We start from the raw sequence: 437,835 nt of genomic DNA, 5'->3' as shown, positions 1-437,835 counted from the left end.
GTACTTACTACCTCATGTCTGGTAACAATACAAGTAACTAAAACATGGAAAATTAGATATTAGGATTATTTTTCTTTTTTTCTGGGTGAGATCAAGATATATTTTTATACAGTGATGTCATCAATACCAGGGAAATGTTTACACTGACCGATTTGAATAAGAATCGTAACATTTTTTGGTGCTTCCTCCGTTGGGCCCTGTCCTAAGGAGCTTTACATGAATTAACTCATTTAGTCCTCCCAACAACCCTATGAGGTAACAGTTATTATTATCCAGATTTTACAGATAAGGACCGTGAGGTGGAGAAGTTAAGTAACTTGCCAAAGGTTACACAGCCAAGAAGCAGAGCCAGAGTTCTAACCTGGCATCTGATGCCTTTATTCCTAATCACTGAGCTGTGACAACTGTTTCAGCACTGGGTACTGTCTGCCTAACCATGCTAAAGATTGGAAAAGAACTGAGAAAGGTTTTTCTCAATTTGTGTGAGCTACTGAAAATCTAAAAGTTTTCAAGCAACCTCAACCTTTACCTTATATCAGGTTTGACCAGAATGGAAGGCTGAGCATTCCATAGCAAGCTTTTACTTGAAAGATAAAGCAGGTACTCTTGTAACTCAAAAGCAGTACCATCAGATTCTTCTCTTCTTCTCCAATTAATCTCATTTCTCTCCTTTACTACTTCCAAAGGTCTAGTTACTGAAATGATGTATTTTTTGCTACAATACATTGAATCTTCAAATTAAGCAGCAGTTTGAAATATATGTTTCTGCAAGGGTCAGATAACCAAATCACTTGTATCTCTTGAAGACTTACTAAAAGCATGCATGCTGCAGGCAGCTTCCTGAGTGATACACATTCATGCTGCACAAGAGTCCTATGAGGCAGGTATGTATTGGTACTAGTACCATTTTACAGAAGAGGAAAATGAGGAAACCTGAAGCACATACCGATTAATAACTTGCTCATGGTCACACAGCAAGTGCAAGAGCTAGGATTTGAACCCAGGATATCTGGTTTCAGATCTCCAGCTCTATCATTCCACTATACTGCTTATCAAAAAAAAGATTAAGGAAAGTCATTGAGCAGTTTCTTGTTTTGTCTTGAGGCAATGATAGTTTGGAAATGATTTAAGGAAATTATTTCCATTATTTTTTGTTTTATAAATGCTTGATGTAATGCAAGGTTTGTGAGTTTGCTATTTGTCTTGTAAGGTAGTAGTTCCTTTTTATTGAAGTAGACTTTCTTACACTTAAGATTCTAGTATTTTGGGATTTGGTGAGTAAATGCTCAGTCCATCTCTTTCTTTCAAGATATTGCCTTGATAGTAGAAATATTAAAATAATTAGAGTAGGAGTAATGTAGTATTTCCAATGCAATCACAAAGGTTTAGACTGCAGGGTTAATTTGATTATTTGATTATTTAGGAATGAATTATCCAAGTTTTAGATTATTCCTATTTTCTCAATGGCTATTTAATAGTTCAAATCACTCTTTTGGTAAAGAGAGAAAGGTGAAATTAGTCTCTTAGCTCTATTAGATTGAGGTGGAGGTTGAAACCAATGGATAGGAGACCTGTGTATTATAACAGATCATCACTTATTTCATAGTCACATCACAATACAAAAAGCTGTGAATACAGGATTAGATAATGAGATAAATGGCAAATATAGACAGTGCTTCAGGGATTTTAGGGAAGGGACACATCCTAGGATCTAGAGCTAGTCAGTGATATTTGCTTCCAGATTGAGAAAAACAGTTACAGCTCCTAGTGGGTTTTTTTGTTTTTTAATATTTATTTATTTATTTATTTTATTTGGCTGCGTCGGGTCTTAGTTGCGGCATGCGGGCTCTTTGTTGTGGCACTGGGCTTCTCTCTAATTCTGGTGTGTGGGCCCTAGAGCGAGCGGGCTTCGTTGCCCTGCGGCATATGGGATCTTAGTTCCCCAACCAGGGATCGAACATGTGCCCCCTGCAGTGGCGGGGCGCGGAGTCCTAACCACTGGACGGCCAGGGAATTCTCAAATTTTCTGGTTTTAAAGAGGCTACCAGTTTCAAAGTAAAAAATGTGATTCCCCGAGTTTAGAATTTGATTCTACTTCAAACAAAGCTTTTATAATTAACAAGCTTTTCTTTGCAGAAGTGGAATCATCAGATAAAGTGCTACGAGAGTAACAGCACCCATAAAGTAATCAAACCTGTTTGATTACAAACCATGTTTGTTCACCATGGGTAGTGTTAAAGTCTGTGTTAAGATTATCTGGTGTTGATTTCCTTCTTGATGGATTTAACGTTCTCAATCTCCAAATCACTGGCAGAAAAGCTTACCGCAGTACCACATGACTCATTTTTGCATCAAATATGTGCCATCACTTTATAAATTCTCCAATATATTGATAAAGTTCCATATAGCTCTGGACCGTGGCTGGGAATCATTATGCATTGGTATTTTTGTTTTGGTCTAAGGCAGTGAGTGGGTCTTGAACTGTGGCTGAATGTTAGAATCACTCAAGGTAATACAAAAACAAAGCAAAACAATGCCAGGGTCCCTCCCAACTATCAATCCCTGGGGGGAGGGGCCAAGGCAATCCTGTTTTAGGAGGTCTTCAAGCAAGTCTATTAGGGTTGAGAGTTACTGGGCCAGGGGTTTTTACGTACCATAAAGCTTCAACTGTTACTCGTGAGAACTGTGTTTGTCTTTGGAACAGTGTCGACAATTATTTCATGGTAGGCTTACCCCAGCTGTCTGAATTGTGGAAATCTTTAAAAAGGTGTCTATATATTCTTTCTTTTCTTTTTTTCCAAGGTTTAAATAGACTTTATTGTTAAATAGACTTATAGGGCTTCCCTGGTGGCGCAGTGGTTGGGAGTCTGCCTGCCAGTGCAGGGGACACGGGTTCGAGCCCTGGTCTGGGAGGATCCCACATGCCGCGGAGCGACTTGGCCCGTGAGCCACAACTACTGAGCCTGCGCGTCTGGAGCGTGTGCTCCGCAACGAGAGAGGCCGCGATAGTGAGAGGCCCGCGCACCGCGATGAAGAGTGGCCCCCGCTTGCCACAACTGGAGAAAGCCCTCGCACAGAAACAAAGACCCAACACAGCTAAAAATAAATAAATTTATAAAAAAAAAAAAAAAAAAAAATAGACTTATAAACTAATGTATGTGGTCCCAGGAGGTGAAGCATGGAGAAAGAGAGGTCACGAAGGTCAGCTGCAGAAGGTCACTAACTGAAGGCCATGATCTAGGGGAGGCCAGCCAGGAATGCAGTAGACATGATCAGGACAGGCTGGGGGTGGTCATGTCACAGATAAGGGAGAAGACAGCCCTCTTTACTCCTGCTTCTTGTAGCTCTCCAGGTGTGACGAGACCCAGCCCCAGGCAGGAGGAAACAGGAAGCAGGAGGTGAGCCCAATGGCAACATCCATGGTCCTGAGCTGCTCCTGCGGTGGCTTGGAATGCATCTGGGCATGCAGCAACGGGAGCTGCAGGCCGGGCCTGTCAGGCCCCTCAGCAGCAGTGGCGGCGGAGTAGACATGACCATACCAGGTAGACTGCAGACAGCTGCCAGCCAGAGCCCAAGGTCGGGAATGAGATGTCTATATTTTGTGATTCTGATTCCTATCGTCCAATTTATCCTGAATACACTTCTGTCAGGCTTTTGCCTCCCACTCTACCAAAGCTGCTCTCTTGTCAAGAGGTTGCCAGTCATTTACATGTAACTAAACCCAATGGTCAAGTCTCAGTCCTCAAATTACTTTTTTCTTTTTTTTTTTGGCTGTGCCGTGCCTTGTGGGATCTTGGTTCCCTGACCAGTGATTGAACCTGGGCTCTTGGCAGTGAAAGCGTGGAGTCCTAAATACTGGACTGCCAGGGAATTCCCCCTCAAATTATTATTTTTTTTAATGGATTTTTTTTTAAACATTTATTTATTTATTTTGGTTGTGCCGGGTCTTAGTTGCGGCAGGCGGACTCTTAGTTGCAGCATGCATGTGAGATCTAGTTCCCCCACCAGGGATCGAACCCGGGCCCCCTTCATTGGGAGCACGGAGTCTTACCCACTGGACCAGAGAAGTCCCTCAAATTACTTTTTGACACACTCCCTTGTCCTTGAGCTATTTTCTTTGGTTGGCTTCTGGATCAGTACTGCCCAATAGAATTTTAGTGATGTTGGAAATGTTCTGTATCTGTGCTGTCCCTATGAATAGCCAGGAGCCACATGAAATGAACCCTTGAGATGTGGCCAGTGCGGCTGAGGAACTGAATTTTAAATTTTAATTAAACAGTCACATGTGGCTAGTAGCTACCATGTATTAGTCCAATTCCAGATACTTTTCTGATTTGCTTCCTTCCTCATCAGCTTCTCTTATCCCCTTTGCTGTTTCCTCTTTGAGGATCTGCCCAATTTCCAAGTGTTAGCATGCCCCACTTCTCTTTTCTACACTTAATCCCTTGTCATCGCATCCAGGTTCATGGCTTTAAAACCCAAATTTCTATCACTTCCTTGATCTCTCTCCTGAGCTCCAGACTTGAATATCTAACTGCCTACTTGATATTTACTAAGATATCTCACCAGGCACCTGAAACTTAACCTGTCTATAAAGATAAGCTGCTGATCTCTCCACCCACCAAAATCTGCTCCTCAAGTCCCCTACAAGTCTACTATCAAACAATAGGCGAGGGATCATTTTAAAATGTTATTCCTCTCAAAAATCCTTCTATAGCTCCCCTTCTCAGAATAAAAGCCGAAGTCTTTAACATGGCACACAAAGTTCTAAGTAAGTGGCCCTCGATTTCGACTTCATTTTCTACGACCCCCTCCACCCCTTGCTCCACTCCAGCCACACTAGTCTTCTTGCTGATTCTAGAACATGCCGGAAAAACATGTTTCAGGGCCTCTGCGCTCAGTGTACCTTCTGCCTGGATGCTCAGCCCTGACCGGCTCCATCATCTTCTTCAGACCTTTGCTCAACTGTCAGCTTAGTGAGGCTGCCTCTGACCACCCTGTTTAAAATTAAGCATACGCCTCCCCCGTTTTTCTCCAGAGCACTTACTGTCATATGACATGTTATACATTTTGTCAGAATCTAAACCTCATGAGGGCAGGGATTTTGTCTCTTCATGCCATGTGCCCCATGCCCAGAACAGTGCCTGCCACATAGTAGGTGCTCAGTAATTATTTACGACATGAGTGATTTTTATTGCCACTCAACAACTCTCTCACGAGGCTGCAAAACAATCTAGAGAGAATAAAGTTACTAAGTGTATAGCATAATTTGTCATGTGTTCTAGGTAAGTTTGGTTACTAAGCTCTTTCCAGTTTCAGCATGTAGGGATATATTCTTTCCAAGGCCAAGATTTAAAATGAGTCTCTCAACTTATTTTTTCCAACAGTTCTTGTGATGTTGGCTGTCTTGGGATTTTCCTTATTCATGAGAGAACAACACAGACCACAGTCACAAACAAGGTTTTAAGTGGTGGTTAGTCTTGAGAAATTCTTAAGTTACAATCATGAAAACAATGGTTTCCTAAACCACCAAACATATGCAGCAAGTATCATGAGGACATCTTAGAGCTACAGCACACACTTTCAGTACTCTGGTATCAAGGGGCAATACCTTGGCCCTATAAGGCACTCATTTAAACTAGTAATGTGCTTCCAGAAGTTACTTCTATCCCCAGGAGAATTTTTGGCATAAGAGTAAATTTCTATTTAAAACTGTACCCCAATTGCCTTGTTGCTGCCCCAGCGTGAGCTGCTACTTTTTAAAAGATTTAAATAGAGGCTTACTGTCTAGCATTCACTGTTTCCTGGACCATGTCTTTATATTATTTTATTTTATTTTTTTAATTATTTTTTTGGCTGCGTTTTGGCCTTTGCTGCTGCGCGCGGGCTTTCTCTAGTTGTGGCGAGCGGGGGCCACTCTTCGCTGCGGTGCGCGGGCTTCTCATCGCAGTGGCTTCTCCTGTTGCAGGCAAGGGCTCTAGGCAGATGGGCTTCAGTAGTTGTGGCTCGCGGGCCCTAGAGCGCAGGCTCAGTAGCTGTGGCGCATGGGCTTACTTGCTCCGCGGCATGTGGGATCTTCCCGGACCAGGGCTCAAACCCACGTCCCCTGCATTGGCAGGTGGATTCTTAACCACTGTGCCACCTGGGAAGTCTGGACCATGTCTTTAAATAGAGCAACTCTGATCCCAAAGGTCACCTGAGAACTGGAATAGTTACAGTAACATTGGGAAATTCTTTTTATACTTTGAGAATACTGCACTGGCTAGAGGGTTAAGGCTGGGCCCATCAGTTTTAGAAATACCTCCTCCCTTTCATTGATGGTACCCTATTCTCATATTTAGCCCAGCTCTCGTAAACCTCTTTAGAAGTTGCATACTCCCTCTTCTGACAAAGTAGTAGTCAGATGGGAAATGTGGACATTTTGTTTTGTTTAAGTCTGGGTTCGTTAATTTTTGCCCTGAATTACGTACATGACAATGTTTTAAACTGTTAATATGGCTGATGTGCCCTTATTAAAAAAGCATGACTTTTTTGTTTTTCTGTTTGTGTAGAAAAATATGTAACATATGCTTTTTTAAAAAAGCAAAGAGAGGGCTTCCCTGGTGGCGCAGTGGTTGAGAGTCTGCCTGCCAATGCAGGGGACACGGTTTCGAGCCCTGGTCCGGGAAGATCCCACATGCCGCCAAGCAACTAAGCCCGTGCGCCACAACTACTGAGGCTGTGCTCCAGAGCCCGCGAGCCACAACTACTGAGCCCATGTGCCACAACTACTTAAGCCCGCGTGCCTAGAGCCCGTGCTCTGCAACAAGAGGAGCCACCACAGTGAGAACCCCATGCACCGCAACCAAGAGTAGTTGCTCACAGCAACTAGAGAAAGCCCACGCAAAGCAATGAAGACCCAATGCAGCCAAAAATAAAATAAATTAAAAAAAAAAAAAAAAAGCAAAGAGAACAAGAGCATACAATGAAAATTCTCGCTCTCACTCCCAACCCCAATTCCTTCTTCCAGGTGCAGTTTGACTGTCCTTTCAGAGATACTATATGCATATCTAGCCAATATTCTCCACTAGAAGCATTCTGCACTCTGTCCTACATCTTGCTAGTTTTCATTTAACATCATATACTGCATATTGATCTTAACAACACATAGAGCTATACCTTGGTCTTTTTTTAATGGCTGCACAGAATTATTGTACTAATGTGCTTCTTTTTTAATTTAATTAACTAGGGTCTTCTGCTGATGAACATTTAGGTTGTTTACGATCATTTGTTACCAAGAATAATGCTACAATGAATAGTTTTATATATTTATCTCTGCATATGTGTGCTATTAACCATAGGATAAATTTCTATTAGTGAAATTGCTGGGTCAAAGAGCACGCACATTTAACATTTTGACAGAATCGTCAACTTGACTTTTGAAGAGCTTATACCAATTTACACTCTTACCACCAATATATTATGGACTTCACACCCTTTCCAGCTCAATATTGCATCAAAACTTTTGCCCTTTCAGTCTGAGAAGTACGAAAACTACTGCATTGTGGTTTTACTTTTCACTTCTTTGAAGTGAAATTTTCTATTGTCTTTCTGACTGGTACACGTGAGAGCTATAAAAGGAATTTTAGTTCTTAGTCATTTCTGTTGAAAATACTAAATACTTTTTCCCACTTTGTCTTTTAACCTCATTTACAAAATGTTCAGAAATTTTCATTATTATGTAATTGCATTTACTGATCTTTTCTATCACGGTGTCTGGATTTCTAAAAATCTTCCTTAGTTAACCTTCCTCACTCTGAGACTATAAAAACTCTTAGTCCATTTTCTTTTAGTACTTTTACAGGTTTTTTTTTTTTTTTTAATACTAAACATCTTGAATCTACCTGAAATTTATCATGCCCTAGGGAGTGAGAAAAGAACCCAACTTCATCACAAAAACTAACCAACTTGTTTCTCATTTGTTAAAACCTAAAGTGTTATTTTACAAATATTCTCCAATTTCTATAATAATTTTACACTCTAATCTTACTATATACTTAAATGTGAAAAATGACATCACAAGATGATTGTAGTATGATTAATTTCCCCAAACATGTTAATTTTATTTGGAACTATCACAGTTACAAAATTACATAACCCTAATACAGTTTTAACTCGGGGGTGCTCAGCTGCCCACCAGGGTAAGTTCAAACAGGAATTTCTTGTTAATCATTTTACCACAACATGAGTTAAAAAGCCTAGGTTTTTAAGATGTCTCATGTATGCATCTTACTGCAGTATGTTAGATAAGAAATGATATTCTATGTTTGTAGATTGAACAGTTCTACTGAGAAATAGGTGTATCTTTAATAGGCTAAATAGGATCTAGGGAAAAGTACTACATAATAAATTGAGGGCCACAGATGTCTCTGATTTTCCCATTTGGAAGAAAACAAACTTTATTTCCTTAAAAATACAAGCCTTCTCAATAAAAGTTTAAAAAAATTTTTGAGGGACTTCCCTGGTGGCGCAGTGGTTAAGAATCCGCCTGCCAATGCAGGGGACACGGATTTGAGCCCTGGTCGGGGAAGATCCCACATGCTGCGGAGCAACTAAGCCCGTGCGCCACAACTACTGAGCCTGCGTTCTAGAGCCCTTGAGCCACAACTACTGAAGCCCGCGCGCCTAGAGCCCGTGTTCCACAACAAAGAGAAGCCACCGCAATGAGAAGCCCGCGCACTGCAACGAAGAGTAGCCCCCGCTCACCACAACTAGAGAAAGCCCGTGCACAGCAACGAAGACCCAACGCTGCCAAAAAATAAATTTATTAAAAAAAAAAAATTTGAGCAGCTTGAAGAAATAATTCTAATAAAGTACATTTTATGAGGGGGTAAGTACAGGGGGCCAGATTCCACAGAAACATATAGTATGGGGACCTAACATTGTCTCAGAAGCTGAGAAAGTTCTGCTGAAGGAAATGTTTAAATGTTCAAACTTCCTAACTAATATTACAGCCAAGCAACAGCAACCTATTATAAAAGAGTAAAAGTTCTTGTCCTTGGCCACAGAACTCTATTAAAATAAGTATTTAATGCGACACAAAAGCACTTACATACATACATATTTGCATATGTCCATATATTTCATATTTAGAACTCCATATGTTTCATATTTTAAAAGATTATCTAAGTCTAGCATCAAGCTTATTTTTAGGTAGGATTGTGGGGTTGACTTTCTTGTATAACAGTAAAGTTGGAGCTGTTTCAGAGAATAACTGTATCCTGTATGCCTGTGGCCAACGTTTTTACCTTTAGAAGGCAGCAGATTAGAAAACCAGTCAAGGCATTTCTTTTCTACTGGTCCTTCAAGCTGGTCCCTCAAACCTTCAAAATCTTTTTTGTCATGCATGTGGCTCACTTAGGAAGACAGTATTAGAATCAGAAAAAGATCGATCAGACCTATAACCCAGACCTCCAAACACTAGACCACAAGCAAAAATATGTTGACATTTCTTCTTCATAAACATACTTACTAAACACAGAAGGAGACAAAATGTTCAGGAGCAAAGTTCAGCTACTACTTTAAAAATATGAACTATTTTAATTATACAGGTTAAGTTTTTTTAAGGATTGTATAAAGATGAAAGATTATTATAAATCAGTAACTGAGCTAAAGTCCCAATATTAGAGACATTATCACAAACTAAACAAGGTAATTTCTGACCATTTATAAAACTTTTTCTAGTTGGTATTGTTTTAATTACATAAGAGTACTTAGTGGAAGGCTGATGTTCCAAGTAAAACAATACTTTAAAGATATAAAAAGGTGTGTAAATTCAGTTTCCTTAATAGCATGTACTTTGTAAGCTATAGGTTTCAGAATGTGTAACTGGGAAAGTGCTATGGGAATCTTTCAAAGGCTAAGTGTATAACCCAAGCTCTGCCAATAAGCTCTGTAACTCAGGGCAAATACCTAACATTTGATTCACCTCTGAAATAAATCATATAATCTGTAAGGTTACTTCCAACTCTAAAATTCTATGACAATTTGTGTTTCAGTAGGTACATGCTACTTGATTTCTCTGCAGTTTAGCTATCTAAATGAATCAGGAAACACGCAGAGTAAATGAAAAATGCCTTAGTCCCTCGACAAGCAGAAAAGGAATACATACACACACACATAAATTTTAGGAATATATACATATATATATTTAAAGGATTTGATAGTCCTTTGCTAAGCAAAATCAAAGTTTGACTACAGGATGACACGAAATATCTTTTTATATTCAACACAGGTTGCTTACCTAAAGACTTATATTTGTGTTAACATAAATAGCAAATCACAGCATAAAAACACACCCCATTTAACTCTCTTAAGGTACAGGTTAAACATACATCCATTGAGTGGTACTGTCTCCAGAAGCCTGTGTACTGTGTTTGAGTGTGGATTCAAGGTTTCCTTGGGTCTCTCTCAAGGGCTCTCCTTTCTCTTCAGTATTTCTCTCCGTTCCCATTTTCCTTCTACTTATACAGAACTGTGGTGGCCCCCAAGCTGTAAGCTTATTCAGCTTTCTGCTTTCCGGAGAACTGCTTGTCTCTTTCTTGATATGCACTCCTGACGCTGCGGTATTGAGCGTAAAAAAGGAAAATGGCTTGCGGGCAGTTTCGTTCCAGGTGCCTGCTCTGGATCTAAGAGCCCCTGGTTGTTCCCCAGAAGAAGGATGTGCTGCCCTGAGGGGGAAGTCTGTATCTCCAAAGAATGGCCCATAAGGCATGCTGACGCAGAGATAGTGGCGCATAGATAGTGGCGACAGAATTATGTGGAAATACAAGGTTTACTGATTTATTGTCTAATATTCGTTCCGTACTAAACCTATATATACATTCATGCTCTTTGAATAAACTTGCCTTGCAACCATCAGTTGTCTTGGCCCTTCTGACCCCATACTGGTGCTTTTCAGTTCCTTACCCCTCACCACCAGGAACTTCTAGCTTTCTGCAGCCGGTCTGCGGCACAGAACTGCCATTCTTAAATTTAATACCCAATTTTCACCACTTGTTCATGTCAGTTCCTTGAAATGTAATTGTCCATGAGCCTTGACATGTACTTTTTATAACAGACGCAGAAGCTAAAAGATGTAGACATCACACAATTTAATCCAGAGGCTATTTAAAAAGTATAAAGAAAGAATTCAGTTGCCAACATAGCAGATTTTATACATTATTAAATGTCTATTTTATCTCCATGGTCTGAAACTTACTTCTCACTCAAGAAAAAAGATTCCTTTCTAAACATTTATTCTATCTTTCTTTGATGGAAACAGCAGAAAAGTTTCTTCTTTGAAAAAACTGTCCCAGGGGAACAAAACAAATGCTTTCCAAATTAGAGCACAAGTCTTCCTTAAATGTCAGTGTGTGATAAATAAGATATCGTAGCAGTCTTTTAAATTTCATAAAAGCTACAGTTAAGTTGGTGTTTTTGGCCGTTTTGCAGATGGTCCATCTGAGTTAGTTCTGTTATCAACGTTATTTTCATCTTCTGCATCATCTTCATCATCACCTTTTAAAATAAATATTTGTTGTATGACAATATGTTCATTGGTTGAAAGAAATATACATAGCTAAAGCAGTTGATAATGAGACCATTTCACTTTAGGGATTAATAAAACAATGGATATATCAAATTAGAAATATGTACAGTTAAAAAGACTTTGGGAATTTTGCTGTTTAAAACCTTTCTTTTCTATCAGTTTTTTTGGAGATATGATTCATATACATATTCATATTCATATAAAATTCACTTTCAAAGTGAACAGTATATTGATTTAGATATTCACTAGGTTGTGCAACCATCACCACTAATTCCAGTGTTCCAGAACACTCTTCATCTTCCCAGAAAGAAATCTCATACAAATTAGCAGTCACTTCCCATTCCCCTCAGCCCTTGGCAGCCACTAATCTACTTTCCTATCTCTTAGATTTGTCTATTCTGGACATTTCATAAAAATGAATCATAAAACATGTGGCCTTTTGTGTCTGCCTTCTTTCACTTATCATGTTTTCAGAGTTCATTCATGTTGTATAGCATTTATCAGTACTTCATTCCTTTTTGTTGCTGAATAATATTCCATCGTATGGATATATATTTTGTTTATCTACTCATGAGCTGATGAACATCTGTGTTGTTTCCACTTTTTAGCTATTACAAATAATGCAGCTATGAACATTTGTGCGTTTGTTTTTAATGGGAATACGTTTCCAGTTCTCTTGGGAGAACTAGGAGTGGAACTAGGAAACCCCAGGAGTAGAATTGCTGGGTCGTACGACACCTTTATGTTTAACTTTTTGAGGAACTGCCAAAGTGTTTTCCAAAGAAGGTACACCATTTTGCATTTCCACCAGCAATGTATGAGGGCTCCAATTTCTCCACATCCTAGCCAAGACTTGTTATGGTTCTTTCTGATTACAGCCTTCCTAGTGGGCATGACATGGTATGTCACTGTGGCTTTGATTTGCCTTTCCCTGAAAGTCAATGATGCTGAGCATCTTTTCATGTGCTTTCTGGCCATTTGTATATCTTATCTGGAGCACTGTCTATTCAAGTCTTCTGCACATTTGGTAACTGGATTCTTTTTTTTTTGGTCATTATGATGATTTTTTTTCAATTGAAGTATAACTGACCCACAACACTGTTAGCTCCAGGTGCACAACACAGTGACTCAATATTTCTGTACATCACAAAATGATCACCACTATTTGTCTTTCTAGTGTTGCGTTCTATCACTTTTCTTTCATAATTGTTACATTTTTGAAATTTTGTATATGTTGAGATATGATTCATATAAGATAAAATTTGTCATTTTAACCTCTACAGCTTTTAACAAAGGAAATTCAAACCGAAGCTTTATGGGGACCTCATTAAACATACAAAAGCATGTCTTCCTGTATGAAGATATTCCTGACCCACTATTAGTAGAACAGGCAGCAGTTACTTTTTCAGTAAGTAATGACATATATATATATATATATATATATATATATATATATATATATATATATATATATTAAATGGCTCTACCTATACCTGTCCTTATTCCAATGATAATATTTTCAACGGATTACAGAGGAACTTTTGGAGCCAAGAACCAGGACTTCTCTCTCATGGAAACAATCTATTATCTGAAGTTCGTGTAATATTCTGAATTGGTTCCTTCACATTATCTGGCAATCAAGATGGAAACAAGATGGAAAAGAAAGGAAAGTACAGTACAGTTTAAGCTCCTCTACAGAGGAATTAAGTCCTGATTCTAATATTTAGTTCTAGGTTCTTCAGCTCAGGGTAGTCAAGACTTAAAAAAAAACGAATACACTTAAATTTCCCGTTTCTACTTTCAAACTGCACCTACAAAACTGGGAAAGGAAAGGAGTCCCTGAGAGTTAAGACTTGTTCATCTTAAATCTGTTGCAATCTTCGGAACCTGCTCCTATTCTGTGACAGATGGCAGTCTTCCAAACTTGTTTGTAATTTCACACGGGGAAAATTCCTTTCCATCCTTCAACACCCAGCTTAGAAGTCACGCCCTCTCTGAAGTCTTCTTGGGTTCTCTAGGTTTGCAATAGCTACAGAGGAGCCTAGGGTCATCCTTCTACTCTTTAATAAGAGTGTTTATCTGTCTAACCCCTCAGCAGTCAGAGTTCCACAAGGACAGGAACTGAGTTTCATTCTTTCTCCAGAGCTCAGCCCAATGACTGGCATAGAGCAGTAGACGTTCAGCACGTTTTTGTGTGTGTGTGATATAAATGCAAAGAGAATCGTGAAAAGCAGCCCTGGTAAATGAGCCCAAGTACAGCCCAGATCTGGCGGAAGGTGCTAACAATTTTTAGTTGGAGTTCTTCCCCCCAGGCTCACTTTCTCCAAGTTTGCCACTCCACGCGGGCTCCCTGAGCCGACTTTCCCCGGGCGCCCCTGCCCGCCCATCTGTCGCTCCAGCACCGTCTCAGAGCTCACCGTCCAACGCCTCGTCTGGAGCCGCCGCCACCCGGTCCTGTGCTTCCCGCTGTACCGGGGAGCCGAGGAGGTCGGTCACCAGCTCCCTCATCTTAGCCACGCCCGACAACAAGCCCTGGAAAGGGTCGGCGACGTCCGGCGCCTCACAGGGCACCCGCAGCTGCTGTCGCTGACCTTCCTGCCCCACGTACTCGGCCAACAACTCCATGAACACCGCCGAGTTTCCAGAACGCGCCACGGTGACGCGCCACCCGGAAGCGGAAGCCAGCTCGCCGCCGGCGCAGGCGGGAGAAGGGAGAGGAGTAACTTCCGTTTGTCGGAAGTCGCTCCTCCCCCTTCCTTCGCTCCCCGTCTCTGGGATTGGTGCCTGGCACTGCGGCCCCGCTTCCTCCGGCCCCGCCCCTCGCGGCCGCTTTTCCCGCCTCCGCCGCGGCCGAGAGGCGGTTCGGGTGACAGTTGAGCATGGCCGGAGCCGAGGAGCCAGCGGGGCGGCAGGCGGAGCTGGAGCCCGTGGTATCGTTGGTCGACGTACTTGAGGAGGACGAGGAGCTGGAGAATGAGGCGTGCGCCGTCTTGGGCGGCAGCGACTCGGAGAAGTGCTCCTACTCGCAGGTGGGCGCGCGGCCCGGGCCTCGCCTTCCCCAGGCTCCCCTGCACCTTCTCTCTCCCGCTGGACTTACCCTCTTCCCGCCTACCGCGGCCGGCACCCCCGTGGTGGTCCGGGGCCGCTGTTCGTCGTACGTTTCCCCATCGCAGGCCCAGTTGTCCTATTACCCTTAGTCTCCTGAGCCCCCTTTCTCAGCCTGTGTCCAGCAGGGCTCTCCTTCTTTCTCGGTCTTCCTCCGTCCGGCCCCCCACGATTCTCCAGGCTTTGGCCCTGGAGCGGTTGCTCTTTCCTTCCTTTCCCGTCTCTTCTCGGTGCCTCAGCTGCTTTTCACGAAACCGTCCCCGTGACCTCTCATATCCAGACATCTTTGTCCCTACTTTTCCCATCCTCAGAGCATTTATTAGGAATCGAATGGGAGAGTCAAAACAGAGTTAAAGGAGAGAGCTCGGGATTTGAAAATCTCCCCGTGTGGGCTGGGCTCCTGGACAGCTGGTTCCTCTGCAATTTAGTTTGACAAGTGCTAGCTGGTTTTTTGGAGAGAAGAAGCAAGTACCGCATCTGTCTGCAGTCTGCCCCCCAGGGGGATAGACCGGGACCCGAACAGCTGGTGGCACTGGCAGAGGAGGGGAGGGGAGGAGAGAAAGCATTTGGAAGATGTTGTGAAAAAGGGTTTGAGGGGGTGTGATGTCGTGTTTGGTGACTCATCCTATATTTCTAGGTACAAAAATGGAGAAAGGTGGGTAGAAGAAAACTAATAAGAGGTGAGAATTGGTAGGAGGAAGAAGGTTACCTTCCAAGGGGGTGGAGTGGAACGCTGAAGGATGGGGAGGGAGACTTGGGGTCATTCTGTGGTGTGGACTGAGATCATAATACCAGTTGTCATCGTTGTCCGGTTGAGTTTACACTGCAAAGTGGTTACATTTTTTTAATACACCTTGTGTCAGATGTGTTTAATGTTGGCTGGTATTTAAAAACCTTTGGTCACCACTGAAACAACTTTTTCTCTGCTTTCCTTTTTTTAAAAAGTCTGTATGTAAGTTACCTTTGAAATGTAGTTAGGTTTTTGAAACAGACTTCCTTAACATTTTTTTTATTGTAGTGAAATATGTGGAAAAGTGCACAAACCATGTATAAGTGTTGGGAAAGCATAAACAAAAACACATGCAGGTACCTACTGCCCAGATCAAGAAATAGAACATTACCAGCATACCAGAAGCTTCCTTGTGTCTCCCCCCTTCCCAGAAGAGGGTACTATCCATTATCAGGATTTGCTTGTTTTTCTTTTAGCTTTTTACTTTGAAACATTTTAAGTCTACAGATAAGTTGAAAAAATAATAGTATGAACACCTGTGTACTTTCACATATATTCACTTTTTAACATTTTACAACATTTGTTTTTTCTTTTACCCCTTCATTGTAATAGACTTTCTTTTTTCTTTTTTCCTCAACCACTTGAAAATAAGTTGCAGACCATGACACCACACCTCTAAATACTTCAGCATACATCTAAAAATCAAAGGGATTCATTTAATGCATTGGTTTTCTCTTTGGTGGAACCACAAGCATTTTCCAAAATTAAGTATGATTATTACTTACATAAACTTACACACATTCTCCTACATTTTTATGTGTTGAAATGATTAAGCAGACCAGCTTATTCACAGCTGACTGAAAATATTAAACTTCTTTCTATCACTTTAAGAAAAAATTATATGAAAACAAGCACAAGTGTATGAAACATGCAACAGTGTTTTGGTATTCTGTTGAATAAGCTTTTTTATTAGCCTCAGTGTTTTTTATAGGAAAATCTTGACCACAGGTAATCTGATTTCAGTTATTTCTTAGATCATAGTATGGGCATTAGGTGACTCTGCCATGTTTTTTCCATTTTTTCTCTCTCCTTTTCCATTTTGGGGCTGTCTTTTAGGGCTCAGTAAAGAGACAAGCACTATATGCCTGTAGTACCTGCACCCCAGAGGGAGAAGAACCAGCAGGAATTTGCCTAGCTTGCAGTTATGAATGTCATGGAAGTCATAAACTTTTTGAGCTATACACAAAAAGGTAAAACGGTCAGAAATTGATGCTGAATGCTTTTCAAATATTTAGATTCTTTTCCAGCTGCACTTTTTTTTCTTAATCTTTTTTTTTTTGGCATTCAAAGTAGTTGTGCACTGGTAAAATGTGATGTGTTTTTATATAATATAATTGGAGAGAGCAGTTTTTCCAGAGGGCCTTTTTTTTTTTTTTAATAAATTTATTTATTTAATTTATTTATTTTTGGCTGTGTTGGGTCTTTGTTGCTGCATGCAGGCTTTCTCTAGTTGTGGAGAGCAGGGGCTACTCTTTGTTGTGGTGCATGGGCTTCTTATTGCAGTGGCTTTTGCTGCAGAGCACAGGCTCTAGGAGCGTAGGCTTCAGTAGTTGTGGCACGTGGGCTCAGTAGTTGTGGCGCACGGACTTAGTTGCTCCGCGGCATGTGGGATCTTCCCAGACCAGGGCTTGAACCCGTGTCCCCTGCATTGGCAGGCAGATTCTCAACCACTGCGCCACCTGGGAAGCCCGGCAGGCGGATTCTTAACCACTGCACCACCAGGGAAGTCCCCAGAGGGCCTTTTAAAATAAAATTATGGTGCAAACTCAAACTACTCCTGCTGCTCTGTCATTATTTTATTAGTGTTTGTGTAATATAGATATTTGTCTTTATGCATGTTAATCTCTAGAATTATTAAATCTTTTATTGTTATGTGCTTGGAGAAATTCTGGATGGCTACATGAACAACAACCAAGGTCATTTTTTAGATCCTAGAAGCCAGTTGAAAGAGGCTATGACATGAATTTAAAGAGTAAGTCATTAGATTTAAAAGAAAAATTAAAATCGGCTCTTCCTCCTTTGTTTCAGAAATTTTCGTTGTGATTGTGGAAACAACAAGTTTAAAAATTTGGAATGTAAATTATTTCCTGTAAGTAAGCACGGTAACTATAAATGCATGAAAAGTAGCTGTGATCGATATTTGTCCGAGTGGATAAAAACCAAGTATTTTCCAAAAAGGCAGTTCTTATGCTTATTCTTTGTAAATGGACAAATCAATATTAGACTGTATCCCATTTATTACTTTTTGGAAAACTAAGTAACCTTTTCAGAGCCTACAGTATAGATTGTAATTAATATGAAGGGTTTGGGGGGGAATGTTCTAAAGTGATTCAGGTTTAATTATGTTGATTGTGCTTATGCTTTAAGGTTTTTAAAGCAAAAGGGTTGACTTTAAAAACTGAATAAATAAAACTTGGTAATAATGAGTGGGTATGTGCACTCAGAAGTTTTTCAGTGCTTTTTGGATAATAAAAACTATGCTTATACGCTTTCAATGAAATAACAGAAATGAAAGAGAAAATAAGGGACTTTACATTGTTCAGTCATTGCTAAAACTGTCATGCTTTTTCCCTCCTCAAAGATTATTTTTAGACAATTTCCTTGCCTGCTTTTTACCTCCTAGTAACCTGGGGGCTTTGGCTATCACAGCTGGGCATTAAGAAGTCTTTTGAAATTCTAGGCCAATGTCAGCTTACATAGGTTGATAATTAATATTTATGATTCATTTTGCCCCAATTGCTACAAAGAAGGCATAGAAAATAAATTTTATTTTTTCCCTGTATCCTGGAAAAAGTATCCCTTTAGTAGGAATGAATTTTTTTCCTTTGTACTTTGAAAGTTAAAGACCAGCTTCTGTGGCGGGGGGGAGATATTTAATGCACAAATTTATTGAACGCATAAATTTCATGATGCATGAAATTATAGTTAAAGTTAGACCATATTATATATTGAAATTAATATCTTTCAGGACAAAGCAAAGATAAATTGTGGCAATAAGTACAATGACAACTTTTTTGGATTGTACTGCATTTGCAAGAGACCTTATCCTGATCCTGAAGATGAGGTAAGAGATTTAGAGGTTAGCACCGGGACTGTGTCATCTCTAGCCTTCACTCTTCAGCCTTTTGTCATATTTGACCCTTTAGCTGTTCAGCAGGGATTTGGGGATTGTGAAAGGATTCTAGATTTATCCCTTCTTATGAATCTGGGCTGGAGCTACAACCAGAACAGATCCCAACTATTCTTCTCATTCTTGTATCATGAGAATGAAATATTGGACAGGACTTTCTCAAGGCCAGAACTTTTTTCCTTCCTCCCTCTCTTTGCCTGCCTGTTTGCTCCATTCCCCTGAATACTTTCCAGAAAATGACCTTCAATTTCTTGCATCCCTGCAAGGAAAGAAATAGGGTGTACAAACTGGATCCTCTTAAAAATTTCAATTAGAAGTACACACAAAATTTAAAAAGAATTTTTCTTCTTCCTCACTCGTGTACCTTCTTACCTCCCAGAAACAACCACTGTTAACACTTTTTGGTATATGTATTTTTAAACCTTTTTCTGTGCGCATATAAGTGAGTGAATGTGAGTTTTAATTTCTAGTTTCCCTTTATTTTGACAAAAGTGAAAATTCTGTGCATTCACTTCTGCAACTTGCTACAATTCACATTACCTCCCTGGGCCTGGGTTTATGTCTGAAGTGAGAATACATTACTTATTTATAAAGTTTTATGGGAGTCAGAAGTAACTGATATGAAAGCTTTGATAATTGCTCACAAAGTGCTTAACTTAATGTATTCCTTCTGTAACACCAGTTCGTGGAGAATGAACTTCTTTGGCCCCTTAAATTGCTGTTTCTCCCTGTCCCCTTGACTTCTGGCATGTGGATAGCAGTTTTACAGAATTGGTAGAGAATTATTTAATGTCTAATTCTAACATGTGCCAGATTTACTTTGGTATCCCAGAATTCGCTGTAATCATTAACAAACAAATGGCTTTCCTGTGTTAGATTCCAGATGAGATGATCCAATGTGTAGTCTGTGAAGACTGGTTCCATGGAAGGGTAAGGAGAGCTTTTACCTTTTAAAGACATTGTCTTTACAAAAAGAGAAAAGATCTTGTCTTTTGGAATTTACTATATTTTATGTTATAATTACTCTTCTAAAAATATAGTAAAGATATGATCAGCATACTAGTGCAATATATTTTTCCCCCTGGCTGCGTTGGGTCTTCGTTGCTGCACGCGGGCTTTCTCTAGTTGCGGCGAGTGGGGGCTACTCTTTGTTGTGGTGCGTGGGCTTCTCATTGCGGTGGCTTCTCTTGTTGCGGAGCACGGGCTTTAGGCACTTGGGCTTCAGCAGTTGCGACGCGTGGGCTTAGTAGTTGTGGCACGTGGGCTCTAGGGTGCAGGCTCAGTGGTTATGGTGCACTGGCTTAGTTGCTCCATGGCATGTGGGATCTTCCCGGATCAGGGACCGAACCCGTGCCCCTGCATTGGCAGGCGGATTCTTAACCACTGCACCACCAGGGAAGTCCTGCAATATTTTATAAAATAATGGGCTTTTTGGACAACTTAGTGATCACAAGGAAAATGTTCGGTTTTCTGTGTTCACAGCATCTTGGTGCCATTCCCCCTGAGAGTGGAGATTTCCAAGAGATGGTGTGCCAGGCTTGCATGAAACGCTGTTCTTTCTTGTGGGCTTATGCTGCACATTTGGCAGGTAAATGTCTCTGTGGAGTTGGTATTCCACCAACTTGTGCTGTACGTTCAGAACAATTTGTATGTTCAGTACATAATTTTTATCAACTAGTTTTAACTGGACTCTGCGGAAAAAAGTATAAGATCTGTTCCTTCTCCACAAGGTGCTTATAGATAGATTGAGAGACTACCAAGAACAAATTTGTACTTAAATGGCATGATGCAGAGTATGGGTGAGACCAGAATTAGAGAAAATGGAGGAAGCAGTTTTGAATGGGATTTTGAAAGATAAAGAGATAAACATTGTTCTTAAATGTAAGACATGCTATTGGTTGGGGAGAGGGTGGTGGTATAGTTTGTCATATAGTGCTTTTATTATACTCTAAGAAATTGACCCCAAACCACTAATCAGCAGTGAATGTTCTTGAGGCATTAAATATTTTATTTTATTTGTAATGCTATATGTGTTTATTTTTAAAGTGGCAGTTACCTGCTGCTCTGGCCTCATAATTTCTTGCCCTTCTCACCTTTAGGGAACACTTCACCATACAAACCACAAGCAGCATCAGACATTTTTGATTTGTCTCAAAGTTCTTAAACTTGGTGTGCTTTCTTCTGTTCATACCCTTTCCAATTAAATCTCACTTTCTGCTGGACCTGAATTTATTTCGCATTCATCAGGTTTTCTTAACCGTTCCCCTCTGCCCCTCCTTCATTTCCTTCCCTGTCAGCAGATGGCCTCATTTCCTACTAAACTGAGATGCCATCATGCAAACTGAGTTCCCTTATCATTTCTCTTCTCTCCTTCACAGTATTTCTGTCTCTACATGCACCCTTTCTGATTTCCTTCTCTCATAAAGAAAAGCTGTTGTTTTTTCTAAAACTGCCCTTCTACCTGTATTTGCAGTTAAATCTCTTCCTATTGCCTCTTGCTTCTTGAGGTGTCCCTCTCTGTCTTTAACATGTATAGTATTTTTTTTCTCTTTTACATAGAAAGTGCTTAAGTAGTGATTGGTATTTTTAAATGATCTTTTCAGTTGTTTGACTCTTTGGATTAGGCAGGCATAACCTAAAAAAGTGTTATTTCCTTTTGTATTATTCCAGAGATTAAGGTTGACTTTCTCCTTTTCCAGATTCTGAAGTATGTTTTAATCAGACTAAGTGATTTCATTGGCTAACTGGTCTGTGGATATGTGTGTGTGTTTTTTCAATGAACCCACAGTAACCAAAGTAACTGCTGAAGATGATGGGTTGGTGCTGAATGTTGATGCGGTAGGTGACCAGGAAGTTATCCAACCTGAAAATGGAGCTTATCATGATGGTGCCCTCAAAGAGGATGTTCCAGAACGTGGAAGGGCTGCTGAGAAGGAATTTAAAGCAGAGCAGATGAACGAACCATGTACCAGCTCTAGTTCTGAAGCTGATCTCCAGGTAACATGAAATCTGAGGTATAAAAGAAATAAAACTTAAGCAAAATTAATTCTGTAAGCTATATAGCTTTGGGTTTCAATTGTACCCTTTGACTAAATAAATTCTTTGACAAAATCTAAAGTATGAAAACTATGATAGTTTAAAAAACACACTTCAAAACTTAATTTAATTTCAGACAGCATTTAAGAATCAGCATCTCAACACAGAATCACAGTCCGGCTGCAGACTTCAGGAGCTTAAAGCTAAGCAGTTTATAAAGAAAGACACCGCCACCTATTGGCCCCTGAACTGGCGTAGCAAGTTATGTACCTGCAAAGACTGTATGGTAAGTACCTGATCAAGTTCAATATTAGTATGTTTTGTGGACTGATGCCTAAAATAAGAGCACCTGAAAAGTATATTTATAAAACTGATATTAGAGTATAGAGAACTGAAAATTTTTTTATATTAAGCAAATTTATGAAATAGTATTTGCAGTCCTAATGCTTATGGAAGAAATTAAGAATTATGCAATACTTTTTATTTACTTAGCTTCATTTCAGTGGAAAATAGCTTATCTTTTTTATATCATAAAATTGCTTGGAAACACATATTACTTGAAAGTTACAGTAAGTCAGTGGTTTTTAAATAAAGATCTCTTAGATCGTACAATATCTACTGGGAAGTTGGGAGGTTTCTAAAAGAGATTTGGGCAAAAAGAATAAAACCTTCAAGCAACTCTGCTAAAAGGCTCAGGTTTTTCTGGGTATTAATTAAATAAATTTTTAGTGATTCTCATGAGGTTGACTTTCTGAGAATGACATACAGTTCTAATGGGGAAACTGGTTTTATTTTTTAAAGAAAATGTATGGCGATCTAGATATCCTGTTCCTGACAGATGAATGTGACACAGTTCTGGCTTATGAAAACAAAGGCAAGGTTGACCAGGCGGCTGACAGGAGAGACCCTCTAATGGACACCCTTAACAGCATGAACAGAGTCCAGCAAGTGGAACTTATTTGTGGTAAATATTGTTTGTGAAAGTTCATGAAGTTCATGAAGTTTCCTTCACTATTAAAAACAGTTACGTATAAGGAGGACAACTAATACCTATTTTAATTTAACACAAAGATGGTTTAAGTTTGGAATTTTATAGTAGGCCTCACCTACACTTGCTTGATTGTAATGTTGCTGGGTATTTAGCTGCTATTTTCATTGAATTAGGGTTACATGCTAGAATAATTACATGCTTGAGAAACCGTAACATGCTCTTTTGCTTAAGGGTAGATGTATGAGTAAACAATAAAAGGAAATCAATTTCTTTTTCCATCCACTGAAATAATTTTCATTGAACATTACGTGTCATCTTTTTGAGCAAACCATGCCATCTTTTTGACAGTTCTTGAGGATGCTTCAGTGGTTCACAGGAAACCACTAGAAGGGAAACATTCCCAAACCCTTAATTACAGGCTTTTACATTTTTTCCCCCAGTATGCCCAACTTATTTTAGTGATTTCTATCCTAGCCATTTCTACTCGGATGCAACCACTTTTGTGCCTCTTTTTTGACATTGATTATTCCTGTCTTATATTTGTAACTGTTTGATTAATTTCCTTTTGCCTTTATTGGACTGAAAGCTTTCCGAGGATAGAGGCTGCATCTAAAACATTTTTGTAGCCCTCAAGGTGCCTTGTACGTAATATAAATTGTTGAGTGAGTGCCCGAGTTTTAAAACTTAATGTTTGGGGCTTCCGTGGTGGCGCAGTGGTTAAGAATCTGCCTGCCAATGCAGGGGACACAGGTTCGAGCCCTGGGCCGGGAAGATCCCACATGCTGCGGAGCAACTAAGCCTGTGTGTCACAACTACTGAGCCTGCGCTCTAGAGCCCGCGAGCCACAACTACTGAGCCCACGTGCCACAACTACTGAAGCCCGTGGTGCCTAGAGCCCATGCTCCGCAACAAGAGAAGCCACCGCAATGAGAAGCCCGCGCACCGCAACAAAAGAGTAGCCCCCGCTCACCACAACTAGAGAAAGCCCGCGCACAGCAACGAAGACCCAACGCAGCCAAAAATAAATAAATAAAATAAATTAATTAAAAAAAAAAAAAAACTTAATGTTTGACAAGTACAAGATATTTCAAGCACTAGAAATCCAGAGAAATGGAAAACTTTAAAAAAAATTCTTAGCTAATCTTTTTGGGAATGACGATATCTCTGTTTTTTGAGGGTTTTTAAATGAAAAAGGGTCCCAGATGTCAAAATGGAGGAATTTGAGAGAAATTGAGAACACGTTTCTATGCAGATTTCACTTAAAGAAAAATGTGGTTTAGACTAACATACTCAAATGTCAATGGTAAGAAATATTTTGTTTCTAAATGCAAATGGCTTATCTAAAGTTTATGTCCTTTTTTGTTGTTTTGATTTAGAATACAATGACTTGAAGACTGAACTTAAAGACTATTTCAAGAGATTTGCTGATGAAGGCACAGTAAGTTGAGTTAGAGTTTTAATCATAGCCTTGTATGTTTTGAATAAAGTATCTTTTTTTTTTAGTGAAGTATAGTTGATACACAGTACTATTTTAGTTTCAGGTGTATAACATAGTGATTCAACATGTTTATAGATTATACTCCATTTAAAGTTATTACAAAATATTGGCTACATTCCTTGTGCTGTACAATATATCCCTGTAGCTTATTTATTTTATACATAGTAGTTTATGCCACTTAATCCCCTACCCTTCACTTGCCCCTCCCCCTCCCTCTCTCCACTGGTAACCACTAGTTTGAGCTTTATATCTGAGTCTGTTTCTGTTTTGTTATATTCATTTGTTTGTTTTATTTTTTAGACTCCACATATAAATGATAACATGTAATATTTGTCTTTCTCTATCTGACTTATTTCACTAAACATAATAATACCCTCTAGGTCCATCCATGTTGTTGCAAATGGCAGAATTTCATTCTTTTTTATGGCTAATATTCCATTGTGTCTGTGTGTGTGTGTGTGTGTGTGCGCGCGCGTGCGTGCCACATCTTCTTTAACCATTCTTCTGTTGATGGACACTTAGGTTGCTTCCATATCTTGGCTACTGTACATGATGCTGCTGGGAACATTAGGGTGCATGTATCTTTTCGAATTAGTGTTTTCAGTTTCTTGTATACATACCCAGAAGTGGGATTGCTGGATCATATGGTAGTTCTATTTTTAGGTTTTTGAGGAACCTCCGTACTGTTTTCCATAGTTCATTTTCTTTGATGAAAAAGATGACTGAGAGCTTAATGCAGGCAGAGGAAAGGGAAATCAATAGTAGTGAAACAGCAATGGACTAGCCACAGCAGGAGTCCTTCCCAACCCTCCGGATGAGGGACGGAGCAGTCATCCGTGATCTGGAGAGAACAGTTGTAACTTAGGAGAGGGCCGTTGGATCAGCCATACTGATTCTCCCAGTCCCGACCTTCAAGCAGGGATTTTTGGAGAAGGAAGGAAAAATGACCAGGCAGAAAAAAATGAAAGCCAGACCCCTTTTCTGTGATTTTTGAGTTCTAGTTTAAAATAAAAGAAGTTTATATTGGGGGGCTAAAACATTTCTCTTGCTGGTTAGGACGGTCTATATGCTTTTAAGGGTGACACTAATTCTATAATGTGTAAATTTTTTTTTTTTTTTTTTTTTTTTTTTTGGCCACGTGGCACGTGGGATCTTAGTTCCCCGACCAGGTATGAGCCCATGCCCCCTGCAGTGGAAGCAAGGAGTCCTAACCACTGGACCGCCAGGGAATTCCCATGTAATCTTTTAAAATAGTTTTCCAGGGACTTCCCTGCTGGTCCAGTGGTTAAGACAACGCACTTCCACTGCAGGGGGCGTGGGTTTGATCCCTGATCAGGGAACTAAGATCCCACATGTCACGGGGTGAGGCCAAAAAATAAATAAATTAATTAATTAATTTATAAAATAGTTTTCCAGTTGAATTTACAAATACTTCCTAGCCCTTTACTACTCATACATTTATGATGGACTTTTTCTTCTAAAATACTTTTCTATCTTCCAAAGGCAGATATAAAGCAAAACTTTTCTTTTCATGGCCTACAGTTGTCCTTCTGGACAAAAAATGTTTTGCTCTGCTATAGCCAGACAGACAAATGAAGTCAGACATGGGTCTGACGGACACTCGGGACATGCCCGGAAACTTGCCTTCTTGGAAGAAGTCTCTGCCAACCGAGTGCTTTCTCATAAATGTGGGAAGAACTTGTAGCTGCCTGGATATCTGGCAATGCTGCCTTTCTGCAAAATGAATTGTGGAGTCCAAAGTTAAAGAGACTTCCTAAATGGTTTTCTCATTTTTTAGAGAATGTTCCTCACTGTCACTAGGGACGGACGTCTTCCTGCTTCCCAGCAGCTCTTAACAGACAGTTATTCTCATTTCTGTTGCAAAGGCTGTCCTCTGCTTAATGCAGCCTCAGGCTTCTCTCTCACTGGAACTAAGAGGGTCCATGGGTGTAACTGTTTTGGGTTTTTTTTTTAATAAATTTATTTATTTATTTTTGGCTGCATTGGGTTCTCGTTGCTGCATGCGGGCCTCTCATTGTGGTGGCTTATCCTGTTGCAGAGCATGGGTTCTAGGCACGTGGGCTTCAGTAGCTGTGGCACATGGGCTCAGTAGTTGTGGCTCACGGGCTCCAGAGCGCAGGCTCAGTAGTTGTGGCTCACGGGTCTAGTTGCTCCACGGCATGTGGGATCCTCCTGGACCAGGGATCGAACCCGTGTCCCCTGCATTGGCAGGCGGACTCTCAACCACTGCGCCACCAGGGAAGCCCCGGGTGTAACTGTTTTAACCTCAGCACTGTTAGTGGACGTTCAGGGTCTTTCAGTTGTGTCAAAGCACATGCTCTTGCCTCTGCTTTTGTGTAGTTTGTGGTTGCTGTGCTCTTTATTGATTTTATTAGACACACACTTAAATTCACATAAAAGAAAAAAAGTAGGTATATTGTCTTTTTCCATTCACATTTGAAACAATTTTATCCGGAGTCTTCACATGTGTCTTCAGTGTGTGGATCTTTGTGACAGCTAGAGCCATTCTTCATGAGTCTGAGATAATCTGATGTGATGATTTAAAAGGACAGAAAAATATTTTTTATTGTTTGTTTTTGACATTACTAACTAGATCTTTACAAACACCTTAAGTTGTCATAAAGCTCGTCTGCTTTGGTTGTATTTGGCTATAGAAGAGAATGCTAATAAGGTCTGGGTGTTGTCAAATGATGGACTGCCCTTTATTTAATGTTTGTGTCTGACTGAAAAATAATAATAACACTTAGACACTACACATTTTCTAGGACAAACCAATAAAATGATTCATTATTGGACCCAGGTATTTATTCTTTAACATTTTTACTCTGCATGTTGGCTGTGACCATTTGAGGATGCCTAGAAACTAAAGATTACACGCTCTAATTTGTGTAATTTGTGGGCTTTTAGGTCTCCTCCTACTATATCCTTGCCAGAGAAATGTCCTTGTATTGCCTTTCAGCATTTAATGTTTGTGATCCGAGCTAGGGACAGATCCTTCACATTGGAACTCCCCAGTATCCTATTTATTAGCATTTGTAAGTGTGCGTTCCCAAGCCCAGCGCCTTAGAGCTCTGAGCTGTGGTTGCCTCCGAGTGCGTGAGCAACTCGATCTTGAGTCTGTGAGGGGTTCTCATTCCTCACAGGTTGACCCCCAGCTGACTCTTGGTGCCTGTGAGACTGGTGTGTCAGCTGCCAGTCTGGTGTGGAGTTCTTTCATTTCGAGGAGTTGTCAGATCATGTCTCACCCCAGTGGGTTATTCAGGTTGCCTGTGCCATTTGGGGATGTCGCGCTCTTACCCCTGGGGAGTGGAGAGGGAGGTTTTCGCTTTACACACAAGTATTTGTCCTCTTTCTTACTTCTCTTTCTCTCTCTCTCCCTCTTGCTCACTGTATTCCAGTGCTTTCTTTTTCTTTTTCTCTTTCCCTCCCTCTCCCTGCCCCACCTTTATTCCATTATAATAATAAGAATGTGTTACCTTTGTAATTAAAAACCATGTTAACAAACCTGTCAATTGCGGCACAGACTCACTCTTGGGGTGAGCAGGGACTCCTTCCGGGTAGGCCTGGTTTACTTTTTTATCCATATTTCCCCTTATTTTCTTATTTTTGATATTTTATTTTGCTAATAGAAACACTTTTATGTGATGTTCTAGTCCTTTTTCTGATAAAATACAAGATAAATTTCTCATTTTTATTGCATAACATGGATATTCCATTTACTGGGAGTACTGCTTCCATAGTTTTTGCCAATTATTTTTCTATTTATATAGCAAACACCTGTAATTTTGGACTCTTGAAGAGGGAAGAGTTTGGGGGTTCCTTTTTTTCAGTAAAGGAGAGAGCACACACCTCAAAAAAAGCAGATTTTCTTTGCTGTGGGTGCTTCTGCGGAACTGAAGGACATTCCCAAGACAGCTGTGTCCTGAGCGGGGCAGTGGCCTCAGGCGACCATTAGTCCCCTCAGTTTTCGTCCTGGCTCCGCCACTTTTCTCTTCGGCTGATATTCATTGAGAACTTACTCTGTGCTGGGCAGTGTTTTACAGGCCTTACATCTCATCTGCTCTTCAAACGGCCCTGTTAGATGGGTGCTGCTTTCATCTCATTCTAATGAGGAAACCGAGGGCGGTGGTGGAACCCACGCTCCGTACCAGTGTGCTGTCTGCCTGCCGCGTGACTCTGGCCGGTCTCTGAGCCAGGACGAGCTTGTCTATGCAATGGAGATAGGATAATTATTACACGTTAAAACAGTCCTTATCAGCAGTATTGTTGGACTTGACTGTGAATGTTACAGCCAGTTAGTGCTGTTCTGTGATGTTCCCTGTCCTAATCTTTGCTCTCCCTCAACAGGTGGTTAAGAGAGAGGACATCCAGCAGTTCTTTGAAGAATTTCAGTCAAAAAAGAGAAGAAGAGTGGATGGGATGCAGTATTACTGCAGCTAGACTGGAGTATGGCGCCTTCTCATCCAGCCAGTGAAGGTGCCACTTACTGTTCCAGGAATAAAAGAGGCATATTTCACCTTTGGTCCCCTTTCTGTCCTCTCCTTGGAGAGGCCTCCTCCTGCTGATTTCACAACCAGCATTCTTCTTTCTGACTCAGCTAAATGCAGCTCATTCCACAGACTTGAGCCCCACCACGCCAGTCCAGCCAGGGTTATTTGCTCATGAGTTTCAAGAAGTTTGATTTGGTTTTGAGAAAGTAAACTAGTTTGGTTTTTTTTTCCCTTATGATTTGCTCTTTAACTCCCAAGTGTGTCTGCCCTGTCACAGAGCCGCCGTCTTCCAGGACCGGCTCTGTGAAGTTCTCTTCCTGTCAGCTCCAACCTCCATAGATCCCCCCACCCCTACGATCGTGGTGCCTTGGGTCAAAGCTTCCTCAAGCCTGTTCTGCCCCTTCTCCCACATCCCTGTTTTCTGAGGTTTGGTCACAGCTTAGAAGGGATCTCAGAGCTTGCTTCCTCCAGGCCAAACCTCCGGAGTAGCCAGGGCTGATGGTTTCCTGTCCTAGATGTTTATCACAGGCAAGGAGATTGGCTGATGGCAGGATTGAGGAAGCCTACCTTTGTTACAAATTTTACTAATAAATTTAAAGTGAAAATTTCATTCACAAGTCTACTGGCACTAGAATATTAGAATTTCAGTACTGTAGTGCTCACAGGGCTTCCTGGAGAAAATCTGCCATTATACTGGTCCCTCTCTGCTGCCTAGAAAATAGACCGGGTACTACCCTGTGAAATCTTGGTGGTTTACAAAGTCCTCTGGGTTTCTTTATATTATCAGGGATATTCATAAGCCTAGATTATAAACAGACCTATTTTGATATTGTTACGTTAAGAAAATGGTATTAGAACCCCCAATAAATTATTATTTTTCCCCTTAAATCTGTGCTGAAGAAAAAAGATACTGGCTTAGCTTACTTGTAGCGAGCAGGGCAGTGAGTGCTCTGTGTTGGGGGACTATGTGGAAGAGATCCCAAGCAAGGCCCTAGGCTGTGCACATGATGAGCTTTATGTATATAAACGTTACTGTCCACAGCTGAGTCCCTAATGACTGTGAGATCTTTTGAAGAACCTCATGGGATGTTGTATAAAACCCCATATTTGAGGGGATGTCCTTTCAGTTGGTTTGAAATCTCTTTAAAGCCCCTCAGTCTATGTGGAAAACACCTTTTGATAAACAAAGAGCCCTCAGTTGCTCTCTCCCTCTGGAGGAGCGTGGTCTTTCCTGACAGTAGACGACATACTTTGAGGTGTGAGACTATACGCATTTGAGGCTTTGGGGCCACAAGTGTATGTTAATATTTTTTGTGTGTCCAGCAGTCACAAGTGCCCACCAATCCCTGGATAAGTTGAACTAGGCCTACAGAAAGTCAAGGACTTAAAGAAATAGTACAACTCGTTTTTCTGCATCAAACCTCCTAATTACAGATCCTCATGAAGAGTGACGTGTGAAGCTGGACGGTCTTGTGGCCACAGGAGATGCCTGCGTGCTCTGAGCTGGCCTTGTAGAAAGGATGGAAAGGCTAGGGTGAGAGCTCGCGGCATCTTCAAGATGGTTTACATCCCCAGCTTGGGAACTCTGTCCCAAATCTGAGGATTTTTGAACCCCCTCTGCAAGGTGGTACTAGTTGTGTACCGTGTGGCCTGAAAGTTTATATCTTCTCAGACGTTTGATTTAACTATCAGAAAGTTCCTTCCTTCCTTATGACAGGCCAGGACCCAGTCTTGGAGGTGATGCATTACTGTGCAGCACAACACAGATCACCCAGTGGTGAAGGGCTTGTTTTAGGAAAGGTACTGTTCCTTTTACAGTAACCAGAAAACCTCTTTTTTTTACCTATTGTTAACAACTAGTTTTCTTATTGACTATTGGACCGTCTCTTCTTGTAGAGACTGATTTTGGCCAACATGTGGCAGTTGATATTAATGCATGTTTTATGCAAAACAAGAATATGATATTAGTTACTTCTAAGGAATTCTGGCATTGTATGTGCATTTTTGTAGAATTGTTACTGGACTTATAATTACATACTTAACTCTAATCAGGTTTCTGTAAAGTTTAAATAAACCAATTCAGAATAGTGGTTTTTCAGATTGTTTTTAGTCACTTTTAAATGTACACAGCCTCCCTTGGCAGGCTGTAAGAAAATGGGCCCACTCGGCGGCTCTGCCTGCCCTGGGGCCCTGCTCCAGCAGCGGGGATGGTTGCTGTCTCTCCTGCTGTTCTATCCGATTAGGCCTGATCCCAGGTCCCGCTGGCAGAGCTGCTTCACTCCCCTCCCAACCCCCACTTTACGACACCCCTGAGGAGGGAGGGGCCCATGATTCCCTCTGGGGCCTAGATGAACAGAGAACAAAGAAATGGGCGTGGGTCATGACCTATCGCAATGGGTTCAGGTCCTCCTGTGTGCAGGGGAGAGGGCTGGGAGCCCACAGGCCAAGGAAGAGATGAGGTCCACCTCATCCATAGCCATTCCATAGCCATTATTTCAAAAGTAAATGTGAGAACAAACCAAGAAGCCAGTGTAGAGGCCCATCTTTGGCCTCCCCGCAGCTCTTGCTTGGAAATGATTCACGCTTGAGGTCATCACCTGTGGTGAGTTAAGCTCAAGTGAACGAAGTGCTCTGTGTAGGCCCGGAGCTGCCCTCATCTCTGAACACGCAGGATTATATAACCATCGATGCTGGGAAGACAGCAGTTCTCCCACCTCCCCCAGAGGACCCCCGTGGACTGGAAGGAAATCGAAAGAGCAATCCCAGTGATAACCGGACCTCGGCAGCGACCTAGTTAAGCTCCCACGGAGGGTGAGCGTGCTCTGGGGAAGGCGGGGAGCGCAGGAAGCCAACCCAGCAGCGCTCCCAGCACCAGCGAGGCTGCCCCCAGTCAGCTCGCCTGGAAGCGGCCGCCAGACACAAGCTGTGGCCTGAGGGGCATCCGGCATTCGGCACCGGGCCAAAGCCACACTCTACCTCACTTGTGCCCCGAACCACTGGGCATTAGACAGCTTGCGTTCCATACTTAGTCACAGGATCCCTAGGTTGGAAGGGATGTGAGAAGTCACCCAGCCTCACCTCTCGGGATGGGGTCCCTCCCTGGCAGGTGATCCCCACGGGGGACCAGTGCTGGTCTCGGCCACCGGCCTTCCATGCCTCCATGCTCTTGGTGGCAACGCCTCCCCTTCCCTGCCGGGCGACTTGAGGCGCCTTGGCCTTTCTTCTCTCTCAGCTGCGGGCGTAAATCCTGTGAGCCCTGTGGAGCCCGGCTTAGGAGAAGCCAGCGCCCTGGAAGGTGGAGAGGAGAGAAAACCAGGCCCTCGGTGATTCGCGCACCGAGCCACTGGGTAAGTCTCGTCTGAAGCTCATACGACTTGTAGACGTTTCTGTAGCCGGGAGCACTTCTGCGGTTCTCTAGCTGCTGCTTCTGAGCGCTTCTAGTGACGGGGCGCTCCCTACCGCACACGGCGCTCGTCCCCTGCTCTCCCAGTCTTGGTGCCTTTTCCTGTGGAAAAAGTCTGGACACTTCTGGACTTTTCCACTGGCCTCCCATCCAAATCTTTGTTCTGGTCTTCTCCCAGGGCTTCCTTGGCTGTTGCTGGTGTTCTCCAGCCTCTGCTTAACTTTGCCTCAACTGCCGCATCTGGAGACTCCCATCCCCCTGAAGATGGCTGCGTTTCTCCTCAGCCATCTATCCTCCTGTGTGGAGCCTGGGGCTTGTGCTGCTCTGTTTCTCCCACTCACGTCCCCGACTCCTGGCTTCCCTCTCTTGCGTCTGCCTCAGGCCTTAAGGCTCCTGGATGCAGCTGACCTGTAGTTAAATGAGCCAAACTGAAAAGTTCTACAGCTGTATTGGGTTATCCAGAGAAACAGAACCAATAGCGGATATATACACCCATCTCTCTCTCTCTCTCTCTGTGTCTCTATATATAAATCTATAAAACAAGGAATTGATTCACATGACTGTGGAGGCTGAGAAGTCCCATGATCTAAGGTCTGCAAGCTGGAGACCCAGGAAAGACAGTGGAGTAGTTCCAGTCTCAGCCCGAAGGTCCAAGAACCAGGGGAGCTGATGATGTAAGTCAGGGTCAGTCCTAGTGCCAGAGGAGACCGGTGTCTGAGCTCAGACGGGCAGAGAGTAAATTCTCCCTCCGCTTTTTTGTTCTATTCAGGCCCTCAGTGGACTGAATGATGCCCACCACACTGGGAGGCTCACCTGCTTTACTCGGACTGCAGGTACAAACGCTAATCTAACTCAGAAACGCTCTCCTAGACACACCAGGATAACGTTTAGCCAAATGTCTGGGCACCCCACGCCCCAGTCAAGTTGACACAGAAAATCAGCCACCACAACAAGCGACCCGTTTGTCTCGTTCCACCCTGAGCAGCACCTGTAGAGTGAGAGAGGCCGCCTGTGGTCTGGAGCCGTGGCCTGTGCCCCGGCTGTTACGTTCTCTGGGCCCCAGGTGCCGCTCAGGCCGTTCCCGTTGTAAGAGGCCCCCTGAGACCACGCTGGGGTCACAGCACCCCAGCCGCGAGGGAAGGGGCTCTCCGCTCCCTCAGGCCTGGAGCTGTGAATAAAATGGGGCAGCAGCTGAGCAGAGAGAAGCTGCTGAGAATGACAGACGCACCTTCCCCACCAGTTTCTTCACAAAGCTGTGGAGCCAGCCACTGATTCCATCCTCAGGTTCTGTTCTCGGTGCATCGGCAGGTCAGCTGCTGTGACGGAGGCCTCCGGCTCTCTCCTGCCCAGCCTCCCCTCCCCCCCCCTCCCCTCCACGAACTCTTCACTATGGATGGAGAGACACCGCCGTGTGGCTAATATTCAAATCATTACTTCACTTCGTAACACTTAGCCCTGTTAGTGATGACATATTCGTGAGTTTATTTGCTTAGTATCTGTCCTCCCCACTAAACGGTAAATTCCGCGAGGTCAGGGACTGTCCTTCCAGCTCATGGTTAAAGGGCTGGAACCTGGGGGCCGCCTGCCCCGCTGTCAGGTGACTGCACAGCTGCGGGCTGCACGCGTTTGTGCGCCTGATCTCATTCACCCACCCACAGCAGCCTGAAGAGTATGATTGTCCGTCCCCGTTTTACAGATGTGAAAACTGAGGCTCTGAGAAACCGGGGGTCCACAGCTTGCCAGGGGTGACTCCCAGCTCATTTCATTCCACAGTCCGGCCTCATTCAAGTGGGGCACCAGGAACAGTTAAGAGTCTTGGAGCAGGGACTATCCTGGCAGTCCAGTGGTTAAGACTTCGTACTTTCACTGCAGGGCGCTCAGGTTCGACCCCTGGTCGGGGAACAAAGATCCTGCATGCTGTGTGGTGCGGCCAAAAAAATTCTTGGAGCAGAAATGATGGAAGATGCCAATAGCTTTTGCATAAATCACAGGATGTCATATTTTGCCCTGGGATAGGAGGGACATTGACTCTTTTCTGGGTTTTGTTTTGGTAAATTCACTTATACTTACATGACAGAACTGGACTGTCTTCCAGCATCTAAACCACTACAGGGAGGGTTTCCTAAGCCTTCCAAGAAACACGACCCCAGCGCAGCGTCCCCAGGCGAGAGGCTGGGAACGGATGGCGACCCCAGAGGAGAGTGTGGTGCCTTCGCCCACAAGGAGTATCCAGAAGAGAGGACGAGGGAAACGGTGGCAGCCTGTTTTGCCCATGAGGTCCAGGAGTGAGGAGCGAGCTGGAGGGTGGCCCCCATGAGAGGAGGCGAGGGTGGAAAGTGGCCGGGAGCTGGGTGAGGGCCGACTCAGCTGGCCTGGGCACTGAGGCCGGGAGCCCGGGCACCGTGGGGACCATGGGGACCGTGGCTGTACAGCTGTCTTCAGTTGTCCCCCAAAGCTGGGTCCAGACCTAGGAGATGGACGTGTCCATTGTTTATGGGTTGAGTTTGGCCAGAAAATTGGTGGGAAGGTGAGCAAATTGAGGAGGCTGACACCTAGGGATGTTGGGCTGTCCTTGAGAGGGGAGCAAGGAGGCCAGAGGTCAGAGGTTCCAGAGGAAGACAGGAGGGGCATCTGGGACATGGTGGCCTGAGAGCAGGAAGTGAGCTAAGGTTTCAAAGGTGGAGCCCTTCTGGGGACAAGGGGAAGGGTCACAGAGTAGGGGGGAGGGGAATAGAAGAGCAGGTAGCTGGAGATGGTCCCTGGTGCTACCCAGGTTGATGGCCGGGCCTGGAACAAGAGGACAACAGCGAGGCTGCGACAAGGCCTCGGGGTATGAAACGAGTGACAGGGTGACGGTCACGAGCTGAGAGTGGGACAGCCAGATGGCAGGGGCTGCAGAGGTGCTAGGGGTGTTACAGGGGGGCCGCCACACACTGCCCACCCTGACCCTCAAGCGTGGAAAGTGCGAGATGCCAGTTCTCGGGAGAGGCCTGCAGGGCAGGAGGAGGGCTGGACCTCAGCTAAGGCAAGAGGCAGGAGAGGAGAGAGTGGGAAGGTGGGGGAAGCATGCAGGAAAGGTGGGCAACACAGATGGGGTTGGGGGACGGCCTGGGAATCCAGGGGGCTGTGCAAGCGACCTGGGAGAGCGGGGACAGCAGGTCCAGGGGGACAACAGACCCCGTCGCTGCAAAGGGCACAGTCCTGGAAGCCCCGGTGGGATGCTGGGAAGTCGGGGCACTCGGGCCTCTCAGGGCCACCCACACCTGGACTAACCAGAGTTTGGGTGGATCTGTCAGAATGTGGGGAAATGGGAAGAACAAATGTTTTTAGTTTGGTCACAGAGGGTGGTGAGGTATTTGGTTCATCTGATGGAAGGTTCCAGAAATGGAGGATGTTTACGTGGGTTTAAGGTGAGGGATTTCAGGAGGAGAGTGCGAAAGGCAACAGCTGCCCACAGACCCTCACAGCAGGCCTGCCAGGGGTGTTGAGGAGCTTCTTCACCTGAGAATGGGGAGAAGACTCAGGGTGACTCGAGGCTTATGAGGCAAAATACTTAAAGTCCACAGTCAAAGCTCACTCCGTGAACTCTGTGAACTCCTGTCACCCCATTTAAGGATGAGGACCCGTAGGCTCCTCGTGGCGCCCCGGTGACGGTCCCCACTAGGCAAGTCTCCCTCCGGAACACGAGCCCTTCCTCCCTCGGGGTTTCTGGTCTCGGCTTCCTCACTCTCTCCCAAGCTCGGCCACCATCCAGCAGTGGTCACAAGCATGCTTGGACACCAGACTTTGTGGATGCAGATGCCTCGAAGCTTACAGACAAGTGACGCTGGCCCCAAATCCAAGGCTCTGCAAGATGTGAGGCTCACCCACCGGGAAGACCTCAGAGGAGGACATCTTAACCCTGACGCTGACGGAAAGGCTCAGGGCCGGCATCTGAGGCTATTCGGAATGGTGAGCTCTGGGGGTTTAGAGACCAAATAAAAAGGAGCCCAAGGGCAAAAGGTGTGCAGACAAGGGACGTGTCGGTGGGTCCTTGAGGTGAAGTCAAGACCGAGGTGAGGCCCATGGTCCCAGTGTCGTTATCACTGTCAAGTGTAAAGCTGCGTTTGGAGCTGGGACATTTAATGTAGGCTTAGCGGATGATGGAGAGCAGACCCACGATTCACTTCCATACTTTCTGTGAAGGGAGCATCCCTCAAACTCGGACAAATAAGCAAACGTGGAGGCAAAGGTCTGGGAGGGTCTGGGGAGCGTGAGGTTCCCTTCCGGGGAGCTGTCACGTTACTGTCAATCGGACAGATGACCAATACTAGAAATGACCAAATGTCTCAGTTCATCTGCTTTGGTCCTGTTACAAGGGGGATGGCAGGTTCTGGCAACTAAGGACAGGGACCTTCACTGGGGTTCTCTAGAGGTTTTTTTTAAAACACTTATTTATTTATTTATTTTGGCTGCACCAGGTATTAGCTGCAGTGTGTGGGATCTTCATTGCCGCATGTGAGATCTTTACTTGCCGCATGCAGGATCTAGTTCCCTGACCAGGGATCGAACCCGGGCCCCCTGCATTGGGAGCTCGGAGTCTTAGCCACTGGACTGCCAGGGAAGCCCCTCCCTAGAGAATTCTAAAATGAACTCCTGCTACTGCTGAATGATTTCTTTTTTTTTTAAAGACATAGATAATGATTTTTTAAAATTAATTAATTTATTTATCTTTTGCTGCATTGGCTCTTTGTTGCTGCACGCGGGCTTTCTCTAGTTGCGGTGAGCGGGGGCTACTCTTCGTTGCGATGCACGGGCTTCTCATTGTGGTGGCTTCTCTTGTTTCGGAGCACAAGCTCTAGGCACGCGGGCTCAGTAGTTGTGGTGCACGGGCTTAGCTGCTCCGCGGCATGTGGGATCTTCCCGGACCAGGGCTCGAACCCGTGTCCCCTGCATTGGCAGGCGGATTCTTAACCACTGGGCCACCAGGGAAGTCCCTGAATGATTTCTGATACTTGGAGAAAGTAGCTGTGATTAGGAACTAACAGTATTTTTTTTTTTTTTTTTTTTTTTTTTTTGGCCGTGCTGCAAATCTTGTGGGATCTTAGTTCCCCAACCAGGGATTGAACCTGGGCCCTCAGCAGCGAGAGCACGGAGTCCTAACCACTGGACCGCCAGGGAATTCCCGGAACTAAGAGTCTTTTAAGAACAAATTATGCTGAGCTGGCCTCCTCCTCTTCCATGGGGGATAGACCCCAGCTGGGCTGCACATGGGCGTGTGACAGTCTCTCATGAGGGACGCGTGGAGGTGAAGAAGGGGGGTTGGCCATGACTCCCCACGCCTCACCACTGCCCCAGCCTCCGTGCTCTCCACACGCCTCTCCACCCTGAGCTCCTCACCCAGGCCATCGCCTCATCTCCCACGCACACTCCCGCACCAACCCGACCCCACCTGGCTTCTCTCCCTATCCCGCCACCAAACCGCTCTTGCCAACCTCACTCACCTTCTCCATGGTGCCGACCCAAAGCATCTTTTGAGCCTGATTTTCCAAAGTCTCCGAGCAGCAGCCGCTGAGTTAACTTTTGGGGTGGGGTGGAATGGATCCTTCATCTCTTAACCTTTAACTTGAAAAAGTAATAACATGCAGGTAATTTAAAAATTCAACCAGTACAAAAAGTATACAGCTAAGTTCCCCCCACCCGATTACAATGCCCTTCTCTCTCCAGAGGCAGTCCTGCAAATGTTCTCATAGGTCTTTGCAGACGTATTTATGAATATACAAGTTTATTATGTAGCTCCTTTTTCTTGTCTTCTCCACAAGTGGGAGCGTCCATATGCCCTATTTTGTATTTTACTTCTTTCACTTTATAAATTCTGAAGATCATATTCCGTCCTTTTTGAACAGCCCCTGCCTGGCCTTCTGAGTACCACACTAGTTCTCTTTCTACCTGGTAGGCTGCCCTTGGTCAGCAGCTCCCTCAAGCTGACCTATAAAGGTCGGAGTTCCTCAAAGTTCATTCCTAGGCTCTCTTTTCATCTTTAAACCTTCCCCACTAAGTCACCTTATCTACTCCCGAGGATTTCAGTGCCACCCATGTATGTGGACAGTTCCCACCTGGCACCTCCAGCTTGGCCCCTTGCTTCTGAGTTCCCAGCTTACCTGGAATCACCACCAAGTGAACACAAGCAATGTTAAACTCATGGTCTTTCCCCTAGATCTGGTCTAAACTCATGGTCTTTCCCCTAGATCTGATGCCTCCTGCTCTCTCCCCACGTCCAAGCAATGCCCAAGTCCTGTAGATATTACGCCCTAGCCATATTTCTCTCTGCTCTCTGTTGGCTACTCAAGCTGTCCCCTGGATGGCTGTGCCAGCCTCCTGCCTGGTTTCCTGACCCACTCCTGCTCCTCCTCAATCCAGTGATGTGGGGCATGCAAATCTGATTACATTTATGCCCCTGCTTAAAACCCTATAGCAGTTTCCCATTGATCCTGTTAGGATCAACTTCAAAATCCTTGGCCTGCCCTGGAAGGGCTGGCAAGATGGGCTCAACCCTCCTCCCAGCCCACACTGGTTTCCCCAGGGCTCAGCCCCTCCTGCCTCAGGCTCTGCCTCGTCCTGGAAACCTCCCAGGAAACCCGCTCCTCCTAGCCCCATGACTCTGCCTTCCCCTGCACTTTGAAGATCACTTCCACAGGGAAGCCTTCCCAATCCCAGGACCAGTAAGACCCCCAGCCTTACCTCTGTAATGGTACGATGTCTTTTCTTCCTTGAGACCCTAACGTTCTTATGGGTGGGGCTGTGACTGTCTTGTTCATTCCTGTCACCTCAGGGCCTAGCAGGGTCTGGCGGGTAGAAGTTGCTTACTTATTGGATAAATGTTTGAACAAGTAAATGCCATGCTTGTACCTACCTCCACTCTCTGCACACTACGGTCCCCCTGCCTGGGCCACCATGCTTTCTGGTGTGCAGTACAACACCGTGGTTGAGAACTTGGGCTCTGTAGCCACAATGCCTGGGTTTGAACTCAGGCTCTGTCAACTTACTAGCTGTGTGACCTTGGACAAGTCACTCGATATCTCTGTGCTTTGGTTTTCTCATTTGTAAAATGCACTAATAATAATACGTGATTCACAGAGGATTAAAGAAAACAATACTTAACTCATTGATTACAGGAAAAAAAATAAAGTGCTTTGCACTGAATCCAGCGTGTTTCTCCTCCCATTCATTCCTGGGCCATGTCAAGCCAGCCTTCCCCTCAGCCACAGTAACCTCCTATTGCTATGTACTGTTCCAACTGTCTCTCTAGCTAGTTTTTTTTTTTTTTTTTTTGTCTGCGTCGGGTCTTAGTTGCCCTGGGAGGGCTTAGTTGCCCCGCGGCACGTGGTATCTTAGTTCCCCGACCGGGGATCGAACCCGCGTCCCCTGCATTGGAAGGCGGATTCTTAACCATGGGACCACCAGGGAAGTCTCTCCCTAGTTTAAAGCTTCTGAGAATAGGTATCCTGTCTGCTTTATCTGCTGCTCCACATTCCCAAACTCTGGGAAGAGTGGACTCAAGAAATATTCCTTAATGCACTGAGGAGAGGTAAGGCCTCAAGTAGCTAAGGAAGCTGGCCTGAACTCACTCTTCCAGGGGAATCCACAAGAACAGAAGTGAAAGTTGACTTACTCAATTTCCTGTTTTAGATTTTGAGGAAGCTCACCTCCAGAAACCTTAGGTTTTATTTTATCTTGATATTCCACAGTTAAACCTAAGATGGTTACGAAATATAAAAAGAGAACTGCCACAGTGAGGCACAAAGGGTGAAATGCTAGGATGGAACTTATTAGTGAAATGATTAAAGTAAAAATTTTAAATAGTGATTTTAAAAAACGGAAATTGGAAAACTTTCTATTTTGCATGTTTTTTTGGTAAAACTAGACTCTAGATCATGACTCCATTTCCCTTTCAAATTGAAAAATATTAATGCTCCTGAGTTTGAATCTAAGCCAGGTGTCTGACACTTGGAGGCCTGTGAATCTTGGGGTGCATTTGGGTCTCTCACCGACTGACCACAGCCCTTCCAGTGACTGATTCATTCCAGTTGCTGGGTCCCTGTGTTTGGAATGCTGAACTTCCTCTGGAGACCCCTGTGCAAGTTACTTTTTTGCTCAAATTGTAAAATGAAATCTCTCAGAAATGCCCCAATGAACTCACAGAAAATTTTGAACTTGAATCAAATGAAACATGGTATTTCCAAGAAATCCATAATACTTTTAAAAAGCCTCTGAATAACTGAAAGCATAGAGACAGAGAAGTCCACCTAGAAAACCTCCCACTTCTACCCTAGTGGTGGGGACAACATCGCTTCTATAGCTGAGGGCTGTGTGCTACCTGCTAAAACAGACTGTATCCAACTCAGTGGGTTCTATCCAAGCCATTTATTTGAAACGCCAACTATATGTAGGATAAAGTCAGTGTTACATGCTTGTCAGTAACAGTAGAAAAATAGAACCAGTGAAAACCTTTGTACAACTGTAATGATACTCAAAAGAGAAATGTATCATTTTACAATGCTTCACACAGACGAATTCAAGTTTGGAGGTACCTAAATAAAAATACTATATATTTCTTTAAAAAACACTATGTACATTTGAAGCGTAAACAAGTTTTACAAAGTACTGGTTATGCAGGTTGTAGAAAACACTTGCATAGGACATGAAATCAGTTTAAGAAAAATTTCTGAGCCTTTAGCATTGAAGGCACTTGACTTTATACCAGTAACAGCACAACCACAAGAAATGCAGTGTTGTAGAAGATACCACCTCTCTGATGCACAGACGTGGTACATAAACAGCAAGTGGAGTTCAGGAATCTTTATCGTTCAGCCACCCCACCTAAGAGCAGGATTCCGTCCCACGTGCCCACGGAACCCAGATACACAGTCACGTGCAGGTACACGATGAAGCTTCCAGAGCTCATTTCAGCTCTTAGACAGAACCCACGTAAACACACAGACACAAGAAGTTATTTTCGAGACACACACTTGCAAGTAATCTTTCTATAGAAACGGCCACAGCATTATAATATTCAGAATATGGAAGATTGACTCATGGTCTGAGGCTTTTCTAGAGGAAAAGAAAAATCAAAAAACTTGCCAATACAACAATTACATAACACCTATTGCAATCGACAGGACAAAAAGACAACTTAACATTTCATAAAACACTGTTCGTACAACAGTGTGAAAGGAAAATAATACAATACCCTTTAGTGTGTGACGGTAATTCTTTTAGTAAGGTTATCTGTAATGAGGTTTTAAAGTAAACTCCTTAGTAGACAAAGTAAACCATTGCAGAACGGGGAATAGCACCCATCACTGCTGCTTTAATAGTAACTTTCAACAGTAAGTTGAAGGTCAACCAAATAATTAAAAAAAAAAAAAAAAAAGTCAAACATTTCCCTTTGAGTTCAGTCCTAAGATAAAAACATAAACGCCTTAGAATTGCAAAACCAGCATCTTACAAGTGTTTCACAAAACACATTTTCCCCTAAAAGGCGGATTTAAACATGAAAATACATATTTTGATGAGTAGTTACTGAGAAGTGTTCACCTTTCACCTCTAGAGACCAACACGCGGGGATCATCTTTGTGTCCCGCTGCTGCCAACACGTGGGGGTCATCTTTGCACCCTGCTGCTGATTCCGTCTATGCTGTTTCCCCTCCATCATCACCTAAATCCTAAGGGACAAGTATGGTCCACTGCTACTAGAGCTTGAACAACAAATCCAAAGAAGACCCAATAAAGAACAGTTTTTTAAGGAAGCATAAACAAGAATTAAGTTTCATAGAGAGTTCAACCAAAAAAAAAAAAAACAAAACAAAACTCAAATAAAAAGAACTCATTTAAAATCCTTAAAATCTACCTGGCTACCAAAATGTCAGGAGAGATTAGGTCTAGGGACACGCCTAGAAAAAGCTACAGGGGCGTGTGAGAAAGAGTGTGTATAGTACGTGGTAAATTCAAACAACGATTTTTTCAGGAATCATTTTTGCCTTTCATGCTATCTTTTTCCCTTAGGAGTCACAGGTGACTCTGAACTGAAATTACTAATCAAAATCACAAAACTAAAACAGAAATATAAGAAACAGACCAACAGCATCTTGAAGAAACGTAGATCTTCTCCTTCCACTCCAGGATCTAACTGGTATTCGCTAACCTCAACACGGCGGACACCAAAGGTGGCGATTGTCTAATGGCCTGATTGTCCGCGGCCTTGAGAGGAGATCTGGTGTGTTGAGATTTGGTTCTCATGAAATTTCTACACCGAGTAAAATGCTAGGTCCCGTGGCCTAAATTTTATATTATACATGTTTATTTCTGAGAGCAATCTTACTCAGACTTCACATTTATCTTCGTACAGCACTGAAAGATTTTAATGCTTAGTAAGCATTAAAGAAAACTGAAGAGATGGGTTCAGAAGCCAGAGGCACATAGCTATTCAACCTACCCTACTGACCATACTTCACAAGATACATTAAAAGTCCACTAACACCTGCCCTAACACAAAACCCACATCTGTTTACCTTCTGCAACAGTCCACGATCCACAGCACGTTTCTCTCTACACATAGAGTTTAGCCAGGTATGCTACTAAATTATTAAAAGCAAACTTCATAAATTAAATAAAACTATGAACAGTGGCCACTTCTTTTATAATTATATTTTAGGGACGTGAAAGAATATTTAATAAATTTTCAGAAAAATGCATGTGTGGCACCAATAGCTCTTGTCTAACATTTTTAAAAAAAACAGGTTGGAGATGAGAAAGCTTTCCCCCACCAACTATGTCTACTCACTCTTATTTGCAGTACCAGCACAGCACAGTCTGAATTCAGAATAGAAATTTAAAACTGTATCAAAATAATTCATGTCAACACATGTATATAAATACACATTAAGGAATATGATGGAATTAACACTTTGTGTTTCTGAGGAGAGACAGACTGAGATTGGCTTCAAAAGACACCGTCATCTATTACAAAGTCAAAAACCTCCTAAAAACGAGAACAGAGTCCTAAACGTTTTTCATCTTTAAAAAAAGGAGCCTCAAAGGCGACGATGTGTAGCCGACCTCACAGTAGCCTGGTGTTGACTCTGGGAGATCTGGGGCTCGGTGTGCAGCTTGGCCGACATCGAGGGACGCACGGGCAGCAGCTAACTAGCCAGGCAGCAGAGCGAGTGGCAGCGGTTTGCCGGTGTAGACAGACAAACTGATGTGTTCCCATCTTTAAGACTATCTACTGTTAGGATTTTTTTAAATGTCAGATTATTCCTGAGTGTATATCCACAGGGTAAAAGTAGGAAAAGATTGTAAGAGAAACTACAGTTTCGGGAGAAATCAGAGTTCTTGACACCCAATAGAAACCTATTTACTTAAAAGTGCATGTCATTCATTTATATGGTAGCTTGTAAAGGCTCCCTAGCCCTGCATAGTTTTAGAGTGAGTGTGAGTGATTCAGAGTTTTATATATATATACATACACAGAGAAGAGGCTCCCAAACATCCTTCACGGGAGGGAGTGTTCAGAAAGTCTCTTTTCTTCTAAGTGCTACGGCTGTGTGTGTATGTGTAAAAATAGAAAGTGAACGCTCAAATAATGTTGAAGTGATTTAAAAACTCAAATACTAATGTATTTACATTGGAGAGTAAGAAAAAAACAGTCCTTAGCTCACACATTGCCCTTCTAAGGGAGAGGATCTTAAAAGATCCCATGTGCTCAGTGGTTCAGTAAAATCCCAAACCAGCGTCCCCAGTGGAGTTCAAGTAGGACATGTAGTGTTTCACTGAAGAAAAAAAAAAAAAGGTTTCTTTTTCTTTTTTGGTGACAAAGCATTATGCATTATACAACAACTTTTTTAAAGGACACCAAAATTCAGACACGCTTTGAAAAACACTTAAAAGAAAATATATGCTTACAAACACCAAATGACATCCGTAAGGCTGAAGCCCTTTTGTTTTTTGTTTTTTTTCCCACAGAGAGCAAGACAACTGAAGGCAGCAAGCAGTCACTCCCCCGACTCATCTGGAGAGTCGCAGCTCAGAACCAGCAATCCCGTAGGGCAAGCTTAAGTTACTTCGCTAATTCCACTTCTTTAGGATTCCAGGAAAGCCGATCGCTTTAGAACCTCATCTAGTGAAACTCTAATCCACACTACCAGAATCTGCAGTGATTCTAACAGCATCTGCACTGTGAATAAAGCAATAGCTTTAGTCTGGACACAAAAGGCTTTTCTCCTTCTTGTTCTTTACTGAACCAGGAAACTTCAGGATCCTGATTGGACTCCTGCTGGAGGAATGAAGACCAGCTCCCAAGACTTATTTAAAAAGTACAACATTAGATTTATGAAGATTGAGCAGGAAGATTTCTGAACTAAAGCAATTACTGAAAAGAGAGGAGCATTTTGATGTGCTGTTCTTTGGAATTTCTATAATTAAAAAATAAACACAGAACTATTTCATAAGAAAATACATCTTAGTGTGCAATCCAATGCACGTGGAAATTGCTAGATGAAAGGTAAAATGCAAAAAAGTATGAAAATACAGTCCTTTAAATGTGGCAATAAAGTTTAACATACTGATATAAAAACAATACAGATAAAAGTACAAGTGCAAAAAAATTCCATCATTTGTAAAGAGAAAAAAAAAAAAAGGGCCAGCTTGCTTGCTCTGAAAAATGCTTCCCCACACAATTGTTTAAACACAAAATAGACAGATGCAGCATTCAAAATAACCCTCTTAGCATGCCATGTCTAATAAACATGTATATACAAAAACTAGAATAAAATAATGTGAAACTGAGTTATCAGCTGGCATCAATACTCTAAGTTGTTGGGTTACATCATAAAATGGGATGTTTCACATCTCAGGCACAGACGACTTGGAGGTTGCTCTCAAAGGGCAGACTTTTTGTAGAGGAAGTCTGGCTTGCTTGGTGACCTCCTTCCTCTGCTGATTGAATCTTCCCTTTCCAAATCTGTATTTCGCTGAGCTCCATGGCCCAAGGACTCGCTGTCTGCCAGTCTTCTACCAGATCTCTCTTCTGGAGCTTCAGAGCTACATGCAGAATGTGAAGGTCTGTTAGGAGTCAGCCCAAAAGTCAAGTCAGTTTCCACTGCTGTTCGCCCCCTGACATGGGCTGGACCGTGGCCGGCATTTTCTGGGGCTGCCAAAGGAAAGTCCGACCGCTGGGGAGGCTGCTCAACGACATCGAGGTGCACCGGCTCATTCTTTTGTCTGTGCGGATGCCCATCGGGGGAAAGTGGATATTCTCTCCTAGCTTCTTCCTGCTTTTTAGGAGAGGTCTGGCCGGGTAGGTAGGCTGACTTTAAGCCACTTGGTGATGCCTTATTGTGGCTATACAAATCAGGACCAAAATATCCACCTTGCGAAGGGGAAGGGGTGCGTCTGCCAGGAGCCGGAGTGGACGGTCTGCAAGCAGCATTCGAGAAGTCATAGAAATCTGGATATTCCTGCTGATTTTCTCGAGTGTCTGTTTTTTGCTCTAGTGTGTGTTTCTTTCGAGATGTGTGTGTATGCCTCTGTGGAATACACGATAGATGCTGGGGAGGCCCTGGTCCTACTTCAGAAACTGACTGGCTTAATTCTGTGTCTACAGCAAGTTCGGGAAGCCTCCTGTCCTTCAGTGACAGTGTGGACACTCCCATGGCGATATCTGGCATTAGATCATTTAGCACAGGTTGTGTACACTGCAAACAGAAACAAAACAGGGGGAGGGTTAAAAGAAAAAGGCCCGAGACTCCCTCTTTTTCAAATGATGTTCACTGATTTTTGTTTCCTCGTTAGAAAAGTGACACATGCTTTTTTTGGGGGGGATTTTTTTTTTTTTTTTGGCTGTGCCATGCAGCTTGTGGGATCTTAGTTCCCCGACCAGGGATCGAACCCAGGCCCCCGGCAGTGGAAGCATGGAGTCCTAACCTGGACTCCATGGACCATCAGGAAATTCCCCTGCTTATTTTTAAAATGATAAAAATATAGAAAACTATAAGGCAAAAACCCCACAAAAACCCTAACCTTCCCTACTTGAGATAACCATTGTTACTAGCATTTTGAAGCAGTTATCTCACCTTTTATATTTTGCACACATATTTTCATAAAATTTAGTACATATATAACACTGCCACTAATACTATTTAAATTACTGCATACTATTCTCCACTGTATTGATGAGGCATGACTTCTTAACCATTCTTCCACTGTTGGACGTTAAGGTTGTTTCCAATTTTTCATTATTATAATCAAGACTGTAATGAACATACAGATAAAACACCTTTGGAGGGAGTTTTATTTAAAATATAAAGTAGGACTTCCCTGGTGGTGCAGCGGTTAAGAATCTGCCTGCCAATACAGGGGACATGAGTTCGATCCCTGTTCCGGGAAGATCCCACATGCCGCGGAGCAACTAAGCCCGCACATCACAACTACTGAGCCTGTGCTCTAGAACCCGCGAGCCACAACTACTGAAGCCCATGCACCTAGAGCCCGTGCTCCGCAACAAGAGAAGCCACTGCAATGAGAAGCCTGTGCGCCGCAATGAAAAGTAGCCCCTGCTCGCCGCCACTAGAGAAAGCCCACGTGGAGCAACAAAGACCCAACGCAGCCAAGAGTAAATAAATTTATAAAAAATAAATAAATAAATAAAATATACAGTAGTAGAACTTTTGTAACTGTAGAACTGAGGGCCAGGCGAATAAGATGGGAATTTGGTTTATTTAACACTATCAACCTTTGCTGTTTCTTCTTTTTGGAGGGGTTGGGGGGGACAGCAGGGAAAGCGGATAGAAGGGTATAAGGTGAGGAAGGACCATAATTTGACCCAAGGCGTACACTAGTCCACAGCTTCCAAAAGGCCATCTTTTAATGAAGATTCCCTTAACTAATATATGTATCTTTTGTTCTTCTCTATATTGAACGCTATTGACAGTATGTGACTAAGCAGGCAGACTTAAAAATCACCACTTTTTTTGCCAAATGTATTATATAAAACAGAAATTTAACCTCTAATGCAGTGCAAGATCAAGCAAAGAATTCTTGCTTAATTTACTACCTACTAGCGCTAGCGACTGTCAAATGAGTGTTCTGATGGAATAGCTTGCTAGAGGCAGAGACATGCATGCGGGTTAATTTTCTGCCCATTTTATGAATGAGGAGTCTTCTGCCACACTGTTCCCGATGGTATACTCAGCTACAAGTATCTTCCCCTTCCTGCCCCATCAAAGCCTTTGGTAGAACAGCAGACTCTACAGAATAGAGGTCAGGGCCAGACTCCAGACACGTGCTTGAACAGCACACTATGAAACCGGTAACGTCATCTGCATTGTCCAGTAACCCCACCCTTCTGGACACCTGCACGCGAACATAAGGGAAGGCCCTGGCCTACTCTCGCCACAAACACCTCGCCTCTCTTCTCCATCCTTTCTCATCCCCCTACACTCACTTTTTCTCTCCCTTTTCCATACCCCCTTAAGTCTATGCTTTCAGCTTGTCAGTAACACTTCTGGACACCGCTGAGTCCCAGTAGGGCTCCTGGGGCCAAGGAAACTGCTTCTAACATTCCAGAAGCTTGTAATTTTAGGCAAGCTACTGAGGTGCAAACTTACCACTTGTCTCTCAGATGTTACTGCTGCTGAGGCGGCGGCGGCTACCGTCTGTCTCCCCAGCCCTGTGGTGCCGGCACAGTCAGGTCCTGCTGCTTGAACACCTGGCAAACAGACTGGAGGGGGCACTGCTTTAGGAGCTGCTCTGGAGTGAAACAGTGAATGATTACAGGGATAAGAGAACGAACGTGAAGGGTGTTGGCTGGGAGGTCTTTGTCTCCAGCCCGCTTTGAGGTGGTGATGGACTGGGGTAGCTGGGGGGTGGTACGGCGGTGGTGGAGGTGGCAAGGGTGGATGGAAGGCCACAAAAGAGTCCGGATCTGTAAACACGGTTTCTGCAGCGGGGGTACTGCTAACTCGACATCTCCCAGACTGCCTCATTGTCAAGAGTGGACTTTCATCTCCAAAACGTTCATCAGGAAAGAACTTGTGAGGATTCTAAGAAAGAATGGGGGGGAAAAAAAGGTAGGATATTTGTTAGCAGATTTCCTGGACAGAAATTTACAGGCTGAGAGAGTTAAGTGAGTACCTAGGAAAACCACATTCAGCAACAGTAAAAGGCACAACAGACTTTTCTAGGCCAGAAGCCCAAGGAAAAATTACCTTAAAAACAGTATAAAAGGGTAGAGTGCAGCAGCTATCAAGGAGAGCAGCTTAACTGAATACTCCAGAAAGCAGGTCAGTAATCTCTTGCAAGATTATGTGATAATCAAAAACAGGACATAAAACCTAATGCAAATATGTCTTTGCTAAGAAAATAAAATTACCATTAAAAACAAAAGGAGGAACTAACACACTACTGTAAAGCAATTATATTCCAATAAAGATGTTAAAAAAATAAAAAAGATAAAAAAGTTTTAAAAAAAGGAGGAAAAGGCATATAAGTGAGGATTCTAGAACTTTCTGACAAAACATCTGTACACTTTCAGTCTGAAATAAAAACTACAAAATACTATTCCTTACCTATTATATAGAAATAAGTTTGATTAATATTTTGATAAACACTATATGGAAATTCTTAAATTGTAAAACTTACACAATTTAAGAGATCAAATTAAGATACAATTTAGAATGGCAAAGAGAATAGAAATGAACAGAAAACAAGCCTGTTTTAGAGATGGAAACCACAGTAAAAATTGAAAATCAAGAACCTAAAAATGGCCTGCTCCTTGCCTAAGGCCACCATACCATGTTCCCCTTTGAAAACTCAGGCTAAAGTGGTTTGCAGTCAGTGGCAAGAAAACAATTCAATCACTTGACCAGATGAAATTAAATTTTATTTTAGGCTCTACTTTAGTTGCTGTGAAGACTACTTTACACATTTTATACAAAAATGCTACTGTTTTTTGTACCAAATAATTACTAGAAATGGGTTTCTTTGTGCTAGTTTAAAAAAAAAAAAAAGCACTCATTCCTTGATTCTCATGCTTATAGGGTTTGAACCATCATGCAAAAAAAATTCTTATAATAAAGGGGAGGAGAGAGGGAAAAAGAGGGGCATATGGAAGGTCTGTTTAGTATGTAGTAGGCTAAAACCTGAAATCTAGTGACCAAACCAGGGACAGAAAGCAGCGGAAGGCCAGAATTTTCTACTTTCTCTTCCACTTCTGTTGGGCGTACACACCATGAACTTTTAGCAGTTAGCATTTATGTGCTTACTATATACAAGAGGCATAGTTGCTTTACATACAGCAGCTCTTATCTTCACAACAATTCATTTTACAGGTAAGGAAACTGATGCGCAGAGTGGTTAAGTAACTTGCTCCAAGTTAACTAATTGGTAAAAGCAGCAGAGCCAGGATATAAACCCAGTTCTCACGTGAGCCTGTGCCCTGTCCACTCTACCACACTGCCTCCCACTGGGGGCTTTCAGCTCATCCAAGGCACCAGGGACAGTCAGAGAGCACGTACAAAGCAGAAGACATGCTACGAGGGCTCCTTGGGATACCTAAGACACTGCCTGAGTGACAGTCAAGGCTCCCTATATTTTAATTATTTTTCAAGTATAAAAAATTGAATATTTATTTAGAATTAGAAATCACAAATTGCAAATTTTAAAATATGACATATAACACAACATCACAAAATCCAAAAGAATACCATAATATTTTCATTGTTAATAATAACTGACAATCTAACACATGGCTCCCTATTTTAAATGGTTTAGTGCCGTTTCCCACCTGCAAGAGCTCTGCAGCGGCATCTGCGAGCCCGAACTCTCTCAGTACTCGAATCTGAATTTCATAGCTGACTGTGGCGCCTTCCCCACAGTTAAGCGCGTAGGCCCTCTGCACCTGCTCTGTGTGTCGTAGCTCCTGCAGACGTCTGACCATGTCTTTCATAATGAGGAGACGAGGAACTGGAAGAAGAGAAATAGTTTGTAGGCACAATACCTGAGCTATACAAAAGACCATCTGTTGAATTGCAAGAAAAAAAGCATGTGTTTTGCATCAGAATCTTCTCATAAATTTTTGATAGTATTTTAATTTCCTGGAAAGATAGTAATTTATATACTTCTAATTATTTCTTAAGGTTTTAAAATTTCACTGTGTCCAAAAGGCTCTTGGTAATACCAAACAGCTCCTGAACTGCATTATTAGTTCACAGTCCAAATAAAATTTTACTAGCATATATTCTCTTCTGAATCTCAGGATATTTCAGAAGTCTTTTAAATATATTCACTCTTTTATTCAAATAATTTTTTGAGTCCTGACTATGCAAAATATGATCAGATTATTCATTTAAATACAATGCCTGAAACAAGGTTACTGCCTTACCTGGGATTTCATTTGCTACAACCGAAGGAGGGCTTGACTGGTTACTGCTGATCTGCTGGTGGCTGATCATGTGACAGCACTGTGGCACGGCGTTATTGACCATGTAAAGTGTGTCTGGCACATTGGACATTCTAACCATTCTCAAACGCACAAGATCTGTTTGTTCCACCATCATCTCGTCTAGCACTGACTGAAAACAATTCAGTATTAACAGAATTAGTCAACCTTACACCTCTGCTAAATCACATTTAGAGAAAGATTACCGCCATCATCATATAAAAAGGGAATTAATTTATTGTTTCCAGTGTATGACGCTTAAAATTAGTGGTGAAAGGAAAAAGTACCCTAATCTCTTTAATTTTTTCCTACCTCTTTAATTTTTAAAGGATCTTTTTGGAGCATCTTTGAAAAGAAAGAATCATTTTCTGAAAAATCTGTTTTTTTTTTTTTTAATTTACTTGTATTTATTTTTTGCTACATTGGGTCTTCGTTGCTATGCACGGGCTTTCTCTAGTTGCGGCGAGCGGGCGCTACTCTTTGTTGTGGTGCGTGGGCTTCTCATTGCAGTGTCTTCTCTTGTTGTGGAGCACGGGCTCTAGGCACATGGGCTCAGTAGTTGTGGCTCATGGGCTCTAGAGCACAGGCTCAGTAGTTGTGGTGCACGGGCTTAGTTGCTCTGAGGCATGTGGGATCTTCCCGGACCAGGGCTCGAACTTGTGTCCCCTGCATTGGCAGGCAGATTCTTAACCACTCCGCCACCAGGGAAGCCTGAGAAATCTGCTTTTAATTGAAGTATTTGAAATTTGAAGAAGGGATATAAAATTAATCAGAAGTAACTTATACATAAAGTTACTATAAAGAAAACAATGTATATATGTATATAAATGTACATATATATTTATATATATATTACTATGTACATATTTATATGTATGTACATATTTATTATGTACATATTTATATGTATGTATATACAACAATGTATATAAATATCAGAGCCAACAAGAAATGCTCAAAATATAAAATATTAAAGACTGATATTAAATTCAACAGACCTAACTGTTAAGTAAGTTTCAGATGAATCTATCTCAACAAACTGCAGAACGGTCAAAATGGCATCATGTAAAAACATTTTCCGCATTTACTGGGGGCATTTTTCTGCTTATGCATGGGTACAGGAGGACTGTCTGATCCGCTTACTGCTGCTCCGTTTTGAGACAGAGCAGAAGGGAGGGTAGATCTAGTTTATTATGGACCTTTCATCACCAGACTCAACCTTCCAAGAGGCCTCAGCTGCTTGAGTGACTTTAATCATCGAACTTACTTCAGAAAGACCAGACCCAACCATTCTGCTTTTTTCCTCTGTTTTACAACTATTTAAAGTGTCAACTACTCGGGGCGGGGAGGGATAAATTGGGAGATTGGGATTGGCATATACACACTACTATATATAAAACAGACAACTAATAAGAACCTACTGTATAGTACAGGGAACTCTATTCAATACTCTGCAGTGACATATGGGAAAAGAACCTAAACAAGAGTGGATAGGGACTTCTCTGGCAGTCCACTGGTTAAGACTTTGTGCTTCCAATGCAGGGGGCACGGGTTCGATTCCTGGTCGGGGAACTAAGATCCTGTGTGCTGTGTGGTGTGGCCAAAAAATAAAAATAAAAAATGAATAAATAAATAAAAAGAGTGGACATACGTGTAACTGATTCACTTTGCTGTACAGCAGGAACTACCACAGCATTGTAAATCAACTATACTCCAATACAAATTAGTTAAAAATAAAATAAAATCGGTAAACTGGAAAAAAAAAAAAAAGTGTCAACTACTCAATAAGGGATAGATTATCATCCTATTCAATAAAATAAACCTCTCACAAATCCTTTCATAGACATATCTTAAACTAGGGACTCCAACAATAAAAATGAGAAAATTTTAAGATAACTATGTTTCTATACCCAAACACATTGTTTTGCCTGTTAATTCATTTCATTAAGCTTACTGGTGATTTCTGACTTTCAAAGATTGTCAGTTCCTCAAAAGGTCACCCCAAAGATCTTACGGCTGAACATTTCTAATAAAAATTACAGTATTTCATTTTCCATTACCATATTTACGTGGCGAGTTCTTTATGTTATAATATACATAACGCCAACTTTTTACTTAATAGGCCTAAAATTTTGTCTTAAGTTTGTATACTTATTCCAAAACTAAACACAATTTCCAGCAGCCACTACAAAAATATGTTACAAGAAGTCATGGCATTTCTTTAGTTTACAAAAGGAAGAAAATATGTGTGCAATCTTCTTTCAAACATTTTTCCCACCCTGAAGATCACAAAATACTGATGACCATTTCAGTAAAATGAAAAATTTTTTCCACGCTAACAGTTTGCAAGAAAAACTGAGATGAGAAAAATATAAAATGCAATTTAATATGACCTAAGTTATAAAGATAAAAACATGCTTGATAACTCAACATTTGGAAAACTACTCTGGTGAGTAGTCAAACTAGAATTTACTTTCACTTTCCCTATTATTGGACATTTAGACTATTTCCAAATATTTAAGTAATATCACAATAAATGTCTTTGTGTTTATAGTTTGTAACAAAGTAGTCTAACATCTTAAAATGGTTTTTATTACCTTTGCTTCTTCTACATAGGGAGAGAACAGTCGAGGACGAACATATATTCCAGCATTCTTTTGCCGTAACCAGGCATTTGACTTTCCACCTTCTGTTGTAGGAAGCATATCTGACGGAGGAGTACTAATCAAGCCTCTTTTCATCTTGAAAAAAAAATTTTTTTTTTACAGAAACAGAGATTTGTGTAGCACCACAATATTACAAAGATAAAAATAATTATACCTATAAATCAAAATGTTAGAACTTTAGCATTTAAATACAAATTTAGGAATATATGTGAAATTTAAAAATACTTCAAATGTTCAATAATATTTAAAGGATTCAGCAAGCCATAAAAAGGTACTACAATTTTCCATTTTTCTCTACATGGAGGAATGATGTTTTAAAAACAAGAGCTATACTAATTAAAAATATAATGAGTCAGACTAACTTTCAGAACTCTTAATGAGAACCAATTTGTTTTTTTCCTTACTCATCTGGGAACTGATTCCTTCCCACCCTACCCTCCTCAAGACAAAACAAGCACATTCCTGGGCCTGTATCTACAGTACAAAGAGGGACAGTCTGCATGGTGATTAGGGGCAGGGGCTCTAAGGGAAGGCGAACTTGGCTCGAACCCTAACTCTCCATTTAACAGCCACGTGACCATGGACATCTCCTTTTACCTGGGCCTCACCTTAAGGGCCCCTAGATAGCCCTGGAGATGGGACACTGCACAACTAACTAAATGTGGTGGCCCTGTTGTTCCCACACCTACGCTAGGAGACTATAAATCAAGTCCTTAGAGCCCATGAGGTGACTGTGAGGAGTGAATGAAGGTAAGGAAGGTAAGCAGCGCCTGGCACAGCGCTCAGCATACACTAGAAGAGCATTATGGTTCACAGCCATTATTAGCAACCTTTTACTGGGCACTGGCCATGTGTTAGGCAGGCGATTAGGAGCAGAGGTATATATTTTCTAAGTCTATTAAACAAAAGTTCTAAAATTTTTTTCTAAACCAAATTCAGGGATCAATTTGGTTTGAGTCCCAGGTTTTAAACAAAACCAAACATTGTTTCTTTAATATTATTCTTGTTAAATATAATAAACGTCTAATTGCTGCATTAAAATCATGTTGAACAAATAAAATATAGCAATAGACATATTTTGAAAATAGGAAAGAAAACCCACAACTCTAATCTGTTACAACTGTAATAATGTTGATATATATCCTTCCAGTCTTTTTCAAATAAGTTTTTACCTAACTAAATTTTAGAATACATAAAAATACACATTTTTCGTATGCTAACCCATATATATATGGCATCCAAAAAAAAAAAAAAATGGTCATGAAGAACCTAGGGGCAGGACGGGAATAAAGACGCAGACCTACTAGAGAATGGACTTGAGGATATGGGGAGGGGGAAGGGTAAGCTGGGACAAAGTGAGAGAGTGGCATGGACATATATACACTACCAAACGTAAAATAGATAGCTAGTGGGAAGCAGCCGCATAGCACAGGGAGATCAGCTCGGTGCTTTGTGACCACCTAGATGGGTGGGATAGGGAGAGTGGGAGGGAGATGCAAGAGGGAGGAGATACGGGGATATATGTATACGTATAGCTGATTCACTTTGTTATAAAGCAGAAACTAACACACCATTGTAAAGCAATTATACTCCAATAAAGATGTTAAAAAAAAAAGAAGTAAAAAAGAAACACATTTTTTATTCTTCTTTCTAAAATTATATTCTATTATTATGTTGCTATATTAGTCTTTACAACCATTGGTCAGGGCAGGCAGCAAAATATTCTGTCAAGTAGTCGTGCTATAATTTATTTTCCCTGTTATTAGATATTTAGGCTATTTCCCAAAATTTAATGATGGTGCTACCAATGTACCAGCTATACTTCCCCTATGGGACAGTAATATTATTTCAAAAATCAGTGACCTAATAGGTAAAAAAATGATAACTTACTGTTTTATTTTGCTTTCTTTGGTGTGTGTGTGATGACTAGTGAGACTGAACATTTTTCTAATCAGAGAGTCCATAAATATTTAATTATTTTCTTCTAGTTTTTCCATATTTCAACTTAATATTTAATTCTTCAATCTAACAGGGATTAATTTTGTGTGCAAGTGAAATGAGGGTTTAACTTTAAGCACATTTCTTCCCTCTCCCACTGATGGTTAGTATAGTACTGCAGTGATTTGTGATAGCTCGCTTATTATATGTTTAATTCTTATATTAATTAGGATCTTTTTCTGGGCTATTTTGTCTTCTCTATTATGCTAGCACCACAGATTAACAGTTAGAGTTTTAAAATATACTTTATATTATGGAAGAGTTATCCCTCCTTAATTATGTTCTTTTTAGAGAACCTAAAAAAATTCTTATCAGTTTTTTTCCAGATGACTTTTATAATGTTTCTGTGCAGTTGAATAATAAACTATTATGATGTTTACAACATCATATTAAAGTTATAAACCAATATGTGAAGAATATTTATTTTCCCCATCCATCAATTACAGCAATTCTTACAGTCTAAAAAATTCACTTAAAAAATTATGAAAGTAACATAATCAGTCAGCTCCATTAATTTTTACCTGAAATACAATTATAAGATTCATTCATCCCTTTTACACTGAACTAATCTCCTTCTCTCTTGCTCTCTGATTTACTGCTATTCTTAGAGTCTCCAAAGGTAATTTCTACCCTTTCCTTTTTTAATAAGGACTACTTGATCTACACTGATAAATGGCTGGATCAACTCCACTAGAAACAATCCTCTTGCAAAAGTAAGACTGATATATCCACTCAACTCTCATCCACCAAACATTTATTTGTGCCACGTGCCAGACACTGGGGACACGATACAGTACAAAAGAGACATCTGTCTCTGTCCTCATGGAATTTAGTTTAATGATACTCCATTAGTAGAAATTATTTACAATGATTTAAAAAAAAAAAGACACTTTCTTTTCATGAAAGGGATAAATGAAAAAAGACACTTACTGCATCACTTAGGACTTCACTGTTTATAGGTAAAATATGTTCAATTCGCACAAAAGGTAAGAGAGAAGAAAGGATCTCTCTAAGCTCTTCGATGTCCAGGTCTCGTCTTTTTACACCTCTCTTGTTCACACTGTGAGCAGTGCCACTCAGTAAGTTTGGCTCTATGATAGAGACAGAAAATGAGAAGTCTCCAACCAAATCCAAATTTTCAGAGAAAGGCTTTCTTTCTTCTCCAGTACACTTTCAGTAACACTCTTTATATTAAGTATATCTGCTTCAAAAAGCATTATAAATAATTTTTATGTCTTAAGAAGTTTTCATAATAGAGATACTCTCAGACAAAGAAAAAAGCATGGTGTCAACAGTACAATAACATTCTTTATGATTGTTCTGCATTAAAGAATACAGAATTCTTTTCCATATACTAACTCAAAGGAGAAAAAACGACAATCTATTAAAATCTAGTTTGACCAAGGGCTTTTTCTTAAGGTTTCTCACTTTTGCGACCAGTTTTTTAAAAAGTACAATAAGGGCAATGCAGGCCAAATGTTATTTCTGATCACTGTAGGTTACCAGTATGCTCATTAGGCTACTATGTATATTTAACAGCAATTTAATGAGATTCTAAAATTATATCACCTGGTATCTTAAAGCAGCAAAACCTAATGTACACTCTATCTGACTTTAAGAATTTTATGAGCCTCCTAAATTTCCGTAATATGGGAATGTTAATGCATAAAAGTGAACCTTTTGACATCTGATGTGTAATACCACTGTCCAGAGCAGAGAATAAAATGTTTTCTTCATTGAGTATTAGTGAAAGGGGAAAATCTGAAGTGTATATATATGCTTTTGATATTGAGGTGGGAAGGAAAATTTCATATTTGGGGAATTTTTTATCATATCTTTAAACCAGGGGGCTGTATCTTTTTCTTCCTTAAAAAAAAAAGATCTTTATCATTCACAAGTATAATTGCTGGATTTTTTGCAAACACTACAGGCAAACTGGTATTCCCCTTAAATCACGTGATAGATAGATAAAGAGATATTGTTTTTTGAGAGGGTAAGATATTTTTGGAGTCATTCAAAATAAAATTATTGCACGTGTGTGGAACAAGGGTTTTTTTTTTTTTCTCTTGTCTTGCTATGCTTTGGCTTCAGTACTTATAAAAGGCACTGCTTTTCGAAAGAAATTTTTTCTCAAAGTAGTGGTGTCCTGGTTTCAAACGAAATATTACAAGAAATTCCCAAATATGTAACAGGTAAGGGCAGAAACCTTACGTATGAAGGGGACTGAGACAAAGGGCACCCTGGTTCATGCAGCGTCCTCCTTCCTCATCCCTGTGAAAGAGCCTTCCATTCTAACCCAGCCTGAAAACCACTGTTTTGTAAGGGAAATTTTATCAAGGATGTTCATTATTTGCTCAAAATAAATATGACATTTCATCATTACCAGCCTTACATCAACGAACAAGCCTGTGATGATTATGTAGCATTATATACAATCAACTCTTGTTATCTGGGGTGGTTTTGTTCTCTAAAGCCGCCACAGTTAGTGAACACTGAACCACTGCTTCTTAGGGAAACACAGGGTTCGGTCCCTGAGAGCCTCTGGTCGCATCAGTTTTGTTAACCAATCAAGACATAACCTTGTTTTATGTGTGTTTCTGTTTAAAGACACCTTATTGGTACGTATTGTTGATTCATTAACAATGAACTCACAGCCAACAGCACTGTAACTCGTGCCTGAACTATGCTTATCAACACATACATTTTCTCCGTAAGGCACATCACAGCACTCGTGGACTTAGGAACACTAGACAGTATTAAGCATTACACTAGGAGGCCATTTTAGACCGTGGGATCACCAGAAAAACCCATAAAGATGTGAAAAACACGGCACTAAAAAGATTATGAAAAGGACAGTGGTTTGAGAGCTGAAATAAGAAGGGAGAGTGTCACTCTGTTCTACCTTAAGCTGGAAACGTATGACTCAAATTTTGTGTCACTCTGCACATCTCTGCAAATGAACATGCAAGTGTCATGAGTACTGATTTGGGGATCACAAATAAATTTTAGCAAGTAGGTGAATTTGAAAATATAGAATCTGCAAATAAGGATAGACTGTATAATGGCATTTCAAAAATGTCCCAAATTAATAGTAGTAGTTTTTGTATTTAAAAAATTTCAAATCTGAAATTGCTAAAGGCTTTTAGCAAAAGATAAATTAGGAGAAATAAGATAGGAGAACTGCTTTTGTTCCCTAGCGCGCTTGGGTTGTAGTATATTAAAGGGACACTATAAAAAGATTTGAAGGCAGGTTTAGCTTGATTTTTTAAAATATATTTTAAAATGTGGGCAGAACAACTCTGTAAGTGTACTAAAAAACACTGACTTGAACACTTTAAAAAGGTGAACTTTATGGTATGTAAATTATATTTATATAAAGCTGTTGAAAATGACAGGAAAGGGAAACCTGCATTTAATTTTTCTAATATTTTGATTTGGGTTCACTACATAGAGGAACACAATATTCTATGAAAGAAGGAGCACAGGTGGGTGGGCTAACCCTAGATATAAATATAAGACTGCTATAGAATCATAAGCTTCCAAAGTTCAGTTAAAATCATAAGCTACATATGATGCTTCTATCTCTTCTGCAGTATCCCCAGCTGGAGGCCATTCAAAAGGATCATTTCTCCTTTACCTTCTACAAAAATTTAAAATAAACAACAAATATACTCTCTTTGGGTAGTCATATTTTTTTTTTCCCTTGAGGTAAAATTCACATAACATAAAACTCACCATTTTAACCATCTTAAAGTGTACAACTTAGTGGGACTTTTAGTACATTTAGAATGTTGTGCACCTATCACCACTATCTAATTCTAGAACATTTTCATCAACGACATGCTTTTGTAACACTTTAATTAAATGAAAAATTTCAGTCTAATACTTTCATAAATCAGTCAACATATATTATTAAACACATAGAAAGATAGCATTAAGAGTATCGCTTTAAAGTTGCAAAATTAAATTTTCTGGTATATTTATTTCTAACAAAGTATACCCTTGTCACTAAAGGATTCTACTGATTGTAAAAATTTCTGTTTTCACCAGGCAACAGTGGCAACCGTCAAAAGACTGATGTGCAGCCGCACTTCAGTAACTTTCAGGAAAAGCTTACAGTTGCAAGCTAGTTTTCTGAGCTTACCTCTGTCTGCTATTCTCTTCATTAACTGATGCTCACCCCATTTAATCAGATATTTAAGGATATCTTGTTCACTTGCCTATAATAAAAAATGGTTTACATTTATTTCAGTGCAATCAGATAGACGGTTAATCTCATTAATGACTCCTCCTAGGTCATAAAGTAAATACAATGTGCAACTTGCCACGCTTCACTCTTTACACTGGCTGTTTCCAATGTGTCTGAGCTAAACCTGTGGTGTATCAGCAGCAAATACACAAGACCGAATGACATGTGTTTTGTCCAGTAACCTCACTCTTGGCTCTAATTACATTTTTATTCTTATTTCCATCTTTATTTTTTCTTTATCCTGTTTTCTTCCCCTGTTTTAAATTTATCTTACTATACGGTTTCGATAGAGCTGGCTTAAATTCTTTTTGGGACAATATGGAGATAAACAGATGAAAGTAAAAGTGTAAGGATACAGTGTGACCACTATCTCCTGCAGGAGCAGAAAAAAACAAGTATGGCAACTTGTTTTGGCAGAAAACACTACAATCTCCACAAAGTATGCTACTGACTGGTGAAGGACCCTTCAAGCACTGTCTGTGAAATGGCAATGTGCCCCTCATTCTTTTGTACTTTTTTTTTGGCTGTGTTGGGCCTTCGTTGCTGTGTGCAGGCTTTCTCTAGTTGCGGCGAGTGGGGGTTACTCTTCATTTCAATGCGCGGGCTTCTCATTGCAGTGGCTTCTCTTGTTGCGGAGCACGGGCTCTAGGCGTGCAGGCTTCAGTAGTTGTGGCGCGCGGGCTCAGTAGTTGTGGCTCGCGGGCTCTAGAGCGCGGGCTCAGTAGTTGTGGCTCGCAGGCTCTAGAGCGCGGGCTCAGTAGTTGTGGCTCGCAGGCTCTAGAGCGCGGGCTCAGTAGTTGTGGCTTGCAGGCTCTAGAGCGCAGGCTCAGTAGTTGTGGCTCGCGGGCTCTAGAGCGCAGGCTCAGTAGCTGTGGCGCACGGGCTCAGCTGTTCCGCGGCAGGTGGGATCTTCCTGGACCAGGGCTTGAACCCGTGTCCCCTGAATTGGCAGGTGGATTCTCAACCACTGTGCCACCAGGGAAGCCCCTCTTTTGTACTTTATTTAAAATCTTAGGGCAAAAGCTAGGCTGCTGTCCAAGGTTTTTACTTTCTAAGAAGAAATGCAAAGCTTCTAAAAACAATTAATTGAGAGAACTGACAAATCCTAACTCCCATAATGTCTGCATCAGGACAGTGAAATAAGGTTAATGAACACAGATCCAAAATAAACCAAAACCAATTATGACAACATTTGTACTGCAATCAAAGCAATATATGAAGGAAAAACACAGATGCTAAGTGGATTTTTAAAATCTTCATTTCTGACTGAGATGGAAGCATTTCATAATTTTTCTGGTACAAATACAAAGAAACAGGAAATGGCTCAATGAGTTTATGACTTCATAACATTAAAACTGTTGTACAGTTTCTAGCATAAAATTCATACAGCCAATGCAAAAAGAAAAAAAAAAGAAAAAAAAAAAGCTTGAACATATTCTACCTGAAAGTATTTTTTTACAATATTTTAAATCTATTGTTAGTTTAAATTACCTAATTATAAAGGACATATAAGTCAAGGGCACAAGAATTTGCTTAAAAGTACTTCTGACTAAAAATAAGTAGTTGAAAGCATTATTATACTTCAGCAGGACACACACATTGAGTTTTTATAAGCATTTGAGTAGGTCAGAAATTGAATATTATTCTTACTTTGTGCTGCTTAAACTAACTAAGTATCTTCTGATACTTCACCAAATAAATGAAACCGTTACAGTGAATATATTATTAACAGAAGCCAAGAGAGTCACCATTGGGATATGCTTCTGACCCTGCCTTTTGCCTACTGGCACAACCCCTTTGGCGTGGTTGGTTAGGACCTGGGCCGGTTCACAATGCTGAATCATGGCGGCAGAGCGCACAAAGGGCCAGAGAGCTAGAAGGCTGTGGCTGTACAAAAATGAAGAGGGCATCCCTGGGTGGGCTGATCTCCCTAGATGGGAGAGTAACAGAGCACAGATGGGTTGCTTGGTGCACCTATGAATGACACTGAATTTGAGAGGCGTATAAATGATTACCTGTAGGTAGTCAGACTGGATAGCAGTAAGCAGATGGTCTTTGCTGAGTTCATAAAAAACATCCGAAGTCATGACCTGGGAAAATTCCTCACAGAGGAAATGCAAAGCTTGTCGGTGTACCCATTTAGAGCCATATGGATGAGAGCTCCACTTGAGGATGGCAATTAAGGTATCTAATGAGATGCTTTCAGCAATGATATCCTCACAGCCTAAAAGAGAAGGCAAATACTTCTTGAGATTAATCATAAATATTACTTATTGAACATCAGTGTGTTAGACACCAACCTGAAAAGCAGCAATGGTAAAAAAGAACAAGGAGATAAATAAAATCTCATGGTAATCACCAAGACTTGGTGGGATGGGGTAACAATTGGTAACTATAATAGATTATGACATCTATAGGAAATCTGCTGTTCCATAAAGACAGATCCATAGAAAAAGGCAAGGAACCCTCATAATTGTTTAAGAAAATAAACATCTATGTGCAACTCAACAATTTGTATAAGACATTATAGTGGAGGGCACTGGACCAAACGGGAAAGAAAGAAGAATAGGTAGAAATGGTACAGTTGTGGGAACTGGCAAGAGGAAGGTTTGGATGACACCTGACTGATAAGAGAATCCACCCTTGGGGGTAAGACAGGTGAGCTATCTTCTAGGAACTATGAGGACATCTGTTTTTTGTATTACTCTAATAAAAAAACAACACTTTGCATCGTCGATAGTTTAATCCCTCAGAATACAGATAAAATACTGCAGTTTTTTGTTCATCTGGTGAACTAAAAAGAAATATGTGGTTTAAGTGAAAAGGACCAGGATCCTGGAAAAGTGACTATGGCACCTTAAGAGCTCAAAGAAGAGAAGAAGAAAATCTGAGGATAGTCATCTATTTTCCTTAGGAAAGATAATTTCAAAATACAAAGATAAAATATAAGTAAAATTAGAGTGACAAAGACTGTGTAAAGGAAAATGGCTAAAGTTGGACAGAAATTCTTCACAACTAAGTTTACTATAAAATAAAAAAAGAACCCCAATAATGGGGGGGTTGTTTAAACACCACCACCACCACCAACAACAAAAATATGGCTAAACAAGCTGCTCTCTAATGAGCTCAGAGGTTTAAAAGATAGAGTAGTAAAAGACAGAAAGGGCAGCAGTGAACCCTGGAGACTTCCAAAGTTCAAAGTTCTTGTGAACCTATGAAAAGTGAAAAGAGAAAGATAACAATTCCCATTTTCAGGTGATATAAGATCATTAGGAGCCAATATAGAGTTTGTAAAAAGTAATGCTTCCTCCCCTTTTCTGATATGGTACCAGATAAGCAGAATATCATAGAGAATTGTGTAACCTGATTTCTGCAAAGCATTTAACGAAACACTTCATGATGTCTCTAGACTGTTAGCTACAGAAGACGGGGACCGCTGTCTTCACTGTATCTCTAGCACCTTCTACCACCTGGTTGGCATTAAATAAAAATTTGCTGAATGTACAAATGAGATCTTTGAAGATAAGACAAAAAGATGTGGAGGGATGACAGAACAGTGGCTAACAGAACCATTTGCAAGTAGCACTGATTAACTCCCAGGATGGAGTGGAGAGTCTCTGTCTTTCCGATGTTAATCAAGAATTTGAATTAAGTTGTGGAAAGAATGCTTCAAAGTCTTGAGATGACCTAAAGCTGGGAAACGCAGTTAAAAATACACTGGATAAAATGATCATAATTAGATAAAAAGATGGATCGAAATGAAGATGAAATCTAACCAAAAAAATCAGAAAGTTCTATATTTAGATTAAAGAAAAGCAACGGCACAGTAGAAGATAGGGGCAAGCTAGCTTAACTATAACCGCTTATTTAAAGATAATATCTGGGTATGTTAACTGAACAAATGCAAAATGTGACATGGCTGCTATAAAACTAAAGCAATCTCAGGCTTTTAAGATACAAGCATAGAGTCATAATCAAAGGAATAATGTTGCACTGCTCTCCTGTGGGGTGCTGTGTTCTGTTCTGAGCCCTGTGTTTGGACAGGCAATGACAAAACTCCAGAATTCTCAGAGGAGGGTGTAAGTACAGTGGAGAGTTTGAGACCTGTTACTGAAGAAAAGCTCTGAACAAACAAGATTATTATTGATTTATGTAAGAGAAACCCGAGGAGAGACATAAGAGCTATCTTTCAATGTTTGATGGAACCTCATGAGGCAGAAAAGAAATGACCCATTCTCTGTGGTTGCAAGGGCAAGTCCTGGGAAACACATGATGGCAAAAGAAGAGAGATTTTGACTCATTATTAAGAAATTTCTAACAATTAGAACTGCTCTCCTTACCTCCCCTCAAGGATCCCTCTAGAAAAAGGCAGGAGGCTAGCTCATCGCATTACGGGTAGAGTACCAAGAACCCTTACACTGGGTATGGAACTAAGGTAGGATGACATCCAAGCTTTTTCTGCCACAAAGATAAAATCGTTTTTAGAAATAACAGAGTAAGCATAAGAGTAATTAAATCTAAAGATTAAAGATTAATTTATTTAATCTAAACATTAAAATGAGATCCTTATAAATGAAATCTGCATGTAAACAACATCAAAGGCATGAATGTGTGCTGATGAGAAGTGGGAAATATGGAAAAGTTCTGAACAGTTCTCAAGATTTTACTGTAAGCCTTGAATGCCAAGCTGAGGGGGACAAGCCTCGCCCAGTAGCCAGTGGAGGACTTCTGTCAGTCTGCTGTTTCAAAGCAGGCACTGAAGTGGAGTCAAGTAGTATGAGTCAACATGACAGGAAAGGCAATCTGGTAGACATGTTTGGGGACAAACCCAGGCAAATTAGAGAAAATGTGGTTTTTAAAAAAATGTGTCACAATCCTACTAAAACCAGGATATTGGCAGAGGGAAGAAAGGGAATTAAAGATAACATCATATGTTTAAACTTCTGAGGTTTACAAAGAAGCTAGACATGATAGGAAAAATGGACTTTGAAATCAAATTGACTTGAAATCCCAGCTTGACCATTTAGCAGAAAAGTCACTTTGGGCAGATCACTTACCCTCCCTGAGCCTGAAATGTTTTCATCTGTAAAACTTGGATTATATTCCTAACTCAGGGTTATTATATGAGATTTAAATGAGACCGTATCCTTGATGATATTCTTCCTTCATTTGAACATTCTGGAGTACCTACTTGCCAAGTGCTGTAATTACAAAGCTCTTTCTACTGCACAATTTCCTGGGTAATGTCACCTGTCCCCATGGCCTTAACTCCCATTGTATCCTTATGTCTTTCAAGGTCCAACCTAGAGCTCTCTCCTGACATCCAGACTCATTTCTTAAACTTCCCAGACTCATTCCTTAACTTCCCAGAGTTCACATGGATATTCTGCAGACATCTTTAATCCAAAAGTCACTTCGTTTCCTCTGGGAAATCTAGCCCTTCCTCCTCCCTCCTCTAGCACTTCCCTCCTCATATATATATACACACACATATATATATACACACACATATACACACACACACACACACAACTTTGTTACGTATGTAACAAATTATTCAGTAGCTTGACTTCAAGATAAAATCCAAACTGCAGTTTTTTGGATGATCTGGCCTCTGCCAACTTCTCCAGCCCCTACTCGGTTCATATTCTGTACTCTAGTCATACTGCATTACTTACAATTTCCTAGAATTCCACCGAACTCTCTCACCTCTAGGCCTTTACATATGTTGTTCCATTTTTCTGAAATGCTCTTAATTTTCCTTCGTAACTCCTCCACATCTTTTAGACTCAGCTTAGATATTGCCTCTTTCAAAAACCTATCTTGAACCCGCTCCCCAAAGCCTAAGTCAAAAGTCAGGTGTTCCTCTTACCTAAAAGTTTCCATGGTGTCCTGTGTTTCTCTCTGTAATAGCATTAAACTCCCATCCTAGTTTATCTTTCTGATATATTTGTCTGAATCCTCTATCAGACTGAGCGCTCCTTTAGGGTAGTGGCCCCATCTTTATTTTTTTTTAATAAATTTATTTATTTATTTATTTTTGGCTGCGTTGGGTCTTCATTGCTGCGTGCGGGCTTTCTCTAGTTGCGGCGAGAGGGGGCTACTCTTCGTTGAGGTGCGTGGGCTTCTCATTGTGGTGGCTTCTCTTGCTGAGGAGCACGGGCTCTAGGTGTGCGGCCTTCAGTAACTGTGGCACGCAGGCTCAGTAGTTGTGGCTCACGGGCTCTAGAGCATAGGATCAGTAGTTGTGGCGCACGGGCTTAGTTGCTCCGTGACATGTGGGATCTTCCTGGACCAGGGCTCAAACCCGTGTCACCTGCATTGGCAGGCGGATTGTTAATCACTGCGTCACCAGGGAAGTCCTGGTAGTGGCCCCATCTTATATCTGATTCTATCTATCTACCTGACACCTGGTAAATAATTAATTAAAAACAAACATAATAGCTAACATTTTTGAAATTTATTATGTACCAAGCTCTGTGCTTAATTTAGATAATATTTAATCCTAGCACTTCTTCTTGAAGAAGGTATATTATGATTCCCATTTTACAGATGAGAAAACTAAGACTCACAAAGATTAATTCATCTGCCAAGGTCATACAGCTAGGAAGAGGACAAGTCATACTTAATGAAACACATCCTTTCCTTCCCTTCTATCCTATAAATCTCTTTCCATCTCCTTCTTATGCCTCTAACTTTAGGTCTTCTACTAATCAATGCTCATCAGAACTTCTTCACTTAGAACTGCCTCTCTCATGAATAGAAAATATACCAAACATGGTAATATTAACTCACAAATGTAAAAGAAAGACAATTAGGTTCCCCCCAAAAAAGTTGGAACGTATATTTTAAAGAGATTTATCTAATTTTGTCAAAATTAGCATTTTCATATTATAGCAAAGAATATCAATTAGTGGTAATTTGCCTTTTGTCAAGCTTGTCAATAATGGAATGAAAATGTAAATACTGTAGCAGCAAGGCCAAAGGGATGCTGGCAGGGAAAGGCTAGCAAGTAAGATGCAAAGAGGCTTCACACAATGCCGTTTCCTTGGTAAAATCTGGACCAGTCTCGTAAGTCCAAAAACATTATTAGCACACTGAAAGATGGTCAGATCCTTGGTGACAAAGTGATAATAACCCAAATCCCAAAAGACCAATGTATAAATCACAAGGTCCATTTATGCGCAGTGCAGGTATTCATTTCTAGTGAGCTGAAAGTCATAATCTATCTTAGCTCTTCTCAAACTATCTTGGGTCAAGGAACAGTTTTTTGTTTTTGCCTCTTTTTCAGTTTCTGATCTGCCATGGACCAATACTTCAGTAAAATTCAGTAAAAACACTGCTTAAATACTATGGCAATGTCAAATTGCTACAAAAGATTTAAAATTCATACTCTCAATTTCTGTACTTATCTCATTGTAGACACACTTTCAGTAGCACTGTGCTAAAATTCCTTCCCCTTTGCCAGTTTCAGGATATATGGAAGTCAGGTTTGTTTCCTCCCATTCAGTACTAATTAACTTACAGAGGGTACGCTCTCTCTTTTTTCCCTGTAGAGCTTACTGACTCCATTTCCTAACTACAGATTAAACAGTACATATATTTCTTTAAAGACAACTAAACGACACAGTCAGAATGGCTACTTTATCTTTTTAAACTAGAACTTTGGAGCTTATTAGACTATTACCCACACGTGCTCGATTACTGTTTAGACATATTCACTACTACCAGCCTTCTGATCCCTGTGCCCCGCCACCTCCACGGGCAGAGTGTACTTCCCTGCCCCAAGACTTTGGAATTGGCCATGGGATCTGCTTTGGCCAATTAAATGTTAGTGAATGTGATGTGACAAAAGGCTTCAAAAGTACTTTTGGGAACTAGACTTGCCCTCTCACCTTCTGCCACTGCCATGGGAAGAACACACTGTGGCTAGTTTGTTGGTCCCAGGAGGAAAATGAGCAGCAGTGGGAACAGAGCCACCGACCCTACTCAACCACGGTGGCAATCAGAGTGAGTCCAGGGTTGCAAATTTAAATCTGTGATTTCAACTGACCTGGAAATTTGTGAGAAATACATGCCATGCAACATAAAACAATATAATAAGGTTAGAGGAAGGCTGGCCTTAGAGCAGGCATAGTGACTCTTCAGTGGCACCAGAGTTAGAATTACAACTTCAAGTGCAAATAGGCTCGAGAGAAAAGTTGTTTCAGTTCTTTCCTACTAACCCGTACATGACTGATTCCAAATCCTAAGGAAAGGAATTATGAAACAAGAGGGAAATGAGGGCAGCATGAAGTAGCAGGAGGAGCATATAAGGCTTTGAATTCAGGTAATTATATCACTAACTCTTGGCTCTCACCTACCAGCCTGTACTGGATCAAAGCACACCACCCTCTGCTAGTGTCATTTCCTCACATCCAGGATGAAATAATCCCATCAGAGTTCTGAGGATTATGTTAAATAATATTGGGGAGCCAATGTGTCCATGAACACTATCCTTTTTCTAGGCAAGACATCTTAAATCAGCTGTGCCAACTCTCTTCCTCTCTCTCTCTCACATACACACACACAAAACTAGTTAATGTTTCTTACTGATTCTTCCTTCAAAACGCTCTTTGATTAGCTTTGTTTTCCATTCCTATTAACACCACCTTGGTTCAAATCCTCAGTACCTCACACACTAATTATAGAAAAGCTTCCCACTATCTCTGTCCCTTCAGTATTCTAATCCATAATGATCACGAAGCCGAAAGGTTTGCTTTCTAAAACACCACCATCAACATATCATCCCTGCACATCTATTTTAAAAAGGCAACCAGAATTCCAGATCCAAGGCAGAGAATAAGCATCAGACATGGGGGTTAGAAGACAAGTCAATCTATGCCTTAGTGTTTTTCATTGCTAGTCCTTGGACTCTGCAACATCTGAGAGCTGGCTGGATAAAGGCTCCTCTCTGTTATCCTTCAGGAGGACCATTCTGAAGAAGATTCTACAAAACTCCTCAAGGATCCTGGTAGGCTTGAAGCCCAGTAGCCTCCAGTGGTAACCAACACAATGGCCCACTCTTATGCTGCTTTCCTTCCTCCCCTTTTTCAATCCCCCCAATTCTCACTCTTGTTCATGGGATTCCTTACCAATTAAACTACCTGCAAGCAAGCCTTTGTTTTAGGCTGTTTCAGCACAGGTTATGGGGGAATGAGAGGAGACACCCACACTATGATAGTAAGATAAGTGGCCCTAGGAAATAAGATTCTTTTTTTTTTTTTAATAAGTGAAAATAGGATAGCTTTTTTTTTTTTTTTTTTAAATGGGGCAGAAGGAAAGAAGCTTTTTTATTTATTTATTTATTTTTGGCTGTGCTGGGTCTTTGTTTCTGTGTGAAGGCTTTCTCCAGCTGTGGCAAGCAGGGGCCACTCTTCATCGCGGTGCGCGGGCCTCTCACCATCGCGGCCTCCCTTGTCCCGGAGCACAGGCTCCAGACGCGCAGGCTCAGCAATTGTGGCTCACGGGCCCAGCTGCTCCGCGGCATGTGGGATCTTCCCAGACCAGGGCTCGAACCCGTGTCCCCTGCATTAGCAGGCAGATTCCCAACCACTGCGCCACCAGGGAAGCCCAGAAATAAGATTCTTGAGTGAGATTCTGGAACTAAATCACTCACTGGTACAATGGCAAAGAGGACCCCATTCCTAATGACAAGTGGGGTGGTGATAACCCCTGCCTGTAGCAGCATGACAATACTAAGATTTTTCACTAAGTGAAGTATTAGTTCAGTAGTAGTGGCTGAACTTGAACAGAAACATTAGTAATTCAAAGGACCTGATGTGGCTGGATGAAAAGTCATGAAAAAAAGAAAATGACAGTCACCCCTCAAGTCTAAGAATTCTGTCAAAATCAGGGAACTTCTAGATCAGTGTTCAAAGAGACCCTTATTTCCTGCAGCTGCAGAAAAGACTGCCAAAACTCAGGCTCAAGATTTAATTTTAAGGATATCAGAACTACAAAGAAGACTTGAGCAAAGTCTTGGCAAATCTCTGACAAAATCTGGGTCTTGATAGGAACAGGTGGACACAGAAACCTGGAAGGGGGATATTTGGGTGGATGAGCTAGGAATGCTAAACCCCAACATTCACTTGAACTTTCTGGGCTGGGAGGAGCAGCACCTCCCAACTCCTTGCTAGAGGACAGTAGTGTTCTCTTGCCAGAAGACCCTGGAGGTGCCTGAAAAGACAGGGTTTGTCTTCTTCAACATCTGCCCCTGCCTCCTCTCACTAGCTCCAAACCAATAATCAGGATCTGTTCAAGCATAATCACATTCTGAGAGAGAAAGTATAGTCCCTGTTCTGGGAAGAAAGCACACACACCCAAGGAATTACAAGACCTGGATATAAATACGGTGAGAGTGGATATTGAGAGTGCTGTGCCAGGGCGCTAGGTTTGGGGCAGTACAAAAGGAGCAGGAAGGTGTTCGTCCAGAATCTGAGGGACTCAACTGCAGTACCTTCTGGTGCTTCCTTGGTCAGTGATAACGGAGGCTGGGCAACTGCAGATACTTCTGGGATGAAGGTCTGGGTCATCTCACCTGGAAGGCTATCTAGACCTGCTGAAATGTTGGTAAAGCATGAAGAAAATCTAGGTTGGGTGATGGAAGAGGGAGACTGTGCTGACCTGTACTGTTTAAAGTTGCTTAAGCTAAAACTCTTTTCCACGATCTCCATCCCTGTCTGTTTCTAAGCTAAAGTTGGCCAAAACAGAAATGTGTGATTTGAAAGGAAGCCGCAGCAGCAGCCATTACTCTCTAAAAGTCACTGTAGGGGCTTCCCTGGTGGCGCAGTGGTTAAGAATCCGCCTGCCAATGCAGGGGACGTGGGTTCAATCCCTGGTCTGGGAAGATCCCACATGCCGTGGAGCAACTAAGCCCGTGCGTGACAACTACTGAGCCCACGCACCGCAACTACTGAAGCCCGTGTGCCTAGAGTCCGTGCTCCGCAACAAGAGAAGCCACCGCAATGAGAAGCCCGTGCACTGCAACAAAGAGTAGCCCCTGCTTGCTGCAACTAGAGAAGGCCCACGCGCAGCAACGAAGACCCAACGCAGCCAAAAAAAAAAAAACCAGAAAAAAAACAACAAAAAAACTCAAAAACAAACAACAAAAAAAGTCACTGTAGCTAGATGTGGTGACAGGCAGACACAGAGGTGCCCGTAGATTCTAGCTTGTCCTTGCTCTCCTCAGCTCTGCATCCAGCTCTCCCTCCCAACTGCAGCCCTGGTGATAATACTGGCCCCAGGCAACCACCAGATGATTGGCTGCAGATCCACGGATACAACTGCCACTGTCCTCATGCTTCCCCCTTTGCAGCTCCACCTTAGTGGCTCAATGTCCTTGGCTTTCCAGGTTGACTGATTATTAACTCCTTTGGGTCTAACTCCTCTCCCTTTCAGACCTTCACTTCCCCAGCTTCTTCCACAATTGCGTAAGGCCCAATTCCTATAATAATTCCCCTACCCCGTAAGTCAGAGTTGCTCAGCTTCCCTGACTGAACTCTGAGTGATATAGTTACAATGAGAATATCAATTATAGCCTCCAGCCAGTTGTAGCAGCTGGGACTGTGGCTGATAGCACCATCTTTCCTGAACTGAGTCTTTTATTAGAGGTGTGGCTGGTTATCACCTTGAAGGCTCTGTGATAAATTAGATTTAAATTACTGATTTCCCCTAATTAAGTTAAATCACATGGAATTGTTGATATTAAACCATTCTAACCTATGAAAATCAGAAGATTAAATAATGTATTTGTTTTCCGTTGCTATGTAACAAATTATCACAAGCTTAGTGGGTTAAAACAACAAACATATCATCCCATATTTTCTGTGGGTCAGGAGTCTGGGCACAGGTCACCTGGGTCCTTAGTCAGGGTTTCTTAAGGCTGCAATCAAGGTGCCAACTGGGTTTACATTCTCATGTGAAGGCTGGGGAAGAATTTGCTTCCAAGCTCATTTGGGTTGCTGGCAGAAATCATTTCCCTGCAGCCGTAATAACTAAAGGCCCAGCTTCTTGCTGGCTATTAGCTGCGGGGTTCACACTCAGCTCCAAGAGGCTGCCTGCAGTTCTTGCCACGCGGTCCACTCAACAGGCCATCTGACCACATAGTAGCTTACTTCTTCACAGCTGGCAAGGTAAAAAGTCTCTAGTGTAAGTCTACTATGAAGATGGAGTCTTATATAATCTAATACAACCATGGGAGTGATATCCCATCATCTTTGCCATATTGTATTAGTTAGAAACAAGTCTTATGTCGCACTCACACTTAAGGGGAGGGGGTTGCATAATGGTATGAATACCTGAAGGTGAGGATCATTAGGGGTCACAGTAAGTTTATAAGCGTCTTAGCAATATCCTTTCTGACATACTGGACAATCCTAATCATTTTAGTCTGCCATAGTACTCATTTCTTTGATCTGCTTTAGCTGCGTTTTCTCAGAACATGTCTAACGTTACTACATTTCTGAAGAGCAGTAAGAACTGCAATCAGTATTTTAGGTAAAGGTGTATCATAGTTTGGCCAGAAAAAAAAGGACTGATAAGAAAGCCAAGAATACTCAGTGAGGGAAAGGATAGTCTCTTCAATAAATGGTACAGGGAAAACTAGATATACCTACATGCAAAAGGATGAAACTGGACCCCTATCTAATACCACTCAAAAAATTAACTCAAAATGGATTAAGGACTTAAAGACTTTAAACTGTAAAACTCCTAGAAGAAAACACTGGGAAAAAGCTACTTGACATCAGTCTCGGCAAGTATTTTTGGATATGACACCAAAAGCACAAGCAACAAAAACAAAATCAACAAGTGGGACTACAACAAACTAAAAAGTGTCTGCATAGCAAAAGAAACAATTGACAAAATAAAAAGGTAACTTACGGAATGGCAGAAAATATTTACAAGCCATAAATAACAAGGGGTTAATATCCAAAATATATAAGGAACTCATACAACTCAATAGCAAGCAATCTGAGTAAAAACTGGGCAAAGGACTTAATAGGCACTTTTCCAAAGACATACAAATGGCCAACAAGTACATGAAAAGGTGCTGAACATCATTAATCATCAGGGAAATGCAAATCAAAACCACAATAAGACATCATTTCACACCTGTTAGAATGACTATCAAAAAGACAAGAGACAACAAATGCTGGCAAGGTTGGAGAGAAAGGGAACCCTTGTGCACTGTTGGTGGGAATGTGCATTGGTATAGCCACAGAGAACGGTAGAGAGGTTCCTCACAAAATTATAAATAAAACTACCATATGATCCAGCAATCCCACTTCTGGGTATATATATCTGAAGATATGAAATCACTATCTTGAAGAGATATCTGCACTCCCATGTTCATCACATCAATATTCACAATAGCCAATCCAAGACACAGAAACAACCTAAGTGTCTATCAACAGATGAATGGATAGAGGAAATATGAGATATCTACATCTATAATCTATATCTATATCCAGTATTCAGCCATAAAAAGAAAGAAATCCTGCCATTTGCAACAACATGGATGGACCCTGAGAGGATTATGCTAAGTGAAATAAGTCAGAGAAAGAAAAATATGATATCACTTATACATGGAATCAAAAAACATCAAACTCATAAAACAGAGAATAGAACGGTGGTTTCTAGAGGCTGAGAGGCAGGGAAAATAAGATGTTGGTCAAAGGGTACAAACTTTCAGTTATAAGATGAATAAGGTCCAGAGATCTAATGTAAAGCATGGAGACTAGTTAACAATATTGTACTGTATACTTGAAAGTTGCTGTGAGAGCACAGCTTTAATGTTCTCACTATAGCAACAACAAAATGTTAATTATGTGAGATAAAGAATATGCTAACTAATCTTATTGTGGTAAACATTGTGCAATGTACACATGTATCAAATCATTGCATTGTATACCTTAAATTTACACAATGCTATATGTCAATTATAGCTCAATAAAGCTGGGGGAAAAATAACTCTGGATTAAAAACTATTTTCATTATAAAAAAAAAAGTAGGCTGAGTTTTTCTGGGTTTTATTTCTTATACTCTTTTGGCTAATGTTCAGAACCTGGATGTCTCTGTTGGGTAGAAGGGCATTAACACACAGGCAGAGACTTAAGTGCAACATATTTATCTATGTGGAAGTATATCTTTCAAACTTCTGCCCCTTTTAATAGCCTTGTAAGATTTTCTTGTAATAGCTAAATGCCAGAAAGCATTACTAGTATTATAGATCCATTCCAAATATCTTTTAAAATTCCCTTTCAGTATATTTTAAAAGTTATGTTCTAATACAATCTCTGGATTGTCTATCTGGATGGATATACAAGAAACCGATAACACTGGTTGCCTCTGTGAAGGGGAACTGAGGGGCTGGGGGACAAAAAGTTGAGAGGGCAGGAGACCTTTCGCTGAGGACCCTTTTGTACCTTTTGAATTCTATTCCATTTGAATGATTACCTATTCAAAAAATCAAATAATAAAAAAAAAACAAAAAACACCAGGCTATGGAAGGTGCCAGGAGTTCCTTCCCTCAGTGCTCAATATAAAATCAATCAATGACCACAAAATCCAAGCAAATATTGGGAAGGAAATGAGAAGGTTCGCTGCTTTGAGAACATTACTCCCTTCTGATGGGAAAGACACAATCACTGAGATTCATGTAACTTGTGTGTGAAAATGTACAAAGAGTGCTTGTACTCTTTACTCTTACAGCTCTGCCAAGCTGTGTGAAAGGGAAAAACAAAGACGGGAAAGAAGCTGAAAATGTCTAAAGAACAACTTTAGTAACTAAAGGAGGAGGTTAAAGCACACAGACAACAACTGACAAAAGACTGAGGATTTCTCTTTACACCATGAAAGGAAAAAAAAAAAAAAAGACTAAGAATTCCTAAGATATTTAGTTGAATATAGATTTATATTTCTTTAATGTCTGTTATAAATTAACATTTCTAATATGACATTTTTAATATTTGTGCTTAAGTGTTTTTTGGGGTGAGAATAGCATAATGAACGGGAGAAGCATTCAAGGGGATGTCCGTTCTCTGGACACAGACACTATATATAAGCCTCTGCTAAACTAAAATGCGAGGGGATCTAATTCTGGGACCTACAGGATGCCTGAACTCCTTGAAATTGAACACACGTTCTCACGTGCAGGCATCTTACTGGAAGAGAGATGCCAAGATACACCACTAGAGTCGGACTGATCCGAGACCCAATCCCAACTCCCTTTAGCTGTGTGATGTATGAAATTTTGCCTGTTTCCTCAACTGAAAAATGTTTCCTAATCCTAAAAATCTCCCTCATCGGGTTATTTTGAAGATTAAATAAGAAAATATACACACAGCATCTAGCACATTAACTTACGATAAACATTAAATAAATGGCAGCTATTACTATAATTAAGTTCCCTTGAAGAGGGCACCCACTGTACTGGTGTATTCTAATTCAAAAGCAAGTATGGGGATTTGCGGGGGTAGGAGAGGGTAGGAAGGGAGCATAATCTCAAGACAGGAGAGCAAGTCAAAGGTCATAAAGGGAACAGAAAGGGTCAGTGACAACCTAAATGTTTGTGCACTTTTCTCTCACAGATCATTTATTAAAATGCTACATAAACCCAGTCCTAGTACTTATTACGTGAGAAACTCAGAAGTTTATGCCTCTTTATCGAAAAACACAAAATACCCATTTATACCTATACTATGTTTATTATTCTTAAACCATTTTCCCACTAGTAACAAAACAGTAAGCTAGTATCCTTAATTCCATTATCATAATAAAGGAAAAGTCCAAAGCTCTTGGGGTAGAGCCAAGTAATTATGACTTTCAGAAAACTTTTTGATATCTACTGGTTTTTATCTCTTCAATATAATCGTGTACTCCCTTTGAAACAGTGTACCTCATATATGATTTCTTCTTACAGAGATCATATTCCCTCTCCCCCTCAAATGGGAAAGAGTAGCTCTAGAGTTGGAAAAACCAGGATTCAAATTTAGGCCTTAACACTTTCTAGTTGTAACCCTAGGTGACAATATTTTCAAGCCTCAGTTTATCTGTAAGATGGAGGTAATACCTACCACAGAGGATAATGTGAGCTAAGAGCTTACACAGTGCCTGGCAAAAAATAGGTGCTCAAAAAATTCTACTAAAGAAATGAATAAATAAAGTAAGGAACTTTTAAAAAAGAATTAGTAATTTCTGATGCATAATTAATAGATTTTATCTGCTTAAAGAATGTATGCATTTAAAATAAAAACACTATTTCTGGAACATTTCTTATGGTCTCTGCATGCTGCAACCAAAGACAGCGTTCAGAAATGTAAATTTAATCAGGCCACAGGCTCAGGATAAAGCCAAATGTCTCAGCATGGTACACCAAGTTCTTCATTACACAGCACTGCCGGCTGCTATAGCCTCATTTCTCCATACCATACCTCTCTTATCTCTGCAACCCCTCCCCTCGGCACCAGGCAAAAGTGCCTCGCTCTCATTTATCTCTAGGCCTTGCTACCTGCAGTTCCTTCTGCCTGATATGTGCCTCTTTATCTCCAACCTTTATTTACTTAACTCCTTTCATTCTCCAGGTCACTTCTCTGTAAAGTTCTTGTATAGTTCTTGATACTGTCCCTCCTTCCCTAACTGTCTCTCCTTCCCTAACTCCCTATATTGAGGTTTGAGGCTCCTCTTTTTCCTATGTGCTCCCTACCATTCAGTGCTTTACTCTATTAGGGCACTTACACTGGAATTGCCTATTGGCACTCACCACTGACACTGGAATTGCCTATTGGCACTCACCACTGGACTATCCTATTCATTTCTCTACTCTCAGGGTCTGGCATATAGTAAGAGGTCAATAAGTGTTTGCTAAATGAATAAAGTATAGGAGTCATACTGCTAATTCTATAACAAGGATCCATTTGAATCAACAGGTTATATTCCTCCCTCCCCCCATAATGTCCCATTGTTACCTTTATTTGCTTGAAAACTCAGGCAGCTGCTGTTCTCTCAGGTTTACAGACCTATCATGATGACCAGATTTACGACACTGTATCTATCTACTTCTATTTAACTTAGTACTTACTACCTTCTATTTAACTAGGTTAGGAGGGGGAGTTCACACCACTGAAGACTTTAGATACTTAATATTTTTCTTTACACTTATAAACAAAAAACTATCAATCTAGAATTTACGATGAGGCATAAAAATAACAAAGAAATTATTTAATCATACATTTCTGAACCTCTCATAATTAGATACAAGCTCAGACAGATATCAAGGTTTAGAAAACCAAGGTGATGCCCACGTATTTTCTAGAAATAGTTTAGTGAATCAGGTTCCAAAATTCAGCATTGTTTTTTTTTTTCTTTTTTTGGCCGTGTCACACGGCATGTGGGATCTTAGTTCCCCGACCAGGGATTGAGCCCTCACCCCCTGCAGTGGAAGTGCGGAGTCTTAACCACTGGACCACCAGGGAAGTTCCAGCGTTGTTCTTCAATGTAAACTTCATTAGGAAGGAACACTGACAGCAAAAACTTAGTATTAAAACAAACCCACTTCAGGGGTCTATTATGGTTGAAGAGGAACATGGTTAAAAACAAAGCCATGTAAGTGTGCAAATAGTGTTTTCAGTTTTCTGGCATGACTTTCAGATGTGTGGATATTTCACCTTCAAGTACTTTGACATGTAAAAACATTTACTCGAAGTCTTATGGACACATCACTGCTAAGTATGAGGCATGTTTCAGTGGAGAGAACAAAACCAGAGCTCAAAGCCTTTTAATATATCAAAGCTACCCCCTTCGTGGAGACATATTTAGTGAGGCTAGCCCATGTTAATTTATAACAGGAATTGATACTCCTTTTCATCTACATATATGAAAAAATAGCTGGATGGAAGAACTTTCTAGTCAGTTTATATTCACTGCATGTTTTAGCAGGCTCATAAATTAACACTTCAAACTCTGATTCAGTCTTCAGGAGATATTTATAAAAAGGTACTATTTGTTAAGTGTTTTTCACTGAGTAGTGATTCTGAAGGGTTCTTCAACACCTTTTGTATTATTTTTATTATCTGAATATCCAACCAGGGCATCCTTACATTTTTAGAAACAAACAAAAATACAGTTATTAAAATAAAGTAACTATTATGTAACGACATAATTTTCCCAAAGTTTATTAAGTATGTAAAAAGCGAGACACAGGATAACATGTATAGTGTGGTACTATTATATTACAACAGAACAAGATATGCATGTGAAATACACACACACACTCATACACATGCAAAGGTTTGCAAGGAAACTCAAACTGTTCAAAGCATGTCATCAATAAGGATTTGGGGAAAGGAGTGGTAATAGGTGAAAATACACTTTAGGCTACGTTTCTGTACTATTCTCTTTTTTTTTCCAACAATGAGCATACACTGCTTTTGAAATAAATTCATTCAAATTTAAAGTTGTTACAAGGAATGGTTTACTTATGAATGTTCCCAAACACACTGCCTATAAACTTTTTTAAAGTACAAAGTATAGGGAATTCCCTGGAGGTCCAGTGGTTAGGATTCTGCCCTTCTACTGCAGGGGGTATGGATTTGATCCCTTGTTGGGGAACTAAGATCTGGCATGCCGCTCGGGGCGGCCAAAAAAACCCCCAAAAAACCAAAGTATATAGGAAGCTTAGCTACCGTCTATAGAGTTGGTGGTCGGTAAATTCTTGTTTTGAAGTCCATCTTTTGATCAGCAGAAGTGGCCTTGGGGAAGTAACAACTTAAGTTACTCATCTCATCTCTAAAACAGGCAGGATGATAGCAGCTACCATACGAGCTATTGTAAAGATTAAGGGAGGTCTTACACAAAAAGAGCTTAGCTCAATGTTTTGCACACTGTAATAGCTAAAACATCTAATCTACCTTAATTCCTGGAATAGTTTCCTCCAGCCACTTTTAAAACCAGAAGTAGACAGAATACTTGTATCTGGGCAGAGTCCTTCTACTCTGGATATTTTAGGAGTTAAGTGCAATATTTGGTTTTAAGGCAGAAACGTCAACTATGTATCTCAACACTGAGTTTGAAAAGCCAGGATACTTGTACAATACAGAGGCTCTTCCTCCTGTCATTTCCCCTCCTAACTCACTAATAATGCCCTCTCCCAATCCTATTTTCCTTCTACTGGTATAACCTGCATCTTAGACTGCATTAGTTTCTGCACTCCTTGGCAATAGAAGGTATAAGAGGAAGGTCAAAATCTGACGATGGCAGAGTCAGAAAAATAAAAATAAGTTGGGGCTTTAGGGAAAGGCCACAATTTAGGCCGTTTTTCTTAGTGTTTCTAAGAGAAAAGGGAACTATAACTGAATCAAAGCAAAATGGGAGTATACACCAAATAGCCCACCACCATAGAGAAAGTTCTATGGACCATTTTTTGTAATGGCTCTGTTTTGCCATCTAACATTGGACGTTTCTTGCAATTGCATCATTGTGTTTAAAAAAGTCTGAATCTGGTAATTTTTTTAGACTTCGGAAACTTGGAACTGTGCTGTCAAATGATGTGTAAGGAAAATAACTCAATTCTTATCTTTAGAAATTGTCTACTTCAGAGTTAATGTAATCCAGTTTTAAAACCATTTGTTAAAGCCCAACTGTGAGCCAGGCACAGTGCTTGGTGCCTGCACTTCTATGAAGAGGAATAAACGAGCTCAAGTTGAGGAATCCGGACAGAATTTATATGGTTAGTATGTGGCAGAGGCAGGATTAGAACACAGATCTAACCCCATCTAATGGTGTTTATAAAATACCATTAAATTTGGGCACTGTTATTTATCTCCGAACCTCTCTGAGCAAATGGGAGATGACATGAATCAGCATATTTGAAGTGCCTGCTAGGTACACAGTGGCATTTGAAAACTGTAATTCTCTTCTCCCTGGCACTGCATCTTGTATAGCAACAGTGTTCAAAAAAATGTTAACCTGAAATCAAGTATCTCTGTTTCAGAATACACTGCAGGTGCTATCTGCTATCCTCCAAGTGGCCAGAATTCAACATACTCTTTAAATAATATAAATGCTCAGCTCTTTCTTATCCCAGAGAAGTAATACTGTTGTTCAAAGTTTTGTGTTCATATCCATACTGACCTGAGTATAGCATTTCATCTTTTATCTGATTAATATCTATAAAGTTCAAATTAAATCCAATTGCTTAGACACTGACTGAAATAAACACACAACTTGGGTTGGGGAAAAAACCCAAACCAAACCAATCTTCCTCTATTTCATTTCCCTTCACTGTGGCATCCTTGGAATTTCAGTATTACAGAAAAAAGGTTGTGCTTAGTGTTGAGAAAAGGCTTCTAATTAAACTCCGCATAATTTTAAACAAAAAGGAACAGACATTTGATAGACTTTACTTCAAATAAACTGTATGTATTTTAAAATAACACTTGCTATGACTGCAAAGTGCCTGGTGTACATTTACATTCAAAAAGTCATATAACAAGCCATAATATTTACACTCACTGTCTTCTAAGTATATAAAATAAGGGTGAATAAACACTCTACTTTCAATAGACAAGAAAATGGCAACTCCTTTACAATTTTATTTTCCTTTAATAAAACAGGATAAATAAGAAGTAAAAAGGTATCTAATTTAGAATAAGAATTCCCAAGTTACTTTAACATTTTGAATTATATTTGCATTATTACTGTAAATATGTTATTAGTGAGATTTTAGATACATAATTAGTTCTTTGATCTAAATTATAATTAGCACAAAAGGTAAGATTATACTTGGATTAAACTTTTTTGGCTTCAAAAGATTAATAGCCTTGACTGGCTTCCAAGAATATTCTAAATTCAATTGATATTCTATTTCATATCAATGGACCAACAAAGTAAAGAGCTGATGAGACAATTTTACTTGAAATTTAACTTAAAACTGCATTTAACAGTACAGAGTTATACATCATTTGGACCACATCTAAATTTACTTTTATAAATAATACTTCATATTTATCTCCTCGATTGAGGCTCACTGCTTTCATTTTATTTGCAACTTCTAGGGTTAAACATTTATTATACCCCTCCCCCCCTTTTAAAAGAAAAAGTTACTCAGTTTTCATAGGTACTAAACATAATTCAAAATATATAACTGAGAGTCTACCAGGAGCAAAGCCCTGTGCTAGGTTTTTTGGGTGATTCAAAGATGACCCAGATTTTGATCTTGTCTTTAGAGAATATAGTTGATACTAGTTGGTAGAGGAAATGAAACAGTTACATAGGTTAATTTCAAAATAAGTCAGAAGATGTAAAAGCCTAAAAGAATAATCAAAGTGTTTTAGAAGTTTGCAAGAAGCAGAAAATACTTTTAATTTGTAATGCCTAAGACCAAACAAGGGAAGTATAATGTGAGTTTGGTCTTAAAGACAAGGGTAGAATTTGAACATTTAGTGAACAAAGTCAAAGATATTACAAAACCAAAGAAAAGTGTGAGTAGAGGGTCAGAGGTGAAGGGTTTATAGTTTATATGAAAAACGGTTTAAGTTCTAAAATAAAATGTGCAATTAAATATTTTAAATATTACATGTTACAATTTTGAGTAAGTTTTGTAAGTTAAATTTTATTGTGATTAGAGATGTATAACTTGAGTCTTTTGAACTGCCATTCCTGAAACTGAGATTAATTCTTCACCTATGTCACATATTTAACTGAAACCTATATTTACTACTCTGATCTGTTGATAATGGTCTTTAACTTAGCTCCATTGTTCTCTAGGAAGTATATCCAGACTAATCTGCTGAAGAGGAAACAACTACAGACAGAAGCAAAATGAACTGTCAGCTCAACCAAACCGAGACAGAAGGAAGAGTGTCAACATGGGGACAATGGAGAGGATGGGAGGAGGGAGGAATGGATTAGAGTGGGGACAGTTAGTCTTTGCTATTTTGCATTCGTTTCAAGTCACACACTCTTGGAATCTGACCAAGTTGCTAAGGGAAAAAATTAGGTCATTGCTTTCAGTTGTTTCTCTGTTAGATTTTTAATTCAATAAAATATAATCACATGCATTATGACTAAAAATATGGACAATGCATTTCAGAAGCTATTTTGGAACTAAAGTCATAAATTTCATATTCCGAAGATTGAAAAATACAGTTTTGATCAATATGAAAAAATAAATCTGCAGTTTAAAGCATATTACTGTAAAATGTCCTGGACTGGAATATGCATGTAGATGTTGGTGCTAACTCTGGGCTATTTTGTTCTGAGGTCAATGGTTATTTACGACACGGAAACAGAAGTTCTCACTGTAGGCCTGTGGGTTGTTAAAGTTCATGAGAAAACCTACAGTTCTCCTAAAGAGTGGATTTTTACTAAAAAAAATTATGAATCAATAGTATATTCTCACTGTTCTCACATTTTCAGAGCTGTTTACACAGTGTATGCTAAGGTCATTGTGCAAAGTCAGTGATCAAACACCTGGTCCTTCTTTTGAGGCTCTTCCAATCTAGTCATCTATTTTGGAATTTTATACACTAGTCTTTTTAATATAGGTACTGTTATGAACTAGGCTTCTAAGCTGCAACCACAGAAAACAACTCTAGTCGGCTTAAGCAGAAACGGAATTTATTTGAAAGGATACTGTTAGTACAGAGCTGCTGGGAAAGTTGGAGAGCAGGCTCAGAAAACAAACAACAAAGGAAGGCTGCGAGTGAGTACTACATCACAGAAACAGTCCAGTGAGCACCTTGTGCAGCCTTGGGACCCTGGCCAAAACCACTCCTGGACAGCGAATGCCATCATTGGTACCACTGTCGCTGACCGGTCTCCTTTTCCACTAGGTGTTGCTGCTCCTACCCTGCTTCCAGAAAGAATTCTCTACAGTCCCCGATTCTCTGTGCCATCAGCTCTAGATTCAAAAAGCCTAGGTCATGTGCTGAAGCCCTGAACACAGAGAAGGCTGAGAAAGCAAGTATCCGACCTTTTAGGTTTTTACACTGGGAGGTGGGCTCTGCCTTCTATGAAGACCTACACAGTGAGGAATTTCCCAACATTAGGAAGGAGTTCCTTACTCTGGGCAGCTGAAAAAGTCAAATAACTGATATGGGAATACTTGCCTATTCAGGAAAGAATGGCCCACTCAGTACAAAGCCCTCTGTTCTCTGGCAAAGTGCTCTGAAGCAGTCTGAGTGGTGACCTACCCAGGTATTTAAATCTCCAGCTGGCCCACAATTCCCCCACATATGTGTTTAGCCCCATCCGCAAGCGGTTCAGTCCCACCAGGCTTACAGCTGAGGCTCCTCTGAGTTGATGCTTCAATCACTAGTCTGCTGATTTGTTCCTGCAACTAGGCCACAGTGGCCTCCCACCATCATCCTTGAAAATTGGTTCTCATACTGCTCCCGTGCCTCACCATGCCCAAATTCCTGGGCTTGGGGTTGGAAGAGCTGGTATGAGTCACAACTTCATCACTTACAAGCTTAGGAAAAGGTTAGTTATTAATCTCTGAGCCCTACTATACTCATAGGTTGTCAAGATAACCAAATGAGAAGGAAAGTAAAAGCCCTGTGTAGACCAAAAGTATAAGCATGATCTCATTAGTTAACAGTCCTGATAGATATGATAAATTCCCCAGTTCTTCAGGATTGTGGCCAATCTAGATCTTTCTGGTTCTTCTGGGTACTGACGTCATATCTTTATTATAAAAAATCAATTTTGTAGTCAAAGCAGTGTATGCTCATAATTTAGAAAGTCTTCTACTTAGCAATAAAAAGCTTACTCTAAAAATAAAACCTCCTGCCCTATCTCTCTTCCACACCAGTCCTGCTTCCCAGAGGCAACTACTCTCAGTTTTTTAGTATTTTAGTATCTTCTGGTATTTATCTCTTTCTATTATAATTTTTATAAAATTTTATGAAAATAAAATTTTAGAAATTTTATTAAACTAACATTCAATGTTCAAATTATGATGACTATTTTTTTTTCTTGATGTGGACCATTTTTAAAGTCTTTATTGAATTTGTTACAATATTGCTTCTGTTTTATGTTTTGATTTTTTGGCCACAAGGCGTGTGGGATCTTAGCTCCCCCACCAGGGAATGAACCCACACCCCCTGCAGTGGAAGCATGTAACCTTAACTACTGGACCACCAGGGAAGTCCCTATGATGACTATTTAAATACTACTAACTGCTGAGCCAGGCTGTGTATTAGAATTACATTTTCTTCCATATGTAACTTTAAATTTTTCTGACAAATATTAATTTCCTCTTTTCTCACTTGCTTCATTTTTTATAAATTAACAATAGCTAATTCTTCATAAATGTACCAAAAGATCTGTAACACCTTTTTCAATGTCACTTGTCACTTAATGTTCAAACATTCAGGTAATTGATTTCTTCCTAGATATTTACTTCTTGGAGCCTTTCCTCCTCCTCTGAGTCCAGTCTAGACTAGATGCCCACTACACCGAATATACAGCTCGTACCTAGGATTTTCTTTTCTTCTTTCTGGTGTTAGACCCCATTTACTGGATCCCACACTTCCTTGTTCTTGGTTTACTTCATCATTTAGTGGAACACATCCTTGGTAATTTCCTGAGTAGGGGTACAGGGGAGGTAAGTTTTTCGAGGCAGGACTGAAAAATGCATTTATTTAGCCTGACACTTGATTGACAGTGTGGCTAAGCATAGAATTTTGTGTTTAAAACAATTTTCCATCAGCTCTTTAAAGGCAATATGTAATTCAGTTGTTGCTACTGAAGAGTTCAATACCATTCTGATTCCTATTTCTTGTATGGAAACTGATTCTTTCCTCTCTAAATCATTTCAGAATCTTCTCTTTTTCCCTGGTGTTTTCTAGTGAAAGGGATGAAACTTTTAATATAGAAATCCCTTTCGCTTTGGCAATATTGACTGTATTATTCCTTAGATACTGTCTTCTCTTCCATTTTCTCTAGTATATATTTCTAAAGCCATTATTTAAGACGTTACACTTTCTGGATGAATACTCTAGTTTTCTTATTTGTCTCCACTGTTGTCCATCTCTTTGTTATTTTACTTTCTAGATTTCTTAACTTTCCCTTTCAATCCTTCTATTACAGTTTTCATTTCCAAAAGCTCCTGTTTTTACTTTTATAGCATTCTATTTATGTCTCATTGTTCAATAAAATGCTCTTTTATGTAAGGATATCTTGATTCTACTGACGTTTTCTTCTGCTCCCTTCATTGTCTGTTTCTTCTAGCATTTGTTCTTATTTCTGTCTCAGTTTGGAAGCTTTCCTCAAATGTCCAGGGTTTTTATATTTAAGAATGAGGCAGTAAATACCTACTTGGAAGCTCTTACAGAAGGAGGCTTGCTGACTGTAGTCTTCTCTGTAGAACCACTGGAAGGTATACTGGCTTTTTCACTGTATAATTTCATCACGAAACCCTAAAACAGGTCTATATGCTCTTGGGCTGTTCACCACTTCTGGAGCCCGATTTATTGTCTTGTATCTGTCCGGGCTTGGACCAGAGCAGGTGAAGGTCAGGGAATGACTTCACCATTTAGTTTGTAGGCTTTCACATAATCCTAGATTTCAACCTTGTACCTTACCCCCACCCTTCTTTATCATTATTTCCAGATGTGGAATCTCTCTAGTTCACTTCGTTTGAAAATAAACCTCAGGTCTCTTGTGTTTAGAAGGGAATTGAGGGGGCAGAGGTCAGGATTTGCCACCTGGCTGCAAGTGATATTAATGCAAGAACAGACAGATGGACCACTGAAACAAAATGAGAAAGTACTAACCCATGTATACATGGGAGCTTAATAAAGGGTGGCACACAGTAAGTTGAGGCCTCATTACCTGTTAATTCACCTCCTTAACAGTGATTGCCTACTTGTCTGAATAAAACACATTCTCAATGTAGGCCAGGAATACTCCCTTTTATCTACTTGCCAAACCACTCCGGCTGTCTGCCTATATTGCCTCTTTTTATGATGTTATTTTATTTTTTTTTAATTTTTAAAATAAATTTATTTATTTATTTAATTTTTGGCTGCGTTGGGTCTTCGTTGCTGTGCGTGGGTTTTCTCTAGTTGTGGTGCGCGGGCTTCTCATTGCGGTGGCACCTCTTGTTGCGGAGCATGGGCTCTCGGCGCGTGGGCTTCAGTAGTTGTGGCACATGGGCTTCAGTAGTTGTGGCACGTGGGCTCAGTAGTTGTGGCTCGCGGACTCTAGAGCATAGGCTCAGTAGTTGTGGTGCACGAGCTTGGCTGCTCCGCGGCACGTGGGATCTTCCCGGACCAGGGCTCGAACCCGTGACCCCTGCACTGGCAGGCGGATTCTTAACCACTGCGCCACCAGGGAAGCCCTATGATGTTCTTAAAACTATTAAATCACCTCTGCACCTTTAAGGGCATATGTTGTCTCAAGGTCCTAGCCTCCCTTGATAGAATTTGTCTCCTTTTGAAACTGGGCTTTAACTTTTAAAGTTAAATCTAATTTGGAATAAAAGGTAACAGTCATTAATTCATAAACATTTACTGAGTGCCTAGTATGCCCCAGGCACTGGGGGCACAAAGATGAAAACAATATGGTCCTATCCTCAAGTTGCCAGTCTAGTCTCACAGCCTTTCTTAACTGGGAGTCCTCGTCTGAATCATAGAACACAGAAAATTATTTCGGTGACTGTTTTCTTAATTCTCTCCAAAATGGTATGTAACTAGTATCATGCTGGATGCATGGGAGAGATGCTAATTCATTACACATAATAGATGCCTCAGAGGATTAGAGGTTTAATCTGCTTGCAGAACTCTGGCTGAGAACTGAGTGACAAACAGCCAGATACGACAGTTTGATAAGTGGTATGCATTAACTCACTAGTGATAAAATTATAAGAAAATCTTAACAACAGTAATTACTTAAAAAAAAAATCTGTAAACTATTCTCAATATGCGGTTTAGTCAATATAATTATAAAATTATTTTTTAAAACTTAAAAAGTTAGTTTTAGAAAAGACTGTGGTAGTGAACAATGTATGTTGTGATGATTATCATTTAGCAGCTAACATTTATTGAATGCTTACTATGTACTGGGCACTATTCAGATCACTTAACATATATTATTTCCTTTAATCCTCATAAACCTACCTTACAGCATTACTATTCTTATTTTACAAATGAGAAAACAGGGGCTTAGAGAGATGACTTATAAGGTCAAACGAGTTAAAACACAATAGTAAAGGATTCAAATCCAGCCTGTCTGGTACCAGAGCCTGAGGTCTTAGGCTTTATGATATAAAATCCCTCTCCAAGTGACTAAATATTCTCCTTCCCATGGGAATAGGTAAAAATTACCTTGAAGTTATGGTCTGCTATAAACCCTAGTATGAACAGTATAATGGGTATGGGAGAAAGATAAGGCCTACATGGTGTGCGAAAAACAAAACACCAAATAACCCAAACTCTATATTTTGAATAATGAAAGGAAACAGAGAGTCATGTACACCCAAATTTAAGGGAATATTTGTTTGCTTGTTTTAAGTAACCAAAATTAAGGGTCTGAAAGGAGTGTTGTTTTATAGCTTTAAATGTGCTCCAAAAAATACAATTTCTAGCTAAATTATATATATATAAAAAATTTAACTCACTTAACATAAAAGAACTCTAGATCAAGTATTAGCCAAGATCCGAGAACTGGCTCACCATTTTACTTTCCATTAAAAACTTAACAGCAACAAAACAAAAAAACATTAAGGGATGCTTTCCCATTTTTAAAAACAGTAAAGTATACACAGTACATTTTGGTTTCTTATTATTTAAACTTGTCAAAAAAGTAAAGCCATTTTGAGAAAATAGAGATTATTATATCTTTTTGGTAATGTTGCAACCTTTAAATTTTTCTGTAGAGGCATTTTCTGACAAATTTGGATTTACAGAATGAAAGAATGGTAGGTCAAGCTGCTAGGTTATTTTTGTGACATATTTTCCTATATTCTGATGTCTAATAGTCTACTATTACTAATAATTTTTGTTTTAAACCAGTAAGAAAATATTTTAATGACATTTTGATTATGGTAATAAAATTAGTACTGTTACTACACAGGTAATGGTAAAATAAGATTTTAAAAGATTCTTTATGTAACAGAAATCTAAACTTTTTCACTCATGTTTATAACGTCTTCTGATAATCTCTCTCATTTTGTCACTGACGTTGTTATTTAACTGGGGCTTTTATTTTTATTTCTCAAAGTCTTATTAATTTGTTGATTTAGCCATACATTTTTTTCAAGTTAGAAAAATGTGCTTAGCTTTCCTTATTTAAATTAATGTCTTTTACCCAAACCATTAACATTCTCTTCTAATTGGCAACTTGTAGTGTTCTTTTAGCAAACACTCATCAGCTAAATTTCACAAGTAGTTTCATGTCATATAGCTTGTTTTCTTTTAATATACAGCCATAGAAAGCTAAGAGTGCATTCTGTCAAGCCAGCAAATTCCCTTTGCTCTCCCATGGAAGATCTCTTTCCAGCTCTGAAATGTTAAGATTCTAACGTTTACCAACAGATATACAATTATTTTAATGTAACTTTCATGTATTTATTTGCCTGTAACACAAAAAATGTGCCATTCTAACTTAGTTTTAGTTTAAATTAAATGAAGGCACGAGTCTAAGCACTAACTCTGCCTTATGCCCTGTAAACTGTTGCTTGAGGTACAAGTTGAACTTGAAAATATATAGAATATTTTAAAATTTAAGTCAGAAACCTTGCCCAATTCTTTGATTCAATTAATTTGTATCCAAATGGGACTATCTTCATTTCTGTAATTAACTTTCATTCTTATTCTAAATATTTAAGAATCAATAAGGCACTGGTGTAAATATGAGAATCTAAGTCACCTAAGGAGTCTTAGATCAAGAATAACCTTGAAATCTGGGAAACAGGGCTAGCTCAAAGCTCAAGAGCAGACAGGGTGTAGGTGGGTGGTAGCTGGGTAATTATATATCCCCACACCTATCATCTTACATTAGGGAAGAAAGAGCCTCAAGTCTCATCTGTTGCTTAGTCATTAGTTTTGAATGCTTGGTTTTAATACCAAATGAAGAGCCACATTAACACTAACCCTCATTCTGTCTCAGATGTCATAACTACAGATTTGAAAAACTGACCCTGTTACATCCCAGACACTGAAATCATGGAACATATTGGTTGTGTTTTCAATTTGGAAGACAAATATGTCATTCTAGAAATCAAGATTAAAAATCAGAATTTCATACCTTGTGCAAGCATGTTAAATTCCAAGAACAGTGCTATGTGGTAAAGTTCCATGGCTTCTTCTGCCCTAGTCATGTTTGGCTTCCCTGCGACGAGAGCCTGAACTTCACTGAGACTCCCCACAGAGGGGCTACAGTGCAAAACGGAGAGGTCCACCACGTCAGTATACATACAGTGTAATATAACTTTCGCATATTTTTTTGGTATAATGGACTCATCTAATATAATTCTTGTGGGAGTCCTTAAAGTTCGGTCTGTGATTTCTTCACCCGTCCGTATCCTCCTTTGTAATAAATTTCGAAAAAATGGGGACCGTGCTGAAATAATAGCCTTATGAGCTTTGAGCTCTTCATCTAAACAGTTCTGATTTCCACCAAAAGCTTCAACCAGTTCAGAGTCTGAAGAAAAACTAAGGACGACATCATAATAACACATGTAATCAAAGAGTCCACGCATATCTACATCAAGGGAATTTGGTGTTCCAAATTCTTCACTAAGCTGAACGAGGATATCAACATTTTGAAACCTTGAGTCCTCCATTCCAAACTCTCCCGTATAAAGGTAGTGTAACAACGCAGAAAACATGGGCATATCTATACCAGCTGTACTGATGTCCATTATGATCTCTGCCCCATACTCGGGTGAGGAAGAAAGTAGTGTTTTAAAAAATGGACATCTTGCCGCCAAAATGGCACGATGAACAGGAAAACAAGTTTCTTGAAATATTAAGTCTACATCAGTACAATACTTGTACTCATAAAGATCGGCCATATCTTTCTGCAATGTCCGGGCTTCTGGTCTAGCCAAACTGGCTTGTAGAGAAAGCTCCTTTAAGGCTGAAGTTCCCTCATATTCCTCCACTAATGCATTGACATCTCGAACATCCCACCCAGAGAGGAGTTCTCGCATCTGCTTGGCGTGATCAGCAGACCTATTAGATTTTCGACGCTTGATAAACTTCTTCTTGAGAGTGGCAAGGCCAGAGGTTCTCTTTTTTTTGTCTTGTGGTTTCTCATGGCCATGGTCAAGGCTATATAATTTTGATTCACAACCATAGCCTTGCTGAGAATAGGATGATGTCCCTAAGAAGGAAATTAAACAAATGAAAACTTGTCTCTTTTTTCGTGACAGTCATTTTCAGCATTCAATTTAATACGCATTTTGTGCTAAAAATATTTACAGACAGACATTTCTGAACCATTCAAATAAAACTGATTTCTGTTTTCATAAAGGAAGACTGAAGAGTTCAAATAACTCATTTTTATATTAAATAAAGAATAGGGACTAACAAAGCAGATTATTAATTGTAAAAAAATGCTGCATTTGTATGGGCAAAATAAATGGACCAAGACACAAGAAACATTTTGCTATTTCCACACCAATGGAGATTCCCAGTTTTCCTAGGGTAATTGGCAATTATGGTTAAGACAACCAAAGAAAAGCTCAACCGTGCTGTAGCAGCTTGCTTAGGATAAAAACCATATAAGCCAGATTTACATTTGATGGGAAAAAATCTGGATGCTACAGAATTATTATCTGTAATAACTTTTTCCATAGCTTAATCCTTTTTTAATCCAAAAAGACCACCGAAAACCCGATTCTATTTATATTCACAAAAGAAAATGAAATTAGAAAAACTGAAACAGTTACCTATAAAAGTCTGTTGGGCTTGAGAATTTCCCCCTACCCTCGGGGAACATGAATGAGGATAGTTAGATGCATTAGCACCCATTTTCTTCAGTCACTCAGGCATTCCATCTGCTGGTTCTTCAGAGTATAATCCCAGAGGCCTTTACGAACTTTCAACCCTGGATCCAGTAGCCTCTTTTCATCCATTTCTTGATATGAAACAAAAATAATTTTATTCATTTTTTCAAATGTATCTCAAATTGTACAGTTAAAAAAAAAAGCAAGCTACTGAAAACTGCTTTTATTTGCAAATAATGACATGCTGTCAAATTCACATGTAAAAATTTCAGAAAATGTAAACAAATAGTTGAACTATGAATCAGTGCTATCTGCAATCTTGAGCCATAAAAGGTACCAATTATATACTTTCTAAGAAAGTAAAAAGTAACATATCAGACTTATTTAAATATAGTTACAGAAAGAATATTTCAAATCACAGGGAAAAGTATTTAGACTAAAAAGAAACTTCTCAAAAAATTTTTTTACTCCTTAGAAGCAACCACCAGTCAATATAATCTAACATTCTAAGCAATTTACAAACACTTAAGAGGTGTTTGATACCAGTAGTGCAAATGCATGTATGTTGATGCAGACATACAGAGAACAGATAATTGAATGGTTTGTTGTTTTTCTACCTTAGATAAAATTGTTTAAATTGATCCTTAATCTGTGTAATTAGGCATTTTACTGAAAGAGGGGGAAGGAAAGTTGGACAGTTCAAACTAAATTATCTTTAGGCTACTTGTTCTATAGCAATTTTGAGAGAAGTTATAATAAGTACAGTGAGGAGACACAAGGAAAAACAAAAACTTTTATCTCTCCTCTCCATAAAGCCCTGAAATAAAAACACTACTTTCTTTTACCTGATATTATGAGTTAACAGGGACAGGGTAGTACCAGTTTAAGAGATAATTTTAACAATTATAGAATAAATTCTACATCACGGAACCTTAACTCTCAGAGCTGCAAGCAGAAGATATAAGCGCAAAGAGAAGAAATTCTCTGAGTGTTAATAGGAACGCTTCAAAATATTTATACCATCCAGATATATAAAATTTATTTGACCAAAAGCAATAATGGCTTAAGAGAAAACACAATTTAAAATCTATTATTGGAACTGTTAGGAAACCAACCAGTAGGCAGTCAATCTGGCCTCATAATGAAGGATGAAACGTTTTAACAAATAAGAGTTAAACACACACACATACACATCACAAAAAACCTGCTGGAAAACAGAACTATGTCAAGATTCATGGAATCTATTTTCATCTCTGTTACACAGTGTAACCTTAGGAATTCAAGTTTAAGAAAATCACTCAACATTTGTGCTTTCCTTCAATCTTTTCCTGCTATAAATATGTGGAAATTTGTTTATCTAGGCATAGAATTATCTGCCTATAGTGTTCAAGAGAAAACTGGGAAACTTTCTACTAATTAGATATTATGCAAAGTAGCAGTAACTTCAATCAAATCGTATGCTCACATGAGCAAATTTAATTTCCTATTTGAAATTTACCTACCTACCCTAGGAGAACACAGCACATTACAGACTTTTTACTTCAGTGCACGTTACTGATGCACGGCAGCAAGAGATGTGACAGTACGTTCTGGTTTTTTTTTTAGATTTTTAAGAAATATTTATTTTATTTATTATTATTTTTTTTGGCTGCGTTGGGTCTTCGTTGCTGCACACGGGCCTTCTCTAGTTGCAGCACACGGGCCTTCTCTAGTTGCAGCGAGCAGGGGCTACTCTTCGTTGTGCTGCGCTGGCTTCTCATTGCGGTGGCTTCTCTTGTTGCAGAGCACGGGCTCTAGGTGCACGGGCTTCAGTAGTTGTGGCACGAGGGCTCAGTAGTTGTAGCTTGTGGGCTCTAGAGAGCAGGCTCAGTAGTTGTAGCGCACAGGTTTAGTTGCTCCGCGGCATGTGGGATCTTCCCCGACCAGGGCTTGAACCCGTGTCCCCTGCATTGGCAGGCGGATTTTTAACCACTGTGCCACCAGGGAAGCCCGACAGTACATTCTGTTAAGAACTACCCAGCAAGGAATCCAGAGGGTTTAATCAAGAAAATTACTTCTTCCAGAAAAGTCAGTTTTCTTAAAGGCTGATGCTCAGTGTACGTAAATTCACAGTTTTCTATTCTTAAATATTAAAAATGTAGAAAAAGCAATTTTTTGGTAATTCACTTTGAATGTTGTCAACTTTTATAAAACGGAAACTAAATGTGCCTGTGTTAATTTCAGTTCAAACTTTAAAAAACAGTAAGTCTAAGTAATAAATCTTAGGTTTCAAATAGAGCTCCTTAAAAAGTTTCAAGGTTCTAGCAGGCATTTTTACTGGTTCTTTAAAAGAAAATAGGGTCTCTAAAAAACAATACAAATCAACTTATTTACAAACCAGAAACAGACGCACAGACACAGAAAACAAACTTATGGTTACCAAAGGGGAAAAGGGAAGGGGAGGGATACGGGATTAACAGATACACACCACTATATATAAAATAGATAAACAACAAGGATTTACTGTATATCACAGGAAACTATATTCAGTATCTTGTAATAACCTATAATGGAAAAGAAACTGAAGATGTACACCTGAAACTAACACAATATTGTAAATCAACCATAGTTAAATATTTAAAAAAAAAAAAAGGAAAAGAAAATAGGATCCTGGAAAGCCAAGTCTGTGGCCTCATTTACAGGTCAAATCCTATTCTCAGTCACTAAAGATTTGTATTTAAAACATAAAAACAGCATAGGCAATCCTTTCTCAAAAAAAATTTGAAATATATTAAGAAAAATCCAGAATAAAAACATGCAAAATAAAAGCCTTTACCAAAATGAGAAAAAAAAAGATTAAAAAGATGAGCTTTAAATCTGGAAGTAATGGTGGATGGTGGAAAGTGCTGATAAAGTGTTTCTAAAATGTCACTCTACGAAGTGAGAGAGTGTCATGGACATACATACACTACCAAATGTAAAATAGATAGCTGTGGGAAGCAGCTGCATAGCACAGGGAGATCAGCTCGGTGCTCTGTGACCACCTAGAGGGGTGGGATGGGGAGGGTGGGAGGGAGACGCAAGAGGGAGGAGATATGGGGATGTATGTTTATGTATAGCTGATTCACTTTGTTATACAGCAGAAACTAACACACCATTGTAAAGCAATTATACTCCAATAAAGATGTTAAAAAAATAAATAATAAAGTGTCACTCTAATGGTAGTCCTCGTCTCACTTCCTTCTTTAAGGAAGTCCCATTCTTCCAACTTCAATTCTTGAAGTTCCATGTTGCTTCATTTTTTGTTGTTGTTCTGTTTTGCTTTTTGATTTCTAATGACTGCAGAGTAAACCCACTAACATAGCACAAAGTATGCTGTCGAAACAAACCAAGGAAGAATGGAGGCTTGCTTCCAGATGAAGAAAAGTCAGAGCATCTATAGAAGTGGACAGAGTTAACTGTTCTCACTTTGTCACATAAATGCATGCACACACATATACGAGAACTATCTTCATCTGAGAATTTTGTACAGTTTGCAGGGACACCAAACATTATTACATTGGTCTGTTTGAGATTTAAACCATGCCAAAAATGCCTTAAAAAAATCTCAATTTTATGATGAGCACAATTAGATATTCTAAAGCAACCATAAAAGGGTTAGAAGACATCACCAGACCCACTGAAGACACAAGAACACCTAGCAAGCACTAGAGAAGCCACAGCTGAGATACAGATGCTTGGCCATTTGCCACTATAATTAGCACCACCGGGACAGCTGGGGTCTCACTCTGGTGAAGTGGCTTCAAATAAAAATGTCTTTGGGACTTAGGGACAGAGTCTCTTCCTGGTAGCTGCTAGTCAATGGAAATCCCCTTCAAGATGAACTGATTTGGGTGACATTAGTATCTTCTACTAGAGCTCTAATACTAAAATAAACATAGGCCTTGGAAAGACTTGGTGGGAGAATCTTTTCTGGATCAGATATAACCCTTAAGTCCACCCTGTGTCCCCAATTCCAAATCCTGGGGGTAACCCTGACTAAGTTACTAAAGCTGTATCTCTCAAAATTCTCAGAGAACAATTTATTTCTTAGGTAACCAAAACCTCATGCCAAATGGAACACAGTATGATGTTATTTATTTCTTAATCAAATCCACTGCCTTTAAATGCTGGAAGTGAGAGTCAGTCACAGTCTTACCTCTCCAGGGATGTTTTCATTCCAGGCAAGCTTTGTCTGTCTCCTACACGGAACAAGATGAAATCTAATCTTTGGATGATATGACAGGAAAGGAAAGGGAAAGAGAGGGCCTATGGGACTGGGAGAGGCCCAGAGGATGCAAATAGCCCTAGAGAGCTCATAAACCCTTTTCCTAGAATCACCTTTCTGGGGGAGCTCCTTCTGTTAATAGTTGACATGACCAATCTCAATCAGAGGATCCAACTGGCTTAAAATAAGCTTCAGTGATTGTAGTAGACCCAACTAAGGGAGAAAAATCATGCTGAATGCAACAGAGAGAATTAACAACCCTATAAAAAAATTTCAAAACCAAAAATCAACCTCTCTCTCCTCCCAAAATCCCTAGGCTAGCATTTCCAAACAGTTTTCGCAATGTTTGGAAAATGCAGTATTAAACAAAGCTTTACTTTTCTTTACTTCAGAACTTTTTAGCATCTTTAAAGTGGTAAGGCATTGTGAACCTCCAAGAGGAAGTATTCAGCATAATCTAAAGGAGGCCCTTTGCCCCACAGAGCATTAAAAGAATGGACTTGCAGAACACACTTTAGAAAACTCTGACCTTTGCATAAAAATACTTGTTACACTTTAGGCAGTAGAGAGAACAATGAGTGTCAGGTATCTGGGATAGAGTTCTCCCTCTTGTCACTAATTTACCACTTACACAGGATAAGCTACATTTAACTTCTATGAGTCTCAGTTTTTATAAACCTAAACTGAAATGTATGGATTGCAACATCTATAAATTACGTCAAAATAGGGTTCCTAAAATTCGTTGAAGCTGTAATACTTATTGATTTGGAAAATGAGGATGGGGAGGGGGGTTACTTCTATATTAAACGTTAGTGTACAGAGAAAAAAAAGGCAATTGGACTTTGGAATTTAAACATGCTTTCCACTTAGTCCGATTTTTATGGATAATTATAGAAGAACAGGAATGTGGGGCGTATGTGAATATGAAAAACAATTATAATTAAAAAGAAATGCAAAACTATAGTAATATTTCACTTCTGTCAAATCTAAGGTGACCACATCATTCAAATCATATCATTCAAATCAGGATACTTGAGATTGAAAAGGGGTACAGCCCAGGCCTAATGAGGCAAAGTGGGATGAATGATCACTTCTATAGCCAAATCTCACATTTCCAGAGCAGCTAGAAATAAAGCTTAAAAAGAAAAAAAAAAGAAAAAAACTAAGTTAAAAGAATATAACTTCGTATGCCCATTCTCATTACCCAAACATGTTTTACTTAACATAACAACTAACATTTATTGAGGGTTTACTATATGCCAGACTCTGTTCTTAGAGCCTTTATACGTATTAAACCCATTTAATTCTCCAAATACTCCTCCCCGCTTTTTTAAACTGATGAGTCTGAGAGGTTAGTAACTTGGCTAAAGTCACAGATATTGTAACCTTCAGTTCTATCCTTGGACACCTAATAAGAACAACAAAACAAAAAGAGACTGTGAACAGTAAATCAGAAGCAGTCAGCAAGAGACCTTTGCCTTTTGAAGGCATCTTCAAATAGATGAGATCAGAGTGAGAGTTTAGAAAGCCACCAACTAGGCTCATATGTCTCTCTAGGGCCATCTAACACAGAGGCAGATGACCTCCACCCAGTACCACAAACCCTATTCATTCCAGTGACACAGAACAAGAATGTTTATGATAGCAGCAACTCACTGAGGTGAAATTATGTTCCATTAAACATACTTATTAAGGCAGAGAAGTCAGACACATGGAGCTGAAAGGGACTTCAATTTTATTTTGGTCAACCTCGTTTTTGAAAGTGAATTAATTATAAACCCACAGAATGGGGGAAAATATTTGCAAATCATATATCTGATAAGGGATTAATATCCAGAATATACAGAGATTTCCTACAACTCAACAACAAAAAAACCTGATTAGAAAATGGGAAAAGGACTTGAATAGACATTTTTCCAAAGAAGATATATGACTAGCCAAATAAGCACACAAAAAGACAACATCACTAATCATTAGGGAAATGTAAATCAAAACTGCAATGAGATACCACCTCAAACCTATTAGGATGGCTATTGTCAATGAAACAGAAAGTAGCAAATGTTGGGCAAGGATGTGGAGAGCTGGAAACTTCATGCACTGCTGTGCACTGTGGAAATGGCTACTGTGGCAAACAGCACAGAAGTTCCTCAAAATATTAAAAATAGATTTACCATATGATCCAGCAATTTAACTTCTGGCTATATACCCAAAAGAACTAAAAGCAGGGTCTCAAAGACATATTTGTACACCCATGTCCATAGTAGCATTATTCACAGTAGCTAAAACGTGGCAGCAACCCAAGTGTCCATCAACTGATGAAAAGCAAAATGTGGTATGTATATACAATGGAATATTATTCAGGCTTAAAAAGGAAGGAAATTCTGATACATGCTACACACATGGATGAACTTTAAAGACATTATGCTGTGAAATGTCAGTTACAAAAAGACAAATACTGTATGAGTCCACTTACATGAGGCAATTAAAGTAGTAAAAATCATAGAGACAGAAAACAGAATGGTAGTGTCCATGGGCTGGAGGCGGGAGGAAGGGAATGCGGAGTTAGTGTTTAATGGGTAGAGAGTTTCAGTTTTGAAAGATGAAGAGAGATGGGTGGTGGTGACAGATGAACAACAGTATGTACGCACAACAATATGTAATACCATTGAATTGTACACTTACAAATGGTTAAGATGGTAAATTTTATGTTCTATTTTTACCACAATTTAAAGTCTGAAAAAATTTACAAACATTGCCATCAAAAAACTATTGTCATCACAAAATATACATTTGTGAAGCTTTATGGCTAAGGTTAAAAATTCACTTATCTAAGGAAATCTCTTCCAGGTAAAGTAAAATAGATTAGTTATTACTATATTTCTCTTCAAGTATCACAGAGCTCATTTGAAAAAATATTTAGACAGGCAAAATCCTTCCATTTCAGGAATGTTTCATTTTATCACCCATTAATAATATATATATAAATATTTCAACATCAAATGAAATAAACAGTATTTTATAAAATTATAACGTTTGCCAGAAATAATGTAGTACATTTTAATTTTTATATTTAGAAAAAATGTTATTTGCTCTTTCATATTTATATATTTCTGATTTTAAACTGTAGCATGAAAAATTTCAAAAATATACATAAGGGAATAGTATACAAGCCCGTAAGCCTCCATCACCCACCGTGATTCCAGAATTATCAAAGTCGTATGTATGTATGTACTCATCTGTCTATCTCTCTATTTATTTATTTATTTATTTATTTTGGCTGTGCCGGATCTTCGTTGCGGCACGTGGGATCTTCGTTGCGGCATGCATGTGGGATCTATCTCCCCGACCAGGGATGGAACCCGGGGAGTGTGGAGTCTTACCCACTGGACCACCAGGGAAGTCCCCAAAGTCGTTTTAGTTTATATTAAATGCTTAAATTTGACGTGTAAAGCTTCTAGCTAGAATTTAAATGTTTGTTATCAGCTTCACAGAAATAAAAATCTGAAGAGATACATGTAAATTGTGACTTAATTACCATAACACCCATCAGTTATTGAGTACTGAGCAGTTTACATGAATTAACTCCTTTAATAGTCTCAATAATGTGAGGTACAGGTCTATTATTATCCCCACTTTACATAAGCAGAGACTTGGGAGGTCAGGTAAAGCAAGCATGGAAGGCTTAGTTACCTACCCAAGGTCACAGAGCTAGTAAGTTGCAGAATCAGGCTTTGCATTCAGGCTCTTATGTATCAATATCTATGAACAATGTTACCTTTCAGTTTTTTTTCTCCTAAATGTTTGAAGGGAAATTTCCAGAGCAAATATAGTTCCAATCCAGAAACGGGAAGTGAGTACACACCTGACAGTGTTACTTTTGGCACTTAAAAGGATCTCTCATATAAAGCAAAAAATGACTTAACTGAAAGTACACCTTATGAAATCATAGCAAGAGTGCCTTTCTGGATATTTACAGCTACACTACATGTTCCTTGATGGCAAGATGAGGAACATTTTTTATGCTTGATCATCCATCCATCCACCCACCCATCCAACCATCCAATTCTGAGCACCTGCCATGTGCTAATAAGCACTTTTGATAGGCCTAGGAATACAGGCCTATCAGTGACTGCATCCTAAGTAGCATTTCCTATGAAATTAAAAAGACTACTGATCTGGCTTCCTAGTTTAGAGCCAGACCTTCAAGAATTAATAGCAATGCATCAAGTAAAAAAGGAAAGGTCATTTAAGGTAGAAGAAATAGAATGAATAAATAGGAATACTTCCCATCCCAGTCTGCATCCAACTCTCAGTTCTCATAACCCCAATCCTCGATTATCTACCAATCCTGCAGCATAATTACTTACATTTCCTCTGAACTGTAAGTTTCCCAGGGTAGGTCTTCAGCTTATTTATCTTATTAGAATCCTTACCATCCACCACAGAACACAAAGTATACACACATTTGAGTGAATAAATGTTAGCTATTATCATGAATGTGGATCAATAATGTGTTTAAGGCCTAGGGAGTACATATGTTTGAGTGTATGAGTAGCAGTTGGATCAAAAAGCCTCAAATCCCATACTAAGGTATGGCCCTTTATTCAGAACAATGGGGGAACTACTGGAGCAAAGCACAGAATAGTAGGAGAGAAGCACCATGACATTTGTGTCTTAGGAAGACTACGAGATGGCCTGAATGCAGAAGACACTTGATGCAGACTTTTTAGCGGATTCTTGCTGCAGTCCAGGCAAGTGTTAATAAGGATCTGGCTTTTCATATCTCTAAAATGAGGATAATACCAAAAGGTTGGTTTAAGAATTAAATAAGATAATATGGACTGACATTGGAAAACAGAAGTAGCCCACCACAAGATAAGGGCTCTCATGTGAGGGGCCGGGCCTTGTGCCAGGACTGATCTGGCCTGGACTGCAATACATCTTACAGAGACAGAGGTTAAGGTATTCTGAAAGACTCAGTTTCTAGACATTTAAAGCTGAGGATCAATTCCTGGAAATTGATGGGTAAAGGACCTATGTGGCTACCCTGTGAAGACTCTTACTCCACCACCTTTACCTCAGAGCTCATACTCAAAATGCTTCACCTGGACCTAATACCTCAGAATAAGATCCTTCTGAAGTAATGGGTGGAAAATGAGAACAGAGGGCTGAAATGGTTGCTCCCAGAGGAAAGCCTGATCCTCAGCCCCTGAGCCTTGCTTGCCCCCTTGCCTGGGTCTCTGGCAGAGGTTAAGTGAGACCCAATGGGGCAGCGTGGGCCACAGCAGCGACACCCACAGCAGCTGGTGCAGGAGCTGCTTGGCCCAGCATCCCCAACACCAAAGCCTATGTTGTCTTCTCCTAGCAACTATATTCCCCCAAACTGAGGCAGCTCTAGAAGCAGCAGGATAAATTTTCTCTAACAGGTAGGAAAAAGGGCCTATAAACAGAGGGTGGAAAATTATTATGAGGCCCTCCAAGATAGACTGTAGAACTTGCTCAATCAACTGTTATGGTAAATGGTGCCATTTGGAACTTCTGTGTTCATGATAGGAAGACTAGTTTTGAGCCAGGCACACAATATTTTAGTGAATAAATGAAATCACTGTTCTAATTGGGGACAATTAGACAAAGGAGCTCTGGAAGATATGGAGAAGGCAATGACAAATCTGAGTCTAGATTTGAATCTACAGAGGATTTGCAGAGAGAACTATAGCTGAAATCAGAGAACATATTCAAAGCAACTGAATTTAAAAGAAAAACATGGAATTTCTCATAAACTTCACTCAAAAAAAGACAAAAGACAAAAAGACAAAAAATTCAGATTTTCTGACCCAACTTAGCAAATGTTAAAAAAAAAAAAAAAAAAAATACAAGAGCGCATTTCTTGTTAATGAGTTTCTGTGGGCTCCACTGGAAGAGCTGGAGAAGAAAACATGCTGGTGAACCTGACAGTAAGCCTGAGACTATGGCTGCACGTGGAGAAGAGAAGAATAAAGAACAAAACAGAAACATGAATACAAACACTCAAAGCTATCTTCATCCAGGGCAGTCTTCATAAGGACATCAAATGCCAAACGAAAACTACTAGATCACCATGGGAATAGTAATGTGAATGGTCCCTGAATTATTCAAGTTCTTATAAATGGGAAGATAATAACGGTTTAGGAGCTGGAGGTAATTCTGTACTAAAATTCTATTTTTCCTCACATCACTCAGAGTAAGAGAGTCCAAATAAATACGGGGGGAAAACCCACTAGTTTAAATTTTCAGCAAAGAGCAAGCTATATATAATGTGGCATTAGCCTTAACAATAGCCACTCACTCCATTCTAGTAGGCTTCTGCCCATCAGAATACCTCTAATACTTACAGAATCTTTGTTGGGATGTCAAATGAAGATGTGTTTCTCCTTCTAAAATTCTCCTGAAGTCCTCAGTTAGAAAGAATGTTGTAGACAGAAGTCCTAGTGAAAGAAGTATCTGTGGGCTTGATTATGAGTATGCTTTAAGAAACTTCCGTTATGAAGGACCTTCTTACAGAGACAACAATGCCTCTTAGGTAAAACAAGAAGTAGAAAATCAGACAAAACTCTTCCCCTCGTAAGGATTTTATGAGGCCTTTCTTGGAACTATGATAAAATATTTTTCTCTTTCTTTCCTCAACCCCACTGCTTATCCTGTGCACCTACTTGTTGTAGCAGAAACACTGGACAAGGATATTATAGTCCAAATATATCAGACTGGAACAGATATTCTAGGTCCTATTTATGCAATACAAGGCTACATCTTAAAACACTTTTAAGATGTTTTGCATTTGTTTAGGACATCTATAACAAAAATTAAGATAACCCAGATGAAGTCCTTATTACAGAACACTTAGTAAATGCTCACCTAATTGGTGAGGGTGGTGGTGGAGAGGAAGAAGGGAATGATGATGAGGTCTACTCTGCATGACCGGGTGGTTAGCCATGCTGTGAACCAAGAAGAAACATAGGACCAGCAATTTGTGGGTGAATTGGGAGTAATAAGGATAATGGGCTAGAGGTCCCAGAAAGACATACCAAGGAAGAAATAATGCAAACAGAGAATACATAAAAAAAGAAATCTAAAAACAAGAGTTTCCTAATATAGTTGGTCTTCTGTATCTGCATGTTCTGCATCCGCAAGTTCTACATCCGCAGATTCAACCAACTACAGATGGAAAATATTCAGAAAAAAAAAATTCCAGAAAGTTCCAAAAAGCAAAACTTGAATTTGACACATGCTCTCAACTATTTACATAGCATTTATATTATATTAGGTATTATAAGTAATCCAGAGATGATTTGAAGGATATGGGAGGATATGTGTATGTTATACGCAAGTACTATGCCGTTTTACGTAAGGGACTTGAGCCTCCACAGATTTTGGTATCTGTGGTGATACTGGAACCAATCCCGCTTGGATATCGAGGGATGACTATAATATTTTCATAGTTCTAGAGGTAACACTCAGATATACATTATAATACGGCATTATCTCAATATGATAATTCATCTACTTCTGATTGAGGATATTATTTATAAATGTCCTATCAATGTTTGCAAAAGATAAATGGAGAGTCTCAAAAGTAACAATGCTTATTGCTTGACGTCCAAAGTCGTTTCTGGAATAACTTGGCATTACTGCACAGCACATGGGGAAACAAAGGTGATATCCAAGCTTTCTTCCAATCCTTAACGTGCCTGAGCCTATGATTTCTCCCAGTAGTATTTGTATTATTGTCATATATACTATCAGTAAGATACCTTGGATATTAAAGTATTTTATTAGCTAAGAGTTTTTTTTTTGGCCACAACTCGCAGCACGCAGGATCTCAGTTCCCCAACCAGGGATCGAACCTGCGCCCCCTGCAGTGGAAGCTCAGAGCCTTAACCACTGGACCACCAGGGAAGTCCCTATTAGCTAAGATTTTTAGAGATCAATTCCTGAAACTGAGACTCTCTTTATCAGTTGTTTCATTTCTTTCTTCTCTGAACAGAAGATAAGAGCCTTTGGGTTCACTGTGCCAAGGAAACTACACCTCAGAGGAAGACGGTACATCCTCTATGTGGTAATCATCAGTGAAACGTCTTGTCAGCCACAATATCTTCCCAGCATCTCCCACCCCACAAATAGATATATAATATTTTTGAAAATTATTAACAGAATATACAAATCAATTTCCCTAACATTTTTTCCATCTTTATTTTTCTCTTACTTTTCTTTCCAATGAGATACCTTAAACCAATCCATTTCCTCATATGGGTACTGGGTACTGGTTGAGATAGATCTTCATTTAACTTCTGAGTTGTCTCCTTTAAAAGCTCCCACCTTGGGACCTGCTATTCCCTTCATCTGGAACACTTTTCCACAAAGTCTTCGCATGATTCACTCTCTCACTTTATTCAGGCCTTTGCTCAAATGCCATCTCCTCAAAGACGCCTTCCCTAATCATCGTCTAAAAACAACATCCTGTCCCATCCCATCATTCTCTATCCCCTTTCTTCACTTTATTTTTCTTTGTAGCACTTTTCAGCACTTGAAATTACTGAATATATACTTGTTTGCTTAACTGTCTCATGCTACAATGTAAGCTCCACTTACACTGAGCCAGAACTTCATTTATTTGACACGAAATCCTCAGCACATAGAACAGTGCCTAGCATATAGGAAGTATTGAGCTGAAAACAGCTGAATGAAATCAGTTTTTAAAAAAATAACCATTTAATAAGGAAAGACTTGTTTGTAATCATTCTTTGAGCTCTTCAGTCCGAAAATTGTTTCTCAGGATCCATATTCCACATATACAGCCTAAGCCTCTTACAAGAGTGTGATTTTAAAACTGCACTACTTCTTGGGAGTAAAAAAACATTTCTCAGGGAAAAAAAAAAGTATAGATCACAGTGTGCATACAGTCTCAAATATGACTCTGTTGAGATGTTTCAAAATATATAAACAGTATTGTTTTAAAAAAAAAGCACCATGATCCATCAAAAAATTAAATGTAAAAACAAAAAAAATTAAATGTAGAATTACCATGTGATCCAGCAATTCCACCTCTGGCTATATAACCCCCCCAAAGAAAACAGGGACTCAAACAGGGTGGTACACCCAAAAGGTGGAATCAAACTAAATGTCCATCGACAGACAAACGGATGAACAAAGTATGGTATATATGTACAGTGGGATATTCAGCCTTAAAAATGAAGGAAATTCTGGGGCTTCCCTGGTGGCGCAGTGGTTGAGAGTCTGCCTGCTAATGCAGGGGACACGGGTTCGAGCCCTGGTCTGGGAAGATCCCACATGCCATGGAGCAACTAGGCCCATGAGCCACAACTACTGAGCCTGCGCGTCTGGAGCCTGTGCTCCGCAACAAGAGAGGCCGAGATAGTGAAGAGGCCCGCGCACCGCGATGAAGAGTGGCCCCCGCTTGCCGCAACTAGAGGAAGCCCTCGCGCAGAAACGAAGACCCAACACAGCCAAAAATAAATATAATAAATAAATAAATAAAAGATTACTATTAAAAAAAAAATGAAGGAAATTCTAATACATGCTACAACATGGATAAACCTTGAGGATATTATGTTAAGTGAAATGAGCCAGGCACAGAAGGACTAATGTTATATGATGCTACTTATATGAGGCATCTACAGTAGCTAAAATCACAGGGACAGAAAGAATAATGGAGGTTGCCAGGGACTGGGGAGTTAGTGTTTGATGGGTACAGAGTTTCCACTGGAGAAAATGAAAAGTTCTGGAGATGGATGGTGGTGATGGTTGCACAACAATGTGAATGTACACTTAAAACTGGTTAAAATGGTACATTTAACGTTATATGTATCTTTAATCATAATTTTTAAAAAGTAAATGGAAAAAAAGCCCCACTAAAAAAGCAATGACATGTGCTCCCCTTCTTTACATTCTTTTAATGACTGTAGCAGGAGTATCTTCTAACAGGGATATATAGTTTACAAAATGCTTTTCTACACATTGTCATTTTATTCTCACATTAAGTCTTCAATGTAGATAGGACAGGCTTCATTCTCTAATCTCTGAATTAGGTAGTTAAGGTAAAAGGATGAAGTGACTTATCCAAAGTAAAATATTAATATACAGTAAAATGGCAAAGCCAAAACCAGACACCAGTCATTCTGATCCCTAATTCAGTGTTTTTCCCCCTAAACAAGGAAGTACTTTAAAAGTCCTCAGTCCTATACCAACCTTTCTGATGGGAACAGCCATGTCTTCCTTATGCGTCTACATGTCTAACTACACTGTTGTTTTTGTCACAAGTCTTTTTTTTTAATAAATAAGTTTATTTTATCTATTTACTTTTGGCTGCGTTGGGTCCTCACTGTTGGTGAACAATAAAAAGTTTCTGGGGGCTTCCCTGGTTGCGCAGTGGTTGAGAATCTGCCTGCCAATGCAGGGGACACGGGTTCGAGCCCTGGTCTGGGAGGATCCCACATGCCGCGGAGCAACTAAGCCCGTGTGCCACAATTACTGAGCCTGCGCGTCTGGAGCCTATGCTCTGCAACAAGAGAGGCCACGATGAGAGGCCCGCACATCGCGATGAAGAGTGGCCCCCACTTGCCGCAACCAGAGAAAGCCCTTGCACAGAAATGAAGACCCAACACAGCCATAAATAAATAAATATATAAATAAACCCAAAGTTTAAAAAAAAAAAAAAACTGAAAATACAGTATGAATTCAACTTAAAAAAAAAAAAAGTTTCTGGATTGTGGATTATACTCCATAAATATCAAACCCCTTAGCATTCAAACACCAAAGACAAATATGACTATGCTTCTGTATTTTCACTCCTTCCAATCTATCACTTATTTTTTCCTCCTGTGCAGGAGATACTTTTGCAGCTTCTGTAATAAAGGACAGAAAAATATAACAAAAGTAGAGAGAATAGTAAGACAAAGCTCAACAGTTACCAAGTTTCAGTAATTACCAATTTGTGGCAGTCCTGTATCACTACATCCCAATCCACTCTCTACCCAATCTCTCTGGATTATTTTGAAGCAAACTCCAGATAGCATATTATTTCATCTGTAAATACTTCCTTATGAATTTCTAAAAGAAAGGATACAAAAGAGCAACTACAGTACCATTATCACATCTAAAATTATGAACAACAATCCCTTAATATGAACTTCCCAGGCAGTGCTGACATTTCCACCACTGGTTTATTTTTTCTTAGTTTGTTTGAATCAGGCCCATGCACTGTGACTGGACGACTATGTCTCTTAAATCTCCTTTAAAAGGTCCCTCCCAAAAAAAAAAAAAAAAAAAAAAAGGTCCCTCCCCAACCCTTTCCCCCTTGCAATTTTTTTTCCTTGTTGTTGTTGAAGAAATCAGGTTATATGGTAGTTTCCCATAGTCTGAATTTTGGCAAATGCATCACCATGATGCAGCCCTGTATTTACAGAAATTTATAGATCTAACAACTTAATCAGATTTAGTGTCATTTTTGTACTTTTAAAGTTTATTTTGTCAAGACTGCTTCACATGTGGTGATGTGTACTTCCAACAGTAGGTACCAAACGTCTACTTCTCATTCTCTAATATTAACAATTATCAGTAATCACCAACTAGAATCATTAATTCATTAGGGGCTGCAACATGGTGATATTCTATCACTCCTTCTTTATTCATTAGCTGGAATACTTCTGTAAGAGGAACTCATCAACTATTCAGTTGTTTGCACAGAAAGGTAAGAATAAATGATTCTTTACCTTTATTTACTAATTTTCAAAACAATTAACATCCTAGCATTCTCTAAAGATGATCAGCAAGTTAAAAAAATTATGTGTTCATGGATTTAAATATATTTGATGGGTTTCAATTATTTGTATTTATCCCAATTGAGGCTCAAATTGTCCCATATTTGGACAGTGGAAGCTTATTCAAATTGGTCCCTGAGATCACATATGACACAACACTACTTGTCTCTGAGAGCTTCTTTGCTTTCTAGGGTTATACCTTATTCTAGGCATATCTTGTATTTTTCTTACCTTAGACCTGTAATCAACCATCTCTTTAAAGGAGCCCTAATTCCTTTCAGTGAGAAATGGTATTTAGAAACCACAGTCTGGGTGCTAGGGGGTGCTGACTGCCTTTTTAGTACACAGAGTTAGGGAGTTTTCTACACATGTGTATTTAGATACATACACATATATCATGAGTGTATACTGATGCTTCCAATTCAAATTCAGGTTTAGAGAGTTTTTACTTAATCTCATTAACTTTACACGTGTTTCTCCTTTCTCACATGTCAAAACCCCATTCTCAACACTGCCTACATAATTGTTCATTTATTTTATCCCACAATACACACAAAATAGCCAAGAATTAAAATGTCAACACTATCATCAACATTACGATAAATGAAAATCTTTTTTTTTTGGCAATTCTTTTTTACCCTTAGGATATACCCAACTCAGGATATCCTATAAATTACTGTGTACGTAAGTCACTTGGAATAGTTTGCTCTGGGTGATTACATCACTAACTGGAAGCACACTTTTATTTCACTTTTGATTTTTAGGCACAGCATTTTTAATTAACTTTTGCTACATAATTCTGTAAAATGTTTAGATGAGTCTAAAGTCAAAACCACAAAATAAGATATATTCAAAGACTAGTTGCTCCCCCTGTCTACTTCAACCTAGTCTCTCCCTACCCCACAAGTAACTTTACTAATATTTTTTTTATATAATACTCCAAATTCCCTGTTTTCTGGCTACTATCCACTGGCTCCCTACTATGAGCAATACTGAAATTAGCTAGTATCTTCTTCCTCCTATCTCTCTCCTCCAGTATCTAATTTTAAGTAATATGTTTTAATTTACAGTTGATATCTATAATCTGTTAGCTTATTCTACTTTTCATATATTCTTCCTGCATATTTGGTAATTAAACTCTATCTACAGAATTAAACGATAAAGTGTTACATACTACACTGTTTCTCAATCTTAGTTCTACCAATAAAAATTTTATTTAATGTTCATCACCAATTTAAAACACCAGTTTAAGAGTGTTATTCAGAATACAAGTCCACAATTCCTTACCAGGGAGAAACTTTTGGAGCTAGATACATTCTAAAATTCAGACTCTTTTCCTTCTCTCTCTCTTTCTCTCATGCTCTCTCTCTTTTAAAAGAAAGTAATATGGTATATGAAACATTTACTGTATACTATGTAAACACACCCAGTGAGATTAGTCATATTACCCCATATTTTGCAATAAAATATATTAAACATTTAAACTAAGCTGTGTTAGTTCAGGTTAGGTTTTGTTGCCAAATGAATTCAGGTCACATCATTGTTTGCCATCAAGTGAGTCTCCCTAAAGAAATGGTTATCAGAACTCTTAGAATTTCAAATTATAAATAAGACATTGTGCACCTGTAATTAGTAGCTCAAGATCATGTATAAGAATAGTATTTTCCTTACCCATCCACCACCAATAAAAGGCAAGTCAGAAAACATTTTTGTTCATATTAAGCAAAGATATATTTTAAGTTGCATTATAAAATTAAGTTGTGTTACTGCAAATAGAGATTACTTGTTAGAGTTCTGCTTAGGAGAATCTTATTAAGCCCATGTGGGCTTCTTCTAACAGAACCTATTATAATTCAAAACAGCTGTCAGTCTCCTGCTGCTACTTTTTTTTTCCGATTAAAAATGTATTCTTAAAAGAATATTTTTAAAAGTACATCCCATTTCACCAGTTTATGCAACGTTCTTTTAAGGGTAACCATTAAAATTTTTTAAGCTAGAAAATGAGGGGAAAAATGTAGATAAATGAGGTGAGCCTGGTTCTTAGAACTCTGGCTACAGTGCAGATTCATATTGATACTATATATTCTTGGTATTCTTAATATTTCTAGTTATAAAATACTTCCTAAATAAAATACCTGCTTCATACATGCACATTCAGCATGGTCAGAAATATGTTATCTCTTAGTTTTTTAAACGATTTTTAAACGATAATCTTCAAGGAGTCATGAACAGCCTAGGAATAATCACTAGGGAAAACTAGCGATGATCATTCTAAATAGGATAAGAAAACCAAAACCAGTGAAAGAATCATTAAAAGAGATACTAAATTCTTCGAAATAATTTTAAACGTACATTTAATGTTAAACTTGAAAACTATTATGCATTCGGATGTCTGTTAAATGTAAACTTAATACCAATATTTAAGTAGGTTATCCAAGAATAGAAATGGCTAACATTTAGTGTAAATAGTCATTAAAAACAAAAAGTTAAAGTGAACCACGTTACAGATGTTTCACTGCTAGACATCAAACCACGTTACAGATGTTTCACTGCTAGACATTTGAATTAGTTTAAATTTAAGAACAATATTTTAGGGGGTTGTTTCCAAATTTCATGATTAGCTACAGGACTCCGTATTATTAACCTAATTATTTTTCTCCATACCCACACATTTCCTCTGCATAAAGAAGAGACCATTAGTTTTGTTGAATTTTAAACCCCTAAATAATTATTCAACGTTTATGTTTAATTATTAAATTTCTGATGAAAAGTCATTGTGCTCCTAAGAACATTTTCAGATGGGGTATCTAATTTGAATAGAAAACTAATCATACTATTTGGTGACAGTACACAAGCACCACCATCAAGCACTGTACATCCCCTTCCCTCTCTTAGTTTTACTGTTTTACAAGATTAAAATATGAGTTTATTTTCTTTATTGAAAATAGGAAAAAAATAATTTTTAGCATCTCTGTAATTTTTAGCTGTATTTCTTTCTCTCCCCAGAAGTGTTTTTGCCTTCTATTACTAGAGTTTGAAAAGTTGAGAGTTACACTGTTGACTCAAAAGCATTTTAAAGACTGTAGAACAGATCATAATATACAAAGAACAAGATACATGTTAAATTTTCTCTATCCTACCCACCCCATAACCTTAATGTTTCCCCATTCATTTATGAGAATTATACATTTGTTGTTTAAATTAAAAACAAAAAAACCAAAAAACCTACACAGGAGAGTATGACAAAAGGCAATTCCCTAATATCTGCCTCCCTTCCCACACAGACAACTAGTAACAATTTGATTTCTGCTTTTCTAGCATTTTTGACATAAATTAACTTTAAATAGTTTTAAGTAGGGATATTTAACAAAGAGTTCTGTAAAAAACTATTTTCATTTCATAATATACCAGGGATATAGAAACATGTGTACATACAAATTTTACTTTATCTTTTAAAGACTCCTAAATAGAACTGTACTGTATAAATATGCCATAGTTTATTTCACCAAAACGTACTGAGAATCATTTCCAATTTTTCAATATTATAAACAGTCCTGCAATCCTTTTACCTCTATCTTTAACCACTGTAAACTATGCCATTAGAATAAATATCAAGAAATAGTATTACTGGGACTTCCCTGGCGGTCCAGTGGTTAAGACTCTGTGCTTCCAACGCAGGGGGCACGGGTTTGATCCCTGTTCGGGGAACTAAGATCCCACATGCCGCTAGGTGCGGCCAAAAAAAAAAAAGAAATAGTATTACTGGATAAATGGGTATATATATTTCTAATTTGGAGATGTATTGGTCAGAAAAGTTGCAATTTACATTCCTATCAACTTTGCATGAGAACATCAAAACTCTGGTCATTATTAATCTTTGCCAATCTGATGGAGGAAAAAATGATCTCATGATTTTAATCTTCATTTAAAAAAAAAATTATAAGTGAAACTGAATCTCAATATATTTATTAGCCTCTGTGTTTCTTTATAATCTTTGCCCATTCTTCTATGTGGCTGCTCTTTTTATTAATTTGCGACACTTTTTATATTAATGTTAAAATATCAAGGGAGAATATTCATATTAGCCTTTTAAAACTATGATGGCTTTTGTCATAAATGTTTAAATTTTTTAAATAGTCACTTGTTTCCGTCTTTTCCTTTAGTAACGTCTGAGTTTCATGCTCCTTCCTGTAAACATTTTTACATCAGAAAACAGATTTCTATATACATATGTAAGTAGTTAGAACAATATACAAAAAAGTTCTCAATTTTTGTTGTCATCTCCAAATTAGATTATGTAGGTAAACACACTCTTCAACCACAGCAGAAAGCTGTCATTAGATAGTTAAAGAGTTTACAGCACAGTTATTATTAAGTAATTCAGTATGCTAATTTTAAAAAATTTATTAATTCCTAAATATGAAGATAATTTAATCATCTGGTGTTGCCTGGAAACAAGATGGATGTATTTTCCAGATTAACAGGAGGATGCTTTCCGGAAGAAGAAACTCAATTACTCCAATCTATTCAAATGTCGTTTGCTGAAGATATCCTGGGCATCCAGTGTCAGAACTGCAGGCGTCTTTCCCTCATCCTTCTCCTCTATATCAAACTGGTGCACCAATCCCACTGCTAATCACTTAGACTAAGTCACTATTTATTATCTCTCTTGAATTGTCACAAAAATCAATCTTGGTCTCTGCTTCCAGTCTAATTCATCTAGCACACCAACACTGAACTAATCTTCCTAACAGAGGTTCAATCAAGAATATACAATAAATACAAACTCCTAGCTACAAATCCTACCTATGTAAAGTATTTTACACTTTAAAGTATATCAGTATTTCCCAAAGTGTATTCTACACAACATCAGTCCTGCAAAATACAATGAAATGAGCCTTAAAAAAAAATCCTGGTTCGTTTGGGAAACACTGTTTACTATAGCCTAGTTTTGTAGAATTATTTATATTATTCATCAAGAATCTGAGTACCAATTATGTGTTCTATGCTAAGTGTTGAAGGTTATAGTTGTGAACAAAATAGTCTTGGTTTTCATGTTGCTTACAATCAAGTGAGAGAAATGGACATTTAAACAAATAATTACAAAAATAAAATCATACACTGAGATAAATGCCATGAAAGGCGTGGGCTGCTATGAGAAAGAATAAGTTGATTTATTGACATTAATAAGCCCACAAGACATAAAGAACACATACAGCATACAGAAGAAAGATCTTAAACATATACATAAATATAAATAGTACATAAACATAAATAATGCTTGAGGGACTTCCCTGGTGGTGCAGTGGATAAGACTCTGCGCTCCCAGTGCAGCAGACCCGGGTTCGATCCCTGGTCAGGGAACTAGATCCTACATGCATGCTGCAACTAAGAGTTCACATGCCACAACTAAGGAGCCCATGAGCCGCAACTAGGGAGCCTGCCTGCCGCAACCAACACCCAGTGCAACCAAATAATAAATAAATAAATAAATAAAGCTTGATATTATTTATTGACAGAGGTAGTAGTGATGTGATACTGGAGAGTTACAGCAGAATCAATAGTTTAGCAAATTCTAGGAAGAGCAAGAAGGCCAAGGTGGCTGACGCAGGGGAAGTAGGGAAGGGAGATAATGTAAGATGAGGCAAGACAGGTAGAGAGAGGTCAGGTCACACACATCACTGCAAAAGGCTGAGAGTCCTGCAGCTAAGTAACCTGTATAACTTTGCTTAATTCAGTATTGCTGAACTTTAATCTAAGAAAAACCAATAATAGGCCATGTCCAATGTTCCACAGAACATACTTTCAATCATATGATAGTAGTGGAGGTATAAAGTGAAGGTTTGCACTGGGTTAGTGTTGATACATTTTAAGAGAAAATGACACAATATGAAAGCTGAGTTTTTATTTATTTAAATTTTGAATTGAAAAATATCAAGCAGAAAAAAGTTAGCCACAGGAGGCCTGAAACTGCTATCCTTAGAAAGGCCTGCTTGAAAGGCTGGCCCTGGTTGGTCTTTGGGAACTTGGACTTTCCGTGTTTTTACCATTCCTTAACTGATAAGGACAGCTCACTGTACCTAAACTGTTTGTGCAAACAGTATGGTTTATGCTGCATATTTGCTTTCCTTCTGGGAGCCTGGAATTTTGATACATGTTAGGTAGTAGATGCCTGTGTGACCAGCCATCAGTAAAAACCCTAGGTGCCGAGTCTCTAATGAGCTTCCCTAGTAGACAATATTTCACTTGTGCTGTCACAAGTCAATGCTGGAGGAACTAAGTGTGACCCGTGTGACTCCACCTGAAGAGACCTCTTGGAAACTTGCACCTGTTTTTCTTTGGACTTAGCCTCATGTGTCTTTTTTCTTTGCTGATTTTGTTTTGTATCCTGTGCTGTAATAAATGATCTCCATGAGTATGACTATATGCTCTGTCAGGTGAGTCCTCCTAGTGAACCTGGGGATGTTCTTCGGGGTTTCAGTGCAAGAACAAGACAGAATACTGTGAAATGTCTCCCTCCACCTCTGTCTCCCAGTCTCCCAAAATGAAACTATATTGTTTTGGAATAAATATCTAGTTGGTATTCAGGTACAGGGCTCCTTCTTCTTCTTCTTTTTTTTTTAAATCTTAGAAGCAATTACCATAAAAAGCAGAATAGGGGTGACCTTTACGGTGGTTGTGATTGAGAAGAGGCATGAGTGGGGCTTTGAGCATGCTTCCACTGTTCTATTTCGTGACCATGGTGGTGTCAGCTTTAAAATAATTTGTTAAAAAAATAAGTTAAACTTAAATTTGTTTACTATGCTTCTTTGCATGTGTATTATTTCACAACAAAAAAAATGTTTTGTTGTAGCTGGTATGGCTTTGAAACTTGTCAGCTGAAGCCTCAAAACTAAATCCATTTCCTAAAGAAAAGGATATAAAAGAATGACCGGAAGGCTAAGTACTGAGGCACAGGAAATGCTTATAATTTGGTAGCTGAAAGAGAACAGAGTAAAGGAAAGCATGGAAAACACTAATCAGGCTGGGTAGTGACCAGAATAGGTTGCATGTAAGAAGTGGCATCTGAATGAGGTTTATTTCAAATTGAGAAGTCACCCCTTTCCTCTGTGCTACCGGAAAGTTTTGGATACACTTCAATTTCAGTACTTTCCACTCTGTAGGGGCAATTAATTGTTAAGATTTCTACATCCTCAAAGAGACTAAGTTCCTACATTACTGGGACTGTTTCCTTTTCCAGTAACTGTATTCCAAGTATCTTGAAGAGTGCCTGGCTCATAATGGGTCCTTAACAAATAAGGTGCTTAGAAATGCAGAATGAAACCAGAAAAGGCCCATATCAAAGAAACCATGAAAGGAGAGAATGTAAAGAATTCCATGAGCAGTTTTAAATTTTCTTCAGTTTTCTTCTCTTTCTCCTACTTTTAACAACCTTTCAGGTCATTACTGTTTTTACTAAATCCTTTCCACTCTACTGCTACCTCCTCATCATTGTTGCAACAACTATCTAAACACCAACTATGTGCAGGGCACTTAGCCAGGTAATGTCAGGGATACAAAGATGAGCTTACTGTCTAGTGCAGGACATATTCCAATACATAAATAACACAAAGCTGCAAGTGGAAGACAGAGAGAAAGAATAGGAACATGGCATGGAAGTTAGAGGACTAGAAAAGGCTTTAGTGATTAGAAAAGGCTTTCATGGAAAGATGACATCTGCTTTGGTTCTTGAAGGATGTTAGAATTTAAATAGGGAGAAACATAGGTAAGGGCATTTCAACAGAGAGAACAGCTTAAGAATTAATAGGTATATGAGGGACAACATACAAAGAAATGAGGCAAGAAAGGCAGGAGTTGACGAGATAAGAAAAAGTAAGAAAGAAGCAAAAATTATGCCATTGTCCAGTGAGTAGAGCTGATAAAGGAGACCAAAATGGAGCAGCCACAGATGTAAAGGAAAACCAGAAAAATGTGGTTTCATAGAACTGAAGAGAGGAAACTGAACTGGAAGTAAAATTGGAGTGAGCAAATGTTTTATAACTCTTTTCAAAAAAGACTGCAAAAGGTGCCAAGAAATGAGGCAGTAATAGAGAGGATGTGAAAGTCTGGAAAGGTGTGTGTATGAAAGAGAGGGAGATATTGTAACAAATGAGTAGGGATGATGCAGTAAAGCATCAGTTTTCAACTGGGTGACTCTGCTCCCCTGGAGACATTTGGCAATGCCTGGAGACATTTTTGGTTGCCATAACTAGGAGTGAAGAAGGGTACTACTGGAACCTAGTGAGTAGAGGCTGGGGATGCTGCTAAACATTTTGCAAGTACAGGACAGCGCCCCACAACAAAGAATTATCTGGTCCAACATGTCAGTAGTGTCAAAGTTGAGAAACCCTGTACCAGAGCATAGGGGATACGGAAGAGAGAATGATTAACCAAAGAAGCAAAGTCTTTGGTAAAGTGAGAACATTCATGGAGGAGGAAGACTTTTCTGGTTCTTTAACCTACTGACCCTGATGAGAGCATGAACCTGGAAGTAGCTTCAGGCATTACTTATTTGAAAAGTGTACTGAAATACAACATTCCAATTTCTCCCATCAACATGAACGACAAAGTGCATGCCTTAAATCATTATTTACCCTGTGACTATTCTATATAGATAAACCATTTATCTTTCGGGATACGATCAAGGTTTAAAATGTGGGTACTTTTACTTTTTTCTAAGTTCCATATATGTTCGGCAATCACATCCATTAAAAGGTTAATAGATATAAATGATCAGAGTGCATATACTAGTGTAATTTTATTTTTTAAAATCTCCCATGTACCATTTAGAAATGAGTTACAAATAATCTGTATTTTAACAGTTCATAGGGATACCATGTGAAAAGGAAGCCTAGAAAAGCACCAGTTTAAGATGCCAAGTAACATTGCTATAAAAGGATAAAATGAGTTAACAGTGATTATAAAAATGAGGCTGTAACTATCTTTGGTTATAAAGTGCAATATATTTCAAAGCCACAATGAACTTGATCATATAAATTTCACTTTGTATCATAAGCATGAAAAGACTATTTACTGACATGTATTATGTGAAAGGTACAAAGAGGAGTTTAATCACAAATTCTGCTCTCAAATAAGAGACAGTCACTCATTTAAACATTTTCTGAGCACCTATTATGTGCTGATAATAGGCACATGAGGATATAACAATGAACTAGATAGACATAATTTTTGCTTTTAAATTACTTAGGGACAAGCTGATAAATAGGCAGTTACAATGTAGAGGAAGCACAGATTAGTGAAGATGAACTCTGGAGCCAAACTGTCTAGGTTTGGATCCAGATCTGCCATTTATAAGCTTTGTGATCTTGGTCAAATTGTTTATCTTTTCTGTATCTGATAATATTTAAAAGTATTTACCTTATGGGGCTGTTGAGAAAGTGACATCTGAGATAAGATCTAAGACTGACAATAAGTGTGAACTTTTTTCTTGGTGAAGGTAATGGTGGGGAGGGGTTGGGATGCCAAAATAATACTCTAAAAGGCAGAGGAAACTGACTATGTGAAGGCCCAAGGAAAGAACAAAACCTGGCTCACTAAGGAAATTAAAGCAATTCTACATGCAGAGTTTAACAGGAAGGTATTTGGCAGTAATAAGGTATGAGCCCAGAGAAGCAACAGAGCCTAGATAACAAAAAGCCATATGATCCATGAAAGGGAGTTTGAACTTTATTCTAGAGAGTTTTTGTTACTTAAACCCACATACATACACATACACACACACACAAACCGACAGACTTTTTCTCATTCAAGAATTAATAAGCCTGTGCTGGGAAAACTGGACAGCTACATGTAAAAGAATGAAATTAGAACACTTCTTAACACCATACACAAAAATAAACTCAAAATGTATTAAAGACTTAATGTAAGGCCAGACACTATAAAACTCTTAGAGGAAAACATAGGCAGAACACTCTATGACATAAATCACAGCAAAATCCTTTTTGAATCACCTCCTACAGAAATGGAAATAAAAACAAAAATAAACAAATGGCACCTAATGAAACTTAAAAGCTTTTGCACAGCAAAGAAAACCATAAACAAGACAAAAAGACAACCCTCAGAATGGGAGAAAAGATTTGCAAAGGAAGCAACTGACAAAGAATTAATCTCCAAAATATACAAGCGGCTCATGCAGCTCAATATTAAAAGGAATGCCTGAGGGACTTCCCAAGGTGGTCCAGCAGTTAAGACTCCGCGCTCCCAATGCAGGGGGCCCAGGTTTGATCCCTGGTCAGGGAACTAGATCCCGCATGCCACAACTAAAGATTCTGTGTGCCATAACTAAAGATCCCATGTGCCACAAGGAAGACCCGGTGCAGCCAAATAAATATTTTTTAAAAAATAAAAAATAAAATAATCTCTGCTTAAAAAAAAAAAAAAAAAAGGAATGCCTGAGCATCTATGCTCAGAACACTATATTGTGTTTTCACATAGATTACCTTAATTAATCAAAGAACCCTAAAGAGGGTGACACTGTTCATTTTACAGATGTGGAAACTAAGGTACCAAGGGAACTAACAACTAGACATCAAAAGAAGGCTGTTCTTCATAGACAAATTTGTCTTTTCATACTCATCCCAACAGATGATTTTACAATTTCTAATGTGTACTGTATTCCTCCTTACCTTGTTTTAAAAATAACTACAAATTACTATGTCAAAGTTTTATTTGACTGAAGCCAACAAATGGTGAGGTACACCAAGTTAGGAATTTTAACTCTCCTTCCCTATCCTTCCTCCCTTGTCAGACTTTATCGTTGAAGCATGTGACAGAACTATGACTTCATAATTAAGGCTATAATGAGATTTCTCTGTCATAAGCTATTACTAACATTCACTACAAACTCATCTAGTTCTGCCACAAAGCTTTTTTCCTAACCAGAAAATTCTCATGTCTAGTCTCAAGCAAGCAAGAAATATTTTGGGAAAGTCTGAAGACAAGCATAATTAAGTCTTATGAAGCATGTTATGGAATTTTTCTCTAAAGAACAACTCACAAGTAAATTCCAGATAAAACAAATTAAATAAGTATAATTTCAGAATATAGGGAAAAAAAGACACTATACTTGAAATTCTTCTGGCATTCAGTCTCCCCCTAAAGAAGGAAGGAAACTGCACACTAACAACACAATTCATTATTGCTCCTTCCATGATTCCTGCTTTAAGTAGGTAAGAGTGTTCATAAAATTTAAGGAACTGTAGCCAGAAGAGACTGTCAAACTTTTTATCTAAGTGCATATTTTTAGAAAACAATTAAGGGCAAGCAAAGAACACTTTGCATGACTGGCCTAATTGATTTTTCCATCTCACTTTAGTTTTAAACTCAATAACGTACCTCATATTTATTAAAAAATTGTTTATAAAGCACTTATTCATGTTATTATTTCATCCTAACAACTCACTGAGTATCTATAATTTACCAGACACTGTGCTACATCCTACAGGCTTTGGCTCAAAGTACAAAGAGTTACATGGAGGAGTTAGACACACAAGCAACTGATGATAATATAGTAAATAAGGACTGGAAGAAAGGTCCAAAGTACTAAGGGAGTGAGTGTATGATTACTGGTAAAACTAACTTTTGAACTGGGTCTTGAAGAATAAAGACGACTGTAAGAATCAGGAGATTTCTGATGGCAAATAACCCCAAAGAATTGGCTTAAACAATAGGAATTTATTCACAAGGAGAAATTCCACGGTAGGGAAAGCCCCAGGCCCAGCACAATACGTGTCTAAAATAATGTTGTCATGCACCTACATTCATTCTACCTCTCTGTTCTGCCATCCTCAGGGCATGTTTCATCATCCCCTGTGGTCACAAGACAGCTGCCAGTGGCGACTGGGGCCACATGTTCTCTTGCTCACAAACAATAGGGGAAAAAATCCTCTCCCCCAGAAATAGAATGTCTCTTTCCTTTCTATCTAACTGGGACAAATAATAATTTACAGGGAAATGCCTTGAGCTGATTGGCTTGGAGTAATCAAAATCCACCGCTGAAATGGGTGATGAGTCATCTTCTCAGAGTCTCCTGGATGGCAAAGAACAGGAGAACTCCAAGCACTGGGATAAACACATGAAAAACAGAAGGAGAAGGAACAAGAAACAGCTTAGTATGACTAGAGTAATGGGAAATCTAACGTTAGACACAGTCTACAAACTGTTTTGAATTTGGACTTTATCCAATAGACAATGGGAAGTCAACACAAGTTTTTTGGGTAGGGAAGTAACATCCTCCAACTGCATTTTTTAAAAAGTGTGGTAGCAATACAGAGAACAGCCAGAGAAGGAGAGGAAAAGTGGGAGAACAAATGGCAGAGACTCCACTGGTAGGCTGTTCAATAAATAGTCCAGACTAGCAAGTAAGTGGTAACAGAGAGGGAAAGAATGGAATGAAAAATACAAGGTGGCAAAGCTGCTATGTAAAACACTGTGTGTGTGTGTGTTTTCCCTCTTACAGATGAGGAAAAATTAAGCCTCAGACAGGTAAAATGGATTGCTTAAGATTGCAAAACTATAAATAGTAATCAGAATCTGAATTGAGGTTTGATTCCCAGTCCAGTGTTCTGACACATCACAACTATGTCTAAAAACTCCAACAATGCTCAAAAAAGCAGATTTTTTTGAATCTTGTGATTTAAAGGATGTTGTGTATTGAATTAAAGTGATTTCTGTTTATTCCAACTTTAACGTAATGTTCATTATATGGATTTAATGTCAATTTATAAAACTTAGTACATTATATGTTTTTGAAGTTTCTACATTATTTGAGTTGGTAAGGATGCTGTGAAAGACTCAACTTGTAATGTCAAATTTAGACTGCCAAAATTTTAAAAATTAAAAGAACTGAAGCTTGCATTAAAAAATTTGAACTTGTTTTGTAAATAAACTAGGTACTGAATGTTTGAATTTCATTATAAATCTGAAGTTAGTAGGTACATGAAAAGTTTCCTTTAAATTATGCTTCCCTTTGAAATTTTGGATTCTGATAACCAACTTCCATTAGCATCAACTTAAAAAGAAAAATGTTGTCTCATCTTTAAAAAGATAATTGTTTTAGAAAAAGTCACTTGCCTGTTTCTTTTTAGAGTGGAGAAGTCTGATTTTGTTTTATTACCACTGTACCAAGACTGGGTTAAGAGGGAAGGTGGTTTAGAATAAACACTTTCTATAAAAGTTATAAACAATATATTTTTTAGCTTATTGGGTTAAATCTTAGTCTTCTGCTTTTAAACTCAATTAATAACTTTAATGAGCACCTATGTGCCTGGCACTATGCTAGATGCTGGGAATAGAGCTGGAAGCAAAATAGTACTACAGTTACTCAGGCATATATTTGTATGATTATTTGATTAGTGTCAGTCTTCCCCACTGAATAACTATAGCACTATTTTTTTCAGCCAGAACATAACTGCAAATGTACAAAGATGATGCTTAAAAAAAACAACTTGACAATAACATTCCACCAATGACACAAGAATTTTCTTTCACCAGGTAGAAACACAGCACCCATAACTGAATTTTTTTCTTAAAACATACCTGCTAAAACACTCAACAAACCAGGAATATAAGGAAACTAGCTCAACATAATAAAGGTTATGTATGGAAAATCCACAGCTAACATCATACTCAATGGTCAAAGACTGAAAGCTTTCCCTCTAAGATGAGGAACAAGACAAGGATGTGCATTTTCACCATTTCTATTCAATACAGTACTGGAAGTCCTAGCCAGAGCAATTAGGCAAGAAAAAGAAAGAAAAGTCATTCAAACTGGAAAAGAAGACATAAAATTATCTTTGTTAGAAAACAACCTTACCTTTATGTAGAAAATTCTAAAGATTACACACACACACACACACACCCCGTTAGAATAAATGAATTCAGTAAAGTTGCAGGATACAAAATCAACACACAAAAATGAGTTGTGTTTATACACTAACAATGAACAATCCGCAAAGGAAATTAAGAAATCAATCACGTTTACAATAGTACCAAAAACAATAAAATACTTGGGAGTAAACTTAACCAAGGAGATGAAAGAATTTTACACTGAAAACTACAAAATGTTGTGGGAAGAAATTAAACACAAATAAATGGAAAGACATCTGGTGTTTACGGACTGGAAGACTGGAAGAGATGTCAACACTACTCCAAACAATCTACAGATTCAGTGCAATCCCTATCAAAAAAATCCCAATGACATTTTTTGCAGAAATAGAAAAATCTATCCTAAAATTCATATGGAATCTCAAGGGACCCCAAATAGCCAAAACAATTTTGAAAAAGAACAATGTTGGAGGCCTCACACTTCTGATTTCAAAACCACTATAAAGCTAGAGTAATCAAAACAGTACGGTGACAGCACAAAGACAGACTTACAGACCAATGGAACAGAACAGATTTCAGAAATAAACCCTCGAATGTATGATCAAGTGATTTTCAACAAAGATGGCCAGACCATTCAATGGAAAAAAGACAGTCTTTTCAACAAATGGCATTGGAAAAACTGGATATCCACATGCAAAGACCTAAACATAAGACCTAAACATAAAACATGATTTTTTTGAGGGGAAAACTCTTAGAAGATTTTTAAAGGGGGAAAGCTTCATGACACTGGATTTGGCAATAATTTCTCAGATGTAACACCAAAAGTATAAGCAACAAAAGAAAAACTAGTTCAGTTAGACTTCATTAACATTAAAAACTTACCAAAAAAAACCTTTTGTGCATCAAAGTACACTCGACAGAGTGAAAAGGCAATGCATGGAATGGCAAAAATATTTGCAAATCATCTATCTGATAAGGGATTGGTATCCATAATACATAAAGAGCTCCTACAAGTAAACAACAACAACAAAAAACAACTAAATTAAAAAAATAGGCAAAGGACTTAAATAGATTATTTCTCCAAATTAGATATACAAAAAGGCTGATAAGCTTTAGAGATGCTAACATCACTAATCATTAGAGAAACGCAAGTGAAAACCACAATGAGATATCACTTCACGCCCATTAGGATGGCTGTTATCAAAATAATAAAAACAACAAGTGTTGGTGAGGATGTGGAGAAACTGGAACCCTGACGCATGCTGGTGGAAATGTAAAATTTTCTGGATATATACCCAAATGAAATGAAAGCAGGGACTCAAACAGATATGAGCACACCTATGTTCATGGCAACATTATTCCAAAAGCCAAAAAGTGGAAGCATATGAAGTACCAACCGACAGATAAATGGATGAACAAAATGCAGTATATACATACAATGGAATATTATTCAGCCTTAAAAATGAAGGAAATTCTGACAAATGCTGCAACATGGATGAACATTATGCTAAGTGAAATAAGCCAGTCACAAGAGGACAAACATTGTATGATTCTACTTACATGAAATACCTAGAGTAATCAAATTCGTAGAGACAGAAAGTAGAATAGTGGTTGTCAGGGGCTAAGAGTAAAGGGAAGTGGGGAGTTAGTGTTTACAGGGTATAGAGTTTCAGCTGCAGAAGATGAATGGAGTTCTAGAGATGGATGGTGATAATGGTTGCACAACAATGTGAATACACTTAATGCCACAGAACTGTACACTTAAAACTGGTTAAAATGGCAAATTTTATGTTATGTATATTTTACCACGATAAAAACAGCAACAAAAAAAATGATACCCGCTATGCATCTTTCCTAGTGACTCTATCTTAGTGTAGGATCTCATCTCTTCATACCCAGGTAACTGCAATAGCTACTATTGTCCCTGGTTCATTCCACTCTCTTCTCATTCTAACTCAACCAACAGATCACTGACAGGTGCGTCTTGGCAGTTTTATCATATTAATGTGTGGCCTCCAAACTTCCAAAGGCTCCCCATATCCTGCACAAGAGGATAAAAATCCAAATCTCCTCAATCCGGTACTCAAACCCTTCTACAAACATATCTTTTCAACTGTCTAATGTCTTCCCAAGGAAATTCAGTTGTCAGCTCATCCTAGTTTCCCTCTCTATTCCCCTCCCCCAAAGCTAATCTCCACATTACACTCTTGCTTTTCCCTCACAAAGTAGCTGCTCCAATCTCTCTGTAAATCTAAACCCTCACAGAAGCTAGCTCAAGTCCCAAGTGTTCCAGGAAGTTATTTAGACTCCTGGGGCCTCACTCATCTCCCTCTAACCAGAACACGAACAGCATTCTTTGTATTGATAGATTGTTTTCTAGACTCAGAGGGGTACATCTTATCTTTTCTGAGGGCAAAGTCTACATATTTCACTTGTTTCTTTCTCCTGTAGCACCTAGTATTGCAAAATACAAAGCAGATCTTCAATAATCACCTAACTGAACACAAGGTACAACTCTGGTGTGTGAGTCTCAATGACTAGAATATGAAATCAGAAGCATTTGACATGACTGTATTTCTGAAGGTTAACCTGTGACACACAACACAGAAAACTGCTGTGACTCAAGTGGCTATGTGGAAACCAGGTGGTACAACCTGGCAAATACAACACAGGTGTTTTAAATCCTAAAATTAGAGCCTGATACAAAGAACCTGTTTAAATGCTGGTAATGAGGGACAAACCAATATAGTAGTTAGGTTTTGTGGGACAGAATACTGGTTTTACTGAATGCATGCATAAATAAGCAATGCTATAACTGGACATAAATACAGTCAGTCGCAGACCTATGAAAACTCTAAATGAAATGTCAGTTGGTTTTTACTAAATTCAGGTCAGGGAAAAAAATATTCATCAGTTACTTGTGGTAACTGACAGTAACTGTCAAGAATCAGAGTGAGGCGCTCTCTCTGATTTCTCCTTTCAACTACATCGTACAAAGACCCAGGGATGAGGATGGTGGTGAAGAATGCAATCAATGAAGAATACGAGGCTCAGGAGTGTAGTGAAAAGAGCTCTCTAAATAGGGCGGAGAGAGGCCTAGATCCTAGTTTTGGTCCAATCCCTGGCCAGCTGCAGAACCCACAGCGAGTCACTCATCTCCCTGGGCCTAGTTTCCCAGTTCTAAAACAAGTCACATCAGATCGCTAAAGGTTTTTCTGACTTCAAAATTCCAGGACAAGTTTAATCACAGCTGCCATTAACATGTATGATTCTTGCAATTTCAAATCTTTCTTCCACATTTCCGGGAGAAAGTAATTGATTTCAGCAATCTAAAAGAAATGGATGCTATTCAGAGACAAAAGATTCTGCTACTTGAAAAAACGAAGTAATTCTGTAAAATTGCCTATTTCCTCATTACAGTAAGATGTTTTAGCAGAGGAAACAGTTCTCTGGTAAAACCAGGACTGCTTCTGCAAATTAGGCCTAATCCAGAGTACTTATTATCTGTGCTGGTATGTGAAGAGATGCTATTGTAGTTCAAAGCAGAAGCAACACTCAGGGCTTCTCCCCCCAAACGGTGAGAAAGTTCTCATCTTCGGGGTAAGGCTAATAAACAGCTGTGCAAATGATGAGACGCTGAAAAATGCACGCTTTTAGCCTTTCAAGTACTCCAAGCACAGGATCCTTTACCAAAGACTCCGTATTGTCTCTCTCCCAACCTGTCAAAGCGCAATTCCAGTTTGATCCCGAAACAGTAACTTACCCGGACAATTTAACTTCTCCCCGGGGGAGCAGCCGTCCACAGGCCTGCACTCCTCGACCCCTGATACCGGCCGGCAGCTCTCACGCCCACCCCGGGGCGGTCGCAGCCCCGCAGCCGGGTAAACACGCGCCCGAGTCTCGGGAGCGGTTTCCCGGCGTCCTGGGAGCGGCGATTCCCGCCCCTCGTAGCCCCGAGACGGGAGCCGGCCGGGCCGCCGCCGCGGCCACCTCGGGCCGCTCTCCCTGCCCCAAGCGCCACACCTCGCGCCTCTGCCCCCGGGACGGCGGCGCACTGCCCAGCCCGCCCCGCGCAGCACACCGGGACCGGTCAGTCTGCCACCGCCGCCTCAGCCCCAGACGGACCAGTAACCCTTCCCCGGCCCCAGCCCCGCGCCCCCCGCGGCGGCCGGGCCCCAGCCCTGCGACCCCACGGCCCCCGCACAGCCCCTTCCTCGTCGGGACGCCCAGCACCGCGCCGGTAACAGCCTCGGCTCACAGCCTCAGAGACATCGAGGGACACTCACCCCGGAGGCTCCTCCCGCCGCTGCTGCTGCTGCCACCGCTGGGACCGCGGCCGTCGCCCCCGCCGCCGCCACCGCCTGCACCGCCGTCCGCACCGGCGCCAGCGCCCCCGGCCATCCTCCTCCTGCCGTCGCCGCCGCCACCTCCCGTCTCCGCTCCTGTCAGTGGCTCAGGCTCCGGGGCTTCTCCAGGTTTCCCTCGCCGCCATTTTGACGCCTGGAGCGAGCAGGAGGGGCTCGGCTCGGCGCGGGCCTGGGGCGCCTGCGCGGCGCTGCGGAGCCGGCCCGAGCCCCCGCCCATCCCCGCCGTCGCCGCGCCCGGGGTCACGTGGGCCGGGGGAGGCGCGGTCACGGGACCCGGGATCGGTTGGAGCCGAGTGCGCGCGCATTATTCCCGCTCTCCGCTCGGAGTCTGAAGCTCGTTGCAGCATTTTGCTTATTCCGGGGAATTGTGGCAAATCGTTAAATCTGTCAGAGTGGAATTATAATAACTACGTTACCGCACGACCGGTTCTACCAATTCATGTTTCCATTCGGCGGCCGGCATCATGATCTATCGCTCACGATGCATCTTTCGTAAAGCGAAGACTGCGCTTCCATGGAGAAGTCCTTTTTGACAGTCTTGGCGTTTTCTTGGCAGTTTATCTTAAGCCCTGTCTGTATGGTACTTTTACAGACACCACCTTGCTAGTTGTATAGTGGATTTGTTTTTTTTTCATCAGGCACCGAAAAGTTTTCCTCAGCAAGATACCCCCATAAACGTGGGATGAGGATTGATGAAAACACAGTCGCCGCGTGGGAGAGCCAAATCGCTCTCCCTAGATGCCCCTTGTCTGGGAGTTCGCAGTAAGTTTAGCGATGCACTAACAAAAAAACACTTATGTTTATGGAGCACCTTACAGTTCGCAAAATACTGGTAAATGCATGGCTTCCTTTGAACACCAAAACCGCCCTTTGAGGTAGTCCGGACAGGTATTATTATCGCCCTTTTACAGCTAAGGAAATAGGCTCAAAAATACTAAGTCGTTTGCCCCGGGGCGCACATGCAGCATTAGTAAGTAGGCAAGACAAGACTAGAACCCAGACATTCTGACCCTGGTCATCAGACACATTATCTCTCACAGTTCTATGACAGGCCCTAGCAATACATCCTATATTGGTCCTCTGGGAATTTATTTAAAACCCCCTTTAAAGTATTTGCATTTTCAATCTGTCCCCACCCTTTGAGAAACAAGTTTTCCAAGTCATGCCACCAGGTCTTTTTGTTGCTCTCAAACCATCTCTAAGCTTAAAAGAATAAGAGCAATTTCCAATTTTGTGATGTGTTTTTAACCAATTCTTGGTCCTTTATTATTTTATACGTTTTGCATTTGGTTGGAAGATTTAAGTTTTTTTTTTTTAACATCCTTCAATGGAAGTATTTTATCTCTTTGAATATGATCGTTACTTTTCTCTGGACTTTCTTCAGATTTGATGTATCTTTCTTGTGCTCATTCATCACCTCCTTACTTCCTTGGAAAGATTATTTCTTTCCAATTTGTGTTATTTCATTTTTCCCCCTTTCACCCCATGCATCTCTCCCCAACCCCAATCCTCGAAGGTTTGGAGATTGTAGCAGCGATTGTAGTATTCCCTTGTCCAAAAAAAAGGTCCCTTCTAGCTGGTAAGGGGCTCTTCAACTGAGCACACGTGTGGACAGGAGACAAGAAGTGCATGGAAAAGTGAAAAAATGCAAGGGAAATAGGCCCATTTGGTTGGAGCAACGGTTTGGCTCTGTGTGCCCACCTCCAATTCCCCTGTACTGTTATACTTCCCCCTAAATGCACAATTGAATTTTATTTAAATTCAAGGCACCTACCATTATTTTCTATTATTTTGCCTTTGTCTTCAGCTAAATACTGCATTAACTGAAAGAGCTGTTATATGCAAACTAAAAATTACGTTGTCCAAACCACCTCTTGATAATTTATTAAACATGAAATAAGATCGGTCCCCACTATTTACGCTTTCTCATTTATTCCTAACCTTCATTGCTTGATTTTGATTCTGTTTCCTAGACACAATATAACAAACAAAATTAAAACAATACCAACAATATCATTCTAAAATCCGAGGGTTAACACCATTTTTCTAAAAGCTTTTGATGTGTAAATCTATCAAAGACTTTTTGAAAAGCCAAATAAGGTCTGCTGGTTTCACCTTGTCCTTTTGTCTATCTGCACACTAGGAGAACTCTAGTATGCTAGTTCGGTATGATTTACCTTTACAGAAATCATGCGTAAGTGTTCCATGATTTTTTTCCACCCTTTAAGTCATCTACCTTGTGTTTTCTTACCATGCCACTTAGGTGTACTTACTAGATACTGAATTAACTTGGTTTACACATCATATGTCAGAGTTTAGATTTGTCTATTTCAGTTCAGTCCTACACACATTTTTTTAAAGCCTCCAATACCATGTGCCAAGCACAATGCTAGATGCTCAGGGTAAAAAATAAATGATTCTTTGCCCTCGAGGAGCTTAGACTCTAATAGGAAGACAGACTAAAAAATAATTTTTTTAAAAAAGTGCTAAGACAGTATTCAGGAGCAGTGAAGAGTATGGGTTCTAGAGTCAGACAGATCTGGGTGGGCATGTGACACAAGCCAGCCAATGAGAATCTATTCTGGAAATTTCTGGCAGGCTCTCCTAGGAGATGTTTGTTCTTAATCTATTTCTCTGGAATTATGACCTTAAAGGACAATGTAAATTGTCCTCCTTAGCTATAAGGAGAAAGACAGGAGCAATAGGAGAGAATGGGGACCACAAGCAGAAAGAAACAGAAGTTGAGAAAAATGGAAGCCCTGACATCATTTGAATTCCTGGGCATAGCTGTGCCCTAAACCAATCCATCCTTGGTCTTTTAGTTTTTATGAGCCATTAAGTTGCCTAACTCCCCTTTTTTCATCTTAAACTAGTTGGAGGTGGATAAAAGCAGTGCATTTCTGTCACTTGCAATCAAGTGTTCTGTTCTTCCACTCCCTGCTCCCTCCATCAGTGAATGTCACCGCATTTTCTGTTACTCCAATCTGATCCTTCATTTTTCTACCATACGTAACGATCCACCAAAGCCTCTCCCTAGGCTCATCTTTCTGGAAATACAATATAGAAGCTGAGTTTTTGAAATCATGAAGAAAAGGAAAATTCTATTTCCTCCATATCAGCATTCTAAGAGAAGTATTATCATACTTACTTTATTTGTCTAAAGCTCTGCAGCTAGTAAAGGATAGTGCTGAGGTCTGTCCTTTGATCCGTTGGCTCCAACCGACAATCTCTCTTCACTCCAGCATAACAGAAGTCCATTGAAGAATATCTGGGTGTGCCTCAGGAGAGGAAGAGGAATGTCGGATTTAAAAATGAAAAAGAGATGTAAGAAAACTAAAACTTTTCATCGCTTATAATTTTTTTTTGAAGAAAGACTCTATTAAAAAAATAATGTTGTACAAATTTAAAAGAGTGAACTTGGAACACCAAGATTATCTTTTGAACTGCAGAAGGGCAGTTCTTTCTCAGGATTCTTTGTAATAATGGATGGCAGCTTTTGTTGGATCTTATATTAGCATTGTGCTTTCAATTCAAAAGTGTGTTACTGATGTTACCAGTTGCATAACTCTCAGTGTTTTTCCCACCTTTGCAGCTCTCTGCTCTTGCCACTTTCTTGAGTTTCTCTTTGAGGTCATGCAATTGTAAAGATAGACACAAACAGACCCAGAGAGAGGCACTGCATTCCTCAAAGACCTTCGGTCCTGGAACAGCAATTAAAAGTTTTTTCTAGAGAGGAGAGAATTGAAGATGTTTGAGCCTGAGGTACTGCAGTCTTAGTACATTATATAATTTTCTAGAACCCTAACACCAGTTCATTTAGAGCATGAACATTTATAAAAATCGCATTAAAAAGAAGTGGGCGAGTGTGCCTTTCTTTTTCATTGTATACAGAGAGCTCAAAAACCTGATCTCTAGGCTATAGCTCTAATCAAGCCCTTTTATATAACTGTAGCAGGAAGGTTCCACATTGTAGGTCACTGAGAATATATTGAATCGGGGGCTCACTAAGCCCTTTATTGAAAATTGGAGAGGTTTAAGTCAACAGTGCTAGTCTCTTGTGACTTGGAGATATCAAAGGAGGAAGTTTGTTTGTACCTGTAATTTGAGAAGCTAAAAGTGCCACCTCCTGGGGTAGGGGTGGGCCGGCAGGGAGCTTAATTGCATTGTGGCTGAATTTGGAGTCAGATTTACTGACACTGTCATAAGTAATTTAAGGTTTTTGTCACAGAGAAAGACCTAAGAGGCTTGATTCTCACATCAGCTGCACCCCAGTCTAAACTTTTCATGATTCCGATTAGTTCAGCCAGGCTTGTCTCTTACAGAGCTCTTTCTTAGCTTACTTCAGCATTTTTGTTAACTTTTTTATTAAAAAGTGGGGGAAAACCTGAGGAAAAAAAAGACTTGACTAACAGCCTTTGTTAAGACTCTTTGGGTTGCAAGTGATAGAAATCCAGCTCCTATTAGTTAAGCCCAAAGCAGGATTTATCATAGAGAAAATAAAGAGTGGCCCAGAACTCAAGGACAGGAAAGTATCAGAGCTTCAGGAACAGTGAGAACCAGGGATTTGAACTTGGTCAGGATGTTCCTTCTGTTGCTTACCTCTGCTGCTTTCAACAGCTTGGCTTCATTATTAACTCACCATGGAAGGGCTTTCTCTCTGGGTTGAAAAACAACATGGCTCCCAAGTTAGACCATTCATTGCATAAAAGAGTCTGAGTTTCAGTCTGCTGATCCCAAGCATAACATCCCTGGAGAGGGGCGCTTTGGCCCAATATTTGAGGCAGGAGCCAAACTTCAAACCAATCAACAGTGGCCAGGAAGTGGGGACAGGCTGTATTAAATCAGATCTTACACGACTCATGTAACACACTGGTGCTCAAACTATGGGGATTTAGGAGTCCCCTAGACCCTTTTAGGGGGCCCACAATGTCACCGTTATTTTCATTAAAAACACACAATTAAATAAAAATTCTTTTCATAATAACACTAAGATATTTGACTTTTTCACTCATTCTCTGGAGAGCGTATGGTGGAATTTTCCAGAGGTTACATGACATGGGACATCACAACAGATTGAACACAAAAACATATGTGGAATCCAGGTAGTTTATTTTTATTTTTTATTTTTTTCAGGTAGTTTAGTCTTCTATTAAGCCTGACAGTAAAGAGATTTAAAAATGTAAAACAATGCCACTCATCTCACTATTTAAAAAACATATATTTATATTTCATAAAAATGTTGTTTATGTTAGTATGTGATAGGCTTGTTATTGCTATTTTTAAGTGAATTAATAAATATTTTAAATATTTAAGTATTTCTAATATAGTAAATATTAATAGTTATAACCTACATAAACAAAAGCTCTTTAGAGGCATCAATAACCTCTAAGGAGTTCCTGAGATTAAAAAAGCTCCCGATGAGGGTGGGAGGGAGGGAGACGCAAGAGGGAAGAGATATGGGGACATATTCACTTTGTTATAAAGCAGAAAGTAACACACCATTGTAAAGCAATTATACTCCAAGAAAGATGTTAAAAAAAAAAAGAAAAAGCTCCTGAACCACTGATATAACTATGGGCAACTTGCTTGATTTTTCTGTGCCTCAGTTTCTTCATCTGTAAATGGGGATAATAATAGGGCCTACCTTATAGGGGTATGGGAGGATTAAGAGAGTTAATACTTTGTGAAGTGCTTAGAGCAGTTCCAGGCACATAATAGGTGCTTTAGAAGGGTTAAATACTACTACTACTACTACTACTGCTACTAAAAGAGGTTCACAGACTATGCCAGAGGTCAACAACATTGGAATCAAAAAATAACCAATCAGAGAAAACTGTATGAAAATGTCTAGGGTTTTATGGTAAGGCAGGTACTACAGAAAAAAGAAGTACAAGGGTAGAAATTATCTCATTACTTGGGCTTTATATATCTTGATTTAGGTCATTCCGTAGTTTGAGTTTCTCTAACAATATGATAGCTGATTCTGTGTCTCAGGGTTAGCAACTTTCCTACATGGTTCTCCTTTTTGTTTTTGTTTTCAAAAAATTTTTATTTTTTATTGATGTATAGTTGATGTACAATATTATATAAGTTACAGGTGTACAATACAGTGATTCACAATTTTTAAAGGTTATACTCCATTTATAGTTATTAAAAATATTAGCTATATTCCCCATGTTGTACATATATCCTTGTAGCTTACTTTATACCTACTAGTTTGTACCTCTTACTTCCCTACCCCTGTATTGTACATGGCACTTTAGATCTACTTGGACTATTTGTTGTTCCCTAACCCACAGTTTGCCCTCCCCTGTTGGCAATACATGGGAAAGCATGATATCATTGTGTGACCCTCTATGTACCAAAGGCACATTTAATCCTTGAAGTATTCCTGAACTATAGGTGTTATTAATTCAGTTTCACAAGTGAGGAAACTAAGGCTGAGAGAAGATGTAAGTGGCCCAATGTGACACAGTTAAAAAATAACAAAGCCAGGAATTGAACCTAGATTTGTAGGATGTTGAAGTCCAACATCTTTCCAGTATTCCCTCCAGTCTCCTATCTAGAGAGAAAGAAAGAAAGTCTTTAATAATAAACAAAGTCTCGCATTTCACAATTAGAAATGAAAGACTTAACTACACCTCTCCTCTTTTCTAATACATGCGTTTAATGCCAAAAATTTCCCTCTGAGTACTGCTTGAGCTACATCCCACAAAATTTGATGTATTTTAATTTTCATTCAGTTGAAAATATTTTCTATTTTCCCTTGTGATTTCTTCTTTGACCCATGGGTTACTTAGAAGTGTGTTGTTCAATTTCCAAATATTCGAGGATTTTTTTTCAGATACTTTTCTGGTTTTGATTTCTAATTTAATCTCATTGTCGTCAAATGATGTACTGTGTATGAGTTCAATCCTTTCAAATTATTGTGACTTGTTTTATAGCGCAGAATATATTCTATCTTGGTAAATATTGCATGTATACTTGGAAAGAATGTGTGTTTGGGTACTGATAAATAGAGTGTTCTATAAACATCAGTTACTTCAATATGATGGTGGTGTTCAAGTCTTCCATATCCTTACTGATGTTCTGTGTACTTGTTTTGTTGAAAACAAACATTATTGAAAGAGGAGTTTTAAATTCTCCAACTATAATTTTAGATTTGTCTATTTTTTTCTTTTGCGTCTATCAGTTTCTTCTTCAACTATTTTGAAGCTTTGTTATTAAGTGCATAAACATTTAGGAATTTAATGTCCTCTAATTGATCCCTTACTCATTAGGAAATCTCTCTTCATCTGTGCAAAAATTCTTTGCGAGGACATTTACTTTGAGAGTATAGCAAATCCAGCTTTCTGTAGTTAATATTTGCATGTATATCTTTTTCCATCTTTTTACTTTTAGTCTATCTATATCTTCATCTTTAAGGGGGTTTTCTTTAGGCAGTATATAGTTGGATCTTTAAAAAAATTTAATATGATAAACTTTGCCTCTTATTACTCACATTTATTTACATTTAATGTAAATGGTCTAAACATACAATCATCAACCATGTGGTCCAGGCTCAGATATGTCAATTGAGATATATAGTTTGTCACCCCAAAACAGTTTCAAAATTTCAAGTTTTTTATTTCAATTTTTCAGATGTCCTAAATGGGATATATCGACTACAGCACTCTGTCTAAAAATTCCCTTTCATTTTTCCTTCTACTTTACTCACACAGTGCAATTCTTTGCAACACTTTTTTTTCAACTCTTCAGAAAATTGCACCCAATGGTGTGTTGAGCTTCCTGTCCTTTGCCCCTTCTGTTTCCTCCTGATTCTGCATTACAGGAGTTCAAAGGGATAGTTCTGACGTCTCATCTTGAAGGATGAGGGAGAGAAAGAAACTGACTAGGCAAAACTCGAGTTTTCTTTGGCCCATAGCGGGAGAGAAACGTCTGGGAACAATTATACATTAATATCTCTCGTCCAGCTGTGCTCTCCCATATCACAGCTACAAACAGGTGACCAATATTGAAATGTGCCATTGTGCATTCATTCCCTCTCTTCACAATCTAGTGCCTCCCTTGCCTATGTTGTCAATTTCTACTGTGTTGGAGAGGCTACTCTCTCCAGACAGTGTCTTCAGTAGGGAAGGAAAAGAGAGCAAAGAGATGTGAGCATTCATTATTCATTCATTCAACATATATTTATTGAGTACCTACCATGTGTGAGGTGCCTCCTGGGGTGCTTCAGGGTGAGCAAGTCAGACAAGACTCCTGCTCTTGCAGTGCTCACCTCCTAGTGAAGGAGACACACAGTTACCATGTGCAGATGGTCCTGATGGGCCATGAAGAAAATAGTTCAGAGAAGGCGAAAGAGAGCCATGGGGAATAGGGTGAGGGCTGTATTTTTGCAGGGTAGTACAAGAATGGAATGATGTAAGTGAGTAAGCTGTGGGAATGTCCAGGGGAGATTTCTCAGGCAGGGACCCGTAAGTGAGACAGAATGAAGCCATGTAGATTCAAGAGACTGGTGTGACTCAGCATGATGTACAAAGAGGAGAGTGAAGATAAGGAAATGAGGTTAGGGAGGTAGCTAGGCACATTCGTGCAGGATCTGATTGCTCAGGGTAAGATTCTAGAGCAGAGCTGTCCAAGAAAACATTGGGTTGATATGAAACCTATGTGTAATTTCAAACTTTCTGTCACTATGTTAAAAGAACTAAAAACAAATGGGTACAATTAATTTTTATACTGTATTGTTTTTAACCAGATATACCAAAATTGTATCATTTCAGTATGCAATCAATATAAAAACTTTGCGTGTGACTTTCAAAAAACTTTGCTTAGAAAAACAGGTTGTGGGCCATAGATTGCTGTACCCTAAACTAAGGAAGTAGATAGTCCTTTTATTTTTTTTAATTAGCCAAAACAATCTTGAGAAAGAAGAATAGAGCTGGAGGTATCATGCTCCCTGACTTCAGACTATACTACAAAGCTACAGTGATCAAAACAGTATGGTACTGGTGCAAAAACAGACACATTTATTAATGGAACAGAATAGAGAGTCCAGAAATAAACCCACATAGTTATGGTCAATTAATCTACGACAAAGGAGGCAAAAATATATAATGGGGAAAAGACAGTCTGTTGAATAAGTTGTGCTGGGAGAACTGGACAGTAACACGTTAAAGAATGAAATTAAAACATTTTCTCACAACATACACAAAAATAAACTCAAAATGGATTGAAGACCTAAATGTAAGACTGGAAACCATGAAACTCCTAGAAGAAAACATAGGCAGAACACTCTTTGACATAAATCATAGCAACATTTTTTGGATCTGTCTCCTAAAGCAAAGGAAACAAAAGAAAAACTAAACAAATGGGACCTAATCAAACTTAAAAGCTTTTGCACAGCAAAGGAAATCATAAACAAAACAAAAAGACAACCTACTGTATGGGAGAAAACATTTGCAAATGATATGACTGATAAGGGATTAATATCCGAAATATATAAACAGCTTATACAACTCAACATCAAAAAAACAAACAAGCTAATTAAAAAATGGACAGAGGATCTGGAGAGACATTTTTCCAAAGAAGACATATGGATGGCCAACAGGCATATGAAAAGATGCTCTTCATCACTAATCATCAGAGAAATGCAAATCAAAACCACAATGAGATATTACCTCACCCCTGTCAGAAAGGCTATCATCAAAAACACCACAAATAACAAATGTTGGCAAGGATGTGGAGAAAAGGGAACCCTCATACACTGTTGGTGGGAACGTACATTGGTGCAGCTACTGTGGAAAACTGTCTAGAGGTTTCTCAAAAAGCTAAAAATAGAACTACCATATGACCCAGCAATTCCACGGTTGGGTATACGTCCAACAAAAATGAAAATACTGAATTCAAAAAAATACATGCACCCCAATGTTCATAGCAGCATTATTTACAATTGCCAAGATATGGAAGCAAGTGTCTATGAACAGATGAATGGATAAAGAAGATGTGAGGTGTATATGTGTATATATGTGTATATATATATATATAATGGAATACTACTCAGCCATAAAAAAGAATGAAATTTTGCCATTTGCAACAACATGGATGGACTTGGAGGGTATTATGCTAAGTGAAATAGGTCAGATAAAGACAAATTCTGTATGATGTTACTTACATGTGGAATCTAAAAAATAAAGTAGTGAGTATAAAAAAAAGAAACAGACTTACAGATATAGAGAACAAACTAGTGGTTACCACTGGGGAGAGGGAAAGAGCAATGGGCAAAAGAAGGGTAGGGGATTAAGAGATACAAACTACTATGTATAAAATAAATAAGTTACAAGGATATATAGTGCAGCACAGGGAATATGGCCAATATTTTATAATAACTTTATTTTATTTATTTATTTTTAATTAAATGGAGTATAATCTATAAAATTTTGAATCACTGTGTTGTATACCTGAAACTAATATAATATTATAAATCAAGTATACTCAGTAAAAAGATAAGTAAAAATTTAAAAATTAAATTAGATATAATTGACATATAACATTATTTTAGTTTCAGGTGTATAATATAATGATTTGCTATTTGTATATAAATGAGACAAGAGGGAAGGGGGCAGGGCACAACCATTAAAAGAATGACACAGCCATTGAGGACACAACAATAACTGGTTAGAAGCTACTAGGTCCAAGATGGCAGAAGATTCAGTTTCCAGTAGACCTTGAGCCTCATTATATGCTCATTGTAATACATTAGCATGCTAAATGACACACCCACAAGTGCCATGACAGTGCTGAGGCAGACCATAAAAGACCAAAAAGTGGGCAGTGGCCCAACTCCTGGAAATCCCTGCCCCTTCCCCAAAATAGTTGGAATAATCCTCCCACTCATTAGCCTATGAAATTACCCAGCCCATAAAAACTAACCACCCCATATTTCAGGGCTGCTCTCACCTTCTGAGACAGCCCACACTCTGTCTATGGAGGGTGTATCTCCCAGGGCTGCCCTTACCTTCTGGAATAGATCATATTCTGTCTATGGAATGTGTATCTCTGCTTTCCCTTTACTGTAGTTTGCTCTTGAATGCTTTCCTGCGAGAAGCCAAGGACCCTCACTTGGTGGCCCACCCCAATAACTCACCTGAGACCTGGGACATGACCATCCTCTCGTGCCCCATGTTCCTGCAACCTCTTTACAAAGGATATTAATAATCTACTTCTTACCTATCACTTTGCCTCTCGCTGAATTCCTTCTGCACTGAAACATAAAGAACCTGAGCTTCATTAAGTCCTGAGACGAGTTGTGTGGTTTCAGGTGGAAGATTGTGGGTTCAAGTCCCAACTGAGGTGTGCGGTTTCATATTGAGAAATGATCTCTACAATAAGTCTAGTTAACATCTGTTACCACACACAGTTACAAAATCTTTTTTCTTGTGATGATAATTTTTAAGAACTAAAACGGTTTTTTTTTTTAATATCTCAAAATCTACTGATGTGTTACTGGTTGCACTTTGTTTTTATTTATTTATTTATTTTTATTTTTGTCTGTGTTGGGTCTTCGTTTCTGTGCGAGGGCTTTCTCTAGTTGCGGTGAGCGGGCGCCACTCTTCATCGCGGTGTGCGGGCGCCACTCTTCATCGCGGTGCGCGGGCCTTTCACTGTCGCGGCCTCTCTTGCTGCGGGGCACAGGCTCCAGACGCGCAGGCTCAGTAACTGTGGCTCACGGGCCTAGTTGCTCCGTGGCATGTGGGATCTTCCCAGACCAGGGCTCGAACCCGTGTCCCCTGCATTGGCAGGCAGATTCTCAACCACTGCGCCACCAGGGAAGTCCTAAAACTTTTTAATGAGATGTTGTGCATTCTTTTTTTTACTAAATGCAATGGACTGCATATTTATGTTCCTTCCAGATTCATATGTTGAAATCCTAATTCCCAATGTGATGGTATTAGGAGGTATAGCCTCTGAGAGATGATTAGGTCAAGAGTAGAGCCCTGGTGAATGGTATTCTGTCTCATAAAAGAGACCACAGAGAGCTCCCTTGCTCTTGCCACCCCATGTAAAGACACAAGGAGAAGACAGACAAAGAAAATAGAGGGAAAGACATAAATAATACATAGAAGTAGATCTCCCAGAGCTAAAGAAAGATCCAAGTCTTCAAATTAAAAAGTCTCATGAATGAATGAAAGAAAGAACCATATCTAGCCCTAACTTGGAGAAACTTCACAAGTCCAAAGATAAAAAGATTCCAAGAAGAAACAAGAGGCTACATCAAAGGAATGAGAATTATATTGGCTCACATCAGTTACACTAGCTGCTAGAAAACAAGGGAATAATGGCTTTAAAATTCCTGAAGAAAAATGATTTTGAGCCCAGAGTTCTATACTCAGCCAAATTAGCATTTAAGTATGGAGCAAAATATTTTTTTGACTTCCAAGGACTGAGGAAATTTATCAACCACAGACCCTTCCTGAAAGAAGTGCTTAAGGATGTACTACAGCAAAATGAAATAGGAATCCAAAAACAGAGAAAGAATTCAGGAAGTAGAAACAAGGCAATTAAAAGAAACCCTAGAATGCTGGTTGTGCAATAAGCCTAAAAGTGAAATAGTGTGAAGAAACTAGATCATCTTAGAGAGTAGATATAGGATTATTATAGTATTAAATTTGAAAATCACAATATATTCCATTTCTCCTTCAAGAGCTACAAGTCTAGTGACATATAATTATATCACCTTCTTTACTGGATCCAAACACTCTATTTGATCCTGCCATGAATATTTTTATATCATCAGCACACAGCAGATACTTATTCTTGGTTTTCAATGTTGGGAATTAAGTTATAGACAATGTATGGAAAATGTAATTAACATTAGAGAACAGAGTATAAATGTTATAAATTACAGGAACAGAAGTAATGGCATGTTGAGAGGTATAGGTAGGGAGGAATGAAAGATAAGGGTAAGTAAGTATAGAGGTGTTCAGCACCTCACCAGCAGAAAATCGAGATACTGTGTGCTGTAGCGCTGGGGGGCTGGGCAAGGTAGGTAAGGGAGAGGGCACTGTGGGAGGGGCAGGAAGCAGGGCCTAGGGGCACCGGGACGGGGGTATTGCACGTGTGGCGCGAGAAGAGGTGCACAAGGACTGGGAGTGGGGAGGACGTGTGAGTGGGCGGGGCACAGCATGGTGCGGAGCGGAAGGGGCGTGGCAGGGGCGTGGCTTAGCGGGCAGAAGGGGAGCAGGCCCCCCCACCCTGTGGCCCGGGCGCCTGCGCAGACCAGTTGCCCGCCCAGTTCTGGAGCTCGCGCGCCGAAACCTTGCCTCGCGTCATTTCGCTTCACCTCACCTCACTTCACCTCGCGTCTTCGCCTCGCCGAGCGTCGCGTCTTCGCCTCAGCCGAGAGTCATGCCGCGCCTGCCGGTTGTCTGCCTACTTCCCCGCCGTCGTGTGACCCTGCTGGTCCTACAGCCGGTCCTGCAGCCTGGCCAGCGCCTGGTGCACTCGGCACCTCCGCGCCAGCGCCCCGCGTCGACCATCGTGAGTTGGGGCCCACCCGCTGGGGCGGCGCAGGCGGGACGCGACGGACGGGAGCGCGTGGCTGAGGCGGGGAGGACGCGGCCGCCGCTCGGGTGGGAGGCTTCGGTGGCCGGGCCGCAGTTGGAGGGCTCAGAGGCCCGGTGGGGGGCCGGGGCGGCGTCGCGGTGAGGGCGCCGGGGTTGGGCCTGAGGCGGCGGGAAGCGGGGACCTGGAAGAGCGCGCGGGCCTCAGAGGACCGAGCCTTCGTCGTCGGTACCTTTTATGGGCGCGAAGTCCGAGGGGCAGAGCTGTCGTTGCCCATCTCAGAATATGCCACCTTCGACCGCCCTCTAAATTGCCAAGACGTAGTATTTTCCCTAAAACGTTGGAAATCGTGGGCAGCGTCTAGCTTCCAGAGTTCAAAGGTCAGAACTGGGGCGCCATGAGAAGGAAAATGAGTTTTCCTCAAAAATTTCTATTGGGTCGCCTAGGAAGGGAGCTCCCGCTTTTTAGGTTTCACCAGGCCCCCGTTTCGATGACAACAGCCAAACTCCTCAAAACGTTTAGGGCGGTTTTCGTTCTTTCTTTCGTTCGGCAGCGAGTGACTGTTCCCGGAAGCCGCCGTCGCTAACAGCGTTTTTCATCTTCTCTTCCAGGCGGTGGCTATTGCCCTCGCGGTGTTTTTCACCGCCTTCTTAACCCGCAGTGGGTATATGCGGAGCAATATGAACCAGTCCCGAAGACACTAGTGGGAGAAGATGTAGAGCAGCTGTTTACGTCCAGCAAACTTTCAGAAAACGCTGTGGCTTCTTTAAATGCGCAAAAGTTCTTAGTTGAGTTGATGATGCACCCATTGTGGGTATTCACTTTCATAACCGCATGCTTATGGTGAATATTTTGCACTTTTTTGGTATTGTGAATCAGAGAAAGAGTTATACAGTTGCTTAAAAATGTTAAATAAAATTGAGACACTTGTTCATGCTTGGTATTAATGTGTGGTCACAGGTTATTTTCTAAACGTCGTGAAAGCCGACGAAATCTGAAGGAAAATAGAGTTGACCCTTGAAAGGTGGGGAGGTGCGGGCCTCCGGAGGGGAGGGGGCAGTGCGAGCGGAATTCGGAGTGCTGGCCCTCCCTGCGGTCGAAATTCCCTCCGTAGCTTTACAGTCGCTCTCCAGTATCTGAGGTTCTGCCTCCGAGGGTTCAGCCAACCTCGGATCTTGTAGTATATATTTGTTGAAAAAAATCCCTGTGTAAGTGGACCTGTGTTGTTCAGGGGTCAGTTGTACACTAATGAGAACTGCAACGTAAGACCAGACTTGCTGAACGTTTTTCTTCTCTGACTCCGGTGATTGGGCGCTTAAGCTTCTAATGGCTGCCTCCATGTGCTCCAGCTAATGACAAAGGAATGGGCTGCCTTTGTGCTGGCTGGGGAAGAATATTGCACTGGAGGGGTCTTTGCCATAAAACTGGAGCGCTTAATTTTCTGAACCATTTACTTGACACACGTATTTATTGAGTATTCTCATGGAATAATGCTATATGTTGGGAAATGGTAGTTCATTTTGGTGAACAAACTCTGTTGCCCTGTCTTGTTAGTTTTACATGCATAAAGGTGTCACTTTCAAAGTAGAGTGGATTCTTGTTATTTGGGGTAGTTTTATTATGTAGTCACTGTGAATGCTGAATTAGTATACACTGAACCACTGCTCCTAGGGGAAATACAGGCTTAGGTTCCTGTGAGCCTCTGGTCCCAATATATTTCTCAACCTATCAATATATAACCTGGTTTTATGTGTGTTTTATTTAAGGACACCGTATTTATTATATATTATTGATTCGTAAGTATTGTACTCATGGCCGACTGCACTATAACTCATGTCGGATTGAAGCTTATCTAATACGTATATTTTTCCTCTAAGGCACATCACGGTCTCGTGCTTAGACACTCTAGACAGCACTTCAGCACTATGCTTGGGGACCATTTTATTTTTTAATTTTAATTTTATTTTTAAAAATTTATTTTATTCAAGTACAGTTGATTTACAGTGTTGTGTTAATTTCTGCTGTACAGCAAAGTGATTCATTTACACATATATACATTCTTTTTCATATTCCTTTCCATTGTGGTTTATCACAGGATATGGAATATAGTTCCCTGTGCTATACAGTAGGACCTTGTTTGTCCATGCTGTATATATTGGTTTGCTTGGGGGCCATTTTAAACAGTGAAATCTCCAACAAAAATACAAAAATGTAAAAAATGTGACACTAAGTAGACCATGGAAAGGACACTTGTTTACAGTATGAGAACTGAAATAAGTTAGAACATAGCCTTGTTTGACCTTAGCGTTGGGCAATTCAAATTTTCCCCGCCGCTGCATGTCTGTGAATGATGTGAAAGTGTTGTGAGTATTGATTTGGGGATTGCTAATCAATTTTAGCAAGTAGGAGAATTTGCAAATATGGACTCTACAAATAATGAGGATCAAGTGGAATTTCTTGGAGGAGGTCTTGCTCCTATTTGTGAGGTGTTTTGGAAGTTTTTATTTTGAAACCTTAAGAATTTACAGGATGTTCTTTGGGGAAGAATTAGTGTGTAGAAACTTCCATGTCTTCAGGTTAAATTTTTGTGGAATAGTTTTTAAATGTGAGTTTGGGGAATAAATGAAGTAGTTCAACTCTTGGTTTAAAAGTGAGATCTGACAATAAACTAATGATTTTCTTGGTAAAACAGCTGATTATAAAATATTTTGACAGTGATATCATTGGTAGAACTTTCACTGTCTATTTCCCAGATGAGTACTTTATTGGCTAACATTCAGTAGGTATAAAGTTCCGGTATCTGATCATCACCATATACAGATACTGCCTATCTATCTAATCTCCATAGCCAGATTTAAAATTCCTTGAGGAAGTGTGAGGTGTGATAATTTTTTAATCCTTAGGTGTAGGGTGGTAGATAAATCAAAATATTTACTCTTTGATCAGAAGACTGAAATTGCTCCTTCATGTGAACAGTGAGCATCTATTATGTGGTCTGTAGATGGGAAAACAGATAGTTCCTATCTTATTGTTTTTCTGACATTTAGCTCAAAGGCTGGCAAATATTCTGAGCTCTTTTTTTTTTTTTTTTTTTTTAAATATAACGTGTTGAGTGGTTAAACTGCTGATGAGACAAAAAGGGTTCATCTCTTGCCAATTTCAGTCCTTTCTAGTAGTGGCTGTGTGTAATGCTGTGTTGAGGAAGATTATAGAAGAAATGGAATAATTTAAATTAACAGTATAAGTAAAATGTAGCATTTATATCGACTAAGCTTGTCCTTTTTCCTTGATAATTTTTGGCAAAGAAATTTATAGAAATTATAAATTCAGGTCTTTAGACAAGGACTTATAAATCATTTATAACATTTAATTTATAAGCATGATGAACACAGTATTTAATTTGTAAGCATGATAAATATAATATTTGTGGCAAATATTTCTGTCAAAGATTTTAAGAAAGATTGATGATTATGAAATACTTTTATTCAGAAAGATCGGGGTAAGCCATTTTTCAATACAGAAAAAACATTTTCTGCGAAGTTCTATTTATTTTTAAAGTTCTGTTGCTATGGCAAGTTGCTGAATTTGGATAATTCACTTTACTTCTGGAAGGCTGTTTCCTTTTCTGTAAAATCAGCAGGTTGACCTAGACCAGTGATTTTTAACTTTTTTGCTTTATTCAAAGCAGTATGTCGTCATTGAAAGATTTTGTGGCCTACCGTGTAAGCAGGGCATTAAAAAAAATTTTTTTTTAAATAGTAACCTGAGGTTAGTCAGAATTAAACTTTGTAAATCAAGTACTGATTAAAATAGATCCTATAATTTATGCACATATGTGTACATATATACATTCAGTATGATACTTGGGGTAGGCCTATCATGGGGAAAATCACTTCTCTAATGTCATATTCATTTTGTCAGCCTACACTTCTCTCAGCTTTATTACTCCGTTGTTCCCACCACACCTTTACTTGGCATCATTTGGACTTCTCCATTCTCTTCTGTGAGGAACCTGTTGTTTTTCCTTTTTCCTTATCCACCCTTCCCACCTTACCCACTCTCATTTAAGTGTTCTATTGGCAATACCTCTAACTTCTTTGCCCTTTTATCTTTTTGTTCATGTGCCCTCCAAAATACAAATCCTATATCAGTCTTAGTCCCCCGATTTTGGCTCAGGCAAGAGCTGCAAAGGAAATGAAAGAATCACACTGTTACTGCTATTAGAAATTCATTGTCTCCAAACTCATAAGCCTGTAGTGCTTCTTGAAATTCCTTTCTCTTTTCCTTTACTTTTCATGATAGTGGCCATTTTAAATCTCATGTTCTATTGATTTATTATATTAGCCCTCTACTTAATCTTAGCAGCGTACCTCATCTCCTTCACAGAGGAAATTGAAACTATTCCTTAATTATTGCCCCCTTATCTGCAAATGTAACTGAATCCAACCCATCTTTCCTCTAATTGCAGTGGAATGGAGAATTACCATTCTAGGGCTGACCCCCTTTCCTGTGCTCTGGGTCCTACATCTTTCCTACCCTATGGGATACAAAGCTCTAGCAATTGTCTAACTTAGATTTCTCTTTACTGACTCCATCTCGTGATAATTTAAATATGCTCAGCTTTCATTCTTTAAAAAAGGGGAAGAAGCCCTTCCATCTCCTTTAACATAAGCATCCAAGTTTTTGGTAGCTTTCTCAACTTCTGCTCCACTGATTGAGTTTTCAATTAACTGAATGCTTATTTCTACTCATCATTCCATTGATATGCTATCCAAGGTCATCAGTAGCTTTGTCACTAAATCTAGTAGATAGCTCTTAGTCCTTACCTTTTTGCAGTATTTCGCATTATTTACTCTGGTTTTGAAATAATCTCCTCAGTGGTATCACACTTAACGGTATCACAAACTTCTCATTTATCTCCCATCAATTTGATTGTTCTTAGTCTTAGCCTCCTTCCCCTTCTGCTTAAAATTTCTTCTCTCTGTATATTCTCAGCCTTTGGATGGCTTCATTTACTTATTGGTTACTCCCAAATCAGTCTTTCTGTCCTAGATCTTTCTCCTGAAATCCAGGTAGTTATTTCTGTGTGCCTAGCATTTCCTCTTTGATAATGCATAGACACTTCAGATTAAAAATACCCAAACCTGAAATCTTTCTCCCCTCAAATCTGCTATTCATCCTGTGTGCATTCATTCATTGAATGTTTGAGCACCTCCTGTATACCACTGTACACTGTGCTAGGAACTGGATATATACAGGAGAATCAAATAGATAAAGTCGCTGCCCTAACTTAGTCTAGAGGGGGAGGTAGACAAACATGTCAAATACATAATCACAAATAGGATATGAAGAATAACTAGGGGACCTAACTTAAGTTGGGGGAAGGGCAGTCATTGAAGGTGTGTTTGCTGGAATGATATTTAAGCTGAGACCTAAAGAGGTGAACAGTGGGGAAGGAAATTAAAATTTTAGAAGGAAGTCATGTCTGAGACCCTGAGGAGACCAAGATCTTGATATTTTATAGAACTGAGGAAAGCTACATAGCTTTAAGTGTTGTGGGTGAGAAGGAAAGTGTTGTGAGAAGATGATGAGGGAGTAGGTGGGAGCCAAATTATAGATGGCATTATTGACCATGTTTGAATTAAAAAAAATTTTTTTTATATGTACAGGAAAGCTACTAAAGGGTTTTTGAACAGGAAAGTGATAGGATCTGGTTTTAGGAAGGTAGCACAAGTAATTTAGGCTTATGAAAGTAAATGTAATGAGAAGTGAATCGTGTTTGCGTTGAATCTGAAAAGTAAGATACTATGGTCTCTTTCAGCTGCCTATACCGGAAATAAGTGTAGGAACCCTCCTTGGCAGTCTTTTTCTTAACTATAGTTCTGATCTTACAAAGTCTTACTAATTGTACATTTTTAACTTTTCTTACATTTGACCTTCTTTTCATCCAGCTCCAGCTTCACCTCTTAACAGTTAACTCCTGTCTTTTTTAAAAAATAAATTTATTTATTTTTTACTTATTTATTTTTGGCTGCATTGGGTCTTCGTTGCTGTGTGTGGGCTTTCTCTAGTTGTGGCTAGCGGGGGCTACTCTTCGTTGCGGTGCACGGGCTTCTCATTGTGGCTTCTCTTGTTGCGGAGCACGGACTCTAGGCACGCGGGCTTCAGTAGTTGTGGCTCGCGGGCTCAGTAGTTGTGGCTCGAGGGCTCTAGAGCGCAGGCTCAGTAGTTGTGGCGCACGGGCTTAGTAGCTCCGTGGCACGTGGAATCTTCCCGGACCAGGGCTCGAACCCGTGACCCCTGCATTGGCAGGCAGATTCTTAATCACTGCGCCACCAGGGAAGTCCCTAATCTGTTTTTTAAATTATGGTTAAAGTAAGTGAAAAGTTATCTCTATATAAAAAGAATGGAGAATTCAAAATAAATCCAGTTTAAAAAAAAAAACTTTTAATTGAAGTACAACATACATAAAAGTGTGTAAGTTGTAAGTATATGGCTCAATTAATTGCACAGAGTTAATACAGCTATGTAATCAGTACCCAGACCAAGAAACAGAATATTACCAAGATCCAAGTAGTTCCCTAAAGATAACCCCCATCCTGACTTCTAACAGCATAGATTAGTTTTGCCTGTTTGAACTTTATATAAATGGAATAGTAGAGAATGTATCGTTACCTTTGGCTCAATGATGTTATGTATGTGAGATTTATCCATATTGTATCTTAGGTATTTATCTTACTAGATTTATTGTATGTGGGGTAAGATTAGATAAAGAAGGTGGACGCAGCACGTATCACACATGTTCCACCTACAAATATATCTGGAGAAAAACTCAAATAAATAAAGCCTAAATAAATAAATAACAGAATAAATTATAAGAGGCCTACACCTAGATACATTATGGTGAAATCTGAGATGACAAAGGATAAAGAGAAATTTCTAAAAAGCTTTCAGACAGAAAAAAAAAAGTCTACAAAGAAATAATCATATCTCTTGTTGTAATGCAATCTTTGAAGGCAATGAAACAGCACTTTGAAAGATAGGGGGGAAAAAGATTTTCTTTAACTGATCAGAATACTGTACCTAGCCAAAGAAGCAGTTCAATGGAAGAGAAAAATAAAGATAATTTTTAGATGTGCAAGGCCTCAAATTTACCATTTGGGGTATTTCAGGTGGGTTGTGGAAAATGATCCTTGTCCTCCTTGCCCATGCAAATATATGTTTTTTTAAGTTTATGATTTAATTAACTAAGGATATAACATGTTATTACAAATGAGGTGACGGCACAGAGCAGATCAGATACAGCATATCTTAGTGCATCTTTTCATGGCCCTCAGAATCTTAATGGGATTTGTAGCTGCTGGAGATGATGTCCAGGCAGAAAAAGGTGCTTTTGGAGCTGGGAAAACCAAAGTCTACCTATGCTTTTGCCCATTTATATTTGGGGCTGAAGTCACCATTCAGATATAACTTAATGTACGTGCTTCCATTAGTGGGAACAAATACTCATCTCTCTTGATTCTTAACCAAAAGACAGCATTACCAAGGGTGCATTTTCCTCTGGGAAGAGAAAGCATTTTTTGTTTTTGTTTGTGAGTGATCAGTGGTTTATTCAGGAGGGGAAAGCCCCAGCCTAATGTTTTCCTCCCTTCCTCCACACCTGCTAGCTGCCCCCCCCCACCATAGCCCCCATAGACCCTTGGCGGGGTGGGGGGCCGGTGAGAGGAGGTATGACTTGCATCTTACTGCTCCTGGTTTGGGCTTCTCTCCAGCTGGAGTCCAGTGTTCCCAAGCCTCTTGTTTCATAGAAATCTATTTATTTTTTCCATAGCCCTCACCACTGACTCTTATCTGGGTGACTTTTATACTGATTTTGACTTGAAGACTATCTTAAATCCATTTGTCTACCTTTCTCCTATTAAATAGTTATTAGAAGCTTTATTCCTGCAAAATGAATCCAGGGAAGAGGAAGAGATGGGTTGATAAAATAGTACTGAAAAAGACCAGTCAAACAAAATAATTAAGTCTGAGTCATTTTTTATCTGTAAAGTAAAACAGCTTAATAATCTGCAACTGGACCCTCAAATGATTGCCTCAGATGCTAAGGTATGTGTTGGGGTAAGGGTGGATGGTGACCAGCAGGGAAGGCTCTAGATACTGAAACTGATGGAGAATTGTATATTGGCCATGGTGGTAATATTTAAATGAAAGTTATATTCTTTCAAAATTTAAGGGTAATTATAAGAAGAATAGAAATAGGCTATATATTTTCCAAATTTCTGGAGGATAAAATGGAAAAGAAAATGAATCTGAATAAAGGTAGGAAAGAAAAAACAATAACAAGAATGACAAATTGGAAAAATGGCATAAGAGGGCAGGAATAAGTTTAAAAATATTAGTAATTACAGTAAATGTGTTGACTCCCTGTGTTAGTCCCTTGTCTGGGCAAGCTCAGCCGTCCTGGACAGTGGGAAGGGTAGGCAGACCAATCTAAGTAACAGGCTGCACAATTTGCCCAATCAGCTCTTACTCAGGGCAGCAGAAGAGTGACCGTTTGTCTTTTTCTAGTCCATGATTTCTTCTAGGGATGGGAATAATTAAAGAAATTAATTTGAACACAGTAGCTACATGATTTATTACAATGCCCCGATTGGAGTCAATATGAAAAGCAATAGGGACACAGCACTCCTGTGACACAGGTTTAGATTTATGTATTTATGCAAAATCCAGACTCCTTCCTTTGTTTCTATTTAATACTTTCTCAGAGTGATTCTACTGTACCACCCACCCTGGAACCACTTTAGGCCCATTCTTCTAATTTTGTTCATTTTGCAGTCATAAAATTAGTTAAGTATTACCTTTTCATTATATCTGCATTTTTCTTTGCTTATTTTCAATTTATATCTGCATTCTGCTCAAGGATATCAGTGTTTCTTATACACTGAGACATTTATAATTTATTTTACTCACCAAGTCAAAATTTTAATTAATCAAATTCCTCTATTGGAGTATTCATTTAAAAAAAAAATCCACCTATATTACTAGAGACATACACCCCCAAAACTGAAAATAAGTGAGGGGTCTTTTGCAAAAGATGATGGAAAAAAATCTCTTCTCCTTTGAAACTCGTTGAAAATGACAAACATGAGAATGTAGAGAAAAAGTGCCATTTTTAATGAATTATAAAATCCATAACCGTAAGACACAAACTATAAAATAGCATACCTTACCAAATACTGTAAACAAGGGATCCTGAAACAAAGACTGAAGCAAGGGAGCTGTCTCTTTATTCTCTAAGCAGAATTGAGAGCTCATTGAAAGTTTTCACAGGTATATACATTGATTCTTTGTTTAGAGGGGTTGGAATGAGTCACAGGAGAAGTGACAAGTATCTCTTTAGAAAACTGCCGATTACAGGGGTGTTAGTTTACTTGGTATTTCTATGATTTTGCGTCCTAGTAAAGAGGAGATTGCTAGAAGGGAAGTGAAGTGGAGGAAGGAGAAGTGATTAGTAAATCACAACACAAAATACCTTAACCCAAAGGATGTTGCTGTGATCCTCTGCAAAAAACTGGTGGCAGCAAAGAAAATAGATTACATGGAAGGGTGTTACAGACATCAAATCTGTGTGAAATTCTCCAGCTTGATTCCCATTACTCCTGCTTATACTTTTCTTCAACATGTACCTAGCCCACTTCAAAAGCTAGACTCTGCATGAAAACTTTTTTAAAAATTAAAATATATTGGAGAATGTATAGTAAAGAATTTAACCTTACCCCCAAAGAGGTCTGACCTTGTCCTCAGCTTGGAAAGGTCTCTAAGCCTTTGGAAAATCGTGCCTAATAGGAATGTCTTATTTGCATGGGGCCCTTGGATCACACTAGGTAGTTAATGTGATTAGGGTGGGGGCTGGCCACAGCAGATAATAATGTGATTTATGGTGAGGGCTTTGGATCATGCAGTATCAGCTCACCTCTGGAAGAGGCCGGGGACCGGAGACTGCTATGAACATGGAGATTTGCATGAACTTTCCTGGTTGGCAGTATTCTGTGTGCATTGTTACACGTCAGTGCCAGGAGAGTAACGCTGTCCTGACTCCATGGAGGAAAGGTCAACTGGAAGATCTGTATTTGGAGCCCTCCTGGCCTCTGTCTTTTGCACTTCTTCCCTTGGCTGATTTTAATCTGTAGCCTTTAGCTGTAATAAACCATAACTGGGAGTATAATAGCTTTTGCTGAGTTCTGTGAGTCTTCCTCATGAATCATTGGAACTAAGGGTGGTTTTGGGAACCTCCGAACTTGCAAAGATGTCAGAAGTGAGGACATTCTTATGTGGGCTGTGCTCGTTGACTTCAAAGTTGACTAAACTCTTTGCAGGAGGTGTTCAGAAAAGAACCCCAACAAAAGACAGGTTAAGAAAATGCCTCAGGGACTTCCCTGGTGGTCCAGTGGTAAAGAATCCGCCTTAACAATGCAAGGGACTAAGATCCCACATGCCGTGGGGCAACTAAGCCCGTGTGCCCCAACTACTGAGCTCGTGCACCTCAACTAGAGAGACTGCGTTCCGCAAACTACAGAGCCCACGCACTCCGGAACCCTCGCGGCACAACTACAGAGCCCACGTGCCTTGGAGCCTGTGCGCCACAACTAGAGAAGAGAAAGCCCACATGCCACAACTAGAGAGAAGCCTGCGCACTGCAAAAAAGAGCCCACATGCAGCAACGAAAGATCCCGCATGCTGCAACTAAGACCTGATGCAGCCAAAAATAAATAAATAAAAATAAATAAGAAATAAATCTTTAAAAAAAAGAAAATACCTCAAAGGAGGCATGGGAAAACAGGAAGTGTTTGGATAATTGTTCTACATACTCTCAAAAAAATTATAGAAAACCTGTTCCCTGTTTCTTCGTGGGGGAAAGAGATTTAGCAAAAGGCTCAAAGAAAGTCAACAGAAGGAGGCGAAAAATGGGCTGGAAGAGTACAATGAAGAAATGAAAGAAGAATGTAAAATAATGAAATGATGAAAACCATGTGAGAAGCAACAAAAAGAACAGACACTGCTGAAAATACATTCAGGCATATAGTAGCTGGGATAGTTGAGAAGTTTCTGAACTTGAAGGATAAAGGTGAAAAAAAGCAAGGCAAGTATAAATAAATTATATATAGTATTATATAATGATATTTATTATGTTATTATAAATTATTCAAAATTTTGAGTGGGAATTTAAATATTGTTCTAGTCATAATCTCTCTACTCCAGTTCTCTGTTTACAGAAATAGTCTTTTTGTTTGATGAATTTATAGTGGAGAAAATACTTTTCTTCATATTATTTATTTTTAAAATAACATGTTAACATTGACTTTTTTGGGAGGTGTGTACAGTTCTTAGTTTTAACACATGTATAAATTTGTGTAACCCCCTCCACAATCAGAATACAGAAGTGTTCTTTCACCTCAAAAAACTCCCTGTGCTGACCCTTTGTAGGTACATTCTCCCCCCACTCCTAACCCTTGTCAACCACTAATCTATTCTCTGTCCCTATAGTTTTGTCTTTTTTAGAATTTCATATAAATAGACTCATACCAGTAAGCAACTGTTTGAGACTGGCTTCTTTCACTTAGCATAATGCCTTTGAGATTCATCCATTTTGTTGTATGTATTGAATAGCAATACTTCACTTTAATTGCTGAGTAGAATTCCATTTTATGGATGTGCCACAGTTTGTTTATGCATTAATCTACTGAAGGACAGTTTTTGTCAGTTATGAAAAGAGTTGCTGTAAACATTTGTGTGCAGGTTTTTGTGTGAACATATTTTAATTTTTCTAGGTCCAAGGGCTAAATCCAGCCCACTGCCTGTTTTTGTAAATAGAGTTTTATTGAAACACAGCCATGCTCATTCATTTACAAATTGTCTGTGGTGACTTTCATGCTATAATGACAAAATTGAGTAGTTGCAATAGAGACTGTTTGTCTCACAAAGCCTATATAATATTTTCTACCTGACCTTTACAGAAATAGTTTGCCAACCTCTGCTCTAGGAGTGAGAGTTTGCTGGTGTTGTTTAACTTTATGAGAAACTTCTCAACAGTTTTTCCAGAGTGGCTGTACCATTTGTATCCCCACCAGTAATGTGTGAATGTTCCAGTTGCTCTGTATCCTTGTCATTACTTGTTATTTAAAAAATTTTTTTTGCCATTTTATTAGATGTTCATATATTCTTTGAAAGAAAATTTGGCACACTCAGTACCTTTTAACCTATCATCTTAACTCTTGAATTTGGGATTAAAGAAAAAAACTACCTTATTTTAATGTACTAGTGCTAATATAGAAAATGTTTTCATAGTGAAACCATATTCCAACTTGAATGAAAGAATGAGATAAACTCCTATGAGTCAATGATAATTCTATTTTTAATCAATTCCCAGGAAATGAAAGCAAAACAATCACTTTTACACAATAAAATATATCTCTATAGCTTAATAACTATCTATGCATCTGCCACTTGGCCTACATACTGAGCTAGCTTTTTGAAGGTAGAAACTTTTAATTTTCTCATTCATTAGAAAAATAAGTCTGAAATGTGTATTAAATGCTTAGTGTGGCAGATTAAGGACAGCCACAAATTCTTTGACACTCCTCCCATTGAGAGGTGCAGTCTAAGCCTCTTCCTTTCGAATCAGTGACTGGCAGATTCTGTGACTATGCTGATGACTAGAATATGGCACAAGTGATGGTATGCTAGTTTCTTGGGATGGTCCTTAATGTACTGACAGTTTCCACTTCTTATTTTTGGAACATTCTAGGATGCCTCAGTTGCCATGTAAAAAGTCCAACTACTTGGAGGCTACCTTGGTGGAGAGGCTCTATGTAGGCACATGGTTCAAAACCAAAGCTGTGCCCAACCTTCTAGTCATTCCTGCCAAGGTGCCAGGCATGTTTGGGACGCCATCTTGGACCCTCCAGACCATTCCATCTGCTAGCTGAGCGACCCAGTGACCTCAATTAATGACATGTGGAACAGAAAAATCACCCTGCTGATATTCTGCCCATATTCCTGACGAACAAAATTGTGAGTTATAATAATTGACTGTTTAAGTCATTAAGTTTTTGGTAGTTTGTTTGGCAGTAATGATAACCAGAACACTTAATAGTATTGGGAGAAGAGAGTACTGAGGCAGCTAGAGAGATTTTGGGGGAAGAACAATAATCTTATAGAGATTTAAGTTTTTTCATGTGCTGTGTAATGATGTAAAATCTTTTCCTCATCTTTCCCTCATCTTTCCTAACAATCTTCTGGGAAATTGTCATCATTCACTAACACATTCTGGAGTAAACTAGAGTTGGTGGTTTCCTGAAGGAAAAAAAAATTCTCACAATTCCAATCTATCTGTCTATCTATCTAATCTTATATGTACATATATAGCTATATGTGTGTGTTATATATACATATATATGCGTAGATATCTTTAAGTAAACTTTTAGAGTTATTTTAGATTTACAGAAAAATTGCAAAGATGATGCCGAGAGTTTCCGTATACTCTTATCCGGTTTTCCCTCATGTTAACACATTATATAACCGTGGGACACTTGTCAAAACTAACAGATGAAAATTGGTACATTACTATTAACTGAACTCTAAACGTTTTTGGATTTCAGCAGTTTTTTTTTTCTTTTAAATAAAGGCCTTTTTCTGGTTTAGGATCCAATCCAGGGTACCACATTGCATTTAGATATATTTGTGTTTGTTTAGAATAAACCCCTGGCCCAGCAGCCTTGGGTGGTGGAGACAGTTTGAACTCAAGATCTCTCTCTCTCTCTCTCTCCCCCTCTCCTACTTTTGTTCCCTCTCATTTTCTCTACCTTTCTCTCATGCACTCACTTACACACACAGGTGAGCATACAAATGATGAGAGCTTTCCATTTCTGTTTGTGGGATCCGTAGAGGACTGAGCGGAGACTCCATTGACATTCGCTGCAGCTGAGGCAGTGGAGTTTGCAAGATGCAAGAAAGGAGTGGGGTGAGCATAGTTGTTTCACAAAGGAGATGGTAGGTATACTGAAGGATGAGGACTTAAAAAGCACAGATGCAAGGGGAAGAGGGAAAGTGTTGGAGAGAAGACAGGAGTTGGAGAATAGGTGTGATTACCTGGGACACATTCTGAAGGCTCAACCAACGAGGTCTTGCTTATATTGTGTGATATAAATAGGAAAATTAACTATAATAATTTCCTTCTATGCTTAGCATTCACCATTATCTACTTTGCTTCTGAAATGTAGTTTCAGTTTCCTTCTGTGAGAGGATGGGGAGAGGTGGGAGTTGGGGTTGTTGAGGGAAATAGTTGTGAGTGGGTAGGGTAGAAAATGTCTAACATAATTGATTTTTAATTCATTGTAGAAAGAGCAGAAATCAGCGTTCTGATCTCTGAGTCCCAAATTGTCTTTTTTTCTTTTAAGTAAGTTCTGACCAGTTTCATGCATTTACTTTGTTATGGATTCTCTTTCTGACTTCCCCAATTCTGAGTTCTTCTGCCACACATGAGAAGAATCTGAATTTTAGAAAGTTTATGAGGAGTTTTAGAATGTTGAGGAGGAGAAAGCAGGAAGATCTTTGGGGCTATGTATGTGTGATGATTGGGGACGGTTGGTGGGGAGGAAGCTCTGCCTTTAGACAGAGTCTATTTTTTGGTATTTGTTTTAAAACCAAAAAGCCAATTTCTTAATTTACAGTGAGAAATATGGCTGTCAAAGGGACTGAATAATAGCATCCTTTGGTCACAACACTTACAGGCAAGTTATAAAAAGAAGTGTTTTTTTGGGGGGGGGGAGTAACCATGAAAATAAAAACAACGGACATAATTATGTCATTGGACTGCTTGCTGCCGTCAAGCTGAGATAATCTGATACAGCAGCTTCCGTAAAAGGATTCACTAAGACCAAGCAGTTTGAGTCCCTGTGCTAGGGTACTGCTAGTGATGTGGTACTCCTTTTTCTATGCTTCCATGTCAACTAACCGTTTCTCTAGATCATTATGTGTGGATATGACTCTTTTTTTTTTTTCCTTTTTTTTTTGTTAAAAACCACATAATACAAAATTTACCATCTTAGCCATTTTAAGTGTACAGTTCAGTAGTGTTGACTTATTCTTTTTAAAAACTACTATTGCATAGCATGAATATACCACAATATATTCATTCTCCTTTTGATAGACACGCACATCCTCCCTCCCTCCCTCCATTTAAAAAAATATATATTTATTTATTTATGGCGGCATTGGGTCTTCGCTGCTGCGCGCAGGCTTTCTCTAGTTGCCGTGAGCGTGGGCTACTCTTAGTTGCGGTGCGTGGGCTTCTCATTGCGGTGGCTTCTCGTTGCGGAGCACAGGCTCTAAGCGTGCAGGCTTCAGTAGTTGTGGCTCGTGGGCTCTAGAGCGCAGGCTCAGTAGTTGTGGCACACGGGCTTAGTTGCTCCGTGGCATGTGGGATCTTCCCAGACCAGGGCTTGAACCCGTGTCCCCTGCATTGGCAGGCGGATTTTTAAACACTGTGCCACCAGGGAAGCCCTCTTCCTCTGTTTTGTTACTTCAGACAAAGTTGAAAGAAACATCTTTGTATATGCGTTTTAGATACTGTTGCTGTTATTTCTAAAGGATACATTTCTCCAACACAGGATTTCTGGTGGAGAGAATATGTATTTTGAATCTTAGTAGATATTACCTGATTAGTTTCCAAAAGAGGTTGCAGCAATTCATATTCCAATCAGCAATGCATGAGAGTGCACATTACTCTGTACCGTCATCAATAATGGATAGCACTGCTTAAAAAAAAATTTTTTTCCCAGTTTGATGGATGAACACTTTTAGATTGAGACTACCTCCTAAGTAAAGCAGTCTTTTTTCCTTTTCCAGTGTTTTATCCTTAGTACCTGGATGGTGGCACTTCTTTTGAAAAATATTGAACTCTTAATCTTCTTTCTTATAAGAAATCTGATCTTCGTTTTTCATCCATAGCTTTGTAGTGGACTGTTGGAGGTAATATATCTTTACATCTTCGATTCAGAGAAGACTTGATCAATTGTTTTGTGTTTCAATGTGTCCAGATTGGCTTTTTCTAATAAAATTAACTGGCTAATATTCGTGGTGTATAAGGACTAATGGATAATCTCTTTAGGAATGGATTGGAACGGATCAGCTCAAACTTTTTATCCTTGTATCACTGAGTTTATGATTCAGTTTCTTAGTAGAGAGAGAGTCTGAAAAACATTTTGAGTTATATTACTATTTCTTGGTCAGGGAAGGGTGGGCACCTCAATTAACAGTTCCAGTAAGACTACATGAAAAGGGGGATAGGATGGTTCCCCACATTAAAATCAGGGTGCTGTAACCAAAAAAAAAAAAAAAAATTGAGAAAAGATACTGAGGGAGCTAAAACAAGTTGCTTAAATCTGAGATAATGGAAATAAAATTAAAGATAAACTTCCACCTCTAACCACGAGACAGTAACTATTATCTGCGCAAGAAGAGACAATAAATTGACAGCACAAAATAGAGTCTAGAAATACAGCTGTCAATACATGGAAACTTGATTAGACAATGGTGCTACTGCATAGCAGTGGATTAAGGATAGTTTTTTCCAATAAATTGTATGAACAAGTGGATATCCTAACACAATGTAAATGCTATGTAAATAGTTAACCAGTGCACGGCAAATTCAAATTTTGCTTTCTGGAATTAAAAAAAAACCATTATGATCAGTGGTTTGTTGAATCCTCAGATGCGGAACCTGTAGATACAGAGGGCTGACCATAATGAATCTTCAGTCCATTCTTTTTTATGGAGACCGTAATGACAGTGATCCCATATTCAAAAAGCTAAGGAAGTGAGCTTTTCCCCTGTAGCCACAGGAAGTCTCTAATAACTTCATTTTCTACTTCATTTCCATCACACGTTCCAGCAGTTCCTTAATAAGCATTTTCCTTGGATCAAGGTTGAGTGTTTTGTTTGAAACATTGACTGTCTGGATGAATGACCACCCAAATCTCTTGGGATATACTGAGAACTTTGTGTTTGTACCACATATTACTCACATTCTTAAAGAAATGAAGCACTGCATTATGGCTACCATTTAATCATTGGTGATAGGCTACCAAGGGTTTGGGATAAATTAGACCTTAGGACTTATATATGTTGTGGGGATAATTTTGAAGATTAGTAAAATCAGAAAAAATATTGTGATAATTCCTTTAAAAATTGGTTTTGACTATATGTTCCTATATATATAGTAAACATATATTCTAAGTATATATATACTAAATATACTATATACTGAATATATATACGAAATAAAATTTTGATAGTTTTATGTTCTTTTAAAATCATCCTGTATAAGAAGTGCAAAGGTAATTACTCCAAAAGGCAGGTAATTAATGTAACCTTTGGGGGTAGGGGAGAGAGTTCTAAGTGAGAAGGGCAAGTTAGAGGCTTTGTAATGTTGACAATGTCCTGTTTCTTGACCTAGGTGGTGATTATACCAGTGTTTGCTTATAGAACAATTCATTAAGCTGCACATTTATGTTTTACATACTTTCCTGTATGTCATTTTTTCACACTATAAATGGCCTTAAAGAACCTGGGAGAAAATAATTGTAGTTTATGTGTTTTATATGTTATCTTCTTAGATAGACGTTAGAATGGTCCTCTAGACCTTTGGCAAATTTGATTTATTAGAATCAGTTTCATCAAGGATAAAGAGGTAGAATGGTTGGTATTCTTGAAATATGAGCATTCTTTGAAGAAAGATAGATAATAAATAGCATAGCAGCTTGTGGTTAGATATCCACATATGGGATAGCAGAGAAAGTCTTTGATCTTCCAGAGAATGAGGAGCAGAATCTATTGCATATAGTAGGATTCAGTAAATGTTTCTTGAATTAACCCGGGACTCAGTCATTAAATGGGGCTCTTTTCAGAAACTGTTCCTCCATTAATATTTTATTGAGAATAAAGGTTTCAGTTCTTCATAATTCACATAGGAAATAGGATTCTCTTCTTTATTAAAGTGAGCCAAATGACATAGACTTATTTCCAAAATTTTTAGCTGACAAGAGTAATTTAGAGATAAAGACATTAAAGCATTACTTAAGGATGCTTGCTATTTTTCTAGGTGAAATTACATTTCAGGAGCAGTCACATGAAGTATGTTTGTATAAACTCTTCTAGGTAGACTGGATAGAATCTTTTATTTTTGCATTTTCCTTAGAAATTTCTTTTTATAGAAACAATTAAATTGAACCAATTTTTAAAAGTCACATTATTATTAGAAATTCAAGAATTCTTTTTCTCTGGTTGTGTGATTGGCTGTTTTTCACCTAGAAAATATTTATATTTTGGCTGGCCTTCCCTTCATTCTTCTGCTTTCTTTAAAGTCTCAGTCCTATATGTATAGCTGATTCACTTTGTTATAAAGCAGAAACTAAGACACCATTATAAAGCAATTATACTCCAATAAAGATGTTAAAAAAAAAAAAGGCTCAGTCCTTGGTACTCTGCTATTCTCTATGCATGTTATTTCATTTAGGGAGCTACTGTTGTCCCTTTACTTCAACTATCACTTTTATGATGATAATTTCCAGGCTTTATCTCCTATTCAAACTCCAGTCCAATTTTGGTAGATTCCTTTAAGATGTTTGAATGATCCACCATTACTTCAAGCTAAACGTCTTCTAAAAGAATTCTTAGAACCAGTGACTGACTTCTCTTAAACTCACAGTTTCTACCAGTAGTTAGTTCTACTATACTTTAAAGGGGAAATTAAGGCTCTTTGGCTGTGAAGTCTATTATCCCATTGATTGGCTGTGAAGTCTATATCCATTTATCGTCAGGTTTGTTTTACCTTATCTTGCTAAGTGGTTATCTCCACTGAAGTTTCACACACATTGGAATAATAAATAATAATAATGATACTTCACATTATTAAGTACTTACTAGGTGCCAGGTACTCTTCTAAGAGCTTTATTTGTATTAACTCATTTTATCTTCATAGCATTTACAGTTGTGGCTTTATGCAGCTGTATTTTTAAATCATAGAGGGGAAAAAAGAGTTAAAACCAAAAAAATACATTTTCACTGTCTTTTAGATTCATCTATGTAATTACCTTTTCAATGCTCTTTACTTCTTGTGGATGTGAGTACTTTCATTTCATTCTCAAGGCCTCTCTTTAATACTTCTTTTAGGGATGATCTACTAGTAATAAATTCCCTAGGTTTTTGTTTCTCTATGAATGTCTTAATTTTGCCTTCATTTTTGAAGATAGCTCTTCTGGGTGTAGAATTCTTGGTTGATTTTTTTTCTTTCAGCACTTTGACTATATCATCCCACTGTTTTTGGTATCCATGGCTTCTGATAGGAAATCAGCCGTTAATCTTGCTGAGTTTCACGTATAAGTGATGAGTTGCTTCTCTCTTACTACTTTCAAGATTCTCTTTATCTTTGGCTTTTGACAGTTTGACTGTGATGTGTCTAGGTGTGGATCTTTTTGAATTTATTCCACTAGGAGTTTGTTGAGCTTCTTGGATATGTAGATTAATATTTTACACCCTATTTGGGAAGTTTTCAGCCATTATTTCTTTAGATATTTCTGTACCTTTCTCTCCTCTCCTTTTGGGACTTCCATTATGCATATGTTGATATGCTTGATGATATCGCACATGACTCTGAGGCTCTGTTCACTTAAAAAAATTTTTTTTTGTTACCTCAGACTGGACGCTCTCAGTTAACCTGTATTCAAGCTCACCGATGTTTTTCTTCTGTCTGCTTGAATCTTCTGTTTAAGATTGTCTACTGAATTTTTTATTTCAGTTATTATCATTTTCAACTCCAGAATTTCTCTGTGGTACTTTAAAACTTTTTCAATCTTTTTATTGCTATTTTCTAATTAGTGAGACATTGCTCTCATACTTTCCTTTATCCTTTAAGTATGGTTTCCTTTAGTTCTTTGAACATATTTAAAATAGCTGATTTGTCTTTCTCCAGTAAGAAAGGCTTTCTTACTTTCTTTTTTCTGGCTTTCTCATGGCCAGTTTCTATTGGTTGCTTTTTTCCCTGTGTGTGTTGTACTTTCTTGTATCATAGTTTTTTTTGTTGAAAACTGGACACAATATAATATAATGTGGTAACTCTGGAAATCAGATTTTTCTCCCTCCCTAGGGTTAATTGTTGTTTTTTATAGTTTGTTTGTTTAGTGAGTTTTCTGAATTAATTTTGTAAAGTCTATATTCTTTGTTGTGTGTGGCCACTGAAGTCTGTTCTTGGTTAGCTTAGTGGTCAGCTAATTATTGGATGGAGATTTTCCTAACTGCCTAGAACCAATAAGTCTCCCAGTCTTTGCTGAGGGTGTGTGTGTGTGTGTGTGTGTGTGTGTGTTGTGGGTATGCCTTCAACTCTCAGCTGAGCAGTAGACAACTCTGTCTTAGTCTTCACTTCCTGTACAATGTCTTAAGGTTAGCCAGAGGTGAGAGCTTAGGGCCTTCTTGGGTTTTTCCTGAGAATCTGCACACCTCAGGCATGTGCATAGTCCTATACGTGTGGATGGTCTTCTAGATTCCTAGGAATATGTTGGAGCTTTTCAAAGCCTCTCATTCTCCATCTTTTCCTTTTAAACTTTTTGGTTAGAAAAGCTGAATTAGTAGTCCTCAGGAAGAATGGGAACCATGACAGGCTGAGAAAGAGCCTGGAGTGAGAAGGTCATTCATAGTCCTTGGGAGTTTTAGGGACCTTAGAAGCAGTCTGTGAGTCTTTGTGCAGTTGTTTATCATTGACCTAACTCAGGCAACCCTACTTGCCTATTTATGTATCTTTGCTCTTCTCTTCTTATGACTAACTGGCTGATTCTTTTGCTTTCTTATTTACATTTCTGTGAGGGGAGATCTTTTGGGGAGGAACTTTTAAAAAAAAATTTATTTATTTTAATTTATTTATTTTTGGCTGCATTGGGTCTTTGTCGCTGAGCGCGGGCTTTCTCTAGTTGTGGTGAGTGGGGGCTACTCTTTGTTGTGGTGTGCGGGTTTCTCATTGCGGTGGCTTCTCTTGTTGAGGAGCATGGGTTCTAGGCACGCAGGCTTCAGTAGTTGTGGCATGTGGTCTCAGTAGTTGTGGCTCACGGGCTCTAGAGCGCAGGCTCACTAGTTGTGGCACACGGGCTTAGTTGCTCCGTGGCATGTGGGATCTTCCCAGACCAGGGCTCGAACCCGTGTCCCCTGCATCAGCAGGCGGATTCTTAACCATTGTGCCATCAGGGAAGTCCCGGGGGAGGAACTTCTTATACTCTTTCAGCAGGTGCTGTTTTGGGTCAGTTTACCTGAGAAGAAACTGTGGGGGTATCAGGCACAGTATTTAACAGGTTTAATACTTAGAGAAATTTAGTATGCCCAAGGTCAAGCAGTGGCAGAGCCAGGATTTGAATGACAATTTATCTCAAAGATTATATTCTTTTTACTGTTCTTTTGGGCAAGACTTTGTTTTAGGCTTGATGAGGCTATGTAAGTAACCCCTGTTCACAAGGAGCTGACAGTAAGTAGATAAATGTGGTATAAGTTAGCAGTCATAAGTCATAAGTGCCATATGAATGGTACAGGTAGGGTGTTCCCCTGCATTGGCAGGCGGATTCTTAACCACTGTGCCACCATGGAAGCCCCCGAGATTTTTAAAGATGGGAATGTAAGGAAATGAATTCCAGGCAAAGGGAATGACATAAGTAAAGGCTTAATGATGAGGAAGTTGCAAGGATAAATTTGACTATAGGATAGGGTACTGGAATTTATGGTACAGCCTACTTTAGGATGATTAATCTGGGAACAGCATGAAGGATAGATTAGAGTGGAGTGAGATTAGCACTAGGGGAACTACTAAGGAAGGAGTTTCAATAATTCAGATGTGAGATCAAGAAGAAATATATTAGTGTTATGGCAAAAAGTGTGGAAAGAAAGAATCGAATTCAAGGACAACTCTGAAAGAAATGGCGAGAGTTGAAGCCTATATTAGTCTGCTAATACTATAGAATACCATAGACTGGGTGGCTTAAACAATAGGAATTTATTTCTTACAGTTCTGGAGGCTGGGAAGTCCAAGATCAATGTGCTGGAAGATTCATTTCCCTGGTGAGGGCTCTCTTCCTGGGCCACCTTCTCACTGTTTCCTTACATGGGGGAGAGAGTGAGTGTGAGAGCAAGAGCAAGAGTGAGAGAGAGCATGAGCTCTGATCTCTCTTCCTGTTCTTATAAGGGCATTAATAATGCCATTATGAGAGCCTCCACCTCATGGCCTCATCTAATCCCGATTACCTCTCAAAGGCCCCACTTCCCAATACCATCCTATTGGGAGTTAGGGTTTCAACATATGCATTGGAGAGGGAGGAAGACAAAACCCAGCCTGTAGCAAAGCCTGTGATTAGATTATATGGATGAGATATAGTGGAGAGTAAGACAACATTGAGATTTCAAGTCTGGGTAACAGTGAGAATAATGGCTTCAGGAAGAGGTGTTGGTGGAGATAGGAAAATAATGCATGGTTTATGTATACTGAGTTTAAGGTACTAATGGGACATCCAGAAATAAACATGTATCAGTTAAAATTATGAGCTTGAATCTTGGTAGACTGGTTGGGACAAAAAAATTAAAGATTTGAGAATCTTCAACATGTAAGTTATAGTTGAAGCATGGGAATAGATAGTATACCCAAAGAAGAGAGATTTAGAGAAAACATAAGAATTCTGAGGCCGAAGCTTTGAGAAACAACGCATATTTTGGGGGAGTAGAATCAGAAGATGAAGGAAGGGTCAAATGGAGTAGACAGATACTACTCATCCAAGATGGTTGTATGTACATGCGTTGGGCCTAAACTCATAGTAATGATAGATAGGACATGGCTGAGTTCAAAACAAGATAAATATCAATTTGTATTGGAAACTGAGCAGAAATGCAAATTTGTGAGTAGGGTTGATGTCACAAGTCTGCTGGACTCCAGGCTGAAAGAAAGCAATGGTATTTTGGATTTAGCTCCTGCAGGATACTGGGGGTTAAAGTGTTCCATGTAAGACAGGAACTAGAACCACACTTACTGCTTGAAGTCTTATACTTTCCTTAGCCTCACTCCATCTCGAGAAAAGAGTCTGAAAAAAACTGTTGGCTCTTACTTGGGATACGTACAGTTTAGAGCACACTGTAAGCCTAGAGATTCAGAAAGATACTGATATAGCCTTGAGACTTGGGACTGAATCAAACTGCCCAAAGACTTCTGACCAGATTTGTGATACCTCTATTTAACAATCTTATCTGCTAGTATAATAGGATCTGGTTCAGGACTTGCTCTCCAGGGCGTTAGGTAGAAACAAACAAACAAATCACAAATTGCTAGATGGAGAGGGTTGAATACAGGGGAAAAGAAGACAGAGAAAAATAAAGATAAGAACAAAAGCCTCTTATACAAGATGCATCCAAATAAAGATTCCACAAATAAATCCACAAGAAACATGGCCAAGACAATAAATTATGATAATATGAATTCAATATAAATAAAATTATTTTTTATGGAAAGAGCTGTCAAAAACCTTAAAACAGGATGTTTGGGATTGAATGAAGGAATAAAATCCATAAAGAGGAAAAAATTATGAAAAAAAATCAAGCATACACTAAACGAGAACAGTAGAAAATTAATAATACAACTAGATATATGAAAATGAAATATTTACATCTTTGAAATAAAAAATTCAATTGTTGGGACACAAACAAGATTGAACACAAAGAGAATCAGTGAATTAAAAGACAATTCTGGGGCTTCCCTGGTGGCGCAGTGGTTGAGAGTCTGCCTGCCAATGCAGGGGACATGGGTTCGAGCCCTGGTCTGGGAAGATCCCACATGCCGTGGAGCAACTGGACCCGTGAGCCACAATTACTGAGCCTGCGCGTCTGGAGCCTGTGCTCCACAACAAGAGAGGCCGCGATAGTGAGAGGCCCGCGCACCGTGATGAAGACTGGCCTCCACTTGCCACAACTAGAGAAAGCCCGTGCACAGAAATGAAGACCCAAACACAGTCATAAATTAAAAAAATATATATATACAAAAGACAATTCTGAGGAATTAACTCAGAGGTAAAAAGATAAGGAATAAGAATAAGCAGTTAAGAGATATGAATTGAATGAGAGGTTATGAAATAGAAATAGAAGTTCCACAACAAGAAAAGGGAAGAGATGGTAGAGAAGAAATATTTAAGAGAAAATGCAGACAGTTTTCCAGAATTAAAAAATGTTATGACTTCTCAGATAGAAAGTGCACTCTCAATACCAAACAGAATAAAATAAATCTACATGTAGATACATCATAGTGGATCTGCAGAGCATTGATGATCAAAATAATGTCTGAAATGAGAGGAAAAAATGTATTATTTAATAAAGGCAATTAGAGTGACAACAGACTTCTTCTCATCAATAAAGGATTCCAGAAAACAATGAAATGATACCTTCAAAATGCTGAGTAGAAAATGATTTTGGACTAGAATCTTATACCCAGCTAACTACCACACGATAGTGTGGGGCAAAAGAGAAACATTTCAGCATATGAGAGTTCTCTAGCTACATAGCTTTTCTAAAAGAAAGAATAAAGGATGTACTTCAGTAAGAAAGAAAAGTGGACCAAGAAGGAAGGTATGGTATACAGGAAATAATTGTGAACACAGAAATGGACAAAATATGTTGTTAAATTTACTTAGCTATTGATCAAATGAATGATGTTTTATTTTTAAAGGCAAACTGAAACTCTAGACAACAATAACAAAACAGGGAATTGTGTCCAATTGCAAGGAGGATAGAAATACTGAATAGCTTGGATTTGTTAGAAAAATTCATAATTAAACATTTTATTTTAAAATCTGCAAAAGTAATCAGTAAAAGACTGGAAACACAATCTATATCTTTCAAATGAGCAGAGGGAAAAAGAGGATTACAGAAATTTTTTTATTAAAGCAATATGGGAAGCTCAAGATGGCAGAGTAGAAGGACATGAGCTTACCCCCTAATTGCAAGAACACCAAAATTACAACTAGCTGCTGAACAGCCTTCACCAAAAACTGCTGGAACCTACAAAAAGGGATACCCTACATCCAAAGACAAAGAGGAAGCCACAGTGAGATGGTAGGGGTGCAATTGCGATAGAATCAAATCCCATACCTGCCAGGTGGGCAACCCACACACTAGAGAACAACTGTACCACAGAGGTTATCCCACAGGAGTGAAAGTTCTGAGCCCCACGTCAGGCTTCCCAACCTGGGGGTCTGGCAATGGGAGGAGGATTCCCTAGAGAATCTGGCTTTGAAAGCTAGTGGGGTTTGATCACAGGACTCCACTCTTACAGGGCGCACACAGACTCATGAGCACCAGGACCCAGGGGAAAAAAGCATGATCCCATAAAAGACTGGGCCAGACCTACCTGCCAGTACTGGAGGGTCTCCTGCAGAGGCGAGGAGTGGCTGTGGCTAACTGCGGGCACGAGGACACTGGCAGCAGCAGTTCTGGGTAGTACACATTGGCGTGAGCCCTCTGGGAGGCCACCATTAGCTCCACCAAACAGCCTGTAGGGTTTTGTTTTTGTTTTTGTTTTTTCACATCTATGGATTTGGCTTTTTAAGAATTCACGTGTGAGACAATATTATATCTTTCAGTGTTTTTCAATTTCTTGAGATGTTTAACTTGTGAGAGGATGTTCCATGAGAAAAATGCCCAAGGGCTGCATGATGTATGAGGAGGAAGTCAACCAACAGCAGCTTCACATTATGAGAATCAGGTTGCTGTTCTGTGAGGAGACAGCAGGATGGATGCTCTGTCTCAGGAGGACGCCCAGGCTGAGCCATGCAGGATGAGATGGTGCGTGGGGGCTCTGCTGTGTGTGAGCAAAAGCCGAGGTGCTGCTCTCGGTTAGCATGTCAAGTGGCTGTGCTGGCCTTTTTCCTGAGGTCCTTCTCTCTTGTGACCTTAGCCACAGTTCTGCGTGTAGCTTTCCTTCCGCAGGAACCTGCTCCATGTTGTTCATTTGTGCTCTTTCCAGCCATTAAAAGCCAAACCTTGGTGTCACCAAGGGCAGCACATTCCCATGAGGTAGCTGAAGCTCTGCTGATAGTTGTGTTTTCACCCTGGGTTGCCTCAGGCCAAATGAACAACAGGGTGGGAACACAGACCCACCCATCAGCAGACAAGTGGATTAAAGTTTTACTGAGCATGGCTCTGCCCATCAGAGGGACAAGTCCCAGCTCCACCCACCACCAGTCCCTCCAATCAGGAAGCTTGCACAAGCCTCTTAGATAGCCTCATCCACCAGAGGGTAGACCACAGAAGCAAGAACTACAATCCTGCAGCCTACAGAACAGAAACCACAATCACAGAACGTTAGACAAAATGAAAAGGCAGAGGAATATGTCCCAGATGAAAGAACAAGATAAAACCCCAGAAAAACAACTAAGTGGAGTGGAGATAGGCAACCTTCTGGAAAAAGAATTCAGAATAATGATAGTGAAGATGATCCAGGATCTCAGAAAAAGAATGGAGGCAAGGATCAAGAAGATGCAAGAAATGTTTAACAAAGACCTAGAAGAACTAAAGAACAAACAAACAGAGATGAAGAGTACAATAACTGAAATGAAAAATACACTAGAAGGAATCAATAGCAGAATAACTGAGGCAGAAGAACGGATAAGTGACATGGAAGACAGAATGGTGGAAACCACTGCTGCAGCACATAATAAAGAAAAAAGAATGAAAAGAAGTGAAGACAGTCTAAGAGACCTCTGGGACAACATTAAATGCACCAACATTCGCATTATAGGGGTCCCAGAAGGAGAAGAGAGAGAGAAAGGACTTGAGAAAATATTTGAAGAGATAATTGCTGTAAAATTCCCTAACATGGGAAAGGAAACAGTCACCCAAGTCCAGGAAGTGCAGAGAGTCCCAGGCAGGATAAACCCAAGGAGGAACACATCAAGACACATAGTAATCAAATTGGCAAAAATTAAAGGCAAAGAAAAAATATTAAAAGCAACAAGGGAAAAATGACAACACACAAGGGAACTGCCATAAGGTTATCAGCTGATTTCTCAGCAGAAATTCTTCAGGTCAGAAGGGAGTGGCACTATATATTTAAAGTGATGAAAGGGAAGAACCTACAACCAAGAATACTCTACCAGCAAGACTCTCATTCAGATGTGATGGAGAAATCAAAAGCTTTACAGACAAGCAAAAGCTAAGAGAATTCAGCACAACCAGACCAGCTTTGCAACAGATGCTAAAGGAACCAGTGACTCAGAACGACCTTGTACATATATAGACTGCTGTATCAAAACCTCATGGGAATAGCAGACCCCAAAACTACAATAGATAAACACACAAAAAAGAAAAAGCAACACAACCCTAAAGATGATCATCAAACCACAAGAGAAGGGACTTCCCTGGTGGTCCAGTGGTAAAGAATCTGCCTTACAGTGCAGGGGATGTGGGTTCGACCCCTGATCAGGAAACTAAGATCCCACATGCTGTGGGGTAACTAAAGCCTGCATGTCACAACCACTGAGCTCACGCACCTCAACTACAGCCCGTGTGCTGCAAACTACAGAGCCCACACGCTCTGGAGCCCACACACTCTGGAGCCTGCACACCACAGCTAGAGAGAGAAAATAAAAACCCACACACCACAACTGGAGAGAAGTCCATGGGCTGCAACAAAGAGCCCATGTGCTGCAACTAAGACCTGATGCAGCCTAAAATAAATAAATAACAAATAAATCTTAAAAAGAAAAAAACCCCACAAGAGAAGAGAACAAGAGAGGAAGGGAAGAAAAAAGACCTACAAAAACAAACCCAAAACAATTAAGAAAATGGCAATAGGAACTTACATATTGATCATTACCTGAAATGTAAATGGATTAAATGCTCCAACCAAAAGACATAGACCGGCTAAATGGATACAAAAACAAGACCCATATATATGCTGTCTACAAGACACCCACTTCAGACCTAGGGACACATACAGACTGAAAGTGAGGAGATGGAAAAAGGTATTCCATGCCAACGGAAATCAAAAGAAAGATGGAGTAGCAATACTCATATCAGACAGAATACATTTTAAAGACTGTTATAAGAGACAAGGACACTACATAATGATCAAGGGATCAATCCAGAAAGAAGATATAACAATTGTAAATATATATGCCCCAACATAGGAGCAACTCAATATATAAGGCAAATACTAACAGCCATAAAAGGAGAAATCTACAGTAATACAATAATAATGGGGGATTTTAACACCCCACTGTCATCAATGGACAGATCATCTAGACAGAAAATCAATAAGGAAACACAGGTCTTAAATGACACATTAGACCAGATGAATTTAACTGATATTTATAGAGCATTCCATCCAAAAGTAGCAGAATACACACTCTTCTTATGTGCACATGGAACATTCTCCAGTACTTACCACATGCTGGGCCACAAAGTGAGCCTCGGTAAATTTAAAAAAATTGAAACCATATCAAGCATCTTTTCCAACCACAACGCTATGAGATTAGAAATCAACTACAAGAAAAAAAACTGTAAAAAACACAAACACGTGGAGGCTAAACAATATGCTACCAATGGATCACTGAAGAAGTCAAAGAGGAAATCAAAATATACCTAGAGACAAATGAAAATGAAAGCACAATGATCTAAAACCTATGGGATGCAGCAAAAGCAGTTCTAAGAGGGAAGTTTATAGTGATACAATCTTACCTCAGGAAAGAAGAAAAATCTCAAATAAACAACCTAACCTTATACCTAAAGCAGCTAGAGAAAGAAGAACAAACAAAACCTAAAGTTAGTAGAAGGAAAGAAATGATAAAATCAGAGCAGAAATAATTAGAGATGAAGAAAACAATAGCAAAGATTAATGAAACTAAAAGCTGGTTCTTTGAAAAGATAAACAAAATTGATAAACCTTTAGCCAGACTCATCAAGAAATAAAGGGAGAGGACTCAAATCAATAAAATTAGAATTGAAAAAGGAGAAGTTACAACAGACAACACAGAAATACAAAGGATCATAAGATACTACTACAAGCAACTGTATGCCAATAAAATGGACAACCTGGAAGAAATGGACAAATTCTTAGAAAGGTACAATCTCCCAAGACTGAACCAGGAAGAAATAGAAAATATAAACAAACCAATCACAAGTGCTGAAATTGAAACTGTGATTTAAAAACTCCCAACAGGGACTTCCCTGGTGGTCCAGTGGTTAAGACTCTGTGCTCCCAATGCAAGGGGCCTGGGTTCGATCCCTGGTCAGGGAACTAGATCCTGCATGCCACAACTAAGAGCCCACATGCTGCAACCAAAAGATCCCACATGCTGCAACTAAAAAGATCCCACATGTTGCAACGAGTGTCCCACATGCAGGAACAAAGATCCTGTGTGCCACAACTAAGACCCAGAACAGCCAAATAAATAGATAAATAAATAAATATAAAAAAAAAAGAAAAAAAAAACTCCCAAGAAACAGAAGTCCAGAACCAGATGGGTTCACAGGAGAATTCTATCAAACATTTAAAGAAGAGGTAACACTATCCTTCTGAAACTGTTCCAAAAGTTGCAGAGGAGGGAAAACTCCCAAACTCATTCTATGAGGTCGCCATCACCCTGATACCACAACGAGACAAGAAAAGAAAATTACAGGCTAATATCACTGATGACCACAGATGCAAAAATCCTCGACAAAATACTAGCAATCCGAATCCAACAATACGTTAAAAGGATCATACGCCATGATCAAGTGGGATTTATTCCAGGGATGCAAGGATTTTTCAGTATCTGCAAACCAATCAGTGTGATATACCACATCAACAAACTGAAGAATAAAAACCATATGATCATCCCAATAGATGCAGAAAAAGCTTTTGACAAAATTCAACACCCATTTATGATAAAAACTCTCCAGAAGGTGGGCATAGAGGGAACCTACCTCAACATAGTAAAGGCAATATATGACAAACCTACAGCTAACATCATACTCAATGGTGAAAAGCTGGAAGCATTTCATCTAAGATCAGGAACAAGACAAGGATGTCTACTCTTGCCACTTTTATTCAACATAGTTTTGGAAGTCCTAGCTATGGCAGTCAGAGAGGAAAAACATAAAAGGAATCCAAATTGGAAAAAAAGAAGTTAAACTGTCACTGTTTGCAGATGACATGATACTATATATAGAAAACCCTAAAGACACTACCAGAAAACTACTAGAGCTCATCAATTAATTTGGTATAGTTGCAGGTTACAAAATTAATACACAGAAATCTGTTGCCTTTCTATACACCAACAATGAAAGATCAGAAAGAGAAACTCCAGAAACAATCCGATTTACCATCACATCAAAAAGAATAAAACATCTAGGAATAAACCTACCTAAGGAGACAAAGGACCTGAACCCTGGAAACTATAAGACACTGATGAAAGAAATCAAAGACAACACAAATACACGGAAAGATATATCATGTTCTTGGACTGGAAGAATCAATATTGTCAAAATGACTATACTGCCCGAGGCAACCTACAGAGTCAATGCAATCCCTATCAAATTACCAATGGCATTTTTCACAGAACTAGAACAAAAAATCTTAAAATTTGTATGGAGACACAAAAGACCCCGAATAGCCAAAGCAATCTTGAGAAAGAAAAATGGATCTGGGGGAATAAGGCTCCCTGACTTCAGACTATACTACAAAGCTACAGTCACCAAAACAGTATGGCACAAAAATAGAACTATAGATCAATAGGACAGGATAGAAAACCCAGAAAAATACCCATGCACCTGTGGTCAATTAATCTATGACAAGGGAGGTGAGACTATACAATGGAGGAAAGACAGTCTCTTCAATAAATGGTGCTGGGAAAACTGGACAGCTACATGTAAAAAATGAAATTAGAACATTCTTTAGCACCATACGCAAAAATAAGCTCAAAATGGAGTAAAGACCTACATGTGAGACTGGACACTATAAAACTCTTAGAGGAAAACATAGGGAGAACACTCTCTGACCTAAACTGTGGCAATGTCTTTTTCGATCCATCTCCCAGAGTAATGGAAATAAAAACAAAAATAAACAAATGGGACCTAATTAAACTCAAAAGCTTTTGTACAGGGAAGGAAACCATAAACAAAATGGGAAGACAACCCAGAGAATGGGAGAAAATATTTTCAAATGATGTATTTGAAAATGATGGACAAGGGATTAGTCTCCAAAATTTACGGCTCATGCAGCTTAATCTCATCAAAACAAACCCAATCAAAAAATGGGCAGAAGACCTAAATAGACATTTCTCCAAAGAAGACATACAGATGGCCAAGAGACACATGAAAAGATGTTTAACATCGCTAATTATTAGAGAAATGCAAATCAAAACTACAATGAGATATCACCTCACACCAGTCAGAATGGCTCTCATCAAAAAATCTACAAACTGGGCTTCCCTGGTGGCACAGTGGTTGAGAATTTGCCTGCCAACGCAGGGGACACGGGTTCAAGCCCCGGTCTGGGAATATCCCACATGCCGTGGAGCAACTAGGCTCATGAGCCATAACTACTGAGCCTGCGCGTCTGGAGCCTGTGCTCCGCAACAAGAGAGGCCGCAATAATGAGAGGCCCGCGCACCGCGATGAAGAGTGGCCCCCACTTGCCACAACTAGAGAAAGCCCTCGCACAGAAACGAAGACCCAACACAGCCAAAATAAATAAGTAAATAAATAAATAAATAAATAAATAAATAAATAAATAAAGGAGTTCCTTTAAAAAAAAAAAGTTAATTGTATAACATCATATGAAAAACAAGTCACGTACGTAATAAAATTTGTTCTTGTACTATACCAACTAATTTAAATCATGCTAATAATAATAATAAAAAATATATCAAATTACTACTAAGTATTTTTTTAAAAAAATCTACAAACAATAAATGCTGGAGAGGATGTGGAGGAAAGGGAACCTTCCTGACACTGTTGGTGGGAAAATAAATTGGTACAGCCACTATGGAGGTTCCTTAAAAAACTAAAAATTGAGCTACCACATGATCTTGCAATCCCACTCCTGGGCATATATCCAGAGAAAAACATGGTCCAAAAGGATACATGTACCCCAATGTTCATTGCAGCACTGTCTACAATAGCCAAGACATGGAAGCAACCTAAATATGTCCATCAACAGAGGAACGGATAGAGAAGATGTGGTACCTATACACAATGGAATATTACTCAGCCATTAACAAGAATAAAATAATGCCGTTTGCAGCAACATAGATGGACCTAGAGATTTTCATACTGAATGAAGTAAGTCAGACAGAGAAAGAGAAATATCATATAATATTGCTTATATGCAGAACCTAAAAAAAATGATACAGATAAACTTATTTACTAGGAAGAAACAGACTCACAGACTTAGAGAACAAACTTACAGTTGCCAGGGGTAGGGGTGGGGGGCAGGGATAGTTAGGGAGTTTGGGGTTGACATGTACACACTGCTATATTTAAAATTGATAACAAACAAGGACCTACTGTATAGCACAGGGAACTCTGCTCAATATTATGTAACAACCTAAATGGGAAAAGAATGTGAAAACGAATAGATGCATGTATATATATAACTGAATCACTTTGCTGTACACCTGAAACTAACACAATATTGTTAATCAACTGTACTCCAATATAAAATGAAAAGTTAAAAAAATAGATGCATTACCTCAGAGAATGTTTTAAATTTTAAAGTAAAAAAAAAAGAACCCTTAAAGTGAAAAAAAAAAAAAGTAATATGGGAGTAAAGGAGAAAACTGTTAGCAAACAGCCTCAGGCATATATAAAAAGTTGTTTTATAACAAGGTTGACATGGTATTAGAAATTGTTGGAGGAGAATTTAATAAGTGGTTTAGGATGATACTTATCCATACAGGAAAAAGTAAACCCTACCTCACACTATACACAAAAATTAATTTTATTTACACTTAAATGTAAAAAGTAAAACCTTGAAACTTTTAGAATGAAATATAAGATAATCTTTACAATGTTGGGGATAGGAAAGAATTTCTTAAAATGTAAAAAGCACAAATTATGAAGAAAAGCATTGATAAATTTGGCTACGTTTACGTTTTAAAACTTCTGTTCAATAAAACTCTGTAAAGAAAGAATAAGGGCTTCCCTGGTGGTGCAGTGGTTGGGAGTCTGCCTGCCGGAGCAGGGGACACGGGTTCGGGCCCTGGTCTGGGAGGATCCCACATGCCGCGGAGCGGCTGGGCCCGTGAGCCACAACTACTGAGGCTGTGCGTCTGGAGCCTGTGCTCCGCAACAGGAGAGGCCGCGATGGTGAGAGGCCTGCGCACCGCAATGAAGAGTGGCCCCCAGAGTTGCTGCAACTAGAGAAAGCCCTTGCACAGAAACTAAGATCCAACACAGCCATAAATAAATAAATAAAAAATAAAAATAAAGGAATTCCTTTAAAAAAAAAAAAGTAAAATAAATATCCTTCTTTAAAAAAAAAAAAAAAAAGAAAGAATAAAAAGCAAACTAGAGCTTGGGTGAACATATGAGTTTTCATTTGGTGTCATTTTCCTTCAGCCTGAAGATTTTGTTTAGCATTTCTTATAGTGAAAGTCTGCTGGTGACAAATTCTCTTCATTTTTTGAAAAACAATTTTTTTTAATTAATTTATTTTATTTATTTATTTTGGCTGCGTTGGGTCTTCGTTGCTGTGCGTGGGCTTTCTCTAGTTGTGGTGAGTGGGGGCTACTCTACATTGCAGTGCACAGGCTTCTCATTGCAGTGGCTTCTCTTGCTGTGGAGCATGGGCTCTAGGCTCGCGGGCTCAGTAGTTGTGGCTTGCAGGCTCAGTAGTTGTGGTGCATGGGCTTAGTTGCTCTGCGGCATGTGGGATCTTCCCGGACCAGGACTCGAACCCATGACCCCTGCATTGGCAGGCGGATTCTTAACCACTGCATCACCAGGGAAGCCCTGAGCATTTTTTATTTTGTTTTCATTCTGATGGATATTTTTGCTGGCTATAAATATCCTGACAGTGTTCATTTATTCATTATCTTCTGATCTCCATTATTAGTCAGTGGCTAAGAATTGATATTCCCTTGTATGTAATTTGTCATTTTTCTCTAGTTTCTTCTAAGATTTCTTTTTTATCTTTGTTTTTTGGCAGTTGGAATTTGATGTATCTGGACATGATTTTCTTTGTATTTCTCCTGTTTAGAGGTTTGCATGGCTTCTTAAATCTGTAAATTTTATTGTAGCAAATTTGGAAAATTTTCAGCCATTATTTCTTAAAATATTTTTTCTGCCTGTTCTTTCTATCCTTTCCTTCTGTGACTAACATCACATATATGTTAAACCTTTTGCTATTTGACCCTCAGGCCTAAGGCTTTGTTTATTTTGTTCCAATTCCCCCCTGCCCCCATCATTCTTCATATTGGATAATTTCCTTGGATTTATATTCACTTTACTATTTCATCTATTAAGTCCATCTAGTGAGTGTTTAATTTAAAATGCTGTATTTTTATGTTCTAAAATTTCCAGTTGGCTTTTAAAAAAAAATACTTTCTATTTCTCTGCTGACATGCCTATCTTTTCACTCATTATGAGCATATTTTCTTTTACCTCAGTGAGCAGAATTAAGCTTTAAATTCCTTGTTTGCTAATTCCAACATCTGGGTCATCTTGAGTTTTTTTCTGTTGATTGTCTTTTTTCTTAAGAATAGGTCACATTTCTTTATGTGTCAGGGAAGTTTGAATTGTATTTTGGACATTGTGAATGTTATGTTGTAAAGATTGAACTTTGTAATTTTCCACTGAAAGGTGTTGATTTTTTTGTTTTAGCAGATAACTAATTTAATTCAATGTAAACCACAAACTAACTCTTAGGTGGTAGCTTAAATCTGAATTTATTTCTTTTATCCCTAGCTAGATTGTTGTTTGCACATCCCCTGCATGTGTATTGTTCAGGGATCAGCTGGAGATTTGGGCAGAAACACATAATTTACATTTCTTCCTTTCAGGCTCTCTTTTTCTAGGAGTTACCCTTTCCCTTTCCAGTAGATATGGTTGTTCTAAACTGTGTGCTTTGGTAATTCAGACTAAAAAGGCTGTGAGTATGCTATTGGAGTTTTAGCCACCCTGTACAGCACCAACTAAAGCCATCCCTCAGGCTAAAAGCCATAAAGAGTGGAAACTCATATTCCTGTGCCATTCCCTTCTTCCAAGTGTTGAGTTTGTAATTATTATTTTTGGGAGAGTAGGACCAGCAGTAGTTTATTTGGGCACATTGGAAGTGGAAACTGGAGAGAATATATACATTGATAACAATCATTTTGTTAAGGAATTTGGCAGTATCTAGTAAAAGCTGAAGTTGAGAATATCTTAGAGAGTTTTTTGCAGAAGTACATATGTATAAGAATGATCATTGCATTTTTTTTTGTAATAGGTAAAAATTTCAAATAACCTAAATGTTCATCAACAAGACAGTAGGTGAATAGACAGTGAGATATTTATAAAATGAAATACTATACAGTAGTAAAGATGAATAAACTAGTGATATATATATATATATCAATATAATTAAGTTAAAAGATGTAACTTTCAGAAATATATGTATAGTATTAATTATATAAAGTTAAAAATATGTGAAACAATACATATTGTTTTGGATATAGATATATATAGTGTATGTAGCTACCTTATCTGAAATGTACCCTATCCAAAATTACAACCTCTTTCAACATTTCCTGTCTCTTTTCCCTGGCTTAGTATTTTTTCTTTTATGTAATTACCAGTACTTAATGCACTATATGTTTTACTTATTTAAATTTTTTCGGATTGTCTTCCCCACTAGAAGACATGAAAGCAGAGATTTGTGTCTTCTTTGTTCATGACAGTATCCCCAGTGCCTAGAACACTATTTGGCATATAATAGGTACTCAATAAGTATTTGCTGAATGAATAAATAGATAGTATAAAAATATGAAGGTTTGATTAACCACAAATTAGGTAAGTTTTCTGGGGGCTTCTAATGAATCTAAAATGTTTTATTTCTTAAAAGTAAAGTATCTAGTGTAAATATGGCAAAGTATTAAGATCTGATGGCACTGGGTAGAGGCAAAATTAGTGTTTATGACATCATTATTTTTTATATTTCTATGTTGGAAGTACTTCCTTAAACAATACAAACACCAAAAAGTTTGGAGAAGATTTTTCAGAACATTATAGCATTGAACTTAAGGGAAGAGGGAGTTTCAAAAATGGATAGGGAGATATTTAAAATGTGGAATTAGTCACCAAGAGATAATTGTAATTGACTATTAGGAAATTATTAGTGACTATTGCAAGAAACTGTTTCAGCAAGGAGATGATAATAGGTGAGATGCTGAAGAAATGGAGACAGTGGGTGGAGAAATGGAGATCACTTATTCAGTGTGATGCCAAGTAGAGCTTTTCCAGAGTGGAAAATTTATTCATGTTTGTGAGCAGAATGGAACAATCCATTGAAAAGACAGAGACTTAAAATGCTGGAAAGAAAGGGCAATTAATGGATGCATTTATAATTAGAGGCAAGAAAAAGGCCCTTCACTTGGCAATGTAGAGAGGCAGTACTTCTGAAATAGAAGAAAAGAAAGAAAGGTTGATGAAGATCGATGGAGACAAAGAGAAGGAACGGTGAGGGAGTTCCTATTTGTTTCTTTGAAATAGTAAGTCAGTCCATCTGTTGGAATGGAGAAACTGGATAATGGACATGGTTCAGGTTAGTGAATTAGCCCAGTGGACATGTTAGGAGGTTGAAGTTGTAAGAGCCTAGGTTGATAATTAGGGTATCAATAATATGGATGATTTCAGGCTTTGAATGGTTTGAAATAGTCAGCATAAACCTTAATGGAATGAGTGCATTTGAGTGGCTTGGACAGTAATGCTAACAAAAGCAAACACTCATATGTTCCAGGGATTATTCTAGATTCTCGTATGTCATTTAACACGTGCCAGGGATTGTTCTAGATTCTTTTTAAAAAACATTTATTGAAGTATAGTTGATTTACAATGTTGTGTTTAATTTCTGCTGTATAGTACAGTGACTCAGTTATACATATATATATTCTTTTTCATATTCTTTTCCATTATAGTTTATCACAGGATGCTGAATATAGTTCCCTATGTTGTACAGTAGGACCTTGTTGTTTATCCATCCTATACATAATAATCTGCATCTGCTAATCCCAAACCCCCAATCCTTCCCTCTCCCCCCCACCTGCCCCGCCCCCACTTAGCAACCACAAGTCTGCTCTCTATATCTGAGTCTGTTTTTGTTTTGCAGATATGTTCATTTGTGTCGTATTTTAGGTTCCACATATAAGTGATAGCATATGGTATTTGTCTTTCTCTTTCTGACTTACTTCACTTAGTATGATAATCTCTAGGTCCATCCATGTTGCCGCAAATGGCATTATTTCGTTCTTTTTAATGGCTGAGTAATAGTCCATTGCACATATATATACCATATCTTCTTTATCCATTCCTCTGTCGATGGACATTTAGGTTGTTTCCATGTCTTGACTATTGTAAATAGTGCTGCTATGAACATAGGGGTGCATGTATCTTTTTGAATTATAGTTTTGTCTGTTCTAGATTCTTTATGTGCATCCATTTAATCCTGACAGCAACCTTTGACATAGCTATGTTATGTGCATTTTGCAGGTGAGGAAATTGAGACATAGGGAAGTAACGTGTTCAAGGTCACACCCAGGCAGAGCTGGAATTCAAACCCAGGCTGTCTAACTCCTGAGTCCATTCCTTAATAATATTATACGCTCTCAATGAGGCAGTAGAAGGTTTAATTGATGACAAACAGCAGGGTTAGTAAAACAGGCCAAGAGGGAGTAATGTACTTTGTTACTTTGTTTCTGGGTTATCCAAGATACCACTTGAAAAAAATTCAATTATTATTTTCTTTATCAAAGCCTCAAGCCTCCCGGAAATTTCTGAATAAATCATTGAGCTTTCTTTTATTCACACAGAACGTTTGTCATCTTCTCAGAAATTTATATTATATTCACATTTTCTTTCAGAATGATTCCAATTTTTTACTTGAAATTAACTCTTCAGCATCATTCTTTACATCATCATTTATCTTGGAAGCTTGGAACTTCTCTTTGGGATGTGTTTTTAGGAATGAACAATAGTATAGGATGATCGGCTTGATTAGCCAGACCAACCCGGCAATCACTGAGGTGACACAGTCCAGTTGTGTATACATCCTAAAGAGCCAAGTCACTAACATTTTATGAACATTTTCACCAGTATCATGAAACTTGGCCACTGTGTGTATCATAATGGGCAGCTTCTTTGTTGTCCATAGACTATTTTACGTTACTCAGTAACAACTCTCCTTGACATTTGTTCATTTTTTTTTTACAGGCATCCAAAAGTTTTCACCTTTATTTAGATAACTAAATATAACAGCTGTCTCAATGCCTTGTATTTTGAAGTACTTGCATTCACAGTTCAAAATTTCCCTTTTTCTTAAGTTGCTATTAAAAATGTCCGACTTGATTGGAAATTTAATTTTATTCAAGGCTAAATAAAACAGTTTTAGAATCATCATTTTAATTGCTCCCCAAAACCCAATGATCTTAGCTTCAAATTAAAATTCCCCCAAGGGATGATCGCTGGGCACAGTTTTTACATGAGGCCAGCTTACAGGGGGAGTAGCATTTAGGCAGAGGCAATAGCGAGGACCAACATCTTGAGATGAGAGTGATCCTGCAGTTTCCAAGGAGCAGGCTCAGGGTCACTGGGGCCAAGGGAGTGGGATAAGATGGGGTCAGAGAGGATGACGGGAGTTGGGAAGGAAAGACCATTTAGGGTTTGTTCTCCATTATAAGGACTTTGGCTTTTACTCTGAATGGGATGGAAAGCACCTGCAGGGTTCTGTGCCGAGAAGAAGGATGTTCTGTCTTAGATTTTAATAGGACTACTCAGGAAACTGTATTGAAAATCATGGAGGGGGGACTAGTGAGGATTCTATACAATGAGCCATGTGAGACATTAAGTTGGCTTGGGTCAGACAAGGAGTTAGTTCGGGCCACACGTGGTTTGAAGTGCCCACTAGACACACAATAGCAGATGTTGAGTAGACAGTAGGGGACCAAGTCTGGAATAGAGGGAAAAGTCTAGGCTGGAGGTAAATTTAGGGAGCTGTCCCCATGAAGATTGTATTCAAAGCCCAAAAAGTGTTTACTGAATGACTAAAGGTTGTCGAGGGAAGAGCTTTTTGTTGAAAAGGAAATTTGAATGCTACAAAGTTAGAGGTTTTCAAGAAATAGAGGGAGTGTTCTCAGCCCAGGCAGAGAAAGTAGAACCCATGGAATATTACCCAACCAGGACCCTAGCCTGAGGGTCTAGAGATTGCAGACAGACATGGCCATGGACTGAATGTTTCTGTCCCCCCCAAAATCATATGTTGAAATCCTAGTCCCCGAGGTGATGGTATTAGGACGTGGGCCTTCAGGAGGTGGATTGGGTCTAGTGCCTTTATAAAAGAGGCCCCACAGAGCTCACTTGCCCCTTCTGCCATGTGAGGTCATGTCAAAAAGACACCAGTTATGAACCAGGAAGCAGGTCCTCACCAGACACCGCAACTGCTGATGCCATGATCTTTATTTTTTTTCATAATTGTCAAAGATTTCTTTTGAATATTTTGCCCATATCATATATAATTTAACATTCTTTTACCTAAACTAAGGATTTTTGTTGTTGTTGTTGAGGTGGAAAAACATTGATTTAGTCACCACAGTTATCAGTATTAAAAATAATTGGTCACCTCTTTCAGTTCTGTTCCCAAAGCTTTTTGCTATATTAACCTGCTTTGATCATTGCTCCTCAGCTTTCACCTGCTATTTAAATTATTTGAATTAAGAATGGTCATAATGGTTGACACTTGCATAGTACTTGAATTTTTAAAGGACTTTCACATCCATTATATCATTTGATCCACCCACTAACTCTTTAGGTGACAGGGCAGGTTTTATTGTTCCCATTTTACAGAAACTGAGGCTTAGGGAGATTAGGATTGTCCTAGAATGAATAAGTGGTAGAACTGAGTCTTGAATCTGATTCTTCCTGACTCCAAGTCCAGGCTCAGAATGTCTTTCCACTACTTGATTCTTTAAGTATTTTCCTGTTAATATGCCTGAGGTGTGTTTCCATTGCCTTCTTTTTCTCCTGGCTTCATTTGGTTTCCCGGCAGAGGGGCTTCCTAACGTGCCTGTCTCCCTCCTGGGTGACTGCATGGGAGCCCACCGAGGTTCCTCCTGTTTCCAATCTTGCATTTTCCTTTTCTGTGGCTCTTCCAGCTTCACCATCCGTGGAAATCTCCTCCTTCCCTAGACTCGACTTCCAAAGTCTTCTCACAGCCCCCTGGCATTGGGACCTCCCATCCTGATCATCAGCAGGAGGGAGAGCCCATCAGAGAGGGGAGACAGAGGGCACGGACCGCAGCACGCCGGGAAGCCATGCTGAGGGTTACTTCTGCATTTCCTTCCTCGCGGTCCTCAGGAGCGTCCTCGCCGCCCTCCGGCCCCGGCTCTCTCCAGCCCGCCCCTGATCCGCCTCCCTCTCCTTCCGCACGGAGGCTGAGACCAGGCGTGGGACGCACCTGTGTCCCTCTCCGGTCACCCCGTTGAGACACCGGGGCTGCTCCCGGAACAGGATTTACAGGCCCGGAGAACGCCAATGGGAGATCCAAATGGTCGGGGACTCCGGCACTTTAAGAGGCTTTTCTCTGGGAAACACCCGTCCCCTCCGTGCGCCTTATGAATGGAAATCCTCCTCCCCCGGTCGAGCCCATTCTCCCATTTCACCAGGAGCCGCAGCTTGCTCCCTCCTTTCGGTCTCCCCGCCCACATCAACGCGGGCAGCTCCAGGAGGGGACGGACAGGAAGCCTTTGGCCGCCTATTAAATCCCACCCATTTCTCCGGGGGCGATTTCCTAACCTTCCGGGACCGAATTCTGCAATTTGATGTGCGTTTTGTCCGAATGGTAGCGACACGGGCCTAAGGGAGGGGGAAAGCGAGGGGGTGGGGGTGGGGGGTATGCGCTCTTTTCCTCGCAACATCGCTGGCGGAGCGAGGGAGCTCACACGACACAGATTTTGGGGCAAAGCCTTTGCATCTGGACAGCACCATGTCCACCAAAGCGGAGCAGTGTAAGTAGCAGCCGGCCCGCCGTTCCGGCCCGGCCTCCGGCTGGGAGCTATTGCAGCTGCAGCGTTTGCGGCTGCTGGGAGACCTTGGCCTCGTGCTGGTGCGGGGGTGGGGGCTGAAGTTGGTGGGGGGGTGGGGCGTGGGGGGGGGGGAAGAGAAGGTGGGGGGAGGGCGGACGCTAATGGGAACGCGGCGCTGTCCCCGGTGCTGAAAAATTATGCGGGCTTCCTCGGCTGGTGGCGGGGTTTGGCAAGACCGAAAGACCCTACGAAACGAAATTAAAATGGGGTCGTTTTCGGGAAGAAGGGGCCTCGTATCTTTCAGATAAATATTTCGGTATGTCTTGTTGGAGTGGGGGAAGGGGCAGCAGCACATGAGGGGCGGGGAGCTGTCGGTGCCACCCGAGTCCGCCGGGCCTTCTGAGCATGCCCAGTTCTCGGTGCTGGAGCCATAGGGGAGTTCGAGTCTGCAGTTTCCACTTTGGGTTGGAGAGGCTAGAAGGCAGAGAAGGGGGAGGGAGGATTCTGGAGTCTGAATCCTGGATTCAGTGTGAGGAAAATCAGCTCAATAACACCAGCACTAATGCTAAAACTAACCACAACCAGAGGTTAAAGCCAGAGTCAGTGCTTGCAAGAAAGTGAAAGGGGCTCTGGAAAAATGATCTAATTATTCTTCCAGAGAGGTTTCCTTTGTAGGGCAGCTCACACAAACTATAAAAAATAGCAGGAGGATTGTAGTTGTCCCAGGAATGATTGGCTGTGTGTTTGGTTGGAAACAAGCTGCTAACTCCTTGTGGACAGAGGAAGTTTCTAATAGGCTCCCTATAGCCGTTCGTATTGCAGTGCGCATTAGTAGGCCTTTGGTATGTACTTGGTAGGTTGATTAACATGAAAGCTTTTCCTGAGTGCACTTGAAGGATTCAGGAACTTAAACTTCTGTAAATAAAAGGTGTTTTTATTAAGCAATGAGTTTGAATTTTTGACAAGTATACCAAAACCTATTCATCGAATTGACTCTAGTTTCTTTCAGAACAGCACAAGGTTATGTTGTCACTGCTTGAAAGTCTTTTTAATTCTTCTTTGGAATGGCTATTAAAGCCATTTTGTGAGACACCAAAAAACAGTAGTCTCATTATTTTGGGGCAGTAGCTTGAATTTGTTAAAATGCAGTATGTCACTTATTCACCAGGTAGATTAAATGAACTGAAGACTCAGAATTCCCAGATTGATGCTTCATTAGAGATCCTTTATGAGCACCTACCATCCAGTGCTTGTACCTCTACATAAATTTTTTCTTTTTTTTGGAATCTGGAACACCTGAGTTTGAATCCTAGTTCTGCCGTTTACTGTTTGACCTTGGGCAAAATAATTGACTTCTATGAACTTTATTTCCTCATCTGTAGACCTGGGGTAATAATGCCAGTGGGGTGGTTGTGATTATAGGTGAGAGAATACACATCAAATGTTGAGTAGTGAGTCCAGCATATAGCAAGTACTCAATAAATGACAGTTATGATATTGACAGTCATTTCCCACTTATTAGTCCATCTCTTCTAAATCATTAGGAAGTTCTTTTGTGATTTTTTGGCCTGTTTTAGTTAAATCTAAACCTCAAAGATAAATTTGGCTTCTACAGAGGCTTTTGAAAAAATTATGCATTACGTTTTGAGTAATGGTAACATAGTTGGAATCGGTGCAGAACTTGAGGATATCACACCCTTAAAGATTTTATTTTAGTACAGTTGTTAAAAAGACCACTACCTGTCATTTGCTTTTACAGTTACGTATTATGTAAGAAATATCAGGTTAAAGCTAGTGAGTATTACTGTCCTCTTCCTTGTTATATTTTGAGATGCACTGGATGCTTTGTCTTGTCTCTTTCCTGGGCAGTTAGTGCCAAGATGGATAAAAATCTATCTGTGGACTTGGTTGTGTAGTGCACATAGTGTGTAGTTTAGGAGGTAGTTTAGAATTTTTTGTAAAACAGGTTTTGTTTTGTTTTTTTATCTGTGGATGGAAAGATACCATATTTGAAGCTAGGACATATGGATTTGAGTTTTTCATGTCCTTCTGATTAACTGTGAGACACAAATAACTGGGCAATTAACTTAATAGTTTTGTGCCTCAGAGTTTCCATCTGTAAAGTAAGGAGTAGGAGGAGCAGCTCTCTTTGTTTAGCCATTAGCATTTTGGAGGGCAAAGGAGGTAACACGGGAGTAGGCTGTGAAAATGATAAGGGTGCTTTGGGTGTTTTTCGGTATCTTTATCTAGGGTGGAGGGAAGTTAAGACTCTCTTTTCTCTCTCTCTCTGACGTGCACTAACATGGATGAGCTGACACTCCAGTGCACATTATATACCCGAAAATAGAGCACATACATGAAAGGCTGCATGGTTACTGATTACGAAGGGTGAATACTTTTTAATAAAGTGAAGTTGCAGATCTGTGATCCTTGGACTCTGTAGGAGTACGGCTAGGAGGAAGGAGAAAGAGAAGGGAGGGCCGTGAGATTTTTCTCTTCTACTGGATGTGAAGGCCACCAGAACATGAGAGAACGAGAGAGACTTCATTTCGTTTCTGCATTCAGGAGTGTGCATAGTACCGTTTGCCTAAGGACCAAGGGGGAGATGGAGGCTTAATGCAGTGTCAAAATGATATTTCTGTTACTCTTCTTCCTGAGACCTCTTGATGTAGGTACAGGCTTCTTTGGTACAGGAAGTGGACATAGTTTGGTTGAGCCAGCAAGAGGAAGTATTGCATTTCAACCAAACAAATTACGTGACTTAACCTTTGAAATGTAACATATCCCAGTTATGTGAAAGATGATCTTATTTTTATGTAGTAGCATTTTCTTTAATAAAATAAGTGATAATGATGAAAGAGAGTCTAGGTATAGTTAAGATATACTTTGGAGCTTGTTTTATACGTTCAGTCAGTTTCCTGTGCTTTGTGCAGAACATCATAACAGGAGGTGAAAGCTTCCTAGCAGTTTCTCAGGCGATTGCACAAGAGTTACAGGCTTTTTCCTTGAAATGCTTCTTTTTCTTAAAGTCAAAGTTCACTGTCATGAAAATGTTTATGTAGCTGATATAGAATGATAAAAATAAGAATTTATAGTTCTTTCATTTGGGATTCTAAAGAGGAGAAAGAGGAATCTACCCCCCGCCCCCCAGTTTTCCCTGTCTTTTAAGAGTTAAAATTGACCAATCTGGGGTACTTTGGGTGTGCTCTTTCAAAAGAAGCTTGCTTTTGATAACAGCAGAAGTTAAGAGTCAGGGTTCTAGAATCAGACTGCTGCTTGGGTTTAAATCCTGGCTCTGCTTCTTGCATTCTCTGTGCCCTTGGACAAGTTAACTCTACCTCTCTAAACCTCAACTGCATTGTTTGTAAAATGGGGATAGTCATAGTTGTGAAGATTAAATGAGGTGATCCATGAAAAGTGCATAGCACAGAATCCTGGCATATAATGAGGAGTTAATAAATAAGTTAGCTCATTATTATCATCATTATCATCAAGTATAAAACCTTGTACTTACTGCTAAAATAAGGATAATTATAAAGTTTGGATCTAGTCCCCCCCACCCCCCACCAGCCCAGAGTGGAGCAGAAAAAAAAGTAGCCATTGTTTAAATGGGACATGGGCTCTTGGGCTATTTTTTTTCTCCTTTGCTTGTCTCCAAGTCTCTTCTACAACAATCAACCTAACCCATTTGGGTGGGAGTGGATCCCTGCATGGCAATTCCTTGACTTGATATATCTAGCAGGGAACTGGCTGATCACTTAAACAGAACATTTCTAGGGCATGAACTACCTATCCATCACCTTTTGTATTATGATGACAGTGTAGCATCTGGTTAACATAAATCACTCATATAAATATCCATCAAAATGTTTGTCAAATTTGGAAATTAACCTGCTGATATTTGGGGTATAAACTCAGTATAGCTAATTATACAAATGTGAATGTGTGCCATTTTTAATGTATTTACCCTACTCAACGTCTTTATCTCAATAACTAAAAATCTTTTGATTACGTCAAAACAAACAGTTTTAAGAGTATAGCTAATTAGCAGTATGATTTGAAGTTGAACTTTCCCCTATCCCCTACATATTTAAGGGTCATACTTAGAGAAATCAATAGGGAGTTTTATTTATTTTTATGTACATTATTTGGTAATGTGACTAAAATATAAAAGCACTTCTCCTTTGAATAACATTGCAACCTGTAGCCATTTAGAAATCTTTGCACAACAACATTGCTGACTTCTTATAGACGGAACTCTAGTTTTATTCACATGTGTAAAAATTAGAGTGTACCTATTAACCATATTTGTGGTAGCAAAAAGAACACCAGGTTTTTAGCTCTGATTTCTCTGCATGATTTGACACTAGCTTTTCTATTCCTTATTTAAACTCTCCTTTTCTTCTTTCTTTGCTGGCCGTTCCTACTCAGATTTTTTCTCAGGGCTACCTTTCTTCTCCCTATCTTTAAAAACAGGATTCTGTCATTAGTTCTCTCTTTTTTAAAAAAAAAATCCCACAGACTCTTTCTCTCATTCACTCTTGTGGTATTAACTATCACCTCTATGTGGATGACACCCAAATTCAATTTTCTAGTCTAAACGTGTTTCTTGAACTATGGCCTCTATACCTATCGAAGTGTCCTATAGGCAACTCAAACCCAAACTCATTGTCTTCTGTCCCAAACTTGTACTTCTTTTTTATAATACTCATTTTGGTGAATGGCTCCATGATCTATCCACCCATTCACCTAAGTCAAAAAATTGGGAGTGTTCCTAAACTTCTCCTACTCTCTACCATTACTATTTAAGCCCTAATGGTTCTTGCCCATCCAACTAAATCCCTGCACTAGCTCCTTGATCTAGTTACATTGGACTGTTTTTTTCCAGTTCTTCCAGTGCACGATGTTCTTTTTGCCTGATATGCTTTCTTTCTCTTTTGGCCCTTTTCTTTGCCTTCCTAATGCTTACTTATTGTTCATTATTTAGCTTGGAAGCCCTGCGTGATTGTCACTCTTCCCCTGTATGCCCTACTCGTGTGCTCACACTGTATTGCAATCATTAGTCTTCTTGTTAGTTGCCCTAATTTGTGTGTAGACGGTATTATGTTCACCTCTGTGTCTTCAGCACGCAAATCATTGTCTAGGGCAGTGTTTGCACAAAAACTGTTTCTTGAATAAGTGAAAATGAATGAAGGTGAAGTAAATGTCTTTCATAAAGAAGGATTACATAATTATGTTTTGGATATCATTCACCTGAAGATTTCATATTTTCATTAATGTGAAGTTCTGTACTATATACAATGTTCACATGCTTTTCAAATGGATTTACAGGTAAATAAAAATATAGCTGTCCAAAGTACTTAAAACATATTTGCTAAATCAAATCTTATAGTATTTATATAACAACTTACACTTTTCCTGAATGTTCATTATATTTTTGGTTCTTTCTCTTAGTTAAAATTTTCTCTTAGTATGTTCAGCATAATAATCACGATTCCTAATTGGTAGACAATCTTAGCACGCAGCCAGCTTCTTCTTTTTTCTTTTGAGATAAAGTGACAATACATCTGAAGTCAGGGACTCTTCATGCTGTAACTTGACTTGGATCCTTTGGTAGTATACCTGTGCAAATTTTCTGTATTGATTACTCAACCAATAAATAGGCTTTAAATTGGGATTTTCATTTTGCAGTATTATTATGTTGGAAATTCACATGCATTTGTTTCTCATATTCTGAAAAGATATGGGTAGCTCTGCATAAACGAACACATACATTGGCTTAGAAATGAAATGTTTATTGCATAAAAAAACTACATTAAGCAAAAATGTACCCTTATCAACAAGCTCGCTTCCTGTAGTGTGGAAAGCTCAATCATTTCATTTAGAATTTTTAGCTTTTTTCAACCCATACGTTCTATTTCTGTCTTGTTTTTCTCTCCTTCTGGACATTTCTTGAAAGGACAATGCTTCTAAACAGTATATAGTTTATTGTGTGAGTCTTATTTACTATTTGATGTGGGATTAAAATTGGAGGGATATTCAGCATTTCAGAGTGTATTTCAAATTCATTGGTCTTAGAAGCTTGGTCTGACACTAGAACAAAACTTAAAGGATATGTGTGTGTGTACGTAGGTACTTATGTATATATATATGCACATGTGTGTTTATATACCTATACATTTATATATATATATATATATATATAAAATGCTATTTTAAGAAGAAATGAGCTTGCCTCAGAAGTGAAAATAGATAACTCCTAATCATATAACCAATTAAACATGTCAGAATTATATGTATTTGAATCTTAAGAGCTCTAGAAAGGAGGGTTTAGATATCTATTGTTTGTGCCTATTATGTATTAAGCACTTTGACATATATTAGCTTAATTCATTCTCATAATACTTTTGAGAGTCAAGTGTTATTGTATTATGTAAAACTCTGGTTTTATGTCTTAAATATTCCTTAGGTACCTCACGTCCTCTTTATTCTTACCATCACCATCCTAATTATGGAATTTATCATATCTTTATTATAACAGCCTTTTAATTTATCTCTCTGTGTCTGCTTTTGTCCCCATCAAATCTATCCTCACGTAGTCCCCTTAGTGATCCATCTGAAATACAGAGGCTATCGTGTCATTTTCATCATTCTCTTCTTTAAAACACTTCCTATGTTTAAATACCTTACTATCACCTTTGACCCACGTTAGAGCTCCACCTCTTTGCGAGTTGGGTGAGCTCTTCCTAGATGTTAGACTATATACCATATACGTAGAGTAACTGCTCACTAATGTTGGATGATAGCATGACTTAATTTCGAGGCACTTTACTTTTACATTACATTTAAAATTTTAAAAAAAATTTTATTTATTTTATTTTTGGCTGCATTGGGTCTTCGTTGCTGCACGCGGGCTTTTCTCTGGTTGCGGCAAGCGGGGGCCACTCCTCGTTGCAGTGCGCAGGCTTCTCATTGCAGTGGCCTCTCTCATTGTGGAGCACAGGCTCTAGGTGCACGGGCTTCAGTAGTTGTGGCACATGGGCTCAGTAGTTGTGGCCCACGGGCTCTAGAGCGCAGGCTTAGTAGTTGTGGCGCACGGGCTTAGTTGTTCCGCGGCATGGGGGAATCTTCCTGAACCAGGGCTTGAACCTGTGTCCCCTGCATTGGCAGGCGGATTCCTAACCGCTGTGCCACCAGGGAAGCCCTACATTACATTTTAATATGCGTTCCAGGTCCTTCTTATGTCATCCTTTAAATGTGGCACTTGAAAAGGACTCAATACCTTATATATACCTTCACTAGTGCAGAGTACAGGAATCTATATTTCAAAATGTAAAGATTCCTTTAGCTCTTCGTATTATAATGTCAAGCCTCTGGTCTGCTGAAACTGCCAGATCTTTTCCATAGGAATACCTGTTAAGCCTGTTTTCCTTCATTCTCCAGCTGTGCAGTGGGACGATAATAGAGCTTTGTTTAACCCTGTGTTAGTTTCCTAGGGCTGCTGTAACAAATTACCACAAACTGGGTGGATTAAAACAAGAGAAATTTATTCTCTCACAATTCTGGAGGCTAAAAGTCCAAAATAAAGGTGTTGGCAAGGCCTTGCTTCCTCTGCAGGCCTTCTTTGCCTCTCTCTTACCTTCTGGCGGTTGCTGGTATCCCTTGGTGTTCCTTGGCTTGTGCTGTATCACTCCAATCTCTGCCTCCGTCTTCACGTGGCCTGTGTCTCCTCTGTGTCTCTGTATCCAATCTCCCTCTCTTTTCTCTTATAAATACCCCAGTCATTGGATTTAAGGCCTCGCCTAATCCAGTATGACCTCATTTTAATCCGATTACATCTACAAAGGCCCTATTTCCAAATAAGGTTACATTTATGGGTATCAGGGTTTAGGACTTGAACATAACTTTTTGGGGAACATGATTCAACCCACTACAAACTACTAATTTCATCTTTTTAGTGTCATCTCATTGTTATGCCTGATTTTATCATTCAACATAATAGACATTTCTCCATTAGTTTTGCATCAACTACCAAAATGATATGCATCCCTATATAAAATATTCAAAATAAAAATGTTGATCAGGAGAAAAGAAGTAAAAAAAGAATGTGGTGTGCCATTAAATAGCTTGTTTCAAGTTGCTTTTGAGCCATTGATCAATGCATTTTAGATAAGACAGTTTCACCAACTGCAAATGCATCCTCTTGTGGTACTACCCAATCCATATTTTATCAACTTGTCTGTTCTCTTATTCAACAAATATCTATTGGGTGTCTGCAGTGTGTCAGGCTCTGTACCAGGCTCTAGAGGAGCTTACAGTTGAGTCTACTCTGCTGAGATGTATATACTCTATCTTTAGCTTTCCTTTGTTACTCTGTCCAGATTCCCCCAAAGAAATAAGAAATTGAAGTGAACTTGGCATGACTTATTCACAGACAGCCAATACTTGCTCCTTAGGATCATTATTGCACTCTCTCCTTTTTTTTTAAACTGTAGGCTAAATTTTTTTTTTTTTTGGTAGAGAGTTGTATTGGAATCCCCTCTCCCCCATTCAACATTTTTCTTATTTTCCAGGTTTTTCTGGCTATTCTTTTTCATTCTTCCAAACTAATCTCACAATCAAGTTGCATAGGTCCAGAGAAAAGCTTGATGGTATTTTTGAGTATCACATTAAATTTATAAAATAACTTAGGGAGAACTGACATCTTCAGGATGTTGAATCTCACTATCTAAGAACATTGTATGTCTTTCCAATTATTTTCAAGTCTTTCTGTGCCTTTCCGAAAAGGTGCTTTTAGAGGGGGTGCTTTTAGAATTTCTTGTTAAGCTTATGCTTAGTGTTTCTTTTGTTTTAAACATTTTTATTATTAGTTATTTTATTTATTTATTTTTGGCTGCGTTGGGTCTTTGTTGCTGTGCGCGGGCTTTCCCTAGTTGGCGGTGAGCGGGGACTACCCTTCGTTGTGATGCACGGGCTTCTCATTGCGGTGGCTTCTCTTGTTGCAGAGCACGGGCTCTAGGTGCCGGGCTTCAGGAGTTGTGGCTTGTGGGCTCTGGAGCACAGGCTCAGTAGATGTGGCACACGGGCTTAGTTGCTCCGCGGCATGTGGGATCTTCTGAGACCAGGGCTCGAACCCGTGTCCCTGCATTGGAAGGTGGATTCTTAACCACTGTGCCACCAGGGAAGCCCCTGCTTAGTGTTTTTTGAAATTCTTTTTTTTCTATCATAATTGAGGTTTGTCTTTTCTTCTATATTTTTATTTTTATACACGAAGGCTATTGATTTTTGTATGCCTATTTTGTAACCTTACTTTACCAAATTATTTTCTTTTTGTAATTGCTTTTCCATCTATTCTTTGGGTTTTCAAGATATATAGTTATATAATCTGCAAATAGAAAATAATTTTATTCTTTTCCATCCAATTCTTATATCTCTAATTACCTTCTCTTTTCTAATTGCATTGGCAAATATTTCCACACAATGTTAAATATAGCATAGAGCGTATTCTTGTGTGGTTTTGAATTTTAGTAGCAAAGCGTCTAGTATTTCTCTATTAAGTAAGATTTAGGGGGGGCTGAGGTAATATTCTAAGGAAGTGTCCATCAATTCTTTTTTATTGAGTTAAAAAAAACTTGAATGGTGTTGAATTTTGTCAAGTTTATTTTCTGTATCTATGGAGACCATATGACTTCTCTTAACTTTATTAATATGCTGGATTGGATTTTATGTTTTATTTAATAATATTTGCAGTGATATTCACAAGTTAGATTGGTTCATTTTTTGGGGGGGGTGGGGAGTAATTCTAGTCAGGTTCTGGGAACAATGTTATACTGACTACATAAAATGAGTTTGGAAGATTTCCTTCTTTTTCTATGCTCTGGAATAATTAAAGTAATATCGAGGTTTTCTGATCTTTAAAAGTTTGTTAGGGTTCCCCTGTGAAATCATCTGGCCTGCTGCTTTTTTGTAGTGGAAATTTTTAACTTCTTCCTTTATTTCCTCTATGACCCTTGTTCTATTTAGACTTTCTGTTTCTACTGGGGTCAATTTTGGTAAGTTTTATTTCTCTAAATTTTTTTTCATTTTATCTAAGTTTTCAAATTTGTTTGCATAGAATTATGCAGAAGAGTCTTTTAGAAAATTTAAAATTTCCGCTATTTTGATGTTTATTTTCTCCTTGTCATTTCTAATGTTATATATTTAATGTTGTATACTTGTGTTTTCTCTCCCCATCCCTATCCCCTTTTTTCCTGATCTAGTTAGTGGTTTGTCTGTTTTATTAATTTCTTTTCTAAGGAACCAGTTTTAGATTTATTTATTAATTCCACTGTTTTTTTTTTTTTTTTTTGGTTTGTAAATTAATTTCTACTTTTATTATTAATTCCCTTTTCCCCAGACGTCTTTTCTTTTTTTTTTTGGCTGCACTGCACAGCATGAAGAACTTCCCCGACCAGGGACCGAACCCCTGCTCCCTGCAGTGGAAGCCTGGAGTCTTAAACCACTGGACCACCAGGAAGTCCCAGACATCGTTTTTTGAAACTTTGGTGTTTTATTTTCTAGCTTCTTGAGTTGGGTGTTTATTTATTTTAATATTTTTGATCAGGCATTTCATGCAATATATTTTATTTGACACTTCCTTTAGCTGTAGGCTACAGATTCTGATAATGTCAGGTTTTTATTATTATTTTCACAAAGTTCTGCAATTTAATTTTGTATTTTGCCTTTGACTCAAGTGTTGTTTAAACGTGTGCTTGTAAATTTCCACTTGGAAGGGCATTTTTGTTTATTTTGTTATTTTGTGTGTGCGTTTTCATTTCTTTTTAAGTTGAGGTATAATTAAAATATAACATTAGTTTAAGGTGTGCACATAATTCAATATTTGTGTATATTGCAAAAGATCACCACAAGTCTAGTTAACATCTTTTTATTTTGTTATTGATTTTGAGTTTTACTGCATTATAGTCTGAGGATGATATTTGCATTATTTCTATTCTTTGGAAATTATTGAGCTTTTCTCTGTGGCGTCAGATTAGGTCAGTTTTTATGAATGTTCCACGTGTACTTGAAAAGAAATTGTAATCTCTATTATTGGTATTCAAAGTTTGATATAGATCTAAAAGATCCACCTGATTTATGTTGTTTTGGTCTTCTATACCCTTATTAATTTTTAGTCTGCTTGATCTTGGATTTTGAGAGGTATGTTAAATCTCCTATTGTTAGTGTGTTTTTGTCTATTTCTAGTTGCATCTCCTGTAGGTTTCAGCTTAATTAAAGTTATTGCTTTGTTATTGGGTTCATAAATATTAATAACTGTAATATCCTCATTGTGAATTGTAGCCTTAAGCATTATGAAGTGGCCTTTTTAATATATGGCAATGCTTTTTGGTCTCAATTCCACCTTGTCAGTATCAAGATTAAGACTCCTATTTTCTTTTTGTGTTTGCCTGATATGTCTTTCTCCATCCTTTTATTTTTAACTCTTTTGAATCTCTTTGTTTTAGGTGTGTCTCTTGTATTCTGCATAGTGTTGAATTTTGATTTATTAGCCAATCTGAAAATCCTTTTCTTTCAGTTGGTGAGTTAAGCCCATTTACATCTATTGATATGATTAATATGTTTGCCCTCAGTTCTATCATACTTTTTTTTTTTTGTCTTTTGTATCTACGTTTTTTCATTATGCAGTTGCTTTTACCTGCTTTTTCGTTCTGTTGGTTAACTTTATACTAATACCTTTATATAATACCATTAGTCCACTTTATTTTTTTTGGACTTACTAGTTCCCTACGTTGAAAAATATTGAAATTAGCTTGTAACCTCTTCTCCCTTGCTCCTTCTAGCCCAGTATCTGATCTAAAGTAATATGCTATTATTTCCAGTTAATGTTTAATGGACAGTCATATCCATATGCACTCCTTATTCTCCCGACCCCAATTTTTGATAATTATACTTGTCTGCTATATTCTCTCTTTTATGACCATGGGTTATCTTTGTTCTATAGGAATATTTATATTTAGTGCTCACCAATGATTCTTATATCACTGTCTCTCTCAGTCTTTTTGGTTGTCTGAGTGTTCTTTTCTGAGAGATTCTTTTGGAAGGGCTCACAGGATCAATGTACCTTGAGTTTTGGCAAGGTTATAATAGTTTGTTTGCAGCTTTTTACTTGGAGGCCAGTTTGGGTACATGTAAAATCCTTGTTTCATATTTCCCTTCCTTGAGTGTCTTAAATTTGTTACACCATGTTCTTTGGGTATTAGGAATTGGTTGAAAAGTCAGGGGGCAATCTTGTTTTCTTTCCCTTATTAGTGTCTTAGCCTTTTTGCCTAGTTGCCCAAATGATGTTTTATTTTCTTTTTGAAGTAATTTTCACTGTAATAGGATTCAGTGTTGGTCATGCTGAAGTGATTGTGGTGTATCCTTTCAATGTATAAATTCAAGATTTTTTTTTAATTTTAGGAAAATGTTCTGAAATTATAGAATATAATTTAATATTTATTTTGGTCTATTGTTTGACATTCTTCTTTGAGATCCCTATCATATGTATGTTGGGTCTTTTTTGCTTATCTTCTGTATGGATCACTTTCTATTGAATGTTTTTAAAATCTCTTTCTGTATTTCTTTTGAGTTTTTTTTAAAAAATTAATTAATTAATTAATTAATTAATTTTTGGCTGAGTTGGGTCTTTGTTGTTGTGTGCGGGCTTTCTCTAGTTGTGGTGAGCAGGGGCTACTCTTCGTTGCAGTGTGCGGGCTTCTCATTGAGGGGGCTTCTCTTGTTGCAGAGCACGGGCTCTAGGCGTGTGGGCTTCAGTAGTTGTGGCTTGCAGGCTCTAGAGCGCAGGCTCAGTAGTTGTGACACACGGGCTTAGTTGCTCCGCGGCATGTGGGATCTTCCCGGACCAGGGCTCAAACCTGTGTCCCCTGAATTGGCAGGCAGATTCTTAACCACTGCACCACCAGGGAAGCCCCCTCTTTTGTGTTTTTAAAAGAGTTACCTGTGCAGTATATCTTTATTAGTCTTTATATGAGCTAGCCTATTCATGGTGATTCCACATGTATATACATTTATTTAGCTCTTAACTTGAAATGTCAAATATAAATAAAATTGACACTATTCAGTTGAATATTACCTTATTTCTCATAAATCCAAACTTATTCATTGTAAGTAAGTACAAGCATCTGACTACATCATTCTGTCTTCTAGTGTAGACATGCACAAATACCTACATATTGGAATGCATGTAGCTTTGTCCTCTTTTTGTTTATTGTGGAAATAGTTACATATAATAAAATTCACCCATTTTCAAAGCACAGTTTAATGACTTTTGCAAAGCAGATAGAATCGTGTAACCACCACCTTAACCAGTATATGAAACAGTTCTCTTACCTTAAGAAGATTCCTTGTGCCCCTTTGCTCTTGATGTCCTTCCTGTACCCCCAGCCCCAGGCAGACATTGATCTGCTTTCCATCACTATAGTTTGCCTTTTCTAGAATTTCATATAAATGGAATCATTCAGTACATAGTCTTTCTAATTGACTACTTTTATTTAGCATAATGTTTTTGAGATTCGTTCATGTTGTTGCATATATTAATATTTTGTTTCTTTTTATTGCTCTGTAGTGTTCCATGGTTTGTATATATTATTTGGGTTGTTTCTAGTTTTTGGCCATTATGAATAATGCTGCTAAAATATCTGCATACATATTTTCATGGGGACATATGTTTTTATTTCTCTAGGGTGAATGCCAAGGAATGGAATTGCTTGACAATATGGTATTTAGTGTTATAAGGTATTGCCATATTGTTTTACAAAGTGGCTGTAACGTTTTGCATTTCCACCAGCAATATAGCTGCTCCATCTCCCATCCTCACCAACACGTGGTATTGACAGTCTTTTTAACCTTAGTCATTCTAGTGTGTGTGTAGCTGTATTGCATTGTGGTTTTAATTAGCATTTCTCTGAGGACTAGCAGTGTTGAACATATTTTCATGTGCTTATTGGCCATATGTATATCTTTTGGGAAATGTTTGTTCCAATGTTTTGTCCATTTTTATTAGCTTTTTTTTGGTTGTCTTCTTATCGAGTTGTAAGAGTTCTTTACATATTCTGAATAGAAGGCCTTTGTTCTGAAAAATTTCGCTTTTGCTCTGTGGCTTACCTTTGTGTTTTCTTAACTATGACTTTTGAGAAGTGAAACTTTTAAACCATGAAATCCATTTTATTAATTTTTTCTTTTATCATTTGTGTTTTGGTCTCCTGTTTAAGAAATCTTTGCCTAACTCAAGGACATAAAGATTTTTACCAGTGTTTACTTCTAGAAATATAATAGTTTTATCTCTAATATTTAGGTCAATGAACATTTTTGGGTCACTTTTTATGTATGGTATGAGGTGAGGCTTGACGTTCATTATTTCCATGTATAATGTCCAGTTGTCCCAACACCATTTCTTATAAAAGCTGTCTTGTCTCCATTGAATTACTTTGGTACCTTTGTTGAAAATCGATTGACCGTGTATGTGTGGGTCTATCTCTGGACTCAATTCTGTTTATCCATCTATATGTCTATCCTTATGCCAGTGACATACTGTCTTTATTTTGTAAATTTATAGTAAGCCTTGAAATCGAGTAGTGTAAGTCCTCTAACTTTGCTCTTATTTTTCAAAATTATTTTAGCTGTTTTAGGTTCTCTGTTTTCTTATATAAATTTTGAAATCAACCTGTCATTTTTTTCAAAAGAAGCTTATTTGAATTTTGGTCTATGGATCAATTTGGGCAGGATTAGTATCTTAACAACACAGAGTCTTCCAATCCTTGGAATGATATATATGTATACTTATTTAGGTCTTGTTTAATTCCCCTTCGTAATGTCTTATAGTTGTCACGTCATTCATTAAATTTATTCCTAAGTATTTTTGTGAATGTAGTTGTTTTTCAAATTTCATTTTCTAATTATTTGGTGTTAGTTTAGAGAAATACGATTGATTTTTGTATGTTGATCTTATATTCTGCACCCCTGCAATGTTCACTTATTAGTTTAGTAGCCTTTTTGGGGATTATTTAAGGTTTTCAACACACCCCATCATCATGTCATCTGTGAATAAAGATTGTTTTACATCTACCTTTCAAATCTTTATGCCTTTTATTTCTTTTCATTGTCTTATAGCACTGGTTAGGACCTCCAGGGCAGTGTTAATTAAAAGTGGTATGAGTGGATATCCTGGCCTTGTTCTTGGTCTTAGGTAGAAAGCTTTGAGCCTTTCACAATATCGAACAACCTTGCATTCCTGAAATAAACCACATTTGGTCATAATGTATATCCTTTTAAAATTTTGTTGGGTTCTATTTGCTAATTTTTTTTCTATTTGGCTGCGCAGCATGGCTTGTGGTATCTCAGTTCCCCGGTCAGGGATTGAACCTGGGCCACGGCAGTGAAAGCACCAAATTCTAACCACTAGACCACCAAGAAACTCCATATTTGCTAATATTTTGTTAAGGATTTTTGTGTCTATGCTCTTGAGAGATGTTGGTCTGCAGTTTTATTTTCTTGTAATATTTTTGTCTGGTTTTTGGATCAGGGTAAAATTGACCTCATGAGTTAGGAAATGTTCCTTTTTTCTACATTTTCTGAAAGAGTTTGTATAGAGCTGATATTCATTTTCCCTTAAATTTTTGATAAAATTGACCTTTGAAGCCATCAGGGCCTGAAGGTTTTTTCTTTCCTTTTTAACAAAGGTTTTAAATTTTAAATTGAATTTATCTAATTGATATAGAACTCTTCAAGTTTTTTTTTGTTGTTGTTGCTTTAATTTATTCTTAGTCAGTTTTGTTATTTGTGTCTTTCAAGGAATTTGTCTATTTTGACCATTTGACAAATTTGTCCAGTTGTCAATATACTGTCTTAAAGTTGTTTGTAATAATCCTTTATTACCCTTTTTTATATCTGTAGAATCTGTTGCTATGTCGGTTTTTTATTTCTTTTTTTAAAAAAATATTTATTTATCTTATTTTATTTTTGGCTGGGTCAGGTCTTAGTTGCAGCACTCAGGATCTTTATTGCAGCCCGTGGGCTTCTCTGTAGCTGTGGTGCACGGGCTTCTCAGTAGTTGTGGCGTGTGGGCTCCAGAGCACGTGGGCTCTGTAGTTTGTGGTACACGGGCTCTCTAGTTGAGGCCCGTGGGCTTAGTTGCCCCGCGGCATGTGGGATCTTAGTTCCCTGACCAGTGATGGAACCCGCATCCCCTGCATTGGAAGGCAGATTCTTAACCACTGGACCGCCAGGGAAGTCCCCTATCTTTTATTTCTGATATTACATTTTATGTTCCTCTCTTTTTTTCTTGATCTGTCTAGTTAGAGGCTTATCAGTTTTATTGATCTTCTCAATGAACCAGCATTTGATTTTGATTGTTTTCTGTTTTCTATTTTATTGATTTCTGTTACTATCTATACTATTTCCTTCCTTTGGTTTGCTTTGGGTTTAATTTGCTCTTCTTTTTCCATCTTCTTAGAGTGAAAGTTTATTGATTTGAGACCTTTCTTGTTTTTGAATATAGGCACTTAAATCCCTAAATTTCCATGTAAGCCTTACTTTAACTGCACTCCACAAATTTTGATAGGTTCTATTGTTGTTATAGTTCAGTTCAAAATATTCTCTAATTTATCTTGTAATATTTTTCATTGACCCAAAGTTTCTTTAGAAGGGTGTTGTTTAATTTCTAAATATTTGGGATTTTGCCCGATTATCTTATTTATTGTTTTCAATTTCTAACTTAATTCCACTTTTGTCAGAGAACATATTCTATATGCTTCAGTATTTTGACATTAATTGAGACTTGTTTTATGGCCCAAAACGTGGTCTACACTGACCGGTAAACATTCCATAAGCACTTGAAAAGAATGTATGTTCTGCAGTTGTTTGTTGATGTGTTCAAGTCGTCTATGTCCTTGCTGTTTTTTGTCTAGTTTTTCTGTCAGTTGCTGATGAAAGCATATTGTAGTTTCTAACTATGATTATAGAACTCTCTGTTTTTCCCTTTAAAACTGTCATTTTTTGCTTCTTGTGTTTTGAAGCTCTGATACTGGGTTCATACTCATTTATGATTGTTATGTTTCCCTGTTGAATCATCCATTTTAACATTATGAAGTGTCTTTTTTATCCTTGTTAATGTAGTTTGTTTTGGAATCTGTTTTATCTAATATTAATAATGCTACTCCAGCCTACTTTTGTTTACTGTTTGTGTGGCGTATGTTTTCCATCCATTTTCTTTTAATGTTTTATAGTTTCCTATTGGCTTCCTAGCAATTATAACGTACACCTTTAATTTTCACAGTTGATTTGCAGTTAATAATGTACTACTTTATTTAAAATATAGAAACCTTGCAACCTTATAGTCTCATATCCCTCTTTAATTTGTAGTTATATGTAATACATTTACATATGTTATATACAACACAGGACAATGTTATAACTTTAATTTTAAAGTTGTATAGTTAATAAGGAAATTAAGAGGAAAAAGAAAACATAGTCTTTTGTATTTACCAAGAGAGTTGCCATTCCTGATGCTCTTCTTTCTTTTCTGAGGATCCAAGTTTCTATCTGGTATCTTTTCTCTTCAGCCCAAAAACTGTAATTGCAGCTCTGCTTATGACCAAATTTCTTAGATTTCTTTTGCCTGAAAATGTCTTCATTTTGCTTCTTTTTTTTTTTACAGCAGGTTCTTATTAGTTGTCTATTTTATACATATTAGTGTATATATGTCAATCCCAATCTCCCAATTCATCCCCTCCATTTTGCTTTTATTTTTGAATAATAATTGTGCTGAATATAGAGTTCTGCTTTGAAAGCTTTTCTTGGTTTTTTCAGTACTATAAAGGTATTATTCCATCTGGCCTTCATGGTTTCAGAGGGGAATTCAGCCATCAGTTGTATTATTCCCATAATATGTATAAAATATATTGTTTTTCTCGCTGCTTTCAAGATATACTGTTTATCTTTGTCTTTAATAGTTTGAATATCATATGGGCTTCTGTTAGCATAGGTTGCTAGATTTTATTCTGCTTGATGTTTGCTTATCATTCTGTGTCTGAAAATTTCTGTCTTTTATCAAATTTGGGAAATCTTTGGCCATTATTTCTTTAAACATTTTTTTCTGCTCTATTCTTTCCATTCTCCTTTTCTGATATTCCAATTACATATCCTTAATTTTACTGTTTGATGTTATCTAACAGGTTTCTGGGCCCTGTTCACTTTGGTTTTTTCAATCTTTTTTTTCCTCTGTTCTTCACCTTGGATGCTTTCTATTGCTCTATTTTCAAGTTCATGTACTCTTCCTTCTGTCATGTCCATTTGGCTGTTAAGTCTATTGAGTCAAGTTTTTATTTCAGAAATTATGTTGTTCAGTTCTAGAATTTCCATCTCGTTCTTCTTTTATTATTTTTATTTTTCTGCTGGGACTTCTCATTTCTCTGATGAGAGTTTCATGCATTGAAAGCATGTTTTGTTTTACTTCATTGAGGATATTATAGTAGTTACATAAACCTTGTCTGTTATTCCAACCTCTGTTTCATTTAGTGATCAAACTAGTTTGATTTTCTTTTCTTCTGAGAATGTGTTTTATTTTCTTGCCTCTTCATATGTTGGGTAATTTTCGATTGTGTCCTGGACATTATGAATGTTAAGTTGTGAAGACTTTGGATTCTGTTATTTCCCACTGGCAAATAGTGTTTCCTTTGTTTTAATGGGTCATTTTCTTGGCTGGACTTGAACCGTAAAACTCTGTTGCTTATGCAGTAAATCCTTACTCTGCTCAAATCTTTTGCCTTTTGCTGGGCTGCTTAGAGTCTGTTTTGTACTTGTGTGGTTCAGGGGTCAGTCAGGGAGGTAGATTCCCCTACTCTCTTCAACATTCACAGTTTGCCAGTTTTCCTTTTCTGTTTCCCCAGGCCAGAAAGCTTGTGGGTTTTTCTATGTCTGCTCTCACCACTGTGCACACTGCACGGGCTGCACTTAGCTCCAGGCCCATGGAGACAGGAGCCTGCTGGTATAGTTGCCTGTCTTCCCTCCTCCTTGGTAGCTGGAATTCCCCTATCAGAGTCTATCTGCTTCTGTTCATTCTCCTGTACCTTCAGTGGGTTGCTTTTTCATTATGTACAAGCTTCTTAGTTGTTTTCTGTGAGAGGAAGAGGGATTGTAGGTAGAGGTTTATTTTATCATAACCTAGAGCCTCTTCATTTCTTTTCTTTTCTTTTTTTTAATAAATTTATTTATTTGGCTGTGTTGGGTCTTCATTGCTGCGTGCGGGCTGTCTCTAGTTGCGGTGAGCAGGGGCTACTGTTCGTTGCGGTGCACGGGCTTCTCATTGCGGTGGCTTCTCTTGTTGCGGAGCACCGGCTCTAGGTGCGTGGGCTTCAGTAGTTGTGGCACGTGGGCCCAGTAGTTGTGGCTCCTGGGCTCTAGAGCGTAGGCTCAGTAGTTGTGGCGCATGGGCTTAGTTGCTCCGTGGCATGTGGGGGTCTTCCTGGACCAGGGCTCAAACCTGTGACCCCTACATTGGCAGGCAGATTCTTTTATTTATTTATTTATTTATTGGCTGCGTTGGGTCTTTGTTGCTGCGCACAGGCTTTCTCTAGTTGCGGCAAGTGGGGGCTTCTCTTGTTGCGGAGCACGGGCTCTAGGCGTGCAGGCTTCAGCAGTTGTGGCTCACGGACTCTAGAACGCAGGCTCAGTAGTTGTGGCACACTGGCTTAGTTACTCCGCGGCATGTGGAAACTTCCCAGACCATGTGTCCCCTGCATTGGCAGGCAGATTCTTAACCACTGCGCCACCAGGGAAGCCCTTCTTTTTAATTTTAAAGAGTTCCTCCTTTCCATGCTTTATCTTTCTTAAGCATTATCCATTGCGTTTATTTACTCCTGTGTTTCTACTGGTTTAGTCTTCATTTAAAAAATATTTTTTCTTTTATTTCTAATTCTCTCCAGAGTTCTTTCACCTTGATTGTCACAATCTCTCTCTTCTTTAGTCACCTAATTTCAGTGTGTTAACAACACAGTTTCATTTTCTTAATTTCTTTTAGCTTGCTCTGAAGTATTGGGTTACAGTTTTCATCTGCTTAGTGCACGTGCCTCTGCTTCTTATTCTCTTTCTCTTATGATAAATTCACATGGGATTTTCCATTGCTCATTTTTAAAGTGAAATAGGTTTTTCTACAACTTTAAAGACAGAGGGGGTGGTTCAGGATAACTTTAGGGCTCTTCTTTTATTTTTTATTTTTTGGGCAGAGTGATAAAACAATATACTTGTGTACTTTCTGAGACCTGCTTTCTTTGGTTTTCTTTCCCATTTTAATTTGGACTTTCTTTGCGTCTAATATCCTTACACTGTTCTGCCTTGGGATTGGGATTCTCTTCCCAGCAGTTTCTTCTGAACACAGAGCTTTATCTCGAGGTTAGGCTTGGCTTGTTAGTTGTTAGAGCTGAGAGTCTGTTCCATCATTATCAGATCTTATCATCTGAAGAACTCCCTCCTTGCTTTGACTTCTATTTTCAGATTGGGACACCACAGTTTCCAGTGAGTACCTATGGATGATTTGGGAGTTCTCTTGACCGGAGGACCAACAGAGGCCCTTATGTGTCTTCCCTATGTGTCTTCCAACATGGATACTGATATTGCATGGAAGTGTAGCTAACAGAAGTTTGTCCCTATCCACTTGTAATTGGTTCATGGGACTACCTTGTCACCTAGTTTTGTTGTAGATAGTTTTGTCAGCCAGTCTTTGGGTTTGTCGCCCTCATTGACCTTTCCGTTTTTATTGGAGGGGCTTGGGTTTATTTGTAACCTATGCTGCTGCCATTGCCCTCTTCCTGGAATCCTCCTTTTTTAGGGTATTTAAAGTGACTCTTTTAAAAACCCTATTCTCTGGTATTTAAGATCCATTTCTTGGATAAATGGCTGTTGCCTTTAGAATCAGGCTTGTGACTACTCACCCACTCTCTACGTCTGTATCAAGACGAAGTCACAGCAGTCCCTTTAGTCCTTTCTTTTTTCCTGTTGCCATTAAGAGGAGATGACCAAAACTTGTAAATATGGGAGCCTCCTAATCAATGGCAATATTGAGCTTTCCTTATACCACTAGGCTTAGGCTTGCTCTTCAGTTTTCTGAAATGAAATAATATAATGTTTATATACACTATATACATGCTCAGGGGATGAAACTATAAAGAAAAGCAAAGAAATGATTCAGAAAATTTAGAAAAGTATTTACTTTTATGGTGAGTGAGAGGGATGAAATTAGAGATAGATACACATAAGATACAGGAAATGTTCCATATTTTAATCTGGGTGGTGGGTACATGAGTATGCATTTAATATTATTTTGAATCTGTATATATAATTTTATGTCCTCTTTCATAACATCAAGAGAAACTAAATAGAGTCTCTGGAAAACAGTCCAAATTCAGTATTCATGAGAGTCCCTTCCAGGGATATCACTGAGCAAGGTCAGGAGTGAGTCCAGAAAAACAAGGGTTCATGACAGCTGGGGCTTTTGCCGGATGCAGAAGTGTGAGCCAGGTACTGGACCTCTGGCAAAAATATGGTTGAGCAGTGGGTTACTCTGTATTTTCTGCTTAAGCTCAACATGACCTACCCCTAGCCCTTAGAAGTAGGTCAAGGGACACTTCTTTGGGAGTAAAATGAGGGTTCTTAGCTGTTCCAGGAGACTGTGGAAGAGAGTAGGCGCTTTGCTGGCTCAAGAACAAATAAGAGTCTGGGGCACACTCACCCAGGCCTTCGGCCTTGTGTTAAAAACCCTGTATATAGGTATGGGGCTCTTTGTGATGACAGCTTTCAACACTCTGTCTTGGACCACAGTGCTCTGATCTTGTCCGGTTGCTGTCTATGCCTGATGCGCAGTTGGGTCTTTCCCAGGAGAAAGGATGCATGGGAAATAAATTTTTTGAAACCAGGAATGTATAAACATGTCTTTGTTCTTGATTTATAGTTTGCCTGAATATAGAATTCTACTTTGAGGACCATTTTCTCCCAGGGTTTTAAAGGCATTGCTTCATTATTGTCTTGCTTCCAGTGTTGCTTTTGAGAAGTCCAAAATTCCTGATCTTTCCTAAGTGATGTTGCTTTAAAAAAAACCTCTAGAAGCACGTGGAATTTTTTGTCACCAGTTTCTGACATTTCATAAAGATGCGCTTTGTTATATGTCTATTTTTATTCATTTTGGTGGACCTTTTTAATCTGCCATTTTCTAAATTTTTAAAAAATAATTTTGTTAATTTTTTTTTTCTGCTGTGCCGCGTGGCTTGTGGGATCCTAGTTCCCCAAAAAGGGATTGAACTCGGGCCTCCTGCAGTGGAAGCACGGAGTCCTAACCACTGGACCTCCAGGGAATTCCCATGTTAATTTTTTAACCCTTTTGGTTTTGCTGTTGCTTTTTCTCCTGAAACTCCTTTTATTCTCATGTTAGATTTCTAGGATTGATCATTTCCCTCTTATTTTGTCTCTCTTTTTGCTGTACTTTGGGAAATTTCCTCAACTGCATCTTCTAACCCTTCTATTGAGTATTGATTGTTTATTTCTGGGATCATGTTTTTAATTTTAAGAACTGTTTTCTGTTTTGTTTTGTTCTCTGTATATTGCTTTTTTTATCATTTGTGGGTAGAGTCTCATATTTCTGATATTAATGACAGTTTTTTTAAAAAGGTTTCCTTCTCTTACATAGATTCTTTTTCTCCAAGTTGATATTTTGTTCCTTTGGTTTGTCTTCCATGCTAGAGGCTTTTTTTTAGAGGGCTGGACATCCTTTGGTATCCACTCATGATTACGAGTTGGGACTAAGGAGCTGACCTGAGCATGTCGGTGGGCCACTTATTGGGGGAACCCCTGATGTCACTGTCTGTCTTTAGGTCTTTCCTCTTTGACTGGTCAGATTCACAGAAGGAAGGAGAAAAAAAGAGGCTTCTAATCTCCAGCTTGAAGAGTAAGGGTCTGGCTGCTAGGTGTGTGTGTGGGGAGGGGGCAGAGTTTGACTTACTCTCTGTTCAGTATTCACACTTCATATAACCACCAGTTCCTTGTGTTTAAGTAGGTTACCCTGGTCTTCAATTGTGTTTAGTTTCTTCCATTCCAGAGACCCTCTGGTGTACACTCTCTTTAGACAATAAACTTCAGCTCTGCTGAGTTGGGGAGAGGTGCTCCCTCAGGGATGTGAGGTAGGGAGAGAATTTAGGGATCCAATTGCTTCTTTTAAAAAATATTTATTTATTTATTTTTGGCTGCGCTGGGTCTTCGTTGTTGCATGTGGGCTTCCTCTGGTTGTGGTGAACGGGGGCTACTCTTCATTTCAGTGGCTTCTCTTGTTGCGGAGCACGGGCTCTAGGCGCGTGGGCTTCAGTAGTTGTGGCTCGCGGGCTCTAGGGCGCAGGCTCAGTAGTTGTGGCACACGGGCTTAGTTGCTCCGCGGCATGTGGGATCTTCCCGGACGAGGGCTCTAACCTGTGTCCCTTGCATTGGCAGGTGGATTCTTAACTACTGCGCCACCAGGGAAGTCCCCCAATTGCTTCTTAAACAGCTTTCAACCAATCCCCCTTTTTAAAAGTTCCTATTCATACCCCCCAGCCTCCCCCACCACCCCAGTTCCAGAGCTAACCAGTGCTGCCAATTCCATGCCTTTTGAGAATTCTGAGATGCACATCATTGTTTCTCAGCTTTCCTCACTGCTGGCCTGGGATTTGACTTTGTTTGATCTGCCAAGTCAATGGCTACTTGTCTATTGGTTTTCAAGCTTCCAGAATTATGTTGCTGTGTGTCTTCTTGCTTATTGCCCCTTTCTTCTTGTCTTAAAAAAAATCTTTTACTGTCGTTTGGTAGCATTTCAAGTGTGCGTGATTTAGATGCTTGTGTTCACTTTTGTGGTCTTAACCTGGAAACTTTCTCCCACCTTTTCATGGCTATTGTCTTCTCATTTTTTATGTCTTAACTTAAATATAATCTCTTCTGAGAGGCTTTCCCAAACCACCCTATGTAAAGGAGGCATTCCTTATCCTTTGCTTTATTCTCTATTTTAGTTCCCATATATTTATAGACCTTTAAAGCAATTTTTTTGTCCTTTCCGTTCATCTTTCACACTTTATCATAAGCAACATGAGATCAAGGGCTGCAGCTGTCTCATGCATTGTTATATCCCTAGTGTTTGGCACATAGTTGACCTTCAGTAAATATTTGCTGAATGAGTGAAAGTACAAATTACATGTAGGCCTGAATTTTTAAACTTGATAGCAATGCCTTCAGTTTTTTCATATGTAGAAAAAGAAGGACAGGGGAATAAAATAGCTCCTACCTCATTGGATTGTTGTGAGGCTTACAAGGATTAAAAGGGTAAAGTGCTTAGAGCATTGCCTTGCACATGGTAAACACTAAGGAGACATTATATTTTTAAGAGTCTTAAAAAAAGAGTCTCTAAAGAGTTATCATTTTATATTTAACTGGTGTTCAGTTTTGATCAGGTTAGAGAAAATGTTGTTGTGTGATGGACTGAATTGTTCTTGAGTATTGTGTAGTATGTTCTGAGTCACAGCACATCTGAATTTTAACTCCAGGTTGATCATGAATCTCAATTTGGACTGTAGCACTGTCATGGAAGAGAGTGTACTTTATCAGGAAAACAGGATCCCAAATATTCTCGAGTTTGTCCATGTAACCAGACACTTACTTAAGTTTCAGGACAGTGCTGTCTGTAAGTCAGGTTCTTATTTAGGCAGTTGCGCGATATCTGCATATTCTTAAGGAGTATAATTTATTTTCGGTACAATCATTTTCTTTTGAGATGGAACCACACTGACTGGATAGATGGTTGATAATTCAGATATGTCTTGCGTATTGCACTTAGATGTAGAAACTTAGAGAATGATTCATAGTCATCAACCTTGGCATATCTCTGAAATTTCTACCAAATATCTCCTCAGTTCCTCAAAAATCTATGCTTATAGACAGCTCAGTACAGTTTAGCAATGAGAGTTAAAATATTCTCTAGTTTTCTTCTGCTAAAGTCGTATGTCCAGATTTATACTTCCTTGAACAAATCGGTAATACTCTTGTTCCCCCCATCCTTGCAGTTTCAAGTACAGTATTCAGAGGTCTCATCACATCAGAAAGAAAGTACAAGCTTGTGAGTAACTCTTCAGATGGAATGTGAGGTACTTAAATTTTGACCTCTTAGATTCTTCGATTTCAAAATCTTGATCTGAGGAAGCTATCCAGTAAACTTCTAAAAACAAACTTCCATAACCTAACCTGATTGTATTAAAATAAAATAGAGATTCATATTCCATTTCAAATATTACTAATATCCAACAAACACTCAACTTGAAGAAGATTCACTGCCTTTATCACTTTCTCCATCACAATATGAAATGAATCTGACTTTCATAGTTCCTAGCACAAGCTCTCAGGACCAACAGTGCAATAGGAACGAAACAGGAATCTTCAGTTTTCACTTGAATAAATTGTTTTTCCCCCTTTCTTTATTTCCAGTGCCCCATTTCTGACAAATGAGGTTTTTCCATGTTAAGACCTTTTCTAGTTGGCAAGTGGTCAGGTCTCACTAATTCATGTGTGAAAGCATTGGATGATTTTATGTATCTATGTGTTTTTAAAAATATGCTAAAAAATGTATGGTGGGCCACAATTTGTTCAATTATTTCTCTTTATAGGTGACATGTAAGTGCTCTATCATTTACCTCCCGTGTGACCTTTGTCAAGTTACTTAACCTCTCTAAGCCTTGGTTTTCTCATTGGTAATATGGCAATAATAATAACAAAAGAACTGTTATTTTTATGTTCACTGGCACAAAGTAAACACTCAATTTAGAATTATTATTGTGATTGTGACTCAGAGGATGAGGATTATGTCTTTTTTTTATTGTTGATTTACCCATGCCTCAAGGTGCCTAGCACACAGTGAGTGTTCAATCAACAATATCTGATGAATGAATAAGAACACTAGTATCTTTCCCTTCACCTTTGCTGCTTAACTTTTGCTTAATGTCAGAAATTCCTTAGAACTCCTGATGTATTGTTTTTCACAAGTTAACTGTTCAAAAAATGTAAAAAATAATGTATGTGGAAATGCTTGGAAAAATGTAAATGGCTATACAAGTGTGATTGATGATGATGATGATAATGACGATGATGATGGTGGTGTTGGAATCACTTGCCCAAGAATGGGAGTATTCGCTGACCTCTCCTGTCTGCTGAAAGTGCCAGATAAAGTTTGCCTCCTGGAACTAAAACTCACTGAAGATTATATATGTAAGTATAAGAATATTTGGAAGAATTAACAATGAGATTTGTGACAAGTGACATCCTTTTGCTTTTGAGGGGAGATTTCACTGTTTGGCTCTTTAAATATGTGTATCCTTTCCCATATCCCTTCATTTGTTACTTTTAGGAGATTTCAGTTCAAGAGGGTGACCTTCCTCAAAGAAGGAGGATCATTCTTTGATCAAGGATTTGCAAAGAACTCTGGTTCTTCATTAGAACTCCCAAGCCATGCGTTGTTGCATTGTTCTCCCCACATCTCCATTTCTGAACATCTTTATTATTAGCTGTATTTATTCTTTAAAAAAGATGAGTTTCTGAATATAGAACTGGGTTTTAGTACCAAACGCAGTATTTATATTGTGTGTGTGTGTGTAGGGGGTTATGCTTGATTTTGTTGATGAAAGATCACTGCTGTGTTTTCCTTACTCTACAGTCATTCCATTTCGAGGGACAGAGTATTGGACTGGGAAGGGGGAAGCAGAAGGATCTCACACGTAACTGCTAATTTTAGTAGCAATTTATTATCCACTATGTGCCAGTCATTGTGCTAAACAGTTTATATATGTAATATTTTAAATCCTTTAGCAACCCTGCGAGAGAGATATCATTATCCCTGTTTTATAGGTTAAGAAATTGAGGCTCAGAGCAGTGGAGGAGGCAGTTAGTTAGTAATTATATCGATAGCATATGGCGATAAGGGCTATGATAGAGGGAAGCCCTGTGTGCTGTGAGAGTGCCAATGAGACCATTTAATGCAGCTTGTGGTAGGGAGGGTTAGTTGTCTACAGCGGAAGTGGTTATAGCTGAGGTATGAAGAATTCTTAGGAGGTGGCCAGACAGAGAAGTATGGGTTGCATTCCTGTAGAGAGAATAGTGTGTGCAAAACCATGGAAGGGTGAGAGCGTCATGTCGGGGTTTTTGCGTCATTATGGCTGAAGTGTGGTACGTAGTGAAAAGACAGAAGATGAAGCTTGACAGATGAGCAGGGATCCATTCATGCTGGACTGAATATGCTAAGTTAATTATCTGGATTTCAACCAGCAGGAAAGGAGGAAGACTTGCATATTGGAAAGATTTCTCTGGATGTCATGTAAAAAAAGGATCAGAAGGGAATCAGTCTGGATGTGACAGCAATAATCTAGGAAAGAGATGTGCAGGCTTGAATTAAGGTGATGTAAATGTAGATGGAGAAGAGAATAGATTTTAGAGACTATTTCTAGGTAGAGCCAATTGGGCCAAGGAGTAGAATCTACTGGACATGACAAACACTTTGAGAGACACAAAAATAGTAAGTTAGGACAGATATGTAGGGTGATTAAGGCGTCTGATGTTCTAATCAAGAGAAGAAGTGAGGGACTTCCCTGGCGGCGCAGTGGTTAAGAATCTGCCTGCCAATGCAGGGGTTACGGGTTTGAGCCCTTGTCCGGGAAGATCCCACTTGCCATGGAGCAACTAAGCCCATGCGCCACAACTACTGAGCCTGCACTCTAGAACCCGTGAGCCACAACTACTGAAGCCCGCACGCCTAGATCCCGTGCTCCGCAACAAGAGAAGCCACTGCAATGAGAAGCCCGTGCAGCGCAACGAAGAGTAGCCCCCGCTTGCCTCAACTAGAGAAAGCCTGCGCACAGCAATGAAGACCCAAAGCAGCCAAAAATATATTAAAAAAAAAAGAAGTGGAAAAGGAACCAGGCATAATTCTTACTTTAACCCCTGAAGTGAATATTTATAGCAATCCAAATTTGTGAAGTATGTCCAAATACTCTGTGTTTATGTCTGTCATTTCTCAATGAAAGGTTAAACTGAAAAGAAGATGAATAGTTTAAAAGGAGGCAATGACAGCAAATCCATAAAGTCTTAGACTTTATGGAGTGGAAGAGGAAACCAATAAAAAAATAAGATGGATTTAAGATATATGCTTTCAAATCTACAACATTAATAATCAACTTTCGCAAAGAATGTGGAGGAAGTATTATTTTAATTTCTCACTTGGCAAAAAAGGAACAGAACAAAACAAGCCAACAAACAAACAAACAAGCAAACAAGAACCCCTGAGGCTCACACACAGCTGTAGGTTGGAACTCACTGCATCCCAGAGCTCTCTGCAAGACATTGTGATGGCTCCACCACAGTTACCCAGCATGTTTTGGGTCCAAGTCAGGAAAAGTACAATAAGTGGCCTATTCGAAAAAAAGAAAAATGAGTAAATACTGCAAAAAATAATGAAGAACCTATAAAAATCTTTGGAATATATAAAGTGAAATGATTATTTGGAGTTCTATTGAATGAGAGATGAGGGGAAAATAAATCAGGAAAAGAGTTCTGGGTTAATTACATGTTGTACAAACAAATTTTATCTGGAAATTACTTATTTGTGTAAATGATACTAGAATGTTAAAGAATTTATCTGGAGGACGTTAATAAGATGTAAGATAGCTGACGTTTAAACTTTTAATTCCTTTCAACCCCTGTGTTAACGTGACCATCTGTTTTATGCCCAGCATTGTGACAAGATCTAAGGGCATTACAAATGATATATAAGAGAGTTCTGTCCTCAAAGATCTTAAAGTGTTGTTAGGGAGACTAGATCTGCAAACATGAAACTCATTTAGAACCATCCAGAACAGTTTATTATCAGTGAAAAATTTATATAATTAAGTGGCAAAATTTTTGAGGCAGATAACGAGTGCTTTAAGTCTTCTGAAAGGGAGGCAGTGATAAGCGTCAGTTAGAAGGTTTCTTGAATGGTGTGACTCTTAAGGTGGGTCTTCAAGGACTAAAGGGATTTGGTTTTTCAAGCAGAAAAGTGTGGGACTGGTGAAGTAAGCAAGTTTCATTTTGTATTTCCTAAAAAAGTAAACAGATTTAGTCTAATATTTCGTCTGTTCACTCTAGTGTTACTTACTGAAATATTGGAAACAACCTAAATGTCAAACAATAGAATAGGGGAAATGTCAATATTTCATGCTATATCATATTTAATAATTAAATATTATTAAACTAGTAAGAATCATTAAGAAACAATGTGACCTGGTGGAGAAGCCTGGCTTGTAACCAGTTAAACTGTCAGTTCTACTGTTTCCTAGCTTTGTGCCTTTGGGCAAGTCATTTACTCTTTCTGAGCTTTGGTTTATTCAGCTTAAGTGGAGATGATAATAACCACTTTGAAAAGTTATTGTGAGGATTAAAAATAATGTATATTAAGAAATAATGTATATAGACTGCCTGATAAATAGTGGACATTCAATAAACATTATTATTCATTATTAGTTATACATATACTATTGGTATGTAAAGAGATACTGTCTTTCTGAAGGGTAATGTCTCAGTTCTTACCGAAAGCTTTAAAATGAGTATTTCCTGTTTGACTCAGCAATTACACAATTAAAAATTTATTCTAAGGAATAAAGATGTGTGCACATATTTAAAAGGGTATTCTTTGCAGCATTGAATAGAATAGTAAAAATAACCCAAAAGTTCACAAATAGATGATTGGTAAATAAATTATGATTCACTTACAAAAAAGACAATTATAAAGCTATTGAAATGATGTAGAAATATATTTCGGATATAGAAAGTGAGGAAAGCAGATTCTAAATCTGTATACAGTATAACTCCATTTTTGTAGATGTATATTTATGAAGAGAAAATTTTCAGGAAGGATAATATACCAAAAATGTTGTCTGTGGTTGTCTCTGAATAGTGGGCCTTCAGGTAATTTTATCTTCTTACCCGAATTTTTTACTTTTATGGTAATAAGCATAGATAATTAAAATTTTAAAAATAGGAATGGATTGCTAATTAAAATATTTAGAGACATAGGAAAATGCTTAAGATTTAAAGAAAAGCAAGTTATTAGTTTATTTTTTTTAAAGTATTTTTGTAGTTTTATATCTATGCCTAAAATGAATGACTGAAGTTTGTTTCTGTGGCTCTTTCTCTCAAAATGTAGCAGTTTCCAAAATGGTAGGGATAGGATGAACAATGAAGAAGCAGAGAGCAGAGATTAGACTTGTGTTTGCCTGGATAAAAATCATCACTTTCTTAGACCCCCTTTCATGTTTTCTTCATTTTCATCACAGCTTTAACCTTTGGCTTCCTTGGCTATTTTCATAAAGAAACAAAGTGTAACCCATTTAACCACTGCAAAAAGCCACTTTCTACCTCCTTCCTGCTCTTCCTTTCATTCTTACTAGGATCCAGTAAATTCAGCACCCACTATTCACTAGTCACTGGGCATATACAGTGGTGAACAGGGGACATAGTTCTTGGAGCCTACTGTCCGCTTGGGAGAGATAGTCAACAATCACCCAGATAAGTATATAACTAAGAATTGTGCTAACTACTGTGAAAAAAAGAATAGGGTGTTGTGAGAGAGGAAAATGAGGGTGGAGGAGAGGGAATCAATTTAGACATAAGACTTCCATGGGGAAGTGACATTTAAAGTCAGCCTTGATGCATGAGAAGGGGTTAGACAGACAAAATATGGAAGGAAAAGCATAGTAGGAAGAGGGACAAGCACATATAAAGATTTTCAGGCAAAAAATAGCTTTGTGTGTTCAGAAAAACTGGGGCAAGAGCCAATGTGTCTGGCCTTTGTGGTATGACGGGTTGGAAGATAGGCAGGGACCTGGTTAAGGATTTTGGATTTTATTCTGAGGGCAATGGATAGCCACTGAGGGATTTGCGTGAAACAGTTTATATTTTAAAAATATCTCTTTGTTTGCTCTGAGGAGAAAGAACTGGAGAGAGGCGAGAAATAAGCAGAAAGGTGAGTAAGGAGGCTTTTAGAATTGATCGGGAGATGATGGTGCCCAGTGATTACAGTGAAGATAAAGAACAGAAGACAGTTGGAGGTGTATTTTGGTGGTAGCATTGACAGGACTTAGTGATAGATTGGATTAAGGAGTGGGGGAGAGGGAATAGGAGCTGTCGAGGACACTTTGCTGGGGTGACTTGGTGGATTACATGGATGGTGGTGAGGGAAGAGATAAGAGTTTAGTGTTGGACATGTTTGCTGTGTAATATCTGTAAGAGAAATTGAATAGATAAGGTCTGTTACTCAGAAGAGCGATCCATCCCCATCTGGGATGGAGATATACAATTTTCTTTTCAGTGTAGTTTTCTTTTTAATTAATTAATTAATTTGGCTGCGTCAGGTCTTAGTTGTGGCACGCGGGATCTTCGTTGCGGCATGCGGGGTCCTTCGTTGCTGCGAGTGAGCTCTTCATTGCGGCGTGCGGGCTCCAGAGCGCGTGGGCTCAGTAGTTGTGGCACGCGGACTTAGTTGCCCCGCGGCATGTGGGATCTTATTTCCCCGACCAGGGATCGAACTCGCGTCCCCTGCATTGGAAGGAGGATTCTTAACTGCTGGATGACCAGGGAAGTCCCGAGATATACATTCAAGAGTAGTTGGTACAGATGGTGCTTCAAGCCCTTTGGATGGATGGAACTGTGGAGAGAATATTGAGAGAGGAGCAGAGAATCTGAGTGCTGAGGAATTCCAACATTTAAACTTTAAGTAATAAGGGAGGTGGCAAAGTGTGTTGAGAGGGATACACTAGGGAGGTAGGAGGAAGACTAAAAGAATGTGGTTGTCAGGGAAACCAACGAGAGAGTTTCAAGGAAGGAGGGATTGGCCGGATGGAATGTGCTGAAAGATCTAGTAAAATGATGGCTGGGAAGTGCCCATTGGATTTGGCAACATGGAGACTCTAGACGATGGTGGAAAAAACACATTCTGAGCAGTGGTGCAGGTAGAAGCCAGACTGGAGAGTGCGTAGAAGTAAGAATAGAAATGATGGAGAGATGAGAGAGTGTACACAACTCTTTATTATCTTGGCTCTGAAGAGAGGCCAATAGCTGGAAAGGATTGTCAAGTTGAGGGAAAGTTTTTTGTTTCCCTTTGACAAGGGAGATTCTAGAGTTTATTTGAATGGTTATGGAAATAATTTCGTAGGGAGAGAGAAATTAATGATGTAGGAGAGACAACTGATGGATGGAGGGCACTCGTGGTGGGACTGATGTTTGATATTTACTGTATGTTGAATATGTACTAGGTATATGCTAAGTAATTAGCACAGTAAGTGATTTATTATTCACAATAGCCCCATGAAGTTGGTATGATTATCCCCGTTTTACAGATGAGGAAACTGAGGTTGAGTAGAGAGAGAACCAAATTCTTAGTCCAGAGCTGTTTAATTTCAGAGCTCAGACTCTTAGCTTTTACTTATACTTTTAGAGGACTTCCTCTAATGTGGTATTTTAGTCAGTTTGCCAGGGCTGCCATAACAAAGTATCACAGACAGGATGGCATATACAACAGAAATTAATTTTCTTGCTGTCCTGGAGGCCAGAAGTCCAAGACCAAGGTGTCGGCAGATTTGGTTTCTCCTGAGGACTGTCTCCTTGGCTTGCAGATGGCTGACTTTTTACTGTGTCCTCATATGGCCCTTTCTCTGTGCACATACATCTCTGGTGTCTCTCCTGGGCTCTAATCTCCTCTTGTTATAAAGACACCAGTCAGCCTGGATGAGGGCCCATTCTAAGGGCCTCATTTTAACTTAATCGCCTCTTTAAAGGCCTGATCTTCAAATACAGTCACATTTTGAGATTAGGACTTCAACATATGAATTTTTGGGGACAAAATTCAGTCCATAGCAGATGGCTTCTGTTTTCTTAAAGTATAACGAAAAAACTGGCTGTAGGGGTAGTCTTGAAAAGCATGGAGAAAGATGAAACAGTGATTGAAGAGGGTAGAAGAAGGAGATTACTAGAGAAATGTAACCTCAGGGTCAGGTGAGATTGGAGATGATTTGTTTACTCCAGTCAACCCAATTATCTGAGTTTCTGCAGCAATATTTAGGCGTATGGGTGGAGTAAAGTATTACATATGACCTCTCTGCTGCCATGAGGCTGCTGTGTGCTCAGCCAAACAACCATCTCTTGTGTGCAAAGTTGAAATGTAAATGAATTTCATTCACATCCTCAGCGCAATTACAAATTACTGTATGTCAGGGACCTTTCTGGCTGTTCTTAAATAGTTGAAAAGAGGAAAGTTAAATAAATCAGTGACTGCTAGGATTTTGTTGCATTCACCAATGAACAAATTAACTTGAACATTTTTCCAACCGGTTCTATAAAAAAAAATTGTTTTTAATGATTACTCACCACTATTTTTGTTCTTCTTTCTCTCCCCCTTTCTTTCTTCCTTTTTTCCCCATCTTCACTCATCAATTATTTATTGAACACCTACTAGGTGTCTGGCACTAGGGATAAAAAGAGTCCACAATCTAGTGTGGGAGACAGGTATATATGCAAAAAACTCCGAAGTGATAGTGCTGTTATTAAATTAATAATTCATGTGTTCATTTATCCTGCAAATGTATTGAGTGCCTGCTATTAAGTGCCAGGCAGTGTGTTAGGCTTGGGATAGAGACATGAATAAGGTATAGTTTTTGCCTTCAAGAAATTTACAACCTGGTAAAGAAAAATAAACAGGTAAGTAAACAAAGGCAATACATTGTAACATTTGTAAAATGTTAAAAGATCTCAAAGAAGGGAGTGACTCTGTGCTTTCCCTTGCATATTTGGATACCCATTGAAAGGAGTCTTTGCTGCATTTTAATGAAAGGAACTGTAAAAAGCACATTCGTTCATTTCACATTTTCGAATGCTCACTGTCTTTGTGTAGTGACAGTTTTGTAGTTCTTGAATCACGAGCAAGCATTGAGTTGGGGGAATCTATGACTTTTCTCCTCATTTGAGCTTATTGTCCAAAACCTGCACTATCAACACCTTTTTAAGGTGGTAGAATGATTAATGGTATTCCTGAAATACTCGACAGAAACCTGCTGAATGTTAAAACTTGAGAAAAGTCATAGTAACAAAGCATTATTGTGATGGTGGGTATGCAGAAAGCGTATGCTGGCCTAGCACGTATCTCAAATTCTTGGATCTCAGAACTATGTATTAATGTAGGGGTTCCCTGTAAAGTAATTTTTAAAAAGATGATGAATAGCAGATCAAAAACATGGAGAAGAAAATGGATTTTTGTAGATTATGTAACTGAAACATTTTCAACTATCATCTACTTTTACCTTATCTCAGGAAAAAAATTATTTACAACCAAACACTTATTGGGATTAATTGAGACAATGGATTTAAACTTGTTGCTTTCTTCAGAGGTGATGTGCTATATAAACTCAAGGTGTTATTATCTGCAATGTAGACTTATTTGTGTGGGAAAATGCTAACCATATTATGGAAACAGTGCAGATAGTAGGAGGGGAAAAAAGGCAAATCTGATAAATGGTATACGTGAGATTTAGAATCTATAATTAACCTAATAACAGCTGAAAACTGCTTTGATGTCATGCAGTGAACACCCACTATCTGCATACTGACTTCATTTCAGATGGTGTTCTAGAGTGTATCATAGTGGAAAGAGCACTGGATGGGAGTCAGGGTTCATAAGTTCTAGTATAGCTCGGCCGTTGACTCCCTATGTGCCTCATTTTCCCCACCTTTAAAATGAAATGGTTATGGGCAAAGGTCTCTAAGGTCCTTCTAGTTCTGCTATCTCATCATTCTGTGATTCTACGTCCCATGCCTATCAAAAGCATTTTGACTCTCTTCAAGTTGCTTAAGCCAGCATTTCAGTTAGAATGCATCCAGGAGCTTGTTTCCATGGGCTGTTGGGGACAGCAAGGCCGTGCTTCTCCAGGACTTGATATGTCTTCTGTTAACTGCTGACAGTGAGCCATACCACCTAAAAGGCTCCTTTGGTAGCCTTAAAGATTGAAAGGACAAATGGACAGTGTTGAGAGCTCTGTGGAAGAGGAGACCTGAGAGACGTTGATCATCATGGCCCCTTGGGATTTGCAAAGAGGAATGACTAGAACTGGGCCATTCACTGCTGCCAGGTCAAAGGTCAGGTCAGGAATGTGGACAATGCTGGTGACTCCAGGTAGGTCTAGGAGGGTAAATAAGCCTATTTAGTCCCTCCTGAATCTTGAGAAGATCTGGGCAGCCAAGCTCAGAAAGCTATTAGGAAGTCTCCTAATTTATGAAGTTACTTGGACGAAAAATGTGACATTCACTTTTTGTAATTTGTTACCACACAGTCATTGCATTCTTACTTAATACTCACCAAATTAATCTACGTTAACAATTCTCACAGTTCAAACATTCACTAAACACACTTTATGATCACTTATTGTGTTAAAAATCTGGTTTTGATTGTTGCTATTATGCAACGGATTCCCTATATTTTAGGAGTCTTAGTGTTGTTGAAAGACCTTTTGAGTTTTCTCCAGTTTTAGTTAAGCACTATTAAATATAATTCTCTGGTGGCAGAGATATATATCTATTATTATTTTGCTAATAATAAGCTGACTTGGGGGTGATTATAGGATGATTTGGAGTACTGCCTTTCTTAGTGATAAAAAGTAACGGCTAATTTGTGACTAGGATATTAAGCCAGATAACTAAAAGTAATTTTGTGTGTGGAATACAATTATAAGTAAATTAAAGGTCTTTTATAATTGTTTCCATCATGGAATTCCAGTAAAAATTTACATATTTTCCTTAAAATACTGATTAACTTCCTGTATCTGATCATTAAAAAAAATAACTGTATGCCTAATACATATTACAAGATGATTCTTCTTTTTTTCTTTTTTTTTTTTTTTTTTGCTTTTATCTAGTTGCTTCCAAGATCCGGTACTTACAGGAATATCATAACCGGGTTCTCCACAACATTTATCCTGTACCTTCAGGAACAGATATTGCAAACACCCTGAAATACTTTTCTCAGACCTTGTTAAGGTAAGCTTTAAAATATCCTGTCCTTTGAAAGAATTATTAGGTAGTTCTACTAAATTGACTGGGACCTAAATTTTTATCGAACTGAAAGTCTTGAAGGGCCTTATGTTTTCTAGCGCTCTGCCAGAAGAGTCTGGACTCAAGCTTTCTGGGTGTATATAGCAGATGAGATCAGAGGCCTAACTGATAAAAATGGCTACTGCCTGCTTTCCTCAGTTGAACGCCTTTTCAAGAGATTTATATAGTGATAAAAGTTATATGTTTGGCACTAATATAGAGTGGAATTAAAAGGAGAACCTACATTTGCTTAAAATTAAGAACAGGAAACACATATGGTCTTAAAGAAAATCAGAATTACGAAGCATTTTTAAGTTCATCAGTAGTATTTCCTATTTCTCGAAGCATAATTTATGATAATAACAATTATTTTTAATCCATGTAACACTTCAAGTGTTCAATATGCTTTACAGTCGATATGGAGGACAACAAACAAAACCACGGCAGCCCTTTTTATACTGTCTGCTTTGACTATAAGGTAGAGACAGGGGGGACCCATCTGCTTCACAGTTCTCATTAGGAAAAGCAGGCAGACAAAGGTGAGCCTTTCAGGTAAAGACTCAATTGTAGGGGAAATAACATCGAAGAAGTGAGAGCACACTTCACTTTCCATTAAATTCTAAGGCTTGGTCTCTTCCATTATCATGATCTCCTCACTCCAGATCTGATTTTAGAAACACATTTCTTTCAGCTATATAACAGCAAAAGTTTTGTAAGATAGGCATTAGGGAAAGAACACCAGCTCAGAACGACTATAGTGGCACTGGAGTTCCCAGCAGTCTAAGGCTTTGCCCTGGGCGGACTGAATGCCTTGTAGAAAGAAGCCTCACTAGAGCAAGTCAGCTCCTAGTCTTCAGTGCCACTATCTCTGTGTTCTTATTCTTTGGAATGTCTCTTCTTCTTTAGAACCCCTAGTGTCCTTGTTCTATGTTAAAAGGATTCTGTTTATCAGATTCGTAGATTTCATACTTACATAGTAAGTTTAGGAGCTTGCTATAGGACATTTCTCTTTTCCAATGGCAGTGGAATAATTAGCTCAGTTTTCACAGTAATAATCAGATAAGGCACCAAGGCATCCGATTCTGTCCTCTTGAATTCTCCTTTTGTCTTTGAGGTCAGGCTTCTCAACGGGAAACACTTTCCTTTATCACAAATTCTGAAAGCTCTCTAAGTGAGAGACACTTTTCAGTAGGAAGCAAATTCCGAATTCCATTTGCAAAGAAACTGTGACATTCTAGTTGGCACTTCGAAACTTGCTGCTTAGGTCTTAGTCATGGTGCCAAAAAATTAAGAAATTTGGGATATTGAAGTCATGTTTGCAAGACATGAGGATTCCATTTTCTTGAGCAATGAATCATTAGAATATGATCATGAGTGACAGCATTTTAATGGTAAAACTAGTGTTAAAATAGTTTATTCAAGTGCTGTTGGGAAAGACTCTATGCAATTGAGTCCATTTTCAAAGGCAGACAATATCAACAGCCACAACGAATGGTAGTACTAACCAATAGCTATTATTATCATAGCAATATTATATTATAATATGTAATAGTAATGATATGTCAAGCACTTTTCTGAGCACTTTACATGTGTCATCTCATTTAACCCCTCATATTAATTCTATTAAATAAATATACTATTATACCCATTTTATATATAATGAAATTAAAGCACAGAGTGGTTAAATTGCTCGAAGTTACATATCTGGTGAGCGCTGGAACCAGAATTCGACCCTGGGAGTCCTAATCCACGGCACACGCTCTGAACAGTTAGGCTATGCTGCTTCTCCTTACTATTGCTGGTTATCATATTCTAGGGACACTTCTTTTAGTAAAAACTTGGTTTGGCCTTTGGGAATGCTGGCATCCATTATGAGTCCATAGAGTATAATTTTGGCTGTCTTTGAGATCTAGGGAGGAAAGGAAGTGCTTGGCACAAAGATTTACCATCTTTTTTTTTTTGGCCGCGCTGCCTGGCTTGTGGGATCTTAGTTCCCTGACTAGGGATTGAACCCATGCCCCCTGCAGTGGGAGCGTGGAGTCTTAACCACTGGACTGCCAGGGAAGTCCCCATCCTTTTGAAAGTTAAATTGAGCTATACCTGAGGTGATATGGACAGTGTTTCAATTCCCAGATGTTTTAGTGCTATCTCCCACTCAGCAATTCGTTGTGGCTAGTAGGTCAGAGCAGAGTTGACAGCCTATAGGACACACACAAATCAAGTGGGAGGAAGAAAGAAGACACTGAGTAACAAGTCCCTGGCTGGACTTTAATACTCACAGGTTCAACTCTTGGGCTGAACCCAATGCATTTTCTTTCTTCTCTTTGCCTACCTCAGTTTCAAAAAATTTTTCATCTCTTTTGTTTACTTTCCAATAATTCCAATAATACAGAACTTACAGCTATTGTCCTATGTATTAGACCAAGTTATGGTCATTTTCGTCATTCTCATTGTTGGTTTATACATCCGTAATAATCATATTTATAATTCTTCATTTTACTTATGCTGTTAGAAAGTTCAAGACAAATAAGATGGTCTAAGTATTTGGTGTCCAAGATTCTTTGACAGTAATGCTTTCTACTTACAAACAAGATGGTTTCCTTTGCATTTTATGTAATTTATTATATACATTCAGAAGCACTTCTTGCTTTCAGAATTCAGGTTCTTGGAAAGAAACAAGAAAGCATTAAAGATATATTCTCACAGAGTAACCCTCTGCTTTCTCTTTGGGTATTCTCAATGAAGTTAAAATTATTTTGGTTAAAATATGTGACTTGAAGTTCCAGCAGCATCATTTAAGTCACAATTGCATTTTTAGAGTAATAGTCCTTTGGTATTCATGCATGCACGCAACTCTCTCTGATTTCAGTAGAGGTTTGTACACATTTTCAAAGGCAGAGATTAGGCTAGGTGTTTAACTTCAATTAATTTAATCCATAGGAGAGGAGAGATTACTTGTGGAGAAATATAGAGACCATAATTGACTATCTCAGCAGTTGAACAGTCCACATAGGTCCACTTAGTTTATTATTGGACTCAGATTCATGGAGGTTCCCCAAACTCTAGGTGAGCAGCAGGCAAGTCCTCTGTGTTACTCAGCTTGCTGGCCCTTGAGTCTAGAGCAATGTTCTGTCCTTAGAAGGGGATCAGTAAGTATTTGTTGAATTGAATTGACTTGAGTCCAAATTTCATCCATCACAGGAACTCTTCTAGAGCATTTACTTAATCTAGCAGTGACCGAGGGTCCTGGGTAAGATTTTATGTGAGTGCTGAGGTGTCCTCATTTTAACTTAGTAGGGGGTCTAAGTGAGGCAATGGGCACACAGTTTATACACAACTTCAGAGTTTAGTTTTTTGCTTGCTTTTAGCATTAGAAGTGACTATGAAGATCAACTAGTTTAATCTCCCCTCATGGCTGCAGAGGAATCTGTCCATTTTATATTAGAAGCATTCTGGGACCATATTTTAAACATCTAAGGTCTTCTGTAGGGATCTTGCCTTTTATCTGGGAGAACATTTAAAGGCTTTCTTCTAGTCTTCCTATTTCAAACATTCTTTTGGAATTCCTTCCCCCAGATCACTCTTCTGGTGCCATTCGAACTGCTAGCACATACTATCTTTTTAAGAAAATCATTGAGTTTGGGGAAAGCTACTTGCTGCTAACTGTTTAGAAAATGTTTAATATGTTTTTAAAAGAGATTCTAGTTTCAGTTCGATAATCTTAATTGAATTCTAATTTCTAATGGCTTAGGAACAAAATACAGACCTTCAAATGACTGATTTATTGTCCACAGAGTAGCTTTAGAGCATAGCATAATCAAGTAAATTTTATGAAGTGCATAAATCTAATTCAAATGTCAAAGTTCATAATCTTATAGAAAGTTTATTTGACATATTAATTTTCTGTGCTATAGATACCTCAGGGCGACTCCTCATCTTTCCCCACACCCACAGTGTTCCTCTTCTCTTGGTTTCTCTTGATGTTGGAAGTAAATGCTTGGTAAAGAGGATCTCAGGAGTGAAGAGGAAAGGTGAAGAGTTGTCTGCTGGGTCAAACTCTTCTGAGCAGGGCATTCTTAATATTCTTTTTGGTTGGGTGTACAGACCTCTGGGAAAGAATCTCAGATGGGGAAGATGGTTTTATCATTCCCAAGTTAGACAGTTTGGTTGGGGAAATAAGTTTCTTTTTTTTAATGAATAAACTTCACAAAACATCATGAAATCACAATGCATTGTACATTTATTCATGAGCCCTTCTTAAGTTTTTCCACAAATGAAAACATTTCCTTACATTGAAACATGAATGATAATTTAAAACTGGTTTCATGGATTATTCATCTTCAGCCATTTTTTCTCAACCTCACCTACTTATTAAATCTAAAGGCAGTGAGAGAGAAGTTTACTGTTTCAGTGCTGACGTTTTTTCTTCCCTACGTATATGAAGTTGGTGCTGCTATCATTTGGAAACCCTCCATATACAGGAAGGGAAAAATATCAATGTAGAGCCTCCAAAGTTGATTTAACTAGTGTTTGTTAAATTATATCAAACTTTGGAAAAATACTACTGTGTATTTGAAAAGAATAATGTGCTATATTTCCCCCACCAAGGAAAAGTTTGATGAGAGCAATGTACTTAATTTAGAGAAAAGCATTAATGTATGCTCTACAGCTAATTTTATTCTCTAAGGCAAAGTATTGTTTTTCCGTGCCACTTCTATAAGAGCCACATGTTGCAATTTTGGAAGGATGCTGGTAGTAGGCTAATTTAGGGCTGAAGTTTGGGAAATAATATTTCTGACTTACATCCATTGTGATTTTAAGGGAATTTTCAGTGGGATAAAATCCTACAGGGTTAAAACAGATTTTTGGTGAGTGGGTTTATCAAGAATATAGCATTTAAAGGGGGTACTTTTAGGAGTAATTGAGTTATATGAGGAAAGTATAAAGTCTGATGGAAAATCTGATGGTATTTATAATAGATGTAGGCAGGCAGGGGTAACTGGAATGTTGATATTATCCCATTGTAAAGTATAAGCTTACAAAGTTAAATACATCACACACAAAAAAGGTAAATTAAATCCCTTTAAAAATTAAAAAATTACACTAAATCTTAAGTTATTTATTGCTAAGAAGTATTACATAACTATTCTGAAGTTATTTTTATTATTATTAATTGTTTTTCCCTGGACATTGGGTAACAGAAGACAAAGGAAATCGAGGTAAATTAGGCACATGGAAAATAAAAAGCATGTAGTCATTTTTCTTACATTGTAACATATTTCGCACTAAGAGTAAATAAAAATAAATGTAAATTTGAAATAGCGAGCATGCTTGACACTAACCAATTCTTCACACCACTGTAAAATTGTAAATGTAATATCATTAACTAAGAACTTAGTAATGTTTGATGCACATAGAATAAATGTAAGATAAGATTATTTCTATGTAATGAAACATTTATAAATTGTTATCTATTTTGATTAACATCGAAGTGTACTATATCAAAGCACTTTGTAAGTGCAGCAGATATTACCAGTATAATGTATAGATATTACCATTATAATGTCTTTAATGATTAAATAGTATAACCTAATTTAAAAAAACTAAACATTTGGCTAAGCAGTCATTTCTTCTATTTTTAAATTAGCAATTTTTCTGCTTTATTGCTTTTACTAAAAGGTTTTTATTTAAAAATTAGTGCTAAAAGAAAGCCAATTTATTTTTAAGAATTTCTTTTTATTTCCATTAAAATTTTTTTAACTTTGTAAATTATCTTTCCTTTAGTTTTTAGTGAGTTTTGTTGAATAATAACGTAAGTAGCAGCAGTAATATATATATGAGATCTTATTGTATGACGTGCAGCTATATGACAGATACTGCTTGCTTAGTCTTTAGAATTTTGAAGGTAACTATTTAATAAACCTCTGTTTGTATTCATAAAATAAAATGTTTCCTCCCTAACATGCAAAATTTAAAAAACACACATAAATAACCATTATCATTAGTTCACAAACATATGCTATGGACCATCTACTCTATATTATTTTATAGCTTTTCCAATGTAGTTTAGCTAACATTTTAGAAATATGTATTATTTCTAAATTCATATGCCTGTTTAAACTTCATTATCTCAAATGATACTGACAGAATGTCATGAAACAGTATCATAATATACATATAGACATTATTTTGATGCAATAAACATGTGATTTTTAAGACTCTCTTAATAAACACACATGTTTATTCTTTGCTAAAACATGTTTCTGCAAGTGCCATACCTATATTTTGCAAGTTTTTCTTTACCTGATTAAGACAGTCTTGCTGAAAACTTCCTTTGCTTTGAAAGCTCCTTTTAATTAGCAATGAAAGCTCTAACTCATTAGACAAAGCCATCATTCTTCCTTTCCGGAAACCTCGCCTTCATCAAATCAATAAACTGTAAAACATGGGTTTGGCACTGAAACATGCATTTTTATATTTTTGCTCCTTACTAGCCAGATAACACATGAGATGCAATGCAACTTCCGCAAAATAAACCTTACGTTATTGGTATCTCTGTGCATGAAGCTCTGCGACCCGTACTAGATTTGTAGATGCTGCTGGTGTGGCAATTGCATCTTATGTGGGATGTATCTGGTGTTTTATTATTTGTTTTAGAGTGTCATTTCAATGTAATGTGCTGTTCTTTGTGTCTTTGTTGTCTCTTTTTTTTCTTTGTCCCCCCAACAGCATTTTGTCCCGCACAGGGAAGAAGGAAAACCAAGATGCCTCCAATTTGACAGTGCCCATGACCATGTGTCTTTTTCCTGTGCCATTCCCACTCACCCCATCTCTAAGACCGCAGGTCAGTTCCATCAACCCTACTGTTACTCGCTCCCTCCTTTACAGCGTCCTGCGAGATGCTCCCTCTGAACGTGGCCTGCAAAGTCGTGATGCTCACTTGTCAGACTACCCTTCTTTGGACTATCAAGGCCTCTACGTGACTTTGGTGACTCTCCTGGATCTAGTTCCTTTACTACAGCATGGCCAACATGGTGAGCATTTAATTGAAACTTTTGAAAATGTACATGTATGTTTATAGATGCTAGAGACTGTTGTTGTTATTATAATAAATTGCTTGAAAGGTCTTTGTGTGGCTAAAACCTTTCTTACACTGAAGCTTAATTATGGTGTTTGCCTTATTATCATTTTTTTCTGTTTTATGGCCAGAGAGGTGTTATCCAAGTGGGTCTGCATGGGTGGGAGGAATGGGCTTGAGAAAGGAGGAAGACTATAAAAGGAACTTAACTATTCTCCCCTGATCTGCTTATCAAGGAGACTCTGGTTGAAATTACGATTTGGATGTTAAGTTTTAAAAACTTGCCCCCCAGGAAATGTAAGAGGTGGACCTTAAAGGGCACATCATATCCACTGACTAATTCTGTGATTTTGGGGAGCAAATCATAGAATCTCTCTGGGACTCATTTTTCCTGTCTTTAAACCCAGGAGATTAGATAATAAGAAATCTCTAGAATGCTTCCAAATTTAACAAACAATCCATAGTTATTAGAAAATGTTGACCAAGTGGTACAGTGTATAGTGGTGCTTTATGCCATATATAGTATATGCATGCCGTGTATGGTATACACTACACAGTCTTAGTGGTGCTTTAGGACAGAAGCCTAAGAGCATGCTTCTTTTCTTAACTCTTCCTCTTTCTACTGTGTGTCTTTAGTAAATTTCATTATCTTGCATGCTTACCAAATTCTTCTAACTCATAAAAAGGAGCACAATAATATCTACTGCTTAAGTATTCAATATTATATTTGGGAGAATCAAATGAAAAATCATACAGTAAGAAAAATGACTTTTGCAGCAAATGAGCTTTTAATACACCAGTTGTCTTAACTTTAAAGCACTGATAATTTGGTCCATGGAGGTATGATAACTAAAGTTTCACTGTCCAAAAAATTGGAATTTCAGAAATGGGTGGGTGGTGGAGGTTATTTTGTCTTTTAGTTATGGCTAACTTTCCTAAGAGAATGCTTAATGGTTTATTTAGTAAGATGTGTTCTGAACTTAAAAAAAAAAATCTTCTTTTATAAAAATGATGAAATGATTATTAATTTGTTTTTTATATTTACAATTCTGTATAACAGTGAATATAAAAAATGTAGAAACTTGTGAGTTTGCTTATTGTACAATTTTGTAGCTGTTTGAGTCTAGTCACTTTTATTGTGATCCTATCTCAGCTCAGAACTTAAAGGAGATGACTCTTTGAATGTAATATTCCCGGAGCTTACCATGGTGGTGAACTTGTCAGTGCTTTTCCTTTGTGACCACCTGCCTGGTCTTGGGATGGGCCACTGAGTTAGAGCCCCTTGATTAAGATAAAAGCATTCAGCTTGGTATCTCACAGCCCATTTAACTGCAGTTAATGTGTAAATTGTGACAATTTCAGGGGGGATTATTTGTATTTTTGCTCTTTTACCCACAGCTATTTTGTGACCTTCCTCTTTACTGTTATCTATAGGCTGTGTTCTTGTTCTGCATAACAGATCTCAGAAGATAGGAAAAACTCACTAGACCATCCCTTAGAGGTTAAAAACCAATACAACCCTGTTTTGATCTGAATGACATCAGACTTTCTGAGGGAGGGAGTTTGGAACGTGGAATTCTGGTTCCCAAGCTGGAACTTCTAAACGAGAATGACTGAGGTGTGGGTCCTGAGGATCTGAATTTTTAACTAGCTCTCTGGGTGATTCTTCTGTACACCAAGTTTGAGAACCACTGCACTGTACCCAGCAGAGCTGCATTTTTGTTGCAGTTCAGCTACTAACTCTCAGGTGTTCTTGGGCAATCACTTCCCTTCTCTGGGCCTCAGCCTCCTCATTTGAAAAATATTCCAGGGGGACTTCAGGTTCCTTTCAGTGCCAATGTTCTGTAACTAGGCTAAAAGGCAGCTGAGGTGTCTTATGTGCACAGGCTCAGTCAGTTCTCAGGAATACACTTGTGAATTTTCGGTTTCATCAATTTGAGCCCAAGGTTGACTGACCCTCACTCCCCAGTGGGCAGTGTGGCCACATCCTCTCTGCTGTCAGTTGATGTGCTTGTTGAGGTGGCATATTAATTCTAATGATAATCAGAATTAACATTAGGCATGAAAATAGCACAAAGAAGGTGCATCTGCTACAAGACAAACAAGTCTAATAGTTTTCTTTTATAATGGATATGAAAATGAGAAAAAGCCTTCATTGTCAAGTCTTGGCTGATGAACTGTATATCAGGAGATCCAGAAACATCAAAATATGTATTCAGTGTGATGGGATTTGGTTTACATGCATTCTAAAGCTAAATCGTTATGATTTTTTGAATGTCCTCTATTTTTACTCCTTGTGCAGGTAATAATAATAATAACAATATTAATATTCATAATAATATCTAATATTTGTGGAGCACACATTAGGTGCTATGTTAAGCACTTTACGTTTTTCTCATTTAAACCTCCTAACAATCCTTCTAATGAAGTGAGGTAGGTACTGTTCCTATCACTTAAAAGCGTTGATAGAAAGATTATTATGAGGTGGCACGTCCTTCTGTGATAATTGATAACTAAGTGTGCAGGGTCATGCAGTATCAGTTTACGGCTTCCCTTCTTTGGTGCGTGCTGAATCTGCCGCTGTGCTGGAAGACGCAAATTACTTCATTGCCCAGGACTCCAGATGTAGGAAGATTGTTCGGTCGATGGAGCAGAAATAGCATGGTTTTATTTCCAGTCTTGCCCTTGATTTTTCTAAAAATTCCCGTGAGAAAATAATTTAACATCGCTGTGCCACAGTGATCTTGTGTAAAATGTAACAGAGGTAAGAATGCTGGAAAGATTTCAAGATTCGTTATCACTTGGAAAGTGCTTTTAATTTATGAAATCAGGGAGTAATATGAATACCAAGTACTACTGAAGATGGATAAGGTGTTGAGGAAAAGCTCACATCATAGATACGGTTGACCCTTGAACAACTTGTGGGGTTAGGGGCACTGAGCCCCCATACAGTTGAAAATCTGCAATCTCTGCTGCTCTCTCTGCCTCAAAAACAAAGGAATTGATAAATGACTCACCTAAGGGCAGGGAGCTGAAACAGTTTGGATAGAATCAGGACTCAAACCCTAGTTCTTTGGGTTCCACTTATTGTGATCTCTAATTGAACACAAACTTTTCCCTGCACTTAGTTGATTTAAAGATCTGTAAAATGAAGATACAGGTACTATATTTATTGAAAAAATCCATGTATATAAGTAGACCCACACAGTTCAAACCTTGTTGAAACCCAACAGTTCAAAATTTGTGTTGTTCACGAATCAACTGTATATTTCTTAATGCAATCATTCATCAAAGACTGTGTACGTACTCTACAGAACTCTTGATAGGAAGGGAGTGATGGTTGCTTATAATTTAAACCAGTTCATAAAAACTTAAAATGTAAAATTAGCATTTTTTGTTAAATGGCAAAATATTCAGTGACTGATTACTTCATTTTGTTTTGTAGATCTTGGACAGTCAATATTTTATACAACTACGTGTTTGCTCCCCTTTCTCAATGATGATATTCTGAGTACTTTGCCCTACACGATGATATCAACTTTAGCTACCTTTCCTCCGTTTCTGCACAAGGATATTATTGAATATCTCAGCACATCTTTTCTACCAATGGCTATATGTAAGTTCGGTCTTACCTAATACTAGATGATTTTTATGTGTTGTATGAATGGAAATTGCTTTTGCTGTTTAGGCTACAGATTTTCAAGATTATAATGGAATCACTTGCTGTATACATGTGCTTTGATTTAAATTCAGTTATTTCATCATGAATAGTATGGTGAACATCAAAGAAAGAAAAAGACAATTATACCTTAGAACTGTTGTATTCACATAGTTTGATCTTATTGGATAGGAAGAAAGAACATGTCAAGGCACAGTCTGTATTTCCTCCATATAAATCATGGTATTTTTTGGCTACTTTAGAAAAAAGCGTGGAGTGAAGTGCTGCCTTAGATGTAGAAATTCTTATCTTTTGCATCTGAAAGCAGTAGGGTGTGCAGGGAAGAGCAATGGATAGAATCAGGATATGTAGATCTCCTGTGGTCTCAGTTCTGTCTGTAATCTGCTGTATGATGTGAGGTTGGGCAACTGACATAGTTGAAACTTCATCTCCAGAATGATGATATCATCAGCTTTCCCTCACAGGGGTGTTGTGATGACAAAATGAGTCAAAATTTATGAAAACACTTTGAAAAAAGCTGACGTTTACAACTCATGTGCAAGGTACTCTTATAAACGTGGAATCGATTTGAATTCTGTTTCACTTTTATAAACTTAATTCTGCAGGCTTTCCAGATGTGATAACAGAGAGAAAAAAATAAGTTGGGTTGTGTTTTTTTATGATCAAAATCCTGTTAAAGTATTTTTTAAAAGAAATGGGTGATTAATTAATCTACATTTCAGTGGATAATCTGAAAAGATTATGGGTTTAGGAGTCAAACAGATCTAGATTCAAATCACAGCTCTGCTACCAACTAGCTGTGTGAGCTTAGGCAAGTTACCTAACCTTTCTGTTTCTTACCTGTAAAATGAGAATAATGATAATACTGCCTCATAAGGTCGCTGTGACAATTGAGATGATTAACTGGAACATTGATAGAGTGCTAGCACAATGCCTAGTGTTCAATAAGTGTTAGTTCACTTCTCTCCTTCCCTTAAGTCTTGTTCTATAATAATGCCTGTGTTGGTCACATTCAATTCCTAGAGATCATTTTTCACTGTTTTAATGTTATGTACTTATGATCTTATTAAAGTTGTTGCTTTGTAATAACAATTGGTAAACATATGTACCTTTGAGCCACATTTACTTATTTTACAATGAGTTTAATTTTAGCTATGGAATTGTAATTTTCATGTCTTTTAAACAAAGAGTCTGACTTCTGCCTAAATTATATAGCTATTTAAAAAATTAGCAGACTGATTATACTGTTCAAGTAATAGAATATTTGATCATTCTCTTTTTCGGTTCTGTGTAACCTTATTGGCAAGTACTTGCTTATGGATACAGCCTTAGGATTGCATAGTTGTATTTTTTTTTAATAAGTATGTTAACTGTTAAACTTAGGCATAGAAATTTTTTTCTTTTAAGAATAGCAGGTGAGGCTGCATCTTTCTAATAACGAGTGTAAATTCACTGTATCCTTCCTTCTTAGAAATAAGTTAATAATTTTGGGAGATGTAGTGCATATTTCAGGCCCTTGAAGTTATAAAGAGCAACCGAGCATGTGACAGCTGGCAACTTGTTTCTTCACCCTTGATTATTAATTTCTGCTTAATTAGAAACAGACCCCAAAACATGCCTTGTAGTCACATTGGAATCCTTACTTATTTAAATGTGTGAACTTGGCAACTAAGGAGAACAAAATAGTAAGTTGGGTTTACAAAACTTGTGTGAATATTTTAGTGCTCATTAGTGGAGTAGCTTGGTGTTCGTTTAAAGGGTAGGGACAAGTCATTTCTGTCTCCATTTTTTTTTTACTGTAAAGGAGAGGTTTAGAAAATAATGTTCCATCTCTAAGGTTATTTCTGGCTTAATAATTCTAGGTTAAATAACATCAATCTTATTTTACGTAAGAGGCACATATCTTCCTCCAATGCAATCGCTGATCTGGTTCATTTATTTTGTTGCTCTGGTTTTAGTCTCCTAGTTCTGACTTTCTCGTTTCTCGTCACCATTCCTGTAGTTCAACAGTAGCCAATCTTTATCATCTTTAAATCTTTGAAAATAAATTGTGGTACTAACCTTTAAAGCCAAATTCTATTAAACGATTCAGGCATTTCTTTTGTACTTACTCCTTCATAGAGTAGATACAAAGGACATAGATCCAAAGATGGAGGGGATTGAGTTCCAGATTAATCAAGTCAAACTGAATTGATGTGAGAATGTGTGTCTCTTGTTTGTGTCCATGTTGGTTTTATTTTTGGAAGTTGTTTCAGTGTGTAGAAATTCTGACCAGAACAAGAGGGGAGCATTTAACTTCTTCCAGAATATTTTTATTTCAGACCTGAGATGAAGGATGTTGCATTTTCTGAGGACTTGATAAAATCTTTAAGACAAAAAGGCTTTTATCTCTTTGGTATGGTATTCACAAGGTCAAATGTAATACATGGACAGTTTTTCAGGTGTTAAATGATTGTATCATTAAAGACTTAGAAGATGAAAGTCTGAGCTCTCAAGTGGACCTAATGCGGTATTGCAGCTCCTTCAGTTTAAGAGCCCTGCATGTATATCAGTTATGTCTTTTATGTCATTTTTGTCAATAAACCAAGTACTGTGCTTTTATTTTAAATAACTCCTTTGAGGTGCTGCAGAGCAAACTGCAATTTATTATAAAAATTTCCTTTGACATAACCTTTTCTTGTTAACTCTTTCCTTGTGTATATATTAAGATACACTTGTTTTTATTCCACATGTGTGCAATAGGCTTTGTTTATATATGTATATTAAAGGAGTTACTAAGAATTGAAAAAGTCATTTGCATTTCACCATGGAAACCTCTCTTTTTCCACAAAGGTTCTGTGATTTGTGGACCAAATTGAAATATGGATGTTGGGAAGATGATATTTTGGCAGAGAAAAGAAAAAGCGGGTCCCAAATGAACATTATGTGATGTAGGATACATTATTTTAAAGTGAATAGTAAAGCTGAACAATTAAATCAGTGAAAGAGCCTTCTAGTGGTATCTTGGTATCCTGAACTGTGCAGTCTCATCTAGTTTCTTTTCCAACTTAAATTTCCTCAAAAATCACTCATCCTCAGGTAAAAAAAGAGGTTCATTTAGATCTTTACATTGAATTAAAAGCAATTGTATGATTTAATTGAAGGTCTGCTTCCAAACCATTGGCCCTGTATCATTTTTTTGTTCTATTGCTACTACAGAGGATGCGTGTTATGTTCTATGATCTTCCAAACAGTAATAAGTAAAGATAATAGAAAAAAGACAGTAAAATACCAACACAAGATATTGATGGTATTTAAATAATCTTTTATATATAAAATCTGTTTTATTAGCTAATGATTGTTTTTATAAAGTAGATCTTACTATACTTTAAGAGCTTTATTATTGAATTGTGGGAAATGTTTTGGAATAGGAATCCAGAAGGGCTGAATTGTAGGCTGAATCTCTCAACCTTATCAAACTTTAGTTTCTTTAGCTGTAAATTTGTGAATAACTGTAACCTCACTTGTCTACATCACAATGTTTGTTGTGAAGACCATGACATAACATATGGGAATGACCTTTGAATATTGTCTGATGTTATACCAGTGTATAACACTCAGTCAAATAACAGACATGTCAAATCCCATTGCAACTAATTCCAATATTCTGCTCAAAATCACGTTGTCCTGAAATTTTATCATCTTAAATATTGCTTGAAATAATAACGGGCCATCTACTGAGGTTTGGGATTTTTTTACCCTAGAGTGTGTTGTATAATAACAGTAATTGTTATGTCAGGTTTTGATCTCATAGAACCTGCAGTGTTGATGGGCAATCCTGTCTCTATGACTTTTTATTAATCTACCAATCTGCACATATTTTAATGCTACATAGACTTCAGGTTCATGGTGTCTTAGTCCTCCCTTTATGTTGAACTGATATGACCTTCTGACAGCACAGGTATCTTATGCTCAAACCCTATCTCATGGAACACAGTTACCTCTGCTTACATAAACAGAGGCCACTTGCTAATCCAGGCAGCACAGGAAATGGTTCTGTCATATGGTAGAACTGGCATCAGAATGTTTTTCTTCTTCCCAGGTGATTCCCTTACCTTTAACCCTTAAAAAGGTATAAGGCTAGAGGGGTTTATTTAAATATATTTCAATTCAGACCACTTCTTACCACTGTCTCTCATCTGGACCAGACCAATAGCTTCTGAGCTGGTCTCCATGCTTCTACTCTTAGCCCTCCTACAGCCTGCTCTCCACCAAAAAGCCAGAGCTATCCTCCAAACATGTGAGTCAGATCATGTCACTTCCCTCTTCAAAAACGTGTAATAGCCTCCCATCACTCCTACAAATCAAATTCAACACCCTTCTGTGGCCCACAAGGCCCTCTGCCTTGTGATGTGGGCCCTGCTTATCTTACTACTTCATCACTTGCGTCTGCTAATGTTCACTCTGCTCTGTCCATATTGGCCTTTCTGCAGTTTCATAAAGGCACCAAGCTTTTGCTTTTGCTCCAGGCTTTTTTCCTCTGTGTCCAAAGCCCTTCTTGCAAATGGTCACATGATTTGCTTCCTCACTCCCTTCAGGTCTCAGCTCAAGTATCACAGTCTTCCCAGAGGCCCTTCCTTACTCTCAAGCTAAAATAGGACCTTCCGTTGCTTTCTACATATTCCCTTGCCCTGCTTTATGTTTCTTCACAGGTATTTGTTTGCCTGTTCCTCTGGAATAGTGCTGTCCACAGAACTTTCTGCAATGATGGAAATGTTATATAAAATTCTGTGCTGTCCAATAGAATAGCCGCTAGCCACATGTGGCAACTGAGCACTTGAAAATGTATCTAGTGAGAGATACTGAATTTTTAATTTAGTTTACTTTTAATTAGTTTAAATTTAACCACGTGTGGCTACTATATTGGATAGCACAGCTCTAGCATTTAAGCTTCATAAAGACAAAGACTTGCCTATCTTATTTATGGCGGTGTCTCAAGGGCCTAGAACAATGTCTGGATACTGAAAAAAAGATACTCTGTGAATAAGTAAGTGACTAGCACATTAGCTGTGAAGTCAAGTGACTTAGGCTGTAGTCCTAATAATTAGGTTGGTGTTCGCATGCAAAATTTGGTTTCTCTTTTATAAAATGGCTTTTCCCATATACTTTTTTTTAAAAATGAGAATCATATAAGAGCTGTACATGATAACACGTTAGGAATTATAAAATGCAGAAACAGATTAAGAAATTGTTATTGTTCATAGAAGGAGGGGATGGTGGTAATGATTGTTTTGGTGGTGCTAGGAGGATCAGGGAATAGGCCTTAAAACTTAATAGTATTTTCTGAGCACAACGTTAAATGTAAAATTTTCTTATTTTGATTACTTCTCTGCTTCCTTCCATCGTATGTAGCTTTGACCTTAGACAGCCTCACTGGGACAAGCTGCACATCTGTTTGCCTCGTGCCTTTTTAACAAGATTCAATAAATGATGTGTGCCTCTGCATGTTTATTAAATTAGAATTGTGGTGATTTTGTTCAGTCTGTTAGGAAGCTATGAAATTGCAAGGCACTGTCTGTTTATAGAAATATTGGAGCTAGTTTCTGAGGGCTGGAGCCACGGGAGCACTCTTGGCTTTGTGGCTGACCATTCTTGAGGGAGAGCGTAGATTTGTAGGGGTAGGGGGGACATTCAGAGGTCACCGAGCCATTTGTCCTGTTCTCCAAATAAACTTCATCTAAATCATCTGAGACATTTGGGCACCTCTCCCATTTTTTTTTTTTAAATGTTTATTTATTTATTTATTTTGGCTGTACCGGGTCTTAGCTGCAGCACACGGGATCTTTTAGTTGCAGCATACGAACTCCTAGCTGTGGCATGCATGCGGGATCCAGTTCCCCAACCAGGGATCAAACTCGGGCCCCCTGCACTGGGTGCGTGGAGTCCCACCCACTGGACCACCAGGGAAGTCCCATCTCTCCCATTTTTAAAGGCCTCCAGGCACAGTGCTTCTCAGCCTACCTTAATAAGTAGTTTTCATTTTTTAGAAACACTTATAGTTTAAAAGTTTGAAATGAGTTTAAACAAAGGTGAAAACACTTGTCCCAAAAGGAATGGATATAGTATACATATAATTATTTTTCCTTGCGTATGTCAAAGACTACACTTTCTTTTGCTTTTTTTCCCCCTTAAAGAAAGAACACAAGGGCATGCAATTATTCCTCCCACACTTGGACACCTTACTGAGTATTTCCTTTCTTGTTCTCATTCCTGTAGTAGTACTTCTCAAATGCAGCTCCAAGGCCCACTTGGTCAGAATCACTTGACGTCCTTATTAAACATGTAGCTTTCCTGCTTCCAAACTGATTGAGTTAGACTCTCTAGGTATGGGGCCCCGGAAGCTGAATTTGAACCATCTCCCTGTCTAAACTCTGAGAGAAACTGAATCTTGTTCTTTAGGATTTGGCACAAAGATTTTTTTCTTTGATTAATCGTATTTGACTAATCAGCTTTAACGTCTAAGAGCAGCGAGCTGATCCTCACATCTTTGTATAATAACTAATTCTTATTTATATTGTATAACCAAACTAATTTATGTACCTGAATATCACCTGCTTAGTGGGTTAGCAGCAGCCCAGCAGTAAGTTATTAATAGAAGCAAACTCAGGTAAATGGAACTTAATTATGGATCTGTTTTATTTGTTTATTTCTGTAAAGCTATTATAAAGGCCACTGTCCATTGTGGTGCTCAGTTTTTTACATTAAAAAGAAGAATCATGTTAAATTTTTGTTTGTCTTCTCTACTTTACTATACAACAAACCTTTTATTTGTGCTTTAATGATTCTTTTATACCTGTGTTTTATTATAAGCTGCCTTATTCTTGTTGGTTGTAGGTGAGATACTATTCCCACACATTGCACTTTAATACTTTAAAATAAAGCAGATTTTAGGGTTATCTGCTTTTTTCTTCTTGTCTGTGTTGATGGTCTTCTGCAGTATGTGTTGGAAATTGAGAGTTGACTTTTTGAGGGTGTTATAGTCACTGTTTACTGTTCTGTTCATGCTTTCTTGACAATTTGCTACAGGAGCCCAGCTATAAGGAGAGGTTTCTGCTATTCCTGCAATTATCCTGAGAAAAAGAATTCATTTTATATTTGAGTCCTTGTAAAGTATTGTGGGCCCTTTCTCAGTTACTGTGTTTAGAATAATAAAGTACTCTGGAGACAACATATTACCCCAAATGACCTCCATCAGTGATAGTTCTGGATGCTTATAGAGGTTACCTGATACCCTCTATTCAAAAAGAAAGAGAAAGAAAGTTAATACAGTATTGGATGTCTTCCTAAACAAGCCACTTAAAGATGTCTCTTAAAAGCAGTATGTAAGTGGTTATCTCATGGAGATCACAATTATATGGCTAAAAGATGAATTTTGAAGAAACCAACTGGCTTTGTGATTGAATACTGCGGGATAGGATAAAATGTCCAGCAACCGCATTATTCACAGATTCAAAAAGTGCTGTGTTTCAAACAGCTCAGGTGGATGTGAAGATGGTAAGCTCTGGAAAACTAAAAAAGTGATTGTCATGATGATTAAGATGCTGATGATGAAGTTACATGTGAAGGTTTGAATAAAATTGTTTAATGATAGGTGAGAGTTGAAAATAATTTTAAAATTGATATAACTAAATGCATATGGTACCCATTAAAAGTAGACTCTTTCATCTGCATCTCTTAAAGTTAATACATTCAAGTCGTGTTCAAAAACGTTTTATTTTTACCTTCTTATTTGGATAACCTTCAACATGCCTTATATTTGGGTACATGGAGGATTCTGTTTTTTCTTTCTTTTCTACCTAGATATAAACATCTTGGAAACAGAGATCACATTTAAGTACAGTTCTGATAAAACGATTACATTACATTCTGGCATTACTCCTGCGCCTTGAAGATTCTCCCTAAATGTGCCTATGATAATGACTACTGTAGCGTTTGTATGCTAGGACAAATTTTGTGGTTTTATTTATGCAAAACTTCTACTGATTTTTTTTTTCAAGTTTCTTCTCAGCTCTCATGCTCTATGCAAAGTAGCAACTAAATATAAATGTACAAATATATAAATATATATATAACTAAATTGTGTCTAATCAAAAAAATTTTCATTTCAGTGGGCTCCTCAAGGAGAGAAGGTGTTCCTGCCCATGTTAATCTCTCCGCATCATCCATGCTAATGATTGCAATGCAGTACACATCCAATCCAGGTAAGTGGAAATTTGGATGGCTTCACTAATTCCAAACCAATAATTAAATAAGACATCAAATAAGCAAGCTAGAAATTCTCATGTGAGAAGAACTTCTCTTGGTAAATAGAAACTGGAGATGTGTTAGAAAACAGACTTTCAAATTGAAATAAATTTCCTTTGCCTCTTGCTATTAGCAGTAATCTTGCTGACTAGTGATATTTTTAGAATGTCTGAGAACACAATTTTAGAACAGACTGGAAATTGCTTGAATATAAATATATAGAAATAATTAAATTAGAAATATAAAAATCACCTGAAGTTCTAACAACTAAAGGTAACCACTGGGAATATTTTGTGAATTCGCTACTCTAATACCTCATGAATATCCTTGCACACAAATCTTTTGTTACATCCCCACTAATTATACGTGAAAGTACATTGTAACCTGTCATTGAGTGTTATTATAACATTTGTATAGAGATGGACAGATAAAAAGTAATATGTCATTTTGATCTGTGTTTCTTCGATTTCTAGTAATGTGGGACAGATTTAATCTGATATATTCTGTTGGATTTCCATTCATCAGTGTAATTGCAGATGAACTTTGGGAAACTGACCTAAAAGGGGGCTGACTGTTGGAGTCACATGCTAAGATATGAACTCAGTTTTTGTTTTCATTTGGAAAGTAAACAAATTTGGTGGCCCTGTTTTCAGCCTTCTACTTCATTACGTAATGAATAATAATTGAGTTTTTGACTCAGCATGAGGAAAACAATTTTTTTCATTTCAAAATCTTAATGCTTCTTAGCCTGGAGTATCATCCTTTAAATATGAAATTCCTTATGATTATTATGTGCATTTAATTAAAATGTATATTTTTGGGGAAGTTATACCTCGTGTCTCACTCTGGCTTAAAGGATCCTCATAATGTCATTTATATTTATTAGATTTTATGTCCTGAAAAAAACCCCTTCACATAGAATCTAGTTAGTTAACTAAAGTCTCATCATCAGGGTTTGGTCCTAATTTCTAAGTTGGAGGCAGTAGAGCAGGTTGGGTAGAATCGTGTGCTTTGAGGTTAAGGGTATGTGGGTTCATAGCTGAGCTCAGCGCAGATTGCCAGGTAGCTTAACCTTGAGCAAGTTCTTTAACTCCCCTAAGACCAAGTTCCCTCATCTATAAAATGGGGATTCTTCCTGTAGTACCTTAAAATGTTGTTGTGAGGATTTAATGACTTAAGTGTGTGTGAAGTGCTTCCTTAGCATAGTGATTTGACATATCATAAGCACTGCTCAGTAAACGGCAACACGGATCTCTACAATCTGCCATTGTCTTCTTGGAGTTGAACGTTTCATTGGGAAACCACTGTGATCAAATACTTCTGTTACTTCTTAATCTGTATCTTCATCTGTTCATGGGGGAACGTGTATAGCCAGCTATTCTATACTAAGAATGACATTTGGGACCCCAAATTAATCTTGTGATGGGGGAAACATAAGAAGTGAGGTGCTATCCACCAGGGGACTCTCTGAGATCAAGCAGGTAGGGCATCATTATCATTTGAACTTTTACTGGGGGAGACAGCAAGTGGCAGCCTGGTCCTTGTAGCTGATTGTGTATCAAGGATAGAGCAGGGTTCTTGCTCAGGTACCAGGAATTCATTGTGTAAAACTCCTGTGTACATGGCTCCATGCTAGGCATTGCGAAAACCACCCTGAAATGTAAGATATGATGCTTGCTGTGGAGCTTATGTCTAATTGGGAAGATTAGGCATGTTTACATAAGTCATTAATTTACAATGTAAAGTAGTATGTAAAAAGTACCAAATAAATACTATAGACTGTATTAATTCATCAGAGAACTCTATGGGTTAAAATAATCAGGAAAGGCTTCGTGCCACTTGAGCAAAGAATGGGTCTTAAATTACAGATAGAATTTTGATTGATAAGGTAAGTGGGGCGTTCTGGGAGGGGAAGCAATTTATTTATTTATTTATTTATTTGTTAATTTTCATTGGAGTATAGTTGCTTTGCAGTGTTGTGTTAGCTTCTACTACTGCACAGCAAAATGAGTCAGCCATACATATACATATATCCCCTCCATTTAGGACACTACAGTGCATTAAGTAGAGTTCCCTGTTCTATACAGTATGTTCCCATCAGTTGTCTATTTTATACATAGTATCAACAGTGTATAGGAGTCAATCCCAATCTCCCAGTTCTTCCCACCCCCATCCCTTTCCCCCTTGGTATCCATTTGTTCTCCACGTCTGTGTCTCTATTTCTGCTTGGCAATTAAGGTCATCTGTACCATTTTTCTAGATTCCACATATATGTGTTAATATACGATACTTGTTTTTCTCTTTCTGACTTACTTCACTCTGTATGACACTCTCTAGGTCCATCCACATCTCTGTAAGTGACCCAGTTTTGTTCCTTTTTACGACTGAGTGATAGTCCATTGTATATATGTTCCACATCTTCTTTATCCATTCCTCTGTTGATGGACATTTAGGTTGCTTCCATGTCCTGGCTATTGTAAATAGTGCTGCTATGAACGTTGGGGTGCATGTGTCTTTTTGAATTATGGTTTTCTCAGGGTATATGCCCAGTAGTGGGATTGCTGGGTCATAGGGTAGTTCTATTTTTAGTTTTTTAAGGAACCTCCATACTGTTCTCCATAGTGGCTGTATCAATTTACATTCCCACCAACAGTGCAAGAGAGTTCTCTTTTCTCCACACCCTCTCCAGCATTTGTTGTTTGTAGATTTTCTGATGATGCACATTCTGACCGGTGTAAGGTGATACCTTACTGTAGTTTTGATTGCATGTCTCTAATAATCAGTGATGTTGAGCAGCTTTTCATGTGCTTCTTGGCCATCTGTATGTCTTCTTTGGAGAAATGTCTATTTAGGTCTTCTGCCCATTTTTTGATTGGGTTGTTTGTTTTTTTGATGTTGAGCTGCATGAGCTGCTTGTATATTTTGGAGATTAAGCCTTTGTCAGTTGCTTTGTTTGCAAATATTTTCTCCCATTCTGAGGGTTGTCTCTTCGTCTTGTTTGTGGTTTCCTTTGCTGTGCAAAAGCTTTTAAGTGTCATTAGGTCCCATTAGTTTATTTTTGTTTTTATTTTCATTACTCTAGGAGGTGGGTCAAAAAAGATCTTGCTGCGATTTATGTCAAAGAGTGTTCTGCCTATGTTTTCCTCTAAGAGTTTTATAGTGTCTGGCCTTACATTTAGGTCTTTAACCCATTTGGAGTTTATTTTTGTGTATGGTGTTAGGGAGTGTTCTAATTTCATTCTTCTACATGTAGCTGTCCAGTTTTCCCAGCATCACTTATTGAAGAGGCTGTCTTTTCTCCATTGTATATTTTTGAGGAAGGGAAGCAGTTTAAATAAAGGGACTCTCTAGGTCTGTTCATGGGCAGTCAGTGGACTCCTCTGAGCAAGGTTCGTGTAGCAAACATATGGAGAATAGCAGACACCGTGTAAGAGAAAGTACCCCGGAGCATCTGCACTTGAGAACTCAGTCATGGCTTCACAAAATTCCAAGTCTAGAGGACCATTTATATACTCAACAAACAGTTACTGAGTATCTGCTATGTGCCAGGCACTGGGAACACCATAATTAGCAAAATAGAACCGACCCTTTCCTCTCTTCATAAAGCTTATCGTGTGGTGGAAGGAGAAGACATTAATCAAATAATTGTAACAGCAAATGCCCAGTTTCAATTGTGACAAGTTCTCCGAAAGAGGTACATTGTGCTATGATGAGACCCTATAAAAGGGGATTTTTCTTTTATTGAAGAGGTCAGGGAGGGCTTTTCTGGGAATATAACCTTTGGTCTGAGGACTGATGGATGAGTAGCATTAACAAGGCCTATCAGGGAATGGAGGTTTCCAGGCAGAGGAATCTCATATGTCAGAAGGGAGCCTGGCAAGCAGGGGGGACTGAAAGGTCGTTGTAGCTGGAGCTCAGAGTGAGGGCTGCCTGGTGTGAGATGAGACTGTAGACTTCTGCGGGCCAGAACATGCAGGATGTCGTAGGCTCTGGGAGTCCTGCGTTCATCCCAAGTCTAATGGAAAAGCGCTGAAGGACTTTGAGTGGTGGTGTGTGTGTCACCCGAGCTGCAGTTGAGAATGGATTAAGAAGGAGCCGGAGTGGGTACAGATTGACCCATGAGGAGGCCATTGCATTTGTCTAGGCATGTAAAAGTCAGGGTTGGTTGAGGCCGAGAAAAGTGGATACATCTGAGAGCTATTTAGGAAGTAAAACTGATAGGGTGTGGTGATGTATTGGATATGGTTGCATTCTGGCTTCTGAACTGGGTGCATGGTGGTTCCATTCACTGCAAAAAGAGCCACTGGAAGAGAAAGAGCAGGTTTCTAAGGGAAGATCATGAGGTCTACTTTGGACATGTTATGTTAGAAGTGTCTTTGAGACTTTTGAGAGGAGATGATATACCTTAGACTAATACAATGTCATATGTCAATTATATCTTAATAAAACTGTGGAAAAAAATCACACATAACCTCAGTAATAGTTCTACATATCCAAAACACAAAAATGCAAATAAATCAGGTTTCTTCAGAAAAAAGAGGTAATAGTAATTAGGAAGTTGTATTATGAACTCAGAACTGACTTCTGGGCTAGAAGTAATGAACTTTGAGCCCTCATGTAAGTGTCCAGTGCTATTCACTGAATTGCATATAGATGGTACCTGAAGTTGTACAGGCATACCTCCTGTTAGTGCACTTTGCTCTACTGTGCTTCACAGATATTGTGTTTTTTACAAATGGAAGTTTTGTGGCAACCCTGCATTGTCAGACAATGTTTAGCATTTTTTAGCAATGAAATATTTTAAAACTGAGGTGTGTACATTGGTTTTTAAGATATATTGCTATTGCACACTTAATAGACTACTTAATATATACTTTATGTTTATATAAAGTATACATTAATATACTTAATGTTTGTATAGTGCAAACATAACTGTTATATGCATGGAGAAACCAAAAAATTTGTATGATTCACGTTATTGCAGTATTTGCTTTCTTGCTGTGATTTGGAATGGAACCTGCAATATCTCTGAGATATTGCTGTATATGAGTGTGACGTTGCTTACAAGAGAGCATAGAATGAAAAGTGGATTTGACTTATGACCAGGCCTTCAGGAACTCCAACAGATACTGGCCAGTGGAAGAAGAAGTCTTAGAGATAGCTCCGCAGTATCAGGGGCCTGAGATGCCATCTTTGCGTTTCTCTTGAACTTCTCCTCATGTTTGCAAGATATGCCACAGTGGAGGTTATTATATTCTTACATAACTACTTCTAAAAACAGGTTTCAAAAATATATCCTATCAAATCCTATCAAAAATAGGATCAGTCACGGTAATCAGAGAAAGGTCTCCTGGTGTGCCTTTTTCCTTCTGTCAAAGAAGAAAAATGAGTTTCAGAAGCTCCTCAGCAGATTCTTTCTTAGGTCTTGCTGGCCAGCACTGAGTCACATGGCCATCCCTAGCTGCAACAGAATCTGGGAAATTGTCTTGCTTGGCAGTGTGTGTACTGGGAGCTGAACAAGGAAGAAAGGGTTGTTGATAGCAGTTGAGTAGCAACAACAGTGTCTGCCACAGGTAATAGGAGAGGGTCAGTCATGAAGTCAAGGAAAGAGGGTGGTCAGCAGTACTAAATGTTGCTGGAAGTCAAGTGGGAGGCAGACTGATAAATGTCCATAGAATTGAACGACATGGAGGTCATCGGTGACAAAAGGGAGACCTACTTCAGTGCCATGATAGGGTTGGCAGATAGATTAGGGAAGGTATAAAACGGGTATCTAACTAGGGTGAAAGTATCTTTATTCCTCAAGTAAACATAGGCAAATCAAAGAAGATTGCTGTTGTATAGCTTTTAAGGACTCCTCAACAAGATGGAGGTGGTGATAAAAGACTCCCATTCTAATCCATCAGTCTGTCACTTGCTATCTGTCCAACCTTGGGCAAGATAGGAAACTAAACCTCACTTTTTTTTTTTTTTTTTTAAAACCTCACTTTTTTAACTGCAACATGGTGGTTATGAGATACATAATACATAAAGCTCTTAGCTCAGTACGTGGCACATAATGAACGCTCAATAAATGTAAGCTTTTATTATGATCCTATTAGGCTATTTTTTTCCCCGTGTAGTACTTGATTACATTGATATAAGTTTATGTTATAAAAGTATGATTACTAGGGAGTTTTCTTAATATTTCCTTTGTTAAGATGAATAAAATACTTCTCAAGGATCTTGGAATAAAGCTTGATAAAGTCAAGGGCTTATATGATTTTTGAAAGGCATGAATATATGAAAATAAGTAATTTCTAATTTAATGATTAGGGTGAAAAGTCTAATATAATTTAGACTAATATAGTTTATTTTAAAGGATCTTTTGTCTGGTATTTACATTTCATGTTCAAATTATATTTTCTTCCTTACAGTATATCATTGTCAATTATTGGAATGCCTCATGAAATATAAACAAGAAGTCTGGAAAGTAAGTTTGGGGCCACATTAAACTCATAGTCACAAGTTCAATTTGTATAATACAGTAAAAATTGTTTGCATATTAAAACTATTGTTTAGATCAAATTTATTGATGTCTTATTATTTTGGTATGGTAGAACTTATAATCCTTTCCTTACAGGTTAATTATTTACCATTTAGAGCAGAAATGATACTTGAGGAACGCAGTGGCTTGACAGAAAATGTAATTGGATATATCTTATTCTTGAAATTTAGCAAATACTATATTATGTGACAGTTTTACTTGATTTGAAAGGTTGCTTGGGAAACTTTCTTCTTTCAAATAGGAGATGTGAATTATTAAGAAATATGTTTTAGGGAAATGTTTTTAAAAATGCAGTATTTGGCAAACCGGCTTTATGCTATTCTAAAATCTTTCACGTTATTCTGAGGAGAGAAGAATTTGTTAAAAGATAGTGTACATCTGAACACTACTGGGGGGCTTATTTACAGGATCCATAAAAATAATTAAAAAATATTATAATATGATTTAATCTGCAAAGCCCATCTGGATGATGAGATTCCAGGGAAATTAACCACCTCAATCTGTCCATTAGAATTTTCACTGCTTTGGTAATATTGAATGAGCTACCTTTATTTTTATTTGATGATGCTAGTGAAAATATGCTTCTTGTCTCCTTTAGGATCTTTTGTATGTGATAGCCTATGGGCCTTCACAGGTGAAACCTCCAGCTGTGCAAATGCTGTTCCATTACTGGCCCAATTTAAAACCTCCTGGGGCAATAAGCGAGTACAGGGGCTTACAGTACACAGGTAAGAGGAGAATAGCTCTGTGATGCCCCATCTTTATTTCTTCTGTGCCACATTTGCCTCACTTACTTGTATTTTTTAATCCTGCTAGATTAAATTTACTGTGCCTTTAGACATTGTCATAAATCGTTTCTGAAACTAGGTGGTATAAAAATAAGTTAATTAAAATTAATTTCAAAAGCTTTTATGACATCATAGCAAATCATGTTAAGTTCCAGTCCCATTTGCTGTACACCTGGCCTCTGGTCTTAACATTGCTAACGCTGATCACTGCAAAGGTATGAGCAGTTAGTAATGCTGCAGATTGGCTCAGATTTAGCAAAATCCCAAGTGGCTAATTCTGCTCTGTTGAGAAGGCTTGGAGTGCTTTCAACATTACCAGTTCAGGCATTAAATAAAAATTAAATGACCCTGAAAGCCTAGGTAGACATGAAGAGTCAACCATTGGTGAATACTGGTATAATTAATCACCAACAAGTAAACATTGAGTTTATTTATAAAGATATATATTTACCCAAAACCAAACAAACTAACCCTTAGGTAGTTTATGTTTATATGTTATAAAATCAAAGAAGCAATCTATGGCTAATGGAGTTTCTGATGCCCCTGACTACCCTTTCCCCCCACTTAATTGTATACATATTTTTCTGAAAATGGAAGAGATGGATATTTTGGCATAGCTTTTATTCAAGTTATTTTGGAGTTGTATACTGATATTCTGAGAAAGTACTTTTTTCTTGGCATCACTCATCTTTCCAAAGGTGATTTGAGGTAGTTCAGAGGGAATTTAACATAATTCAAGTGTCTGTTTTATGTTCCTGATTAAAGCCAAGTGTTAGAGGTATTGATGGTCCTTGGTGGGCTTATTCTAAACTCAGAACAAATAATATTGGCCTTAGTGGTAACAATAGTATTAATTGAAATGATGAAAGTAGAGAGTAGGTAAATTTAAAAAAGTGGAAATTGGTATCATTGATGTTTTATATCATTGCTAGTGGAGAATGTTTAAGCATTGCTGAGTGGATAATTTGAGTGTAAAAGCAAGAAGTTGGAAGCACTAATAAAATAAAAGGTGAAATGACGGAAATATTTGACACCAATCCCTTCCCAATAGATCCCTGAAATAAATGTTTATGTGATGTATGAATGGGTAACTAGTATCAAATGAAATTTATTCATTCGATAAATATTTGAAGAGTACTACAGGAAAGAGAAAGTATACTGCTAGGCACTATACTTTGTGTTGATGATAGAAGAACCGACACAACACTAGACCTCATGGAGCTTAATGCAGTCTAGATATGGAAATTCATTCATTTCCTCAACACATATTTATGGGGCATCCACTATTAGCCAGACATTATCCTAAGCACTGGCGATACAGTGGTAAAAAAAACAGGCTAAAACATTGATACGAACATTCCAGCTGTGGGGGAAAGACCAGGAAACTACCTGACAGTGTAATAAGCACTAAGGTAGAGCAAAATACAGAGAGCTGTGGGAACACAGAGGAAGGGCCTTTGAACTCACCCTGATGATGGGCAAATTTGGGGAGGGTTAAGTTGTCAAGGAAAGTTCTCAAGTGTGTGACATGTAAGCTGATGCCTGAAAGATATGCGCACGATAGATAGAGTCATAAGGGGAGTGAATCATGAACGGCTAAAATGTGAGTTTGAGGCAGAAGGAACTGCATGGGTTCAGACTTGGAGGCCGAAGATAGCATGATTGTATTTAGGAACTGGAAAAAGTCATATGCAGCCAGATAGTGGAGGGACAAGAGGAGAAAAGCCAGAGAGAAGCAGGAAGTCTGACAGGGCCTGTGAAATAGTGTGGATTTTATCCTAGCAGCAAAGTGAAAACCATGCACAGGTTTTAAATGGAGAAACCACATGATGAGATTTGCCTGTTCAGAGCATCCGAGAAGCCTGGCAAACTGACAGCCACTTCCATTTACCCCCGTGACCATATCCTCTTGGAAGGCCCAGCCAAACCTCTCTCCCCAGAATAGCTCAGCCTATGCTTACTGAGATCAGAAGAGACGCTCTCATCTTCTCTTGGCTTATCTGAACAAGATGTCTCTGTCTAAAGGCATTCATTCTCCAGTCCATTCTTTTACTCATACCTCCACACACTTCCATCCTTTCAGTGTGTCATTATGTGTCTGCTACCTGCCAGCCTCTGTCCAAGGCCCTGGGAAACAGCTCTCTTGGAACTCCCATGCTAGTCGACCATGGTGTTTTGTGCAGGAAACAAGAGATCATGGAAAAAAATTAATCATTCTGATCTATGTATTATTATTTATCCAGCACTGGCTGTCTGTCTGACGTCATTGTAGCTGCTTATTATCTCATTTAATACGTTAGCCTTCTAGTTGAACAAAATTTATGGACCAAGCGCCATATTGGGTTTTATAGACCTTTTTCTCAGTTAATTCTCACAAAAATCTTGAGAGGTAGTTTTCTTATTGCAATGTTATAGATGAAGTGTAGGACAGAGAGTTTAAGTAACAGCACTAAGTTCACACAGATAATAAAGGAGCACAGTTTGAATTTGATCCTAGATCATCTTAATTGAAAACCCACATTGTTCTGTTCAATTCAGTTCTGTAATTATACTTCAGCTGGAGCACTAGAAATTTTCTGCAATGCTTTCGACAATGAAATATGCACTAAAGGGTATCTTCGGTATTTAGATGGCATTAAAACCCTAAATATTCTCAATAAAAAAATTATGTGGAGATAGAATTTTATGGACTTGGAAGCTCAAAGATGAAATGCTTTCTTAGGGACCAACAACACTGTATGTCTTCCCAGTGATTTATTTCCTTTTTAAAAAGTAAATTTTATTTTTTATAAAAGGAAAATTTGCTTCTAGAAAAATTATAGAAATATGAAAGAAAGAAAAAATACTAACTAGAAATGACCATTATTAACATTTTGATATATTTCCCTCCAGTTTTTTTGATGAGCATTTTAAAATACAATAGAGGTCATATTGTATATAATTATACAAAGTTACCCCCCCTTACTATGACATTTTTCAAATACAGAAAAGTTTAAAGAGTAACACTATGAACACACATATAGCCACCTAAATTTAATAATTGTTAGTAATTCACCATAATTTTAACTATACATATATGTATTTAATTTATTTATTGCTCTTAAAGCATAATAACATGGGAATATTTACAGCTCATATGACGATGATGATCAAATAGTGAGGATTTGGTAATCTACAATGTTTGCTTCTTTTGAGTTTATTAGTATTTATCAACAACAAAAACTACCCCAATTGTTTTGGTCATTAAATACAAATTTTTTTTTTTTTAATATATTTGTAAGACTTTTTCTTTTTTAAAAAAATTTTTATTTATTTATTTATTTATGGCTGTGTTGGGTCTTCGTTTCTGTGCGTGGGCTTTCTCCAGTTGTGGCAAGCGGGGGCCACTCTTCATCACGGTGCGCGGGCCTCTCACTATTGTGGCCTCTCTTGTTGCAGAGCACAGGCTCCAGACGCACAGGCTCAGTAATTGTGGCTCACGGGCCCAGTTGCTCCGTGGCATGTGGGATTTTCCCAGACCAGGGCTCGAACCCGTGTCCCCTGCATTGGCAGGCAGATTCTCAACCACTGCGCCACCAGGGAAGCCCTACAAATCTTAAAGATACAAAAGTTACAAGTTTCTTGGGAATGAAATAGCCATTATATTGTTCTATAAAGCTCTGCTGTGGGGGAGAAAGAAATTATTTAGCAATTTTCTTGCTACAGTGTGGCAATAGTACATAATTTAGCCTTTGCTAGCAAAGATGAACACGAGTTATTGTGTAGTTTCCATCTGAATTAGAGGACAAAAATGTGGCACAAGATATACTTTTCGAAGACCAAGATTGTGGCAAAAGTAGATTGAGAATGACTTAAGATAGCACTACAAGGTTAAACTTTGGTCTAGTCTACCAGATATCTAACCCTACAGTAGTAGAGTTGGATTCTTGAGTTGTATACAAGTTAAAAATACAAGAAGGCCTACTAGTCCTTTTATGTCCTAACTTCCTCCTCATTGACTTCTTATTTATCTTTTTATTATATTGATTTTATGTCCACATAATTTAAAATGTTTTAAACCATTTTATTGGTGCATTATAGACATGTAAAAAAATACAAATTTTAAGTATATGTGGAACACCTCCCACCGTGTTTACTACCATGATTACCTTCTCCTTCTGTCCCACAGGTGACCACTAGCCTGACTTCTTTTTTTTTTGGAAAGGAAAGTTTGCTTTATTTTGGATGCCGGCACACAAGGGGGTTGGCGGGGGGACTCCTGTCCAAAGGCTGACTCCCTCCCTCCCCACCACCCCACCCTGCCAACAGTCAGCGGGCAAGAGCTTTTATAGACGGAGGGAGGGGGCTACATGCAGAAACAGCAGAGTCAGCTGTTGACAGTCATCTTGAAATTGGTCATTGGTGGTCTGACCAGCATCATCTTGATTGTCTTAAGTACAGTTAATCTTCAGTTCCGGGGTTGGTTTGTTCCCATTTCTCTGATAGCCTGACTTCTAACATCAGAGATTATTCTTGCTTAGTTTTTAATTTTATGTAAATGGAATCACACATTATTTGTGTGTGTGTGCCAGTGTGTCTGTGTGTGTGTGATTTATCTGTGGGTTGAGCATAACTGTGCTTTGTTCATTTTTATTGCTATATAGATATATATATATCTCTCAATATTTTACCAAATGTATGTACCACAGTTTATGTATCCATTTTACTATTAATGGATATTTGGGTTGTTCACACTTTTTGGCTCTTACAAATAATGCTGCCATGAACATCCTTCCACATATCTTTTGATACACACATGAACACATGTCTGCTAGATATATGCCTAGGGTAGAATTATTGGATCAGAGGGTATGAATCTATCCAGTTTTAATGGATAATGGCAAACAGTTTTCCAAAGGCTGTAATGGTTGTACTAGTTTGTACTACCATTAGTAGTGTATGAGAGTTCTTTTTGTCTATATTTCACATTTTGAGCAATACTTAATTTTATTTGTTTTCAAAATTGTAGTCATTTTCGAGGATTTGTAGAAGTATCTTATTGTGCTTATAGTTTGTGTTTCCCTGATTACTAATGAAGTTGAACACTTTTTCATATATTTATTGGCCATTTGGATATCCTCTTTATATAATCTTTGTCAGTTATATATGTTACAAATATCTTTTCTTATTTTTTCTCTCTCTTAATGATGACTTTTGATTAACTGAGCTCCTTATTTTTAATGTAATCAATTAGCAATCTTTTTCATTATATAAAGTGCTTTTTATATCCTAGGAAAATCTTTCCCTACTCCAAAATTATGACAATATTCTTCATTATCTTACAGAATATTTGTTTTTTACGTTTTACATTTAGATGTATCTGGGACTAATTTTCCTGTATGGTGTGAGGTAAGGGACAATTTTTTTTGTCCTCTTATGGATAGCCAGTCGACTCAACATCATTTATTGAAACTATTGTCCTTTTATTACTGCTCTGTTGTACCATTTTTGTCATAAATCAGGTGTCTATTTGAGGATGGCTCTGTCTGTGGATTCTTTATTTAGTTCTATTTGTGTATTTTTCCTTTTCACAATGCTACACTGTCTGAATTAACGTACATTAATAATAAAATTTTATATCCTTCAGTGCAAGTCTTTCTACCTTGTTGTAATTGTTGATCTCTTGCTTGTCTCCCCTGCTTTCTCTTCTTCCTGTTCTTTCTTCTTCTCTTCCTCCTTCAAGGGTATTCCTAGCTATTTGCTAAGTTGAAGAGTTTGTCAAGTTAAACACACACAAACATATACCTAAACAACTAGGATTTGATTGATAATTGCCTTGAATCTATAGATCACTTTGGGGAACTGACATCTTTGTAATATTGAATCTTCTAGTCCATGTACATAGTATCTCTCTTCATTTATTTAGGCTTTCTTTAGTTTCCCTCAATGCTGTTTTGTAGTTTTCTGTGTAGATGTCTTGCCTATGTCTCATGTAGTGTGTTGTTAGGTATTTATTTATTTATTTTGATGTTATTGTCAATGATATATCTTTTAGAAATTACATTTTCTAACTCTTTTTGCTAGTATATAGACATGCAATTAATTCTAGTATATTGATCTTATATCCAGCAACCTTGATAAATCACTTTTTAATTCTAATAATGAACCTGTAGTTTTGTTTTTTAAAAATTTTTCATGTGTGCAATTATATTATTGTTGAATGATAACAGTTTAATGTCTCCTTTTCAGTCCTTAAGGCTTTTATGTCTCTTGCCTTGTTGTATGGGCTAAAACCTCCTGTGCTATGCTGAGTTCTAAGTTCCTTCATGGTTTCCTCTTTGACCCATGGGTCATTTAGAAGGATGATGATTAATTTCTAATCATATGGGGATTTTCATAGTGAAGTTTTATATTGATTTATAGCTTGATTCCTCTATAGTCAGACAACGTACTTTGTATTATTTCATTCCTCTGAGAATTTTAACACTTTCTTTAGGGCTGAGCTTATGGTCATTTTTGTAAACATGCCTGTGTACTTAAAAAGAACTTGTATTTGGCAGTTGTTTGATACTGTGTTCTATATAAATATATCAATTAAATAAAATTTGTTAATTCTGTAGTTCAAATATTCTATATTCTTATTGCATTTTTGTATATTTCTTCCATCAGTTACTAAGAGTAGAATGTTAAACTCTCCCACTGATGATTGTGGATTTGTGTATTTCTCCTTGTAGTTCTGTCAGTATTTGCTGTATAAATTTGGAGACTGTTTTGTTAGGTGTGGACAAATTTAGAATACACTATCTTCCTGGTGAATTGAAACTTTTACCATTATGAAATACATGACTTTATTTCTAATAATGCTTTTTTAAATATTAAAATCTACTTTGTTTTATTCTAATATAGCTACATCAGCTTTCATGAGTGTGTGTGTAGTATAAATTTTCCCACCCTTTTGTTTTCAGCTTTTTAAGATTTGTATATTTATTTCATGTGTGTCTTGTAAGTTCTGTTTTTTAAACTCAGTTTTCACGATCTTTGTCTTTTAATTGAAACAGTCCATACATATGCAATGTAATTACTAGGATATTTGATTTTAAATCCACCATTTTCTATTTCTCCTGCCTTTTGTGTTCTCTTTTTTCTCTTTTTGCCTATTTTGCACTAATTGAGTATATTTAAATATCTCATCTTTGTCCTGGTGAGTTATTCATTTTAAACATTAATTTTAAACATTACCCTAGAGATTACAGTAGTCCCCCCTTATCCATGGTTTTGCTTTCCATGGTTTTGGCTACCCACGGTCAACTGCAGTCCGAAAATATTAAATGGAAAATTTCAGAAATAATTCATAAGTTTAAAATCGTGTGCTGTGTTGAATGGTATGGTGAAATCTCACACCCTCCTGCAGTGTCCCACCTGGGGCTCCCAACCATAGACATCATATTCTCCTGACATCCAGTCATCAGCATCATCATGGCTTGATGATCCAGGATCACCCCAAGCGGAAGATCCATCTTCTGATGTATTGTCAGAAGGTCAACAGTAGTCTAACACTACAACACAATTCCTACGTCATTCATCTCAATTCATCTCATCATGTAGGCATTTTAATCTCACATTATCTTAAGAAGGGTGAGTACAGTGCAATAAGATATTTTGAGAGGGAGAGACCACATTCACATAACTTTTATTACAGTATATTGTTATAATTGTTCTACTTCATTATTAGTTATTATTGTTAATCTTTTATTGTGCCTAATTTTTTTTTAACAAATTTATTTTATTTATTTATTTATTTTTGGCTGCTTTGGGTCTTCGTTGCTGCATGCGGCCTTTCCTAGTTGCAGCGAGCAGGGGCTACTCTTCATTGCGGTGTGCAGGCTTCTCATTGCAGTGGCTTCTCTTGTGGTGCACGGGCTCTAGGCGTGCAGCACACGGGCTCAGTAGTTGTGGCTCACGGGTTCTAGAGCAGAGCCTCAGTAGTTGTGGCGCATGGGCTTAGTTGCTCCGTGGCATGTGGGATCTTCCCGGACCAGGGATCGAACCTGTGTCCCCTGCATCGGCAAGCGGATTCTCAATCACTGTGCCACGAGGGAAACCCTGTGCCTAATTTATAAATTAAACTTGATCACAGATATATATGTATAGGAAAATCATATTATACACAGGGTTCAGTAGTATCCATGGCTTCAGGCATCTGCTGGGGGTCTTGGAACGTATCCCTCATAGATAAGGGCGGGGGAGTGGATTACCATACACCATGCATTTTTGACTTGTCAGTGTCCAGTATAAAATAGTACTTTTACCTTTTTCTGTAAAATGGCAGAAGTTTTTAACTTCTTTTATGCACTCTTGACCTTCATGCTATGCTGTTATGCTCTTTCTATTTTTAATAATTACACAAAACATAATTATTATTGTTCTTTGCAGTCAGTATTCGTTAGATTTTTTCTTGCTCTTTTCACTTTTTATATTTGTAAGCTCCCATCTAGGATTTAATTTTTTTCCTTAATAATATCCTTCTATGTTTCCTTTAGTGCCTTTCTACTGGGGATGCATTTTCTCAGTTAGTGTTTGTCTGAAAATGTCTTTGTTTTGGCTTGATTTCTTAAAGATATTTTCTCAGTGTATAGAATTCTAGATTGGCATTTTCTTTCAGTACTTTGGAGGTATTTAATGATCTTTTTGTTTTCATTATTTCTGTTGAGCTGTCAGTTTTTGCTCTTTTTTAAATTGAAGTATAGTTGATTTACAATACTGTGTTAGTTTCAGGTGTACAGCAAAATGATTCCGTTTCATATATATATATGTATATGCATACATATATATATATTCTTTTTCAGATTCTTTTCCATTATAGGTTATTACAAGATAATTAATATAGTCCCCTGTGCTATACAGTAAATCCTTGTTGTTTATCTATTTTGTATATAGTAATGTGTATCTGTTCATCCCATCCTCCTAATTTATCCCTCCCCCACCTTTCCCCTTTGGTAACCATAAGTTTGTTTTCTATGTCTGTGAGTCTGTTTCTGTTTTGTAAATATGTTCATTTATGCTGTTTTTTAGATTCCATGTGTAAGTGATAGCATATAATATTTGTCTTTCTCTGTCTGACTTACTTCACTTAGTATGATAATCTCTAGGTCCATCCATGTTGCTGCAAATGGTAATATTTCATTCTTTTTTATGACTAATATTCCATTGTATATATATACCACATCTTTATCCATTCATCTGTTGATGGACACTTAGATTGCTTCCATGTCTTGGCTATTATAAATAGTGCTTCTATGAACATTTTGGTGCATGTATCTTTCCAAATTAGGGTTTTTGTTTTTTCTGGATATATGCCCAGGAGTAGGATTGCTGGATCATACGGTAACTCTATTTTTAGTTCTTTAAGGAACCTCCATACTGTTTTCCATAGTGGCTGTACTAATTTACATTCCCACCAACAGTGTAGGAGGGTTCCCTTTTCGCCACACCCTCTCCAGCATTTTTTATCTGTAGACTTTTCAATGATGGCCATTGTGACTGGTGTGAGGTGATACCTCATTGTAGTTTTGATTTGCATTTCTCTAATTTTAGCGATGTTGAGCACCTTTTCATGTGCCTGTTGGCCATCTGTATGTCTTCTTTGGAGAAATGTCTATTTAGGTCTTCTGCCCATTTTTTGATTGGGTTGTTTTTTTTTTTATTGAGCTGTATGAGCTGTTTGTGTATTTTGGAAATTAAGCCCTTGTCAGTCGCTTCATTTGCAAATAATTTCTCCCATTCTGTAGATTCTCTTTTCATTCTATTTATGGTTTCTTTCGTTGTGCAAAAGCTTATAAGTTTGATTAGGTCCCATTTGCTTTTGTTTTCTTTTCTTTCTTTTGCCTTGGAAGATTGATTTAAGAAAATATTGCTACAATTTATGTCAGAGAATGTTTTGCCTATCTTCTCTTCCAGGAGTTTTATGGTGTCATGTCTTATATTTAAGTCTTTAAGCCATTTTGAGTTTATTTTTTTGTATGGTATGAGGGAGTGTTCTAACTTCACTGATTTACATGTGGCTGTTCAGCCTTCCCAACACCACTTGCTGAAGAGACTGTCTTTTCTCCATTGCCTCCTTTGTGGAAGATTAATTGACCGTAGGTGTTTGGGTTTATTTCTGGCCTCTCTATTCTGTTCCAGTGACCTATATGTCTGTTTTTGTGCCAACATTTGTGCCAACACAATGCTGTTTTGATCACTGTAGCTTTGTAGTATTGTCTGAAGTCTGGAAGGGTTATGCCTCCAGCTTTTTTATTTTTCCTCAGGATTGCTTTGGCAATTCTGGGTCTTTTGTGGTTCCATATAAATTTTAGGATTATTTCTTCTAGTTCTGTGAAAAATGTCATGGGTAATTTGATAGGGTTCACATTAAATCTGTAAATTGCTTTGGGTAGTATGGCCATTTTAACTATATTCATTCTTCCAATCCAGGAGCATGGGATATCTTTCCATTTCCTTGAATCATCTTCAATTTTCTTTATCAATGTTTTACAGTTCTCAGTGTATAAGTCTTACACTTGCTTGGTTAGATTTACTCCTAGGTGGGTTTTTTTTGGATGAGATTTAAATGGGTTTTTAAAAAAGCTTTCTCTTTCTGATATTTCATTGCTAATGTAAAGAAATGCAACAGATTTCTGTATGTTAATCTTGTATCCTGCTACCTTGCTGAATTCATTTATCAGTTCTAATAGTTTTTGTGTTGACTCTTTAGGGTTTTCTGTTTAGAGTATCATGTTGTCTGCATATAATGACAATTTTACCTCTTCCCTTCTGATTTGGATACCTTTTATTTCTTTTTCTTGTTTGATTGCTATGGCTAGGACTTCTAATACTATGTTGAATAGAGTGGTGAGAGTGGACATCCTTGTCTCGTTCCAGAATTTGGTAAGAAGTCTTATAGCTTTTCACCACTGAGTATTATGTTGGCTGTGGATTTGTCATAAATGGTTTTTATTATGTTGAGATATGTTCCCTCTATACTCACTTTGGGGAGAGTTTTTATCATGAATGGAAGTTGAGTTTTATCCAATGCATTTTCTGCATCTATTGAGATGATCATGTGGTTTTTGTCTTTTGTTGATGTGGTGTATCACACTGATTGATTTGCATATATTGAATCATCCTTGAGACCCTGGGATGAATCCAACTTGATCATGTTGTATGATCCTTTTTATATGTTCTCGGATTCAGTTTGCAAATACTTTGTTGAGGATTTTTGTATCTTTATTCGTCAAAGATATTGACCTGTAATTTTCTTTTTTGGTAGTGTCTTTGTCTTGTTTTGGTATCAGAGTGATGGTGGATTCATAGAGTGACTTTGGGAGTGTTCCCTCATCTTCATTCTTTTGGGAGAGTTTGAGAAGGATAGGTGTAAGTTCTCCTTTGTATGTTTGATAGAATTCCCCAATGAAACCATCTGGTCCTGGACTTTTGTTAGCAGGGATTTTTAAAAAAAATTACAGATTCTATTTCACTTCTTGTGATTGGTCTTTTCAAATTATCTGTTTCTTCTTGATTCAGTTTTAGCAGGCTGTATGTTTCTACAAACTTGTCCGTTTCTTCTAGGTTTTCTATTTTATTGGCATATAACTGTTCATAGTATTTTCTTATGATTTCTTATTTTGTATTTCTGTGGTATTGGTTGTTATTTCTCCTCTTTCTTTTCTTATTTTGTTTATTTGGGTCATCTCTCTTTTCTTCTTGGTAAGCTTGGCCAGAGGTTTGTTGATTTTATTTATACTTTCAAAAAACTACCTCTTGGTTTTATTGATTTTTTTCTATTTTTTTTTAAATCTCTATTTTATTTATTTCCTCTCTGATCTTTATTATTTTCTCTCTGATCTTTATTATTTCCTTCCTTCTGCTGACGTTAGGTTTTGTTTTTTCTTCTTTTTCTAATTCTTTTAGGTGGTGGGTTAGGTTGTTTATTTGGGATTTTTCTTGTTTTTGGGGAAGGCCTGTAATGCTATAAACTTCCTTCTTAGGACTGCTTTTGCTGCATCCCATAGATTTTTTCTTTTAATTTTAAAAATTTTATTGAAGTATAGTTGATTTACAATGTTGTGTTAATTTCTGCTGTACAGTAAAATGATTCAGTTATACATATAAATATATATATATATATATATATATATATATATAGATCTTTTTTTTCTTTTGTTGCATCCCATAGATTTTGTATGGTTGTGTTTTCATTGTTGTTTTTCTCAAGGTATTTTTAAAATTTCCTCTTTGATTCCATTGTTGACCCATCGGTTTTTTAGTAGCAGGTTGTTTAGTCTCCATGTGATCATTTTTTCTCATTTCCCTTTCTGTGGTTGATTTCTATTTTCATGCCAAGTTGTTGCCCTTTTGAAGGTTAAACTGCCTTCTTTTTTTCTTTTGAAAATTGATCTCTTTTTTTTTCTGTTTGATTGAAATTTTCTTTTTTTCCAGTTTTATTGAGAAATAATTAACATGTCACTGTATAAGTTTAAGGTGTACAGCATGATTGTTTGAGTTGTATATATTGTGAAACTATTATTGCAGTAAGTTTAACTAGTATCCATCATCTCATATATCAACACAAAGAAAAGAAAGACAGGAAAAAAATTTTTTCTCCTTGTGATGAGAAATCAGGATTTACTCTCTTAACAACTTTCTTATATATCATACAACAGTGTTAACTATAATCATCATGTTGTACCTTACACCCATAGTACTTATTTTATAACTGGAAATTTGTACTCACAACTTCTTTATCTATTTATCCATTGATGGACACTTAGGTTGCTTCCATGTCGTGGCTATTGTCATAATGCTGCTGTGAACATGGGGGTTCAGATATCTTTTCAAGTTAGTATTTTTGTCTCCTTTGGATATATTTCCAGAAGTGGAAATGGTAGTTCTATTTTTAATTTTTTGAGTGTTCCTTTTACTGTTTTCCATAGTGGCTGCACTAATTTACAATAGTGCACGAGGGTTCCCTTTTCATTACATCCATGTCAGCATTTGTTATCTCTTGTCTTTTTGATGCTGGTCATTCTAACAGGTGTGAGGTAGTATCTCATTGTGTGTTTTTTTTTTTAATAGATCTTTATTGGAGTATAATTGCTTCACAATACTGTGTTAGTTTCTGTTGTACAACAAAGTGAATCAGCCATATGCATACATATAGTGAATCAGCCATATGCATACATATATCCCCATGTCCCCTCCCTCTTGAACCTCCCTCCCACCCTCCCTCTCCCACCTAAGTCATCACAAAGCACAGAGCTGATCTCCCTGTGCTATGCTGCTGCTTCCCACTAGCTAACCATTTTATATTCGGTAGTGTATATATGTTGATGCTACTCTCACTTCGCCCCAGCTTCCCCCTCCCCCACCATGTCCTCAAGTCCCCTTGTGGTTTTAATTTGCATTTCCCTAATGACTAGTGATGTTGGGCACCTTTTCATGTACCTGTTGGCCTTTTGTATATCTTCTTTGGAAAAATATCTATTTAGGTCTTTTGCCCATTTTTAAATTGTTTTCCTCTTCTTTTTTGCTATTGAGCTGTATGAGTTCTTTATATATTTTGGATATTAACCCCTTATTGGATATATGGTTTACAAATGTTTATTCTCATTCCATAGGTTGTTTTTCACTTTGTTGAAGGTTTCTTTTGCTGTGCAGAAGCTTTTTAGTTTGGTGTAGTCCCACTTGTTTATTTTTGATTTTGTTGCTTATGCTTTAGGTGTCATATCCAAAAAATGATTACCAAACCCATGTCAACGAGCTTTATTCCTATGTTTTCTTCTAGGATTTTCATGGTTTCAGGTCTTACAGTTAAGTCTTTAATCCATTTCAAGTTAATTTTTGTGAGTAGTGTAAGATAGGGAACCAGTTTCATTCTTTTACATGTGAATATCCACTTATCCTAGCACTACTTATTGAAGAAACTGTCTTTTCTCCATTTGAGTACTCTTGGCTCCCTTTGTCAAATATTAATTGACCATATATGCTTGGGTTTATTTCTGGGCTCTCAGTTCTATTCCATTGGTTGTATGTCTGTTTCTATGCTGGTACCATACTGTTTTGATTACTATAGCTTTATAGTATAACCTGAAATCAGGGAATGTGATGCCTCCTGCTTTGTTCTTTTACAGAATTTCTTTGGCTGTTTGAGGTCTTTTGTGGCTCCATATAAATTTTAGGAGTGTTTTTTACATCCATAAAATATGCCATTGTAATATTGATAGAATTGCATTGAATCTATAGATGACTTTTGGGAGTATTGAAATTTTAACAATATTAATTCTTCCAGTTCATTAACATGGGACGCCTTTCCATTTATTTGTGTCTTTGATTTCTTTCATCAATGTCTTGTAGTTTTCACACTAGAGATCTTTCACCTTCTTGGTTAAGTTTATTCTAAGTATTTTATAGTTTTTGATGCTATTGTAAATGAAATTGATTTATCTCTTTTTCATAAAATGCATTGTTAGTATATAGAAATGCTACTGATTTTTGTATCTTAATTTTGTATCCTGCACCTTTACTGAATTCATTGATCTAACAGTTTTCTTGTTGGGTCTTTAGGATTTTATATATATAAAATAATGTCATCTGCAAATAGAGACAGGTTTATGTCTTCCTTTACAATTCTCATACCTTTTATTTCTTTTTCTTGCCTGATTGCTCTAGCTGGGACTTTCAGTACTATGTTGAATAAGAGTGTTGAGAGTGGGTAATTTGTCTTGTTCCTGATCTTGGAGGAAAAGCTTTCAACCTTCCACCATTGAGTATGATGTTAGCCATGGGCTTGTTATATATGGCCTTTATTATGTTGAGATATTTTCCTTCTATGCTTAATTTGTTAAGAGTTTTTATCATGAATTTTGAGTTTTATCATATGCTTTTCCTGCATTTGTTGAAGTAATCATATGATTCTTTTCTTTCATTCTAATAATGTAATGTATCATATTTATTGATTTGTGTATGTTGAACTATTTTTGCATTCCACAGATAAATCTCGCTTGACCATTGTGAATGGTCCTTTTCATGTGCTGCTGAATTCATTTGCTAGTATTTTATTGAGAATTTTTGTATCTATATTCATCAGGGATATTGACCTTTAGTTTTTTAGTAGTGACCTATCTGTGGTCTCCTGAATATCTGGTGTGTTCACCAAAGTTCCTCACTTTGGCTACCTTGGAAATACAGTGCATGTCTAGCACAATGTGACCTATAAAATCTCTGTTCAGCTTTCAACCATTAAGTATGTGTTCTCTGCTAGTGCTTGTAAAGTTTTGCTGTGAGACCATGCAGTTTAGGATTAGGCCAAGGACCTGAGGAGCATCCTTACACAGATTTATGGGACCTCTTCTCTGGCACTCCCTGCTGTTCTCACTTTACTCACAAATTCCAGTTGCATTAGCACTTCTTCACTCTGATGTTTCCTCTACCCAGTGAAAATGCTAATTACTAATTGGGCTTCACTTCTCTTTGCTGCAGTTTGCAAGTGTTCCCAGGCAGAAAACCAAGGTGAATGTAGAACTTAATTTGTGTGCTCCTCTCTTTTCAGAGGATTGCAACCTTGTGTTAAAATCTGTGCCCAGTGTTGGAAACGAGTTGCTTCATACATTTTGTCCAGTTGAAGGATAAGTCCAATACATTCTTAAAACATCATGGCTGTAACTGGAAGTTCTCTTATTTCTTCAACAATGGCATATACCGTATTCTCATCCTTCTTTCTGGAATTCCAATGACACATATGTTACATCTTTTCTCCCATGTCTTCTATGAATATTTTTTCGTATTCTCCTCTCTCATTTCATCTTTCTATGCTTCATTCTGAATCTTTTTGTCTGACTTTTCTTCCTCATCATTAACTGTTAACTTCCCAAATGTATTCTTAATTTTGTTAATTGTATTTTTAAGTTCTAGATTTCCATTTGGTTCTTTAAAAATTCCAATATCTGATTATATTCTCTAACTGTCTCTTACTTTATAGAATATATTAAGCATAGTTATTTTAAAGTCTTTTCCTGATAACTCTATATTCCGGATCTCTGGAGATTCTGATTCTATTGTCATTTCTTTTTTTTTTCTTGTCTTCTTATTTGTATTTTTTAAAATAATTGTGTGCAAGATATTAGATAGAAAAACTATAGAGTTAATTTGAGGTTTAGGATTAAGTTATGTTTCTTCAGAGAGTATTTGTGTGTTTGCTTCTGGCAGGAGGCTGTAGACATTGGTAACCCAGGTCACTTTAATGCAGCTCAGAAAAAAAATCTGTGGTCAATTCTTGAGATGATTTGAAGCTGGTTTTCAGTCCCTGTGAGGGTTGGTCTATTTCTGGTTCCTCTTTACTCCTAGGGTGTGGCCTTTTGGGACCTCTACCCACAGCACAGGGAGATTTTTAGGTTTCCCATTCCTTGGTAGTCACCCAATTCCAAATTTAGTTCCCCTATTTCAGAGAGTCTGTTGAAATCTGCTCATCTTGTGGAATTGGCAGAAAGAGAAATAGGCAAAGGAGAAAGAGTGGCCTCAAATGCCAGGCCTAGCTTTTGGCAATCCCATTTTCTTTTGGATCATGGCCCCATAATTCTCCCATACAATTCTCTGGGTTTTTGTTTGTTTATTTGCTTTTGCATTTAATCTTGTCTGGTTTTCTAATTGTTCTCATTAGGAGAACTGACTTGAATTTATTTGTCTATTGTTTCTGGAGAAATGGAACCCAGACTTTTTTTTTATGTAATATTTTCAATGGTGGAATGTAGGTCATATATATTTTTTGAGGTCAGGCATATTTAAGAATGTCTTTCTATTTCTTCACACATGAAAGAAGCCTCTGCCTCACTGTGAAAAATATGTAAAAATTGCTTCATAGTTTTCTGGCATTTCAGAATTATAGAAGACAAATCTTAGACCAGTGATTTTTATCTGTTACAGGAGTTAACCTTTGTTGTTCTTAATTCTTGGAGCCTTATCTATTTATTTAAAAAAAACTTTTCTTAAATATTTCTATATAAGTATCTTTTCATTAATTTCTATAATGTGAAGAACACTTTCAATCTGCAAATTCAGGTCCTTTTTTCAGGAAGTTTCCCATTAATGAAATTTTAAATTATTGCTTTCTTCAAATTGTCTTGGTTTATTCCTCAGGAACACCTGTAATTCATAGGTCATGTTTTCATTTTCTGTGCTGTGTAGCTGTTAATAGCCACTATTTTCCATACATTTATCTTTTCCTCTATATTCTTAGCTTTTCAGGTTGGTTTACTCTATAACTTACTTGATTTTTCCCCCAAATCAGCTCTATTTATTGCACTGAATGAGGGTCTCTAATTTTGCTATCTCATTTTTAGTTTAATTACATTTATCATGTCTTTTATCTAACTCTATTTTTATCTCATTCTGTTAGTGTCCTATGTCACCCTGAATTTCTGTGACTGTCTACTCCTGTTTTTATAGAGGTCTTATGTTCTTGCTTCATGTTGCAGATGCCACACACTTTCCTAAAATCTTTTGATTCATTGACTAGATAATTTTCAGACAAATGTTTTCTCTCAGGTTTCAGTATACTATTTCATTTCCTTTGAAGTATACATTTGGTTGGTCCTTCATTTTTTAAAAAAATCAATTTTTTTGAGATATAATTTTCGTGCAATAAAATAACTCATTTTAAGCACAGTTTGATAACTTTTGACAAATGTATACACTAATGGAACCAAAGCTGTAATCAACATACAGGACATTTCCATCACCCCATAAATATCTCCTAGTTTTATTTTCAGTCCATTCACCATAGGCAACCACTGATCTGCTTTTTGTCATTATAGACTAGTTTTGTCTGTCCTAGGATTTCATATGAATGGCATCGTATAGAATGTACTATTTTTGTGTCTGCTTATTTCACTCAGCATAATGTTTTTAAAATTTATCCATGTTGGTATACAAGTAGTTCATTTTTTAAAATGTTGAGTAGTAATGCATTGTATGGCTGTATCACAGTTTATCCATTCACTTCTTGATGAACATTTTACCTATTATGAGTAAAGCTATAAACATTCATATAAAAGTGTTTTTATGAAGATATACATTTATTTATTTTGATAAATACCTGGCAATGAAAATGCTGGATTATATGGTGTGTGTTTAATTTTATAAGAAATGTCCAAACACTTCTTCAAAAGTGGTTGTACCATTTTATACTCCCTCCAGAAGTATATGAGAGTTCTAGTTCTATATTATTATCAACACTTGGGATTGTTGGTCTTTTTAATGTTAGACATTCTGATGGCCAAGTAGTAATATCACATTGTTTAGTTTGCATTTCTCTGATGACTAATGATAATGAACATCTTTACAGGTGCTTATTGGCCATTTGTATACATATATTTTTGAAGTTCTCAATTAAATCTTTTGTTCATTTTTAAATTGGGTTGCTTGTCTATTATATGTTCAAAATAGAAGACTTTTTTCAGATATATGTATTGTGAATATGTTCTTTTAGTCAGGGGATTTCCTTTTCAGGTATTTCAAAGAGCAAAATTTTCAAATATTGGTAAATTTCAATGTATCAATTTTTTTCTTTTATGGTTCTTTCCTCTCCCCTAAGGTTATAAGGAAATTCTCCTAAGGTTATAAAGAAATTCTCCTGTGTATTATTCTAGAAGTTTATACTTTAAGCTTTTACATTTAAGTATATGATCCATTTGGAACTAATTTTTGTATATGGTGGGACGTAAGGGTTGACTTTTTCCTGTAAGGATATCCGATTGTTCCAGTTCAATTTGTTGAAAAAATTACTCTTTCCACGTTGAATTACCTGGACTGTTTTGTTGAAAACCAATTGACCACATATGTGTGGATCAATTTGTAGACCCCATATTTTATTTCATTGTCTGTCCTCTCACTAATATCACACTATCTTGATTACTATAGTTTTATAATAAATCTCGAAATTATGTAGTGTAAATCCTCCAGATTTGTTCCTTTTCAAAATTGTTTGACTATTTTAGGACCTTTGCATTTTCATAGAAATGTTACTATCAGCTTGTCAGTTTCTACAAAACAGTCTGCTTGCATTTTGACTGGGATTACATTGAATATGTGGTTTAATCTGGGGGAGAATTGACCTCCTGAGAAAAGACTCAATATTGAGTCTTCTGATCCATAAACGTGGCATTTCTAGCCATTTATTTAGGTCGTATTTAATTTCTGTTAGCAATATTTGCTAGTTTTCAGTGTACAGGTCCTGTAGATATTTTGTTAAAGGTATTCCTAAATATTTTATGGGTTTGGGTGCTATTGTAAATAGTGTTTTAAAATGTAATATTCTACTTGTTTATTGACATTATTTATATAGAGATATAATCGATTTTTGTATATTGACTTTTATATCCTTCAACCTTCCTAAATTCACTTATTAATTTTTGTAGCTTATTTGTAAGTTTATTACGATTTTCTGTATACATGATTATGCTTTCTTGCAAATAAAGATAATTAAAACTTTTTTTCTTCTAATTTGTATGTCTGTCTGCCTGCCTACCTGCCTGCCTGCCTCCCTCTCTCTCTCTCTCCCTCCCTCCATTTCTTTCTTCCCTTCTTCCGTTCTCCTTTTCTTTCTCTCATTGCGCTGGCTCATATCTCCAGTTCAGTATTGAATAGAAGTGCTGAGAGTGGATATCATTGTTTTTTCCCTTCATCTGTAGGGGGAAAGTGTTCAGACATTCACCATTAGACATGATGTTAGCTGTAGGATTTTCATAGATGCTTTTTATCATATTGAGGAAGTCCTCATCTATTCATAGTTTGCTGAGAGTTTTTATCATGAGTGAATGTCAATTTTGGTCAAATGTGTTTTCTCCTATTAGATGATCATATGACTTCTCCCCTTAATTCTGTTAATAAGGTGAATTACATTGATTTACTTTGCAATGTTAAACCAACCTTGCATTCCTGGGATAAATTCCACGTTGTTGGCTATATTATATTGCCAGATTCAATTTGCTAATTTTTTGTTAAGTGATTCTGGCCCTGCATTTATGAGAGATGTTGATCTAGTTTTCTTTTATTGTAATGTTTTCATCTGGTTTTGTTTATAGAGTAATGCTGGCTTCATAAAATGAGTTGGAAAGTGTTTCCTCCTCTTCTATTTTCTGAAAGAGTTTATGTAATATTTGTTTTATTTATTCCTTTAATAATTAATAGTAAATCCATCTGGCCTTGGGGCTTTCTTTGTGGGAAGGTTTTACATTTTGAATTCAAATTAATAGTTATGGGGCATTTAACTGTCTACTTTTTATTGAGTTGAATTTTGTAATTGTGTAACCAAGTTTTTTGATGAATGTGGGCATTTTATCCAACTTATCCAATTTATTGGCATGTCTGCAGTATCTGCAGTGATGTCCTACCTTTCCTTCCTGATATTGATAATTTGCTTCTTCTCTATTTTTTTATTCATCAGGCTACATAGGGGCTTATCAATTTTATTGAACTTTCCAAAAAAACCCACAGCATTTGGTTTTATGATTTTCTCTGTTGGTTTTCCATTTTCAATTTTATTGATTTCTGCTTCTATCTTTATTATTTTCTTCCTTCTACTAATATTTAATTTAATTTGCTCTTTTTCTATCTTATTAAGTAGAAGCATGAATCATTTATTTTGGACCTTTAAAATTTTCCAAAATAAGAATTTAAAGCTATAAATTTCCCTTTAAGCATTCCTTTAGTTGCATCCTACAAATTTGATATGCTGTGGTTTCATTGTATTTCAGAACAGAATATTTTCTAATATTCCTTGTGATTTCTTCTTTGATTTATGGATTGATTAGAAGTATATTTTTTTAAATGTACAAATACTTGGTGATTTTCCAGGTATATTTTTGTTATTTATTTCTAGTTTAATCCTATTGTGGTCAGAGAACATACTTTATTCTATCACTCCATCTGAATCTTTGGAGCTTACTTTATGAATGAGAATATTGTCTTAGTAAATGTTGCCTAGACACTATGTCTGTTCCACAGTGATTGAGTGGAGAATTCTATAGTTATCAATTAAGTCAAGTTGTTGAGAATGTTGTTCAAGTCTTCTATTTTTATTGACTTTTTTTGTCTGCTTGTTTTATCAATTACTGAGAGAGGATTGTTCAAATTTACAACACTAATTATGGACTTATTCCTCCTTTTAGTTCTGTTAGTTTTGCTTCATGTAAATTGAAACTCTATCTTTAGATACACACATATTTATGACTGTTTTGTTATCTTGATGAACTGACATTTTCATCAGTGTGAAACATCCTCCTTTGTTCCTGGTAATATTCTTTGTCCTGGAGTCTACTTGTCTGAATTTATATAGACACTCCAGCTTTCCTATGACTAGCATTTAAATGGTATAAGTTTTTCTATCGTTTACTTTTAACTTCTTTACCTTTATATTTCAACTGTGTTTCTCACAGGCGGCATATATTTGGTCATGCTTTTTGAAAACTTAAATCCTATTTGACAATCTCTGTGTTTTAGACTATTTACATGTAATGTATTTATTGTTTAGGCTATTTATACTTAGTGTAATTACAGATATGGTTGGGCTTGAGTCTATCATCTTGTGCTTGTTTTCTATTTGTCCCATCTATTCTTTGTTCCTTTTCATTTCAATATCTTGCCTTCTTTTGGTTAATTTTTACTATTCCATGTTTCTCTTTTTAAATTGTTAGTTATACCTCTTTTTAAAAAGAATACTCTACAGTTCTACAATTACAATATGCACCTTTAACTTCATAGTCTACCTTCAAGTAATATTATACTAGTTTACACGTAATGCAAGAATCCTGTGCACTTTCATTTTCCCCTTCCCATCCTTTTAGTTTTTTATCAAATATTTTACTTCTATATATATAGAACGTTGTTTGTAGTTATTCACTATATTTATCATGCCCAGAACTCTTTATGCCTTTGTGTAGGCCCTAGCATCCATCTGGTATCATCTTCCATCAGCCTGAAGACCTTCCTTTAGCTTTTCTTTTAGTGGAACTCAGGCAGCAATGAATTCTCTTATCTTGTGTTTGTCTTCAAAGAGTCTTTATTTCATATTCATTTTTGAAGGATATTTTCACTGGGTCTAGAATTATAGGTTGACAGTTTTTTTCTTTCAGCCTATTAAAGATGTCATTCCATTGTCTTCTGGCTTGCATTGTTTCTGACGAGAAACCAGTGATCATTCTTATCTTTGTCCCCCTGTAAGTAATGTGTATTTTTTTCCCTGGTTGTTTTTAAGATTTTTCTCTTTATCATTGGTTTTCATCAATTTGATTATAATGAGTTTTGGTGTTATTTTCTTTGCTTTTATTTCGCCTAAGATTCATTGAGCTTCTTGGATCTGTGGGTTTATAGTTTTCATCAAACTTGAAAAAATTTGGCCATTGCTTGTTCAAATTTTTGCCTCCACCCCCACCCCCACAACCTTGCTTCTTCTGGGCTTTTAACCACATGTGCTGTATATTGCCTGATATTTTCCCACAGCTTACTGAAGCTCTATTTATTTTTCTTCCAGTACTTCAGTTTGGATAGGATCTGTTGTTACATCTCTGAAATCACTGATCTTTTCTTCTGCATTGTCTAATCTTCCTTTAAGCCCATTCTGAGAATTTTTAATTTTTGATACTGTATTTTTAATTTTTAGAAATTCCATTTGGTTGTTTTATTATGTCCTTCATCTCTGTCCTCATTGTGTTCATGTTTTACTTTGAATATGTCTATAATAGCTGTTTTAAAGTCTTTGTTTGCTAATTACCTCATCTCTGTAGTTTCTGGGTTTGTTTATATTGGCCAATTTTTTTTTCTAATTGTGGGTAATATTTTCTTGGGTAATATTTTCTTCCCCTTTCAAATATCAAGTTATTTTTGACTGGATGCTAGACTTCATGAACATTACATTATTGAGTGTCTGGATTTTGCTGCCTTCCATTACAGTGCATTGAAGTTTGTTTTGGCAGCCAACTTACTGGTGGATCAGCTTGACCCTTTCAAGACTTGTTCTTATATTTTCTTAGGGTGAACCTGGGCTAGCCATTTCCCTAATGTTAGTTTAGCCCAACTACTAAGGTGTGACCTCCTAGAGTCTCAATTGAATATCCCAGGTTTTCACTGAGTTCCCTCCACTCTGGCTGGTTGAAGCTCAAATATCTCTCAGCCCTGTATGAGATGTAGGAATTATTAAGCTTACAGATCCCCCATAGTTGTTCTCTAAGCAGCTTAATGGAGTTTTGCCTTACACATGCTCAGCTTAGTGTAAAGCCAAAGACCCAAAAGGATTCCTACTCAGATATCTGGAGCTCTTTCTTTGCATAGATCCCTCTTCTTTGATACTCTACCCAGCAAATTTAAGCCACTTTGCCTTTCTAAACTCTGTTTTTTTGTCCCCTCAACTCAATGAAACCACCCTACTGTGCATATCTTTCTACCTCTAGGACCAAGACCTGGAACTTGCTTCCAGGAAGAAACCAAGAGTAATTGTAGGACTCACTTCATTGTTCTTCTCTCAAAGGTCATTATCCTGTACTACCTGTAGTCAAGTTTCTTAAAACAGTTGTTTCATGTATTTTTCTAGTTTTCTAGTTATTTATGGTGAGAGGGCAAGTCTAATACCAGTTACTCTGTCATTGTTGGAAGCAGAATTCTTGTCTGCCTTGTTTATGCTATATTTTTGTTTTTATTTTCAAATAAAAGGAGGTCTGTCCTGAAAATATTTGCCATATGGTAAGGTATGTAGATTGTCCTTGCATCAGAATCAACTGTGTTGCTTTTCCCAATTACAGATACCTGGGTTTTGAGGTTCCAGGCATCATATTTTAAAAACCTTTACAGGTGATTTTTGATACACAACAAAAACCAATAATCACTGGTCTAGTAAGCTTAAATCTAGTGTGACTTCAGTGAACTTAAAGGAGGTATTCTACAACCTGTGCTTAAGTTAGTGACACCCTGTAAAAATAGAATCAAAAGTTAGAGGAGTAGGACCTCCTAGATATCCCCACCATCCACATATAAAGCATTAATTTCTGGCAGAGCAGGAGTTTTTGGAGCTCTGATCAAGTGCTATGGCTGTTTCACGTTCTAATTTGTTTGTACCTGTGCCATAACAGTTGTTATGTAGTTTAAATATTACTTTTATCTAAAAATGTCATGAACTTTTTCTTAATATTTATAAAGTGATCTGCAAATATTCTCATAATACATGGATTCAGAGATGGTTAGCAGATTTCATCTTGTATGCCAACTCTGTTTTGATTAGTGGTGACTTCCTGGAGCTCAGTGTTGAGAAAGATTTTAAGGCCAGTTCTGGACTCAGCAGGAAAGAATGCTCTTATGGATTAGTGATACCTGTCATGAGTTTGGGATTGGAGGAATGGGGTACACGTTCCATGTATTTGCAACTTCTGTACTGGTTGAAGGCACTCTTTCTTCTCTAGATTTCTCTAATTACACAAGAAAACTTGTTGCTACTCTATCTTGACTTTTCCACATGTAGGAAACAAATATGGAATGTCTTTATTAAAATTATTTCTTCATTCATCCATTCCTTACTCATTCATTTCCTCTTTCTCTCTCTCAAAAGATATAATCAATATGATATTATGTTATTATAGTAGTAGTTCTAGTCTGTACTTCTTTTTAAATGAATAGACCCATTGTGGATTTTTTTTAAGGTCACGGTTCTGTTGACCATATTTTCCTGAATTCCAAATCAGACACATAATCTTATTCCTGGCCTAACAATAGGATAGAAGAATTGAAGTTGGGACACTCTTAGAAAATTTTATAAAATGTTCAGAGCACAAATTAGGCTCAGATCATTAATAACAAATATTTTTGAATTATAATTAGACATGTAACTAAGAATATCTTCTCATCTGCAGATTTTTATATATTAGGCCAACCATGGTCCTATAGGATTAGAATATGGTGACTTAGAAAAATGTCCTACTTTCAAACATAAAATCCTATTACATTTTTTTTTATATGGTAGAATATTGTTAGCTAAGTGCCTTGGGCTACAGAATCATCTGGATGATGATAAGTAATTGTAATTCTCTTTCTGATCTGTCTCAGATCACTTGGTTCTTGTCCTCATTCTGTGTGTATACTGTGTTGAGGAGTTGGGTATTAGCAAACTAGCAGAGGTTTAGACTGTGGGTAATGTGTGAGAGAGATGCATTTCATTTGGGCAAGAAACTCATCTTTTCAGTCTCCACATTTAATGGGGATGGGTGGGAAATGGAATGGTAGAGGTTGCCTTACACTCATTTCAGTTATTATTAATCTGAAACACTTCCTGGTGCCAAAAATCTAGATGTTTAGCATAGTATACTATAGTGAAAAGAGCACAGTTTTGAGAACCAAGAGATATATGTTCTAGTCGCAGCTTGTCATTTACTAACTCTGTGACCATAGCAAACTACTTAACCTTTTAAATTTTAACTTACACATAAAATGAGGTTAATAATCTGCTGTATCTATCCCACAGGGTTGTTGGGAGGATCAAGTGAAAACATAGATGTAAAAACTTCTAAGAATTTACTAATGGTATATCATTGTGAAATAATATTATGGTATTGGGTATGCCACCTTATATTAGCTTGTCTCTCCCCATGGGAAAATGGATGGGGTTGTTATATCTTTGCTTAATTTAAAAATACTTCATAGATTGAAAAAAAAATAATTATTTTAGGAAACCTTCTGATGATGGTTCTATTTAAGGAAAACTAGTGAAGTATCTGCTGTGTTTTTCCCAGGGCACGAATAATGTCAGTGAGAAATACTCATCAGCTATGCTTTGCTTTACAGCTTGGAACCCCATCCACTGCCAGCACACTGAATGCCACAACGCAATTAACAAACCAGCTGTGAAGGTACTGTTTTATTAGACATGGTGCTATATTATATTGTCAGTGGTCAACTTATCAGGAGCAAATTGCTGAATGAAATGGAGATTGCATCCTTCTCTGTAAAGCAGAAGGCTGTACTCTGTGGTCATCTCAAATTACTGTACTCTACTTTGATCTGACTGTACTCTGGTGGATTGGTTCAAGACAGAGCATTGAATAGTGATATCTGCAGATTTGGCTCTGAGTTCATAACCAAGTGCTGTGGAGAACTGGGCTAATTATCAGAATAATCCTGGTGAAACACTTACATAGTCCTTGACTGATTTCTGTCTGGGCTAATAAACTCAGGGAGATGTACTTTGGCCCTGTTTTCATGTGTTTGCTACAAGTTATGAGTGGTCTAGTGTGTGACTATGTGAATTCAAGAGTCGTAGGACAAAAACAGAAAATTGTTAAGTCTTAGCTCAGATCACAGATGTGAGTTAGTTAAAATGACTGAGAGGTAGTTGGACAGCAAACACATGGAAAATTACAATGGAGGTAAGGGAACAGTGGTTTAGAGAGATCAAGTCACTCTCCTAAGGTCACTCAGACAGAACTAGGTACCTTGACTCTCAGCTTTATTCCTTTGCTACCACATCTAATTGGTTCTGTCCTGTTATAATCCCGAATCTTTGAAGTTGAAAATTGAGAAAAATAATCACACCACTTAACAAAATTACTTATGGTATATTTGTCGGATACAACACTTGGCTGGAGAGACCTGTGTCTGGATTTACAAGGGTTAATTTTTATATTCTGAGGAGTGGGATTTAGGTCAAGTGATTAGAGTTCAAGTTGCTTTTTAGAACCTATTGTCAAGGAAGTTTGCCTCTCTTGTTCTATAGAGAGGTAGATTGTAAAGATTATCAAATAATAGAAACATAACACTCTCATTTTATAGAAACAGAGTAGAAGAGGTAAAATGAGATAAAAAATATAAATATAAATGGAAACAAAAAGAAATCTAAATGGAATAAAGCATGTATTTCATATACCAAAAGTGGCACAGGAGTGCCAATTATCACATTGTCATCTAGATATATCTTACCAACAAAGGACATCCTTATATTATTATACTTGATCTCTGCTTTTGATGAAAGTAAATTGAATGAATTTATGATGAGAAAGAGCAGGTGAGGGTAACCCACCAATGGAAGCTTAATCCTCTCCCATTCTACGATGTGTACTCTTCCTCTGAACTTCCATAAACATTTGGGGTTCAAAGGTACTTTTCTTTGGTGTGAGGACATTTTGAGCTAAACACAGGTGAGTTCCTATATTATTCAGCTTAATTCTTCACAGTGGTGAGACTTTCACAATTCCCGTAGTTTCTATATCTGTCCTTTCTTCTTTCTGCCTAAGTTACAATGCCCTCTTTTCGTTCACCCAGACATCAACAGAAAGGAGGTACTGAAAATCTGTTTAATTTTTCCAGTTATTTTTTCCTTGATTTTATGTCAGACTGCATTCTCGGGAGTCCTCTGACTTCCTGATTAGTAATGGTTTTTGGCTTCCTTCCCACAGAAGTCATCATGAATTAGAAATTCTCCCTCTCTTTAGGCAAACAGCCCAGTCTACTCCTCTGGCCTGGCCTCACTTTTCTCACAGGCTGTTCCCTATAGCCAGTCCTCCAGGATAAGCCAAACCATCCCACTTTCTGTCATTTTTTAATTGAGGTAAAATTCACATAACATAAAACTAACCATTTTAGAGTGGACATTTCAATGACATTTATCACATTTACAATGTTGTACAACCACTACCTCTATCTAGTTCGTAAACGTTTTTCTCACCCGCCCCAAATTTTACTTTCTCAACCCCAGTTTTCTTAAAGGGCTTCCTTTTACATTTTCACTCTATGCTTCCCAGAAAGGGAATATTCTTGTTGACATTTCCTGTGCAGGGGCTGTTTTTGCACTACCACAGGTCCGGCTCAGGGTTGTTCTTTCTTTACAATCTGAGCACTCCACAAACCCACCGAAGTATGAGCATATGACATGTAGATCAAGGGTACCCAACATCCAGATGCTTACAGAATAATGTTAAATGAAAAGGAAATTATGAAGTGTACAGTATGATGCAAATGTAGTTTAAAAATTACATGTATGAATTTTATATTCATCTTCATAGTGAACACCAACCAGTAATTCTCATCAAAATGTTACCAGTGATTGCATTGAGATGGAGGGTTAATGAGTTATTTAAATTTTCTTCTTTCCTTTTCTTCATTTTCTGAAGCCTCTACCTTGGGCATGTATTATATTTGTAGACAGAAAATAACTATTTTTAAATGTAACAGTCAGATATGAACATATTAATGTGGATGTAAACTGACCTGTTCAGTGTGGAACAGGATTGACACTACTAGCCACAAATCTGAAGGGTCATGTTAATTCATTTAACATGTCAGAGGTCAACTAGCTAAGCTTTAATGACTCTTTATAGTTCTAACATCCTAGGAGTTTTTCCTTTGGGATGGAATGAAAAAATATCTTTACGTGACGGAGGTATCAATGACTCATTAGAAATGAGAGTAAAGTAACTATACTGAAGAAGAGGTCTACATGCAGTGCATGGGAAAAACTCAGGGAAAATAGATTTATTTTCACAAAAAGCCTAATATCTCCATAATAGTGAGTTATACCTCTTGGCAGTAATGAACCAAACTTGGGTCTGCTCGCCTGTGTGCAGTAAAGCCAATCTACTGATACTGGCTTGTGGTGAAGGAAAGCACAGCATTTATTGTAAGGCGCCATACAAGTAGTCTGGGACAGCTAGTGCTGAAAACACCCAAACTCTCTGGCGGGCAAACCATTTATAAAGGCCAGGTGGGGGCGGGGGGGAGGGGTCGCAGGGTCTGTGAGCAGCTTGTGCACAATTCTCCAATTGGTTGATGGTGAGGTAACACGACGATGTCAGAGGGGTTAACATTATCAATCCTTAGGTGCCAGTAGGTCTGGGGGCTACAAAGTGCTCGTGATCATCAAGTAGTTAATTTCTTCCATTTAGTGGTGGTTTTAGTATCCGTAAAACAACTCGGGAAATGTTTATCAGATACTGTTATATAACTAGGTATTTCGGAGAGGAGCTACAGCAGAGGATATGGGGGAAGGGTCTGTCTCGGGAAGGCCCCATAAGGTCCTGCTCAGTTACATAATGATTTGCCAAATAGAAAAGCATTATATATATATATATATATATATATATATATATATTTTTTTTTTTTTTTTTTTTTTTTTTTTTTTTTTTGCAGTAGGTTACAAAAAAGTACTTTTAAGGCAAGAGCCAAAAGTTATGATAGGATCCTAAAATGAAAATATGTTGGAAATTATAGTTCATTATATCCCACTCTGCTTTTTGGTTTTACTTGGTCCTATTTGAAAATCACTTTATGAAATACTTGAATCCCAGATAATTAGCTAACACAGGAGTCAGCAAACTATGGCCGCAGTTAAATTTGGCCTGCTGCCTGTTTTTGCAAGTAAAGTTTTATTGGAACACAACTGTGCTCTTTTGCTTACATATTGTCTCTGGCTGCTTTTATGCTACAACAGCAGAGTTGAGTAGTTGTGACAGAGAACTTACGCCCCATGAAGCCTGAAATATTTACTTCCTGGCCATTTACAGAAAGTTTGCCAATCCCTGATTTAACACACCAGAAAGTAGTTATTCACTGTACCAAAGGAAGCATGAAACTTACCTAAGGAAAATTTTCACACTGGGCCTTTAGCACCAGGGAATATATAATTTACAGATTTTGATGGTATAATTATTTAAATTTAGGAATTCTAACTCTTATTTCCCCAACCATTGAAACTCCTAAGGGTTTTAACTTTAAACGACAGGCTGCTTGGGTCATAAGTTTGGTTCATTTATCCCCTTCAAATCAATTAAAAAAAAAAAAAGCCAAAAGAAAAGGCAGAGTGAAGTTCTAGAAGAATTTGTGTACTAGGCATGTTAACTGCATACTCAGCTGTAGCATAGATTGATTATTTCTTGAAGGGCAGGAACAGAATTCAAAACGACTTTGGGACTTCCCTGGTGGCGCAGTGGTTAAGAATCCGCCTGCCAATGCAGGGGACACAGGTTTGAGCCCTGGTCCAGGAATATCCCACATGCCGTGGAGCAACTAAGCCCGTGTGCCACAACTACTGCCTGAGCTTTAGAGCCTGTGAGCCACAACTGCTGAGCCCGTGCTCCACAACTATTGAAGCCCGTGCACCTAGAGCCCGTGCTCTGCAACAAGAGAAGCCACCACAATGAGAAGCCCGTGCACCGCATGAAAAGTAGCCCCTGCTCACCGCAACTAGAGAAAGCCCACGTGCAGCAACAAAGACCCAACGCAGCCAAAAATAAAATAAATAAAAAATTTATTAAAAAAAAAAAAAACCACTGTGGTGGGACTTCCCTGGTGGCGCAGTGATTAAGAATCCACCTGCCAATGCAGGGAACACAGGTTCGAGCCCTGGTCCGGGAAGATCCCACATGCTGCAGAGCAACTAAGCCCTTGCACCACAACTACTGAGCCTGTGCTCTAGAGCCCGCGAGCCACAACTACTGAGCCCACGTGCCACAACTACTGGAGCCTGCGCACCTAGAGCCCGTGCTCCGCAACAAGAGAAGCCACTGCTATGAGAAGCCCGAGTACCACAACGAAAAGTAGCCCCCACTCGCCACAACTAGAGAAAGCCCAACCACAGTAACGAAGACCAGCGCAGCCAAAAAAAAAAAAAAAAAAAAAGGACTTTGGTAAGTCATAGACATTTAAACCAATGCAAAGTACAAAATTCATTTTTTACTAGTCATTGAATGTTTTGTCCATTTGATTTAAAACATCCAGATATTTGAAATATCCTAATGATCAACTTAAGATTAATACTTTAATCTCTGTACTTACACTAATGAAAAAGGCGTAAATAACTCAAAACTGAACAGAGCACTACAGGGTTAAAAGAAACTACAGTTCATATGTGGAAGAAAAAAAATTACCTGAAGTTGAAAGTTGGATATATAGAACTTATTCCAGAGTAAGAAAAGTGAATCGCTCAACGTTAGATTTAATGCTAAGTTTTCTGAATGAGGTCTGTCTTGAGAAGCAAAATTCTCTACTGCCAGCATTTTGGTAACAGTTATGATTTTTAAATCTTAATAATACATTTTCCTTTTCCCGAAGAGAGATTACTGTGTTTACTGCATTAAAGAAGGAGTTACTATATGAGTAATACAGAAGCAATTTGAGCAGCCACTCAACAAGATGATTTTTTTTTTTTTTAGTTTATTTTTGGCTGTGTTGGGTCTTTGTTGCTGCGCGCGGGCTTTCTCTAGTTGCGGTGAGCCGGGGCTTCTCTTTGTTGCGGTGCGCGGGCTTCTCATTGTCGTGGCTTCTCTTGTTGCAGAGCATGGGCTCTAGGCACGCAGGCTTCAGTAGTTGTGGCACGTGGGCTCAGTAGTTGTGGCTCGCAGGCTCTAGAGTGCAGGCTCAGTAGTTGTGGCGCACGGGCTTAGTTGCTCCGCAGCATGTGGGATCTTCCCGGGCCAGGGCACGAACCTGTGTCCCCTGCATTGGCAGGTGGATTCTTAACCACTGCGCCACCAGGGAAATCCACAAGATGATTTTTTATCTTTATAGAATGAGGGTGGATTTCTTTTTCTAAAATAATTAATTAATTAATTAATTAATTTTTGGCTGCATTGCGTCTTCATTGCTGTGCGCGGGCTTTCTCTAGTTGTGGCAAGTGGGAGCTACTCTTCGTTGCAGTGCGTGGGCTTCTCATTGCGGTGGCTTCTCTTGTTGTGGAGCAAGGGCTCTAGGTGCACGGGCTTCAGTAGTTGTGGCTCAGTAGCTGCGGCTCACGGGCTCTAGAGCACAGGCTCAGTAGTTGTGGTGCACGGGCTTAGTTGCTCCGCGGCATGTGGGATCCTCCCGGACCAGGGCTTGAACTCGTGTCCCCTGCATTGGCAGGCAGATTCTTAACCACTGCGCCACCAGAGAAGTCCAGAGGGTGGATTTCTTGACACTATTTGTGACTTGAATTGCAAATAACAGGAGAAATGAAAAATCACAGCAGCCACATTTAAACCTCCAATGTGGGAAAACAGTTATAGGTTGAATGGGTTTTACTGAAAATATTTATTCTACTTTGCTTTTGAAAATCTATTATCGAAACATTTGTACGCTTGATATAGGGAACGTGATAAAACAGGACAGGAGAGTTCATTCTGTCTTTTCATGTGTTTCAGATGTGTATAGACCCCTCCCTGTCTGTAGCTTTGGGTGATAAACCACCCCCATTGTATCTCTGTGAAGAATGCAGCCAGAGGATTGCAGGGTAGGTATAAGAAAAGAAAATAGGGCTACAATGAGAAGAGAAGAATAATCACTTCGACTTAAATTGGTTATGTTACCTTCATTTTACACTAGCCTCTCTGTTTTTTTAAAGGTTAGTTTGTCAGATATTTAATATATATCAAGCTTTCCTTTGAAAAGATTTCAGCTTTGAAAAATTGCAGTATTTCTCTCCATGTGACAAGAGAAAGCAATTCCACTTAATAAAGCAGCTCCACTTTTCAAGTGACCCTGTGAAAAAGGCCACAGAGAAAAATAAAAGAAAGCTGTGGTTTTCAAACATGACATAAAATTCATATGGGTTTTCTATGCTTGTTCGTTTCACAGAATCACACTCAGCTTTGTACAAATCATGCTGTATTTTGGTTGACTTAATTAGCATCTGGAAAGTATCATTTAAAGATAACTGAATATGATGAAATGCCTATAATTTATAATTTAGATGGAATGCATTAGACATTTAAAAAGTTTATTATGATAGTGCTCTTAATTACACATCCTTTATATTAAAAGCCTTTTAGCAATAGTGTGCAGCTTATAAGCATTCATGTGGAAGGATAACATTGCAACAAAGTTCAAAAATGAATTCTGTTTTTCTTTATAGGGACCACAGTGAATGGTTGATTGATGTTCTTCTGCCGCAAGGTATGGCTTACTTCAGAAGGGATGAATAATGAGTAATCATGACTAATGGCACCGTTGATTTTTCTCCTTTTGTACTGTTTTATTTTACAAAGACAGCAACCAAAGTATTACTTTCTGTGCATATTCACTGATATGAAGCATGATATCAGTCTTGCTTGTAATATACCCACACATTTAATAATGAGGGAAGAGGTATCATCTCCACCACAATTAGAGGTAGGTGTTGGAATTAGGATTCTGTATGACCAAAGCTGGATTCTGCCTTAAGGGGTTTTCTGTGTATATAACAGGTGTTGCCAATGATACGTTTGCTGTGCAAGTCAGAAAGGAAATAAGGAACATCAATGTGGAGAGCATCAAATAACGGGTCTTTCTCCTGCCACGGTTACCAGCTCTGTGTTTTTAGGGAAAATTATTTAATCGCTCTGAGAGTCAGTTTCCCCTTCAGTAAAATGGGGATAAATATATCTGACCCATCTCAATGAAAAGACGAGATTGTAATGCTTGCAGTTTGTTATAGTTCTGAAAGCTGTGCCTGATAAGTTGGCAGGTTGCAGACAGAGTGTTTCCCTACACATGGGGAAGCAGGTATTCCAGCCACCTAATTGCAGGATGAAATGACCAGGAAAAATACTTAGCAGAGGAAAGATGAAAAGTGGAAAAAGCTGGGGGCATACTGAGCACAGATCAGGCACCCAGGAAGAACTTGATGTATAACTTCAGAAGTAGATAATAAAAGAATTTTTATGAAAGGCCTTATTTAAAAAGAAATGTAAAAACCTCATGTTAACTAAATTCGGTAAACACTTTTTTCAAAACTTAAGGTCTTTGCCTGATGATAATTATACTCCTTCTTTGTAGTCTAACTCTTAATATTAGGTTATCTTAACCTGAAGAAATAAATTGTTTAGTGAGTGCTCTGCATCTGTAAAATGGGTCAATAACGTCAGCCTCTATATCCTTTAAAGAGACATTTAAAAATTTTATATAAGAATATCTGTAAAAAGATTTGGGTTTATATGGGTAAAGGTAACCTTTTTTTCCCCTTAAATTAGTGAACTTCCAGTGCTCCGAGGTAAAACCCATAGTCAAGTTCTAAACTACGTTTTAAATCTCAGATATGGTGCTGAATTCTGGCCATCATCTGCAGATGATATTCATCTGTGGAAGAAAACTGATAATAACTTTTCATTATTTATCCAGAGATGTGACCCATTAACCTCAGGTTAAGATAAACTCCAAGATATCAAACTGTTAAATAACCATTAATTATACAGAATCAGTTTTAACAACTGAGTTGTTAATTTCATTGATTTGACATCCGCTAATTCATAATTTCCAGACAGAGTTTGGCAGACATTTATCTTTGATCTTTTTAATAAATTGTGACATAGGCGTTTAGTCTATTTTTTGAGCACTTCCTATTTCAGGGGAAATGATAACAGATTCTTGGAAAAATTATTTTCAATTACTCTCAAGCATCAGTTTTCATGGAAATAATTGGTATGCCCACTGAAAAGAGTTTTTATCCATTTATTAAAGTCAATCCTGAAGTACTAAAGTAATTTGACAGCCTTACTCCAGCTGGCCAATCCATGGGTTTGAAATTGCTTTCTCTTAAATAAGCCTGCAGCTGGTTTTGTACTAGTTAAGGACTGATGTAAGTTGATAGTTTGAGTCTAATTCATCCAAGTTATTAAGTTTTTTTCTATAGTTCTAATATAGAAAATCATCTCCATGGTGAAACTCTAAGTATATCACATCAACTCAGTGTCATAGCATAATGGAAGAACAGTAGACAGGGAATCCAGGGACATTTGCTCCAGATTGGCCTGTACCATTGATGGCCTGTGTGACTCTGAAGAAACCATGTAACCCTCAATTTTGTTCTCTGTCAAATGAGGGGGTGAGGTTAAAGTTATTTGATCTGAATTCTAAGTCATGTCTGAGAAGATTGAATTATTTCTAAGAATAGGTGAAAATATTTGCAGCCTCATTAAACATACCACAGGTATTTTTAACCTCATTAAACATATGTAGATGACAGTTTATGAGAGAAGGGAGAAGCTCTTTTGGCCAAGTCTGGAGGTTGTGTTACTAAGCTTGTTTTTGCTCACCTTGGTGGCTGCCCTTATATAAAATGGGCTCTCTTTCTTTGTTGATATTTTGTGTACCTTCCCCTTACAGCTGAAATATCTGCTATATGTCAGAAGAAGGTAAGAGCAAACCATCTGTGTGGTGGGGCATGATTTGCTGTGTTTGTATGTAAATTCATTCATTGACATCTGCCTCATTTCTGCACCATGGTTTCCCAGTATGTACATGTCACTGTATTTGTGAAGGGGGAAAGGAAATAATTCAGCATGCAAGATTGCTGTGTCTGGATGGTCTCTATTTACATTTCTGCTTTTGCTTACCCATCTATGCACAGTGTTTTTGAAAAGTAATCTTAAATAAAAGCATATGTGTAACTCTGGGATAGAAGCCTAAATACAAAAAGGTTTGAGTGACAATGCAATACATGCAACTTAACTTTGGTAAAGGATGATCGTGTTTGCTAAAAGTCTTTACTGTTTGGAAGTGGAATGCAAATAGTCTAATATATGTGTGTCAGAAACATACCCAGAACAAGTATATATGGAAAATATTAATTTATATGTAAGTTGAATGATATCTCTAGTTAACGATTCCACTTTCGAATAGCCACTGTTCATGACAGTTTCCCTAAGCCATTTCCATCTTCTTTTCTTGCTCCAGTTGTTGAAAAGTACAAGAGAAGGTAGTATGGTGTCATCCAAAGAACTCTGGACTAGTTGGTTTTGATACTTGGGTTCTGGTCAGCTCTATTCCCACCTAGCTATGACACTATGTACAAGTCATTTAAGCTTTCTGGGAGTTGGTTATGAGTGGATAACTTTGGAGGGCTGTTTCAGTTATCTATTGCAACCTAATAAACCATCCTGAAATGTACTGGCTTATAACAACAAACATTTATTTGATCACAATGCTGTGGATCGGCAGTTTTGCCTATGCTTGCCTGGGTAGTTCTCTTGATAAACTCCTCTAGGCTCACTCATGTATTGACATTTGCAGTCATTTAGTGGGTTTGCTGGCAACTGGTTGGTCCCAGATGACTTTACTCCCATGTCTGGGGCTTCAGCTGGGATGGCTGGAATGGTTGGGATGACAGGGGTGTCTGGCCCTCCCTCTTTCCATTAGGTGTCTCATCTTCCAGGAGGCTAGGCTGGATTTGTTCACAAGGTATCAGTGTTCTGAGAAAGTGAGAGGGGAGGTTGCAAGGCCTTGTGAGCCTGAAGCTCTGTAGTCACACAGCATCACTTCTTTTTTTTTTTTACAATGTTAAATGTTATGTTTTATCACATTTACGATGCTGCGTTTCCAAGCATTATACTATAGAAAGGAGAACACTCATTACTAATTTCTAAATCATAGTTTGTATCATATACCTTTTATTCTAACACAGCATCTCTTCTGCTGCATTCCATTGGCCAAAACAAGTCCAAAGGACAGCTCGGTTTCAAGGAGTGGGGAAATAGACTCCTCCTCTTTATAGAAGGAGCAGCAAGAATTTTGTGGTCATATTTAATGTACCACAGTCTACCCCCTGGGCATCATTACTTACATTCTTTCCATGTGCCAAATACTCTCAGCACCTTATAAGACCTCCGAAAGTCTTACCCATTTATGGCTTCAGGCTTAAAGTCCATTGTCTTATGATCTGCATCTGGTCTGGTCACTGATGAAACCCCTCGGGTACGAATTTTCTTGAACCAGAGACCTGTGAACTAAAAAGGCAAGTTACATACCCAACACAAAATGTGAGACAGGGATTGGATAACAGCAGTAGACCTCTGTTCAGAAAGAGGAAGGGGAAGCAGATAGCTGTTACTAGTCAATAGCAGTTCTGAACATGTCAACAGTTCCTCTGTCTTTAAGGAATAGCAAATGTGCCTTGATTAGGATCTGATTTTGCTTCCTGGGAATAGTTTCCTAATTCATTTCTTTCCTGGGATCTTTGCTCCACTTTCTAAGACATCTTTCCTTTATAATAAGAAATGGCCCATGTTGCAGCTGAGTAACCCTCTCAGTCTGCTTCCTGCATGTAGAAGTTGGGGTTCCATAGACCTCTTTTCTTGTTGAACTGTGTCTGTCCCGTTTGGTCTGCTGGTGGTGCTTTTGCTAGTATGCCTCTCTTTAAAACTTTGTGGATTTTCAATGAATCTAATTGGGGTTCAGTGCCCTCAAAGCCACATCTATAATTCTTTTTGAGTATAGAAATGCCTTCTATACTTTGGGCATTTCAGCCCTTAACATTATTGGAAGCCCTGTTCTAGCTGAGAGGCTCAACTGGGCATTGCCTTACCTAGCTTTCTGAAGTTTTAACAAGGGATCATATAGTCATTCAGCATACGTTTGATTTCATTTTTATTCCAAGGCTATTTCCTACTTTGAGAATCTTTTACAAGCTGGAGAGACTAGGATGAGAAACAGTTTTCTTTCTAAATTGGCATTTCCTGGCTCTGGTGTTATACGTAACATGCTTGACACCCAGGGTGGATCATTTTTTAACATTCCCCGCCTTTATATGACAAAATTATTTTCAGTAATAAGGTTAAAATTAGCACATTTTTATTACTTATCCTTTAATAAATGTTGTGTTTTATATGAAAGTTAATTTGGAGAACTTTCCTTAAGTTCCTAATAGATCAGAATTGTTTGAGCTTGCTTTGGGCAAAGTTTGTGTCTTTCAGTACTACATATTCCTACATTTGAATAGTAGGTTTGAGATAAACATCAAGATTGTATCAAATACAGCATTGTAAATCAGCTATACTTCAATAAAAAAATAAATTAGAAAAAGTTTGTATCAAATAAGCATCAAGAGACAGATGCTTTATTTCAATTCTGCTGTTCTATGAGACCACTTGGAATTATTTATTTATGTTTAAAATTCAAAGCAGTGAAACAGAGTGGCTAGAGCGAACCTTTGAATACATGCCCAGCTGAATCTGAACCTAAGGGAAATCTCTCTAATTTACTTTTGAAATGAATGCATGTAGCTGAGTCCACAGGGTTTAGGACTGATTGTGGCTTGGAAATATATTATTAAAACTTAGTAGGAACCACAGCAATTGTTTAGAACTTTGACCAACCAGAGGTTATTTAGGGGCAAAGTATTTTATTGCTGATATTATTTAGAATTGATGGCACATGGGGATAAGGCAGGTTGACTTTTAGTTGATAGTCCAGATACTAACATACGCAGTATGTCCAGATACTACCTAAGAAATCACTCAAAATGTAGCAGCATGAAACAACAACTATTTAATTATGTTTACAGATTCTGAGGGTCAGGGATTTGGACAGGGCACAGGCCACAGCCTATCTCTGCTTGATGATGTTTGGGGCCTCATCTGGGAAGACTTGAATAGTTAGGGGCTGGAATTATCTAGAGGCATCTAGATCGTATGTTTGGGCTCTGGGATGGGGTGACTTGAAGGCTGGGCTTAGAGTAGAGACTTACACATTGCCTCTCCATGTGCCTTGGCCATGGCACAGTTCTGAGAAGAGTATCCTGATGAGGAAGCTTCTGAAGAGAGAATATTCTAAGACAGCAAGTTGGAAGCTGCATGTCCTTTTAGAATTTGCCTTGGGAGTCATGTGAGTATCACTTCTGCCATGCTCTCTTGGTTGAAGCAGCCACAGCCCATCCAGATTCAAGGCTCATGAAAGCATATCTGAGGAACTAAACCAAAAGAGCCTCACCCACAGCTGGACTTAATTTAGATGAGACGACCTTGGACCTCCAGCCAGGAATTTGCATGTGGGAAGAATGTAAATAATTTGTGACCAGAAAATAGGATTGGAAATTGTAAGCCTTAAACGTTGGGACTTTATTATAGCTAATAACTACCCACTAAACCCATATCCACATCCTATTGTTTATGTAACAGTGGGAATCCCAGAGGAACAAAGACTAACTACAACTGAAAGGAAGAAATAAACACTAACAATATACTCCGATATAATCCACCCTGCTAGTGATGTGGTTTGGTTTGGTTTGGAGAAACCCCAAACCAGTAAGGATTCATGTGCTTCCAGAATGAAATTTAGTATGTGAAAGAGAAAGAAAAGGCACAAAGCAGGAAAGATACCTCACTTGGAGAAGTCAGGGCTGACTTGGATGCTGAAGAAGACTTGGGCTTCAGATGCAGAGGAAGCACACTGTATTTTAACAAATAATTTTCTAAAACTTGTTAATAAAAGGGAAAAAAGATCATAAAAAATTTAAACTTGCTTTTATGATTTATTGACCCGAGTCCTGTTCAGAAAATGAGATTTCCCAGCACTCGTATCCAAAGCCTTGTGCTAAAATCGAAGTGGAACAAGCCTTACTTTGAAATGGTTGTTCCGATAGGCAATTCAATACACTATCAATGTTTGGATATAGGTTTTGTGCTTGCCTTCTTCCTTCTTCTGTCTCCACACTTCCCAAGATATCTGTCATGGAAGGTTCTCAGTCTTCCCCAAGCCCTGAGTTCATAATGGCTTAGGATATTATTTCCCCTATTATATTCCATCTTTTAAAAAAATTTTATTGGATTATAGTTGATTTACAATGTTGTGTTAGTTTCAGATGTACAACAAAGTGATTCAGTTATACATATAGATATATTCATTCTTTTTCAGTATGTTCCATCTTAATAAGCTCTATTGAAAGACTGAAATGCTCTCTTGACACAAGACATTGATTATGTGGTGGTGACATCTCTAAAAGGCTTGGGCACAGTTTTGTGCAGAGGTCAGGGATATTTCCTGATTGCTCCTCAAATTGCATTATGTGGGCGCTGCCTTTCTCCCCTGCTTCTTGTCAGGGCAGCTCTGATAATAAACCCCCCTGAGCTTCAGAATCTCTCTTATACTCCACCACTTTTCTCACTTCATCTGTTGACTCCTTTCCTCTAGTTGATGTCAGCCACTGAGTCTGTGAATGGTTCTTGCTGTGTTTTGAGGTTCCCGTGGTGTCCACTGACATATTCTCTAGGTCTTGATAGAAACAGTGCCGGTGGGGATGGACAGGCCAGCTTTGGGGTCATCAGCTCGGTGCAGCACAGCTCCCTGCCTGTCCTTGAATGCACCAAGGACAGATGAGCTGCAGTGGAAATCGGCCCTTTAGGTGGTGGATAAAATAATTTTGAAAGTTTATTTTAGGGGTTAAAATTGTTTGTTTCTGACTCTGATGTGCCGTGATGCATTCTCTCTGGACCACAGTTTTAATTTTTTTCATATTTCTGCTGAAAACTCTTGAAATGCTAACTTGAAATAATCCAGGAAGCCCCCCATGCCCCATGGCTGAGGTCACTTTACAGAGGACTTTTCAACACAGTTTCACTCATATTTAGAACGTTTCTACCACTCACACTAATAGAAACCACTTCTCACCTTTATTTTTAACTATAGCTGAAATCTCACTGGTTAGAGATGACCTGCATTTTGGAAACTAGTGGCACTTCAGAAATGTGCTGCCACTTCCAGTGGCCCTTTAAGTTTCCATTTGTTCCAATTAGTAGCCAAATTTACCTCAGTGGTGACTTTTAATTGATTTCACTCTTTTTCTTCTAGAACTGCAGTTCCCACGTTAGGAGAGCTGTTGTCACCTGCTTTTCAGCAGGGTGTTGTGGCCGTCATGGAAACAGGCCTGTTCGGTACTGCAAAAGATGCCACTCAAATCATCACAGTAACGAACTGGGGGCTGCCTCGGAGACCCACCTCTATCAGACCTCCCCTCCACCCATCAACACTCGGGAATGTGGTGCCGAGGAACTTGTCTGCGCCGTGGAGGCCGTGATTAGGTAACAGCTTCATTAGAAACTTACCCTGAAAACACTGCCTTTGCTTTGAGCCACCCTGTTCACATTGAGATGTGCAAATTTATTTATTTATTTTCATTTAAAAAATTATTTATTTATTTATTATTTATTTTTGGCTGCCTTGGTCTTTGCTGCTGCACGCGGGCTTTCTCTAGTTGCAGCGAGCAGGGGCTACTCTTCATTGCGGTGCGCGGGCTTCTCATTGCGGTGGCTTCTCTTGTTGCGGAGCATGGGCTCTAGGCGCGTGGGCTTCAGTAGTTGTGGCGCACGGGCTTAGTGGCTCTGTGGCATGTGGGATTTTCCCGGACCAGGGCTGGAACCCATGTCCCCTGCATTGGCAGGCGGATTCTTAACCACTGCGCCACCAGGGAAGTCCGAGATGTGCAAATTTAATTCAACTTCAAGTGCCCTCAGCCGGGCAGCTCACCTTCCACAATGTTGCAATGACGATGTTTTAATTCATTCATTCAACAAATATTTTTATGTAATGCCAGTTATGTGCCAGGCATGTATCAGACACTTGGAAGACAGAAGAGAGTAAAATGTAACCTCTGCTTTCAAGTTACCCATGTAGGGACTATAAAAACAGAAGAACGAAATTGCAGTCCAGTATGGTGAGCACAATGCCAACACAGAGTCGGGGGTATTAGGGGAATGAAGTGGAGGCGCCAGTCAGAGTGAGGGGTGGGAATAAGGCTGTCCCAGACATGACTGATAGCAGTGAGGGATGGGAGAGCTCTAGATAATTCGGTACTGGAGTAAGCCAGAAGGCTATGGAGTAAGACAGGGGCCTGATCCTGCAGGCTTCTGGCTTTTTCTCCTTCTGTCACACACAAAAAAGGAAGCTTTAGAAGTGATAACCTCTAGATTTGTTCTCTTTTTGTATAATATGCACTGAGGCAAGATTTTTAAAAATTAAGAAACAATATTAGAATGCAAGTTTTAAAGCTAGGGACTAAGTCTTCTGTTTCTCTTATCCCAGTGGCTGACACATGTAGAAGTGCAATAAATGTTTGCTAAATAAAACGTTACAGAAAGTTTGGAAGTAGAAAAAAAATCAGCCATACTGCTGTCATCATCATCACTTTTGCACATGTTCTTCTAGGTTTATTCAAATGCATACTTTATTTATATAACTGTAATCACAGTGTATCCACATTCTTTTAGATGTAAACTTATACCATTAGCTCTTTTCCATGTTGTGTATTTCCACATTTATCCTTTTTAGTGCATACATAATATTTATCTAGATTATTTTCCTCCACCATTAGATATTTCAATTTCTTCCTTTTTTTTTTTACTGTTAAAAATAACTCTGATAACTATTTTTGTGTATAGTGCTGTTCCTATATTTTTTTTCTTAGGGTAGATGACCAGATGTGGTTGACTGGGTCAAAGGGTCTGAATATTTTAATGGTGCTTGATACATTACCAAACTGATTTTCAAAGAGTGTATATGAATTTCATACATCACTGTATGAAACTGATAGTTTTTGCTACACCCTTGCCAACATTGGGTATTATTTTTTTAAATTGTCATTTGCTTAGCAAGTTGAAAAAGGAGTCTTCGTTGCTCACTGTCAGGTCTTTGAATACTAGATATTAAATATTTTTCCATCTGGGTACCAGTTCCTCAGTCTTTCCTTGTATTATGCATTTGATGTCCACACAGCTTCATATTAGATATAGGAGAAGCATTGATATCTAGTGGGATGGTTGGTGAACTAGAAGCCAGAAGGCATCAGTTCTGCTTGATTCTAATTGATTGGAGGAAGTAGCCTCTTTGTGCCTCAGTTTGTTCATCTTTGAAATGGGGATGGAGTAGAAAATAGTAAGGAAATTAGGCTCCTTCCAATTTAAAGGAGAGCAATGAGTGATGCTTGAGTACTCATGAAGTAATTGCTCTGAATAGGTCATGATCTCGAATGTGTTTTTTGGCAGTCTAACTTGAAATCTGTCTCCTTTGGCAGCTTGTTGAAAGAAGCCGAGTTCCATGCTGAGCAGCGGGAACATGAGCTCAATCGCCGGCGGCAGCTGGGCCTCTCCTCTTCCCACCATTCCCTGGATAACGCTGACTTTGACAACAAAGATGATGATAAACACGACCAGCGGCTACTCAGTCAATTTGGAATATGGTTCTTAGTAAGAAAAGAAGTTAACTCTTCTCTGCTTTCTTATGTTTCATTCCAACATTGCGCTGATGAGGAATTTCTTCTGTTCTTTTTAAAGAAGTAAATAGTAAATAGTGAAAAATTAAACTTAGCATAGGGACTCTATACTCTAGGACAGTGACTGCACATTGCATTTACCTGGGAAGGCTTTTAAAAAATGCCATTGCCCAGATTCCACCCCAGAATCTTGGGAACTTTTTAAAAAGCTCCCTAGTTGATTCTAATGAATAGCCAGGTGTTGAAACCTACTGTGCCAGACCCTAAACTGTTGGAAATGCACAGTTTGACAATAAACAATTGGGAAAGTTGCTAGGGTATATTGTGAAATATTGGATTCAATATAATTTACAGATCATTCATCCCATCGACATGAAATTTTGCTTGAAAGTTCAGTCTCTGTGGAGCTTTTTGTGTATTTACGGCAAGTCTGCAATACAGCCAGAAAAATTATAGCCAAACCAACGCAAGGAATTTGATTGCTATTGACTGATTCAACTGCAGTATTCATTCAGTAAAGATCAAACATACAGATCCAAAGTTCCAGGCATGCTGAGTTTGCCAGTTCTGCAGAAAAGCAGACTTTTGTTTTTGTCCATTGGAGACATGGACTAAGTCTCCAAAGTGATACATCTCTTTTATGCTTTCACACATTTTTTTGGTTTTGTTTTGCTTTGTTTTGTTTTACTAAATTGGGGTTTAATTGTTGATTTCGCATGTCTTGCTCCTAGAACTTATTATCTAATGACATACTGACTACTATTGTGAACTCCTGAAGGCAAAGATAGTGTTTTACTTATTTTTTGTATTCCTGAATGCTACTTCAGTGCTTAATAAGAGATTATTTCAGAATGATTGAATTACTAAATGATGAGCAGTTTTGGAAAGTCTATTTATAATGTGGTGAACTGGAGGGGCTCTAAGGTTTCAGAATTATTACTGATAGGAAATTCTTGGCTAAATCTGATCATTTTAGAACTGAAATGTATATAGATTATTTTTTTACTGAAGATATTTATGAAATTTCACTTTGTAGACTTAACTTCTTAAAAGTATCTAGTGCAGATTATGTAACAGATTTCTTATATGGGAAAAGCTTATAGGGAGGTGCAATCTTGAGGGGAAATTCTTACAGTCCATCTCTCTCTGTAGAGGAGAACACAGTTTCCAGGCTAAGTGGTCCTCCATCAATTTTAAAACTGCCCATTTTACCCCTTCATTTTTCTGATGAGGACAGAGAAGCCCAGAGAGGCAGTTCAACTTGCCCACAGTCACTGCTAACAACCAGTTAGTAGCAGAAGGTGGTTGGGACACAGCTCTAGTCCCAAACTCTGACTGAGGGGCAGAGAGTGCCTGATTCAGCTTCTTCTGAAGGCCAGTCTTGGACTTCTTAACATACAATTCCTAATAGCCAAAAGGAAAGTGTACATTTAAAACTTTGGACAGATCGGAACCAAGATGGCGGAGTAGAAGGACGTGCTCTCACTCCCTCTTGCGAGAACACCAGAATCACTACTAGCTGCTGGACAGTCATCGACAGGAAGACACTGGAACTCACCAAAAAAGATACCCCACATCCAAAGACAAAGGAGAAGCCACAATGAGACGGTAGGAGGGGCACAATCACAGTAATATCAAATCCCATAACTGCTGGGTGGGTGACTCACAGACTGGAGAACACTTATACCACAGAAGTCCACCCACTGGAGTGAAGGTTCTGAGCCCCACGTCAGGCTTCCCAACCTGGGGGTCCAGCAACGGGAGGAGGAATTCCTAGGGAATCAGACTTTGAAGACTAGTGGGATTTGATTGCAGGATTTCGACAGGACTGGGGGAAACAGAGACTCCAGTCTTGGAGGGCACACACAAAATAGTGTGTGCATTGGGACCCAGGGGAAGGAGCAGTGACCCCAGGGGAGACTGAACCAGACCGACCTGCTAGTGTTGGAGGGTGTCCTGCAGAGGCAGGCGGTGGCTGTGGCTCACCATGGGGACAAGGACACTGGCAGCAGAAGTTCTGGGAAGTACTCCTTGGTGTGAGCCCTCCCAGAGTCTGCCATTAGCCCCACCAAAGAGCCGAGGTAGGCTCCAGTGTTGGGTTGCCTCAGGCCAAACAACCAACAGGGAGGGTACCCAGCCCCACCCGTCAGCAGTCAAACGGATTAAAGTTTTACTGAGCTCTGTACACCAGAGCAACAGTCAGCTCTACCCACCACCAGTGCCTCCCATCAGGAAACTTGCACAAGCCTGTTAGATAGCCTCATCCACCAGAGGGCAGACAGCAGAAGCAAGAAGAACTACAGTCCTGCAGCCTGTGGAACAAAAACCACATTCGCAGAAATATAGACAAGATGCAAAGGCAGAGGGCTATGTACCAGATGAAGGAACAAGATAAAACCCCAGAAAAACAACTAAATGAAATGGAGATAGGCAACCTTCCAGAAAAAGAATTCAGAAAAATGATAGTGAAGATGATCCAGGACCTTGGAAAAACAATGGAGGCAAAGATCGAGAAGATGCAAGAAATGTTTAACAAAGACTTAGAAGACTTAAAGAACAAACAAACAGATGAACAATACAATAACTGAAATGAAAACTACACTAGAAGGGATCAATAGCAGAATAACTGAGGCAGAAGAATGGATAAGTGACCTGGAAGACAGAATGGTGGAATTCATTGCTGCAGAACAGACTAAAGAAAAAAGAATGAAAAGAAATGAAGACAGCCTAAGAGACCTCTGGGACAACATTAAACGCAACAACATTCTCATTATAGGGGTCCCAGAAGGAGAAGAGAGAGAGAAAGGACCTGAGAAAATATTTGAAGAGATTATAGTTGAAAACTTCCCTAACATGGGAAAGGAAATAGCCACCCAAGTCCAGTAAGCGCAGAGAGTCCCACACAGGATAAACCTAAGGAGAAACACACCGAGACACATAATAATCAAATTGGCAAAAATTAAAGACAAAGAAAAATTATTGAAAGCAGCAAGGGAAAAACGACAAATAACATACAAGGGAACTCCCATAAGGTTAACAGCTGATTTCTCAGCAGAAACTCTACAAGCCGGAAGGGAGTGGCATGATATACTTAAAGTGATGAAAGGGAAGAACCTACAACCAAGATTACTCTATCCGGCAAGGATAGAGTTCAGATTCGATTCAGATTCAGATTCGATGGAGAAATCAAAAGCTTTACAGACAAGCAAAAGCTAAGAGAATTCAGCACTACCAAACCAGCTCTACAACAAATGCTAAAGGAACTTCTCTAAGTGGGAAACACAAGAGAAGAAAAGGACCTACAAAAACAAACCCAAAACAATTAAGAAAATGGTCATAGGAACATACATATTGATAATTACCTTAAACGTGAATGGATTAAATGCTCCAACCAAAAGACACAGGCTTGCTGAATGGATACAAAAACAAGATCCATATATATGCTGTCTACAAGAGACCCACTTCACACCTAGGGACACATACAGACTGAAAGTGAGGGGATGGAAAAAGATATTCCATGCAAGTGGAAACCAAAAGAAAGGTGGAGTAGCAATACTCATATTGGATAAAATAGACTTTAAAATAAAGAATGTTACAAGAGACAAGGAAGGACACTACATAATGATCAAGGGATCAATCCAAGAAGAAGATATAACAATTATAAATATATATGCATCCAACATAGGACCACCTCAATACATAAGGCAACTGCTAACAGCTATAAAACAGGAAATCGACAGTAACACAATAATAGTGGGGGACTTTAACACCTCAGTTATCCAACGGACAGATCATCCAAAATGAAAATAAATAAGGAAACAGAAGCTTTAAATGACACAATAGACCAGATAAATTTAATTGATATTTATAGGACATTCCATCCAAAAACAGCAGATTACACTTTCTTCTCAAGTGCGCACGGAACATTCTCCAGGATAGATCACATCTTGGGTCACAAATCAAGCCTCAGTAAATTTAAGAAAATTGAAATCATATCAAGCATCTTTTCTGACTACAACACTATGAGATTAGAAATGAATTACAGGGAAAAAAAGTAAAAAACACAAACACATGGAGGCTAAACAATACATTACTAAATAACCAAGAGATCACTGAAGAAATTAAAGAGGAAATCAAAAAATACCTAGGGACAAATGACAATGAAAACACGACGATCCAAAACCTATGGGTTGCAGGAAAAGCAGTTCTAAGAGGGAGGTTTATAGCTATACAAGCCTACCTCAAGAAACAAGAAAAATCTCAAATAAACAATCTAACCATACACCTAAAGGAACTAGAGAAAGAAGAACAAACAAAACCCAAAGTTAGCAGAAGGAAAGAAATCATAAAGATCAGAGTGGAAATAAATGAAATAGAAACAAAGAAAACAATAGCAAAGATCAATAAAACTAAAAGCTGGTTCTTTGAGAAGATAAACAAAATTGATAAACCATTAGCCAGACTCTTCAAGAAAACGAGGGAGAGGACTCATATCAATAAAATTAGAAATGAATAAGGAGAAGTTACAACAGACACCGCAGAAATACAAAGCATCCTAAGAGACTACTACAAGCAACTGTATGCCAATAAAATGGACAACCTGGAAGAAATGGACAAATTCTTAGAAAGGTATAACCTTCCAAGACTGAACCAGGAAGAAACAGAAAATATGAACAGACCAATCACAGGTAATGAAATTGAAACTGTGATTAAAAATCTTCCAACAAACAAAAGTCCAGGACCAGATGGCTTCACAGGTGAATTCTATCAAACATTTAGAGAAGAGCTAACACCCATCCTTCTCAAACTCTTGCAAAAAATTGCAGAGGAAGGAACACTCCCAAACTCACTCTTTGAGGCCACCATCACCCTGATATCAAAACCAGACAAAGAGACTACAAAAAAAGAAAATTACAGACCAATATCACTGATGAATATAGATGCAAAAATCCTCAACAAAATACTAGCAAACAGAATCCAACAACACATTAAAAGGATCATACACCATGATCAAGTGGGATTTATCCCAGAGATGCAAGGATTCTTCAATATATGTAAATCAATCAATGTGATACACCATATTAACAAATTGAAGAATAAAAACCATATGATCATCTCAATACATGCAGAAAAGGCTTTTGACAAAATTCAACACCCGTTTATGATAAAAACTCTCCAGAAAGTGGGCATAGAGGGAACCTACCTCAACATAATAAAGGCCATATACGACAAACCCACAGCAAACATCATTGTCAATGGTGAAAAACTGAAAGCATTTCCTCTAAGATCAGGAACAAGACAAGGATGTCCACTCTTACCACTATTATTCAACATAGTTTTGAAGTCCTAGCCATGGCAATCAGAGAAGAAAAAGAAATAAAAGGAATACAAATTGGAAAAGAAGAAGTAAAACTGTCACAGTTTGCAGATGACATGATACTATACATAGAGAACCCTAAAGATGCCACCAGAAAACTACTAGAGCTAATCAATGAATTTGGTAAAGTTGCAGGATACAAAATTAATGCACAGAAATCTCTTGCATTCCTGTACACTAATGATGAAAAATCTGAAAGAGAAATTAAGGAAACACTCCCATTTACCATTGCAACAAAAAGAATAAAATACCTCGGAATAAACCTACCTAGGGAGACAAAAGACCTGTATGCAGAAGACTATAAGACACTGATGAAAGAAATTAAAGATGATACAAACAGATGGCGAGATATACCATGTTCTTGGATTGGAAGAATCAATATTGTGAAAATGACTGTACTACCCAAAGCGATCTACAGATTCAATGCAATCCCTATCAAATTACCAATGACATTTTTTATGGAACTAGAACAAAAAATCTTAAAATTTGTATGGAGACACAAAAGACCCCGAATAGCCAAAGCAGTCTTGGGGGAAAAAAACGGAGCTGGAGGAATCAGACTCCCTGACTTCAGACTATACTACAAAGCTACAGTAATCAAGACAATATGGTACTGGCACAAAAACAGAAACATAGATCAATGGAACAAGATAGAAAGCCCAGAGATTAACCCACGTACCTATGGTCAACTAATCTATGACAAAGGAGGCAAAAATATACAATGGAGAAAAGATAGTCCTTTCAATAAGTAGTGGTCGGAAAACTGGACAGCTACATGTAAAAGAATGAAATTAGAACACTCTCTAACACCATACACAAAAATAATCTCAAAATGGATTCGAGACCTAAATGTAAGACCGGACACTCTAAAACTCTTAGAGGAAAACATAGGAAGAACACTCTTTGACATAAATCACAGCAAGATCTTTTTTGATCCACCTCCTAGAGTAATGGAAATAAAAACAAAAATAAACAAATGGGACCTAATGAAACTTGAAAGCTTTTGCACAGCAAAGGAAACCATAAACAAGACGAAAAGACAACCCTCAGAATGGGAGAAAATATTTGCAAACGAATCAACAGACAAAGGATTAATCTCCAAAATATATAAACAGCTCATGCAGCTCAATATTAAAAAAACAAACAACCTAATCCAAAAATGGATAGAAGACCTAAACAGACATTTCTCCAAAGAAGACATACAGATGGTGAAGAAGTACATGAAAAGCTGCTCAACATCACTAATTATTAGAGAAATGCAAATCAAAACTACAATGAGGTATCCCCTCACACCAGTTAGAATGGGCATCATCAGAAAATCTACAAACAACAAATGCTGGAGAGGGTGTGGAGAAAAGGGAACCCTCTTGCACTGTTGGTGGGAATGTAAATTGATGCAGCCACCATGGAGAACAGTATGGTGGTTCCTTAAAAAACTAAAAATAGAATTACCATATGATCCAGCAATCCCACTACTGGGCATATACCCAGAGAAAACCATTATTCAAAAAGACACATGCACCCCAATGTTCATTGCAGCACTCTTTACAATAGGCAGGTCATGGAAGCAACCTAAATGCCCATTGACAGACAAATGGATAAAGAAGTTGTGGTACATATATACAATGGAATATTATTCAGCCATAAAAAGGAACGATATTGGGTCATTTGTTGAGACGTGGATGGATCTAGAGACTGTCATACAGAGTGAAGTAAGTCAGAAAGAGAAAAACAAATATCGTATATTAACGCATATATGTGGAACCTAGAAAAATGGTACAGATGAACTGGTTTGCAGGGCGGAAATAGAGACACAGATGTAGAGAACAAACGTATGGACACCAAGGGGGGAAAGTGGTGGGGGTGGTGGTATGATGAATTGGGAGATTGGGATTGACATGTATACACTGATGTGTATAAAATGGATGACTAATAAGAATCTGCTGTATAAAAAAATAAATAAAATTAAATTAAAAAAAAACCAAAAACCAAAAAACAGAAAACAAAAAACAAACAAAAAAAAGCTTTGGCCCAAAAGGTAGAGATACAATTGCTACAAAGACTTGTTTCCCTGGCCAAATATTAACAAGTTGTAGATTAAAAAACAAAACAAAACAAAAACAAAAGCAAAAACCAGGAAAGGCCTCTACCTCTTGTTAAGTGAATAAGCTGCAGCAGATATCAAGAAGAGAAGGACAAGGTAAAACAGTTACCCTAAAGTGGTATTATTTCACTCCTGTCAAGGGGGGGAGATTTCAATTACTCATAAATGTACTTTTAATAAGAATTTAAAAAAATCATATTTCAGTAATTCTTAAAATGGTTCAAAAATTTAAAGAAATAAATGGGCATTCAGAGGGTTCAAAGAACAACAACAACAAAAAAACCCCAAAAAAACCCTGCCTATTTCAAATGGATTATATGGGGCATCTTTTTTTTTTTTTTTCGTCTTTAACCAAACATGTAATAATTATGTAAGGAGGCTGAAGGAGAGTCTGATCTACCTATTTCCAGGTGAGCCTCTGCACGCCCAGTGAGAACACCCCTACGGAAAGCTTGGCCAGGCTGGTGGCCATGGTGTTTCAGTGGTTTCACTCCACAGCCTATATGATGGATGATGAAGTTGGAAGTTTAGTGGAAAAGCTGAAGCCTCAGTTTGTCACCAAGTGGTTGAAGACAGTATGTGATGTTCGCTTTGATGTCATGGTCATGTGCCTTCTTCCCAAACCAATGGAATTTGCCAGGGTAAGTGGAGGCTGTCGATGAAAAAAATTAATCAATAATTGATCTAAGAAAGAAATGGAAAATGTTATTTGAGCCAACCTGAGGATTATAACCCAGGAGAGAGTCTTTCAGAAAGTTCTGAGGACTGTTCCGCCCATTAGAGGTCAGAGCCCAGGTATGTAAAATTTTGAGACAAAGGGTTTTACGTCAAATGATGTATTATTGACAGTTTACAGAATCCACATCTACACATACAAAGCACGTAGTGGGTCATGGGTCATCATGGCCCTTTACAAGATCAAGAAGGAAAGTTATCTTCTAAGGAGTTGTGACCCTTGACGAGGTTAAGAAGGAATGTTATCTCCTAAGGAAGTCTGGTTAATGCAGTTGCACAACACACACTAAAGGGGATGCAAGAGGCCCAAATGGGCAGAGAAAAATTTTATGTTTAAAATTTTCTTGTCTTGCTATAAAATATGAATTGTTTTCATCAAGGCCTACAGCTTGGACCTTGTTGGAGAGGAGGACTTAGGGAGAAGCACTGTTGTTACAGAAACACTGGGTTTGCCTCTTGGTGGGTGTCGAGCCAAAAGACACAACCAAGGCAAAGAGCGGGAGAAGGAGGGATTTATTACTTGCAGCAAGTGAGGAGAACACCAGGGATCTTTCCCAAAGTAGTGTCTCTCCGAACAGCAAAATTGGGGAAGTTTTAAGCTAAGGGTACATGCATATTCATGAACGGGCTTGAGCAGAGGAGAATTCAGCATAGAATTGGGGCAAAGATGGACAGAGTCCAGACTTTGGTTGATAGAAGTCAGGGGGGTCAGCAAAGGTCAACATCATCATTCCTTAGGTTCTGACCAGTCTGGGGTCTCAGCATGTAGTCACCATCCTCTACCTGGTGGGGGGGGGGGCCTTAGTTCCTGCAGAACTCAAAAATATGTATCAGATTGTGATGTATATTCCTTGAGGAGGAACTATGACTCTGTTTTATTGCTGAACTATTGTTTCTTGACTGCTTTTCCTTTGTTCCTGCCCTTAAAATCATTAATTACTGAGACCTGTTCAAGGACAAGCATTGTGGCCAGGCTTAGATCACAAAATAGCTTAGGTGAAATGGCTTCTTTTCTGTCAAGAAAGCCATGCCTGGTTCTCTTTCTCTGGGGACACCCTACCCTATCTGCTTACACTACCTTAGCCACTAGAGTATTATCAGTGACTGTAGAAGAGGGACATCTCTCTTTAACTTAGTCTTTTATTTATTTATATTAATTTTTATTATAGCTAAGTGAGTTTAGTAACTACATTTTAAGTGATGTGCTGCTTTGATGTTAGTTTGGGATGGGGAAGAATGGCAAGAGGAGTGTGCAAAGTATCTTTAAGAAATTTAAGGGAATATTCTTTCCTGATATCGCTGAATATTTTTATTAAGAAACAGGAAAAAAAAAAAAGCCTTCCCATGAGGTGGCAAGAGCTCAGTCCTTTTCTGGTTTACAGTCTGTGGAAAGGCTAACATTTGACTAGGGGCAATTTCTGTGGTTTCACATATATTTCTAGAAATGAATGGTCCCTGCCCTCCCATCTGGAATGCCCAAAAGATTTAGGAACTGCCACAGTGCTCCTTTTCCTCTGGCTTATAGGACAAATTTCTCTGTGCTTATCCTCTTGCTTCTGCCTCGGTGGATCACAGGCTTCAGATATACAGCTGGTAAGACATCATATTTCTTGAATACAATATGATTTGTGTCTAACCCAGCAAGATGGATATCTAGAATCAGTTTCTGGCAGCAATATATGAAATTTTTTTCAAGGTATTTTCTAAGTTTTATTTTTTGTGTGTGATTTTTGGGTTTACTTTCAATGAAGTCTTGAGGCAGTTTTCAGTTTATTTTATTTATTTATTTATGGCTGCATTGGGTCTTCATTGGTGCGCGCGGGCTTTCTCTAGTTGCAGTGAGCAGGGGCTACTCGTCGTTGAAGTGCGCAGCTTCTCATTGCGGTGGCTTCTCTTGTTTCGGAGCACGGGCTCTAGGCGCGTGGGCTTCAGTAGTTGTGGCACGTGGGCTCAGTAGTTGTGACGCACGGGCTTAGTTGCTCTGCGGCATGTGGGATCTTCCCGGACCAGGGCTCAAACCCATGTCCCCTGCATTGGCAGGTGGATTGTTAACTACTGCACCACCAGGGAAGTCCCAGTTTTCAGCTTAAATAAGACATTTAAGGATAAAACAGAACACAGACCTTCTAAAGAGTAGGTTTTATTAGATTTCCAGGACTCAGAGCGTTCTTTGCATTTACCAAGGTACACTTCTTTCTTCTTTGGTGCCACCTACTGACTCATATATAAAATTAGATTTTTGCATGATGGAAATGTGCAGAGAATGCCATTTCCTGGCATTCTTTGACTGTGTTGATATGTTTTCTATTATTGTTTCTTTTGGAATAGTAAAGGACTAGCGTGATCTGATTCTGAAAGATAAGAAGAAGTGATTATGTTGGGAGGAAAACTATTCCTCTTATAGCTTGGGTCCAGTGGTTGTGAGCCTGCATATTAATTGGTAAGAGACATATTAACAAGAGAAGAGACAATATTTATTAATATTTACGCACAGGAGTACTCCTCATTGACGGGTAATTTCTTTAATAGCCAGAGATAAAAGGTTTATATACCAAACTTCTGGGGGCTAGGGGTGGGAGGAGGCATTTGGGAGGAGGCTTGAATGGGAAGATATGGAAAGTTCTTTTGGGCATTTTGATGCCAATGGAAATGGGCAGCCTGTCTCCAAGGCAGCTGAATTCACAGGAAACTCCCTTTGAAGGGGGTTAATGGCAGCTATATTTTTCTGGAGGCTCTGCTTTAGTCAGATAAGGGAAGTTCAGATAAGGTTTCTCTCTACATCTTCTTCAGCTCAAACGTTTTCACTGAAAAATAATCTTTATACCAACTCTGGTGGTCTGAGTGGGTCCCCACATTTCTCCTATCTGTAACTACCCTAGAAGTTTCACACAAAAAGGAATCTAGGTTGATTGACTTGGAGAGAAGATTTGGGTTAGGAAATGCTAGGTAAGAGATCTGAAAAGGAGGAAAAGAGCATAAATTAGAACAAGGAAATAAAAAGAAAACAAATATTAGTGGTTAGAGTAGACTATAAACCTAGTTTCTGAGTCCGAAGGGCAGCCAGTCAAGAAGGTTTCTAGAGGTTGGGCTTGAAGCATCTTTAGATGATGAATGAGACCATCAGTGTCATGGTCATGGTTATTTCCTGGAGCAGAGCATGGAAGATGTGGATGTTTGGTGAACTTCCTGAGTGGCCTGAACTGTTGCAGCAATAAGTCCTTTGAAGTTTATGTCAAGTTGTCCTGCTTCAGCTTACAGGGCTTTGGGACAAGACAACCTAGAATCTCAATAAGGATCTGGGCAGTCAGGTTTTAGTTCTTAGTGACACCAAGTGAAGACGGTAGTAGAAAAATTGGAAACATTAATTACTGACAAGATGTGCAAGACAGCAGGATCCAGTTTATAAAGAGGTTAAAAATAGCTCAAGGGCAATGAACAGGACTAGAATCTGATAATCCACAAGGATGGGTTATAATTTTCTGTTGAAACATAAAATTTCTCTCTCAATTACCGCCATTTTGATCAAAGAAAATCAAAGTAAGATGATTCTTGTTCACAAAATAAGTCTAGTCTCGTTAAATTTGGCCTGATTATTTGCATAAGTGCAGCAAAAATGGTATTTGACCACATGGGCCTTTAAAAATTTGCTTTGCTGGAGGTTTTTTAAAGAATCTCAGACTTTTATTGATTTATTTTTTTAAAGATTTTTTTTGATGTGGACCATTTTTTAAAGTCTTTATTGAATTCGTTACAATACTGCTTCTGTTTTATGTTTTGGTTTTTTTGGCCGCGAGGCATGTGGGATCTTAGCTCCCCAACCAGGGATGAAACCTGCACCCCCTGCATTGGAAGGTGAAGTCTTAACCACTGGACCGCCAGGAAGGTCCCTCAAATTGGGCTTTTAAAAGCCTCTCCACACTAGGAAGCCAATCTGTCATCATACTTATCTGCAGTACCTATAGATTTGGGTGAATTTCTCTTCTTCAGATCCCCAAAATACTCTGTTTCCTGGGCCTGTCAAGAAGTGACTTTCCTTATTTGCCTGTAGGCTGGGAACATCATAAGTCAGGTACCAGGCTGGTTTTTTCCAAGAGGGCTTTATAAGCATTGGTTCCATGATGTCAACCTTAGTTCCTTAAAGCTATCTGGTCATATTTGATTCTATGCATATCTTTCTCAAATATGACATTTCAGTCAAAGCCTTGATAATATAACCAATTTTTCCAATTATGTCCTGTTACAAGGAGAACAGATTCTTACTGAACTTGTGTAAATAGCTATATTGCCGTAAAAATAGGAGTATTGTAAGAGTTTCTGAATTCTGGGAGGTTCAGGTAGGGAGAAAAAGAAATGTTTTGCTTTTGTTTGCAAAGGTATAATCTACTAAATAGTCATGAGTTATAGATAGCTTAAGAGAAATCTTATACCCAGAAAACAGAATATTAATGAACCAGCAGTAAAAAACACATAAAAATTATCATCTTTCTTCATCAGTTCATTCAGTCCCATGTAATTAATTATTTGTTCTGCTTGGTCTTGGGTTAGCCGTTTTATGAACCCATTGGCTTCTCCACTAGAGTTCTGGAATCTTTCCTCAGTCCAGTGGTATGGTCTCAAAGTTACTTGAGCAATGCCATCAGAAGTCTGTACCCCAGATTACCTGTTATAGTTCTTTCCATGGGTCTCAGAGACAGTCCTTTTTGCTGAAGATGAAGCATTCTGGATAGTAGCCGATTGCAAGAGCTTTCAGGAAAACACTGGAATAAAACAATAACTGTCTGTGAATGATAAAAGGCTTAAAATGGCTGTATTAAAGATCTGATGAGAGCAACTGGAATTATGATGATAAAATTATGCCATTATTGTATACTATCAGGCAAAATAGCATAAGAATATAATAGTGAACAAAAAAGGCATTGACAGATTTTTAGAAATTACATCTAATTCCTGAAATATTTATGTTAAAAACATTTACCTCTACAGATATAAGCTAGGGGAGGTTAAGAATCTCTTCTTATTTGACCATGATTTTCATGCAGTTCAACATATTAAATAGACCTAATTAGTTTAACATCTCTTTTTACTAGGAGAGAACAAATCCTTTGAGGTTTTCCAGAGGCCTTCTCAGAAGTCTCAAAGTCAAGTTGAGATCAGGATTTTATTTAGGATTTGATTTTGGTATATGTGCTGCTGAAGCGAGCATAAGGATTTGATTTGGGGAAGCAAAATATCAAAAGTTGTCAAAATGTCAAAAGGTTTGGACACTTAATTAACCAGGATGACAGGTCACTATGAAATAATACTTAGTTATCCATTTAACCAAAATGGCAATACCGCTATCAAAAGTAAATATGGGATCTAACATAATTTAAAATTGAGAAGACTCGGTTCTTTTAAATAATTGAGGACATGATGAAGACATGTTCCCCCCCTCCCCACACACAGTTCCTTTACAACTTCATATTTTCATTCAGGTTTTTGTCCTTCACTTTCCTCTTTCTCATCTGGAAAGCCTTCACACAACCTCTAAACCACTATTGATACTTTAGGACAGAATTACAATCTTTTTCCTTGACGAGAACACCCCTCATTCCTTGAATATTTTGCATAAAGAGGTTTTTCCTTCATCCTTATTATTTCTAGAAGCTTCATTTATATATTGATTATAATTTTCAACACTTAATAACCTCTATTTTTCAACGAAGACCAGGAAGTAAACAATTGTGAATTGCTTGTCACATACCAGCATTTTGTAGCATACTAGCAAATTTTATGATTATACCATCTCATAACTTCTAGAGGATATGCTTCTTCATAGTATAATTTCTCAGAGTGGCAAAATGAACACATTTATTAACAGATCCAAACAGCTTTAGCTCTTTGTAAAAATAAGAAGCCAAAAGTAGATAAAATTAAACTTATATTCAGTAGTTAATGTTTTGGTGTTTTATCTTATTTAGAAATGATCTAGATATTCAATGAATATCTATTATTTAACTCAATATAAATTTAATTTCAGGTTACCAAAAAGATTTTGGAACCTACTTCTAAGAAGACATATTATAACACACAATTACTGTTGAAATAAAGTTTGTCATAATAATAATTTAATTTGATTAAAATGAAATCTATAAATTTTATAATCTTAAACCTCTAGTAAATATAATATTAGCTTATTTGACTAGTAAACCCACGTAGAATAAAAATGTATGCTCATATCATACTCAGTGCTGATAACTCAGAAGATGCAGCTGTTTTTATTAAACCAACAATATTAAAAGTCTTATTTATCAAAGATTTACACAAATTGTTACTGAACTCAGATTTGGCTGCTCACTGCTCAAAAGCCAATACTTGAGAGGCAAGTATTCGTAGAGAGGAAAGTTGCTTTAATTAGAAAAGCCAGCAATCTGGGGAGAAGGTGAACTCATGTCCCAAGACCAAGTTGGAAGATTGTGCTCAGCCATGACAGTTTTTAAAAGGAAAAAGGGGAAAGAATCTCAGTGAATCATTGAGGCAGGAAGTTGGGTTCTGCATCATTCCCCATTGGGTGCAGACCGGCTGACTCTTTCTTCAGATGTTATATTGCCTGCATGATCTGCCTGCAGGATTGCTAAGGGGGCTGCTGGGGGTAGAGACCTAGTTATTCTTTAACTCCTTAATTCTTCATTCTTGCTTCTTTTAATCTAGGAAAAGAATCAAAAAGTTAGGCAAGGCATGGTGTGCACTCAGGAGAGCATAAGTCAGGAGTTAGGTTAAATTGTCTAGTGATCTCGTTCCTATAAGGTTTGAGGGGAACAGAAATAGGCAAACAGGAAAGGGGCAAAAGAGCTGCTTATAAATCCCCACTTTTCAGACATCATTCCATTTCTGTGGGATTAGGGGTGAAGGTCTGTTTTCTGTAACTTCTTCGTGCTGACATAGGGCACTGTATTCTCAGAGTGAAAGATGTCGACATGGGTCTGTAGCATTTCTTTGCTGACAATTTTAGTTGCCCACTTATATATATGGGCAGAGAAAGCTACAATTATTTTGATGCCCACAAAGATATAGATTATTATGAGCAATAATGCTAATCCCATTCTATTGAGGCCAGTTCTTAGAAATGTGCTAGCCATAGATTCAGTACTGCTCAAGTAGGGCACCTTATGTCATGGCTACAGTCTGGTCATCATGCAGTCAGCTTTTTCCCGCTGGTGGCAGTTATAGTATCTGTAAAACAGCTCAGGAATGTGCACCAGACACTGAAAGATTCTGTGACTCTCTTGTCCTAATCATTAACTGCTTGAGCCTGCTTTTTGGTGACTCAGGGAGGCCTGGGAGACTTCAGCTTTTCTACAAACAAGAGGCAGGGGACATAGAGGGGCCTTTGTACTTGGGGGTGGGGTGGGGGCTCAAAGTTCTGCTCGGTTTCAAGATCACATGAACTTGAAAAACATTTGGGTTACTTCCTATATTTCTGAGAGTTTTGGGAATATTTAATTTTTTTTTTCTTTTAGTTTTATTGATCTTTGCTATTGTTTTCTTTGTTTCTATTTCATTTATTTCTGCTCTGATCTTTATGATTTCTTTCCTTCTGCTAACTTTGGGTTTTGTTTGTTCTTCTTTCTCTAGTTCCTTTAGGTGTAAGGTTAGATTGTTTATTTGAGATTTTTCTTGTTTCCTGAGGTAGGCTTGTATAGCTATAAACTTCCCTCTTAAAACTGCTTTTGCCACATCCCATAGGTTTTGGATCGTCGTGTTTTCATTGTCATTTGTCTCTAGGTATTTTTTGATTTTCTCTTTGATTTCTTCAGTGATCTCCTGGTTATTTAGTAACGTATTGTTTAGCCTCCATGTGTTTGTGTTTTTTACGTTCTTTTCCCTGTAATTCATTTCTAATCTCATAGTGTTGTAGTCAGAAAAGATGCTTGATATGATTTCAATTTTCTTAAATTTACTGTGGTTTGATTTGTGACCCAAGATGTGATCTATCCTGGAGAATGTTCCGTGCGCACTTGAGTCTGTATGTGTCCCTAGGTCTGAAGTGGGTCTCTTGTAGACAGCATATAGATGGGTCTTGTTTTGTATCCAGTCAGCAAGCCTGTGTCTTTTGGTTGGAGCATTTAATCCATTCACGTTTAAGGTAATTATCATATGTATGTTCCTATGACCATTTTCTTAATTGTTTTGGGTTTGTTTTTGTAGGTCTTTTTCTTCTCTTGTGTTTCCCACTTAGAGAAGTTCCTTTAGCATTTGGTTTTGTGGTGCTGAATTCTCTTAGCTTTTGCTTGTCTGTAAAGTTTTTGATTTCTCCATCGAATCTGAATGAGATCCTTGCCGGGTAGAGTAATCTTGGTTGTAGGTTCTTCCCTTTCAACATTTTAAGTATATCATGCCACTCTCTTCTGGCTTGTAGAGTTTCTGCTGAGAAATCAGCTGTTAACCTTATGGGAGTTCCCTTGTATGTTATTTGTCATTTTTCCCTTGCTGCTTTCAATAATTTTTCTTTGTCTTTAATTTTTGCCAATTTGATTACTATGTGTCTTGGCGTGTTTCTCCTTGGGTTTATCCTGTGTGGGACTCTCTATGGTTCCTGGACTTGGGTGGCTATTTCCTTTCCCATGTTAGGGAAGTTTTCGACTATAATCTCTTCAAATATTTTCTCAGGTCCTTTCTCTCTCTCTTCTCCTTCTGGGATCCCTATAATGTGAATGTTGTTGTGTTTAATGTTGTCCCAGAGGTCTCTTAGACTGTCTTCATTTCTTTTCATTCTTTTTTCTTTATTCTGTTCCGCAGCAGTGAATTCCACCATTCTGTCTTCCAGGTCACTTATCTGTTCTTCTGCCTCAGTTATTCTGCTATTGATCCCTTCTAGTGTAGTTTTCATTTCAGTTATTGTATTGTTCATCTCTGTTTGTTTGTTCTTTAATTCTCCTAAGTCTTTGTTAAACATTTCTTGCATCTTCTTGATCTTTGCCTCTATTGTTTTTCCGAGGTCCTGGATCATCTTCACTATCATTTTTCTGAATTCTTTTTCTGGAAGGTTGCCTATCTCCATTTCATTTAGTTGTTTTTCTGGGGTTTTATCTTGTTCCTTCATCTGGTACATAGCCCTCTCCCTTTGCATCTTGTCTATCTGTCTGTGAATGTGGTTTTTCCACAGGCTGCAGGATTGTAGTTCTTCTTGCTTCTGCTGTCTGCCCTCTGGTGGATGAGGCTATCTAAGAGGCTTGTGCAAGTTTCCTGATGGGAGGGACTGGAGAAATATTTAATTTTTAAAAGCTCTTATTTTTTTTAAGCTCATTTAGAGTAGAGATCTTTTAATGTGTTTTATAAATTAATTTGGCAAAACCATCCAGAGGAAGAAAATACCACATATACATACCATACATATATAAACATACAGGCAGACACAAATACAGACCTTATAACAAATACAGACCTAATACAAAACTCACTAGTTTATAGAAGAGCTGGTTTTCATCTTTACCTCACTTTTATTCAAATTGTGTTTCTAGCAGATGGACCAAGTTGTTAGTTAATCTGTTCAATATAGGGGTTAAAGTTTTTAATCAATATTTGTACGGGGAGACCCTTAAGAGCTTTTTATTTGCCCTGATATATAATCTTATGGAGGCTGTGATTCAGCCTAAGACAGTTGTTTTAGTTGACTAAGAAGTTACTTTTTAAAGGCTGGAGTGTGCTAAGGAAAAAGGCATTGGAGGTTTGTTAAGGGGAGTGTTAATTGATGCTTATCAGGAGGAGAAATAAATTTCTCCTATTTTATGAGAGGAGGCAATAGTACAAATAAAAGAAAGGCACCCATTAGAGAGCCACATTTAATTCCTTGAACATTTGCATTTTAAAGAGATGATTCTCATGTCCTTGAGAAGATAGTGCTGGGTGGTAGAAGATTTAAATCTCAAAGAAGGAGAGAAAGGATGCAAGCTTGTAAGATAACAATCTAAGAGCGTTTTCAAGGGCATATTTGTCTCTTAACAGGTTTTGACTGGGACAAACAATAAATTCTCTTGGCAGCATTGAGCTTTTACAAGCAGGCATTTTGAGGGAGGAAGTTCATGGGAGGTGGACAAAATTATTTGTGTTGAGAGTCTGAAGTTTTTAACAGGTCCAAGGCAAGGCCTTCGTTGAGAAGAAGACTCAAAGGAGGCTGTCCGAGGAGGCTGAGGCCTAAGACAATTGCTATTTAAGTGTTTCTTCTTCTGAAGGGCAGGGCGGTCCCTTTTCCAATGTCCTGACTTTTTACAGTATCTGCAAGCATTTTGAGATGAATAGGGGAGGCTTTGGTACTGGTAAGAAAGATGGATGAGCTTTGGGATTCTTCTAGAGCCACAGTTTTGTTTTTGTAAAGACTTAAGGCAAGGCCGCTTATTTTTAATTCTTCAAAGAATTAGATGACAGCCTCAATAATAACGTTAAGGAGCTGGCCTGCCCATGCAACCACATTACTTTGAACTAACTTCTCTATATCAGAAACAAGATTTTCAACTAAAGTAGAAAACAAAAGACTCCTATGATCTGAGATATGTAGATTTAGAGCTATGTGCCTTTGCAATATTTTTTATAAATTGTGTGACAAAGGTTTTAGGATGTATTCCTTTTCTCCAAGTAGATCATTCCATTTTAATCCAATTAAACTTCTGACGAAGGCCTTTATAATGGCTCCTACCAGGCTCTGAATGTCAACCTCCAACTGGGTCATTCGTAGGAGGGAGGTGGTGGAGGGGGGAGGTGTATGGTGGGTGTGGATTTTAATTTTCTTTCTAAATCAGATTTCTGTTCTTCAGTTTTGTTAAGGGAGTCTTTTAGGCTAACTGTGATCCTTTTTTGGTGTGCTTCTGTCAATCTGATCCTTCCCCATTGGTAAGAGGACATTTATTTAGGGTGAGAACCCTCTAAAATCCTTTTAAACATAAAAACTTTTCCAAATCAAAGGATCCATTGTCTGGTCACTGACAGTTTAGTATCTCCATGGGGATACCTGTTCCAAAATGTGACCCAAAACCAATAGGCCTTTATATGGCTTAACCATAAATTAAATAGCCAAAGGGACCTCAGTAATGATACATTCCACAATCGCAACATTATCAGTGGTAGCTCTTCTGAGACTATGTAACTAACAACAACCCCAGAAATATAGTCACTTCCTGAAAATGTCTAGTCAATCATCTAGCGTGTTGGCCAATATGATACCAAATAGATACTTGAACTTTAAATGGAGTTTATTTGTTTTGAATAATGTGGAATTCTAGATATAACAATTAAATATTTAAAATTGGATTCATTTAAAATAAGATAGTTTTTGGGCAATTAATCTATGACCAAGGAGGCAAGAATGTACAATGGGGAAAAGACAGCCTCTTCAATAAATGGTGTTGGGAACACTAGACATGCAAAAGAATCAAACTGGACTACTTTCTCGCACAGTGTACAAAAATAAATTTAAAATGGATTAAAGACTTAAATGTAAGACCTGAAACCATAAAATGTCTAGAGGAAAACATAGGCAGTATGCTCTTTGACATCAGTCTTAGCAATATTTTTTAGACATGTCCCCTCAAGCAAGGGAAACAAAAGCAAAAATAAGCAAATGGGACTACATCAAACTAAAAAGCTTTTGCACAGCAAAGGAAATGTTCACAAAAGGAAAAGGCCACGTACTGAATGGGAGGAGCTATTTGTAAATGATATATCTGATAAGGGGTTAATATCCAAAATGTACAAAGTACTCATACAACTCTTATAAAAAAATCCGATTAAAATTGACCAGAGGACCTGAATAGACATTTTTCCAAAGAAGACATACAAATGGCCAATAGGCACATGAAAAGATGCTCAACATCACTAATGATCAGGAAATGCAAATCAAAACCACAATGAGATATCACCTCACACCTGTCAGAATGGCTATTATCAAAAGGACAACAAATAGCAAGTGTTGGTGAGGATGTGGAGAAAAGGGAACCCTCTTGCACTGTTGGTGGGAATGTAAATTGATGCAGCCACTATGGAGAACAGTATGAAGGTTCCTCAAAAAAATTAAAAATAGAACTACCATATGATCCAGCAACTCCACTTGGGTATTTGTCCAAAGAAAACAAAAACACTAATTAGAAAAGATACATGCATCCCTATGTTCATTGCAGCATTATTTATAATAGACAAGATATGGAAGCAACCTAAGTGTCCATCAATAGATGAATGGATAAAGAAGAAGTGGTACATATATAATGGAATATTACTCAACCATAAAAAAGGATGAAATCTTGCCTTTTGTGACAACATGGATGAACCTACAGGGCATTATGCGAAGTGAAATAAGTCAGTTAGAGAAAGACAAATATTGTATGATTTCACGTATATGTGGAATCTACAAAAACAAAACAAATGAATAAACATAACAAAACAGAAACAGAGTTGTAGATACAAAGAAGAAACAGGTGGTTCCTGGAGGGGAGGAGGGTTAGGGGGAAGAGAGAAATAGGTGAGGGAGATTATGAGGTATAAACTTCCAGTTGCAAAATGAATGAGTCACAGGTATGAAATGTACAGTGTGGGGAATATAGTCAATAACTATGTAATATCTTTATATGGTGACAGATGATAACTAGACTTATTAGGGTGATCATTTTGAAATATATAGAAATATCAAATCACTATGTCGTGTAACAGGGACTGATATGGTGCTCTAGGTCAATCATACTTCAAAAACGAACAAACAAACTCATAGAAAAAGAGATCAGATTTGTGGTTACCAGAGGTGGGGAGTGGGGGAAAGGGGAATTAGATGAAGGCAGCTAAAAGGTACAGAACTCCAGTTATAAGATAAATAAGTACCAGGGATATAATGTAAAAACATGATAAATACAATGAACACTGCTGTATGTTACATGTGAAAGTTGTTAAGAGAATAAATCCTAAGAGTTCTCATCACAAGGGAAAAATACCTTTCTATTGCTTTAATTTCGTATCTATAGTGACAGATGTTCACTAAACTTATTGTGGTAATCGTTTCATGATGTATGTGAGTCAAATCATTATGGTGTAGAGTACACTTTAAACTTATACAATGCCACATGGCAATTATAACTCAATAAAACTGGAAGGAAAAAATAACGTATTTTCCCACAAATCTTGTGTTATATGGTAAAAATCTAGGACCAGTCAACCCTTTGTTACTTTGATACATATAATAGTAATATAGGATCTTTATTTAAAATCAGAATTACAAACAGAACCTCAATTTGTAATTTTAAGTTTTTCTGCATTAGAAAATTAATATACTATCTTATTTAGTAAAAAATATAACTTTTAAAAAAGTCATGGATTCAACCAGCCTTAGAACATTCTTAGGGAAAAAACTGTGGCAGAATATGCAGCATAGGGGAGAAAAGTACTCTCTGTCACTTCGTTTTCCATAATGAAAAATCTTCAATACAAAGTGTACAGTAGTAGAAATCTGTGTTCCTTTGAAACACAGGTATAACTGCACATATTTGCAATGGGTTTGTCAAACCTTAGAAAAAATGCTCCAATAGCCTGTTCACCCTACTAGGAATAAATCTTTGGAATTTTAATTCATGTGTGATTTGAAAAGCCTGCGGTAGAATAGTTCAAATTCAGTCTGTGATCAATATTTGGACCTATTTGTAACTATGGTTTCTTTTTGGTAACTAAGGGATCCTGGTGGTTTGTAGTTTTTTACAAATCTTACTCAATATACTTGGTCCAGGTTTCAGATGTAATGGATAGTGGTCTTTGTACCCATTTCATTTAGTATTTCCTTGAGTATAAATGTAACAAGTGCACTTTGTTCTTTTCCCCTGTGGCTGTGGAAATGCCATCAGGTTGGTGGATACTGGGATAAGTCCTGTAGCACAGTGACTCAGTTGAAGGAAGGTCTCAACCGAATCCTCTGCCTGATTCCCTACAATGTGATCGGTCAGTCCGTGTGGGAGTGTATCATGCCAGAATGGCTGGAAGCCATCAGAACAGAAGTCCCAGATAATCAGTTAAAAGAATTCAGGGAAGTATTAAGGTGGGTAAGTAGTTTAATGAAGTCACTGTTAATTATGATATTTACCATTTATTGAGCATGTACTGTGTGCCAGGCACTGTGCTAAGCATTTTATATAATCTCATTTACTTTTAAATGATCCTATAGAAAAATTTGAAGGTTCAAAATGAAATAGTTGCTATAAATTGTGCTAAGATGATTTGTAATTGTTCAGAAAGGATTTCATTCTTATGGGATAATAAAAAGATACACCATACTGTTTATTTTCAAATGTAATTATGATTTGGATAAAGTGGGAAAAGTACAAAGGGACAATGTTTTTAGATGCTGGGGGGCAATTTCCTAGAAGTGCAGTTCCCTAGAAATGCAATTCCTTCTGTTAAACCTGATATGAGTATGAACCCCAATGTTATTAACAACTGTATGAATTATTTATATCTATTCCAACGACATAAGCTTTTTCAGTAAAATGAAACATGCTAATAGTTCAGAACACAGACTAAACTGTTTGGCTCCCCAAATAAGATATAGATGGAAATGCAACAGTAGACCCTACTATATGCCCACTGGTCATTTACTTTTGTTGCTCTGCTTTTCAGCAAAATGTTTGACATTGAGCTTTGTCCTCTACCTTTTTCAATGGAAGAGATGTTTGGCTTTATTAGTTGTCGGTTCACAGGATACCCTTCCTCTGTGCAGGAACAAGCTTTACTGTGGCTTCATGTAAGTAAATGATACTTTTGATCATTTTGGGCAATTGGTTTTAGCCTATGAACTTTAGCTCCTTGGGTAGAGGGGCAGAGAGTTATTGCAAAGAATCCTTAAAGATGTATGTTTGCTCAGGACTATCTGTAGACTGGTAACTCATATGCATAGACAAATAGCTATATTTCAAATATATTAGCTATAGTTGTGGTTAATAAAATACAAATTTGTGCAATACTATTACTGAATTCATAGTAGCTTTTGGTTCTTATATTTTTTCTATCAATAGATACTAAAAGTGTAATAGCTGTCTTGTGGGATTCTGATAAATTTTTTGATATTAAGTAGGTTCTTTACTTGGAAAGGTTGAAAGTTACTGATTTAGGGAGCAGTTCATGCTATTCCCTCAGCCTGGAATGACTTCATTTTCTGTCTCCATATGTGAACTCTAGCTTACTCTTTAAAATTCAGCTCCAAAATTATCTATGAAGTTTCCTTCTATGTCACACCCCTATCTTCCCATTAGAATTCATTATTCCTTCCCCCAGTATTCATATAGGTTCTCTGTGTAAACTCTATTTCTGTTTAATATTATAGTTAACTTTTGTCTCTTTTCCTGATTACAAATGCCTGGAGTGCAGGGTCCAGGTCTTTTTCATTTTTGAATTTATAACTCCCTCATCCTTTCCTCTCAGCATCTGTTATTTTGTGTACATTCTTAAAAATTTATTAAATTGAGTTGAATTCCTGTTATAAAATTTGGACAATTTCAGAAAAGGAGGACAGAGTCAATATTTAGATTAGCTATGGATGCAGATACATTTCTGTATCATGGAAGCCTGTGATCCCAAAGGCTTTTCAAGTTCTGTAGATGCCTTTCTGGGTTGTAAACTAAAGAATAATATTTTTCATAACTGACAAGTAGTAAAGGGATTTAAAAAAAAAGTAGTAAAGGGATTAAAAAAAAAAAGTCACTTTTGGGACTCAGAATTTTAACTTTTCATCCCCAAGTAGACTTCCATAAGATAATTTCCACTTTAGGAAAGCCCATCCTTCTACAGATGGCTAGATATCGCCTCAGTTATTCAGTTATACACCCTTTAGCTGTGCCATCTGGAGGTGAGCAGACAGGACTGTAAACCTCCAGAACGTAGAGGTTCTCCATAGCTAGAGCAATAACAGCTTATATGTTTTACAGACTGGGCTTTGACACAATTTTGCTTTGAAGACAGAGTGCTGTAGTTGAAGGAGGTTTTAAACCTCTGGTCTAACAATTCGGGGAATAGAGTGAACAATATAGTGATTGGATTGACTCATTTATTAATTAATTATAGAAACATTTATAGAGCTCCTATGTACCAGGCACAGTAATAGGCAGTAGGATAAAAATGGGATAAGAAATGATCCTTTCCTCATACTTCCTTTTTTCAAGGAACTCACAGTTGGGGAGATAGTATCAAATAATCAAATATAATAAAAAGTGATAATTGCTCTAATAAAGGTATGTACAAAGTTTTAAGAAAGCAGAGAAGACAGATGGATTAATTCTGTCTGAAGGAAGGAGGCATCTATGTCTAGAAAATTCATTACAGATAAAGTAACATGATTTTGACAGAAGGGTACCTGAGCTTGCACCAGAGAGCAAGGTCGGATGGGGCATTCAGGTCAGAGTTGGGAAGGATTGGAGGAAGATTGCTCGCAGATTATACTAGTTCAGGAGAAAAGTGATGAATTAAGGCAACAGCAGTGGTATGGAAAGGAGGGGAGAGCATCAGGAGATACTTAGAAGTTTTAATAGAAAGAACATGGCGATTTATCGGGTGTGGGGAGTGGAGGAGCGGGAATGTTCAATGATAGCTTTGAATTTTTTAGTATGGATAATTGAGGATGACTGCAGATAGAATATGTGTGAGGCTAAATGTCCTTATGTTCAATAGGTCACCTTAGGGAAAAATGTTAAATGTAGTTTTTTTGAGTTTTAATGTTTATATTTTGGGGGACATATGCCTTTTTTCACCAGGTATTATCAGAGTTAGACATCATGGTTCCACTTCAACTATTAATCAGTATGTTTTCTGATGGAGTTAATTCTGTCAAAGAACTGGCAAATCAAAGAAAATCAAGAGTCAGTGAACTGGCAGGGAACCTTGCAGCTCGAAGGGTAATTATTGCCACAATTGTTTTTGTCTTACTTGTTAAGATTTTGAAAACTCTTGTCAATTATAGTGGGGCTTAAAGTCACATCCTCATAAACTGCTCTGAAAATGCTTTCTTCATCCTATCCCACTCACTCTGTTAACCTTTTAAGCACATTAAATAACAGAAAACACTGTTCTAAGACATGTTTGGTATAGTCTGTAATCAGTAAGTTATTGAGTTTTCATTTTCCTTTGAGTTTTTCTCCTACACATCTCTGCTAGCTACCTCTCATCCTCGATAAACCAAAAAGAGTAGCTTGAGCTTTTGTGGTACTATTCCAATTTTGTTTTGTTTTGTTTTGTTTTCTGGTGAATAAGAATTCTTTACCAGCTAGTGGGCAGATCACTGCTTCACTCTGGGAATGAGGAGTTTGGATATTTTTGTTTGCTTGCTTTTTGTTTTTCCCTATTGTGTTTTGGGAAAAGATGATCAACTAGGGGTGATTGTGAGTGATGCTGTCACTGTAAACTAACTGAGCCCATTTTACTGACCCCTTTGTACCTTTAAGGATGAGAAAATATAGTCTGGTCTACAGTGTATGAGAACTATTGGACATCTGTGATAATTTTTCTATGGAGGACCTGATAAAGTTTCTGCTGTTGTTCTGACATTCCCAGACCATGATCAGTTTTGGAGAGGTTGACTCTCATCAACCTCTCCAAGGCAGGGACTGTTCTCACCTGTCTCCTTGCCAAGCCTCTCCATAGCATTTTCCCTGCTGTATACTGCAGGCCCCCAGTCATTCTACCTGCTCTCTGGGGATTAGAAAATGAGAATATAACATGATCGTGGGATCATAGTTTGTATTCAGTGCTTTCTTTTTAAAAAATCATTACTTCTTTTCTCATCTGCCTCATAGGAGCCAGCTGCCAAACATTTATATTTTATTTATTTCTTCAGTAACCTTTACTATTACAGTACATTATTAGCACTTTATACTGTGTAACGTGTTCACACTTAATGACATCACAGGATTGTCTGAGGCAGTTGGGAAGAACTCATGATCCTCATTTTACTTAACCTGAGGTTCAGTGAACTGAAGTGATTTGCTGTAGATAACACTATCATTATCCAGGTATTCTGATTCTTAATGGGGGTACTCTTCTTTTTTATTTTAAATATGGTGTTCAAGGAGATTTCTGATCATTAGAGAGATCTTAAAGAGAAAAAATATGATTTCAGAATGATGTACAGGTATTGCAGTCAGCGTCCTGCTACAGAATTTATCCCAGATGGTTCAAATGAAGAGATTTTAATGGATACTCTGCCTATAGAGTTATGGGAAAGGTTAAGGGGGCGATGGGGTTGGTGAGGCACCCAGAGGCCAGCAGTAGTTCACTAGGAAGCCTTTATACCCCTAGGGCTGAAGGAACAAGGGAAAATGTTCCTGGGCCTTTTGGGAGCTGAAATTATAAGGAAAGGCTGGCTAGAGAAACTATAGAGGATGGAGATACTGCCAAAGATGTAGCATCAAAGGAGGCAGGAGGTGGGAAGAAATAACTCCTACCTCTCGCTCCTCCAGCTTCAGGTCTTCCACTGGTGCCTCTCATTAACTGAACCCAACTGGAAGCCAGCCAGCAAGAGGGCCAGGAGAGACTCAGTCCTTGGCATCCTTGGGCATAGAACAGGGCAGAAAAGGGCAGTGAGGTCCTTTTGGGGGGAGGGGTTGGGTTGGCAAATGGAGAATAAACAGTACAGCAGGCTTGACATATATTGTTTTTTCATGACAGTTTCATACTTATTATACCCAGAGACCATTTTTCTTTAACCAGTCATGTCAATCTGAGATTCTGTGCTAATGATTTAAAAAGTGATCTTGCAATGCTTTACTTCTGTAAGTTATCATTTTTCAGGTTATGGTTTTAAGTAGATGCAGACAGTTTAGTTTAATTGGAAATGTTTGACGGAATGAAAAATATAATGGCAAAGAGAGCTGCCTTCATTCTTCAGGGTACTTATGTTTCATTCACCTGACAATTAGAAAGTTTGGATATTTTATTTCTTATTTTTATGTTTTGAGAAGATTCATAGGATTTGGAGATACTAATGCCATTGGCTAAGGAAGGAAATCAGTGTGACAGCTGGAAATACCTTCCACAGAGTCCGCAAATATTTTGTACAGCCATTTGAGCTTCTGTGAGTTCACTTATGTGTGTTAATGTTCTTTTTTCTAGGTGAGTGTTGCCTCTGATCCTGGTCGACGAGTTCAGCACAATATGCTGAGTCCATTTCAGAGTCCTTTTCAGAGTCCATTTCGGAGTCCAATCCGTAGTCCGTTTCGTAGTCCTTTCAAGAATTTTGGACATCAAGGAGGAAGGACTATTGACTTTGATTGTGAAGACGATGAAATGAATCTAAATTGTTTCATCCTCATGTTTGATCTTCTCCTGAAGCAGGTAGCTGAAGCATGAACTTCCTTTAGTTCAGAGGTGAAGAATGAGGGAAGGCATCGTATAGTGATTCTTTCTATGTGTTGGGCATCTTCTCACTTACTGAAATGATGCAGCATCTATCAAGACATTTCACAAACTTCTATGGGGATTTCCTAAGGAGTCTGAAAAATACTTGTATGAATAACTGCAATGATGTTGACACATGAGAATGGATATGAATTTTAGAAACACCCTAGCATCATTAGAATTGATTCTGTTGAACAAATTTGGTGAACAAACCGGGTAATACTGTTTTTGGGAAGAGCAAGGTACAACTCTATAGTGATGGGCTGATTTTAATATATAAATTGATTTTTGAAGTTAATTTTAAAAGAAAAGTTTAAAAAAGGCTTTGGTCAGGAGAACATTTCTTCTTAACTTTTTATTTTGAAGTAATTTCAGACTTGCAGAAAAGTTGCAAGAATAGTACAAAAAATTCCCAAGTACTTTCCCCCAAATTCTCCAGATGTCAACATTTACCACATGTATTTCTCCTCTCTCTCTCTTAATCTGTATGTGTATGTATGAATTGTAGAATTTTTTAATGAACCTTTTGAAAGTAAATTGCAAACAGGATGTCCCTTTATCCTTAAATACTTCAGAGTGTATTTTCTAAAAAATGACATACTTTTACATAACCAAGTGCAGTTATCAAAATCAGGAAATTAATATTGTTATAATATTATTATCTATTATAAAACTTACAGAAATTATTCATTTTAAAAATTGATATAATAATCATACCGTATTTATAGCAAAAGTAAAAAGTTATTTTTGACTGAGGACACAATCCAGCATCACTCATTACAACGATTTGTCCTCACTCATTAGTTCTTTAATCTTTGTTTATCTTTCATATTCTTGACATTTCTGAAGAGTACAGCCCAGTTACTTTATAGACTATTTCTCAATTTGAGTTTGTCTGATGTTTCCTTATGAATCAGTTTGAGTTAAGCATTTTTGTCAGTCATACCACAGATGTGATGTTATGTTGTTTTCAGTGCATGATATCAGGGAGCACATGACATGATAATGTCCCATTACTGGTGGTAATAACTTGGTTAAGGTGATTTCTGCCAGATTTCTTTACTACAAAGCCACTATTTTCCCCTTTGTAATTAATAACTAACTTGTAGGGAGCTACTTTAAGACAGATTTCCTGTTTTTCATCAGACTTTCACCTTCTAGTTTTAGTATCCATGGATGATTCATGCCTGAATCAATTTTTACTCTATTGGTTACCAAATGATAATTTTCTAATTCCATCATTTCTTTTAATTTATTAGCTGGCATTCTACTGAAGGAATAGGTTCCCTGCCTCTCCCACTTATATATTTATTTGTTTAGTCTACTTATACCCGAATGTAGTCATGGATTCTTTTGTTCAGTGGGCTAAAATCTGTTACTATGATTATTTATTTTGAGGCTCATTTCATCCCACATTTGGCTAATGAGAGTCCCTTCAAGCTGGCTTCTATGTTCTTTTGAAATATTCCCATCATTCTTTGAACACTTCCTTAATGTCTCACATGACAGAATGTTTCAGGCTCATTTTATATTTTCCTAGCCCCAACCCTGGAATCAGCCATTTCTCCAAGGAGTCCTGGTTCCTTTAGTGGATAATGGTATTTAGAAACCAAGATCTGGACACTAGGTGAGGAACAGCATTTTTTAAATGTGTAAAATCTCACAAATTGATGGCTTTAAAGAAGAACTCTCTTTTAAATGTCCTACATGATTTAAAAAATAAATCCTATTACTTTGTATTGTGTTTATATTCTTTTTAGAAGAGTCCATGGAAAGTAATGTATGCTCACGGTCTGTAAGCCTTATCATCTTTAAATAATTTATATTGTTATCAGTTAGTGAAAATTGTCCCCAGTTAGTGTGCCAGTGGAATATTGGACAAACAGACCAAACTCCTTCTTCTTCTTCTTTTTTTTTGGCCTTTTTTGGGTATCTTTCAGATGGAGTTACAAGACGATGGGATCACGATGGGCTTAGAGCACAGCTTATCAAAGGACATTATTTCCATTATAAACAATGTCTTCCAAGCCCCCTGGGGGGGCTCCCACACCTGCCAGAAGGAAGAAAAAGCAATTGAGTGTAACTTATGTCAGTCTAGTATTCTCTGCTATCAACTTGCTTGTGAGCTCCTGGAGAGACTGGCTCCCAAAGAAGAAAGCCGGCTGGTGGTAAGCAGTTGAAGACACGAGATGATCCATGTCTAATGGTAATAAAGACTGCAGTAGATGGTGTAATGGCGTCTTCCTCCAGTATTATCTTATGCTCCATGCTGGGTTATATGTGAGACTGCGTTAAAAGAAAGTTTCCCTGTTCCTTCCGCTAACTCAGGCTCCTGGAAAGAGACACGAGATGGAGCTACATTACACAGAATTCTTGAGTTAGAATTCTTGAGTCATGAGTTAGGGTTGTAGTATATCCGCTCATACAATTTTCATAAGTACAAGGCATTACTGGTATTCTTGAAATAACTTTTATCACAAGGTTATGTTACAAAGTTTAGATAACAATGAATACTACAAAATATAGACGTCAAATATTGAGTAAGTAGATTGGATATGGACACTGAAAATTCCTTGGTCACCTCAGTGTGTAAAACCCATTGACTTGATCAACAACCAATAAAGCTTTCATTTCATTTTCTGCTTTTTAAGAAAATTGTTTAAATAGGGAACAGCTAATATATGCCATGAATTATCTACTCCATATATTAGTTATTCCCTGTTTAGCCTATTTTCCATCTAAGATACACACATCACCAAAATACCCACATAGCATCATAGGTAGATGAACCTGAATCATTTGAGCCAGTGTTCGCCATCTTCTCTTTTTCTTCCCCTAGTGTTTGTCTAGGTAGAAAGCGACTTCTTTAAAAAAATATTTTGGGGATGTATAGTATATACGCAGTAAAGTGTTTCTTCAGTTTTTAAATACCTTTCATCCCACGTAACTCATTAGTCCTACCTGCCACAACATAATGTTCCTGTAGTACGGTCTTTTAACACCGTCATTGGGTATATAGTCTAAAGCAGTCACAGTAATAGATGGTTCGAAAACATCGTCTAGCTTAGAGCCTAATCAGGAAGATGTTTACGTAAATGAAAAACCTAAGATGCTCATGATGAGCATAGTGAGGAAGAGATGAACAAGATAGCTATGGGAGGACAGAGAGAGGATGAATCTAGGTTAGAGGTGATGGGGATCGGCAAGGTCTTCCCGGAGGAGATGTCTGCTGAGCGCATATTTGAAGGAGGAGTGGAGTTAATGAAATGAAGGTGATAGGAGAGAAGGACTGTTGAGACCCAGAAAACTCTGTTTAAATGATACAGAGGAAAGGGGGTGATGATACACTCAGGAAACTACGAGTAGTTCATCGTTGCTAGAACAGTGAGGAGGATGGCAAAGGAGTAAAAGGTAGACCTGATGCTATAAAATCATCAGTTTTATAGTCACATTTATTAAGGGCTCTGTCTGCCAAGCTAAGAGGTAAGGATTTTGTCTGGGCGACAATGGGGGAATCCTGAAGAATTTTAATCAGGGTGGTGATATAATTTGATGAATTTGAGAAATTCTGCCAGTGGAGGAGAGAGATTAGAGGATTTGGAGGCCAGGGACAGGCATCTAGTCAGAAGGTAATGCTGTCACTCAGGGGAGAAACAGGGGAGCCTGAACTAAAGCAGTGATGGTGGTGATGAAGAGAAGGTGTGGACCTGACGGATTTTTAGGAAAGAGAATCAACAGCACTTGGTGTTGAGTTAGCGTTTAGCGAAGGAAAAGTTGAGGACAAATCCATGTTTTCTGGCTTGGGAGGTGATGATGTTGCCATTTACAGAAAATTACACGTGAGTTACTGGGTGTGCGCCGAAGAGAACTGGGTGTATGCAGCAGGAAACTTTTTGCCATATCGAATTTTATGAAACTCAGTTTATAATTTGATTTAGTGTCTTGTTCATGGGTGACCAAGGAACAGGGCCAGCATCAGCAAAACTGCGAAGTTGGCAAAGATACTCTTCAGAACCCTCCCAGACACCGTTTTAGCACTGGTTTCTTTCTTCTTGGTGTCCTTCATGTATCCCAACAATCTTTACCTCCTTCTTGCTTTCAGCTGGCTATCAAGTAATTCTTCAAATTACTGGTTAAAGTTATTACTGGTTAAAGTGTTAGCTAAAGAGGATATTTTAAAATTTTATTTATTTAAAAATTTTTTAAATTTAATTTTTATTTTATATTGGAGTATAGTTGATTTACAATGCTGTGTTAGTTTCAGGTGTACAGCAAAGTGATTCAGTTATACATATACATATATCCATTCTTTTTCAGATTTTTGTCCCATATAGGTTATTACAGATCATTGAGTACAGTTCCCTGTGCTATATAGCAGGTCCTTGTTGATTATCTATTTTATATATAGTACTGTGTATATGTTAATTCCAAACTCCTAATTTATCCCTCCCCCAACCTTTCCCCTAAAAGAGGATGATTTTAAAAGAGGACATTTGAAGGTGGGAGTTGAAAGAGAGAATAAAACTGGAATAGGAGGATAACTAGAGATGGATATTTTAAATGGCAGCTATTCCTAGTACATTCTCTCTCTCTCTTTAAATCTTCTTTTTCACCCATTTTCCAGCTTGTTATATATCTATATATAGACATACAGATATAGTGTTAAGTATATTCACATTGTTGTGCAACGAATCTTTTTGTCTTGCAAAATGGAAACTCTATACCCATCAAACAATAATGCCCATTTCTCCCTCCCCTTAACCCCTGGAGACCACCATTTTACTTTCTGTTTCTATGAGTTTGACTCCTGTAGATACCTCATGTAAGTGCAATAATCCAATATTTGTCCTTTTTTAACTAAAAATAGAATTACCATACGACCTAGCAATCCTACTACTGGGCATATACCCTGAGAAAACCATAATTCAAAAAGAGCCACGTACCACAATGTTCATTGCAGCTCTATTTACAATAGCCAGGACATGAAAGCAACCTAAGTATCCATCGACAGATGAATGGATAAAGAAGATGTGGCACATGTATACAATGGAATATTACTCAGCCATAAAAAGAAATGAAATTGAGTTATTTGTAGTGAGGTGGATGGACCTAGAGACTGTCATACAGAGTGAAGTAAGACAGGAAGAGAAAAACAAATACCATATGCTAACACATATATATGGAATCTAAAAAAAAAAAGAAAAAAATGGTTCTGAAGAACCTAACGGCAGGTCAGGAATAAAGATGCAGACGTAGAGAATGGACTTGAGGACATGGGGAGGGGGAAGGGTAAGCTGGGACAAAGTGAGAGAGTGGCATGGACATATATACACTACCAGATGTAAAATCATAGCTAGTGGGAATCAGCTGCATAGCACAGGGAGATCAGCTCGGTGCTGTGTGTCCACCTAGAGGGGTGGGATAGAGAGGGTGGGAGAGAGACGCAAGAGGAGGGGATATGGGGATATACATATGCATATAGCCAATTCACTTTGTTATACAGCAGAAACTAACACAACACTGTAAAGCAGTTATACTCCAATAAAGATGTTAAAAAAGAAAATTTGTCCTTTTTTGACTGGCTTACTTCACTTAGCATAATGTCCTCAAAGTCCATTCATGTTGCAGCATGTGTCAGAATTTCCTTCCTTTTCAAGGGTGAATAATATGCCGTTGAATGCATTTTGTCTATCTGTTCATCTGTTGATGGACACCTGGGTTGCCATACCTTGCTCTCTTTAACTCACATATTATAGAAATTTCTTGCTCCTAAAAATTTGACTTCCCCCAGCAACCAGTATTTGTATCTAAATATATTGGTGTGAACCCCTTATTATTCTCTGCTAATTAAGTGCTGTGATTAAACAAAATGAGCATGGATTGGAATCACCTGGCAAGTGGGACATGCTCACAGGGATTACAGCAGAGATGAGAAAGCAGGCCTAGGAAGATTTAACAATGTTTTTGAGATTTTTTCCATATTTATTTTAAGGGAATGAAAATATTTCAGAAAACAGCTGATCCAAATTTCCTTTAACCATTATGGCAATAAACTCAAGTCTCTATGGAGGCACATGCGTTTGCCCTCTGGGGCTCAGCATAGGGCCTGGGACACAGCAGGCGCTCATCCATCTTTGTTGAACTAAGTGGAACCGTTCTTTACATCCCCAAAGGGCTGCTCACCTGGCTGCTTGTCATATTTGTTTCAGGAGCCCACAGACAGCCTTGAGGATAGCCTCCTTTCTTCCAGACCAGAGTTTATTATAGGCCCGGAAGGTGAGGAGGAGGAGAATCCAGCAACTAAGCATGAGGAGAACCCAGGCAATCGCACCGAGCCCATGGAACATGCTGGTAGGTGAACTCTGGCTGATGGGGAGAGAGGTGTGCACATCCCAGTTTGCACAGGCCTAACACTCAGAACCCGGATTTCTTAGATCACCATCGGCTTGGGCAAGCTCAGACTCGGGTTCCTCAGTACAGACTTGTGCACATGAACCATTTCTCTCAAGATTATGAAGTGAACAGGTCCAGGATGTGCTTGTCATAGAAGAGAGGTCACTGAGCATATTTCTGGCAGCAGGAGCATGCTGTCGATAAAAACCTACCCTGTCCGTGAAAGCATCACCGCTACATGTAGTGAATCACGTTCTCTGTGGAGAAGTAGCTGTGAACCAAGGCTGAAGGGCCCAAGTGGAGGGTGCCAACACTCTTGATAGCCACTCAGGGCATTTGGCCAAAGCACAGTGTTTTTGGATAGAGGTGACCAAAGTTGAGCTCGTGCAGCTTCTGAGCCCCAGGGGCATGGCTGTGACCCTGGATGGGCTCACCGTGAATAGCTGTACAAGTCGTACTCTAAGGCTAGTTGGCTCTGCTGAGAGCTGGGAAGAGAGATGACCTCTTTCTACTTTGTTTAGAGGCTCTATGTAGGCGAATTGGGACCAGCAAATGGCAGGCGGGCCTGGAATCATCTCCAGCTCCTCAAACTCTGAATGAGTTTCAGGAATTTAGGATGGGACTCCACGTGCCTCTGAGAAAGCCTGGTTTCTGGATCTGCACTGTGACACTCTCGGAATTTGTATCTTCTTGCTTCCACTATCGTAAATTGTTAGAATACCTGGTCCCTGGGAAGCCTACTCCCCAGAACCAAAGTTTGAGAAGCTTTCCCTCATTTCTTCAGTGAACAGCAAACATTATTAAGTGACTGTTTTGTGGGGCTCATTGCAAGTCATGGGGTGTCTTATCAGACCAAGGTAACTACATCATTAGTACAAAATGCTTGGTTGAAACTAACTGCTTCAGCGTGATTGTGTAAGTAGTTGAGGATGTATAGGTTGCCTCACACTATTTAGAACCATTGAAACTTAGATGAGGGAACACCTGAGATAACCTACTTCATTGGTATTCAGTGTGTACTTGGAGTTGTAAATCTCTGTGTTGTTTCCTTTTGACCTTCCTTAATTGGGGTGGCAATTGGTGAGAACATGTGGGCAAATGATAAAGACCCAGGCTCCCCACTGTGCTTCAACCAGAGTGTTCTGACTTGCGCTATTTCCTATGTTGGAGTTCTAAGTAAGATTCTCTTTCAACAAAGGATTTCATAGCAAAGAATTTGAAACCTGCTGATCTAGGTCAGCCTTCTCACTTTGCAGATGAGGAAAGTACATCCAAGATGGGTTAAGCAACTTGCCCATGGTCATAGAGCACAAGTTATTCCTGATTTATGCTTTATGCTTAACATGATTTCAAAACTGTAATAGCGCATCAGGATCATCTGAGGAGTTGCAACACAAAATGAAATGACCTCCATCTGCTCACCCCTGATTCTGGGCATATTTGGGGGTGGGGGACTGGGAATTGGAAACCCAAATATTGTACAACTAGTTAGTGGCAGGGTTGAGACTAGATCCCAGGGCCATGTTTCTGTCAGGCATTGATGCCTAAGGGAAGCAACGATTTCACTTACGATCCAATAACCTGTACTCTTTAGATGTAAATATATATATATATTTTTTTGTAAGTTTTTTTTCTGGTCTTATGGGTTTGGTTTTTAAATTTTATTTATTTATTTATTTTTGGCTGTGTTGGGTCTTCGTTTCTGTGCGAGGGCTTTCTCTAGTTGCGGTAAGTGGGGGCCACTCTTCATCGCGGTGCGCGGGCCTCTCACTATCGCGGCCTCTCGTTGCGGAGCACAGGCTCCAGACGCACAGGCTCAGTAGTTATGGCTCACGGGCTTAGTTGCTCCGCGGCATGTGGGATCTTCCCAGACCAGGGCTCGAACCCGTGTCCCCTGCATTGGCAGGCAGATTCTCAACCACTGGGCCACCAGGGAAGCCCCTAAATATATATTTTTAAGCCTGACATAGCACACAAATCAATTAACTACCATTTTTATTTATATGTAACATTTTATCTGAACAATGGTGAAAATTAAGCAATTTGTTTTTATAAATTACTCTTTCCTTTGCTTCACTGTTGTAAACTCCACTTATTTAAACATTTGCTCTATTCATCTCCCCCAAGCACTACTTCAGGCTCTGGTCACAGCTTCTGGTCTGTTTTCCTTCTTTTACCTTCTGCTGTCTTACAGGACACAGTTATCACTTGTCTCCTCAGGGAAGAGGAATTTTCTTCCAGGACCGGCCTTCCTGGCTGCTAAGCACGCTGACCCTGCTTCTGCTCTGTGGGTCTTCAGGTGCCGGGCTTGAGCTCCTCTGTCAGAGAACGGATGGGTGCTCTACCGACACATGTCCAGCGGTTCCCTCTCTTATTCTAGAGTATTTCCTGTTTCTGCATTTTGTGGCCTGGTGCCTGTTCCTTATAGCAGTCAGAGATGTCCTCCACTAAAAATGTTAAAAAAATTTTTTCATGCTAGACAAAATAGAGTTTAGTGCCGATAACAAGTATTTAAAATACATCGGGGGCTTCCCTGGTGGCGCAGTGGTTGAGAGTCTGCCTGCTAATGCAGGGGACACGGGTTCGAGCCCTGGTCTGGGAGGATCCCACATGCCGCGGAGCAACTAGGCCCGTGAGCCACAACTGCTGAGCCTGCGCATCTGGAGCCTGTGCTCCCCAACAAGAGAGGCCACGATAGTGAGAGGCCCGCACACCGCGATGAAGAGTGGCCCCTGCTTGCCGCAACTAGAGAAAGCCCTCGCACAGAAACGAAGACCCAACACAGCCAAAAATAAATAAATAAATAAAAAGAGAAATAACCTGAGGTCCATTTCAACATAAAAAAAAAATAATAAAATAAAATAAAATAAAATACATCAGAGTGGAAGATCCCCAATAAACAAGTATATACACCAAGAGGGTTTGACTCTCACTGTCTGTGATCCTAGGAATTGCCAAAACTTATAATGGTGATTTGAAAACATTTTACATTAGTTTCTATATCTGGTTAACTTGTGAATTCTTTTCTCTAGCATGCCTCATGTAAAATATACCACCACTACCCACTACAGAGGCAAAGGTCTTTTTATTTATTTATTTACTTATTTTTAATAAATTTATTTATTTATTTATGGCTGTGTTGGGTCTTCGTGCTGTGCGCGGGCTTTTTCTAGTTGTGGCGAGCGGGCTTTTTCTAGTTGCGGTGAGCGGGGGCTACTCTTCGTTGCGGTGCACGGGCTTCTCATTGCGGTGGCTTCTCTTGTTGTGGAGCACGGGCTCTAGGTGCTCGGGCTTCAGTAGTTGCAGCACGCGGCCTCAGTAGTTGTGGCACGTGGGCTCAGTAGTGGTGGCTCACGGGCTCAGTTGCTCCGCGGCATGTGAGATTTTCCCGGTCCAGGGATCAAACCCGTGTCCCCTGCATCGGCAGGCGGATTCTTAACCACTGCGTCACCAGGGAAGTCCCCAAAGGTCTTTTTAGAGCTCCTCACAAGAAGATAAAACCATGAGTAGTTCTGATTTGAATATGCTCAACTGCTTTAAAAGGCTCCCTTTTTGCACATGGGAGTCCTGTGAATGTGTGAATATTGTACACTTGAGTCCTGGGGTAAATCCCTCCTTAGGTGTTAGTATAAGTTGCATATCTCTCTTTAATACCTGCTTATCTCCCTTTCAATTAGGAAGGCAAACCTCGGCAGGCCCTAAGACCCCTCCAGGTATCAGCAGAAATAGCTGCCCACAGGAGCATAGGGCTGGGCTGGGGTTGCTTCAGGGAATCAAAGACATCTGAATACACAGTGGAAGGTGGAAGCTGAGGATCCTAAATCTAGAAGGTTTCCTGCACTTGCATCATGGAAAGGATATATGCTACCTTGGAGAACAAAGAAACACATTACATGAACACTTTTTAATATATTCCATTTCTATTTTTACTCCTCTTTGTTTTATGGTCTTGATCAATTCACGAACGGTGGAGGGAAGGAGTTATGCTAACCTTTGTGTAATTATTTCTTCCCAGCAATAAAGAATGATACTGAAAGAAAGTTTTGCTACCAACAGCTTCCAGTAACACTGAGACTAATATACACCATTTTCCAGGTATATTTTTTGAAATATTTGAATATTATATTTAGTAGCATTGCCATTTTAGATAACTCAGTAAACTTGTGGTTCTTTGCATAGGAAATGGCCAAGTTTGAAGAGCCGGACATTCTTTTTAATATGCTCAATTGCCTGAAGATCCTCTGTCTACATGGAGAGTGTTTATACAGTGCTAGAAAAGATCATCCTCAATTTTTAGCCTACATTCAGGATCACATGTTGATTGCAAGGTATGTCTTTCTAGTAGTTTTTTGTTTGTTCATATTTTAGGCTTTTATCTGTGAAAATCAATTTTAGAATAAGACTTACCAACTCATTGGGTTATTTCTCTTAGCCAGCACAGGCTAATTACCTATGGGAACTACTTTTATTGCTTTTATGTAGTCTACTTTTTGAGTATGTCGATATGAAGAATAATAATTGTCTTTGCTAGGTACTTTAGAAGTAGAAAAGGAAAATAAGGATTATTTTATGCCTTTCAGTTGTTAGATGACTTAAGAATACTGTGTACTCTAGGTGGGCTGACTTTTGTTGTTAAAGGGATCTCTACCAAATATGTACCCAAGCCATTTGGATTGCTGATGCCGTGGGAGCTCTGCCTCAGCCTTTGGGCTTTGTAGCCCAGGTTTTTCCCCCAAAGTACCACCCTGACACAAAAGCCATGGTGGACAATGTAGGGATTTGGGGAAGGGACACTCTTCCATTTTTCAAACAAGACTGCCTTAGAGAACTGGGAGAGCTATATGTTACTGGCCAAATCCAGAATTTTTTGTCACTGAGATGGTTTTCTACTAGTGCTGTATATATATATATATATGCTTTGCCTCTTTCAACTAAATTGCAAGCTCCATGAGGGCAATTTTTTGGACATTCTTCTTATATAAGACCTACTGTTGTGCTCTGGAAGCATCATCATCCTTCATCACACAATGATAACAGTAGCTCAAGCTTTTTGAGTACCTACTATGTGTTAAGTACTATGTATCATTTCATTTAATACAACCAGCATTGGGAGGAAACAAAAGTTCAGAGAAGTTAAGAAATTTACACTTGGTTACACAGCTAACTAATGGCAGGGTTGGGATTAGATCTATATTTGTCTGATTTCTATTATTAAGATGAAGCACACAGTGTTTGAAAGTTACTCCTTTTCATTCCATAGCTTTAGTACGTCTTCTCAAAACCAAGGCTCTCTAGTGACATGTACCTCAATATGTTCTCTGTAAAACGGAGATAATGTGTCACTTCTCCTTTCTCTTAGTGCTGCATTATAAGTTTTTAAAGTCGAACATAGTTTTGATTCTGATATTAACTCTGGAGCCAAATAGAAAACAAAACAAAATAAAACAAAACAAAAAGAAACAAAAGGCATACTTTAAATAATTGAATAAAATGTTTGAAAACATTATTACTAGAAATATATATTCAGCATTATTCTGCCATGCAATGATAGGGACTTAGCTTAAACTTGCTAAGGTATGTTTTTGACCAGTAGTGGTCTGGTTTTAAGAATGGCAAGTACTCATAAAATGTTACCAGGGATACCTCTCTCTCTCTGTTTTTTTCTCTCTCTCTTTCCCCGCCCCTTTCTCCCTCCCCATCACTTACCCTAGTTCTCTCTGTGTTGGCTTCTTCTCCTCAGGCTGTTCCTGTGAGGTGGGAAAGAGAGAGGGTTGCTAGCAGCCCTAGATCGACATTACACTTCATTCTTGAGATTTCAGAGTACATATCAAAACCTGGAAAAAGGATGCTAGCACTCTCATGCTTGGGTCACATGCCCACCCACCCCTGGACTAATCACTCTTCATCACATTGAAGTATTTTGATCACCCTGGGTTTTATGTTCATTATTAGGATAGACAAGGTGGGGGAACTTGATTGACAGCCCTGCCAGTTAGTGGAGAGGCTGTTCTTAATAGAAAAAGAGCTGTTCTTTGCTAGAATAAGAGGAAAAGGCTGCTGGGCAGACAAAACCAACACAATTCTCCAGATGTTCACTATAAGAAAAATTTAAAAAATCACTTATCACCCCATCATCTTAACGTAACTAATATCAGTTATTATTTAACAGTCATTGTTCATTTATGTACCTGCATTTATAATATACAATTTTTACTTTTTATGTTAAAAATGCACTGTTAACTGGTAGTGTTTTCCTATGTTATTACATAAAAGTAATTTCTTTAAAAAAATTAACATAGGAAAAGAGCACAGGAACAGTTTATCCAAGGATTATACTCTTGTGAATGAATGGAATTTCACCAAAAGCATCCCTACCAGCCCTCTGTTAACTATACTTCCTACAAACTAAGATAATAAGATTTTTTTCCTAGAAAGATTATCATAACTGTAACCACTTTGCTTCTTCATGATTCCCCAGCCTGTGGAGAGTCGTCAAATCTGAATTCTCCCAGCTATCTTCGTTGGCAGTTCCTCTCCTTCTTCACGCTTTGTCACTTCCTCATGGTGCTGACATCTTTTGGACAATCATAAATGGAAATTTCAACAGCAAAGACTGGAAGATGAGGTTTGAAGCAGGTACCTCTGTATTAGCTTAAAAATTCTCTCTGGGTCACAAGGTAAACCAGATGTCCAGTCATGACATCTCTTTTTGGCCCTTCTTTTCCCTCCCTTCTTTTTGGAAGGCATTGTCCTGCTTGCTAGTGTTCTTTGGTGGCTCTACTTAGTTGAGCTCCCTTGATAATAGAATTTTTCAGAGTGGTCTTTAGGTAGGTTGACCGTGTCTAGGTTTGTCTGGGATAGTCCTAGTTTATGCCTGTTGTGCAGGTGTATTTATTAATTGCACCCTTGTTTACTCTCAAATGGGTCCTGGCTTGAATAATAAATTATGTAGTCACCTAATAGGTTACTTGCATTTGAGTACCTGGGAAAGTTTGTTAAAAATGCAGATTTTTGGGCCTCATCCTAGACCTACTGAATCAGAATCTCAGGAGGTGAGGCCAGAAATCTATATTTTCTAACAAGTTCTCCAGGTAATTCAGTGAAGTTTGAGAAGCTCTGCTGTTGTACTCTTGCCATTGGAGCATCAGTGACCAAATCTGGTTCAGTGATGGGTATAATTCCTAGTGCTTAGAATGGCAAGTTCCCAGAGGAACACGGTAAGGAAGGAATTGGGATGTGTTCTCTTAGTCTTAAATCTGCTGGTCTCACTGTCACCCTAATCTGCTGGTACTCCCATTCTCAGGGGGCAGCAAGCAGGGTTGGCATACCAACCTGTACCTTATCAAAATGGTTCCGTATATTTTAGTGTCTCAAAAATATTGCAGAGAAATGGAAGTTCCATCAGGTGAGTTAACTACTATACTTTGAGTTCAGTTCCCTAATATCTGACCACCTCAAAGAGTTCTTGCTTTTAATGCCTCATGAATCCCAGGGGCTGGTTTATTTATGTGATAGCACATGATGTTGTACGAAATTAGAGTAAAACTTTCTAGCAAAAGTCTACATGGTATTGGCCACATTTTATAGGCATTTGAATACAAATAAAGCAGGTAAATATTTAACTATGCTCGGGCTTCCCTGGTGGCGCAGTGGTTGAGAATCTGCCTGCTAATGCAGGGGACACGGGTTCGAGCCCTGGTCTGGGAAGATCCCACATGCCACGGAGCAGCTAGGCCCGTGAGCCACAACTACTGAACCTGCGCATCTGGAGCCTATGCTCCTCAACAAGAAAGGCCGCGATAGTGAGAGGCCTGCGCACTGCGATGAAGAGTGGCCCCCGCTTGCCACAACTAGAGAAAGCCCTCACACAGAAACGAAGACCCAACACAGCCAAAAATAAAAATAAAATAAATAAATTAAAAAAAAAAAAAGCATCAGCCTCAAATCCAACCCGTTCCTTTAAAAAAAAAAAATTTAACTATGCTCTTTCATTACAATTTAAGGATTAGATTATTGCCAAATTAATCTTCTGAATCACAGCTCCGATTATGTTGCTTTTCTACTCAAAAAATTTTAATGGGTTTTCAGTGCCGAGAGAATAAAGTTCAGACTCCTTAAACTGGCATTCACAGTTTTCCATGGTCTAATTGCAAGTGTTTGCAGCCTCATTTCCCACTCTTCTTTCTACATATACCATTGCTATTTCTCCATTGCTTCCTGCTTCCCTTCATCCATGTGTTGGCCATTCTGTGCTCTCCATGTGAAATCCTCTTCTATTCAAGGTTCCATTTAAATGCCACTTCCCAAACAATGATGAAAAATACAATAAATGAAATTAAAAATACTTTAGAAAGAATCAATACCAGAATAACTGAGGCAGAAGAACAGATAAGTGACCTGGAAGATAAAATAGTGGAAATAACTACTGCAGAGCAGAATAAAGAAAAAAGAATGAAAAGAATTGAGGACAGTCTTAGAGACCTCTGGGACAACATTAAACGCACCAACATTCGAATTATAGGGGTCCCAGAAGAAGAAGAGGAAAAGAAAGGGACTGAGAAAATATTTGAAGAGATTATAGTTGAAAACTTCCCTAATATGGGAAAGGAATAGTTAAGTCCAGGAAGCGCAGAGAGTCCCATACAGGATAAATCCAAGGAGAAACACGCCAAGACACATATTAATCAAACTATCAAAAATTAAATACAAAGAAAAAATATTAAAAGCAACAAGGGAAAAGCAACAAATAACATACAAGGGAATCCCCATAAGATTAACAGCTGATCTTTCAGCAGAAACTCTGCAAGCCAGAAGGGAGTGGCAGGACATATTTAAAGTGATGAAAGGGAAAAACCTACAACCAAGATTACTCTACCCAGCAAGGATCTCATTCAGATTCGACGGAGAAATTAAAAGCTTTACAGACAAGCAAAAGCTAAGAGGATTCAGCACCACCAAACCAGCTTTACAACAAATGCTAAAGGAACTTCTCTAGGCAGGAAACACAAGAGAAGGAAAAGACCTACAATAACAAACCCAAAACAATTAAGAAAATGGTAATAGGAAAATACATGTTGATAATTACCTTAAATGTAAATGGATTAAATGCTCCAACCAGAAGACATAGACTGGCTGAATGGATACAAAAACAAGACACGTATATATGCTGTCTACAAGAGACCCACTTCAGACCTAGAGACACATACAGACTGAGAGTGAGGGGATGGAAAAAGATATTCCATGCAAATGGAAATCAAAAGAAAGCTGGAGTAGCAATTCTCATATCAGACAAAATAGACTTTAAAATAAAGACTATTACAAGAGGCAAAGAAGGACACTATATAATGATCAATGGATCAATCCAAGAGGAAGGTATAACAATTGTAAATATTTATGCACCCAACATAGGAGCACCTCAATACATAAGGCAAATACTAACAGCCATAAAAGGGGAAATCGACAGCAACACAATCATAGTAGGGGACTTTAACACCCCACTTTCACCAATGGACAGATCATCCAAAATGAAAATAAATAAGGAAACACAAGCTTTAAATGATACATTAAACAAGATGGACTTAATTGATATTTAGAGGACATTCCATCCAAAAACAAGAGAATACACTTTCTTCTCAAGTTCTCATGGAACATTCTCCAGGATAGATCATATCTTGGGTCACAAATCAAGCCTTGGTAAATTTAAGAAAATTGAAATCGTATCAAGTATCTTTTCTGACCACAACGCTATGAGACTAGATATCAATTACAGGAAAAAATCTGTAAAAAATACAAACACATGGAGGCTAAACAATACACTACTTAATAACCAAGAGATCACTGAAGAAATCAAAGAGGAAATCAAAAAATACCTAGAAACAAATGACAATGAAAACATGATGACCCAAAATCTATGGGTTGCAGCAAAAGCAGTTCTAAGAGGGAAGTTTATAGCAATATAATCCTACCTCAAGAAACAAGAAACATCTCAAATAAACAACCTAACCTTACACCTAAAGCAATTAGAGAAAGAGGAACAAAAAAACCCCAAAGTTAGCAGAAGGAAAGAAATCATAAAGATCAGATCAGAAATAAATGAAAATGAAATGATGGAAATGATAGCAAAGATCAATAAAAGTAAAAGCTTGCTCTTTGAGAAGATAAACAAGAGTGATAAACCATTAGTCAGACTCATCAAGAAAAAAAGAGAGATGACTCAAATCAATAGAATTAGAAATGAAAAAGGAGAAGTAACAACTGACACTGCAGAAATACAAAGGATCATGAGAGATTACTACAAGCAACTATATGGCAATAAAATGGACAACCTGGAAGAAATGGACAAATTCTTAGAAATGCACAACCTTCTGAGACTGAACCAGGAAGAAATAGAAAATATAAACAGACCAATGACAAGCACTGAAATTGAGACTGTGATTAAAATTCTTCAAACAAACAAAAGCCCAGGACCAGATGGCTTCACAGGCAAATTCTATCAAACATTTAGAGAAGAACTAACACCTATCCTTCTCAAACTCTTCCAAAATATAGCAGAGGGAGGAACACTCTCAAACTCATTCCACGAGGCCACCATCACCCTGATACCAAAACCAGACAAAGATGTCACAAAGAAAGAAAACTACAGGCCAATATCACTGATGAACATAGGTGCAAAAATCTTCAACAAAATACTAGCAAACAGAATCCAACAGCACATTAAAAGGATCATACACCATGATCAAGTGGATTTTATCCCAGGAGTGCAAGGATTCTTCAATATATGCAAATCAGTCAATGTGATACACCACATTAACAAATTGAAGGAGAAAAACCATATGATCATCTTAACAGATGCAGAAAAAGCTTTTGACAAAATTCAACACTCATTTAAGCTAAAAACCCTCCAGAAAGTAGGCATAGAGGGAACTTACCTCAACATAATAAAGGCCATATATGACAAACCCACAGCCAACATCGTTCTTAATGGTGAAAAACTGAAACCATTTCCACTAAGATCAGGAGCAAGACAAGGTTGTCCACTCTCACCACTATTATTCAACATAGTTTTGGAAGTTTTAGCCACAGCAGTCAGAGAAGAAAAAAGAAATAAAAGGAATCCAAGTTGGAAAAGAAGAAGTAAAGCTGTCACTGTTTGCAGATGACATGATACTATACATAGAGAATCCTAAAGATGCTACCAGAAAACTACTAGAGCTAATCAAAGAATTTGGTAAAGTAGCAGGATACAAAATTAATGCACAGAAATCTCTTGCATTCCTATACACTAATGATGAAAAATCTGAAAGACAAATTAGGGAAACACTCCCATTTACAACTGCAACAAAAAGAATAAAATACCTAGGAATAAACCTACCTAGGGAGACAAAAGACCTGTATGCAGAAAACTATAAGAAAGATGAAAGAAATTAAAGGTGATACAAACAGATAGAGAGATATACCATGTCTTGGATTGGAAGAATCAACATTGTGAAAATGACTATACTACCAAAAGCAATCTACAGATTCAATGCAATCCCTTTCAAACTACCAATGGAATTTTTCACAGAAGTAGAACAAAAAATTTCACAATTTGTATGGAAACACAAAAGACCCCAAATAGCCAAAGCAATCCTGAGAAAGAAAAACGGAGCTGGAGGAATCAGATTCCCAGACTTCAGACTATACTACAAAGCTACAATAATCAAGACAGTATGGTACTGGCACAAAAACAGAAATATAGATCAATGGAACAGGATAGAAAGCCCAGAGATAAACCCACGCACATATGGTCACCTTATTTTTGATAAAGGAGGCAAGAATATACAATGGAGAAAAGACAGCCTCTTCAATAAGTGGTGCTGGGAAAACTGGACAGCTACATGTAAAAGAATGAAATTAGAACACTCCCTAACACCATACACAAAAATAAACTCAAAATGGATTAAAGACCTAAATGTAAGGCTAGACACTATACAACTCTTAGAGGAAAACAAGGGTAGAACACTCTATGACATAAATCACAGCAAGATCTTTTTTGACCCAACTCCTAGAGAAATGGAAATAAAAACAAAAATAGGGCTTCCCTGGTGGCGCAGTGGTTGAGAATCTGCCTGCCAGTGCAGGGGACACGGGTTCGAGCCCTGGTCTGGGAAGATCCCACATGCCGCGGAGCAACTAGGCCCGTGAGCCACAACTACTGAGCCTGCGCATCTGGAGCCTGCGCTCCGCAACAAGAGAGGCCACAATAGTGAGAGGCCCGCGCACCGCAATGAAGAGTGGCCCCCGCTTGCCGCAACTAGAGAAAGCGCTTGCACAGAAACGAAGACCCAACACAGCCAAAAATAAAATAAAATAAATTAATTAATTTAAAAAAAACCAAAAAAAACAAAAATAAACAAATGGAACCTAATGAAACTTAAAAGCTTTTGCACAGCAAAGGAAACCATAAACAAGACAAAAAGACAACCCTCAGAATGGGAGAAAATATTTGCAAATGAAACAACTGACAGAGGATTAATCTCCAGAATTTACAAGCAGCTCATGCAGCTCAATGTCAAAAAAAAAACAACCCCAACCAAAAATGAGCAGAAGACTTAAATAGACATTTCTCCAAAGAAGATATATGGATTACCAACAAACACATGAAAGAATGCTCAACATCACTAATCATTAGAGAAATGCAAGTCAAAACTACAATGAGGTATCACCTCACACCCGTCAGAATGGCCATCATCAAAAAATCTACAAACAAGAAATGCTGGAGAGCGTGTGGAGCAAAGGGAACCCTCTTGCACTATTGGTGGGAATGTAAATTGATACAGCCACTATGGAGAACAGTATGGAGGTTCCTTAAGAAACTAAAAATAGAACTACCATATGACCCAGCAATCCCACTACTGGGCATATACCCTGAGAAAACCATAATTCAAAAAGAGTCATGTACCACAATGTTCATTGCAGCTCTATTTACAATAGCCAGGACATGGAACCAACCTAAGTGTCCATCGACAGATGAATGGATAAAGAAGATGTGGCACATATATACAATGGAATATTACTCAGCCATATAAAGAAATGAAACTGAGTTATTTGTAGTGAGGTGGATGGACCTAGAGTCTGTCATACAGAGTGAAGTAAGTCAGAAAGAGAGAAACAAATACCATATGCTAACACATATATATGGAATCTAAAAAAAAAAAAAAATGGTTCTGAAGAACCCAGGGACAGGACGGGAATAAAGGCACAGACGTAGAGAATCGACTTGAGGACACGGGGAGGGGGAAGGGTAAGCTGGGACAAAGTGAGAGAGTGGCATGGACATATATACACTACCAAATGTCAAGTAGATAGCTATTGGGAAGCAGCCGCATAGCACAGGGAGATCAGCTTGGTGCTTTGGGACCATGTAGAGGGGTGGGATAGGGAGGGTGGGAGGGAGATGCAACAGGGAGGAGATATTGGGATATATGTATATGTACAGCTGATTCACTTTGTTATAGAGCAGAAACTAACACACCATTGTAAAGCAATTATACTCCAATAAAGATGTTTAAAAAATAATAATAAAATAAATGCCACCTCCATTTCATGAACCTTCAAATGCCCCTACTGAGTTCCACTTTCTCAGTTCCATTGGTGTAAAGTCATTTCTTTATCCTTTGATCTCTCATAGCATTTTATTTCTACCTCATTAGTGGCAGTTACAGCCTTTTGTATTACATTTCCGTTACAGTTGTACCTGTCTTATCTCTTTTAGTTGACTTGACTTTGAAGTCAAGACCTGTGAATGATTCACATATTAGTCTGTTTGGGCTGCCATAACAGAATAACATAGACTGGATAGCTTAAACAACAGAAATCTATTTCTCACAGTTTTAAGGGCTGGGAAGTCCAAGATCAAGGCTCCAGCCTACTTGGTTCCTCGGTGAGGGCTCTCTTCCTGGCTTCTCTTCTCTCTGTATCCTTTCATGGTAGAGAGAGAGAGAGAACTCTTGTCTCCCTTCCTCTTATTATAAGGACATGAATCCCATAATGGGAGCTACCCTCATGACCTCATCTAAACCTAATTACCTCCCAAGGTCCCACCTCCGAATGCCATCACATTGGGAATTAAGGCTCCAACATATCAGTTTGGGGAGGGGACACAAACGTTCAGTCCATAACAATTCATTTTTGCATTTACTCCCACCTTCCCCAAGTACCTAGAATGATCTCTTACGTATATATAATGTGCTTAATTTATATTTTAAAAGTAAGTGAATCAGTGAATTTATTGAATAAATACTGTATGTACTAGTTATCATGGGAGCAATAAAAAGAGTATAAGAGCAGATTCTTGCCTCAAGAAGCTCCTAATTTAATTGATGAGATCAAATATAAACATGTAAGAGGTTAAGAAACTATAACAGTATAAATATAATTCAAGACAACAGAAGATAATGGTATAAATATAATTCAGACAACAGAAGATATGTCATATAGCTATATATGAACACACAAATGCCATAGGTAAATGAATAGTATTTTTGCAGGAGTTCGTGGGATGGAAAGGCCACTCTAGGAAGTCAGAGTGACTTTACAGAATAGTAGAATTTCAGCAGCAGACTCTTTAAGGATGGTAGAGTGTCAATAAGCAGAAAAGAATAGAAAGAATATTCTATCTAGGCTGCTGGAACAGCTTAAGTAAAGTCCTGAAATGTCTTTGCATGGAACTATATTGCTTCACTAGTTATTATAACTTTTTATAAAGCTATGTTTAAAGAGTGGCTGGAATAATTTAATACAGATGTGCAGAATAATGGTGCATCTGGTTCATGGAAGAAATATGTGGCTTCTATAGCCCCAGGAAGACTGGTTGTCATATCATTTCATGACATATTAAGGACTTAGAGCCAGCCCTGGTGGGCACATCATCCCACATCCCTGTGTGGTCTGCAGAACCTCTATAGCATGGACAAAGAAATGAGCATGGAGGCATTTTGAAAAGTTTGAAATGTGGCTGAAAGTTAAACAAAGGTAAAGACCATTAAAAAGAGAAGAAAAGAAAAGAAAACCCAGAACTAAATCAAGGCTGCCTGGCGGAAAAATACTACACTGCGTAGAAATGGTGTCTGCTGCACGGATAAAACGGAACACTCAAGAAGGTGGCATTAGAATTTCCTTTTGGTATTTAACGTCAGTGTAGGGGGGCCCAGAGTTAGCTTTCTCTCTGTGGGCTCATTTCTCAGACCGTCTAAATAAATGTCAATTTTTTTGTTCTCTGCCTTTGACATTGCAGTGGAAAAAGTGGCTGTAATTTGCAGATTTCTGGATATTCATTCAGTGACCAAAAACCACCTGCTGAAGTACTCCCTGGCACACGCCTTCTGCTGCTTTCTGACGGCTGTGGAGGACGTCAACCCAGCGGTGGCTACGAGGGCTGGTCTCCTGCTTGACACCATAAAGAGGCCAGCCTTGCAGGTGACGTCCCTCAGATGTGCATTATCTGCTCTGCGGATGGTGCTCTGCTCTACTCTACTAATTCATTGAGTTATTTGTCACATAAACACACATAATACTGATGATGATGGTAACAGTGGAAATTTTTAAATTTTTTAAAAAATTTAAAAATTTCCACTGTTACCATTTCTGAGAAAAGCATCCCAGAACCGCACTGTATTAACAGATCTCTTGTTTTTATTTGTTGATTCTTTCTTTCCAGTCTTTGTCCCTATGCTGCCATCGCTTCTGACAGATGTAATTATTGTATAATTTTGTGTGTGTGGCAGATTTTTAAACTAGGTTGGTTATTTTATACCATTCAGCTGGCTCCTGGGCCAAAAGCCCTTGTCACTGAGTCTAGATGCAAAGAGAAATCAGATGAATTATAATATAAACCAAAGCAAAACAAGAGATGGTAAATATACTACTGAAATGAAATACCACAAAGTAAAATCAAAGAGACATGAAATATGAGACCTGGAGAGAGTTGTTTATTTATCTTATTTGGCACCTTTATTTTATACTTGAAGAAACCAAGTCTCAGAGAGATAATGGGACTTTTTAAAGAACACAGAGTGAATTCATGGGAGAACAAAGACAAAACCTCTAAAGTCCTGATCTACTGTTTTTCCACATTGGCACCTGATTTATTATTATATTGTTATTATTAAAAGTAATAATAATGGCAAGAACTAACATTTGTCAAACAGGTATTGTGTTTCCGGGGCAGTGTATTAGAAGTGTCCCATCATGCATTACTTCATTTAATCCTTACAATAACATTTTGTGTGTTCCCATTTTACAGATAGAGAAGTTGAGGGTTAGAAAGGTTAAGTAACTTTTTCAGAGTCACATGGCTAGTAAGTGGCAGCACAAACTCAGGTCTGACATAATAATGTCCATGTTCTTAATTGTGTGTGTGTATGTGTGCGTGTGTGTACACAAGGTCTCCCAAACCAGTGTAAGAGCTTCTCTTGTAAAAAAGACTAAGAAGAAAGGTCAAACTATGCAGAATCTGAAAAATTATAGAGCTATGCTGCTTGTGGACCCATACCTCCCCATGTAAAAATTCCCAGTTGTCTTCTGGATAGTCCTTCTCTGTTGGTCTTAATAAGACAAGGTAGTTGTATGTCTAACCCCTGCTCAGGGCTAGGAACATAGGAGGCACTAATTAGATGAGAGTTGAATGAATTAATAGCATAATTGGATGAATTAGTTTTAAAATTTCATTCAGTTAAAAAAAGGGAAATGGTAGACTCACATACTGGAGAAATAGATGCTTAGTCCATTCCAACTTTGATTTCTTAAGATTCTATGTTCCACTCACATTCCAGGAAGACAAGATGACTTTCCTTTCTTTTAGACTCATGGAATTTAGCATTGAAAGGGAATTTAAAGACCATATTCTTGTGTATTCTAAAATGTAGTTTTGGAAGTACGCTTCTCTTAATAGAAACTACAGACATTAAAGAAAGAAACACTGGTCTGAGGGTATTTGAATTAAGTGGTTATTATTCGATGCATCAGAAAAATCAATAATATACATTTAGCTCAGATTTCTGAGTCAAAATTCAAGAGATATTCAACAATTAGGAGAAGCTCCTCTTCTGCGTTTTTTTTTTCCCCTACCAAAAATGCAATCGAAGATTTCAGTTGAATCATTCTTCATTGTAAGCATGGATTGAGGAGGCTGCCTTGTTTCACTGACTTTGCTTGGTGTATTTACATCTGACTTTCCATTTTTGTTTTTGTTTTTTTACCTTTTCCCAGGGTCTGTGTCTTTGTCTTGACTTCCAGTTTGATACTGTGGTTAAAGATCGACCCACAATATTGAGCAAGCTTTTACTCTTGCATTTTCTTAAGCAAGATATTCCTGCTTTGAGTTGGGAGTTCTTTGTCAACAGATTTGAAACGCTTTCTTTGGAAGCTCAGCTACATTTGGATTGTAACAAAGAATTTCCTTTTCCTACAAGTAAGCAAAACAAAGAACTTGCTTTAAACAGTCACAGTTCCTATTCTGGTGCTTGCTGGATAAATGGAAGATACTCCGCATGTAGTTTAATTTCCCATTATGGAGGATATCTTGACTTCATGTACTCAGTTCATCAAATGTTTATTGAATATCTACTGTGGTAATCTGCAGGTTAACTATTTTCTGGCATTCCAACATCAAAATTTTTCTCATTTAGGGACTTCCCTGACGGTCCAGTGGTTAAGATTCCACGCTCCCAATGCAGGGGGCATGGGTTCAATCCCCGGTCGGGGAACTAAGATCCCACATGCCATGTCGCGTGGCCAAAAAAAAAAGAAAAAAAAATCTCATTTATTCGAGGACGTTGAGAACCATTTGTGACTCTGTGTTGCTTAAATATTATTCAACCATCATGTTTGTAATGTCCGTGAGCAATTTTGTGAGATATATTTGCACTTTGTAAATTTACTCTTCCATGCTTAGTAATCAGTTACCTGGAGCTCTAAATAGATGGAGGAAAGACTTTGGTCACTCAACTATTTATCCAGTGATAACAAAATTAGATACTTTAATCTTATGATCTAAACAGAAAAATGATAAACGATAGTCAAAATAGATAATAGCCATGATTTTTTAATATAAGGCTTATCATAGAGGGAGATAGATGAATGAGAAATGTATCCATGGAAGATGACTTTTAATATTGAAAATATACACAGATGGATTGTTTCAAACTACTTGTATAACATAGCGAGTTAAGGAAAATGATCACCTTTAATTCCTTTTGCAAAGCTATCACTGCTGTGAGGACCAATGTCGCTAATCTCAGTGATGCAGCATTGTGGAAGATCAAGAGGGCTCGTTTTGCAAGGAACCGCCAGAAGAGTGTGCGTTCCCTCAGAGACAGCGTGAAAGGGCCCGCGGAATCCAAGAGGGCGCTCTCCCTCCCTGAGACCCTAACCTCCAAAATCCGTTGAGTATCTTCTTCCATCCTTCCCTTAAATCTGTTTGATGTCTTTCTGAGGCTGACATGTCTTGTTGAATGTTCACAGAGAGTAGTGTATTTAGCAAACTGAGCTCCTTCAGCTGCATGGGCCTTCACATTCCCTAGAGGGTCCCCCCAGGTGTGTCAATGCCCTGGGTGGCTTTTCCCAGTTGCTGGTACAACAAATCCCTGATCCAGCAGTAGATTGTTTTGAAATGTAGAAGGCAGTAAATCCACTGATGCATGACATGAGACGCAGGAGAAGCGTTTGCTCCTAAGTCCTAGAATATGAAGGTTTCCACCACCACCATTATAACCTAAGAGCTTCCTGGATGAGACTTTGTCAAGACCCATGGCAACTAAGAGGGTAGAGTAGAAATTTGGAATGCATTTTCTTTTCATGCATGACAAAGGCAGCCAACAAGCTCCTAGAAAACCAATAATAATGGTGTTTTCAAAAAAGAAAAATCAGGCTGATAAGAAGTTGAATTTCTGCCCAACTTCACCAGATAATTTATAAATAAAAACAAACATCATTGCCAGCTAAAAAAAGACCATATATACTTGTTATCTAAATGTCTTTTTTTTATATTGCACTTTTAAAGAAAACAAAAAATTACCAAATGACTAGATGAACTGTAATGATTAGCAATGGCTCATGAATGACAAATAATTAAAAATTCATAACTAAATCATATTAGCGAATGAGTACATTAAATATAATACTAACTTGTAACATTTATTAAATCATTTAATTTTTAAATAATGTCATGAAGTTAATAAAACACCACCATAAAACATATTTTTTTATCCTGTCAGAAGCTGAAATGTTTGCTTTTTCATTGACATTTCTTAGAAGACAGCTTTATGTAACATAACCATTTTTAATCATAAATATGATTTTATTTTGTTTATTGCATTTCTCTCTATTTTATGACAAGCTACGGAAATGTGGTATTTTGAACTTTGGAAGAGTCAATGAAAGCCCTTTAAGCCATCAATGACCCAGCTTTTCAGGGAGCAAAGATAAAAACAGATGGCCATTTAAGAATAACCTTTAGCATTGCTAGGCCCAGTGAAACTGCATCAGATTCTAGAAACCAGTACCTAGATTCAATAAATTACAATTTCTATATGAATTTCCCAGCTCTTTTATAACCTAACTAATCAGTTTGGGATATAAAGTTTATTTATTGTTATTTCTTGTTAATTGATTCACATGACAATTTTGAAGAATAAGAATTGAAGTGACATTGAAGGATGTTCTTTAGATTCAAAGAAAGCCACAGAACTTCTGTGACGTAAACATCTTGTATGTGATGTTAATTACAATTATGAAAACTAAACTTGCTCCTGCTATCCAGTTAGCACTGAGTATGTTTTCTAGGCTCAAGTTGTTTTTAATGCTTATTTAAATAGAGTTGTTGTTGATTTTTAAGCTGTGAGGTTGACCAGGCATGAGCAGTCTGCTCCAGCTCTCGGTGGGACACCCGAACAGATGCCAGGTGGGTACTTCTGACGTTGAAGGGCCGTGTGCAAGTGTCTATCACAGGTGGACAAGGTAAAGAATGCGGTGTCTCTAACTGGACCAGAGTGATGTATTTAGGATTTGAAAGCTCGAAGGGTTTTACCCCAGATGCTCAAGTGTTTGAGCCCCTGATATGGCAATTCTTTCCATCTTAAAATTGGCAGATGACTTTTGATCCTGTTAACTTATGGTCCAGTAAGAAGCATCATGTTACCTGAGTATGCACTTTTCCCCCGAGAGCCAGTATGACTAGAACTATACCTAGTACTTATATTTGTATGTGTTTTTACACATAGAAATATTATGTTCATATATATCTGCTCTAGGAAAAACATTTCATTTACATTTGAAAAGATTATACATTTGAACCACCATCATTCACTCATCCCCTTAGCCATTTCCGATTCTTTGCAACTCTTACATGCATTTCTGTCTCTCGAGAAAGGAGGATTTCCATTGTTTAGAGGACCATGGGATCATATTCTGCTTGGTAGAGTGTAACTGTCCTTTGACGTTCTTGATAGATTAACTTATCATGAAGTCTCTTAAGGGTTGAAGGGACGCTGCGAGCCTGTTACAGACTGAATGTTATCTATACACATGATGCCATACTTGCTGGGAAAATTGTGGAGGTTCTGAATACCTGCTTATTTGTCCAAAACAAACCTGGTAACTACCACCTATGTATCATGCTATACAACGTTCGGCTTTTCATCTAAGAATAGTTTTAAAATTAACTTTTCAGAATGGTACCGATACTCTCAGAAGGACAATTTCAAGTAAGGAGACTTTCAAGAACGTGTTATAAAAACGATGCTAGAAAGAGAAGCAGTTAGGCGTGGGAGACGAGGAGAAGAGGGAGAGCCCTAAATACTATGAATGCAGATGGCAGATGTTGGCCTAAGTGCATTTTCATTTCTAAAATTGATGAGAAAAGGGGAGCACACACTTGGCAGAGTCCCTCTACCTTGTTTTGAGCATCACTCGGGCCTCAATTGTGCTGGGATTAAAAAAAAAAAAGAATAAAAATAAGAATTTCTGATCCTGAGCTTCATTTAAAATGTGAAAATATCCATTTTCCCTTCAGTTAGGTCTTTTTGAGATTGGTCTTACGCAATTTCGTAAGTTACCTTTATTTTACCCTGTCTTTTCTTTTTGTCTTAAGGCTTAGTTGAAAAGCTAGTCTTTAATTATTATTATCCATTTTAACAATCCAACCGTAGGAGTCCTCTCACATCTCTTTGGAAAAACATGTACATATGTTTCTTGAAGAAAAGCCTTTAGGCGTCTAGTTGTCCCATCAAAAGTGATCAGATGGAAAAGGGGCAGATAACAGTATTGTCTAAATTAAATATAAAGCTAAAGCTTCTGGAAAGATAATTACATGACGCCACCATAAACAAAACTTGCTTAGATTTGGAAACAGGTGGCTCAGCTTATAAGGCAATTTCAAACTAGTTTTTCATTTTTGCATTATTATTTACTGAACACTGAGTGTTTTAACTTTGGAAGCAAACGTAGGCCAGGATAATCACAAGATTGTACAGAGTGGTTTAAGATAGTAATTAAATGGAAACCGGAGACCTTGCTATTTAACGAACATGCTTTTGTTTGGTACAAGTAATGAGCTCCTCTGTGCAACACCTCTTATTGATCAGGCCTGAAATAAAGCAGATGTCCTTTAATCATGCAGCAAGACTTAATTTTAGTTGCTGTTTAGGCTGAACTTTTGGACACTGGATTTACAGTTTATGGCTCTCTGATCTTAGCATTTACATATTGCCCACAGCAAATTTTGCAGCAGAAATGCACTTGTATAGAGGGTAAACTCTGCAAGGCTACTGAAAAGTTGCATTCCTCTGTGACTTTTATGAGTCAAATCAAAGGCCTTTGTGCATATAAGTAAAATTCATAGACTATCATAGCTGAAACATTAGAGATATGTTAACATTCTCATTTTACAGAAGAGGAAACTGAGGTTCCCAGAAAGGAACAAGTTTCACAAGCTTGTCGGTGACAGATCTGGGTCTGAAGCCCAGATGTCTTGATCTCTCTTGCAAGGCATGTGTGGTAATGCTAGCAGGAGCTCAGCACCTTCATTTAATCCCAATTGATGAAATATACAATTTTACCTGCTAGTCTGAATTTGGTATAATTATAATTAGATATTAGCTGTTTTTTCACTGATGCTGTGAGAACCAGGAATTCTTTGTTTTTGGTGATTCAGAACACCTGTTGAATATTAATTGAATATAATGCAGCAGTTATGGTAGGTTACAATTGGACCGCACTGGAAAATTGGTATCAACCCCATGTGATCACGGGAAACTTAGTTATATCTTATTCCTCATCCCCTGGGATGAACAATTAAACAATAGGTATATAATGTTAATAACAACGGCAATAGCACTTTATATATGTATAGTACCTCTTTATAAAGAGTGTTTTTAATGCAAATCATCTAATTTCGATTTCACAACAACTCTGTGTATATATAAAGTATTATTTTTTTTTTCACTTTACATACAGACAGGAAGACTGAGGTCCTGAGGGACTAAGTAACTCTGCTTATATAATTTGCTCATGATCACATATAACTAGTTAGTTAGATAGAGACTGATACTTGAGTCCAGGAGACTTTATTTGCTTTCTTTCCACTACAGCTACCTCTCAATAAATTGGGCTTAGGGTGTTCCTGCCCTGGGGTACATGAGGACGCCAGTCTTATTAGGGAGCTGACTTGGGCATTCAGGCCTGCTACAGTGTGACTTAAGCCCATGAGTGTCCAGACCAAAGGACCTTTCCCAATTAGGACTTATAGATTGGTCTAGAGCTATCCTAATCCCTAAAGGGACATATATACTTTCAATTCTACTCCAGCCTGCAGAGAAATCTTGAGATCTCTTGGTCTGAATTTGTGTCAACAAGAGAAGGTACCCAGTACTGGGTAGCACTGGTAAAACTCTCTTGTATTTCCCACCTCCCTCAATGTCCAGCCTAGAATTCCAAATTACTTCTCTTTGGGCTCTTTCTTTCTAGAGGTGGTTTACATTTCATGTCTTCACTAACTTGCAAAATGCCTATTGATCATTAAGAGCCAATAAATCAAAGAATTCAATTGTTTTTATAGGAATGCCCTTGACTGAAATGATAGTTTCGGAAAATGACAGTTTCTATTGAACAAACACTTATTGGGCACCTGCTGTACTAGAAAATATGAAGAATGTAAAGATACATCAGAAATTCTTGTACTCTCAACTTGCTTATAGTCAAGTAAGGGAGATAAAGTATGAACATAGGTGAACTCTGATCTCGTGTGAAAGTGATAGTACTATAGGATCGTTCACGTCAAATGCAATGGGAGGAGAGTTGGAGGGAACAAGGAAGGTTTTGTGGACAGGTGACTCAGCCAGGCCTAGACAGGTGGATAGCCACGGAGACCAGTGAGGCAGTGTAGTTAAAACTACCAACATAATGCAGACTCATTTATAGTGCTTGATCATTGGTTTCTCTGGACCAAATGTAGAGTAAACTCATAGAAACTTCCTTCCACTACCTAATTGTCACTTGTCAGCTTGACAGAGGGGTCAGTGAGTCGACTTACACAGAGGAATGTTCCCTATTTCCCTACCCACTCCCTTGCTGTTTGGGGACTTCATCAGGTTTTCGCCCATGTAGAAAAGATCTGAAATATTTATTTGAATTCAATGCACTTTAAACATGTACGAATAATGAGCATCTACTATATATCAAACACTGCCCCGTATTCTGTGAGGGATGTAAAATTGGATAAGACATAGCACTTGGCTTCAAGGAGTCTTTGTTCTTACAGGGGAAATACAGCAAATGGATAAGTAAAAAGTTCTGCCTCGCATAATAGTTATTTGCCACGTGAGAGTTGGGAAATGCTAAAGGAAATTTTCCTGCACTCTTCCCTCTTTCCCACCCATCTTCCCTCCTTTCTTGTTTTTGGAGATGTATAGAATTTAGGGACCCCAGTTGCTGAGAGGAGGGTGGGCATATTAATAAGAATGTCTTCTGGGGATCAGATCCATGGGATAAAGTTGGGGGTGTGGGTGGAGGACCACCTTGCAAGATGAAGAGAGCACCATGAGCCAAGACACCAAGGTGGAGAAAGGCTGTCTCCGTTCTGAGATCCAGGAGTAGCCCAGTGTGTGAGGATGTGGAGCATTTAGGGTGGAGCAAGAGCAGATAAGTCTGGAAAAGCAGATCCTGAGCCTGCCTGGTTTCAAATCTTCTGAATAAATAAAATTGTATTATACTGTGGCGTTTCAATCAGTTGTGCCACTCTGTGGACAGATCATGATGGACCCTGTCCATGTTAAAGTGAGGGTAGTTCTGCCCCCATAATAATGCAGATTTTTACATTTTTCTTTACAAAAATGATAAAATCAAATCCCTTAGCCTGTTAAATCTCTATAGTTAAAACAGATATAGGAGTTTCACAGACTAGAATTCAAAAGTAAGTGTTTTAAGTGTCACATTTAGAGAAAATATTATAGGCATTTAGTTTTAAAATGGAAATTTTATATATTTTATAGATAACTAAAATAGTAATATTGTCTTTATCCATAAAGAAAATTTCAGCTTTCCTAAGCTCATTTTTCTTAGGGATTTGATTAAGGTAACTTTTCTTGATGAAGAGTGGTGTCAGTCACATGCTTACACTATTTTTAAAGAAAGACAATATACAAAGCACAGACTTGCAAAGCCCACACTTGGAGGGGTAAATTATTGGAATGAAAAGAGATTTTTTTCACTTTATGCAAAAAGTTCCATTAACTAGTTCTTTTTTCAATACATTTAATGGTTTGTGAAAGATCACTCATTACCGGCTGTTCAGGGAAAGCAAAAAGCAGCAAACTTAAAGCTAAGCACTGCAGATCAATGAAGATGAATCCAAAATCAGGATGGGGCCTTTGTGAAATGATACTTAGTCATTAGGAAAATATGATTTGATGGGAAAAACTAAGGTTACACACTTTTAAAATGAATGTCTACTTGCAATGGGGCGAAGAGATTTGAAATATTTAAAGCTGAAGCCTGATTGTTTATTTTCTAGACTTGAACTAGATAGGAGGAAATAGGGAGCCGGTGTCCTAGCTGGGCCTTGTCTGGATCTCCCTTTCTTCTGTTTGAGTTCCCTAGACTCTCAGGGCTATAAAACAAAGGTACATCTCCTTCTCAAATGCTCCTCAGTTCCATTTTTAACTTTGGAGTCAAGCCAGTCTAGACTTGGAGGTGGCTGAGCAGGGCTGAGTGATACACGCTCTCCTAAACCTTGCCCCCCAGAGCTAAAACAAATTGAGGAATGAAGCTATATCATCGTAACAGCCATTACTTGCTGCTACAATAACACTGAACCCTGCAGGTAACCTATATTCTCACACTTGTCACATTCTTGGCCCAAGCTTGCCCAGAGCAATACCCTCCTGCTAGCTGTAAAGTAATATTCCGATGGGAAAAAAAAAAAAAATCAAGACTAAATATTTTTCAATGCTGAAAAGATAGTTCTTTAAACTTTTAAAATAAGGATTTGGTCTGATCTTCTATTTCAGACATTTAATTTAATTATAATATACAGTAATGCTTTACATTTATGACCTTTCGTGAAATAGGGTGTTCCACATGAATTGATTTTTTTCCTGATGGGTCATGCATGCCAAATAAATAATGATAATAGTAACAATTTATTGACCACTTTCTGCATATGAAACAGTGTAATAAACAAATCCTTAGGTTTTATTTGAATAATTTTTGGTTAAAACTTCTCTAAAGTACATTGCATACATTTATTCCTTCATGAACAGACTCTATGAGACCGAAAAATGTTGTTAATGTCCGAGGGTCATATTGAAGTTTGTTAGATGGTTTCCCCTATACTAGAGGTTCTTAGACTCAGTTGATTCTGCTGCCTCGTCACTCATTGTCAACTATCCCATCACAGTGTATCACTTTTGAACAGATCAACATTCTTCTGATCATCTGCAGAAAACTAGACAACCAAGCATGTAACCTTATGTGCAGTTCTAAAGTAGTAAATTCGGAATTTGACATTACCTTCATGCCACTGCTTCAGAGAAAGTGTTTAGGCTTGAGACAGCTAACTTCTGTGGTCCCCAGGAAACATTTCTTCTATCTTGCTTCTCTTGGCTGGTCCTAGAAGATTGAGATTTTTACCAAATTAGTTGAGGCGTTAAAGGATATAAATTACTACCTAGCTCTTGGTTGTATCCTGCATGCCATAATTAAAATGGATAAAATCAAAGTTTGGTTTGTAATGATTTGTAACCAAAGCTTGTCATCATTTAGAACATTTCCTCTCAGGATGAGAGATGAGAATGCTGGTGTGTGGGTCTAACCCACCAGGCAAAAACTTTGTTTCCAATTTAGAAATTCTCATGTTGCTTGTCAAAGGAAGGACAAGAATGCATATAGGGTATTTTGAATAAGGCCCAAAACATAAACATAAATATGGAAGAGCAAATCTCACTCTTCCTTCCCTCAAAGTCCTAAACTAAACCAGATCAGAAAAGGTAGAAAACAAGGGGAGACAGGGTATAATTTCTGACCTTGAGAAATAACAGAGAAAGTCAATGTCAGGGACCTACTCAGATATAATTATTTGTTAGGTTAAGAGTAAGTCAAGGGCTAAGATATTTTTTCTTTCCATGTGAACTTTCAGCTCACCTTCATGTGGTGTTTTTCTTTGTTTTTAAAAGTTCATGCTTCTTTCTTTCTGTCTGTGCCCTCCCACCCCTTATATGTTTCTCATTACATACAGCAGGGCTTATAATTTGCTATTTCTAATTTTGACTATATCATTCAGAGTACACACTGCTAATATCTTAGGATTTGGAGAAGAGAACTTTTCTTTTTGCATCAGCTGATATTTGAACATAACTGAATTGAGATTATAATTTAAACAAAATAACTCAATGGATGTTTTAGTTGCTCAGTAGATTTTAGGAAAATGATTTTTGTGGTTATTCTTACACGCTTATTTTACAAAGCTGGAAGGGAAACTCTTCTCTTTATTAGTGAGGATAAAACTTTGCCAAGATATTCAAAAATTTGCTTAATGCAAAGTTTGTGTAGGTATTTGTCTTGCTGTTTGAAGATAACTTTGCTTTATAGTGTCCCCTTTTTTTTTTGCATTCCCTTATTCTTCCCAAATGACTTGGGAAGTAATTCCCAAGTAATTCTTATTCTTATTCTTCCCAAATTACTTGGTCGTTGTAATTTCTACCCTGGGACCAGTGCTTTGCTCAGTAGGCCATATTGTGCCTTTAAGTTTGTCTAGAACAGACCTTTAAATATTTAGAGGCTTTATCGATATAAAGAATGAAATAGGGTGCTATGGCGCTTCATTGATCAGTGAGATTTTAGTGTAAACTTACCTGTGGGGGAACCACCCACCGATGGCCTTTCTTGTACTGACAGGCCAACAATCCCCTGAGAATGACAACACCATCAAGGACCTGCTCCCCGAAGACGCTGGGATCGACCACCAGACAGTGCACCAGCTGATTACAGTGCTCATGAAGTTCATGGCCAAGGATGAGAGCAGCGCCGAGTCAGACATCAGCAGCGCCAAGGCCTTCAACACGGTCAAGCGGCACCTGTATGTCTTACTTGGCTACGACCAGCAGGAAGGTTGCTTCATGATTGCACCTCAAAAAATGCGCCTGTCAACTTGTTTTAATGCGTTTATTGCAGGAATTGCCCAAGTAAGTGTAAGCTTTCAGGAGTCATGCCGTTAGGCTTTTAGTACAAACAAGTCATTAAATTCCATTTAGCTGACATTGGTTGAGTGTAAAGTTTTGCACAAGTTACTTTATTAGGCAGGGGTACGTGGAGGACATCAACAGCCTGACATCATAAAGGGAGTTGGGGATTTTGGGGGGGTAAAATATACAGAAAACTTAGCATTTTAATCTTTTTTTTTTTTTAGCATCTTTATTGGAGTATAATTGCTTTACAATGGTGTGTTAGTTTCTACTTTATAACAAAGTGAATCAGCTATACATATACATATATCCCCATATCTCTTCCCTCTTGCATCTCCCTCCCTCCCACCCTCCCTATCCCACCCCTCTAGGTGGTCACAAAGCACCAAGCTGATCTCCCTGTGCTATGCGGCTGCTTCCCACTAGCTATCTATTTTACATTTGGTAGTATATATAAGTCCATGCCACTCTCTCACTTTGTCCCAGCTTACCCTTCCCCCTTCCCGTGTCAAGTCCATTCTCTAGTAGGTCTGCGTCTTTATTCCCGTCCTGCCCCTAGGTTCTTCATAACCTTCTTCTTTTTTTTTTTTTTTAAGATTCCATATATATGTGTTAGCATATGGTATTTGTTTTTCTCTTTCTGACTTACTTCACTCTGACAGACTCTAGGTCCATCCACCTCACTACAAATAACTCAATTTCGTTTCTTTTTATGGCTGAGTAATATTCCATTGTCATTTTAATCATTTTTAAGAGTACAGTTCAGCGGCAGTAAGTATATTCGCATTGTTAGGTAACCATCACCACTATCCATCTCTAGAACTTTTTCATCATCCTAAACTGAAACTCTACCCATTAAACAATAAAGGAGTGTGGAATTTTTGTTTGTAGGTTGTGTTTTTTTTAAATCGTTTTCCTATTTTGGCGTCAAGTGGAGAGTTGAGTTAATCATCCAACTTACTTCATGTCACCTTATCATCACTGGCTTTTTTCATGTTTCTCTGCTACTTCTGACTGCTGTATTATACATCATGGTATACATTATCCATGATTTAACTATCCAGTCCCCCAGTGATGGACACTTATATTGCTCCCAACTCCTCACCACCCCATACAGATCAGCAATGAACATTCTGTACATGCACCTTATTCACCAATGTGAGAATTCCTTTGGGATATGGGTCCAGGAGCAGACATAACAGATCATTGGGTATATATATGCCTAATTTGACCAATGCTACAAATCTCACTGTCCGAAATGGCTGTCCCAATCTGCAAAGGGTGTAGAACTTGGGGCTAGAGAGAAATGGATATGAATTTCAGCTCTGCCACTGTTATTAACTGTTAAGCATCCTTGCTTCTTTGCTCACTGGTAATAGATTTTGGGGGGAAAGATTAGAGACAACATATTGCAAACGCCTTAATCAGTGCCTATCTCATGGTAGGAACTCAGTGATGGTAGCTGTTATTATTTAGCTCAAATAGATCATTAATACAATGAACACAGAGAAGCAAAGGGGGAGCAATATGTATGTCTCTTGCTGGTGTTGATAACTAGATGGATCACCCCTAATACTCAGCTGTCTGTGATGGAGAGAGAGTACAGCATTTCAGATACCAAACTTTACCTCCCTTCCTCCCTCACTTCTCTCTTTCTATATTCACATTATGCATATTTATTTTAGATATATAAGAAAAAAATTAAAATGCAAATCTCCAGGAAACCTATGACAAATATAACTTACTAACATTTTGGTGTATGTCGCTGGCTCCAGATTTACGTACATTCATATATACATGCATACATACATATGTGTGTATATGTGCACATATTTTTTATAATAATGGGATCATTTATGCATACTGATATATATATATATGTGGCTGCTGTGTGTATGAATATGTATATATATACATATATGTATCTTTTAAACCTAAAATTTATTATGAAGTTCATATCACGTAAATAAATTTGTACCATGTTCCATTTAATGGCTACACAGTATTCTGTTGTCATATAAACAATCTTTTATTTAATTCCATATTGTTGAATATGGAGGTTGTTTTCAATTTGCGGTGGCTATAATGCTGGATATCTTTATGCGTACATCTGGGAATGCCTGTCAGATTATTTCCTTAGGATATATTTAATTGCTGTATTAGAGGCTATGTGCTTTTTCCTACTTCTGAATACATGTTTCTAAATTGCTCTCCTGAAACGTATTGAGAAATACTCTTGCCAGTGGTGTCTGAGAATGCCCATTTCCCTACATAATTACCAATACTATGTGTTTTCATTGATTCTAGTTTAATTCTAGTTAATAGTTTAATAGGACATTTTAAAAGATAAAATTTATTTTCAACAGATAATTAAGCAGATAAATTAAATAGGTAAGTAGATTAAAACTATTTAAGTTACAAGTTTTTAAATTTCTTGTGAGGTTGGACTTTTCCCCCTCTATGTGTACTGGCCATTACTATTACTATTTTGTGAGATACCTGTAAAATATTTCGCCCGTGTTTTGATGGTTCAAAGTTTTCCTTTTGGCTTATAAATGTTCTTTATAGTTTTCCTTCAGTTATTACGTTTTTTTCCTATTTCAGGTTATGGACTATAACATTAATTTGGGAAAACACCTTCTCCCCTTGGTGGTTCAGGTGCTCAAATACTGCTCTTGTCCTCAACTGCGGCATTATTTCCAACAGCCGCCTCGTTGTTCTCTCTGGTCCCTAAAACCTCACATCCGGCAGATGTGGTTGAAGGCCTTGCTTGTCATCCTTTACAAGGTGAGTTGCTGTAGTCACTCATTTTTTGGGTGGAATGATTCTCTTAGAGAGAACATTTAAGAGATCTTTGTAGGATAGCAATTTGACCTTCAGAGGAAGATGCATGATACACAATTAGTGTCGAGAAGTAAAGAGCCATTGGAATGAAAATAGAAATGTAGACCATGCCAGTGTATACTCCAAAATGCTTAAAGCAAAATCTGATGAATATTGATCAATAATCTCTCCTTAATGCTCAGAACCTCATATTTTATCTATGTATTAATTATTATGTCAGAAAACAAGAGAACTATTTAAAATTGTATTCATACACCAAATGTTTATGCCAGGTAATTTTCTTGAAAGGAATTATAACTACAAAATGGCATGCGTTGCCATCCATGATTTGGTGCAAGAGGAAGGGAATACAGTCCCTTGTCAAAATAAGGCCATGATAAGAATTTATGTTTCTGCTTTTCTATATTTTTCTTTTTATTATACCCAGAAGAGACTGAGAAAAATATCTAGCAAGATCAAGTGGAAAAACTTACCCTTCAAAATAACCATTTATATTTTTCTCCCTCCATTTCATTGAGCAGTATCCATACCGAGACTGTGATATCAGCAAGGTTCTGCTGCATCTGATTCACATAACAGTCAATACACTCAATGCACAGTATCATAGCTGCAAGCCCCATGCCACGGCAGGACCTTTGTACAGTGACAACAGTAACATAAGCAGATACAGCGAAAAAGAAAAAGGTACTTTACATATCTCAATTCTATCTCAAACTTAGCTTGCATACGTAATACATTTCTGGACAATGTTTTTCTTAGATGATAGAGGAGCCCCCCCAAATATCATTCTGGAGTCAAAAAATGACCTACTGCTTCATTAATTTTCCAACTTTCCCATGAATGTTGCTGCTTTCATTATTTAAAATGAACACTCAGGAGAAATAATTGATATGCTTCTAAAACCCCCTTCTTAAGAAATCGTGTTTTGTAAAAAAAAATTGTCTGCTGTTAAGTTAAGGAGGCTTTGTAAACCTTTTCCTACATGTTGGAAACATCTTGCTTTGGACTGTGAAGTAAATCTTGGTCGGCACTCAGTGGAGCCATAATCTTGTCCATCGCTAGTTTGCTCCTGACCTTGTGCTCATAGATTTGAATGGAGTCTAAATTTGCTGAAGTGCTTTTTCCTAGCCTCCTTATTCAATAAGAATTAATTTCAAGCAACTGAAATGAAACATTTTTGCTGCATAGGTTTAAATTATTTCCAGTATCAACACTCTTTATATAGATAGCTTTTCTGCAAAGGAGGCAGTAGAATGAAACTTTAGATAAACTTCCAGCCTGGATGTTTTCAGGTGAGAGCTGAAGAGCCAAGGTGTGTGTCTTTAGTGCATGTCACAGGGTGACTAGACTCGTAAAAGGTGACAACATCAATCCAGTCCTGGGAGAAAGCCAAGTGCCCCATGGCCCTTTGTGGTGTTAATAGATTCCTTTTTGGTGGGACTGCTCTGGAAATGTCTGGATAGGAGGGATTGGACCCAATGTTCCACTGTTCATTTATTGCCAAAAGGTCCAAGAGCCTAGGTTGGCCAGAGATAGAGCTGTCAGAACTAAGTTCATTAAGTTCTGGTACCATTCAGATCCTTCCTGAAGAATATGTTAGGTCCTAGTTTCTGGGAAATTAGACAGATTCAGTTGAACTATAGATGTCGTCAGTGTGGGCTCAGTATTTGGGCCAATCCCAGATGAACCTTTCTGGATGGGAGGAGCCATCTTGAAGTCTTTCCATCTCTCTCATTCAGTACATTTTGAGAATTATTTCAAAGTTATGTAAGGGAAGTTACACAATGATTTCTTCGAAAAACTGTATTTTTCAAAGGAGAGTATTTTTTAAAAGGAAATAAATAAAACAGATCATTGTGTTGATAGGCTTCCTCATCATCGCAGAAGTTCACTGGGAGTTTTGTATCCATTTTGATCATTAACGCTTATTTTTTTATTCGACCAAAAAGATTATTATGATTACTTTGTCTAACATCTACTGCTTCAAATTTCATTAACTTATAGAATCTTGTGTTTTAAGACAGGATCGGTCCTTAAAACTTAACCCTATGCTTGTACTCCCCTTATACTCAAGAAATCTTAAATAATCATAATCACACCTGAGGCTCATTTTGTCAGATAGGTAGATATAAATATAGGCCAAATACTATGATTTCAATGATGTTCAACTTGAAGAGTAGGTTGATTCCATTTACTGTGGTATTAAATGCATTTTTGTAGCCTTTTCTCTTGCTGCTTTGTACATGGCTTTGGCTTTTCTAAAGGATGCAAGAAGAAAATTTATTAAGTGGACTTCATGGGTTGCAAAATAGCAACCTTTTCCTCATTACTGTGTTTTTGGGTTTCTCTTTGATTTATAAGTAGCCAAATGTGGATAGAAGAGAACATAGAAACAAGCTTGATAGGACCCTAAGTGACCAGTTTGTTTATGGAGCCTCATGACCATAAGAGTCAAAGATTCTTTCTGGGATTCATAATAGCTACCTGTGGCAAACTCTTACTTTAATATGGGGAAATGTTGTTTTCTGTTTTCTTTTTCCTTTGTTTACTCTATCAGTCCATAATCATTTGTGGAGCTTTTGAGATGACCAGTGGCTTTTCTAAGCTTCTTCTGTGCGTTGTGTGTTTCATTGCCAAATGTAGAGTACAGTATTTTGCATTGACAAAGTTTAAGGTGCATGTACTGTTAGGCTGTGTCTATGCCAGTTCTCAAATCCCAGGAAGGCATATATTTTTGGAAGGGGCAACAGCCACTCATTTTGTTTAATTTTCTTTTGCCAAATTAGCCTGAAAATTCACCAAAAGCAGGCACATTTAAGGAGTGTCCCAGATTCCTGACATGTATTGGTTATCTGGTTTTAAGTACATTGGAAAAGTTTTCCCATGAAGGTCCTATTGGAATATCGAGATGCCTCTCTTGAAAATGCTGCCCACTGTGACATGGAGTATGAGGGGCAAACTTGTAGCAGTTGCTGTGTTCAACGTATGAATAATTTGACACCTGAATGAAATGCCAAGCCAGGCTAGACTTGGGCTGGTTTAGAACCACCCCAGACTGTGTTCCATAATGCTTTCAATGAAATGCTTGTGTAGGTACAGCCTAAGAGAGAATAACCTCTTAAGTGTAATTTTGACTTTCTCTCCCCAATTAGAAGAAGATAGTGTTTTTGATGAATCTGATATTCATGATACACCTACTGGACCCTGCAATAAAGAGTCTCAAACTTTTTTTGCAAGATTGAAAAGGATAGGCGGCAGCAAAATGGTGAAATATCAGCCGGTTGAGATGAATATTCAGAGAAGTATGAATTTTTTCCTCTTAGTAATTTTATGCAGAAATGTTGTACTCTACCGTTTTTTGGGGGTGAAATCTTAATTTTATTATGTTACTACACATTTTTAATACCGTTGATTTGATATATATGTATGCACAACCAGTATATATATATATGCTCTTATATATATACGTGAATTGACAGGTACATCATTAACGTCATGATCGTCTTAGAGGGCCATTGCTTGATTTGATTTGTTGCAAAATGTTTGCTTCTCTTCCACACAATTTGAATAAAGTTTCCTAGATCCGCCTCAGCCAAAAGCGATCCCCTCTCCTGTGCACAAATGAACAGAGCTGAGGAATTATCCCGAAGCCTGATTTCAGAAATAAGATCTTAAACTGCCTTTTGGGGTTCTCTCATTCCAGAGTCTTCTGGTTTTTGCAATTAGAATGAACCTTATGAAAATTTGGCCAGGAAGTCAGTTTTACCTTCTGGTAGAGCTGGGATTATGATTATGGTTGATGCCAATTGTATGCCCAAGTTTTGAGGGGAAGAGAAAGGTGAAATCTCCAAGTAAAATAGTACTAGCTTTTTCTGTTTTAATCAGGTGAAATAGAACTGGCTGAATATAGAGAGACGGGTGCATTACAAGACAACATTCTACACTGTGTGAGAGAAGAAAGCATTCAGAAAAAAAAGCTGCGCTCTTTAAAACAAAAATCTCTTGATATAGGGAATGCAGACTCCCTCTTGTTTACACTAGATGAGCACCGTAGGAAGTCCTGCATAGACCGGTGTGACATAGACAAGCCTCCAGCCCAAGCTGCTTATTTCATGCAAAGACAGCATGACCATGGACGGTCTAGACAGAATTCTGCTACGAGGCCTGACAATGCCGAAATCCCCGAGAACCCGGCTATGGAAGGTTTTCAAGAAGCTCGGAGGCCTGTAATACCAGAAGTTAGGTTAAACTGCATGGAGACATTTGAGGTGAAAGTGGACTCCCCAATAAAGACTGCTCCCAAAGAGGATTTAGATCTGATAGATTTGTCCTCAGATTCAACATCTGGGCCTGAAAAGCGCTCTACGCTCTCAACATCGGACAGCGACTCACTTGTGTTTGAACCTCTTCCCCCTCTCCGAATAGTAGAGAGTGATGAAGAGGAGACCATGGACCAAGGGGACGATGGTACCTCTGGTAAGGATGCTGCTTCCTCTCCCTCCATCCGCAACCACCCCTCTGTCCTCAGCCTCAGTACGACGCCCCTCGTGCAAGTAAGTGTGGAAGACTGTTCCAAAGACTTTTCTTCTAAGGACTCAGGAAATAACCAGTCAGTGGGTGACAGGGACTCCCCTCTCATAGCTCTGGAAGACCCCACAGACTCCGAAGAATTATCAAAGCCTGAGGAGCTGCAAGAGTTTTCCTGTGGCAGCCCGCTCACGCTTAAGCAAAAACGAGACCTCCTTCAGAAGATGCTTGCTCTCCCTGAGATGTCACTGGACGATAACCCTGAGCCCAGCACCGAGGAAGGGAAGCCCGGTGGGCTGATGCCAAGTTCAGGGGCAAAAACTGTCCTCCTCAAAGTCCCTGAAGATTCGGAGAATCCGATGGAAAGTGAGAAGCCGGACGCCAGTGCTGAATCAGACGCAGAACAGAACCCTGAAAGGAAGGCAGAAGAGGAGGGAGCTGAGGAATCTGAATTTAAGATTCAGATTGTCCCCAGGCAGAGGAAACAGAGGAAGATTGCGGTCAGTGCCATCCAGAGAGAGTACCTTGACATTTCCTTCAACATTCTAGACAAATTGGGAGATCAGAAAGATCCAGGTGAGCGCATCTCTCTTCTTTCTCCCAGCCTTAACGTTCAAGTTTCTGCATTTTACTTGTTAGGGTCTTGGCACTGATATGCATCAAACTCTCAATTTTATAATGTCAAGGAATGACATTATAATTGCCTCATTATCACTCTGAACCCTTCCTGCTTACTGGAGTGTGTTGGATTCAGATGTGGTTCTATTGGCTCCATAAATGTTTCTGTATTGGTTGTTTCTAAACTCTGCACTCAATTCTTGATCATCCTTGACAACAAGAGGCAATGATTAATTCATATCAAGACATCCCAAGTATCATTTTTGTTTTCCTCAAACAGCAAAAGTCATTCATTGAACTCTTATTGCTTTCTGTTTTTTCCTGCTATACTTTAGTGAATTATGATACAGCTAAAATATCATGAAGGGCTAAAATAAAGCAAAGAGTGCTTGGAATGATTAAGAATTGACTGTATAATCATTTAGGGTCTATACTGATTACATATTCTAAGCAAATATCAGCAGTCTGGCAGACATTGTGTGCCCTCAGGAACCAAAAACAGCCCAGTTACAACCTAGACTCTAATCCATGGTCACCAGTTGATGGTGAAGTTGTTATAGTACGAGCACTTCCTGCCTCAAATGCCGTTTCTTTTGTTTCCTTGGAGGCACTGTTTCCAAGAAAGATTAACTTGAAAAAGTGACAAGCTGATAGCCCACCTCATCCTAAAACACAGTTCTCTGCTCTGTTATCATAATACTGATCAGAATGTTTCTTCATTTCTCAGCCCATATTTTTAAAAAAAAACAAAAAAGTATGTGAATCTCTAGAAAAAATGGGATTGGCCAGGGATGATTATTTTAGTAGATTCATAGACTACAGAACATTGAGCACTGGCAAAAATCTTGGGGACCTCTAGTATAATCCCTCATTTCCTATAAGAGGACGCTGACACTCTGGGGAGGTGATGTGCCCCGCCCCAGGTCACACAGCACTTCTCCCCCTACTGCATAACAAAAGCAACTCCTGAGAGAAGGGCTCAGCCCTTTTATTTGCCTCGGGCATTTCCTGAGATTTCCAGTCGTTCTCTGCCTCATAGTACAGAGCTGTGTACCTCAGAGGGGCTCTGTAAAAACTTGTCAAATGAACATTAATGTATTGGGAAGAGGTCATGCTCCAGCCAGGCAGGGGGAAGAAAAAGATTCTCATAATAACAAGAAAGTGTAAGAAGGTATCTAGGGAAACTGGGACACCTTTTTATTATTTGGAGCCAAGAAAATTGTTGCATATAGATGGAGCGAAGCACTGACCTAGAAACTACAGAGGTCTACAGGTGGGTATATAAGAAACCATATAAGGTCTGTAGGGTGGGTATATAGGAAACTATATGAGGTCAATAGGGTGGGTATATATGATATATAGGTTGTATATAGGTTGTGGTATGTATGTTTGTGTGTGTGTGTTGCCTTCTTTATTCATCCTCATGTCAGGTTGTTCCCCAGGCTACCAGGGAGGAGAATGGTATTATATTAATATATTTGTTACCAGAGCAAGAAGGAAAGCATTTGACAATTAAGATGATATGTATTTAAAATTTTTATAATATAGGTTATACTGTCATAATCATTTTATATCTGCATAGTGTCCCACCTGCCACAGACATGCAGAGCTACCCTTCCTTGCTGAGTGTTGGAAGGAGGGCCATGTGCTCAGAATAAGACTCAGGCTTCCCCAGACCTTCTTGCCTCTATCAGTGGTAGTCAAGGGAGGCCCAGACTCACAGCCTTGCCATTGCTAATTTCCTTGAGTCTACCAAGTCTAATGGCATTGTGTACTTACTTTCCTTCTGTTCAGTCCCTGCAAGAAGCCCCAGATCACCCTTCATCTCTCTCACTCTAATTTCCATAAGGCCTTGCACATCTCCTGTCCAGATCCTTTCTCCCACCTTATCGCAATTCCTGAAAGTTTTCCTCCATCAGAAATTCATGGTCCTTCATGTGCTCTGTTTCCTTTCCCTTCTTAGTCTAATGGAAACCCAGCTCTTCCCTGAAGAAGAGTGTCCTTGGACTAAGGCCAGGGTGTAGGCATCTTCCTTGCTCATCATTTCCCCCTTCAGACCATTCCCACCTTGTCTTTAAAAACACCCAGCTCTGAATCTCACATTACTTACCCTGACTTTCTCATTTATTGACAATTTTAATTCCTGGCTCTTTTTACTCTTTCCTAAACTATTCCTGTCTTAATTCTTGTTGATTTCAGTATTAATACACATAGTACAGTGTCTTAGTACAGTGTTTTCTGACACTCTGGCTTCTCAGTTCCTCAAATTCGTCTTCCCCAGAGACTTCTTTTTTTTTCATCTTCCACCCTCACTCAGTTACTTATTCCTATGGTCATATCACAGAACTTGTTATTATCAATAACTGCAGCCTGTCCATGGTGTCAGTCCGAAGTCTCCCATTCTCTGATTACCATTTCCTCTGTCTCTGGACAGCACTGTATTGATCCTATTGCCTCTCACTGTTCCTCCCCTTCTTCATGTCTTCCCTTCTCAAGTCAGTCATTACAGTCCCTTCTTGCCTACATCATTCCTGACCTCTACTTTTTCAGACTTGCATGGCTAAACACAACCCTCGTCAAATCTGCCTTTCCATCTACCAACACCTGTACCTATCAGATGAGTGTGACTGGAGAAAAAAACACATAACAATATTGACTGGTCTTATTTTAAATTCATGACCATGAACCTCAACTGGGTCCTTAAAGCTACCTGGCATCACACCATATTTCCCTGGTCCATTCACGTTACCATTCTCCTGATTATTTCATAGCTACTTTTCTTTCCAAACTTTCAGTGTCTGTTCCTATTTGACATAATCTGAAGAGATTTCCACATCCTCCTACCCCTTCCTCTGCCTCCCTTCCATCATCTGCACCCATACACCTGGCCTTCCTAGCTGGGGCTGCAAGTGAACTGTGTTTTGGTCTGAAGTCAGCCTTTCCACATGTGGACATGATTCCATCTCTCTTACTTACTCAAGGATGTACGCCCAGAAATCTCCCCTCTTGCTCCTCCCTTAGTTTTTTCTAAGGTATCTTTGACTTGAATATACAAACATCATCTTATTTCTCTCTTTTAAAAAAAGCTCTTGATCCTAATTCTCCCCATTATTATCCCATTTGCTTCTTCCCTTTTAGCAAAAAGTTCCCCCCTTTTTATTGAAGTATAATTGGCATACAATATTATATTAAATTTAGGTGTACAACATAGCAATTCAATGTTTATATGCATTACAAAATAATCACCATGATAAGTCTAGTTACCATCTATCACCATTTAAAGCTACTACAGTATTGTTGACTATATTCCCTATTCTGTGTGTTACATCCCCATGACTCATTTTATATAACTGAAAGTTTGTGCCTCTTAATCCTCTTCACCTATTTTGTCCATCCCTCCATCCCCCTCCTCTCTGGCAACCACCAGTTTGTTCTCTGTATCTATGAATCTGTTTCTGTTTTGCTTGTTCACTTGTTTTGTTTTTAAGAATCAACATATAGGGGAAATCATAGAGTATTTGTTTTTCTCTGTCTGGCTTACTTTACTTAGCATAATACCCTCTAGGTTTTAGCAAAACTTTTTAAGGAGTTATCTGTACTATCACTATTCCCAATTTTCTCCCATACTATTCTTTCTAAAAAGTACTCATCATTCCTATGAGGCTTCCAGAGTTCACCCAAACCTCACCTGTCAAGGTCACCAGTGGCCCCCACTGCTAAATCCAATGGTCAGCTCTTAGATATTATCTTCTGACTCAATAGTTCACAGAGTTGATCACCCCCACGTCACTTGGCTTCTGGGATACACATTTTCTTGGTTTTCTGCATATTCAGTGGTCACTCCTTCTCAATCTCTTTTTTCGGTTCCTCCTTAACTCCCTAATGAGGGAGTGCCCCAGGGTCTTTGTCCTTGGTCCTTTTCTCAGTTCTGTCTACACTCAGTGTGTTGGTGATCTCATCTACTCTTGTAGTTTTACATACTGTCTGTATACTGAGACAACTCTATTAGGTACCTACTGCTGGAATAATGCTGTGTAACAAATAAACGTACAAATATCAGCAACATATAACAATAAGCATTTATTCAATTCAAGGGCTATTGGCTATCTGCAGATGAGCTAATCTAGGCTGGACTGTGTGGCCAGCCTCCTCCTGGGACCCATGAAGCCTGGAAATATTTTTCTTAGGGTGATGGAAGAGGCACAAGAGAGCAAGCCCCGCTGCACAGGAGCTTTGCAAGCCTTTGGTCATGTTATGCCTGCAAACATTCCATGAGCCAAAGCAAATCACCTGGCTGGAGCCAAAGTCAAGAGGGGAAATACACTCTGCCTCTTTAGTGGGAGGAACTTTTAAGTTACATGGCAACGGTCATTGATTCAGAGAGGAGTGAAGAATTGGGGCCTCATCTGCCAAAAATTGCATGGGACATACTCATACTAAAAAATTTTCTGTTGTTTATCCCACATTAAATTTTAACTGGGTGTCCTCTTTTATCTGGCCACCTTAATCTACCTTCAAAATCTACCCCTTCTCACCATCTCCCCTGCTTCCACCCTGGTCTGAGCCATTAACATCTCTCATGTGGATCAACTGCGATAGCCTCCTAACTGGGCTCCTGCCTTTCACCCATATTGCCTTCGTATCCTCCCAACGCAGCAGCCACCGTGATCCTTTAAAACATGAGATTAGACCATTACTCTGCTTAAAACCCTCCATTGGCTCCCATTTCTTTCACAGTAAAAAGTCAAGTCCTTTAAATTCCTAAAATGCTTTACGTGGTCCTGATTCTCATTAGTTCTCTGACTTCATTTTGCATGGTTCTCTCCACATTTCTTCTATTCAGCCACAGTGGCCTCCTGCCATTTTTTGAACACTCCTTACATTTTCTTACCTTGGGGCCTTGGCACCGGCTGGTCCCTCAGCCTGAAACTGTCTTCTCCAGACACCTGCCTGGCTCCCTCTCTCATTTCTTTTAATTCTCTGTTCAAACATCAGGTTCCCCATGAGGCCTGGACCACACCCCACCTTTCCACCCCTACTTGGCATCTTAGAATCACTTTCTCTGCTCTGTTTCTCTTCTATAAAGAATTATTCTTCTAATATATAATAATTTATTTACTTTTATGTATGTTAATTATTGTCTGTCTGTCCCCACTGTTCTCTCAAAGGCAAGAAATTTTCTCTGGTTTGTTCTTCGATTGTATCCCAAGTACCTAGTAGAGTGGTGGCAAATATTTGATGAATGAATGAATCAATAACATGACATTTTCTTCACATCAGTATAAAAAATTGAATAGAAAAATTTTAAGCTAAGTGTATAGCTCTATTCAAATATTTGTTGTCTTAAACTATATACAAATGGAAGGCTTCATAAAATGATTTAGGACTGAGCAAAAATTGCCTGGCTTAAAGAATCTTGGTACACTAATGATTATTAATAACTATCTTACAGTTTTGACATTTCTTTAAAATTAAAGATACCAAGGATTTTAATAAGCATATTGAGACTCTAAAAGTCTCAATAATCTGTTAAAGAATTCTTGCCTTTAAGCTTTCTTGTTCTACATTATCGGTGAGATTATTATGCCATAGTAGCAGCAAATGTAAAACAGAAGCAGATAAGGGTAAGACAGGTAATTATGCATGTTTTAAACTTGTGGTTTGTGGAGAATACCTAAGAGAAAAGCAATAGCTTAATCTTTAATATCTTAATGACTAAGGAATTTTAGATGGGTAGTTATTTTTATGCTTTATTTGGAGAGTTTGGGAAACATTGTAACAGTTATACTTTTCTTGTTACCAAGAAAGCATTTATCTGGCAAATGTATCTATTCAGAAAGACCTCTGAGAACCAAAAATAGATGTTCCAAAATCAGTGCTTAAAAGCTTTTCTCCTCAGCCCTCACCTAGGATCTATTTTACTTTTATTTCTGACAGCTTAATAAGTTTAATGATCAACCAATAGTAGAATAGCATCTGCATACTTATATTGTATGTATGTGTGAATATATGGTGACTTGCTCTGTGGCAAGAAAAACAATTGATAACATGAAAAGGAGGAGACAGATATCATGAAGCTTAAGAACTTGAAGCCATTTAGGGTGGACATGTTATAATCATGGAAGCCCATAGTGGTAATTCCAGGCTGCTCATTGAGCTCAATACACAGTGAGTGTTGCTTAAGATGTCAAGGAAATTTATAAAAAAGTTTTAGGGGTTTGCCATGATAAACCATTAAACTTTTCAAAAAGCTTTAGAGGATAATCTTTACCTAGAATAATGTGGGACAGCTTGTTTCCCCTTATTCATAGATTAAAAAGACAATATTATATGCAGAAAATATTTTACCTTAGATGCATTTGTCAACAGCAGAAGCAAATGATACAAGTCTTTCTTGCTCAACTAATAAAATCGAAAATCTGAGTTATTGGTAAGTAATTATTCCAAGTTAGATACAGTCCCTGCTCTGAAATTACTTATGATTTAGCAAAGGTTGTAGACAGGTAAACAGACAATTACATTATGGCGTGTTCATTTTGGTACAGGTTAGGACAGGGTGCTCTGGGATTGCATAAAAGGGTCACATGATTCTGTTTTTTGTTTGAATCTGGGGGTGGGGGTCCTGGATGCCTTTCTGGAGGAGGAAGTGTCTATATAAATTGAGATGTAAGTGATGAGTAGGAAATTGCCAGACAAAGGTGGAGTGGTGGAATGATATAGGTGGATCAACTGTAGGTGTCTTTGGGTTTTGTATGAAAAGAAATTCAGTTCTGGAAAGGTCCAAGGATACGTGATATGAGCATGCCGAGCTCTAGCTTGGTAATTGTGCTGTCGTTAATCTCTGAGAGGCATAGCAACACATGCAGAGTGTAATGTGGAAGCAACTCCCATGGAACTTTGAAACCAGTGTGTATGTGATTCCATTAAAGTAGTTAGTAGGGCCAGAAAGTATATAATGATTTGAATGGGAGAATTGGGCAAGAGGGGAAAATATATGAAAAAGGTTCTTGAACTTGCTTTTAATCAATGTCCTGAGTTTTAAATAATATTTCTGTTTGTAGATCCTGCTACTAAAGGACTTTCAACTTTGGAAATGCCACGAGAATCCTCATCTGCCCCTACATTAGAAGCAGGTGTGCCAGAAACAAGTAGCCATTCTTCAATATCAAGTAAGATTTCCTTTGGTGATCATTTCACCTGTACATTGATTTGGAACATTATCTGCTGCATTGTTTTCAATTTTCACACTCTTGGTATTGTTTTTTTCTTTTTTTTTTTTAACGTTGTGTTAGCTTCCTAGGTAACACTATGTTGTATGTTCTCAGAGACCCTGAGACATAGGCCCAATTTTGTCAGCATCTCAAGTGTTTGATAAATCAGTACAGTTACTGATAGGCCAAGAATCCTAATTTGTTAAGGTATAATCACTGGATAATTCAATAGAATAAGTATTATGTTTGACTAGCCTAAACATAAAACATGGAACTGGTTTTGGGACAAGTGAGAAACATTGTCTGTGACAGAATTTTACATGAAACACCTTTGTTTAATTTGAATCACCTCCATCATTGACAAAACTTTTATCTAAGTTATCATCAAATAAATGTATCAGATATATCATGATCCCAAAGTTATTATTGAATGTAGCGCGTTTGGATCGGAAAATTAAAATGGCATGAAATATTACTGGATCTACTGGAGGCAACTATTCAGTATTTTGAAACTGCCTTGTTTGTTGGGTCCTATATTTTGCCCATGAGGAGCTTGAGTTCCACTGAGGTGAAAATAAGGGTGTCCACTTGGCTCAGTGGAGTCAATTAAAAGACTTTAGCATGGGAAATTCTCAGTAGGAATCAGAGATACAAACAGTGGTGCAACTTCTGCAAACCCTTGTCATCTGTGCTGGTATATTTTGTGTTCCATGTGGCCACTGCCTCAAGGGCTAGTGAATTTTCCTTTGACAGTCTTTTGAAATAAAGATGATCCTGAAAACCAGATAAAGATCTTAACTTAAATGCTGGACTGGTAGTCTGGAACGACATCATCATCTTCATCATTCATTTATTCATGCTTTCATTCATTCAGCAACTATTTATTAAGTGTCTGCTGAGTGCCAGGCACTGTGCTTGGTACTGGTGATCAAAGGTGAATAAATAAGACACCCCTTGTTCTCCAGGCATTTACAGAAATAATAGTAATAATTGCTACCAATTATTTGACACCATGTTCCAGGCACCGTGCTAAGTGGTTTACACACATTGCTATTTTATTAAATTCTCGCGTCAGCACTGCGTGGCAGATATTATTGACCCAGTTTTAAAGAAACAGAGGTTCAGAGAGGCTAAGTGACTTGCCTAAAGTCATACGGCTATTAAGTGATAGAGACAGGAATTGATGCTAGGTCTGTTTGATTTTTCAAGCCCAAGGTGTTTTTTAGTATACCACACTGCCTTAGACTAATTCAAATTCAGTTATAATAGAGATTACAGAAATTCTAAGAAAGCATTTTCAAGTAACAGTTATTTGCCCTTTTGGCAGCAAAGAAAAACGCCTCATTCTGAATCTAATTGTTCTTCGTTTATCACAAAAAATCTGTTTTATAACATGAAAAATGCCCATTTTTAAGTCCACATACTAAAATCATGAAAGTGTATCTTCTCCTAATTTGTATGAGTCATCTGAAAAAAAGTGAATTATAGTTAGAATTCCAAGTTGGATATAATTTGAGATAGGATGACTTAAGTCAGTTTGACTTCAGTGCTAGTTACATGTATCATAAAATAAATGTATCAATGAATCATGATCCTGAAGTCATGTTTGAATCTAGCCCTTTTGGATTCAGCATAGTGCATCATTAAATTTCCACCTTCCTCCTTCTCTCCATTTAAAGCATGTATGGGATAGCTCTTGGTGGTGTGTTCTTAGAGACATAATGCCAGGTGCTTTACACACTGAGCTAAACATTAAGGGACTTTACTCTCAGGGAATTCTTCTGTCTTTAAAAAAATACTGAGGACTGGAGAAATTAACCAATCACTAGAGGTTTTTAACCCTTCTTTGATTTTGTCTGATAGATGCTGCTAATTTTTAAATTTGTCGGATCTTCTAAAAGATTTCTGCTTTTGAATTTTACTTGAAATTTGTTAAATTTTCTAAAAGATTTCTGCCTTTGAATTTTACCTGGAGCTGCACTTTCAAGTGAACCATGAAATTGCAAAATTTACCAATCAACCACAAGAATCAGGTTTTTCATTAGTTTGCATAGTCATTTCCATGAATTCAGTTAACGTGGACTCCAAGACACAAGAATTCTCATCACACCCCTCTTTTTTGCTCAGTTTATCAGCTGATTATTTTGTAGCTAAACATGCCATGACCACCATGAATCAAACAGCATGCTAATTACATTAAAAATAATGTCATAATTGATTTCGCATCACACCAAGTTGCTGCCCTGGTACCATGACTGTGAAACCTGTGTATAACATGTAAGGCTTTCTAGGGCCATAAAGACATCTCGGTTTCTACCATCCCCTTCTAGACAATGTATTTCAGAGCTTCAGTTTCTGAAATTGTCCTTATAAGAGAGTGAATAACCACAAGTTCTCAAATATCCAGTTGTTTGGGATCATGTATAAAAGGCCTGTTAGTGATGCTCTTCCTTTCTCACTGGGCTGGTGGCAGGGATTGGTGGGACCACTTGAAGAGGAATAGGAGGGTAGGAGGCAGGTTGCTTTCTCACTCAGCAGTCTATTGTCAGAAGTGCTTTTCACTGTTTTTCTGGTTTGGAGATGCTTATGTATGTGACTTATCAATCATGAGATATTAGTCAATGCCTAATTGCAAGATAAAAATGTTACCACTATTTTTTTTTAAAACAAAGATGTGTACTAGAATATACTTGTGGAATGTTATTCAATTCACATTTTTCCAACAGTAGGCAGAGGCTCATACAGAGATTGAAAACAGCATTGACTTTGGAGTCAACATGTTTTGGTTTTACGACCACCTCATTTGCTGGTTGGTTCCAAGTAACATAATTTCATTTGCTTCAATTTCTCTCTAAAAATTGGGGTTGATACGTGTCATCCTACTCCAAAATATGCATGTACATACACAAACACACACACATGCACGGGGGCCTCAGAGGGATATAATGGAGACTGAAACTATGTATGTATGCACTGCTCCATTAAAGAAAGTTAAGCTATAAATTCAAAGTAGTAGTATCTGTCTTGAATCCTTTTGGGAACAAGGCAGAGTATATACATTAAAAAGTAAATGAAAATATCATATTGTTGTAACTGGGGTAAATATTTACAGGCTACAGATAAGTGCTCATAGGCACTGTTTCTTTCTTTATCGAGTGAAGACAGGCACCAGAAGTAGCATAGTGCCTTAGTTTTTCATCTGGACAGGAGCATACAACTTACTAAACAATGACGAATAGCCAATGAAGGTTCAATTAAGATTCTGTATGGATGTGTAGAGCCTTTGTGTGCTGTGCAAATTTATTCCCCCTAGTAATTATCTCCTAATTTCCTCCATATAGCTCAGTATAGGCAGATGAAAAGGGGATCCCTGGGAGCTCTGACAATGAGCCAGTTAATGAAGCGACAGCTGGAACATCAGTCTAGCGCCCCCCATAACATCAGCAACTGGGACACTGGTGGGTCAAGCTTTTTCTTCTTGTTTTACCTCTCAGATTAGCGAATGCCACTTTCTCTGTGTCCCCTCTGCTTCCTTGTGAAGGAATAGATTTTTTCTCATATTCTGTGGTTCAAACAATTTTTTTAACCTAAGGTAATTAATAAGCCTATTTAAACTTTCCAAGTGTTCTAGAGCCACCGGTTCTTCCATCTCAGCTGGTCCAACTCTTTTTTTTTTTGTTTGTTTGTTTGTTTTCCTCTAAGACCCAGATTCCAGATGTTAGGCTATCTCTTTGGGGGTTAAATGATATAAATGCATAAAGGAGGGAATGGAACTATGATTTCATGATGCAAATTAGAAAACAAAACAAAACACCAGATTATCAATATTCTCTGTTTTATAAACTCTGAATTATCAAAAATAAGGGACTATTGATAGTAATAATAACAGTAATAACAAATGTCAGCTTAGTGACGTCATGATCTGCCGGTAGGTTTGGGAATATGAGCTCTATGTTTTAGTCAGCAGGGTCACCAGGTTGCAGCCGCACACCCTCATGCTCATACGATGGAACTGCCTCTAACCTCAATTTTAAAGTAAGAATTGACTGCCATGACATGTCTATTTTAAACATGATCACTCTGCATTTTCTAAACTTTGTTACCACGTTCTGCACACGTACTACTTTCTCAAGCCAGTAGTACTGCCGCAATTCTGCTCTTTTCAGTGCCTGCCTTTTCTTTTTTTCTTTTTTAATTAAATGGGTCATTTGATTACAAGATTATATATGTGAAAGCTTTTTGCAAGATGCATGCACTTTGAAAATGTCAGGGTTTACTACTGTGACATGCTCTGGGGGCCAACACTTGGACAGGACTATTTTTGTATCTTGGTTAGTATACTTTCTGGCTACAGTTATATGAAATTATTTTAATAGCCTTCTTTATGACCAGGAATTACAATGTCCACAAAACCAAAATATTGAGATACTGTTAATTTTTCATAACCATAATATTTACATATATTTCATCTTATTTTCCCCACTGTTCTTCAAAAAAAAAAAGAGAGCTAGTCTAGATAACTAAATCCTACACACCATACCCAATCCGATATTTAACAGATAATTTCAACTCTCCTGGCCTTTATTAAGGTTCTTAACGTTTTAAAGGTTTAGTGTTTTGTCTTCTTTTTAGTGATAAGTGGTAATGAATAATGAAATGGCCAAAAGCCAAGGGGCAAGGGAGACAAGGAGAAAGACACTGAATAACCAGCCTTGAGAGTTTACTGGGTTTGGGTGAAGCTTTTTTGTTCACACCAAAGAGGACTTTGTTCCTGTCTTTACTGAGCTCATGCTATGTAAAACTGAGAATGGAAGCTTTTGTTAGGTTCATTCTCTGAGAATTAAATGCCCATCTTTCGTTAGGTTGACCTGAAGATTATTTTACCATGCTGCTGTTCTCTATAGCAAGCTCAGCCTAAGCTATCCATTTTAGATTCTGACTACAATTACAACTTAGTTTGATTGACTCTGTAGAGTTATAAAAAAGCAAATAGATCTCAATTTCTAATCCAAATTTTAATCTAAAAAAAAAATCTACATGATGCCAAATAACCCATTTAACTGAATTTTTCACTTTTCAACCAAACCTCAGCCTTGTTCATGTCATTCTGGTTTATCATCTTATACTTACCATTTACATGCTGTCTGAATTTCTTTCATCTGAGTTTTCCTAGGCTTGTTTTCCATCCTCCAAGTTGGTTCGCTAGTCACCAAGTCCTACTAGAGCTTCATCTCAATATTCTTTTTTTTATTAGTGTCATAAAAATTCTCCCCAAATCCAAGACCAGAGAGAATTGATGGGTGTGGAGTTTTTTATTAGGTGGCATGTCACTTTATACCACATACGTTGATTCAGTGACTTGCTAGTCTCCAAAAGAACAAATCTGGTCATGCAGACACACAGAGAAAGGCAGCCTAAAGCATGGGTCATGATCGACTCGCCTCAGCATGCACCTGCTCGCTCAGAGAATACCTGCCTCTTCTCCACCCATGCGTATCTGATGGCTTGCTTCTTTGCCTCATCTTTCACATGAAAAAAATGTTCCTGAAGCACTACTCCTCCATTTGCCCCTGTCCTCTTATTCCTGTTCTGCAGCCCTCAGTCAAATGCCTGTCATTTCCTTGCTACCAGTTCCACATGTTTTCTGTACGATCTATCTGGTCATTGCCACAAATGATCACTTATGTATTTATTGATTTGCATAAAACATGTCTTTCATGGCTGTGACATTAGCCTTTCATTTTTTTCATTTCATATCAAGAGATTTGGGATTTGAGCTTTTGTGGGGGAGGGATTAGAGAATCTGGACTTTTGGAGACGGTTTTAGATACTCTCCTACTTTCAGCTGCATCTCATACACCTGAATGGCAGGTTTGTAGTGAAACCCCAAGCAACCCTACCCTAAAATCTAGGATGTTTCCTGTAAATGTTAATAATCAACAGTAACAATCGCCAAAAAATGGCCCCAAGAGATTATTGGTTAAATTCTTTGTATTGTGAATTGTGCGCAATTGACCGCAATGAAGACTGAAATGTTCTATTTATCCACAGAACAGATACAGCCTGGGAAACGCCAGTGTAATGTGCCAATGTGCCTAAACCCTGACCTGGAGGGACAGCCACTGAGAACGAGAGGTGAGCTGAGTCGCAGAATCTCAGAAATGGTGAAAGAAACCGTATATGTCAATCATCTAGTCACCCAGCAGGTGCTGAAATCTCTTCTTCAGCAGCTCCATGAAGTGGATCCAACCTTTGCTCAAACGCTTGCAGGACCTGGGAATGTACGCCATCTCATCTTTGAACATGACTGACAAAAATTTCTTCCTTATAGTGAATTTTTAACCTTTGGGGCCACACAAAGCAAATCTGGACTCTCTCATGTAATTTTTAGATATTTGAAGAAAGCCACCAGTTGCTTATTTCCTCAGGCTTTTCTAGACCACACATCCCTGGGTCATTTGGTATTCCTACTAATATGTATCAGTTTTCCATATCATCCTGTATCTACTTCTCTGAACATGGCCCAGCTTATCTATGTTCCTTCTAGATTATTGAGATCATAGATGAATAGCTTCTTTTCAGCTATCCGAAACTGAACAAAATATACACTTGACTTTATGATGATCATAGGAGCAAGCTGAGAATAAATCTATGCTAAGATAATCAGAATATGTATTTTTAAAATTCATCTTATGTCTAGTTAATCATTACTTTTGTTCTTTTTTTTTGTTTTTTTTTTTTTTAAATTTAGAAGGCAGGTTAACCTATTATTTGTGACAACCAAAAAACAAAAATGAATTATGACCACATCTCTTAGCTAGTCCCATAAATCAAGCAAACCTATTATCCTGGACCATATCACTTCTAATTTTCCTTAGGAATGAGGAGACAGTTATCTCCAGCTTTGGCTAACATTTATTTGGCATTAAGTAGCAGTTTTATCCCCTATCCAATGAGATGAGACTCTTCTCATTTATGGGCTTAGGAAAAGCTTTTATGAGCAGAAGTCAGGGTGGTTGAACAAACTCTGGTGCTTGTCCATGATCTAGTGACTCAGTCAATAGAAGCAAAAGTGGAATGAGGTAATGGGAACAAAGAAAGTCTCTTTCATGGTAAACTGAAGAGTCCATTGATACAGCTAGGGGACTGATGTGTGCATTTACGCTTTGAGACAAACCAGCACCCGTATACTTTCTCCAAGACTCCCGAAGAAGCTTTTGCCAAAATCTCCAGCTATGAAGTTGGGCTTTGGAGGAGGTGCCCTCTTTATTCAAGTTTCTAAGAATGTTCTGTGTCTGTTCCTAATTCCATATACAGTGCACTTTGGGTATTCAGTAGGGGAACCAGTAGGGGTGGCACCAGAAGTGTTGCCCTAGATAATGGGAGATAATGGGACTGCCCTTAATACTGCAGACTTAGTTGTGACTCAGCTATAGCACAAGGTGGCTGAGGCCAATGGCTTCCTTTTCGCATTGCCCACCTTCTCCTTGTATCTTACTCTTTGCCCCCTTATCATAAGCAGTATTTAGAAATCCATTGATACAGCTAATGTTGCCATAAGGTGGCCAATGTCTCATAACTTAACCTATCTGCTTTTATAAATGACTGTCATAAACATTGCCTTGTACATTCTGTGTTGTTGTGTGGAAAAACAAATTCATGATGCTATTGTCAAAAATATCTGTTCCTTGGCATTTGTATTAGGTAAGGATTGGCTTGAAACCACCCAAATGACTTGGACTCCCACTCTTTTCTTGACTTGAATTGTGATTTCTATGTATGCAATAGTAATTGGCAAGCATCTTCTGAAAGCCTTGACTCAGAGTTGTTGGTTTTTTAAAAAATCAGTTGCTTATGTTTCTAGTAAGACTATATATATATCACCATGTATCTTGTGGGCTGAGTTTCCACTTTTAGCACAGGCATTTTGGCATCTGGCAGATGTGGTGTGTCAATGTTCAAGAAATGTGGAGTACTGGAGTTGAACTTTCTGTGTTTTGGTTTCTTGAAGCAACTTCATGCAGTTTACCTTACTGTTTTAATAATCAATCATGTCTTCTTTTATCTTCGCCCAGTTCTTGCCTTTTCTATTATTAATCGATTTGTAATTTTGCTTATAATAAATATGTTGCTTCCTTTCAAAGCATCATCTTTATGAAACAGCTGGAGATCTTTGTTAATGATACAATTGGAAAGAGTGTTATCGCAGAGATAGCTGATAAATATAGTAGCAAAGTTTAGATTCCCATTTGGGATCTTCAGAAGTGACATCAAGATATTTTCAGATAATTTCCTTTGCCGTTTGGGTCTGAAGGTCTCCTTATAAACAGATTTTGTAGCCTTTGATCAGACAAGGGAGTCTGTATAGTATGGAAGCATCAAAGGCTTTGATACCATTTTTTTCTCTCTCAGATTGAAATACTTTGCCCACTTGGTGAGGTTTCTAAAATTTTTTATGTTGATTCCTTTAGAAACCAATTCTCTGAATCATTATCTTTCTCCTATTTAAGGAAAGACCAGACAGTTTTGTTTTGTTTTTCAACACAAAGTTAGCAGTTCTTTAATGAAAAACAGATTCTTTCATGACCATTGGGTTTTTCTGCCTTCTTTCCTGTTCGAAGAACTCAGAGTCTCAGTTATTACTTTGTAGAACATGGTATTATTCTGAGTTGTCACTCTGGGATTCTTCTTGAAGTGCCTTATTTCCACAGTTCCTGGAGAATCTGTCCAGCACTGGTGGTTTTCTTAATGGAGAACAGTCTCCTGGATCTCCAGATTTACTCACCACTAGAGCACTAGATTCCTGCCTCAGATTTCTCTGAAGGCATCAAAACCCAAAGTATTAAACTCTGTGATATCGATTGGCTGAAGTCACCAGATGGTTCATTCAAAAAAACTTCATATTTCATTTATAAAGATTTCAGTTTGAAAAATGAAGTCTTTTGCTTTGGGGCTTATATTAATTTACAAAGTAGAAAACTGTCCAGATATTTCTTAGCTCAAACTTCTCCCCTTGCTTAGGTGTGTAGAGATCTAGGATCTGATTCCCTTTCCAAATTAGCAACATTTTAGTGTTGGCATGGATTTGTGATTTTAGAAATGTATTATTGTATGAGCGGCTTCCATTTATGCCTAGCAATTAAGGGTTGTAACTCATTTAAGGGTACCCTTGAATAGATCCCACGCACACACTTTTTTTCCTCTCTGTTTTAGTACCCTGTTGGCACACCTGAACTCTTTCTGATTTTTTTTCAGAGTCAAGAAGCAAAATGAACCATAGGAGTCTAGCTCTTAAAATGTTATAAGCCAAAACAAATCAGTCTTTCTTGGATTCATTTCACTCCTGACGGTTTTTCACAATGGAATTGGGCTGTCCCTGTGAATGTGATCTTTGGAGGATTTATAAGAGGAGAATAGGGCTTTTCCTGGCCCCTAGACACACATATTTATTCACCAGTTGTTTCTTTGCTGCTTACCCAGGTGCCACGAAATCCAGCCTGCTGTCAGCACCCAGCATTGTTAGTATGTTTGTACCAGCACCCGAAGAATTCACAGATGAGCAGCCAACGGTGATGACAGACAAGTAAGCTCACAGTTATTTTCTTCACTGTTTACAGAATTTGAGAAGTTGCTCACCATGGTTGTGAGAAAATATCAGAGGAGGCATGCTATGCTTTTAAGTCATAATTTGTTCTTCAAATGGCTGTAGCCATAAGTGTTGGTAAGCATTTGTTACCTTAGAAATGCAGTATTGTATGGGCAGCTTTCATCTATGCCAAGGCATTTTTCTTTTTTAATTTGTATGAATGCAAATAATGTCCACTTACTGATTATTCCTAGCAATAATTTCACACAAATAAAATCTCTCATCCAGAAGCTTCAAATTGTTAAGAGTGGGACTAAGTTTGAGACATGATCCAGCTGGTAGAATTCATTCTCTGAATCTCAGATTGGTTACGTTGCCTCTCTGTTTGTCAGCCTTCAATACCCCCAGATTTCTTATGGGATGAAGTCCAAATGCTTTAGCTTATTGTAAAAGGCCCTTTAGGTTGTGAAGGTATGGTCTTAACCACTCCTCACCAGGAACTCCTTCCCTAGACCCCTCACCTTCTCCAGAGCATGCCTGATGTGTTCTCTCCTCTGTGATCTCATAGGTGCCCTTCACTCTGTACTTTCTCTGCCTGGTGAACTCCTATTCATGCATCAAGACCCAGCTTGAGGCCAAGTTTCCCTGATTTCACAAGGCAGAATGCATCATGCCCTTCTCCAAGTTTCCATAGTATTTGATACATCTCTCTATTCTACCACTTACCACGCTGTATTTTAATCGTTAGGTGTTTATACACACGTGTTCTGTAATAGATTGTGAGTTCCTTAGGGACTAGTACCCTTTCTTCTGTACTTTATACTCTGAGCTCACTATACATTGCCTGGCACATAAATGCTGTTCAGTGAACATGATAAAGAGTAAGACTTGTACGATTTCAAGTTCGGAGAGATCCCTTGGGCCGGGGAGGCTTCCTGGTAAAGGTGACCCATGTGAGAAATGGAGTAGGCTTGTGATAAAAGGAGAGGAAGGTGAGGTGGAAGGGGCTGGTCTGAGGATCCATGCAGCTGGCCGTCATTACTGAAGAAGGGAAAGGCCTGTCTTGAACAGCTCCTTACCATGTCCACATGGGGAGCACCTAGTTGCTTGTGGAGGGCTCTTCTTAGCTCTTTCTTTGGTATAATTTTCTCGTTTTGTGTCCTCCTCCAAGTCTCAATATTTCCTAGTTGTCTTCCCGGTTGCCTTTGTGTGTACTCCATTTATCTTCGTTTTTAGTTACAAGTGTGAATCCTATATTTTTTTAAACAGTCAGTTTGTAAGGAATGATATTTATGTATATCAGGAAGTTTGTAAGGAGTGATATACATGTATATTGGGAAGTTTGTAAGGAGTGATATATATGTATATCAGGAAGTTTTCAGATGGAAAGGTCACAGTAGCCATTTTAGCTCTGCCTCCCTTGCTTTTCCCTTCACTGTATAAAGCTGTTCAGCGGCCACTGAGAAAAAGAGCTCCGCTTTGGTTGAGATGACGCTTTGGTTGAGATGACGTCAGTTGAACCCACATTAGATACTACAAAGAGCAATAAGCTGGAAGTTCCTTAAGAGCAGGGACCATTGTGTTTTTACAGACTGGACTCTCAGTAGGCGTGGTGAGTTCATAAACTGATCTGAGTGACTGGTACAGAAGCGACTTGATCCAGACTCCCTAGGCTTTCTACAGGGTTCTATTGACTGGACTATTCTGTCTCTCACCCACAAATAGGATTTTAAAATTTTTATTTATTTTTGTTTTATTTATTTTTTCAATAGATCTTTATGGAGTATAATTGCTTCATAATGCTGTGTTAGTTTCTGTTGTACACCAAAGTGAATCAGCCATATGCACACATATATCCCCATATCCCTTCCCTCTTGAGCCTCCCTCCTACCCTCCCTAACCCACCGCTCTAGATCATTGCAAAGCACTGAGCTGATCTCCCTGTGCTATGCTGCTGCTTCCCACTAGCTATCTATTTTACATTCGGTAGTGTATATATGTCGATGCTACTGTCACTTCTCCCCAGCTTCCCCCTCCCTGCCCCCGTGTCCTCAAGTACATTCTCTATGTCTATGTCTTTATTAATAGGATGTTTTTAAATCTGAAAGATTGGGAAGGCTTCCATTTGTGTCTAGACATTTTTCACTTTTAATTTCAACAAGTGAAAAAAATATCTAGTTAGTGACTATCCCCAGTAATAATTTCACATGCAGAAAATCCTTCAACCAGAAGCTTCAAACTGTTAGTCCAATTGGCGCTCACTGTAAAAGGGAGCACTAATTCGTGTAGAGGCCAGATAGTAATGAATTGAAAGACCATTTTCAGTGATCAGTGGAACCTTCCTGATCTCTGGTGTGTGTGCTACTTCTGTGTCTAAGGTGACGGTGGTGCTGGAGTTTTCTATTTATTGTTAGAGTGGGACCGCTGACCTCCTTTTGGGGACTTTTCCAAGACTCACCAAAAATGGCTGCATGTGCTTACACCTTGAAACCATTGTCGGCTTTCATGGAAAGCATTCCTCTGTTTTCTTTGCAGATGCCATGACTGTGGGGCCATTCTTGAAGAGTATGATGAGGAAACCCTTGGGCTGGCCATTGTGGTCCTCTCCACCTTCATTCACTTAAGCCCAGACTTGGCAGCCCCGCTGTTGCTGGATATCATGCAGTCTGTGGGAAGGTGAATGTCAGCTTCTGTTTTGTTTGGTAGGAAGGAGCCTTACTCAATCTGTATCCTTAAATAAAAACTACCAGTTCAAAAGTGAAACATTTTGTAACCTTACAGATGCGTGATATTTGTGGGATCAACTCAGACTAATTTCACAAACTGAATGTACCAAACTTTTGGTTGAATTCTACAGCCATGTAGGGTCATGAGTCACAATGTCAGAGTGGAGCTAGAGGAAACTGCACTGAGAAAACCCTACTGTTTGTTGTTCTCTATTAAATACTATGTGAGCCAATGTATGTTACAGTGCCTAATTCACACTAAACACTTTGTAACTTTTAGATATTATTATTATCTCTCTTTACCTGTTTTTTAAAAAAATATTTATTTATCTATTTGGTTGCACCGGGTCTTTGTTGCTGCAGGCAGCCTCCTTAGTTGTGGCATGCAAACTCTTAGTTGCGGCATGCATGTAGGATCTAGTTCCCGACCAGGGATCGAACCCAGGCTCCCTGCATTGGGAGCGTGGAGCCCTAACCACTGCGCCACCAGGGAAGTCCCTCTCTTTACCTGTTTTAAGATGGGTTCTCTAGGCACTTTGTACTCTTAGGGTGGCTCACTTAATTATGCAACTTGTGGCATTGTCATGTGAAGGGATAAATGGAAGTATAGTAGTTTTATACTTCTGACTCAGAAAAAGGAAAGATGCACACCTTTTGGGAACAGAGCCTTCAGCCTGACTGATTAAAACTTAGCTGCTTTGAGAATTTTCATGTTAAGAAAATTCCATTTAGTAGATAGGACATTAGAAGAAAAGTGATACACTTCATGGATATAAGTAAAGTTCAAATTCAGTAACAAATTGTAGTCCTAGCATACACAACATATAGGCGAGGACTGAGTTAATTCCCCGTGAATGTATTAAGTTTCCAATCTGTGCTAGCACAGAGCTAGGTGCTTTAGGTTGCAGGCATTACACCTAGCTCTTGCCCTCAAATGCTTTATGGCTTAGTTGTTGAAGAGGACAGTGATATGTGGAATAACTGAGTAGCCATAAAAGATGGGACATGATTAAGAGCTGTATTCATGAGTGATATGTGCGGTGAGTGCTATGGGAGTTCAGGATGGAAATGATTTCTTAGGGAAGGTCTCTATGGAGGAGGTTGGAGAAAAAAACTGGATTCTGCAAATTCCTGGTATTTGATGGAAGAAAGAGAATGAATCTTCATGGAGCTAAAATTTAATCTTTTTAATGAAAAAAATGATGATTTCAAGTTAAAGACAAACAGGGAAGCGTTAAAAACCCCTCAACCCCAGAAGTATGTGACTCCCTTATCACCCTTCCCCAGATTTTTCTGTAGTATCCTTAGGTGTGTGTATCCTTAGGAGTATGCAGTCAGACTTGGTATAACTATTTCACCTCTAATACTTAGAAATAGCCAATGTGTAAAGTAAGTGATGAACACAGGGAGATAGAGAGATAAGAAAAGATGAATTATGCCCTTGATTTTAACCTAATCATAATAAACGTGGAATAAATGTTATACCAGCTATCAGCAATACTTGTGAAATTGAAAGTTTTTTATTAATGCAAGGTCTCGATTACTACTATCAATACTTTTCAGTTTTAGAACAGACAGAATTATTGTTCTGGTCTGTTACCATCTCCTTGAAATAGCTGATCTAAGTTGTAATAGATACATAGAGGGGTTTTTATTTTGTTTTTGTTTTAACATAAGGGAGAATAAATCATGTTCAAGCATTGCCAATTCTTAGGATGGAAACAAACAAGCTTTGAAGAAAAGCAAAGGAAAAACAATAGAGATACATTTTTACATACTTACATATAAAAATCATTAAACCTGTACCTCCTTTGGGCAGACTAGCAAGAGACAAGGAGAGCATTAAAGCAAGCTGCCCAATTCTTAGCAACCAAACCTACCAAGAAAGCAGATTCAGTAGTCACCTGATTCAGGGTTTCCTTGCATACCTCAATTCCAGGTGAGGCAATGTGGATTTACGAACACTTAAGTTTATTCTAGTCCCACAGGAACTATTTCCAGCGTGTTCTAAGAGTGTGTAAGTTCAGCACATCCCTTTCATTTATCACCCAAGCCTTTTCATACGATTTCATATTTTGCTCTCTACTTAGATCTCTCTTAAAATTTACCCACCCCTTTTTCTAGATGCAGCCTTCAAGATCACATTGGCTGCACCCTTAATTACTGTTTATTTCATTTGCCAATGCTTATCTATTCATTGTAGTGTCATTAGTATGAAAGAGACCATAACCAAAGCAACTGGGAATGATGTCTGGTGTTACTAGTGCTGGACCCTCTATTTCTGTCCAAATGCATTCTTGACTCGATTCACTGTTGTGGTCTTAAGTAAATAAATTTTTAGCATTCTCCTTGTTTGTTTCTTCAATATCTCACTGATCAAGACATGTTTTTCTAAACCCACGAATTTATTACATTCTTTTTCTTTCTATACATCTAGAATATGTCCATGCATATAGAACCATATAATTATATTTTTCAAAAATTACATGTTATATATTGATTACTTAACCTAATACATTTCTCTTTTCAATATGTCATTTCATCCCAACAATTAGCTGACAAATACCCATTACCTATTTTGCTATCTTACAGAGGCTTTTCCAGTTTGTGGTTTGTCTGCGGTGAGGTTTCAGAGGTTGTATACAAAGAAATGAATTTTGAGTTGAGTTAATATGGGGATGGACTGGGTCAAATACTGTTCTGTTATCTGTCTAACCTGGCTGCAAAGGACATGTTTGTAGATTGACTGGGTGCTATTCAACCAACTCAACTGTATGCATCTCCATGGAAATATCTGATTTGATGCAGAAAGCAGATTTCAGAAACTAGATTAAATTGAACCCTGGAGATCGACCCCTGAGTGGATCCTCTGTCCCTGGTCAAGGGAATTGTCAATGGTTTTACATGTCCCTCATCTAAATGGGAGCTGCAATGCGGCATACAGTACTCATGCATTTCATCATGAAAACCTAAGATACTCATGTGACTGTTTACTTTATTTCCTAGATTGGCATCCAGCACAACTTTTTCTAATCAGGCAGAAAGGTAAGGTCCTAAAATGAGCTCAATCTCACTTTCTTTTTGTCCCCTGAGCATGTTCATCCATTTCTAAAACACTAGAGCGTTTACCACGGGAGGAATATGGTTAGGTTCAGTTGCAGCTCCAGAGAGCACTCGTTCATTTTCTGTTCACACCTTCATTTATTCAATCCTGCATTCACTCATTTCAGTCAACAAATACTTTTTTTTTTTTTTTAATAAATTTATTTATTTATTTGGCTGTGTTGGGTCTTCGTTGCTGCGCTCGGGTTTTCTCTAGTTGCAGCGAGCGGGGGCTACTCTTCGTTGCGGTGCGTGGGCTTCTCATTGTGGTGGCTTCTCTTGTTGCAGAGCATGGGCTCTAGGCGCACAGGCTTCAGTAGTTGTGGCACGCGGGCTCAGTAGTTGTGGCTTACGGGCTCTAGAGTGCACACTTAGTAGTTGCAGCCCACGGGCTTAGTTGCTCCGTGGCATGTGGTCCCGGACCAGGGCTCGAACCCGTGTCCCCTGCATTGGCAGGCGGATTCTTAACCACTGGGCCACCAGGGAAGCTCTGATGAGAAGTTTTTAATTTAGATGAAGTCTAATGTTTTAAAATATTAAAACAACTTACGATTATTCCTTCTTATTGTTTGTCTAAGGAAACTTTGCCTATCCTTAAGTCAAGAATATATTTTCCAATGTCTCCCAATAGAAGTTTTATGGTTTTAGCATTTATATTTAACATTTACATAGTCCATCTCAAATTAATTTTTATGTATGGTGTGAGGTAGGGGTTGAAGTTCCATTTTATCCATGTGAATACCTTAGTTATTTCAGCACCATTAAAAAAAAAAAAAAAGACTTTCCCTTTCCCCATTGGATCACTTTGGTGTCTGTTAAAATCAAATAACCGTATTAGGTTCAGTCTATTTCTAGGCTCTCTATCCTGTTTCACTGATCTGTATGTTGATCCTTGTGCTGGCACCACACTGTCTTGATTGCTGTAGCCGTATAGTAAGTCTTGAAGTCATTGTGAATTCTCCAACTTTGGTCATCCTTTCAAAGAAGGTTGATTTGGATATTCTAGATTCTTTACATTTCCACATAAATTTTAGAATAAGCTTCTCAATCTGGGGGGGAAGCCTCCTAGGATTGTATTCAGACTCTAAGTCAGGTTGGGGATAAATGATATCATAAAAATATTGAGTCTTTCAGTTAATAAACATGGTGTCTATTGTCATTTCATTTGGTCTTTGTTTCTCTCAGCAATGTTTTATGGTTTTCATTGTAGAGATCTTGCATAGCTTTTGTTAAATTTATTCCCAGGAATTTTGGTTTTTTAATGCCAATGTAAATGAAATTAAAAAAATTTTTGTTTTCTAACTTTTTGCTGCTGATATACAAATATACCATTTTTTGTATTAATATTGTAATGTAATAAACTAAATTCACTTATTAGTTGTAGTAGCTGTTTTTTAGATTCCTTAGAATGTAAAGGCAATTGTATGTAAAAAGTCATATCATCTGTGAATAGTGACAGTTTTACCTCTTTCTGAGTTTTATGCCTTTTACTTTTTTGTTACCCTATTGCATTGGCTAGGACCTCCAGTATAATACTAAAGATGTGAATGAGCACCCTTGCCTTGTTCTTGCTCTTACAAGAAAATCATTTAATATCTCACCATTAATTATGTTCGCTATAGGTTTTCGTAGGTGCCCTTTACCAGACTGAGGATAGTTCCTTCTATTTCTAGTTTGCTGAGAGTTTTTTGTCATGAATGCATGTTGAATTTTATCAAATGCACTTTCTGTTATCTATTGAAATAACTATGGTTTTTGCCCTTTATTCTTTAAGATATTGAATTGCATTGATTGGGTTTTGAATATTAAGTCATTCTTACATTCCTGGGATAAACTCTATTTGGTCATCGTCAATCATCCTTTTTATCTACAGTTGGAGTCAATGTCCATGAGGACTATTGGTCTGTCCTTTTTATTTTCATTTTGTTCCTTCTTGGTTTTTGTTTTGTTTTATTTGTAATGCTTTATCTGATTTTAGTTTTAGGGCCTCATAAAATAAACTGGGAAGGGTTCCCTCCTTTTCTAATTTTCGAAAGAGTTTGTGAGGGTTTGGTGTCATTTCTTCCTGAAGAACATTTTTGACCTATAAGTTTGAGCCAGCATATCAGGGTAGACAAGGCAGAAAGAAACAATTAGGTAAGATGGATTTTTTACTAGTTTTCCAGTTGGACTCTTTGATTTCCTCCTTCTTCTTTTCAGCAACTCAGCTACAATCACCTCTGGGAACATCCTTTCTGATACTTTGGTCTAAGGGGAAAGGCCAAATAATCATCTCTTGGCTCCCTGTTTTGACATGCAGTGGTAGTGCAGACGGTAAAGGGGAAAACTGCACATATCAAAGTCCTAACCTTTTTACAAGTACCAGCTCAGATGCCCCAAGAAAACTTCCCAGATCTTCCAGGAGGAATGAACATCTCCCTCCCTGCATTTTCCCTCAGAGGGGCTGCCTCTCTCTCTCAGCCAAGGACAGTTTCTGAGAGGATCTTGCTGATAATCCCCATCCTGGATTCTAGTCCTGACTCTGCCATTCTCTGGACTTGTAGCCTCTGTAGGTCACCTTTTCTCTCTGGCCTGGGAACCCTCATCTGTACAGTGGGGTGGCTGGAATTAGTCTGAGACCAACTCTGGCATTACCTGGTTCCCTCTTTCTAAAAATGTATCGTTAACAGGGATTCCATGTGACTAGAATATTTCATCTTACTAATGAAAATGACAGTGGGATATTCCGTAAGAGGACTGATGTGTATGTGAATAAGTAAGTAAATAAATACCTGAACTCATGCTGGTTGCTCCAAGATTCCTTGTGTTTTCTCTCCCTGGTCAACGCCAGCATGATGGTCCCCGGCAATGCAGCGGGGGTGGCCAAGCAGTTCCTGCGCTGTATATTCCATCAACTGGCTCCCAATGGCATCTTCCCGCAGCTGTTCCAGAGCACTATCAAAGGTAATTCATCCATGGGGAATCCAGACACCACAGACGTGGCTAGTCGCTGAAACCCAAACGCTACTAAATCTGATTGTTGTCTTTCCAGATGGGACTTTTTTACGGACCTTGGCCACGTCTCTGATGGACTTCAATGAGCTGAGCTCTGTTGCCGTCCTCAGTCAGCTCTTGGAGGTAGGTTTGCTTTCTCGGCACTCTGAGCCCCTGCCGAAATCACTGCTGAGGAAGAAATTCAAAGTCATTTAATTTAAGTATTAAATTTTAAATGTCAAATTAAATTTTAAGTAATTTAAAATTAAAACATTTTAAAAATGAAAATTGCCAACGCATAGAATAGTGTCAGTTGGACACTGCTGTTTAGTGTGGACGTACAATTTACTTGAAGCTTCTGGACCCCTTCACTAAGAGGCGGGTGCCAGGCGCGGTGCACTCACCTCCACAAAACTCTCCAGCTTTCAAATTGTATCCTGCATTGTATCCTGAGACTTGGATTCAAATTTCAGCTTCACCGTTTGTTTGTTGTATCACGAGATCTGGGTTCGAGGTCTGCTTATTTTCTGTATCATGAGACTTGAAGCCACTTCTCACCTCCACGGCTTATTCACTGTATCGCTTTACTTGGAGTCTGTCTCCTGTCCTCTGCTTATTAGCTATTTTCAGTTAGCTTGCAGGGTTGGCAGATTGCCGTGGGGACTTTGCTGTTGCTATAGTAGTCATCCTCAGTCTTTGGCCGGTGGAGTTTCCAACAAGCATCATTCACTGCTTTTCTTAACACCTAACCACACCAATTGTAGATCCTTAAAAGGTGTTTCTAATTTCCTGCTCACATTTCACCCTTTCTCACTGAGTCAGAGATCACAATTTTCCCCCCTAACTTGGTGTGGATTCGTCAATTTTTCCCTGTACTCCTGCTGGTTACAATGATTAGCCTTTATAGCAGGCACACGACACATGTTTATAGTGTGAATATATGATTTTTAAAAACTGATCTTCACCAAATAGCTGTATGAATTCCCACACTGTTCCAGCAGTTGATTGCCTATGCTTTGTGTTTTTAGGGTCTAAATAACAAAAAGAATTTACCAGCAGGGGGTGCTATGATACGCTGTTTGGAAAACATTGCTACCTTCATGGAAGCTTTGCCCATGGATTCTCCTAGTAGCCTCTGGACAATCATCAGCAACCAGTTTCAGACTTTTTTTGCCAAGCTGCCTTGTGTTTTGCCTCTGAAGGTAAGCTGAACCCAGGATTTCATTTTAAATTACTTCCTTACTGTTTGCAGATCATCTGGGTCTTGGGTGATTTAATGTTTCATAAAGGGCTATAAGGAGTCTCTGTTAGCCACAGAGTAGAGAGTGTTATTTAGCTTTTCTCTTCAAATGTTACAGAATGACAGTAATATGCAGTGGACATTTTGACTTAGTGATTTCATGTTTCCAGTTGAGTAAAAAATAAAAAAGTTCAGGAAGACGTTAGTAGATTGTGTTTATCTAGAAATTGTTCTCAAAAGGATATTAAATAAAAACATAATAGTTTCATCTAAAAGGAGACCAGACATATAATGTAAGCCTTCAATTTTAGAACATTATCTTAAGGGAAGTGATTGCTTTTGTGTGTGTGAATAAAGTACTTGAAAGACCAAGATGATATTTCTATTTGACAGCTTTACCCCTCCTCCCCCTACTCCCTCACCCCCTGCCCAATGCCATACCACCCTCCAAGAATACACACAAAATTACCTAGCTAGAAATCTGGTAGCCTAAGGAACATTTTCAATATGAGCCCATTAAATGCAAAAACAGAATGCTATACTGTCAAAACTGGAAGAGACCTATAAAAACCATCCTTTCCAATGCTCCCATTTTCCAGATGGAGAACTGCAAATTCAGAGAGATAGTGGCAGTGTAAAGATTAGAACTCAAGTCTTTTGATTCCCAATCCAGTGTCCTTTCACTAGCAGACTCCTAGAGTCCTTCTAGAACAAGGGTGAATTAGAGGCATTCAGGTCTCTATAGCAGGGAGAAAGGAGGTAGCTGGTAGTGGCCATTGCTGTGTCTTTGAACCTCATTGGTTCCACAAGCTTTTTGTGCTTTATCCAGGTCACAGATAAAAATATTCAACTTGCAGCAAAACTGGATCTGACAAGTGAAGTTACACGTTGGCAGCACTACTTCTGAAATGAATATTACATATATGTAAAATGTTTTAAAAAGACCAACCACCTCTGATAATACCTTTTCCCAAATTGGCAAATTTGGAAAATGCGACCCCCAAATAAGGTCTGTAAGGATGATAATTCAGGGACCCTTACCTTGGTGTATGCTGGTTTCTTTGAGTTTGAAATTACTGTAAGAAGCAGGAATACTGAGATCTTTGCCATCTCTCACATCCTGTGATTCTTATCTATCCAGAAATCTAGAGTAGTTGAATAAATCCAAGCAAAGAGAATTGGTACTTTGAAACTATACATGTACATAGCTATTGTACCTATACACTTAGGAAATCAAGTGCATGCATTTCTTTTTAAACATCTTTACTGGAGTATAATTGCTTTACAATGGTGTGTTAGTTTCTGCATTATAACAAAGTGAATCAGTTATACATATATATATGTTCCCATATCTCTTCCCTCTTGCGTCTCCCTCCCACCCTCCCTATCCCACCCCTCTAGATGGTCACAAAGCACCGAGCTGATCTCCCTGTGCTATGTGGCTGCTTCCCACTAGCTATCTATTTTACGTTTGGTAGTGTATATATGTCCATGCCACTCTCTCACTTTGTCCCAGCTTACCCTTCCCCCTCCCCGTATCCTCAAGTCCATGAAGCAACTGACAAAGGATTAATCTCCAAAATTTACAAGCAGCTTATGCAGCTCAACATTAAAAAAACAAACAACCCAATCCAAAAATGGGCAGAAGACCTAAATAGACATTTCTCCAAAGAAGATATACAGATTGCCAACAGACACATGAAAGAATGCTCAACATCATTAATCATTAGAGAAATGCATATCAAAACTACAATGAGATATCATCTCACACCGGTCAGAATGGCCATCATCAAAAAATCTACAAACAGTAAATGCTGGAGAGGGTGTGGAGAAAAGGGAACCCTCTTGCACTGTTGGTGGGAATGTAAATTGATACAGCCACTATGGAGAACAGTATGGACGTTCCTTAAAAAAATAAAAATAGAACTACCATACGACCCAGCAATCCCACTACTGGGCATATACCCTGAGAAAACCATAATTCAAAAAGAGTCATGTACCAAAATATTGAAGTGCATGCATTTTAACACGACCACATGGACCCTCCCTAAGAGCAGAGAGCCATTCAGGGCCATTCATTGCTTAGGAGCTACACACTTTTAGAGAAGGGGTGGGGCAGGCATGGCAAATTCAAATGCCTGTAGGGCGGTGCTATAATGAAAATATTTAACTTGAACATGGACTAGTTGGAAGCATTGCCAGCTGGAAACAATTAGTAAACCTGATTTGTAACAGTCAGTCCTGTCCAAAGGGACCCTGACTGCAAGGTTAATGAGTGGAGCGGAGTGAGATAAGAAGGAGAATGGAGACCCTTGAGAACTGGAAAGCACCAGTCCTTTCTAATGGGGTCAGCTGCTCCTCCACTCCAGCCAATTGTTATTTGAGAATGCAGTCCTCATCTCCCCACGTTTTCTAAGATATTTCCTGACTTCCTTCATAGGTCACTGTGGGGACCTGATGAGCAGCCGGTTTTCAGCCCCTGGTTTAAAGTAATGTAAATGTCACATCAACTCCTATGGGTATTGAGCAGATTAAATAGACCAATGGTTCCCTTAGAAGGTATTGATACTTGTGAAATGCTTTCAGAATTTATCTGAAAACTAGCCCTGCTGGATTTTGTCTGGGCACTGCCTCTGATCATCCTATGCTGTGTATTTAATCTCTGGGGAAAATATTAAGCCATTGAAAGACCTTCTGTAGTTTGTTCTCATCAATTTAGAGAAGTGGATTTCAAACATCAGTGTGTGTCAGTGTCCCTGAAGGACTTGCTAAAAATCTGACTCCTGGGCCTTACTCTGAGAACTTCTGGTTCAGTAGGGGTGCGACCTGAGGATTTGCATTCCAACTAGTTTCCAGGTAATAGAGGTGCTGCTGGTCCAGGGGTCATACTTGGAGAAACACTGGCTTCGTTTGTACTCTCTTAAAGAGGTTCATATTGTACACAGCTGCAGAGATTTCACTGTAACCTGCTATTTTCATATATTTAACAATGTTAAATAATATCATTGCTTATTCTTGCTATAACATTTTCCCCCAAACCCAGTACACATTATTTAAAAAGTACATTTTGATGTGGAATTGTGCCAAAATATGCTACTTGATTTGTGAGGCATGATTTTCTCTTGTAGGAATTTTACTGCTTTTTCTTAGGTTATTGTTATATCTTTTCGTAGCAGAGAAATGACAGATGAAACGTTCTTTATTTGGACTAATAAGCCTAATGGTTTTAAATTGATCTAAGTAGGTTTTTTTTTTCAACATGGCCTTTCACAAATTAATAGACCTCTTTAGGATTGGGCACATTTAATATCAATTAATATTATTTAATTGTTTAACACTGTTTAATTAATGGTTTAATTAAATTTTTAAAGCTAAGAATTATTATTTTTTCAACATGAATATATGGCATGGAAAACTGTAAGGAGGCAGCTATATTTCAGATTTTTTTTTCCTAAAATAAATGCTTAGAGGAAATATATGAAGCAAAAGATATGTTAAGAAGAGTACTGACTTTTACTTTCTTTGTATTTGTTCATAGTGTTCTTTAGATTCCAGTTTGAGAATTATGATCTGCCTCTTGAAGATACCCTCTACCAATGCCACAAGGGTATGTATGTTTTAGAAAAACATAACCAATTGGTTATTTGGTTATTTTTTTAACCTAAAAAGACAGGCATATAGCAAGCAATAGTGAAGAAATAGTTATCACATACTGAATGCTTCACTTTCAACCTTTTTTTTTAAATTTATTTTTTAGTGAAGTATAGTTGAATTACAATGTTGTGTTAATTACTGCTGTACAGCAAAGTGACTCAGTTATACATATATATACATTCTTTTTCATATTATTTTCCATTTTGGTTTATCACAGCATATTGAATATAGTTCTCTGTGCTATACAGTAGGACCTTGTTGTTTATCCATTCTAGATATACCAGTTATCATCTGCCAATCCCAAACTCCCAATCCATCTCTCTCCCACCACCCACCCCTTGGCAACCAACAGTCTATTCTCTATGTCCCTGGTTCTGTTTCTGTTTCATAGATAGATTCACTGTCATATTTTAGATTCCACATGTAAGTGATATCATATGGTATTTGTCTTTCTCTGTCTGACTTATTTCACTTGGTATGATAATCTCTAGTTGCCACTTTCAACCTTTTGAAAGTGCCTAGTATGAAGAGCTCTAATAGATTACAGTATCGTTGGTCCTTTTAGTCCTGGGCCATGTCCACCAGTTCATCCTCAGTACTATGAACTCTTAGTCCTGGGCCATGTCCACCAGTTTATCCTCAGTACTATGAACTCTTAGTCCTGGGCCATGTCCACCAGTTCATCCTCAGTACTATGAACTCTTAGTCCTGGGCCATGTCCACCAGTTCATCCTCAGTACTATGAGCTAGATGATCCTTCCAAACACAGATCTCATCACACTGCTTCCTTGTTTAAAATCTTTGATAACTTCTCACTTCTTTTAAGATAATGTCCAAATCCCTTAATGGAGCATACAAGAAGGTACTTCATTAACTTGCAAGCCTACCTTTCCTAGTTAGTCTCTGGCTACTTGTCCCATCCCTGTGCTTCCTGTGTACTTTCAGAATCATCATCATTATCATCATCGAAACAATCACCACTGTTTGTTGAGCACTTACCATATGGCAGACATTGTGCTAATTGCTGTACATTTATAATCTTATTTAATTTCATACTTCCTTGCCTTTGCTTAGGCCATTTCCTTTGCCTGAAATGCTTTATACCCTTGCTGCTGAGTGAACTCCTTCTCATTCTTCAAGATGAGAATCTGAATTCCATTCCAATTTTAAAAAAGCTCACATTTTCTGTAGCAGCTTCCTCCTATATCAGATCCCACAATACCTGACAGAGCTCTCTATATGAGCAGTTATATTATACTGAAGTCTCCCCAGTGAGCCAGTGAGCTTTATGAAGTCCAGCACTGTGTCTCATTTACTTTTGTATTCCTGGCTACATTCCCAGGCTGCATTATATGCAATAGTGCAATAATGTGTATTGCAATGGCTTGTAGCTACTAGTTAATATACCAAGAAGGCACATCCCCTGTAGCTTTTTACCTTGACTGTGCTTGCATAGGCTTATGGTTTATGCTGGAAAATTGCATAGAGATCATTTGATTTAGTCTGCTCATTTACAGATAAGGAAACAGGCTCAGAGAGATGAAGTGTCCTGGCCAAGGTCACATAGCTGGTTACTGGAAGATCTGAGACTTGAATCTAGGTCCTCTGATTTCAAGCTTTTTTGTCTGTTGTACCACATTGCCCCATTACCATGCTGCTTTGCTAGATAAAAGAGCAAGTTTCTATATAGGTCTGAATTCAGGTTTCTTTTTTTGACCAATAAGGATGTATATCAACCAGAGACATATTCCTATCCCTATCCCTGTTCATTCATTATTAGTGTTTTAAGGCAACAACATTTATACAAAGCAAACAATACTGAATCAATAGTACTATTTCAGAGTGTCTCTAAGATTTTCTGTATGGAAAGCACTACATGGTTTCTGCGGGTAATACAAATAACAAACATAATTCCTATCCTCAGAGGCAGCTAACATGTAATGAATTCATTTTTGTATCCATAAGGAAAAAGGACCTCAAAAATGCACATATTCTTTGATTTAGTCATTGTTTTTCTGGGAATCTATTCTAAAGAAGAAAATGCAAATTTCATGCAAAAACATATTTATTGAGATGTTCTATATAATAAAATCTGACTCTTGTGGCCATTAAAATGGATCTTTATGAAGAATTAAATAGCATTGGAAATTTCGTACGTTATTATCTTAACAAAATGTAGTATTATATATACGTGTAAGATTTCAGCTGAGTAAACTGGTGTGTGATGAAGAAGAGAAATATATCAAAATGTTATCACTGGGTGATGGGAATATGGATGACTTTTATTTCCTTATCTGTACTTTGCTACAGATCCTGCGTTTGCACACTGAGCATGTGTTACTTTTATAATCCAGATAGTTAGGACCATAGAGGTTGAGAAGTAGTGGAAATCACAGCATCGAAGTCTTTTGGAGCCCAATTAAAATCCTGTCTTCCCTACAGAGCAATTCTCCCTCTGGAAAATTGCCCTGGAATTTGAGTTTGAATTCCATTCAATGGCTGTATGGCCTTAGGCAAGTTACTTGCCTACTTAGCTGCCTCAGCTGAAGAATGGGGATATTAAAGCTTCAGAGTTATGGTGCAGTTCATAACTAACAGTGATGGAAGGCTTTCTGTTGCCAAGTGCTTTACATACATTATCTTCTTTAATTCTCACAACACTATTGAGATGGAGGTCATTATTATCCTCATTTTACAGGGAAGAGAATTAAGTCCAGAGAGGTTAAATCACTTATTCAAGGTCACAGAGAGCTCAAGTTTGCAAACACTGGTGTGAAATTCTAGAGCTTGTGTCATTAATTATTATAATATACTGTCTCCCCAGGATTGTTATAAGAAATTTAAATGAGATAAACGATACAAAAGCGTGTAACTCTGCCTGATACTTAGTAGGTGCTCAATAAATGTCTCTAAATGACTTAAGAAAGCATAAGGATCTAAAACTGACCTTTTATGGGTGGGATTCAGATGGGGAAACCAAAACTGACAGCCTTCCTGGTAAACACTGGCAGGAAGCTGGGTCCTGATGTGTCTTATCTAAGCTAATAGTGCTTTGGTACTTACGTGCAAGGGTGGTTTGTGCTACTTAACTGAGATGACAGGCTTCTAGAGGAGCTGTGTCTGATGAACTCACACATGCCTAAAGACTCAGAGAAATAGAGTGGGAGATCCTAAAGCAAACCTCACAGAGTCTTGATTGCTGGGGGTGGGTATGAGGATAAGATTGGAGTTAGGTAGGTTTATAAATGATGCCACATGGAAAAAGTGGATTTTTTTTTAGCAGTAAAATGATTACGTCATGCTCTTTGAGCCATTGATTGAAGATTCAGTTCTGTTCTTGTTAGACAAACAGGTTTGCTACAGTAGCCACCCGGCAACAGATTTGAAATTAAGAAAGAGTGATCCCATTAGTTAAGGTATCATTAGACTTTAGTACTTTTTTTTAATGAAAGAATCAGCAATTGATTTTGGTTTTATTTTGGCCCCAATCTCATTGCAGAGTTTGTTGGAACCATTTTCAAAACTGCTCAGCTTTGTAATTCAGAATGCCATCTTCACTTTGGCCTACCTGGTGGAGGTGTGTGGCTTATGTTACCGAGCTTTCACTAAGGTAAGGTTGCATGTGTGTTTATGTGTCCCTGGGAAACAAAAAACTGGCAGAAACATATTCTTTCTAATCAGTATCAAATCCCTCTTAGGTTAATTTGCCTCAGTATAGTTAAAAGTGAGTAATTCTACTGAGGTCTAATAAAAATCATTAGAAGGAAACACTTTGCACACACAAATATATAAACTATACGTTAAATATGCAAATTTGGAGAACTGAGGGTCATATGGTTTAGAGGAGAAGAGGTATTTTGAATGAAATGAGATAATGGTCCAAATGACCTCTAATGTCCTTTTCAAGTTCACCATCCTATGATTAGTGGGCAAGCCATCAGTACCTATCAATTTTATACCCAAAGTAGAAAAATATCAGCTTGTCATTTGTAAAAGCCTGTGGAGAGCTCCTTAATTCTCATAATTTTTCTGTCTCCCCAGTTCTGGGTTCTTGGCCTCTGAGACTGTAATCTCATCTTTTGTCATCTTGCTTTGATAATGGTTTCTCTATTGCATTATCTTTAGTTTCCCCTGCCCCACTACTGAGGAAGTGGAAAAGTACTGCTTGCCCAGCGCATATAGCAGCCTTGTTGGTGCTGATAGACACTATCCTAATGGAAAAGCAGAAGGCAGGACAAATTGAGAGTGTTTCTGTCCTTAAGAACAATGTGCAAATGTTACTTTTCCAATTTCCAAATTTTCCAAGTTTATTTTCAGTGGGGTTTCTGTTTCTGTTGTTCCCTCTTAAACATTCAGAATACTCCTTTATTCACGTTGTCCACTTCTACAAGCCCTTTAATTTCTCCTAAAAATCTAATTTTTATCAAGGTTTTCATTCTATTTAAAACACCCTTGTCTCCTTTCTTACCGTCTGTGTCCATTCCACCATGTTAAGTGTTTCATGATATCCTTCTCTTTAATCTTTCTGATTATAAACTGTTTATTACTCTGCCTGGAACAATATGTTTTCTAACTACCAAAATAATCAGTATTTTTTTCTTCTTTCAAATCCTTCCTGAAAAATAACTTCTTTATCTTTTTTTCACTTAAAAAAATAGATCTGTAAGACACAGCAGCAAATATAATGAAAAGATATTCTATTTTTAGAATTCACTTTATTTCTTTATTTTCTTTATGTTTGATTTGTTTAAATTATATATTTTATAGAGGAGGAATCATAATGAGTTTGTACTTTCTATGCTGTGTACTATAAGTATTGATTACAGTGGACCTTGCACTATTTTGAATTCAGGATATTTTTGGTTTTAAATATTCATTATGCATTATATCCCCTCATAATCTATCATAACTTTAGTGCCCTCTCTCTTCCGGTTGTCATCTACCCTTCTTCATTCTGCAACTCAAAATGACTATTAGTTGTAGAAATCTTTGATCTAGGGCCTTCCCACCTTTTTCACAGATAATGAGAAACTATAAGAAATAGCTAAAGAAATAGCAGTATCTAATTGAGGCTTCTTCTCAACTGCTTCACAATACTGTGTTAGCTTCTGTTGCACAACAAAGTGAATCAGCCATATGCATACACATGTCCCCATATCCCCTCCCTCTTGAGCCTCCCTCCCACCCTCCCTATCCCACCCCTCTAGGTCATCGCAAAGCACTGAGCCGATTTCCCTGTGCTATGCTGCTGCTTCCCACCAGCCAACTATTTTATATTCCGTAGTATATATATGTCAATGCTACTCTCACTTTGCCCCAGCTTCGCCCTCCCACCTCATGTCCTCAAGTCCATTTTCTATGTCTACCTCTTTATTCCTGCCCTGCAACTAGGTTCATCAGTACCATTTTTTTTTTTTTAAGATTCCATATATATGCGTTAGCATACAGTATTTGTTCTTCTCTTTCTGACTTACTTCACTCTGTATGACAGACTCTAGGTCCATCCACCTCACTACAAATAACTCAATTTCATTTCTTTTTATGGCTGAGTAATATTCCATTGTATATATGTGCCACATCTTCTTTATCCATTCATCTGTCAATGGACATTTAGGTTGGTTCCATGTCCTGGCTATTGTAAATATTGCTGCAACGAACATTGTGGTACATGTCTCTTTTTGAATTATGGTTTTCTCAGGGTATATGCCCAGTAGTGGGATTGCTGGGTCGTAGCGTAGTTCTATTTTTAGTTTTTTAAGGAACCTCTGTACTGTTTTCCATAGTGGTTATATCAATTTACATTCCCACCAACAGTGCAAGAGGCTTCCCTTTTCACTACACCCTTTCCAGCATTTATTGTTTCTAGATTTTTTTGATAATGGCCATTCTGACCAGTGTGAGGTGATACCTCATTGTAGTTTTGATTTGCATTTCTCTAATAATTAGTGATGTTGAGCATCTTTTCATGTGCCCAAGAAAAGACATGGAAAGGTAATAGCTTTGGAGACTATTTGGCAATCGAGCAGTCTCAATAACTTGAAAACTGTCCCACTTAAAATGCTAGAAGTGATGGATGAAATGTAATAAACATGATTTTAAATATATAGCAAATTTTATAAGAATGAGAGTTGCAAAAATGAAAAGGGAATTGAGAACCAGAGTGGTAAGCATATAAGCTGATATTGTAGCAGTCTTGGGGTAGAGAAGTTGATTGTTTTGGTAATTTAGTAGCTTGAGTTTTTTGTTTTTAATTGAAGTATGGTTGATATACAATATTATATAAGTTCCAGGTGTACAATACAGTGATTCACAATTTTTAAAGGTTATACTCCATTTATAGTTATTATAAAAACTGGCTATATTCCCTGTGTTGTACAATATATCCTTGTAGCTTATTTTATACCCAATAGTTTGTACCTCTTAGTCCCCTACCCCTTTCCCTTTCTCCACTGGTAACCACTAGTTGGTTCTCTATGTCTGTGAGTCTGTTTCTTTTTTGTTATATTCCTTAGTGACTTGAGTTTTAAAGCCCATACAGAGAAAGGAAATGAAGTCTTGGGACTATTTCAGGCTGAGAGTTGGAGCTGAGTTGTCCCCAGGAGAAAGCCAGAACCCTTGAAAGGCTATATGTTTGAGAAAAGTTTGATTTGGAAAGGATATATTCTTATATGGAGGTGACAAAGAATGGGCTCTGTCTGAGCCTGGGAACTGAAAGATTTGTAGTTTCCCTTGAGAATTAGTAAACATGAGCCTATCTTTGAACATGTTTAGAATTTGAATTTGTAATACCTGCATGCTCTGTGAACCCCCAAAAGTCAAATAAATTGGTGCTGGGCAAGTAATTGCATTGGAGTGTCTGGCAGAAGCAAGCTCAAAATCAATCCTCAAACCTCTCTGGAGGGATATGCCTTCAACCTAGGCCCAACAGGATTCCCATAATTAAAATCTGGATGAACATGAGGTCATGATCTAAAATTACAAAACGTGAAGAAATAATCCACCATGAGCTACTTTAGCATAGTCAACAAAAATCAAGATTATTCCCCCTAAGAACTTCCAATATTAGAACAATGTGATAGAGACTATAAAGACATACTCTGAATGATAAGCATTAAAAGATGAATTAAAAACATGAGAAAAGATGTAGTCACTTAAAAAAAAAAAACCAGATAGATTTGAACAAAGTAGAAATTCTAGAAATGAAATAGTCATTGACATAAAAAAAACTCAGTGGACAGGTTAGAGAGCAAATTAGACATAGCCAAAGAGGGATTTAGTAAAATGAAAATAGATCTGAAGAAATTATATAGCATGCAGCAAAGGGAAATAAAGAGATGAAGAATATAAAGAGAAGATTTAGCCAGTAAATTTGAAATCTTGGGAAACAGGGACAATTTTCTAGAAAAAATGTAATATGTAACAATCAGAAAAAAGATGGCTAGACTTAAATGATGAAAAAATGGAATCAGTAGTTAAAAACCATTCCAATTTATTTTTAAACATCTTTATTGGAGTATAATTGCTTTACAATGGTGTGTTAGTTTCTGCTTCATAACAAAGTGAATCAGTTATACATATACATATGTTCCCATATCTCTTCCCTCTTGCATCTCCCTCCCTCCCACCCTCCCTATCCCACCCCTCTAGGTGGTCACAAAGCACCGAGCTGATCTCCCTGTTCTATGCGGCCGCTTCCCACTAGCTATCTATTTTACGTTTAAAAACCATTCCAATTTTAAAGACAACTTTCATTAAACATTTAAGGAACAGATTGATCTCTACTTCATGCAAACTAAAACAGAGAATAGAAAAAAAGGGAACAATTTGCAACATATTTTATGAGGCCAATAGAATTTTGATACCAACCAGACAAGGGCAATAGGGGAAAGGAAAATTATAGGCCAGTTATACTTCAAAGATGCAAAAATTCTGAATGAATAATCCCAAGTTAATGCATTAAAAATAAAGCCTCACGCTCAGCCATAAAAAAGAATGAAATTCTGCCATTGGAAGCAACATGGATGGACTTGGAGGGCATTATGCTAAGTGAAGTAAATCAGACAAACAAAGACAAATACTGTATGATATCACTTATATGTGGAATCTAAAAATACGACAAACTAGTGAATATAACAAAAAAGAAGCAGACTCACAGATACAGAGAACAAACTAGTGGTTACCAGTGGGGAGAGGGAAGTGGGGAGGGGCAATATAGGGGTAGGGGATTAAGAGGTACAAACTATTATGTATAAAATATAAGGATATATTGTACAACATGGGGAATATAGGAAATATTTTATAATAACTATAAATGGAGTGTAACCTTTAAAAATTGTGACTAAATATATTGTTCCCCTGGAACTTATATAATATTGTACGCCAACTATACTTCAATTTAAAAAATTAAAAAAAACTAAAGCCTCATGACCTAGTGAGGATTTTCTTGTAATATAAAATTGGTTTAAATATTAGAATATCTATTTATGTTACCATGTTGCCAGATTAAAGGAGGAAAAGCTTTTATCATTATCTCAAGAGATACAAAAGAAGCATTCTATATAATTCAACATCCATTTATGGTAAATCTTGTCAAACTAGGAGTAAAAGGGATAACTTGATAAAGGGTGTCTACCAGAAATCTCTAGGAAACATTATACTTATGGTGAAATGCCAACAGTAGTCCCTTTAAAATCATAAGTTAAGACAAGAATGGCCGTTATCACTGCTTCTATTTGCTATGGTTCTGGAGGTCCTGCTCAGTTGAGTAAGACAGGAAGAATAAATCAAAGTATAAGGATTAGAAAGGAAAAAAACTCTCCCTTTTCATAGATGATGTGATTACAAATGAACTGAAGAGAATCTATCTATAGACACCTTTTTATAACTTTTATGAGAATTCAGCAAGGATGCTGATACAAATGAACATCCAGAAATCATCTACCTTTAATTATTCAGCTACAAATGATTATAAAATATACTTTAAAAATAGCATTTATTGTGGTAACAAAAAATGAATCTAACAAAAATATGCAAGAATTTTATGGAGATAACCAGAAAATTTTATTAAACAACGTTAAATAAATGGAGACAGATCTCATGTTCATGAGTGAGGACCCAGCATAATAAAGATAGCTAATTCTCACAAAACAACCTATAAATTTAGTATAATTCCAATAAATATCCTAGACTTTCTCTCCTGATACTGATGGACTAGATAATTTGAACATATCCTCCCACTGGATTTGAAAAGTTTCTTAAAAAAGTGAACAAACTATTTTCTGAAAACTTTAAAAAATCAACAAAATGCTAACCAGATATAGAATTACCAGGCTAAGATCTGAGAGAACACAGAAATGCAAAGATGTGAGCCTAGCACTGAAGACCTTTTTTTGCCCTGGGGCTGTTTGCCTATCTGAAAGATGTGACAATTCTGGAAGATCCAGGAGGCTAGGGGGGAAAAAGTCAGAATCCAGGACCTTCCAAGAGTGGAGACTCTCTGATCCTGCACCTCCCGCACCTTTTGGCTGGGACCACTAAGTAAAGATAACCCAGAAGTAAAGTGGTCCTCACATGGACACAGATCCCTGTCAAGACCTTTGGTGGCCCAAGATAAGATATTACAAGGCTTGTATGTGTATTAAGGTAACCCTGGATCACTAGTACCTCCAGTACCTGGTAAAAAATGAACAGAAAGCTCTTTGGAGGAAGATAACATTTCGGGCCTCAAATTATTTCTAAAAATATTTTTAAAATAAAGGATGCACCATGCAAAGATAACCAGACATATGAGGAGGCAAGACACCACAAGTGAGAATGAGTAGAAAGAAAAGACAGTGGATACAGACCTACAGGGTCTCCAATAAGTTGGTTATGATCAAGAAAGGACACATAGGGGACTTTGAAGGTGCTTGTGATGTGTACCCAACTTGGCTGCTGATTACATGAGTGTTCAATCTATGCTAATCTGTTTATCTGTTCACTTGTATTTTATGTACTTTGCTGCATGTGTGCTATATTTGACAATAAAAAAAGCTTCCAAAATTGAAAATATTCTAGCATTGCATTAACAAGGACAGATCAATGAATTTCAGTATGTTCATACAATAAAACATCATTAATCTGTTTAGTTGAAAGAATGAGAACTATATGTATCAACAGGGACTCACTTCAAAAATATAATGGAGTAAAAAATTATAAGTTGCAGAAAGATATGCATTGTATGATACCATTATAGAAAGTTTAAAACAAGCAAAAATAATAGTAAGCCTTATAATGGAGGTATACATATGTAGTAAAAGTGTAGTACATGAAATAATAAGCACCAGATTCAAAATAGTGGCTATTTCAAAGAAGGGAGAAAGAAAAGAGAGCACTGTATAGGTAGCTTCAACTATTTCTGTGATGTTTGATTCTTGATAAAAAGTATTAAATCAAATAAAGCAAAATGCTATGATTTAACAAAGATGGGTAATAGGTATATGATATATTCCATCTCTCTATTTTTCTGTATGCTTGAAATAGTCCACTTAAAAAGTAAGTTCCTTTTGAGAGGATATGAGACCCTTTCAACAGTGTTACATGTTTTTCTCTAAATCATTTTCTATTGAAAAAAATCCTTTTAGATTTGTTTAGTTTCTGCAGTTCTTGGAACCTCTCCCCTGTGAATAAGAACCAAATCTCGTGGTTTCAGTCTTTAAGAGATAGCCTATCTTTTTCTTATCCATTAAATTATGTGTTCTCAGTGCTTCACTAAACTCATTACAAACACAAAAATGCCCTTTTTCTTTTTTCTTGGGTTTATTTCTTAAGGACAGTTCACTATGCATTTTAAAATACTGTTTCTTATTTCTGATCTGTGAATCTTTTGGAAGCTCTTTTGACATAGGTCTATTCTAATTGAATTTTTAGAAATCGCTTACCTTCTTCTCTCTTGTTTTGTTTAGGAGAGGGATAAATTCTATTTGTCTCGTAGTGTTGTTCTAGAACTCCTGCAGGCCCTGAAGCTTAAATCTCCTTTACCGGATACAAACCTCCTTCTGCTTGTGCAGGTAGGCTTATGCCTCATTTCACTTTTCATGAAATTCACTTATGTTTGGAAAATTTAAGGAAGGTGTGGGACATACGCATAAATTAAATGTCTGTCCAGAGATAAGAAATAATATATCTTACGTAAGCCATGATCTGTCTGTCACTATGCACTTGGCACTTCCACTGGCTAAGAAAGACCAGAAAAGGAGTATTTATTTTGTTCCTACTGTGGAACTAGTTCTGTGAAAGACAAAAAAGAAGAATGAAACGATAATGTGTCCGCGAGAAGTTTATGGTCCAGTAGGTTGGAGGGGCAGCCCATTAATGGCTACCAGAGCTGAGGCAGGACTAAGGAAGCCAAAAATGAGTGACCCCAGAGGCTGAGGTCTGATCGCGGAGTCACATGAGTATGGATGGGTCGCCAAATCTCTGTGAAGCAGAAGTGAAAGTGAGGGTGGGCCCAGCCAGATATGGTCAAAAGGCAGGACCAGTCCAACCAGGGTGGGTGGTGGGTGTGAAAGAACCAGCACCACAGGAGCCCTAAGGCAGGGGGCGGAGCTTGAACACATACCAGACAGGCTCTAGAGAACTTGCAAAGATTAATGCTTTTGGTTGTAGGGCTGCTTACGAGAGGCTCTAGCTCTCCATCCCTGGCATCCTTAGCTCAGCATCTTAGGCAAGTGTGCAGGTTTTGATCACACAAGACAGGCTGCGATGAGTGCCATGAGTGAGAAAGAGACGTAGATAAAGTCCTAGGGGGGAGTTAAGAGCAGGAGGCATCTTACCTCATATGGTGTGAAATCAGGGAAGACTTCATGAAGGAAGTGGCGTTTGAACTGGGTCACAAAGGACTGGTGGGTGCAGGCCAAACTCTGCCTGGGGTTGGAGTTCAGCCTCAGAGGCTGGCCGTCTTCAAGCAATAAAGGGAGGCTTCAGCAGAAAGGTGGAATAAATTTAGGAATAACGACATGAGGATGGGGTTTAGGAAAAGGCTGGCCATGCCAGGGGTGTCAGCAAGGGATCAGGTAAACTGGGATCCTGCCTCGTATCCCGAAGGTTGAGCCTGGTTTTAAAGACTTGGTCGTTGAGCTGCAGCTGGGATCAGGGTATCATTCCGACTGCCTTTGTGCCAAGTACCCAGGAAGTGTGTCACAGCTGTTTCAGTTCTCCCTGATGAGCGTTATGGCCAGTCCCAGAGTCTGGGCCTACAAGGTTGAGCTTAAATGACTGAAGGAAAATGGGAGCTTGATATCAAGGAATTAGACAGGTTTCCCTGAATCTTAGGTACCTTGGGTGCCATTTGGAGAGATGAGGGAGAAGGGGAAATCAATGGAGCATCTATTAAGTGCCAGGCAACATGCTGGGGCTTTATATATCCCCCTCGCTTACTCCTTACAACCATGAGAGGAATTGGTCCTGTATCGCAGATGAGGAGACTGCGGCTCAGGGGGGTTCAGTGACTTGCCCAAGATCACACAGCTGGCATAAGTAGCGTAAGCACCTGACCACAGTGTCTAATCAGTATAGAGCACAGCCTAGTCAGGCCCCGCACATCACTTGCCCGGATTACCATAATAGCTCTTAGCTTTTTGCACCGTTCATTTCTCTCCACGTCAATCCAGTCTTATAGCCTATGGCTGCCTAGAGGAATTTTGCTAAAGCTCTGCTTTTTATCATATAACTCTGTGCATTGAAAACCTCCAGTGACCTTGTGGTACCCGAATTGTCAAGGTCTTCCATCATCTGGCCATATTTGACTATTCAGCATTATTTCCCACTACAAATATTTACTGACCACCTATCTTCGGCTAGGTTCTGGGGGTATAGATATATAAAGGCACAGGCCCTACCCTTATAACGTGCTAACCAGTATACTGAAAGTCTGTACAGTATATAAACTACTGTAGAGGAGGGAGTGGCCAGCTCAGCCTGGGAAATGGAGGAAAGCTCATTAACCGTTATGAACCCCGACCTGGCCCAGGTGCTGGGGAAACAGAGATGAATAAGTCATGGCCCCTTCCTCCCAGGAGTTTCCTGTCTGATAGGAGTAGCTGACATCGAAACAAAAATTCCCAGCGCAGTGTAATGGGTACGGTAGCAGAGGTGTGTACTGAGTAGGGGAGTGGTGTAGAAAAGGGATTGTATGTTTTTGAAGGGCGTGCAGAAGTTCGGGGGTTTACCTGGGAGAAGAGGATGAATACCCTTGTCATTAACCATTTAATATCCACTAACTGGTCCCCATCTTCCCCCACCTTATACTAGTAATCCTTGGGAACAGAACAGAGTTTTTCTCAAAGGCTTGAGATTTAATAAAAAGTTGGTATACTTTCCCCAGGCACAATGATGCTTTCTGAGAGGAGTGACTGCTGGAAAATGATGGCAGTGGATGTTGGGCATGATATAGTCAGAGTGAAATGGCTCCCATTGTACCAAGATGCTGGACAGCCCAAGAGGGAGACAGAAGCAAAGCATAGCCAGGAAATATCTGTGTTCCTAAGAAGAGACAGATTGACTCTCTTCCAGTGGATTGCCACTGGCCAGTCCTACCTCTTCACACATCAGCAGCAACACCACTTTTGAGTACAAGTAACTTTGATGCAACTGACCATAAAGGTTAATAAGATCAACACTGGTTTCGAGGAGAGGGCAGGTGAACTAGGCTTGGTGAAGTAGCCCATGAGAGAGTTAAGGCCAGCAGGTTGACAGTGTCTGGAAGTCACTTGCTTCTGATAGCGTTTAGATTGGGGACATGCCACCTCAAAACAACCTCAGTTTCCAGGCCCTGAAGGTACTTTCCTGCGGGCATCGGAGGCTGGTCCCTTGATTGCCCTCAGTCTTGAGCAGAGCAGGTCTGTGTGGTTGATCTTCTTGGGTTCTAGCACCCCACTTTGTGACTGCAGCTGGGGGCGGGTTTTTCTCTGAAGTACATTAGCTGGCTGTAATAAGCACTTGTCACAAGACAGTGAAAGAACACTGACAGTTTAAATTGCTCAGTGCTTAAGGAGACCATGAAAACAGTGATTATTGCATCACAGCTAGGTGAATAAATAACAAACACAAATTAGCTTTAGGAAGAAAGAAGACAAAAAAGTAAATTCTTCTGTATATTTTGGATTCTCTCATGCCATTTCAAATGTATAACATTTTCATCTTTAAAAACAAATATGTATTTGTCATTGAGTCATTAAGTTAAATTTAAAAATCAAATTGTAAAATTATTTAGATCAAAGAGATATCCGGGGGACATTTTGAGATCATGCCCATGAGGAACAACCTAGTGAGTAATATTTCGACCTTCTCCAACAAAAACTATTAAACACCATGCCATTTTGATGTAACATATCCTTGTTCCATAAACTCAGAATAAACCAGTAATGAAAAAATTACTGAGAGAAATAAAAGTGAGGCATACCTTAAAAAAAACAAAAGTAGTTCCCTTTTCCCCGCTGTGCTTCCTGGCTAAGTCGTGGAGAAAAGTCTGCCACGGGGCCACTCACGGGATGAGGGAGAAGCATCTTTTGTCTCTCTACAGAAAGCGGTGTATCTTTCTGCAGGGTTTCCCCGTTCCTTTTTCTCTTGCCCTTGACAAATGTTCAAGCGGGTAGCAGAAGTGGTAGCCTGTTCTCTGGTAGTTTCTCTTAAACCAGAGAATCTAGCATGGAGTCAGAGAGAAGCTTTCCCCTTTTCTGGTGGGCAGTGTCAGTTCCTGGTACCTGGAAGACCAGATTCACAATATGAACAGACAATGTGTCTGGGGCAGACAGCGACTTCCTTCTTGGATATCATGACCGTCATCTCAGGACACTGGAGGCGGCTCTGTTTAACTGAAGATGCAACTTGGAAAAAGAAAAGAAAGTAACAACTGGAAGGAAAAAGTCCCCTGGTGGGAAGGGTGAGAGGGAGGGATAGATTGGGAGTTTGGGACTGACAGGTACACACTGCTATATTTAAAATGGATAACCAAAACAAGGACCTACTGTCTAGCACAGGGAACTCTACTCAATATTATGTAACAACCTAAATGGGAAAAGCATTTGAAAAAGAATAGCTACATGTATATGTATAACTGAATCACTTTGCTGTACACCTGAAACTAACACAACATTGTTAATCAACTACACTCCAGTATAAAATTTTAAAAAAGATAAATTTCTTAAAGCTTAGAAGTAAAAAACAAAAAAAAAGTCCCCTGGTGATCCGTCCTGAGCGACACTAGCCCCATTAGCGAGAAGAGAGTCAGTTGCTCAGACCTTGGATTTACCATTCGTTCTTTCACCCCACAGGGAACCACTAGGATATTCCCTCTACTACTGTACTTCTCTAATTAATAACTTAGTAGATAGATGAGTTCACAGATATGAGATGCTGTTTATAATTCTTTTCATGGGTAAACCATACTTTTGTTGTTTACCAAATATTCTGGCAGTAAGAGTGTTCCTTTAAAGGACAATGGAACACTTGCCCAAGGGATGCAGGGTCATTCAAGTTCTAAACATTTCAAGGCAGTGACAGGTACCAATCTGGTTTTCAATTTCTAGAACTTCTTCCTGGAGGCCTGGCACTGTGGGGTATCTCCCAGTCTGCTATATTATGGTTGTTCAGCCATCACTCCTGTTATTTGTTTTAACTTACATATACAATCAAGTGGCCTTAAATGTTCAAGTGGATTTTTTAAAAAAGGAAAAAGAGGCATGGAGACAGGAAAGAATTTTCCAAATAGAAAAAAATATATGTATTCTTCAGAATCTACTATTGTTGACCATCAGGGTGTAGTTCTCCTTTTATACTTTGGACAGATGCCCTATCTTGTTTTAATTCAGATCTGTTGACATTTTTGCTTTCACTTATAACATTTTCTCTTCTGCTGGCATGCTGTAGATATTTTATGTGTAATAAGCTATTATTATCGTTCTCAAGATGGATTAGAGTTTTCATAATAGAGTGATAACTCATTGAAAGCTACCATAAAATCTATATAGGCTCAAATCCAGAAGAATTTCCTCAGCTCCTATTATGTGTCAAGAGTAGACATTCTGCTAAGTTGCATGTAGCACTCCCACTGTGCGGGATATACCTGCATATTCAAGCTGTGTGAAATCATGTGGGTGATAGGTTTTCTTTTAAAGATAGTTTAGTTGTGGGCTGGAGGACAAAGAAACGGCAGAGTTACGGCTGTTGTTTTTAATTCCCAGATACTATTGATGTGGGGTAATTAATATTTGTTCCGTTAGTAATAATCTGATCACTCTCTGGGATGAGAGGTGGCGATCCTATTTTGAGTGTCATTTTGATAATGATTTTAGTAATGACACATAATGGGTATTGCGTTTCTTTTGTATTCATGCGGGAGTACCTATTTCAGTGGCATATTTATTTCTATCTAAAAGTACAGAATTCTTCCTTCTATAGCCATCATTCTTTTTCCCTCTGATTTTGTTATATCTTTATATCTGGAGCAACTCTATAAAATAATAATGGAGTTTTTCAGTTGGCAGCTATATAAAATGAAGACAGAAAGGTTTATTAAGGTTTTAGTCATACATATTATGTAAAATTATGCTGGAGGAAAAGACATTGATAAAAAATAGTAGATGATTTTAGAGGTTTATGTACTTTTATGCCTTTTAGTACACCAGACTCCCTGGGACACCTCTATAACTTTTAGAGTGATTTTTTAAAAAATTAATTCTGACTTCTGAAGTTATCTATTAGCTCTCGCAGATCGGACGTTTGAATTTGGCCTCAAATCTTAACACCACATGGCTGACAACCTGCTTACGTTTTGCTACTCATTTCACTTTGCTGAGTTTGGTGAGAGAGAAAGGCTTCTGCTGAGGGAGATACAGACACTTGAAGTTTTGCTTCTTCACAAATTTTCTCTTGCCCTTAGGGGCACAGCCAGGCTTGCAAGCATACTTTAGGGGTCAGGGTCTGCACCATCCTTACATAGGATACTGCAGAGGACTCCTACCCGCTTCACTCACACTTAGATGTATCTCGCTCTTTTCTTTTGGCCTCTCTTAGCTGTGCAGTCTCTTGGTTCTGCTGTAAAGAAATTAATTAAAATGTTGGAGTCCTGACGGACGTTTTGGAACTTATTTATAAGTCGTTTGTCTTAGATGGCAGACTCTGATAGCTTTTGAAAATACATTTTATGGGAAAACATGCAGTATCTGCCAGGAGGTTGGGAGTGTTCCTTCTTTTCACTATGTACCTCTATCAAATATTTTACTTTTTTTTTACATTTTTTGGCCGCGCTGCGCGGCTTGTGGGAGCCTAGTTCCCCCACCAAGGATCAAACCCGTGCCCCCTTCAGTGGAAGTGTGGAGTCGTAACCACTGGCCCACCAGAGAAGTCCCTCAAATATTTTCCTTTTTTACTTAGAGGTTTGCCAAGGTTATAGGCTCCATTATTATTATTTATCCTCATTTATTTACTTTTTCTTATTAGAAATAAGTCCAAGTTAGGAGAGCAGACATAAGCATTCTGGAATAAAATAGTAGAAAATTTTTGGTGTTCCCTAGATGTTACTAGCTGGTCTTCAGAGTTAATAGCCAAATAGATTCTTCAGCTTTCTCTAACTGTCTGTGAGGCAAATGGAGAGGATAGAATGTGAGCCTGGAGATTTGTGTCCCCTCCCGCCATGCGGCTTTCAGGGACAGCTCTGCTTGCTGTCGTCTCAGCTCCAGCTCGGTTACCTGTCCCGAAATACCTTTCAGGGAGGACCACCTCTCCCACACTTGAAAACCAGCTCATGGCCCCAGATGAGAAGTCTACAGGCCCCTGACCCTCAGAAAGTCTTCTGAGGTTAGAGCTTCACCTTATTGGCCCAAATCTGCTGCCTGTTAATAACGCTTGGATTCCGATCTCTGGCTAACCTGACAACATGCTGGGTTTTGTTCCTCGTCCTCCTTGAGACTTTTTCTACTACCCCGATCCGTACTGCTTCTCCTCAGTTTGACGGGGACCATGCCTGCCTGGCTGACCTACCTAAATTTACCATGCTCTTCCAGGATGAGAGTGAAATGAATTAGAAGGAAGAGCTGTCAGGGTCAAAGCTTCTTTCAGAACCTCTGAGCTCTGGAGAGCAGCAGCTTTGGATCCTCAATTCACTGGGGCCAGAGGCCAGGAAAGAGAAACTAACCAGGAACTAGCTGCTCATAGCAAACTCTACAGACTTCATGTTTAACTTTTCCCCTAAAACCATTAATAAATAGTTGGGCATTGCATTAAGTGGGAAACACCTGTAAAAATCTGTAATGAAGCAAATTAAGTTGTAAGCTGACAAATCCATCCTCACCATGATCTCGAGTCATACCTGATTAATCATCTCATTTCACAAACTCTTGCTGAGCCCCTCCGAGATGTCAGGCATGAAGCTAGCGCCGGGAGTGAGCTGCATCAAATCTGTGGTCTCGAAGAGCTTGTAGCCGGTTGAGAAATAGACTTGTAGATCATTGCAACCTGATGTGATGACTGTTCCAATGGAAATGTGTGGAAAGTCCTGTGGGGACACAGAGCGGGAGCGGGGGTCATTATCAGCACAGAGGATAGGCGTGAATGAAGTGGGAAGAGAAAGACCAGATACTGAGGGGCCTCGGAGGGGAAGAAACAGGTACAGTCCTCACTCTGAAGTTGACTGTTTCTTTGTTCTCATTCTAAATGTATGGTATAATGATCGAAGTCCGGAAAAATCTATGAAAATTCAGGAACTGTCAAAAAGTGCTGAAGAATAAATAGCATGACTTCAGAATAAATCTGACAATGCTGAAATCTTTCCTTTCTTCCTTGATTGAATGTGGCATTTCAGTGCCACTGAACTACTGTCTGGTTAAAGTGAGAATCTGTGTGTTAGTCCCAGTACTATGATTCTGAATTTCTGGTAGGAATGAACTTTCATGACTAGCAAGTCCCATATATCTAGGGCAGATTGTCACCAAAGTAAACGCTAATGAATTTAAGCCAAGTTAATAAAATTACAAATTACTTATTACTGTCCAAATGCTCTTAAAAATAATTATCCTTTCAATTTCTTATTAGTTTATTTGTGCAGATGCTGGAACCAAACTAGCTGAATCAACAATCCTGAGCAAGCAGATGATCGCCTCTCTACCTGGAGTAAGTCCTGACCGAATTAATTATCCACATTTTCTGTTACTCCTCATTTCCTCATTTAGCCAAGAGGTATTTTTGGGCCTGTGTCCTGGTTCACTGTAAAATTGAAATCATTAGTATCTTGTTTGAAAGAGCACTGGTGAAAATTTGAATTAATCTCTGCCCCTGGAAACTTTTAATTCCAGGAAACATGAATAAAATTGAAGCAGCCAGTTAAGGAGAGGGAAGAAATTACCAGGCATACAGAATAGATTTGATTAAAGTTCAATTTTTCCAGAATCAATTTTCTTACACTGGCTTCTGTTAACCAATTTGATTTAACTACTGCCAGAAAGAAATAAGCATTTAATACCTTGTTTTCCTTTATAATATTTCCTCTGAAAATTGAAAAAACTTTTATTATCATCAACTAGTGAACTATTTGGTGAAATATGTTAAGATTCTTATAGATAGGATTGAATATGAGAAACCACAATAACTTATTGATAGCAAGGTTATTGCAACAAACTGAGAAACCTTAGAGATATAAATTATTAATGGAAAAAATTTATTTAAATTTTCAGTAGAGAAAAAAATTTTTTTTAGTTTATTTGTTTACGTATTTATGTATTTATTTTTGGCTGCGTTGGGTCTTCGTTGCTGCGCGTGGGCTTTCTCTAGTTGCGGCGGGCGGGGGCTACTCTTCGTTGCAGCGCACGGGCTTCTCATTGCGGTGGCTTCTCTTGTTGCAGAGAACGGGTCCTAGGCGCACGGGCTTCAGTAGTTGTGGCACGTGGGCTCAGTAGTTGTGGCTCGCCGGCTTAGTTGCTCCGCGGCATGTGGGATCCTCCCGGATCAGGGCTCGAACCCGTGTCCCCTGCATTGGCAGGAGGATTCTTAACTACTGCACCACCAGGGAAGTCCGAGAAAAATTTTAATAAGGAAAAAAGATGACTTATAACCCTTCTGCCCTAAAATAAGAACCCTATTGTTTTAGAAAATTTTTACATGTTTTGATCTATTCAGTATCCTAATTTGCTTATTCCCATATTGTTGGAAATCTATATGCTTTCTAGTTTCTTTGTTTGTATAGCATAGCATAGTATATAGCATATACACAAAGATCCTCTTCATGTTTATTTTGAATGATAGCCTTGGGATAAATTCCTTAGTCACTGGGCAGGAACATCTTCACAATACATATTCCCATGTTGCTTTCCAAGAAGGTTTTATTCATTTACATTTATAAGTATACCAGTTTTATCCACAGCACACTAAACATTACTTCATTTTTTTTTTTTTTTTGATGTGGAGAAATATTATGAGAGAGGAAGAATAACAGTCATTCAACCCAGAGATAATTTTACTGCTAACATATTAATATATTTTCTTTCTTCTTTTTCTATGTATATTTTTAAACATAATCGAACTGTAATATAGATGCAGCTTTGGCTTCATATGTCATAAGCATTTTCCCCAAAGTGGCATTACCTCATGTGACTGCACCATATAATAGTGGTTAACAATATGGGTTTTGATTCACACCTGAGTTTGAGGCCTGACATTTACTAGCTGTGTGATCGGGAAGGTTATTTAACCCATGATGCTTTGATTTGTATTATCTGTAGACTGGGATATAATAGGGCCTATGGTCTAGGTTGAGGATTGAATGAGATAATGCATGTAAAGCACATTAGCATGGTGCTAAATATATAGTAAGTGCTGAGTAAACATTAACTATTAAAAATAATATTAATGGAGGTAGGGGGACAGGACAGGTGATGTTTAAGGGTACAGACTTACAATGAGCAGTAAAAAAGTCCTAGAGATGTAATGCACAGGTCAGTGAATATAGACAACAATATTGTATTATAATAATCAAACTTGCTAAGAGACTAAAACTTAATTGTTCCTACCAAAAAGAAAGGATAATTACATAATGTGATATAGGTACTAATTAGCGTTATGATGGCAGTCATATTACAATATATAAATGCATCAAATTAACATGTTATACACCTTAAATTTACATCATTATATGTCAAACATATGTCAATAAAAAAATAAAATACAACTAAAAGTAAAAAAAATACTATTAACAAACACTACTTATTGTTGGATAGTTTCATTATTTTCAATATTCTGCAATTGTAACTAATGTGTGATAAACATCTTTGTGCTTAAATCTTTGTTCATATTTTAGACTATTTCTTTATAATAGGTTTCTAGGAGTAGATTAATAGATTCTGGGTTTTTTTAAAGGTTCTTGACAATAGTTGGGGTAATGCAAGATGCTATGAGATAAAATTCCAGTTCTTAGCAACTTAGCTCCAAAAAAGTTTATTGTTTGCTCAAGTGAAGTTTAAACAGGTGTCCTGATTAACAAAGGGAGGAGGACTTCCACATGAGCATTTGCGGATCAGGTTTCTTCTGTCACGTGCAGTCCTCTGCAATCAGCTGGTGGTTGGGGAAAGAGAAGGGAATATGGTACATGGAAGGTTTTCATGGGCCAGGTCTAAAGGTGGTGTACATTCCTCCTACTCACGTTCCATTGGCTAGAACTCAGTCACTCTGCCACACCCGACTGCAAAGGAGGATGGGAAATGTGGTCTAGTGCATCCTAGGGAAGAAGAAAAATGGTTCTGTGAGTAGCTAGCCAGTCTCTGCCCAGCACTCACTGGTTTCCTTATTTAATTCTCTAAAACTCAATATATGCTACTTATGCGATAGCTAAAAGATAATATCCCTAGTACATAAAGGTTTATTGAAATCAGCAAAAGACAAATATTCCAAAACAACAAAATAGCAACAGTTATAGCTCTACATATAGAACCCTTTCCAATGACCAATAAGCCATTCAAAATAAGCCTTTTACCCTCACTAGCAATCAGTGAGCTGTAAATTAATATAAAATATAAAAATTTAAAAATATAAAAATTAAAATCAGCTAGCAAATCAGCAGGCTTTTCTTAACAAAGAAACTTACTGATGATGAAGTGAAACAAGCATTCTTATAAGCTACTGGTGATAGTCAGTTTTGCTGAAAAAGAGTTGACAATCTACTTCTAGGAATATGTTTGAGAAAGTAATTAAATATAGAATTATCTACAAGCACATAAAGAATTATCTACAAGTATATTTATTAAAGTAGCATTTAAAATAGCAAAAATATGGAAACAAAATTAATGTGCAACATTAGGGTATTATTTAAATAAAATAAAGTACATCTATAAGATAGACTATTATGTGGACCAAATCAAATTTTCAAAGAATATTTAATTAATTGGAAAATGCTTATGATGAATTTAATTAAAAAGCAGGTTGGAAAAAAATTATCTCAATCTTATAAAAAATTATATATGTGTGTGTATTATATGCATTAAAAATATTTGGAAATATTAACAGTGGCTGTCTCAGAGTTGGAGAGCAGGAATTAGGATTATGGTGATTTTTCTTTTTATTAATTTATATTTTTCAAGGTTTCTACATCGAACACGTGTTATCTTTATAATGTAAGAAATGTAACTTTAAAATCAGATACAAGTTTTGAGAAAGAATTGGATATGGCTCACTTCAATTCATGTTTTTGAGATTAGAGTATGTTTTCAACTCCTTTATCATCAGTTTTTCCCACTGAAATAAACATAAGTCTTTTGCAACAAGTTGAGCTAGACTCTTTATGTTTTTTGGTTTTTTAAAATAACACACTAAGGTTATACTTACGTTTTGCAAAGTAAAAGAAAAAAGGGGGGCGATTGGAAATTATATGCTTTGTTTTATAAGTGTAGATGGCTCACTGAAGTTATCCTGACTAGAAAGTGTATTTTAAGGCTTTTATTAGATGTAGTTACTGTCTCTAGAGCAAAAGTAACTGGTAATAGTAAATTCTTTCCTCTCATTTTTTGAAATTCAAAGGTAAAAGACAAATATTGAATAATGCTCCAAGTAATTATTTTCTGTGACATTTGCCTAGTTGAAATGGTATAAAGTATTGCCTATGAAAGAAACAAATCCCTTTCAAGAAATTCAGGAGCAGAGTATATGCTCTTATTTGCATGACATGTGAAAGGTCAGAGAAAATGGAATAAACTGGGGGGGAAATCCTTTCTTGCACTAAGGGACTAATATTCCCAAAGCAGGAGCTCAATAACCTTTTATAATTCCTTCACTTGATTTAAATTAAAAGAAGAAAACCTTAAAACATATGAAATGCTTGGAAAACACTCTTGACAGAACTGCCAATGACCTTATTTTACTGTTTGTTATCCTGTCAGAGGAACTGACAGGCGTAACATTCTAGAAGAGATAGAAGGTGATATAGTTCAGTGCTGTGCAGATTTACATGAATATGGGAAAATGAGAGCCACTGGGTGAGCTAGTTAAGTATATAATGTTCCAGATTTTCCTAAAGAAAGCTAAGAAAGGCCTTAGCATAGTATTCAGATGGCTTCAAAGAGGGCCTGCTTTTGATCCACATTATATCCAGTCTTATGTATGGGTTCTCTCATACAGCTTTGATGTAGCAGCCTGTCTGTCCATTTTCCTTTTCTTTGTTTATAATCCTAAATTCACTGCATTGCCCTGAGAGAGCAGGTTTATTCCATTTAATAACCTGAAACACAAGTATGCTTTTTTTTCCTTTAAAACTTCTCAAACACACTGCTAGTATGGGGGGAAGATGACCATTTTGTTTCTTTAATTATCCCTAGCAAGAATTCAACAATGATAAATTTTTCTATTTAATAGTGTACCTACTATGTCTAAGAAGTTGTAAGTGCTTGAATATAAGAATTTTTGACTCTTTCAACAAACATGATATTTGTTTATGTCTTTTTTTTTTTTTGATAGATAAAGACATCTAAGACTATGGTGGTAGAATTTGGTGGTACATATTTTTGTGTGTCTAAGACTCCCTGGAGGGATAAAGTGTTACTGTTGTTTTGGGGTGATTCATGTCATGAAGACTGATACTAATGACTTTTACATAGGCTAAATCTTTATATACCACCCAGTTTAAAAACAAGCAAACAAAATCAGTTCAATGACCCAGTGGAAAAAAGCCTGTAAACCTTGCCTTCCCTAGGCCATCCCATTTCTTTGCTCTCCACCACAAACCTTTTTATTAATTTTTGTCCAAAGTTGGGGCTGACAATCACAGGTTATGGCTGAGAGTAACGAAGTGAGTCAGAAATCCAGAAAATGAAACAACTCATTAGTAAACAGCGTGAAACCAGAGCGAGACAATCATTGCAGTCAGGGCAAAAGCGCAGGCCGTGACTCAGAGCGCGCGCCCCTCCGTGTCCTGTGCGTTTCAGTGCGGGACGGCGGCGATGGAGTGCGTGCGACAGTACATCAGCGACGTGCTGGACTTCATGGCAGACATGCACATGCTGACCAAACTGAAGGTAAGAGGGCCTGCGTCCCCTCATCCCTCAGGTCAGCGAGGCGGAGAGGCATTTTTAGGGAATTAAGCAGACTGGATGGAAATGTATCATTACCTGGAGAGGCCGTGGTGGCACTGTTGAATGAGCCCACGTCCTAGGATTCTGAAGAACCGAGTTCCGCCTCTGTGAAGAGGGAGTGAAGAAAGGAAAGGATATTTCCATGGCGGCTCCAGTTCTGTGCATACCTTTACTTTTGCCATTTATTCAATTCTCGCAACACCCCTATTGTAAAATATTCCCATTTTACCAATGTAGACACTGAGGCCTAAGGTGGTGCAGTCATTTGCTCAAGATCACGCTACTGCTAAGTGGTGGAGACAGGGGTGACCTAAGACTGTAGTGACCCCCAATCCATTCTCTTTTCACTGTGCCACCCATTTAACTACCCTGAGCCTCAGTTTCCTCATTAGCAAAGGAAGTCTAATAAACCCACCTAAATCAACCTACCTTTGCTTCCCGTTCCAAGATTTGGTGTGAAACAATGCATGTGAAGACACTTTTGTAAACTTTAGTTTGTATGAAATGTGTATCATTATGCAAACATAAGTTGTTTATGGTTTTTATCTGCATTAAAGCTATCTCCTTCCAGAAGATAATTAAAGACAGAACAACATTTAATTTGCATATGGATAAAATCCCAGTGAGGTTGTTGAGGATGTTGATTGCTTTGCAGGGTGGAATGAATTGCTGATGCAAGTCAACTTCCCTGCCGCGAGAAGACTAGGGAGCTAAAAGATTGATAGTCCGAGAGATTTGAGGAAGGCCCCGGACAAAGAGCGGAAGAGGAGCCAGACATGGCCCGATGAGCAGCCAGATTGCAGCCCAGCACTAAATGTGGCTTTTTGATAAATAGGATCTAGTCGTCCCAGAAGTTCATCAGCTAAAGCTACGGTCCCTTCAGCACCCAACTCAGTTTCCAGACTCTGCTCAGATGATCCAAGTGTTTCTTGGGATAGGGATAGACTTGCAAATACTCTGTGGAGAGTAGAATCAAAATTTAAATTGATGATTTCTCACAATATCCAAATCCAGTCATTTCTGAGTAAGCTCCCCTAGCGTTTGCTCACGCACGTGTTACTGATTGCTGAATCTGGTCGCTTATGCTGAAACCACTTTGATGTCTGAAGAGGAAACAATATTACCTAAATAATTTTATCCACTTCCAAAATACAGAGAAAAATAATAAGAAGGATCCATGATGACCAAAAGGTTAGGGACTGTAGACATAATCCAACCCTCTGATTTTACATATTAGGAAACAGATCAGAAAGGTCAAGTGGCAAGTGGCTTAGCTAAGGCCATGTGACTGTTAGGACAGAACTGGGTCTAGAACCTAGGTCTCAACTCCCAGTTCAGTGCTCTTTCCACTAAGCCACACTGAGCAACGAAATTTTTCTGAATTAATTCAACTAGTATGTATTGAGCACCAATAACATGCCTGACACTGTTCTAGGCATTTAAGGATGTGATGATCAGCAAAAACAGACACAGTGGCTGCCCTCATTTATAGTCTGGCAGCGATGGCTAATTTTAATGAAAATTTCATACAAACTAAAGTGAAATTGTGACTTTCACAATTGCTATGAAGAAGAGGTAGACAGCAGCATGAGAGCTTCTAATAGGGTGATATGACCTACCAGGGAGGTTAGGAAGGCTCCTAGAGTAGGTCAGGGAAGGCTTCCTGGAGGGGGTGACAGTTGAGCTAAAATCTGAACAATGAATAGGGTTAATTAGGCGAAGAGAGGCAGAAACAGTATTTCAGGCAGAGAGAACAACATAAGCAAAGGCCAGTGATGGAAGGGAACATGGAGAGCCAATGTAGCTGGACCACAAGGATGAAGGGGTAAGATGCAGAAATCTGCAGTATCTAGATCATTCCAGGTTGTTTAGGCCATGCTAAGGAATTTTTTTCCCCTTTATCCTAAGAACAATGGGAAGCCCCTGAAGAAGTTTAAATGGGTTGTATGCTTGGGCGTGGTGATAGAAGGTGTGGAAATGACAACCTGATCTTCTTAAAGAGTGCCCTGGAACATCCCCAGTTACTCTGCCAAAGTCACAAAATACCACTTGGTTTTGTAGAGCCACATGAAGACATGTTCCCAGCCTCTGCATGAAGATACCTTTGGTGGCCATCTCAAAGTTGGGCTGGCTCAGATTGCAGCCATGGAAATCTCACGGGGCAACCACAGAGATAACAAAGCTGTGATTCGCTATCTGCCTTGGCTCTATCATCCCCCTTCTGCAATGCAACAAGGGTAAGACCCTTATTATTCGGGCCACGAGGCAGGAAACACCCCTGAGTGTCCTGGGGCTCAGTAAGAGCTACTGAATGCATTGAAGATCTATGAGAATAGAATATGATTGGTTAGGGAGATGGGAATTGAGACCAATTTCCATACTTATTTGCTGACCCGGCAGCCTTTTTGAACACGAGTACTTCATGACATGCTGACAAAAGTTGCCTTGCTACAAAGACCTCCGTCATCCTGATGGATGATGAAAACTTGGAGCTTAGAACTATCACTTTAACTCTTAATTTCCACTAGTTAAGTAAATTGATAGGTATTTATTTGTGCACTTACATAGCTTCTGCCTTCAGGGAGCTTAGATTATAGCTTGAACAGAATCTACATCAGAGATGAAATAGAGTTCAAGGAGGTGTGAGCCCCTGACCCTGCCCGTAAGGGAGGCTGCGAAGAGAGAGGTGCCCGTGGGCTAGTTTACTTGGGACCCTGGAGCAGGCTTGACCTGCCATCTTGCATGGGCAGCTTCCCGGCTAGAGGAAAGGTTTGGAGTGGGGTGTAAGGGGGGCAGGGGGAGAAAATTACTGGAGAACAGGAATGTGGGTGGCTGTGTATTTTATCTCCTCTTCTATTCCTTCCCTTCTGGTGGGGATATCCGAGAACTTTCTAATGAGAAGAAAGGAAAGAGTTTAGAAAGAGAAGCTAGTCAGAATGGCAGCCAGGTTTGTGGAAGAATGATGTTTAATCCTGTGTCGCCAAAGGCTGCTCTTTGCTCAAGAAGCTAAGATCCAGGATTAGAGTGCAAAACAAGAAAAACAGATTTATCATTTTGTTCTCACTTTGTTGCTTTGGTGTTTTACTTCATGTAACTGCCTACAAGACCACACTTTTAAACCCCTCCATCAGTAAGCGTTTGTTAAGCTCCCAGCGAAACCGAAAACACGAAAACATCTCTAACACTTCCTTCCTCCCTAATAGACCAAAAGAATTCATTGAGTGTGTCTCTCACATCCGGCTGCTGTCCTGGCTGCTTCTGGGTTCCCTCACTCATAATGCAGTGTGTCCAAATGCCTCCTTTCCCTGCCTGCCAATACCTCTGGATGCAGGTTCCCATATTGCAGACCATCTTATTGTTATCCTGATTGGATTTCCAGAGCAATCAAAGGTAAGTGATTTCTGCAAGATTAAAACCATATGCATCAAAATTGCTAATGGAAACCCTTATCAGCCAATTATGTTTCTTCTGAGAAGAAAGTGCATCTTATCACTTGCCCTCCTGTGGATGCTAGGAAAGCAACTTTGTGCTAATGCCTTATTTAAAGTTGTTCAAATTCCCAGCCTACCTTTTCTTCCCCTTAAATTGTTTTTCGGTTTACTTTTATGAAGATAAATTATGGAGGCAAGCAAGAGTTAGCTTCCTAGGCATTTCTGTCTCAAAATAATGAAGAGCAATGCAAGGATAGAAATATAATAAAAATTCTGTGATCGGTTTTTAGAACCAAATATGAAGAGGAGGAAAATTTACACTCTAATTTTTTATGCACTGCCTTTCAACTTAAATCTCTAGAGATATATGAAGATACAAAATGAAAATAAGGCCAGTTGGGAACTCACTAAAGTATATGTTGGAATCACTTACACAGAGGAACTTATAAATTGTAGAGACAGATGATGTGCTTAAGAGAATAAAGTCAATCCAAGGCAAGCATCAATCGTGAGCCTATACAAGCAAACTAGACACACTGGTACTAATCAGTTATGAGGAGCCAAGGTCCCTTCACAGAGCTTAGGCAGATTCTAGGAGGTCACGGTGGGTTTGGGAACAGCTGGGATTTAGGCCAGGGCAAGCTGACCTGCAATAAATTTATTCTGAAATCAAATAGAGCACCCATCCAAATGACCTGAACGATGTTTGCAAAAGGAATTAGGCAGTCAGTTCCTAATATTTCAACCCAATCTGTGTTTGATTCCTAATGATGGTACTTTATAATTCTGTGACATTGAAAAAATTACTTAACCTCTCTGAGCTCCAGGTTTTCATCTGTAAAATAGATGAAATGGTTTGAGAATTATGGAGGTGATCTATAAAAAATCTTTACCACAGTGTCTGGGACATTATAGGTGCTTACTCAATCAGTACTCATTACTAGTTAGGAATACTATCAGTACTTACTACTAGTTAGGAATACTATCAATACTTATACAAGTTAGGAATACTATCAGCACTTATACTAGTCAGGAATACTATCAGTACTCACTACTAGTTAGGAATACTATCAGTACTACTAGTTAGGAATACTATCTTTGCTGCTGCTGCTACTGCTGTCACTACTAGTAGTAGTATAATTATTAAGTGCTGGGCAGTGCGTTCATGTATATCACCTCATTTACTCCTAACTACAACTCTTTGAGGAGGGGACTGTTATCCCCATGTTACAGATGAGCAAACACCCTAAAATGGTAGAATGATTGTTCTTCCTAATCTAGTGTAGGGATAGGAACATCAGTTTCATTAAAGGGCAAAGGGGTGGGTAGATTTATTCTGCAAACTAAGGTGCCTTCTCTCTGAAAAGATGCTTGGTCTCTAAGCGCACTCCCACTGACTGAGTGAAGAGCAGATTGTTTGGAGGTGATGAATCATGAGTTTGTAACTTGGAAACAACTCCTCCAGCCTCGGATCACTTGAATTACATGTACTTTGGCTGTGCTCCTTGGAAAGCTGAAGCCGTGCGGAGAGGGCTCCTTGGAGCACCACAGCCCACTAGAATGTAACGGTTTCCTGTTTTCTTCCTTTTCAGACCTCCGTGTTGCACATGTGTTCTCTTTTCCATGCATTTATCTTTGCTCAGCTCTGGACCGTATATTGCGAACAAAGTGCTGTAGCTACAAATGTTCAAAGTCAGAATGAATTCAGCTTCACGGCGATACTGACAGCACTAGAATTTTGGAGTAGGGTGACACCCAGCATCCTTCAGCTGATGGCCCATAACAAAGTGGTGAGTTCACAAATGAGTTTCCCCTCTTGGACAGAATCTCAAAAACCACTCTCAGCCCTCACATTACATGTTTCTTTAGAGACCTCAGTTGTAACAGTACATAAATGGATTGGTGAATTTTTACGTTATAACCTGGATGTTCTACCTGCATAATAATTTTGATGAAAAACAATGCAGACAAATAAATTCAGTAAAAACCGTTTTTGTTTTCTCTGCCTAGTGCCAAAGGAAATTTATGTGAAACTTCTACCTTTAAGAGTTGTCTTGTGCTATAAAGTCAGAGAGTGAGGAGGGAGATTTATATTATTTTTGGATTCTAAGGCAATTTGGAAAAACCATAGCCAGTTAAGTCATCTCTTTGTGGTGTTTAAGAGCAGATTGACTGTACGTGTTAATTCTACTTAGGGCCCAAACCTGAAAAGAGTCTCACCATTTTGAGTTGCCCTCTGAGGACCTAGGCTCCTCAATCTTCAAATCCAGTTCCATTTTAATGTGGATGGCTCACCTTGTTGGAAAATATCTGAGGTATGGATAGCATGAGCCCACTTCATTGAACAAGCTTAGCTTAGTCCTGTGGAGTCAAGATTGGAGGGTGTATGGAAGGAATTTACAAGGGAGTCCTTTGGTTTAGTTTGCTACTTTGGTGGAAGATTCTCAGCTGGGAAAGCAGCATCCAGTGTCTTGGTTATGGGGGCTTCATCAGTAGAATTCTTATCTGTGAAGGGCAAGGGGCCTGGAAGAACACCATAATGATGATTCCAATGTGCCCAGAAACCCAACAATGCTCTGTCCACAAATGCATTCTGGAATGGTTTTGACTGATTGAATATTAGTCTAAGAAACATTTTCTTTTTGTTATAATTGGAAAGGGGATTATATTTTTCCTTTAGGGAAGCACTTTCTTTTCTTTAGAGAAGCAGATATTATAAGGCAGTTCTGTATGGAGAGAGGTGTTTTAATTCAACTTAAAGGAAATTTATGTGAAAACTTTAGGGTGCACCAACAGTTCTGACCACCGCATAGATAATTACATTTATTAGATCATAGAGTCTGGGACTGAAGAAGCACTTGGAGGTCAAGTATTGTATTCTGCTCTTTTATGGATGATGAAACTGGGACCTTAAATTTAAACTAGAGATTCAGAGTTTCCTTCTATTGTCGCTAGTTTTTTGATACCATTAATACCTCTCCTCCAAACCTCTCTTAATATTCAAATGTTGGAAATGAATTTGTTACTGGTGAATCTTGTACAAATGGTGTTACATTTAATGAATTTGAATTAATTTTAAATTCTGAAAATTTTGTTAAGTCACATAAGCCAGTCTGGTAAAATCCCCCCTGGAGTGTTTAAAATCTAGCCATAGGGATTTCTGATGAGGGATATCATTTCTATGGTATTTTCAAACTGTCGTAAATATGACTGCCTTGTTCCACGGAGAATAAAGCCTCAAACACAGATGGTGCAGTAAATGAAACAGCCGCTCCAAGTGAAGAAACTGGAGAAAGGATCGATCAAGATGGAGAAAAGACCCAAACCCAAGAGCTCTGCAGTTGGAAATGAAGGAAGCAGAAACCGTTTATCCTCTGGTGTGAATCGCAGTGTGGTGCAGATTAGTGAGATTGATACCTGAATTCATTGGCAGCCCCAAGTTAAATGAGGAAGGCATGGCAACTGCGAAACCTCTGCAGCTTATAAAATTCAGTTTCTGGTTGAAGTTTTAGAGAGGAATAAATACCTCTGGTCCCCTCTGGCTGTTGTGCAGAATGTCCTCATGGGCACAGGGCATGTGGCTGCAGACTGTTTCCGTATCACCTTGAGTGGAATTGATTTTCCTGTTTGTTGTTTCAGATGGTAGAAATGGTGTGTCTCCATGTGATTAGTTTAATGGAGGCATTGCAAGAATGCAATTCAACAATTTTTGTCAAGGTAGGAAAATCTTATGATTTCTATAGACCGTATCTTACTTCTAAAAACAAATGTGGATTTATTTTGAATGTACCTTCTGAAGAGGAAAATAAAACTGATTTAATTTTCACATTCAAAGATGGGGCTGGAGGAATCGGGCTGACATAACAAGCCTTCACCAAATAGTTATAGTATAATTTTTGCTCTTGCTCCACCACTGTGACCAACTCTAGCTGGGTTCAATATGTCGCACCATGATGGCATGCAACATAAGTAATTAAAATATTACCAGAAACATTGATCTGGAAATGACCCTAGAGTCATAGAAATTGTTTGGTGGAGCCTCACCTTGCAAGATATCCAGAAAACCAAGGAAAATACTCTGTCATTGTTTGACTTGGTAGCTGATACTTTTCTCTAAGATAAATTAATTTAGTTTCTAATATTACTATTCTAAATCACTGTACAGTGTGTGAAAGTAATTCATGTATTTGTTATCTATCCAGGGACATCAGAAACATCCTAGTGTGATAAAAAGATAAAAGAACAAAGGAAAAGGTGGTTGCTCACTCACTTTCTCTTTTTATTTCCATTCTTTTTCCTTTCCTTCCTATCATTCCACCTCTCTGTTTCACTGATTCTTTGTCCTTCCTCTTCTTGTACCACTTCCTTCTTTGCCTTCCAAGTCTTTATTCCATTATCCCAGCCACCATCACCACCCCCCTCCCCCCTCCCCCCCCACAGAGTGCATCAGTTTAGAACCTTATAACTTCCTATTTCACTCCTTGGTTTGACTCTCTTCAATAAAGGACATTTGTAAAGTTAACTCACACAGTGCTGAAGAAAAGCAGCACATTTTTAGGGAAAACTTGACTGTTACCAGAAAACTGCAAGGTAGTTGGATCAAATGGGATAGATATAGCTTATCTAGCTTGACAGTCAATAGCAAATGTCAACACTATGAGAGAAACTACATGACTGACACTTGGGTGATCATACCTGATTTTGTTTTTTACAGCTTTATTGAAGTATAATTTATACACAGTAAACTTTACATATGTAAAATGTACAATTTGATATCTTCACATCACACATATTATACCCATGAAACCATCCATCCCCACAGTCAAGATAGTGAATGTCCTCCCCAGCTAAAGTTTTCTCATACACACTTGTTAGTCTCTATTCCACCGCTTCCTGTACCCCACTTCTTCATCCCCAGGCACCTACTGATCTGCTTTCTGTCATAATAGCTTAGTTTGCATTTTCTAGAATTTCATATAAATAGATTCATACAGTAGTTATGCTTTTTTTCTGCCTTCCTTCACTCAGAATAATTATATTACCATTAATCCATGTTACATGTATCAGTAGATTATTTTATTTCTGAGTAGTATCTATTATATGGATATAACACATTTCGTTTATCCATTCATCAATTAATGGACATCTGAGCTGTTTCCAAAAGTTTGAGGCTATTACAAATAAAGCTGTTATGAATATACATACACAAGTCTTTGTGTAGCTATAGGCTTTCATGTGTGTTGGATAAATACCAAGGAGTGGAATTGCTAGGCTGTGTGATATGTGTATAACTTTTAAAGAAATTGGCAAACTTTGGAAATTTTCCAAAGTGATTGTACCCTGTTACATTCACACCAGCAGTATGCATTCCAGTGTCTACACATCTTCGTCAATACTTAATGTAGTTAATCTTTAGTTTTAGTCGTTCTAAGAACTGTGTACTGCAAAATTGCATTTTCTTGTTGACAAATGATACACATCTTTTCATGTGCTTATTTGCTATCCATATATCTGCATGGTAAAATGTCTATTAAAATTATTTGCCCATTTTAAAAATCAAATTGGTTTTTTTTCTTATTATTGAATTTTCAGATACAAGTCCTTTATCAGATATGTCATTTGCAAAGATTTTTTTTCTGTGTTTGTCTTCTCATTGTTTTCACAGTGACTTGTGAAGAGCAGAAAGTCTTAATTTTGATGAAATACCATTTATCAAATTTTTCTTTTATGAATCATGCTTTTGATGTTGTATTTAAGAAAATCTTTGCCTAATCCAAGATCACAAAGAGTTTTCTTTGTGTTTTCTTCTAGATATTATATATGTTTTCTTCTAGGTGTTAGTTGATATCTATGATCCATTTTGAGTTAACTTTTGTGGATGTGTGTGGTATGGATTGAGGTACTTTTTATGTGTGTGGCTATCCAATTATTCTAGGATTATTTGTTAAAAATTCTATCCATTGAATTGCTTTTGCACTTTTGTCAAAAATCAATTGACCATTCATGTATGGTTCTATTAATGGATACTCAATTCATTTCTATTGATCTGTTTGTCTACCTTTGTACCACGCTGTCTAGGTTACTATAGCTTTCTAATATGCCTTGAAATCATGTAGTGTTACTCCTCTAAATTTCTACACCTATTTCAAAGTTGTTTTGGCTATTTTAGGTCCGTTGCATTCTAGATACGTTTTAAAATCAACTTGTCAATTACTACGAAAAGCCTGCTGGGAATGTGGGTTGCACTGATGTATACATCACTTTAAGGAGAATTGAGATATTAACAATATCGAGTCTTCCAATCTATGAACAGAGTATATCACTCTATTTATTTATGTCTTCATTAATTTTTCTCAGCAATATTTATAGTTTTCCATATACAGGACTAGAATATTTTGTCAAATTTATCCCTAAGTATATAGTAATTTTATAGTATTATAAATAACATGGTTTTTTACATTTAAATTTTTGGTATTTTATTGTTAGTATTTAGAAATATAACTGATTTATGCCTTTATACCCTGCAATCTGTTAAACTCATTTATTAGTTCTAGTAGCTTTCTTGTAGCTTTCATCAGATTTTCTCTGTAGACAATAATGTCATGTGCAAGTAGAAGCAGTTTTCTTTCTTTCTTTTGAATTTTTATACTTTTAATTTCTTTTTCTTGTCTCATTGCTCTGGCTAGATCCTCTAATACAAGTTGAATAGAAGTCATGAGAGTTGGAAACCTTGTCTTGTTCCTGATCTTAGGAAGAAAGCATTCATTAAATATAAATGTTAGCTGTTAGTTTTTCATAGATACCCTTTGTCAGATTGAGTAAGGGTCTCTTCTATTCCTAGTCTGCTAAGAATTTTTGTCAGGAATAGATGTAGGATTTGTCAAATGCTTTTTCTACATTTATTGAGATGGTCATTTGATTTTTCTTTTTTGACTATTAACAGTGAGTTTCATGGATTGATTTTTGAATGTTAAACCAACCTTATATTCCTGGGACAAACCACTTGGTCTTGAAGTATTATTCTTTTATGTATTGCTGAATTCTATTTGCTAACACTTTAAAATAATTTTTTTGCATCAGTGTTTATGAGGGATATTGGACTGTAATTTTCTTTTCTTGTAATAACTATATTTGGTTTTGGTATCAGGGTAATGATGGCCTTATAGAGTAAGTCAGGAAGTATTCCTTTCTTTTCCATTTCTGGAAAAGTTTGTATATGTTTGGTATTTTTTTTTCTCCTTAAATATTTGGTCAAATTCACCAGTGGAACTGCTTGGGCTTGGAATTTTCTTTGCAGGAGGGTGTTAAACTACAGATTCAATTTCTTTAATAGATATAGGGTTATTTAAGTTATCTGCTTATTCTTGAGTGATCTTTGACAGTGTGTCTTTCAAAGACTTTGTCCATTTCATCAGAATAGTTGATGTTATTGGCATGAAGTTACTGATAATATTCCCTTATTATACTTTTAATATTTGTAGGATCAGTAGTTATGCCACCTCTTTCATTCCTGATAATGGTGATTTGTGATCTCACTTTTATTTTTCTGATCAATCTGGTTAAAGGTTTATCAATTTTAGTGAGCTTTTGATTTAAAACAATGACAACAATAACCAGCTTTTGGTTGGTTTTCAGATTTTTTCTGCAGTTTTTGTTTCACTGATTTCTGTTCTTTATTATTTTCTTTCTTCTGTTGACTTTCAATTTAATTTGCTCTTCTTTTTCTTGTTTCTTAAGGTGGAAGTGGAATTCACTGATTTGAGATTTTTTTCTTTTATAACATAAGTGATTAGTGCTATAGATTTCCATCTAAGCACTGGTTTAGCAGCCTCCTACAATTTGGTAGTTGTGTTCTCATTTTCGTTCAGTTCAGAATACTTTCTATCTTCCCTTTTGCTTTCCTTTTTGACCCATTCCTTATTTAGAGGCAATAATTTAGTTTCCAAATATTTGAGGCTTTTCTAGAGATTTTCTGTTATGGATTTTTAATCCAATCCCGTTATGGTCAGAGAAAATATCAATACTTTGTATAATTTGGCTCATTTTAAATTTATTGAGTCTTGTTTAGGATATTGTCTACCTTGGTAAATGCTGTGTGTACTAGAAAAGAATATGTCTTCTGCTGTTGTTGAATATAGTTTCCTATGTCAGTTGATTCAAGCTTGTTGATAGTATTGTTCAATTTTTTCATGTCCTTCCTTCTTTTTCTATCCACTTAGTCTGTCAGTTATTGAAAAGGGTATTGAAATATCTCCCTAATTTATCTTTTCAGGTCTACCAGTTTTTGTTTCACATATTATGAAACTCTTATTAGCTGCATAAAAGTTTAGCATTGTTATATCTTCTTAATGAATTGAAATTATGAAATGGTTCTCTTTATCCTCGATAATATTCTTTGGTAATAATAAAGGCAGTCCAGCTTTCTTTTGACTAGTGTTAGTATGGTATATCTTTTTCTAGCCTTTTAACCTATTTGTGTCTTTATATTTAAAGTATATTTCTTATAGGCAGTATGTAGTTGGGTATTGGGCTTTTTAAAAAATCCAATCTGACAATCCCTTTTAATTGGGATTTTTAAACCATTTTCATTTAATGTGTTTTGTGATACTATTTGGCTTAAAATATCTTGCTGTTTGTTTTCTTTATTTCCCATCCATTCTTTGTCCTTTATTCCCTCTTTTTCTACCTTCTTTTTGACTAATTGAGTTTTTAATGATTAAATTTTGGATACAATTTCCACTTTTTGGTCTAGATTCTTAAGGTGGAAGCTGAGGTCATTAATTTGAGAACCTTTTTCTATTCAGCTGTCAGTGTTTGGTTTTCTGAATTTCCTCCTAAGTACTGCTTTGGCTGTATTCCTCTGAATTTTGATATATTCTCATTTCCATTCAGTTCAAAATACTTTCTAATTTCCCTTTTGACTTCTTCTTTGACCCATGGGTTATTTAAATGTGTTTTTCAGTTATCTTATTAGCTATATGTCTTAGCTGTTGTTGTTTTAGTGGTTGACTTAAGAGTTTATAGTCTACATTTTTAACTTAACACAATCTGCCTTCAAGTAATAATATACCACTTCATGTATAGTATGAGAATGTACAACAGTATACTTCCATTTCCAGACTTTGTGCTATGATTGTCATCCATTTTACTCCTACATATGTTATAAACCAAACCATAATATTTTTTTGCTTTAAACAATTATCTCTCAAAGCAATTTAAATTTTGTTTTATATTTATTTATATTTGCTATTATTGCCATATTTACATTTTTCAGTTTTCTTCATTCCTTTCTATAGAATTAAACTTCCATCTTCCTTCTGCCCAAAGGACTTTCTTTACTGCTTCTTGTGTTGGTCTGCTGAAGCTTAATTCCTTCAGCTTTTGTATGTCTGAGAAAGTCTTTACTTTGCCTTCATATTTGAAAGCTATTTTCAGTGGTTATTGAATTCTAGGTTCAAAGTTTTTTTTCCCCCTAGTATTTTAAAGACGCTATTCATCCACTGTCTTTTTGCTTCCATTATTTCTGAGAAGAAATCTTTGTCATTCTTATTTCTTTTCTTCTGTATATGATACGTCTTTTTTCTCAGGCTGCTTTGAAGATTTTTTTCTTTACCATTGTTGCTAAGCAATGGTAGTTTTGGTGTAGTTTTCGTCATGTTTCTTGTGCTTGAGTTTGTTGACTTTCTTGGATCTGTGAATTTATAGTTTTCATTATATCTGGAAAAGTATCAGCTATTGTTTCTTTAAAATTTTCTTGCATACCTCTATTTAACATACTCAGTATTTCCTCTACCTTCTTGACCATATTGAATATAGTTATAATAACTGTTTTAATGTCCTTGTTTACCAGTTCTGTTCTCTGTATCATTTGGGGGTCTTTTCTAGTTACTTGATTTTTCTTCTCGTTATGGATCACATTTTCCTGCTTCTTAGCATGCCTGGTAATTTTTTATTGGATTCTTGACAGTTTGAATTCGACTTTTTTGGGTGCTAGATATTTTTTATTCCTACAAGCATTCTTGAGCTGTATTCTATGACATAGTTAAATTACTTAGAAACAGTTTTATGCCTTTGAAACTTGGTGTTAAGCTTTGTTAGGTAGTTTCGGAGCAGCAGTTTGTCTAGGGCTACTATTTCTTCACTGGTAAGGTAATATCCTTCTGAGTACTCTACTTGGTGTTCTATGATTTGCAAGATTTTTCTACTGTAACTAGTGGAAACACAAACTATTGTTATGTGATTACCAGGGATTTTTCCCTCTAATCTTTTTAGGTTATTTTTTCTTCAGCCTTGGATAATTTTCTCACATGTGTATACTGGTCAGCATTGAGCTGAAGACTCAAGGGGAACCCTTTACAGATCTTCAGAGAGTTAGCGCTCTCTCTATATATATATAGCTCTCTCCTTTCCACTACTCTGCCTTACAAACTCTAGCTCCCTTGGCCTCCCTGGACTCCCAGCTCCATCTCCTCCCCTCAGGAAGACCACCAGACTGTACCTGGGTTCCTTCTCCCTGTGCTACTGCCTGAAAACACTTTCTAGGCAGTGAGCTAGGATAACTGTAGGGGTCACCTTGTCTGTTTCCTCTCCCTCAGCGATCACTGTCCTGCATTGCTGATGCTTAATGTCTGAAAATCATTGTTTCATTACCCTTCATCTGGAATTTTAGTTTTGTTTTAGGCAGGATTGTAAATCTGGTCTTTGTTACTCCATCTTGGGTGAAAGAGAAAGTTTCATGACTAATTTTATTTTGAGGGCTGGAAAAAACATGGAGTGAAATGAATATAGTCCAACTGAGCAGGAAGTCTTCAATTTATCCCATAACATAAACCGAGATAAGAGGAAAAGTATCCCTTTGATTTTGATGAAAAACAACATATTTTTTTAAATGTCCTTTAGTTTTCTGGATATTGTTTTTGGAGAAGAAAAAAAACCAACCAATTTTATTATAACATTACAGTGCCCAGAATAAATTACATCTAATTCTTACTGACAGCTTTGTAGGCGCCACTAGCAAAAGGGTACTGAAATGAACATTATTCAAAAAAGTCAAATTAGCATTCCGGAAATAGGATGACTGCTGGATTGTATAGTGCTGTCCTTCACAATGAACTTTAACCTGATGCCTTCAGTCAGGTTCGTAAATCACAAACCTGAAGGCCCCTTGCAGGTATATTTAGAATCTTATGGTCTTGTGTTACATCAATAGGGAAATAACAAAAGCACTTCTAAAATCAGCCTCAGTATTCCCCTTGATTGCCTCATAAAGGCCCTTAGCCCCTGGGGCAACCCTAAGAAAGGTGTCCACCCAGGGGCAGAGTACTCAGTGTTCCCTGGTCTCAACCCTCCTCCGTCCCTCAGGATTCTTAACAAGAGGTTAGTTCAGGTATTTCCCAAACATCAAGAGGCATAGGGGCCTGCTTCCATATTAAATGGGTCAAAAGACAACAAAAGTCTGTAGGCGTTAGGACCCCTCAGGGCTTGTTTTTGCCCTGCAGACAGTAGGGAGAAGGCGGTTAGACTAACTTATTTTTTCCATTCAGAATATCCAGATGAGCCGGTCCTCTTAAACGCCAGAGAGTACACCCTTATCTGCCACCAACCTTCGTAATCCCACAGTTTTATTATGAAGGTGGGTGGCAGGGGAGGCATGAAAGGGTGTCATTTTCTGATTGAGTTTCAGTCCCATCACATCTTCTGGGGCACACCATCCTCCATTTCCAAACACAATAGTCATATTAGCGACAGAGTATTAAATGGCTGTGATAGAAACACTGTGTTTAGGAATAAACATCAATAGAAGTCAAATTAGCAAATTGTTTGTATCTATAGAACGTTGAAAGCAGAACAGCAGCCAGATTTAGCCTTGGGAAAAAAAGAATAGAGAGGAAATATAATTTATCACCTCACCAAGTTGTTTTTTTAATGATTTGATGAATTAAATGAGACTAGCAGTTATGGCCGTGACTAGTGAACAGAGAGGTTATTTATATGCTATCCCCCGTCCTAGCAGGCTCTCCTCCTGATCCTCTCGCTTTGGTCATTGCATTGCTGTGAACAAATCCCAGGCTCACTTTTAACCTTTTCCCCGATCCAAAGAGCAAACTAGTCCTCAGACCCTCACAGGTTGGCACTGCAGGCAGCAACCTTCTCCATCCCGGAAGCCGTCCCTGGTCTTATCTGGACCATGAAGGCAGCCTCCACACTGGGCCCCTGCCTCCGTTCTCCATGTCCTTCCACATCCTAGTGTCCAGACTGCTGCCACAGTGACCTTGCTGGGGCACCGTTCTCCTCACGGTGAATGGGGCTTCCCTCATCAGAAAGCACACTGAATTTGGAATAAAACCCATATCTCCTTATGTGGCATCCTAGATCATCTGTGGGTAGATGGGGAGAGGCCTTGCTCTGCTTGTCTAAACTTGTTTTTCATGACCCTATGCTAAGAACCTCACCCTCCAGCATCACGTGAACCTCCACTGCTTCCTCACCTCTCTGCACACTCCCACCTCTGGGCTTTGCTTCCTTGAGTGCCCTTGTATTAGTTTGCTAGGCTGCTGAGCACTGCAAATTGGGTGACTGAAGCAACAGAAATGTATTGTCTCATGGTTCTGGAGGCAAGAAGTTATGAGAACAAGGTGATGGCAGAACTGATTCCTTCTGAGGCTGTGAGGGAGCATCTGTCCCAGCCTCTCCCCTGGCTCCTGGGGGTTTGCTGGCCATCTTTGGCGTTCCTTGGCTTGTAGATCTCTGCTTCACCTTCATGTGCCACTCTCCCTGTGTATCTATCTGTGTCCAAATTTCCCCCTTTCTATAAGAACACCAGTCATATTGGATTAGGGGTCCCCCCTACTCCAGAGTGGCCTCATCTTAACTCGCTACATCTTCAATGACCCCATTTCCAAATAAGGTCACATCTGAGGCTGTGTGGGCAAGGACTACAATGGCTATATGAGAGGACACAATGCAATCCATATCAACTCTATTGGAGTCGGGTCAGAAAGAGCATGGAGTGAAATGATATGATGCATTTGAGCATATTAAAGATCTGAGCAGTCCTGAAAGAAACTAACATTTCCAGAGTTATTAGATCATAGCCCTCCTTCCCCATTTAAATCCCACCCAACTAGAGTTGTGTGGAATACACTTTGGGAAATGTATTCTGTCCCTGACTTGCGGATTTATGAGGCCACGAACGCAAGTCAACACTTGCGTTAGGAAGGGCTGAAGTGTGGCGAGAGACCAAAGTGGACAGAGGAGAGCCGCTGCTGGGGGAGCTCGGGCGGGGCACCTGTGACCTCCTAGGAAGGGTCTCAGGGCAAATCAGAGGCAGCGGAAGGGCAGGGCTCCCCAGATGCCCAGGATTTGAGAGCCTTGCTCCCAGCTGGAGCAGGGACCCGCTGCTCGCCTGCCCGTGCACCCACACTGCTGAAACCCCGGCCTGCACTCACTCCTGCTGTGTCTCGTCTTCCAAATCACAGCCAGGCAACTTCAGGGCTTGTCTCTGTCCATCACTTAAGCATTTTAACCGCTTCCCAGTGATCTTTTCTTAATGACCACAGGCAGATAGCTTCGCCATGCTACTTGGAGACTCAGTTCTAAAGATCCCGTGGAGGAAATTCTATTTCTAGAAAGGGAGGATTTAATTAAATAAATACACATTTAATTTCCCATGCTTGGTAGCTTTCAAGAGACAATCAGTCATTTACAGTGTGTGTTTCAGGCACTCATGGGGCGCTTATTAACCTCCAAATGCCACCAGCTCAGCAGGGTTTGGCCTCAGAGAGACGTTTGTCTGATAGCGGGGAACTCTGCAGTGGAGGCCCACATCCTTTTGTGATGTTAAAGGGATTCCGTGTGCCTTGCTTTGCCAGGCAGTAAGCGGAGCTTATGTGGGAGAATGGGGAACAGTAGTAATGGGCCTTCTGTGTTTCTCCATACAGCTGATACCTATGTGGTTGCCAATGATTCAGTCAAATATCAAGGTAAGTCACCCCCGGGTGTACTGGAAGCTCAGTTCCCTCCAGAGAAGCTCGTAACGTTCACAGGGCTCCACAATGCTCCGCTCGTTACCTGCTCCTGGTCTCTGGGGGCTGATAACGCAGGAGACCCTGCGGGACAGGTAGGGGGCCTGTGGGCCGAGGTGACAGCAGGAGCCGCTGCCCTACTACTCATCATTGATTGAAGGGGGAGGATCCCAGAGTCTGGGCGAGGCTCCGCTACTGACTAGAATACAGGCTGAAAAGCTACTCTACCTTCAGAGGACACCCATGGGATCCGGTCCCAGACACGTCCAGTGCTATTTCCTGGCCACTAGGACTGACTTTTTGTGATGGGAAGAATTCTATTAAGAGAGGATAACATTCAGTGAATGACAGAATTGAACTAGAAGGGACCTGCCCACTCCCCCCCCCCTCATTCTATATAAGAGGAAACATAGGCTCAGAAGGAAGAGTAACTTGGACAGGGTCCCACAGCCAGGGAGGGGAAGACAGAACGTATTTCTCACTGCCAGGCCCCGCCTTGAGTGACGCATTGTCACTGCAGGGCCAGACGTACTCCATGGCTGTAAATCTAGTTACTGGGGCTTAACATTAAGATGGCAAAGCTCACCACCCGCTCCATCCCAAACTGGGTCCCGTCTAAGGCACTGGGAGTATCAGGGAGGAGGGGGAGAAGATGGAAGCCTTGTTGCTGGATTTCCTCCCAGAGTTGGGGAGGGATGCTTGTGGAAGGAAGGGAGGTGACTTCAAGGGATACCAAGAGAGGTATACAGCTGTCAGCAGTGCCCACAGGCTTTGAGTACTGGTTCATGGCCTAACTGCTGTTTGTGGCCACCGGTAGGGCCAATGGCTCTGCTGGAAACCTCATTGCACCACTAGCTTCTATTGTGAAAACTGCTTGGACTTTCACCCCGAGGCATTCCAAACTGCCCTCCCCCTGCTTGGCGGTCATCTGTGGCAATTTGACCTTGCCCAGAGTGCTAAGTGGAGGCCAACAGAACTTCATGAAAAGCTAAGAAGAATAAGAAAAGCTTACAACCTAGCTCCTTCGTGTGCGTGAATGTGAGAACAGAGAGACTATAATCATGATGAAAATGTCCTGAGCACTTCCTACGTGCCGGCTTCTGTTCTGACCCCTCTGTTAACTCACTTATCCTTACAATAACCCCGTCAGGTGAGTGTTACTATCCCCACTTTGCCCATGAGGCAATCCAAACACAGACCGAAAAACCTTGTTCCCCAAGTTGTTTACAGGGGACCGAGGATCTGAACCCAGGGAGCCTGGCAGCAGAGCCCGCGACACCAGGCCCACATAGCAAACAGCCCTTGGGGGACAAGTCTAAGTGTCAGCCCCTGCACTGGTGTTGCAGTGAATGAGTCGAGATGGGAGGGGCATTATTTGGATGGATTTGGGCCAGGTGGGCTCTAAGGACATGGCACTGGCCCACGCCCTCTGTCCTGAGCCCTCCCCAAATTTGGGAGTTGGCCTTCTTCAGGCCAGACAGCCCCCGTGCCACGTGTAAGTTCCGCCTGCAGAAGAAGTCCAGGCCGGCACTCCCTGCGTTGACCGGGAACCCGAGCAGGAAAGAAACTAAACTACCGTCTTGCCCTTTCTTACAGCACTTATCTGCGGGACTCCAGCTTCGCCTCCAGGCCATTCAGAACAACGTGGACCACCACAGCCTCAGGACGCTGCCGGGCTCCACCCAGAGCAGTGCCAGCCTGGCGGCCCTGCGCAAGTGGCTGCAATGCACCCAGTTCAAAATGGCCCAGGTGGAGATCCAGTCCTCAGAAGCAGCCTCTCAATTTTATCCTCTATGAGCGGACTCCTCGGCTCTCAGTGTCAACACTCTGGTTTAGCAATAATGGGTTTCAAAACAAAACAATTCGATCCAAGCAGGTTGGGGAACATATTGGTACTGTACATTCTCTTTCTAGTTTAGTAAAAGACGTGCAAAGGCCGGTGAGGGCCAAAATGAAGCTTTCTTGCTACACATTTCTGATGACTCCTTGGGCTATCCGATTAAGTGTTTCCTTACATTATTTTTTAAAAACCAAATCATTTTTCTTTAACTAACTTCTATTTTTTTTAAGAAAAAAAAAAATAGACTGGTGGGTACTCACAGAAAAGTTGTATAAGTCCCCCTGTTGCTATTTTTGATGATAGAGAATAAATAGGGTTTTTGAAACCTTTGTAGTGTTTTTTCTTAAAATCCACTCTTGGCAATGCAATAAAAAAAACCCGTCACCATAAGCCAGTGACACTTGACTGAAGCTTTTTGTCATTATCCTGGGAAAAGTGGCAGCTTGCAAGGACCATTACAAAGTGCACTTAGAAATTAGGTGGTTAAACTGTGCCAACTGTTTTCTTTGTTTTATAATATCATTTTCCAGGACTGTCCAGTAAGTTTTATTATTTTTAAAACTAGGTTTTCAACTCATTAGTCCTAGGCTGTACTTTCTTGTAAGCTTTATGACAACCACTTTAGTTTTGTGAATAATAAATTTTATTCTTTTGTTAATACTTGTATACAATTCAATTTAAAACTGTAGATTGCATACTGGACCAGACGATTCCCCACGCTGGCACAGAACACTGCACCTGGAGCTATGTTTCATAAAACGGAATTTTAATAGTGTAAGAGCACCAAGATTTATCAGCACTTATATTTAGCATTTGACTGTGCATTCACAAATGATATTTCTCTTCTCTATCCCTGTAATGCACTGACTAAAAGAAGACTTAATATACATTTAAGCTGTATATTGACATGCTATTAAATGCATTTTTTATTATCTTTGTGAGCCTGGGGTTTTTTAAAATCAGTTTATAGAGCTAGAGTTTGGTTCCTGACAACCATTTCTTCTAAACTTTTAAAACTTCTAACTTCCATTAAGACTAAGTACAATTTTAAGAGGAAAAGGCTTTCTTTAAGATCATTTGGTGAGAGAAATACACAATTTATTTGAAGTCCATTCTCTAGGAGGGACTTTGAGGGCATGAGACTTTTTTTTTTTTTTTATGTTGGTTTTTAAGAAACTTCTCTCTTCTTCTGGGAAGTCTGATATCTTAATGCTTCTCAGGGGAAAACAAGTCCTCAAATGTTAAGTGTTTCACATGAGTTCTAGAAAGACAGGGTGGCAGATCTCCATTCTTAATGAAAACTTGTGGGGAACCAATAGGTCCTTATAGTAAGAGTATAGAAATGATTATTCTTCATATTTTGCTAACGAACTCTTTGGAAAGGCCTTCCCCTATTCAGAATTCTCCTCTGTCCAAGTCGTGCTTGGTTATGCTTCTGTGCACATTTTGTCTTGTATTATAAAAAGTCGCGCATGTACTTATCTCGCTTGTAAACTGTGACAGCTTTGAGGATATGTCCTGTCTCTGTATCCCCAGGGTTTGGCTCATAGTACATGTTTAATTAGCGTCTATTGAATTGAACGGATTTGATTAAGCAGCAGGTCTTTCTTGAGCTACCCAGTGGGCTCAGCAAGGGCTAAATTGTGACTTTCTCTTTTTTATGCAGGGATTCCTAGAGGGGGTTACAGAAACCGGCTGGAGCAGGCGGCCCTGGCTGCTGTCCCTGGAGGTTTAACTGACTTCCCCATCTGGGCTCAGCTGTAGGCCCAGCTCTTTAATGGTCCTGAGCCCACCCTGCCACAGGTGGCCAGGATCTTGGTGGCCCTATTCTACCAGTAGACAAGGTCCAGAGTCATCCACAGCTTCTTCTCCATCTTCTTTGCCCAGTTCCTTGAATGAACTTCTGCCTCAGTTTCCCTTTGTATTTGCATCCCCCCAAGGGCTGGAGATGACCCTTTAGCTCAGCCCTCCTGACTGGGTCGCCTCTAATGCTTCCTGCTATCTGGATCTGTTTCCTTTTCCCCAGTCACAACCTGGGTCCTTGGTCCCATCCAGGCAGGTCTCCCTCCTTGCCCCTCAGAACTGTGGGACCAGTTTTCCTACCAGCTTGACCAAAATACTGCCCCTGCTGGGACCCTGCCACTTCACTGGCTGACAGAGATCAGCAAGCTTCTCTGGCTTACACTCACTACCCCCTGCCCACTTCATTACCCAGTATCCTCATCTTCTTTTGTTATGTCATTGTGGTAGCCTCTCCAGCAAGTGGGGCTCAGGCACTTAGAAGAAAAAAGCCAGGAAAAGAAGGGACAGATGGAAGTTTAGCAGGACTGTCCCTTACAAAGAGGAGGAGAAGCCATTCGCCTAGGTCAGGAGTCAGACAACTGCAGCCCACTGCCTGTTTTTGTAAAAAATCTACTAGAACACAACCACACCAGCCATTTACACATTGTCTCTGGCTGTGTTTGTGCTACAACAGCAGAGTTGAAGGGTCATGAAGGAGACTGAATAGTCCTGAAAGCCTAAAACATTTACCATCTGGCCCTTTACAGAAAAAGTCTCCTGACCCCTGGCCTAGGTGAAGGCCACTGAGGAGCACTGAGTTGAACCCTTGCATGGGTATATTTTCCCCAAAGCCTCAGGGTTTTTGAAGTTGCATTACTAGTGTTTCCTCGTCTGTAAAATGTGGACAGTGACACATTCTACCTCATAGGGTTGTTGAGATGACAAAATAAAGAATGCAAGGAGAGAGCTTAAAGCAATGCCGGGCACATGGTAAGCACTCAATAAAAGTTATCGGTTACTGTTTTATTTCTCATGTTAAAGCCTAGAGAAGTAGAGCTCCTTGCCCAAGGTCTACGGCTAGTAAGAGGCAGAGCCGGAACATGACCCCAGGTTGTCTGACCCCAGGGACTGTGCCCTCAACCACGGTCCATATAGACTCCTGCTACCCCACACTCCAGCCCCGGGTGACAGCTCTGACAGCAGCAGAGAGGGCAGAGAGACTCCAATCCAGATTTGGCCAGTTCTGATTATTGGCTTGGAGAAGAGCCAGGAATAAATTCAGTTTTCCTTCCCTCACGGAATCCTACTGGTTCCAGGATGTAAACAGAACATTCTGAGATTCCCAAGGGTGGAATGGGCCAAAATCTGCAAATGCATAGATTCCATGATTGTTTGCAGTGAGCATGCCTCTTACTAGTTGGGTGACCTTGGACACGTTATGAAACCTCTCTGGACCTCTGTTTTGCCTTATCTGTAAAATGGAGCTGTCTACCCATCTCCCTGGGGGGATGGAAAGTGCAAATGAGTGGAGGACTGAGGTGGTGCTTGGGAGACCATACCAGACTCTATGGACCTCCAAGGAAACCTGTGCCACCTTATGAAGACCAAACGAGGGGACAGGTCACAGCTGCAGCTCATCTGGTTTTTCCTTCAGCCAGTCCCTCAGAAGCAAGACCTACAGGACCCATGGGAGCTGAAACGCGCTCATTAACCAAGGGTGTACAGTCTTCATTGTATGCCATTCTTTACAAGCGTGCCATTCTGCCTGACAATGGGATATTTTCAGCAACTCTCTTCCCTAAGAGTCTCATCTGAGGCCAAGTGACCGCAGCAACTTCGTCTCCATTTCCAAGCTACAACAGGACAAATAAGGTTGGATTGGATCAGAGAAGATGGGTTATCCACCAAGACTCTTTCATGAGCTGGGACTCAAGGGCTTCTGGCATTAATCGGACAATGCAGATCATTTAATATACCTCTTTAATAGAATTAATTTGCAACTATGTATTTTGGGCAAATTGGGTGTTTTAACAGTAATGGTCTTAAGAAGAATGAAGGGAGTGGTTGGAACTCAATGGAATAGAACCGAACTATGTTTTTATGAGAGTCAAACCCTCTGGGAGAGGAAGTGTTATCAGTAAGAGGCTGGCCAGTTCCTTCCACTGACAGCAGTGAGCCTCTTTTGAAGGGGGTTCAAGAGAAACCACAAGAGCCACCGTTTACTGAGTATCTACTAGGTGTTAAGCACTTCACAAACATTATCTTTACTCCTCTTAGCCCTCTCTTCCCCGTTAATATTCCCACTTTGCAGGTGAGGCAACTGAGGCCCAGAAGTTAAGTGACTCATCCAAGGTCAAGCTGGCAGTAGTAGCATTAGGACCAGAAGGCCATCTGACTTCATCAGAGCTTCACTCAGTAAATGTTATTTTCTCTCTTCCTTTTTTTGGTTCTGGCCTCTTTTGGCTAAAATGTGCCAAGAGCATGGGATAAAGCAATCTGAGGGCTCTTTTGGAGAAAGCTCAGTCTTGTTGGTTTCTCTGTTTATTAATCATCTATAATAAATTTCCATCGAGCCACTGTCACTTCATCTGACAAAGGCATTTTCTCCTTTACTTTGGGAATTCATTTACTTGCCAAAAAATTATAGCTCACAAATTAAATCACATTTAGTTTCCCACTTAATCTAATAGTTTTATGGCAAAGAATAAAATTTTCTGAATTCATCAGATTGAGATGATGAACTCTATTAGATTAGGGGTCTGAGTTCACTCAGCCCTGTTGAGACTTGCCCCTAATTCAAATAATCATAGCTACCCTCTGTGTGGGCTTACTGCATGTCAGGCACTTTAGATACAGTAATCTCATTTAGTCTTCTCAACAGTGATGTGAGGCAGGTACTTCTGTTATTAACCCCATATTACAGATGAGGAAACTGAGGCATGGAGAGACAATATCTGCAGGAGTCAGTAAGAGGCAGAGCAAACTTTGAATCCAGATATGTCTGCCTCCAAAGCCTTGGCCCTTTCTACTACATAATTCTGGCAGGTCAGTGATAGGTAGAGTCCTTTGCTACTCACCTGACCACAAGGTAACCTAGAATCACATAGAACAGAAGTCAGTAGCCGGCAGCCTGCTGGTGAAACTTGGCCCACAGCATATTTTGTTTGATGAGCTTGAACTTTCCATTTCCCCTTTCAGTTTGAATACTTCCGCTAGAGCACGCAGTCTCCAGTTTTGTACCGTTTCCCACTAACTACTGACCTCTGCCTCCTAAGCAGGAAGACCCCACAGCCTCTCGGCAGAAATCCTGTTGCCTTTGAGTTGGTGCTTCACTCATTCACCTGCTCCACCCTGCAGGCTTCTGAGTTTGCTGCCCAGTTTAGACTGACCGTCTCATTTTACAGGCCTAAGAGGGGGTGGGATTGACCCAGTGTCACTCAGCGAGCCAGTGGCCAAGCAGGACTTGGGGCTGTGCTCTCAGCCACGGTGGCCCACCTCTCCCTGGCATCACTCCCCCCCCATCTGCATGGCCATGGGCCCCCTCCACACCCCGACCCATCAGTTCGACCTCATTTCTAGTCAGGGCTGGTCCCTCCAAGGTGAGCCCTGGCGGCAGCTCTTCCCTGCAGGGTGCGCGGGACATTGGCGGAAGGCACGGATCTGGTGGAACAAAGAACTGGCTTTTTAACCACGCAGTCCAGACAGGCCCCCGCCCGCAGGCCGGTGGAGAGGGGAGCCTCCTGGGGCTGCCTGGCAGATGCCCTGATTTCCGCTCCTTCAAGTGGCCACTTGGAAAAGAAAGGAACAAGCAAGTAATCAGGCGTGAAGGACAGAAACACTCCAGGTGAGGACAGTCACGCTGCCCAGGTGGGGTGCTGGGGGATGGTGGTGGGAAGGCTCCGAAGAGGGGATCGGCCAGTTTCAGACAGCACGGTGTGCCCAGAGCCTTCAGCTAGAGAGCCCAATGCTGGGCTCAGGGCTGGGGGGCAGCTGGAGGGGAACACAGACACAGGCTCTGCAGCCAGGTCAGTTGGGGACGTTCCCGCCGACCCGCTCTATGACCACCGGCAAGTACTTCATCTCACTAAGACTCAGTCTCATCAGCTGCAAAATGGAGATGCTAATTCCTCTCTGCTGACGTTTTTGTGAAGAGTAAACGAAATGATGTCTGTCAGGTACTTAGCACAGAGAGGGAGTCATAAACAGGAATAAGAGTGAAACTTGAAGGAGCCCTCGCTACTCCTAGGAATGCCAGGCTCTGGGCTAAGCAGCCGACATTCACACAGCCATTTCTTCTTCCAACTGTAATGCCATGTGACAGCTGGTGTTTTGCTGAGATGAAATCACAGCTTGCAATGGGACCTTGGCTCCCATCCTGTGGAACGCGGCATTCCTACGCTGCTGGGCTGCATGTGGTGACTCAAGGCTCCCCCGCGTTTCTCTGTTTGAGCAACTGGGAAATCCTCCTCCATATGGTGTGTTCTCTCATCACTGGGACTTCACATGGTGTGAACACATCCTTGTGTTTGTAATGGGGATAATATTTTGAAAATAGTAAATGGATGTCATTCGTTCTTCTCCAGGAAGTCGTGTTCTCCAGCCTAGCTCCATGCATGGCGTGGGTGGCAGGAGGTTCAGATGCAGGGAAAGTTCTGGTCAGACAGGATGAGGGAATGGAGAGCCCACCTCTTCTGGACCCTAGTGGACTGTTGGCCAAAGAAAAAGGGAGACAAATGTAGGGCAGGGCAGAGAGGCCAGGTGGGCATGTCGGCAGCTTCCCTGCTGGGGGTGAGAACGTTGTAGAAATGCCCTGATGGGAATGTCCCAGGGATCCCCACCACATGGTGGTGCACAAGCCTCCAGGAGAAGAGCCGGCAGCCCTGGGCAGCCTCGGGGCTGCAAATAGAACCCCGCACCCCAGCTCCGGCAGCTCTCTCCCGGCTTGCGGGAGCGTGCAGGTCCCAGAGTCCCCGTGGCTGGAGCTGAGAGAGCGGGAAGATGGGCAGGGCCTGTGGTCAGGAGAAAGAGCCTGCCAAAGTGTGGACATTTGCAGCTGGAGGCGCCCTCACCCTCGGAGACCGGAAGGGCCCAGGCGCAGTTCTGCAGTCACCCGTCCCGGAAGCAGCCCAGGCCGGCCACGAGACCTGCCAGGACCCCGAAGGTACCACGTGGTCTGAACCTGCCTCTCTGCCTGTGCCCGAGACCACGGCTACCCCCTCGGGGGCACAGCTGGGAGCCTCCTGGAGGGGAGCCGGACTGAGGAGGCGGCTCACAGTTTGAGTATCTGTCCCAAAGACACAGAGTCATCCAAAAGGAACTAGTGAAACCAGAAGGGGCCCAAGCACCATCAATTTGCAAATTCAGGTTTTTCTACCGCCTCAGCCCCCCTACACCCAGTGAGGTGGGGCTCTGAACAGTTTTGGGAAATAAAATGCTGTTTCTTTTCTTGACGCTGCGTGTACGGTATTAAATTTGTAACCCACAATTAATCAATTAATCCTACAAACGTTTCTGATGTCAGTCACACTGGGGGTCTAGAGACCTGGCAATGACTAAGACCCAAAAGCAGAGTAGGCCCCTGTCCTCACGCATCTTATATTCATGTGGGAGGAGAAAGACAGGAAGTGCATACACTTCTCAACAAGTGTCCTTAGCTGGTGACAAGTGCTGTATTGAAAATAGACTAAGGTGATAGATTAGAGAAGGACTAGGGCTGATTGAAGAAAGCCGCAGGTGATAACCAGGGAAAGAGTGGCTGAAAAGACCTAAAATGAGAAGGCGCTGGCATATGTGAGGAGCTCAGGAAGGCCAGGGTGACGGAAGGGAAGAGGTGACGGGGGCGTGGGTACAGGAGAAGCAGGGGCGAGGTCAGGAAGGGCTTTGTGAGCCAGTGTACGGAGTGTGGCTTTTCAGTATGAAAAAAGTCACGGGCAGGTTTTTAACTCATGTATGGTCTGACTTGAACGTTTTGTAAGGATCCCTCTGGCTTTCGTGGGAACGATCCTGGGGGCGGCAGGGGTGGAAGCAGAGCGCCCAAGCAGGGGCTGTCACTGTAGTCCAGGCAGGAAGTGATGGTGGCTTGGATGGGGGTGGTGGGGGCCGAGTTAAGCAGATGGATTTAAGTGTTTTGGAGACTGAGTTGATAGGCCTTGCCGGTTTATTGGCCACTGACAAATGATCACCCCTGAGAACATGTCCCTTTTGAGAGGCAAAGAGGAATAAAGGCTGACTGTCAGGGTTTGGGCTGAGAAACAGTGGTGGTGAAGAGGCCAGGTGTGGAGGTGAGGACGATAGGGTGACGAGAGGTCGTAAGGAGAGAGCCAGGAGTCCTTCCGGGCTCTGATGAGATGCCCGCGTACAGCAAGTGTGCAGTTGGACGCACTCAGGTCTGGGGATGATTGGGAAGTGGGGACCGGAGGTACGAACGTGGGAGTCATGCACGTTTGACGGGGTGTGAAGCCCAGGACTGGATGAGCTCTCTGGGAGGGTGTGGCAGACAGAGGAGGGGGATTGCACAGAGAGGCCAGGCAGGGGGAGGCCAGCCAGCCACGGCGCCCAGCCAGCTTCTTTTCTCATCACCCACGACGAGTAAAATGGTGCTGTTTGTCGTCACCGGGCGGTGAACACAAATGTGGGCCTGAAATCTCAGTATGTATTCCTATGATCCAGACATGTTTATTACACTCTTTTTAAGTTTGACTAAAAATGAAATTGAAAACTAAGTTCTCACAGAGAACATACTTACTGCTGAGAATACGTCCCATTTGAAAGGTTGAGGGCAAACCTCCAGGCAAAAGTCAGTGGCATGAAGCCAGCCCCCTGGAATTCCACAA

The 437,835-nt window shown here is 38.6% G+C and overlaps 4 protein-coding genes and 4 long non-coding RNA genes across 19 annotated transcripts; 5 read left to right on the top strand and 3 right to left on the bottom strand.

Moving 5' to 3' along the window:
* Window positions 1-8,072: 8,072 nt before the first annotated feature.
* Window positions 8,073-14,259, bottom strand: GON7 (GON7 subunit of KEOPS complex). Its single transcript, XM_082384639.1, has 2 exons — window positions 13,987-14,259; window positions 8,073-11,538 (listed from the first exon to the last, which is right to left on the bottom strand). Exons 1-2 carry the CDS (start codon window positions 14,192-14,194, stop codon window positions 11,444-11,446), a joined length of 303 nt encoding a protein of 100 aa, XP_082240765.1. The 5' UTR covers window positions 14,195-14,259; the 3' UTR covers window positions 8,073-11,443.
* A 125-nt stretch (window positions 14,260-14,384) lies between these two features.
* On the top strand, window positions 14,385-28,656 carry UBR7 (ubiquitin protein ligase E3 component n-recognin 7). Of its 2 annotated transcripts, XM_082384567.1 has the most exons (11): window positions 14,385-14,598; window positions 16,521-16,654; window positions 17,493-17,553; window positions 18,433-18,528; window positions 19,471-19,524; window positions 20,077-20,182; window positions 21,383-21,591; window positions 21,767-21,916; window positions 22,432-22,594; window positions 23,998-24,059; window positions 28,488-28,656. In XM_082384567.1, the coding sequence occupies exons 1-11, from the start codon at window positions 14,449-14,451 to the stop codon at window positions 28,578-28,580; spliced, it is 1,278 nt and encodes a 425-aa protein (XP_082240693.1). In that variant the 5' UTR covers window positions 14,385-14,448; the 3' UTR covers window positions 28,581-28,656. The 2 variants fall into 2 exon arrangements, with proteins under 2 accessions (XP_082240693.1, XP_082240694.1); XM_082384568.1 differs by lacking the exon at window positions 16,521-16,654 and having other exon boundaries at window positions 14,395-14,598.
* An 11,765-nt stretch (window positions 28,657-40,421) lies between these two features.
* BTBD7 (BTB domain containing 7) lies at window positions 40,422-124,966 on the bottom strand. Of its 4 annotated transcripts, none has more exons than XM_082384481.1 (11): window positions 124,645-124,783; window positions 90,359-90,546; window positions 88,711-89,790; window positions 61,437-61,645; window positions 59,317-59,392; window positions 56,103-56,263; window positions 53,106-53,249; window positions 50,452-50,641; window positions 49,855-50,033; window positions 47,678-48,112; window positions 40,422-45,766 (listed from the first exon to the last, which is right to left on the bottom strand). In XM_082384481.1, exons 2-11 carry the CDS (start codon window positions 90,438-90,440, stop codon window positions 44,951-44,953), a joined length of 3,372 nt encoding a protein of 1,123 aa, XP_082240607.1. In that variant the 5' UTR covers window positions 90,441-90,546; window positions 124,645-124,783; the 3' UTR covers window positions 40,422-44,950. The 4 variants fall into 4 exon arrangements, with proteins under 4 accessions (XP_082240607.1, XP_082240608.1, XP_082240609.1 ...); XM_082384482.1 differs by lacking the exon at window positions 124,645-124,783 and adding an exon at window positions 124,122-124,433; XM_082384483.1 differs by lacking the exons at window positions 88,711-89,790; window positions 90,359-90,546 and having other exon boundaries at window positions 124,645-124,966.
* On the top strand, window positions 104,216-113,061 carry LOC309625313. Its single transcript, XR_014242454.1, has 2 exons — window positions 104,216-105,955; window positions 105,989-113,061. It is a non-coding gene; the product is annotated as an uncharacterized lncRNA (long non-coding RNA).
* A 17-nt stretch (window positions 124,967-124,983) lies between the features above and the next one.
* LOC309625298 lies at window positions 124,984-139,087 on the top strand. Its single transcript, XR_014242436.1, has 2 exons — window positions 124,984-125,487; window positions 138,897-139,087. It is a non-coding gene; the product is annotated as an uncharacterized lncRNA (long non-coding RNA).
* A 40,419-nt stretch (window positions 139,088-179,506) lies between these two features.
* UNC79 (unc-79 homolog, NALCN channel complex subunit) lies at window positions 179,507-437,488 on the top strand. 8 transcript variants are annotated; one of them, XM_082384434.1, is made up of 52 exons: window positions 179,507-179,585; window positions 215,639-215,759; window positions 222,702-222,847; window positions 226,337-226,507; window positions 234,718-234,810; window positions 241,270-241,325; window positions 241,999-242,128; window positions 268,022-268,086; window positions 274,345-274,433; window positions 275,055-275,095; window positions 277,283-277,311; window positions 282,740-282,969; window positions 284,958-285,129; window positions 293,047-293,277; window positions 307,222-307,412; window positions 307,991-308,114; window positions 310,117-310,257; window positions 312,470-312,691; window positions 314,695-314,922; window positions 318,964-319,105; window positions 323,163-323,242; window positions 323,327-323,475; window positions 325,626-325,783; window positions 334,422-334,603; window positions 336,395-336,596; window positions 337,389-337,568; window positions 339,021-339,086; window positions 346,574-346,860; window positions 349,465-349,647; window positions 350,226-350,388; window positions 352,857-353,006; window positions 353,746-354,807; window positions 361,911-362,018; window positions 365,402-365,518; window positions 368,112-368,195; window positions 371,541-371,643; window positions 374,182-374,322; window positions 377,379-377,417; window positions 380,305-380,417; window positions 380,506-380,591; window positions 381,476-381,649; window positions 385,226-385,294; window positions 388,841-388,951; window positions 396,285-396,389; window positions 404,410-404,487; window positions 409,779-409,868; window positions 411,987-412,162; window positions 413,129-413,315; window positions 414,949-415,146; window positions 416,996-417,073; window positions 427,297-427,338; window positions 428,977-437,488. In XM_082384434.1, the coding sequence occupies exons 1-52, from the start codon at window positions 179,564-179,566 to the stop codon at window positions 429,175-429,177; spliced, it is 7,806 nt and encodes a 2,601-aa protein (XP_082240560.1). In that variant the 5' UTR covers window positions 179,507-179,563; the 3' UTR covers window positions 429,178-437,488. The 8 variants fall into 8 exon arrangements, with proteins under 8 accessions (XP_082240560.1, XP_082240558.1, XP_082240555.1 ...); XM_082384432.1 differs by having other exon boundaries at window positions 353,590-354,807; XM_082384429.1 differs by having other exon boundaries at window positions 222,543-222,847; window positions 353,590-354,807.
* LOC309625319 lies at window positions 187,764-200,895 on the top strand. Its single transcript, XR_014242460.1, has 2 exons — window positions 187,764-198,998; window positions 199,277-200,895. It is a non-coding gene; the product is annotated as an uncharacterized lncRNA (long non-coding RNA).
* LOC309625310 lies at window positions 297,051-301,607 on the bottom strand. The gene is made up of 2 exons (XR_014242450.1): window positions 299,115-301,607; window positions 297,051-298,128 (listed from the first exon to the last, which is right to left on the bottom strand). It is a non-coding gene; the product is annotated as an uncharacterized lncRNA (long non-coding RNA).
* Window positions 437,489-437,835: the final 347 nt, after the last annotated feature.

The sequence above is a fragment of the Balaenoptera borealis genome, assembly GCF_965194805.1.
Source record: "Balaenoptera borealis genome assembly, chromosome: 3".
Classification (NCBI taxonomy): Eukaryota; Metazoa; Chordata; class Mammalia; order Artiodactyla; family Balaenopteridae; genus Balaenoptera; species Balaenoptera borealis.
Note: the sequence above shows the minus strand (reverse complement) of the source record. Positions and strands in the feature narration are given on the sequence as shown.

Bases quoted from the DNA above. Each gene is read 5' to 3' on its own strand.
- BTBD7 (XM_082384481.1), bottom strand. From the start codon at position 90,440: ATGGGTGCTAATGCATCTAACTATCCTCATTCATGTTCCCCGAGGGTA. The intron at 89,791-90,358 runs GTAACTGTTTCA...TTTCCTTCTTAG, and splicing joins AGCCCAACAGACTTTTATAG to GGACATCATCCTATTCTCAG. The intron at 50,034-50,451 runs GTAAGGCAGTAA...CTCTTCTTCCAG, and splicing joins TGTAGCAAATGAAATCCCAG to TTCCTCGTCTCCTCATTATG.
- GON7 (XM_082384639.1), bottom strand. From the start codon at position 14,194: ATGGAGTTGTTGGCCGAGTACGTGGGGCAGGAAGGTCAGCGACAGCAG. The intron at 11,539-13,986 runs GTGAGCTCTGAG...TTATTTTAAAAG, and splicing joins TCCAGACGAGGCGTTGGACG to GTGATGATGAAGATGATGCA.
- UBR7 (XM_082384567.1), top strand. From the start codon at position 14,449: ATGGCCGGAGCCGAGGAGCCAGCGGGGCGGCAGGCGGAGCTGGAGCCC. The intron at 17,554-18,432 runs GTAAGTAAGCAC...AATATCTTTCAG, and splicing joins TGGAATGTAAATTATTTCCT to GACAAAGCAAAGATAAATTG. The intron at 21,917-22,431 runs GTAAGTACCTGA...TATTTTTTAAAG, and splicing joins GTACCTGCAAAGACTGTATG to AAAATGTATGGCGATCTAGA.
- UNC79 (XM_082384429.1), top strand. From the start codon at position 179,564: ATGTCCACCAAAGCGGAGCAGT. The intron at 179,586-215,638 runs GTAAGTAGCAGC...GCTTTTATCTAG, and splicing joins GTCCACCAAAGCGGAGCAGT to TTGCTTCCAAGATCCGGTAC. The intron at 285,130-293,046 runs GTAAGAAAAGAA...ACCTATTTCCAG, and splicing joins AATTTGGAATATGGTTCTTA to GTGAGCCTCTGCACGCCCAG.